The sequence below is a fragment of the Onychomys torridus genome, chromosome 4, assembly GCF_903995425.1.
Source record: "Onychomys torridus chromosome 4, mOncTor1.1, whole genome shotgun sequence".
Classification (NCBI taxonomy): domain Eukaryota; kingdom Metazoa; phylum Chordata; class Mammalia; order Rodentia; family Cricetidae; genus Onychomys; species Onychomys torridus.
The window spans coordinates 38,861,817-39,365,369 of record NC_050446.1 but is presented as its reverse complement, the minus strand read 5'-3'; the positions used below and the strand labels follow the sequence as shown (position 1 = coordinate 39,365,369).

The 503,553-nt window shown below is 37.8% G+C and overlaps 2 protein-coding genes across 8 annotated transcripts; one reads left to right on the top strand and one right to left on the bottom strand.

Moving 5' to 3' along the window:
* Positions 1 to 16,609: 16,609 nt before the first annotated feature.
* On the top strand, positions 16,610 to 107,682 carry Dpp4 (dipeptidyl peptidase 4). Of its 2 annotated transcripts, XM_036186301.1 has the most exons (26): positions 16,610 to 16,889; positions 17,379 to 17,463; positions 50,614 to 50,709; positions 51,300 to 51,391; positions 52,554 to 52,634; positions 57,928 to 57,980; positions 58,088 to 58,160; positions 58,924 to 59,044; positions 63,195 to 63,355; positions 64,819 to 64,931; positions 73,550 to 73,685; positions 75,996 to 76,040; positions 78,063 to 78,170; positions 78,410 to 78,486; positions 79,425 to 79,478; positions 79,849 to 79,970; positions 81,428 to 81,475; positions 81,706 to 81,804; positions 84,246 to 84,315; positions 85,667 to 85,861; positions 89,576 to 89,630; positions 90,258 to 90,357; positions 93,111 to 93,175; positions 103,075 to 103,147; positions 103,410 to 103,483; positions 105,009 to 107,682. In XM_036186301.1, exons 1-26 carry the CDS (start codon positions 16,884 to 16,886, stop codon positions 105,108 to 105,110), a joined length of 2,304 nt encoding a protein of 767 aa, XP_036042194.1. In that variant the 5' UTR covers positions 16,610 to 16,883; the 3' UTR covers positions 105,111 to 107,682. The 2 variants fall into 2 exon arrangements, with proteins under 2 accessions (XP_036042194.1, XP_036042195.1); XM_036186302.1 differs by lacking the exons at positions 16,610 to 16,889; positions 17,379 to 17,463; positions 50,614 to 50,709; positions 51,300 to 51,391 and adding an exon at positions 51,398 to 51,595.
* A 3,203-nt stretch (positions 107,683 to 110,885) lies between these two features.
* On the bottom strand, positions 110,886 to 386,969 carry Slc4a10 (solute carrier family 4 member 10). 6 transcript variants are annotated; one of them, XM_036185517.1, is made up of 27 exons: positions 386,544 to 386,969; positions 274,959 to 275,040; positions 250,983 to 251,129; positions 241,382 to 241,520; positions 221,174 to 221,334; positions 213,537 to 213,725; positions 204,785 to 204,876; positions 203,784 to 203,873; positions 196,785 to 196,942; positions 193,412 to 193,499; positions 187,373 to 187,519; positions 177,059 to 177,159; positions 173,676 to 173,850; positions 172,957 to 173,090; positions 172,340 to 172,585; positions 155,569 to 155,674; positions 150,149 to 150,310; positions 148,129 to 148,242; positions 146,849 to 147,010; positions 141,807 to 142,058; positions 140,571 to 140,639; positions 135,246 to 135,419; positions 134,420 to 134,542; positions 123,218 to 123,285; positions 120,491 to 120,607; positions 119,631 to 119,669; positions 112,792 to 112,848 (listed from the first exon to the last, which is right to left on the bottom strand). In XM_036185517.1, exons 1-26 carry the CDS (start codon positions 386,589 to 386,591, stop codon positions 119,657 to 119,659), a joined length of 3,357 nt encoding a protein of 1,118 aa, XP_036041410.1. In that variant the 5' UTR covers positions 386,592 to 386,969; the 3' UTR covers positions 112,792 to 112,848; positions 119,631 to 119,656. The 6 variants fall into 6 exon arrangements, with proteins under 6 accessions (XP_036041407.1, XP_036041409.1, XP_036041408.1 ...); XM_036185514.1 differs by lacking the exon at positions 119,631 to 119,669 and having other exon boundaries at positions 110,886 to 112,848; XM_036185516.1 differs by lacking the exon at positions 119,631 to 119,669 and having other exon boundaries at positions 110,886 to 112,848; positions 204,785 to 204,873.
* Between the last annotated feature and the right edge of the window lie 116,584 nt (positions 386,970 to 503,553).

Sequence of the window (503,553 nt, the reverse complement as noted above, 5' to 3'; positions counted from 1 at the left end):
TTATATGCTATTTTATTCATGTACAGAGCAGTATAAAAATTTAAAACATTTTAAGTGTAGTGTGGTGTATGCATTTGTGGGGGGTGCACATGCCCATCCATACACATGTGTTGAAGCAAACACATGAGGATGTCAGAGGAGCTTGTTGAATGTCTTCCTCTATTATTCTCTATCTTGTTGTTTTGTTTCTGTGGTGGTTTGAAAGAAAATGGTCCCCAAAGAAAGTGACACTTGCTGTTAGAAGTGTGTCACTTCTGAGGCAGGCTTTGAGGTTTTTTTCATATATGCTTAGGCCACACCCAGTGAGACAGATCACTTCCTGTTGCCTGCAAGCCAAGGTGTAGAACCCTTGGCTACTTTTCCAGCACCATGCCTACCCAGCACACCACCATGTCTCACCATGATGATAATGGACTAAACCTCTTAAACTGTAAGCCACCTCAATGAAACATTTTTCCGTTGTAAGAGTTGCAGTGGTCATGGTGTCACCTCACAGCAATAGACACCCTGACTGAGAAGGTTTTGTCCTGAGACAAGAGTCTCTTGTTGGAATGATGCTCACTGTTTCAGCTGGGCTGACTGACAGTGAGCTTCCAGGAGCCACTTGTCGCCATCCCCCAATGCTGGCTTTATAGACACACAAGGTCATGCTCAGCTTTTATGTGGGTACTGGGAATTTGAACTCAGATTCCTCTGCTTTTACAGCAAACTCTCTTTCCCACCAAGCCCCTTTCCTCAGCCCCTAAAATGTTTCTTGATGAAACATTGCAATGAACTAAATGTTTGTGTCTCCCAAACTTTATGTCAAAATCTGCATCCCAATGTTATATTTTTGAAGATGAGATTTGGGGAAGGTAGTAGAATGAGTGATAGTAGAATTAATGATAGTAGAATTAATGATGGTACGATGTCCACTAACAGGCCATAGAACCCGTCATTTGAGGAACACCACTTTGCAGAGGGCTTCCACCCTGGATTTGGACTTTCAGCCTCCAGAATAATAAAAATTAAATCTGGTGGCTTATAGGCCCCCCAGTCTATGGTATTTTGTTATAGTAGCATAAACCAAGACAAACAAGCATTCTTCACTAAGGCAATAACCACCACCACCACCCCACCACCCCAGCCATCTAAACACAACTCATCCCTGACTCAAAGAACATAATAAAGGTTTGTTTTGTAAAGTGTTATTGGATTTGGGCTTATAGAAAACTACAATATTTTGCATAATCACCAGGTTCATATTTAGTTATTGTGTAGAGAATAATAATTTTTTATCTATCACTGGTTTATAACAGCACTTAAGATATATATTAAAATAATTTTCAAACTTAACTTTACTATGCCAGGATTGTAATGTTATATTTGTATTTGACATAATGTAAAATGTGTTGCCTTATGAATACACCTTAGACATGGTAGTTGTACTATATTAACTGTTCATTTTGGTAGGTCAAAGGTGTTGGTAAATAAGCAATTTCTTTTTCTTTTAATTAAGAATTTTTTGTTTTGTTTTGACATTTGGGGCAAGGTTTTTTTTTTAATTTAATTTAATTTTACATATCAGCCATGGGTTCCCCTGTCCTCCCCCCTCCAGACCCCAACCCCACCTTCCCCCAAGCCCTCCCCCCATTCCCATCTCCTCCAGAGCAAAGACTCCCCTGGGGATTCAGCTCAACCTGGTAGATTCAGTACAGGCAAGTCCAGACCCTTCCTTCCAGGCTGAGCAAAGTGTCCCTGTGTAAGCCCCAGGTTCCAAACAGCCAGCTCACGTACTAAGGACAGGTCTAGATCCCATTGCCTGGGTGCCTCCCAAACAGTTCAAGCTATTCAATTGTCTCACTTATCCAGAGGGCCTGATCCAGTTGGGGGCTCCACAGCTTTTGCTTCATAGTTCATGTGTTTCCATTAGTTTGGCTATTTGTCCCTGTGCTTTTTCCAATCTTGATCTCAACAATTCTCACTCTTACAATCCCTCCTCTTTCTCGACAATTGGACACCTGGAGCTCCACCTGGGGCCTGGCTGAGGATCTCTGCATCCACTTCCATTAGTCATTGGATGAGAGTTCCAGTACTAACAGTTAGGGTGTTTGGCCATCTGATCACCAGACTAGATCAGATCAGGCTTTCTCTCAACTATTGCTAGTAGTCTACAGTGGAGGTATCATTGTGGATTTCTGGCAACCTCTCTAGCACTTTGCTTCTTCCTATTCTCTTGTGGTCTTCATTTATCATGGTCTGTTATACCTTGTTCTCCGTTTCTGTTCTTGATCCAGATGGGATCTCCTGCTCCCCTAAGCTTTCTTTCCCTCAAACCTTGCCCTTCATTACCCTCACTCACGTGCAGGTTGTTCATGTAGATCTCATCCATTTCTCTGTCATTGGGCAATCCCTGTGTCTTTCTTAGGGTCCTGTTTTCTAGGTAGCCTCCCTGGCATTATGAGTAGCAGTCTAGTCATCTTTGTTTTACATCTAGTATCCTCCTATGAGTGAGTACATACCATGTTTGTCCTTCTGAGTCTGGGTTACCTCACTCAGGATGATTTTCTCTAGATCCATCCATTTGTCTGCAAACCTCATGATGTTATTGTTTTTCTCTGCTGAGTAGTACTCCATTGTGTATATGTACCATATTTTCTTTATCCATTCTTCAGTTGAAGGGCATCTAGGTTGTTTCCAGGTTCTGACTATTACAAACAATGCTGATATGAACATAGGTGAGCAAATGCCCTTGTGGTATGATTGAGCATTCCTTGGGTGTATGCCCAAGAGTGGTATAGCTGAGTCTTGGAGGAGATGGATTTACAATTTTCTAAGGAAGCACCATATTGATTTCCAAAGTGGCTGTACAAGCTTGCATTCTCACCAGCATTGGAGGAGAGTTGCTCCACATCCTCTCCAACATAAGTCGTCTTCTGTGTTTTTGATCTTAGCCATTCTGACAGGTGTAAGGTGGTATCTCAGAGTCGTTTTGATTTGTATTTCCCTAATAATTAGGGATGTTCAGCAATTCCTTAAATGTCTTTCAGCCATCTGAGCTTCCTCTGTTGAGAATTCTCTGTTTAGTTCTATAGTCCATTTCTTAATTGGACTGTTGGGCATTTTGATGTCTAATTTCTGGAGTTCTTTATATATTCTGGATATCAGCCATCTGTCAGTTGATTCTTTGAGAAAAATCAACAAGATAGACAAGCCCTTATCCAAACTAACCAAAAGACAGAGAGAGAGCGCATCCAAATTAACAAAATCAAAAATGAAAAGGGGGTCATAACATCAGACAATGAGGAAACCTAGAGAATCATCAGGTCATACTTCAAAAACCTGTACTCCACAAAACTGTAAAAGATAAAAAAAAAAAATGGATAATTTTCTGGATAGGTACCACATACCTAAGTTAAATCAAGACCAGATAAACCATTTAAATAGTCCAATAACCCCTAAGGAAATAGAATCAGTCATTAAAAGTCTCCCAACCAAAAAAAGCCCAGGACCAATTGGTTTCAGTGCTGAATTCTACCAGATCTTTAAAGAAGAGTTAATACCAATACTCTTTAAATTGTTCCACACAATAGAAGCAGAAGGAATATTACCAAACTCCTTCTATGAGGCTACAATTACCCTGATTCCTAAACCAAACAAAGATGCAACAAAGAAAGAGAACTACAGACCGATCTCCTTCATGAACATTGATGCAAAAATACTCAATAAAATACTGGCAAATAGACTTCAAGAACACATCAAAACAATTATCCACCATGATCAAGTAGGCTTCATCCCAGGGATGCAAGGGTGGTTCAACATACAAAAGTCCGTCAATGTAATACACCATATAGACAAACTCAAAGAAGAAATTTTTTATTCATTCCACATACCAACCACAGATTCCCCCCTCAACCTTCCTCCAGATCCCCCCCATCCCACCCCTCATCTCACCTCCAAAAAGGTCTGGCCTCCCGTGGGGAGTCAGCACAGTCCCACACGTTCAACGGTGGCAGGTCCAAGCCCCTCCCCCAGAGTCAAGGCTGTGCAAAGTGTCCTTTCATAGGTAATGGGCTCCAAAAAGCTAGTTCATGCACCAGGGATAAATCCTATTCCCACTGTCAGGGGCCCCGGATAAGCAATTTCTTATGATTTAAATATACTCCTTATATATATTTTCCTTCCCCCCTTCTATCTTCCATAGAGATTAGCAATTGGGAACCCAATCATTAATGAATGCCAAAAGCAAGCAATATTCTATTGAATATTTAATCAAGAGTATTCACCAAGCCACAGGAATGAACTCTCACAGGGATGACTGGATAAATGAGAGACTCAGAACGATGACTCTATATGTTTATGATTTTCACTAAAACAATAAAGACTGATTTGTTTTACAGTACAAACAGTGAAACCGTTTGGACAGACTTCAAAGTTTCTTTGAATAAACAAACTGAAAGATTGTGTATAGTTTCAAGTAGACTTTCTTTGAAACTTAGTAAAACTTCAAAGAGAAACCACTAAATCTAAATGACCTATTTACTAATCAATGCCTTTCAAGATAATAAGGAGGAAAAGCTGTCTGAAAATTGTCTACCAGCAGTAATGAACAGGGGGAAATGTAGAATCTTCATGGGAAAAAAGGGGAAAGTTTGCAAACTTGGCTCTGAGAAACTTGCCAATCCAGGTGGCTAGATTTCACTTTCTTTGAATGTGAGAAAGCCTTGACCACTCCTTTCAAAGCAACTGCAGGGGCTCCTAGGGGGCCTGACAGCATGCAAGAAGAGCTGTGCAATGCAAGAAGAGCTGTGCAATGCAAGAAGAGCTGTGCATGTGTCCTCTTCTTGAGCTTCTGAGGACAGAACTGGGCTATACAAGCTGAGGGTAGAAGCCTCCAAGAGGCTAAAGTTTTATACCTATACCTAGAATACCCGGATTCCATAGATAAGACCTCTCCTCGTTTATATCTTCCATGAATACTATTGATATGAGACACTGCATGTTCAGCAACACAAGTATCTTAAATCATTCAACTTCTTCTGTCCGTATGTGCATTCTGAAATCCTAAAATCTCCAAGAAGGAAAGTTAACAAGGAGAAACCAGAAGAGACCCACCTTGCCCATAAAGGGAATGCTCATAAATAAATATGGATTTAATGTCTTTATAATGTATCATGTGCTGAGCTACATAATGAGAACAAACAGAATAAAACCCAGCATTTTTCCTAGGCAAGAAAGATGAACATGCATGGCATAATTAGAGAGGATATTTTCCATAAGCCCTTTCCTCCCTAAAGAAACCGATTATTCACACACACACACACACACACACACACACACACACACACACACACACACACCTTCCTCCCCAGTAGCCCAAACACCAGCTGCAGATGTTGAATTAATGCTTTTCATAGTCTCCTTTTGACAAGGGCTCATTAGGGAAACCATCTCTGACCCTTCACTCCAGTCAATTCTGATTTTAGAATCTATCTTCATGTTTTTTTATTCATGAGATGACAAGACTTTAGAATTGAAAATAATAAGAATAATACAAACAAAGACTCCACTGGTATTCACAGAGCCAACCACATGCCCTGCAGAAGAACTTATATCTCTGCCTCTTCAAATCTTACAGTACTGCTTGCAGGGGGCTGCTTAGAAAAGACAGTGAGGCACAGCCTGAATCAAGTCACCAAGGTCATAAAACAACAGAGGCCTTGGGATTGTGTTCTGTCTGTTAACCAACACGATTCTCAAATGCTAGTAACTAGGTAAGCCAGACTGACTACCTAAGTCTAGCATGTGTACATCATCACCTCAAACTTTCCAATGTCTACCATAGAAAGATCATATTTTTCAGATGTACCGAGAGTTTTAAGTGTTCATTTTGAAAATAAAAATACACGATGCCTGTGCCATCTTCACCCTTCTCCTAGGAACACTGCTACTACTGGTCTTTCCCCTCCTCTCTGGCTGGATCACATGGAAGTGAAGATTCCCTTTTACCAGCTCTCGCTTATGCTTAAGCTATCATGTATCCAGTAAAATGATCTCCCCTCCTGCCCCCATTCTCAGCTCCTCAAAGGGGCATCTAGGCCTGCTGTCCATGCCTCTCTTCCGTGAACATCTGTCTTCCATCCTCCTAAGGGAACCCCGTTTATGCAGGGCCCTTCGGTACTCTGCGTTGTTAATCCACCTGTCTTTTCATCCTCAAAATCCCCTGCAATTACTTTCAGCCTGTGGATTTTAGTTCTCTACATTTCATTCATTTTTGAGTCTCCACAACCTCCACCAATACCTCCATGCCCTGTGATATTCCTCTGTGTTATCTCTTTCCAAGGAATTCAAAGAACTTGATGATACAGCCCTCCGCCCACATACTCACAGGAGGTGAAGGGTTTCCTCCCTGTTTTGCTCAGGCATGGAATTACTTAGTTCCAGAGAAACTTGTTTTTCCAGCTGTTAAGTAGCAGCCTACCAGATGCTCTTTTCTACACACTGAAAACCCACACAGAGCCCAATGGAGATGGTGTGCTCCAGCCAATGCAAAGACCCCAAAGAGCGCACAGGCAAAGCTCCCCGATCTTTGACCAGGTCGATCTCTGGTAGCAACGAAACTAGGCAGAGAGATGGGTTCAACACTTTTCTCATGCACCATGTGCCAGGCTACATGCTGAGAAGGAACAGAATAAAACCCAGTCCCTCAAGGCACAAATGAGTCAGCATCCATTCATTCGGCGAGCCTGGAAACTCTTAATAAGCAGCGGTCAGTATCTGTTTCAAGTACACAGCAGAAAACGGACAGAACCCTTTGAGGTTACCGGATACAAAAATACATAGCTTATCATTCTCTGTGCTCTAGATCGCGCCTTCTGGGTTCAAGTGCCATCAGTAGAATGCGGGGGAGGGCAGCTGCCTCTCTGTGACACCATGTCCTCTTGCAGAAACCAGAGGAGAGGGTCTCACCTACTGCACAGATGAAAGGAGATGACTCTGTATTAGTGAGTTTTCTCACCTCTGTGACCAAACACCCGACAGGAAGCAGGGGAAGTGGGGAGCTGTGCTCCGCCTCCTAGCTCAGAAGAGTCTAGAGTGGCAAGGATGGCATGACAGCAGGGACAGCTTGTAGCTTCGGTGACAGAAACCTGCTCAGGTTCAGGGAGATCAGGAAGCAGAGGGAGGAGGGGGATGCTGGAACTAAGCTGGCAGTCTCCATTCCTCCTGTCCTTTTTTTTTTTCTAGTCTGGTACCCCAGCCCATGGGATGGTACCACTCACATTCAAGGTGAATCTTTTCTCTCTTTGGTTAAACCACTGCAAACACCTAAATGGTAGGTATCCTTAGTTTTTTGTTTGTTTGTTTGTTTGTGACAGGTTTTCTCTGTGTAGTTTTGGTGCCTGTCCTGGAACTCACTCTGTAGACCAGGCTGGCCTCAAACTCACAGAGATCCGCCTGGCTCTGCCTCCTGAGTGTTGGGATTAAAGGCCTGCGCCAGCACCGCCCAGCACTGCCCAGCGGTCTTTCTTAATCTTGTCAAGTTGGTGGTCAAAACTGAGCATCACACACACACACACACACACACACACACACACACAAAGAGCTTGGGTCTAGAACAGAGCATTGTGTCCATGCATCTCAGCCATCATTTTATTAATATTATACTGTTACGTTAGACAGTAAGGGACACTTTACTCTCTCTCTCTCTCTCTCTCTCTCTCTCTCTCTCTCTCTCTGTGTGTGTGTGTGTGTGTGTGTGTGTGTGTGTGTGTGTGTGTGTTTATTCTGTCACAAAGCTCTCTGGATACAATGAGGCAAAACACCCTACTAAGATGTCTCTTCTTATAGGGCACCACGTCTGATTCCTGGATATCAACTAAACTCTAGGTAAACCAAATTCCTAGCAAGGAGACATTGTACTTTAAAGTTCTGAAGCAAAAAGGGGAGACGCCGCATTTCAGCTCTTAGAAATGCAAGTAGTTTAAGCTAGGGATGGTGGGCACAGGACTTAATCCAAGAAATTGAAGGGTGCAGGCAAGAGGATCAGGAGTTCAAGGCCAGCTTCACTTTTTAAGTAGGTTTCAGGGGACCTGAGCTACTTGTGACTCTGTCTCAAAGGAAGGAAGGAGGGAAGAAGGGAGGGAGACACATGTGTGCGGGAGGATGCACAACACACACACACACACACACACACACACACACACACACACACACACGAGGCAGGGAAGAATGTAGCATGGAGGTTGAGGAGATCTGAGGACATTTGGCAGACAGTGGCTCAAGGGATTTGAGCAATCTTTATCCTGCTACAGACAGTGACTCTAGCCTTAAGCAAGGAAGCAACAGAGGCTGCCTTGTAGGGCAATAGCAGGAAGACAGGCCAGTCAGAAGAGGCTGGGCAATGATCCAGGCTGGGCAAGAGGAAGGCTTGAGCCAAGGTGAAGGACTAGGGGCTGCAGCTGAGAGGTATTAAAGGGGTCCATGTGTGCGGAAGGAGAGCCGCTCGTCAAGATGATCTGCTTGTGTGTAGGTGGTTCTTTTCATCAAGGGGGACTATTTTAGGAAAGTTTCATATCTGATGAGTGGGGAATTTATGCTAGTCATGATTAAGGTGCATTTGATAGCCCTCTGAGTCACCCAGGTAGGGACCATCTAGGGGCTGATAATCAACAAGAGAGATACCAATCAGAGAGCTACCTAGAGAAACCATTGGTGCATGGAGGTATGTGAAACCTTGGGAAGAGCTGCAATGACTCAGGGATCATTATACTTTCACAACTCTGGGAACTGGGTTGTAAAATTTAAACGCCAAGGGCAGATAATTGCTGTGCGGCAGAGCCAAGCTTGTCTGACTGTAAATTCTTCACTTTTTTTTTTCACTTCAAAGTCTTCCAGGTGGCATGATGAGCCATTGGAAGAGGCAGTCGTCTCTGTATGTTGACAGCATTGGTTGCATTTACTCCAGCCCAGCCCTGGTAACTTTTTCTAAAAATACAAACACTGATAAAGCACGGCTGTTGTACTGGAAGCAAGATAAGATAGACAGGAAGTCCACAGACTATTTCCATAAAATACACTCAGGGTGGAAAGGAAGTTTGTACAAGGTATACTTGGCACAGGATTGAAGAGTCAAGAAGGGCCTCGGGCCTCCAAGGTGCTTATAAAATGCATGGCCTCAGGCTTGTTTGTCATGGCCCATGCAATTCAATCATAGAAACAAGGAGGAGGATTCCGGACTTTAAAGAAGATAAAGTATCACAAGAGAGAATCTTCAGCATGGCAGGGAGATGGAAAAGAGCTGGAAGGGAAATAGTAGGCGGGGTACTTAGATGAAGGATCCAGAAAGATGACCTCATTCAGAAGGAACACTATGACTTCGCTCGCATTCCCCCACCCGAGAAAACCCTCCAGGAAGACCAGCAGAGCCTGACTATTTCTGGTATTTGGTGCTGAGTTTTGCTTGCTAATCTCAGGTAAATTACAACTGTAAATTGGCTTGTAAACCCTTTGATAATGGGAATGTGCCCGACTCATCTTGAGATCTGTACACTGCCTGGCACAGTACTCTTCAGTGAGTATGGGACATCTTTCCGTTTCCCTTGGGGCCAGCTTTAGTTTACCTGTGAGTACTTTCGGGCTGATATGCAGATGGATATGACAGAAAGTCTTAACTGTAAGGACAGAAACATCTCTAATGAAATCTTCAAAAGTATTCATCAGAACATGGATTTTTTTTTTTAACCTTCCTGACCTCAAAAGCAATAGAAAAAAAAAAAACTTTTGATAAATTCAGTAACATTTTCTTTTTAAATGATTGCTTTTGAAGACTTTTACCAAATATTTTAGCAATGGTCTGGATATATAATCAGAATTATTAAGAAAATATAGCGGGCTAGAGAGGTGGCTTGGTGGTTAAGATCACTTATTGCTTTTGCAAAGGACTGGGTTTAGGTCCTAGCATAAACACTGGATAATGATAAAAGAATAGAATCAGTAAGGTAAGCACAGCTTTTGGAGTAGTTAGAGGAGACAAAAAAAAAAAAAAAAAAAAAAAAGAGCTGTTGTTTCCGCTGAAAGAGAAGTATTATCAACAATGTTTTAAGATATGTAAGATCCCAGAAGCTGCACCCTCATTCTGCATTGTGGAAATGAATGAAGAACACCAAAATAAAAACACACAAAGCTTACCTTTTCACAACTTCCTGTCGCATAGGGATCATCTGTCATCACACGGGACTTTGACATCACTCAAAGGCAGGTAGGGGAGTGGGAAAACTTTAGAGTAAAAATGGGAAAGGCTAAGGTCTTCCCTGATGGAGTCAGGCATGGGTAAACAGGACGTAGATTAACTAGAAAAAAAAAAAAAAAAAACATCTACGGGATTGATGAGCATGAGGGATCTTTTCTGGTATCATCTGACTTGGAAGCATAGTCAAAGACGGGGATGCTGACAGCCATTTGGCAACCCCTCACCATTTTGAGCAGATTTCTAGGAAAGGTTGTAAGTCTGGGATCTTATTGTCATATATGGTTTTTGTACATATTGAGTCTCAGCACTAACATTTCAGAGGGTCATTCTCCCGAAATGAATACAGTATTTCCATCATGTATGTGGAGCCATCACACCAGAACATTATTCTGCTGATCCAGAGCAGTTGGAGTGGTCGGTCATACTGGAATCATATGTGCATGTTGAGATTGCAAGCAGAGTAAGGGCAATGTCATACTGGGAAGGAGGTAGATTCTTGAGGGCAAAAAAATCTTGTTCTTATCACACCAATATATATTGTTATAATATGTGCATTTACTACAATTCTCTCTAAAAATAAAAGATGTACTTATTTCTCAATCTATTCTGATCATTATTATGTGCTTCTTCCTTATTTTAGTTAGTCATAAAGGACAAAGAAAATCAAGAAGCCTTCTTATAAATCATTTCATGATTATGTGATTTACCACTTAAAATAGAATGGAAAAAAAATGGTCCTCCCCACCACCAATTTGAGGGGTTTTTGTTTGTTTGTTTGGTTGGTTGGTTGGTTGTTTGGTTGATTTTTAGTCTAGTTTGGTCCCTGGCTCCAGCACTGTTTCACTAATCCTTGCTATTTCTCTCCCTAAATCATAGGAGCCAAAGCCCATCCCTACCACCTCAGCCCTAATGCCAATCCATAACCATCTCCCACATCACCCCATCCCTCAAGTGTTTACAGCCCAGACAACACAAAGGAAGAACCATCTTCATAGCTACAGCCACTTTGAAGAATCAGATTCTAAGGATTTAATATATTTTCTCATGAATCATATAATTATTTCTTAAGGCAGAGGTTGAAATTGGCAAGTTCTTCAAATTAAAAAACCCACACACTCTCCAAAGAGCATCATCAAAAGAGCACAAAGGTCTCTGGAAACTGGATTGTGGCTGGTTTAACAGGTATTTACAGAGCACTTGAAGATAACCAGGGAGAAGTGAGCTTTGATCTGAGATTCAGAGATCTGCTATGTGGCCCGTTGTGAGTAAGCATCAGGATCTCATTTTCACAGATAAACTAGAGTTCCCTGCTTGGAGAGAGACAACTGTCCAGTAAGGAGCAATAGGTGTCCCACAGCCACTATGTTTGGTTCCTCATCACTTTCCCCTCCCCCCTGCAGCCAGATGGCCTCCTCCCTCTTCTCTTTCCACAGTAAGACCCTGTTGTCTCTGGGCTTCCAGTTCCCACCCTAAGAGCACACAGAAGAATATGAGGTTGATACTGATTTATTTTTACATTTATTCAATGACCATGACTACTGATGTGCCCCAGGCACTTTGCTAGCAATGGGAAAGAATGGAAGAGACTGGGGAGGGAATAGGGGAGACATTTCCACTCTCCTTAAGGAGACAGTTTAGTAACAATAAGCCTTAAGTTGGTTGATTTGGTTCATTTCTATTTGTGTTCCCTCCCATCCCCTTGGGAGCTAACCCTATGCAAATGCCACTGTCTGTACAAAGGAACCATTACCATAATAGTTGCAAGGATAATGTAGTGTTCCTGAGTGTCTGTCTAACCTATAATAATGTCTGACCAATAATAATACTAATACTAATACTACTAATAAATGGGGCACTATTATGATCATACATAGCTTTCTATCATGATAGCCAAGTACTTGAGATACTGAAATTTTAGATAGAAAATCTTTTGTTGGCTTACAGTCTTGGAGGGTTCAACCCATAGCCAATTGGTCCTACTGTTTTAGACCTACAATGAGGCAGAGTATCACACAGGGAGCATTAGGGCAGAGCTAAACTGCTTTTTTCATTCCTAGAAAGCAAAATTTAAAAAGGAGGATTGGAGTCTTACATTCCTCTCTGAAGTCATGACTCTATGAAATAAACATCTGCCACAGAGCCACAGGAGTGTCACTTTGGAGACAAGTTACTAAGAGTGGGCCTTGTGGGGATATCTAAACCTTGACAACGAGGCACTTAACAATGGAGTCAATAGATGATAGCATTTTAAGTTACAGATTGACTTAATCAGAAAAAGTCAAGAGTCTGCTAGGCAGAAATCTGACATAAGTTTCTCCTACTATAATAGGATATCACAGACTGGGTAAATTACAAACTTCTATTATAATTCTATCAGTTGACTTATGGTTCTAGACACTGAGGAGCAATGAAGGCCTCCTTGCTGTGTCAGAGTTGTGGAGGAAGTCACATGGTAAGAGTAGGCCCAGGGAAGAGGGCAGAGGCTCCACCCTCCTCTTTTATCATTAGTCCATTCATAGAAGCTAACCTCTCACCTACTCCCAAATAATGGCCTCATATCCATATTCATGAGGGCAGTGCCCCAACAACTTAATCACTTTCTAAATGCCCTGCCTCTTAACACTATCATGATACCAATTATATTTCAATAAGAGTTTTGGATAGAGCACTCAGGTCATGGTAGTCTATCAGTAAGTTTCCAGACTCAAAGATTCACAGTCCTTGGATGCCTGGTAGACATAGGTCTTTTCAAGAAAGGATTCTGACCCAGGATGCTATCGCTGTGCATACTGTACATGTTGATTCTCCTACCCACCTCTTCTTTCCCATCACTTCTTTACCCTGTTGTTCCACAGCACAGATTCACTCTAGTATAATTCTAGACACTGCAAATCTGAGATGGTTTTCACTGGGACCATCAAGGTATCAGAAGGGCTCTGCTCCTTCACAGATTGTAAGGGAGAATCTGTTCCCTCATCTGTTCCATCTCCTAGAGACTTTCTGTGATTAGTCTCTAAACTATGAATATATATATTCAGGAGGACCTACAGGGAGACTCTGGTACTGTGGTAGTTTGAATGTAATCGGCCATCATAATCTTATAGGAAGTGGCACTATTAGGAGCTGTGGCTTGGTTGGAGTGGGTATGGCCTTGTTGGAGGAAGTGTGTCACTGTGGGGGTGGACTTTGAGGTTTCCAATGTTCAGGATATCACCCAGTATGTCAGTCAACTTCCCATTGCCTGCAAGATGTAGGATTCTCAGCTCCAGCACCTCATCAGCTTGCCTGTTGCCGTGTTTGCCTTCCTGATGATAATGGACTAAACCTCTGAACTGTAAACCACCACTTCAATTAAATGTTTTCCTTTATAAGAGTTGACATGGTCATGGTGTCTCATCACAGCAAATGGTAGTCCTAACTAAGACAGGTTCTATCCCTCCACACCAATATGGAAATTTTAAAGTACATTCCTGAGCAAAGGGCATCATTACCACTATCCAAGAACCTCACTGACTCAAAGCCCTCTCTCACTTGAAAAGTTTCAAGGATTTAGTTATGTGTAACAAGTCAAGTCATCCCCTCTAATGGGGAAGTTAAGTCACTGCAGCCTTCACATACAGGAGAAGGAAGACCGACGCTCACCAGAACTCTGGATTTTGGAGATGCTGTGTGTTGTAATTGGGTGTGCTTCTCCACCCCTTTGCTTAGTGATCTGCAGGGCTGTTTCTTCTGAATAGAACTTGTAGTGAGAGGGAGTTCTGCAAGTCTATGCTATTATACAAGTTTCTCTGCAACTTGAGTTTTGTGAAGTAAATGTGAAGTCCTTAATGGAGATGGCCAAAGCAGCCAGGTCCAAAATAGAGTCATGAAAGATGCCTCTGGTTTAAAAGCAGCTTCACCAACTTCTTTTTTAAAAACTATTTTATGTGTATGAGTGGTTTGTCTGCGTTCATGTCTGTGTACCATATTTATACCTGGTGCCCAAAAAAGGCATGAAGAGGACACTGGGTCTACTAGGAATGAAGTTATACATAGCTGTGAACTCCCATGTGAGTGATGGAACTAAAACTCAGGTTCTCTAGAATAACAAGTGTTCTTAATCCCTGAGCCATCTCTCCAGCCCTGCCAATTTTTTGTAGACAGGGTTTCACTATGTAGCCCTGGCTGGCCTGGAACTCACTATGACATTGATTGAACACACTACCCCTGCCTCCTTAGTACTTAGATTAAAGGTATGTGCTACCATGCCTTCTACCAATTTCTTATTTGTCTATTATTATAATTAATTATGCCAAAACTTAGGGGACCTCTTTGTGTGGCTACAATGGCCAATGACTGTTTACTATTTGAATTACAGCAACTGCCTTGCTCCCAGGTTCTAGGAAAGGTTGAAGGCACAACCATAAAATATCAAATGCATCAGGTTCTAGAGCTGCTGTGACTAGCTGCCACAAGCTGGGTGGATAAAACAATAGTGATTCGTTCCCTGATTCTGGAAGCTAGAAGTCTGAACTCAAGGGGTCCTACACAGAGAATTCCTTCTGAAGGCTGTAAGGAAAATGTCTGCTCTAGGCCTCTTTGGCTTCTAGGTGGCCGTCTTCCCCCTGTCGCTATGCCATTTTTCCCTGTGTGAGTGTCTCTGTTTCCCCATTTTAGAAAGACATGAATTACATTGGATTAAATCCTTGTTACTTAACATACAGAGGACTTATCTCCAAATGAGGACCTTTAGAAGATTCACTTCAGCAGATATCACCAACTAACTATACAAACGAGTTATCCACAATGAGTGGAGTTTTACCTGCTCTTCCAAATGATAAAGTGGGCATGTGCGGACTCATCAGATCACTAGACAGAAATGGCATGTGTTGTAGACAAGACAAGCCCACCGGATGCCACAGGCAAAGGCAAGTACTGCTGTAAAGGACTTGGATTCTGTCATGCCTTCTCCGATTGGGTTAATGTTTCTCCCTCAACCCTGTAACCAAAGAACAGGGAGCTGTTGGTTTGCTAAAGCATCCTTCTTTAGCAAACAGAGTTAGTACAGCCCTCAGGGGATAGCGACTAATATCAAAGCCCTGCTCAGAAAGTCCTAAGACACAGAACCTTGGTGGTCCACCTGCTTTTCCACTCTGTGTGGGAAAAGGGTGATGGGATGGGATCTCTATGCCGACTCCAGTGGTGGTTAATATGTTGACTAGCTGACTGATTGAGGATTTATTCAAAACACCATCAAAAGGTTGATACATGGAAGTCTCTCAAACTGTGCACTGAGTATGGAAATAATCTTGTATGAATGGAAGATTTATCCCAGAAAGCAGGATGATCTACCCTGCAGACTCCTTCCAATGACCCTTGGTGCAGGTTTACAGGGTAAGCCCAAGGCTGATGTGGTTTTCACTACTGTAATTGCCTCCACTATTGGAGTGCCCCAAGTGCTTAAACCAATGGACAGCAATGAGTCGTCTCATACTGTACCCTGTAGGGTTTTTTTTTTTTTGTTTGTTTGGTTTTGGTTTTGTTGTTGTTGTTGTTTTGTTTGTTTTTGTTTTTGTTTTTCGAGACAGGGTTTCTCTGTAGCTTTGGAACCTGTCCTAGACTAGCTCTGTAGACCAGGCTGGCCTTGAACTCACAGAGATCCATCTGCCTCTGCCTCCCCAGTGCTGGGATTATAGGGGTGCGGCACCACCACCTTGCCCCTGTAGGTCTTTTTAGACCATCTCTTCAGCTCCAGCCCCAACCCAGGACTCCAGTAAGACTTGATTCAACATCTTCAGTGTTGGGGACAGGGGAGGTAGAAACAGATGGATACTTGGGAAATATAATTAAGAGGACATTTTATGTATCTTAGTCCATTTGTATGGCATGCCAGTCATGATGATTTATAAAGAAATTGTGGAGACATGAAAACTTAAGGTCACATGGATTCATTGTTCCAGCAGTGCCCTGCAGTCTTAATGGAAGCTCTGCAACTTCATGGTGGAGTGACTTAATGTCCCTGCATAATCTTCCTCCTTGTACCACAACGCAATAAACTGTAGAGCGGTGCTTAAATACCTTTCATGTAAGTGGCAGTGCTATTTTTCGTGTCTTGATAAGAAGACGTCTGCAAAATAAGTGGATATTCCCTGGGGAGTACTAACACAGATATTCAGCCTCAAGTGTCATTCAAAAGTGAACAGTCACCCTTTCTGGCCCTTTGCCAGCGCCAGACAGCATGGAGCACTCAACTCCTCTCTCAGCATGACATACCTCTCCCAGAAAGAGACAAGAGACCTGGCGGTTAGTTTTGTCAGTGAGCTGTGAATCTGCCAAACTCTATGCCCTCTTGGACCTCAGCTCCCTCGTTTGTCCACGCAACGGACAATGTGCAATGTCCCTTTCAGCAAAGGGGGATCGCTGTCCTCCGTGTGCCCCGACTCACAGCCGCCCCCTGTGTCACTCCCTGGTTCTTCCGCTGCCCCGCGCCCGCTCTAGGCACCAAAGCCTATACACTGAGCCCGCCTGGCGCTAACTAATGTTTAACTCGGACCGAAACTTGGCGGCGAGCACAGGGTGACTGCGTACAGAGCAGCGGCGCAGGACGTCCGTCTCCGCGCGGTAATTTGTGCTTGCGCTCAAGTCTCAGAGCTCAGTTCAGAGGAGCCGCCCGACCATGAAGGTGAGTGCACCCCGCCTCGCACCTCCCGGCCCCCGGCTTGGGTTGTGGGTGTCCTTTCACCAACCTCTCCCCAAACTGCCCCAGATTTCCTGGAGGCAATCTGGAGCTGCCATTAGGCGGAAGACACCCTGCCACCCTAACAGGCGAAGGGACGTCCCGTCCTGCACTTGCTTCTCCCTTAGATCTGTGGAGTGTCCTACTGAGATCCAGGCACTGAGCCTTGGAGGTCGCGGATAATCACCCATGGAATGCAGCGGCACCCTCACTTGGCTTCAGACGAGTGGGTGGGAGGAGGGAAGCCAACAAGATCACAAGATCACGCTCCGGGCCAAAATTCAAGGGTTCCTGCCTAAGTGAACCCCAAACCCTCCCAGTCTACTCTTGCACCTGCAAACCTCTCTGCCTCTGAAGGGGCCTAGATCCCAATCCTCTTCCCAGAGGAGGAACAAAGGCTTCTCTCTAATTGTTTGCAATCTGGCCTGCTTGCAGACACCGTGGAAGGTTCTCCTGGGACTGCTTGGTGTAGCTGCGCTTGTCACGGTCATCACTGTGCCACTAGTTCTGCTGAACAAAGGTAGAAAACCTTGCAACATGTTACAAAGATAAGAGTGGTTGGAGATGGGGTCAGGTGACATGTGATCATGCAAAGTGGGTTTTGTTTATTGGGGGCCTGGACCAGTGAACCGGTTACAGACAGACTCCATGCCTTTGCTGCTTCTGGGGTCTCTAGAGTTTAGGTTGCAAGCCTTGAGGCTTCCTCGTTTTGTTGTGTAAAGCAAACACACACTTCCTGAAACTGAGAGAGAGGCGCGGTTTCTTTTCATTAAATGTAACTGCAAAAATCTTAACCTCAAATTGTTTGTAGAAGGCTGTGGTTGTCCATCTTCCAAAGTATCCTTCGAAGATCCTAAACACAGCAATGAGAATTTCTTAAGTGGAGTGGGAAATAAGAAAACAAGCCCCATGGTATAATTTGGAAAAAAAAAAAAAAAAAAGAAAGAAATCCAGAGACTTTTTTTTTCCTTCAGGTATGATGAGAATTCGTCAGTTGTAAGATTCAGTTGTAGAGAAGCAATTATTTTACCATTTTAGGAACACTGCAGCAGTAAATTGCCACTGAGCATAATGTAGTGACCTGAAATCGGTCAGCTTATAGAGGGTTATTTCCTTGAAAGTCATCCTCATGCGTTTTCAACTTGCCAGAACCTTCCAGTTTAGCCTCAGCTTTTGGTGCAAAACAGATAATGGGGTGCCACTACTGAATGCAAATGAGTGAGAATAGCTAATGAGGGTCTCCTCTGGCTCTTCTCCTGTGGACCACTCTGAATTACTTACTCACTGCACATTGTGCACACGCTGAACCAGCCTCTCTGGGTGGAAATGGAGTCAAATGGCCTTAGTCAGATTTCAAGACAACAATTGAAAGTTAGTATGTAGCACTATCAAAAACATTCCATTTTATGATGGAACAAAGGTATCAAAGATTAATAATTGAACCTGCTGCTGATAATATTGAATTAAGATATCAGTAGTTAGGGTTGGGGATTTAGCTCAGTGGTAGAGCGTTTGCCTAGCAAATGCAAGGCCCTGAGTTCGATCCTCAGCTTAAAAAAAAAAAAAAAAAGGTATCAGTAGTTACTACTGTTTTAGGCAATGGAGTTGTCATTCCAGAACTAAGGGGGACCCAAAGTTCAAGGCCTGCCTGGAAGACATGAGACCCTATCTTGAAGTAAATAAAAACATTTTAAAAATTAAATAACATTCAAAAATCCATGTGAGGAAAAGATGAGCCATATCTAGAATCAAACAATCTCAAAGTAGCCTAGATAGCCGATTTTTCTTCACAAAACAACAAAGGCATCACAGCATCCCAGGAAAAACTGTAACCATAGAACTTCCTCAAGGGAAACTAGTGGGATACGGCCTATGGATAAGCCCACTTGAGATGGACAATAATCTTGGGGCCCAAGTCATGAATTTGCTTTCCTCCAAAGAGCTTGTTCAAATTATCACTAACTGTGAGACTTCTACTTTACTGGATAAAGTATGCAGACTCTGGAGGGCCTGTTTTACCCTTTCAATGAACAACATCCACTCTCTTTTCTAAACAAAATATTAAGGATGTTCCTCTTCGGAGGGTTTCCTGAGAGACTCATGTGTTCCCCTTCACTGACTCTTAGGAGTTAAGCTAGGGAGGCCTGAGCACATTGCCCTAAGAACCGGAAGGAGCTCTCTTAGGGAATCGGGAAAAGTTTGAAGATTTAGAAAACGTGCATGACTTGTGTGACAACACACACAATGATCTTTTTCTGTGCTCTGGGATTCTACAGGTCTGAGGGCCAGAGAAGCAGAGGGTAGCAGGAGCAATAAGTGAGCTTTAATCCCCAGGTGACATAATGCTATGGGAAATTATGTATATTTAGATGTGTATATGTTATGTTATGTGTGAGTGTTTGCCTGCTCTAGGTATCACTTGGATACCTGGTGTCCGTGGAAGTCAGAAGAAGGTAGTGATTTCCTGGAATGGAGTAACAGATGCTTGTGAGCCACCATGTAGGTGCTGGGAATTAAACCCCCATCCTCTCCAAGCACTCCCACCCCCTCCTGAGCCATCTCTCCAGTCCCCCCTCCCCCTTTAATATATGGGGGAATTTCGAGCATGCCTGGATCCTGGACTTGAGAGTGGAAGACAGGTGGACTGGAATGGAAATTAAAGAATGTGGCTCCAAACAAGGTGCAGTTCACAATTTGGAAGGTGGAAATGGCTATACTTTTGTGACTGGTTAACCTCAAGAAAGTGTGGGGGAGGGTAGCAGAGAATGCCTCCTGGGGACCTGGTAGAAACCTGGTTTCCTGGTAGATTGTTTACACTTACATTGTTCTTTCTTTTTACTTCTGAATCCTCCTGTGTGTTTAGATAGAAAATGAAAGTCATCGTGTTTCATCTCTTACCTTATCTGAAGGGGCAGAGGTGACAACCCAGGCGTGTAGCATTTCCACTAGGTCAGCAATACCTTTCCCGGGCTGTGCCACACAGTAAGGGATTCTTACACAAACCCAGTTTCATTCTGATGAGATGATGAGACACCTGCCCGCCCCACCCCATGCCCAAGGTTTAACATCACGTCACCTCCTCCGGCAAGGACAAAGCAGGAGGGGAGAAGTGTGGAGGGAGAGAGAATGGACAATTGAAGGAGGGAGAAAGAAAAGAGAGGAAGGAGACGTCACTGAAGACAGAAGAGACCCAGATTATATGCAAAGCAAAGAATTAAACAGCCGAATGCATAGCGGAAGAGCAAACCCAAGTGCTTCCCCAGAGAGGCTAGTTTAAGACAAGGTCAAGGGTTTCCTTATGAAATGCTGACGTCAACAAAACCAGATTGTACTAAACACATGGAAAGGGTGGGGCAGGGGCGACTTCAGAGTATTGTCTTTTTATTTGTAAAGATAAAAAGCTTCCTGAAGTCGGAAGTTAGCTGAAGTCGGAAGTTCCTTCTCTAGGGAAAAATAAAGCTTCACTGCTTGGTGTATGTGTAGTGGATGTAAAGCTTCTCTTTAAACTTCCACTTACCTAGTTAGAGACATGTTACATTGTGTTTCCCAGAGAATCAGCAATGAAACTATCAACACATGCTACCTGTCAGAGTAGCAAGCAGCCAAGTGGAAATGAAGCTTTCTCATTCAAAATTTGCGACTACTTCACTTTATAGTGTGATATTTGAAACATTTAGTTGTCAAATAGTTTTATTATTCAGTTTAATTATGGAATAGAAATATCTCTCTCTCTCTCTCTCTCTCTCTCTCTCTCTCTCTCTTATCTTTTCTCTGCTCCACAGTAAATTTCCTTAATACCTTCTTTTAATTCATAAGAAACTAGACTTCTCATCCACCCCCAGGGCTAAAAGAAAACCCAAATATGAGGAGAAAGGAACCACCAGGGAGAGAAAAGATCACGTCTATAAAGTTTCCTGAGAGAATCCAAGATCCATTCCCAGTTGAAATAACAGAAATGAGCTTGAAAGGAAGCTTTGTGTATGCCAGAGGACAATCTCTCCATGCCCTGCTCTATAAAAGCTCAGTGGACCGCTGTCAGCCTTCCTGAGTGTTCCTGTCATCCTGGTTGGTCTTTTTCAGGCCAGCGATTTGGACTTTGGTTTCCCTAGCTATAGCATGAGCCTTAACTTTCTTTGCCTTGGAATCCTTTCCTCTCCTCTCCAGAGAGATCAGAGGCAAGGAAAGACAAGATTTTTGGCCTGGCTAATGCGCAAAGAATCACAGCCTAAAGCAACTGACCAGAGCTGGCACGGGGTGCTTTTCATATTAAGTTCTGAAGCCCAAGGGGAAGGTGGCTAGAAATTAGCAGAAGCAGTTTACTTTGTGGGAGAGAAGGTGTGCATGTGTGAAATTGTGAAATGTTAGTGTGTGCCTCATATTGGGCTGAGGGTCTCCATGTATTTCTCTTTTAATCCTTAAGAGAATTCTTAGAGAGAAAGTAGTACTATTAGCAATTCATTTGAAAGAAAAAAAAAGTTACTTCTTCATGAAGAAGGAATTTCTCCAAAGCCTGAGGCAACAGGCATTATCTCCTAGATTATGAGTGAGGAATTGGTGTGAATCACCTTGGGATTCTGGTTTAGGGTCTTTCCTGAGGTTGTCACCTGAAAGGTTAACTGAATTAACATCCTATTCAAGATCACTCACCTGGTGCTTAGCTAGAGACCTAAGTCTCCCTGATGTGAGCCTCTTAAGTCAGCAGGACAGATAGACGCAGTTCTCTTGAAGGAATCGCAAGAAGGGCTAAGCAGGAAGGCCTTGTGCCTGTCATAACTTCGTCTCAGAAGTGGCCATCTCAGCATCATTGTGGTGTTTGGTATTAGCAATACAGAACAACCCTGATACAACCGGGGGTGGGGTGGGGCTAACAAACACCAGAAGGTGCATATCACTGGAACATCTTGGAGGATGGATGCCAAAGAAATTAAGAAATTCTCTCAGTGTTCTGTAGAGATATGTCATACATAGACCATGTATGTGCCTCTAGCTGATACTTGATATTATCAAACCCAGCTGTCATTTTGTTAGCTTGAGATCAAGCATAAAATCAGCTGGGTCTTATAAACATAATTGTTACAGCTTCTAATTTACACGGCTATAACATAATGTCTCTACTGTTAATCTCTATGTTTTAAATGTTTTGACTAAAAGCCTGTTTCAGAGGCCTCTATTCCTATAGAAAGCTATATGCAGTCAACAACTTAAAGAATTAACATTCCAGGCTTTCCCACCCAATAACCCTATATGATGTTTAGGGGATTAAATTAAGGGCCTCATGAGTGCTGGGCACATGCTCTAACCCCTGGGATACCCTAGGCCAGCATCTGTGTTTTTGAATGGTCTTATTGACAGTGGGAGTGGGGGTGAGCCAAGAGACACAGCTCCATGATACCACCTGCAAAAACAGGAGAAGTTCCTTTCAGAGACCTGCACTCATTTAGGTGAAGCTGGGATCCTTGACTTCCCAAAAATAATTTCAGGACATGCCAGTATGAGAAAGAGTTGGAGTGCATTAAAAAAATCTATTTTTTACATAGAAAGTTAATTGAAAGAAGCATCCAGAGAAAGAATAGTATACACCTAAGCGAGTTGAGCTTATGTGTTTTTATAATAGCCTTATGGAAGATCTTGGTGCCGTCTGACGTTACATCTCAAAGGGTTGCTAAAGAACTTGATGAGATCATAGGGTCGTTACAGGGTGCACTGGACAGGATTATAGCTGATAAGATAAGACCTAGTACACAAGATTGCTCAGGGAGTTAACATGTTTATAGGTTTGTTTGTAAAACATCCAGAAAATTGTGAGTTTACATCTAGGACAAGAGATAAGACCATTTTGAAAGGCACATATTCTTAGGGCTTAAACATGGTTAGTGGCTATTTAAAAATTGTTATTTGAAAAGATCTCTTTATAAAATGAATATCTCTATATAGACAACCTTTACAGTAAGTTTTGTTAATTGTATTCCTGACTCTCACTCTCAACTGGTGAGTCTCAAGCAGACTCCACTCTGTGTGTGTGTGTGTTGGGGGGGGTGCTTTTCCTTCTTGTGTCTCCTTAATTGTCCCTGTTTTTCAGTCCTGCTTCATTAAGTAGTATTCCATTAAATAGTAATAGTAATAACAACTCCTTCTGATTTATCACCAACACTATATTACACTTGCTCTGTTTCCAATACAAGTTATATTATTCCATCTAATCTTCAGATTAGTCAATTTCAGAGAGAGAGATTCATATCTTATCTTTTAAAACTTAAAGACAGTGGAATACAGAAAGCTTAGGGCTTGCAGGTAAGTACTAGGTATTGGGAATCCAAATCTTCTGTCTTTTAGTCTCCCCTGAGCTGCCAGTTCTCATAAATAATTGATTTGAAGAAATGCTCTGATGGCCAGTTTTTCAGAGTTAAAGTTTAATCATTGCTTTATGACTAAACCCTAATCCTTTCATTGATGTATAACAGTATCTTGTAAATATTTCCACCTCTAGTCCTCACAGCTCCATTGCGACCTCAGCAAGAAGGTGGCCTCTCAATTTGAAAATAACCTGAATACACAAACTTAGCACTTCTGAGCTGTTTATTAGTTTCCAAGAATAGGGTTTTCAGTTTTGTGTTGTACTTCCAAAGTATAGTTTCATAGGATGCTTTTTCTATCGCTTATAGACCCTTCTCTCTCCTTGAGGATGTACACATTTCTTCAGTGTTTGATTCACTGTGTGAACAAAACAGATCCATGAGCTTACATTATATAATTTACCCACCTTAAGTCTGCAAAGAAGCAACTTAAGTCAGAGCCAAAACCTGTAGTGATCTTGTTCTTAGCTTTCTGAGAGCCATGTGGCTCAGATTGTATAAATGGAGAAAATGGAATAGTGAGAACCACAATGCATGCCTTCCTCGACTTCACAGTCCCTAATCTGAGTTGGCTGGCCTCTATTCATACCCACCTACTTAAGTTCAGTACTACAAATCTCATGGGTGAATCTTACTTTTTGATACTTATTTATTCTTTTACTCCATGAAATGTAATTACTTCAAGTGTGAGACTTGTGAGACTTAGCACCTCTTCAGGGCTAACGTCCTAGAGTAACTATGGTAGTATTTGTTAACCCAACAACACTTATTTTTATATTAAGGGTTTCTCAAGAAATGTGCATAAGGACCAGTGGCCTTTATAGTCCACTGCAGGGGCATTACAGGCAAGTGCAGAAATCACTTCAGATGGTAGCAAATAACTGTGACAAAAGAAAATAAAACAGGATGGGGAGATGATATATACAGAAGGGTATTTCTCTTTTAGTCTAAGTATGATTTTGAGCCACTAGAGGGTCTAAATACAAGTATAGCATGATATTAGTTACACTGAAAATATATATCTCTGATTCCTGGGTGCACAACGTTTTGGGGCAGGGGCTGGTTTGTACCCATGGGAAGGGAGATGTTGGTGTCCTGGAGATGAAGTAAGTTTGTTTTAGTGAGCTGTATTTCAGAGGTAAGGCAGCATAGGAATGTGAGGAATGAGGGAGGAGACCAGAGGATTCCTAGAGCCACCAGCTGAGTAGCCCAAGCAGAGAACTTTCATGAACTAATCTGCAAAACTGCCTCTGGCCAATTCTCCTCCCAAGGCCAAGGCTCAGAGCCTTCTAGCCTAGCTCCGCAGTTTTCCTGTTCAGCAGATCTCCTTGGAGCATGTTGTAAATGGTGGCACTCTGTCAGGAGGGATGTAAAGACGATAGCTCTGCCCTTTGTCCTCAAATGGTTCAGAATATTAAAGGAAACCTGAATATTAACTGTAATAAGAGACCCGAGAGCTCTTTTAGTAAATGATCAAAGTGCTAGGGAGCGTTCAAAAGCAAGTGTCAAGCACTGTCCAGGAAAGCGCCTATGGAAACTAGCCAAGCACGAAAGAAAGATTAATGATTCCTGGGCCTGAATATAATTCTTCCATTCCCCCAGTCTTCAAGCTGACTCTAAGCATGCAAGTCACACTTATATGTTCAGTTCCCAGCAATTTACATTCCCAGGATGCGGTATGAAGATTATATTAAATGGGATATTTTTGTCTGTAGGAAACCAGAACCTGACCAGTTGTTTAAAATGCAGAGTCTCATCATTGTGTTATTATCAGCATTTTGCTTAGCTGGAAGCCTAGAAAAAAGGCAGTGTTTTAGTTTGTTAGCATCACTACAAGAGAACATCCTCAAGGCCGGAGATCTTTTCGCCTTTCAACTGTCGCCCTCACATTATTTGGCAGTCTTCCTCAAGCATGTCTTCTACGGGACCTCTCGTGTGCCTTTTGTTCCGGCTGAGCACAGCTGTACTATAGCTGATGCTGTGCCTTGCTGCATCACCTGCTCACAGGGCTCCTTCAGGGAAGGAGGGGTGCTGTTCCTCCTCAGTGGCCTATTGCTCCAATGGGGGAACCTATTTCTAGAAATCCCCTGACCTGAGGCAGACTTTCTTCAACATTGGCTAAAATGTTGTCCCTTCTCTACTTTTATGCTAATTATCAGCAAGGAAAACAGATCACCATGACTGGACTAGACTGATAAATGTCAGCCTTTCTAGGACTGAAGAGGAACTTTCTTTAGTGCGGGGAAGAGGGACCATTTTAGTTGAATTGAGAATTCTGAAAGACAGAAGAGAGATGGGCTATGAGGTTGCCATCCATCTTGCTATTGCTCTCTGTTTTTTGCATTAGGAAGATGTAAGTTCCCAGCAAAAAGACATCAAGCATCAAGCTAGCTCTGTTCTCCAGAGAACTAGAACTTGTAACTCTCATTTGCTTTCCTAATTACCTGAGTTTATTGTAAGACTGTATTTTGATGTTCCCTTTTCCCAAGGACATGTTGACTCCAGCATTTATCTTATTTTGGCCTCCAAAGTAATTATAAGCAGGAAAGAACTACAATATTTAAGATACAAATTTGAGGCAATAGAGGAAGTCAGAAACATTTAAAGAAAATTACTAGCCAGTTTCTCAAAAGAGTACATAAAAACTATCACATTTTATCCAAATTGCAGCTGTAAACCTTGAAAAAAAGCAGTCCATATAAAATGAGCAATTAAAATTTTCTTATTTATTTATTTATTTATTTATTTATTTATTTATTTATTGTGTATGAGTGTTTTGCCTGCATGCATATCTTTGTACCACATGCATGCTGTGCTCAAAGAAGTCAGAAGAGGGCATCAGATCCCCTGAGACTGGAGTTACAGACAGTTGAGAGCCACCATGTGGGTGCTGGGAATAGTACATGGGGCTTCTGTAAGGGCAGTGAGTCTCTTAACTGGAGAACTATCTCTCCAGCCCTAAATGAGCCAGTTTTTAAAAGACGGCAAAAATTAGACCTATAAAAATTAATTCAGGAAAAGTAAGACAAAAATAATTAATGGTCATAAAATCAAAATTAACAAATGAAAGGCAATTAGAATAACCTCAAATCCCTAAAAACTGTGACAGTTTTACATGGACAAAAAAATCTAGCTGATGTCTCAACTCCTTTAAGATTTAGTGTATGTGTGTGTGTATTGGGGGAGAGGATTAGTAGGCTTACCAACAATTCTGTCTAAATGGAAGTAGTTTGACCACACCAAAGAGAATATCCAGGACCCAAGACAGAGTGGCCCTTTAACCCGACTCATAGCTGGTCTAGTGTGTCATTGGGGAAACCGTTTCTGGAAATCCACTGATTTGCCCACTCCCTTAACAGAGGATTCTTTGTCCGACCCCTCAAGCCTCCACTGCACTTCATGCTCATTCTCAGGTTAAGACCCTGCCTGCTATTTTAATAAGAAGCCAAAACCACTTAAAGATACTGAGTTCCTACCCAGCCCATCTACGCATTCATTCAGGATACTGGACTGAGTCTCAAGTTCCTACCTAAGGCCAGACCCTGTGTTTGTGCCATGTGTCCCATCCCTTTTTCCTTATCCCAAAACAAAGATTCAACTATTCCTTTGTCTGTAGGATCATTATTCTGCTCATTTCTATTCAATCATAAACACGCCATAATCTCTCACATCCTTAAAAGATAACCTCCCCCTCCTCCTTTACTTCAAAACCCCATAGTTTTTTGTTAACACCATCTGATTAGTCACAAGGTAGGAAGTTAGAGATCGTAGGTACAGGGAGGGTTTCTGTCTCCTCTTGCTGACTTGGAAGATGAAGAATCCATGTGGGTAGGAATGTGTGCGTTCTCTAAGAGGGGAGAGCAGCCCTGACTCTGAGTTAGTAAATAAACAAAAACTCCAGCCTCACAATCCCAGTGAAATGAACCTGAGGACTATTGGTTTAAATATTAAGGCAACTCCATGTAGTTAAAAGGGAGGTTTATTTTGTGGAGTAACTTACAAGTGAAGGGATAGGTTACAGGGTCCGGGAAAGGTGTAGTGCAGTCCAGCAGTGTTCTCTGGACTACCTCCAGCATCCAGGATCCAGGAACCAAGAGAGCCAGCCCATCTGGATCTCGGGTCTTCAGGGGTCCTCTCTTGGCTCCGCCTTGTAGACATGACAGTTACCGAAGCCTCATTGGGGGTGGTATTTCCAGGTCAAAGCTGGAAAGGCTACCCACTACAGAGGACAGTGCAGTGAGCTTGGGAGCAGATTTCTCCTCAGAGCTTCCAAATTCGAACCCAGGCCAGCCAATCCTTGATTTCATGCAGAAGAGCCAGCTGTGGTCAGCTGGACTTGGTGATCTACAGAACTCAGGGTTAATATGCTGGGGACTAAGAGGTGGGATTGGTTATTAGTCCACTGAGGTTGTGGTAATTTGTTGAATAGCAAGAGAAAACAAATGCGGTGGTCATATCTCAACATAGGCAAATCATGTCCTTCTCATCTCAGAACCATTCAGTGGCTTCCCATCTCCTTAAAGTGAAGACAGATATTGCAGTGATCAGCTGGCCATCCAGTCTGAGCCCCACTCGTCTGAGCTCCCTCCTGTCCCTTGGTAGCTGGTCCTACTCGCTCCCCTTTCTCCCAAAACTATTGCCTGAGTCTGTATGATGCTCCCTTGCTCACTTTCAGATCTTGTTTCAAATGTTTCTTATCCATCGGCCTCTCAATCTCTCCTGGTAAAACCAGAAACATCCTGAAATGAACACTCCTCTTCCCTCCCTGATTGGTTTTTTCCATGGCACTTATTACCACCTAGCTTGCACCATTGCTGACTTCTTTGCTCCCAAGTCTCCTCTTTCAGAGTTCCAGCTTCCAGAGAACTAGTTTTTCATGTTTTCTTTAGTTATCTCTCTAGTGCCTGTGACATTGAATAGCATTGTATGTGAATTAGAGTTATCACAAGAAGAATACTCTTTTTTTTTTTTTTAAACACTTATTTGTGTGTGCATTAAATGCTCATGCCATAGCCTATGTATGGAAATCAGAGGACAACTTGGGGTACTCAGTTCATTCCTTACATAATATGCTCATACATACAGACTCACATCACCCTGCAGGAGATCATGTAAAATTGCTATTTGCACAGTGCTAGTTGGTTTGACAGAGAAGGGTGCATTTACTTTATTGGTATAATTATAATCTGATGTAGAAAGACACTGTAGATTGTGTGTCAAAGAATGATATAAAATGCCCTGATCAACTGGCCAAATACCTGGTGTGGAAAATAAGAATAGGAGAAGATGGGGAAGAAGAGGTACGTTTTGGCTGAGCAGTGATGGACGGAGGCATGATGAGGGATGGTGAGAGAAGAGAACTGAGGATACAGAGACAAACTGTTTACTTGTGAGGCTATCGCTGGCACACGAGAATAGGCAGATGGCTCAAAGAGGTAGCAAGGTCTGGCAAGCATTTCCTTACAAGCGATCTTCCTCATGCGCCCTTACGGACTGGGAAGAGGTAAATAGTGAAGAGAAACTGAAATGCTCAAAAGGGAAATGATGAGAGGATGACCATGCCCTTTGCAAGTCAGGAAATGAAGGCTGTGGGGTAGAGGATGGCCAGGGCTTGTCAGAGAGGATGAGTCCGCGTCCCTCTGAACTGAAAAGATGAAGCAAACAGGAGGACCAGGGCACAAAGATGAGTCCGGTAGAAAACGTGTCCCTGTGTGACCCTGATGAAGAGGAAGTTGTAGATTTTCTATCACGTAATTTTATACTCTTCAAGATGTATTATCACAGGGCATGCATTATTCAGCATTCTGCAATTTTAAGATCTAGGAATCCTAAACAAACAAACAAACAAAAAGAGCAAGAAACCTGTATTGAGGAGCCATATGTAACTACTTTTCGTAAGTTTAGAGGAAAGATGATGGAAATCATGTGGAAGAGGGAACGGCGATGGATCAGATCCTCCCAGGAGTTGCCATCCTTACCACATTCCAGAGGCTGCTCTCTGATCATGACACCTATCATGTCACCTCCAGGTCCATGGACAGGTCAACTTTCAGCTGACTGCCTATTGCAATTAGCTGCAAGCATTGAATTCACACCTACCTAAGACCTAACTAACTCATGCCCACCAGTTCACAAAATCTGCTCTCATAGCATCTGCCACATGCAGTTGCTTGCCCAGATGTTTAAAGAGGTTTAAAAGAAAGTCACAGCCACATCCCTCAGAGCCAATTCCCTGTTCAATTGTAGCTTGGATGTTTATTAGTCATGGCACTTTGGTTACAACTGTCTGTGTCTTGGTCTATTTATCTCTAACACTGGGTAAGACAAAGATGAAAAAGTAAATTAATAAAATACACAATACCTAAAACTGTCTAGCACACCAAAGGAATGCTAGAAGAGCCATAAATGTGATTCTGGATGCATTTCCAAGTGTTTTTGTTTCTTAGCAGTCCTAGGGGCTTGAAACGTAGTAACATTTACCATGTGCCCCATGGTGCTAAATTTTTTGCCTGGTAAACACTGGAAAAGGAACCATTTCTATGGGACATTTTCCAATGATTGCTTTTCCTTGGATCTTGGATTAGTAACATCTGTCCCAAAGAGCAGCTTTGTTGATTATGCTTATAAATCTTTCTGGAAAGTTCTTCAGTGAGTCAATATTAGAGTTTTCCAGCTTCCCTAAATGATGACTATTCTTCCAAATGCCAGCTGATCACTCCCAGCTTGCATGAAATGCCCTTCGTCAATATCTCTCTCCACAATTATTTTCAGATATTTGTCATCAGAGAAACTACCCCTAGGCTGAAGCCACCTGATATGATAAGTCATTTCCCCCTATACTTAAGTTTTCTCCTTCACCAATTTCTCATCACTTCAGAGTACACTGGCACACACCATCAGGCAGCTTAGCAAGGCATAGACACACTTGTTGGATTATTTTAGGCCCTTGTGGTTATGTCTTGTTTATTCCCAAGAGAATCCTGTCAAGGGGTGAGAGAGTAGTAATCATCAGAATAAAGGTTAGTTTTACCTCCAAAAGGAATAAGCAAGCCTGTGGCCCTCTGTAACATTGGCTCTGTGTGGATCCTACTGGATCTTCCCTTGTGGAGGTCAACACGGTTCATCATTCCACACCAGTGGCAGCATTGTTTCATTTTGACCCAAATACAGGGTCCATTTGCTCTCTGCAGCTCTATGGGGCCATGTTCTTTTTGTTTCCAGGTCTTCTACATCAATCTCAGTGCCTGTTAATCTAATCTTGAGAGGTGAGTGCTTTGTTTTATTGCTCACTGTTTTGAGAAATGTCAAGGTACTTATTTAACACTCCACATTGGCCATCTGCTTTTGTAAATAAAGTTTTATGGAAATACAGCACCATTCATTCATTTGCAGGTTGGCTGTAATGATTTTCAAGTTATAAAGACTAACTTGAATAGCTACAACAAAGGCCAGGCAACTTATTGACCACAAAATCCAAATTATTTCCCACTCAGTCATTCAAGAAAAACTTAAACTCCAGATCAGATATTGCAGTCCTACAGTGGCTACAGACTTTATTTCTAGGTAAGATGAAAGAGTGTCTATTAAGGTTTCATGCTAACCTAGAAGTCACACTAGGTGTTTAAGGAGAGAGATTTAGTATAAAAATTGGTTGCACAGATGCACAGAGGAGAAAGTCCAAGGAAATGCTGAGTGCAGGGAAGAACTGTGCCTATGACTTTAGAATACACACATCCTGAGCTCAAAGCACTGAGGTATGTAACAACCTAACTGTTTCCAGGGTCTTGGTGTCTTCTTTATGCTTAAAGTTGCATGTCTTTTTAGAAGAATTGGGGGGTGGGGAGGCACACATAGACTACAAATTGGCAAGGAAACCAGGCTTCCTAGAAAGACAGCAGGAAGCAGAAGAATAGTCAAGAGCCTGGTTATTGTTTGGGGCATCTTCTTACAGAGTTTAAGAGAAGGAGCTAACTACTAGGAAGTAGAGAGGATGTTTTCATATTCTGATGGACAGATTTGGGTTGCATAACCCTTTGTCTACCCAGAACATTCCTTCCTGTGCTGTTTCTGATTTTCTTTTTTCTTTTTTAAATTTTTAAAAATTTACTTCTTTTATTCATGTTACATACCAACCACAGTTCCTACTCTCTCCCCTCCTCCTGTTCCCCCCTCCCCCAACCCACCCTCATCTACTCCTTAGAAAGGTAAGGCCAAGCACTCCCCACCCCCACCCCCTGCATCAAGGCTGAGCAAGGCATCCCACCACATGGAATAAACTTCAAAGAGTCAGCTCATGCACCATGTCCTGCTGCCAGAGGTCCACAAACAGACCAGGCAACAAAACTGTCACTCACATGCAGAGGTCCTAGTTCAGTCCCATGCAGGCTTCCTAGCTGTCAATCTAGTGTCCATTTGCTCCCACAGGTTCAGGTCATCTGTCCCTGTGGGTTCCCCATCATGATCTTGAACCCTCCTTGCTTATAAATCCATCTTCCTTCTCTTCCACTGGACTCCCATAGCTCGGCCTGGTGCTTGGATGTGGGTCTCTGCATCTGCTTCCATCAGTTACTGGATGAAGGTTTTAGGATGATAGTTAGAGTATTCACCAATCTGATTACCTGGTTAGGCCAGCTCAGGCACCCTCTCCACTATTGCTATGGGTCCTAGCTGTGATCATCCTATGGATTCCTGGGAATTTCCCTAGCATCAGGTTTCTCCCTAACCACATAATGGCTCCCCGCTTTCATTGCTCTCCCACTCCATCCCTCCCTCAACTCAACCATCCTATTCCCTCATGTTCTCATCCCCCATCCCCTCCTCTTTACTACCCCCTCCCTGTTTACCCAGAAGATTTCATTTCTTTCCCTTTCTCAAGGTTATCCATGCTTCTCTCTTAGGGTCCTTATTGTTTCCTAGCTTCTCTGGAGCTGTGGGTTGTAGTTTGATTATCCTTTGCTTTATATCTAGTATCCACTTATGAGTGAGTATGCACCATGTTTGTCTTTCTGGGTCTGGGTTACCTCATACAGGATGATCTTTTCTAGTTCCATCCATTTGCCTGCAAATTTCATGAATTATTTTTTACAGCTGAGAAATACACCATTGTGTAAATGTACCACATTTTCTTTATCCATTCTTCTATTGAGGGGAATGTAGGCTGTTTCCAGGTTCTGACTATTATGATAATATATGCTGTTATGAACATAGTTGAACAAGTGTCCTTGTGGTATGATTGAGCATTCCTTGGGTATATGCCCAAGAGTAGTATCATTAGGTCTTGAGGTAGATTGATTTCCAATTTTCTAAGAATCTGCCATACTGATTTCCAAAGTGGCTGTACAAGTTTGCACTCCCACCATCAGTGGAGGAGTGTTCCCCTTATTCTACGTCTTCAACAAATGGTGCTGGCATAACTGTATGTCAACATAAAGAAGATTACAAATAGATCCATATCTATCACCATGCATAAAACTCAAGTCCAAGTGGAGCAAAGACCTCAACATAAATCCAGCTACACTGAACCTGATAGAAGAGAAAGTGGGAGGTAGTTTTGAACACATTGACACAGGAGATCATTTCCTAAATATAATACCAGTAGCACAGACCTTGAGAGCAGTAATCAATAAATGGGACTCCTGAAACTGAGAAGCTTCTGTAAGGCAAAGGACACCATAAATAAGACAAAATGATAGCCTACAGAATGGGAAAAGATCTTCACCAACCCCACATCTGACAGAGGACAGATCTCCAAGATATATAAAGAACTCAAGAAACTAGACATCAAAATACCAAATAATCCAACTTAAAAAATGGGGTACAGATCTAAACAGAATTCTCAACAGAAGAATTTCAAATGGCTGAAAGACATTTAGGGAACTGCTCAACATCCTTAGTCATCAGGGAAATGCAAATCAAAATGACTCTGAGACATCTTACATCTGTCAGAATGGCTAAGATCAAAAACACTGACGACAGCCAATGTTTCTGATATTAATTGTTTGCACATCCAATTAGGCAAAGACATAAGATGTTAATAGCGCATTCTCTCTAAAAGATCACTCAGAGGATATAATAACTTATTTCACATGCCCCAGAGTAGTGTGAACTGGATCAACCTTTTCATCCCCATACATCTAAAGATATAACAGCATAGGAACTGTCCATGAAAAGGGAATCACTGATGGTTGTTTTGAACATAAAAGTATATTCCATTGTTTGAAGCAGGGTATGCAGGCAGCTCAGTGCAAGTGGGGGTCAGAGGTTGCTAGATGCACTTCTTAAGTAGGGAGTGTATATATCCCAAACAGAGCAAAGTCTCAGGTTTCTAAGCTGTTCTTTCCACTACATACTTCCATTATTAACATAATGAAATTTAATTTGCTGTTATTTTCTTGACGTGAATTATTAGTCTCAACATCATTGTTAGATGCTCCAGAGAACATTTTTCAGTTTCCTTTCTTTTCCCTTCTTTCTTTCTTTCTTTCTTTCTTTCTTTCTTTCTTTCTTTCTTTCTTTCTTTCTTTCTCCTGACTTTCTGTAGAATGCCTGGAACAATAATACACATCGCAGCGTAGCTGTAGAGTTCCCTAAATCTAGGTTTTGAATAAAGCATATTAGATGTGTTACCTCATCTCATCACTGAAAACTCCCCTAAGCCTCACAATGCTATTATGTCAAATTTGTGAATTAGAAACTTGAGTCTTTAAATGTCATTTTGTGTTGCTATAACAAAATACCAAAGATTGGGTGATTAGTGAAAAACAATATTGTCTTATAGTTACAGGGGATGAAAACTAGGACCACTGTACAACGTAGAATTCAGTGTCTGCCAAGGACCTTTGTGATATCTCTTCAATAGCAGAAAGGCAGGACTGAAGGACATGTTAATTCACCCCAGCTTTTTTTTTTTATAAAGTTCTGATTCTTCCATGAGAGCAGAGTACTCATGACTCAATCACTTTTCTACAAACCCTGCCTCTTATTTTTTGTCATTTTCTTCCTTTTTTTGAAAATAGATTTATTAATTATGCAATAGATCCTGATTACAGCTTCCCCTCTCTCTACCCTTTCCAGTTCCCCATCTCTCCTACCTTCCAGATATACTCCCTTTTTGTCTATGGTGGTTTGAAAGAAAATGGCCTCCAAAGGAAGTGGTACTATTAGGAGGTGTGGCCTTGTTCGAGTAGGTGTGGTCTTGTTGGAGGAAGTGTGTCACTGTGGAAGTGGGCTTTGAGTTCTCCTATATGCTCAAGCCACACCCAGTGAGACAGCATATGTCTCATTGTCTGCATATCAACATATAGCAGCTCCTTCTCCAGCACTATGCCTTCCTGCACACCTCCATGCTCCCCACAGTGATAATGAACTGAACCTTTGAAACTGTAAGCTGCCACTTCAATTAAATGTTTCCTTTGTAAGAGTTGCCATAGTCATGGTGTCTCTTCACAGCAATAGAAACCCTAACTAAGATACTGTCTTTCATTAGAAAAGAACAATCAGGCTTCTAAGAGATAACAAACAAACATGACAAAATAAAATGCAATAAAATAGAACAAAAACCGTCGCTGTGTCTTTCCTAGGGTCCCGTTTTCTAGGTAGCCTCCCTGGAGTTGTGTAGCAGTCTAGTCATCTTTGTTTTACATCTAGTACCCTCCTATGAGTGAGTAAATACCATGTTTGTCCTTCTGAGTCTGGGTTACCTCATTCAGGATGATTTTTTCTAGATGCATCCATTTGCCTGCAAACCTCATAATGTCATTGTTTTTCTCTGCTGAGTAGTACTCCATTGTGTATGCTGTGGGACCTGGACCTGTCCTTGGTGCATGAGCTGGCTGTTTGGAACCTTGGGCTTACACAGGGACACTTTGCTTGGCCTGGAGGGAGGGGACTGGACCTGCCTATACTGAATCCACCAGGTTTAAATGAATCCCCAGGGGAGTCTTGGCCCTGGAGGAGATGGGAATGGAGGGGAGGGGCTGGAGGGAAGGTAGGGGTGGGTGTGGGAGGGGGGAGGAGGGGGCAACCCATGTCTGATGTGTAAAATTAAAGCACAAATATAATAATAATAATAAAATGAACAAAAACCATCACACTGGTGCTGGACACAGCAGCCCAACTGAAGGAAAAAAGCCCCAAGAGCAGGCACAAGAATCAGAGAACCACTTGTTGACACACTAAGGAGTCCCATAAAAATATTAAGCTGAAAACTGTAATATATATGCAGAGGTCTTAGTGTAGACCCATGTAGGCCCTGTGCTTGCTACTTCATTCCCTGTGAGCTCATATGTAATTTGCTTAGTTGATTCAGAGGGTCTTGTGCTCCTGTTGTCCTACATCCCCTCTGGCTCTTACACTCTCTCTGCCTCCTCTTCTGTGGGTTTCCCTGAGCTCTGAGGGTTGGGATTTGGTGGAAACATCCCATTTAGAGCTGTGAGTTCCAAGGACTCGCTCTCCATGTAATGTCTGCAAGCCCTGTCTCTTAACACCACAACAGAGAGATCTATCGCATGATTTTTGAAGGACATTTAGACCAAAGCATTCCACCACCCTGAAATTCATGTCCTTCTCACATGCCAGGTACGTTCAGTACCCTTCTTAACTCATGAAGCTAATTCTAGCATCCATTCAAAAGTGCCAAGTGAAGAGCCTCATTTAAATCAGAAATGAATGAAACTCAAGAGATGATTCATCCTGAGGTAGGTTTTCTCCAGTTGTGGAACTGAAATCAAGCATATTACATGCTTTAAAGTACAGTGGTGGGACAGAAATGTGACAGGTGTTCCTATCTCAAAAGAGAGAAAAAGACAAGAAAGGAATATTAGGTCCCGGGTAAGCCCAAAACCTAACGAGGTCAGACCTTTGGTCTCTTGTTAAGTACAACCCACACAGCATCTCTTATTGGTTGAAATCTTGTGCCTCTGACTTCCCCAGGCTGGCATGTTGAGCTAGTTCACCCATTCTGGCCCAATTCTAGAATCTCATTGGTAGACTTCACCTTGTTGCTCTACTGAACTTTGTCCTGCTGGGGCTTTCTAGAGCAGTGCTACCAAGATAGTTCTTTGTATAAGCCCTATGGCTTTCTGAAATAACCTGAGATGAGGGGGTGACTGCTATGCCTCCAAAGATCATGCATAATGTTTATCTGTAGAGGTGATATTGCAGGGATTGCACATATGCCACCAAGGGGTGTGACCAATATCTTCCATAGTGGCCACTGAGAAACTCCTAGACATACTAGAGCCACACGTGGGACAGCAGAAGAACACTGAATCAGAATTCAGGGAGTATAGATTCAAAGCAAGTCAGAGCAGTGAGTACTGTGATCCTGTGGACATGCAAGGCTCCTATTTTGGTATGGTTCCTTGCCTTGACATGCCCACTTACATGATGAAAAAGGCAGAACCAATAACCTCCAACATGCATTTAAAATCATGCTTCAGTGTAGATGTAACCGTCTTGTTAAATAAGAAACACAGAGCCAATTGCAGAGTTAAAAGCCAAGAGGTCAGAGCAATAGATGAGAGCTAAAAACCTTACCCTTCACTGCTGCTCTGTCTTTCCTCTCCGCAAGAGAGCTACTTTCTATGTCCTGTCTTTTATATAGACTTTCTGTTCTGCCTTCTAATTGGTTGTAAACCCAGCTACATGACCTCCTCGTCACTGCATGTCTGTACAAACCTCCAGGTCTTCTATAGTTGGTATTGAGATTAAAGGTGTGTGTTGCCATGCTGGCTGTATCCTTGAACACATAGAGATCCGCCTAGCTCTGCCTCCCAAGAGCTGGGATTAAAGGCATGCACTACCACCACCCAGCTTCTGCTATTGCTTGTTCTGACCACAAGGCAACTTTATTAATATACAAATAAAATCACATTTCAGTACAAATAAAATACCACTATACCTCCAGTCTCTTTGAATAATTCTGTGGTTTGGGATCTCTGTGTTGAATATTTAACTCTGATGCAGAAGTGTTATAAATGGGGCTTATAGCAGGTAATGAGGGCTCTACTACATCAAGTGGCTTATTGTTGTGTTTGCAGAAGTAGGTTTATTATAAAAGGAAGTTACTTATACTTTTGCCCTCTCTTGCAGACTTTATTGCCATGTGGTGCTTTATGCCTTTCTAGAATTCAGTGGTGAGGTGCCTACAAGACATGAACTAATGATCTTGTACTTCCCTGTCTCCAGAACCATTAGCCAAATAAACTTCTAGTGCTCATATCTTAGTCAGTCTGTGGCATTCATCTTGAGCACCATAAAACAGACTGGAACACACAGCCACAGGCTCCCTTCCAAGTATTTAAGCTCTGTTTTCCCTTTTTATTGTCAACTGCTTCTGTAGTTCAGCTGTTATTCTTGTATTTTGCTATAGATAGTTAAGAGAACCCACAAAATACCCTGAACACCTTGCTTAGAAATTTCTTTCATCAAATAATGATGACCATAGCTCCTATATTCTACTTTTCAGAAAGCCGTAGAACATAGACACAAAGTTCCTTGCCACTCTAAGAAAGGATGGCCTTTCCTCCAGTTCCCAGAAAGATGATCCTCATTTCTAAGACTTCATCAGACTGGCCTGTGCTGCCCTTATTTTTCCCACCATTTATGTATTTGTTTGTTGGTTGGTTTTTCTTTTATATCTGGACTGAGGTTTCCCCTCCCTTCTCTTCCCCTAGTCCCTTCTTCCTCCCCTTTCTTCCCCTGCCCATCCACTCCTGCTCTGTCTCTCTTCAGAAAAGGGCAGGCAGCCTCCCATGTAGATCAGCCAGTCATGGCATATCAAGATGCAGTAAGACGAGGCACCTCCTCTTCTATTAAGACTGGAAGAGGCAATCCAGAAGGAGGGAAGGGTCCCAAAAGCAGATAACAGAGTCAGTGACAGCCCCTGCTCCCACCGTTAGGAGTCTCATAAGAAGACCAAGCTACACAACCAAAACATATATGCAGAGAGTCTAGATCAGTCCCATGCAGGCTCCCTGGCTGTCAGTTCAGTCTCTCTGAGCTCCTAGGAGCCCCAGGTTAGTTGATTCTGTCCCCCACCATTCTTAACATGATCACTTAGATTAATTTCAAAGAAGACTGAGGCTTTCTCTGAAGCTCTGTTCTTTGGAGCTCTCACTAACATTGCCCTCAGTGCTACATTCATAGCAACAGCACGAAGCACATTTTGACATGTGCTTCAAAACAATTCCAGGCTCTATCCATCACCCAGTTCCAATGTTGCTCAGCAACTTTTCACTTCTCAGGTACCAATTTCTATATTAGTCATTTTGTGCTGCTATGACAAAATATGCAAGGCTGGGTAATCACAAAGAATGGACATTTACTTCTCATAGTTCTAGAACATGGGAGAAACAGAGTCAGGGTGCTAGCCAATTCAGCATTGGGTAGGAGACTGCTTTCTCAATGACATCTTTTAACAGCAGCATCTTCACATGGTGTAAAAAAGAGGGGCTCATTCCTCCCACCCCTCTTATAAGGCTTAAATTCATTCCTGAGAGTGGGATCTTCAGGACTTAGTCACCTCTTCTCAAGGTTGCACCTCTTAAAGCAACTGAAATGAGTTAGACCTGAGTCATAGCAAGGATCCAATAGTTCCCCTAAGCCCATATGCAACAGACAAGTCTGTGCTCCAAACCAGGTCCTTGGCTTTCAAAGTCACCTGCTATGTTATTCTTCTGGTGTTTTGTGACTCAGTGAAGATGGGAGCTGGCTGTGTAACCTGGCCTCAGAGTCTGAGAAACCTGTCCATTAATTGCTTCTTTCTTCTTACTGATTTTTCTTTCTTTGTCTGTCAAGGCTGATATTTTATAAGAGTGAATTCTGAATTAACACCTGTTTTATTTCTTTGTACTCATCATAGAAACAAACATCAGTACAGAATGTTGACTGGTTGCCATATGGCACCCACAAACTATAACCAGATACCTCTTCTGCCTGTTTTTTTTTTTTTATTAACAACTTTAAGTATTTGTGAGTCATAAGGAGTACATTTCTCTTTAGAAGCATTTCATTAGCTATTTAATTTCCAAAACAGTTTATCTTTGCAAAGTAGCAATATTACAAATCAGAGTTCAAGAGATAAAGGATTAATGATTAATGAGCACAATTATTTAAAGCAAAATATGCTTTACACACACTGTGACCACTGGCCAAAATCAAGGCTGCTCTGCCAAACTGTCATCTCTTTTATCTGGATCTTAGCATTCTGGGATCACTTTTCATCTGGAAATAATTCTGATCTTGAAGCTAGGATCCAAAACCCTTTGGTGAGAATTTATTATTAGGCTGATGCATTTTGAATGTTTCTATTCTGATTTTTATGACTGACAACTGCCATTTTCACATGGTTCAACATTGTTTCAGCCAAGGAAGTAAAGCAGAATATATCGAATGTCTTTCCTGGAATTCTAAATGAAAGAGGACTGTATTTCTTTATGTGTGGATGGGTAACATATGATTAACCACTTTCCTTTAACGCTTTGAACCAATAAGTCAAATGAACGACAAGTCCCAGGTCGTGCCGAAAACCATGAGATCAGCCGAGGACCTTCATCTGTTGCTGCAGCAGTGTCTTGTCAGGGAGCAAGGAGATGAGGAAAGAGAAATACAAACATGAAGGTGTCCTACATGAGTACCACAGAATAGGTTGTACCTTGGCAGCAAACTGTGAACTTGACAAAGGTCAAAACCTGGACTTGGCACTCACATCCCACAGAACCTCACTTATCTAGATGTTTCCAAACTGTCTTCCAATGTGTCTTGCTTATTAAGTAGCAAGACAACACACACACACACACACACACACACACACACACACACACACACACACACACACAGAACATTTGTTCTACTTTGCTCCAGTGTGGCCAGCCTCTGGGACTGTTTGTGAATATATAGAAACTGGTTTGCATTCAGCTTGCTCAGCACCTAGGTGAACCCAACCCAAGGCAAGGCAGGTGTGGGCCCTGCAGGGATGTCTTAGGCCATAGCAGCAGTGAGTCATCCTCCTTGGTGCCTGGAACATCAGTGTGCAGATCCATAAAGAATATCATGCACAGAAGGGAGCTTGAGTGAAGCTCAGAGGAATGGCTTAGAAAGCTATAGGCTGATGGGAGAATGAACTGAGCAAGAATGAACTGAGGGGGAAGGAAGCATGAAAGAAATAGTAGCCCACTGATACAAGGGGATGTTAAGAAATTTTGGACTCAGTTACTAATTTTAATTATTAACTGATTAGTATAATTATTAATAAAAATTAATAGCATTTTTAATGGAAGAATTTTTAAAATTCATTTTACTTACTCTCATCCCTCCCCCTGCTCTCCCCGAAGCCTACCCTCCTCCTCAACATTCCCATCCCCTCCTCCAAAAGGGCAAGGCTCACATGAGGAGTCAGTAAAGCCTAGTACTTTAGTTGAGGCAGGACCAAGTCCCTACCCCCTGCATCAAGGCTGAGCAAGGCATCCCACCATAGGTAATGGGCTCCAGAAAGCCAGCTCAAAAATAGATTCTGTTTCCACTGACAGGGGTCCCTCAAACAGACCAAGCTACATATCTGTCTCCCATATGCAGAGGGCCTAGACTGGTCCCATGCAGGCTCCACAGCTGTTGGTCTAAAGTTCATGAGTTCCCATGAGCTTAGTTCATTTGTCTCTGTAGATTTCCCCATCATGATCTTGACACACACACACACACACACACACACACACACACACACACACACACTCCCTGCCACCTTACTCATATAATCCCTCTTCCCTCTGTTAAACTGTACTCCTGGAACTCGGCCTGGTGCTCAGCTATGGATCTCTGCATCTGTTTCTCTTGGTTACTGGATGAAGGCTCTATGATGACAGTTAGGGTAGTCACCAATCTGATTACAAGGGTAAGCCAGTTCAGGCACTCTTTCCACTATTGCTAAGAGTCTAATCTGGGGTCATCCTTGTGGATTCCTGGGAATTTCCCTAGCACCAGGTTTCTTCCTAACCCCATAATGTTCTCCTTTATCAAGATATCTCTTTCATTGCTTCCCCACTGTCTCTCTCCCAACTAAATCTTCCTATTACCTCCTTCATGTTCTCATCCTCCATCCACTCCCCTCTCTTGGCCCCTCATCCCTAGTTTACTCCGGAGATCTCATCTATTTCCCCTTCCCAGGGTGATCCATGTGTCCCTCTTAGAGTCCTCCTTGTTAGCTAACTTCTCTGGAGCTGTAGGTTGCAGTCTGGTTATCATTTGCTTTACATCTAGTATCCAATTATGAGTGAGTACATACCATGTTTGTGTTCCTGAGTCTGGGTTACCTCGCTCAGGATGATTCTTTCTAGTCTCATCCATTTGCCTGCAAATCTCACAATGTCATTGTTTTTAATGGCTGAATAATACTCCATTGTGTATGTGTACCACATTTTTTTAATCCATTCTTCCGTTGAGGGGCTTCTAGGCTGTTTTCATGTCCTGGCTATTACAAATAATGCTGCTATGAACATACTTGAGCACATATCCTTGTAGTATGATTGAGCATTCCTTGGGTATATGCCCAAAAGTGGTATAGGTCTTGAGGTAGATTGATTCCCAATTTTCTAAAAAACTGCCATACTGATTTCTACAGTGGCTGTGCAAGTTTGCACTCCTACCAGCAGTGGAGGAGAGTTCCGTTTACTCCACATCCTCTCCAACATAAGCTGTCTTCAGTGTTTTTGATCTTAGCCATTCTGACAGGTAAAAGATGGTATCTCAGAGTCGTTTTAATTTGCATTTCCCTGATGACTAAGGATTTTGAGCAATTCCTTAAATGTCTTTTGACCATTTGAGATTCTTCTGTTGAGAATTCTCTGTTTAGATCTGTACCCCATTTTTAAAAAATTGGATTGTTCAATATTTTAATATCTAGTTTCTTGAGTTCTTTATATATTTTGGAGATCAGCCATCTGTCAGATGTGGAGATGGTAAAGATTTTTTTCCATTCTGTAGGCTGTCATTTTGTCTTATTTATGGTGTCCTTTGCCTTAAAGAAGCTTTTCAGTTTCAGGTGGTCCCATTTATTAATTGTTGCTCTCAGTGTCTGTGCTACTGGTGTTATATTTAGGAAGTGGTCTCCTGTGCCAATGCGTTCAAGGTTACTTCCTACTTTCTCTTCTATCAGGTTCAGTGTAACTGGATTTATGTTGAGGTCTTTGATCCACTTGGACTTGGGTTTTGTGCATGGCGACAGATATGGATCTATTTGCCATCTTCTACATGTTGATACCCAGTTATCCTAGCACCCTTTGTTGGATATGCTTTCTTTCTTCTATTGTACAATTTTGGCCTCTTTTCAAAAATCTGGTGTTCATAGGTGTGTGGATTAATGTCAGTGTCTTTCATTTGATTCCATTGGTTTACATGTTGGTTTTTATGCCAATACCAAGCTGTTTTTATAGTAGAGCTTGAAGTCAGGGATAGTGATGCCTCCAGAAGTTGCTTTATTGTGAAGGACTGTTTTACCTATCCTGGAGTTTTTTGTTTGTTTGTTTGTTTGTTTGTTTTTGTGTTTTTTTCATATGAAGTTGAGTATTGTACTTTCAAGGTCTGTGAAGAATTGTGTCGGGATTTTGATGGGAATTGCATTGAATTTGTAGATTGCTTTTGGTAAGATCACCATTTTTATTATGTTGGGTCTACCTGTCTGTGGGGAATCTTGTCATTTTCTGATATGTTCTTCAATTTCTTTCTTCAAAGATTTAAAGTTCTTATCATATAGGTCTTTCACTTGCTTTGTTAGAGTTACTCCCAGGTGTTTTATATTATTTGTGGCTATTGTAAAGGGTGATGTTTCTCTGATTTCTTTCTCAGCCTGTTTATCATTTGTATACAGGAGGGCTACTGATTTTTTAATTAATCTGTATCCCTCCAAATTACTGGAGGTGTTTATCAGCAGTTGGAGTTTCCTGGTAAAATTTGGGGGGTCACTTATATGTACTAGCCTATCATTTGCAAATAATGAAAGTTTGACTTCTTCCTTTCCAATTTGTATCCCCTTGATTTCCTTTTTTTTTTTTTTTTGTCTTATTGCTCTAGCTAGAACTTCAAGTACTATATTGAACAGATATGGGGAGAGTGGACACCCTTGTCTTGTTTCTGATTTTAATGGAATCGCTTTGAGTTTCTTTTCACTTAATTTGATGTTGGCTTGCTGTAAATGGCCTTTATTATGTTCAGACATGTTCATGGTCTTCCTGATCTCTCCAAGACCTTTATTGTGAGGGAGTATTGGATTTTGTCAAAGGTTTTCTCAGCATCTAATGAGCTGATCATGTGGGTTTTTTTTTTTTTTCAGTTTATATGGTACATTACATTGACAGACTTTCATATGTTAAACCATCCCTGCATCTCTTGGGATGAAGCCTACTTGGTCATGGTGGATAATTTTTTGATGTGTTCTTGGATTTGATTTGCCAATATTTTATTGACTATTTTTGCATCAATGTTCATGAGAGAGATTGGTCTGTAATTCTCTTTCTTTGCTGCATCTTTGTGTGGTTTGGGTATCATTGTAACTGTAACCTCATAAAAATAGTTTGGCAATGTCCTTTCTGTTTCTATTGTGTGGAAATTTTTTGAGGAGTATTGGTATTAGCTTTTCTTTGAAATTCTGGGATTTTAGTTGGGAGACTTTTAATGACTGCTTCTATTTTTTTTAAGGGCTATAGGTCTACTTAAATTGTTTATGTGGTCTTGATTTAACTTTGGTGTGTGGTACCTACCCAGAGAATTGTCTATTTCTTTTAGATATTCCAATTTTGTGAAGTACAGGTTTTTGAAGTATGACCTGATGATTCTCTGGGTTTCCTCATTGTCTGTTGTTATGTCTCCCTTTTCATTTTTGATTTTGTTCATTTGGATATTCTCTCTCTGCCTCTTGGTTAGTTTGGATAAGAATTTGTCTATCTTGTGGATTTTCTCAAAGAACTCTTTGTTTCATTGATTCTTCGTATTATTCTCCTTGTTTCTATTTTATTGATTTCAGTCCTCAATTTGATTATTTCCTGGCATTTTCTCCTCCTGGGTCAGTTTGCTTCTTCTTGTTCTAGAGCTTTCAGGTGTGCTGTTACGTTGCTAATGTGAGATTTCCTCAACTTCGTTATGTAGGCATTTAGTGCTGTGAACTTTCCTCTCAGCAGTACTTTCATAGTGTCCCATAAGTTTGGGTATGTTGTACATTTATTTTCCTTGAATTCTAGGTAGTCTTAATTTCTTTATTTATTTCTTCCTTGACCCAGTGGTGATTCAATTGGGCATTGTTCAGTTTCCATCAGTTTGTAGGCTTTCTGCAATTTGTGTTGTTGTTGAAGCCTAACTTTGAGCCATGGTGGTCTGATAAGATACAGGGCATTATTCCAATTTTTTTGTATCATTTGAGATTTGCTTTGTGGCCAAGTGAGTATGTGATCAATTTTAGAGAAGGTTCCATGGGGTGCTGAGAAGAAGGTATATTCTTTTGTGTTTGGGTAGAATGCTCTGTAGATGTCTATTAAGTACATTTGAGTCATAACATCTGTTAGTTCCCTTATTTCTCTGTTAACTTTCTGTCTGGCAGACCTGTCCATTGGTGACAGTGAGATATTGAAGTTTCCCACTACTAGTGTGTGGGGTTTGATGTGTGAATTAAGCTTTAGTAATGTTTCTTTTACGTATGTGGGTGTCCTTGTATTTGGGGCATAAATGTTCAGAATTGAGATTTCATCTTGATGGACTTTTCATGTAATGAGTATGTAATATCCTTCTTGATTTGTTTTGATTAGTTTTAGTTTGAAGTCTATTTTGTTAGATGGTAGGATAGCTGCTGTGGATATCACTCTGAAGACTAGATAGTTATAATTTCCTTAGTTATGATACAAGATAAGTTAGATATAAAACTTTAGACTCACAAATATAAGATAGATAGGATATCTTCTTTAATATTGTAACTATAGTTCTTGCTTGATAATTGTTTTTTTTATCTGTAATTTTACTATGTAAAAGTTAACCCTCCTTTTTTAATAAAAAAGAAAAGGGGAAGTGCTGTGGATATCACTCAGTATAAATAAAGTGCTGATTGGCCAGTAGCCAGGCAGGAAGGATAAGGTAGGCAGGACAAGGAAGAGGAGAAGTCTGGGAACAGGAAGGCTGGGAGGAGACTGCCAGCCACTGCCATGAAAAGCAACATGTAAAGACAACGGTAAGCCACAAGCCATGTGGCAAAGTATAGACTAACAGAAATGGGCTAAATATAAGAGTAAGAGCTAGAAAATGGTAGGCCTGAGCTAATGGCCAAGCAGTTTAAATAATGTAAGTGTCTGTATGATTATTTTATACATGGGTTATGGGACCATGGGGGCTTGGTGGAACCTGGAGAGAAGATCTCCAACTACAGATAGCTAAACCAGCTTGCTTCTTAAATCCATTTGATTGAAAATTCTTTTTCCAATTCCTTACTCTGAGGCAGTGTCTCTCTTTGAAGTTGAGGTGTGTCCTCAGAAGGATGGATCCTGTTTTTGTATCCATTCTGTTAGCCTGTTTCTTTTTATAGGTGAATTGAGTCCATTGATATTCAGGGATTTTATTTTAACTTTTGTTATTTTTTCATGGTAGTGTGTGTGTGTGTGTGTGTGTGTGTGTGTGTGTGTGTGTTGTGTGTGTGTGTATGTGTTTCCCTTCTTTGGGATTTACTAGTGTTTTTGTGGGTGCATCTAACTTCTTTAGGTTGGATTTTTCCTTCTTGTGCTTTCTGTAGGGCTGGATTTGTGCACAGGTATTGTTTAAATCTGGGTTTGTCATGGAATATCTTGTTTACTCCCTTTATGGTGATTAAAAATTTTTCTGGGTATAATAGTCTGGGCTGGCTTCTGTGTTTTCTTAACGTCGGCATAATGTCTGTCCAGGACCTTCTTGCTTTCAGAGTCTCCATTGAGAAGTTGGATGTTATTCTGATAGGTCTGCCTTTATAAGTTACTTGGCCTTTTCTCTTTGCAGCTCTTAATATTCTTTCTTTATTCTATATGTTTAGTGGTTCGATTATTATGTGACTAGGGGACATATTTGGGGAGTGAGGTCCAGTCTATTTGGTTGTTTGTAAGCTGCTTGTATCTTCATAGGCTTTTCCTTCCTTAGGTTGGGAAAGTTTTCTTCTACAATTTTGTTGAATATATTTTCTGTGCCTTTGATCTGGTATTCTTCTCCTTCTTCTATTCCTACTATTCTTAAGTTTTGTCTTTTCATGGTGTCCCAGATTTTCTGGATGTTTTGCGTTATGACTTTGTTGGCTTTAATGTTATCTTCTACCAACAAATCTATTTCCTCTATTGTATCCTCCATGCCAGAGATTTTCTCTTCCATCTCTTGCATTCTGTTGGTTTAGCTTGCAACTGTAGTTCCTGGTTGTTTACTCAGATTTTCCATTTCCAGCATTCCATCAGTTTGTGTATTCTTCATTGTTTCTATTTCAATTTTCAAGTCTTTGGGGGAGCTGGGTGGGTTTGGGGGACAGAGTGGGACTTGTATGTTATAGGGTCCAATGAGGATTGGTGGGAAGGCCTGCCTGCAGGAGTCTTGCCTGCTGGCCTGCAACTGGGTTGCAATGGGTGGGGCTAGGGAGGCATGGGTTGTGCCTTGGGGCCAGGGCCTAGAGACTGGGCTGACTATTGGGGAGAACAATTACTCACCTGTTGGTCCAATGTGAGCTGGTGGTGTCTGTGTCTCAGGGAGCCACTGAGGTCTGGGGGAAGGGGGTTAGGGGACAGAGTGGGACTTGTAGATTTCAGGGTCCAATGGGAGGTCGTGGTGGGCAGTCCTGCCTGCAGGAGTCTTGCCTGCTGGCCTGCAACTGGGGATGCAGTGGGTGGGGGTTCTTATTAGCATTTTAAATGAGAAATCTGGGCAAACCCGAGAAAACCTTGGCAAGTAAATTTCCATTAAATAACATTTAAATAAAATAGAACTGTATAACTTATTATCAGGTATTCATTTATTTCCCTTCTTACAAAACCAAGAGCCAATGATATATGTTCTATGGTGGTGTCTCTTTCATTATATACCTACGTATATGTGTGACATAAACATATTTCCTCCCTTTCTATGAGTACAAACCAACTCTATACCAGAAGAGAATAATAGGATTGTGAATATCTATAGTCACTATACTCCAATTTCAATAAATTTGGGGATGGGTTTTATGCTCATTTTATACTAGTAGCTCTTGGTAGTAGCATATATATCTTCAGTAGTATTTATCAAATAAAACTTGCTTCTTAACTATTTGAGGTAGGAAAGAATAGCTGGGTGAGCACAAACACTTGTGGGCATTAGTGAACAAATCCAGTTGTGACATTCCTCTCCCCTGCAGGAGTTTCAAAGTGTTTTCAGTAACACAATGCTTAACTTCTTGCTTGAAGGAAAGTCAAGGGCAGGTTTTGCCCATTTGTTGTCTTTCTGCTCATAAACACAAATATCTTCACTACTTTCAGGGAGACACACAGGGTTAAACTGAAAAACATATGGGTTTTGTACATTTCTTCAACCTATCTAACATATTTGGTTTAAAGAACATCAATGAAGTAACAAGGAGAAGTAGCAATTTTATCTATGGAAGCAAAAGGTTTAATTGACAGATACAAGATATTGTTGGGTTAAGTCAAAAGAAAAACCATTAAGAACTTTATTCAAAAGAACAGTTTCTATAAGAGAATGATTTTCTAATGGGCTGAGTGTACCTTTTACTGAAATGCCTGATACATGGCTGATGCTGTGAGTAGAGGTGTCTATGTACATGAAAAAGTTGAGGAAGCATAGAAAAGTATCTGTTCTTATTATCAGTCTTTGGGATCAAGGAAACTGGTCACTTCAGCTTGTATACAATATTTGTGTTATGAAATCTTCCATTAAGTAATAAAACATGTGTGTGTTGGAGCAAGGCCAAGACAAAAACAAACATTTCTGACCTCACCCACCAAAAAATACTGCTTTCAAAAAACCATGTGTCCTGACTGAGAAAACTACACAGTGAGCATAGAAAAATGTTTTTCACTGCCACAGTTCATTTACAGAGCACTTTCCCTCAATAAGACTAAGAGTGGCATTGATCTATGGGTATAAAAATAGTTGTTTAGGAGGCAGTTTTCCATCATGTCAGTTTAACTAAACAACGATAGCATGTTACTCGGTGGGGTCTGTGACAGTCTGATCTATGTATTTTTATCAGGTTTACAATATCAGACATGAATTCCCGCCTGTGGAATGGGCCTTGAATCTAATCAGACAGAGGTTCATTGCCCCATAAGGAACAATTGTGTCATGGTATTGACTTCAGGGACTCTTGTCTGCTCAAAATGCTAAGAATAGGGAATTTTTGAGAGCATAGTTTTAAACATGACATTTATGCCATCCCTTGAAGGCCCAGGAACCATTGAGGAAGATCCAGAAGATAGGGAGATGAGTGGGTTATATAATACTATGACACAGCCATTTCAAGCTTGAACCCACAATAACTGCAGTTGCTTGCACTAGATTAGACCTGCCAATAGCCAATTATGGATGAGAAAGGAACTAATGGGGTCCTACCCATCCTAGGTACTGTTGGATTCTGGGAGGGAGAAGTCATTATCTTGAGAAGGGTATCCACTGGCTTACCTACCAGGATTTAGTGGATAGTTTAATATTCATGCTCACTTAGGTGGCTCTGTTTAAACTCAGTGGGTCACAAATATGTGTGTGTGTGTGTGTGTGTGTGTGTGTGTGTGTGTGTGTGTGTACATGGAAAAAGGATGTCTAGGGAGGAGTAGGAATTCACAGGGGTAGATGGGTGAGTAACAGCAACCAGAATGCATTGTATACATACACAAATTTTTTAAAGAACAAGTTTAATTAAAAAATAGCTCTCGATACAAGTCATTAAGAGATAAGAGCTAAAAGAATATAAGAAGCAAATTACAGGAGATAAAATGGAAGTCCTCATGAAGGAAATGAGGGACAGAGAACAAAAGCAGTTGAAGCCTTTACAGAGAAATGGTATAGGATGATGAGCAGAGGTGGGAAAGCCAGAGAGGGTACTGTGTTCAGTGGCAGGTCACATGACTGGATGAGGCAGCATCTGCAGGCAGAGCACTTGAGCTGGAGAGAGTACAGTGTCAGAGAGTGGAGGGCGGCTAGTGCCAAGCAAAGATCTTCACAGAGAAATCCAGGGAGCTTCAGAGGAGAAGATCACCAGGCTGAAAGGCATTCTGGTGGTGGTACAGAGTGGGGATAACAATTGAGAACTTGAAGTTGTGGCACCCAAGAAGTACATTTCTAAGGAAGAACCAACAAGGTCATGTACACGGAAGTGGAAGGAAATAAAAGAGATAATGACAAGTTATTTCAGGGACTGGCAAGATGGTTCAGTGGGTTAAGGTACTTGCTACCATGCCTGAAGACCTGAGTTAGATCACAGATCCAGTATGGAATAAGGAGAGGAAGGAGGGGACCAATCCCACAAGGCATACTCTCACTTTCACTCACAATCCATGGTATGTGTGTACTTTCTCTCAAGCAAACACACACACACACACACACACACACACACACACACACACACACACACTGTAAAAAATATTTTAAAAAATCATTTCAGACTTTGTATTTGGGTCCCTACCAGCAGAGTATAGAGCCCCATGGATCCCACCAAGTTTAAGGAAGAGTAGTGATAGAAACCAAGATCTCTCAGGGAGGTGATCAACATATACCAAAGGGCTCTGAAGAACAATGGAACTTAGAAATGTCCTGAAAGCCTTAACGAAGGGTGGTCCAGCCTTGTGCCATCCCCTATAGTAGTCACTGGCCTCATGTACCTATTGACTTGAAGTGAACACAGATAATCAATACAGTTAAAATGAAATGTAAATCAAACCTAGGTACAAGATTTTTAAAGAATTAGTACAAAAAAGATTATGGAAAGTCTGATTAATAACATTTAAATACTCGTTAATGCTGAAATGATAATATTTTTACATGTTGTGCTAAATACAATATGCCATTATAATTAAATTATCTTTGTCTTCAACTATGGCTGTTCAGAAATACACTCATTGATATTGCTGCTCTAGAAATTCTCAATGAAACTCGCTTATATAAATAATAGTGAACACACTCATTTTATACTTAAAGGAATTCTTATTCCACTTAGCTAATCTGAAATCTTTCAAGATATATTTTGTATTTTATGAGCTTATTTTGACATTTTGTGATCAGGTATATTATTTTATCCCAAAAGTAGCTACTCTATCTTACTGAATATTTTTCTCTTCTTATTTTCCTACCAACAGATGATGCAGCAGCTGATAGCCGCAGAACTTATTCGCTAGGTGATTATTTAAAGAATACTTTTCGAGTCAAGTCCTACACCTTGCGATGGGTATCAGGTAAGGCCCATAAGATGGAAATGTTACATTTGTTTTCATTCTAGTGAGCTTGGGTTGCTGAGTGCTTTGGGCAGTGAGGAGATACAATCCTCACTTTTAAAACTCTATGCAGAGTATTTGTTCTTGTTTAGAAGTGAAAGGGGAAGCTGGTCAGTGGTGATACAAGCCTTTAAGCCCAGCACTCAGGAGGCAGTGGCAGGTGTATCTCTGTGAGTTCGAGGCCAGCATGGTCTACAGAGTAAGTTCCAAGACAGCCAGGGCTACACAGAGAAACTCTGTCTCAGAAAAACAAAACCAACCAACCAACCAACCAACCAACCAAACAAACAAAAAGAATTGCAAAGGGAAGAAACTGAAGTTGTTTTTTGTTGTTGTTTTTTGTTTTGCTATCTATTGTAAAGAGTTATATGAACTGAATGCTTAACATGAAAGACAGACATATAAATTGGTGTTAGTACAATGCCCTTTGTTTCTGCTTGCCCAGCATAGAGTATTTATGTGCCCTGTATGAGCTTAACTTTTAAAAATTTAGATTATGGAAGTGTTTGACAGCAACTTGTAATACTGATCTGGCCGTTTTCTCTCTTCAGATTATGAATACCTCTACAAACAAGAAAACAATCTCTTGCTATTCAATGCTGAACACGGAAACAGCTCCATTTTCTTGGAGAACAGCACCTTTGTATGTCTGGTCCCAAACTTAGTTCATGTATGGAATTCTGGGGACTGTTTTCATTTCTTTTCAAATCATGAGGACTCATTTCTCACCCTGTCGGACTCTGCAGCACATGGCCCGGTGGATCTTTCTCTCCTTCTTGAAATGTTCTCCGCCTTGGCTACTTTTTAGTCTCCTTTGATGATTCCTCCTCTACCTGTGTGTTTGAATGTAAGTGTTCCTCCGCCTTTGTCTTCACTCATGGGCCCCGCCTTGGGTGAATGGCATGCTCTTCCATGGCACTGGTTTTTGTCTTCCATGGCTTGGTTCTCAGACACACATTAACACTAATCTCTCAAGATCCAAGCTTCACTTCCCAAGAACCTGCTAGCCCCTACACTGCTCCTGTGGACTTATTAAATTCCACATCCCAAGCTAAACTGGTTTGTTCCCTTCAGTGTCCTCGAGTCTCAAGCCGTCATTATTCTTGCTCAATTCCCAGTCTTGGAAATAATCACTCGGTTCTCTACATCACTTACACTGGGAACTTTATCATCTTTAACTTTCCCATCATACCTTATAATTAGCTGTGCAACACTATTGATTCTCTCTGCTGTGTGTCAACTATCTCACAGATTTCCATCCCCACTCTGTTGCTGTTGCTATTCGGGAGGCCAGATTGATATAACACCCCCTCTTTTCCTTCTGATCTCATCCACCAGGGTATCTTGAGAAAAATAAACAAGATAGATATGGTACTATCACCTTCACATACCAAAAAACCCTTAGTTGGTAGTTCATGACCTATGTTTTTGTGATTTAATGCCCTTTCCGTCTTCCACCTTGTTGGCACAGCCATGCTGTATTACGGTTGCATGTCACCCTCAAACACACTCTAAACATGCCTCTTCTTCCCTGTGCTGTCTCTCTGTCCATGCTGCCCTTCCTGTTGAGAGAGTTCTCTCTGTGCCCCTGAACCATGCCCCTTCAGCTAATGCTTCCCTCTCTGGCTTTCTGTCATCATTGCCCACCTAACATCACTGTCATCTGTGTGCGCGACTGTGCTATCTCTTCATGACTGGATATTCTCAAGGCACAATGCACATGTGTAGGGCTGCTTCTACCTAGCAAATGACCAGTGAGGGTATTCAAAACATTCAGTGTTTTCTTTCTTCCACTCGACCACTAGGAAGCCTTTGGAGAGTCTATAAGTGATTATTCAGTGTCGCCCGACAGACGGTTCGTTCTCTTAGAATACAACTATGTGAAGGTAAAGAAAATTCTTTTTTGTGTGACTTCTTAAAGTGAATATAGTTTTCTTCTAACTGACTTCAAGCATATGCATGTTTAAGGATGATAGCCAGTAACCGTGCTGACAGAAAACCCGTTAGATTTGCATCAAATGTCTGTCCTCTTTTATAAATGACAGATCTATTGAGAATCTTCAAAGGAGTGAATCTTAGTGACTTCAAGTACTAAAGGGCATAATGAACACACTAAGGGTTCTAATGACATAGCTCAGTCAAATTTATCATAGGAATTTATGACATGATTTTAAAGTAACTTTCTGTGTCTGACTTGTACACACAATGATCTAGTCCCATGTCCCTCTCTTCTGAGACTGTGTGTAGTATGACCTTCAATAAGTACTTATTTTAAATATGTTAACATCCACATCTTCCAGAGGAAAGTCGGACAAGGCCTCAGATGACATCCCAACCTTATTCAAGCCGTTCTTCAATGACACCTCAGCTCTAGTCACAAAGGTCCTGCTGAGAATATTCAGCCTCTCCCACTCACCTACGGAACATAGAGTTCCCAGGAATTTGCAAAGTTTATCATCAAATCATGCAAACTCCTCTCCAGGGTCACCAGTCACTTTAGCTGAGGATTTTTTTTTTTTTTTTGCAGTTGATAACAGCTATCAACTATAGAGTTTTAAAGTGGGTTGGAAGTACTGAAATTTTCTAGAGATACTCTATGTTGAAAATGAAATACAAAGGCAGTGATTCCTCCTCTTGATTTTTTTTCCTGGGATAAATAATGTTGAGTGGCCTTATCTCACAGACCAACCCTGCTGGACTCCAGCCAAGGCAGCACACCCTTCTCTATTTGCCATCTCAGGATGGTGTTGCTTAGTCATGGTGTTTACCTTGGATTCACCGTGTGGGCTCTATTTCCTGCATAGGAAGACTCTGTGTTCTGCTAAACCCATCAACTCTATGCACATCAGTTGCCTGTGTCACTTTTACATGGCTGTTCTCAGTTAATGTGCTGGTGTGCCTAACTCAGTGCTTCTTAGTAGAGCTGGGACCTGTCCTCAGTGCATGGGCTGGCTTTTTGGAGCCTGGGGCCTATGCTGGGACACTTTGCTCAGCCTTGGTGTAGGGAAGAGGGGACTGGACCTGCCTCAGCTGAGTCTGCCAGGCTGGGCTGACTCCCCTGAGGAGACCTTGCCTTGGAGGAGGTGGGAGTTGGGGGGAGGTGGATTGGGGAGGAAGGCTTGGGAGTGAGAGGAGGGAGGACGGAGGACTCCATGGCTGATATGTGAAATTAAGTTAATTATAAAATAAAAATACTATAAAAAATAAATTCCCTAAACAAATTTACTTGTGGAAAATTTAAAAGTCCTGGTGTCCAGCTTTAATCTTGCCATTCAAGTTTCTGGGATTAACTTGCTGTCAGAATTTTCTAATGCTGTAAATTATTCCAACAAGCAACCCACGCTGCAAACTGGTGGGTAACAGTTATGAATGTTAAAAGCTAATGCATGAAGGTAAAGCAGAAGCAGGATGAAGAAACCTGCTCAGGGTACTGGATAGTCTGCATTGACAAGTGTCATGTGATGCACTACTAGATGTAGCTCCCAAGCTGGCCACAGACATCAGCATTAGTGATGTATGTTTTCATCACTGATGTTTTCATTTCATTGTGTTATCTAGATCCTTCTATCCACTCAGGCAATAGTCAATGTGTTTCCTTTACATTATAATGTATGTAGGTTAATCTGTACCCATGCTAATGTACTCCAGTGATATCCTTTATGCAAAATAAGACAGCAGCATGCATAACTCGCAGAGCCTTGGTGCATGGACCCCAGTCTGCCATCTGAAGCACCCTGTCCCACACTCATGTTTGACCAGCATTGCTCTTCCCTGCTTCACTTCAGAGTCACAAGGCTCTTCTTTTTTCCTCAAGCATCACTCACATGCCCATCCAAGAATGAAAGCACTTGCTACTGCTTTCTGCTGGAGCTTTCTTTTCTAGCATCGTCCAGTTTTCTGTCTTTATTAGCTCCTTTCCAGGCAGTCTTGGACCACTTTAACATGGCTTCCCATCATTCTGGCTATCCCACACCCCTCAAATCACTCTATCGCATTACCCTCTTTCATTTTCTTCTTAACATTTATGCTATTTTGCTATTTCTTTGCTTTTTTAAAATTGCCTACCATAGTTCTTGCCAGTTTCTCCATGTTTTAGTCACTACCGTATTTTCAGCTCCTAGGAATGGACTGCATAATAGATGCTGAAGAAATATATATTAGGTGAATGCATGCTTCATTGCAAACCACTGAATTCTTAGGTAGCTACAAACAGGGGAGTGTGTCTTCCCTTTCTTTTCTTCCTTTCTTTCTTCCTTCCTTCCTTCCTTCCTTCCTTTCTTTCTTTCTTTTCTTTTTTTAAACTTCTGAGAGTATTCAATAGAATTTGAGAACAATTGCATCAATGCCTTGATAAATATCTTCAGAAAAAGAAGAAAAGGCTAATGTTAATGCATCTTTAGGCCTTGCGTGGCTCAGTGTTTTGTTTTTTGTTGTTTTTTTTTTTTAAGATCCATCATATCTTCAATCACTATTTTTAAGTTGTGAATAAAGACAAATGAGTGACTGATGTATGCGCGAGTGACTAGGTGTCCTGCCATCTGTGTTAATGCTCTCCTAGTATCTCTACTCACTGCCACACACCCTGGAGATGGAGCTGTGTTACCTATCATGTGCTGACCGTTCTTGACAGTCTTGGAATCACTTCACATGAATCCTCATGCAACTGCTGTTGTTGCTTTTGTTATCCAGTTGTCCTCAAAAATAAAACAAGTTTAGAAAGCTTGTCTGACCTTATAAAGTGAAGACTTTTGATTCCAGGGTGGGAGACACCACAGCTTAAGATCTCTCTTGTCTTTGCATTTTAGCTTCTGTTTTAGAGCAGTCTTACTCCCATTCTCCGTGGCGATCACCCACTAAAAGCTCAGCTTGACAATCCTCTTTCCCACAGGTTTCTCTCTGGATCCAGAGCCACGTTAGGATTGCACACTTTTCTGGCCTGCCTCCATTACAGCTCTTAGTACATCTTACTGTGATTTCTTTATTGTAGTGCCTGTTCTTATGTACCCTGCTCAGTTAGGAGCCCTTTAATGGAGCAGTGTTTGATAGGTTAGCACACCAATGTTTATAGGCTAAGTAGATTGATAAACCTATTTCATTTTATACCTCATGGGGATTTTGTCAGGATTCTGAGATGATCTCAGTCTTTCTTAGACTTTACCACACCTTTTGGCTTTGGGAAATATTATGTTTGAGGTTGCCAAGAAACAGGCATATTGAAATAATCCAGGATTCAGAAAAGGAATGTATGACTTAACAAGATATGGGAATTTAATAAATACTTGTTGACATGAGGGTGTAGGAGGGTGATAAATGATAAGCAGGTGAGGTTAGGAGCCCTGGCTGCATCTCAGCACTGCTACCATGTAGCCAATTTCCTCCTTATTGACAGAGTTTGAATTTTATTGTAGTTTCTGGAACAGTATACATGGTTTATAATACACATCTAGTGATAATAAGATGCAACTATTGGAATATACAAATGTACACATAAGGAATTTCAAAAGTATCTTTAATTTTATCCACATACACATACCAGTGCAGTTTTTCACAAATGCAAGGGTGTGCTCATACATATCATATATCTCCCACCTGTTGCTTAGTTTCCTAAGGCCTAGCATATTTCTCTCTGTAGTTTCTATTAATTCATATAATGTAATAAAAATATACAGAGATCCTTTCCATTTACTATTTGCTCTATAGAAACGGAATATGAGATCATAGAGTTCCTCCTTCCAAGTCATAGCTCTAATACATCTTAAAATTGATAGGTAATATGTTTTGGAGCAGCTTTAGGTTTGCTGAAAGTAAGCAGAAGATCTCTCTATCCCCCTCATGCTCCTTTTCCCAGTCTTCTCTATGAACATCCTATATTGGAGACAATACATTTGTGGAAATGAAGGCGCTAACACTGACACTTGGTTATTAACTCATCTACAGTTTTACATTGAGGTCCTTTGTGAATGGTGACAATGGACAGTATGTATCCAACACTGAGGAGTCACAGAGATGAGAGGTCTCATTGTGAGAAGTCCCATGTACTTTGTCTGTCTCCTTTCCTCACCACCAAGCACTACTGTCTCCATGTTTCACCTTTTCCAGGAAGTCACACCATTAGTTCAGTATGTATGTAACCTTTCTGATTGCTTGATAGCTTTTTCTGTTTTTAATCACTTAATGGTATTCTATTGCATTCTCTATCACGGTCTGTTAATTCACTCACCTGTTATTCAAGGATGTGTTAGCTGCTTCCAAGTTTGGACAAGTCTGAATAAAGCTTCTGTAAACATTTGTATATAGGTTTTAAATAGTAAAGTCATTTGGATATGAGATTTTCTTTACTTTCACTCATTGATTCCACATGTTTATTAAATGTAGAACTCTGTAAGGAAATTTTTCTTGTTTCTACTTTCCACAACTTATTGAAAAGATGTTCACTGTGGTCTCTTAATCGTTTAATGATTGTGGGGTCTGTTGTGATGTCTCATTTTTCATTTCTTATTTTTCTGTTAGGTTAACTAACAGAAATCAAAATTTGAACTGCTTTATAGAACCAACATTTGACCATGTTGATTTTTCACCACTATATGCTTTCTATTTCATATTGGTCTTTACTGTATTGTTTCCTTTCCTTTAGCTACCCTGTATTTAGTTTGCTGTTCATTTTCAACTGCTTGGTCACTTAAAATTGAAGATACACATGTATTAATTTTAAAATATATTTCCAGATAGCTTTAAAAATTTCAACACTAGATATTTTCATTATTATTGCACAAAGCATTTAGTATGCCTCCTTGTCACCACCACTAACAGAGTCAAAAATTTTCTAAATATTTTGGAAGCAATGTGGGTGAACGGTGAAAATTTGAGTTTTCTAGAAAGGCACCCTTACCGTACTGTGCCCAAAATAGTATCACTTAATATCAAAAATGACACTTTGATCTTCAGAGATCCTGTGAAAGGTCCTTGGAGGAGTGATGCCAAAGTGAATAAACACTTCATGACTTTTTACTAGATAGTTTCAAGGATATTTTCAATTGCAAAGTTCTAAGAATTTAAGGAATGATAATATGTGATGAAATTTGAAATTTATTCAATAACCTGTTACCATACTTGTCATCTTGAGTAAATGGCCAACCTGTCAGAATTACAGAAGCCTGAGATATCGGTTTTCTTTTGCAGCAATGGAGGCATTCCTACACAGCTTCATATAGTGTTTATGACTTGAACACAAGGTCAGTGATTCCCCCATCAAGACTACTAGGTTTTTCAGAAGTAATTTTAAAGGATATCTCACAGGGAGTTATTCTTTGGGTAATATATCCTCTTATCTTCTCTCCAGAAAGCTGATCACAGAGGAGAAGATTCCAAATAATACACAGTGGATCACATGGTCACGAGAAGGTCATAAATTGGTTAGTACATGTCTCCTGCTGCCAGAAAAAGGTTGACTATATCTTTCATAGGCAGATGCCTCTCACCCTAGTATAAAGTAGACATTTTGAAAGCCTGTTCATTCATTATATTAGAAATATAGGGCCATTACCCCAAACTATATTTTATCAGCTCAATAAAATAGATTTATTAAAAGTTCTAGATATTTATTATAGGGTTGCTTATTCACTAGGAAAAATGTTTATTAAACTCTTTAGCTCCCCTTGTGCTGTGCTTTGAGTTTCTCTTCAAATTCACTGTAGATATATTTCCTATTCTATTTTTGGTTGTGAGCCTAGCCTTTAACGGCTGAGCCATCTCTCAAGCCTATATTTCCTATTCTAGAATGCTAGAAGAATGTTAGAAGCCCACAAGAATTTAAATAACAAGATGGGATGATTTTCTGTCACTGCACTTCCCTCTCCATGAATACAGCCACATTCCCTCCACTACTGTCCCAAGGAAGAAACACAAACATAAACCATCCTGTGTAGGCTGTATTAGGTCTTCACACACACCTCACCATCAACATGGTGACAGCTGCAAGCCTCCTTGTCTCAACACAGTGGTAACTTTTTGTAATTACTTCAAGATTATGGACTATATACCTGTAACTTAACAATGAGGATCCCACTAAATAGACTTTCTGTGGTTATTTTCCTATTTGCATAGTATTTTAAGATCCCAAGATAAAGCATACTGTAACATGATTACCGATATCAATATGTCTTTCATCTTTTTTAGGCATATGTTTGGAAGAATGATATTTACATTAAAATTGAACCAAATTCACCTAGTCAGAGGATCACATGGACAGGAGAAGACAATGAAATACTTAATGGAATAGCTGACTGGGTTTATGAAGGTAGAGACTAAATCTTTAATTAGAACATCTACAACTTTGTTTTTCATTTTTCTTTATCAAGAAATTTTCTACTCACTCCACATACTATCCACAGATCCCCCATCCTCCCATTCTCCAGCCCTCTTTCCCAAGCCACCCCTCATCCCCACATCCCCCAAATCGAGGTCTCCCAAGGGGAGTCAGCAGAGCCCAGCACACTGAGCCTAGGCAGGTCCAAGCCCCTTCCCACTGCATCAAAGCTGTGTAAGGCATCACACCACAGGCACTGGATTCCCAGAAGCCTGCCTATAGACTAGGGATAGATCTCGATCCCCCTGCCTGGGTGTTCCCCAAACAGTTCGAGCCAAACAACCGTCTTCCATATCCAGAGGGCCTAGTCCAGTCCCATGGGGGCTCCCCAGCCACCAGCCCACAGTTCTTGGGTTTCCACTAGAAGTCTACAAATTTTAAGACTATTTCAGCATTGCTATACTAAAAAAATAGGGGGATTCAGGAAGATTCAAAGGAAGTTGTGTGCTGAAACATACTGTGGGGTTTCTGTTAGACCTCACAGTGACACAGAACCCCTACCTGTCCCTGGTGCAGTCTCTGTCCCCATTGTCTCACAATACCCTGCTTGTCTTGGTTTCCTACCACAAAGAGCCATTCTGTGCTTCTCTTCTGACTCTACCAGGGCATAACAGTGTCCAGATTAACATCAGATATTTCTCCAAGGAGGCCTACTTAGCCCAGAAGTTTCCAAGGACAGTGAAATCTTCCACAATATTAAAAAAGAGATAAATCTTCTCTGCAGTTGCCAAATAGAAGGAAAGAAATTACTTGTTTCAGAAAGGATTTGTGTTCATCCAAACTAACTTGGGACAAATCATGATTTCCTGTTTTTAAAGAAAGCAAAAATAATTTGGAAAGTTTAGTTAAAAAAAAAAAAAAACCTAAAAAGGAATATTCTGTCTTTTAGGATAAAGAGATTTAGGAGGTATTAAGAAAGCATTTATCCATGTTTTGGTTGCCAAGATAAAGGACATTTTGAGGCGGTTCCAAATAATTCACAAGGGCACCTCATGTTTGTTAGAAAGACTCATCCTTGTTTCATCCTGTTATTTCTTCTTCAAAGTTAAAAAATAGTTTAGCTCCGTGCTTGCCTCTTGATTCTACTCAGCCAGAATCAGGTTAATGTAGTGGGTAACACATGACAACCAGCAGAATCAGGTTAATGTAATGGGTAACACGTGACAATGGGCAGAAATAATGTCAAGAGAAGGAGATGCTTCTATTGCCCAGGAGTAAGTGATTGATTAAAACCAATAACGAACTTATAAGTTCAAGTGGTGGGCAGCACCGAGGGTCCTCCAGGGCCGTCATCACAGAACAGGTAACAGCCTCCTCCCCAACCTGTGGCTCTTCTTGGAAACATCTGGGTGTTACTGAGATAAGATTCTAACCAACTCAGCCCATCTTCTCTGGGGTAATTGTAATTGGAGGGATTTCATTTGTCGTGTTCACATCTGAGCCACTCGATGCAGGACAGTGCCTTCACAGCCTTCAAAGGGCCTTCCTCTAAAGATGGGGCTTCAATCTCTAGAGAGAAATCACTACATTGTTAACTAGAGAAAAAATGCTCTGCCTTACAAATAAGTGCTAATTCAAACATGGCCCCAACTATACCCTTTACCAGTGTTTGAAAGTAATTTAAAAAAACTAGAACCATACCCTAATATAATAGTGACGAAAAAACTTACAGGTATTTTGTGGACACAAAGCAGTAGGCAAAAGTTCTAAGATGTGAGATATGAACTCAGCATAGGAAGGACTTCTGAGGGGAAAGTTTTGAGTTAGAGTCCTAAGGTCCAAGTTCTAGTTTCTGAGTAAAACATTTTACTTAATTTCCCTCAGTTTTCCTCTCTGTAAAATGGTTTATGAGTGGATTCATTTAGGAATCCTCCTGAAGATCAAGTTGGATGTGATTTATAAATTCTAAATCATTACATAAATGTCACTCAGTGATTCAGATTTGAAACAGTTAAAGGGAAAGAAGGCTGCCATACCAAGAGATAGGTTTTCTGAAATGAAAACTGCTGAGCATCAGGCAGGTGTGAGCTGTATAATAAATACAAGATGGTAAGCATTCTCTCAAACCTGAAAGGTTAATTCTTGATTCTATTAATTATTAGCCATGTGACTTAAGGTGATTTCTTTTTCAGAAAAGAATTTACTTTTATTTCATGTACTTTGATGTTTTTGCCTGCATGTATGTCTGTGTGAGAGTGGCAGATCTTGGAATTACAGACAGGTGTAAGCTGCCATGTGGGTGCTGGGAATTGAACCGGGGTCCTCTAGAAGAGCAGTCAGTGCTCTTAACCACTGAGCCATCTCTCCAGCCCCTTAAGGTTATTTCTTTAAATTCTTTCTAGCTCTGTTTTGTTCTCATCACCTATAAAATGGGTTATGATGAAAAGTGCCTGGTATAATAAATGCCAACCATTATCAATTCCTGACATACGACACTCATCAAATGTCAGCTACTCATATAGATAATTGTTACATTTCATTACTGCTATTATTCTTAATTCTGCACCCACCATTGATGTCATTGAAAATGTATTTTTCGGAGAGCTGGACAGATGACTGTGTTTTTTGTGTGACCATTTTGCAAAGGACCTGAGTTCAGTTCCCAGTACCCATACTAGCTAGCTCACAACTGTAACTCTAGTTCTCTCAGGATCCAACGCCTCTGGCCTGCTTAGTCACCCTCACTCATGTATATGCGTACCCACATACACTTAATTTAAAACAAAGATTTTTCCAGCCACTTGCAAAGAGGTCTTAGTTGTTCCAAAACTGATTGACATACATAATTTCCTAAACTCTAAAATTCTAGAGTCTATGCTTTGATTTTTATACTTACATGTGACTTGAGATGCGGATTGGGACTTTTCCACTGTCCACCTATATGTTTATCAATTTTCTATCATTATAACAAAATCCCCCCCCCCCCCCCCCCCACAAAAAGAATTTAAGGAAGCGAAGGTTCACTTTGACTCAAGGTGTCAGAGACTTAGTTCATGTTCATTTGGCCATTTGGCCACATTATTTTGCTTCTGTCTCGGCATGGTACACCTTGGTAGGAGTGTGTAGTAGAAGGGTTTCTTTACTCCATGGATGTAAGGAAGCAAAGGTACCTGAGATCCCAATATCCTTTCATGGTCACAACCCCAGTGATCTAAGTTCTTTTCAAGAGGATCAAGCTATCAATATTATCACCACTTCCCAGCAGCACCACAGGCTGGAGATCAATACTTTTAAGACGAGTCTCTGGAGGGAGTCTAGATCCACACCAAAGAATCTGGATCTTCAGTCCCTTGTCGGTGAAGGAGACCCTGGCATTTGAAGAGTCTGAGGTCAAATGTCCCATGGATAGGTCTCAGAGTAATCATAAGGAGGAATTGCCTTTGTCAGAGATGGGAATGAATCTATTCATAGGCTTGAAAGTTGTACCTTTCTTTCAGCTGTCTCTAGTTTGTATCCTCTTCTCTATATGTCAGAGGAGGGGGGCTAAGGCAGGGAGTTTTCAGTTTCTAGGCTGGGCAAAAGAGATGTTTCTCTGTAGGGGTCTGTGGTGCTCTCTCCATTCTAAATCCATCCTTTCCACACCTTCTTTGTGCCAGAGTAGTAAACTCTGGGCACCATATTGGTTCGATAGCCTAGAGCTCCGCACCACCCACCAGTATCTCGTGGACTCAGTAGAAACTCAGCCCAGTCAGGGAGAGCATGCTGGCGTGTTGACTGTTTGAAAATTAGAATGGAAAACCAGCCTCCTGTGTGAAATTTACTTTTAGTATGTTTTGAGGCATAAATTTAGAGGATTATAAGATAAAGAAAAAATATAGAGCTTATATCCAATATTGCATACTAAAATATTCTAAAATGGTCCAATGGGTGACTTATTTTTACAATCTAGACATATCCTTGGAGGTCTTATTTTTATTCATTTGTATTACTTTGAATTTTGGAATCCCAGCAAATGTGAAATGGTTCATTAGTTGAACTCTACTATAATTACTAAAGCTAATGAGAACAATATTTTGAATGCCAAAGCCAATTTATCAGCTTTCTTGTAACAGAACAATTTATGTCTTTTTTTTTTTTTCAGAGGAAATCTTTGGTGCCTACTGGGCGCTGTGGTGGTCTCCAAACAGCACCTTTTTAGCATATGCCCAGTTTAACGACACAGGAGTCCCACACATTGAATATTCCTTCTACTCTGACGAGTCACTGCAGTACCCTAGGACAGTGTGGATTCCATATCCAAAGGTCTGTGCCCCCTTTTGGGTAGTGGTTCTGTGATTTGATGGGAAGAGAATGGTTGCATTTAATCCCTTCCTGCTAATGAAAATATTGTCAGTCTCTCTTCAACAGCTTGCTGTGATTTCTCTTGCTGAAGTCAACAGCATCTGGCAATTTTAAAGTATTTTTATTATCCCAGGAAAGAGTGTGATTTAAGGTTTTGTAATTTCTCCAAAAACTTTAAGAAATGACAAGCAGAAAAAGATGGTGAAAATGCTTTTGAAAGAGGTAGGGGAGGGGTAGGAAATGCCTGAATGAAGGAAAAGAGAGGCTGTAATTGAATCAGAAGCTCGTCTCATTTGTAGAAGTTGGAATGAGCCCGAATTGAAGTGGAAAAGCCTGGTTACATATCAGATTGCATTACCAAGGAAAAGGGTACAGTGCAGGATGAGTTTCAGTGGCTCTGTTACAGGTTTGGCACTACTGTGAGCTTTGCACGTCCTGCATTTGTGATAGTCATGTAACATCCTGGGTTACAAGATTGTTCCCTGCTAGCCACGATGTGTGTACTAAAATCAAGGAGCTTTGTCAAGCAGTGTAAGCCAGGAGAGGGCTTTAGAAGGGAGCCAGGAATTCTTCAGCTCCACAATAAAAACGGCCACAGCGTCGTCTACAGGAAAAACTAACAACGTATTTTTGCAGTAAATGATTCAGGGGGAGGGGGGAAGGAATTTTTATTTTTACCAACTCACTTAATTTGCCTTATGAAGATCTGCCATTTTAGGAAGGGAGAGGAAGTTAAAAGGGAAAAAGATCCTAAACTAAATATGGAGATGTGTTTTCAGAGAATGTTATTTTTGATGAGAGAAACTGGGGGAAAAAAAAGCTCCATAAAACATTCTCCAAAAAAAATCATATTATTTCTAACTAATCTGTCAATAGAAGATCCATGTGTACATTTTAAAAGGGTTTACAGGCTTCTGTTGTAGTATTGACTGTTGAGCTCCAACACATTAACTTGGACTTGGAGTGAAGTTAATTAGCACAATTGGCTCTGAGCTCAGGCTAATTTTCCTGATGGACTGAGCCTTTGATGGTATACAAGTGATATTCACAGTGAAGCCACCAAAACTTTTGTCCTGTAGAATCAGGATATATTGGCAAATGATATAATTGATTTTTAAGGCATTTGTCCTCCTTGTCACAAAGCACACAGATTATGAATAAACAAACATGCATGATTTGATTACAAGTGTTTAGACCTTCATGTTTCATAAACATACACATGCACACATGAATATATATTTTCACTGGAACACATAAAGGGTTTTCTTTTTGTTCATTTTATTTCTATTAAATTGTATGACAGTGTCCAGTTGTTATAACTCTATAGTCACAATTCAGACATTTAATGCAGTTTAAATCTATGTAATGAGGAGGCTTTAAAACACCATTATCAATTCTGTGGGTTTTTTTTTCTTTTGTCCTAGGCAGGAGCTGAGAATCCAACTGTAAAGTTCTTTATTGTAAATACAGACTCCCTCAGCTCTACCACTAGTGCAGTTCCCATCCAGGTCACTGCTCCTGAATCCGTGGCAACAGGGTAAGACATTTCACCTGAATCCTTGGGTGAGAGTTTCTCACTTGCTGGGGAGAGCATTTCAGACACCTATGGCAACGTCAATCATAGCATTATCTTGTATCACTGATTCAGTCTTTTATCCAGCACCTTCCTGTTGAAATTCTTCATGTCTTCAGGCTAGGCACAACTGTAATGATGGGCATGCACAATGAATAGGGCAGGTGTCATTGTAGGAGGCAGATAATACCAGGTGAACAAAGAGATATCAGTCTAAAATGCCAGATGGTGATAAATGTTGTGGAGAAAGCCAAGTGGGCAAAGATGATGGGGCCGAGTTGGGGGTTCCAGTGAGAAGATGCAAGACTCAGGTTGTTTCTCCATGGGATACCCTGTGGGACTACACTGACAAAGGAAATCCAAAGTCCTGTATAAGGTACGTGCTGGAATATTGGAGGCACTACAGGGAGGAATGGAATCCAGTGAGCGGAGAGCAGAGGGTAGTGCAGTATGACCACATGGGGTTTCTGGGAAAGGAAATGTGTTATCTAAGGACAGGCTGGTGGTGCCCACTGCGACCTGTCAGTATGTACCCAACACCTGTCGATGGAGACGCTCAGGGTGCCTCTCAATCATAGTTTAAAAACTTTTTTTGAAACAAGGACTGGACACTCTTGTTCTAATGAGATGTAATCCTGCCCTGAAGTGTAAGACCCAGAGAAATTCAGAGAAACTGTGGGTTACACTTGGGAACCCTTATAGTTGATTGTCCCTCAAGATGTCATTTGCTTCAATAATGACTGAAATCCTGCCAGCAAACACTGTACGACCTGAGTAATTTTTCCTATAAAAACTTGAGCATGTGTAATTTACCATGTAGCTCTTTGTTTAACGCCATTATTTATGCTGGTTTGGTTTAAATAGCAGCTATCACGTGCTGAGTGCTCACTGTGTGCCAGACACGGGTGTCAACACATGCTCTATCTTATTCTTTAAATTGTCTTAAGCAACTCTCTTCCCAACAGCAATTATGACAGGTCTTTTGTACAGATAAGAGAATGAGGTCCAGAGGTTGAAAAGAAAGACCTTAACCTGGGGAGGGCCTGTTCACTCTGGCTCTCTGAATAGAAAGGGGGACTATGAGGAACTTTCTCTATGAATATAGCTGGTGCCCTCAAGGACCCAGAAAAGTCATGGGAGCAAGGGGGAAGTACCTTGTTCTTCTGAGTTGACACTATCATCAAGCTGGGTGCGGGTTGGACTCTGTGCTTAGATATTCACTAGTTTGTTTAGAAATACCTGTATTAATATATTTATTCAGGCAAGGAATCTTACCAGTCAAAAATTTAAATCCAGCAATTGTTTCATGAGTTTTTTTCCAAGTTATAAAATTATACCCAAAGGTTCTAAAGTCTGTTATTTGGTTCAACCCATCAACCTCTTAAGTGGACCCTGATGAAAAACCATGATTTACAATCCAAGGTATGCAAAGTGGGGGGCCTGGGCCCTTTGCGCATTTCCAATCAGAGAAGATATTCCAAACTTCCGCATCAGTGACTAGGAGTGTGAAGTGACAGAGGCGTGAGCGGCAGGCTGGAGGCACGCCAAGTTGGCGAGGTGGGTTTTCCATGCCTAGAAGGATCGAAGAAAGTTCCCAGCAGAATGTGCACTAAAGGGGTGGACTGCAGCAGGACAGGAGACGAAGGTCCTGAGGTGGAACCCACAGGGTATGGGAGTGCAGCAGGCTGTCCAGAAACAGCCGTGCCATGCCTGCTCCCATGTGTAACTAATACCTGTCTGTGAAGAGCTGCAGCTCAGAAAACAGCCTCATCTAGAGCCAGCTGTGGACCTCCAAAGGGGTTGACGGATTTTTTTTTAAAGGACCTGAAAGCCTTTATTTAGATGAGACAGAAGACTGGTGCACTTCAAGGGAACAGATGGAAGATCGCTGCCTGTGCTTGACAAGCTTCAGTCTTACCCCCACTCCTTCCTCTAGGTTCCCGAAAAAGTAGAGAGGATCTGGGGAGGTCCCCAGAACTGTTAGGACTCCACGGAGAGCGAGCTAGCAATCACACAGGGAGAAGACAATGTGCTTACATCATACAGCATGTTAGCACAGGAAACGGGAATCAGGAAGACAGAGACCTTTGCTTGTAAATGGCAATGAGGACCTGACCACTCCGAGGTCTGGTTGAGGAGAAGAATTTTAATGTAGATATGAGGGAGAGGACACAGCCAGAGGCGTCTGGAGGGGTCCAGAAGAGGGAGAGAAAGAAGTAGGCTGAACATGGCCAACAGACTGAGAGGAGGGGGAAGAGAGAAGAAAGCAGAGGGCAAGAGGACTGACCTGGAGAGCAAGAGCAGAGGACCAAGAGAGCACATGGCCCAAATGCCAGGTTCATATAGGAAGAGAAGAAGGGGAAGGGGAAGGGAAGGCCAGCCCTTGGGCAGGTAGGGGTGCATGAGAAGTACTAGAAGGAGCCGCAGGTACTCAGTGAGACTTGTCCCAGGTTTCTTTGGGCCCTGACACTTACTATAACAAAATGATTGAATAATTAGATTCCAATATGTTGAGCCCTTTCCAAGGACTGGGCTAGTGATCTGCCCTTGGATTCTTACTTATTCCCCACAACACCCCATGATATTGTGTCCACAGTCATTTTACAGACAATGAAAACACTTTCCAAAGCTCAGTGGGAAAGCGCGGAGCTCAGAAGCATGAGTTAGCCATATGTAAGGACTTAGCATTTGCTCTTCCTGAATTAATCACCTACTTCTCTGTTCTTCCGTACTTCCTTAAGCTAAAGGCTCAGCGAAGGCTGCCTCCTTGGAGGGGCTATTCTGTGTAGAACATTCATGCTACGTAAGAGTTGTCTTAGGAAATTCCGCAGGGAAGTGTTGCATGGAGAATCTAAAATATAGCGGTCATCTCTGTTGGTACTAATGAGATCATAACTTTTCTAAAATGAGACTCTAAGTTCACCTGGGGAAAATATTCTCAAGGTGATGAAATAACACTTTCTGGTCTCAGTAAAAGACCCTTCAGGACTGAGGTAATCCTGAGAAGTTATACTTAAAGAGCATTTCATTCCTTTGGTGATGCTTTCCCCTGTGATTCACTAGATCCTTGAGTACACTAGCAGACAAGATCAGCATCACTCTCCTCTCCTCTGCCCAGGTCTCCTTACTCATTTTCTGTTAGCACACACCTCTGCTGAAGAGCTTCCAGCAATTGGAGTCCTATTAGTAGATGAGGCTGGTCTGTGCTCTTGATAGGAATTAGAACACGAGACAAGATGAGCCTCTCTACCACCTCACAGATGGAGGCTTGAAGCTGATGAGGTCATTTGAGCTACTGATGTGCACTGACTATTCATAATGGGAATTTGAGAGCTCAAAATATTTGATAGAAAATAGGATACAATACAGATATTGTGAAACTCCTAGCTTTTCTTTACACTTGTGTTCCCAGGGCCAAATGAAGCAAGACAAGGTGTGTGGGATAAGGACCAGTTTTACAATAGTAACTGGTGTTTAGCAGGGTTATTGGGATACAGTATTAGTTACTGTTTGTAGAATAACTAAACAGATGAGAAGCTGGATGGCTGCATGGGTGGGTTGGTAGATGAATGGATGGATGGATAAGAAATGGGCATTCCAGGTGACAGTGTTTGTATGTGGCACAGGAATGAATTCACACAGCCAGCTCCAAGGACAGCTTTCAAAATCACCCCATGTACCAAATCCCTCTTTTCTCCCTGTGACTAGTCATTTGCAAATTCTGTAGGATAAAATTACAGGACTGGAGAGGTTGTGTCAAGTGAGGTGACCCCTCCTGACATCTGCTGAATGGCCTCAGGAGCCCATCACACCCAGCTTATGACTTACCCTCCTCTTGTTCTGGGACACAGTAGATAAAGACTCCCTCTGTCTCTCTGAACACTGGATGACCCTTGTCTGCACACTAGGCTCATCAAAGCCCGAGGTTGCCAGGCAGGAGGTAAACTGGACTGATGTCCCATCTCCCCAACCAGCAAACTAATGACACCTGTAAAAAAGCAGACACATTAGGACTTGTGTACAACACTGTTTCCCTCAACTCTGCTGTGTCTCACCCTACCCATCCCTCTTCTCAGCAATCTGTCAGTGGACCCAGCAGGGTTGGCATCCCCATCAGAGCAAAGGGTGGCATGGAGCCCACGGCCAGCACTGGCAGTACGCCTGCTTCCTCTGGTGATTCACTGAATTAATCACTCCGCAGTCTGCAATTGCTCTGGGTAGCATTTCCCCTCTAGTATTCCTTCCAGCTAGCAAAGCACAGCTTATTTTAAGTATCATTAATGTACAAATGAAATGGCTACACAAATTAGAGGCAGAGATGTCACGTAAAGCCTTTCATGAAATGCCTCCTCTTTGAAAGGACAAGAAACCACTTCAAAGAGTTGCCGCAGCAGGATATTCAAAAGGAAGCACTGGGAGCATAACCAGCTGACTTCCTTCATAAAAATTTAGCTTATACATAACTCTCAAGGAATAAATAGATTTCATTGAGGAAGGAGTTGTACACTCGAGGAATCATAAGAGTGAAACAGACTAGTAGGACTTCCCAGTGGGACAGGGAGAATATTTACAAGGAGGGGCAAGTATGAACGGAAAACCTGAAGCCATCTGCTTGATTTGAACCCTGACTCTAAACCTCTGTGATTGGGTAATCCTGAGAAAGTTACCTAACCTCTCTGCTAGGCAGGAGCCCCAGTGGTCCCTGCTTCACAGAGTGGTCCCAAGCCTTGTGGGAAGCTTTCAGTCAGCTCTTGGCACAGAGTCAAGTTCACATGGGTTAGAAAACTCTTATTGTTATGTGCAACCCGACTTCACTTCTTCAACATTAAAATCAACCAGATTCCCTTCATGACTGACTAACGCATCTCCAAAATCTTGAAACTGTTATTGGGTCACTCTGCCTAACCGAGGACAAGAGGCTTAGGCTCATGTGAAGGCCTGGCTGGAGGTGTGGGGCCCTTCAGCATTTCCCACTCACTATAAGAGGGGAAAACCTGTTCAGTATTTGCCCTGCTCCTCAGTCAGCATGTTATCCTACAAAAAATAGTTGGTAATCCTACTGTTAGCATTTTTAAAAATTTTTGATTTATAGGGGGCACTTAAACCTTTGAGTCAAGAGTTCAGTTAAGCCAACTATTCCTTTCCATCTGTTTCATGACTGAAGTCTCACCCTTGCATGATATTGGCTTAGGGCTGTAGTTAGAGGGAAGTATGTTAATAAAATGTGTTTCAAAACAGATTGTCTACTACCTTGATAAAAGGCCTCCACTGAGCCCTCTGAGAGTGCAGAGTACATTCTGGGCTACTGACAGTGACTAAGCTATCAGATCCAAGTCCATTAACCTTTATCTAGAAATGGACGAGGAAGATGGCCAATGCACATGAGTTTCCTGGCTTCCATCCCACATTCCATTACTCAGTGTTTTCAAATGGCAAAAAAATCACTTTGCAGTGTAGACTTTCAAACCTGAGGTATAATGTATGGCTTTCATAGATAAAGCTACCTACTGTGGGTGACCAGGGATCATGAAAGAGTTCTCTTGCCCCCATCTACCTCTGCCACCAGAACACTTTTAAAAAGAGGAAGAATATTCTGGGTGCCAGTGTGTGCCTATCAGTAAAGAGACTTTTTATCCCTAACAAATGGGCTCACACATCTCTTCAGATCATCCTTTGGGTTTTGTTTCTGTTTTCTTCTGATTTTGGTTTTCTGAGATACAGTCTTACCTTGTGGCCTCGGCAGCTTTTGAACTTTCTCAATGATCTGCCTGCTTCAGCCTCCAAAGAGTTTGTTGTTGTTATTGTTGTTGTATTTGTTTGTTTATTTATCTAAATGGGCAAGAATGACTGGGATAGAACCAGGGAGGGCTCTCAGGAGAGGTTCTCTGATTCAAATCTATCGTGGCCGGCATTCATCTTATATCCCCTACAGCTATGAATGGCTTTACACTTTGGTCGAAAGAAAAATTCATGACATTGAAAATGAAGCTTTACACTGAAACATAGCTACTCTTGTTAGTGCCAGCATTGTCTCTGGCTTCCCTTATTCTGTGCCTGTGTGACAGACAACATGTAGACCACAAAGACTAAAAATATTTACTATATGGCCCCAACTAAATATTCCTTCATCTTTCGTCTAACACATTAATTTTGAAAAGCTCCATTTTCCACGTCTTATTTTTGCTTCCTTCCTGTTATTTGAAAGGACATATCCCTCATCTTGGGTAAGAGTTAACTTTCCCTCTGTTCATTTGACAACTCTGCATGGGGTGAGTGCAGAAGAGCTGGGTTAGATTAGGAGCCCTACAACAGTGGCTTTCCAAGGAAACCCCACTGACATGGGGTGCTTCTTCTAAGAACTAGAGAAGCAAGGACATGGCAGTCATTTCAGAACAAAGGTCAAAGTGCAGCAAAGAGAGAACAACTGGGGAAACTATTTTGGGATGTTCAGGAAACATGGCTTCCAAGACAGGCGGATGGGAAGAAGACTGAAATGGGAAGGTACCATTAGGTGAGCTAAGGTGATGCTTGGTTGCCGTGCAGGTCCTTAGCACCTGAAACCTATAGTGAAATAACATGAGACCCAGAGTGTCTCCAGGGCATCCAGGCCACAAAAGGGGAAATTCGGATCTTGGGATTAACCTCTGCTGTAGGCTTCAGAGCCTAAGAAAGGAAGGGGGACAGAAACAGATGTACGTTCTGAGGGAAGATAGCTTGTGGGTCCTAAGAAATCAGAGAGGAATTTTGCCTTTCCTGAGAGCTGCATTCCAGGAAAACTTCACAAGCTGTTTTATGAACAAGACTCATGGGTTCCCTGCTTCAAGGAGCTGGCAGCTAGGCCAGAAGCCCAGGAGAACGGAAGGGGATGATGGCTACCACCAAGGGAGACCACATAAGGGGAGAACTTAGAGTGGTGGAGTGAAGGAAAACAAGGCTATAGAACCAAAAAAAAAAAAAAAATGATGAAAGAGTCATCATGAACTCCGGACAGAAGGGAGCAAGGCTTTGATCAGACACTGGAGAGAAGAGATGTATGAATAGTCACTGAAATCATACCCACGAGGGGCAAAAATGCCCAAGAAAAGAAACCATCCAGAGGGAAAAAAATGTCAGGGAGGCTAGGAGAAGAGTAAATTACAAATTACACACATATCACTATAAATCACAACACAGCTCCACAAGTACTTGAAGGCATGCTCTGGGGAGGACAGCATGCTAGAACTGGTTCTATAAATTTGGGTTGAAATACTACAGAGTACTTTGCTTCACAGGGGCATGTTTTGACTCTTGAGAAGTGTATCTGGGGTTATAGTTCTTTGATTTGAAAAGTTTGTAGAGGCATGAGTCTACTTTTTTTTTTTCCAATCTGAAAGTAGAGCTGATGAAAGGGTGATCTATGGTTTCATCCTAGTAGCAAAGGACACGTAGACCACAAAGACTGAAAATATTTGCTATCTGGCCCCAACTAAATGTTTCTTTGTCTTTCGTCTAACACATTAATTTTGAAAAACTTCATTTTCCTTGTCTTATTTTTGCTTCCTTCCTGTTATTTGAAAGGGCATATCACTCATCCTGGGTAAGAGTTAACTCTCCCTCTGCTCACTTGACAACTCTGCATGTGCAGAAGAGCTGGGTTAGATTAGGAGCCCTGGCTCCTTCTCAGGAGGTGGAGATGTGCTCTCAGACCTGCATTCTGACAGGCTCCTAGAGGCTCATGGAACTGATTTAGCAACAGCTTTCCAGGCAAACACCATTGAAGGGGGGGGGGGGGGAGGGGGGGCAGAGGCATATTAAATTACCAGAAAATTTGAGCACCTCTGCCAGTGTCCCTGACCTCACTGTATTACTCTCAGGCAGCAGAGAGGATGTGAAAAAGTCTCACCTTTGACTCCCTGCTACCAGGGTCTAAGTTCACAATTTAATAGTTCCAAACACAGTTTTAATCTCCTGTCTGAACCACTTTAGACTGTGTCTGCAGCTTTCCTTGGTGGATATACTTTATGGAGTAAAATGTTCCAGCAATAAGGCCTGGAAAACTCACATTGCTTTTTTCCCAGGACAGAGTTTCTCTGTGTAGCCTTGGCTGTCCTGGAACTCTCTTTGTTCATCAGGCTGGCCTCAAGATCACAGAGACCCTCCTGTCACTGCCTCCTGAGTGCTGGGATTAAGGGCATGCACTACCACTGCCCACGTCATATTTCATTTGTGTGTGTGTGTGTGTGTGTGTGTGTGTGTGTGTGTGTGTGTGTGTGTGATGTACATGCTTGTATTTGCATGTATGTGGGCACATGCCTGTAGAAACCTGAAGTTGACATGGGTCATCTTTCTGGATTGCTCTCTATTCTTATTTACTGTGCTTGCCAATTCTAGCTAGTCTAGCTAGAAACTTGACCTATGGATCCCTTTTCCCTGCCTCCCTAGGGCTGGGATTACAGGTGGCTGCCATAGCCACCTGGACTTTACTTGGATTGTGGGGGTCAGAAGTTCAATCCTTGTGCTTGCTAGACAGGCACTTTATCCACTGGGCCATCTTCTCAGCTGCACAATTTCTGAAAAATCCCTATCCCCTTCTTTCTCTCCAGGGATCACTATTTGTGTGATGTGGTGTGGGTTACAGAAGAAAGAATTTCTTTGCAGTGGCTCAGGAGGATTCAGAACTATTCCGTGATGGCTGTCTGTGACTATGATAAGACCAACCAAGCATGGAACTGTCCCTTGGTAAGGTCTCACTGGGATGCATTGTGACATGTGACGTGCAGGCTCCATGTCCTAGGAGACAGTGAAGGTTGGGGATCAGGAAATGTTTTAGTTTCTTTTCTCCCTGAAAACATATCCAGCCCTGAGGCAGCAGGTCAGCCTTGCATGTCAGACACTGGATATCTGGTGGTGCTTCTATTTCTCTTTTACACACTAGTCAAGGTGTGTTAGTTGTGGATACAATCACTTGGGAGGGGAGAAGGAGTGACTAGAAACCCAGAAGACACAATTCGATGTCCATGTTCAAAATTGGGAAGAGGACCAGAGCCTGCAAGCAAAATGGCAGTTATCTTAACAGATAAAATACAGAGGATGGGAAATGGCTAACTGAGCATGTGGGAAACAAAATGAATATCAGGAGGGTACAGATCCATTACTAGACTTTAACCATATCTAAGCAGAAAAACGATTTAGAACTTAAACAAATAACCATCAGCACCTGAGAGGGTGATAATGCTGAGGGGAACTGAGTGTTGATCCAACTGATGTGCTGACCTTCCCAGCCAGGACACCTTGAAGTCCTTCTAGGCTGCAGATTTCAGCAAAACCCCCTTGAGAGCCAGCAGCCTCAGGAAAGACAGGCACTGAAGTCTTGCAGGCATATGCCATGACCACTCTGTGTCTTCTTTTCCATTCTCGTCATGAACTCTGTGTTTCATATTCCTCCATGCTCTCATCCTAGATGGGCACCGGGCAGATTCTCACATGAGAACTTAAATCATACTCTGTGGCTTGACCCAGTCATTTATTTATACAAGAAGCATTACTTAAAATGTCCCCCACTTTGATGCTAAGCTATGGGATCTTTTTTTAAATTAATGAGACAGCTAGTATTTCAAAAAAATGTTTTTTGTTCTGATAGAGAACTGTTGTGAAGATATGCCATAAGACTTTCTATGCATTTACAATATGGCAGGTATAGTAGAATCTGAGACTCAGTGAGGTTAAAAGGTTAAAAAGTGCACAAGTCATAGTACACACTTGAACTCAAACTGCAAGACCCAAGCTCTTTGCTTTTTGCTGATTGACTCATCTCAGTATCAGGGTATTGTGCCATAAGAGAGTTTAAGATAGAGAGGGTAATAACAGATACTCTGATGGAGTCAGGCAGAACAAGACAAGGAAATGGCTTAGGGGAAGATGCAGAGTCATCTAGGACAAGGTGTCCTATGTGAACAGATAAGGGAGAAAGGTCCATCTCAGCTGAGGATTGTTCAAGGACATCTGTGGTGAACAGCTTAGAGCTTAGAGGGACTGAATGTACTTACCACCTAAGCTGAAGGTAAGGAACAGGATGGAAATGAGGCTAGAGATTTAGATTTGGGTTCAGGGGCCATGCTGAGGTGTTTGGATTTGTCTTGTAAGGGATGGAAAGCTATTTTGGATTCCTAAAATGAAGAGTGTAATGGGAATAGATCTTTCTGTTGCCAAATAAGATGAGCTAGGGCCTGAGTGGAGAGAACAATGGACCAGAAGGAATAAAAGATGACTGAACACCCAATTAGGAGACTGTGGCAGTAGATCACTGGAAACATCCTAAGGACAGGAATGATGGATGTAATTGTAAGGAAGGACAGACAAGCTGAAGAAAGGAGCTAGGGGAGGTTTCTGTGAGAAGAGAGCACAAAGTAGGAATCTAGACTGAGTAGCTAGAAAGAAAAGGTCTATAAATAGGCTGGAGGGCTAAAGGAAAGTGAAGGACATTATTCAGTTCTTCACATGTCAGATTTCAAACTCGAGTTGGAGCTTTGGGACAGCTCCAGGTCAGGGCTCCAGGTCACAGAGGTAAATGATCAAATATAATTACATGAAAAAAATACTAACATAAGTAGAATTATAGGGTGAGAGATTGTTCTCAATTATTTTATCATCAGTGTAATTTCATTTGTAGTATATTTTTGTGGGGCTATGGATGTAGCTCAATTGACAAAATCCTGGATTAGCATGTCCAGAGGCCTTGGTTCAGTTCTCGGCACTAAATACAACTGAGCATAGTGGTGGACCCATGCAATCCTGGCATTTGGAAAGAACAGGATCAGAAGTTCAAGGCTTTGACTAGATTGTCAGTTTGAGGACAACCTGGAATACATGAGACCCCATTTTAATAGACAGATAGACAGACAGAAAGATAGATAGATGATAGATGATAGATGATAGATAGATAGATAGATAGATAGATAGATAGATAGATAGATAGATAAAGTAAGGAAGGAAGGAAACAGATTTCACCATCTTCTCTTTGAAACACTGCACTGTCCTTTTTCTCCCCAGGCACAGCATCATGTAGAAATGAGCACTACAGGCTGGGTCGGAAGAGTAAGTGTTCTGAGTTACAGATTTTATAATATTTCTCGAATGCTGTTCAGAGCTGATTAATGTGTAACTGCCCTATACTAAGGCACTATGTTGTCACTGATAGAAATGTGGGTTGTCCCATTTCTCAGAGTGTTAGTTGTGCTTCCTATAGTGAATGTACCGTATACCTAAGAAGGTAAAGGGCCAAGTGAAACATCAAAGTCAAGAACAGAACTAACAAAACAGAGCACATTCTCCAGCCAACTGGCGCTTCCAGGGAGCCAAAAGACAGTCACCATTGAAAGGCCGCCACACTGCTGGATGTTCTCTTTGACCTGTTGCTTGAGTTCTGCACTTTGGAGGCAGAAAACAGTTTTTAACCAAGTCTGGACTACAGTCACAAGCAACAGTACCAACCCTATACTGGGTACTGCACACTTCTCTGGGGGAAATCACCACCGTGGGTGCACACATTGGGAGGCACCCTAAAGAAGAGCTTAATCTGACCCTCAGAGACTCACAGCTCTGCCCAGTCCCACCCCATCACATGTACATTCACAGCAACAACCACCAAAATCTAAGACCGTGGAAGAAAACATTGGTGGGGTGTCCAGGGGTGTGTGGAAGGACTCCAGCCACCACGACACCTCGCATGAAAGATGAAAACTGAATGGCATCTAGCTTCTATGACTACTTCTATTAATCCTCCTTTAAAAGGGAAACAAAGTTAACACAAAAAACTGTAAACATGTCACATCTTCTGGGTGAGAAGGTGAGGCTTCAGTCCAGGAAGACGACCCCTTTCTGCTGGGCTGGAAGCTGCCACAACATTCACATGTCCTTTTTCTCCAGGCGCTGATTGGGCAGAGGGGAGAGGTTTGCCAACATGAAAAGTGGTTTCCTCCATGGCAAGAGGCATGCTACACTTCCTCACGACTCTTTGAAAAAAATATGTTTTTTCCTCTCTGTATTTAACCAGACAGATGCCACTTTTCACACATTTCTACTAGGCACAACTCCATCCAGGGGAAACAGGGAAATGTATTAAAAAGATAAGGCTGTGAACATAGGTCTGGAGAGGGGAATGTGTTTGAGAGCTCTGTAATGAGAACACCAAGTGTACCGTACGCCTCAGCTTGCTCCCTAAATGAATTCACTTTGAATCACGAAATAGAAGAGGCAAGCATTTGCCTTCCTTCCCCAAATGGAAGCTGATGAGAGAGGAAACATTGAGGGTGAAGAGAACCAAGAATTTTAAAAGACCATCCCCTACCTGCTCAAAGCATCACTACGAAATAGAAATTAAAACGCAACATGGTCCTTCCAGGCTGAAAGAGACACTCTTCTATTTAAACATTATTTTCGGAGAGATATCTTTTATTGAACTTTTTTTTAAAATGAAAATGTTGTTCTACATTTTCATGTAACCATATTTTGTAAACTATTGATCATCTTTAGCAAAAATGAAAAGGCTTAGGATAAAAAATAACTATATGAATGCTTCCATGGGAAATCTACAGATATTCCTGATGGCATCTAGTCCAGAAGTGGTTAAAGACTATGCCTGACTTAAAAAAAAAAACAACAACAACAAAAAAAAAAAAACTATATAAAAGCAGGGATGAAAAATTCCCCATACTACAAACTACTTCCAACCTAAAACAGTTTGATAATAAGACACTTTCTAGAAAGTGCACCTACGACATCAGGGAAGTTCCTTCTTCAAACAGAAGTGGATGCTAGGTTCATGCCCAGATGTCTGGAAGTCTTCATTACCCTTTCACAGGATATGTCCCAGAACAACAGAAACATTTCTAACTGTTCAGTACCTGCTGTGGGCATCTTTATGTGCATTTTCACATCTACCTCCACCAAATAAATTAGCTTATAAGTTTGTTCTCTGCTCCACCTTTTCTAGTTAGGAAGACTTTCATATTTAGATCCTCTAGTAAGACACAGATATTGGAGAGGCCTTCTAGAAGCAGGAGTCGGTCCTGGGTTGAGACTGATGGTGTGATATTTCTTTGCTCTGCGGTTGTCTAGTTTAGGCCTGCAGAGCCCCACTTCACTTCTGACGGTGGCAGTTTCTATAAGATCATCAGCGACAAAGATGGCTACAGACATATCTGCTACTTCCCTAAAGATAAGAATGTGAGTACGCTTATGTAGCAGATCTTAAACTGATTTCTTTTTCCAAACTAAAACAGAAATCATTCGATGGCATTAAGCAATGTATACAAATAGACTAATCCAAATATTCAGTGGTATGTGGGATGAAGTGGTATAGGACACGGAAGCCCCCAAAGCAACCTCATGGTTATATGAATTCCTGATATGAATAACTCTGCTTAACTTTGATAGGGAAATCTAATAAATCTCATATTTAAAAGCCCAATCAGGACTGTACATTTATTACAAAAGGAGCCTGGGAAGTCATTGGGATTGAAGCTCTGACCAGTGATTATCTGTAAGTAGATTTTAATAATCAGTAAGTAGGCTTTAAACCTGTACGTTATAATCACACCCTCTCTCACAGAACTGCAGGAAAATCTTCCACAAAGAGTAGTCAATTTGGAATGTGTTCAATCCTTTTTTTTTTCTTTTTAACATACGGAAGCCTTAATGATTTTCACATATGCTCAGCAGCTTTGATACCATGCCACCAAGCGGTTCTACCTCTTGATCTTACCTGCTTTGCACTTGAGAGGCTGCAGTCTCTCTGGAACATCCTGGACTGCTGCAGGGGCATTCTGGCATTCTGTTAACTTTAGACTTACTAGGACTTTTGAGAGGCTGAGAAAGGCAATGTTATCTGCCAGTCTTCGGCCTTGCTCTTTGGAACATGGAAAACTATGCTGAAAGCGCCTACTAACAGCATACATGAGCTGTCAGCAAAAGGCACATTACTTTCCATTGGGATCTTGGACTCTTCCTTTATTGGCCTCATTGCAGAGGAATTTACCATTGCCCAGATTAGCTTCTGAAGACTTTACAGAAAGAGTTCTACTACTCTCTGGAATATGCAACCCCTACATCCATAAAGCTTATGATACAAAACAGAAAAGACAGAAAACAAGATTTGTACTTGGAGTGGGGGTTTTTCAATTTCAAGCTGGCTGTCCAGGCATATTTTTCATATAAAAGCTCTCTTTTGAGTTTTTACTAACACTTCAATCCAGGAAGAACTCCTTGGATTCATACATTAGACTGTCTAAAGAAAGTGTCCTGGGTAGAGATGATGGAGGGACATAGCTCCTGGGGTGGGTGGAGGAGCAGAGCAGCAAGTGTAGACAGAGGACACACACTCATGCAATAGAGCTATGTGTGCCTGAGGTCAGAGATCGGGGAATGTATTTAACATTTCTGTAAAACATGGTTAATATATCGCCTTTGTTTTCTTCTCAGATACTACATTAGTAACGAACATAAAGGCATGCCAGGAGGAAGAAATCTCTATCAGTAAGAAGAGTGTTGTTGGGATGTTGACATCAGGGTTTCTACCTACAGATTATTCCTGAGCTCTCTCTCTCTCTCTCCTGTCTTGTCCTAACTGATATCACACTGGAATTGTTATAAGTATTTTTATTTCTCCTCTTTATCAGTCATATATAACCAAAACAGTGAATTTTTCAGGTGTTTACTGGCATTTCCTAAAAATGGGAGATTGAGGTTATTGTGAATTAATGCATGTATTTTATGACAAAGAGATAGAATCTGGAGGGTTGCTTTGGCAGTCTGATTTCACTGAAACCAGAGCATGGCATTATTTAGTTTCTTCCTTTTGCATAACCTTTGATGAAGCAATTAATCAGCACTGCTGGTTTTACAGAATTCAACTAACTGACCACACCAATGTGAAGTGCCTTAGTTGTGACCTGGATGCAGAAAGATGCCAGTATTATTCGGTGTCATTTAGCAAAGAGGCAAATTTCTATCAGCTGAGATGTTTGGGTAAGTTTGCAGCGTCCGTGAGGAAGAGCAGATGATGACTGGCCTATGGGAGCTCCTGTCCCTTTTGTTAGGCACCCTCAAAGACACCTCAGTCCCTTTCTACCCAGTCATATTATGTGATGTGTACACATTACCTTTTCTTCCCTCTGAGTTCATTCTTGTACACCCACATGTTATAGGTTTTAGATGATTGTTTTGTGCATTTGCCCCTTAGCTTAATAAGAAATGGCGAGTGGTGCCTATCACCCAGAACACTCACTGCTCTGTCCGCTATTGACATTGCTGCTGTTAGTATTTATTATAAGTCAAGAAGCTTGGGTCAGGGAAGGCACAATGGCAGAGTCTAGTTCACACAGTAAGTTCAAAGTACTCTCACAGACTTCTCCTGAGTCCCCCCTTCTAACGCTGTGCCAGACTGCTTCTCAAAATGAGAGAAAGAATATTCAAGGTATTCTAGGAAAAATAGTCAATGACAAAAGGGGACTTCAAACTACTTATCCTGGTCTCTTCTCACTGCTGTGTATTTTATTATAACGCATTTCTTGAGTGTTCTTTACTATGGCTACATTTTGCCATCATTTCTTGGGTATGTGCTAACAGTGTGCTAAAAGCTTAATATTTATGATCTTATTTAAACCTTAATAAAACTTCTCAAAGTTTTATTACATATTAATCTCATTTTATATGAAGGGATAGCAACATGTAGCCACACTGGCCTAACTCACCCAGCGAGTCAGCCAGGATGCAAACCCAGGGCTAGCAGTGCCTACACTGAGGTTTTTCAAGCAAATATAAAAATTAAATATATCATCTAAATGCATCAAAATCAAGTAGCTCACAAGATAGTTTGCTATACATTATCTTCCACTCCATAGCTACCACAGTTGGGATAAATAGTGAAGATTCGGGCTTGTGAGAAAAACACTTCTGAATGCCAGGAAGAAGCTGCTTATCCAAGTCAGGCACTGCAGGTGTGCGCCTGGTTCCCAGACTCTTCTGAGTGGGTCCCCTGATAGGCTGAGAGGGGACTCGCCTCCTCTAGGTAAAGCTGGCTCCAGAGCTCTGCCCACTCACCCTCCAAGGAGTACAGGGCTTGAGAGGTGTTGTGGTCAGTATGGGGTGGCAGACCAAATTGGAGAAGGTTAAGTTGTCATTTCAGCTGGCTGATGAGGAAACTGGTCATGGAGAAGGTAACCTGCCCAAGACGTCCAGCAGGGCAGAAGTCCATTTCCTACACCCTTTACCTGAGACCCATGCCTTTCCAGGAATTCATCTCTCACTTGATTGCAGTTATTTTTAAGAAAAAAATGGGGGGTGAGGAGGAAACAGTTAAGCTTTCTATCTCCTGCAGTAGCTCTTTTGTGTTCTGTCCAACAGAAATAGATGATCTGTTTCAGTGCTCATGCATGCATGCTCTACTCAACCTAAAACATATTTTTCACTGATTATATTCTCAGGCCCCGGTCTGCCCCTCTACACTCTGCATCGCAGCGCTGATCATAAAGGTATTTTGTTATATTCCACCCTCCGCTGGCTTGTAGGAAAGCTCACGTCAATATGACTGGCATGAGAATTTTTTCCTTGGCTTTAGTGTTTTAACAATGAGTTGGACCCAAGCCTTCCTACCTGAAGTATGCACATCCCAGTTGCTGCACAGCACTTTCTCACTATGGCATTATGTGATCTAAATTCTTTGCACTATTATGAGTTATTGCTGTTTCATATGTTTGTTTAGAGCTACGAGTCCTGGAAGACAATTCTGCTTTGGATAAAATGCTGCAGGATGTCCAAATGCCTTCAAAAAAATTGGACTTCATTGTTTTGAATGGAACAAGTAAGTTAAATTTCTTTTGCTAAAGTATTTTTCATGGAAATAATAATAAAACGTAAACAATGTGACCATTTGGCCTGAAAATATATACTTTTTGCTGTATAAATCTCAATAAAAAGGTTATTTTTTCCATGAAACAATCTATCACAAGAACTGCTATTTTTACTTTTTTGTGTCTTAAAATAGGACACTACATAAAATGTATTCTGTCAAGAGAGCAGTTGGGAAAATGCACTATTGATGGGTCAGTTCATTCAGTTAGTTAAGTCTGTTCTACTAGTAAATATTAAATGTAAAGACATAATGGCTCAGTGACATTACACCTGACACATTTTATCTTTGAACTATAGAGTTATAAAATACTTAAGATGATCACGGTAAAATTGGAGGTTGTTTTTTTGAAGTGTTTAAACTTCAGGGGTATTTTGGAGGAGCATGCAAGAGAGCGGGTAATTCTTCTGTCCTCTTTCTGTTTCCCAGTTAGCTCAGGACAGGGTGTGGCATCAGCATGGATTACACTCAGGGACCACTGGTCTGGATGTAAAAAAAAAGAACAAAAGGTTCATTTGAGCTAGAAATGCTTGTTCCTTTCCCTAAGCAACAACAACTTATGGGAAAGAAAGAAATAAATCCTAATTGATAGAGTTTCGTTTTTAAATTTACCATAATGAGAATTCTGAAGAGGTGGCTAGGGTTTGGAAGCAGGTCCTGCTCCTGCAGGGCACCTACCTGAGTTCAGTTCCCAGCACTCATATCCATCTGGTGGTTTACAAACCATGTGTAACTCCAGCTCCAGGAACTCCAACACCCTCTTCTGGTTTCCCAGGGCACCCACTCTCACTTGGTCACACCCACACACAGAGACACATGGACACATAACTTAAACTAATAAAAATAAAATATTTTAAAGGGGGGAATGAAAAAAAATATTCAATTCCTGTCATTTGTAAATAGCAGGATAGGCCCTGGAAAGCAGAGCCGCACAGAATAACTTAGCATGCAGCACAAAGTGAGTGTGCATGTGAGTCACCAGGGCCCTTGCTAACAGGCGCCTTCTGACCCAGCAGGGGGCCACTGCTCCCTGTCCCTAAGACATCTTGAATGTTAAGAGCTCATTTTGACAGCCTGGTGCAGGGTTCTGCAGTGAATATGGAGATGTGTTTCTATTTCTGGGGGCGCGCAGCGGGGAGTCCTTAGGGCCAGCGAGGCCACATGGTTAAAAGGAAATTTTCCTCGGGATTGGAGGAGGGCCCTGACAGAATGAGAGGCTGTAGTCTTTTGTACCACAGGAAAGCCTGGCCTGAGACAGGGCCTGAGAGAAGAGAACAGGGAGGTGAGATCTTGAGACCGGGAAGAACTCCTCCTCACAGCAATATTGCACATTTACAAAAAAGACAGAGTTAAAAAATCCCCTCTAACCAACTAGTGCTGGCCAGACAAGATTGAATAGTGATGGGGGTGTGGATTAAAAACATCACTCAGCTTGGCTAATAGTTTGATGTTCGATTAAAATTATAATAGAAAAATTAAAAATTTTTTCTTACTGACACATTGAATAAAAAGCACAGAAACAAATAGTAAAATATAAGTTGAAGACAAACCTACCTATATTGGACTACTGAATCTTTCTTTTCTCCTTAGCCAAAATCATTATAAAGTCAATCAATAAACAAAAAAGGAAAGTCAATGTAAGAAACACGTCTAGAGATCAGAATTATTCTGAGCCTGCAGATTAAATCTTCCTGAATATGCAGAATTCTATTTAGATTTATTACTCTTATTTTTTTGAGAGCAAAGAAAACTGATTTGTTGTTGTTTTGAGATAAATTTTTATTAAACTGATATTAAATCAAGCACAGGAGTTTAAAAGGACCCAGGGAAGAGCACACAGAATGTGCAAAGCAGTTTACTCCACAGACGCCGTTTCCATTCTGTGAAAGACTGAGCTGAAAATGGGACTCTGCTTTGCGGTCTGGGATGGCAATAGGAATTATAAAAATGCTATTAAATCAGAATTTTAAAAGAGAGTTATGGCCGACTACAAATTCTAAACAGCTTCAAGGAAATTTAAGAAGAGGAAAACATTTGGGAGGAAAATTTAGAACATAAACAAGCTAGATAAGTAGAGGAGATGCCAGAGAACAGAAGCATAAAAACAAAACATTAGGAATCCTAAAACCGCACTTATATTTTACAAGCACCGATAGATTTCATGGCTGTATTAGAAATAACTTAATCGTTTACCACCAGAATAATTAGCATTTATGAACCAAAACCAGAGTGCTTTATGTCTTAAAAACATGATCCTAAGCTGGTCTTTTCCTTTTATTTTTCTATCTAATTTAAAAAACTGTTAAAGTCTAGACACGACATTACTGAGAAATAAGGAATGAAATCTCACACTAATAATTATGTTTAACACTAATTAATCTTTGTTTGTTTAGGATTTTGGTATCAAATGATCTTGCCTCCCCACTTTGACAAATCCAAGAAATATCCTCTACTCTTAGACGTGTAAGTATTCAAGAGGGAATCATTTAGCAGTTAACTGCCATACTTCTCTGTGGGTACAGATTAATGAAATATCCTGCCTGCATCGTTGAGCACTATTCCCTTCTCTCATTTTGTTCTCACAAATCCATCCTACGTTTTCTCCTGACTTGACGGACAGACATTTCTCTCTGTCATAATCACGTGGTTTGTTTTGCTTCCCAGAAGTTTACAGGAATCCCACTGGTGTTTCCAAATCCTCATCTCCTTCCTTCCTTCCTTCTTTCTCGACATCTTAGCAAGCTAAAGACAGGCACTTTCAATCTACCAAATTTTCTGTCATTGACAAGGCCAAGGAATTTCATGTTACAGAAAAATGTTTACTCATATATGAATGCATGAATATGTTCTCCTGCTTAAAATTAGAATGCTACATCATATAGTTTAAAATTAAAATAATGTGATATTTTGTTGAAATGAAAGTTCTTTTAACTTCCATCCCTAAGAAGAGGCAAGAATGCGTTGGTAGAGGCATGCATGCAGGACTTGCCTGTTGTTTGTGAGGTTGAGACAGCCAATGAGTAGGAGACAGATGAGTTAGGAGGGAGCTATTATTAGAGAAGAACTGTATATACCCTGGAGTCATGTAGACTGCAGAGATGACATTGAAATAAGATGCCATGAGCTATAGGGATCATCTCTTAGTACACCAAGGAGTTGATAAAGGCTGTACCCTTGATAACATGTGTCAGATTTGAGGCTGTAAAGATTGCAAATACAGGATGTTAAAATTCATGTAGTGCTGAATAGCATACCTATTTCAAGTTTATACTTCTTTATTCTTGAGGTTGTAAGTACTAGCATTTCTTCATACTATGATCCTTTCAACCTGATTTAGAGTCTCAGTGTGAGCAACAGCATACAATTTCCTTAGGAAAATGCAAAGCATGGGATGCTCCAGTCGGAGTCCTTAAGGAAAACTACAACCTAAGAATGAACATATAGAATGTTTCTGAACTGGGATGTAAAGCTACATTAATTATCATTGTTATTTTTATAAGACAATTTCCCATATCCCCACTATTTGGTGAATTACTTCTTCTATTTCTAAGATTACACAATACTTAAAATGTAGAACATGTTTGACAATAATGTTCAAATACAAATCTTAATGATGTATTTAAAGGAAACACACAGCCTTAATGGTCATGTTGCCAAATTTAAAGGACCCATTCTGGATAACCCAGTGGTTATTATGATTTTTCAGCTCTTGATTGAGAAAGATGCATATATCTGGTCCATAGAAGAAAAATGCAAGTGTTCTTTATTTAATTTGGGAAAGTAATCAAGTCTTACAATGTGGAACTTTTCACAGATATGCAGGTCCCTGTAGTCAAAAAGCAGATGCTGCCTTCAGACTCAACTGGGCCACTTACCTTGCAAGTACAGAAAACATCATAGTAGCTAGCTTTGATGGCAGAGGAAGTGGTTACCAAGGAGATAAGATCATGCACGCAATCAACAGAAGACTGGGAACACTAGAAGTTGAAGATCAAATTGAAGCAGCCAGGTAAGTGACTAGAGATGAACTCAAACATCATTTACTGTTCTCCTTATTTATTTTTTTATCTATTTATTTGTAAAATGTGAAGATGTTCAGGGTGAATGTGTAATTATTCTTCCCTGTAGGTTTTTAGTTCAGATAATATATTTAGAAAAAAAACATGTGTCATTATAGATTTCTTTGAAATTTTTGTTTGTTAGTTTGTTTTTTGTTGTTGTTATTGTTTTTTGAGACAGGGTTTCTCTGTGTAGTTTTGGTGCCTGTCCTGGATCTCACTCTGTAGACCAGGCTGGCCTCGAACTCACAGAGATCTGCCTGACTCTGCCTCCGGAGTGCTGGGATTAAAGGCGTGCACCGCCACTGCCCGGCTTCTTTGAAGTTTTAAAAAGGCATTTCCAAAGTTTCTTTTTGTACATGATTAGAGAAAAGGAGATGACATGGACACTACTGTTATCTAAGAGTGGAGACCATAGAACATATGGGTAAACTGAGGGACGAGTGTGCCATGTTAGTCAGACTTTCAGATGCTGTGATAAGATGTCTGGCGGAAGGAACTTGAAGGAACAAGATGGGCTCATTTGGAATTGAGTTTGAGAGATTTCAGTCCACTGTCCCAGACTGATAAGCTAGGGACAACTGCAGTAGGTTTAGCCCTTTCTTCTGTGTATTTTGCCGACAATTTACACCTCATAATTGCAGCCAGCAATTATTGTGCACACGGAAGGCTAGGCAGTCCTGAAATCTCCTCTCCTTTAAACCCAGCCTCCCACAAGGTCTTAGGGCATGGGCCAAAGGTAGACGAGTCCTTCACCACAGTTAAGGCAAATAACCTTTGGTTCAATTCTTACTCAAGTCCTTCTCCCCATCCAACTCCTAATGAGCAGTGTTTGCTGCCTGCATTCCTATCCGCACCCTGGTTTCCTAAGCCCCCCACCACAATCACTCATTAACCTCTGCTAACATCTTTTGCTGGCTCCTTCAAACCAATTTTCTAAATTTCTCTTCCAAACTAGTTGCAAAGGTGTTTGAACTACGAGTTCTGGTAAGTCACAGCAATGACCCGATCTATCTCTTCAGACCAATATTCGATGTCAGTGAAATTTTCACTGCACTTATAAAACACTTGGCAGAACAACATCAAAGGAGGAATTATTTATTCTGGATCACAGTTTCAGAGATTTCCGCCGTGAGTCTTTGGCTCTGTTGCTTCTGGGCCCAGGATGAGGTAGAAAATCACTTGTGGTGAGCCTGCTTGCCTCATGGTAGAGGAGAAAGAGCTTTCTGTTTTCCCTATTTTTATTCCTTCTCAGCCCTAGCTGATAGGAAGATGTTGTCCACATTCGGCATGGGCCTTCCCCTGTTGATTATTTGCCCATAGACTCATGTAGCCATTTCTTAGTACATCCAAATTGAAAATTAAATTTAACCATCACACTAGGTGAACATGTGACCAAATGGTTGAGCCCATCCCTTATAGTAAAAACTAAGTGATAGAGAAGTTGAATGTACATTCACCTCTAGGGAGTCATAACTATGAAGCCTAAAACATAGCTCCTACAGCCTGGATAAGGGGGAATCATCTATTTTTGGAACGTTGTAGGACACTACTGAACTGTCATGAATCACAATTATACTTTAATCCCAGCACACAGGAGGCAGAGGTAGGAGGACCTCTGTGAGTTCGAGGCCAGCTTGGGCTACAGAGTGAGTTCCAGGAAAGGTACAAAGCTACATACACAGAGAGACCCTGTCTCAAAAAAACAAACAAACAAAAAGAATTAGTTTTGGCCGGGCGATGGTAGCTCGTGCTTTTAATCACAAGTATAACGGCTTCCTTAAGTATGGACACCATCTCACTCTGGGCTTCTCACAAAGAAATATAAACTGAAGTGTTTGGTATGGAAAGGAGAGGAGCATCCTGTGGTAGGCACGTGGCTTTAAGCTGTAGAGCAGCCCTGGGAGGTGGATATTCTTACCATGTGTTTCAAGTAAAGAAATAGAACTTGTCAGGGTGAAGCAGGCTTGGAATCCAGTCCATTCCAGCTCTTCTGTTCCACTGCATCCAGCTGGTAAACTGGATACGTAACCTTTGAGTTGCCGGCCACTTGCACCAGTGTTTGGAGAAGTCTAATAAGCAGGTGGTTTAAGACTGTGTTGTAAAATTATAGACCCAGAAGTGCAGAGTGATCCATGGATGATCAGTGTGTTGAGAAAAATACCTTCAAGGAAAATTCATCAAAGAAAAGAAAATATGTTAGATAAATATTCCTAAGTGAATGAAATTCCTTTATGCCAAAGTTAATTACTGACCAATTTTTTTAAGTGTAAAAGAAATTTTAGATTAAAGAAAGGATAAATTAGAGGTTTTGCTGTTGTAAAAATTATTTTTTATCTATCAAGACTGGTCATCTCTCTATGAGAGGAGGCCACAAGCCCATGGACTTGAGTTCTAAAAGCGTTAAAATTACTGAATTCAGTATTTATAAAACAAAACCTGTTTAAGACAATATTGACAGGCAGTATTTCCTATACAATGGAACACTGTTACAGCAACTAAGAGGAACTAAACACAGCAACACAAGTGAATCTCAAAATAAAGTCAGTGAAAGAAGCCAGGCACCAATGTTTACAGGAAGTTCAAAATCAAGTACAAACTCAGGTGGGTGTTTATGGAATGCACCAAAAAGAAATGTTTTAGTTTACTTTCCCTTTCCAGACAGGAAAATGACCAGGGGCCCCGTGAGAATACGCATATGTCTTCTTTGTAAAGGAGTGCAATCACCCTGTGCAATCAAGACTCGGCCCCTGTTGATAGAGCCTCTGTATTTAAAGAGTCTGATTGACAAGAAGAGGAGTTGAGAAGTGCTCTTAATTTGTTCCTGTATCTCTTGACTTTGCAGCCTTGGGCAGGCATCACCAATTGAAAACAGAATCAACTGTCCATCAATGCAAAGACATCCACACCTCCCAGGATACCACACTATTTGCTAGACTTCCTTATTATTAAAGAAATAACTTGATTTACGTATAAGATTAGGAAATAGGTGCATAAAGCAAAGTTCTTTTTTTTAAAAAAAAAACAAAACAAAACCAAAAACCAAAACAAAACCTGGATTTCAATTCCTGACACAGTTTGGTGGCAAAGATGGTCCTTAATCCATCAAAGAAAATATACTTTCCCTTAATGGTGCTGAACTACTAATCAACACCCAATACAGGATTTGATTTAGATGTTGGTATTTAAATTCTCAGGTAAGAGTCCAGAGACAATTCTAAGCCGTACTCAGCTGTTCTGCCTGCCCTTGTCTTTTTCTATCGCAGGGGCTAACCACTTTCAAGCTGAAAAACATCTGGAGAGATTTAAATTCAATTATGTAAAGAAAAGTGCATCTGGGCTGCAAATTTTTATATAAAGCTGTGAAAAAAAAGTGCCAGGATTTGTTTTCTGTGAATCATGTACATACACATACACACACACACACACACACACACACACACACACACAGAGAGAGAGAGAGAGAGAGAGAGAATTTTATGGACTCTAGTTCTGATGTTAGCATGGTAGACGTTTATCTTAGGTGTTTTTGATTACTGGCCCTGGTCCCCTTAATTTGTATTAAAGGAAGGAGATATCAAGGGCTAGGCTTTCACAGTTGTGCAGTTAGCTTCATTTTCTATACACAGTGGAAAACTGATTTGTTAACTTTTCTTGCTTTTTAGGCAATTTTTAAAAATGGGATTTGTGGACAGCAAACGAATTGCAATTTGGGGCTGGGTGAGTAGTTTGTTTGTTATTATTTATATGTTATTTATTTGTTTTGGTTTTTTGACTCATGGATCTGTATGCACTCCTTAGTGAATATAGCCCAGGGCAGGTTAATTTTTTGCATGCAAGTATTTGGAGATGAAAATCATGTCTGTTGAGTCTTGGGCCTTGGAACAGCAGGCTTCTAGAATGTCTACTGAGCTAGACATGTACCTCTGTTCATTATGATGTGATAAGGAGCCCAGAGCAAGAGTGGGGAAGGAGGGAGGAGGTGGGCAAAAGAGGAAAAAAGAGAAAGCCATGGGGGGGGGAAACTAAAAAAAAAAGCTTATTAATCAGTAAAAGTTTGTGGCTTATTGTTTATATTTATTATTTTCTTTAATTTGTATATATGGTCCCCAGGGTCCACTAAATGTCCCCTGCTTGTTTTCTTATCTCTGTGAAAAGGGACCAGGATTCTCAAAGTGTATTCTTTAGATACTGCCCAATTAAAGCCAATTTAAGCCTCCTATACCATGCTTTCTATCTCTAAAGAGGCACAGTATATAAAGATGTGAGAAATGTGGAAACTGCGACTCGCTTACCATATGTCCTTATTCCTTTACCTCCGTAAAAATAACTGTTTCCATTCCCTAGTCGTATGGAGGGTATGTAACCTCAATGGTCCTGGGATCGGGAAGTGGCGTGTTCAAGTGTGGAATAGCTGTGGCACCTGTGTCACGGTGGGAGTATTATGGTATGTAACTGCTGTTATATGCAAAGAACTATTAAGTGTTGACCTTAACATTACAGGGAGAAAGCCATTCCTTTTTTAGTTTTCTGTGTTTCTATGGAAAATAATAGGCTGGTTCCTTTCTGTGGCTCTTTACAGAGATGTATAGGATGCTCTCGTTCATGCTGTTGTTATTCAAACCTGAGTGCTATGGTGTGTTACCTGCACATTTAATTTCTTATCAACAAACCTGTTGCCAAAATGTTTAAACAGCCTTCATGCTGCATTTCTCAAATGTTTCTTTATCTTTATTCAAATTTGATTTGGGACTTCACATATTAACAGAGGAAAGGAAGTATGTATCTCTTCCCTTCTGAGTGAAGATCAAATATGGATTGGGCGTCAGAGGAAGAGAAGACAGGAACAGATGCATTTCCAGGGCGATTTTCTTTCCCACTGTCTTTTAGTACTAGAATATCATCCTCATCATGAGATAGACCACACAGCATCCTTCTTCTGAGACTACAATGCCCAGGGCAAGACTGAGAAGAAATGGACACCGAGGGGTAGAAAGGAGATGCTGTATTTTCCAATATTTTCTGACTTCAACAAAGTTCTTATTGTAGTAGTGTGAGAACGGAATTGTTGATAAGGAATATGTTCATTAATAGTTATATCCTAATATATGGTAATACCAGTCCTGTGAAAACTCCTCTTTGAAAGCCTCTCCAAGTCAAGGGATGCCAATATGCAAAACATCACTGTCTTTCCATTAAAACTTGGCAGGTGCAGTTACGATTTAATCTGCACACAATGGAGTTGTTTTTATGTGATACTTTTGTTTGGAATTAATTGTTCTGTTGGATGGTTTGTTTCTGGAGACCTCTGGTGGTCAATAAAATAATAAAGTAGCCTTTGTGAGGTTTCAGGCATGTCAGAAAAGTTCATTAAATCTACATGACCTAATGCACAGTAATGAAAGCAAGCTTTGAATAAATGTATAAATTTTCACAATTTTATTCAAAATTGCAAAAAATGAACATGTAAGTGGTGTTTCAAGACATTGTTCTAAAACGTCACAACTAAATTATGTAGCTATGTATATTTTTAAAAACATATATTTTAAATTTTCAGATCTTAATATACATGTAACTGTGGTTAGCAGAGATAAGAAAGTGGCATTATGCTTTAAGACAAACAGATTGAAGGCTGTAGAATAGATGTTGGGGAAAATTTTATTTTGCTCTTGAAGACACTGTCCCCCTATGAAGTATACAAGCCAAGATGTTAATATTTGATTTTTTAAGTTAAAATACACATGAAAAGTTCATTACCTTGTATTTTTAAGTGTCCTTTAAGATAGTATATTTTTATAGACTGTTCTCAACATACATACAATTATACATAGTCTGTATTCATTTTTAGTAAAATATAAATAGGTATTAGTTACTCATTTAGGAGGAAAGGGGGTAGTAGTGGAAAAACAAATGGTCTTCAGGGTGTTTTTAATTTATGCCTCTGTCATCCAGAAGCGTTACAGTGTTGAACTTAAGCAATAAAAGAATGTAAAGAACTCATAAAATTCATGTCAAAATGCTTGTCCGAGACAGCGACAGTCAAGCACAGAGGCAATACATGATTTCTATGTTTATTTACTCCAACCTGGCTGTTTAAGGAGACAGCTTTTAAACCATCCTATAAGCAAAAGAAACCAGATTCAGAAAGACAAATAGCACACATTTTTCTTCATACATGGAACCTAGAATTGGCATTAAAATAGAAAGGGACATACATATGACACAAAAGGAGAAGAGCAACTATCTGGGGAAACCAAGGAGCCAAGCATTCAATAGGAAGGGAGCAAGAGGGGTGATGGGCTCAATATAGATGCAGCATAGGATGCACTTGAATGGGATAGCTTCATTAAACCCACCACTTTGTACAACAAATAAACACTAGTAGTTAAAAAAAAAACAACAACAACAATGAAACTATTTATGCAGCGAATTCCATCAGTGATACTTTAGGGCAAATATATAGTATCAGATTTCATTTTGTTTAAAGTTATGTTTAATTACTCCAAATAGCCAAACCAATTGTGCAACCTGTTATTCCACTGCATTTATATATAAAAGAGCTTATGTCAGTTGAGCAGACAGATATTAATGTAATCTGTTCACAGTGCTCAAGTGTTACAGCACAGAACTTGAGACCTCCCCATAAAGTGAGGGGAAACAAATGCTTGACTTGAATTATGATGAAGTAGCTGTGTCAATATGGACTGTTAACTTACATTCCTTCTTTTTTTTATCATAGTTAATCTCAACCTGCCTAAAACATAAGGTTTAAGTAAGCTACTAGTAATTGATCATTGTTAGGTATCTCAAAAGGAGACAGATTATCATAGCATAAGTGCATGTTTATCTCAGCACTACAACTTTCAAGATAACTGGGCACTAGACAGATGACTTCCATTCAGTGGGTCTCTCTGGGAATTTGACTTTTCTTCAGGTCAATTGCTGATTGTGTTTTAGTTGTCTAGTTTGTGCTCCCACTGCCCTGATCTTGAGAGCTGAGTGCAGATGGGTCAGGGAGAGAAGTCCTGAGTGAGAGTGATCTGGGAGTCAGTATCTCAGGCTGAGTTAGCAAGGGTTACCTGGGGGAAATTCTTTCATGAGTTAAGGCACAGGAGGACAGATAAAGTGATGCACTAGATAGATATAAGAGGCATTGTTATTAGAGAAGTTGAACCTTGTCTCTTTTTTTTCCCATTACAGACTCAGTGTATACAGAGCGCTACATGGGTCTCCCAACTCCAGAAGACAACCTTGCCCATTACAGGGTAAGAGACAAACAGCTGTGCCAACCTTACCTTACAACTGTGTATAAATGGCTTAAGGACTTCTTAATTGTATCTACTTTAGAAAAAAATATATATTATTTCCAACAAATTTCTTGTTAAAAAGAAATAACACAGGTGGTTTAGAGATTCTCCAGTAGCTTCCCCTACTATATTTTGCATAATTACAGTCGTTATCATATGCTATATAGGTCACAATATGCATTCATTTGGAAATACAAAGCAACATCAGATAATTACTTTAATTATAAAAATTTCAGTTTAGAAAACATGTCAAATTCAACATATTCTTTTAGGACCCAGAAGACTCTTTAGGCCTTTAGCAAGATATTAAAATGTTTATGATATTATAACAATTAAAAGGTAAATGCATGCCTGCAATTTTCTCATTCATAGCCAACTATGTAGATTTTTAACACGGAATTTGCATAAACCAGGTGAGGTGGCAGGTGCAGTTGAGTAGTGCCCTGAAGAGCCCTGTCCTTGAATTACTACATAAGCCTCCAATGGCGGGGGAAGTAGTGGGCAGCTTGATCTCCAGAGAAGCCGCAGCATTTGAAACCTGGATGCAGCTATCACCTGCTGTCACTGCTAGTGTGGAGGCCACAGCAAAGCTGTGTGGATGTCACCCAACTGTATGAAACAGCACCACTTTGACACTTTCAAAACTTGACTGATTCTGTGAACCATATTAGTTGAGGGAAAAAAAATTGTGAACTAAATTAAAGCTTTTTGATAAGGAGGAAAATCATCTCTGACATTTCCATTCTCCAAAGAGGTCCAAAATTCTCCCTGGGGGAATGAATTAAAAAGAAAGAAAAACAAGAATAATGTCAACACAAAATTTTCTCTGTGTTGTGACTCTTAGTACATAGACCTGACCATAATACATTGCTCTGAGCAATATACATACATTTTTGTAAGATGCCATCATTATTACTATGGAGCAATAATGAACCATCTGATCAAAACAGTGAATTCAAAGTCTCTACTTTTGCAAGATGTGTGTGTGCTCGTGTACGTGCACATATATGTGTATGTATGTGGGTGTGTATATGTGTATGTATGAGTATATGCATGCACTTTGTGTATATATGTATGTGTATTGTGCATGTGTATATGTGTATACATATATGTATGTGCATATGTGTATATGTGTGTGTTTGCATGTGTGTATATGCACGCATGTGTGTGTATGTGTAACTTACTTTCACCTGTTACTTTCAACTTAATTATAAGCTTGCATATGCAAGGGGACACGTTTGTGTCAGTGCCTACATGTTTTTATATGTGTCTGAGACATGATAGAAAAGTAACCTACAAATTAAAGTGGCACACTAGACATCTCTCCTTACAAAGAATCCTCTTAATCAGGCTCTTCCCGTTCTGTCAGAGGTCTCATCCAACAGTGCACATTCTATTCTTCTCACTCTGTCTACTCCACAGCTTCAGACATCTGCTTCAGACATTGTTTACTTGATGCATAACTACAATGCTGCTGGCAAATGACCTAGCTCCCTTGATAATGGTAGCCCAGTTTGTACACTCATGCTGTGTCTTCCCACAATCCACACCCTGCTACACATCACACACACACACACACACACACACACACACACACACACACACACATACACACACACACACACACTGCACACACTGCTTTAATGGCACTCTCTCCTGTGTACCTGGCTAAATCCAGTCTTCGGTCTCCAGCTAAGTAGTCACCTTCCTCACAATGGCCTGGTTTAAATGTCAGATTCTATATTTTTGTAGTTACCCTTTTGTGACATTTTGCAATGGGTCCCTTATACCTGGATTGTCATTTGTCCCCCATCCCCATGTATGAGAAAGCTTCAACCATCATTTCTTTGAAGGAGCATCTCTCTCTCTCTGAAAACATTATGTTACTTTCTTTGTGGGACTATGGACTCTCATTTTAGTCTACCTCGAGTTAGTAGTTTCTCAGCATTGCATTTTTCCCCTCCTCCACCCTGTATTGTTACTCAACATTAAATGTCTTCAACATTTCACTTCTTGACTGTCCTTCTATGAAGCATAAACCCACAACCTATCTTGACTTAATCAAAAAGTTTTAAAGTAAAACACTGTGATACAGTTGTATTTCTCCATCACTTTTCTCATTTTGATGCTGGATGTTTTTCTTCTTAATTATCCAACCTGAAAGAGGGTTTTCTTGGCTACATCCAAGAACTGAAACCCCCTGAAAACACAGAGCTTCACTGCCTATGATTCTAATGCCTAGCTCTAGAGAATAGTGGATAAGAAGGCAAAGCGTTCATTTTAGAAAACCCCAGTTTGAAGAGCCAATGAGGCCTGAGGCACAGGGTTAAGTCCAAACCCGACACCATCGGATGTCATGACATCTGCCTCACTTCCTTAGGACACATACCTGTCATTTATCTTCTCTTTACCAGCTCTCTCTATAATACTACAGGATGGCATTTTTAATCTGCCATTTCATGTTTCTTTTTTCAGTCTTTTCTATAGGCTTCTCTTTCCCACACCAATCCTCCCTTCCCCTAAGTCCACCCCCCACAGAGGTGGCCATTTTCATCTCTCCCCTTAGGTGTTCCCTGCATGAGGTAGTCATGTAAATAGAAGTCACTTTCTCCTGCCAATGGCAACACACGCACATTGGGTGCACGAAGTCACTCTCTCACTTTGCTGCACAGATGGCACCCGAGGACTGTTTAATCCTTCCACGCCAGGAGTCGGGTTTTCTTGGCATGAAATTCATTGCTGGCAATGGACACATTAAAACTGCCAGTACCAGGGAGCTAAAGGTTCCCAATGTGTTACTCAGAGGAACTATCTGAGAGGGTGATAGCTAAGGTGGGCAGGAGTAAGTGAGGCAAATGCATTAACGGAATCGGCTCCACTGCGCTCAGTTGCTTCCTGTAAGCATGGAGGACTGAATCTGTGTGGGGATCTGAATGTGAGTGGAGAACTGAATCTAAGTGCCTATTTTTGGTGCACAGCAGGCTTTAGAATAAAGCTGCCCTCCTTTGTTTTTTAAATGAGCCTGTGCTTTTGTCTCTGGCAAGAATATATTCAAAGATTCTATTTTCCTCCAAGGCCCCAGCTGCCCCTCTGGACCCCATCATCCTTTACTTCTTTTCTTTCCCAGGTTTGCTTTCTCTCTCTCTCTCTCTCTCTCTCTCTCTCTCTCTCCATCCCTCTCTCTCTCCATCCCTCTCTCTCTCCATCCCTCTCTCCTCTCTCTCTCTCTCTCTCTCTCTCTCTCTCTCTCTCTCTCTCTCTCTCCTGTCCTAACCCTTGAATAGACAGGAGAGCTAATTCAACAATCCCTTAAGGGTTGTTGTCACTCTGCATTTTCATGGGTCAAAAAAATATTTTGAAAAAAATTTCCATTTAGGCAGGAGTCTCCTAGCACATCCGGGATTAGGAATGCACCAAGTGTGTTGTTATGCAATGACTAAGCTCATGTTCTTAGCTGGGAAGCCATTGATACATAGAACTATAGAGTTTGGAAGAGAATATAATTTTTAATATATGGCAGATGAGAGGATTCAGTCCTAGGGGATAAATGACCTAGACTTTCGAGGAACCCAAATTTCCAAGAGGAACACACCGTGTGAATTTGGGCCCTTTTACTATTGAGGAAAGAGATGCCAGGTGAATTGTCAGTGTGTGCCCTGCTCTAAGCTTGTATGTCCACATTTATGAAGGCGTATACCTGTGTGACTGACTCCTCCCAGTGGGGGAATTATTTCCTATACTTTAAAAGCTGCTATAGAGGTTAGGAGATCCTGGGACTCAATTCAGTGACACCTACAGTAATTCCATAAGCCTGTTTAAAGATTGCCACCCATCTATGGCCAAGTGGCAGGGTAGGAACTCTTTTAAAGACTCCAAGGACCTCAATGAGGAACCCCTGAGGACTTGGTCCCAGAGAGGAGAGAAGTCTGTGCTAATGAACATGTCATTTTGTGGACAGATCTGCTCTACACAGTCTTCATGCATAACAGGCAGAAATGACAACACATTGAAGCAAAGAATTCAGACAACCCAGGAGACAACTCTGCCACCAGTAGCCACAAGCATGTAGCAGTGTAGCCACACCTCAAGGAGTGGGAGGCTGCCCCATGGGTGAACGATTTCTGAAAGCTTATCTGTAGTCAGAATTGCAAGGCATGAACACAGAAGAGACTTTCATTCATCAACTCAAAGTGCCTGGCATTTGATTTGTTCAAGTTTATTCCTTATAGAGAAGAAAAAAATAAAAACACGGGGAAGATCAAGTTTTAAAGGGTAGCAAAACATGAACTTGAACATTATATAATAGCCAACGTGTATGAAAAAGATGAGAGACTTCTAAATTGTGACAATGGAACCTGGGAATCTGTGTCAGAAGCCTGAAGGAAGGGGAAAAGGAGGATCCAAATCTAGAATTTACCCCTCCCCCATCCAGCCTCACCTGTTATTCTTCTACTGTGTTACTATAGCTAGACTCTATTCTAAGATCTTTACATGTATTATCAGCTTCAAGTCTCCCTAAAACACTCTGAATCAGGATAATTACCACCATTTTATTGACAGGGAAACTGAGGCACTAACATATTAAGCAACGTATAGACGTTGAGGGTTCGAAAAGGACGAGGATGCTCTCTGAGCCAGGAAAGAAGGAAGGGAGAAGACATGAGGAAGAACAGGGAGGTTCTCAACAGATAACAAAGAGAGGAAGGGGCAAAAAGGCAGATAGACAGTGACCAGGAGGAGGGCTTCCTGGGACCTCTGAGACAGATCCATTGAGTTGCATGAGAGCTTTGGGAAGAGCAGACCAAATGGTGACCAATAAATATGACAGGACATAGACTGGGAAGGGATGGTCCTGTGAATAAACAGAGAAGTGGAAGACCAAGGCCAGGAGGAGTGGGGCTCCAGTCCGGAGCCTTGCTGCCAAGAGAAGAGGGCAGCCTGGAACACACAGAAGGGCTGATTTAACTTGTAGAGGAGATTTATTTTGCATTTTGCTCAAAATTTGATAGGCTTTTGGCAAGTGTATGAAACAGTCATAGATTTGGCAGTCTTCTGCTAGCAGATTTGAAACGTTCAATCCTTAAGAACTGCTGCATCGTTAGGTTATGCAAAACAGGGTGCAATTTTGTAAATATGCCATCTTGTACTGATTTGACATTTGTTCTATTATCCCAGAATATGCCAAAGGGAGAGAGACCTTCAGATTTAAGCCAAACCTTAACTTGTTTGTGGAGTGCTGATAAAATGTTGACTGCTGTGTGATCTTTAAAGCAGCCAGTGTTGCTTGTGAGGCCTGAGGTAGAGCCCCTGTCTGGGGTTGATGGGCGCTCTTCCCTTGGCAACTCATGGGTACAGTTGTTTGATAGATGTACCCAAGTAAAACATCTTATTTAGTGGGTTGGATTCAGTTTTTCTTAAATGTTTTCTGTGCCCTCTGCTTGGTATTAGTGATGATCCTCCCAAATGGCACCCTTTAATGTTATTCATACAGCATTGATTACAGGAGGAGAATCCATAGAGTAAGCCAGTAAGCCCAAGACAATAGCTGACTGAATTGCTAAATTGTTATCCTTTAGACCCAGTGACTGCTTGCCCTCTACAGGACCTGTGGATGGTAATGAGTATTTAGCTATGATGTCAAGTGACTATAGAACATGTTGAGGAGGGACTTGAACTTTGGAGTTCAAATGACCTGCCTGCACTGAAAGTTTGCTTCCTTGACTTCTAGCTCCAGGAAGTCGATGTTCCCTCTCTGAACCTCAACTTCCTCCTCTAAATAATGGGAGTAACCAAATATGCCTCCCAGAGTCACAGAAGTGATTATAAAAGACCCCCATACCTGCCATGAATTAAGCTTTGAAACCATGGCATCGGCCACCATCCTTATCTTCAGGAAGCAAACTGTCCTTCTGCTTTGTAGATGGCATGAGGGGTAGCTTGAAAATTGTTAGACCTCCTGTTTCCCACAGCATTTCCCTACTCTTATCAGCCCCTTCTTTTATTTCAAAAATACAAAGATTTATTTGTTGGAAGGTAGCTGAGGAACCAGCATGATCCAACAAGCAGCTACAGATGGTTCTTCTTGGGGATTGAAGGAAAAGCTCCTCACAGAGATGCTGTGGAATCGGCACTGCCACTGGACCAATCCTTTCCACTTCTTTCTGCCAGACTGTTGCTGGCAGCAAGGCTCTCCGGAAGTTTCTAGCCTCAGGAGAGTGCCAACTGCACCACCATTGCATCCTTGCCCATTTATCACTCTGAGCTTCCTTTTTAGTCCTTGGTGATAGACTATTCGGTTTGTAACTTAGTCATCCATTTCCTTTTTTATTTCTGTTTCCATGGATAGGCAATAGGGGATCATCCAATTTGGGTAGGTTAAAATAGTGTAATTAATATCTTCCCAATAATTAATCATATATTGGAGGAATGTATGCATTTCCTACGCTGGCTTTGCATGTTTCCCCCACAGCTTGAAGTGTGCCATACAGCAGGGCCAGAAAGTCTTAATAGAGAAACCCAATCGCACAGTCCAGTAGGGAACCACTCACCGGTAGGTCCAGAGGCAAAGTGATATCATTGCATTTGGGTGGGGGTGGAGGTTTGTTTTTTGCACCAAAAGCCCCAAAGAGAGTGTGCTTCTAGCAGCTGTCTGTATCTCTCATCAAAAGGTCCCTTTGGAGGCTTCTTCCAATGAGCAGGGAAACGTGCGCTGAAATGGCACACTTATCTTGCAACTGCAGAGGAAGCTTTTGTTTTATTTTTCTCTTGCTGCATTAAAGTATTTGTCTTTCTTTCTTTGTAGTGTAATATTGTTAATGTAAAACAATTTGCATCATGACACTTTTATCACAGTTTTCGTCTTTTTCTCAGTATGTTGCATTTCTCACCATGTCTAGTTCATCACAGCTACAGTGTGTACATCACAACATTTATCTTAGGCTCAGGGTTTTACTTGTTTATAAAAATTGTCTTCTTTCAGCCTGTATTCACTCCATTTAAGAAAAAAAAAGGCAGCCAGAAACTGTTTTGGTCCAAACTCCAGTAGTTATCACATTCCTTGCTAACTGTCCTGTGTATTTATATGCCTCCTAACTATTACTCTGTTTCAATGACATTTCTCCATCTCATGGCACTGGGACATAGTTGGAGCAGCTTCTGCTGTTCACACTGCCAAGCAAGGCAAGCCCATGGGGCTGCCGGAGGTGAGGTGAGGCAACAGAGTTGTAAATCTGGGTCAGGTCTGGTGGTTAAAGTTAATTATCATCTGTGAGAAAAAGGTGGAATTGAGCTTGTGCAGAAACAAGGTGGCAGGAAGTCAACACAGGCTGAGTCTACAACTAGGGGAAGAGATCACTGTGAAAGTCCCTTAAGGGGCCACGGCCCTGCAACTCAGAATGAGTCCTGGGTCTTCTAACCCCACCTTTCCATCTCTAGCTCCATAGATAGTAACAATGGCATTTAAGATGGTTTGATTTGATTGGCTTCTCTTAGAGGACAGAGGACTACTCAAAGTTCTGTGCTATCTTAGGTGATAAATCACCTGCCAATGGAAAAGACACCCTTCATCACTTACAGAGTTGTTTAGACCATTGTGGCTCAGAATCCAGAGTACCCACTAGTATGTACTTCAAGTTCCAGGATGTTTAATTAACATTTTATTTCACACCGTTCCTTTGCTGGAAGACAATCATAAGTCCTTTGCAATTTTAAAAGACATGACAGAAACAGAAAGTGAAGGAGTTTTTCCCAGACTTGGTCCAGTTTTGACACTTCCTAGGGATGGGCTGTGGTACAAAGTTACTTTCTGAACCTGTCTCGTCATATATAGTACAGGATTGGCAGAGACCTCTGTCACACAGGTGTGAGACTTTGGCTGACTTTCCTGTCTCCTTCAAGATGGTTAGTTAGCACAGTGACAGGCAGAGAGGAAATGCTCAAGGAATGGTAGGTAAGATTCCTACTGCCATGCTGTAGCAGATGGAAGTGAGCACAATGACTTCTTAATACATTGCAGAATGAGAATATTTTACTCTGTCTACTCCACTTCCACTCAGCTCTGCAAAAGAAAGCCTAATTATATTTCATTTACTTATTGAGTTGGTAAATATTTAGCTATATATTACATGCTAATGATAATAAACAATTATAAGCAAGTCATTTTTCTTACGGACTTTATTATTTAATTGAATATAAATGAATGTTGTTTGGCTAGATAAAAAAATGAATGGCTGTACAAATAAAAGTGGCAGTGTTGTGATGGACAGAGGCATGCTTGCAAGCATGCTGGATGGATGAATTTGAAATGGGTAGATATATGTAGGATATCCCATCAGATGAAAGTTTCTCTAAAATTAAATTAAAGAACAATTTTTAATGAGTTGCAATGTTTATTTGATAAATTTGTGAATAAATTCTCAGTTTGGGTCAGAAATTTCATGTGATAAGATTAAGTAGGAACCAGCCCTGCATAGACAGGATGGGGCACTTACTTTGAGCTACCCAGTCCAGGATGATCCTAGGAGTTTTAGTCGATAGAAACATTTTGGGTAACTGCACTGAAATTTGTAGACAGTATGTCACTTTCCAGAAATACTGTGTCACAGAATTTTCAGTCAGCATCCACAATTTACTTTAAACAATGCTTCTACCATGTCTCTTGACTCCTGAGTGGAATTATTCTTATTCCCATTTTGCAGAAATCAGGACTCAAGAGGGCAGCATGTGTGTCTCCAGTTGCAAAGTTCAGTAGTATTGAAACCGAAGACTAGACTTGAGCATGTAACTGTAGCTCCATACCTTTCTGGCCAGACCACTAGGACTCCCAGCAAAACTATCAAGTCTGCACCAGTTTTGTACCTAGAGGTGTCACTGAAATGCAGACCCCAACTCAGGAAGAACCAGGTGGCTGCTTTTGAGTCTGTGGAGATGTCAATGCCCTTTTCCCTATGGAACCTGCTCCAGACAGCAAAGCAGACTGACTCTTCCCAGCCTCTATCTAGCATTTTCCCTTCATCTCAACATTGTAACTGGTCCTAAATTTATATCTTCTGACCTATGCTTTTAAAGTTTTTTTTTCATCCAAGACCTCTGACCCTTATTGTGGAAGCCCCTAGATGACTCAGACCACAAAATAGAAGTTTTAACCCTTCATCCTGGCACCCTGGCTGGCTTGGGAATAACATTTAACAGCACCATTTTTCTTTAATATTACAAACGAGGAAGTAGCAAATACCCACTGATTTTCTGAGGCCACCCCTCTTGATCTTTTTCACCCCTCGCCCTCCCATACGTTACACGTGCTAAGGCTTTAAACATCTGTTTCCAGAGAGGTGATGTTTGCTTTTCATTTAGAACCTAGCAATGTGGACCAAAGTTCACATGACATATTGCAGAGTATGTTTAGTTGCAAATGCTATGTACAGGCTCTTTGAAATGTAGCATGTATGGCACCATGTGACACATGGTTGCTATGGTAATACACTTTTTGGCTGAACTACAGCAGAAACCCATGGAACATACATTGCTAATATGAGACTCTGCCCTCTGCTAATGCATAGGACACAGCCAATCTGTGATCTGGGACTCAAGGGGTTTTGTGTGCAGCCTAGGGGACAGGTGCCCTCTTCTTACATGTGCAGGGAAGATGTGGCATTCTTCCTTTCCAGTCCTGTCTCCCAGGCACAGGGCATGCTGTGCATTCTGCCATGCATGGAGACAGCATTTGCTTGAATATCGGTTTGCTATATTTTGTATCAAAGGGGGCCCCAGCTGAAAACATTTTATTTTGTAAACTGAAGTGAAAAATCAGTTATGGCAGATCCTTTTTTGAATAATGACATTCTTTTTCCCAATTTCAGAATTCAACAGTCATGAGCAGAGCTGAAAATTTTAAACAAGTTGAGTACCTCCTTATTCATGGAACAGCAGATGGTGAGTTTCAGTTAATTAGACTTTTTAGTATCACAGACAGGTTTGCAATTTCACTACTGACAAAACAAAAGCATGAGGGGCAAGACTGTTACATTTACTTCAATAAAACAGTGTTGCTTTCCACAACTCACTTGTCTTGGGCTAAATGGGCTGCTGAGTCCTAGAACTTCAGTGCCCATCTCTGCTTCCCCGTCAGTAGCCGGACACTCCAGAGGCTCTTGGCTATTTGTTTATGGCTGCTTGTTCCCTTTCTTTCCTGCAGATAATGTTCACTTCCAGCAGTCAGCTCAGATCTCCAAAGCCCTGGTGGATGCTGGCGTGGATTTCCAAGCAATGGTATAATAAGACTTTGTTCAGGGGAAACCAAGTATCTGGAAGGTCTAGTTTCCTCTTTGGGGGTTACTTTTTCCCAGGGACTTCTGAGAAGATGGGACTGAAGAGGGCTTTCTCATTCCAGTGTGAAGTTGGAGATGTGATATCCTTGAGTCATACACAGAGTAAATATTAGACAGTTTGAGGTTGAGAAACACAGTATTACATATCCTGGGAGTGTCAAAACACCATTCTTCTATTCCTGTGATGGTTCAGTCTCTCCCTGTTTTGATTTGAAAGTAATCACTTATTCCGTAAATGTGTGGCAGAGTAATTCTAAAGTGAAACCAGCATGATAATAGCTGAAATGTGAAAGCCATTCTGTTATTATGATTACTAGCCATCCTAACAACAGTGGGGTATTAATAACCAGCACGCTACAGTTCTTGTGATTGCTACACTATCTTTTGTCGAACAACTGCAGGCAATAAGCAATTAGGCTTGTTTATAAAATCAGAAATGACTGGGGCTGATTTTGCCTATACAGAGCATGTTGGGGGTATTGAGTCTTTTATATTAGAATTTTTCAGGTCAAAAAGAATATATATATATATATACATGCACACACAACATGTCTTGGGCTAATAATACTGTTGTTTAAAATGCAGCTTTCTTATCTGTTTTGGCTAGAAAACCCTGTACCCCTGTCCTTCTAACACATAATTCCTTGTGTGCTCAGTTCCAGCAGTGCTCACTATCTAGGAGTGGGCTATCTTATACCGAGAAAACCTGCCATATCTTTTGGGCCAGATTCTCAGTAGAGGTCAAGGTTTATTTTTTCAATACTTAAAGCAAAGTCATATAATACTTGAGGCATGATTTTTAAAATTAGCTTTTGTCTCCGTAATATGTACTAGGTTGGCAGTGCTTTCTCATGCATTTAGTAAGGCATCAGTTTATACATGTTTGCTTCAGGTTGGCGACTCCTTCTACATAAATGTCACAGAGAGAGCTTTTAATTTCCAGTATAAAACTTAACTGTTGGTAAATAATACAGTTGACTTCACTTACGTTTTATATATATATATATATATATATATATATATATATATATATATATATATTTAAAATGATTTTTCTAGCCATTAAGATGCTTATATTGGAAAAATGCTTTCAAAACTATTTATTTTAATACATACTCAAGTGTAGAGAAATTTGATACTTGCTAGTACCCATTAAAATAGTATGCCTGCTTCCCATTTACAGGGTGGTTTTAACTGACCTTTGAGTTACATTTGAAAGTTGATTTGGGTATTTTAATTAGAATATACCTATGTTTAAAGCCCCATTCAGTACATACAAATGCACAGTGGATTTTCTCAGTACTTGAAAAAGAGGACCAGAGATTTCTTCAGAACTAGACACCCTCTTTGACCACACTTCAGTTTAATCAACCTTTCCCATTTAACACCATGCAAGAGCTCATTTGATTTTTTTTTCCTTTTAAAATACAGCTGACATCCTAATTCTGACCCCTTTCTCTCTCCAGTGGTATACAGATGAAGACCATGGGATTGCTAGCAGCATGGCTCACCAGCATATCTATACCCACATGAGCCATTTCCTCCAACAGTGCTTCTCCTTACAGTAGCACAGCCAGGCTCCTGTAGCTTATTTAAAAACACATTTGTTCTCATTATCTCAAAACTGCACTGTCAAGATGACGATCTTAATAATGCTCGCTCGCATCGAGAAATTTCAGGCTACTTTCCAGTTTCATACCTGCAGTCCTAAGTAAGACTGTCTGTCTTCACAACAGATTATTACCTTACAGCAATTTGGATTTTTCACTCTGTTTTGTTTATCATTTAAAATTATTTCCACATCAGCTGCTGAAACAACAAATATAAATTATTTTTACAAGAGTTCTGCATAGATTTCCTGAGAAGAATTTTTTTTTTCTTACTAGACTGGTCCAAATCTTGTTCCTTTATTGAAGGGGATGACAAGATTAGGCAATGATGTCATTAGCATAGCAATGACAGAAGCAGGGGCAGGGAGAGGAGATCACAGAGTATGGTTAGAAACCCAGGTCCAAGCACACCAGCCCAACCAGGCTACTGTCAGCTCGCCTCGAGAAGTGCTGTTCCCTGCCAGACTGGCACAGTTTTCTGAGAAAGACTATTCAAACAGTCTCAGGAAATCATATATGCAAAGCACTGACTTCTCAGTAAAACCACAGCAGTTGAATAGACTCCAAAGAAATGTAAGGGAAACTGCCAGCAATGTAAGGGCCCCAGGTGCCAGTTATGGCTATAGGTGCTACACAAACACAGTAAGGGTGATGGGAAAGCATTGCAAATGTGATTTTAAGAAATCACCGATGTTTCCCAGTGAAAAGAGGCAGCTTGGAACATATCGACTTGCCCTGTTAAAAGTTGAAAATATTTGTGTCACAAATTCTAACATGAAGGAATACTTGCATCGGTTCTTACTTCATTTCCTTGAGCATGTTAATTAAAATATTTTAACCTCCTTGGCTTTTTAATGGAATATGGACGAGAATGTTGTGTGTTATTATTTCTATTCTACACACTGGAATTTTGCCTGGTCATTTAGTAAATATGCTTCCATTTTTCAGAGGTAGTGGGTTACATCTTGATTCAAACTTAAACCGCATTGACATATGGACACATTTGTTCAAAGGTTCTTGTTTAACTTGTTAGAAATTCAAGACTGTCTTGTAAACATGGAAGGAGTTCAGCTTTAAAAAAAAACTTAGATACATAAAACTGTTTAAAGTTAAATAATTCATAAGAGTTTATCTAATACCCATGAAATTTCAATTCTCATACTTAACATTTAGCTTTTAAGAAAGCAGTTGATAATAATGTGGTCATTTGTGGACTATGGAAGACTGTTTAATTTAATCCAGGGAAGCATGTGAGGCTCAAAGCACGAGAATGAATACCATCAGCAAAGTCATTTTGTAGTTCTGATGGTCCAATGGTATGTCCTTACAAGGCTTTGTGTTTTGTTTTGTCTCCAGTTTTTTTTGGGGGGGTGCGGGGGGATATAATAGAAAGAAAGCATAGATTTCAGATACTGAATTTGACTTAGCAATGTTTGAGTAACTTAAAAAATTATTTGTAACAGCTGCATTTTAAAAATGGACTTCACACATTTAAATGGAGACTATTTGCTAGACAAAGTTATCATAGGTGAGCTGCAGCATAAACTCCAAAACCTAGCAGAAATGGAAACTACCTATCAATTAAAAATGAGATTAGAGATTCATGAGAACAATGTACAGAGGCTGTGAATCAGCTTTGCTGCTTTTTCCAGGGCATGCCACTGATTCATTTCACCTTAATTAACTCTCAAGTCCTACTCTTCCATGGGAAGCATCGCTGATACTTAGCCCTGTAGGTTTCTGGCCATTATCCTTGTTTTGAATATAGCTCAGTCCCATGTGTAGCAGGACCAATCTGCAAGGTCCTAGATCAAGGAACAGGGTAACACATGTTCCTGACAGCATGAAAACATAAAAGCAAATTAAATAGAAATGACTCTTTATGGGTTCTTTCACTAAACCACATTATATAATAATGCAGGTTTTGTATTAATATTTCTCATGATTCTATAGTGTTTACACAATGCCCAAACTGTGGATTTTTTTGTTCCTCTCATTTCTAAATACATTGTTTCTAGAGCCTGAAGTAATAAAAATATCATAGCACATATTTTTTCAGGCAATGAGAGTTTCAAACTGTGATAATGTGACTAAATTCAGTTTTTGTTTGACTCTCATAGGACAAGTTTTACTGTTCAATAAGAGCTGTAAATTAGATAAAGAAACTGAGACATAAATTATAGATAAACTTAATTTAAAGGTAAATCTGAAACACACAAGAACTAGCAATGTCACCAAGATGTATAGACATGTCTCCTATGGGCATATGCAGCCTCTGGAAGCCATCCTTCATGAAGTATCCTCAGAGTGCACCAGCACCCAGGGCACATGTGCTAAAGGAATCGAGAAGCAGTCCATGGTGAAGGATAACTTCAGTCTATGTCACTCTGGCCTTTGTGTTTCTTGATCAGAATATTAGCAGTCCCACTTCGTGGCACTGACTGTTTTTGCTCTAAGTTGGAGTGAGAATACTGACTTATAAGACTACTAGATTTGTACAATATTTAAGATTCAATAAATTCTAAGTGAAGAAACATACCAAAACACAAGCATGTTTTTTTTTCCTAAAATAAGATAATTTTGTTGTGCCAACTTTGTGACAGTTATTTCAGCAGTATTTTCACATACGTCCTGAGTGACCTGAAGCATATATTCAGGATGTTTTGGGGGATACAGATGGCTGAGAATGAAACACAAATGGGGGTTATAAAGCACAACATCACTGGCTACCCCATAAGAAATCTCAGAGCCTGGTATTAACAAGACCATTGTGAAGCTCAGTAGTATTTGATCATCTCTCTTCATGTCATATTTCTCTGACAATATTAACATTTAAGCCCAAGAATTTGAATTAATAAGAAGAGATTTTTTTTACTGCTATTAAAAAGGGTATGTCTTTCAATGCATATAGAGCAGTAGTTCTCAATCTTCCTAATGCTACAACCCTTTAATACAGTTTCTCATGTTGTAGTGACTCACAACCATAAAGTTATATTTGTTGCTACTTCACAACTATAATTTTGCTACTGTTATGAACCATAATGTAAACATCTGTGTTTTCTAATGGTCTAATGTGACCCTGTGAAAGGGTCATTCAATCCCCAAAAGGGTCGTGACCCTAAGTAGAGAACTGTCATAGACTATAAATGCTAACCAATTAAATAGAAGTCTTTATTCTACATAGCCTTTCCAAATCAATTCTCCAAGCCTGTGAAATTTCTTAAAAAGCATCCATCATGGTAGTGGGATTATTCGACATTCAATGGTTAACCCTTCAACAACCAAAATCCTTATCCCCATCTCTCTGTATCTACAAGGGATTGGTTCTAGATTCTCCTGTGGATACAGGAAACAAAATCCAATGATCTTGAAATATCTCCTGTGAAGTGGCTTAGACTATACAGAAATGGAAGCTTGTCTTTCTCTATACTTCATATAATCTCCAGATTCTTGCGATATCCAGACAATGTAAATGCTGTGTATCATATTGAAAGAAATGTTAAGGGGAAAAGCAAATATATGTTGATGCAGACATAGTTGTTTTAGAAATATTATGATCAGTGATTGCATGAATCCTCAGAGACATGAAGATTAGAGTACTTGAAGGTATGTGAAGGGATAGTCCTCTCTGTAAGTTACTTCTATACAAAATCATAATTTTGTGAATTGTGAGCACCAAAATGGATTTCACTGGTAGATTTGGTTTTATTGTTATCACAGAGAAATGAGTGATGAAGAAAGTATAGTATATTGAGAAGACATGTTACTCAATCTGATTCTGCTTCTGAGAACCAAAGCAAACACCCTATTAGGGATGAGCAAAATCTTTTCTCACCTCCTGCTTGAGATATAGTGCCCTTCAGCTGAAGTCAGACAAACAGGGCAAGATAACCAGCAGTTATGACAAGCATAATATTTAAGGAACATTATCCAGGCTCTTTGGATTCAACTCCTGCCTACCTCAGAACTGCCGCATGGCTGAGATTATGTATATGCAGTGCCTAGCATCTTCCTTTCCAGGCTTCTTTCCTCCTAGCCACAGCATTTTGCTGTTGTGTTTTTTTTTTTTCTACCTTGGTGGCTGCATACATTACATAGATTCTGGCCTTAAATGTCCATGTTCTCATGTGCCAGATCTATGTAGTGTCTGATATACACTGCTGGTGTTGTTCTCTGTTGTAATGTATCCTTTATCATGCCTAACAACAGCATTTTTGACACATTTTACTTAGGCTTCTGGAACAACTTTTGCTGTTCAGATAAATACAAGAGCACAGAATTAGACCTTCTAGAGTTAACAGGGAAGGCTAAGACACTGCTGTTACCATCAAGGGGCTTACAAACAAATGGAGGAATGAGGTTGCCTGGCAGAAGCCTATGACTCCACACTCAAAAGGAAGTGGACCTAGATATAAGCTCAGTCCACAGTGAGAAGAAATGAGGTCATTAGGACTGAAGGGAAGCAGAACATCTAAATATGCCCAGTGAAAAATCAGAAGTCATTTCTGATTGTCAACCACAGCCTCTCAGAATACTTAGAGACAATATGACTTTCATAACACTTTCAGAAGGTTGCCATCTCGTTATTTAAAAGACAGCACCTTGCTCTATTTAGGCCATGCTGATCATAAACCCATGATAGCCCAGGCTGGCCTCAAAATCCTGGCAGTCCTCTTAGCTCACCTCCCAAACGCTGATGTTATAGATGTTAGCCACCCAGATGGCATTTTACTTTATTTCATTAACTGGATATACAAGACAGACATACTGAAAAGTTAGAAATCAGTCTGTCAGTGACAGAAAAGCAACTCAGAAGAGAATGGGCTTTAGCTGGACAGAAACAGAGAGGTCAGTGCAGACAAGAAACAGAGCAACTCTTCATTCCTAAGACCTAAGAGAATCCTGAAAGATCTGCAAGTCAGCATGGGAGTGTCTCTATCAGACTCTGAGTCTGAATTACCCCCATAGCTGAAACCCTGAACAATAAAATAACTGCTGGAGGTCTCACCATTCCCAGTTTGAAGTGGTACTACAGAGCTATAGTAATAAAAAACAGCAAGGAATCAACATAAAAACAGTCATATTGATCTCTTGGAACAAATTGAAAACCCAGAAATAAAACTACACACCTATGGACAAACAGACTGGAAAAAAGATAGTATCTTCAACAAAAGGTGGTCAAACTGGATGTCTGCAGGTAGGAGTCTGAATCACCCAACGAGATATTTAGGAAAAACATGGATGCTGTTAAGTAGGGGCAATTACAAGTAAGCCTACTGGTCAAGAGAAATATTAATCAGCAGGTAGAGTTTTGAACACAGTCTTCCCAACAATCTAGATGGTCACGAAAGAATTGTGGTCCCATTTGACCTCTACAGCAAACAGAAAGGGCACATTTAGGGAATGCCTTCCACACACAGGTTAAAAGCAGGAGTTCATGAATTCAAAGTGTGGATCCTGCTAATGAGCTTTTCACTTTCCGGTAGAGGTAACCCTCCTCGTGCCGTGTTCTGTAGGGGAAGGAGCATGTGCATCCTTACAAACTTCATCATTTTCTGTTCATAAAGTTCAAGTTGTTTGAATCCTCCTGAAGTGTTTTATGTCACAAATGTTTTTCAACAGGGGGGATGTCTTCATTTAAATATGCTTATGCCGTTAAAATACTTTACCTGATTTATTGGTTAATATGGAGGAAAAATAAAGACAGGACACACTTTAAAATAACCATGAAAATTAGTTAGGATAAATATTTATTTCCACATAACATTTCTTAGTTTTGAAAAACACAATATCCTAGTCACATTTACACATTACTTAAACATTGCAATAAATTACATTCAAGATATTCAGTAATTTTGACCAGGAATCTGAAATTAGGAGTAAATATATAAGACTACATTTTCTTATAGTTTATGTGATTTCAAAATATTAAGATTAAGATAGAGATAGCATTAAAATTCACACAAGAACAAAATTACTATAAAAATACTCAGAAATACAGAATTTCATAGGATGATTGCTTGTTCAAACCAGTGATCATGTGAAGGTTTTAATTCACTGATCATTTTTAACGGAATAGGTACTACTATATGGAAACACTAGGAGACTGCTTTGGGATTGACCTGCTAAATCATGAACAGTGAGAATGTCTAGATGGAGTGTCAGGTTACAACCTACACAAAGGCAGCACATTTGGAACAGAGAGTTTTCATTTTCCTTACCATTTATAAATACAAACTTTACTAACTGCAAATACTTCTTTAGCTCATATTGCATTTTAAAAAAAATGGCTCCTGAAAAGACTGTGAGAAATTTTTTTTTCAAAAGATATCAAAATGTCAAAGTTAATGTAGGCTTTGCTGTTCTTCACTTAGTAACAGAGGAGTTTGTCCAATTATGTGCATTTACATCGAATACATATAGTTTATAAAAGCCACAGGGCTCTGAATTTTTCTAAATTTGGACATTGAAAAATTCTAAGGATGTCAATTATTGATAATCCTTAGGAACTAAGAATCCTATGAGATTTCATTTTTATTAACTCACATTCATCTAAAATTAAATGAACTTTATATTTAGTAATACCGAAAAAATCCATTACTTCCTTCCTGTTTCAATAAGCTTAGTAAAGTTGGATTGTTTCATATGGACTGAAATATTTACATAACCTTTTCTAACAGAATCTGAATTTTAGTTCAAAGATTGTTTTTCCACAACATGCATTTAATTAAATGTGGAAAAGAACTTTGCAAAAACAATTACAGTTGGAGACCTGTTGTTCCAACACGACAACACGACACCATAGGAACCAGTACTAAGCAGTGCGTGGCCACTGTCAGCAGAAGGGCTGTACGGGGATTGGCATTTCATGTGTGACTCACCATGTGGCATTCCATACCTGTGTATGTCATAGGTGTGTCTGGGAGGCAACTGTTGTCAATGGGAGAGAAAGTCAATAGCACATTTCTGGTAAAGACTTGAAATGAAAAAAAAAATCTCACAAAACTCTTCAAATATCTCTAAAGCATCTCATAGAAGCCTTGTACTTGACCTCATGGTTACAATGTTCTAAACAAACACTACAGGACTCTCAGATAACCTGAAGTGTCAGTTAGAGATTAAGTATTAAATGCATCATAGTAAGTCAGGAAATACATACATACAATTGTTAAAAATGCTTTCAAGGTAGCCTTTTGATTTGGGTCTTTCAAAACAAGTCCCTAATGCTAAGGCTTAAAAAATAAAAAGTAAAACTACCTTTCAAAATTCTTCTAAATAAAATTATCAGGTATCTTTAGGTTACTAAGGTAGGAAAATACAAACTAGGTAATTATGACTTTTTTTCTTAAGAAAGCTTTGTTCTCATAACGCTGACAGTGAGAATGTTGTATTGGTGAATGTCTCATGGTAGTAACATGGGGGGGCTCTTGCGTTAGCTATTGTATCTGCTCACAAGGGGGTCACACTGCTCAGAGGTTAAACACAGAAATGGAACAAGCGTTGCACTACTTACAGTATGAAGTTGGATTTGGGAGGGGAGACTGGATTTACGATACATGATCAAAGCAGTTTTATTAATAATTGTGACACTCTTCTCATATATATGAAAAAAATCAATTGAAGACCTAGTCATAGACAAGTCTCCCTGTCGATGCCTTTCCCTGAGGAAGCTTTCTTCTCTTCTCCACTTTCAACGCTAAAGGGGAGGAGGGAAAAAAAAAAAAAAAGAGAAATTTACCACTAGAATCCAGCTTCTTCAGACACAAAACCCATCAACCCCAAAGAAATCAGAGTTCTTAGGTATTGCCCTCTCATGCTGCCACACAGATACACAGCAGCAACCAAAGCCTCTGCACTCTGTGAGCCAGATATCAAGAACTGCAGAGAGGGGGAAATTCAAAAACAGGCACCGAGAAACGAAAAGCAGGCATTTCCAAACAGTTTGAAAAGCATGCAGGATTAATGCACGGTCCTCATCTGAGCAAATGAATAGCCGATAATTGGTGGAAATGCCAGTCATGCTCCACGTTAAGGTAGCATACGACTAGAAATGACAGAACAAGGTGCTGCCCAAGGGCTTTCCAGGCTCTGCTGGAAACGGCTTTTCCTTTCCTGGACTGGACCTTGATCTTTGGTAAGGGAGATAGATGTCTTGGTAGGGGTGCAGACACAAATTTCCTTGCCTGAGAGGACAGCTCACTGCTCTCCACATACCTGTGCTGTGTTTATAAGGAAAGCCTCAGACTACACAGTAGAGGAACGACGCTTCATTTCTCTCTAGAATAAACTCACACCTCAGATGTTTAATATCATCTTCCACTTGACGTCAACGACGGTTGTGCCGATAATGGAACTAGCATTTCTGTTGAGTCATCTGCACTTTTCTCTCCATTTTGGGCTTCTACTCTCCAAGTTTTCATGGAGAGTTCACATACAGTGTTCAAACGAACGAAGCTTAGCCTGAAGGTATTTGCTTCCAGAAGGACACCACGCTCCTTCCTTCAGTACTTCCGGTGCCTGGCAAAGTCCCACGCACTGGAGGGCTCTCTGTCCCGCCCCCCAATTATGGCATAAAGAACAATCTACACTGAGCCTCTGAGACCCTGAACTGGAAGAATCAACGTAGTTTTTTTACTGTTAACTTTGGCCCTTAATATACATTTATGAAATAGCTGAAGGTGGTAACGCTCTTGGTTTTACAACTGCTCTGTGTGATAAAGGAACCAAGTTGTGTTTTCTCTGGGGTTTCGGGAGAGTCTTTCTTAGTGGTCAATAACTTAAACATATTCTAAGAGTGTGTTTTTAAAATGGTTTTTTCTCCAATTCAAGCTAGAAACAGGCCTTCTCAGTTGTCACCACCACCCGGCGCCATCAGGTAAGAAGTGCCGGAGCTTCTGCCGTCTGTGGCAGGCTGCCAGTGCTGAGAGCTGGTGTGAGCGGGTGTCTATGGCACCCGGGCTTATGCCTGCCACATTTCTCAGCACATACTCCTTACAGGTCAGAGCAAAGCAACTTTTTCCCTTTTCTTTTCTCCTTCCATGAGAAGAGATGACAGTGTGCACATGATGTGTTGAGTGCCTTAATTCTGTATTTTTAACTTCTCTATCTGTATGACTCACTTTTTTTCTACTTTAAGTTCCTTTTGTATGACAAATGTCTGCTATTCTGCTTTTCAAATTAACTTGTCCTTGGACGTCACTCGTCCCCACCTCTTCTGTCAAACAAAGCCAATGAAGTCCAACAGAGTGGGGTGGAGGTACGGGTGGAGTACCCATTCTCATCTCCCAGAGCTAAGGGTGAGGCTTGTGACCTAGGTGATTTCATCTCTCTGAGACTGGGTTTCTTCAACACTAAATTGAGTTTGGGACCAGATGGCCTCTGAGTCTTCTTGCAGCTCACTTCAAGAATACTGATTCTGGTATTCCTGTTTCTAATATGCTCGGTCTTTTGGAAAATAGGATGTTGTATCCTAACTATAAGCCTCTTCCTGATCTGCTTTAATTATATTGTTGTTTTATATAACTTACTAAATGACTATTTTATAACCATTACAAATAATTTGGGGAGGCAGAAATATTATAATCAGCTCAAACCTCTATGAAAATGCTTTCTTTGGATTTTCCAAAATGGATTTTGGATTTAAAGATGATCTCTCTGTGTTTCTTATTACATATACTTTTCTAAATGCTAATCAACTAAGCTTTCATTTAAACAAACATATCACATGTGTACTATTTCTTATTGTAATAAACAAATATCAAGTATTCTGAGAAGATCTAGAAATACATAGTAGATAAAATTATCTTTGTTGGCCTGTCCTGAAAACATACACACAAGTAACATTATGCAGACTGATCAGGTTGCATTTGTTTATTTAGAAATATATATGTATGTACATATATATATGTAATAATAATGAAAAAAGAGGCCATGAATTAGAAAGCAAGCAGGGAGAAGGAAGTACACAAGGGTTTGCAAAGGATAGGGAAGGGGGAAATGATGTAATTATATTATAATCTCAAAAAATAAAATAACAAAACATAAAAATAAGAAAGTGACAGTTTAAGAGTGAGCAAAAAGTAGACCACTATTGCCATGCTGCTGAGAAATCTATGAGGAAGTTTCTTCCACGCAACTCAAATATTGTTCTGAAAAACATTTGTCAAGTAGTTAGGGAAAGAACTAAGGAATCACAGCACGGAAGGATAGTCCGAGGTAGGAGAAGGATGTACAGAGGACAGAGGAAAGGTAAAGAGTAGGAGCAGGAAGCTTTCCTGGCATTTCATCCATGCTTCAGTGGATGGCCCCACACCCAGCACAAACAAGAGTCCCATGGCTTAATAAATAAAGGAGAAGACAAAGTTGGAGGATAGAGAGATGGGAGTGGATCAGGAAGGAGCTGGGAGAAAGGAGGGGCAAATATAATCAAAATACATTGTATGAAATCTTCAAAGAATTCATAAAAATATTTTAAGATCACTGAAAATGTTCCTTCCCTAGCATTTATAGGTACCACTGCAGGAAATGTTCCTAGGAGTCCATTTTATAAAACATTGTGGTTGTTCACTGATTATGCAGTAAACATGTTTTTTGAGAGACCTGTTTTTATCAAACTATATGAGAAGCTGTGGAGGCAGCTCATTGAACAAGAAGAAATCAAGCTGGTGCCTACATAGAGCCTTCACACCTACGTTCTAGCACCTTTGGTACAGGAACATACTCTGCAAGCTACCAAAACAGAAACAGAAACACCAATCCAGCCACAAAATCTTTGATCTACAATGATATCTTTTCTGAAAGACATGCTAGGGAATGAGGGAACAAAGCTTGTGGAAGTAACCAACCAATATATGATTTGTTTGAAGGTTCAATCCCATATGGATGGAATCCCATACCCAACAGTGCTTGGGTGACCAAGAACTAAGACTAGATAGCCCAGGGACCTAGACTAAAACTACTGTTCAAAACAAAACAAAGAAAACATAGCAATAAAATGATTCCTAATAACATTCTGCTATAATTATGTATTATATCATGTATAATTATATAATCACAATATTGTTATATATTATACAATAATATAATTATATTATGATTATTTTATTATTAAAAAAAGAAACCATGGAAGCCTACCTAGTAAAACTCTATTGCAAAAAAGCAAAACAAACAAAAAAACAATTTTTTTTTAAAAAAGCAAAACAAGGTGCTAGAGAGTTGGCTCTGTGGCTAAGAGCATTAGAGTAGATGCTGTTCTTGCAGAGAACCCAAGTCAGGTTTCCAGCAACCACATAATGTAGCTCACAACCACCTGTAACTCAGGTTCCAAGGGATCCAATGCCCTCTTCTGGCCTTCTTGGGCACCTGCACTCATAAGCATATACCTACACACTGACACATACACATAATTAAAAGTAATATAAATTGAGCCAGGCATGGTAGCACACACCTTTGATACCAGAACTTAGGAGTCAAAGGCAGATAAATCTCTGTGAGTTCTAGGCCAGCCTGGTCTACAAATCAATTCCACATCAGTCAGACTACATAGTGAGAATCTGTCTCAATAATGATGATCATGATCATGATCATGATTGAGGTGGTGATGATGGTGGTGATGATGATGATGATTATGACAAATCTTTTAAAAATCAAAACAAATAAAAATGGAAACAGTCTAAGTCTATAACAGGAAGAAACTAAGAAATTATATTACAACTAAGTAGTATATAATTTTACAAAGTTAAATATGGTTTGTAAAATATTAATCACACACTGCTAATGAAAAATTATGAAATAACAAGTACACTATGAGATCAACTTTGCAAATTTAAAATATATATGAATAGAGGGAATCCTTGAGATTATTAACAGCAGATAGTAGATAGGAATCACCCACAAGTAACACAATTCAAGGTAGAACAGTCATAGAAGAGCTAGGCTATCCACTAGCTAACCTGTTCAGAGTAAAGGTACAAATTTTCGCCACTACTTGCTGCAACAGTCTACAGAACCAGCTTAAGCAATCATCTCTTCTGTAGGATACAAATGATTCACAGAGTACTTAGTGTGATTAAAAAGGTATTTTATTGGAGTCACTGTTTTTTTAAAAAGTCATTCTTATACATACTTAGAAAATAGGAAAATAATTTTCCTAGTGCTATTTAGGAGGATTAGTGTCCGATCACTTCTAAATTGCTTGAAAGAGTATTTACAAGTACAAGATATAGGTTGCTTGTAATGTTGAGTGCTGACATCCAATCTTCATCTCAAATTTTTTTCTTGGACTTTGTGTTGAATTTGAAAGCTATTTATTAGAATTTTATAGTTTATGTATTTCTTGTTAGTTACCAAGCAATGCAATCAAAAGGTAAAGATAAATTCAAGTCCACTGGGAAAAAAAAAAACAGATACTAGAGGAGCTTGTCATATGTTTGCATAGCACGGTTTAACCAGGACCAAAGCAGACATCTCAAGATGAGCTGGAATTGCAGTCAGTGCCTAGCTTCTACTTCCAGTCAAACTAGACATGGTATTTCCAAAAACAAAATATGAACAAAACAACTGATAAGATATTACTGTCCTAAATGTCATTGCATATGCAACTAAGCTTCCCAAGACATTCTATACAAAGAAACAAAATGGGAACTAACTGTTGTGAGAGAGGTGGACCAAAGTCTGTATAGAACCTGCTTGGGTCACAAGAGACTTCATCTTTAGGCCTTTTTTGTTTTGACAAGTGAGTTATCAGTTATCTGCCATCCAGAAAATGTGCAGCATTCCTTTGTTATAGTTCACTGTTTTTAACAGATGCTAAGGAAAAGCAGTAGCTTTGGACAGGTACTGCAGCCACTAATATTGGTGGTTTTAGGGTTTCTAGAAGCCACTTCCTTTTTTTCCCAGAGTTTCTACTGTTGTGAAGATGAAAGACACTGACTACCAATTCACAGACTAATATATTATCACACCAAATAGTGAAGAAAAGTGCTAGGCATAGCGACATGTTTAGGAGCATAACTGGTTCAAGGCCAACCTTTGCTATAGAGTGACACTATCTCACACACACACACACACACACACACACACACACACACACACACACACACCCAGGGGGAGGGTAAGGGAGAGAGAAAGCTAGATTGAACTTTCATTCCTTAATGGTTGAAGATCAGTGTGGATATATGTTTAAAAAAACCAAGAAACACATGATTATACCAGTATATGAATAATGGTCTACTTAGAACTAGATACCTTTCAAGTATGTTACACTGTTATCCAGAATCAATCTGCTCCTGAAATGAGTTTTGAGCATAATTTTAAAACAATGAGGTTTTCTGGTAAAAGACATCATTGGACTTTAATATTTCCTTTTAGAATCATAGAAAGTATCACATTATAAAACCTTTGCTTAACACAAAGAGAAAACAAGAAGAGACAAGACTATGGACCCATGTAATTCAGAGTGAAAAGCATCTGTAAGTCTGATTTTCTCAATTTCTCTACCCAGTTCCCAGGATTGATCTAACTTTGAGTCCATCAACCTGGATCTCATATTTTAAAATAAATTGGAAAAATGTTAAATTTTCCTGTGACAGAGTCACAGACAGAACCAATGGGCTCAAGCTCCCCTCCTTACCGCCCTGATTTTCTTTCAGGTGTTCTGACAAAGACTCAAAATCACTGCAAGGATGATTCAAAGGGGCAGGACAAGAATTCTGAAGAAAGAAATCTAAATCATGTTGAGAATGAACATTACTGCTGCTTAACCCAAGCAAGGGGATACATGCTGGTTTTGAATCCCTGTTCAAAGACACCATTCGAAACTGGTAGAAGTAGTCTACAAAGAAACTTATATCAACCTCTTTTGGTATAAGTTTTAAAGAAACTTAGAGTCAGGCAATCCGAGGAATTTAGTCAAGCAATGAAAGAGGAAAAGTGGAGGAGAGGGAGGAAAGACTGCCCCAGCTTCGGGGGTGACAACAGTCCCTGTTTGTTTACTCTGCTTGCTACAGAGATGACATTGAAGCAGCATGCGATTTTGGGGTGACAAAAACTAGCAGCAAGAGCTTTTTCCCCCAAGATGAATGTAGTCTTTCTCTCTAGCCACGGCTCCAATTGTGTCTCACAAAGCTTGCAAGTTTGGGTGTATCACAGCAATATTTGTAATTTGCAATCTTTACCCAATCTAGAAATTTGATGCTATTACTTGCTAAGAATGGTTCTGTAAGCTTTGCTGCTTCTTATGTGATGCATTTACATGCTTTAAGGGAAAAATGTTTCCTCATGTTTCAGAACCCTTAAAGAACTGAGTAGATATAAAACACCATAAAAATAAGTCTTACATTGGATTGGAGTCCAAGACTCTCCAGGCCTTTTGCCTCCCCAAAACTCACACAGATGACATAGGCTGACCAGGTTTCCAGAAGACACCACTTAACATAAGGAAATGCAACCAGGGAATAGGTTTGAGGGAAAAGGTCTTACCTTTAGGGAATCAGCTTCTAGAGTGATTAGGAAGGGGAGCTTATGACAAAAAAATGTAATATAAAATTAAGTAGAAAAAGTTAATGTAAGGTTATAAAAATAAATTAAATCATTAATACACCATTCCCAGCATCAACCACATTCTTATGAGAAGTAAAACTAGCATAACACAGGGTTGTAGTTTTTTTTTTTTTCTTCTGATCAGCATCTAAGATGACTATATGCTAAGATCCATACTCATTTATCAGTCCTGGGAAATTCAGCAGGAAATACCAGTATTCCCTTACTGTTTAAAGACACATTTTTCTTTCAACATGTACTTAAAATCTTAAAATTACCAACACAGCTACAGGACTGCTCACGTGTCTACAGACAGATGAGAATGGATGGATGTTCAGGATAAGGTTAGGGAAGTTTGTCAGGGACTTGAAAACTGGGAACTAGAAACCAAGTAAATGTAGAATGACCATTACATGTGCCAAATCACTGTCACGAAAGGAAATGGGAGTGGGGAATGTGGCCCAGCACGCACAGTGTTCCTGGGGAGTGTATGATGAGCAAATACAATGAAACCACACAAAGAAAGAGTGGGCCAAAATGAATGTTCAACATCGTCATGCACTGGGGTCAATAACAGCTCCATTTCCCCCCCACTGTGGTAGTTTTGGAGTGAGTTTTAATTTGAAGGGAAGATACTGAGAAACACAATGTTTGGAAAAAAATTGCCATTCTCCCTTTAGAAAAAGTTTCTGAAATATCTAAAGCCTAAATTTGATTAAAACCAATAGTATCATTTCCTGATGAGTTTATACCATAAAATCATTAGCATTAATATAACCTTATTATTTCAAAATTCAAACCTTTTAGAAGGAAAACGTGACTCCTTATCTTTTGAGTTGTCAGCAGTAATCAGAAGGTTCCCCCACATGGCAGTCTTTGACATTTCATCAGAAATATTGATCACAGATGGGTCATCTCTGGACAGGAGTTTACCCAAATTGGAATAACATACAATAAATAAATAATGAGGCATTCAGCTAGAGAAGATGAGTATATGAAAATTTATAACCATGTGAAATATTTTACCTAAATTTTTCATAGTAAAGTACATACAACATAAAGTTCTCTTCTTAAACATGTTTAAGATGTACAGTTAAAAGTTATTAAAGGCACTTGTAATGTATAGCCCACTACTATCATTTGTCTCCAGAATTCTTTTCATCTTCTAAAACTGAAATTTTATCTCCATTAAACAATAACTCTCTGCCTCCTCCTCTTCCCAGCCCCGGAAGCACCACTGCATGCCCTCCCTCCCTCTGTTGTTTGGACTAGTCTAAGTGCCTCCTCATGCAAGATGGATCGCACAAGGTCTGGTTTTTGTGTTGCTGTCTTATTTCATTTGAAAAATGACCTCAGAGTTCAAGATGTCTTCACATATGCCCAAATTTCTCTCCTTTTAAGGTTGAATAATATTTCACTTTGTTTATTATAGTAGCATATTTTAATAATTAAAATTGAGAAGCATAAAGCAATTCCCTCAGTTATTAAAAAGTATCTGAAGAAAATATTCTAGCTGTGTAGATATAAATTTGGGCTACAGTTTTCTTAATTCATCCCAATCTCAGATGTTTGCTTCCAATTCTAATTTTGACTGCTCAGGAGGCCCATGCTGCCACCATCTTAAATTGCTGTTCCACACACTTAGCTGCCCATCTCTTTTGTATCCATTCTCTTTCTCCTTCTTTTTGCCATGTACAATGCTGCATTAGCTGTTCATATTTTTTTATGCTCTGTGCTCCTCTTTCTACTTGAATACAATGACAACAGTATTCTAGGTCACTGGTTAACAGCTGTGTCCCCCCAAAATCAGCCATAGCTGTACACAAATACTCAGTAATTATGTGTTTGAAAAAGAATTCAGCCTGTGCCTTTAACAGAGTATTTCCCATACACCTGGGGAGCCTACAGGATTAGGTCTATGATGGTAGTTGGCTGGTTTGTTTCATTTTGTTCTGTTTTCATATTTTCAATGTAAAGCAATTATAGAAAACATTCACAATACTTCAAAACCTCTCAAGAGTTAGAAACAATCAAAAAGCAGTATAAAGCAATTACAGAGCAAGTGAAAACTTTCATAATGAAAAAAAAAGTACTGTTCTTGTACATATTGGTAGCATTTTTTACTGCGGGGGGGGGGAGGGGGGGGGGTGGGGAGGAATCACATTAACCAAACTCCTAAGCTGGCCTTGTGTCAACTATACAGTTAGCTGTTAAAAGAGGACAACAAACCCAACAATTAGGGCAAATGAAGCACCAGGACTTAGCCTTGCTCAATCTGAAAATCTCTTTAATTCCTCTAGCCTTCTTGAAAATGGAACTTTCTAGAAATTCAGAATAGGAGATCAACTAATTCCCCCCCCCAAAAAAAAATCACATAAAAAACAAGTATATTGTGATATTATTAGACAGTCTTATGAACAAAGAACTTTACAAAATTTTGAATCAAGCAAAATTAAGCTTTAAATGGGCAGTACTGTTTTTATTATTCCATATTCAAAGTTCCTTTATGAGTTTACAAGCTAGCGTGCAGTTTTGGACTATTTTTTGAACTTAGTTAGCTACAAAACCCTTTTGGAGTGGCATGTCATAAAGTTAGTTTCTATAGAATTCACTTGAGAATATACTGATCCAACTCAATCAAGAGTATTTTAAATGAGAAGAAAGAGCTAAAATACGTTCACTAGTTGTGTCTACTTTTTAATTACAAGTCATTACACCTAAATTTTTGGGGAGAATATGTTGTTAGAGTAAGACTCTGAGATCCAATAGATTCTTTATGACTTTATCTTTTAAATACCATGGAAAATCTCTCCCCCTAAAAAAATTTCATGTTTATTGATTTACTGGTACAGCTTGAGAACTTTGAGACCATACAACTTGGGTATCAAAGAGTACTTAAAACAGACTTTATGAAGAAATTATTCAAACCAAACTTTCTGAAAGTGGAAGAGAGATAAACAGTGGAGGAGACAGAGGAAGGGGGCAGAAAAAAAGAAGAGAAGGAGGAAAGAATACTGAAGGTGGGTGGGGGACAAAGGTTTGTAAAAATTTTCATTTTAACTAACAAAACTTCACTTTGCTGTCTTTGTGTGTAAAAAGGTCGGTGTATTTTGCAGAACTATATGAATATTTTCTTAAATGAAAGACATGGCTGACTTCTTTAACTCAAAAATCAGGGTATCTTTTTGGAAATAATTTTTGTTAGGAGCAAATTCTCAGAATAAAAATATTTTCCCAAGATCATCTTACAGATGCTGACCTTATTTATGTTAGAAGTGAATGGTCTTCAGGGGGTCATTTCTGAGAATATGAAAGCAATCTTCCATATACCTTATAAAACATGAAAAGGAGGCAACTCCCTGTGCCCACCTCATTTTAGGTTATTTTGCTACACAGTGAGAGTTGGCAGAACTTACTGTAACCTTTGTTTTATGTTTTAAGAAAGCTTTGATAATTTTTACACGGTCTGAAGAGTATAACCAGCACATTCTATGATGCTCACTGATGTGTTTTAAACATACGTTTACCTGTAGTGTCCCTCCAGTGGGAGTTGTACTGTGCCCTCATCTTCCATGGCTAGCATACTTTGTTCTTCCTGGAAAGACAAATGTACCGTACATAAAGTGAACCTGATGGGTCTCCGTTTTACATTAAAGAAGAAACACAGATTAATGTTTTATTATCTCATTAACCTCAGGACCTTCCACTTTGTTTGCATTTATTAATGCTAGCACAGGTCCTTTCATAAAGCCTCAGCTACTAAGAACACAAGTAATTAATGAAAATCTCATAACACGAAGTAATTTTAATGCTAACAGCAATCTCCTTCATGTCACTTAATGTGAAACATGGTTAATTTCCAAGCACATTAAGAAATAACCTGAATTTTATAAGAACAAAAGTATGGGTAATGTTATGAGAGTTTGGATTTTATACATTGAATTTACATTCCCCCAAATGCTCAACTAGGAGGAGATGAAGGCTACATATCCAGAGCACTGATCCTGGAACTCCACTTGAGTCACGTGTAGGCAATGTTAAAAGTGTGTGGGTCCCACCTCTAGAGGTTCTGATTCTGTAGGTCTGGAATAGAGAGAGCACACTAATTTACAATCCTAACACATTCCAGGTGATGTTGGTCAGACTGGTCTGAGAGCACATTTTGAGAACTGCTCTAGAAACTTTGAAAAAGACAGAAGACACCTTTTTTTGTTTGTTTGTTTGTTTGTTTTTGTTTTTTTGAGACAGGGTTTCTCTGTGTAGTTTTGTGCCTTTCCTGGAACTCGCTTTGTAGACCAAGCTGGCCTCGAACTCACAGAAATGTGCCTGCCTCTGCCTCCGGAGTGCTGGGATTAAAGGTGTGCGCCACCACCACCTGGCAGAAGACACCTTCTTACATGTCTTAAAACATGGGTTTAAGGCTGGAGGAGAGGGTTCGGTTGGCAAAGTCCATGTTAGACCTGCATAAGGATCTAAGTTCAGATTCCCACAAACCATGTACCAGCCAGGCAGTACCAAGGAACCCCAATACTGAGGGGTGGAGACAAGCAAGTCCCTGGAGGTTTTTTGTTTGTTTGTTTGTTTTGTTTTGTTTTGTTTTATTTTGTTTTTGTTTTCCAGCTAGCCTAGCTATCAGGTGAGCTCCATTTTCCAAGACAGCCCATGCTCTCAAAAATTACAGTAGAAAGTAATAGAGAGATACTTGATACTGATCAGGTATACCTGTATGAACATACACACATATCCATAAAATATGTATATATAACCCTCCAAAAAAGAGAAAGGTTTGTGACTTGCCATGATGAAGGAATAAGCAAATTACACTCCGCTTGGATATATATTGTTTTTGTTTCATACTTCAGATTTCTTCTTCCAACAGCAATATTCCACCCTTCATTAAAGGGTGAAAACAATGTATTCATGTGTACATTTCCTTCATTTATAAGATTTTTTTAATCTATATAATTTTGAAATGGTAAGCTTATGGCTATCTTATAGAAATGCTCTATAGTTTTCAAATGATGGTATCATTAAATTTTTACCTGAGTCATATATGTTTATATCATATGTATATAATAATCTGCATGTGTGTGCACATAACACCCTTATTTAAGACATTCATTTTCAAGTGGGTCAGCTGGCCTTGACCTAGTTCAATTAATTACATAGGATCAATTAAATGTTAGAATTGTTGGCTCTGACTCCTGAAATAGATTTCTACGATGTTCGGACAGAAGGAAGCCAGAGGCCCCGCCCAACTGCGAAATGCTGAGAGAAAAACAGGAACGCTAATGGAGGTCATTTTTTACCCCTTCCCTTAGCCTAGGAGAGCTAAGGTTAGTTTAACGAAGATGTATGGAAACCAGCTGCTTAAGCTCAGTTTAGTTCAACCGACCCAAACTAGTTGCTAAAGAGATGTGGCCTTGGCTACTACCATTATTCCCACAGTTAAAATGTCCAGCACCATATTTGTTATTATTTTAAATGTCAAAGAGTTCTCGGATGCTTCTTCAGCTAGCTAAATGACAGCTTTGTAATGCAATGTGAAGTCAGGTCTCAGCTCACTCTTGCAGAACTCTCCCAACCTGCTGATCAAGGCAGGCCCCTCTGAGGAGACTTCATCCCGGATACCCCCAGAAGGTCCAGGCTCAGTCTATGCTATGGAATAATGATGAGGGACACATGAGCTCCGAGACTAACTTTGCTGTATGTTCCCCTCAGATACTTCATTATATGTTGTACTCTGTGGGACTGACTATATATACTCTTGCATCCAAGACAATAATTCTGTTCACTTGTGCTGTTTTGTAGGGAATTTGTTTCTTTCAAAGCCCATTTATGCTCTTATCATTGACAGTGCTATTAGGACTAAAAGGCAAGTGGTCCATGAGCTACTTTTCTCACTTCTGTGACCAAGTGCATGATAAGAATCAACTTAAGAGGGGTTCTTTAGGCTTCTGGTTTAACAGTTAGGGAAGGCAAGGTGTCAAGTACATGAGGCACCTGGTATAAGTACTCAGGAAGCAGACAGCAGACAAGAAGTAAGGCCCAGCTATAAGCAAAACCTGAAGGTCACTCAGTGGCCAATTTCCTCCAATGAAGCTCCACCTCATCGAGGTTCCACAACACTCTAAAAAATGCCACAAGCTAGAAACTAAGCGTTCCACCACACCAGTCTACATGCTGTGGATAGCGCTCTGTGTAAAAAAAAAAAAAAAAAAAATGCTAATTGGCCAGTAGCCAGGCAAGAAGTATAGGCAGGACAAGCAGAGAAGAGAGAACAGGAAGGCGGAGGCAGAGAGAGCTGCCAGCCACTGCCATGACAAGCGAGATGTAAGGTACAGGTAAGCCACAAGCCATGTAGCAAATTATAGATGAATAGAAATGGTCTAAATATAAGAGTAAGAGCTAGACAATGGCAGGCCTGAGCTAATGGCCAAGCAGTTTAAATAATATAAGCATCTGTGTGTTCATTTTATAAGTGGGCTACTGGACTGCTGGGGCTTAGTGGGACCTGGAGAAAAGCTCTCCAGTTACATACAGAGGACATTTTACAATTTAACTAGACCATTCTGCTCCATTCTCCCATAGGTTCAGGGTCATCTTTGAGACTTGAGGAAATACCTTAACTGTGAACCCCTGTACAATCAAAAAGCAAGTTAAATGCCTTCAACATTTAACATGGCACAGAGTAACTATTCTCATTTCTAAAAGGAAGAGCAGGGACATAGAAAAGAAAGTTCATATAAAAGCAAGACCAAAGCCCAGGAGTGCAAACACCAAATCTTAGAGCTTTGTGTCCAGCATCTGGAACTCTTGATGGAATTGTCAGTGGTCCAAAGGGCTTAGGTAGCCCCATCTCTCCTGCTTTATTACCAGTAGCACACATAGCCTCTCTCCTGCTGCAGGCTTTGCTGTGGAGAAATCTTATGGTTCTGGCATCTCCCACATGAGGTTTTCTTTGTAACCCAATCTTCAACTTCACAGCCTCATCATTACCTTCTCAGGTGCCTTATTGCAGTGTTTTCCAACCATGGGATACATTTTCTGGCCTCAGTAGCCTTCAGAAACCTTGGCACAAGTTTTGTCAACTCTCCTATTCTTGCATCTTCCGCGCCTATACAAGCAGTACCACATAGTGCTGCCAAGCTCTCAACCAGCTCAAGAGGAAGCCTTGCCCTCTTTGAAGACAGCTGTATCAGCTTTTGTATTGTGACCTTAGAAAAACACATCAATGTTGTTTCGGGGGAGACAATGCCTTCAGCAGTATTCTCAGTTTAGACTTTAGTCTTAAGAATGAATTTCCATTTTCACAAGATGGAGACTACAGTGGGTAGAGTCTCACCAGGTCACCTTTTCTCTTGTCTCTGTACAGAGCAGACGATTTTTCTTTAATGGTACTAATCTCTAATGACTATACTTGCCTCATCAGCCATAGCCTTGCATACAACTTTAAGCACAACTGGATATTTTTATACCTTTCTGATCCACTTGTTGTTCTCTACTGAAGACCTGCTTAAGAGCAGCAAGTGATAACCGTAGCACAGCATGAATACCTGGGCAATTTTCTGCCAAACAATTTAGTCTGTTAATTTCAAAGTTAGGTGCTCTGAAGTTCTCAGGACATAGGCAGGCCGAATGGAACCAACTTCTTTGGCAGAATATGAAATAAATTGTCTCTAGCCCAGCTCCCAATAGAATCCTTGTTCCCCTCTGAAACCTCAGGAGTTGGTCCTCTACTTCCATATTTCTTTCAGCATTCCAGTCTGCTGAATTCCCATGAGGATAAACAGTAAAGCTTTGTTTACAGGATTAGATCTTCTTTCTAGTCCTCTTCTAAACTCTTCCACATTCCTCCCACAAACCTGTTCCAAAGGCCAAGAGCCATATGGTCAAGCTTGTCACAGTGACAGCCTTATTTCTCCACAAAAACTTCTGTATTAGTTATTTTTTCTCACATTGTGAACCAGATAAGAATCAGTTTCAGGGGAAGGGTTATTTTGACCTTCAACAAGGGATGTAGTCCATATGACAGGGAAGGCATGGTAGCAAGAGTATAAGGCAGCAGGTCACCCTGCATTGGTTGTCAGGAAGCAGAGAGTAGCAGGAAGTGGGACTTGGCTCTAAAACCTCAAGATCCATCTCCAGTAATCAGTTTGCTCTAGAGGCTTCACTTCCTACATGTTCCACAATCTTCTAAAAAATAGTGTCATCATCTGGGGACCACACATTCAAATACATGAGCTTATGAGAAAGAATTTAATCTCAATTTACAAAAAGAAGACCATTAATTAAAAGACTTCATTTAAGTAGAAAGACTAATCTGCAGCCTAGAATGAGGTGCTACTTGCAACTTAATTTGTCAAGATATATGGGACATGGCACAGTATATTAACATATGCACACCACAGAGTTAGAGTCAAAACGTATCTACCCATTGTGGTAGAAAAATGTTCTTTTTATACATTTATATGTTTTATATTGCTGTACATGAAGGGACATAAAGAGACCTTCAGTGATCCCAAAGGATATGTAAGACAAACCAAGATGGAAACCAAGTATAAATCTGCCCTTTGTTGTTCACTAGAAGATGATACATAGCATCTCTTCTGGCCAAAAGAAAGGTTTACTAAAGACTAAAATGCAAAACAGGCTGGAGAGAATAGAGTATGATCAGTGCCTGCGTCACCTGGCAGCAAAAAGGCAGACCCACTGGCAGCAAAGACTGGGCTTTGTGGACAATATTTTTTTTTCCTGATGATTTTCCACTTTTCTCTCAAATTGTTTTCAATAATTATTTTGTACTCCAAGGCTCGTTAGTGTGTGGGGGCTTTATACTAGTCACCATCCTATCTAAACAAAAACTCATCACCTCTAAAGATAGCGTTTCCAAGCCGTGCTTATCTGAAGTGAAGAGCGGCAGAGCAGCCACCGCTGCTTCTGTCTTCAGTGCCAGAAGGGAGCTGGGTGGGCTTGGGAGTGGTGATGCTGGGGTGGGGGTGGGGCAAAACAGCACTGCTGGGGTGGGGGGGGGGCAAAAATGGAGAGTCCCATTGTGGAGCTGTCAGCAGGGTTTCCTTGATCTTTACAGCCGGAGTTATCTCCTCATTCAAGGAGACAGGGAAGAGAGCTGAATAAAACTGACCAGACAACTACTGCAGAAGTGCTTAACATGGTGTCCATTCAGCACCTCATTTACACAAGATCCATTAATGATATGCTGAGTATCATCATGGAACCCAACTGCAATGTATTAAAGGGATACCCAAAGGAAGGGTTTTGCCAGTAAGACTTTAGAATTCCTTATGTTATTATTTAAAGACAATCTTTTAATTAAGATGGTTATCAAAGCAGTTTTCAGATACAAATTAAGGGGGAAAACAGTAATTCCATATCTAAGAAGGAGCAGAGAGATGATGCATAGAAAAGGAATCTATTCAAAAGCATGCAATGCGTGTGCTACTGAGTGAAGATGCATTATGTTTTAGGCACATATCAAAGAAGAATAATAGGGACACTGCTAATCAACTCACTTAATGAGTGTATATTTACATAATCTTGATGACAGGTAGTTGTAAGGTACTGAGATACAAAAATAAAAAGAAAGATATAAACCTAATTATCAAAGGAAATAAAAAGATTACCACAAAGAATATAGGAATAGACAGTGAAGAGAAGAAGAAACTTCACGTAGGAAGAAATGATGAGAGACATGCATATAAGATAGAACTAAATAAAGTATTTCTATGACTGAGCAACCAGGTGCACAAAAGCCAAAGACCCATGGTGAATTGAAATGGGAAATATAATCTGTAAGATTCTAGTGTTTTTTTTATAAACTGAATGAAATTACATCCTTATTCTCTAGTAGCAGAAAAATTATAATTGCTATATTATAGTACCTGACATGTGCTCTGTCCTTTACCTTCAGTAAAATAGGTGAGTTAAATTATATATTCATTTGGGGGCAAAGTCTGTATGCATGTGGGAGTCCTTAAAATTCTCAAAGTTCAAACAATAGCAGAGAGTCAGTGTTCACAAAGATACTTAAGTTATTATAGGAGGCAAATACTTAATGACTTTGCAATTTATGTTTACTAAGGAGTGGAAGGAGATTCAGGAGTCACGTTCAACACTTCATTTAATTGAAGAAGCAAGTAAGGCATACAGAATTTAAGAAGCTCCTACCATTTCCTTCACTCAACTAATACAATCGCCTTCAGATATTGTATATGTATAAATTTGAAAATAATAAATATTATATTTTTTTAAAGTATTATTTTTAATTTCCTTTTGTTGTTTTTTCGAGACAGGGTTTGTCTGTGTTGTTTTGGCGCCTGTCCTTGATCTTGTTCTATAGACCAGGCTGGCCTGGAACTCAAAGAAATCCACCTGGCTCTGCCTCCCCAGTGCTGGAATTAAAGGTGTGGGCCACCACCACCTGGCTTATTTTTAATTTCCAACAGATTAAAGAGTTGATAACACAAAACAATGCTTAAAGGGGTCAGGTAAGTCCATGGAGGCTTCAGAACCTATGACACAGCAACTTTTTAAATTGTGTGTGTGCGCGTGTGTGTGAGAGAGAGGGAGGGAGGGAGGGAGGGAGGGAGGGAGGGAGGGAGGGAGGGAGGGAGATGAGCACATGTGGCAGTCAGAAGATAACTTACAGGAGTTTGTTTTCTCCTTCTATATGTGGGTTCCAGGAATCAATCTGGTGGGAAGGTTTGATGGCTAGCGCCTTTACTGCTGAGCCTGCTCACTGGTCCTGACTCAGCACCTTTAAGCAATTGCCTAAATTACTCTAAGTGCAAAAATTCTGACATGGTAATCTTGTATTAAGAATTCTGCTGTATTATAGAGATTGAGGCTTTGTGAGTCTAATAAAAGGCTTATCTCAGATGTTAAAATCACCTGGAGGTCTTAGGAAAATACATTCTGGCTCTAATATGCAGCATTTGATGAAACAGGCCTATGAATTTGTATTCTTAAAATATTGCAAGGTGCTGGCTGGTGTAGCAGAGACCCTGGAACCACATTTTGGGAAAATGCTGCTTCAGGAGATAGAACATACTTGTCCCACCCCACAGTTGAATTATAAAAAACATTTATCTATGTTAGTAATTAGGACACGCTTCCCAAATCCACAGCCAATTCTTACCTTTCTGAGAAGTTAAGCATTTGCTTTAATTTGTTTAATTGTGCTTATTTTTAGATTGTACTTTCTTGGAATTTTTTGCGATCACAAGGCCCCACTTGCCTTCTTTTGTTTTCTTCTACAGAGTGTGTGTTAGAGAGGTCCCTCAGTAATGAAGAAGCCATAGGTGGGAATCCTTCCACAGAACTGCATCTCCACCTCTCCCTAACACTGGCACCCATGCTTTCCACCTGAGAGCAAACATTCTGCTGGAACTTTCCACATTGAGCAGTAGTCCCTTTGTCATGCATACAATGTCCTGGGGAATATTTAAGTAGGAAGGAAGGCATGTTGGTACTCTGAGCACATTTGGACATCCAGAATTGATTCTGCACTCTTCCCTTTACACAGAGCAATGTGCAAAATGTCAGGGTTCCAATATTCATTTCTACCCTGATTATAATCCTTTCTTTCTAAAAACTGAAGCATATGCATATGCATATGCATGAAGTACATGAGAATTTGGAACAGAAGCTCTGCGACCTTGGACTGGCCTGTGTAGCTATTTATTCTGCTTAACTCATTATTGAATTTTCAGGTCAAATGAATGTTTTCTCAGTGCCATAAGACCAGAAATGGGCTACTGATAGAAAAACCCTGGAGGATAAAGGTTGAAGCTTCTAACTATCATCCAAAGGACCAGAGGTGAGCTCACTTTAAATTCAAGTCTCAGGGAACTGAGATATTTCTGCTGTTTATCATCTTGCCAGATCACAATTAAGAGTTCTTCAATTAATTGGAACATTTCTGAAGAACTTATCCATTATCTACTCTAATGTACAATCTCTTGGGGCACTGGGCATTAGTACAAGACACTACAGTACAACCATATCTTTCAGGGGAATTCACAGGCTTACAAAAATGAAAATACCCAAATCTGGGCCCTCGAGGAAAAAATGAACCTTGGATTTAAGCTTCAGTGTCAACCTCCGCACGTCCTCCTCCACTCCTTACCAATTCTTCTTCTCCAATGCTGATTCTAAATAGAACACAAGCATCTTCACACGTCCTTTCCTCTATCCCTCCACTCCTCTGGTATCATGTCTTCTTTGCACTACTTAGAACTGCTTTTTAATGTTTGAGTATAGGTTATTTCTTGAATGGAACTCTGGGTTTCTTATTTAATTCCATGCAGATGGGATCATATGAAAGTATCATCATCATAACTATGTGAAACTTTAAGGATTTCTAACCTCCCCTGGTAAATATATTGCAAGGTCCCCCCCCAACACCCATATTTGGAACTGAAGGATTCAACTATAAAATTCCCTGAGTAGGTCTTATTCTATTTTTATATACTTGCTGAAAGTATAAGTTCTACAAATTTAGTGATATTTAAGTACTCCCAAAATCTTTACTTTCAATTTACAAAATAGTAAACACCAAAGTATAATGTGATACAATATAAAAAGGTTAAAAACTCTATACAAGAGTTAATAAACTCCAAAAATGCAAATATTTTACACACATATCTATAAGTGCCGCATATACATTATATATAAGTAGTTATGGGCAATGGGAATGGCTAATTCTATCAGCAATACGCATATCTCCGATAAACCTTTTGGCTGTATATCACTGTGCAAAGTTGCAACGGTTAGTTCTAATAAATTTATGACTGTCAACTTGCTTTCTGCAATGTCATGAACAAACAGGAGAATTTGCCATTATCTTTCTATAACAGTAGAGAAGAATAACAGTGATAGCAGAGTAGGTTACCCAGTATTTTCCTTAGGAGCTTTCCAAATACTAAGAGAAATGAAATTCTAAGACTGTTTCATTCTGAGAATGACCTCAAAAGAATACTGTGTGAAAGGGATGGTGCTCTATGGAAAAGACTGCTCCCCCCTTATTTCAGCAGACACAGTAAAGATGCTTGACAGGAAATAAAAACAATACAATAAAGGAAACATCATGTGCATGTTACTAGCTGAATGAGCTTAGTAGTGTGATCATTGGGAAGATGGAGGAAACTCACAGGCCATAAATCCGTGTCTTCAAAATTACTTCCCTTCAAACTTTAAACCTTGGAAATTTTTTTCAGGTGGGGTAGGTTTTAGTACATCATGTAAGGACTGTTAAATTATTATTTTTAAAAGAGCTCTGCTACTTAGACCAATATAGTAAACCGAAAAGTAAAGAACCAGTGACAGTTACACAGTATTTTAATGTTGCATTAACGTTACCAGAAATATGGTTCTATATATGCCTTCTACAACATTTTGGGAAATTGAAACATTCACACAGAAATGAGATACACCATCATGAATCTCTAAGTGTGGATCCCATGGATGAAGGAACCACCAACCACATGTTATAGAGCTATGCTGGTAGACTGTTCTTAGCCAAAAATTCACCAGGCTTTTGGTCCAATCTGGCCTATCTAAATGACTGAGCAAAACTAAAACTCTTTTGATGTTTAGAAATAAAGTTACCTACAGGAAAGATGAGAAATATCTAAGGTCCCCCAAAAATATTCTATAGAAAAGAAACTGAAGGCTTTTAGTAAACACCCGTGAAAACAAAACTGGAAAGAATGGACAATGTGCTGGGCAGTGGTGGTGCACACCTGTAATCCCAGCACCCGGGAGGCAGAGCCAGGTGGATCTTTGTGAGTTCGAGGCCAGCCTGAGCTACTAAGTGAGTTCCAGGAAAGGCGCAAAGCTACACATAGAAACCCTGCCTCAAAAAACAAAACAAAACAAAACAATAGAAAGAATAGACAATGCTCCTGAAATGTTTCCTTTCTATTTCATTTCTACAAAGAAATTTTGTTTCTGTGTTCTATAATCTTTGGGCTCAGTTACTTTGCTAAAAATGTTGCATGGGTCATTATTTTCATTTATATTCCTTACAATTTTTATGTTCTTTAAAAATAGTATGACTATATAACCTTCAAAAAAGATCCAGGCTGACATGTGAACTTTACATATCTCATAAAAACTTATCTCTAACTTGTTTTTTCTTATGAAACAGAATAGGACAAATCAGTGGTCTGAGAAGATAACTGAAATCCAAAGTTTTCTCAAATATGTTTTTAAAGCTTTAATCACTTTGGAAGCAAATCAGGTCATGTTTTTCTTCTTAAATATTTTGTCTGTTTTAAGAATAATAATTTGATTCAAATCTGCTGATTAAAACCTGCTAGGAAGAAAAATTACCAACAGTGATGTACCACATTATTTCCTTCTCAAACATTCCATCAGAAGCAATCACTACATAATTGTATCTCAGAAACAGTTATGCATCAGCAAGTTTTCCATCCATGATTGAGAAATCAGAAAAATAAGCCTGATAATTTGGAGAGTAACTAAATGTAGATATTTGTATGTTTCATGTAGGGTTGACTTCCTCATGTAAGGTGTCTGCCTCTCTCTCTGCCCCAGCCATATTTTTAAGCATTACACTTCCAAATCTTTCTACCTGTTGTATTTAGTAATCACCATTTAATGAAAAACATAATAATTTAGTTTAGCAAAGATCTGCCTGCTATTGTTCTCCTCTCAAACAAATATCAAGTTTTATTCTGACTTACTTCTTTTTCTGCATCTTCGAGTTTCTTTTTCTTACTCTCGGGCATTAAATCATCAAGCCAGCTGAGTTCCCGTTTGGTAAACAAGAAGTCCATCAACTTTCTCACAAATACCAGGGCTAACACCTGAAGACAATAATAAAATAGTTGAAAATGTAAACAAGCAAACAAAAATGAAAGGAAGAGTAGATATAGATGAGTTTGTATTAGGACTGATATTAAACTGAAAATTGAAAACCCATGTGTATAAAACACAGCCTCATCTTTCTTTCTCTTTATTTCCTTTTCTTCTGAAATTGCCAGGGTGGCATCTAAGGTTTTATTCAATGTTGAAGTAATCTCAAAGAAAAATTGTAAACTATGAAATATATTTAATTATGCTTCCCTAAATGTATAATTAAAAGCTTGAACTAGAATAAGTGAACATTAGAAGACTGTTACATATGCTAATAATTTTTGAATTATGTATAGTCATTCAAATTCACTATACTTTTAAATGCATTTAAAATTTGTCTGAAACATCCAATTAAATTTTATCTTAAAAAATTCCCCTAATTTTTCATATACTAATATATCTCAATGCTATTTTTTAATTTCCATTTTCTATCCTGTTTTCCATTAACCACTACATTATGAATGACCAAAACAAACCCTGATATTAAATCAGCAAAATGCAAAATATTTTTCAAACCCTATTTTAGTGCCCAAGTTTACACTAGATTTTCTAGTAACTGTTCAAAGTGATTCAAGACGACTCTATTGTTGCAGTTTTAGTTCATGAGTTTCCCAAAAACCAGCGAAAGAGGAAGGGTTGAGAGAAGTTTCATACCATCATAGGGAAGACAATAGCAGCTCTTGAAACTTTGATTATCCACAAAAGGCCAAGACAACTCATCTGAATGATTGTGAAGAGATGGACTTTCCGGAGTGGTACATGCCTTAGATATATAAAATCTGGTTGATGTTTGGCTGGCATCCAGAAGAGCTTTATTCTATCAAATAACTAAAAGATTAAACAGACTATATTGCATTTAAGAACAAGACAACAATAACCGTAGGACAATTAAATATTTAGTATGTTCCAAAGTATTAGGTTCAAATGACACAGTAACAAAACTTGCAGGACATTGAAATTGACATACAGTTTGGACTTCTATTTATTGAATAGTATACTATATTTCCTATAATATTGTAACAGGATGTCATTTAATAGGGTTTGCATATACATTTTGCTACCTTGAGAACTAGCACTATGGCAGACAAAATCACATTCTGTCAGCTTATCATATCATAATCTTTCTCTTTTGTCCCCAAATACTGTTCTTCTAGGCCTCCCATGCTCGGTGTGCTTTTTTTCTCTTCTGGAATGTGCCATCCACCCGCATGGCTTTGGCTTTCACATGCTAAGTACTCCCAGATCTAGCTCTCTGCTTCAGCTTCCTCCAAGTACCACACAAACTCAGTTGCTGTGAAGAGTGCCTTGGATTCCTCCTTACTGAACCCTGCTGTTTTGGATTTGCCATTTTGATCTCCAACAAAGTTTTGATGTTGTCTTTAGAAACACATACATCTTACATAAAGATTTGGCCTACATATGTTTTTGTTACCAAAGTGTTTTATTATATTTTATACTTGAGGGTTGGGAAGATAGTTTAGTCAGCACAGAGCCTTTAGTGCAAGCCTGAGGACCTGATTTCAGGTGTCCAGCATGCACATAAAAGATGGACACAGTTTACCCTATCCCAGAAATCCCAGGTCTGGTGGGGCCTGAGACAGACAGATCCCTGGAGCTCCTTGGCCAGCCATGCTAGCAAAGCTGTGAGCTCCTGATTCACTGAGAAACCTTGCCTCACAAAACAAGCATCAGGTGACTGAGGAGATGCTCAGGGTTGACTTAGGCCCTCCACAGGCATGCACACATATACATATGTACCTGTGCATACATGGGTATATGCAACTGCATCCATACCTGTACATATAACATATATCAATGCAGATTCATACAGAAATGCAAACTATCTTATTTGGGTCAATTTAATAGATGGATCCAATGTAATCAGTGAATTACCTCTATTTCAACTTTGTCATAATGATAGATAAAATAACTTAAAATTTATAAGCTACATTTTTCATAGACTCTTACTTTAACACGTTTTATTGAATAATTAATTTTACTACATATTAGTTGTATTTTGTGTGAGCCACTTGTTTCATCTTTAGGCCAAATTTTGTTATTTATAATTCCTTCAGTGAGAGGTGGTTATTTAGAAAACAATAGTTTTTATCACCATCAGTAACTATTCTAATTCATAAATTTTTATAATATAACCTATGCATTTTCAAAGCTACTTATCAACAAATACTTCAAACTTTACTGTGAAGATTAACAGGTATCCATAGAGTCAGGGTTAGGGTATCCTGTCTTCTCAAAATCCAATTTGAGATGGGACAGGTGTGAGAGAGCATCAAACTCAGTACAAAGCCGTCTTCCTTTGGGTGCGCTCTGTCTTCTGTGTGGCACAACTATTCCTTAGTTATGTAAACTATACTCAAATGCCCACTACTCCATCCACTAATACTCATTCATAATCTTCCAAAGTTATTTGCTGAAACCCATGACAGAGCTGACTGCTAACCTCATTCTTGGCTCACCTCGTGTGTGCGTGTGTGTGCGTGTGTGTGCGTGTGTGTGCGTGTGTGTGTGTGTGTGTGTGTGTGTATCTTTTCTACTTCATAACTATATCTTAAATTTAGGAATCATAAAGCAGATACAATTTTGTATATGATGGAAGAATAGAGAATAAAATCATTTAGCTTACAACTGAATGTCTGTTCCTATAGAATGTTCCCCACCCATCATTATCCATTTAGGGAGCTATGTTGTTGCATAAGTGTGCTTCAGTGAGTGGGCGCTTCAATTGTTATTGTTTAAGTGGCACATTTGCTTCACTTTGGATCCCTGCAATGTTGGAATGAATATAGATGTGGTTATATATTTGAATACAGAAACAGCATTCATGAGAACATTGTGATCTGTTTTTTCTGCCATATTTCACAGTAAGAAGCCTACATAGTAAGTTCTTTAATAGTGCCAAAAAGCCAGGTGACATAAAGAGTCCTCCAATTTGCTTGGTAACAAAGTAGCATGCTCCTTAGGATATCTACCATAGACGGCTAATGTGCTTGCCGAGCACTGCTCCAGGAATAACGAGCGTGATAAATATATTTGAAGTTTTGCATTTGGCTTTCATCATGTCCCAATAGCAACATGTAATATTTCCCCATCCAGTCAGCTTCAATTCCCAATAGGAATTTTAACTGTTCACTTAAATTTCCACCAATTCTGTTTTTCAGTGTGAGACCTGTCAAAGCGTGCCTAGGCTTTCTATTTCATTAATGTGATTTAAAACTCACGGAATTTGACTTGAGAATTTTGATGTTCTCCTTAATCTCATTTGAAAGGATCACATCCCAAGTAATTCTAAAACTTGACATTTTGTTTAATTCTAAACCACGTGGGTAAGAAAAAATATCATTTGAATAGAATTAGAAGAAAATCTGCCGGGATCTACCCACAACTATTTCACTTTGTTTTTCAAATTCCTGCTGCTCTATTTATATGAGCCCGAGGCCTAATAATAAATGCTTTCCGCTTACAGACAAAATCACTACTCATTGAAACTTTTGCCAAAGGCAAAAAAAAAATCAAAAATCAAAAACAAATGAAAACACTAAACTAATTCTATTATAATGTATTTCATACATGATACTTTAAATGAGCACATTAAATCTTTGAGTAAAATTTTAAAACACAACAGTTCCCAATCAAGCCCTCCCTTCCTTGAGGTATAGAGCCTCTACAATTGTGGATTTCAGTGTCTTACAATGGCCTCACTTTGAAGCTTTGCCCTGGTTCTGGCAGCCCACACTGTTTCTAGGGCTGGACGCTGCTTCTCTCAAAGACAGAAGGTCAGTTTCCTCAGGGATGAGACCTCGGGCTTCTTGTGTCTCAACCAGGATCTAATCCCCCCTTATGTTTTCATCAGCAGTTAGAGTAGCCACACAATAGCAAAAGCTGCACTTCACATTATTTTTAGTTTTTAAAAAATCTATGCAATAAACAAACCTCAATGTAGGCTCTTAGGAAGAAAACAAAGTGCTCTGGCTAAAGAGTATCGCCATAAACAAAGACAATTCAAAGCTACATTTAAGTAGAAATCTGTATTCATTTCTGAAGGTTGCAGACCAAATTACTACAGCATTTTGGTTTAATGGAATAAAAACGTATTGTCCGGTTGTAGAGATCAAAAGTCAGAAATCAAGATTTTGGCTGGACTACAATCCCTCTGTGATCCCAAGGAGAGAATGTCTTTCCATTTCCTGAAGTTCTTCATGGTTTCCTGTGTTCTTACCTCACAGCAGCAAAACTCCAATGTCTACTTCATCCTCCATGGCCCTCCTCTCTCCATCCTGCATGGCCCTCCTTCCTCCATCCTGCACTGTCCTCTTCTCTCCATCCTGCATGGCCCTCCTCCCTCCATCCTGCATGGCCCTCCTCCCTCCATCCTGAATGGCCCTCTTCTCTCCATCCTGAATGGCCCTCCTCCCTCCATCATGCATGGCTATCCTCTGTCCATCCGCCATGGCCCTCTTCCCTCCATCCTGCATGGCTTTCCTCCCTCCATCCTGCATGACTCTCTTCCTCCATCCTGCTTGGCCCTCCTCCCTCCATTCTGCATGGTCCTCTTCCCTACATCCTGCATGGCCCTCCTCCCTCCATCCTACACAATCCTCTTCTCTCCATCCTGCATGGCCCTCCTTCCTCCATCATGAATGGTACTCTTCCCTCCATCCTGCATGGCCCTCCTCCCTCCATCCTTCATGGCCCTCCTCCCTCCATCCTGAATGGTCCTCTTTCCTCTATCCTGCATGGCCCTCTTCCCTCCATCCTCCATGGCTCTCCTCCCTCCATCCTATATGGCCCTCCTCCCTCCATCCTGCATGGTTCTTTACCCTACATCCTTCATGGTACTCTTCCTTACATCCTGCATGTCTCTCCTCCCTCCATCCTGTATGGTCCTCTTTCTTCCATCCTGCACTGTCCTCTTCCCTCTATCCTGCATGGCTCTCTTCCCTCCGTCCTGCCATGGTCACATTACCTATGTCTTTTTGTCCTGCTCAGATATGGTCAGAGTCTTAAGTGTTCCCCACAGGCTTATGTTTTGAACACTTGATCTCCAGTGGTGGCACTGATTTGGGAGGCTATGGAACCTCAGTCAAGTGGTATGGGCTAGCAAAAGTCTGTCCCTGGGGGCCAGGCCTCTGAAGGTTATAGCCAGCTAATAGTTCAAGTCACACACTGTCTGCTTCCTGCCTTGCTGCCTTGTGACTGACCATTACCACATGTTCCCACTACTGTAGACAGAACTACTCTTCCAGGGCTTCCCTGTTATGATGGCCTGAAATCCCTTGAAGCCATGAGCCAAAATGTTTCTTTTGCATAAGGTATTTTTTCTATTATTGCAGATAGAGTCCATAAACATGGCTTGATAATTAGTAAAGATTGCATTTATATATATCTTGAAATGAACTTAATTTGTTTTCTAAAAGGGTGATGAAAACTCAACTTTTTTCAGTGTTAATATGTTTATGGTAAACAGCAGATCAGCTGGCAAAGTGCCTGCCATCCAGGCATGAAGACTAAAGTTAGATCCTCAGAGCTCACCTAATAAAGACAGTCATGGTGGTGCTTGATTATAACCACAATGCTGAGGAAACAGGTTTAGGGACATCTCTAGGTCCACTGGTCAGTCACTCTAACCTAGGCAGGGAATAGCAGGGCTGTCCTCTGGCCTCCATACATATATGCATTCTCCTTCAAACACACACACACACACACACACACACACACACACACACACACACACACACACACAGACATTTAAGGTCATCCATCTTAGGGCTGGCTATAAACGAGAAAGTGCCCACTCAGCAGGGAATCTTCTTTAGCATCTACAGTTCTGGCTACTTTCATAAGATTGACATATGATCAGAAAGCTCTGCTCAGATGATTAAGATGATGGCTGCTGTCTCATGCCTCAATATCTGTACTTTAGGTTACAACAGACACGCCTATAAGAGTAAAGTAATTTACCTGAATTCCCTTGAGAGACGAAGCCCCCATATAAAGAAACACTCCATACAACACTGGCATGGGGATAAACTGTAAAAGAACAATTAGAAAACGGGAGGCATTATTTTCCAGCATGTGGTCATTCAGTTTTGTAGTTACCACAGTTGGGGGAACAGGGGAAATTAAAAACATTCTGGAAGCAAGTATAGTACAGAATCGCTTCCAATTAGTTTCAGACTCTACCTCAGCATTTTTTAATCTGTATAGCATTAAGCAGTTACATAACCTGCTCAAACCTTAGATTCTCAATCTCTAAAGAGATGATAATGATAGTGCAGCTATAAGTGTTAAACCTATCCTAAAAACCACATGATTCCAAAGAGATAGCACTATAAACCATTATTGTGTCACAACAAATATTGAGTATTAGCCCTTAAAAGACAGTTTACATTCTATTTTGAAATATTTGGATTAAAGGTAAAGAATGATTTTTACTTTTACAATGTGGTCCTTAATTATGGCAGATGTTTGTTAGCATGTGGATTGCTCAAATTTTTTTTATTAGGTTAGCTCATTTTATCTAGTATCCTATTACTTATATAACAGAAACACAATTTTTCAGTGATTAGAAACAAGAAGATACAGAAAAATTCAACATTTCAATTAATATTGATATTTAAGCAATCAAAATGAACGATAATGAATAATGTCGCTAACATGCTGCAAGAATGTCTGCCAGATTTGTATCACAAAACAATCCCTCTTTACTGCTATTCAAAATTAATTTAAAATGTGAAAATTTCTTATATGCGATGATGATTTACATGCAGCATTTGTGTGGGGCCTTCAAAATAAAAAGCTGTCTGTGTGACCATGGTATAGTCATTGTCTGGTCTGCATCACTGACTTATAGTAAATAACATTCAATCTACAGACTAACAAAATAATAGAACCTTTAACCTGGGCTGTACTACAGTGAATTCAGTCACTAGCCACTTAGAAAATGTGAACTTTTCCCATTGCTTGAAAATTACAAATCAAAATTGTTACTGTCTTGAAGTATTACAAAATTATACTTTCAAGTACTTAAGGATTCTAAAACACAGGGCCAAATTTCATTCACCCTTGAAGGAGAATTATTAAAATTAAAATATATATATATCACTTTTTATCTCATGCCATGCAATATTTACAAATTTATGTCTATATTAAAATGCTATCTTAAACATATTCTTCCATAAGGAATACTTTCATTACCTTCAGAATACTGGTCATAAAAACTGATGAGCCCATAAGAATAAAAATCATGAGCCCAGTCACTCTCTGTTCCCTGATGCCGAGAAACTTGGGTTGTTCTCCTGGAGCAGAGCATTCTGATTCCAGCTTCAGGCTGTTGACATGAGTGATAGAGAGGACTGTGGCAGCCACAAACCATGGCAGGCCCATAATGGAGCACACCCCAAGCATAATGGCCACCATTAGCAGATCCAGGTGATAGCCACAACCTTTCTGTTAAAGAAACAAAAGAAAGATAAGGAAACTGTGTCAGCAACACAGCTACTGACAGCTTGGTCGTGAACAGAAACCATTGGGAAACAATACTGAGAGTCCCTCCATGGCAGATGCCCTGAACTAAGATCCTAAGTACTGCTTCTAGCAGCCCTTTCTCCTTTTTGGTGAGTGATGTTTTATTGGAAAGAATAATATCATAGGGCCTAATCTCCCTTATTTATTCTCACTTTTATCTCAGTACATTATGATCTTATTCTCATTTTGTTCCCTTCTCAACAGCCAAAGAATCCAGCCATCCCTTCAACCAACAGTGTTTTCTGCCTCTTCTGAAATTCCACTCCACTCTCATTGCCCTGCACTTAAGTGCAGGCAGGAAATTAAGTGAGGAAAAGTAGGTGCCAGGGTGAGATCTCGAGGAAGAACTCAAAAGACACCTGAGAGCGCTGTTAGCCTCTCCCACTGTGCCGTGTAGCTATAGCAAGTGTAAAATATCCAAAGGTAGCAAAACTCTTGATTGACATTGTGTTCTAGTTGTTACTTTTATTTATTTATTTTTTTAGTACTACTTCATGAAAACCCATGTAATATAGTTCTGGAAACGCACTACTGGGAAGAAATGATAGCAAGCATGGGGCCTGCATGGGTCCACACCAGGTTCTCTGCATATGTGTTATGGCTGTTAGCTTGTTTTTGTGAGATTCCTGAGAGTGGGAGCAGGTGAATCTCTGACTCGGTTGCCTGCTCTTGGGACTCCTTTTCTCCTATTGGGTTGTCTTGTTCAGCTTCGATATAAGAGCTCTCGTTTTGTCATAATGTATCTTGCTTTGTCCTGTTTGGTTGTTGTCTCTTGAAGGCTTGCTCTTTTCTGAGGAGGAAATGGAGGAGATGTGTATGGTTCCATAGGAGAGGAGAGATGGGAGGGGGCTGGGAGGAGTGGAGATAGGGGAAACTGTGGTCTGATGTATTCTATGAGAGAAGAAACTATTTCAATTAAAAAATAAAATTAACCACCACCACAGCAAAAAAACAAATCCCAGGCCTTTTCCTATCTGAGAGAACTTGATAACGATAATAAGGGGCATTTGTTAAGTTGTAGTAATTAAATTATTTAATTCTAGAAATCATTGAGAACGATGTGCACTGTATCATAAACACTAAGTGCATTTAAGGTTCTACTGCAATAAAACCAAGTTATTTAAGGTCAGATAACATCAAATTACTTCTCTGTATTTCCCATAGATTCTTAGCATAATTATTAACTCATAAGAAACAATCAATAGAAGTTATAGATTGAATTATTTGATACGGTGTCTTATTATATAGCCTAAGTGTCCTGCAGTTCATTATATAGACAAGCCTGGCCTTGAACTTGTAGGCAATCCTCTGCCTCCTGACTTTTATAAGGAAACGTGTATTCTTGAAGCACACCTTAAAATTCAATGTAATGACTGTAATTGTGGAATAGATAGAGTAGCTACATTTGGCCTGATCGAGAGGATAAAATACCAGAGAATATCCAGAAAATGGGAAACCATCCTTGTGACAACATAACCAAAATGCATAAGAAAAAGCCTTTGTCAAAACATTTTGTAAGCTCTAGTTTCATAGCAGAAAACTCAAGTCCTTAGAAAGCAATGCCTGAAGCAGTTACAGGTGTGTTTTGTCTTAGGGACTGACTGCAAATTAGGATAAGAATTAGAATCTACCCCAATCCCTGCATCTGAGGGGATCCTGTACAATTGTGTCACTGGAACTGTTTTAAAGTTGTGATATTACCAAAAGTGATGGGGTTGGTTATGAGAAGTGCTGGGGGCCACAGATGAACATCAAAAGAGAAAAGATGATAGAGCCCTTGAGAGTTGAGGGGTTTTAAATTTTATTTTTATTATTTTAGCAGATTCTTAACTTTCTAAGCATCCACATCCACTAAATTTACTAACATGAAGAAAGCCTTCCTCATAACAATGATTTCCTTTAGCTCTTATTAGTTTTTAAAAAATTTAATATAAAGATGAACAGTGGAATTGTGGATTTCTGGAAGTGGGCAAGATAATTCTTTCAGAGAGAGTAATTTTTTTAAATGAATACATAATTTTCCTTAATTATCTTGTACAATAAGACTAATTTGACTTAATGGAACTAAAGCAGTTCTGACATTTCCACTCATTAATCAGCATCCTTCTTGCCTTTCTTTTAAAATGCTTTTAAAAACTTGTTTGTTACAAACAAATTATTAGTCAATTAGGCATGCCAGCCAAAAGGAAGTATTCCTTTGTCAGAGAGCGAACTCTGCACCTTGTAACATATTTTGGTAGTTTGTTTTTTTTTTTTCAAAAATAAAGACAGAACTGTAGCTTTTATTCTCACATTCATCCTTGAATCATGGGAAATGGACATATGGGAGGAAAAGGGAGCATAGCAACAGGTGATGCTACACCAGACCCCACTAAAACCAACATGCATCAAGACAAGAGGCCAGCCAAGGGGACCATCTGATGCCCAGATGCCACCGCTGAAAAAAATCATCTCAGAGCTTGGCAGCGATTCCCTGCATCTGTCAAGTTAACCACATAAAAGACTATAGATTGACATGAAGAACCAGGCTGACAAAGAGGGCAAAAAAGAACATATCAAATGCCATAATCATCAAGGGAATGTGGTGCCAAGTGAATGTTGCAAATGCATTCATTTACTCTAGTGATCTGGGATTGTATTGCTGTTTATTAAAAATGATGTCAAAAGAAGCCTGAACTGTCTGCGGAAACATGTAGAAAATCCCAGAGCTGTATCTTAACAGAAACTTTCTTTTCTACAAAATAAAGTCTCTCTTTATTTCCACTTTTACAGAGCATGCTCTAAACAAAACAAAGCTTTTGTTTTTAATGCCTTCAAAAAGGATTCAGTTAAACTATGCCCCACTCCATCTCTAAAAGGAAAAAAAAAAGTTAGAGTATGGATTTAATTGTGCATCTATATAATATATAATAATTTTCCTGGTCATATTTTGATATTTGTGGCTGGTTTCATGTTTGTGTGACACAAAGACCAGTGCGGGTGAATCGAGTGTTGCTAATTTTATGCTCCCTAATTCTCAGGTATAGTAGATTACTTAACCAATGTGTGGGGTTTTTGTCTCTGGAGCTCAACACTTTATTGTGTATATACTACCAGAGATTATTGTAAAAACACTTTCTTGTTGTCATGAAAAATATTATGTAAAAGAAAATGAGTGGTTCTGGCAACGAGGTGAGGAAGTCAACCAGATCTATAATACATTGAGAAGAGACAGAAAATGGTATGAATTGTGAGGTGACCTGAGGAGATGGTGTGCATTCAGATATATTTTGTGAAGACTACAAAGTGCCTGACACAGAAATGAGAGAACATGATTCACAGAACAATTTCAGACAATGTTGTAACCAGAGCAACAATGAACTTTCAATTAAACAAATTAGTAAAATCTCGAGTGTAGTTAGCTTGTGATTTGGGGATCTAACCAGGAAACATCTTTTCATGAACATGAAGCTCAAACCAAAGCCAGGAAACTTTGAAAAAATTTCCAGTGTAGCAACAGGCAGTTTGAATAAGCATGGTATCAACTTTTATTCTTAGTAAGCAGTGTTCTAAGAAGTAATATTTTGTTGTTGTCAAGAGGAAAACCAACAACAGATAATATTATAGTGGAACTTATAGGAGGAAAAGGCTATATGCAAAAAAATAAGTTTTTATTGTTGTTAAATTATGACTAGACTGGAGGGAACCTGCTTTGAAAATGTCTATATCCAACATGAGCGCAGAGTACTCAGACATACACACACTCAAATGCATAAGTATGTAAATATAACCTGCTGGTTCTATTTAGTGTTGCTTGTGTTCATGACTTCGGTGCTAATCTTTGGTACTGGATAATCAGTGAGGGGCTCATCCCTGGGAACAACCAATTCGCCCTCTCTCAGCAGCCACTAGTTGCCTGTCATTCTTTGTCTAGTAGTGGGATTTCCTCCTTTCACATCAACTTGTCTACTGGTTTTATCCTTGTTGAGGTTTCGTATCTATACATTCACAGCAGACTTCCTGTTCCTCTGGCTCCTACCATCTTCTGCCCCACCTTCCTCTATTGATTCTCATTATTTTTAGCCATTCAATATTTTATTGGTTTAACATTTATATAAATGATAATATTTATATTGCATACAAGTTGAATGGCAATGAAAATCTTTAATTACAGTTACAAAACAGCAGGCTAAAATACATTAAATAAAATCTATTTATTTTAAAAAGTTATTAGAAATCTGCAATAATGCTCAAAGATGTCAATTATGATCTATAGTATTTATGGCTAAGGTTTCTCTTTGTTTCAGGCATTACAAACAAATAATATTTTTAAATGATATAATTCAGTGAAACACACCCAAAGACATGGTCCCTTATAATAATGAACATACTTGGTGTTAAATAAAGGGAAGAAGAATCCCAAACCCAGGCAGGTTGGTAAGTAAACACTTCATCAAAATTGAACATTTCATTAAATCAGTGTTAAGCATGCTAAAGTTAGAACTGATGTTTCCCCTGAAGGTAAGGTTTCAGACTCTGGAGGTTAGCCAAATGTTACAAGCAAATTTCCATACCACTGTAAGACAAAGTGTCCCGGAAAACAATAAAAGCTATGAACCTGAAAACAGTATTTTATACTGGATAAGTGAACTCAATTCCAACAAAATCTATGACCATCAATTCCTATCAGCTAAATAAGAATTATTTATATTACAATGGATGTTAAAACACACCTTAAGTTTATGCTCTTTTCTGTTGATGATGACAGCTGTAATCTGTTGGTCCATGAAAATCAGAATTGTACAAAGCAAAGCTGGGATAATAGCAGCTATAATTGTCCACCATGGGTTTGGACCTAAAGGTGTAACAAACCAGCCACGGTCATCTCTCGTAGGCTGAGAAAAAAATTAAGCATACATATTAGAACCTAGATTGATAAATACCTAATCAAACTATGTCATACAGATATAAACAGGGAATTATTAATTATAAAATGTTTGACTGAGCATTCAATAATAATGAACTCATGGAGCATTACATCATTAAGGACATGATCCAAAGTGTGTTATCTTTGAACTCATTTTTCCCCTCAGCACTGTAAAGATGAAATTAGACATAAAATGCTATAGTAAATTGTCTAAGCTCTAGGGCCAGTAATTAACTGAGGTCAAATCTGAACTCCAGCAGGCTAATTAAAAACATATTCTCTATCAATACCTGTATTAAATACTACCAACAGTTACCATTTACTGATGACAAATGTAATTTTGTCTACATTTAAAACTGCACATTGAATACTATGCTAGAAACAAGATAAGAGATAAATAAGACAGAATTTTCTTTTAGTTTAGAATCACAAGCAGAAACATAAACAATGTTTTGATATAATAGAGTAACTTATTTTAGGTATGTATACAGGCTACTGTATTAAAATTAAAAAAACAACAACAGAAACTCAGCCACATTAGAAGCTCAGCAAAAGGTTCAAAACATGGCTAATGCTGGAACTGAGTCCCAGAGGAATTCATTATGACAGCAAAATCCTATGATTAAGCCCTAGTTCTGTTTGACAGATGAGAAAACAGGCTGAGATAGCAAGTTCCTGGCTTCAAGGGCATGTCCTGCCTTGATAATGTGGTTGGCATTCTCATGCAAAGCCTATTCTATCTGCTTTACAAACCCCATTCACTCTACAGAGTTGCTTCATAATAATGCATGTTGCTTAGATGGACTCCTTGGATGTGGCATGTTATAATGTATGTGCATATTCCAGCTGTAATGGCCAACAGGAAAATGCTTAAGCAGTCTTCAGGTTTCATTTCTATGATTCTTTTTTAACACTAGTCTGCAACTTTATTCATGCCGTGTATTGTCTATTTCTTATTCTATTAGGGTATATTGCTCATGCTCTCAAGAAAATCTCACGTACTGGGCTCACAGACATCATCAACATGAAGATTTAGATACAGAGAGATAGAAAAGCAGATAGATGTTAAGTGCTAACTATGTTCACCTTGAAAACACTTGGTACTTGTAGTTTTGGCGATGGAATCCCAATGGCATAGTCAATTAAAACCATACAAAGAATTGTAAGAAAAACTGCAAAATCACTCACTATGGATCGAACCTAAAAATAATGAAAATGCTGTTACTTGAGGGAGCTATAAATAATAAGGAATACCCAGAAGCAGTCTCAAATCATGCTTTATAAATGCTGTGACATAATACTGTGATGTTACATTGTATGCACATTATAAAGTATTATCACTAGCTATGCTTGAATCTGAATACATATCTATGTTCCTCATCCACACATTTCAGAATAAAGATTTATTAAACTGAAATAATGGTGGTCATTTTCTTTTCAAGATTTATTTAAAGTATTTGTTTTGAACCCAAGTATGTGAAAATTTAGAACACAATTAAGGTCATCTGGCCTGAATCTGATGAATTTTAGGCCTCTTTCATAGAAGTTACATTTTAATATTATGAATCTAAAAGAGCATTAAATAAAATCAGCTCTTTTTATTAAAGAAGCATGTTTTAATTACTTAAGGCATGACAATTGGTAATATACAAAAACAGTGTAGGCAAGTTTTTCTTGTATTTAAAACAAATTCTATATAAACCAGTTTAAAAAAAAATTACTCATTCTAGAAAGCCATTATGTGGAGTGCACAGTACATGGCACATGTATGCAGGTCAGAAAAGGACCTCTGTAGATAATGGCCCTCGGTTTCCTCACTGACATGGAACTTCACCAAGCAAGCCAGGTTAAAGGCACAGGCGCATGCAGGTCCACCTCTCTCCCCTTCCAATCTCACTGTTTCTGGGGTTACAGGTTTGCACCTACACACCAACCTTTTTTTTTTTTTCTTAACATGGGTTCTGGGGCTCTGGATTCAGGTTCTCATACTTACAAGGCAAGCACTGCACTGACTGAATCATCCCCCAAGTCCTACAAGGACATGCTTGAGTAATTATCCTTAAGCAATTGTCAATGGTATTTGTTTTCTATTAGTATGCTTTTGCAACATATACACAAAATACTTAGGATTGAGGTTCCCACATACAGTATTAATCAGGTTAAGCTGGGGTGGAGGAAATGAGTCTGTTATCTTAGCAAAGGAGAAGGTGACAGAAAAGGCAGCTCTCTGTGGAAGGGACTCTTTCTGACTCATTTGCCAAAGTAGAATGCTTTTGAGATGTGTATCTCAACCCGAAAACGTCTGTTCGTTTGGTTTTCTTTTCTGTGTCACCCTCTGTCCCTTTTCGTGGTGGAATCAGACATTATAGATGTTACACCACAGATAAATGTTGAACTCATTGATTGTCTACTTCCCAAATATACAGATACATGCACAGTGGGTTAGGGGAAAGGACTGATGCTTTTAAAACAAGAAAAAAAAATGTTCTAGTGAGCATTGCAGGGCTTCTCCATTCAAAGCAGTGGTTCAGTGGGTCGGGACCCCTTTGCATGCAAACAACCTTTCACGGGGTTTGCCTAAGGCCATTGGAAAATACAGGTATTTCCATGATGATTCATAACAGTAGAAAAATTACAGTTATGAAGTAGCAATGAAAATAAATTTATGGTTTAGAACACCAGAAGACAAGGACCGCTGTTAGGAAAGTTGAGAATCAGTACTTAGAGAGCATAACAGTTGTTCCTCTGAGGTAACTATCAGGCTGGGATAGGCCCCTTTGCCCACTGGGAAAGAATGTGACCATCAGTAAGATGACATGTGCTTAGACTTTCCAAAACTGTAAGTGCGGAGGGAAGTGCTGGCACTTTCAGTGAGAAGTGAAACCTGAAGGGCCTGTGCCACCCCAGGTACCCATGTCACGGGAGTGCTCCCCCTTCCTCCCCTTCCCACAGCCAACCTCTAACTTGCCAATTCCCTCATGGCCAAACCTCTTCATGGTTCCCTTCATTCCTTGGTAACTCTTCTTTGTCCTTAAGCATGTGGGATCTCATAACAAAAACTGCACTGTGTATTATTTTTGGGTCAGGAGTATTAGAGCCCGAGTACCTTGGTTGGGAAATACCGGCTCGTCTTGAACTGCTTCAGTGTGGCTGACATGGTGACTGTGGAGAAGAACAGGATCACCGACCAAAAGAGAACATCTGGCACATAGGGATGGCCATGGCCACAGGCGCGCCCAACATACTCACCATGCAGTGATCTGCACTCCTGCACAGGAAGGGAAACAGAGCTGGTAAAGAAAGTCCGGTGCTTTTCTTCCAGAAAGCTAACACCTGATCACCTGATCAGCTAAGATACCAAGACTGTCCGCTGATGGCCCCCACAAGGATTTGGCAGATATGACACTTGCTTTTAAAAGTCTATTTGGGTAGGTATTAAATCTAACATCTATTAAGTTAAAGGTAACAGATGTACTCACAGTGTGGTAAGTCTGATAATGCATAGTTTATACTAACATCAGATACATGATGACAAAGCATTTAAGCATATCATTTTAACCATTTTTTCCCACCAACAGCACAGATAGATGTTCTCATTTATATTTGATATCTGAGAAAGCCAAGGCATGGAGAGATTGAACAATGTACTTCAGCCTCATCAATGCTGTGTGGTAGAGCTGGGCACGTGCACTACTCCTATAGCATATTAAAAACAATAATTAATTAGGAAAACTTATTTAAAACTACCAAGGAAGACAAGAAGTGCACAGGAAAATGATGATATATTATTAAAGAAATGGACCTTGAATCAGATATGGTAACCATTGAACTCAAAGAAAAAGATGAAGAAAAAAATTACTACATGAGCAAGGCAAAATTCATGTCTATTATTCTGAGATATTATATATACACATATATAAATATATCTTTTCTTCTTTCTAAAGAGAAAAAATATTTTTAATTACTTCCTTAGCCATTAGGTGGCAGCAAAGTCAAATAGAACTTCAAGACAAAACAACATTTTATATAAGCATTAAATATTTTGAAAGGGAAAAATATTTCTGTCATCTTGGAAAACTTTTTTACTCTAAAAATTATATTACTCTGTTCCAAAATAAATAAAAATAACAGCTTAAAGAAGCCAGTGAATTCTTTAGTAATCTAGGTATTCTGAAATGAATTGTGCAATCCCAGGAAGAAAATGTAGAGACAGTCTTTTCCCTGAGCCAAACCTCATGCCTCTGAGTCGTCTGTAACATAAAATCAAGTCCTCAGAAAGATTTTAGAATAAACAAGTAGCTACATTGTCATCTGAAACAACCAACCAACCAGTAAACTCTACTTGACCTAGGTGCCCCATCCAAAGATTCTGGAGAAATACTGTCAGTATAATTTATAATCACCTAACAAACCCGGCAGTATCTTTCTTGTTAGCTAAATTTCAATTATTCATGTTGAGCTGATTCAGAGCACAGAAAAACGGCTATTGAAAAACTACAGAATAAGACTCTAGGCATTATTTATGGCTTTAATTTTTCCTTTACTAAAACAGAATAAGTTAAAAAAAAAACTGAGTCCTTGAATTTTTCAATCTTTTTTGTGTGCCTGTTCAAAAAGCTTGGAACAATTACTGAGCAGTGTAATGTGTAGCAGGGCATCTGAGCAGAGGAGGCAAGAGGCCCACATATTGCACACTGAATCATGAACACCTGCAATCTTTCCTGCAGGTGTGAAAGGCTTCTAAGCATTCCCTCGATGCAGCTGGGTCATATCCTTTACTCCTAATAAGACAGATACTAGATCATTCAACTGCCTTATCTATAACAAACCACAATGCTAAGCCTAGTTATTACAACTCAGGCAGATTGTAAAGTATTAGTTTTTCTTGTTTTTCAGGGGACAAGGTCTCTAATTTTGTGACCTGCAATATTCAACATTTGTTTTCAGTTTTATGCTGTCTGTATGTCACAAAGGGAGTGGGAAAGACAGAAACAGGGGGAGAAATGAGTCCTGAAATTCAGAAAGGCAAACAAAATTCAGTCTAACATGGTTTAACTTACAATGGGTACTCAAAAGATAGTTGATAACAAACAGAGTTCTACTAATTACTTGGAAAAAACAAGTTTATGAAATAAGAATTGGAAACTATGAGTGTATTTTCCTGTGTGTGTGTGTATACACATATATACATATATATGCTAAAAAGCATTGAAGCAATTTTCAATCAACTGATAATCACTTGCAAACACTTTTTCTTTTTCTTTTAAATTTTAAGATTAAAATATAATTATAGAGCCGGGTGGTGGTGACACACGCCTTTAATCCCAGCACTTGGGAGGCAGAGGCAGGTGGATCTCTGTGAGTTAGAGGCCAGCCTGGGCTACCAAGTGAGTTCCAGGAAAGGCACAAAGCTACACAGGGAAACCCTGTCTCAAAAAAACATATATATACTTTCTCCTTCCCTTTCCTCCCTCCAAACCTTCCCATATAGCCCCCCATTGTTCTCTTAAAATTCATGGCCTCTTCTCCATTAATTATTATTATATGCATATATGATTAAACTATGCCTAAATATTCTTTAGAATGGTTGACTTTGAGATATTGCTGACTAGACTTACATATGCACACAGAGACAGAAATCTAAGTATACTAGCTTGCCATAAAGTTGAATTAAACAGTAAACACATGAGATGGAAGTAGTCTGTAATAGGCTTTCTCCTGAGCCACCAACCAACTCCCAAAACATGACATAAAAACTTACTACTAGTTATGAATGCTTGGCCTTGGCTTATGCTTGTCTTGCTAGCTTTTGTAACTTAATTTAAATTGTTTCTCTTCATCTTAGTTTTGTCTCAGGGCTTTTTTCCTTTCTTTCCCTCTGTATATCCTACTCTGTGTCTGTCTGTCTTTTTCCCTCATTCATTTCTCTTTCCTGTTCTCTTCTCTCTAGTCTAGATTCCTCCTCCTACTTATTCTCTCTGCCCATCAGCCCCATCTATCCTTCTACTCCCTAGCTATTGGCTATTCAGCTTTTAATTAGACCAATCACAAGACTTAGGCAGGCAAGGTAAAACAGCAACACATCTGTAGATAATTAAACAAATGTATCATAAGCAAATGTAACAAATCTTTACATAGTTAAAGTAACATTCCATAACAGTAGTTCAACATAATCATTCAGTATTTATCAAATATTTAACCCTTTGATTTTGATCCTTTGCCCTTTCTGAGTTAGCAAGGTATAAATTAGTAATCATGAGATATATTATGATAAAATTAAATAATATATGATATGCCACAAATAATATGTAAATTAAATGTTACATCACTATTTTCACAAATCTAGTTATAATAGTCATTAATATAATGATTTGTTAACGTATACATTGGAAAATAATTATGGTTGTGCTGAGGAAAAAACACCATAACATAAATTAATTAATTTTCATTGACAAGAATCATAGGGCTTTTTCTTTGTATAACATTCATTCTCATGATTAAGAATATTTCTGGTCAAGAATAGAAATTATCTGTTGAAAACTCTGATACCAACTAATGAAAAATGATATGAAATTTCTTACAGAACAGTAACGTATACTAGAGAACTTTAAAAATTAAAATAAGTCACCAAATGTTAAATTTTCTTTGTCTCTAAAATATTTTTCACAATCTTCTAGTTGAGCTCAAAACTTTTATTTTCAAATGTTGGGTGGGAAGGGAGGTAGGGAAGGATCTGGGAGGAAGTGGGAAAGGGGAAAATACTATCAAAATATATTTATTAAAAAATCTTAAGTAAAAAACGTGAAAATAATTCACTTACAACTAACTATATCAATTGTGTATAAGTCCATCTTTTAGAAGGCTATTATTCAGGATTGGCTAATATATATAATAAACTTCTCTATTTAGCATTAAATAACTCAGAAAATATGTAAAACATGAATTATTTTGTTGAATAATTCAGACTGAAATATTTTGAATTTGTACTGAAAAGGAAATAAGAGATAACTGATACAGAAAGGGGCTCTTTAGACATAATACAATTTATAAACAGGGAACCTAGAAAGAACACTCACTACAAAGCACATCCACCATGACCCCAAACCTAAGTGTTCAATAAAGTTCATTGTTCTTTCTTGTTTAGATCATCAGCTCCTTTACTGATTAATTTAAAAGACTTTCTGGGTGCAAGAAACCTGGTTGCATTACTTTTCTAGGGAAATGTAGGTGTAAGAGAACAAATGTTAACCACAAAAAAAGACAAGAGTAAGTGAAGGCCTTTTCTAAAGAAAATGACAAGGGACTGCTCTTTTCAAGATGATCGGATTTAAAAGAGTAATATCTGTAACCTACAAAACTCAACATTTAATTTCTGTTTTATGCTAACTGTATGTCTCACACATGGGAAGAGGGGGAGGAAGAGGGAGAGAAAAGAAAGGTCATAAAATATAGGCCAGGGTTGAATTGTAAACCAAGAGTAAGTCATTTGATTTTAATTCTGGAGGAACATATAAAATGGAAATAGATAAAAGGTCATATCCTTCTTAAATAAAAATATTTAGAGGCTTGTAGTATTTATATAACAAAAGTATTTCTATGTTCCATTAACTGACTCACTTACTATAGCATTGTTTGATCAAATGAGGTTGAATTTATTTGTCTTTGTGCTAATGACTATAAAGAAATTTGTGAACATAAAAGTAGGCAAAGTTGCAAAAGCTTTGGATAGTAATACATATAACTAGAAGGAATAAAAAAGAAAGTGGGCTATTAAGGGATTCCTGTACTTATTACTGTACTGTATTATAAAGCACAATACTTGTTTGTTACCCGAATTTCACTGGACAGAAATAATTGAAGCTTGTGAATACAGATTCTAAGAGATGCACATACACACATGGAGCCAGAGTAAGAACAGAGAAATAATCCTGTGAGAAAAAAAATTACGAAGGGCCCAGGCAATAAAGCAAAGGTACAGGATTTCATCATTATAGGCCAAAATATGTCTACCCCCTCCCCCCCTTTATTTTAAAAGACTAAAGAATAAAAATGGAAGTTGGAAACCTATTGAGAAACATGTGAGAGTTTTCTTTTTAACTATCACGTTCATCTAGTCTAGTATTTATAGCAGAATATCAGCCCCATCCTCTCCCCTCAGCCTGTTCTGAAACATGTAGAGTAAGGGGAAATATCCTAGGTACTTCATGTGCAAGGTAGAATGTACCCTACCATGATGGTCACCAGGACTAGTATTTAACGTTTTCAGCTGACTTTAGTTCTGTTCTTCTGTTTGTGCAAACTTTCAGAGCAACTCAGGTCTATGAGAAGAAACATTTCTATGAGGAATGAAAACCCCAAGTATGGATGGATATCTGACATGGAGGGACTTTAAAACAAAGCTATCACTTGTATAAGTTTGTATTTTCTAAATTCTTACCTTAGTTGCAATAACTGATTAAAAATGTCAATAAAAGTCTTTACAGTAAATGACTCAAGATGTGAATTCTTGTGCCATGTTTTACTTACTGACACACTTAGGTTCCCCCAAATAATGTCAGAGGCAGAAATATTGGACTCCCTCCATTCCTTCAGTGTATCATTGCTGGGACTATGTGGCTCCATACAGTTACATCTGAAAGAGAAAAATAATTTCTTTTCTGAAATTCAAAGCATATACTCGAGGAGTCATTTTCCTAGATAAAGCATTCATCCATCTGACAGACAAGCAGCTGGGTCATCTAAACCACTCTCTGAAAAACTATACCAACAATCAGAACTAGAATGCTTGGATACTGCACCACTCAGCGGTTTTTCCTAGAATGAGGGATCATTCCAATATCTACTTGCCTTATAAGTTATAAAACACCTGGAAAAATCATAAATATCCTACTTTAGTTATTTGTATAATCATATTAACACAAAATGGAATGACAATTAATTCACGCTCTGAAGGTCACATTTCGCTTTGACATACAATTCTAATTTAGAGCTTGATTGAAGCAAAAGCCCTAGACAGCTCAGTATTATACATGCCTTTGTGATGAGTGACAGTCCTACTAGAGATCAAACAATCAATATACATTTTTAATGCACACTGTGTATGAGGTTCTGTGATGGATACTGGATTAATTTCTAATCCTTTCACTTTGTCTATTGGGAAGCATTCTCCTATAGAGGCATACTTCAAATGGTGCTTGGGCTCCACAGTAACCCACATAGGCCACACAGCTGGAAAGTGCATTAGACTGCTACTGTGGTTATGTTACTAGAACTGTAGAACTTACTTCCAGTGCTAAGATTATTTCTATTGGAAAGCATCTCTCAGCCTAGGAAACTCTCAGTTTCTACTACAGGAACTTGCTTTGTTCATTCCCACAAGTCTTTCATGCTTCATTGCTGTGGAGATATGTGTGCTGTGAATGTGTTGCTCTGATTGGTTAATGAAGTACTTATTGGCCAGTAGCCAGGCAGGAAGTATAGGCAGGACAAAGAGAGAGGAGAGTTCTAGGAACAGGAGGGCTGAGTCAGGAGACACTGCCAGCTGCCACCATGAGAAGCAAGATATGAAGGTAGAACTGGGAAAAAATACCAAGCCATGTGGCTAAACATAAATAAGAATTATGGATTAATTTAAATGTAAGAGCTAGTCAGTAATAAGCTTGAGCTAATGGCCATACAGTTTGTAAATAACATAAGCCTCTGTGTGTTTACTTGGGTTTGAGCAGCTGTGGGACTGGCGAGTGAGAGAGATTTGTCCTGATCACTGCCAGGCTGGGACACAGGAAATCTCAGCTACACTTCATGGAGTTATACAGTCCATTACTAGAAGACATTCTACTTGAGATGGGCTGTAAGGGCAGGCACAGTTCTGGCCCTCACTAGGGGAACATGGAGTTCCTCCAGCTGAGCTCACTTGGAGAAAGTTCCAGGGGGCAAGTTAGTGACAAGGGTTTTAAGGGAATGGGAAATGGAAGTATTTGCTACCATGGATAGTTCAATGACCTTCACTGGCAGCACAGAGAAGAATACTAGCAAAAAGAAACAAAGGCACAGATTTGCAGCCACAGTGATTAATTATGGCTGGTCCCAAAGTTCCAGATATTATGATAGAATACAAGTTTTTGTGTCAGGAAACTCAATCATCTATGAAACCATGGGCAAATGACTCAACCACTATCTATATATTTTTCATTTTATGTGAACTGGGGTTGAGAATGCTCACCTATTAGGACCAATATGAGGAATAGGTTAACATCACACACAGAGGGGTGTGAGTGTGTGTGTGTCTGCATTTCTCTGTCTCTTAGACAGGTGTGTGTATGTGTATGTCTGTGTTTGTGTGTATGTGTGTGATGTCTCTGCTTCTCTCTGTCTCTCACCTACCCCTCCCTGTCTGAGTCTCTGTCTCTTGTCTCTCTTGTGTGCATATATGATGTTTAGTACACATTTGGCTCTCTTTGGAATTGTGGCTGCTCTCATCATAATCATTATTATTTTCTAGTTCCATTGTTTAACAAATATTAAAATTTCACCCAAACATAAAAGGAACATCAGTGCATTCCTAACATGCTAAAGTTCTCTTCATTTTCTTTCAAAGGAAACTTGTATGCAGTCAACTTTACTTATCCAGATTCTGCATTCAGTTTCAATCAACTGTGATTTAAAAATATTCAGAGAAAAACTGTATCTTTACTGAACCCATGTGGATTTATTCCTTGTCATCATCTCCTAAAAATGCAGGGTGACAACTATTTAGATTGAGTCATATATCATATGACATAGATATGATACAAGAAAGTATGTGTAGGTTATATGAAAATACTACACAATTGTATGGGAAGAATAACTTAGTCAAGTCCATACTAACAGAATTAGATTTGAATCCTTATTTGACCCTGTAATTCCTGTTCTTTCAGCCATGATATGCTGCTTCTAGATATAAGTGGGTGCCATTTATATCAGGACACCTAGAAAAGTGAAAATGTTCCAGATCAAATGAAGTGATCTACACTTCACTATGCCTCCCCTATTTCCTTTATCAGGACCCGTCTCTTAAGATATCCCCTCCAATGCCCTGCACTCTAGCTCTTTATTATGGCAGCTACATTACCTCCACTGCTCTTATTCCTGTTGCTCAGTGTCCTGTTTCTTTGGGCCCTATATAAACTTGGTGATGTGGCTTCTCCATCCACTTTGCTCACTGTTGTATGGATTTCTTTGGGGCAGTGGTCTCTGCTATTTTGAGTGACTGCATTGTGTTAGTATGTACAAGGGCATATTGTGCCACTGCATTCCTGGTATTCTGTTTTCATTTACATGTTAACAGCGATTTTCTGAAAGTGTCAAGCTAGATATCTGATATAAAAGTGGCAAACTCAAAGGAGAGACATATTTTGGAGTGTACATTAGTTACTTATGCCTCCCTGTCAGGGTTCTATGTCTAATCACTTTTCTAAAATCAGTTCCAAGTTGGAAAAATATTTGTCTATAAAATATTTATTTTATACATAAAGACATCGTGAATAGCCACGAGAATCACTGCTTTCTCTAGAGTTCACACACTAGATATCAGAACTCTCAACAATCAGGTTTCATGGTATGCATGCTTACATAGAAAGTTTAAGTTATCTCTGGGAATTCTCATGCAGCTGTCAGTGAAGTGTCTGTCTAGCAGTGTGAGACCTGGGGTCAATGCTTAGTACAGAACCAGGGAAAAAAGTAAACAATCTCTGTACTACCCCTGAAGGCTCAAAAGGGACTTCTGAATCCTGGGCTCTCATTCTCTTAAACATGAATCAAGAATAAAATGAGGAAAACTTCATATCCTCCCTTGTTATGAACTCAATTCAAAGTATTCAGAGCCAACATAAAATCTAAAGCAAAGAAATAAAACAAAAATCAGAAGTAAGCTCTGAGGGGATAAAGCCTGAGTGAAGAACAAATTCTTGTTAATTTCACCCAAACCAATTTCTAGGGACTCTATCAATAATATGGAAGTATAAATTGTGGGCAAATTTCTAAACAGTCTTATTAAATAAGAAACATGGAGCCAAATACAGGGGTAATAGCTGAATAGATCAGAGAAATAGTGAATAGCCATGACTAGCCTTAGCTTACCACCACATAGTAGCTTCCCCAGAGAGCTTCTTCCTGTCTGACCTGTGCTTATATTGCCTTCCTGTTCTGCCTTCTCATTGGCTCTAAGCCCAGACACATCACTTCCTCATCACTGCCTGTCTATACAGACCTCTAGGTCTCTATGGTTGGTACTGGGATTAAAGGCTCGTGTCACCATGCTTGGCTGTGTCCTTGACACCAGACTCTGCCTGCCATGTGGTCAGATTAACAGCATGTGCTACCACCGCCTGACTTCTGTTTATGGCTTGCTATGTGACCTTTGATCTCCAGGCAAACTTTATTTATTAACATACAAATAAAATATCACATTTCAGCACAAATAAAATATCACCACATTTCTCCTTTTTATTCTAATAAAAAGAAGTTATAACTAATATAAGAAAAACTACAAACAATAAGCATGATAACTATATACTATATATAAACAATAAATACCCCAACAATGTCTAGTCCATTTGCATTTGACAAACTCAGATAAAACATTCTGTTATCTATCCTATTTTGCTAAGTCCAAAATGTACCTGAATATATTACGAACAGAGAACTATCTTATAATGTCTTTCGAATTTATACACTTTACACCTCTTTAGTGAGTTTCTTTTCTGAAATTCTTAACAAAGAAAACTATAACTATAACATCTAATCTTTAACTAACTATAGCTACCTAATCTTCAACTCCCTTAGAAACCCAAGAAGGAAATAATATTACCTAATATAACAGGAAGTGCAAACAATCAACTTCTAGCCTCTGTGTGTTTATTTGGTTCTGAGTGGCTGCGGGCCCAGGTGGGAATGGAGAAAACTCCAGCTACAGACTATTCTTTAGGTATATATTCACAATATTGGATTTTTCAGCCAAACTTATTCATTCAAATCAAATATTTAGCTGAATGTTCTTGGATATGATACTTAGGCAGTCTATGTTAAAGTTCCTTCATGTATAAAATGGTGATGATAGTCACCAAGTTCACAGGTTATGGTAAGAGCAAACAAATTAATATTGGCAAAAGCCCCAAGATAGGATCCATCATAAGTAACTGCTAATCAGATGTTTTGTATGTTCATTGTGGTTATTATTGCTGTTGTGAATATCACATGCCCCTGAAATGGAAAGTAGAAGAATCATGAAAGGACCACTTCTTTGCTACATTATTGTTTTTCTCTAAATTGTTAATATAGTTCTGTAGTTATAAACTTAAAATCAGGGATAATGATACCTCTGCTAGTTTCTTTTTTATTCAAGATTGTGCTCTCTGTCTCTCTCTCTGTCTCTCTCTCTCTGTCTCTCTCTCTCTCTCTCTGTCTCTGTCTCTCTCTCTCTCTCTCTCTCTCTCTCTCTCTCTCTCTCTCTCTCTCTCTCTCTCTCTGTGTGTGTGTGTGTGTGTGTGTGTGTGCATTTGTGTGCATGCTTCCAAATAAAATTCAAGATTATTTTTTCAATTTCTGTGATAATTGAATTGGAATTTTGATGGGGATTTCTGTGAGTCTAAAGTTTGCTTTTGGGAGCCTGGCCATTTTCACACTATTATTCCTAACAACTCAGGAGCATGTATCTTCTTTAATTACTTTATCTTAAAGTTTTTATTTTATAAAGCTATCTTTTACTTCCTTAGTAAAATTTATTCTAAGATATTTTGAGGCTACTGTGAATGTAATTGTTTCCCTGATTTCTTTCTCAGTCTGTTTGTCATTTGTATATAGGAAAGCTGCTGATTTTCACATGTTGACTTTGTATGCTGCTACTTTGCTTCATAATTTACCAACTGTAGAATTTTCCTGGTGGAGTATGCAGGTACTTTTATAAAGAGAGTTATATCATCTGTACATTGGGGTAATTTACTTCTTTCCCTGTTTGTACCCCTTGACCTCTTTCACTTATCTTATTGCTCTAACTCTTCAAGCAATATACTGAACAAGAATAAAGAGAGTGAACATCCTTGTTGTGTTCCTTATTTTAATAGAAATTCCTCTGAGTTTTTCTCTATTTACATGATTTTGGCAGTAGGATTCCTGTATATTGCCATTAATGATGTATATTCCACCATGCACCTAGATTCTCTAGGACTTTTATCAGAAGAGGTTTTGGGATTTTGTGGGGAAAAAAAGCCCTTTTCTGCATCTAATGAGATGATAGTGTGATTTTTTTTAAAAACAGTATAAAATGCCATGTATAAATGGATCAATTGGCTTGAAATACACTTCTTATAAAAAATGTCTTCTGCTATTCTTTGCTTCCCACAGAAAAGCAAGTTCTCCCAACAATCTTGTTTATATAAATGGCCACAAAATGATTAGATAAACATTGCAATTAAAATACCCACATGCAGAAGTCTTTGCTTTTATTTATTTATTTATTTACTTTTCTCCTGAGGTTAATGGAGGTGATTCATCTTCCCGACACAAGCACACCCATGGCTGTCTTCTGGAAAGCATGGTTTGGTAGAACTCCCTTCAGCATTGTCACTAATTTTAGTTCCTAGGCTACAGATGCTGTTGCTTTGCCTTGGAGGTTATTAATAGTCCCCTCCTTTGTGAACTAAACTGGAAGGTTTTTTTTTTTTTACCTTTTCAAGCATTTTTATTGACTAAATTAGCCCACAAGAGTGCTTCATAACACAATATATATTAATACAAAATATAAAAATTACAGTATCATGTTTATAGAAGCCAAACATATTTATGTTTCTTATTTAAATAGTATTCTGTGTTATAAAAATAATAAAGCCATACCACAGAATATGTATTTTATATAAAACACCTCTCTCTCTTCCTCTCTCTCTCTCTCTCACACACATGCACACACAAACAGATACCCTTTCCATTTGATTTTTTTCTGTATGCTAACTAGTAAATGTAAAATGTGTAAGTAGAACACCTTATATTACCAAGAAAGGCATTTATTAATAGGAAAATATTCTAAACTAACTGATTTTGGCTAGTTATTAAGTATCTTACAAGTATCTTGTTCAGAGCAATTAGAATGTTAATTTTCATGGCTAAAGGAAATTTCCTTCCACTGATACAAATTATTAGAAAAGCTTCTAAAGATGACTAAAGTAGCTGTGACCCTTAAAATATCCAGCAAAGCTGTGAATAATGAAGAAATGAACAGGACATGGAACATTACATGACTCAAAATAATTTGATCAAAACTTTACAACAGGAATGGCAGATACCTTGAGTAAATGAATCAAATCATATACAAATGCATGACATTACTTTTATATGGGATTCAAGGCAATGTGTCCAGCAGGAAAGAAAAAGCTGACTAGTATAGAGAGATCATACCATCTACTTAGAAAAAAGCATTACAGTTGAAAAACTCCACTTATGCCTTATTTGATTATTGATAAATCACAAACCACTAACTTGTTTTTTAAAAGCAAATATTATCTGCTTCACAAAACTTGAGCAAACATAAACCTTTTTCAGAGGAACTTTAGAAAGTTGTGGGGGCTCTTTCTAGAATAACGCTTGTCTGATTTAATGCTAGTTGGATTCTAGGTCAGAACATCAGCTTCTCCAGGCAGGAAAATGAAATTATCTTACTATTGATGCTGGGATATTTTAATGTAAATTGAAACACCATTAAGTTCCACTTTAAATACTTCAGACTACATCCTTAAATTTAGGTCAGCTCAGAAGCAAAGGGAAATTGGGTCAGTACTTCATAGACTGTGAACTCTCTAAGAATAGTCTTTCTATCTCACCAAAATCTGGTGTATAACATGTGACTATTTGGTTAATTTGTAAGGAGAGAACTCTATTTTAAATATTGATTAATGATGTAATGTTCTACCTCTCATTGTCTTTGACAAGAAAATGTGAAAGATTAGTCTATTTATGACCTGTCAATCAAACTATAGTCACAGGGAAGTAAAATGGCTGAGAGTAGACATGAGAACAAATTCCTGACAGACACAGTCTGCAAGGGTGCAGGGGCATCTACACAGCTCCCAGCGTGTTGGGAGGTAGAAAGATGAAGATACACCAGCTCTGCTCCTGAATGTGTCACAGCTTGTTAGAGGGCCAGCAAGAAAGAAACAGTTGAAGAATGAACTATTTTTGATACCATTGCTCCTGGAAACAACTTTAGCATTAGCATAAGTCAGTACATGAATGAAAATAAACCCCAATTTCTCACCATATACAAAACACAGAACAAAATATATTAAAGACCTAAATATTAGGAGACCCAACACTATGGAACTTCTACTAGAAAACAGAGAAATGCTTTAAGATATAGGAATGGGCGAAGAGCTGGGGAGTGTGACTTGAAAGGACAGGAAATCAAAGCAAAATGAAGACACTGCACAGCTTCTGCAGAGGGACCAGCCAACCAACAGAATGGGATACACTGTTTAAAAAGATTATTACTGGCAAGTATTAATAACCAAAATACACAAAGAACACAATTCAGGAGCAGAGGTAATGACAAAATGATCATAGCCCAATTTAGAATTAGACAACAGATCTAAACTGACGTCTTTCCAAGGAAGACAAATATCTTCCAACCAGTGTGTGAACAAAATGCTCCATAAGAACTGTCAGTCACACACAAATCTAAACCATAAAGAGAAATCACTTCACTACTGATGGAACAAATACTATACCAAGACAAGAGTGCCGCCCAGAATGTGGAGAAAACTGAACTCTTTATATGATGGGAATGTAAATTAATAAAATCATTGTGGAACACCATAATCTCAAGGAATTAAAAACAGAATTACCATATCCATCAGTCCCACTAATGGTTATATACCCAAAGAAAATGAAATCACTCTGTCAAAGACACATCTGCACTCTCATATTTATTGTCTATGTGAGATACTATTTCTCTAAAAATGCCATATAATTTATCATCTTTATGAACATGCATGGTCATTGTGTTAAGGGAAATAAGCCAGGAACAATAAGAAAACCACCACATGTTTGCACTCATATGGAATTAAAAATGTTAGTCCCATAGAGGCTGAAAGCAGAATGTTGGCTACCAGAGTCTGGGGAGAGCTGCTTAGCAGGGGATATGGAAAAGCTTCATGAATCATAATAAGCTATTGTTATACAGAAGCAAGAAGTCCTGCTGCACAGCAGAGCGACTATAAGTAATGATAACATATTGTTCTTATTCAAAAAGCTAGAAGCAGTTTGAATGTTTCCACCATAAAGAAACAACAATGCTGAATAAATAATTTTACACAGATTTCAACAGTATACAATGTACATATGTTTTCAAACACTGAATGACAAAATGTATGTATGCATCAGTTTTAAAAACAATTGAGTTCAAAATCAAGAGCAGAAAACAAAGACAGCAAGTGTTTAATAAAAAAAAGAATTAGATGATTCATTTTTCAAATTTACTTTATTTTATTTTATGTGGTTAAGTGTTTTGCTTTAAGTATGCCTTGACCATTTTTTTCAATTTTTACTTTTTTATTATTATTTTTTATTTATTTTACATACCAACCAGTTTCCCCTCCTTCCTCTCATCTTGTTCCCTCTCCCCACCTCCTTTTTCAGAAAGGGTAAGGCCTCCCATGTGAGTCCACAAAGCATGGAATACCAACTTGAGGCAGGCCCAAGCTCCTCTCCCCTGACTTGACCATTTCTGTAGCATTATGGTAGGATTATGAGGAACAAAATTGTTACTTAAGCTTTTAAACCTTAAACAAGACTGAAATCTAGTTGTGTAACTAAGAGAAAAGACACTGAGTATAATACCAATCAGTAGCATTTATTTTAAAAAGTGACTATCTTTTCATATATAAAGGAGGATAAAGTAGGTATTGGAACATAGAAAAAAATGAGACTGTCAACAGGAGCAAAAGCAAAAAGTATTTCTCAGCACTTGGTATAGGCACTCTCCTTTAGAAACTTGGATTAATGAAACAAAGAGTTGGTTCTTTGAGAAGATCAACAAGATAGACAAGCCCTTATCCAAGCTAACCAAAAGACAGAGAGAGAGCATGCAAATTAACAAAATTAGAAATGAAAAGGGGGACATAACAACAGACAATGAGGAAATCCAGAGAATCATCAGGTCATACTTCAAAAACCTCTACTCCACAAAACTGGAAAATCTAAAAAGAAATGGATAATTTCTGGATAGGTACCACATACCTAAGTTAAATCAAGACCAGATAAACCATTTAATTAGTCCAATAACCCCTAAGGAAATAGAATCAGTCATTAAAAGTCTCCCAACCAAAAAAAGCCCAGGACCAGACAGTTTCACTGCAGAATTCTACCAGATCTTCAAAGAAGACATAATACCAATACTCTTTAAATTGTTTCATACAATAGAAGCAGAAAGAGTATTACCAAACTCATTCTAGGAGGCTACAATTACCCTGACTCCTAAACCAAACAAAGATGTAACAAAGAAAGAGAACTACAGACCTATCTCCCTCATGAACATTGATGCAAAAATTCTCAATAAAATTCTGGCAAACAGACTCCAAGAACACATCAAAACAATTATCCATCATGATCAAGTAGGCTTCATTCCAGGGATGCAAGGGTGGTTCAACATACGAAAGTCTGTCAATGCAATACACCATATAAACATACTCAAAGAAAAAAACCACATGATCATCTCACTAGATGCAGAAAAGGCATTTGACAAAATCCAACACCCTTTCATGATAAAGGTCTTGGAGTGTTCAGGAATACAGGGAACATACCTAAACATAATAAAGGCAATTTACAGCAAGACAATAGCCAACATCAAATTAAATGGAGAGAAACTCAAAGCAATACCACTAAAATCAGGAACAAGGCAAGGCTGTCCCCTCTCCCCATACTTATTCAATATAGTACTTGAAGTTCTAACCAGAGCTATAAGATAACATAAGGAGATTAGGGGGATACAAATTGGAAAGGAAGAAGTCAAGCTTTCCCTATTTGCAGATGACATGATAGTATATATGAGTGACCCCAAAAATTCAACCAAGGAACTGATACAGCTAATAAAAACCTTCAGCAACATAGCAGGATACAAGATTAACTAAAAAAAATCAGTAGCCCTCCTATATAAAATAGACAAACAGGCTGAGAAGGAAATCAGAGATACATCACCCTTTACAATAGCCACAAATTATATAAAATACCTTGGGGTTACCCTAACTAAGCATGTGAAGGGCCTATATGACAAGAACTTTAAGTCCCTGAAAAAAAGAAATTGAAGAAGATGTTAGAAAATGGAAAGATCTCCCATGCTCATGGATAGGCAGGATTAACATAGTAAAAATGGCAATCTTACCAAAAACAATCTACAGACTCAACACAATCCCCATCAAATTACCAACACAGATACTTGGAAAGGAGCAAGTAGAACGTCCCTGGGAAGAGAAAATAGGGTAGACAGGACGGAGTGAGTGTGTGGGAGCCCACAGCGACTCCATCTTGTGGCGTGATTCCATCTTGACTTGGGGTCAGAGAGTTCAAGCTTGTCTTTGCTCCTCAGGACTGAATAACAGGGTGTTTTGTCAAAGGCTGTGGTCACCAGATATTCTGAGAATTAAGGAGATATTTACCCTTGTCTGTACCTTGAACCATGGTGTCCTTAAGAGAAGGAGGTCTTTTTGCCTCCTTGCTTTCTGTACATAAAGGCCATGAGGAATAAATTCAGGGCTGCAGTATTTACTGACAGTCTTCCCAATTCTATTCTCTGCCTTGTCTTTTCTCAGTCCTCACTGCCTTATCAGCTGCTGTTTGACAGGTCAAAGAGTGGGGACAGAAACAGAAACTGAGGGGCATCTCAGAGACGAGCTAATAAGCTTAGTGCAATGGAAATTCCCAGGACCCTCCGAATGTGACCCTAGTGAATACTCCTAGTAATGGGGATATGGAGCTTGACACAGCCATCTTCTGTAAACAAGCAAGACTTCCAGTGGAGTGACTGGGACTTCAACCCTGCCATAAGATCTTCGACCTATAATTTGTCCTGCCTGCAAGATGTGCTGGAGTAAAGGTGAAACAGAAACAGTGACCAACCAACGTCTGGTCCAGCTTGAGAGCCATGCCGTGACCCTCCACTGACACTGCCTGAATTAGGAACAAGAGGCTGGATGGCCCAGAGACCTAGGATAGAGGCAAGTAACATTGAAAAAAAAAAAGACAAAAAAATCAGCATAAGATGCCTAATGATATTCTGCTATACTCATAGATTGGTGCCTAGCCCAATTGCCAGTTGTCATCAGTGAGGCTTCATCCTGCAAATGATGGAAACAGATGCAGAGGCCCACAGCCAAATATTAGGCAGAGCTTGGGGAATCCTGCAGAAGAGGGGGAAGGATTTGTAGGAGCCAGAGAGGTCAAGGACGCCACAAGAAAACCTACAGAACCAACTAAGCAGGGCTCATAAGGGCTCACAGAGACTGAACCAACAATCAGGTGTGTGACCTAGGACCTCTACATATGGGAACTGGGGGCTGTCTCTGATTCATTTGCCTGCTTTGGGGACCCTTTTCCTCCTACTGGGTTGCCTCATGCAGCATTGTATGAGGGGAGGTGCCTAGTCTTATTGCAACTTGATATGCCCTGTTTGTTTGATGTCCCTGGGAGGCGTGCTTTTTCTGAAGGGAAATGGAGGAGGAGTGGACATGGATGAGGTGGCGACTGGTAGGTGAGGAGGGAGGGGAAACTGCAGTCGGGATGTAATATATGAGAGAAGAATAAATTTAGAAAGTAAAAAAAAAAAGGAACTTGGAAAGTATGTTTTAAACTTTAATCTACATATATATGAGAAACTCAGGTAATATACCCTGATTTTTGCTTTAACTCATATATTTGCAAAGTATAATGTATGCATTTTTTAAAACTTAGATTTTTTTAGGTTAGTGTGCAAAGTAGTGGCTTTGACAATGTCATTTTCATATATAGGTACCATACATTGTTCTCATATATTCTCCTCCCCCACTGCCAGCATCTCCTGGCTAGTTCCCATCCTTACCCATGGTGACCCCTATCTCCCTTCTTGTCCTGTGCATGCTTCCCCACTCTTTCTTTAGTAGCCATCCTTGAGAACCTTACTACATACTGAAGAAACAGTTCATCTTACACAAGCATAACATTTTATTTTTTGCCATTCCTTAAAATCAAAGCTACCAGGGAAAAAATGATTCCTTTAAACTCATTACTTATTGCTAATGTGACATATTCAGTTTGATCATCTGGTGTAAAATATACTTAAAACTAAATAGATTATCTTGACACTTGCTCTTGGCTCAATAAAAAGGAAGTGTGTATTCTCAAATGTAAGGTCTACATATTACCACATTGTATTACCACATTGTAAGGTTAAGATGCCAGAAAAGCCAGGGAATTTTTATTATTGTTTATTTAATTCAAGAACATTTTGCTATTTGGTTGGTATACTATAGGGAAATTTGAATATAGAATAGAAGGGCCAAATTTTACAAAGCATATCTGAAATGTAGAACCTAAGGATGCTGGCATTTTCCCAATATCTTCTTCCCGAATACAACATATGGCATATATAATGTAACATATATGCAATTACAGGAACATCCAGTTTGCAAAAATCACAATCTCAGATGTAGTGTGTCCAGGCCATAACATTTTCTAGGAACTTTTAAAATGAAACCTGTGAAAGCATGAAGCCAGTAATATCTAATGTAGAAAACTTGATGTTATTAAGATGAGCCTTAAAACTAATGGTCACAGTGACAGGACAAGACAATTGCTACAATGTCACACAGACTTCATGAAGCAGAGAGAATGCACAAAACATTATTGTAATGAAATGGCTGTCCTTAGCAGCCAGTTTCAAATTCCTTTCCACAAATAATCAAAAGCACATGATGTATAACAAAAAGACTGATTTTGCTTCTCGAGAAAGCAAGTCATGACAAGACCTGATAAAAGTCATGTGCTCATAGGCTGTTCAATTCATAAAATTAATTCCAATGGTAGAATTTAGAGCTGTTTAATGGGTGTGTATATTCAAACTGGAGTACATTTGGCAAAGAACCACAATGTAAAAACAGATAAGGAGTCAGGACAGTGCCAGCCTGTGGTCAGTACTGTGCCCAGGGAGACTGTCATTCAGTTTCTGCAATGCTTATTTGAGGTGCCACTGACAGCAAGACTTCACTGTCCGTCCTGCTGAATCAGCCTTTCTAGCCCCTTACCATTGGTGAAGAGCCAAGTGTGGGCGATGGGCCCAGAGAGCAACACACACTCCGTGCCTAGTGCTACACAGCTAGTCACAGTGGCCTGTGCTCTCCAAGGGAAAGGGGAGTTGTGAAGATTCTCTCCCATGTTCTCCTAGCTTTTAATGTTTTTCCGCTGACAGGGAAACAGGGGTGTTAGAGGACCAGAGGAGGGCAATGGAACCCAGTGTATGGAAGGAGGCTGAGGGGAGTAGAGAGGTACAGGAACAGGAGGGTGGTGGAGAAGAGTGGAAAGGAGAGTCAACAAGACAACTTCTGTTTGAAAATTTCACTATGAAGCCTAACAATGTATAGACTAACCAAAAATTAATTTTTAAGAAAGACTTGATTTTTTTAAAGAAGCAGAGATGGAAACATGGGGACATCAGGACCTGGGCCCCTTGTCTTTTGATCACCATGCTAAGTAAGGCCCATGGACACAGTGAGCTCCACTTTCAGGCATCCATGTTTCATTAGTTGTATTTATTGCTACCACCTGTCTGGCCCTTGTCATTTTTTTTTTTTTTTTGACTCCTTGAAAGCTCTGACTCTGTGTTACTCACCCTGTTTCTGACATCTCTGTGATTTCCTTTGCATCGGCTTTCATTCCTCATTTCAAAGTCATTCTTTTACACCGTAAACTGTCCTACCAATGATTCTACTGCCCTCCTCAAGTGTAGTTTCACTCCCTTGACACCCAAATGGCCTAGGCATACTTTCTCCATTCATCTGCCACCTTCTCTTTTGTTAATTTTTGGCTAAATGGCTTCTCATTCTATCTTCTCTCTCAATATAACCGTTTCTTAGAGCTAATAATGATCTTTTAAAAAGTTTTTCCTTAATTTTGTCAGCTCTCTTTTCTTCTCTAAGGAGTTGTGATGCTTTCTGGTCTCGTCTCTTGCCTTCTACAACTGTCATCAGTTTTTCTTTCTTTCCTTTTTTTTTTTTTTTTTGGTTTTTCGAGACAGGGTTTCTCTGTAGCTTTGGAGCCTTTCGCTGGCCTCGAACTCACAGAGATCCACCTGCCTCTGCCTCCCGAGTGCTGGGATTACAGGCGTGCGCCACCACCGCCCAGCAACTGTCATCATTTTTAAACCTACCTTCCATCAATAATCTCGTGACTCTAACTTTAAGCTAATTACATTATCTAGGGCTCAAACCTTGCTTAAGACTTTTCTTTCTGCATGAAAGGATATTCAACTGTGTTTTCCAGTTTACATGCCTAAGAAGCTGCTACCAAAGTTGCAAGAACAGTTAGTGCCTTCCTACCACAGCTTTTTATCTGCTTTATATGTTCTACATGTTTTCTCTCAGACAATTTATTGGTATTTGTCAATGCACTAAAAATTATATCAAGTTAATAAGACCTGGGCGGCATTTTTGGCTTTACCACTATCAATCTGATTTCAAATGTTTTAAAGCTTCAGTGACTCTCCAATATCCTGGGCATGTCTTCTATGTGAACACCATCCCTATCCTACTCTTTAACACTTTCCTCCAACGGTCATGTCAAAGTGAGGTACTCATCTGATGTGGCACCTTAACATTCTGTACCAATATCTCAACATAGCGCTCATCTCTTTATTCTATCTCTCTATGTTCTGTCATACATAGTAAGAATAAAGTAAGAATTTGATGTAAGAATATTACTCACTGTGGCTATACTAGCTTCTAGTATAGTGACTAGCATTAAATTACCACTGGTTTGAGACTATAACCAGAGATGATTATATATCCTAACAAAGATAACCAAATTCAGTTCTACTTTCTTTCCAACAAACATAATATTGGGCATTGGCATGGCTCAGCAGGTAAAGGTGCTTACACCAAGCCTGACAACCCAAGTTCAATGTCCAGAAAGAGAGAAAAGATGCTTTCAAGTTGTCCTCTGACTGCCACATGTGCATTATAGCAATGTGCTCACCAATCCGTCAATCCATAAAAGGAATGCTGGCATGTGTCTGTACAACGTGTACTTCTGACCAAATTACTCTTTTATCTGCCTCTTCTCGAGTGTCCAGACACCTACCTATTTTCTTCATGGCCTTATTCACAATACTATCAATATTATTTTTATGTGGAAAATTATTCTACCTGTAAAATCTTGAATTTTCTTGCTTCCAATTAGAGGTACTTTGTTTTCCTCCAAAGGCAAAGAAAATGTTAAATACTAAGAATCATGTCATTTTTTAACAATGAATCATTATCTCACTCTTTAAAAGTTATAATATTAAACTATTATTATGTAATTTTGACATCTAAGTGGTGTTGGTGGCTGGAATAGAGGTTAAAATGCCTGCTGAAAAATGCATCACTGCAAACATTTTCTCTGTGAAATTCCACATAAACTGAACAAAAATCCTAAACTTAAATAAAAGTACTAATTACTGATCATGTATACTCTATAGGTTCAGTGTCTGAGCAATTCCCGGTTTCTAGTGTACCACAATTAGAAAGCTCTAATTCCTCCTCAGTCTTGAACTGTAATATCTTCTTCAGTAATCAATACTTAAAAATGTTTATCACAAACATCCAAAAGCAAAATTAAACCTTAAGTTTGTTGTTTTCATCTGTTTTTAATCACAATTTCAAACATCAAACTACTACAACTTAGAATTGAAGAGTTCTTTCACTTAGTTACTTTAAATCTGAACTTAAAAGAAAAGCAAAACGACACTGTTTGGAGAAAGAAAACCAATCTGTATTTATACTGACTTGGTTAATTATGTGTTTATTTTACAAAACACTCGACAAACAGACAGAGCTTAAGAACGATGTTCCTGGCGGAGATGCTGTAACAAGAACCCAAGGATCAGATGTGTGGCTGATTAGACGACTTAAAATCCTGTTCAGCTCTAAAAGTCAAGTCATGAATCAATTTAAGGCATACTCTGTGCTGAGTCAGGTCATCGTATTTCTTAAACAATAGCAATATTTGTGAAAAGAAAAGCCTGGCGGCCAAGAGCGGAAATCGGACTTACGAGTACTGTGTCAGCAGTTCCAAATCGTTGTGCATATTGATTGGGTAGGCTTCACTGAGTTCAAACAGTTTCTCCAAGGCTTCATAGATAAAAATGATGCAAATAAGAGAAGCAAAAGCTTCTTCAGTAAACCGAGTGATATAGCAGACAAGGGAACTCGCATCAGTGGCCACAAGGATGATACACAAGGTTGCAGTCCAAAGCCCAATGCTGGCTCGTAAAGACAAGTATGACAGCCCATATTCTCTAGGAGTAATGGGAAAGTGTGGGAAGAAGGTCATTTTATATCTTGCTACCGTGGAAATAAGCCTAGTTCAGGAAGTCAAAGTGAGTAACCACGTCTCTAAAACTTTGTCTATAGAGAAATCTAATGGGATAAACTAGTGGAGGTTTTTTTGGTGCTTAAAACTGAATCTTGTTTTTTAATAAATATTACATGTACAATATATGCATAAATCTTTAACTTTTCCTTCATTTCGATTGAGAGACAAAACTAAAAAACTGAATACCAGCCAATTTCACTTCTCCCCACAGATCTCCAGAATTGATGTTGGGTGAAGAAAAAAAAACCCACACCAATGGAAAAGCATATAGTAGGCAAGAGTAATAATACTTACTTGCAAAATTTAAACAAAATCTTTTCGAACACCAAAACAGGTCCTGTACTGCCTAATATGGTAAGGGGCTGTCCACCAAAAAGAGAATAGGCTATCCCAGTCATAGATGCTCCAAAGAGGGATTCGATTGCACTCTGTGAAAAAAAATTATATGAATGGATCCATTACCTAAGCTAAATAGGCAGTCACTGTAATAGGTATAAACATTTCACATATGTTGGCTCACATTTTTACCCTTCACCGTGTTATTCCTAGCAACCCTAGGCAGAATATGGGAAATGAAGCTGAGAAAATAGCATGTGGTAGTAGAAAATTAGTGACAGCCACTGGGAAGTATAATTTATACCTTCTTGCTTCATTTTTTATTGCTTTACAAAATATTTAAATATTTTCAGAATCAGTGTCTAAACAGAAGCATGGCTCAGATTTTTTGAAAAATAGACTGAACTTAAAACTGATGTAGAATTTTAGATCAAGGGATGTGGCATCAGGCCATAGTCTTGTATAAGATTCAAAGTATTTCCAAGACATTCTTATTCCCAGATCACCAGCTCCACTAGCCATCTAGGAATTTCATAGGAAGTTTATTTGTTGGACCATGTATCAAATCTCTCTTCAAAACCCAAATCCAATGCTCACTTACATAACTACAAATCTTAAAAAAAAAAAGAAAAGAAACAGATTAAGGTTCGAAGTTCAGAGAAAAGCATAATACATACTATACGACCTTCAGTTGCCTCTCCCAAGAGTCCTCCAAAGGTGATGACAGGAGACATGCATGCGCAGTAGAGAAACAGGAAAGATGCTAAACACTGCAGGCTGAAAGCATCTCTGAAGTCACTCCAGAAGAATGGAGCTTTTCTTTTGATATCTAATATAAGTCCCCCAAAAATCCTAAGACATGGGGGAAAAACACAATAGTGAAACCCAAAGATAAAAGCACATAAGTTAAAATGTGCATTTTTTTCTGTTGCCCGGTCACAGTAATATTTTCCATCAGCAGAGATGAGACCCATATTAGTCTACCATGTTGCATTATAATGACCTACAAGAATAGCTTTGCACTACTACAATACCCCAAATATCGTGCCTACAACTAAAAAAACATCAGGTTTTCTCCAACAAGATCTGGGGATTCATCAGTCAAATTTCAAATAATGTGAGATTCATAGGTTATTCCAATGTTTGTGTCATTTCTTTATTAACCCACACCATCTAAACTCAGGCCTTCACTGTCAACCTTAGAAGTATTTTCTAATACTTTACCCTTAATTTAGCATAGCAGAAAACGAGACAGAGAGACAACTGGTCTTTGTGAATGCTAGTAGTAAACATCACCTTAAAGAGAATAAAGCTGTGTTCAATCACAACTCCAGTCACCTAGTCCCTCTGCCAATAAAAAAGTCCCTCAACAAAAACTTACCTAAGAGGACAACTAAATGGGCATGTGGATATCAATATTCAATAGAGACAGATAGACTCTGAGGTTGTTTTTAGTTATAGAAAACTAAGACGTTAACCTAATATAATCAAACTAGATAAATGTTATTTTTATCTAATACTGCCAACACACATTTTAACACCTATCAATTACAAGATAATAATGACCTTTCCTGGAAATAATTCACTTATTCCAAATATGACAAAGAAAAACACCTTGAAACACTTCAAAGGGTTTGTTTTTGGTTCAGGGGTTTTAAATTGTAAATTGATGCTTAAAATCTGAGTGCTAATGTTCTTTAATGTCTTAAGAATAGGAACATTAATAAGTAGGGATTCTCATTATTTGAATATTTGATAACATTAGAATTTAATATTTGACATTAAAATTTCATTTCATTCCACAGAATAAAGATGTGATCTTAAAGTAAGACTGCAATATGGTTCCTATGTGAAGGTCAATAATTAAAAAAAATATTTTTTAGCTGGACAGGGTGGCACATGACAATTCGCCCAGCACTCCAGAGGCAGGAGACAGAAGGGTTGTGAATTTGAGACCAATCTGGAACATACAGCAAGACCTTGTCTCAAAGAAAGTAATAAATCAAAAACCTGTGAGGTTCTGTAATTATGAAACTGTGCTGACCTTCTTGTAATATAAAAATTAAATTTGAGTTAGTTTATGATTATTCTTTGCAGTGTTATCTCAAAAATAATTGTTTTCTTAAGAATCAAGTTCTATTTGACCTTGGAATTATACTCAAAATAACTAATTTTTTTTCATTCATTCATTCATTCATTCATTTATTTATTTTATGTGTGTGTGTGTGTGTGTGTGTGTGTGTGTGTGTGTGTGTGTGTGTTGTCAGTGGACAACTTGAGGAAGTCAGCTCTCTGCTTGTACCATGTGGGTTCTGGGGATGACTCAGGCAGTCAGGCTTGGCACGGAGCCATCTTGCCAGCCCTTTCCTACTATTTTAATTCCCCTGATCTGATGGAGACGTAATAATTGTCTATTAGTAACTATCTAGTAATATGTGAGTGCAAAATCACTGTTTGTCTAGTGATTTCTTCAACCAGAAAGGATTGAGAAGAATAAACTTTGAGACAAAAGGACATTTGAAACTCAGTTGCTTCCAGAGAACATGTGGACTGTATACATATACAAATTCTTACCGGCTACTCTAACTGTGTTTGGTAAAACATATGCATGTTAATGCTGAATAGTTTCTATTTCTGAATAGTATGTTACCTTGTCAAAGTAGATTTGTTCTACTAGCTTCCATTTATGATTTATACCCTAGTTCTAAAAATAATTTGAGATAGTTATGAACTATTAATTAGTAATTAATATTTATAGTTTTGATAGCATTTTATATTAGACCACTCCTTTGTAATTAATCACTTATTAGATCATACATTAGTCTGAAGAGTTGTTATATAGCTGTGTAATAAATGTGCTTTTATCAGTAAAGATCTAAATCCAGAAATGGGAGTTCGTTACAGAAGAAAGTGCAAGAGCAGCCCAGATGTGCACCAGCAACTCCAGGAGAGCAGATGAGTAATGGATACTTCAAGTCATGTCAGCAACAGAATCTGTGGAAGAACTCTGGAGAAGCGAAGATACCGGATATTGGTGACCTGGGAGGATTTAGGAAGCAGTAAGGAAAGTGAACTCGAAAAAAAAATCTAAGCTATGTGGCATGTTACACCTGAGAGAAAAAGAAAAAAAATATACCACCACCAAAAAAAAAAAAAAAAAAAAAAAAAAAAGACTGTATTTGAAAGTATGAAAGCAAACAGGATGAATAAATAACAAAGCTTCCAGTGAAGAAAAAAGGAAAAACTTGAACCGTCTAAAAATAGGTATGAAGCCAAGGAAGAGGCTAAAGGACATTTCCTCAGAGACAAACAGCAATCAAGGAAAACACAGAATTACAATGGAGAGTTGTCAGGAACTGGAAAGTCAGCTCAGTGGGCATACTGCAAGCAGTACAGAAAATGGCCCAAGGGGAGGGCCACCATTAGTACAAAGCCTTGGCAATTGTCTTTAATTATAGGGAGGCTGTCCACACAAGTTCCCTGAAGAGACATCCACCCAAGGGTTTCTGATTTTCTCCTCACACATTGCTTGCAGAAAGACAAGCTGTCAAAAACCCATAAAAAAACATTTTATGAAATAAATTGAAGCTTTCATCTCTTCAAAGGTGTGTGATTAGAAAAATAAATCATATAGCTCTTTCAAATCACAGGCATAATAATAAAAACCACCATTACATACACCCTACTAGCATCTAATGAGGTAAGGTCTACAAGACTTAATTCTTGGTATTTAGTTATATTTCCATCTTGAACTTGAAGCTTTCGACAAGCTGTTTTGGAAGCGTCAACTGACAGTTTTCTTAGATTCATTCTAAGACTTTGTGAATGTATTTTATGCTTCACAAAATGAAAGATTAGGATAAGATGGAATGGTGTAGCCACTGCTCTGTTTTAACAGTAGTGACAATCATTACACACTTCAGAGAAAGCAAATTAATTGGCATTTCACTCTCAAAGGGTAGCTATTAAAACTATAAAATAAATTAGGTCTAGAAACAACAATTCCTGACAGATAAGAGTGACATACCATGTAAGTCCCATACAAGTGGTTCTCACTAACCTTCCGGTTCGCTGGAGCTCAGGGCCGCTATGTCCTCCATGTGGCTCTGCTTCCCCATGAGCTGCTGTTCCATTTGGTACAGCAGGAATCTTCCTCTTCTCCTGCAGGGAAGTTTTTGTTGGCACATATTTCATTGTAATGCCAGGCATTAATGACAAAAAACTCTTCCCCCGGCCCCCATAAAGCCATGTGTAGAAGGGCTAAGACCACAGGTTCTGTGACTTAGTGGCTCCTTAACCTTTGAAAATCCATCCGGTCCCCTAAAGCTTTCATTTTCCCTCATCACTGGGGAAGAAAACAGTACCTATTTTACAGTGTGGATGAAGTAGATGAGTGATGGGCATTTTTAAATTCTTACCCCTACCAGTGTTAGGGTGGTGCCCTGTTTTGTGCCATACATTGATACAAATACCATAGCTGCAAAGGTATGCAGAAAATATCAGTGTTCTAGGGCTGAGATACACATAGCTCACTGTAAAGGTGCTTGTCTATCATGTATAAGGCCCTGAATTCAATTTCTATCATAAAACAAAGAGAAGAAAGGAAAAGTATCTAGCACTTTGCTATTTTTAAGTATTACTGTCTTTATTCCTCTATATCATGTCTTTCTAGAAAGGATAATTTATGCCATAAGTTTTCATGACTGATATATGCCTCATGACTCATACTATTACAAAAGGAAGCTTCTGTCTGAATCAATAGCAAATGAACTGAGGTTTAGGTAAATGTTATTTTCCCTCAGATTAATTCCACTTTACTTTTGTCAATGACAGATATTTGAAAGAAACAAATCAGAAAGCACTCCCTAAAATTCTACCTCTGGTCATCTTAGATTACATCAATGTATTTAAAAGTATTTAAAAGAATGATAAAGAACTTTTAAGTTGTATAATTAAAATTAGTACTTGACTGTCATTCTAAACTAGAATCAATATGAATATAAAGCATACAATTGATACATTAGTTTATTTTATGCACAAGAAGATATTTAGATAGAATGATACATGTTTCACCTAAAACAAAATCTATTTTTGTATTAAGCACAATAGTGCCCCGTAAAGCCATGTGTAGAAGGGGAAGTTCATTATTTAGTATTTCTACAATTTCTACAGGTATATGTAAAGATGCACTAGACTAAAGTTTAAAGATAAAAGAGAAGATATATTTCAATTGATGAGGGTCTTATCTTGTAAATCAGGTATATCAGGAAAATATCAAACATTTATAAAGTGATTAAAGAGTGGCCATCATTATTTACTTCCCATTACCTAGGAAAACTTGTCACAGCTTCTATAGTTCTCAGAAAACAAGTGATAATACCTGGCCATTTGGGGAAATAATCCCCTTTGGATAATTTAACTTTTGCTTTACAAGTTAAAGAGCCACATGTTGATAAAACAGATAAGTAATTAAGATATTAACCCTGTTTTAAAGCACATATTTTCTCAAAGAGTAAAATGCATTGAAAAATGTAATGTGCATAAATAATATAAATAAATATCCTTAAGAAGTAAAACCTATTTCAGTTCTGAAATAAACACATGTATTTTTATAAAAGACCCCTAAAGTATACCAGTAGATGAATTAGGCTTTTAGAGCATATATTCTCCTAGGAAATAAAAAAAATTAAAGGTTAAATATTTAATTCCACATTATTTTAGAAAGAAGAAGATCTATGAAAAAAATTTTGCATGAACACAAAATGTCTGAGGTGACCAAGAGGGAAGGCAAGGGTGGCAATTATAGACTGAGCTTTCACACAGGCCCTGAGGGAAGAGCCACTGGGGAAATCTCCAGGGGGATGAGAGAAATAACTGGAGGATAACCAAGAAAGGCAGACCAGCCAGTGCTATAGTCTTGAGGATCAGAATGCCTGGAAGGTTTGAAGAACACAAGTAAGAAAATGGTAAAGATATAGTCCCAGAAGAAAAGTGAGGTGATAGATACTTAATAAACCAGTATATCTATCTGGCTTTTATTCTCCATAAGATATAAGATGAAATAATAGATTGCTTGGGCCTGTTCAATTATAAGAATGTATTTATCTGTTAATTAAAATTGGAAAATACAATTACAGTTGATTTTAAGGAAAACTCAGAGATACTTATATACTCCTGGAAACATGCCATTTGTTTCTTGTCTTAAAATTTTAATTACAAAAATGGAGAAAGGTAAAGAAATGAGATTATATATAATTTGGCTTAAACTTTCAAAATGCTCAGTTTAGATACCTAGCAAATATTCAAGTGGAGACACAAGATAGGAAGATGAACAATACTTGAGTTAAGTTTAGAAAATAAATTTGGAAAACGGTTTAAAATTCTAAGATTGGATGATATTACTAAGAACATGAGTATAGAAAGTATAAAAAGTGAATAGAGAGTACATGGTTATGATTTAAGTAGTAGTCTCAACATAAGGAAATCAGAGAGAACTGGAAGAACTGGTAAATAATAAAAATAATTACCAGGTAAGGACTGACTCCAGAGACTGTAGAAACACCCAGAGACTGTTGTTTCAGAGCTAAGCAAAGAGAGTACACTATAGATAAGGGCATCACCCATTCTATCAAATGTTGCTATTCCTGCACTAAGTGCATTATAGACCAATAAGATACCATGTTCTTTATTCATTGTGGATGGCACTAGTGGCAATAATGAGTTTAGTGGATTAAAGTGGGGAGGGAGCCTATTGGGATAGGTACTTAGGGAGAAGTGGATAAAAGGTAGTAGAGACATATAGTATAGAGAACTTCTCTACAACATTCTATTGCAAAGAAAAACAAAATGTGTACTGACAATAGTCATGGTATCAAAGCTGTTATTTTTTAAGATTGTGACTTGACAGTATGTTAATAAAATGATGTAACACAGAACAAAGGACTGATACAACGATGAAAGAAGGTGTTTTGACAGAGCAAAATCCTTGAGTAGATGCACAGAGACAGGATCTGGTGCACAACTGGGATGCTAACTTTCATCAGAAGCAAGGTGGAGAAGGCTGAGCTGACAAATGAATGTGCTTGTGAGAACCTGTGAAAGATATTTTTGACTGTTACAAAATTTTAATAAAACTGAGAAACAGGAAACATAGCAGTTAGGGTCACAGAGGGGATGCTAAAAATTTGAGAGAGATCAGGAGTGAACTGTCACTTAGAAAGAGTGACTGGACTTGGGAAGGACGACATGGTGAACATGGAGCACGAATGGCCCATTTGAGCCCTATGAGCTTTAAATGATGGGAAGTTAGTCAACGAAGTCATACTTTCCCTTCTGCTTTGACAACCACAGTCTGGGTACATAGTAAAATGTGAATCTTCACAGAGTTGTGATTTTGACAACCAAGTACATGACCTGAAGAGAACGAAGAAGATGAAGGAACATATAAGAAAGTGATTACAATGGCTGACACTGGAGGCTAAAGAATTTCAGGCTCATCTCTGGGGATGACAAGCTGTTCTTTTCTTTAACTGAAAGGGAAATGTATTAAAAATGCTGTCATCTTTACATTTCAAAAGACTGAAAACACAGAAATTATTTGATGAGGTTAACATTATTTAAATGAGTGTGAATTCAAGGTGCTTAATATATGCTAATTAATTTTGGTCCTTTAATAAAAAAAATAGAGCTTGTATGGTCTAGTATTTAAATATAGCAAGTTTAAAAATAATATTATAATGAAGTACACAATGTATATATAATTTATACTTATTGGATAAAATCTTGCTATCTAATATCTTAGCCTTTAACCTGTGTCTACACAAATTTAAGTTAATAAAAATTTATTAATTGCAGTAGCCACATTACTAGCATTCAATACAATAGCTTGCTGATTAGGAAGCATCACTATAGAATGCTTCCTCTATTGGAGAAATTCTATTGAGCAGTTCTGAAACAAAGCATCAGGACTGAGAGGATAAAGCACATACTCAAGGTCAAACGAACACACAATGGCAGAACCTAGACACTAGAATTCCTCATTCAATGTTCTTTGTATTACTATCTCCCAATTTTCTAATTTTCTAATACTTATTTTCTCATAAAAATAATAGGAAATACCGATTTCCCACCATTTACCTTGCCTCAAAAACACCATTCCTCAAAACCAGGATAGTTTAAAATTTATTTACTTTTAACTTTTCAAGATTAATTGGTGTTACAGTGAGTTACAAAGTCTAACTCTCAATATATTAATAGTTTTATTACATTTATACAAATATCATTAAAATTTTTCTATCATTTTAGAAATCATCATGTTGCCATTTCTAGTATCATCAGTGCAGAGACTTGTATGTGTAGAGAAATGAGAAAGCCCTTATAATCACTCTCTAAACCACAGTCAAGTAATACATTTGCCAGTTTGCCCCCCCCCCCCTTTCTGTTTTTTCAAGACAGGGTTTCTCTGTGTAGCTTTGGAGCCTGTCCTTGAATTCGATCTGTGGACCAGGCTGGCCTTGAACTCACAGAGATCCATCTGCCTCTGTCTCCCGAGTGCTGGGTTTAAAGGTGTGTGCCACCACTCAGTTCAGTTTGCCCACTCTAACTGACCTGAAAATGTAAGTCCAGGATTGGGTCAGTAGGCCCACCTCTCATTTCAGTCAGAACATCAGAGTCAGACTGGATTAGACTCTGCAGAACTAAGGGCCAAAGTCAACTGGGAGAATGTGGGAGGCAGATCCGACGGGTACAGAGAGGACATATGAAAAAAGAGCTTTGCATCATTATCATTATTTGGCCATCATTATCAAATCAATGCATGAGATAAGAAAATGCCCTAATTAAAAACATTACTTATTATTTCCTTCTGTAATATAGAATAGGTAAAATACACATTTGATTTGCATAGGCAGAATTAAAAAGAATTATGTCATACATGAAAGGATACAAACATAAGAATCATGATGAAAAGCTTTTCCCAATTTCTACTGTGACTTGTAGTAATAGGGAGTTTGTACAAAACATGATTAATCATCCTTCTAGTGTTCCTAATCCTTGTCAACTTTCAGAACACTGAAAATAATGGGCTTTATCTCAGGCCACATTTTATGCTGTTATTAAATTTAATATCTCCCCAAATGTAATACCTTTTATGTTGGGCCTGAAATATTTTGAGGCCAATGAGACTTGTTTAGGGCTCATAATCAAAATGCCAAATTTCTCAATGTGTTAGGTCTTATCAAAAACATTTTGTATTTTTGGTTGTGAGCCTAGCCTTTAACGGCTGAGCCATCTCTCCAGCCCTGTACTGAATCCACCAGGGGAGTCTTGGCCCTGGAGGAGATGGGGATGGAGGGGAGGGGATGGAGGAGAGATAGAGATGGGGGCAGGAGGGGGGAGGACAGGGGAACCCATGGCTGATGTATAAAATTAAAACACAAATATAATAAAAAATATATTACAAAGGAGAAAAAATAATAAGAAAATTTTGTAAATTAATGTTTATGCTTTCTTGGAATAGGTTAAATCATTGGATACTTTATGGTACATTGCATAATTTGGGGGGGATATGAATTGAAAAGAAACCAAAATTGGCAGTAGCCATGTCAGGGGGGGCAACAGGTGATGATGGAGGTTCAGGGTGTCTGCTCACCAGGAGGCAACCTCCTGGTGGATAATTCTTGGGTAGGCAAGGCCCCCAAGACTACACACCCTGGAATGGCTTTTGATTCTGCTAGGCCTTTTCATACTCGATGTTGCTATCTCTCTCTGATATCTGGCATGGTTAAACTGGGTGTGGGGAAATTCCCCACTGCCTATAAGATAATGTGTTTATCCATGGAAACATGCCTTCTGCTGGGCATTCTTTTTTTTTTATAGTTATATGCTATAGATTTATAGTAGGCTTATTTACACCAGCTTCATCACAAACATTTAATGCATTGAGCTACAGGATAAAAACATGGCTCCAATTGGAATTTTTCAGTACCATCATAATCTTTTTTTAAAATTATATTTGTGTTTTAATTCCCCTGTCCTCCTTCCTCCCGCCTCCACCCCAAACTTCCCCCCAACCCCTCCCCTCCATTCTAATCTCCTCCAGGGCCAAGACTCCCCTGGGGATTCAGCTCAACCTGGTAGATTCAGTACAGGCAGGTACAGTCCCCTCCTTCCAGGCTGAGCAAAGTGTCCCTGTGTAAGCCCAAGGTTCCAAACAGCCAGCTCATGCACTAAGGACAGGTCCGGGTCCCACTGCCTGGGTGCCTCCCAAATAGTTCAAGCTATTCAACTGTCTCACTTATCCAGAGGGCCTGATCCAGCTGGGGGCTCCACAGCCTTTGGTTCATAATTCATGTGCTGCCATTCATTTGGATATTTGTCCCTGTGCTTTTTCCAATCTTGATCTCAACAATTCACACTCTTACAATCCCTCCTCTTTCTCGACAGTTGGACACCTGGAGCTCCATCTGGGTCCTAGCCGAGGATCTCTGCATCCACTTCCATCAGTTATTGGATGAGAGTTCCAAGACGACTGCTAGGGTGTTTAGTCATCTGATCACCAGACTAGGTCAGATCAGGCTTTCTCTCCACCATTGCCAGCAGTCTACAGAGGATGTATCATTGTGGATTTCTGGGGACCTCTCTAGCACTTTGCTTCTTCCTGTTCTCATGTGGTCTTCATTTATCATGGTCTGTTATTCCTTGTTCTCCCTTTCTGTTCTTGATCCAGATGGGATCTCCTGCTCCCCTAAGCTCTCTTTCCCTTGAACCTTGCCCTGCATTACTCCCACTCTCATCTAGGTTGTTCATGTAGATCTCATCCATTTCTCTGTCATTGGGCAATCCCTGTGTCTTTCTGAGGGTCCTGTTTTTTATGTAGCCGCCTTGGAGTTGTGAGTAGCAGTCTAGTCATCTTTGTCATACATCTAGTATCCTCCTATGAGTGAGTACATACCATGTTTGTCCTTCTGAGTCTGGGTTACCTCACTCAGGATGATTTTTTCTAGATCCATCCATTTGCCTGCAAACTTCATGATGTCATTGTTTTTCTCTGCTGAGTAGTACTCCATTGTGTATATGTACCATAATTTCTTTATCCATTCTTCAGTGGAAGGGCATCTAGGTTGTTTCCAGGTTCTGGATATTACAAACAATGCTGATATGAACATAGCTGAGCAAATGCCCTTGTAGTATGATTGAGCATTCCTTGGGTATATGCCCAAGAGTGCTACAGCTGGGTCATGGGGGAGATGGATTCCCAATTTTCTAAGGATTTCTATTGATTTCCAAAGTGGCTGTATAAGCTTGCATTCCCACTAGCAATGGAGGAGAGTTCCCCTTGCTCCACATCCTCTCCAGCATAAGCTGTCTTCTGTGTTTTTGATGTTAGCCATTCTGACAGGTGTAAGGTGGTATCTCAGAGTTGTTTTGATTTGCATTTCCAGGATAATTAGGGATGTTGAGCAATTCCGTAAATGTCTTTCAGCCATTTGAGCTTCCTCTGTTTAGTTCTATAGCCCATTTCTTAATTGGACTGTTGGGCATTTTGATGTCTAATTTCTTGAGTTCTTTATATATTCTGGAGATCAGCCCTTTGTCAGATGTGGGGTTGGTGAAGACCTTTTCCCATTCTGTAGGCTTGTCTTGTTGACCATGTCCTTTGCTCTACAAAAGCTTCTCAGTTTCAACAGGTCCCATTGATTGATTGTTTCTCTCAGTGTCTGTGCTACTGGTGTTATATTTAGGAAGTGATTTCCTGTGCCAATGCGTTCAAGACTACTTCCCACTTTCTCTTCTGTCAGGTTCAGAATAACTGGATTTATGTTGAGGTCTTTGATCCACTTGGGCTTGAGTTTTGTGCAGAGTGACAGATATGGATCTATTTGCAGCCTTCTACACATTGACATCCAGTTATGCCAGCACCATTTGTTGAAGATGTTTTCTTTTTTCCATTGTACAGTTTTGGCTTCTTTGTCAAAAATTATATGTTCATAGGTGAGGGGTTAATGTCAGGGTCTTCAGTTCAATTCCATTGGTTCACATATCAGTTTTTATGCCAGTACCAAGCTGTTTTTATTATGGTAGCTCTATAGCAGAGCTTGAGGTCGGGGATTGTGATGCCTCAGGATTGTACAGGATTCTTTTGGCTATCCTGAGTTTTTTGTTCTTCCATATGAAGTTGAGTATTATTCTTTCCAGGTCTGTGAAGAATTATGTTGGTAATCTGATGGGGATTGCATTGAATCTGTAGATTGCTTTTGGTAAGATTGCCATTTTTACTATTAATCCTGCCTATCCATGAGCATGGGAGATCTTTCCATTTTCTGACATCTTCTTCAATTTCTTTTTTTCAGGGACTTAAAGTTCTTGTCATATAGGTCCTTCACATGCTTAGTTTGAGTAACCCCAAGGTATTTTATATAATTTGTGGCTATTGTAAAGGGTGATGTATCTCTGATTTCCTTCTCAGCCTGTTTGTCTATTGGATATAGGAGGGCTACTGATTTTTTGAGTTGATCTTGTATCCTGCTATGTTACTGAAGGTTTTTATTAGCTGTATCAGTTCCTTGGTTGAATTTTTGGTGTCAATCATGTATACTATCATGTCATCTGCAAATAGGGAAAGCTTGACTTCTTCCTTTCCAATTTGTATCTCCTTGATCTCCTTATGTTGTCTTATTGCTCTGGCTAGAATTTCAAGTACTATATTGAATAAGTGTGGGGAGAGGGGACAGCCTTGCCTTGTTCCTGATTTTAGTGGTATTGCTTTGAGTTTCTCTCCATTTAATTTGATGTTGGCTGTTGTCTTGCTGTAAATTGCCTTTATTATGTTTAGGTATGTTCCTTTTATTCCTGATTGCTCCAAGTCCTTTATCATGAAGGGGTGTTGGATTTTGTCAAATGCCTTTTTTGCATCTAGTGAGATGATCATGTGTGTTTTTTTTTCTTTGAGTTTGTTTATATGGTGTATTAAATTGACGGACTTTCATATGTTGAACCACCCTTGCATCCCTCTGCTGGACATTCTTTCCTGCAAATTATTATGATTATGACTTCCTCCCTAGGCTGTGCAATCTAACTGATAATAATAATGCTAGCTTATATAGAGCTTTGATGAATAAAAATATATACAAGTATATGTTTCACAACTAGGCTCATGAGTTCCAACTTAGGAGGTGCTTTAGATCACAGCTCAGGTTAATGATTAAGGAGAACAATAGAAATTCCTCAGGAGCCAAACTGGCTCTAATCCTCTGTTGAAAAGATGTAGTCACAAGGTTTTTGTGTGTATCATTGGTTGAAACAAAGCTTTGTAATAACTTCAGGTTAGATCAGATGCTATGAAAATAACTTTAAGATGAAAAAAAAAACCACAGAAAACAATCTAATGTCCATAGGACCCATATCTGAGGTTAAAAATACAAAGCGTCCAACTGTTATGGTTGGTTGTTGATCAAAGGTCATGATTAACTCCTTGTACCCATCCCTGCCCTCAATCTCCTGATATAAGAGGCTGTTGACAGATGGACATACACTCTGGGGATCTAAAGTACAGCCAACTGATTGTCTTTTATGTACAAAAGTTTAGGTTTGTTATTCCTTTAGGATTCCTTGTAAGATTAACTTTTAAGATAGGCAACAGAATTCTTTCTTGGTAGCCTCAGCATGCAATCTGCCATCAAAGGAGTTGTCTGTGAATAGACACTCTCTGTCTGCTCATGCTGTGTTGATCTGCAATAAGTTACTTAGATGTAAATGTATATGGAATATTGGGATGACTTTGGTTTAATCATGTAAGGGAGATGAAAAATATGTTATCTGTACTCTGTAGGAATTTAGCAAAATCAATGTATGAAATGGAAATTAAAATGAACAGATATTTTTTAGAAGTACCTTGACCTTGAAGAATCCTTGTAGAAAACAATGATTGTTTTGATAAGGGGCCTTTCCACCATCCTATGACCTTGGTCATAAGACTCCTCAGGCACATGTGGAGCTCTTGTATTATTGTATATTGTATACAGTGCATAATGAAGGACTACAGCCATGAAGGCATGTGATGCTCCCCTTCAGTAAGTCATGTAGATTAAGGTTAGGGACCTTGGTATGAGGAAATACTTTATGTAATAATCTATAAATAGACTTTTACATGGCTGTTCCCAGCTAGAAGTCAGCCAAATCCAAGTCAGCTGAGGCCAGGCCAGTCAGTCCATCAGAAGAGGCTGATCAATAAAGAAGGAAATGATCAAGAGAATGTGTAAGTCTCTTTTTCCTAACCCACTCAGATAGAAAAGTCTTAGCTCCACCAATGCTGTGGATTCCCTCCAAGCCTTGAGCTGCCTAGAGGCTGGTCAACAATGTTTTCAAATATACCTACCTGGGAAGGAACATTTTTAGGAGGTTCTATCCGGATACTTGGGTCCCATTCTCCAGGAGGGAGAACTGTGACCTGGTCCAGAAACTCATCAATTCCTGACACCAAGTCATTTCGGTCTTTAGCTTTGTAAGCAACATCATGAAATACCTGCAGAAGAAAATCAGTAGCACATAATAACCTATTAAAAACATTAGTAGAATTGATATAATAAAAATTGTCATCCTACCAAAAGCAATCTACAGATTCAATGCAGTGCCCATCAAAATTACAATACAATTATTCACAGACCTTAGAAGAAAAATTTTCAGCTTCATATATATGGAAACACAAAATACCTAGGATAGCTAAAACAATCCCAACTAATCAAAGAATTGTGTGTGTGTGTGTGTGTGTGTGTGTGTGTGTGTGTTATCATCATCCCCAATTTCAAGTTGTACTGCAAAGCTATCATAAGAAAAAAAAACAGCATTATATTGGCATAAAAACAGACATTTTAATCAATGGAATCAATTTGAGACCCAGACACAAATCCACACACCTATGGACATGTGGTTTTTAATGAAGAAGCCAGAAATACACACTGGAAAAAATACATCTTCAACAAAGGTACTGGTCAAACTGGAGGGCTTCATGAAGAAGAATCCAAATAGATCCATTTTAGCATGCTGCATAAAATTCAACTGGAAATGGATCAAAGACCTCAATATAATACCAGGTAACATGAACCTCTCAGAATAAAAAGTAGGGTATAGCCTTGAACTCAATAGCACAGGAGAAGACTTTCTGAACAGAACACCATTAGCACAGGTACTATGATCAACAATTAATAAATGGGATCTCATGAGACTGAAAGGTGACTATAAGGCAAAGAACACTGTCAATCAGGCAAAGCAGCAGCCTGCATAATGGGAAAAGATTTTCACCAACTACACATCGAATAGAGGGCTTATATCCAAAATATAAAAAGAACCCATAAAGTTTGATAACAAGAAAATAAATAAACCAATAAAAAGGGTACAGATATAAACAGAATTCTCAATACAGGAAACTCAAATGGCTGAGAAACAAAGAAATGTTCAACATCCTTAGCCATTATGAAAATGCAAAGCAAAACTACTTTGAGATTCCAGTGTATACCTGTCATAATGGCTAAGATCAGTAAAACAAGTGACAGTTCATGCTGGTGAGGATGTGGAGAAAGGGGAATACTCTTCTATTGCTGGTGGGAGTACTAACTTATATAGGCACTATTGAAATCCATGGGGTTGGGGATTTAGCTCAGTGGTAGAGTGCTTGCCATCAAGTACAAGGCCCTGGGTTCAGTCCTCAGCTCCAGAAAAAAAAAAAATCCATGTGGTGGTTATCCAGGAAGACAGGAATCAATGTACTTTGAGATACAGTTGTAACACTCTTGATTATATACCTAAAGGATGCTTCATCCTACTACAAGGACACTTGCTCAGGCATGTTCATTGCTGCTCTATTCATAATAGCCACAAATTAGAAACAACCTTGATATCCCACAACAGAAGTGGCACATTTCCTTTATAAATGGAGTATTACTCAGCCATTTAAAAAATAAAATCATGCACTAAGGATAGGTCCGGGTCCCACTGCCTGGGTGCCTCCCAAACAGTTCAAGCTATTCAATTGTCTCACTTATCCAGAGGACCTGATCCAGTTGGGGGCTCCTCAGCTATTGGTTCATAATTCATGTGTTTCCATTAGTTTGGCTCTTTGTCCCTGTGCTTTTCCAGTCTTGGTCTCAACAATTCACACTCTTTCAGTCCCTCCTCTATCTCTGACAATTGGACTCCTGGAGCTCTACCTGGCTGTTTGGAACCTTGGGCTTATATAGGGACACTTTGCTCAGCCTGGAAGGAGGGGACTGGACCTGCCTGTACTGAATGCACCAGGTTGAATTGATTCCCCAGGGGAGTCTTGGCCCTGGAGGAGATGGGAATGGAGGGGAGGGGCTGGGGGGAAGTTGGGGGGGGGGGCGGGAGGGCAGAGGACAGGGGAACCCATGGGTGATATGTAAAATTAAAACACAAATGTAATAAATTTTTAAAAAGGAGAAAAAAATAAAATTAAATCATGAAATTTGCAGGTAAATTGGTAAAGCTAGAAAAAAAAAAAACTTGAAAAAGGCACCTCAGATTCAGAAAGACAAATATGTTGTGTGTTCACTTCTTTGTGGATATTAGTTGTTAACCCGATGATAAAGAAGCTACAATCCATAGAACCACAGAGGTTAGGCATAGAATAAGAGACTGGGGGGTTGCAGATAGACCTCCCTAGTAAATATAAATATAATAGATTGTTGTGGGTGGACTGGGGGAGCTGAAATGGCGGGACCAAGTGGGGAGGGGGAGGGAGAGGACAATTAGGGAGGGTATTCAGGGAGAGACTGAGGGCCATTTGAGGGGTGGTATGGAAACCTAACACAGTAGAAACTTCCTAGAATATATACACATTTGAAGGTGATCTAAATAAAATCACTAAATAATGAGTGAGACAGAGCACCTCAACTGGTTATCTCTTGTCACCAAATGAAGCTTCCAGTCCTCAGACTGGGTCATGTCTAATTGAGTTGTGGCCAAATGAGTCCCATGGGAATCCCCAGACAACCCAGACTATTGCCAAGACAGTTTTCTCTCCACAAACTGATGTCCAGGCCTCTGGCCTGATGTTGCTGAAGACAACACCTGCATAATTTCATTGAACACAGAGAGGATGGGCTGGTGCCCGCATAGCCTTCACCAGCTAGTATCCTTGGTATGTCACCGAAAGAGAACAGCAAACACCAACTCATCCACAAACCCTTTGATCTACTATGGTGTCCTCCCTGAAAGACATGATAGGGCAATGGTGGCACAAAGCTTGATGGGTAATCTACCAATACCTGATTTAATTTAAGGCCTACTCCACGAGATGGATCAATGCCTGATACTGCTTGGGTGACCTACAACCTGAGACTAGATAGCCCAATCTTTCAACCCTTTCTTCCATATCTTTCCAGAGCTTTAGATATTGGGTTGCATTGTAGATGTGTCCTCTACAGTCATTTATTGTATGCCTTATGATCAGTTATGGATCTCTGTAATAGTCTCCATCTGTTGCAAAAGCTTCACTGATGAAGGATAATAGCTACATTTATTTTTCTTTAAAGCACAGGTTTTGCTTGTAGAAACCACTGATTTTAAGATTCAGAATATCCTTTTGATGATTTTGTAAGAAAAATAATTATATTAAACAATAGAAACATAATTACTAAATAAAATGTAATAATAGAAATCTAATCTGAACACGTGATTTATACAGGGAAAATGGGCAAAAATGGGTATGATGGCATTTAGTTGGGATGGGAGAGAGGGGTCAACACAGAAGGAGAGAGAAAAAAGTAAATTAATGCTAAGTGTATCTGCAAGTGCATAAGGGATCATATTCTTTGTTAATCAAAGTTGTATACAATGCAGGCAAGTATGTATGTACATATATATATGTGTGTGTGTACATACATATATATATATATATATATATATATATATATATATATATATATATACATATATACATACACACACACACACACACACATATATGCAGTTCAAATATAATGATCCCACTTGAGTTGAAATAATACCCCTGGAACCATAGACTTTCTCACAAAAACCCAGCACCAGGCATAAGAAACATCCATTTATGTTGTTAGTCAGGGAATCCAAGAGACTTCCCAAACAGTATAAGGTATTGCTGTTGCTCTTGGTTGCCTTCCAAAGGTTGAAGATAAATCCCTATTGCTTAAGACAACATGCACTTCAGCTACCAGAACCAGATGTTCTGAGATGAGTCTGATCTGAAAGCCTCCTCAATGAGAACTAGCTTTCATAGCATGGACAGGGGACTTGCATGCTTTTAAAGGATGAAGGCAACCTATAGTGCTATCCAGCTCCAATATCTACGAACCACAACAACACCCAGCATGGTCTGATACCACTAAGGGTGCAATAGTGTCATTCATATCTTACATATCAACAGAAGTGAAATCATGCCTTTTGCTGGGAACTTAGCCAACCAGCCAGGGCTAGTGCAGTAGTAGATCTTATAAGAGAACCTACTATTGCTAATTTACTAAAGCAGCATAATTCCTATATCTATCTTATATCCACAGATAAGTGGAGCTTTCATCAAAGAAAGTTTTTTTTTTTCTCTTTTCAATAGGAGACTGTAGTCTGATCCCTTTTCAGTCACTAGTGGCTGCTCCTTTTCTCTCTGATCTTTCAGGTTATTACCCCAATATTTGACTCCTGGGTTTCACTGATAAGACTAATTAGGTTCTCACAACAAGAGACCATTATATAAAACTACAACTGGTCAAAACTGACTCTGAATGAAATAGGAGCCATTTGAGGGCTTTGAGCAGAAGAGGGATTGCTTTAACCATTGTGTTACTAGTAAAATGAAACAGAGCAAGAGCAGAGATAGTTTCTACAATAGACTTATGCAATAGTGGGTGCCTGTGAGAACAGCAAACACTGGACAATGACAAAGCCTGACACAAACCATGCAGAAAGCAAGACATGGTTGGATTCTGGACACGTTGTCCGAGTCTGGAAGGGTTAGTTATGGACTGGGTGTGGATGTGAAACCAAGGTGTCAAGAATGACTTAAGGGTGACTTGGGTTCAGTTCCCTACTCAAACTCTTCCCCTTGTTTCCCAGGTCAGTTTAAGTTCTTTTGTGATAAACCAACGTCCTATACATTTGGCCTGTTCCCTCTCTGGCCTCATTCCTGCTAAGTCTTTTTTGTTCTAAATGTCCCATGTGATCCAGGCATACTCCCATCTCAATGTCCTTGTTTATTTTGGGCTCTCTTGAGTCCTTTTGAACTTAGGAAGCTCCTCATGCCACCTCTGTCTCCCTTCACTGCTCTTGTGATTTCCTCCATGGTACTTATGTCCATGTATTGTACATTTAACTTCTCTGTCACTCCATCTTTCAAATATTTGGTCAGTGAATGAAAAAGCTTTTGTCCATATTTTTATCCACAAACTGCACAAGTGATGATATGTAGTTCACGTCCAATAAATACCTAAATAAATTAACAATCCCCAATCACCTCCCTCCAACTCCTTCCACATGCTCCTCTCACATTCATGGCCTCTTTTAAAAGATTATTATTGTTACACATATAAATGAACAAATATATTAATATAACATGCCAAGTCTATTTAGTGTAGCTTGTGTGCACATTTTCAGGGATGATCACTTGGTATTGAGTAGCTGAGGTTAGTCCTGAGGAAGACTAACTCTCTCTCTGTAGTTCTTTGTCAAGGGAAAGGAGCCCTGGAGACTGCCTTCCTTCATGTTAGTATATCTATTGGTGTTCTGTTCACATCTTGTTTGATCAGTCATATTGTTGAGTTATCATTGGTTCAGATTTTTAAGATCTTACATTTTGAAATATCACTCTGAGAAGCTACTGAAAGCTTTCTATAATCCAAAATAGCACTGCACCGTTTTCTTCCTTTACAAATAAATATATTTGCATAATGGAGATCAGCAACCCCTTAAAGTCTGTCTATACCTCCATTAATAGTTTTAAAATCACAAAGTGAGAATGTCTATATCTACATCAGGCAATTGTAGAGAACTTGCAGTGTTTGCCCAGCTTTATATCCTATGCATCTTAAATACTAGTTTTTATTGAAAAAGCAATGTAATTTTTCCCCAAATTTTCTATGCTATTAACATTTAAGTAGTGCTTACAATGTTGGCATATGTACTATGTTGAAAATCCAAATATATTATAAATGTTTAACAGTTTTTATGACCATGTAAGCTCTCAAAAATTATTATTTACGGCTTTAATTTATCCTTTTGGATAAATTTTATTCAAGGAAAGTTGGTAGTGAAAACTTGGGAAAATGGAATTCAACACAGAGAAATATGATTCCCAGAAAACTATCATTAAATGAACCCCCAAACCTATGTATAGCTCGTGAGGAAAATATTCCCTAGAAACATGAATAAATACCTCATCAGTCATTAAGGTTGCAATTGATCTGCCGATCTCATGGTACTGTTGACCCTTTCCCAAGGGTCCCAGAAGAATGAACAGAAATCTGTAATTAAGAAGAAAAAAACTCAAGCTAGAAATGTAACAAACTTAGTAGAGCAGAGTCACCAATCTCAATGGAATTAGTCAAACTAAGGACTTTGATGTGAAATATTTCTGTAATTTCTTATAGTTCATTATGATTTTGAAATGTTTTACAGTTGAGACATCATCAAGCAATGAGAATACTGGGTTGTTTTTAACTCCAGGGTTTATGCATTTAGCTGTCTACACAGCCCTTGCATTTGTGACTAGGAATTTTAAACATTGTATGTCCTTAGACAAAGATGATAGGAAAATTGAATCTTTCTGAATAGGAAGCAGAAAAGTTCACAAGTACACAAAATGAAGACCATCCGAGTGGAAGAAGGGCAATACAGTATTGTGCATTAAGAGAGAACACATTATTAACATCCAGTCACTGTACACACATTCTTGTAAAAACTGCTAGGACTTAAAAATTAGCTCGGCAGAAGAAAAGAAAAAGGTGTGAAAATTAAAGAGTACCAGTATTTTGCAGTAGTATTCTGGAATGTTCATGTGTTAAATGGTTTACATTATTAAGGAAGACTCTATCAGGTGTAGTTCTTAGTTAATATAATTCTATGCTTTGTTTAGCTGTAAGTTTTAGCGATTATATAGTTCTATATGAAGCACCTATTAGACAATCTTAGAGGTTATGTAAAACATTAATTTTCCATCAGTTATAATTGAACTCAAATCAAACTCAACTCTGTGTGTGAGAGAGTTAATATAAAAAAAAATTGTTGAATGTGGTGGCAGAAGCTTTATCAACTATAATACTTATGAGAAATTTTCTAACCTGTGAGTATCTTGCTATTTTTAAAGTTCCTACTGCATGTGCTATTTATAAAACCCTAAAAGATTATTTTCCTGACACATCTACTGTATGTTGCCTTTATAATTATGGCATGCCCTTTTTCCTCCTAAGAAAGGATAATTGGGGTTCACAGATAGTTTCCTTTATTCTATTTGTCTAATCTTTGATTTTCCACCTTTTCTAAATAAACATCCCAGTCTTTTGAATCTTTCCCTACATAGTGAATGGCTCTATTGTGCTCCCCAATTTTTTCTTCATTGTCTCTACATATACTTTGCTGTGTCAGTATGGATGAGGACACTTCTCAAAGTGAGGAGGGTATATAACCTAATCATGGCTATACTCTACTCCAGGGAATTTTTCTTTTCTTTGAAATATACAAACTGTCAATGTCATAAATAGCTCTCATTTACTCATAGGTCTCCACATACCTTCCTCAGTGGCGAAATATCAATATCCAACAGAATGGGAATTTGAAACTGCTACAGTTGACTATTCTACAATTAGCAAACATGACACATGAAATCAGAAACCCAGATTTCCAGAAACTCTCTCTCTCTCTATTTTTTTTGAGACAGGGTTTCTCTCTGTAGCCTTGGCTGTCCTGGAATTCACTCTGTAGACCAGGCTGGCCTCAAACTCATAGAGATCCACCTACCTCTGCCGCCCAAGTGTTGAGATTAAAGGTGTACGTACTAGGCTTGCCCTTTGGGCCAGCAACCAGCTCCCAAACCATGCAGCAGACCTATTATTAGTTTGGAACACTTGGCCATGCTTAAGCTCATACCTGACTAGCTTTTTTAACTAAAATTAACCTGTTTACCACCTTTTGCCTCAGGGCTTTTTACTTTTTCTTTCCTTCTATATGTCTTGCTTTCATTGCTTCTTGTGTCCGCCGGCTGGAGGCACCCAGCTTCTAGCCCCAGGCCTGCCCCTCATTCTCTCCTCTCTTCTCCTTCTCCTCTTCTTGTCTCTTTTTCAAGTATAGATTCCTCTTCCTGTTTATTCTCTCCCCCTGCCAGCCCTGACTGTCCCTCTCCTGCCTAGCTATTGGACGTTCAGCTTTTTATTGGACCAATCAGGTGCTTAGGCAGGCAAAGTGAAACAAATGCAGCACATCTTTACACAAACAAATGTAGGAGAAACAAATGTAATGCACTTTTACACAGTTAAAATAATATTTCACAGCATGAACAAATGTAACACATCTTTGTCTACTTAAAATTCTACAACAGATGTGCACCACCACTGCCTGGCATCTAGAAACTTTTAATAGTGTGTAATTTGCATATAGAAAAATACAATCTTATACTCACAATTATATGCTATTTGAATATACTCAGTTTATCTTCCAATTTTTAATTGCAATTTTATATTTATATCAGTATCCTCCAAATGGGACAAATAGACATTTATTTATATAACCTTGATGGTAACCAGGTTTCTCACTCAAACCAAGCATACAGGTGGTCCAATTGAATATCTTACAGAGTCCTTACCAAGGGGCCCTTACAGAACGAGGGTTCTCCTACTTCTACTATCCCCTACTTCTTGAATATCTTATCTGTAACCAAACAGTGAAGTGATTTGTGTTATGTTTTGAGTTAGAATCAGAGATTCATAGAAGAAAAAACATTCTCTAAACCCACTTGCCATGGCAGCAGCACTTCTCAAATCTTTCAATTTCCCTAAGCAGACAGAACCAGATGGGCATAAGAATCAGGTTGAGTGGTCTCAGGAAAGGCAAAAACAAGATTCCTAGTAAAGGAATAAAGCAGTAAGAGTCTAACATGCTAACGTCAATATTCTACTCTTTTTTTACTTTTCTCACAGCTTTACCCATGAGCACCTTTATATCTATAAAGCAGGAATCAATAATAATAGAACTCAGTTTTTATTTTATCTTTATCTATTAGTTTCAATGCATCGCTAAATAGAAAACAAGTTCAGGTCACCAAATTAAAATTGGTCTTTTGACCAGAATTACCCACTTTCATTGGATGACTACCAATGATTCTTCAAACCTCGAGCATAACAGACCAAATGTCCTAGTGCTGAAGTGTGAAACATTTGATCCCAACCAGGCATTTCCACAGATGTTGAAGGCCTACTCCAACAGAACTAAGTCTTCCATGGTCCTCTCTGGTATGAACACATACTTAGATTCTCTTCTTAAAAACATAGTTCAATATAATCTTTGAAAAACTGTGAAATAGACCTGGAGTCTATCGACAAGGAGCATGCCTAAAATGAAATAAGAAGTTTCAGAAGGAGAAAGAAAGGGCAGAATACTTTTTAAAGTACTCCCCCATGTTTATAAGCAAGAGACAGTAGGTTTATGGATAATAAATCCATTCCTAATCAACGATCTATCAGAAAATTGTATTAAAATATTACCATTTCCTAAAAGAAATTATTCCATAAGCATGAAAATTTCTTGAATACTTTTACCTGCTTGGGATTGGAACTTCAGCCAGGCCTTGGAGCAAGACAGCCGGAGACAATCTGACAAAGGCGACCACAGTTCTGTCCAGGAACTCAAGCTCTCCCACCAAGATGTTTGAAGCCTCAGCACCTGGAGGAATCTTCTTCATAAAATGCAGATCGACCTGATAGATTACATCACAAATAAATGTTTTAACCATGTTTAATTATAGTGTCTACAAATTTAATATTTTATAACAGATTAATTTTATACATTTCCACTAATAGTTAACATGGATAATTTAAAATAAATATATTCATAGAGTATGATATGGATTTAACATTTGTTTTTATTCTAATTATGCTGTTCTTCATATTGTATAGTTGGCCTAAGAAATTCTTCAGTTTTAGTTATTTACCATATAACAGGGATATGACAGAATAAAAAATAGGTAAAAAGTATAGCATTTTGAATTACTTCTACTATGAAATGTCTGTTTTTAAGTGAATGAAAATAAAACAAAAAGGACCACTAAAAAGAAGAAGTGTTAAGAGTAAAGGGTGATGTCTGAAATGCATGCACAGTCTTTAATAGCTATCAGTTTTATGCATGGGGCCTCAATGAAAAGGAGACAGCGACTTTAAAGTAGAATTTGCAAGGCCTATTTCTTATTCCTAAGTCATTTGAGTTGCTTTTTATGGAACATTTTTTAGGGACAAGAAGTTTATCTGCCCTAGTAATTGATTTATGCAATTATGCTAATGAAAAGGGGCCAAGGATCAAAGTGGGAATATCAGAGAAAGAGGGACGGGGGGGGGGGGGGACGGGGGGGGAGCCCTCTGCTGTGTATCATGAGGGTAAGAAGATGGTTTTAGACAAGATAATTATTTTGAAGGCTTAAAAATTAGAAAATACCAGTCCAAAAAGTTTTAAATTAATAAATGTTTTAAAGTACATTGTATGCACACAAGTAACATAGACTGAGCAGCTTATATTTCACCCAGAAGCATTTAATCACAATTAATGAAAAAGAGGACATATATTTGGAAGACAACAAGAAAGGGTATATGGGAGGTTTTGGAGGGAGGAAAGAAAAGGAAGAAATGATATAATTATAATCTTAAAAATAAAAGAATTTTTAAAATACCTTATAAATCAGTAACTATAGTATAATGATTATGTTTAAAATGTTTCTGAAATTAAGGCATTAGTACAGATATTTAAAGATATGGAATAAATTATATTTAAGCTATGGCTGTTAAAATAATAAACACTGTACATATAGCTATATTTATTAAAAGGATTAAATATAATAGCAGTTTTATAGCTATATGTTTGTGATATTTTTTGTTGTTTGAATGTGCATGTGTGTTGTAAATTGTGGGGGCCCACAGAGGCTCCCTAGTAAGGCCTTACTCAAGGCCAGAAAATCTGAGCTTGCTTTACTTAGCAGAGCTGATATGGCCAGGGGCATGGTTACCAGGTGTTTTGAAGGGTCTACACTTGGCTGTACATTGTACTTTGATCCTAAAAGGGGGAGGTTTTTTGCTTCTCTCCTTGGTAGTGTATAAAAAGCACATTAGAATAAATCTCAAGTCGGCTGGATAGCCCTCCTGAAGCTATCCTGTGTGTCTGTCTTTCTCTCCGTCTCCGTCTAGATTTCTATCTAATACTTCCTCATTCCTCTCTCCACCCCCCAAAACAACCTTCAACATGTTGGAGCTTGTCTTCCACGTTAATGTGCATGTTTATGTGTGAGAATGCCAGAAGTTAATGTCAAATATCTTCTTCCATCTTATATAATTAAGGAAGGTCTCTTAAACCCAGAGCTCCCTGATTCCTTTGATCTACCTAGTCAGCTTGCTTCAGGGATCCCTGTCTGCTTCTTGAGTGTTATGGTAGGTTTACAGGCAGTCTATCAAGACTGCTGGCATTTATGTGGGTGTTAGGAATCTGAATGCAACTCCTCATGCTTAGCCTCCATCTAACCACTCTTAGCACTATGAGAAATATACAATAATGTTTTACAAAATTTTCCAAGTTTAAAAGAATAAATAACTAAATATTATCAACCCATGGCATTAATACAACAGAACAAAACTGTAAAAGAGAAAATGACTTTTTACAAAGCCCAATAGAGACTGGTGAGATGGTTCAGGCACCTGTTGGCAAATTTAAGACCTGAGTTTGATCCCTTGAGTCCGAATGTGGAAGATAACTGACTCCTACCTACTGTCCTCTGGTCTTCACATACAAACTGTAGCATACAAACGCCCGCACACACGCACACACCCACACCCACACACAGGCACACATGCACACAAATGCACACACATACATATACATGCGCACAAATGCACACGCACAGATGTACAAATTTTAACTTAAAAATAAAAACATAATTTGTAATTAATATGAAATTTATTGGTAATGCTTGAGGTATAAATTCTGCCTAGATGACTTTATTCAAATTTACTTCTTCCTCAACAAATATCAAAGTCTTTGTTATTAAATTCTATACCTCAGAGAAGGAGCAAATACAAAATTAACTAACTGCTATAAGTTGAAATTCAGTTGAGTCAAAGATTGCATAGTACATTAAAGAAGTTTAATCTACAAAAAAATGTGACCTTTATATATAACTTTAAATTACATTAAACCAGATATATAATTGATACCTATTACATAGTAAAAGCTATGCAGATCAGCAAATTTATCTTTTTATTTTAAATATAATAAATTATATGTGTCTGGGGCCAATCATTGTATTAAAACCATTATATTTTTCTTGTATCACATGGATATTTAGGGAAGGTGGTAGATTTCATAATACATTTAATCATATTTATATATTCAGATTTTCAGATTGAATTATACCTAGAATAGTCCTATGTTTTTATACTTATATTACTTCACAATTCATAAAGAATCTCATTTAGCAATATCTTATTAAAATGAAAGATTTTATTTAAGAACCACAATTTTATACTTTTTTTTTGAGACAGGGTTTCTCTGTGTAGTTTTGCGCCTTCCCTGGAACTCACTCAGTAGCCAAGGCTGGCCTCGAACTCACAGAGATCTGCCTGCCTCTGCCTCCCAAGTGCTGGGATCACAGGAGTGCGCCACCACCACCCGGCACAAATTTATTCTTGTATAACTATATAGCTAACTATACAGTACTTGAGAGTCTAGGTTACAATAGCTTTCTAAGACACTCCCCTAATGGATTGAAACACTTGAAACAAACATAGAAAAATCCTGGAAGTTTCTAGTGCTTTAAAGAGAACCTTGAAGGAGCCAAGCTACATTTTGGGACTCCTGGATTTATACTATATTTCTAGGCTCTGTGGGCCCCACTGTTAAGCCAAGAAGGGAACGATGCCTGATTCTAGCTATTTGGGACTTAAGCTATTGATGAGAATAGCTCATCTCTAGGCAACAAGATAAGAGAGGAGACCACAGTGGAGCTGTAGATGGCTGGCCAAGGCACACTTAGAGCCGAAAGAAAAGGAGATGGAAACTTAAGAAGAAAACTCAAGTCTTAAGGCTATTAGTAAAAGCCCAGTGGTTAATAGAGATTCGTTCTAGGCTACAGTGCCTGACACTGTTATCGGGAGCAGGTAGCATTTTTAAGTTCTCTAAGACTCAGTTTTTTCCCTAAATAATGCCTAAGGTTTCTTACTCTTAATATGGTTCATGTGCAGCAGAAAGAAGCAAAAAACAGAAGTTCTTTCTAGGTGCGGAATTAGGGAACACTTCTTTAGGACCACTTGAAATAAAAGAATCACTGTTGGTATTCTTTTCCTTCTTCTAGCGAAACGACAGCCTACAGAAAGGGAAAAATCTTCACCAACCTCACTTCTGACAGAGGGCTGATCTCCAGAATATATAAAGAACTCAAATAACTAGACATCAAAATACCTAACAATCCAATTTAAAAAAATGGGCTACAGAGCTAAACAGAGAATTCTTAAGAGAAGAATCTCAAATAGCCAAAAGACATTTAAGGAATTGCTCAACATCCTTAGTCTTCAGGAAAATGCAAATCAAAATGACTCTAAGATACCATCTTTTACCTGTCAGAATGCCTAAGATCAAAAACACTGAAGACAGCTTATGTTGGAGAGTGTGTGATGCAAGGGGAACACTCCTACACTGTTGGTGGGAGTGCAAACATGTACAGCCACTCTGGAAATCAGTATGATGGTTCCTCAGAAAATTAGAAATCAATCTACCTCAAGACGCAGCTATACCACTCTTGGGAACATACCCAAGGAACGCTCAGTCATACCATAAGGACACATGCTCAGTTATGTTCATAGCAGCATTATTCATAATAACCAGACTTTGGAAACAACCTAGATGCCCTTCAACTGAAGAATGGAAAAAGAAAATGTGGCATATATACACAATGGAGTGCTACTCAGCAGAGAAAAACAATGGCATCATGAAATGTGCAGGCAAATAGATGGAACTAGAAAATAATATCCTGAGTGAGGTAACCCAGGCTCAGAAAGACAAACATGGTATGTACTCACTAATAAGTGGATACTAGATGTAAAGCAAAGGATAACCAGACTGCAGCCCACAGCTCCAGGGAGGCTAGCTAGCAGGGAGGATCTTAGGAAGGACACATGGATTACCCAGCAAAGGAAATAGATGAGATCTGCATGAGCAAACTGGGGAAGAGGGGGTAATGGAGGGCAAGGAATGGAGGATGAGAACATAGGGGAATGGGAGATTCAAGCTGGAACAGTGACAGAGTGGGAGAGCAAGGAAAGATATATCATGATAAATGAAGACATCATGGGAATAGGGAGAACCAGAATGCTAGGGAAGTTCCCAGGAATCCACAAGGATGACCCCATCTTAGACTAATGGCAATAGTCAAGAGGGTGCCTGAACTGGCCTACTCTGGTGATTAGATGGCTGAATACCCTAATCACAGAACCCTCATCCAGTGACTGATGGAAGAAGATGCAGAGACCCATGGCTGGGTGCCGGGCCAAACTCCAGGAGTCCAATTGATGAGAGAGAAGAGGGAATCTATGGGCAGGGACATCAAGATCATGATGGGAAAATGTATAGAGATGACTAGCCAAACTGGCAGAAATGCATGAACTGTGGACCAATAGGTGAGGAGCCCCCATGGTACTGGACTAGGCCCTCTGGATAGGTGACACAGTTGTTTAGCATGAACTGTTTAGGGGACCCCCAGGCAGTGGGATTGGGACCTGTTCCTAGTGCATGAGCCTGCTTTTGGGAGCCTAGTGCCTATGGTGGGACACTTTGCACAGCCTTGGTGCAGGGAGGAGGGGTTTGGACCTGCCTCAGCTGAATATACCAGGCTCTGCTGACTCCCCATGAGGGACCTTGTCTTGGAGGAGGTGGGAATGGAGGATAGGTTGGGAGGGATTGGGGGACAGGAGGATGGAGGAGAAGGGAATCTGTGGTTGGTATATAAAATGAATAGAAAATCTCTTAATAATAATAAAAAATGAAAAAAAATCACTATTGACATAAAATAGCCATTTCTACTGTTAAAAGAAAACAAAGATGTTTATAATATTTTGAATCATCTACTTTTTGAAGGCTTAATGGAAAGAGCCATAATCTGATGTAATAGATTATTTTAATTAATTACTTAATTGAATAAACCTGATGGGCCTATAGAGGCTAAAAATGTGTAGATTGAAGGTTGATAGAACATAGACTCAAGTTACATAAAGTGAAAAAGGGCCTTTTTAATATCTCAATTTTTAGTCAGATTGAGGATCTATATAACTACTTAAAATATTGAAATGGACACAGTAATGTGGAGATTCGTTGAATTTTAATAAATCCACCACCACCAAACTGAAATCATTAGGTTAAAAACATCTTAACTTGCACACCTTCAAAATCTGGCACTAAGTATTGTTTCCAAGGTGATGGATCACAACAATGCCTTCAAAACTCTAAATCTCTGCTCTACCAGTTTATAAAACCAGGAGTATTTCTTATTTTGTTTTATTACTCTAAAACTAAGGACTTAAACTATTTTGAATATTATAGGATTCCTTCAAAAAAAAAACCTCAAACATTGTTGAAGGTACTAAAGGTCCTGTGGAGATCAGCATATTAAATCTGGTCTGGCATTTATTTTGACACTGCCATTCCCACTCTTAATTCATTTGCCACTTTTTCTTGAGTAGCTACTTTATGCTCAGTCTCTGAAAAACCGTAAAACCATTAATTAATTAATACCATTAATTTCCACAACAAAACAATAAACATGCATTATACTTATTTCAGGCAATGATAAGATTGCAGTGTAGAGAGCTTCTATAAAAGCAGTAATAGATAGATGCTACACAGATAGCATTCAAAAGGCATGTTCTTTCCAATGAACAATGCTAGGGACAAAAGACAGATGCAGATGGCTGGCTTAAACTTCATTAAATAGGCCAGTAAATGAACATGCAGTGATGAAGGAGAGGATTAAAAGAGAGAAACTTTGGTTTTTCACATTTCTGTAGTTCTAATTGTTAGGGGGACCTGGGGATAAGACTACTGTTCTGTCTTTAATTGGCAATCTTTATTTCTCTTTAATGATGATGAATTATTTTTGAAGGTCATGAAGACAGGTCACCAAAAACTCCAAAATAACATAAATATGTAAAATGCAATGTATACATTTTTAATTTTAAAAGTAATTTATTCAAGTGATGATCTACATAGTTTAAAATTCACTGTTTTTGAAAAATGTCAAATATTCCATTGTTAAAAGATGGTCAATTTTTTAATGTCATTACTTTTAAGATTGAAATTATTTTGAATTAAGAACAGCAGAAATTAAATTTATGGTAGTTTGTGACAATTTTATTATAACTTACAGATGAATGATGATGTAATGCTTTAAAAATATAATTCTTAGAGTGGCAGATGGAATACATTTAAACTGGTTTAATATTTGAATTACATGCCTCCATACAGTGAAATGAGCTTTGAACTACTGTAGAAATAGAGCCCAAATATGCCCTCACCTCTCTCTCTTGCTGGTGTGGAGGTCCTTTTTCATGCCTTTGTTTCATCCCACATGGACTAGTATGCCCCTTTTGTTGGCCTCCCAGTCCCTGCACGCATAATTAACAGACTTCAGCTGGTACATCATGCTCCCACAATCCTCCACCAGGCACCAGAGGAAAAGCATGCACTGAACTAGCCTAGCTCAAGGAGACACTGTCCCAGGGATGCTAAAACAGGTCCAAGGAGCTGATTGCCATCAATCTTTTCAGAACTTTGATTTTCATTACTTCCTCAGACCAAAGTCCATTCCCACTTCCTCCTCCTATTGCTGATGCTTTATCAGAGTACTACTTCCTTATCAGCCACTCAGATAAAATTGTTCAACATCTTTATTTCTGACCAGTATTAAAACTTGTTTGTTCTATTCAACTGTTACTTTGTCATAGCTACTGTAGCACATATACAAAGTCAGGAATGCATTAACCAAAAGTCCCTTCATTTTCACTAACTCATTGTCTTCTTAGTATAAATCCAAATAAATTATCTTATTTAGATAATATCCAACTAGAAGCAGCCCTCAACATAATAATCAGTCTTAGGCATGTTTTTATTCAAACTTTTATTTTACCTTCTAGGGTATCCTTACACTGACTTCTAAGGTAAAGATTTATATCAAATGACTTGCCTTTCTACATAATAAGAAGATTATTTTGAGGGGGAAAATCTAGCAAATATTTTCAAACAACAGATTAAGCTTCCTATAGAGTCCAATTGTTGTTTTTACTTCAAGAGATATGTTGCAAGTGGCTGAATCCACAAGATGATTCATAAAATTTACATAGTTGTTTTCTCAAATAATCAAAGCCCTGCATGTGAACTGAACTCTAACATTGTATATAACAATTTCAAGCTTTGGCTAAGAAACTAAATAAAAGGCATGCGGATGCATGTGTCAACAGGTAATGAGTTTCCACTAGAGATTCAGCAGCTTACTTAGATTGAAGAAAGAAAAGCTTACCTTGCTAAAGTCAACAGTGCTGTTTTCCCTGCTAACATCATTTTTATTGTCAGCACAGGCTGGAGCAGACTGAGGAGAAACAACCTGACCTGCTGAAAGAGATTGTTAGTACAGAATACAAACAATTACTAACATAGTTCTAGGCATACTGGGTAAAAGATGATCTTCAATTTAGCTAAACTAACTAGAATTTTAATAAGCTTATGATGTAAGCATGAACGTTCAATTAAATAGAACTATATCAATAGAAATATTATCAGTTACAGATAGAAATGGGAGAAGTCAGTCAAGAGCATTTAAGCCAATAATCAATTTAAAACTCTAAATGATTATTCTCTTTTAAGAAAAGCTGCCTTCAAAACTTAATTTAATGTAACCATAATTTAAAGTTCATTGATTTCTAAACATCAATCAAAACTAATTGCACATACTTAAAAAGGCATAAATTTCATGCTCTGACTGAAGCATTTTTAACAATATAAGAAAGGATGAATATCATTACGTGCTCAGCATATTTTTAGGTCCTATTACACTTAAAAATCCAAATCCCTATGTTCTTTAGCAATAAAATTTAGAGATGGAGCTTATTAGAAACATGTGCTCTTGTGCCTATAACAATTCAGTTACAGAAGCTCTATTGTTTGTCTACTAGCCAAGAGCAGATCACTAAACTAGAGTTGCATTCATTTTCCATGAACATTATTGAAAATATAATTATGCTGTAGTTCTCCCTTTTTGTACAAAAGATCAAGGTAATGGAGCCGGAAATATGACCATGACCAGAAAACATTAACATCCATCATTCACTATGCAACAGTCTCTGCAAGCACAACTCATTTGAAATCTGCCCATAGTTAGCAATTAAATGATAATGAACTCAGTTTTAGTTTCCCCTACCTATCCTCGTCTCCTCTTCACTAGTTAATTTCACAGTGAAGCGAGTAATAAAAATCAATGTTGAAGCCTTGACTACAGTTCCATTCCATCAGTGGCTTCCAATCCCTCTTTTATTTTCATTGATCTCAAACATGAGAAATACTTCTTCTAGAATTTAGTATTTTTCTGCTTTCATCAAACACAGAAAAATAATGTATGTTGGGAATGTAAGCATAAAATGACATTTTAAATAAAATCTGCCTCAAATCACAGACAAAGATTCTGACTTTTGAATATATAATTCAAGGCAGTGTATATCCTTCAGAGGAAGTCAGATGAGCTTCCATTCTCCCATCTCTACCTGCAATGTGTAGCTACAACTGAATTGTTCAGGATCAGACGTTCAATTTACCATTCTCAAAATAATGACTGTTATTTGAAAAAAGCCTTTTACATAATGCATTTGTGCTACTAAAAGATGTCTTCAATCACCAGTTTCACAACATTTGTCCATATTTTCGTGAGTTAGAACATTAGATACATCTAAAACTAAATTGATTAAATGTTCTGTAAAAATTGAGCGGTAATACTCAAGTTATAGAAAATTAAATAAGCATATATATGCTTTCTTATAATAATTTATGTCATATAATCAGAAACTACATGAAATATCAATTGCTAAAAGCTGTAAGAAAACATATACCAAGAGTCAACCCAGTGTGAAATCAACTGTGATGAGATTGAATCAGACAGCAAATATGCTAGACATTATACTTTGAAAAATCTAGTTTTTGTTTTCATTCATATATTTAAGGAACAATATTTCATAAGCTATACTCAGGTTATGAACTATATTTAAACATTAGCACTAATATTTCATTTTGTAAATATTTGTGATGTGTAATGTGTTGCTATTATGTGATAATTGTAATAAATATATTTGGAGATTTACAGTTCTATGCTATTCTTGTTTTAAGATTAAAAAGTATAAAATATTACCTTACAAAGCTGATAATCATAAAGTGAATTAGGAACTACTTTCTCTGAATATTTTAAGTGATATTAGTAATGACCTAATTCCTAATATCAAGCATAAAGCACACTAGTTGACAGTAAGCTCTTGTTATTTCCAGAGTACAGACATTTCCAGAGAATGTGTACTACAGTACAGAGAATGTATACTAAATACAACCACCCTCTGATATAGAGAAACCGTAAGTATTTGTATCTGCTATACTTTAGAATAATACATAAATATATTTATCACACTAAAGTCCTTCAAAGTTTAAATACCATTTAAAATCACAGTGTTAGTTTTAAAATTAAACATAAAATAAAGTCAAATAATACAAATAAAGCAGTTTCAACAACTTTGATACTGAAAATCTGTAGGTATTATTTAAGATCTAAAAAGTTTGGCTTATGTTATTTAGGAAAATTGTAAGATTTTAAATAAAGCTGCTACTTTTTGTTATATTCACAAAGCTAAAATGCATGCATTGTAAGAATCCATAGAACTACTAGATTCCTCAGACAGTAGAACAGCTTTCAGAATTTTGTTGTCCATTATAATTTTTTGCCTAAAATGTTATTTAATTCAACTGTCACCACCTTTCAGAAGATTATGGGCTGAGATTCCAAAGTGCATTTCATTAACTCAAATACTATCACAGAAAATGAATAAATACATTTAGGGAAGGGCATCTCTAATATGATTGCGAACTTCTATGATGAAAAGTGCCATTGATAAAATGACAATTTTCAGGTATGGTGACTATTTTCTAATGGAATAGGAAAGAGTTTTCAAGAATATTTTCCTCTCCAAGGGAAACAAGTCAAACGTTGGAGATCAACACTCATGTATTGGAAACTTTGCAAGAACTGCTGGCTTAGGATGACTTCCTAGTTACTCGGACACTTTGTCTGCAAACAGATATTTTGCCTATTTCCTTCCAATTCTTTCATCTTGTCCACTGATTGTTGTCCAGACTAAAACTTCCCTTAATCAAATAGCATTATAAAGTTAGATTGCCTTTACTATTATAGTATGTAAATCTCAAGGCATTAAAATACCATGAAGAAACTTTTATGAATTCACTATTCTTCTGTATTTCATGAAAATTATTCAAAGCTTGATAAAATGTTGATATCATTAATATTAACTGATGCCTATGACTATTTAAATGTAAATATTTGAGATATTTAACATCATCCTTTCTATTCGATATTCATGTTTAATTAATTTATATTATTTATCTGTTAAATATATGGTTCTATATTTTAACGAAAATTAACGTATTTCATATATATGAGTTAAAGTGTATAGCATTTATATTAGCAATGGTTGATTTTCTTTGACTCACATGTAAGTCTTTACATACAGTTCTTTCCTCTATGTAAACTGTGCATGAGTGATATAAAACAGAATTTTTAACATTTTCATCTGGTCTAATTCAAATCCGTAGATAATTTATTACCGACATGTATCATTATTTGCTACTGGTTAATCCAGTGTCAATCATATGTGGTGGAAGGAAACTGGGATGAAGACATGGAGTGCCATACTATTAGCCTAGAGTCCACGCTGGTTTACACTACCTCAGAACCTTCAACGCATATAGAGTACCCAAAAGGTAGGAGATGAGGGAGGTACAGAGATGAGATGAGCCTGTTAGAGACAGACACAAGACAGAGCAAAATGAAGAAATATAGAGATGAATGACAAAGTTACATACATGTGCAACAATACATTTATTTATGGAAATAGAAAACATGGAGAAAGAGAGATAACTATTTAGAAAATTATGATTAGGTGAGCTACATTTCAAAAACAGAAAGAGTATGCATGCAGTTAAAATTGTTGAAAACTGATATGTCTGAAAATAATTAGCTTCAAATAAGAAATTAAAACCTTAAATAGAGTATATTTGTTCTTAGAATGTAGAACCAATTTTTCATAGTCCAATGATAGTACACTCTTTAAACAGACACATCAATTGTGCCAATAATTAATATAATTTTAATTTTTAACATTTTTATTTACATTTTTCATATATGAGAATTTCTTAATGTACTTTCTCATCAGCAATACTAAAAAGTAATATTCTAGCTTTCTCCTTCAATGCAGATCATTATGAAGAATAAATATTACATGCTATCTTATTTATGACAACATAATATTTTAAAAGAATGAATTTCTAAACATATAAAGACATCATGCATCTGGAAATAAAAGTACAGCATTATAATAAAAGTGATTTTAAGGTAGTAAAACAAGTTAAAAAACCACAAAGAAATATCATTAACAATATATATGTGTTTACTGCTTTAAGGGCTCAATCTACCCAGGTCCAAATACTCAACACATACTCCATCCTTCTCAGTCTAAATTTCCTCCACTTAAGACTTTGAACAGTAAATTAGAGGAAACTAACAGAAGTCCTGGAACCCTTTCAGATTCTAAATAAAAACTGCAACTGGAAAGTATTCTAGCTAGGAGGGAGAGAGGGTGTGGAAGCAAAAGAAGAAGAGCTAGAAATTAATGGTAATGGATGGGGCAATAAAGGAACGCTATACTACAGAAGCCGTGAGTCCCGGGAATTATCAAATCATGTGATCAAGAAATTAACATCATTTTACAATCGAATTGCAATATAAATTTCTCTGTGTGAAAGTGAATGCATGATCTAAATGATAATACATTCATTAATATATTTTGATTTATTGATCACCTAACACAAGTCACATTTGTGTTTGAAAAAATATTTCCAGATTCAAGAAATGGCTTGAATAGTATTGATAGTTTTCATTTCAGTACGTTTTTCAGGGTTCTAATGTCAAAGTAGAAGCTATTTTCTATTATTTTTACCATTGTTTTGCCAAATGTAACTGTCACTTTTTATTGAAACATCAGAATCAGTCATTTTAATTCTCACAGTTTTGATGCTTAATGAAAAGTGAAAGTTAAACACAGCATGGTGGCATTAAAAATGCATGGTAAATCCATAGCATCTTGCATCTTAACCCTGAGGAGAATGTGCAGAATACCAAAAATATTTACATATATATATATATATGTAATATATACATATATATATATATATATATATGTAATATATACATATATATCAGTGTATTTGTAGGTGAGATTGACAAATTATCATAACTTACTAAGAAAAACTTGCAAACAGAAAGCATGTACTGGGAAAAAAGAAGAGAAAGAAAATATGCTATTTTGTTGATGTAATATATGAAACATGGAAGACCTACATTTGAAATGTAGTGTCTGGATGTTTAACCCTTAAGAGAAACAGGAAACTAACATGCTCAAGGAGTAATTCAATTTAGGAAGCAGAAACCTATTCTAATTATTTTTCAGACTTCTTTAGGTAAATATCATTTCATTTTTAGGGCATTTTAATTGTTTTACCCTAAAACAGAAACACATTATACAAGGGTAGAAAATGTATTTTTATATCTTTTGTCTATTAATGAAAATATGTTCTGTTGTTAAGTATTTTTTTTAAAAAAACTCTCTATGAATTTTAATTTTATAGTATTAAAAAAGGAAAAGTCAATCTTTCAGAGTAAAACATTTTGCTGAAGAGATTTTTTTTTTAGAAAAAGAATATTATATTTACTCTTTTGGACGTTAAAGCTCCATTGAATCTCTTTTTACTATCATATCATGGAAATTAAGACTCTAGTCTATGTTTTAAAACAGCAATTCTATGTTTATGCTATGAATTCCAATTTCTTTGTTTATCTCAAGTTCGTGGGCGTACAGGGTTCAGGAGCAGATCGAGGACCTTTGTAGTAAAGGTCTTTCACACGTTCTTTCACTTGTGGGTAGGAGACTTATTTCTAAATTGGTGAAGTCTATACATATTTTCAGATTTCTCAACACACATAATTATGTAAAGTGTGTGAGGAAGCAAAACAGAGTCATGAGGAGGTGTTAGAAGCCTAGGCTTAGAAACCGCTGCTGACAGAATGCTGCACAACAATACTTAATTGGATATATGAATCTTATTATACGAGCTTCTAAGTTCCTATTACCCTAACACATGCCCTGGAAAGATTTGTATGTGTTCATATAAAGGTTGACTATACAGACAGCAACAGAACTACTCAGATCCTAGTTTTTAGAAAAACTAAGACGTTTCACAAATGAAACAAAAGTCCTTTCCGTAAACCTTGTATATTCATGTAGCTACATGTAGATGTGTGATTCACAGCTGTGATTCTGTCATCTCACCTTCAATTGACTGGGAGTTAAAACACCAACAGTGCGGATAGTCTACATATGACAATAAATGGTCAGTTCAGTAAATCTCACACTTCTATCCTTTCCCCTAAAGTGTAATGAAAATTTCAAACTAAAGTAAAAATTATAGAAATTGTAGCATGTAAAATCATTACCTGTTTGAATAGACACATTTTTGTCTAAATGCTATGATCTGATTTCCAATAAAAGTAATGAAGTTGATTTGTCCAAAAGATCTCCATAGTCTTGGAAAATTAAAATGAGATATTTTAATAAGGTTTTTAGAAGCTAGTAACTTAAATCTCCTGTAAAAATTATTAACATCACTTATCAAAATTATTAACACTGTCCAATCAAATAAGTACTAGCATTGTAGTAGCAACAGCAGCGTCAACAGCATGGTCTTCTCCCTCTTTCCTCCATCTTCCCCCACTGGGTCACTGCTACTAGAGTTTACAGCCTGTCTGACCAGGGAGTTTTCTCTTAAACTCTAAGAAAACTGCCCCTGAGCTTCCTTTTTTTTTTTAAAAAGCACTACATTTATATCTCTGACTATAAAATCTTCAATTTCACATTAATATGTATTATGCTTTAAGTGAAATTATAATTTAGAATATAAATTAATTTAAATATAGTTTTTGTCTCAATGTGAGTTCTACATCCTCAAAATAGTAGAGTCTTCTAATGTAAGTTGATGCATGTCATAGCATGCTCATAACACTTTTAATGAACTTTACATATACATCAGTATACATGCTTTATATGCAATCAAGGGCAACTTCTTTTAATTAGAAATTAAAAATTAAAAAACAAAAATTTCCACTGTCTTTGTTGGCATGTGTTTGTTATGTGTAATAAGTAGAAGATAATATAGTCTCATAAAGACATGGAGTCAATATAGAAATGTGAAGAACCAACAGACAAAATATAGAACATCCAAGGGCAGTAAAGTAGTAACCAGAGTTAAAAAAAACTTCCCAGTGTAAGAAAAGGGAGACTCGAAGGCTGGGGGTTGGGGCAGGAGGAGGAAGAGAGGGATAGCTGTGATTGGTATGTTAAATGAATAAAAAATCTTAATAAAAATTTTAAAAAAGAAAAAGGAGAACTGTATACAGAGATTTTTAGTGAAATATACACTTCTCTCATAGCACCTAAATCAGAAACAAATACTTTAAAAGCAAATTTTCAATTAGAAATATATAATTCATTGTTATTTAACACTGTCTTGAGACAATGTACTTAATGACCTGAAGATACTCTGAAACAAAACTGACGTGTTCATTAAGTATTTGTTTTGTTTGTGTACCTTTGATTCAGTAGTATGAAAACTCCTGCACAATACAAAGTCTAAATAAAACTCATCTTCATGTATTTGTAAAGAATTTCTGAAAGTTTTGAAAAATGTAAAAAAATAATGCAAATATTTTGTGCTGTTAATCCATATACTGTAGTCAGTTTGCCTAAGTCAGTTTCCCTAATAAGTAAGTTGAAAATATTTTCATCATTTACTTGGCTTTTAAATCAATAGCTCATGTGCTAGCTTGGCCATGAACATTATGTACTTAAGGCGGATCTTGAACTTCAGATTCTCCACCCTCTACCTAAAATCTGGGGTTACAGGTATGTACCACCTTGTCCAGTTTGCTCGGTGCTGCAGATGAAACTGCGTGAACACAAGACAAGCACTCTACTGACTGAGCTACATCCTAGTCATTTGTGTGTGTGTGTGTGTGTGTGTGTGTGTGTGTGTGTGTGTGTCTTTTGAAACTGAAAAGCAATTACAGCTGAAGAGCAACAAATTCATATTATCTTCATGATAAATTCATATCCTTTATGAAACTATCATAAGAAATTTTGAAGCAATTTCTTAATGTAAATGATGAAAGGCTAAATGGATCTGAGAAGAAAACAAAAAATATAAGGTTACTGGAAAATAACAGTGCTCAAGTGTGATGCAGTGTGAAGATGGTAGGGAGGCTGATTGCACATTCAGATGCTGCAATGAGAATAGCAGTGCACTCAAGAGCAGAAAGTAGGCTTCGGATAGGCGAAGGAAAAAAGCCAGGCACTGCTGGGTGTTTTTATCATCAGTAATGGAGTCTGTTGACTATGGCCTAGACAGAGAAGGCTTCTTTTTCTAAACAATACAGAGTGACCATTACTGCTTTAATGAGAAGGCCGCTGCAATAGAAACCATTGCATTACTCTTCTCAGCTACGGGAAGGGGCTTAGACTTTGGCCAAGGTGACAGCTACAACCCATTCATGCTTGCTGTTTAGATCTGTAAGTTGATATTAGATATGGTCTCATTCAGGAGCCTTTTTACAAATAAGTTCTTTGAGGACTGGGGATTTAGCTCAGTGGTAGAGCGCTTGCCTAGCAAGTGCAAGGCCTTTGTTCTTTGTTAAAATTTGTTGAAATAAATTCTTTGTTAAAATTTCCACATTTTGATGGTGAAAATAAGAGCAATATAAAACACACACACACACACACACACACAAACATGAAGACAATTCTTCTAAAACAATATGAATTTCAATAAAAGGTTTTAAATATTTAGAAACAATTTAACATGTCGCGGTTCTATAGAAAAGATAAAAGAGTACTTACCATTTTTATCCATGGAATTTGGTTCTGATTGTTTCTTGCCAATATCAGCAAAAGATCGGACAATGGGAATCCTGTTGGTGAGTTTCTTCTGGTTCTGGTGATGATGCTGTTTCATCAGTGCTTCATGGACTCTGTGGCGTACATCTTCATTCAGTTGACCTGAACTGACCTGCTGGTCAAGGACCATATCTGAAGACAGGAGGAAGAAAAGGAGCACAGTGTTTCTGTTTAAAGTGGACACCTTGAATGTTATTCATATTAAAATAGGAAGGAATGCCTTTGACAACTTCAATTTATGATGTTTTTAATAAAAGTTCATCTTTTATAGGATTACTACATGGAAATATGAATTTTTATTATAAATCACTCATTTTTAAAAAATATTTCTTTCAAATATACTAAATTATATTAAAGAATATTATTTTTGTTATTTTATTCATCATTCATACTGATGGGTAGGAATATAGTGAGGGTAATCTCAAACTAATTGATATGTCTATGATTGAAAAGGGTTACATTATATTCTCTCTGTCTCTATCTCTGTCTCTGTCTCTGTCTCTGTCTCTCTCATACACACACACACACACACACACACATACACACACACAATTTCCATTAAGTAGGGTATATGTCTCCTTTTGAAATTTGTGAAGGCTCCAAAACACTCAAAGTTTGTAACAGTATGAACTGTAGTTACAAAGTTGGGTTTACAGCTTTCAGTAACAGAAAATGAAAATCACACTTACTAAACTGAGTCCCTCTTTGCAACCCAGGCTAGCTTCAAACTTATACTACATGTTTTTCAGCCACCCAAGAACTCACATACAGGTGTACAGTAGCCACGCACTTGGCTTTACACATATTTTAATGTGGTTTTCTATGACTTTCCAGTAGAGAATTGCTGTGGATATCGCTCTGCGTAAATAAAGTTCTGATTGGCCAGTGGCCAGGCAGGAAGTATAGGTGGGACAAGAGAGAAGAGAATTCTGGGAAGTAGAAGGCTGGGGAGACACCACCAGCAGCCGCCATGAAAAGCAACATGTAAAGGTACTGGTAAGCCACAAGCCATGTGGCAAAGTATAGACTAACAAAAATGGGTTAATTTAAGATAGAAAAGGTAGATAACAAGAAGCCTGCCATAGCCATACATAGTTTCTAAACAATATAAGTTTCTGTATGTTTACTTGTTTGGGTCTGAACGACTGTGAGACTGGCGGGTAAGAGAGATTTGTCCTGACTGGGCCAGGCAGGAAAACTCTAACTACAAATGGCGCCCAACGTGGGGCAAGAGTTTCCACCTAAAACCTGAGAAAGAAGATTCTAAGACGGAGCTAAAAACAGCTTCCTAATTGTCTCAAGTGAGCGGCAGCCCGCCGCTTTCAGCTACTATGGCGGGTTCCTGGCGTGTGTGTCTGACCTGCAGTGTGGCGGGAATGAGGAATCTACAAGCAACACTTTACTCTGCTGCGTGGTGGATTTAGCCTTTGGTAGTTTAAAAAAAAAAATAAGTTTCTGGGCTATGCACTGCTTTGATAGAACTGCTTCTGATAGCTGATGGTACACATGGCTCCAGACCCAGAGCTGGTGGTAAACTGTACCGCCGCCATGTTGGGAAGCTGAGGTGGGTGGAGCCAGCAGCCACAGCGGCATTTCAGTCTTACAAAGATGGATATTACACAGAGAATCTGGTTTATGTTGTCTTTGGGATTTTTAACTGCAGAAAAAGATTTGATCGTAAAAGCTGTTGAGTTAAATAAATATGTAAATTTTAAAGGTAACTTTACTTCAAAATTTGGATATAAGGATATGTTGCTTTGAAAAAGAGTCTCTGCTTTTGTTTCCACAGAAAGCCAGAGGCTGTGGATTTCTTCCAGATTAAGATACATCAGGTTTGATCAGCCAAGACCACCTGAAAGGTCTCCGATGACACAGTGGCACAGATGATCCAACATCCAGAATGGTTTCAAGGCAACTGGCTCAGAGGTTTACCCTCATGGACTACTCCATAATCCTAAATTTTTCTTTGTGTCCCCATAAGATACAGCGCCCCCCTCCAGCAGGAAGTAATAAAAAAAACTATGCCCAAATTCCCAGCTAGCTTTGGAGATGGAATTGGCTCACTCCTTCTCTAAACCCAAGCACATTGTTAAAATAAAAGGTTAAGAGCTTCTTATGTCCCAAATCAGAAGAGCCCTCTGGTGTGGGACAGAGAAAAACTGCTATTTTATTTAAAACAGGTTGATTATAAATGCAATCTCTTTCTAAAGATAAAAAGGGGGTATGATATAGATATGATAGGATGAAAGGGTAGATTAATGAACTTACTTCTAAAAGAGCAACAACTCATTTAAAATGTTTTACATTGGTATAGATTTTAGTCTATTGATACAAACTTAAAGTTAATTTTGTTATACTCTGTGTATATTTCTACTCGTATTTAAGGTATTATGTTTGTATAGCTCATTTTAAATTGAAATGGATAATTAAAAATAGATTAATAATTAGTCATCTATGATAATCATACTCGTAGCCATGTTAGTTAAGTCTTCTAGATATACATAGACATATTTCAGATAGATAGGTAATCTTCAAATACTTCAAAGACCTACAGAATATGGCATTTAAAATACTTTTAAAATTTAGACTTTCTGGACAGTGAGACATGGCTGCTCCTGGCAGCACCAATTTACTTCAGAGAGGAGGATGGGCATCAGAGACACTTCATATGGAGTTTATCTTCACCTTGGCAAAAATAGCCATTTGGGCAAGAAACTGTTCTTGCCTGGACTGCTCGATCAACTGGACATGCAGGACCCATAGAAAGATGACCACTAAACTTTGCTTGACAAAATGGTCCTCAGGCTCCTGCTTCACAGAGGAAACTGACAGACATTCTACAGGACACTGAGAAAAATGACCGAGAGACTCTAGCCCTGTGGGCTAAAGACAAATGCCCCAACATTACAAAGAAACATTAGGTGACTGTTCAGGCTGCCAGCTGTCTCTGTCTACCCTGCAAGACTCCCGAAAATTGCTTACATCCTTCTCCCAGTTCTCAGGTAATATTATATCCTTCTGAGGTCTTTGATGTGGTTGAAGACTAGATAGTTATAATTTCCTCAGTTATGATAAAAGATACATTAGATATAAAACCTTAGACTCATAAATATAAGATAGATAGGATATCTTCTTTAATATTGTAACTGTAATTCTTACTTGATAATTGTTTTGTTATATATAATTGTACTATGTAAAAGTTAAAACCTTCCTTAAAAAAAAAAAGAAAAGGGGAAGTGCTGTGGATATCGCTCTGTGTAAATAAAGTTCTGATTGGCCAGTGGCCAGGCAGGAAGTATAGGCGGGACAAGAGAAAAGAGGATTCTGGGAAGTAAAAGGCTGGGGAGACACCACCAGCAGCCGCCATGAAAAGCAACATGTAAAGGTACTGGTAAGCCACAAGCCATGTGGCAAAATATAGACTAACAAAAATGGGTTAATTTAAGATAGAAAAGGTAGATAACAAGAAGCCTGCCATAGCCATACAGTTTCTAAACAATATAAGTTTCTGTATGTTTACTTGTTTGGGTCTGAACGACTGTGGGACTGGCAGGTAAGAGAGATTTGTCCTGACTGGGCCAGGCAGGAAAACTCTAACTACAGAGAATCATTTTCTTGATTCCTCTAAGTGAGGTTAGGAACCACAGGAAGGCTATCCAGCATCTGGCCCAGTATTTAGAGAGGAAACAAGCCTTTCATTTGTTACAAAGCCACATCTTTCTCCAGCCGTACCCTTAGAACATGCTGGATAACAGAGAACTATAACTGTAAACCATAGATGTTCAGAAGACTGAATTGAGCACACTGATATTTTCTATGCATAGTATCAGGAATGCCACTAAAATAAATAGGCATTTATTTTATGGCATTTGTAGTTCCTTAGTAATGTAATATCACCTCATTGCGCCTCAGTAAAACTAGTCTGCTTTCAGAACATCAACAATTAACTCTAATTGTTTTTGGAAGTACAGCTTATATAAAGGAGACGCCAATGAACTGTCTCCTGCTTCCATATTCAGTACACTGCAGGATTTAATATTAACAAACTTTCCCCTTATAAAACTGAGCTTTCTTTTTGTATGAAATGAAAATAGACAGTGGTGAGGGACTTGAAACTCTCTACAGCATTCTAGTTGTGTGACCTCACAAAGCTGAATAAGCACAGTATTATTACTTGAAAAGTAGGAGTAACAATATATGTATTATATATTGCAGTCAGGAAAATAATCTAAGACATTATTGCCTTCAGGCATTGATTAAAAAAACTGAGGACAATCAGTAAGTTATTTCCCAACAGGGGATTTTCTTTGCAATTTCCATTAATCAAGGTATAGGCCTCTGAAATTTGTGAAGGCTTCAATACACTCATAGTTTATAACAGCTCCAGCTAGATACAGTATTGGATTTGTCAATAAGAGAAAGTACAAATCAGCTTGGTTAAACTGATTCATCTGAATGGCTTGCAGAAGGGGAAAATCACAATGAGCCTGGCTTAGTTTCATTTCCTCTGTGATGCTGTAGCCTTCCTCTTCCTATAGGCATGTACTTGAGTCAGCCTTCCTCTTCCTATAGGCATGTACTTGAGTCACAATCTTGTTTCCTTTATGGGCATAAGGGGCTGCCAGCAGTAACAAGGAAATAACCTTGGTCACATCCAGTAAGAAACAGATTCGCTTTTGCCACTTTCTTTTATAAAAGGTTCATTTTCACCTGGTATAGACATTCTACATCTGACTGACATGAAGCAATCACTGTCAGTGAGATGGAATTCATACAGATTTTGTACAGAACAGGAATTGAGTTATTTGGCTAAGCTTTTTCTGCCATGAGCCAGACGATAAGCAATTTCTGTCATAACTACCCAACTTTGTCTTTAAACTACATTAAAACTTTCTAAAGATTACCAAAATTTGAGTTTCATACAATTTTTACATTATAAAAGCTTTTTCCTTTTTCATTTTCAGCCACATGAAATGTCCCAAATCCCAGATCAAAAGGCCTACAAGACTAGGCAGTGGGCCATATCCAAACTAAGGAGTATAATTTGCCCTGTCACTTTCTGTTCACAATGGAAAGAAGTTAAAGATGAATATCTGGGAGTTGGCAATAATATGTGTGTGGAGTATTTGGAAGTCATCCACTGTGATTAAAAGTCCCATTCAATTCTGAAAAGTGCATGGCATTAAAAGATGAGATGTAAATTCATATTTTAGTTCTTTGGAGATCATTAATTATAACATCTCTGAATTAAAACAAAATAAAGGAACTAAAGAACTGTCAACATATGACATTACTTTGAAAACTTGCTGTGACAGAAAAATATGTATAAAATATGTATTTTATATATAATAGTAGAAGCTATAAGGAATTTATTGAAACACTAATATAACACAATTTTAAGGCAGATCCAGAAAGAAGATATTGTAACTCCCCATCTTGTATACTAAACAGGACATAAATTGATCATATAAAAAATGTCATAAATTATTACTAAAATTCTATTGAACCACAATCACTTGAACACTATAAAACTCCCTAATTTCTACATTTGCAGTTACAGAGAGATAAGCTTTATTTCAAACAGATACATAGGAGAAAGTAAAAAGTATTTTTTTTAATATTATTCTGTTCATTAGCCACATCTCTAAGGCACAAGCGCATTACAGTATCAATTGGTGAACTGGAAAGGTTCATCTTCTTGCTCAAGAGTGACGTGTCCTGGAGTAGGCCTCAAGTACCAAAGACATGTATATGATTCGGTCACCACTTACTCTGCTCTCCTCACCACAATAATACTTATCAGTATTACTGGAAAAGTTGGGAAGAGATAATGAACTGTAATGGCTTTGGGACCAGAGTCAAGTCCTCACAAGTCAGCAGGCAACGATGCCTAATATAGTGAACTTGGCAAAGCTCAATGCCAGGATCTTGTTAAGAAAAGAAGCATGACAGAAAAGTTAAATAGAGAACATTACAAAACCTATCAGTGCTTGTGTAAAAAGGCTTGAAAACTGAAGAATCATTTTTCATCATAATTAGATAATTACTCTAGCACAATCAACTCATCTTGATTACCAAGAGTCCTAAGCAGGCATGATTTTTATTTTTCAAAAACCTTATAATTGTCTGTCTTCTTCAAATTTACCATATAAATACTCAGAAAACTCATTGCCTTAACTTTCAAAAAGAAAGAGGCATGAGTGAGGAATATGAAGTGGTAAATTCTACTTGGCTGCTAACACTAATAGCATTGTGGATACTAAATAGAATACTTAACTTTCTTGACCAAGGATTGTCATAATATGAACCTGGTTTTGTAGCATTGTTTTGTTTTTGACAGGATCATAGTATATATCCCTGGCTGGTCTGGAACTTAGTATGAAGGCCAGGTTGGCTTCAAACTCACCGAGTTCTGACTGCCTTTAGCCCCCAAGTCCTGGAATTAAAGGTGTATGTCATCACACCTAGCATAAAAATGATCTTTAATGATGCATTCCCATCCTATTCTTTAGTTTGCATTCAATGGAGCAAGCTATTAATTTATCCTCCAATGAAAAGTTTAAGTAACAAAGGTTGTTTTAATGAGTTATAATTGATAATTTGTCCATGATACTAAACTTTATCTTGGTTTTAATTTCCTTCTAACTCTCATTGACAGAATCAGGGTAAAGTATTCACACTTCAAAGAGAATATTTCCATTTTTAATCTTTATAATTCTGAGTTTTAAAGAGATTAGCACAGACCATAAATTGTCTACAATGTATATGAATATAAGTAGGAAGCATTTTGACATAATTAATCTCCACATCAGAATAAATCATGGTAGGAAATTATATCTAGAGATTTTTGGGTTTGAAAAGGTTAAGTAATATTTTGAGGAATGAAGTTTGGATTTATTGAGTTTCCTGAAACACAGGGAAATAGAAACGTTTTAAATTAACTTCATCCAAAAGAAAATCCTACTTTAATTATACCAGAAATTCTTAACAGACCTGCCAGATACAAATGGGATTTTCTGCTACTAAATCTAACAAAATCTCTTTAAGGAATTATCTGAGTCTGTTAAAAACATATCAAAATCTGATGAAAGAAAAAAATTACTGAGGTAAAATGTTTCACCACTCAGAAACAGTATCTTAGTCAGGTTCCCCTAAGAGCAAATGTCTAGAAAGCACTAACTCTACAGGCTTTACATTCATGAATTAATAGGATCTGGAGTCCTTAAAGTAAAATAATTTAGCTTTTAGAAAATTGACACTAGTTATCAATATATGTACCTAGCTTTTAACTTCCTGTGTGTTTCTTTGTGTGTGGTCTAAATATGCTAATAAAAATAGTAAATATTGAAGTTGGCTCTCTATTTTCTTGTTATAGATCACTACTTATAAGCAAGATGAAGTTTCTCTCACATTCAATTTATTTTGTTTCAAGGAGGGATAGGAGAAAATTATTTCAATATCCCTTACACAGACTATGATAACTTATTTTTCACTGTTCACACATATATGGAATTGTCAGAAAAGGAATAATAAAACGCAGCTGAAATCATCAGAATTAAATAGAGTAACAAAAGACTTACCTGCAATTTCTTCTAAAGTATTGGCATGCATGTCCAGTAGCACAGTTCCATTCAGAACACAGCTTCTCAACTCAAACAGGCTGTGCAATGAAAGCGTAGCCACATAGGGTTTACTCCACCTTTCTCCTCCATCTTCCACATCTTCTTCAAACTTCAACCACCTGCATAAACAGATATTCCTGTCAATTTCCTAAATACCATAATGTAGAAGAAATAACCTTTAAGGCAAAAGTAAAAGCTATATAAAGAAATATCTCCAAACTGGTTCTTGTTTCTGTGGGTTTGGGGAAATTAAAAAAAAAAAAAAAAAGGTAGCCCAATTTACTGTTACTTTCAATTTAATTTGATTAAATCAACATTTTAATTGTAATAAATTATTTAAAAAGAGAGGTTCAATTTTTATTAATTTATATTGCTCTGCAGAAATTTTTCAAATAAAAATTCACTAGTGGTCACTATTGTAGAACTAATAAAAAAAAGCATTTTCCTTTATGGAAAAAAAGTTATAGTTGAAAAAGAAAATGAAAGAATACTCATTTTTCCCTGTATTTGGGACTCTTAAGTGTCAGTATTTTAGAATGATAATTTTCCCAATAAATTTATAGGAGGCTTATGCAATTTGGGACTTATTGTGTAGGAAAAATTTTTGTTATATTTGTCTGGAGGAAAGCTCTTCATGGCAATCAGTGATACAGCTGGGATATACAAGAATTGAAATTGGAAATCATTCCATAGGTATTCCTGCCAAATATGGAACAGAAACTCTGGAGCCAGGTGAAAACTACTGCCTTATTAGTGTGGAAGAAATATTCAGCAAATCTAGGAACATCTGCAATCAAGACAAATAGGAAAGTTAAAGAAAGTCGATGGTTTTACTACTCAGGCATCAACTACTCAAGGCTTTAGGAACTTGCTCTCTAATCTTAACAGAGGATTTGTTTAATTCCACCACTTCTGCTGAGCTCTAACCTAAATTCCCTCCCCTCCTCCATTTCCTTCATTCATATTTCCTCTTTCCAAATGAAAATACACAAAAATTCTATATGATATTATATTGCTGTTTATGTAATAAAATGACTCAACTTCAATGCATGTAAAACCCATATGAGAAACGAGAATCAAATGTATTAGCAGATAGTGATCAAAAGAGTTTGTTAGAATGTACAGTGTAGAAAGTAATATCAAGAAAGCCATGGATCTGTCCCTAGTGTTCATGGAGCAAAATACTATTCAGGGTGTCAAAAGTAAACTACCAGTAAAGAGCTACACCTACCCAACATTTACACATAGTGGTAAACTCTGTACTTATAAAGAAAGCACAAAAGATGAAAAAATCTGCATTTTATCCCTAAATCATTGACAAAAATCTCTTCAAAGAACACCTTGTCAATATAGTTTTTATATTTCCTTATTTGTTTGTCTATTCTATGATATTCTTTGTTTGTGGTGTTGTTTATTGTTGCTGGGAGAGAAGGGTGCTAGAGAAGGAGTCCCACTGTGCAGCCCAGGTTAGCCTTCTTTCCTTTGCTTCCCAATTGTTGAAATTATAGGTGCGGACCACCATACTTAGCCAAGGAGTTTTCTATTTGTGTATGTGTATGGGTATGCACATATAGGTGTGCGGGATGGGGGAGAGCATTCAAGTGTCTGTGTGAGCATGAAGGCCACAGGTCCATCTCTAGTGTCACTCTCCAGGAATCATCCACCATATCCTTTATGTTTTCATCTATTCTTCGAGAATGTCATAAAATATATTTTGATTATATTCTTTCCTGTTTCTGGAATACCTCCCAGATCTTCCACCTATCAACTCCCTACACATTGAAGTTCATGTTCTTTCTCTCTTAAATAAAAATGAAAAACAAAAAACATGGAGTTTGGTTTGGGTTGGCCAACTACTCTTGAGCATGGGGTCTGTCATAGAATATGGCTCACATACCCAGTGTTAGTCCATCAGAAAAAGAAATGATTTCCGTTTCCCAGCAGCTATCAATCTTGAATATCTTCTTGGCTAGTGGTGAGAATTTGTGCCTACTTCCCCTCTTCCTTGATGGGACTTTTGTGTGGCTTGAGCTTGTGCAGGTCTCTCTGAGTTAATACGTGCACTCTGTGTCTGGAAAAGACTTTTTTCTCTCAACTTCTGGATCTTACAGTAATCCATCTGTCACTTCTACACAGATCTCTGAGCCTTGAGAGAAGGGATGTGACAAAGACATCCCATTTAAAAATGAGACTTCCTTATTTTTTGAGACAAGGTCTCTCATTAGGGTCTGATCTTCACTGATTATGCTAAGCTGGCTGACTGGGGAGCCAAAGGGATCCTCCTGTTTCTTCCTTTCCAAGGTTGGGGTCACAGGCACACTACATGCCTGGCTTTTTACCTGAGTGTTGGGGATTGAACTCAGGAGGTCTTTATGTTGTGTGGCAAGCACTTTTGCTGTGGAATAATACTTTTGTACACTGTAAAGATTTGTAACTCGAAATGGTTTAATAAAAAGCTGACTGGCCAATAGCCAGGCAGGAAGTACAGGCAGAACAACCAAACTAAGGATGCTGGGATGAAGAAGAGTAGAGTCAGGGAAGATGCCAGCAGACACAGAGGAAGCAGGACATGTAGAAAATGTGGTAACAGGCCATGAGCCACGTGGCAGAGGGTAGATAAGAAATATGGGTTAATTTAAATGTAAGAGTTAGCTAGTAACAAGCCTGAGCTATCACCTGAGCATTTGTAACTAATATAAGTCTCAGTGTATTTATTTGGGAGTAGCTGGTGGGACAGAAACTTCTACCTACACACTTTGCCAACTGAGCTCTATCCCCAGACCCTTCAGGAATTTTTTGTCTGAGTGACTCCTGAAGTTTTTCTGCTTCTTACAGATCTATAATACCTCATTCTCAATTGCTAATAATTAGTCCTGGTCCTTTGGGATATCAATATTTGGCTCCCTTTTAATTATATGAGTCCATGTGACAGCAACTTGTTCTGGTCAATGAGCTCAGAGTGTAAATTATATGTGTCACCTCCAAAACATATTATTTAACTGCCAACATGTGACTCCCTTGATGTTTCTTTTTACATGATATGGCAACCAATCATGTCCAAGATGGAGGCTATTCTAGCAACTAAAGTCTATAGCAACAAACATATGAACAGAGCCTGTACTGATTGATCCATGATGAACATGTATAGTGAGTCATAAATCAACAAGATTACAGAGTATTTTTAGCATAATTCAGCAGATCCCAACTGATATAAAGCATGAACTTAGCTATCTATCCCAGCATAAAAATCCTAGTTAGCTATTTGTCTCTGTGCTTTTCCAATCTTGGTCTCAACAATTCACACTCTTAAATCCCTCCTCTTTCTTGACAATTGGACTCCTGGAGCTCCACCTGGGGCCTGGCTGAGGATCTCTGCATCCACTTCCATCGGTTATTGGATGAGAGTTCCAGCACGACATTTAGGGTGTTTGGCTTTCTGATCACCAGACTAGGTCAGATCAGGCTTTCTCTCAACCATTGCCAGTAGTCTACAGAGGATGTATCATTGTGGATTTCTGGGGACCTCTCCAGCACTCTGCCTATTCCTGTTCTCATGTAGTCATAATTTATCATGGTCTGTTATTCCTTATTCCCCCTTTCTGTTCTTGATAGCCAAATGAATGGAAGCACATGAATTATGAACCAAAGGCTGTAGAGCCCCCAGCTGGATCAGGCCCTCTGGATAAGTGAGACAATGGAATTGCTTGAACTGTTTGGGAGGCACCCAGGCTGTGGGACCAGGACCTGTCCTTAGTGCATGAGCTGGCTGTTTGGAACCTTGGGCTTATACAGGGACACTTTGCTCATCCTGGAAGGAGGGGACTGGACCTGCCTGTACTGAATCCACCAGGTTGAGCTGAATCCCCAGGGGAGTCTTGGCCCTGGAGGAGATGGGAATGGAGGGGAGGGGCTGGAGGGGAAAGTGGGGGTGGGGGTGGGAGTGGGAAGGACAGGGGAACCCATGGCTGATGTGTAAAATTAAAAAACAAATATAATAAATAACAAAAAAAGAATGTGAATACTAAAAAAAAAAAAAATCCTAGTTAGGATCATTGTTGTGCATGGAGAATCATAGTACAGAGCTTTTCCTGAGGTCCTGAGATACAGAGAGGGGACACAGCTCTTTCTCTAAAACCAGAAACATGCTTGACAGAGCCAGTAATGACCTGGAACAAGGGCCTTGGGAGAACTTTGGCTTTGGATCCTGATAACCCAACTTTTCAGATCCAAAGCTGTGGGCAAGACCTCCAAATCATACACTTTATCTAATCTATTTCCTATCTCCTTATCTTCTGGCCTCCTGGCCTGGCCTTCTCTCTCAAGACCCTGTCCCTGAAGATCAACCTGTTGATCCAGGTCAGGTGAGAATGAATATGACTTTTATACATTTAATTAACTAGTATTTCTTGTCATATATACATTTTTACATATATAGTACATAGTCATATTTGTGTGTATTAAGCCATCATCACATTGAGTGGTAATATCACAAAAACTAACTTCTTGATGAGCAATTTGAGACAGATGCTATTGGAGAAAGTCCCTTGGCCCAGACAGGAATAAGAAATCTGCCTTTATTTGCAATATACACACAAACTATAGTGTGATCAAGATAAAGCCTAGCAAGTGCTATGGTCCAATTTCTCATATGAATAAACATTAAACAAATTTAGCATATTAAATTGTTGAAGATCTCCTGGCTAACAATCTTTTCAAATCCAACTTGTTTTAACTCTGTTTTCCCCTGAGTTTCTGGGCATTTCTTATCATTATAGAATTCCCCAGCTTTAATTTATTTTGGCCATTTTCAGCCTAAAGTTCCTATGTATCTTCATGTAGCTGAGAAATAAACAAACAAACAAACAAAAAACCTGATACATTTAATTTTCAACCATGGATAAAAAACAATCTCATTATGAAAAAGTTCTGTTCTCTTCCTTCCTATTTATATTATTTATACAGTTCTTCTTCATTATCAACTGTGCAAGGTTAAAAATGATGAGGTTTAGTAAGAAAACAACTTTTATTAAATCTCCTGCCACCTTGTATGCTACTCAAATATGATGTGGTTTCAGACAACAAGAGGGAGGGTGAAGGGAAGAAGAGGGGCAGGAAGGGGAGCAGAGGAAGGAAGGAGGGGTAGAGAAGATGGAAGAGGAAGAGGGAGGCGGAGGAGGAGGGCAGGTTAGAGAGGAGGAAGGGAGGAGGAGGAGAGGAAGAGCAGGAGGAAGAAGACCATGATGAAGACAGTATCATGGGGGCTGGCATGATTTCACTGAAGAACCGTGTTAGGTTTAAAAACAATGGATTATGGAAAGGTTTAGTAGTGTTTATGGGAAAACAGTTTTTTGTCCCATGTCAAATATTCTCATTTATGGTTTCTAGAGCTGCAGTTCTTTCTATCATATATATATACATATAGGTTTTTAATTACTTGATTAAAACTATATTAACTGACCTATACAATATTTGTAAATTGTAACACAAATTCATTTTTAAATACTTACAGGTTATTGTATCTATATAAAATGATCAAATGCCTTTTAAAAGAATATTTATAATTAAATTTTACTTTTAGGTACTAGAGAGGAGAGATGACTGGGTTTCTGTATTATTCCACTGTATTTTAATGTAAACATTTAAATTTTTACTAGCAAATTTTTATTCTTTTGAGATCATAATATAGTTAGACTATTTCCCCTTCCCTTTCCTCTCTCCAAAACATCCCATGTTCCCCCTTTGCTCACTTTCAAATTCATGCTTCTTTTTCTTTAATGGTGTGTGTGTGTGTTGTGTTTAACAATGCTGGCAAGATGTATAATTTGTGTGTTTTTATCCCTCATGTGGGTCCATATCATTTCTGTCAGAGAAAAGATTCAGACATGCTCCTGAGGCACTAAGTAAAGCCTTTAGGTGACATCTTTATAATCTCAACCTTCATTCAGTCTCTGTTCCCTTGCAATCACTAAACTTCTTCAAGCTGCTTTGTCATTTTGAGGTTGCAGAACATTGTAATTGGAAAGTTTTCAGAATTGGCTGCTTTTTACTTGAGATTCATCAAAGTTGTTGCACGCATCAATAGTTTATCCTATTTTTCTGCTGAGTAATGTTCTTCTGAATGGACAAGATAGATATATCAGGGTGAGTTTACTGGAATTTATGGTTCATATGTTTTCTTTTCCTAAAAATGAACTGTTATGTACATTCATGTCAAACTTAATGTGTAAACATAAGTTTTCACTTCTGTGAAACAAATGCCTAAGAGTACAACTGCCAGAGTGTTTCTCTGCATTTTACACTCACAGCAGCAAAATATGAACTCTAAGTGCTCTGTTTCTTTACTGGCACTTATCATTTTGCCAATGTTTTATCTTAACTATTTTTTAGTAGCTAAATAGTGACAAGTCACAGAAATTTTAAGTTGCCTTTTCCTAAATATTAATGGTAGTGAATACTTTATAAGACATTTGCCCCACAAATGTGGTGTGTGTGTGTGTGTGTGTGTGTGTGTGTGTGTGTGTGTGTTTGTGTGTGTGTGTGTATGTGTGTTATATCTTCTTCCATAACACTCACAGAAACCATGGTTCCATCAAAATATCCATGTACATAATAGGACTTGGTGTATTCCAAAACTTCTTAATTCCTATATTTTAATTGGTCTTTCCACTAAAGATAAATTACAGTGAATCTGTATATGATACACATACACAAACACACATACAAATATATATAATTTTGCATATGTATGCCATATACATTCTTTGGAAAATCTGTTGTGAGTTCTATACTTTTTCCTATTTATTTTCATGCTTTTGAGCACTAATAGTTCTGTCTTTATTTCATATCTTTTGCAAAGTCAAAAACTAATTAGCCACTCATGTTGGTCTAGGTTTGGTTCTTGGTTAGGATGCACAGATCTATGTATGTACATGAAATGACATTTTAAATACAAATCTGAGTGCTATATTGTTTTTTTTATACTAAATACTTCCAATTGAGGACTTGCTTCTGTTAGAAAAGAATGGAATCTTGGAAGCTCTAAGCAGCTTAGCAGCTAAAAATGACCAAATATGTTACATGCATGGATGGTTTGATGGAACTATAGGTTTCATGAACATTATGGGAGAAGACAGAAGGCACTTTCCATAAAAGAAGCCTACAAGTTACAAATATCAAGTTACTAAAAATACCACACTTTCAAGATTCAGTGCTATGTGCCAACTCCAGAGTGATGCCAAAAGCATTAAGAGACATTTAAGTGAATGTTTTAAGGAGACTATATTAAAAAAATAATACATATCATATATCTCTGTTTTTTGCATTCCATCCAATTTCATCCTTTAAGTATACAGACAAAGAGGTATTGAGACATCTCAAATCCTGTTTCAAGACTTCCAGCCATTGAGTATATGGTAAGTTACAAAATGTCTCAATACAGTTAATGACATAATGGGTCAAGTATTCCTAATAAACTCTGCTAACATTTGTTTAAATAGTAAACCAAAGCAAGTAAGAATATCAGATCATGAAGTGAATTTGGTGGATGATACAAATAATAAATATAAATTTATAGGCCAAATACATGGCATTTTCTCTAGGTGGTGGGGTATTTACACCCTGAGCAAACTGTTTCTATCCCCTCAGGGTGCCTGGATCTTTTCTGACCCATGATTAGCACACTGAATTCTCTTCCTAATAAACAACATTAAAATGGTTTTTCAGAAATTCTTTGAGGATTAAGTTGATGAAAATCTGCCCTACTTGTATTAAAATACACAAAGCAAATTCTTTTGCCATTTAACAACAGATATTTTCTAGAGAAATTAACTCTGCATGTATTATTCACTATTAAATAAACTTAAAGTTTTTAGAAAGTTTTATTCTCTGATTCTATTAAATAGGAAGGAGCTCTATAGTCCCAAAATTATGGCTTGGAGGAAGCAAGATGTCTGCAGATAAATCATCCACTTTTAATAGAGTTGAGGTAGGATTAGTAAATATCATCTGTAAAACAATTCATCTTACAGGAGAAAGAAACTGTAGTAACTCAGTGTTTAATTGCACTAACTACTCTTTTCCTTTAATAATTTCTTTGTTTTTTTTGAGATTCTAATATAATTGCATCATTTCTCCATTTCCTATACTCCCTCAAAAACCTTCCATGTACGCCCTTTTGCTCTCTTTCAAGTTAATAGCCTCTTCTTTCTTCATTAATTGTTGTTACATACATAGATGCATATGATGTATACACATATATAGTCAAAACAACTGAATAGAAACTACTCAGTCTGTATAACGCTAATTGCATATATGTTTTCAGGACTGTGTTGATCCTTGTGATCTTTATACTTTACATCTCACTGAAAAATCCAGATGATGTGAATTTATTAATCATGAATATCAAATGCCTTCATGGCATCAAGAATTCTTTTGATGTTCTAGCATTTTTGTGTACTACCTTTAAATATCAAAGAGTTAAGTACTAGTCCCTATTTTGCCCCTTTTGGGCTCATTTGTAGAAAGCAAGCATTGTGAATGAAGCATGCTGCCTCCATGATTACACAGCTGTGCTAGCTCTGCTCACTTTCTATTAATACTACTATATGTTATTTTTAAGTGGGACATTATAATTTTGTTATTTCATTGGCCTTTCATATACTTCTTTTATGGTTTTAAACTAAACAGCTGTTTTCCACAAACATTTATTAAGTAGTTAAGATTCAAAACTTTAACTTCCAAATCTAAAACTTTGTTCAAGTTTTGCTTTGCAAAATTAATAGTTATAAATAGATGTGGTCTCTGACAACTGCAATATTCTGGTCAAATATATTTTTATTTTTGCTATTAGAAAAGAAAGCTAATAATCCCATCTAGAATACTCACCAAAAGAAAGAAGTAGTTCAAAGCATATGCTAATTATTTAATAGAATTAAATTGCAATTGAAAAATCAGATGGGTTCATAAATTAACTCAAATTGTTTTTAGATGAACAAAAACAACACAAACAAAGCTTCTTCTGTCACTTTAAAACTCACTAAAATTTAAATCTCCAATAAATAAATTCTGTTTTCCTTGAAGTATTGCATCTCAACCAAAATGTGTATACCTTTCTCTTAAATGTCTATTCTGAGTGTGCATCAGGAGCCTCCATGAACTTCAAACATGTGCCATGCTTAAGACTCTAAGAGTACAGCAATAAACGTGATCTAGCATTAACAGAGGATGCTAATAACTAACTATATCATCTCTCTTATTCCTTATAAATAACCAGCAAAACACTCTGGTCATTTAGGATGAGCACATTATTCAAGTCTCTTTATTAGAACATGATGTAATCTTACCTGCTCAACTCTGAGAGTGAAAGATGTTTCTGAATTCTTTACTAATGTTCCTTCTGACATTTCCCAGCTTTCTGAGACTAGGAAATTTATAAGCAGGTTTCTGAATCAAAGAAATGATCATTATATGATCTAGAAAGTGGAAATTTTCCAACAGTTCTAATAATAAGAAGGTATTCAGGACAAAAAAAATAGATTTCAATTTCAATTCTCATTTCTACTATGAAGGTTGAAAGTAAAGAAAATCTAAAAGACAATAACCTAAGAGTACAGTAGTAGCATGCACACATTGGCAGTAATTAACTTCTCTCTAATTGGACTTGAGACCTGCTCAACAGGAGGAAAAGCATGCCTGGTATTGGAAACTTAGTTAATTACTCAGTACTAATGAAGTCAAGAATCCTGGAGGAAAACCTACAACCACTATTTACTAAACCAGCATAGTTCCTAAAATGAATCTAAACTTTTGTCCTTATACCCACAAATAAGTGTAGTCTTCACACCTCATCAAGAAATCTTCTTTTGCAGTCATACCCAGAGGGTCCTGCCCTTAGGACCCATCACAGGGACACAACTAGTGTCCTGGAACCCCCACCCAACTTTGTCCCAGTTGCCGGCCAACAGGCAAACTCCTTTGCAAAGGCCCCCCTTCAGCAAAACCCCCCCACCAGACCCTGTAATCTACACGCCCTGCCCCCATACCAATTTGCCTGAGACCCCAGTAACTTCCTGAGGCATGGAAACCAAACAGCCAGCTCTCATTAAACCAAGAGATGAGTGACTCTGCTCATACCCAGAGAGTCTTGCCCCTAGGACCCATCCCTGAGACACAACCAGTCCCCCGGAAACTCCACCCAACTCTGTCCCAGTTGCCACACAACAGGCAAAACTCCTGCACAAAGCTCCCCCCACCATGGACCCTGCAATCTATTCGTCCTGCCCCAATACCCATCCACTTGAGACCACAGCAACTTCCTGAGTCAAGGAAACCAAAGGGCCAGCTCTCATTGGACCAAGAGTAACTTTCTGAAGCACGAAAACCAAATTGGCACCTCTCATTGGACAACGAGCTCTCATTGGACCAAGAGTTATCTCCTGAGACAAGGAATCTGTCAGCCCTCATTAGACCAAGAGTGGCTTTCTGAGACATAGAATCTGCCACCTCTTGTTGGACCAAGAGAGACTTCCTGAGACACAGAATCTGTCAGCTCTGACTGGACCAAGAGCACCAATAAGACCAAGAGTGGCTCATGAGTCACAGAATCAACTAGCTTGGGTTGACCCAAAAGCAGCTCCCTGAGACACAGAGTCTGCCTGCTCTAATTAGACTAAGAGCTAAGATTGGATCCAGAAGGGCCCCTTGAGACACAGACACAGCAAGCACAGAATGGACCAATAGTAACTCGCTCAGACACAGGCACCTCTTATACCTATTAGAGGAGGAGATGAGCAGACATCAAGGCAAAAATACATACAACATAAAGAGCAATAGGGCATCACCAGAACCTAGCCCTCTTCCAACAACAAGACCTGAACATCACAATGAAGAAGAAGCAGAAGAAAGCCACCTTAAGAATAGCATCATGAAGATGCTAGAGGACTTTCAAGAAAAAATGAAATTAAGAAAAAGTCAAACAAAAAATTGGAAGAAATCAATAAAAAACTAGAGGAAAAGACAAATAAAAATTTGAAGAAATCAATGAATCCCTTAAAGAAAGCCAAGAAAACCATGAAAAAACAATTAAACATGTGAGGGAAACAGTTCAAGACCTGGTAAGAGAAATAGAAACAATGAAGAAGACACAAACAGAGGGAATGCTGGAAATAGAAAATATGAGTAAACAAACAGGAAACACAGATGCAAGCATAAATAACAGAATACAAGAGATGGAAGAGAGAATCTCTGGTGTACAGGATACAAAAGAGGAAATAGATCATCAGTCAAAAAAAATACCAAAGCCAAAAAAGTCATAATACAAAATATCCAGGAAATCTAGGATACCATAAAAAACAAACAAACTAAGAATAATAGGGATAGAAGAAGGAGAAGAATACCAACTCAAAGGCACAGAAAATATATTCAACAAGATCATAGAAGAAAACTTTCTAAACTTAAAGAAGTAAATACCTATGAAGATACAAGAAGACTATGGAACACCAAACAGACTAGATCCCCCCCCAAAGAAGTACACTCGCCACATAATAATTAAACAACTAAACATACAGAATAAAGAAAGAATCTTAAGAGCAGCAAAGGAAAAAGGCAAAGTGACTTATTATGCAGACCCATCAGAATAACATCTGGATGTCTCAATGGAGACTTTGAAAGCCAGAAGAACCTGGACAGATGTAATGCAGACACTAAGAGACCATGGATGCCAGCCTAGACTAATATACCCAGCAAAACTTTCAATCACCATAGATGGAGTGAACAAGACATTCCAAGACAAAACCAGATTTAATTAATACCTATCCACAAATCCAGCCCTACAGAAAGCACTAGAAGGAAAATTCCAACCTAAGGAAGTCAGATACACCCAAGAAAACACAGGGAATAGATAACCCCACAGGAGTAAATCCCAAAGAAAAGAAATACACACACACTACCACCAAAAGGTAACAGTATCTAACAATCACTAGTCATTATTATCCCTTAATATCAATGGACTTAATTCAACTATAAAAAGACACAGGCTAACAGAATGGATATGAAATCAGAACACATCTTGCTGATGCATACAAGAAACACATCTCAATTTCAAAGACAGACACTCAGAATAAAAGGCTAGGTAAAGTCTTTCCAATCAAATGGTCTTAAAGCAAGCTGGTGTAGCTATCCTAATATTCAACAAAATAGACTTCAAACTAAAATCAATCAAAAGAGATCAAGAAGCATATTACATACTCATCACAGGAAAGATATACCAAGATGAAGTTTCAATTCTGAACATTTATGCCCCCCACACAAGGGCACTTACATATGTAAAAGAAACATTACTAAAACTTAAATCACACATCAATCCCCACACATTAATAGTGGGAGACTTCAACACCACACTCTCACCACTGGACAGATCTGCCAGCTCAAAACTTAACAGAGAAACAAAGGACTTAACTGATGTTATGACTCAAATGGACTTAATATCTACAGAACATTCCACCCTAACAAAAAAGAATATACCTTCTTCTCAGCACCCCATGGAACCTTCTTTAAAATCGACCACATACTAAGTCACAAAGCAAATCTCAACACATACAAAAAAATGGAATAACCTCCTGTATTCCATCAGACCACAATGGTTTAAAGTTAGATTTCAACAACAACAAAAATTACAGAAAGCCTACAATCCTATGGAAACTGAAAATGCTCAACTGAATTATCAATGGGTCAAGGAAGAAATAAAGAAATTCAAGACTTCCTAGAGATCAATGAAAATGAATATACAACATACCCAAACTTATGGGACACTATGAAAGCAATGCTAAGAGGAAAATTGATAGCACTAAATGCCCAAATAAAGAAGCTGGAGAAATCTCATGCTAGTGACTTAAAAGCTCTAGAACAAGAAGAAGCAAAGTCACCCAGGAGGAATAGATGCCAAGAAATAATCAAATTGAGACCTGAAATTAATAAAATAGAAACAAAGACAACAAAAGGAATCAATGAAACAAAGACTTGGTATTTGAGAAAATCAACAAGATAAACAAACCCTTATCTAGACTAACCAAAAGGCAGAGAGAGAGCATCCAAATGAACAACATCAGAAATGAAAAAGGAGACATAACAACTGACAATGAGGAAATCCAGAGAATCATCAGGTCATACTTCAAAAACATGTACTCCACAAAACTGGAAAATCTAAAAGAAATGGACAATTTTCTAGATAGGTACCACATACCAAAGTTAAATCAAGAACAGATAAACTATTTAAATAGACCAATAATTCCTAAGGAAATAGAAATAGTCATTGAAAGTTTCCCAACCAAAAAAGCCCAGGACAAGATGTTTTCAATGCAGATCTTCAAAGAAGAGTTAATACCAATACTCTTTAAATTGTTCCACACAATAGAAACAGAAAAAACATTAACAAATTCTTTTTATGAGGCTACAGTTACTCTGAATCAGAAGCCAAACAAAGATACAACAAGTAAAGAGAATTACACCTGGTGGATTCAGTACAGGCAGGTCCAGTCCCCCTCCTTCCAGGCTGAGCAAATTGTCCCGGTGTAAGCCCAAGGTCCCAAACAGCCAGCTCATGAACTAAGGACAGGTCATGGTCCCACAGCCTGGATGCCTCCCAAGCAGTTCAAGCTATTCAAATGTCTCACTGATCCAGAGAGCCTGCTCCAGCTGGGGGCTCCACAGCCTTTGGTTCATAATTCATGTGCTTACATTCGTTTGGATATTTGTCCCTGTGCCTCTCCAATCTTGATGTCAACAAATCACGCTCTTACAGTCCCTCCTCTTTCTCGACAATTGGACTCCTGGAGCTCCACCGGGGGTCTGGCTGAGGATCTCTGCATCCACTTCCATCAGTTATTGGATGAGCATGACAGTTAGGGTGTTTGGCCATCTGATCACCAGACTAGGTCAGATCAGGCTTTCTCTTGACCATTGCCAGCAGTCTACAGAGGATATATCATTGTGGATTTCTGGGGACCTCTCCAGCACTCTGCCTATTCCTGTTCTCATGGGGTCATCATTTATCATGGTCTGTTATTCTTTGTTCTCCCTTTCTGTTCTTGATCCAGCTGGGATCGCCTGCTCCCCTAAGCACATGCTCAACTATGTTCATAGCAGCGTTATTTGTAATAGCCAGAACCTGGAAACAACCTAGATGCCCTTCAACTGAAGAATGGATAAAGAAAACATGGTACATATACACAATGGAGTACTACTCAGCACAGAAAAACAGTGACATCATGAGGTTTGCAGGCAAATGGATGGAACTAGAAAATATCATCCTAAGTGAGGTAACCCAGAATCAGAAAGACATACACGGTATATACTCACTCATGAGTAGATACTAGATTTAAAGCAAAGGCTAATCAGACTGCAACTCACAACTCTAGGGAGGGTAGCTAGTAAAGAGGAACCTAGGAAAGACACAGGGATCACCCAGCAATGGAGAAATAGATGAGATCTACATGAGCATACTGGGGGTAAGGGGGGTAATGGAGGGCAAAGTTCGGGGGAATGAGAGCTTAGGGGAGCAGGAGGTCCTTGCAGGATCAGGAACAGAGTGGGAAATCAAGGAAAGAGATATCATGATAAATGAAGACACCATGGGAACAGGAAGAAAGAGAGTGCTAGAGAGGTCCCCAGGAATCTACAAAGATGGCTCCCCTATAAACTACTGGCAATGGTTGAGAGGGTGCCGAGCTGACTTACTCTGGTGATCTGATGGCTGAACACCCTAACTGTCATGATAGAACCCTCATCCAGTGACTGATGGAAGCAGATGCAGAGATCCACGGCCAAGCCCCAGGTGGAGCCCTAGGTGTCCAATTGAGGAGAGAGAGGAGGAATTATATGAGCAAGATATATCAAGACCATGATTGGAAAAAGTACAGAGACAACTAGTCAAACTAGTGGAAACTCATGAACTGTGAACCAATAGCTGAGGAGACCCCCTGGTACTCGACTAGGCCCTCTAGATAAGTGAGACAGTTGTTTAGCTTGAACTGTTTAGGGGTCCCCCAGGCAGTGGGATCAGAACCTGTCCCTAGTGCATGAGCCTGCTGTTTTGGAAACTAGTGCCTTTGCTGAGACACTTTGCTTAGATTTGGTGCATGGAGAAGGGGATTGGACCTGCCTCAACTGAATGTACCCAGCTCTGCTGACTCCCCAGGTCAGACCTTACCTTGGAGGAGGTGGGAATAGGGGATACCCTGTGGGGGGAAGGTTGGGCATAGGAGGAGGGAGGACGGGGGAATAAGTGGTTGATATGTAAAACAAATAGAAAATCTCTCAATTAAAAAAAAAAATCTTCCCTTTGCAACAGATGAAGACGACTACAGAAAACACAGCCAGTCACAATCCAGAGTGTGTGGAGCCCAGTCTCTGTGGCTACACTTACAAAATACGTGTACACCTAGGGCTCAGGAAACGCTGTGGAAGAGGAGGGGGAAGACTGTAAGAGTCAGAGAACCAGGGAGTTTTCTGTGAGATTTTATCTCCTAGTGACATCAGAAGCTACACCCATACAGTCTCACTAACATGACTAGCCAAACAAGAACTGAATGTGGACATCACCAATAGAAATGCCAAAGTAAAATGGAAAAAGCCCATGAGGCCTTGACCCTACATGAGTAACTTCAGGCAATCAAGGAATGATGAGAGAGAAATAAATAAATTGTCTTTTCCAAGGAAGAATACAAAGAATCCAGTAACAAAAGGTCATTCCTGAAAACATGTATACATAAAAATATATATAGCATTCTATAGACTGAGAATATTATATGTAGGAATATATGAATATATATGTATATATATATATATATATATATATATATATATATATATATATATATGCAGTAAATTACTGAAAAAAGGTACTGAATTTGAAAGAAAGAAAGAAAAGGTATATGGGAAGATTTAGAGCAGTGGTTCTTAACTTGTGGACTGCAAATCCTTTATGGGTCACATATCAGATATTTATATTATGATTCATAACAAGAGCAAAATTACAGTTGTGAAGTAGCAATGAAAATAATTTTATGGTTGGGGGTCACCACAACATGGGGGACTGTATTAAAGGGCCAAAGCATTAGGAAGGTTGAGAACCACTGGTTTAAGGGGAAGAAAGGGAAGAGCAAAATGTTGTAGTTATATTATAATCTCAAAACTTAAAAAATAAATCTCAAAAAGGAGTGCTTCTTAGCAATAAATTAGAGATTTGCTGTAACTCATTCACTGTATAGTTATCTCATCCCCCACTCCTCCTTTCCTGCCAACCAGGAACATCTGTTTCCTGTAACCAGTAGAGAAGAGCTACTTCGACCCTTAAACAGGGATGTGTGCACTTTGGTTCCATTAGTAACATTTTAAACACAAAGAGCAAGAGTTATACCACAGTATTGTAGAGATGGTCTTATATCGCTTTTCTTTTACCAAATAAAGATGAGCAATGTATCATGTATTTTTAAAAGTTCAGACTTTTTATTGTTGTTTCATTTTGTTTTATTTTTTAATGTTGCTTAGATTTGTTTTGAGGCTATTTTCATTATGTAGCCTTAGTTTGCCTGAAATTGGCCATGTAGACCAGGTTGGCCTCAAACTCACAGAGACCAGCTACTACAGCCTGTAATGGAGGGAGTATACCACCAACTCCAGCTCACCTTTTTGTTTTTGAGGCAGTTGAAGAGAAGTGAGTTTTATTACTTTATGAAAACATTTTCAGTAATGACAGATGATCACATCATCAATTTAAATCACTCAAACAAAAAAATAGTAAAAAAAAAAATAGTCATATGGTTAAAAGAAGCAATAGTTCATAGGGAAAAATATACATAACAAGTACAATCTCACTAATAAGAATTAAAATAATAATATGTTTTATATATTAAATAGAAAAATAGCCTGAGTAGTTAGGATCAATGATTTGGGGGAAGTAAGCATCTACATACCATTAGTGGATGATTGAATTTCTCAAATTTATAATGGTAATTTTGTAATAGCTATCACAGCATGAGAAAATAATGCCCTCATTCTTTGATACATAAAATTCTACTGTTAAAATTTATCCTACATAAATAATTACAATAGAGTGGTAAAATATATGTGTAAATGATCATTACAACAATTTTATTGGGGAAAGGAAACAACATGAACATCTAGCGAGCCTGGCAAAATAAATTTCAGCCATTCAGTTTAATGCAATTCCATAATTTAAAAGAGAGTATAAAATTTATATGGCCGATATAAGAAACATTATAAGTATATGAAATGATAAGCAAGGTAAACACTGAATGATATAAAATGAAAAGGAGGAAAACATGCATATTAAATTGTTTTGGAAGATTCACAAAGAAGTTTTAGTAGTGATATCCCTTGAAGAAGGCAGAAAACATTAAGATAGAGAAACGATTTTGTCTACTATTTCATACTTTTGAATCTTCAAATATTGGCAGTTTGCTTTTTGCTTGGTTGCTTGTTGGTTTGTTATGTTAACAGGGATTGCCTAGAAGAAAATCTATTTTCCATTAAATTACTTCAGTATAGCCAGGTATGATGGTGTACACTATGAATCTCAGCATCTGGGAGGCAGAGGCAGGTGGATCTCTAAGTTTAAGGCTAGCCTGATCTACAAAATGAGTTCGAGGATAGCCAGGAATACACATAGAAACCCTGTTTCCAAAAAAATAAACTACTTTGATGATTTTTAAATAAAATGATCTATATAAACTATTCAAAATATATCCTATAAGTATTAAATGGGTCAGTATTGTTCATAATATTCACTATCATTCATTCATCATCAACACGGTTGAACATTTAACACTAATTCTGTTGAACAGAGTTAAGGCAAACTAGTGCATGCAGCTTCAAGTTTAATCTTCAGTGAAGTGCAATTGGCTCCCCAACGCTGTTTCAGCATGAGGCTCCTAAGGAGGAAACTCCACACCAAAAGCAGTCTGATTAGAGCTGTCTTACCATGTGAAGAAGATTAACAAAACAATAAGACCTGTAGGAGTTGTATGCTCAAACCACATCCTCTCCCTCTCTCTGCTGAACATACCAACCCCTCTACTTTTCCACTTGGCCAACTCCAAACTCAACCATCAAGAGATCAGCTCTATGGTAAATCTATAGCTTTTCAAGAATCATTACTTTCAGTTTTTCAGATTAATATAATTACATCATTTCCCCCTTCCTTTTTTTCTTAGTTACCTTTCTGTTGCTGTAAAGAGATGCAATGATCAAGGAAACTCTTATAGATGAAATAATTTAATTGGGGGCTTGCTTAGAGTTTTAGAGGCTTAGTCATGATCATGATGCCAGAAAGCAGACAGGCACGGTACTAGAGCAGTAGCTGAGAGCTTCACATCCTGATCCACAGACAGCAGGCAGATAGTGAGACACTAGGCCTGCTGTGGCTTTTGAAGACTCAAAGCCTTCCATAGTGACACGTCTCCTCCAACAAGGCCATACCACATTCCACTAACTGGAAACTAAACATTCATATACAGGAGCTTACTGGGGCACAAGTCTCATCCGAACTATCACACTTTTCTTCTTCCAGATCCCCCTAAACATCCCTTCTTGTTCAATTTCAAACTCATGGCCTCTTTTTTCAATAATTGTTGTTACATTCATATAACATATAAGTAATGTTATACAGACTGATTAGCTTGTATTGATATACTTAGCAATATACATATATATATATATATATATATATATATGTGTGTGTGTGTGTGTGTGTGTGTGTATACACATATACTCTGTGTGTGTGTGTGTGTGTGTGTGTGTGTGTGTGTGTGTGTAGAGGGTAGAATGCTGAGAGGGAAGGGAGGACATGGAAGGAGATGGAATGGAAAGATGGAGAGGTGAATAGGATGTAAATACAATGTAAATACCCATGAATGAAAATCTCAAAATACATTAATTTAAAAAGTTTAAAAAAAAAGTCAGCTCAGGAATCATTCATACTGTGTAGTTATGCTGACCCACTCTCTGTTACCCTTGTGGTAAATGTTCTTGCTATCAAGAATGTGGTCCTCAAATCAAAAATATTTGACATGGCATCAAATGAAAGCTTGATAACGAAATAAATCATTACAGTAATTTTTTGTTGAAAAAAACCCATAAATTTCTATCAGTATTAGCTAAAGTTCAGTTATACAGCAACGAGGTAACTTAAAACATTGCATGAATTTATGTTGCTGTTATAAAAATGCAGAACTTGAGACTCTATGCCTAATGCATATAAAATCTGCATTTTTAGCTAGACCTCAGGTGAGTTGTGATTATATAAAAATCTGGAAAGCAGTAGACTGAGGGCAACCCGAGGTTTTCTCAGTTGCTATGCATACCTTGGTCACAGTATTCATTATGCAACATTTACAACTATGTTCTTATGTCTAAACTAGACTGTGAGATTACTGAAAGCGAGATCTAATGCTTTTGCTGCTGCTGTCTTATATCATTTGATACTCCATAAATGATTAATAAATAAATGAATTAAGTGTAAATGAGTACAATGAATGAAAGGCATAAAATTTAATTCATGATTTTTATGTAATTCATCAATTATATGGCACTACCAAAATATTAATTACAAGTGATAGACAAAATAACTTTTAAGAAGACATTTTCGAAACATTCAATTTAATGTATTCTTATCCTAGAAAAACAACTTAAAATATTTTTATTCCTTACCAAATACTATATGAAATTGAGAACTATAACTAAAGCCTCTTTTCATGTTCATTCTTTATTTTTTAAAAAGCTCCACAGTGAAATTATCACATGATATCACCAGTTTAAGTGTAAGTCAGTAGCTGAAAAAAATAGAAGCAAATTACTTTTGATTTTTATTGTCGTGTTGATGGTACACAAATTATGTTACTGTTTATCCTAAGACCGCAGCTGTAGCTGAGTCAGCATCACTGTTAAATTACTCCTTTCAGATGTCATTCTGACCCATATCCCATTATAGGATCTGCCTAGGCCTCATGAGCAAATTCAGAAAGCTGCACAAGCCCTAGATGTTTGCAGAATCATTGCACTGGGACTCTATTCTTTTAATGACCTAATTTATATGGACCCTATTCTTTTAATGACTATATATATATTCTCTCACTCCTCAACTCAAATTTTTACCTGGCTGTCTCCCGCCATTCGGCATCTTCCCCTTCACGCCAGCAAATTTCATCCAGTTCTGTGAAAAGGTCATGAGGAATGTGCTCCTCGTCATCATCCTCAGTTCCAAGAATAAATTGCACCCGTTGTGATGGGGTATCTATGAAGAAAATCATATAGAAGGACATGAGTTTATCATAGCTACAAGCTTTAAATACTTCAGTTGATACCATTGATACAACCTCAATCCCATGCCTCTTGTTTTCCTCAAATGAGTATTCAACTAATCTTAACAGAATACTGTCCAACATAATTCAGTACCACAATATATTATATATACATAGAAAGCCTGTATAGGAAGAAACAAAATTGTCTATATCATAGATGACTTGATTTATCTACAAAGAAAATATCCCATGAAACCTAAAAGGAAAGAAAAGAACTAGAGACACATATAGCAGGTTGCAGGCTATACACTAGAATATATAATTTCACAATAAAATGACAATGGCTTTAACATATTAAATATTTAGGCATAAATTAATGGAAACAAATAGAAGGCCTGTATTATATAGACCTCACAAGATGAATGATACAAACTAAATATGTGCTAAGGATACTTTGTTAAAACCTTGAAACCCATAGGGAAAATAAGAATGTAAGGAGGAAGAGAAAGATAGAATTGATAGATATGCATACAGAAGTCTTAATATGGGATTAATGGATCATTACAAGAAAATGCAGTAAACATAAATAGCCAGTATTGAATTGCCTGAATTAGGTAAGACTATTAAAGAAAGAATGAAAGATCCAATCACAGCATAGCTCATGAAGCTGAGAGATATGGTAGATGGGATCAGTGCAAAGGAAGCAAAGAACCTGAGTAAAACAATTGTCCATCCCTTCTAGAGACAAAGGCTACCTTACTCGAGGCAAAGCAAGGGGTCCCAGTCTTTGAAATATTAGCTCATACAAGCCATTAATGACACTTGGTTATCTCCTTCTGAGATTCTCGTGAAGATCAGACACAAAAATATGATATAGACTAAGCATTAGAGAGGCAGAGTTGGTGCTCAATTCAAGAGGAAAGGCATATATTACTGAACAAAATAGGTATGCAAGAAGCAGTGTTTGATGCCCAGTTCAAGAGCAAAGGCAGGAATTCCTGAGGAACCAGGATATAAAAAGGTTATGTTTGATGCCCTGTTCACTGGACTAAATAAGAATGTATTCATAGGAGAGTTAAAAAAAAAAAAAAAAGGTTAATTCATCCGAGATCTTAGAACTAATACAGGCCTTTAGCATTTTTGCTGAGCCCTATGGAAGGACTTAATCTTTATGCAGTGGGAGAAGCTGTAGTAGCATCACCTAAACTGGCACATCAGTCAGATTCGTAAGGTGCTAAAGCACTCAGCAGATGTTAAGGAAAAAACAGCCTACCAGAAAGAAACTGTGACTAGATCTGTGCCTGGTAAGAGTTCTCAGGCAGAAAATTAACAGAAAGCCAAAGCATTCCATTCATGAGTTTCTGGAAGGCTTTAAACTCTCAGCAAACGTTCATGGAAGAAAGGATTAAGAGGTGAAGAGCTGTTCTCCCAGAGGATGCAGTGTGAACTGTACTGAGGATGAAAAGTTTCATCCACCCTGTGGCCCTTTCAGAATCTAGGTGCTGCTGATGGGAAAACAAAGGACACAGTGCTGGTCCAGAGCCTATCATAGCTAAGAAGCAGATTCCAGCAACAGCCATGGTGGGCTAAAGATAGCTCTTACACCTGAGCCAAGCCAAGAAGCACAAGCCAGCCCTCCCAAGGCACAGGACAAGGTGCTCATATATATATATTTCCTAAATGAGTGTAATTGATTTAATGAAGGAGACCATTTACTTGGGTTCAAAATAACACATGCCTTCTTATCTCTGGCTTTTAATTCTATAAAATAAAAATGATTTTATGGGTATTATGCTATATTATAAATATTTCTTCTTAAAAGACTGGTAATTTATTGATTTTGTGGTAGCTTCTGAAATAATAGGCTGCTGAAGATGAATTTCAGCCAAGAATTTTATAAAGCAAGTTTATAACAAAATATAGCAAATAAGTTTATAGCATAAACTAGATATAGAATACAGTATAAGAAAGATTAAGAATCTGTGTTTATATTTACTAAAACACACAGTGGAAGAAAAATCGCAACATAGAGAAATTTGCCTAAAGACTCATATCTTATCCCCTGAGTAATCTTTCATGGAATCTGAAGACACACCATTAAGAGAATTAGAACATGGATCCAGGGTTCTCCCTGGCCCTTTCATTTCTGTCTCTACAGACTTAATCTTTGTTGTACTGTAGCATGCCTGTGGGAGCCCCTACTCCCAACATACTTCCATTTCCTGGGGACTCTGCTACTTGGTGGGGATTAGGTTTAGCTCTTTCCAAAAGACATTATCAGCCTTCTCTTCTAGTCCCTCTCCATTTCTTTGTGTTAGCCACCAATACACAGAAACACTTTCTTCCAGCCCCCCCTGTCCCCCAGGGGCTGTAGTGGATTGAGACTCAAAAGAACTCTCTATCAGTGACCCAACAGCAACCACACTTGCCTAGGATCCAGAGACTGGCAACAGCACCCAAAGACTGGAACAGTCACCCAACAACAACAAAAAAGAACAATAGCAACACCAAGAGATTCCTTAAACATCCTAACTCTAGACACCTAGACACCAGTGCAAAGACACAAGTGTGAAGAGTCAAGACAGCACGCCTCCACTAGAAGCAAGGAACCCTATTTCAGTAGGCCCTGAAAAGTGCAATAGAGCTAAATCTCAAGACAAGGACTTCAAAACAGCAATTATGAATTTGTTATAGGACCTATAAAAGGCTATGAATAAATGCCATAATGAAAACAATTCAAGATACAAAAGCAGAATTTGACTAAAGAAAACCCAAACAGAAATAAAACTGGACACAAAAACTACAGGATGTCAACATTAACCTCAGAGCCTCACTAACAGATCACACAACGTGGAAAACAGAATCTCCAGTGCTGAAGGCAAAGTGGAAGACTTGTAGCTCAGTCAAAGAGAATGTTCCATCTAAAACATCCATACATAAAACATCCAGGAAATCAAGGACACTATGAAAAGACCAAATCTACAAGAAATAAGGATAGAATCAGAAAAAGAAACCCAGGTCAAAGGCATATATATATATATATATATATATATATATTTTCTTAGCAAAATGACAGAGGAAAATTTTGCCAATCTAAAGGAGTTGCCTATCAAGGTACAAGAAAACATGCAGAATACCAAATAAACAGGACCATAAAAGAAATTCCCTATGCCATATAACAATGAAAATACTAAATGTTCAGAACAAAGAAAGGATATTAAAAGCTGCAAAGGAAAAACACCCAGTGCTTGGTTGTGGATCACTGCGCTTCCATCAGTTACTGGATGTAGGTTCTATGATGACAATTAGAGTAGTCACTAATCTGATTATAGGGGAAGGTAAGTACAGGCACCCTCTCCATTATTGCTAGGAGTCTTAGTTGATGTCATTCTTGTGGATTCCTTGGATTGTTGACTCCCCAAGGTAAGCTTTATCCTCTCTGAGGAGTGGATAGGGGGTGAGGCTGGGGAGGTGGGAGATGGGAGAAAGGGAGGGAAGGGGAACTGGGATTGGTACATAAAATGAAAAACAATGTTTTAAAGAAATACAGAAAGAAAAAGGAAAACATCAAGCAATATATAAAAGAAGGACCTAAGGTATAACACATAACTGCTCAGTGGAGACTCTGAAAGCCAGAAGGGCCGCAACGGATATTCTATAAGTTTTGATGGACCAGGGATGTTAGACTAGACTACTACACCCAGCAAAACTATCAATCACAATCAACAGAGAAAGAAAATAATTCACAAGAAAATCAATTTTATGAAATTCCTATCTAGTAATCCAGCTCTACAAAAGGTTCTAGAAGGAAAATGTCAGCCTGAAGAGGTTAACCACACCCAAAAAGACACAGAATAGATACTCCCAAAACAGTAAATCAAAAGAGGGTAAAAACCCACAGCATATTAAGAAAATAAAAGGAATCAATAAACACTGCTCATTGATAACTCTCAATATGAATAGTTTCAATTTCCCAATAAAAAGACATAGATTAACAGATTGGATTGGAAAATGGGATCCACCTTTCTGCTGCATCCTAGAAATATATCTCGCCATCAAGAATATATATCAACTTAGGACAAAAGGGTGGAGAAAGGTATTCTAAGCAAATGGACCCCAGGAACAAGTAGATACAGCCATTTTAGTATGTGATAGACTTCAAACTAAGATAAACAAAAGTGCTATGAAAGCACACTACACATAATTTAATTTAATTTTACACATCAGCCATGGATTCCCCTGTCCTCCCCCTCCTATCCCTCTCCTCCTCCCAGCCCCTCCTCCCATTCCCATCTCCCCCAGGGCCAAGACTCCCCTGGGGATCCATTTAAACCTGGTGGATTCAGTACAGGCAGGTCCTGTCCCCTCCTTCCAGGCTGAGCAAAGTGTCCCTGTGTAAGCCCCAGGTTCCAAACAGCCAGCTCATGCACTAAGGACAGGTCCGGGTACCACAGCCTGGGTGCCTCCCAAACAGTTCAAGCTATTCAATTGTCTCACTTATCCAGAGGGCCTGATCCAGTTGGGGGCTCCACAGCTTTTGCTTCATAATTCATGTGCTTCCTTTAGTTTGGCTATTTGTCCCTGTGCTTTTTGCAGTCTTGGTCTCAACAATTCACACTGTTACAGTCCCTCCTCTTTCTCACTAATTGGACACCTGGAGCTCCACCTGGGGCCTGGCTGAGGATCTCTGCATCCACTTCCATCAGTTACTGGATGAGAGCTCCAGCACGACAGTTAGGGTGTTTGGCCATCTGATCACCAGACTAGATCAGATCAGGCTTTCTCTCGACCATTGCCAGTAGTCTACAGTGGAGGTATCATTGTGGATTTCTGGGGACCTCTCTAGCACTTTGCTTCTTCCTGTTCTCATGTGGTCTTCATTTATCATGGTCTGTTATTCCTTGTTCTCCCTCTCTGTTCTGGATCCAGCTGGGATCTCCTGCTCCCCTAAGCTCTCTTTCCCTTTAACCTTGCCCTTCATTACCCCAACTCACATCCAGGTTGTTCATGTAGATCTCATCCATTTCTTTGTCATTGGGCAATCCCTGTGTCTTTCTTAGGGTCCTGTTTTCTAGGTAGCCTCCCTGGAGTTGTGAGTGGCAGTCTAGTCATCTTTGTTTTACATCTAGTATCCTCCTATGAGTGAGTACATACCATGTTTGTCTTTCTGAGACTGGGCTCACTCAGGATAATTTTTTCTAGATCCATCCATTTGCCTGCAAACCGCAAGACAAAGCCACAGCCTACAGAATGGGAAAAGGTCTTCACCAACCCCACATATGACAGAGGGCGGATATCCAGAACATATAAAGAACTCTAGAAATTAGACATCAAGATGCCCAACAGTACAATTAAGAAATGGGCTATAGAACTAAACAGAGAATTCTCCACAGAGGAAGCTCAAATGACTGAAAGACATTTAAGGAATTGCTCAACATCCCTAATTATCCAGGAAATGCAAAACAAAATGACTCTTGACATACCACCTTACACCTGTCAGAATGGCTAAGATAAAAAACACTGAAGACAGCTTATGCTGGAGAGGATGTGGAGCAATATGGTGCTTTCTTAGCAAATTGGGAATCCATCTCCCCCAAGAACCAGCTATACCACTCTTGGGCATATACCCAAGGAATGCTCAATCATACCATACCACAAGGGCATTTGCTCAGCTATGTTCATATCAACATTGGTTGTAATATCCAGAACCTGGAAACAACCTAGATGCCCTTCAACTGAAGAATGGATAAAGAAAATACGGTACATATACACAATGGAGTACTACTCAGCAGAGAAAAAACAATGACACTATACACTTATAAAAGGAAAAATCCACCAATAGGATAATGTAATTCTAAAAATTTATGAATCAATCACAAGGGCACCCAAATTCATGAAAGAAACACTACTACAGCTAAACCATATATCTCGATGCTCACACAGATAAGGGGTTACTTTAATACCCCACTCACCTAAATACACAATTCACCAAGACAAAAACTAAACAGAGAAATTCTGGAGTTAAGTAACACCATAAATCAAATAGACTTCCAGATGTGTATTTTATCCAAACATAAAAGAATACACTTTCCTCTCAGCAGTTCATGGAACTTCCTCCAAAACTGACCACATACTTGGACACAAAGCAAGCCTCAGTTGTAAAATCACACTCTGCATCTAATCCTATCTAACCACCAAGGATTAAAGCTGGATCTCAACAACAGAAATAACAGAAAGTATACAAACTCGTGGAAACTGAACAATTACTACTGAATGAAATGTAGGTCAAAACGGAAATAAAGAAAGAAATTTAAAACAGTTTAGAATTTCATGAACATGAAAATACAACATAGCCAAACCTATGGGACATAAAGAAGGCAGTTCTAAGAGGTAAGTTCATAGCACTAAGTACCCTCATAAAAATTGTAGAGATTTCCTTAGAACTGCAAAAAATAATACCCAAAAGTGAAATAGTCAAGAAACAAGCAAGAAATAAAAATCAGGACTGAAATCAACAAAATAGAAACAAGCAGAAAAAAACAAGAAAACTAAAATGATCTATGAAACAATGAGTTGGTTCCTTTAGAAAAATTAACAAGATTAGCAAACCCTTAGCCAAATTAACTAAAAGATGGTGAGAAGATCCAATTTAATAAAATTAGAGATGAAAAAAAAGACATTACAATAAAATAAATAAAACATTAACCCCACTTGCTAGAAGTCATTTGGAACTTGAAAAATCAACAAAGGACTTGTATTCATATTATAGAAATATTCAGCACAACAGTAAGAAAAAAATCAAATTACAAAACACATAACTTTGATAGTCATTTCACAGAGGAAGCTATCAAAATGCACATGCATTTTCCCAATTCCATTGTTGATAAAGAAATATAAATTAAAGCAATGAGGTGCTATTACTCATATTTCCAGAGTATCTGATATTAAAATAGTAGCATTATCAACTCTTACTTAAAAGTGTAAAGTGAAATAAGTACTGATGCCCTGTTAGTCAGAGTGTAAATATGTACCTGTTAGGAGAAAGTACTTGGTATTACCTGTTAAAGTTGAAAATATACACACTCTATGGTGTAGCAATAAGCAGCCTAACTCGTGTGTATAAAATGTGCACTGGCAGACATGAAATAAAAGTGACCACATGACTTTGCTCATAGTTGCTCCTACACTCTGAATTTTTATCAACAGCAAAATGCTTAACATACAGAAGCATATTTGTATATTACATAATAATGAAAATGAATAAACTAAAGCTACATCAGAAAACATTAGTGAGTTTTCGTTTTCTACAAAAAGAATATTGATCTCCTGGAGGATCTCCTTTATATAAATTCAAGAACAGGAAAAACAGTGTGTTTAGGAAGACAGGATATCAAGCCTTCCTAGAGATTAAGAATAGTGATCTGGACAAAACAGAGAGGGTCTGGAGTCAGGTCAGTTGGTTGTTAATTGGGTGTTTCTAAATCATAGTTCAGTGAGTTGTGCAAGTGTTAATTTATGTTTTAGTACTTGTGACTCCTATTATACTGTAGGAAAATAAAATTTTAAGACATTTTGGTTATTATCAGTCACCAAATTTGGGAATTAAAATAGGAGCAAAAGCTATTCTCTATCAAAACATAGCTCTTTGAATTCAGATTTTCTCTGTCTCACATTCTCCTGGTGTGCATTCAATTTGCCACCTAAACCTAGAAAAGTACTCCATCTAATTCCAAGACTGTGCTAATATATACAGTATCTGTGTATACAATATTTTAAATAACTGGCTAATAGAGTTTATATTCTCAAATTTATTTCTACTCCTTATAGATTAACCAAAAGTAACTGACATAATCCTCTTAATCTTCTTGTAACATTCTTTGAGAGACTGAAGGGGAAAAAAAAATCAATTTTTCTGAATTTCACTCAAAGTCATTCATATTTTTACTGACTATAAGTTCACACTTCAAACTGTTCATTCTAAAATACTCATTAATAATCCCACTTAGAGACCAAATTTTTAATTACACAAAGTGAGTAAAGTCTGACACTATAACTAACAAGATGCAAAACTGAGCAGTTTCCATTTGTTATAGTAGAGAAGAGTGTTAAATATTTATATCATATTTTCATGAAAACTGCTGCATTTACTGATTACAGTATCAAAAGTAAGGGGGTAGAGACAAGTGTAGTTAGCAAACTGCTTGTTGCGCAAACATGACAACCTGAGTTCAGATCCCTGGCAGCCACAAAAAAGCCAGGCCTGGCAGTGTATAGCAAAGTGCAGAAAGGAGGAACCCCGGTGTTGGCTGGCCAGCCTATTTATTGGCCAGTGAACTCCAAGTTTACTAAGAGGCTTGTCTCAGAAAAATCAAGGTGATAGCAACTGAGGAAAATACTTGATGTCAGCTTCTGACCCCTTCCACGTATATTACCCATATGGACACATACACACAAGCATGTATATAAACATGAACGCATGCATACATACACCTAAAATTGCTTTAAAATTACAGTGATTTAATCTCCTTTGTTGTTAGATAATATTTTATGTAATCAAACATCCTCATTCCCACCACTACACAGTCAATCATTTTCTAACTCACTGGGAAATCACATCCCAGTGTTCTAGTGAACCAAAAGCAGTCATCACTTATCTTTTAGCTATGCAAAAGGTCTTTGCTTTTAAAAACCGACAGGTTCCTAAAACCACAAGTCAGATAACAAGTAGCATTACGTCTGATGATGTGGAGCATGTACTTGGGTAAGAGAATTCTCAAGAGTACCAAATTTCAAACATTTCTCCAAAGATGTTGTTAAGTTGATGGCTAACCTAGAAGTTTTAGCTCAAATTATTCTGTGTTTCACTGGTTCAAACACCACTTTACAACATACAATGTGAAACATCTGGATTTCCAGCAGATAAACCTCATGCTTCTTGGGGTTTTTCCTATTTATTCTACATGTCTTTGGGAAGTAATTTCTGAACAATTTTGAGGCACTTGCAGCAATATCTTATAATGTTTTCTCTGGAATCCTTCCAAGTTAAAAAAAAATTGTCAACAGAATATTTCTTTGAAGCTTTCTTTCAGTATAGAAATATTTATCACAAGTCCTCAGTATATAGAATATCAAATTTCCAATTGAGTATGATGGTTTTTAGAATATGGTACAAATCTCAACATGTGACTGAGTATTTGAGTTTACCCATTATAGAATAGGATTAAAAGCAAATGATTGATCCTACTAAAGAAACTTGACAAAAATGACATGCAGGAAGTTACATTGTTTGGAGTCTGCCCGTGAACCAATGGTGTTCCTGACGAAGCAGATCTTAGGTCTAAGCCTCAGTAAAGATACTCAAATAGTTTGGGAAGGAAGGAAGTAGGTGGCATTAAAAAGCCGGTGCCTTATGCATTGGGGGAATAATTTATTAAAACAAAGAGAATGATGCTTACCAAAAGAAGGTGACTCTCGTCCATCCTCTAGCCCCGAATCTCTCTCTCTGTCCCTCTTTCTGTGCTTATGACCACGATGCCTGTGACGACGATGGCTTTTTCTTCCACCCAGGGGCACATGAACTCCAATAAATAATGTTCGATGACCTTCATTACAAAATAAGTACACAAATTAAAACTCTCAATATTCCAGAACACAGAAGATGATGATTTACATGTTAAAGGGATCTCAGTTCAATTCAATTCAGAACAGTAAATTATTTTTGAGCATTTATGGTGCATAAAGCTTAATGGCTTGGTATTGCATTTTAGTATAGTTTTTTAAAATGATATTTAGTTAAGTGTACCACAGATGTAAAAACCAAACATGAATAATATTAGGTATTTTGCTATAATTTTACAACTATTATTTTTATTAACTATCTTAATAATTTCTCTGTTATCATTCACCATACTATAATCACAATTATACTCTTCATTAGAAAAAACATCTGATTTCACCCTACACTTAATTGTTTTATTTTACCAATTCTCTACTACTGTTTATAATAAAAATACTACAATAATGTCCCTACTAATGGCAAGGTGTTTTTTTTTTTTTCAGTCATTCTCTTCTTTGTGTTGTATTTCATTCATATTATTGACTTTGTTGATCTCTCTTTTATTTACTCATTGAAAGCTGGGGATGTCATTATCTATCTGTGTGTGTGTGTGTGTGTCTGTGTGTGTGTGTGTCTCTGTGTGTGTGTCTGTGTGTGTGTCTGTGTGTGTGTGTGTGTATGCGCACACATGCACACACTATAGGCTCCAAGACATACACCTTGATGTCAGATTTCTCTCTTGAACTCACAATCTATATATTGTCCTAACTACCAGACATAATCAGCTAAACAACCTTCTCACAGGCTTGTGATCTTCAGCAAGTCTATGAAACTCACAATATTTTTCTTTTGCTCCAAGTATGAGTTATCTGTCATCTATCTTAATGAATATACCACCTATCCATTCATCTCATGTTCTCTTCCATATCCCAGCTGTTACTATCTTGTTTTGGACCCTTGTCTTCTTTAACCAAGATAATTAGAACATCTGTCCCCTTTTGTGTATTACATTTAGGTCTAGCATCAATATGGAGATAGTTTTAATGGAAATAGGTCTTATTCTAGATTATATTCCAAATAACCATGGTGTCTATATTCTAATATGAATATCCTAAATGTCTAGAATTTATTTTAAATACCAAATTAGTTCACTAGATTTTTTTACCTAAATGCTTTATTCTTTATGTGCAAAGAAAAACTCGCACATAAATAACTATAGTAACTTTATTCACAGCTATGCCTATCACTTAATAGGAATAAAGAAATGTATATTCTAAGAAAATAAAAAGTAAGCAATTAAGAGGAAATTTGTATAAGAAAAGCACAATTTTTAAAAAGTAGATTGTATGACTCCCTTAATAAAATATTTTAGCTCTAAAAACTTTCTCAAATACAAAATAGCACATATGCCACAATACCAGAGCCTGGGGCTTTTTGTCTCCTCCCAAACCTCATATATTAAGTTTTCAACCCTGATTGTGACTATTTTGGAATCTGGGCATTCATAGAGACAGTTAAATGAAACAGCATTATAAAGTGGCCCAGATCCAATTAGTCTTTTGACAAGAAGAGACATTAAGGACTCTTCCCTTGATTGCTTTCTAAGTAGAGACACAAAAAAGCAATGTGGGAATATACAGAGAGACCGCTCCCCATAAGCCAAAGCAAGAACCAAGGTACACCTGCCATAGACTCCCTACATCTAGAACTGTGAGAAAATTAAATTCTATGGCATCTTGTAATGGCACTCCTAGCTAGCTAACACACAGAGAGAACATTAACTAAAATTCTTGTGGTAATATTAAATTTCAGGAGACAATTAAATTGTGAGGTTTCTTAGATATTCAGTGCCTATTACTTAGGCCGACAGTATTTCCTTTAAAGGAATAAATGAACTATATAGTTTTAGTGACTATTATTGTACTAAAATTGTGTTTTAATTTTAAAATCATAAAAGAATTTATTTTGAGACAGAATCAAAATACTTCCAAGTCCTAGAAGCATTAAAACCAAGACTGGCATTCTAACCCTGAAAGAAAATCTGATATTATGTTTATACATTGGTAAGGGAAATTAATGGCATAAACCTGAAGTAATTATATATCAATCCTCTGAAAAAATGTCAAGCTAAAAATAGTCTCTGTATTTGTTTTTTGTGTATGTGCTGAATGGATCCACACAGGCAAACGAAAACAGTAACTGTTTCAACTAATTCACTTCAAATGCTAAAATGCACAGCTTTTACTGGTAATGGAGCCTTTAGACAAGAAATAAAGAAAAGGAATTCACATCTATTCATATCTCACCTTGTTTATCACTGCATTCATGACAACATTGCTCTGGGATGCAGTATAAGTTATAAAGCAGTAATTGAAAGTCTGTTCTCTGAGCTTGAGTTAAATGCTTACTGACCTTCAAATCCTGTCTCTGCAATACATTTATATAAGCTTGTTTCATAAACATAGAACAAGCACAACTAACATGGACTTCACTGTAATAATTGCTTTTGATCCCCAAATCTAATGTTGTGGTTTTGAATTAAAGAAAGAACATAAATATTTAAAAGTTACTGACATTCAGGAGATTTTCTACAGGGTGTACAGCTTCACCTTTCGGCTAAGATGACATATATGTGTTGTCTACACGTATTCAGATAATATAATGGATATGACAAAATGTTGAACACACTATCTGTTACACAAAGAACATTGATACTTTTATTTTGCTCTTCTGTTCACACTGCCAACCATCAAGGGCTTAATGGAGTAAGAAGGAAAAACAAAGTTTCTTAGTCACAGGTCATTGTCTTCCTGTTTATTTCTATATTTACCAACGTTTCTATATTAACCCTGGCTTAACAGAGGATCACCTCGGGTCATTGATGTTTCCTATGATACTATATCATCCAACACTGCATTTCCTCATCTGATAAGTCATTTAAGGAGAAAAAGATTTCAAGAAACTAATGATGGACTTATTCTGTGATAAACTGGAAATCATTGATCCTGATCTGAATTACTTTTCAGGATTATATAGAAAGCAGATTTTATTTTTATAAGTAAAATTTTTACTGAAAAGAAAACTTTAAAACAGGCATAAATCAATTAAAATTTCAACATGAATTTCCTTTTTATTGAAAATAGCTTTTTTTCCCTCACTTAATATATTCTGTTTATGTTTCCCCCTTCCTCTACTCCTCTCAGGTCCTCCTCATCTCTCTTCCCAACTGGATCCACCCTCTGGATCTCTCATTAGAAAACAGACTTCTAAGAGATAATATTAAAATAAAATAAGTTTTTAAAAAACCTAACACATCAGAATTGTACAAAACAAACAGAAGGAAAGGAGCCCAAGAGAACGCCCAAGAAACAGAGACCCATTCATTTCCACACTCATGAATCTCATAAAAACACTAAACTGGAAACAATAATATATAAGCAAAGGACCTATAAGGTAAAAGAAGGAGGAAAATATAAATAAAATTAAAGTGAATAGATAAAATTAATAAGAAAAAGGGGAAAGCCCTGAGATGATATTATGAGACAAGGAACCTCTGAAGATGCATTTGAGTTTTCTGTTGGCCATCTACTGCTGGACATGCAGCCCATCACCAAGAATAGTTTGTTTCCTTGGAGGAAACTAAATTTTCATTTGCAAGCAGTTATCAACTGGAGTTAACTTTCAGGTTAGAGATGGGGGCATTTGTCCATTCCTCCTTTCAGCCCTAGGGCCCCATCTGGAGTAGACCCATGCAGTCTAGTAAGAAGAATTGTTCCTAAAAGCAGGCATCAGAGTCAGAGACAGCCCCTGCTCACACTGTTAGGAGTCTCACAAGAAGCCCATGCTACACAACTGTAACATATATGCAGAGAGCCTAAGTCAGTCCCATGCAGGCTCCCTGGTTTTCAGTTCAGTCTCTGTGAGCCCCTATGAACCCAGGTTAGTTGAATTTGTGGTTTTCCTCATCGTGTCTTTGACCCCTCTGGCTCCTACAGTCCTTCCTCCCCCTCTTCTCACGGTGGGATTTTTTAAAGTCACTTATATATACTATCATATGATCTGCAAATAAAGATATTTTGACTTCTGTCTTTCCAGTCTGTATCCCGCTGGTGTCCTTCAGTTGCTTTATTGCTCTATGTAAGACTTCAAGAACTATATTGAACAGGTATATAGACAGTAGGCCAACTTGACTTGTTCTTGATTTTAGTGGCACTGCTTTAAGTTCTCCATTTAAATTGATGTTGGCTATGGGCTTGCTGTAAATTACTTTTATTACATTTGTATTCCTAATCTCTCCAAAACTTTTATAATGAAAGGTTCTTGGATTTTGTCAAAGGCCTTCTCTGTATAAAATTAGATGATCATGTGGTTTGTTTGTTTGTTTGTTTGTCTTTCCATCTGTTTATATGGTGGATTACATTTATAGATTTATCTATCATCCCTGCATCTCTGGGATAAAACCAGATTATGGTAGATGATCTTATTGATGTTCAATAATAATCTTTGTGTCATGGTCAAGTATAGAATCATTTAGACATGAGAATATCTTGAAAACATAAGCAGAAACAGTATCAAGTGAGGAAAAATGTTTGAGACAAGTACAGAACATTAAAATCAAACAAAATCCCAGCACAGAGAAAGGCAATTGAAAACAAAGTCTCAACTGTAAACAGAACGCTATTTGCAATTGATACTTGCTGAGAAAATTTAAATCAATTTTCTTCAATGGACTGTCACAAGATATATACTCCACAGCAGGCTACATGCCCAGAAGTAGTTGGACAACCCAAAACAAATTTTGTGTGTGTGGGGGGGGGAGGGGGGGCATGTTTGCTTTTTGTTTCGTTTTGTTTTTTTTTTTAACCTTTGTTTTTGTTTTATATTTGTTTTAAGAGAGAAAGGATGAAAATGGGTGGGTAGGGAGGATTTGGGAGAAGTTGGGAGAGTGGAAAGAATATGAACAAAAACAAAAAATCTGTTTCATAAAAAAATGAATAAGTAAATATATTATTTGCATAGCAAAATCAATCATCCCTAGAATTTAGGATGAAAGCTAAAAACATGATTATTATTCTCAATTTCTTGCCAAATTGTGCCTGAGTGCTTTCTTCAAGAAGTCTTTGAAAACTCAATCCAAATCCTTCCTTAGTTGAGTCTTTGTTAGATGAGAAGTTTGAGATCACAGGAGTTTTCATAGAACTCACAATGAATTCTGAGAATAATGGATGCAAATAGAAAACAGCCATGGACTGGGAAAAATGTCTCCCCTAAAGATCAGAGCTTTATTTTTAACACATATGTCAGTAAAGAGAAAAAAAAAGTACCTTTTTCCAAAGAGCAAAACAATGACTCAATAAAAACAGTATTACTTCTGTGACCAAACCATGTTAAATCTTGGCGTGACACTGAAATTATGTTGATACTATTGTGATGAGAAGAATCTAAATTGTAAACATTTTAATTAGACGATAATACCAGCACTAAAGGAGTTCTTGATGCAGAGATGGCTGCAGCTTGTGTAATGTTTACATTGCACAGTGAATAAAAAGATGCATTTGATGACTAATGTTAACAACGATATTTAAAATCTAAAACACTTTTCTTTTTTATTTATCTGACTTGAAGGAAGTCAAACCATCTACTCATGAAGAGTATTGTGTTTTATTCTGTGAAATGACTATACCACACAGCTGGTACATAATTACTGGGATGCTATCACCATTTAGATATGTCAATCACAGTAAACAGTCATTACATACATTAAATACATACATTAAGCTGAATAAGCATGTGATCTTTAACACAATGTAGACTCTAAAACAGTCTGAAAACACAAGACATCACTTATTATAATGTATCAAGGAATTTTAATACAACAGAAAATCTTTGCTGAGGGAAAGCAACAGAGAAAAAAAGAAGGAATATAATATGAATTCATGTGTGCATACAGCAAAAGATATAATTAGACCACTGCATGGTTTGTCCTTGTTTTGTTTTTCTAAAAGAAGAAGGAAGCATTAAATGAGTACTGGTCACATTTACCTGCCTTTGGTCCACATTTATATTCATTACCAAAGAAAAGCCTCATTGATGACTGTACTAGATAGAAGGTAGAAATCTTGAAAGCCTCATAGTTGCACGTGAAAAGAGGCATAGCCCAGTGGTGGTGGCATGTGCCTTTAATCCAAGCACACGGGAGGCAGAGGCAGGTGGATCTCTGTCACTTCGAGGCCAGCCTGGTCTACAGAGTGAGTCCCAGGAAAGGCGCAAAGCTACACAGAGAAACCCTGTCTTGAAAAACAAAAACAAAAAAGAAAAAAGAAAAGAAGAAAAGGAAAGAAAGAAAGAAAGAAAGAAAGAAAGAAAGAAAGAAAGAAAGAAAGAAAGAAAAGAGGCATAGATAAGACTTCCAAATAGTTTAAAAGATAATGTGGCATGATCTAGCCATATAACTCTTGGGCATATACCCAAAGGACTCTACATCCTACTAAGGAAATAGTTACTCATCCATTTTCACTGCTGCTCTATTCATAATAACCAGAAATTGGAAATAGCCTAGATGCCCACCAACTAATGAATAGATAATAAAAACATTATATATTTACACAATGAAATATTACTCAACTATAAAGAAAATTAAGTTATAAAATTTGCAGGTCAATGGATGAAGCTAGGAACAATCATCCTAATCATCCTGTGTGAGGTAATCTGGACCCAAAAAGACAAATATTGCATGTTTTCTCTTATATATGAATGTTAGCTTTTAAACTTTCAATATATGTGCTACACTCCAAATAACCACGATATTAGGTTCCTATTGAGAGACCAGGAAGGAGGACAGGATCTCCATAAAAAGTAGAAATAGAATGTAGTCTTATGGCAATGTAAAGGGGAACTAGAAGAGAATGATTGAATAGGGAGAGGAATAAAAAAAAAGAAGCAGGGTAAGGGAAGGAATGTGGGGAAAAACAACTAACACTAAAGGCCTTTGGGAAAAAAACATATGGAAACCTATACTGGAGAAGCATCCTAAAATATACATATATGAAAATAATCTGAATGGAGTCTATATATAGTGCAGGAGACAATGCCCCAATTAGATATGCCACCAAGTCAAACCCCCAGTGCCAGGGGTGAGTTACATCTTACAGAGTCATTAGCCAACAGAGTTCCATGGACTACTCCAAATATCACAACACTCTTGGTGGCTCTCAGCAACCTGATGGTAGGTCCTTGTGTGAGAGATAATACTTACTTCTGCCATCAAGCAGAGAGAAGTCACTGGTGCCTAACCAGAAGCTTCACATCCACTGACTAGAGTTCATGGTGCTGGAAGTTACTCTTTGAGCTTCAGTCTCATATAGCTACAAATCCTGTGATCTACAACAGTGACATGTCTACCAGATATACTGATGAAACAGTGGCACAAGTGTCATGGAATAACCAACCCCATTGTGACTGAATGTAAGGCTCCTTCTATGAAGTGGAACTCATAACTTACATTGTTTAAGTGACCAAGAACCTGAAGGTAATGGGCCTGGCAGAAAATGTATCATTATTCTGCTGAAGGAACATAGCAATAAAATAACTCATGTGGAGGCCCACAGAAGTTTCCTACCTTATTGGATGAGCTTGCTTTACCTCCAGGGCTGCATCAGGTGTTTGGAAGGGTCTGCACTTGGTTGTGATAGGGGGAGGTCTTTTGCCCTGCCCCTCAGCATTCCTATAAAAAGTCCTTTTGAAGAGACAGAAGGGGGTGGCGGATATTGATCCAGGCCCTCCCAAAACTATCCTGTGTTTCTGTCTGTCTCTTCTCCATACTATCTTTCTATCTAAATACTTCTTATCCCTCTCTCCTCAAGGGCACCCTGGGAAAAAGTAGGAGCTGATCTCCCACAAACTCCTAATGAAATATTGCTATACCCATAGGTCAGTGCATTGCTCAACCCTCCATAAAAGAAGATTCTGAGAAAACAGAGACACAACAAGATTAATGCACACATGAACTCTCAGGGTCTGTGGCAGTACATAAAAGACCTGCACAGGTTCAAGCCACACAAAATTTCAGCAATGAAAAGGCAAAGTAGATTCAAAGTCTCACCTAGAGGTGAGAAGCTATTTGCAAGTCATACCTGCTGAGAAAGGGAAAATCACTTTTCTTCAGTGGAAGTACTAGGTATATCAACCATACCACCAGGCAGCTCCCATTCCCAGGAGTAGATAGTCAACATAAAATGAACTTGAATGTGTATTGGGTGGGGATGGGATGGTATTTTGGGGGCATTTTTTGTCTTATTCATTTTCTCTTTGTTTTGTTTTTGTGGATTTTTTTTTTGAGAGACAGATCATGAAGTTGAGCAGGGAGAAAAGTGAGGAAGGATCAGAGAATCTGGGAGGAGTTGGACAAGGGAGAAAAAGGGATCAAATAATATTGTATAAAAAAATTAAATAAAAAAAGAACCCAAAGTAACCATGTTAAAAAAGAAGAAAAGAGGAAGAGGAATCTCTTCAATCACCTCTTGAGTCTGTACTTGACGAGATGGCTTACTTTGACCAATGGGCATCAGCAAATGTATCACAGAGACTTGAAGAGAATTCATGCACTGGTTTCTACTCTCTATTGCTTTTGGGAATTCAAGCCACCATGTAACATGTTCAAATTAGGAGACTGAATGATGAGAGATCATGAACAGTTTTGTTGACAGCTCTCCTGTTAGGCTAAGGAATAACCAGTCAGCTTCTGCTGACAATCATCAGCTGACTACAGATGCAGGAGTCTGCTAATTTAGGACAGAATGAATAACTAGTAGATTTCCACCCAAACTGATGATCTGTAACTAATACCCTAGTTCACTTTTGTTGCTTCTCCTCTCCTAACATGTTGGTTGCCAACAGTTCAGTAGTATGTGGTAGAACCTGTGGATTTCTTCCATTTTTCCTAGCTGACTATCAGGAAGGCTCAACCCAGTCTGCAACCTATTTTTCTTTCTTTTAGATAGCATCTAAAGAACCATTTAGTAAGAGGGCAGGAAGAACCAAATCCCTTGCTTTGAGAGTTAAAGTCTGTAAAATATTTTTGAGACAACTGGTTTCTTACATGCAGCTAAACAGACAGGAATGGATAACCACCACCAGCTCCCACCTAGAACTAATACTGTGGCTGCGAACAGGCTGGCAAGATTCCCATCTCCACAGTAGCCACTAGATGTGTGTGTGTGTGTGTGTGTGTGTGTGTGTGTGTAGTATTGTATGTGCTACAGTTCTATTGAGATCACAGAACAACTTGTGGGAAATGGTTCTCTCTTCTACCAACTGGGCCTCGTGGCTCCAACTCAAGTCATCAGACTTGGCAGCAAGAACTTTTACCCACTGAATTCATCTCACTAGCCCATACCTGTTTTTAAAGGGGTAGATTAATGGGTCATCCTAATCACCACTACTAGAGATCTACAGATTTAAAAAATATGAAATAATAAATGAAACATTACATTGCCCTACAAATTGCTACCATTCATCATTAAAACATACAGTAGTTATATAAAATCCAAATTTAACTCGATATTCTATACATGTATCAGAAGGTAATTAAAATAAATTTTAAAGTTTTAATGTATTTTCCCTTTGTTGTCTCACACTTTATATTGCACCAATCCTACACTGACATGAAAGACTAAAAATGAAAATTGCTTAATCTCAATTATATTGAGGTTTTCTTTAATCACAATCCCAATGTTATCTAACTATAGAGATTTGATATCCTTCACTAGGTCTTGTCGCATGAAACAGAACAATGCCTGGGAAGAACAAGCTGGTGGTGTTTAGGAGGCTGTATGGTGGGAAAGACACATTAGGCAGCACACAGGAGATGACCGAGTGGAGTAAATCAGTGGGAATGGGAAAGATGACACTAATATCCATTCAGAGAATTTAGTAATATCATAATGTACAAAATAAGCACATAAAACTTTTAAATTGTATGTCTTGGTTTTAGATAATAGAAAAGATAAAAATGGTACAAAACATGCATGAAACAAACCAAAGAAACAGTTTAGAGAGCAAAAAAAATTATACAATTGTTGTCACTCATCAGAATGCATAATATATGTGAATACAGTAACTAATAAAGTAACTTCAAGCTGTTGTTTTTGAGAAGGTGATTATTTTCCACTAAATATATTGTACCTGAGATTTAAAAGATATTTTTAAACACCTGGCATTTCTACTAGCTGCACTCGGAATGCTCAATTATGCATGTAGTTCTAGTAACTAAGATACACATGAATCCTAGGAAACAATTTTCAAATAGAGAATTTTTAATTGAAAAATATTACTATCTATAAAATGTGTTCGTCTCCAATATTAGTCCTAACTCTCATCCATTTAAAATATTTATTTCATGTTATCTGCATCACTAAACGTGCCCCTTGGAGTCACATGACTTCCCATGACACAAAGGGAGGAGCTACCTACCACCTCTCTAACATCAGTGCTGCCTCCTCCATTACCCGCCCTCCCACTCACTCCAAAACTACATCATCCAGCATATCACTCCTACAATGCCTAATTCCAGGTACACCCAGATCTTATAAACCTGGGTGTGAATTTTAGACCCATTAATAGCACAGGTGCCCATCTTTTGGTGTGTTCTGAGGATAAGAAAAATAAGTCAATATAAATAAGATTTTATTATATTTTAAAATTGAATATATATAATTTAAAAAAAAATGGGTTTTTTGAGACAGGGTTTCTCTGTGTAGCTTTGCCCCTTTCCTGGATGTTGCTCTGTAGACTAGTCTGGCCTCCAACTCACAGAGATCTGCCTGGCTCTGCCTCCTGAGTGCTGGGATTAAAGGTGTGTGCTACTACTACCTGGCTATGTTATTTAGCTGTTTAAGGTTAGGCTCACAACCAAAAATATTTTTAAAAATTTTAATGTAATGTCATCTTTGTTTCTTTTTTTATTAAGAAATTTTTCATTCATTTTACTCATGAATCAGAGATCCTCCTCTTCCTTCCTCCCACCCCTTCAACCTCCCCACCCAAACCACCCCCTATGCCCCCCCACAAGAAGGCAGGGACACCCATGGGGAGGCACAACCAGTAGAGGCAACTCCAAGTCCTTCCCTCTGCCTCAAGGCTGCATGAGGTGTCCCATCATAGGTAGTGGGTTCCAAAATGTCCCTTCATGCACCAGGGATGGATTCTTATACTACTGCCAGGGGGCTCACCAAGCAAATCAAGATACACAATTGTCCAACCATACAGAGGGCCTAGTCCAGTCCCATGTAGGCTCCACAGCCATTGATCCTACTTTCATGAGTTCCATTAGTTTGGTTTAGTCATCTCTACATGTTTCCCCATCATGATCCTGATGCACATGCTCATAAAATCCCTTCACTCTCTCTCCAACTAGATTCCTGGAGCTCTGCCTAGTGTTTGGCTGTGGATCTCTTCATCTGCCTCCATCAATCATTAGAGAAAAGTTCTATAATGACAATTAGGGTATTCACCAATCTGATCACTGGGGCAAGCCAGTTCAGTTCAGGCACTCTCTCCACTATTTCTAATAGTACAAGCTGGGGTCATCCTTGGGGATTCCTGGCAACTTCCCTAGCACTGGGTTTCTCTCAATAACCATGATATCTCCCTCCATCATTGTATCTCTCTCATTGCTCTCCCACTCCATCCCTGCTCCAACTCAACCATCCTATTCCCTTACGTTCTCATCCCCCATGCCCCACCCTCCATTGCTCACCTCTCACCCCCAGGTTACTCATGGAGAAATCATCTATTTATCCTTTCCAGGGTAATCCATGTATTCATCTTTGGGTCTTCCTTTTTAGCGCACATCTCTGGAGTTGTGAGTTGTCTGGTTTTCTTTTGCTTTACTTATAGTATCCACTTATGAGTGAGCACATACCATGTTTGTCCTTCTGAGTCTGGGTTACCTCACTCAGGATGATGTTTTCTAGTTCCATCCATTTTCCTGCAAACCTCATGATGTCATTGTTTTTCTCTGCTGAGTAGTACTCCATTGTGTATATGTAACACATTTTCTTTATCCATTCTTCTGTTGTGGGGCATCTAAGTTGTTTCCAGGTTCTGGCTATTACAAACATTGCTGGTAGGAACATAGTTAAGCATGTGTCCTTGTGGCATGATTGAGCATTCCTTGGGTATATGCCCAAAAGTGGTATAGCTGGGTCTTGAGGAAGATTGATTCCCAATTTTCTCAGAAAGCACCATACTGATTTCCAAAGTGGCTGTACAAGTTTGCACTCTCACCAACAGTAGAGGAGTGTTCCCCTTGCTCCACATCCTCTCCAATATAAGCTGTCTGCAGTGGTTTTTATCTTAGCCATTCTAACAGCTGTAAGATAATATCTCAGTCATTTTGATTTGCATTTCCCTGATTACTAAGGATGGTGAGCAATTCCTTAAATGTCTTTCAGCCATTTGAGATTCTTCTGTTGAGAATTCTCTGTTAAGCTCTGTAGCCCATTTTTAAACAAGATTGTTCATTATTTTGATGTCTATTTTCTTGAGTTCTGTATATATATTCTGGAGATCAGCCCTTTGTCAGATGTGGGGTTGGTGGAGATCTCTTCCCATTCTATAAGCTGTTTTGTTTGTCTTATTGACCATGTCATTTACTCTACAAAAGCTTCTCAGTCTCAATAGGTCCCATTTATTAATTGTATCTCTCAGTGTCTGTGCTACTGGTGTTATATTTAGGAAGTGGTCTCCTGTGCCAATGTGTTCAAGGTTACTTCCTACTTTCTCTTCTATCAGATTCAGTGTAACTGATTTTATATTGAGGTCTTTGATCCAATTGGACTTGAGGTTTTTTATAAATATTTTTATTTTATAATTAACTTAGTTTTACATATCAGCCACAGATTCCCCTGTCCTCCCTCCTCCCACTCCCCTGGCTTCCCACCCAATTGACCCCCCATTCCCACCTCCTCCAATGCAAGGTCTTCCCTGAGGAGTCAGACCAGCCTGGTAGAATCAGTTGAGGCAGGTCCAGTCCCCCCTCCTCCCTGCACCAAGGCTGAGCAAAGTATCTCAGCATAGGCCCTAGGTTCCAAAAAGCCACCAAGGACAGGTTCTGGTCCCACTGCCTGGGGGGCTCCTAAACACTTCAATCAATCTCATCAACTGTCTCACTTATCCAGAGGGCCTGGTCCAGTTTCATAGGGGCTGCTCAACTATTGGTTCACAGTTCATGTGTTTCCACTAGTTTGGCTATTTGTCCCTGTGTTTTTCCAATCATGGTCTTGATATCTCTTGCTCATATAATCCCTCCTCTCTCTCACTGATTGGACACCTGGGGCTCTACCTGGGGCTTGGCTGTGGATCTCTGCATCTGCTTCCATCAGTCACTGGATGAGGGTTCTATCATGACAGTTAGGGTATTCGGCTATTGGATCACCAGAATAGGTCAGCTCAGGCACTGTCTCGACCATTGCCAGTAGTCTATTGTGGAGGTATCTTTGTGGATTTCTGGGGACCTCTCTAGCACTCTGCTTCTTCCTATTCCCATGATGTCTTCATTTATCATGGTATCTCTTTCCTTGTTCTCACATTCTGTTCCTGATCCAGCTGGGACCTCTCTCTCCCCTAAACCCACTTTCCCCTGACCCTTGCCCTCCATTACTCCCTCATTACCCCCCATTTGCTCATGTAGATCTCATCCATTTTTCTGTCACTGGGCAATCCCTGTGTCATTCTTAAGGTCCTCTTTACTAGGTAGCCTCCCTGGAGTAGTGAGTTGCAGTCTGGTTATCCTTTGCTTTACATCTAGTATCCACTTATGAGTGAGTACATACCATGTTTGTCTTTCCTCACTCAGGATGATATTTTCTGGTTCCATCTATCTGCCTGCAATCCTCATGATGTCATTGTTTTTCTCTGCTGAATAGTAGTCCATTGTGTATAAGTACCACATTTTCTTTATCCATTCTTCAGGTGAAGGGCATCTAGGTTGTTTCCAGGTTCTGGCTATTACAAATAATGCTGCTATGACCATAGTTGAGCATGTGTCTTTGTGGTATGATTGAGAACTTAAATCCAAGTGGATCAAAGACTTCAACATAAATCCAGTTACTCTAAACCTGATAGAATAGAAAGTAGGAAGTAGTCTTGAACACATTGGTACTGGAGATAACTTCCTAAATATAACACCAGTAGCACAGACACTGAGAGAAACAATTAATAAATGGGACCTCTTGAAACTGAGAACCTTTTGTAGGGCAAAGGGCATGGTCAATAAGACTCAACGACAGCCTACAGAATGGGAAAAGACCTTCACCAACCCCACATCTGACAGAGGACTGATCTCCTTAATATATAAAGAACTCAAGAAACTAAACATCAAAATACCCAACATTCCAATTGAAAAATGGGCTATAGAGCTAAACAGAAAATTTGCAACAGAAGAAGCACAAATGGCTGAAAGACATTTAAGGAATTGCTCAACATCCTTAATCATCAGGGAAATGCAAATAAAAATGACTCTGAGATACCATTTTACACAGTCAGAATGGCTAAGATCAAAAACAATGAAGACAGCTTATGTTGGAGAGGGTGTGGAGCAAGGAGAACACTCCTCTACTGTTGGTGGTAATGCAAACTTGTACAGCCACTTTGGAAATCAATAGGTGATTTCTTAGAAAATTGGAAATCAACCTCCCTCAAGACCCAGCTATACTACTTTTGGGCATATACCCAAGAAATGGGCTCGAGGTTTGTGCATGGCGATAAATATGGATCTTTTTGCAGTATTCTACATGTTGACATCCACTTATGCCAGCACCATTTGTTGAAGATGCTTTTTTTTTTTCCATTGTACAGTTTTGGCTTCTTTGTCAAAAGGTGTTCATAGGTGTGCGGGTTAATGTCAGCATCTTCAATTTGATTCCATTCATTTACATGTTGGTTTTTATGCCAGTACCAAGCTGTTTTTATTATTATAGTTCTATAGTAGAGCTTGATGTCAGGTATAGTGATGCCTCCAGAGGTGGTTTTGTTGTACAGGAGTCTTTTAGCTATCCTGGGTTTTCTGTTTTTACAAATGAAGTTGAGTATTGTTCTTTCCAGGTCTGTGAAGAATTATGTTGGGATTTTGATGGGGATTCATTGAATCTGTGGATTGCTTTTGGTAAGATTGCCATTTTTATCATGTTAATCCTCCCTATCCATGAGCATAAGAGATTTTTCCATTTTCTGATACCGTCTTCAATTTCTTTCTTTGAAGACTTAAAGTTCTTGTCATATAGGTCTTTCATTTGCTTAGTTAGAGTTTCCCCCAAGATATTTTATATTATTTGTGGCTATTGTAAAGGGTGATGTTTCTCTGATTTCTTTTGCAGCCCATTTTTCATTTGTATATAGGAGGGCTACTGATTTGTGTGTGTGTGTGTGTGTGTGTGTGTGTGTGTGTGTGTGTGTGTGTGTTAATCTTGTATCCTGCCACGTTACTGAAGGTGTTTATCAGCTGTATGAGTCTCTTGGTCAAATTTTTGGGGTCATTTATGTATACTATCATATCATCTGCAAATAGTGAAAGTTTGACTTCTTCCTTTCCAATTTGTATCCCCTTTATCTTCTTTTGTTGTCTTATTGCTCTAGCTAGAACTTCAAGTACTATATTGAATAAATATGGGGAGAGCAGACAGCCTTGTCTTGTTCCTGACTTCAGTGGAATTGCTTTGAGTTTCTCTCCATTTACTTTGAGGTTGGCTATTGGCTTGCTGTAAATTGCCTTTATTATGTTTAGGTGTGTTTCTTGTTTTCCTGTTCTCTTCAAGACCTTTATCATGAAGGGAAGTTGGATTTTGTCAAAGACCTTTTCAGCATCTAATGAAATGATCATATTTTTTTTTCTTTCAGTTTCTTTATATGGTGTATTGCATTGACAGATTTTTGTATGTTAAGCCATCTTTGCATATCTGGAATGAAGTCTATCCACTTGATCATGGTGGATATTTTTTTATGTGTTCTTAGAGTCCGTTTGCCAATGTTTTATTGAGTATTTTTATTTCTTTGTGTGTTTGTTTGTTTGTTTTGGTTTTGTTTTGGTTTTTTGGGGGTTTTTTTTTGGTGTTTTTTTTTTCTTTTTTTTTTTTTGAGACAGGGTTTCTCTATGTAGTTTTGGTGCCTGTCCTGGACCTCACTCTGTAGACCAGGATGGTCTTGAACTCACAGAGATCCACCTGGCTCTGCCTCCTGAGTGCTGGGATTAAAGGCATGCACCACCATGACCCAGAGAGTATTTTTGCATCAATGTTCATAAGAGAGATTTGTCTGTAATTCTCTTTCTTTGTTGCATCTTTGTGTCACTTGGGAATCAGAGTAACAGGTAGCCTCATAAAAGGAATTTAGAAATGTTCCTTCTGTTTCTATTGTATGAAACAATTTAAAGAGTATTGGTAATATCTCTTCTTTGAAAATCTGGTAGAATTCTTTGTTGAAACCATCTGGTCCTGGGTTTTTTTTTTTTTTTTTTTTTTTGGTTGGGAGACTTTTAATGAGTGTTTCTATTTCCTTAGGGTTTATTGGTCTATTTAAATAGTTTATCTGGTCTTGATTTAACTTTGGCATGTGACACCCATACAGAAAATTTTCCATTTTTTTAGATATTCCAATTTTGTGGAGGACAGGTTTTTGAAGTATGACCTGATGATTCTCTGGATTTCCTCATTGTCAGTTGTTATGTCCCCCTTTTCATTTCTCATTTTGTTAATTTGGATACTCTCTCTCTCTCTCTCTCTGCCTTTTGGTTTGTATTGATAAGGGCTTGTCTATCTTGTTGATTTTCTCAAAGAACTGATACTTTGTTTCATTGATTCATTGTATTGTTCTCTTTGTTTCTATTTTATTGATTTCAGTCCTCAGTTTGATTATTTCCTGGCATGTTCTCCTCCTGGATGAGTTGGCTTCTTTTTGTTCTAGAGGTTTTAAGTGTGCTGTTAAGTCGCTAGTGTGAGATTTCTCCAATTTCTTTATGTGGGCATTTAGAGCTATGAATTTTCCTCTTAGCACTACTTTCATAGTGTCCCATAAGTTTAGGTATGTAGTACATTCATTTTCATTGAATTCTAGGAAGTCTTTAATGTCTTTCTTTATTTCTTCCTTGACCCATTAGTGATGCAGTTGAGCATTATTCAATTTCCATGAGATTGTAGGCTTTCTGTAACTTTTGTTGTTGTTGAAATCTGACTTTAAGTCATGGTGGTCCAATAGAATACAGGAGGTTATTCCAATTTTTTGCATGTGTTGAGATTTGCTTTGTGACTGAGTATGTGGTCAATTTTAGAGAAGGTTCCATGGGGTACTGAGAAGAAGGTATATTAGGGTGGAATGTTCTGTAAATATCAATTAAGTCTATTTGAATCATAACATCTGTTAGGTTCCTTGTTTCTCTGTTAAACTTTGAGCTGGCAGATCTGTCCAGTGGTGAGAGTGGGGTGTTGAAGTCTCCCGCAATTAATGTGTTAGATTTGATGTGTGATTTAAGCTTTAGTAATGTTTCTTTACATAAGTAGGCACCCTTGTATTTGGGGCATCAATGTTCAGAACTGAAACTTCATCTTGGTGGATTTCTCCTGTGATGAGTATGTAATGCCCTTCTTGATATCTTTTGATTGATTTTAGTTTGAAGTCTATTTTTTTGGATATTATGATATCTACACCAGCTTGCTTCTTAAGACCATTTGATTCGAAAGACTTTTCCCAGCCTTTTACTCTTGAGGTAGTGTCTGTCTTTGTAGTTGAGGTGTGTTTCTTGTATGTAGCAGAAGGATGGGTCCTGATTTCATATCCATTCTTTTAGCCTGTGTCGTTTTATATGTGAATTATGTCCATTTATACAAAGGATATTAATGACCAGTGATTGTGAATTCCTGTTATCTTTTGGTGGTAGTGTGTGTGCATTTCTCTTCTTTAGGGTTTACTGCTGTGGGGTTATCTATTCCCTGTGTTTTTGTGGGTGTATCTGACTTCCCTAGGTTGGAATTTTCTTTCTGTAGAGCTGGATTTGTGGATAAGTATTGTTTAAATCTGGTTTTGTCTTAGAATGTCTTGTTCACTCCATCTATGGTAATTGAAAGTTTTGCTGGGTATATTAGTCTAGGCTGGCATCCATGGTCTCTTAGTGTCTGCATTACATCTGTCCAGGTCCTTCTGGCTTTCAAAGTCTACATTGAAAAGTTGGATGTTATTCTGATGGGTCTGCCTAATAAGTCACTTTGCCTTTTTCCTTTGCTGCTCTTAATATTCTTTCTTTATTCTGTATGTTTAGTGATTTAACTATTATGTGGCAAGGGGACTTTTTTAGAGGTCTAGTCTGTTTGGTGTTCTATAGGCTTCTTGTATCTTCACAGGTATTTCCTTCATTAAGTTGGGAAAGTTTTCTTATGTGATTTTGTTGAATATATTTTCTGTACCTTTCAGTTGGTATTCTTCTCCTTCTTCTATCCCTATTATTCTTAAGTTTGGCCTTTTCTTGGTGTCCAGGCTTCCTGGACATTTTGTGTTATGACATTTTGGCTTTGGTGTTTTCTTTGACTGAAAAAAAACTATTTCCTCTATTGTATCCTCTGCACCAGAGATTCTCTCTTCCATCTTGTGTATACTGTTGGTTATGTTTGCATCTGGGTTTTCTGTTTGTTTGCTCAGATTTTCTATTTCCAGCATTCCCTCTGTTTGTGTCTTCTTGACTGTTTCCATTTCCCTTTTGAGGTCTCAAACTGTTTACTTAACATGTTTAATTGTTTTGTCATGGTTTCCTTGGTTTTAAGGGATTCATTGATTTCTTCCAACTTTTTGTTTGCCTTTTACTCAATTTCTTTACTTATTTCTTCCAATTTTTTTGTTTGTCTTTTCCTCAATTTGTTTAAGGGAATTTTTCATATCCTCTTCAAAGTTCTCTAGCATCTTCATGAAGTTATTTTTAAGGTCACTTTCTTCTGCTTCTTCTACATTGTGATGTTCAGATCTTACTGTTGTAGAAGGGCTAGGTTCTGGAGATGCCATATTACTCTTTATGTTGTTGTATGTATTTTTTCCACTGGCGTCTACCCATCTCTTCCTCCAATAGGTGCAAGAGGTGCCTGCGTCTGAGTGAGCTGCTATTAGTTCAAACCATGCTTGCTATATCTATGTTTCAAGAGGTCCCTCTGGGTCCAATCTTAGCTCTTTGTCTAATGGGAGCTGGCAGATTCTGTATCTCAGGGAGCTGCTCTTGGTCCAATCCAAGCTAGCTGATTCTATCACTCAGGGAGTCACTCTTGGTCTTACCAGGGTTCTTGGTTCAGTCACAGTTGACGGATTCTGTCTCAGGAAGCCTCTCTTGGTCCAATGAGAGATGGCAGATTCTGTGTCTCAGGAAGCCACCCTTGGTCCAATGAGAGCTGGTGGATTCTGTGCCTCAGGAAGTTACTGGGGTCACAAGTGGGTGGATAGTGTGGTATGTTCTGGGTCTATAGATTGCAGGGTCTGATGGGGAAGTTGGTGGGGGGGTCTGCTCACAGGAGTTTTCCCTGCTGGCCAGCAACTGGGGCAGTGTTGGCTAGGGGTTTCTGGGGACTGGGTGTGTCCCAGGGCCTGATTCCCAGTGTTCATCTTTGTTTCTATGAGTAATTGTTATCACAAATGACTTAATTATATTCATTACCTTCTAAGACAGTGGTTCTCAACTTGGGTTGCAATCTATTTGGGAGTTGCATATCAGATATTTACATTATGATTCTTAACATGAGCAAAATCACAGTTATGAAGTAGCAATGAAAATAACTTTATAGTTGTGGGTCACCACAACATGAGGAACTGTATTAGAGAGTTACAACATTAGAGAGGCTGAGAACCACTGCTCTAGAATGAAAATGCCTACTCACATATATCAGTGAATGTTATAGAATATTTGTTTACATTGTAAAGGTGTGTCTCTGCTTAAGGCACCTTGTGATTGGTTTAATAAAGAGCTAAATGGCCAATAGTTAGGCAGAAGAAAACTGGCAGGACTTCCAGGCAGAGAGAGAGAAACTAGGAGCAGGAATCTAGGGACAGAGTTTGATAGACACTGTAGAAGTCGAACCTACGGTACAGGATAGAAGTAACTGAGCCATGTGGCAAAAAGAGACAGGCTAATTTAAGTTATCAGAGCTAGTTGGAAAAAAAAGCCTTTCATAACTCATAAGTCTCTGTGTCATTAATTAGGGGCTAGCAATCCAAAGATAGTTCAATAAGAAAGCTTGCTATAAATGAAGAACAATCCAATTAGTAAAACTCTTTTACTAATCTTCTGTATTCCCAATAATGCTTGACACAGAAAATGTTTGTAATAATGCAGCTATAACAATTATATTATTCCTCAATAATGCATTTTATATCTAAAAGGATAACTGTATTTTGCTGTAATTAGCTGTGAATTATTAAGCATTAATTTTTCATTTATCTGTCTGCAGCTTATCCATGTCAATATTTAAATCCAAGATGGCTTTCCCATGAATTTGAACATATTTCTAGGCTAATTTCTTTTTGTGCCGGGTCTCTTGGTATGTTTTTAGAGAGCATAAGCATAACTTTTCAAGCATGATCAATGTACTTTCTGAAACCAAACACCAACTTAGCATTACTATAAAATGTATCAAAGCAAAGGCAGATAGGCATGTCTAACCATCATATGGAAAATCCCAACCTATAATATTAATGCAGTGACTGTATCCTCTAAATTTAAAGTCAGTACCTACTTATGGAATTACATATAAAACCAAATGCCTCTTATTTCTGAATTCATAATGATTAAGTGTGAAATTGTATGTCAGTTTGCTCCTGGCTGAATAAAATTGATTCCTTAAAATATAGCTGGGTCAGAGAGTCCCAAAGGAAGGGTAATGGGCTGAGAAGAGGTGCTGTGTGAGGCAAGCTGCCTGAAGACTAGAAGGACCCTCATGAAGGAGGAGGGGAATGAACGTACAGGTGACTGACTGGGACCCTCACCATGTCTGGTGGCTGCACTCAAGTCTTGGGGAACCTCAGAAAAGAGGGAGCAGAAAGACTGTAAGAGCCAGAGGACCAAGACATCTGCTAAGAGACTGTGTCTTCAATATAAGTCAGGAAATCTGAACCCTTGAAATTCCAACAGTATGGCAGCCTAATCAAGACCTGAACAGTTAACATGCCAGTGTACATAGGATAAATATCACATGGCCCTACAGCTAGAAGAAGAGCTACAGGATGCAAATGACTGTTGAGAGAAGGAGAACCAATTTCCCCAGGAATGAGCCCCCTAATTTATAATATAATACCAAGTGGTCAGCACTAAAAACATATGACAGGAGCAACACTAAATAGATTCAGTCAATTTTATTTATATATGTTTATGTATGCATATGTATAATAATTAGAAAAGAAAAGATCTACCTAGGCTCTGCTGTCATATGTCTCTACCTCTCTCTCTAATTGCTACCTATTACAGGATTCTACAGTATATACAGATAAATCATATATGTAATGTCCTGCTGATACAAGCTTTTTTTTTTTTTTTTGAGTTTATAAAAATCAAATACTCTTGCCAATATTAACAGAAAGGTAAGGAAAGAACAATTCAAGAACCCGAACTGATGGTTTCATTTTGTTTCAACCTTCAGAGAGTAACCAAAAGGAAAATTTCAGTGGGAAAGACATAATGGCCTATCAACATATGCTACAGTGTTCCTATTTAAATTTAAATTTTTTTAAAGACTACTTCAGGAGATGCGTTTCCCTAGATATCAACACGGGGTGCCAGGGAGTCTTCTGTTGGTAGAATCTGATACTGGAATCTCTGTGGTGATGGGTTGGCTGGCATGAGGACACTTCAAGACAGATGTGTGAGATCTTTAGTGAAGGATGTTTGTAATGATCCTCAGATCTTTGTCTTTGTCCTAGGGATTCTAAAATAATTTCCCCCATGGAAGTAGATGGCTTCATCACTTCTACAGCCAATTCTCTATGTTTAGGAAGTGAAACTTTATATTGTCTCATTTTAAGTTGTAAAGCTTGTAACTTTTCCTATTCTGCCTGGTTCTGCTATACTTAGAATCAAACAGATTAATGTAATTATGCCCTAAACAACATGGGTTGTGAAATATAAGCCTTACTTTTAAGACTAACAGTGTCTCTTTACATGATTAAAGTTGAATAAATGAGGAATGCTAAAGGAAAAACAGTAATATATTGTTATTCAAATCCAAGGAAAATTATTTTATATGAAACATTACAATTTAAATGTTCAAGTGTTTTTAATCTTTAATTTATACATTAAAATGGGTGGTAGAGCAAATCACTAGGCTCCCTCCAACAAGTGTGACTTCTTGGAACTAGATATTGTTTTCTGTGTATCATACAAAATACCTGTAACAATGTATATTATCAACAAAGTTGTTTTCAAATATTGTATCAACTATCATGCTATGGAATTATTGCAACTAAATATAAGACCCAAAAACTATTAAACTAATTGCAATTTAAAAGCTTATATTGCGTTTCCACTAGTTTGGCTATTTGTCCCTGTGCTTTTTCCAATCATGGTCTATGAACCAATAGTTGTGGAGCCCCCAACTAGATCAGGCCGTCTGGATAAGTGAGACAGTTGATTAGCTTGAACTGTTTGGGAGGCACCCAGGCAGTGGGACCGGAGCCTGTCCTTAGCGCATCAGCTGGCTGTTTGGAACCTGGGGCTTATGCTGGGACACTTTGCTCAGCCTGGGCGAAGGGAGGAGGGGACTGGATCTGCCTTGATTGAATCTACCAGGCTAAGTTGAATCCCCAGGGGAGTCCTTGCCCTGGAGGAGACGGGAATGGGGGGGATCGCAGAGGGGGAGGGCAGGGGCGGGGCTGGAGGAGGGAGGACATATCTGTGGCTGATATGTAAAATGAAACTAAATTATAAAATAAATTTTTTTAAAAGTTTATATTGCAATTCTTAAATTGAAAACCAATCTGCTTTTTAATGCTTAAATTGAAAAACATTTAATGGATAATTAGTTCTGATTACCTGTACTTAAGACTACATAAGTTTTACCCCTCCTTCAAATAACAAACATTATATACCTTTTATCTAAGATATGAAAAAATTAAAAGTTAAAACATAGAAGTTAATTCTGTATGAACATTAAATCATAGTGTGATAATTGCTGATACTATGCTACTCTATTCCTAGGTATTATTTGAAATACTATATCCTGATTTTCTAAAAATCCTTCATATATATTACTATCAGTGTGATAACAATTGAGAGAATTGAGACACAGAAATTTAACTAAAGGCCCTACGTTAATGAAGGGACAAACCTGGCATTTGACCTGCTGCAGTCTGCTGTTAGAGTGTGTATAATTAAACATTAAAATGCACTGTCTTGCCCACTATATTAGCAGTTCCTCTCATTGAAGGGAACACATAGAAATGGAGTTTCTTTCTCTTTATGACAACTGATAGAATACCAGGTATCTAAAATTCTCTTCTATTGGCAGCCGACTCTGATAACAGGCTCTTCTTTTCCTAGCATATCACATGTGATATGAATATCTATTTTTCTTTTCATTATCTAATTAATTATAATCCTTGGAAAAGGGATTATAGAAAAGACGGCACCAGTCTCTAGAATATTGAATTGATTGAACAAATAACTATGTATGAACAAATACTTCTCACCATTTTCAGTCTGCCTGTTGGTATTCTATACTGTACCAGAACAATCATATCTACATCGCACCAGGACACCATCATTACTTTCATATCAACATTTTCAATATTCTACAATTAAAAATTTTACATTTCTCTTTGAAATGCCTATAGGAAGTATATCACCCATCCCACCAAAATGTCTCACCTTCTAAATCTTCTTTCTCAAAATGTGTTTTGAGAATAGAACGTGTTCCACCTCTATCCACAACTGCTTCTTCATCATTTCGCTATAGAGTAAGGAAAAATAAAATAAAATAAATATGTGTATACGTATTCTCTTAATTTCAAAAAGGAAGCCTTAATATGACCAACTATTTAGAGATTTAGTCTGCTAGATTATCAACTGTTGGTTTAAAAGGGAAGCTAAAATAAATTTGGTCATATATTCAGAGTAGTAAAGTATTTGACTTAACATTGACAATAATACATTTCTGTTGGCATCATTTGATAGTGAGATGAAAACAGAAAACATATCTTGTCAACTTAGTAACAGTCATTTTTTATCCCCGATAAAGAACTGCTATTAACAAGATCACATTTTTAACTATACAGGGAAAATATGAAAATCATTAGTATTGACACCACAAATGTTATGGCAGGGTGAAATAATTCCACTTCCATTAAAAATTGTTCTAGTCCCTTGAAAGCAATTAGTAGGCAATTATTAGATAATGAAAACTCTAATTACTTTGCTTCAGTGTGAGACACCTTATTGAACAAGATATTAAATTATTATCATGCCCATTAAATCTTCATTTAGTTTCCATATATATTTTCCAGTTTAGAATGACAGGACAGATACTAGACATATAAACATTTTACACATGCTCAAAACATACTAAATAATTTGAAATTCAGCAAAATAAGGGGAAAGTATTTAAAATAATTGATTTGACCACACAGGATAAAAAAATAATACGAAATACTGAATAAAGTGAAACTATTGCTAACTTTTATCTGCTCATGGAATATATGTATAAATTGATTCTAAAATGAGCACTGAATTTATATAATAGGAGAAACACTCAAAAGAATGAAGCTTCTGGGATATATTTCTAAGTCAATTCTAGTGCATGACTATTTAAGATGAAAAAAATTATTTAAAAACCAAAGAGTGCATTGTAAAAGAGAAGAACATTTTCCTTCTATTCAACTGACAACTTTGAACCATCAAATACTGGTGACAACTTGCTTTCGCTGAAAAGGCGATCTTTGTCTAAGTCCAATAACATGTCATTGTCTCTAAGGACAACTGGACCTGGGACACACAAAACAGAACTAATTACCAAAGGCAAGACCGGTATGCTTAGCATAAGACAACAAAATCAAAACAGTGATAAAATGGTCTGATTTACAGAAATCTAAAATGCTGGCAACTTGATCAAGGTGTTCTAGAAGGGAGGCAAATGGGCAGTCTACTAAAGTGTTGTCTGACATATATTAATGAAGAAGTTCCAGGCTACATAAACCAAATGTCTAGTTAGAATCATCAAAACATAGCTACTCAGTAAGATCCCACACTTGACTCAATGTACAACTCTGAAGGCTTGAATAAGGGAAAATACAGAGCTACTTGAGCAAAAATCCTGCTACACTGACCCAAAATTACAGTCTGTATTATAATCATCTCCAAAAGAACACACCATCTTTTATCAAGACAACTAAGCACTGAACAAAAGGAGATGATCAAACAGATGGGCGTTCCTGGGGCCTGTCCCTAAACTGACACTAAGGACAGGGAACTTACAGCCAGAGGAGGGCTGGATGACTGTAAGTAATCAACAAAGTTACAATTTACATCCATCTTGTGGGTCCAGCAGGGTCCTGAACCCAAGCTGTTGTTTCTCAATGTGTCCAGTGAATAACCAAAAAAGACAAGATTATGATTAGAAAAGTGTTCAACACAAGAGTGACGGTTTTCTCTTCAAGTCAGTCCTTTGCATATCTGATGATGGCTGAAAGGAAGATGCCAATATAAAGAACTAAGACACATAGGGGAAAGTAAATTAAAATTTTTATTTTATCAGGTTCTAGAAAAGGAAATGGGATTGATCTAAGTGCAAAGCTAATGTGAAGGGACTCCATTTTTCTGAGATCTAGAGGGAGGATCTAGAGAGCTGATGTGTAGTCAGAAATATTCTAAGAAAGAAGAGAACATCAAGTAAAGAAGTTCCTGCTGCACAACCTTGGGGCTTGGGTAACAGAGGCTGTGCCATTTTCCAACATAACAAAGTGAGTAACAGATGAGAGTAAACACCCAAAACACATGCATCAGATATTATATAGAAATCCACTAACATGCACAGCTCTTATGTTTTAACAGTTATTTTTTAAGTTGGAAAGCAAAAATATTTAAATCTGCAAGAAGAAGCAATACAAAAACTAGAGATGCAATTTATATAATTTTTCTTGACACAATAAAATTCAGTCCATTTAGAAATGAGTATTACTAATAAATTTATAAATTACTTTATTATATGTACAAAATATATTCAAATATGTATCACACTTAAAAACATTCCTCTTCTTTCACATGTTTTTAGGCCAAAAACTGAGTCAGGCACCCACACTGAAAGGCCAAGAAAGCACTGTCCTACTGGACTGCTATGTATCCATCACATAGAAATGACAAATTGGGAAGGAGACCAAACTAACGGCCTCATCTATGCTAATGATTTGGCTTCTATGTCTCACAAATATACTTGACTTTGAAATATAGGGTTATAGATGTATTTCAAACTAAAGCTATAGCCCCAGCCATTCAAATAAATTAAAATGTTTCTTTGAAATAAAAATGAACCAGAAGCTATATTGAAAATGTGTTTGATTTTATGTGTTTCATTTTGAGGTTTTTACACACATAACTCCCTTAAATGTTCACTGGATATGCAATGAAGATATTAAATGAATGATTTTGAGGGGCTGAAAAATATCCAAGATATAAATTGCTATTAATTCATGTATTTAAAGTCCTCTACTTTGGTCATGGGTCAAATGATCAATTATTAGAGAGACCTTATGCATCAATTCTTTTCCCCTTGTTACCCCTCAAACAGTAAACATTGTGATACAGGTAATGTGAAGAGACCTATGGCTACACTTTGAAGTCACTTTGAAGTTATTCCCAAATGTATTATGATGAACCTTAATTTTATATTGAGCCTCTCTAGATGTTTCTAAACATAAAACATACAAATGCATTCTATCTTCCATAATTATTTGTCCATTTATGGATCAATTTTAGCATTAACATTTCTCAGGGGTGAACTAACTCTCTCTCTGTCTCTCTGTCTCTCTCTCTCTGTCTCTCTCTCTGTCTCTGTCTCTCTGTCTCTGTCTCTCTCTCTGTCTCTGTCTCTCTGTCTCTGTCTCTCTCTCTGTCTCTCTCTCTCTCTCTCTCTGTCTCTGTCTCTGTCTCTGTCTCTCTCTCTCTCTCTCTCTCTTTGAAAACTGCATATGTTTTGGTCATAATCGCCCCCTACAATTTCTCTGCTCACTCAACATTGTGTTCTTTTAATTTTTAAAGTTCATTAAGTCCAATTTTCACTGCACATATATTCTTGAATATGTGGACTTCCACAAGATTGTTGTCTACTAACCACAGGCTATGCTCTTAGAGAAAACAACCTCTCTGTCTCCCAGCAGCTATCAATTGCCAATAGATCCTCATCTAGAAGTAAGACTTCCTGTCCACCTCCATTTTCCAGGTTGGGATTTGGTCTGGCTTGAGCTTGCAGAGACAGGTCTTATGTACACTGTGGAATGATTGACAAGCACTGTGAGTGCATATGTACAACTGACTTGCTTTGGAAGACATGTTCACTTGTACTCATCTACCCACTGCTTCTGACTCTTGAATTCTTTCAGCTTTCTCTTCTGAAATGATCCCTGAGCATTAGGAGGAGAAGATGATGTCCCAATTGGGGCTAAGCATTCTGCAGTTTCTTATTCCAATTTTTTTTAACTATTTTTAATGCTTTCTGTCAGTTTATATTTGTTGAACAAGGCAATGGACTCCATAATGAAAACTTACTAATGTATATCATTTATTTTGACCACATTTACTTCTCATTACTCTCTCCTATTCTTCCTTTTATTCCTCCACAGATAGTTCTTTTCCTCTTTCCAAGTAGTTCTTCTTCTGGTTTCATGGGTGGAGGGGGGGGCCTGCATATATGCACCTGCATGCATATCTGTCTGTCTATTTGTTTGTGTGTAACACAGGATCCACATGTGAGTGTAAACATACAATATTTATCTCTCCAAGTTTGGCTTATTTCATTTAATGACTTTAGAAACATTGTAAAATATTTCTCCCTACATTTAACATTTTAATGAGCATCATTAGAAACACTAGAACAATTTCAACTATTTGATGCATCAGGAGTACTCAAACCCCTAAGTCAATTAAACTCAACTACCTGGTCATTTTAGTAAGTTATTCTCACTTAATTTATGAAAAACTCACATACCTACACTCATTCATCAACACTATGAATAAAGAAAGCCTCTCCTCATTCGTGCTGGAATTTTTACCTGGCTTGATTTCATGCAGGCCTTTTGCAGGTAATAAAATGTGCATGAAAAACCTATATGGAAGCCCATTCTCCTGTAACTCAAGTAAAAAACGCAAGAAGGGATAGCAGAACACACATGAAATGAAAGAATAAGGGACAATACTAGAGGATCCATGAGTAAGTAGGACCAGGGATGTTGGGAAAGGAGAAGATGCAGGTTAACCCAAGTCCTCACTTTTTTTTTCTGACATGTGTCTCACTGAATCCAGACACCACAATACTCTGCTGACTAGCTTGTATACCCTCTCTGCCTCTTGAAGGTTGAATATGCAGGTACCTGCCATGCTGGCCTGGCTTTTACATGGGTACCGAGGATCTGATCCCATCCGCGTGCATAAACAGCAAGTGTTTTGTCCACTGAGCCATCTCACAGCCCTGCTTTTTATTTTTATTGATGTTAATCATGACTTGATAAAACAAATTCCTAAAATGTTTAGTAATATCAGCATTTGTTAAATAGCTAGACATTATATCATCATGACTTCAATTTAGGATTCCATTGTTGTTATCTGTAAAATTATACTTAATATGTAGAGGAGATGTAGAAATAATTCCAATTATTTCCAAGTTGGAAACCTTTAAAGTTCTTTGCTCTGTTAAAAATACGATCTAAGCTTAAGCTCAAAATTTCAATCAATTATCTTTGAAAAGCAAAGGTGTACCTTTGGGATGGTTCTCATTTATTTCATAAGTCTCTTAGTTTATTTTCTGTTGCTGTGATAAACACTATGACCAAAAGCAACTCAGAGAGGAAGGGGTTTGTTTGGCGCACACTTCCAAGCCACAGTCTGTCACTGAGGGAAGTCAAGCAGCAACCTAAATGTAGGACTGATCAAAAGCCACAGAGAAACACTGCCTGTTTGCTTACTCCTCCCAGCTGGCTCAGCCTGCTTTCGTCTACACCTGAGGACCATTTTCCCAGGAGTGGCATCCCCAACAGTGGGCTGGGCCCATTCACACTATCATCAATCGAGAAGATGCCCCACAGGCTTGCATAGAGGCCAATCTAATAGGGAAATTTTCTCAGTTGAGATTATTTCTTCTAAGGTAGATGACTATAGCCTGAGTTTTAATTTTTTTTTTTTTTTAAAAAAAAAAGAAAGAAAAAAGAAAAGAAAAAAAATCACATTCAGCATTAATTCTTCCTATATTTCTTAATGGTAAGTTATAATTTTATGTTTTCCAGAAATAGTCTTAGAGGTTATCTAGTCCAGTGTCTTAACTATCCACAGCATATCTGTCCTTTGCCTGAACAAGCATGATGCATAGCTAGCTACTGTGCAAGGGGCTCCTCCACGTTAGAAATAGTAAAGGATCACCTTTGTGTTCTTAGGACTTATCACAATGAAGATAGATGAGAAATATAAGATGAGGCTGGATAGATAGATAGATAGATAGATAGATAGATAGATAGATACATACATACATACATACATACATACATACATAGACAGACACACAAGTTGATGGATATGATAGTTCTGTGATTGAGTACATGAGTTAATGAATGCAACCTCATTCTGTTTCCCTATGATTCTATCCCATTTGTTTAATTTTCCCATTCTCCAGCTATGTACATGATCCTAGTTACTCTACTGTTTGATAAAAATAGTCCTAAGTCTTCTCTTTACCAGCTCAAAGTTTAATTTTCTTTTTTTATTTATTATTTTTCTCTCATATAATACATCCCGACCACAGCTTCCCCTCCTTCCACTCCTACCAGTTCATGCCCATCATCACCTCCCCTCTTCCAGATCCACTGCCTCACAATTTCCATTCAGAAAAGAGCAGGCCTCCCAGGGACATCAACCAAACAGAAAATAACAAGATGTAACCAGATGAGGTACAAATCCTCATATCAAGGTTGGATGTGGCAACCCAGTAGAAGGAAAAGGGTCCCAAGAGCAGGGAAAAGAGTCAGAGGCAACCCCATTCCCACTGTTAGAAGTCCTACCAAAAAAAACAAAAACAAAAACAAAAAACTAAGATAGACAACCATAACATATATGCAGAGGACCTAGCTCAGACCCATACAGGGTCTGTGATTGCTGCTTCAGTCTCTGTGAGCCCCTACAAGCCCTGCTTAGTTGCTTCTGTGTGTCATGTTCTTGGGTGTCCTCCATCCCTCTATCTCCTACAGTTTTTATTCTCCTTTTACCTAGGGATTCCCAAAGTATGCCTAATGTTTGGCTGTGGGTCTCTGCATCTGCTCCCACCATAACAGAGAAAACATATCATGTTCCTTTTCTTCTCTGAGATAGAAACAAAGTATAAGACAGTGAGCAAACTATCAACCATATGAATGTACTAATGTGTGCTGGAGAACATCGTTTGGGCTTGAAGCTAAAATGTTCTATTTTTTCCTCTCATATAGGACCTTGTAATGCATGTTAGAATCTTTAGGCCTTTGAAGAACTCAGTGATACAGAAAGCCTTATCTTAGCATGCCCAATGTTTTAGCAAACCTGTTATGTATTATGGGTAGCCAAATTAATTCAGTGCCTTAGATGAATGGAGACTAGTAAAACCAAAACTTCATAGTATCACCAATTAAGCACTTACTTGCTCATCACATAGGACAAAACTAATGACAGGAGGTGACAGGCAACAACAGCTTGCTCTACAAGTCCCTAATATTATATGTCTTTTAGATACTTTGCTATATGCATCTTGTGTTAAAATTCTAATGAGTTCTCATTTTAAAAAAATCTGAGTCCCAAAACTTAACATAATTTTCCAATTTATTCAAATATCAAGGAATAGAGGCATTACTTTCTCTGATAAAAATGTCCCATTTCAGGCTTAAGAGATGGCTCAGAGATTAAGATCACTGACTGCTCTTTCAGAAGACCTGGGTTCATTTCCCAGCACCAATACAATGGCTTACACTATAACTATAATCCTTGTTCCAGGGAATCTGATGCCCTCTTCTGACCTCCACAGGGATCAGGCACATACATGATGAACAGATATACATGTGGGTAAAACATTCATACAATAAAAATTTTAAATAATGTAAAATTTAAAAATGAAAATACCAAATTTGCACAAGTCAAGTGTGGTGAATTCTAAGTGTAGTGAAACTTAGTTATTAAAAAATGTATCAGAATGGTAAAATGTCAATAAATTTCTATCATTCTCAGGAACAATAGGTCTTAATTCAGCCTGTCAACATACCTCATGCTTCTTCCTTGTGGAGGAAAACACAAAACAAAAATTTCCCTAAAATGTACAGTGTTAACTACATGTGCATTGTTGTTCAATAGATCTCTAGAACATTATCTTCCAGTAAAACTGTAATTCTATATTCATATTGAAAGCAACTCCCTTTCTCCTGCCACACCTGAAATCCTCATTTTGTTTCTAAGAGTTTAACTACTTTCTACACCTCATATTAGTTCAAACTTATGGTACTTATCTTTTTGTGATTGGTTATTTCACATAGCATAATGTTCTAAAAGTTCATCCATTTGTAGCTAGTATTATAGTTTCCTTCTTTTTGAGGCCTGAATAGTATCAATTGGGTATATTCACCATATTTTATTTACTCATCCATCTATTCAGGGACATTGGCTTGTTTCCACGCCTTGGATAATGTGAACAGTGCATGAGGTGAAAATACATCTTCAAAACCTTGCTTCAATTACTTCAGGTGTACATAAGTGAGATTGCTGGATTATAAGATCATCTACTTAAACAGTGTTAGGAAATCCAGCAAACCATATTTTTAACAATGTATGGTTAGGGTTTTTGGTATTTATTAATGTCATACTTCATCTTATAAACCATAAACCTCTCCTATACTCATACTTTTAAATTATATATATATATATATTTTTTTTTTTCAGTAAAATTTATCACATATGTATAGAAGTCTTTAAGCACTACCACAGACAAGAAACAGAATGGGATCACCTCTCTGAGAGCTCCATATTATCTGTCCTTTATTAACTACTGTTTTGATTATCCCTCTGTTCTGTTTTCTCTTTCTATAACCATATACTGGAACTTGTGCCATCTAACTTGCTCTGTCTTATTTACCTCTTTCACTTTCTTAGGGGATTACCTCAACCTTACTTTTTATACTTTGTGCTCAGTTTTTTATTTGAGCTTTAAGTTCTAGGGACTCTTACTTATGCTCTTTTTCATAGTGCTCCTATATAAGAACATTTACTTTTAGTTTAATAATGCAATATTTTAGTATTCACAGGTACATTGTTTTAATAAAGCCTTTTGCCCCCATTCTACTCTCTGTTTCCAGTAGGCTTCTCTCCCTACTTGCTTTGGCTTCTATACTTTTTAGAAGTTTTCTTCAACAGGTTTATAATCTTGTGTTGCCTGATAATATTTAAGAATTTGAATCTAGTTGGAAAATGATGAGTAATGAGGAATGGAGCAGGAAGAAACTATTCTCAACAAAAATATATAAGTAAATATTTTTATAAAGGGTTTGAATTTCTGTAAAGAATAGAATTGGAGTTTTTCATGGGGATTGTGTTGAATCTGTAAATTGCTTTTGGAAGGACACCCGTTTTTACATTAACCCTAACAATCTGTGTGCATGGGAGTCTTCCCACCTTTTGGTGTCTTCTTCAATTTCTTTCTTCAATGTTTTATAGAGTTTTTTTATTGTATTAGTCTTTTACTTCCTTAGTTAAATTTACTCCAAGATATTTTGTGAGAATATTATGAATGGAAATACTTCCCATAGTCATTGATTGGTAGGATGAACTCTGTAAAACTGGTCATCCTACCAAAGCAATCTACAGAAGATTTAATGTACTCTTCATCAACATTCCAACTCAGTTCAGCATAGAATTTGAAAAAATACTCTTAAACTTCATTTTGGAGTACACACACACACACACACACACACACACACACACACACACACAATCCTAAATGACAAAAAAAACTTCTGGAAGTAACACCACCCATGTGTTTCAGTTATACTGCAGAGATATAGTAATAAAAACAAATTGGTATTGACATAAACAACATACACATTGATCAATGTAATAGAACTTAGAATCCAGACTGATATATGTCCACAAACCTCTGGCCACTGGATGTTTTGACAAAGAAACGAGAAATGCACACTGGTTTGAAAAGAGGGCATCTTCAACAAATGGTGCTGATCAAACTGGATAGCTACATGTGAAATACCATAAACAAATGCTTACCTCTTACCTTGCACTAAATTCTAAATGAAACAAGTACCTTAATGTAAAACCTGATACCAAAAATCTGATAGCGGAGAAAATAGGAAATATGCTTGAACTTACAGAGGACCCCCAAAGCACAGGAATTAAGACCAACAACTGACAAATGGGACTTCATAAAACTAAAAGCTTCTTTATAGAAAAGGACACCATCACTCAAATGAAGAGTCAATCTACAGAATAGCTTTAAAAAAATCTTTACACCTCTGACAGATGGTTTCTATGTAGAATATATAAAGAACACAAAAAGCAAACAGACCAATTCTTAAATGGGGGCATAGAACCAAACAGAAAATTCTAAAAGGATGAAATACAATTGGATGAGAAAGAAACATTTTTCAAATGTTCAACATCTTTAGCCATCAGAAAATGCAAATTAAAATTTCATCTTCCCCAGTCAGAATGGCCAAGATCTAAGAAGCAAGTGACAACATATGCTGGCATGGATGTCAGGGAAAGGCAAACAATTACTCACTGCTGGTGGGAGTATAAACTGGAACAACCACTGTGAAAAATCAGTGTAGAGGCTCCTCAAAACACTGGAAATAAATTTGACATGCTCCAGCTACACCCCTGTTAGGTATATATCCAAAGGTCCCTATAAACTATTATAGAAATACCTGCTCATTGCTCCTCTATTCATGATAGTCAGGGTATGGGAAAAGCCTAGACACCCATCAACTAATGAATGGATTATAAAATGTAGTACATATACACAATGGAATATCCAGCTTGTAAGAAAGGAGAAATTATTACATTTACAGGTAAACTGATGAATTTGGAAACAATCATCCTGAATGACATAACTCAGACACATTTTTTTTTTATTTCTGGATGTTAACATTGACTCTTGAGATATGTGTGTCTTGCTTTGAATAACCTTTGAATTCCGGAATCAGTAAAAGACCAAAAGGGTATGATGAATTCAAGGGAAGAGAGATAGGACACAGTGATATAATGGGTTACTAATAGTTATTCTGCTATTATTGTTCAATATAATTGTTGGCATATTTCTCTACTCTCTAGGTCATAAGCAACATTTCATTGAGTTTTGCAGTTTTTCTTTTGGTTGTCCTGATATACTTTTTAGAGTTCTATAATAAATAAGTCATAGTGCATTTGCATATTTATTACTAATCACTTAATAAATGTCAGTCTTTGCTGAAGTAAAAGACACAATTGCCATCAAAGATTTAATATTTGAAGGGAGGAGATATATAGGTGTGTATTTTTTTAATGGCAAGTATGTAAGTGTTATACTAAAAGCTGTCTGAGCAGTATAAATGGTGTATAAATAAATACTAATCTCATTAATTTATAATACAACCAAGCATTATAAGACAAACAAGATATTCAGGATGAATAACAAAATCCCATACAGATGCAAAAACATAGAGGTATCAGGGAATTTGAGGTAGACAAATCCCTGCTACTTTTATTTTGACAGATAATACTTTTATGTATTAATGATTACACCTGATGGATGAAATCTCATTAACACTAACAATTTTACTATAATTTATATGGGATTAAAATACACCCAAGCCAGCAGCAGAACTAGAACTAAGGTCTAGTTTTCTGATTGTTATTCAAATCAAACCCCTGAGGGATTCTGAGTCTACATCCTGAGTTTCTTAGTTCTCTGGTTCTTCTCACTGTGGGATACAATTGCAGTAATAATAACTATCAGGCACTGTAAGCCTTACTATCCCCATGCACACTGTTATGGAATACAGAGCATATATCATCTCATTATACTTCTAAACAGATGAGTATTCTGAAACACTGGCACTAAGGCTTTCCCAGGGACACTCAGCTACGTGTATTAAGATGGTTCATGTTTTTCAAATTGTTGCCACAATTAGACACTGTCAAGTAGAAAGACTGTAACAGCAAGCAGCAACCACGGCTTACAGAGCAGCTACTGCAGTACCAGGGCTGAAGATTTTATATATTTTACATGCATTATTTCCTTCTCTCTTTTTGTTGTTTGTTTGTTTGTTTTTTAAGAGAGGGTTACTCTGTGTAGCCCTGGCTGTCCTAGAACTCACTCTGTAGACCAGGCTGGACTCAAACTCAGAGATCCACCTGACTCTGCCACCCAAGTTCTGGGATTAAAGGCATGTGCCACCACTGCCCATCTACAGGTATTATTTCTTTCTAGTGAAAAGGAAATCAGAAAAAAAGAATATAATGAAAGTTAAGATACTGTCAAACCTCTTCTATGGAGTCTTCCATAAAAATTGCAGAAAACCTTGATCTATGCCACCCCATACATTTGGATGGATATAAGAGTGGTTCTCAACCTTCCAATACTGTGACCCTTTAATATAGTTCCTCAAGTTGTGTTGAGCCCCAACCACAAAATTATTTTCATTGCTACACAATAACTCTAATTTTGCCACTGTTATGAATCATAATGTAAACATCTGTGTTTTCCAGTGGTCTTAAGAAACCCCTGTTAAAGGGTCATTTGACCCCCAAAGGGATCATGTTGAGAACCACTGGTATGTAACCTGCAACAGCAACTAACAGCAGTATCTGTAGAGGTAGGCTTCCTGGCTTATGGCAATTTTAATCTCTACTAAGCTATTTAATTTCTTTTGTACCATACTACACATAAAGTAGAATTCAGTGATGATTTAAATTCACTTTAAATAAATACATAAATACATATAACAACTTTATGAATTCAGTAGGAGTAAGATCATAGCAAATATTAATTAACCTGGGACCTTACTGAGGTCAGTTTCATTGATGTTTCAAGGAGAAAGTCATTTAACTCAACACCATGCATAGAGGTTTCCATAGGAGCATCTCAATTTAACAGGGGATATTACTGATTAAAAGGGGGTTACATAACTTTTCTAAGATAAAAAACAAAAAGCCAGTAAATGGAAAATACTAAATTTAAACAAGGAAGCCAAGGTCTTTGAACTCAGCAATATCTCTACAATATCCAGAGGTCCCAACATATTCATGCAACCTTTAAGTGAAGTTGAATATAAAGGATGGGTAAATTGAATAATGATGTACATAATTATATGCAGCACACTTTGCAATATATATTGCAATGGATCCTATCTCCCACTTTTTAAAGCATGCATCTGATGAAATATCCATTTTTTAATCTTGTTTTCTTACTGATGTTACTATACTGTTTTTAAAGACTTGGGGTAAAGGGGTCCTATATCTCTAAATGTCTTTTACCTGTTTCTTAAGAAAGAAAATGATAATTCAAAGTTTTATAGCAACTCAAAGCACAAGCTTTCTTCCAGAAATGTCTATGATCTTCAAAGAAGTACTGAAATGTGCTAGACCCCTACCATGTGTAACCCTCACTGTGTCTCTTTCCCAAGCAATATTAAATCAAAGAACTAAGAACAATTCACAATGACTTTGGAAAAACAGGATTTTTTTTTTCAAGAAAATGTCTTTGATTATGTTTGCTATTGTTCTAAAAATAAAGTTAAAGGCTCACCTCTTTCTGGTTTTGTTTTCACACTAAGATTGCAAGCATACTTCATCTTTTCAAATTTGGATTCCCATGCTGGCAAGGCAAGCAATTTACCAAATGAACCATCTCCACAACCTCATCAAATTTTACTTCTGACCTACGTAGTATAGAAGCTATATTGAAAAAGAGTATTAGATTTTGGCCTTTCAGTTCAGATGACATTTTCTTAGGTCTAATACCAAAGTTACATCTCAGCTGTCATGCGCAAAGGAATCTGATCAGAGCTGGGCAGTTGTGGCGCATGCCTTTAATCCCAGCACTCAGGAGGCAGAGGCAGGCGGATCTCTGTGAGTTCGAGGCCAGCCTGGGCTACCAAGTGAGTTCCAGGAAAGGCACAAAGCTACACAGAGAAACCCTGTCTTGAAAAAACAAAGAAAAAAAGAAAAAGAAAAAGGAATCTGATCAGGGGGGTTATTTTTGTTTTCTGTTATTCTTGGGTAACCTGAAAGCCTCTAGTGTGGGAAATTAGCTTATAGGTAATATTAATATATTACCAGTAATGGATCGTTTTATCATTTCTAAGTGTACAAAAAGCCAAGCTAAAATAGCCACTGGCTCTCATGATTAGAATAGAAATTACTATATCAAATTTCTCTAAAAAACAAAGTTCTTTTTATCCAAATATTTACCACAGTTACATGAGTATTCACATATTAAATGATCCCACTAGATTGTCCTTGGCTAGGAAATGTCAAAAGCCAAGCCAAGGCTAAATCAGATTACCTACCAATAAAACAGAGTGACATTGAGGACAAGTGGGAGGTCTCTTAGGATATGAAATCTGGGACTTGTGAGTGTTTGTGGAGAGACTGAGTAATGCTCTCATATGCAATTTTGATAGAGAATTTTATTAAAATCCTTCATTTTGCTTCTACCCCCTACTGTGGCAACTAACTACTAAATCTACTCAGGAATTTAATTTTCATTCCTGAAGTCTGAAAAGAGCTAGAGTTCTTAAAATGAATTCAAAATACAAGAGCTGCTCTTCTGTTCTTTCTTTTATTTTTCCCAGGAATGAGGAGAAAATAATATGTCCTTAGCTTGAAAATCATAATGTAATGCTCAAGACTCTATGGTCTAGGGTTCTAAAGAAAACCTTCCCATGATGGTCTATAGACTAAAGATGAACTTGGATATTATGCATTACTCAAGTATATCATATCCTTTCTGCCTCCTATCGTTTACTGTGCATCTCCTCTTTCTAGGCACTCTGCTTCTTCCACATCTACATATACACATATTCACATAGATAGAGAAAACATTCAGCATTTGGTCTGGCTTATTTCACATGACACGATTATCTGTAGCTCCATGCATTTTCTCTCAAATGATCTGATTTTGTTCTTTATGGCTGAGTAAATTGTCACTATTTATATAAACCACATTTTACTCATCAATTCATCTGTTAACAAACATCTAAATTAATTATATCCATGGTATCATGCATAAAAATACAATGTTGAAACCCATCATCATGTACAAGGAACATATCCTAGTAATATAAACAAACTATACTTGCCAAATACCAGACAGAATATTAATAATTTACATACTACATGCCACAAACTATTACAAGTACTCTATGTATATTAACTCATTTAACATTCACAATACTTTGAGGTAGGTACCATCACTATCCCTTGGTTATGAATAAAGAAAGACTAAAGATCATACAGCGGATTAATAGTATAGCTAGCTAAGTTTGAAGCAAGCAGCTATGTCTGGCTTGATACTTAACCTCAGTACATACAGCTTCTTACATTAGCCCAGCTATTACAAACCAGATTCAGTTTGTAACTCAGCCCTGTATTTCTTTAATTGAAGGCTTTAATACAAGATACCAAGCACTTTGGAGGCATTACTGGGCAAGATGCCCAGTTTGGGACTGGAAAATAGGGGATTTGCATCTGTTCTACACACCTCTCTGCTATTTTCAGCAGGCATGTTGATATAAAACAGAAAAGAGTAACACCTACTGTCCATCAGCCAGAAGCTAACACCTGCTTCTGTGGCAGCTTCTCCAGTCCCCTTCCTCCATGCTTGAGGTGACCATTCCCCAGCACTTTTCACCAGACCTTGCTCTTTTCATCTAAGTGAGGTGGTGGACAGTTATGATCCCAGCAATTGGGAGACTGGGTCAAAAGTGTAACAAATTTCCAGCTGATCTGGCTACACAGAAAGTTTGGGGCAAGCCTGCACTAGACAGGGAGTCTCTGTCTCAAAATTCTAAAGCTCTTAGAATTTTCAGTCTGACGTGTATAGTCAGATACTTTTTGTTCCAAGTACAGCTCAGATTGTCCCATTATAGTCAGATTCTCCCATACTTGCTGCTCTTTATTTCAAATGTTTAACCCTAAGAGTAAAAACTCTCTTCCATAATACATATACCTATTAAATTATTCATACCTCACCTGGAATTGCAGCAACATCCCTAGTTTAAATATGAGTCCCAGGGTTTCTGCCTCAGCTGCCTTCCAGGGACTAGGCTGAACTCTCTCTTAAAATAAGTTCAGGTTGGCTTATAAGTCTAGAACTATTTTTTGAGACAGGGTCTTTCTGTATGTGCAATCTGGCCTTGAATTCTCAATCTTCTTCTCTATTAATAAAATTGCACTCTGCACAATTATTAATCTAACTCTAAACCTACCTTTGATTTCTCTAATATTATGAAATGTACATGAGAAGAAAGGACAGTAATATGTAACTCATACTAGAGTTCACCAGTTTACACATTAAGTTAAAATTAATTGTAACAAATCACTTTTAAGAGTCAACCCAAAATATCAGAATTAATGTGTATGCATTTTCTCATTCATGCCTTGAAAGCAATAAATGACTTTCTTTTCTGTATTTCACAGAATACTAGATATAATGTCCTAAAAATGAGCAGCTTTCTCATAATATTCCCTCTGTTAAAGAATTATCCAAATAATTATTTATGAATAGCTTATCTTTAGAGATCTTTATGATGTATAATGATATGCATTATAAAATAGTGCAGATACAGGTAATCTTTGTAAAAAGACCTCTTGTTCCTAAGAACTTTCACAAGGAACTTCACCGCTCAAAGTTCAAAACCATCTTGTGAAGAGGAAAAATGGAAGGCATTCCAGTACAGTGTCTGCTGCATTCTGCATTCCAATTAAATGTCTGCATTTTTCTTTTCAGTGCAATGAATTTTGACACAGTAACAGAGATGTTTTCCTGATGTGTAAAAAGAATGGCAATTCCAAGACTTTTTTTCATATAATAAAATCAATGATATTTAAGTGTCAGTAAAAGAACATAATCAAATACTTTATGGTTTGGTTCTTCTGAAAGGTCATAAACACAGGAAAAAATTAGCAAAATGCTGTGGAAATCAAGGCCTAGAGGAATCCTGAAAGCATGCCAAGAAACAGAATGTACTCCTACTGACTAATACATGCAAATACTGGAATAAATTCTAACAGATTAAACAGGTTTTGTAGCAACTAAAAGGTATATTCAAATCATTCTAAAATTAATCAAGCTTAAGAATATGGCAATCTTCCCAACTAATAAGAATGTAAGCTGCTAAGTAGCCAGAATAACATATAAATTATATCCAATATCAGTAGGAAGAATTTTTTCAATGTGTTTTTAATTAAAAAGGAAAAACGGCCCCTAACTGAATTTATTCATTGTTTCAGACTTTTTCCAATGTATTCATCTTTAATACTACATTTTTCACCCTAATGAGGATAAATAAATAATAGTCACGCTACTGAATTGTCAAGTCAATGCTGTCCTCTTGAAAAATGTTTTAACATTCATATTCTTTTGATAACAAAATTAACATATTTGATAGTTCTCTAAAACTGACTCAGAAATGTATAACATTAAAAATAAATAAAATGCAGTGCTTTAAAAATCTGAGTGCTAGGCACATAATTCTGTTGAGAATACAATTCAAATGAGATCTAAACTAAATGAATTTTTACTTGAGAGGTTAGATATAGATGAACAAACAGCAGAGTTTCAATGCAAGGCAAATATAAAAATCCTATGTTCTAAGGATTTTCTACAGTTTGTAGCTAACGAGTTTAATGGAGTAAATTGAAAATGAAAGTAAGGAAATGCTGACTCTCTCCGGGTCAAAAATATCTTCAAGATACTTAGGAGCCACAATCCTCCTTAATATAAAACACATTTACAGTCTGCTTTCAGATGTGGTTTATGTCTTAGCAGAAATGAGATTAAAAGCTCCAGGAACATCACCAGATCTCAGAAAATGAAACACAAACTTCACGAGTTAGCTTTCAGACGGATAAACATTCTTCTGCTCACTAAACTTTCATTGCCTTATGTCTCACTACAGTGGTAACAGCATTGATTATGTTATTAAATCGAGATAACAACCTTTTTTTGCAATACATCAGTATTTATAGACAGATGGTTATGATATACTATTATCAGTTTGATTCACGTATGTTATTTTTATCATTTCAAGTAAAATATACAGTATGAATATAATCAGGATTAATCTAGAAAAAAATTCTAAAAAGCCATAAACCTTATTTCTAATCATACAAAGTATATCCTCCTTTACTCCACATCTCTATCCCCCCAAAAAACTAAAGTAAAACAAATTCATACACACACATAAATACTTCTTAGTTTATATTTACCCATTATTATAATCATTACCTAGTTAAATATCCAAATGAAAAATGAGTTAATAAGCAAGTATGTTGATTAACATATTCTAATAATTAAGATCTGGACAACTTTACATACCAATAGTATCATCACAATTAACAAGATCATACCTGATGATTTAGAGATTCTAAGTGCTCACAGCTTCCAGGCTGCATGACCTTTCTATTTCCAGAAACTCCTAAAAGACTGTATTTCCTGTCTTACAAAAAATAAGCTCAGCCATCTCTATCTCTCAGCATCTCCAAGGCTAGTGAAGAAACCAAACAGCAGATCTGTCCATCAGAATCTGTTTAAACCATCATCAGAATATCAGCTCTCACGCACTGTTCACTGTCTCCTCTTGTAGATCCCAACACTGCATGCTAAGAGATGCTGACACAGTGGTGTTTGCTGATGCTGTTAATGCTGTCTGAAAACATTCAGCTTACTGCTTGGAGCAGTTCTGCATCATATCAAATCAGACACAGCCTTCAGGTTCCCGCTTCTGCTACTACACAGATTCACATCCACAAAGAATTTCATTTCTTATCAGTACTTTAAAAATAGGCAATACTTTATTTAATTAAGTATCCAATGTGTCTGTTGCAAATACCATGTTAAAAATGTCTATTAGGCAGGTTTCTCCACATATGACTAAGCTGGAGTATAATGATGTAATAGGTAAATTTGTACTCTTTTCAAGAAAACTTCTTCCAAAGCACCAAAATAAGAAGGACCTAAAGATAAAAAAATTGCTAATCATAAAATAGTAGATAATTGTGAACAATATAAACATGTACATGGTATTTACATTTATTTCCAGCAATCTTTATTATTTGTTCTTCAGAACAACATAATCCAATTAAAAACATAGAAGATGTTTTTAATTCTTCTTATAAAGAGTTGAAAATGCAAAAAAGACCATTAAGTCCTAAGACTGGATGGCTGTTTAGCAAAGAAGCCTATGTAAAAAGGTATTGTATAAACAGTATGAAATATCACAATACCCTGCTCCTCATGGTACAAGGACTGATTTACAGCAGCTTAGGAAACCATATAACTGGTAAAGTAGTCTGGGAATAAAGGTGATCTAGACTACAATTGGAAATTCTTTCTCTTCACTGTATGTTTAAACAGCATTTGTAGATAAATTAAAAACACAAAGACTAAAAACAAAAATCAAATTAAGTAAATTCAATATTAGAGCACAAAATATAGGCCCTTACCTTAAAACAGCCCACACTGTTAGTACAAGCTGAATTAATGATACTACAATACTTTATTTATATTCATGTGAACTAAAGTATTGAAATTTCATAATAGCTAACATAATGCACAACAAGTAAAAAGTGCCTTATGTAAATATGTAGACTGACAATTCCCAGGGTTTCCCATGTCTGATCATGCCAGAATTTAAATAAATAAATAAATAGGGACCCACGTGACCTTTTAAGAGGTCAAGTACAACATCAAGAAGCACCACATCCTTTGGGCCATATAGCCCAAGGTCATAAGCAGAGCATGACCCTGCAGAAGAGGAGCCAGAAAGAGTACAAAAGAGGACAGAGGACAGGAAAAACAAGGCCCTCTAAACCAACATGACCAAAGCTCACATGAACTCACAGAAACGGACACAGCATCAGTCTGCACCAGATCCTTTGCATACACATTAAAGTTCCCAGTTTAGTGCATTTATGAAATTCCTAGCATTGGAATGGGTGGATCTCTGAATCTCTTGCCTTCTCTTCATCTCTTTTCCTTCCTTTTGTTTTGACCAATTCTGATGTGTTAGTTTTTGTTTTGACTTACTTTATTATTAAAATATTATTTAAAATATTTTATTTTATTATTATCCCTTAGGAGTTTTTGTTTCCTAATGAGAGATAGAAAAGGTGTGGATCTGAATGGAAGGAGAGGTGAGGAGGAACTAAGGGGGTGCAGGGGAACATAATCAGAATATATTACATGAGAAAAAAATCTATTTTCAATAAAAGTAAAAAAATAAAATTTTTAAAAAGTAAATTAATTAAAAAGAAATAAGTAGTGAACTTTAGATGTTGTTACTATTGTTATTATAAATTGACTAAAGGTTAAACTCACCTTCTTACCTACCCACCCACCCCCAAAAAAAGGAAGAAGAAATACGTGCTGATATCTTGAACACGACAAAGAATTGAATTCACAGAAATGGAAATAGTTAAATAAGACAGATGGAGATGCTACATAGGCTTCCTTTGTTTTGATGGCAGAATTAAAGAGAGATGTAGAGCACTGGCACGTCTTCCTTCCTAATCTGGGGATCAGAAAGTATCTCCCCAATGAGTACTACTAAAGCCTAGATGATTCTGTGGAGTCACATTTGAGAAGCAGTAAATACAATATGGCTTAGAGTTTAAAGTGCTAAGCCAAGGACTCAGCATGAGAAGCCTTGAGAGCCCTAGAAAAAGTTTGGAATTTGGCGCCTTAGGTGAATAAAATCCACCAATGTAACCAGTCTTGTCGTTTTAGATGATCCTAACTTCACTATGGACAAACAACTGAGTAAAATAAAACTGGAAGAAGACAGAAAAGTTAGTAGGATGTTACTCAATTTTATCATTACATGATGACAGTCTAAACAAAGATGGAATAGATAGAGATATAAAAGATTATAGATATGTGGCTTAGTTAATAGAAATAGAATTGAGGAGGACATGAGAGAAAGAAATGTCAAGGTGTATTCCTAATCTCTTTGTTATTGTATATCTTGTTTTACATACAATGTATTTTCATCACATTCTCTGGGGTTTGATATTTTTATATATAGTTCATTTATTTAAAATATTAACTGGCCCACCCAAGAGTATATTGTCAATACATATTGGACTTAATATTTTTTAAAGAATGGGTAAGGAGGAGGGTGAATCTGAGAGGAGGTGTTGGAATAGTGAAGGTGAATGTGATCAAAATACACTGTACAGAGACCCACAGCCAAACATTAGGTGGAGCTTGGGGGATCCCACAGAAGAGGGGGAGGAGGAAATGTAGGAGCCAGGAAGTCAAGAACACCAGAAGAACATGGTCCACAGAATCAACTAAGCAGGGCTCCTAAGTGCTCACAGAGACCAAAGCAGCAATTATGGAGCCTGCATGGATCTGTGCTAGGCCCTGTGCATACATGCTGTGGTTGTTTAGCTCAGGGTTTTTGTTGGACTCCTAAGTGAGAGTGGGGGTGTCTCTGACTCTTTTGCCTACTTATGCATCCTTTTTCCTCCTACTGGGTGGCCTCATCCAGCCTTGATGTGAGGGTTTGTTCCTAGTCTTATTGCATCTTGTTAAGCCCTGTTCAGTTGATATCCTCAGAGGGCCTGCTCTTTTCTAAAGGGAAACAGAGGAGCAGTGAATCTGGGGGACAGAGGAGACTGGGGAGAGAGATGGGAAGAGTGGAGGCTATGGTTGGGATGTATTTTATGATAGAAGAATAAATTGAAAGAAAACAGTAAAAGCCTAATAAAAGCCACAAAAAATTTAACTGAAAATCTTGAGGAGGAATTATTTGGATTAAATTCTCTGTATCTTCCTCAATATTTATATATTGAATAAAGCTATTAAAAGAATACACAAAAATAAGCATGATTATGAAACTTTCATCATTCTATTGAAGATAAATGAAATGAATATATATTATTAAGTTTTCCTAGTGATTTCCTGCCAACATACTTGAATCTTGAAATAATATTAAAACATGGAGACCTACCTCTTAATCTATTATCTAACAATAAAATATTTTTGAACCAAAATTATTTATTTGTTGTCCATTTTTAGATTCATATAATAGTAATTTAACATGACTAATCAATTAAATTATGAGAAATCTGGGAACTTAATATAGATCAGTGATTAAGATCATCACTGTGTTTCTAGAAGACTAGAGATCAGTCCTCAGCACCAACATCAAACAGCTCCAGCTCCTAGAAATCCAGTACCCTCTTTGGACTCATGGGCACACCCACACATGTTCACATATGCACATGTACATTAATAAATAAAGATAAGCCTTAAAATGAAATATATCTTTATGTCACTATAGTGCTGTTAAAAATTATTTATTCATACAATATACTACTCATAGCATTATTATTGCAGTATAATTATCATACAAAAGCAGAATGTCTATACACTTTTTTCTGGCAAATATTTCATAAATGGGATGAAGAGTGGTTAAAACATCGCAGAAGAGGAAAGCAAAAGAGTTGATTGGTTCCTTAGTTTTGATACAACAAATGAGAACAGGTGGTGTGTAAACAGAAGAAATGTATATCAGATAGTTCTGGGGTCTAAGAAATTCAAGATCAAATGGCCAGCAGGTTCAGTGTCTAGTGAAGGTTTTCTTCTCACTAAAACTTCACATGGCCAGCATGGTAACTTTCTGGAGTAGCAGTAACGCCTGCCAGTGCTACCACTACCCTTTCACCATGTCCCAGCAGGAGGCTGAGGATCAAAAAACAGAGACAAGAGTGATCATTCCTCTCAGCAGAATGCCGAATGCCCTTTATTGAAGGAAGGAGGAAACCTTAAATACAGGCTTACAGCACAATGGGAGAACCCTGAAGGGCAGAAGTTTGCTGCCTATGTTTTACATACTTGCATTCTAGCTGTTTACACAATATTCAGGATACAGAAACAAAGAACCTCCGTTGAGTGTCAAGGGGGAAGGAAACCGGCAGGGAATCAGCATAGGGAGGACATCTGGTCAAGGTCAGTAAGCAAGGCAACAGCTACTCAAAAAAAATAATAAAATAAAATAAAAAAATAAAAAATGGAGGGCCAGGGCCCAGCATTCTGGGGCCTTTTTATTTATTTTCTGCAAGGGAACAAATGCAATTCTAAAAGGCATAGCCATCATATTGGTGAGCTATCATCCTATTGGTGGTTTGTGTTTTCAATAGATGAACTTGAGGGAGGTAATAAACATCCAGACTCTATGAAGGTAAGGAGCACAAATTGAAGGTACCATTGATTTATTTATCTGTCAAACATAAGAACATCCCAAATACTAAAAGTCGAGCATCCTTAGAGGAGCATATATTTCACTACTACCACATTTTTGTGATCTTATTTCAGTTCCCAGGGATCCCAACCTCTCATATTACATGTGAAGTAACTAAAATTCAGAGAAATTGAGTCAGGACCAGAAATTAGAATCCTATATCTTTAGCTTCAAAGTTTCCCTAAATATAAAGTCATTGCCTTAATATTTACTTACATTTTTTATGCTTTATAGTATATGCATTATTTTATTGTGTGTGTGTGTATGCACACGCACTATGATCTATACAGAGGTCATAATACAGTTTACAGGACTGGCTTATCTCCTTCCACCAAGATTAGAACTCAAGTTTTCAGGCTTGTGGTATCAGGCGCCTACACTCACTGAAACATCTAGCTGGCCCAATATAATAACGTTTTAAAAAGTGAGGATCAATCCTATCTGTCACAGTTAGATGGCAAAAAAAATGCAAAGATTCCTTAAAATACTCAATCCTGTCTAAGTTCTGATTTGGAGATTTTGTCTGAAGCCACTACAGTTTGAAGAATTGTCCTCGGCCCAAAACCCAAGCATTGAGAGTCTGGCAGCCAACTGGTGTCACTACTTAGTTGTGACTGTGAATAGAGGTGAAGGTGTCAAGTTCACCAATGGACTGTTAGGAGGGGGAGGCTGCTTGGAGGAAGCAGTCCACTAGAGGTTCCTTTAACGGGTGCAACCTGTGCTGATGATCCCTTTCCATCTGTTCTTTTCTTCTTGACAGCCATGACATTAGCAGCGCCTGACACGTGTTTCAGGCGCCATGATGTTTCTGCTGCATTGCTTCAGATCCAAAGTCATGGGGTTAGTCAACAGAGGCTGACACCTCTGAAGTCATGACCAAGAACTGGTCTTTTCTTCCCAACATGTGACAGGAAGGCAAAGAGACAGTGGGAGGGAAAGGAGAGCCGGCAAGGCAAACAGGACATGGGGAGCAATAGAAGACAGTGCCTAGGCCACAAACAAAAACTAGTTCTGCTAACAGGAATGGATTTAAATGTCATAACGAAACCCATTACTGTGTATGCTAATTTTAAAATATAAATCAATAAAACCATCACCCCTTCATTTATTTTCTCAAGTATCTTTCACAGCAAAATGAAAATCTGAACAGTAAAAAAAGCAATAATGCAGATCAGGACTTATGCAAGTTCGGTGCTACCTTATTTGGGAAGAAGAAACAGAAAAGATTTTTTTTTTTTTAGATAACTTAATTAAAATTGAAATATGGCCCAATTATAAAGCCATGCAACTGGTGAATACTAGAAATAAAAATCTTCTAGGGCAGTGAGATGGTTAAGCAGGTAAAAGTACTTTCTGCAGAAGCCTGGAAACCTCAGAAGTCACACCGTGTTGGAAGGAGAAGATTTATTCCAAACAGCTTTCCTTTACATGCCCTTGTACTCTGATGTTCTCTATCACCACATGCCAGAGAGCCAATGGAGCCAAGTGGGCAGAGACTCAGTGCATGCACAGACCAAACCTTTCCTCCTCTGAAGTTGTTTGTCCCGTGTATTTTGTCACAGCATTAAAAATCTGATAAATATAAAGTAGTCCAAAACAATATATCTGTTTATGGAGTTAAATCTCAACTATGTAAAATTACACCAAAAAACAAACAAAAAACATATTATAAAATATAGTCTCCTAATATTCACTTTATAAATAAAAAAATTATAGATTTCATCATTTCTTAGAAAAGAAGAAAATAATTACTGATAATAGTTGAACAAATACCTTTGTTTCTCACATACTTCTCTTTCCACTGAAAAGTATTCCTTAAATTTGGGGCTTTTTAATACTTCACTTATATTTCTGCTCTAGTTTCATGATAAATAATAAAACCTACATTTAGTTTGCCTTTACTTTTAAAAATTAATCTTATGAGTATTCTCTATGATTTACTGTGCATATGTTGAGGTTTTCATTCTCCATTCATATTGAGCTAATGCTAACACAGATTGTTTTTGACAGATTAGTTCTCAAGTCAGCTTTGGTGACAGATAAGAACCATAGTACAAAATGGAGGGTTTTTTTTATCTTTGTCTTAGTCATCATGGTTTGGTCCAAAGTGATTTTTACAAGCTAACCAAGATGAGGAACTAGCTTAACTTTCTAGTGTATATGGAATATGATTAGTTTTGGAAGCATAGAAAACAAAAAATATATAGTATGCAACAAAAACATCTGGAAAAAAATACCTAATGTGAAGAAACTGACCATTCTTATGAAAATGATAATTATTATAATAAATAATCATTGCTTCTGATGAGACAGTTGGTATAGAGCATAGATATCAGTTCATATAAAGTGCCAGTGCAAAAAAAAAAAAAAAAAAAAAAGCTTTACCTATCTCCTTCGTGAAATGGCAATGTTTCAGTACACTTACAACAACAAACTGCAATAATAATTCATGTCTTTTTTAACTCAAGATTTTAAGAAATTTTAATTTTTCTAAATTTCATCATCATTCTGCTAGTTCCCTTAGAAAAACTGTGTAATGTGACAAACAATAAAGAAAATAAAAGATGTTACAATTTTCTACATGATATTGTCATTACATTTGACTGAATTTTTATAGTTCACGGCTATTCACACTGGCGAACTAAAGGATCAAAAAGATAGGAAATCAATCAAAATTGTGTATACAGAAATAACTATTTTTAATATTTATGTTTAATTAATATGTACCAAAAATTACATTAAATTATTCTCTACAAAAAATAAATTATATATAATATTATATTTATTATTATTATATTATATATTAATATATATAATATTAAATTTCCCCAGGTCAGTATTTTCTATAATACAATATTTAATAGCTAAATGGTACTGAATCAATACAAGATACTGTATTTTAAAACTCTTTATTTTACTTTTAATCTTATAAATAACAACACAATCAGCATCTTTTGTGCACTATTTTATACATTTTCTTCTTCCCAAAAATAATTTCCCATAAAAATATCCACTAGGTCAAAGGATAAAACATATTTTTAATGGTACTGGAGGGAATGTGAACATTTTGGAGGCTTGATACAAAATTATCAAATTTCTCTCCAAAACTCTTGCTCCCTATTTGTGTTCTCTAACAGTAATATCTTTTGCCTTATTGTTTTGTCAAATTGGATTATCGGACATTATTTATGTAAAATAATAGCTGCAACAAGTTAATATAAGTGTTTTTTTTAGTACAGGTTTTTTTAAAGCATTTATTTATTTATTTATTTATGAATGCTTTGTCTGCATGTATGCCTGCATTACAGAAGATCCCTTTAGAGATGGTTGTGAGCCACCATGTGGTTACTGGGAATTGAACTCAGGACCTCTGGAAGAACAGCTGGTGCTCTTATCCGCTGAGCCAACTCTCCAGCCCCCATAAGTGTTTTATAAGAAAAAGTGCACTTACTTTAAGGCAAGTTTAAATTAATAACTAAGCAAATTAGAGTTATGTTAATTAGTGATCAGCGAACAATGAAATTTTAGGATAAATAAACCTACAGATAAATTATAATGATTGTCCCTTCTGAGTGAATGAACTCAGGGTTGTCAAGCAAAATAATTTCCCTTTGAATCAAAGTTACCAAGCAATAACAAAGTAGATTGATTGTTACCCAGTGAAATGGAAGATGCATACTTAGTCTTTCTTTTTCCTCTGTGACATTTATAGAATGAAATGACCTAGAAAGAGTGAGTCATTCATGAAACAGAAAAACAGCCTTAGGAAACCTTCAAATGTCTCAAACAAACCTTTTGACAAGGAACAATGTAATAAGGCTCCAAAGTATCATGTATATACACAATGTTTTTATGTGTAGATTTATTTCACAAAGCACCATTCCAGTGCTGAGAATAGCAAAAGAAAATGGTTAAATTTCATTTTTTTTTTTTTACTGTTAAAAAATGATCCTTGGAATAAATTTCTCTGATGGTCTTAACTATCACTGAAACATAACCTTGTTCCAAAGCCTTCGGTGGATGTCTGAAACACAACCAGTACTAAGGAATATGTGTGCTGGCTTTCTCTTCTTTAATACATACATACATCTGAGAAAGTTGAACATCTGAGTTAAGGATACTAAGAAACTAGTAGCAATAAGCAATAATATAATTACGGTAAATAGTATAATAAATGTTATACAAAGATGGTCTCCATTTCTGAAAAAATTGATTAATACTTTTGGACCATCCATAGCTGCAACATGAGAAGTAAAACCATAGATAGGAAATAAATTTTATCCTTTAAATGACACTGTTAAAATGTCATGTTGCTTGCTCTTATTGACCGTGGTCTGGGAACAGACTTCAGCATGTTTAGACCTTGTCCTGAAATCCCTTGTTTAGGGCAGGCTAGTCATTATAATAAGGAGGAAGGAACATGCCAAACATCTAATGGTATTTTTAAATGGTATTTTTAAATGGTAACACTGCATCCTTGAAAACATCCCCAAGTAAACCATTTCCAACAGACAGTCCTGTTGTCTGTGCACACTGTAACATGTCTATGGTGGAGAGAAGTTCATCTGGGGAAAGAAAGCGCTCTGGCCAAGACTCTCAATCCAGAACTCCACTTGACTGTTTTAGCATTTCTGCTGGATGCTATAAGCCCTTGTGCTGACTGTATGTCTATCTGCTGCCTGTTCCTTATTCTTTCACTTTTGCTTTGCTACATTCTTAATAAACTCACTCATTTAAAACAGAAAGTATGACTGCCATAGATCATTCTCCAGACAGCCCAGTTGCACTAAAACTATTTAAGGTAATAGTTATGGGGAACTAAAAACAAATTTGCCCTTTATTAATTCTGATACACACAGGGTCAAAGATAATAAGAAAATACGATTTTAAAGAAAAAAAAACCTCACTGAAAAAATAAAAATACTTGAAGACCTACCATTTGTTTATCAAAAAGGCTCACCGTCTCATGGTTAAAAACTCAGGTTACAGAGGCAAATCGGAGAATTAAAATCCCAGGTTTGGACCTGGGATCTGTATGTATTCTCTGCCTTGGTTTCTTCTTATATAAAATAATAACCTTAGTAGGGTTGCTGAAATAATTAAATGTAATTATTGCGAATGCAATGTGTAAATCTGTACCCGGCACAGAATACTGCTGGTAAGTGCATACTAACACCATTCAAGGACAAGCAGGCTTGCTAGAGAGTCAGATGGAAAAAGTCAACTGTATTAAATCAATTCATGAAAGAATCAGACAATATGCAATTGAGGAGATTCAAAGATTTGAGGAGGGCCACACCAACATTCCAACCTAGTGGAATTCAGTATGTTTAAAGTAAAATTCAGGTCTGTTTCACAACTTTCATTCTCTAATGGGCTTCAGCATCACACAAACATGAAGTAAATCTTTGATTCACCAATTAGTAACACTGAACAAGAGGCTTTATACCTTCACATCAGTTTCTTCATTTTTAAACTATGTAACACAGTTATCTATCTCAGGAGGCCACTTTGAGAGTTAAATCAAATATACACAAAGTAGACTGTACACGAAATTGCACAATCAGCATTGAATTCTACATATAAGCAGAAGAAATTATACTATTCTTAGCTCCAATATTGAGGGAAAACACAGTATATCATTTGTACTGCTAAGTTAAAGTGAGGGCAGCGATCACATAGTGGGAGGCCACCAGGTTCTTCCTTTCACAACAGCAATGGCCATTCCTTTGTTCTCACTCATCTCCACATTGGCAGCATTCACCTCACAATCCTCACAAAGGAATGATGGGTCAACAAAGTCACTGCCTTAATATCCACCACCTCGTTACCAAGCCAAGTAATGTTTTTAAAAAGAACTTTATTTTCAACCTACCTAAAATCACTGTCTCATTTCCTGCTCAAACACTCCTGGTGAATGCCCAGCTGGCTCTACTTGATGGCCCCGAGGCTGGTTTGATTAAACTTGTCATTCCTTTTAACTACTGCACTTATGCTGAACATAAACCCAAAACAAACTACTCATAAATACTAACTCTGTATTTTAAGGTCACAGGCTTTGTTCACGCTGTTACATCTAGATCTTGGTTCATACCATGCCACTGCCTTTATTAACATTTCACACATACTCAAGCTTTGTGAACTGCAGTGCCCTATCAGTAAAATGGAGGAGATAGCAGAACCTATGGGATGTCCCTTGAGAATCAGATGAATAAGCCTATAAAATACTCACCTCATATGATGACAAGCTAGAAATACTTCCAAAATACTGTTTGGTATTTTTGATGCTGCAACACATGTCTTTCATTCTCCACTATCATCACCATGGGTCAAATCCTAGCTATCCATCAAAGCTCAGTAAATCACAACTTCCATGAAATGGTCCATGATCCATTGTTTACAGTCTTAAACCCCTTTCCTAAACTTTCAGGCTTCAATTTTAATTGCCTGAATTCTCTAAAACACTTTCACTTTCTCTAGGTTTAATCTTATCTGTCATTTCTTAATAAGGTCTAAAGACAAAGACCTATGTGTGATATATTTTTCATAGCCCATCACTGTACTTAATGCAGTTCACTGAACTTCATGTCTGCTTGCATATGTATGGGGTCGGTGACAGACTAAAGCCAAGGGCTGGGGGGTTGGCTCACTGAGTATTCATGTAAAAGGCTAGACATGGAAATGATCACTGTAATCCCAGCACTGGGAAGAAGGGACAGGAGTACCCCAGGTGCTTTATCATTAGCCAGTTTAGACAACTGGTGGTAGGTTCAGTAGCAGACTCTCAGAAAATTAAGTGGAGAATGATAGAAGAAAACATCTGGCATGGACCTCTGTTTTCTGCATCCGCACAAAAAACACACACATGTCATTTTTAAAGCCAGTAAAACATATCTTTCTATGCTTAGATGGTTATTTCAAAACTGGCATTCCTGTTGCAAATTGAAAGGCAGATTCAAGGATAACCCAAGGAGGGAAGAAAGATAAATGTAATTTGGCAAGTTAATTAGTACCACAAAATAATATACCATTGAAATCCTGTTCTTTTTAGCATCTATTAAGTGGTGAATGCAAGGGTGTACTTATAAAGAAGGCATTGAACCTAATGAATGAGTGCTTCCTAAGCCTACCTACAAATAGTGCTGTGATGATTACAGACATTTTAATTACTGAAAAGGCATTCCTATAAAAGTGGACTAAAAATTATAGCAAAATGATATAAGAGCAAGGAGATAAATGGCAATAGTATTTGTAATAATAAAACACAGGAGAAGTCTTTAAATGTGAGATACAGTCATAAATATGCAGGTAGAAACCTCTCATGAACCTCAACAGTTGATAATAGTGAGACTTTTGGATTGAAGACAAAGCCAGGAAAATTTGTTCTAAAACCATCTCCTGAAAAACAAAAATGAAACTAGGCACACAGAATGAGGAATATGAAATTTAAAGTAACCAGACGACCCCACTTTCTCTCTTTCCACACAACCAGTATTGGCTATGCAAGAACAAATAGTGAAATACCAGCAATAAGCTTTGATTTGTAAATATTCAAAGCAAATGCTCTTTGCAAATTACTGAAAGTTCATTTCCCTCTGTGGTGTAGGACAAAAGACTTCAGAAGCATGAAAATGGAAGAAGAAAAATAATCTTTTCTCTATTGAACTGACCTTAGGAGTCTCAATTTCCCTGTATTTTAGTTATAATATTTATTCAGTCTCCATTTTTACTGAGCTCCAAATATCATACTGCTAATACTTGGAGGAAAAATATATTTACTATATCAAATTCACATAGTCAAATATTTTTACTTAGTTACAATTTCACATTAAATCTTTTTGTATATAGATAAAAGAATAGTGAGATAGAGTATTGAAATTTAACCTTAGGTTATAATGACTTTGACTACAGGATACAAAAAAATTATTCAGTTTTGACACATTGTAGTTTTTAAATAATCTGTTTCAATATCAATTAGTTTCATAAGTAATTTTAAACAAAAATAATGATAGGCAGAAATAAGTTAAGATTCCTTCCAAAGACAATTTTTGAAGTTTTTGTTAATAATGGTCATATTTTAAGGTCAAACTTGGGTTCAAGTTTTTAAAACTTATTTTTAAGTTAATTAGGTGAACAAACAAACATAGTTAATGTGCTTTTTTTTTTTCAAAGAACATAACTGAAAAAAAAAATTTATATTCTTACTACTAGCCTAGAACAAAATATTTTCTTAAGTGTCAATGTTTCTCTAAAAAAGCCAGTCAAATAAGTTGGATGTTTCCTGTTACTTCTACTAGATTGCCTTCTTAAAAGGAGTATGTACAACCAAAATAAATTAATTTAAAAAATAAAGTGTGCATGGGAACAAAAATATATTAGACATTTTTTTAGACCTGACACCATTTCTAAACCACATGTTTGATAGTTCTGTGGTACTTCTATGTTAACACTATAGTTTCTGGCCTTAGGCAACTAAAGTACATTTGGGGAAGACATCTTGTACATGAACAACAGAACAAGCATGAGTTCTATACACAAAGTTTATGGGAACCTCTGAGATCTGATTAATTACCTAGTGGTAATCTTTCATGGTCAGTATCCAATTATAAATATTTTATCAAGATCGCCAAAATTTTATTTATTTGTTGTATGTGGCTATGATATCAGGTCATAAGTAATAAATGATATGACAATTTAAAAAAAAATCACATTCTCAAAAAACATTACTGTAGATTGTAGGTAAAGTGCATGTTAAACAGAGGAGGACTGCCACCTGCAGAAACAACTGTCTCTTACGAGCCCTAAAAGACTGGTATTCTTTCATGAGGTCTCTAAGATTCCCCGAATACCCATATTCATTGCCATGTATTACCAATAACCAAAATACAGAAATAACTAAGTGTACATGGCTGTATCAATAGAAAAAAGACAATGATAGATATGAATATATAGTATATATCAATATAGACAGATAGATAAAAATAGAATAATATTTAGCCAGAAAAGAAAGAGAGAACAGAAAGAAGAAACCACTGTCATTGGAAGGAACCAAGATTAAACTGAGAGGAATTCTGCTCAATAGAATAAGATAGAAAAATACTTTTTTAAAACAATACATGTGAAATATTTCAAGTGTCATGAGCTAGAGGTGTGAATAAGAGATAGGGCACTGGCCTAGCATTTTCTAGGTCTGATTCCCAACTATCTGCCCCTTGTAGGCCAGGCTCAGAAAAACAGAGTAACAGTGGCTGAGGTGGAGGAATGGTGAGATACCAGTCAGAGGATATAGTTATAGATGGTTCAGTTCTGCAGATCTAACGTTCAGTGTGGTAACCACAGTTAACAAATAGTATTGAGATTTGGTTAGAGAAGGTAATTTTAAAGGCCACTATGTAAAGTGATGTAATACATGTGATAATGAACCTGATTGTGTTAATCATTCATAATGCTATCAAACCATACACTCAAACTACACAGATTTTTATTTCTCAGAAATAAATCTGAAGAAGATAAAAGCCAAGTAAAGAATGCATAGAGAGCTTGCAAGCACATGTGAACACAGACACACACACACACACATACACACACACACACACACACACACACACACACACACACATACAATGTGGTAGTTCTTCCCTGGATATGCTCTCACTTCAGGCTCACAGATTTCTAGCAAGTGGGGGACAATTCGGATCATACCTGACATTATAAGCCTAAATATCTCTAAATACTGTCATTTAGGAAATGATGGGGATGGAATTCACTTTAATATCTAAAAAGCTTAAGTCATTTAAAAGGAAAAAATGTCCTAGGATTCCTACCTGATTCATTTACTTGTTCCAGGTTACCAAAGTCATTTGGAACAACATTGCTACCAAGCCAAGGCTATCCTTTCTTTTCTATTAGGTTCAGTGTATCTGGTTTTATGTTGAGGTCCATGAACCACTTGGACTTGAGTTTTGTTCAGGGTGACAGATATGAACCTATTTGCATTCTGCTATATATGCCAACATCAAGTTAGACTAGCAACATTTGTTGAAAATGCTTTCTTTTTTTCTGTTGTATATTTCGGGATTTTTTAAAATAAAAAAATCAGGTGTCTATAGGTGTGTGAATTTGTGTCTAGGTTTTCAATTCATTTACACTGATCAATGTAATACCATGTAATAGCCAATATCATGATATTTTTATTAAGACAGCCCTATAGTATAATTTGAACTCAGAAATAGTGATACCTCCAGCAGTCCTTTTATTATTCAGGATTATTTCTTGAGGACTGTAAATTACTTTACAGGATTAAGAATTCTTGTAACTTGAATAAGAGTTATTCAATTTTATATTCATAGAAATATTTACATAAACATTTAAGTCTCTGTAAACTGACTGTGAATTGTATATCAGTTCTGTTAGGTTAGATCCTAAACTTATAAGTCCTCTTCAGAAGTATCCTCACTATAGAAGCCACCATGCTCTGTTCCTTACTTTTCTTTTTCCTGTTACTTTTTATTTGTAAATGTGATTACTTTTATCTATTTATTTGTGTGTGTGTGTGTGTGTGTGTGTGTGTGTGTGTGTGTGTGTGTGTATGTGTGTTTAGGTCAGAGGACAACTTGTAGGAGTTGATTCACTCCTTCAACCTTCCAACATATGTATTTTGGGATTGCAACTTGAGTTGTTGGGCTTGGCAGCATATGCTCTTACCACTTAGCCATCCTGCCAATCTTTCTTTCCTACCTTCATTTGCTTTTCAAAGATTCATTATATTTTTAATTTTGTGTCTCAAGGGGGTGTGCCTGTAAGTGCAGGTGTCCACAGAGGTCAGAGGATGTCACATGCCCTCTAGAGTTTCCATTATAAGCATTTCTGATGTGGATGTTGGGATCCAAACTCCTGGTCCTCTTCAAGAGCAGCAAGCCCTCTGAACTGTTAAGCCAACTCTCCCATCTCTTTCTTTTCTTTTTAAAGGTGAATTTAAGTATCATCTCCTAAATGAAATTTCCCCACCTTCCTTGAACCCAAATTCCTAATCCTTCCCTTAAAACTTACGTGTTTTTATGAGGGTGACCTCTAAACACAAAATTTATCACTCAAACACTTGTTTCATAATATTCATGTACATGTCTTATATCTTGCTTATGCCATAACTTTCTCCTAATAATGGATATTTAAATTATACATGTAAGGTTCAATAAATGTTTTCTGTAAAAAAATAGAAGGTCTGTCTACTCAGATTATAAATTTCCTAGGGACATAACTGTAGTGGATAGCCATCCCAGCATTGGCCTGGAAGTTCCAACCCCCATTGAGGCTTCAGTAATGATCACGCCCACAAGGCGGGACAGAGGAGGGAGCGGAAGACCGAGGATCAAGAGGAGGTCGCTCTCTTGGTTCGGGGACGCTGGACGCAGGAGGTAGACCGAGCAGAGTTCTCCAGAGAACACCGCCGGACTGTGCTATACCTTTGCCAGACCCTGCAACCTACCCCTTCATTTGTAAGTTACCCTACAAAATAAACCTCCCTGTTAACTACGTGGAGTGGCCTTAATAATTTCACCAATACATAACCATATTTGATTCTTTAAAATAATTGAATTCAGTGTGAAAGCACTCAGTGATATTTGTTTTCCATGATACTGATATTAATTTCATATCCAGAAGAATATAGTCCCAAATTTTGCAATTAAATTCAAAGTAGTCTCCTTTTTAAGGGATTATGTTGCTAGATCAACATCTGAATCCATTGTTTACTCTCTCAATGTGGAGTGAAAGTTCACTCATGTCAGTTCATGTCTGCTGCATATCTACAGTAATTAAAACATGATTTTAAAGATTATCTATGTATCCATAGTTACTATATTCACATAAAATCAATTACTCATTATATAATTTTATCATCATCTCTTTTCAAATTTCAGTTTAAGGAAGTTCATTCTGTGGAGCTAATCTTAGATGTCTCAGTTCCCAAAAGTCACACGCTATAGTACAAATGGAAATTTCATAAGCAAGGTGTTGTAAGTGGACTTGGGGGACCAAGCAGATGAAATAGGCATGCTCATACACTGATCTGAGAAAAGTTAAGAGAAATGTAAATATGCGTGAAATTTTAACCATCAGCTGTCATTCTTTGTTGTGGGATATTTCTTTAATTAGGCAAAGATGTGTTACATATTTTATGTTGTGTAATATTGCATTAACTATGTAAAGGTGTGTTACATTTGTTTATGCTGCATTTGTTTAATGATGTAAAGGTGTGTTGCATTTGTTTCCCCTTGCCTGCCTAAGGTAGCTGACTGGTCTAATAAAAAGCTAAACAGCCAATAGGTAGGCAATAGAGGGATGGGAGGGGCTGGCAGGCATAGAGAATAAGCAGGGAAAAGAGGAGAAGAGGATGAGAGCCAGCTGCCAGCCAGCTGCCAGCCAGCCAGATGTAGAGCAAGCAGCGAGTAGGACATACAGAAGGAAAGAAAGGTAAAAAGCCCCGAGGCAAAATGTAGATGGAGAAAAACAGGTTAATTTAAGTTATAAGAGCTAATAGGACAAGTATAAGTTAAGCTCTGGCATTCATAAATAATAATAAGTCTCTGTGTCATGATTTAGGAGCTGGCTGGTAGCTCAAGAAAAGATATGATATAATTTTTTTATTTTTTCTCTCACATGGGCAACTCTATCTGCTCCTGCACCCTAAAACCATATGCCTTTTATCTGCTGTCTGAGCTTCCTCTCCACCAGTCTACATAGGGACTCCAGATTAATGTGGCATACTTCAGCATGACTGTGACCTACTCAGTGACCTTGTGTCCTATGAGCCTAATCAGGAGCCCTATGGCCAGGATGGAACACAAGTCTCCTGACACTACTTGTTCTGCTTAAGAGATCCCGAGAAAATCCTCAAGACTCTGAAGATCAGCTGTGAGGATCCTGTAACTCTACAGAAGGTCTATTCCTGGGGTCAGAAAGTTCACCTAGATCAGGCTAAGCAGGGACGACTTCTGATACCCCATTCAAGCATCAACACTAGACAGCCTCATTCTGCTGGTCTACCATCTGACAAGTTCAGGTAATAGGAAACAGTTATCCAGACACCCACTCAACAAAGAGACAAGATTTCACTACCAAATAACACTACCGGCTACTAACTCCAGGTGGCAAGGTCCACCTCTAAAATATAAACCTCACAAGGAACCAAGACAATGAGTTTCTGCCAGAATTAGCACTCTCATAGTAAAAGCAACTTCAGAAGAGCAACTTTCAAAATACCAATAATAAACATGATCTAGGAACTCAAAGAGGATATGAATAAATGCTGGAATAAAGACTATAAAAATACAAACTATTGAAGGAAATAATGAAGTAATTCAAGATACAAAAACAATGTAATAAATAGACAGACTCTGAAAAAATACAAAATAAAATAAAACTTGCAATGAAAAATTTAGTAATTCAAATAGAAAATTCAAAGGAGAGCTCCACCAATAAGACTGAACAATGTGAAAAATATAACAGGTTTTGAAATCAAGGTATAAGACTTGGATCATTTCAGCTAAAGAAAATTTTGAATCAAGAAATATACAGAAACATATATAGCACAAACATAAATAACAGGAATAGAAAAAAAGAAGAGAGCAAGGTCAAAGACACAGAAAATATTTTCAACAAATATCATAGAAGAAAAACTCCCTAATCTAAGGAGAGAGATACCTATCAAGGCTAAAGGGTATATAGTTCACCAAGTAAAAAGGACCAAAAAGAAACTCCCCATGTTTTTAGTAAAACCACTAAACATGCAGAACAACAACAAAGACACCAAAATCAGCATAAACAAAAAGATACAGTGCTATACAAAGGTACGCCCATCGGGTTTTTCAGTGGAGACTATGAAAGCCAGAAACTTAGAATGGTGTTCTACAAGTTATGAAACACCATATGTGTGAGTCCAGATTATTATACCCTCAAAAACTATCAGTCATACTCAAAGGGAAAGGAAATGTCTACATGATAAAAACAAAGTTAGGGATCTACAGGCACTAAACCATCTCTAGCATGGATACTGGAAGAAATACTTAGGTTTGAAAAGAATACTAAATATATCTAAAAAAGCACAGGGGATAAATAATTCCAGAACCCTTAATCAAAAGGTGTTTAATAAAATAACACAAAAGCAACAAAATGACATACATTAATATACACCATTCAATAATATATCTTTATAATGATCTCAACTCACTAATAAAGAGACACAGACTAACATACTAGATTAGGAAACAAAATCAATCTTTTTGCTATCTCAAAAAACCATACCCTACTATCAAGGACAAACAACGTCTTACAGTAAAATGACAGCAAACACTATACAAAAACTGGAACTAAGAGATGATAATAGGATATTACATGCTAATATCTGATAAAACAGGATTCCTACCAAAAAAACTAGCCAGAAGAGATAGGAAGGACAATGAATAAAAGAAAATTCTAACATAATATCTTCTCTTAAGTGTATATTCATCAAAGATAGGAACATCCAATTTCACACAAGAAACACTTAGATCTAAAACTACAGATTTGACACCAACATAATGATAGTAATATTTTTAATACTCCATTCTAGCAAATGGACAGGTCATCTGGAAAAAAATAAACATGGGATGTCTGGAATTAAATAACATCATAAATCAAATGGATCTAACATTTATCTATGGAACATTTTGCCAAACTCTAAAGAATATATATTTTTCTCAGCAGCCCATGAAACTTCCTTCAATATTGTCCACACACAAGGACATAAAGGAATTCTCAACAAATACAGGAAAACTGAAAGTTATTCTGCATTCCCTTGAACCACAATACCATAATGCGAGCTATCAACAGCAAAGTAGCCACAGAGAGTCCACAAATGCACAGAAACTAAGAAATGTACTACTGTAACTCTAGTCAATTGAGAAAGAAATTCAAGGAAATTTTACAATTTCTAGAATTGAATTAAAACAGAAATAGAACATACCGACATACCTTGGAACTCAATGAAAGAATTTCTAAGAGGAAATATAAATAAATGCCAACATCAAAAAAAAAGAAAGAAAGAAACTACAGATTTCAAATAAATAATGATGCACCTGAAGACTATGGAAAAACAAGAAGAAATAACATCCAAAAGATAGTAAGTAGACAGTGAGTGTTAATCATAACAGGGGATAAAATTAATGAAAAAGAAGCAAAAAAATACAAAGAAGCAAAGAGTTAGTTCTTGGAAAAGATTAATAATATTGACAATTAGACATATTAACCAAAAGAATGTGAAGAAACAAGTTAATAAAATTAGAGATGAAAATGAAAACTTTAGAACAAACACTATGGAAATTCATCAAGTCCTAAGGACAAAATTTAGAAATCAATATTCCACAAAACTGAAAACTCTAAAAGAAATGGATGGTAAGGAGATTAAGGGGATACAAATTGGAAAAGAAGAAGTCAAGATTTCCCTATTTGCAGATGACATGATAGTATACATGAGTGACCCCAAAAATTCAACCAAGGAACTGATACAGCTTATAAACACATTCAGCAACATAGCAGAATACAACATCAACTCAAAAAAATCAGTAGCCCTCCTATATACAATAGACAAACAGGCTGAGAAGGAAATCAGAGATACATCACCCTTTACAATAGCCACAAATGATATAAAATACATTGGGGTTATTCCAACTAAGCATGTGAAGGACCTATATGACAAGAACTTTAAGTCCCTGAAAAAAGAAATTGAAGAGGATGTCAGAAAATGGAAAGATCTCCCATGCTCATGGATAGGCAGGATTAACATAGTAAAAATGGCGATCTTACTAAAAGCAATCTACAGATACAATGCAGTCTCCATTAAATTACCAACAAAATTCTTCACAGACCTGGAAAGAATAATACTCAACTTCATAAGGAAAAACAAAAAACCCAGGATAGCCAAAAGAATCCTGTACAATAAAACAACCTCTGGAGGCATCACAATTCCCAAACTCAAGCTCTACTATAGAGCTACCATAATATAAACATCTTGGTACTCGCATAAAAACTGACATGTGGACCAATGGAATCCAATTGAAGACCCTGACATTAACCCGCACACCTATGAACATAAAATTTTTGACAAAGAAGCCAAAACTGTACAATGGAAAAAAGAAAGTATCTTCAACAAATGGTGCTGGTATAACTGGATGTCAACATGTAGAAGGCTGCAAATAGATCCATATCAGTCACCATGCACAAAATTTAAGTTCAAGTGGATCAAAGACCTCAACATAAATCCAGTTACTCTGAACCTGACAGAAGAGAAAGTGGGAAGTAGTCTTGAACACATTGGCACAGGAAATCACTGCCTAAATATAACACCAGTAGCACAGACACTGAGAGAAACAATCAATAAATTGGACCTGTTGAAACTGAGAAGCTTTTGTAGAGCAAAGGCCATGGTCAACAAGACAAAGCGACAGCCTACAGAATGGGAAAAGGTCTTCACAACCCCACATCTGACAGAGGGCTGATAACCAGAATACATAAAGAACTCAAGAAATTAGACATCAAAATGCCCAACAGTCCAATTAAGAAATTGGCTATAGAACTATAAACAGAGAATTCTCCACAGAGGAAGTTCAAATGGCTGAAAGACATTTAAGGAATTGCTCAACATCCCTAATTATCCAGGAAATGACAATCAAAATGACTCTGAGATACTACCTTACACCTGTCAGAATGGCTAAGATCAAAAACACTGAAGACAACTTATTCTGGAGAGGATGTGGAGCAAGGGGAACTCTCCTCCACTGCTGGTGGGAATGCAAGCTTGTACAGCCACTTTGGAAATCAATATGGTGCTTCCTTAGAAAATTGGGAATCCATCTCCCCCAAGACCCAGCTGTAGCACTCTTGGGCATATACCCAAGGAATGCTCAATCATACCACAAGGGCATTTGCTCATCTACGTTCATATCAGCATTGTTTGTAATAGCCAGAACCTGGAAACAATCTAGATGCCCTTCAACTGAAGAATGGATAAAGAAATTATGGTACATTTACACAATGGAGTACTACTCAGCAGAGAAAAATAATGACATCATGAGGTTTGCAAGCAAATGGATGGATCTAGAAAAAATCATCCTGAGTGAGGTAACCCAGACTCAGAAGGACAAACATGGTATGTATTCATTCATAGGAGGATACTAGATGTAAAACAAAGATGACTAGACTGCTACACAACTCCAGGGAGGCTACCTAGAAAGTGGAACCCTAGGAAAGACACAGGGATCTCCCAATGACAGAGAAATGGATGAGATCTACATGAACAACCTGGACGACAGTGGGAGTAATGAAGGACAAAGTTTGAGGGAAAGAAAGCTTAGAGGAGCAGGAGATCCCAGCTGGATCAAGAACAGAAAGGGAGAACAAGGAATAACAGACCATGATAAATGATGACCACATGAGAACAGGAATAGGCAGAGTGCTGGAGAAGTCCCCAGAAATCCACAATGATACATCCTCTGTAGACTGCTGGCAATGGTTGAGAGAAAGCCTGATCTGACCTAGTCTGGTGATCAGATGACCAAACACCCTAAAGGTCCTGCTGGAACTCTCATCCAATAACTGACGGAAGTGGATGCAGAGATCCTCAGCCAAGCCCCAGGTGGAGCTCCAGGAGTCCAATTGCCAAGAAAGAGGAGGGACTGTAACAGTGTGAATTGTTGAGACCAAGATTGGAAAAGCACAGGGACAAATAGCCAAATGAATGGAAACACATGAATTATAAACCAAAAGCTGTGGAGCCCCCAGCTGGAGCAGGCCCTCTGGATAAGTGAGACAACTGAATAGCTTGAACTGTTTGGGAGGCACCCAGATGGTGGGACCCAGACCTATCCTTAGTGCATGAGCTGGCTGTTCAGAACCTTGGGCTTACACAGGGAACACATGCTTAGCCTGGAAGGAGGCGACTGGACCTGCCTGTACTGAATCCACCAGGTTTAAATAAATCCCCAGGGTCTTGGAGGGGAGGGGCTGATGAGAAGGTGGGGGCAGGGGCGGGAGGGGGGAGGATGGGGGAACCCATGGCTGATGTGTAAAATTAAAACACAAATATAATAAATTTAAAAAAGGAGAGAAAAAAAGAAATGGATGGTTTTCTGGATATATATGACCTACCTATGTTAAATCAAAATGAAGTAAATAATTTAAATAGTCCTATAACATCCAGGGAGTGAGAAGCAGTAATTAAAATTTACAACAACAACAACAAAAAGCCTAGGAACAGAATAGCAGAGATTTCTACCAGACCAAGAACTAATACCAATACTCCTAAAAATTTCCACAAAATAGAAAAAGAAGGAGCATTTCCAAGTTGTTGTTACAAAGGCATATTGTCACTCTAATAGCAAAGCCAAAGAACCAACAAAGAATGAAAATTATAGATAATATCTCTGATAAACACAAATAGAAAAATTCTCAATAAAATGCTTGCAAACTGAATTCAAGACATATCAAAAAGAATTATCCACCATGATCAAGTAAGCTTCATCCCAGAGATGCAGAAATGATTCAACATAAATAAATAAATAGATGTAATCACCACATAAATACACTGCAGGACAAAAACCACATTATCATCATATTTTATACCCCCCCAAAAAAGGCCTTTGACAAAATCTAACACCCCTTTATGATAAAAGTCCCGAGGGAAACAAGGGTCATATATCAGCATTAGAGAGGCAATATACAGAATGCCCACAGCCAACATCCTAAACATAGAAATACACAGCATTTCCATTAAAATCAGGAACAAAATAAAGATGTCCACTATGCCCCTTCCTGTTCAGTGCAGTACTTGATGTCTTTTCTAGAGCAATAAAACAAGTGAAGGACACACAGAAGATACAAGTAAGAAAGAAAGACACCAAGGTGCCCTTATGTGAAGATGATAAAACTGTACATAAGACCCTGAAGACTCCATCAGAAATCTCCTATACCTGATAAACACAGTCGGTATTTTAATATTTTGGTTACCGTGGTTGAGGAGTTTGCTTAATCATAAAGTGCTTGACATGAAGAATGAGACCTGATTTTGACCCATAGAAATTGGTTTTTAAAAATCAGGTATGGTAGTACACACTTATAACCCCAGAGACTCACTGGCCAGGTACTCTGACATACTTGTCAAGCTCCAGAACAGAATTTGTCAACATGCCCCCCGCCAAAAAAAATTCATGGTTATTATTTTTGCTACTCTTTAATCTTTAAATTATTAAAATTTTATCTGTATCGAATGTTCTTATTATATAAGTATCTTATTTTGAGAATCTAGGTTTCTGAAATTGGGGAAAAAATCTGTTCAAGATGTTCACTCTATAGAATTATGCAGTTAGCTTCATATATAGTGTTTTCACAGAGACAAGCTTAAATATTTATTACTATTCCCTTCATAGCAATAAAAATCCTCACCATAAACATGAATCAAAAACTAATATTTTTACTATGCAGACTCAATTTTATAAAAATTGCTATTTTCTCTAATGCACATTTAAATTAAAAGTAGCTTTATGAGTATCTTTTTATATGTCTACATATTTTAGTACACAATGTGGAAAATATTCCAAAACATATTTTGTATTCTTATTTAATCAATAGTTAGTTATAAGACCATTTGTGATTTATGGTTATCTATTATAAAATTTAAAGCCTTGATATCTTTCTTGGTATTTCAGATAACTGACAAATATTCATGGTACTTTAGCTTTCAGGAGGCTGACAACTGGTGTATGTACTTGATGACAAGTACTAAGGTGTCTTGTCTTTGAGAAAGAATGCCTCTGTTTAAAGTGCCTTGGAAATATTTTAGCTCCCTTTTTCATTAGCTCCTTTATCTATGGGTTTTCTCAAACTAGAATGGAGGCTGAATGACTGCAGCTATCTGCTCCATTCAACTTTGTTAATTTTCAAGAAATTTTAAGCCTTAAGCCTATAAATGAAAGAATACTTTTATGTTGTTTTGAAGTATGCTTTGCATTTTCTCTTTTGTTATTTTGTCTTTTTTTTTTCCCAGAGCTGAGAACCGAACCCAGGGCCTTGCACTTGTTAGGCAAGCACTCTACCACTGAGCTAAATCCTCAACCCTGCTGCTTTACAGTTTCTTAATGATAACATAACCACAAACATTTTAAAATATATTCATCATCTTTTTTAAGCTATTCATTATTAAATTTTAAAACACAGTGTGTCTTTTTTATTGCATATATTTTTCTGTGATCTATTTCTTTCTTTTTTTGTTCTTTTTTTTTTTCTATTTTTTTTTCAAGACAAGGTTTCTCTTTGTAGCTTTGGAGCCTGTCTTGGAACTTGCTCTGTATACCAGGCTGGCCTCGAACTCACAGAGATCTGCCTGCCCCTGCCTCCCATTAAAGTCATGTGCCACCACCACCCGGCATCTGTGAACAATTTCTTAAACCAGCTGCTTTAACTGTGTTTTTTTCCCCTGTTTTTCCCATTAGAAATGATCCCAACTGGGCTAATTTTTTATATTGATTTTATTTCCCCAGGCTTTCCTAAAGCTAGTAAAGGCAGCATTAGCTTGAAAGATTTTATTTTCAGACCCAGGGATGGTGGTGCATACTTGCGGTCCCACTACTTGAGAGACTGAGGCAAGATCACAGGACCAAGGCCATCCTAGGATACACAATCAAGATACTGTTGAAAAAAAATCCCCTTTTAGTCTTGTACTCAGTTTTTCAGTAACAATGTCTTCCTAAATTGAAATTAAAACATTTGAGAAGTCAGTAGCTCCACCAAATTTAGACCTTCTGCACCATTCTAGAATATTTAGGCCTATATTGAAACTTTTCTAAAAGTTCATTTTTCTTTTTCAAAAAGGAAGTGATGCTGTCTTTATTATAACCAAATCAAACCCACTATATTTCTTTATTTATTCTTCTCTTGTATTTTACAACCTGAGCACAGTTTCCCCTTCCCTTTACTCCTCCAAGTTCGCACCCCACCTCCCCTCTCCCCCAAATCCACTTCTCCTCTGTTTCCCTTCAGAAAAGAGAAGTCTTCTCAAGCACATCAACCACACATACATATCAAGTTGCAGCAAGCCTAGGTTCAAACCCTCCTATCAAGGCTGAAAGAGGCCATCCATTAGGAGGGAAGGGTCCCAAAGCCGGCAAAAGAGTCAGAGACAGCCCTGACTCCCACTGTTAGGAGTTCCACAAGAACACCAAGCTACACAACCATCACACATATGCAGAGGACTTAGGTCAGACCTATACAGGCTCCCTGATTGTCACTCCAGTCTCTCTGAGTCCCTATGAGCCCTGCTTAGTTGATTCTAGGCTTTCTTGTGGTGCCCTTGACTACTCTGGCTCCTACAATCCTTCCTCCCCCTCTTACACAAGATTCCATGAGCTCCACCTAATGCTTGGCTGTGGGTCTCTGCATCTGCTCCCCTCAGTTGCTGGATGGAGTCTGTCTTAAGATGATTGTGCCAGGCTCCAGTCTACAAGTATAGCAGAGTATCATTTGGAACCATTTTCATTTATTTTCTTTTTCCAGTCGTGTTTGCTTCTATCCTAGGTCTTTGGGCTATCAAGCCTCTAGGTCCTGGGCCTCCAGGCAATGTCAGATGTGGGCTGTCTCTTCCCCCATGCTTGTGGAACCTCAAGTTGGTTGGCCACTCCCACAATTTCTACACCATCCTTACCCCAGTACATTTCACAGACAGGACGAATTGAAAGTTGTGTAGCTGGGTAGCTGGGTTGGTGTTCCAATTCGTCCACTGGAAGCCTTGCTTGATTACAAAAGATGGCTGGCTCCAAATCCCTCATTACTAGGAGTCCTTGCTCATAGATCTCATTATACTAGGTTCCCACATTGCCCCTGAAATGCCCTCACAATTTCAGTCTTCTCTCCCAGTACTCTCTCACTCCAGCCCTCCCCCAGGCTGATTGATCCCCTCTGTTCCCATCCCCTCTTGCCCCCAGTTCAACCTCAAAATCTATTCTATTTCTCCTTCCCAGGGAGAGCCATGCATCCCCACTTGGGCCCTCATACCTAGCCTCTCTGGGTCTGTGGACTATAACATGGTTATACTTTACAGTTAATATCTACTTATAGTGAGTATATACCATGTTTGTCTTTCTGGGTCAGGATTATCTCACTCAGGATGATCTTTTCTAGTTCCATCCATTTGCGAGCAAACTTCATGATGTCATTTTTTAATGGCTGAGTAATACTCTATTGTGTAAATGTACAACATTGTCTTTATCTATTCTTTGATTGTGGGACATCTAGGTTGTTTCTAGTGTCTGTCTATTACAAATAAAGCTGCTATTAATATAGTTGAGCAAGTGTCTTTGTGGTAGGATGAAGCTTTCTTTGGATATATGCACAGGAGTGGTATAGCTGGATCTTGAGGAAGATTGATTCCCAAATTTCTAAGAACCCACAATGTTGATTTCCAAAGTGTACAAGTTTGCACTCCCACCAGTAATGGAGGAGTGTTCTCCTTATTCCACATCCTTGCCAGCATGAGCTGTCTCTTGTGTTTATCTTAGCCATTCTGACAGATGTAAGATGGAATCTCAAGGTGGTTTTGATTTGCATTTCCTTGATGGCTAAGGATGTTGAACATTTCTTTAAGTGTATCTTGTCCATTTGAGATTCCTCTGTTGAGAATTCTGTTTAGATCTGCACCTCATTTTTTAAATTTGGTTATTTGGTGTTTATGCCTAGTTTCTTGAGTTCTTTATATATTTTGGATATTAAACCTCTGTCAGCTGTGGAGTTGGTGAAAATCTTTTCCCATTTTTTGCTATTGACAGTGTACTTTGCCATGTAGAAGCTTTTCAGTTTCATGAGGCCCCATATATTAAGTGTTGATCTTAGTGTTCTGCAGCTAGGGTTTTCCTGCCTCATCAGGACAAATCACCCGCCAGTCCCACAGCCGCTCAGACCCAACCAAGTAAACACACAGAGACTTATATTGCTTACAAACTGTATGGCCATGGCAGGCTTCTTGCTAACTGTTCTTATACTTTAAATTAACCCATTTCTATTCAACTATAAATTGCCATCACGGCGGCTGGCAGCACCTCTCTGCTTCAGCCTTCCACTTCCCAGATTTCTCATCTCTGCTTGTTCCACCTATACTTCCTGCCTGGCTACTGGAAAAATCAGCATTTTATTTATACAGAGCAATATCCACAGCACTTCCCCTTTTCTTTTTTCAAAAAGGAAGGTTTTTACTTTCACATAGTAAAGTTACATATAACAAAACAGTTATCTAGCAAGAATTACACTTACAATATCTAGTCTATTTGTATTTGGCAAAATTGAAGAAGATATCCTATCTATGCAATATTTTTGAGTCTAAGGTTTCATATCTAACTTATCTTTTATCATAACTGAGGAAATTATAACAATCTAGTCTTCAGCTACGTCAAAGGCGCCAGAAGGATATAATATTATCTGAGAAACGGAAGAAGGACACAAGCAGCTTTTGGGAGTCTTGTGACAGTAGACAGAGACAGCTGGTAGCCTGGACAGTCACCTAATGTTTTTTTTTCTGTAAAGTTGGAGCATCTGTTTTCAGCCCACAGCCCTAGAGTCTCTCAGTCATTTTTTTCTCAGTGTCTTCTAGAATGTCTGGCAGTTTCCTCTGTGAGGCAGGAACCTGAAGGACCATTTTGTCAAGCAAAGTTCAGTGGTCACCTTTCTATGGGTCCTGCACATCCAGTCAATCAAGCAGTCCAGGCAAGAAGAGTTTCTTGCCCAAATGGCTATTTTTTGCCAATAAGAAGATAAACTCCATATAGAGTGTCTTCGATGCCCATCCTCCTCTCTGAAGTAAATCGGTGCTGCCAGGGGCAGACATGTCACACTATACAGAAAGTCTAAATTTTTAAAAATATTTTAAATGCCAAATTCTGTAGATCTTTGAAGTGTTTGAAGATTACCTGTCTATCTGAAATATATCTATGTATACCTAGAAAACTTAACTAACATGCTAAAAGTTTGACTATCATAGAAGACTAATTATTAATCTGTATTTCTTAATTATCCATTCCAATCTAAATGAGTTACATAAACATAACACCTCAAACGAGAATAGAAATATATATAGTATAACAAAATTAAGTTTAAATTTGTGTCAATAGACTAAAATCCATAGCAATGTAAAACATTTTTAAACAAGTTGCTCTTTAAAAGCGGATTTAATCATCTACCCTTTCATCCTACCACATCTGTATCAGTGTTCTCCTTGTTTCTTGTTACAGGATATTTGATCACACTGTGAACCTTTTGGTTATTTTATCACACTGTGATCCTTATGCTATTTACTGGAAAAACTTATTTCTACTTGTGGTACATGTCAGCCCTAGCACACACCTCTAATCCAAAAGCTTTCTGCTTACTGTAAACAGGATTAAATAAATTCAATCATAGGTCAAGAGGCAGAGCAAGCAACCAGGTGACAGGAAGTAAACATAGGATTATTAAGAAAAAACCAGGGAGAGTAAGAGGGAGTCAGGGGAAAAAACAGACGGCAGGAAGTAGGAGGGAGGGACTCAGTTTGAGGTTTTGTTTGCTTTGTTTTGTTTTTTTTTGTTTTGTTTTGTTTTGCTTTGTCTTTGAGAATGCAGAAGAGAAGGAGAGGTTTCTGGGATATAGGCTGAGGAAGAAAGTCAGCTGGGTGCTTTCTCTGCCTCTCTGAGCTAGTAGGCCTTCACCCCAGCAACTGACTCCCAAGTCTTCATTGGTAAAATCAAAAGATCGAGGTTTTGTTAAAAAAAAAATTAATTAATTAATTAATAAAAACAGCAATTTCTGTTGATCTCAGTCCTCAGTTCAACTATTTCCTGCCATTCTGTGTGAACAAGGTGGGGACACAGGCATGGCAGCAGGGGCAGGTGGTGGGACTGGAAAAGGTGTCAGTGGGGTGGGTCTTGGGATCCTAAATGAGGGTGCTTCCAAGGGCAGGGCAGATGGGCCTCTCACCTGTTCTTCTGCCTGGCACAGTCTGCACCTGAACCAAAGCACTAGATTTTAAAGACTGAGAATTAATCACAGTGATGCAGCACTTGCCTATCACAGGTGAAGCTGTGAGTTTAAACCCAAGTACCACTGAGAAATAAAACACTATATTGTAAATCAGTGGGTATTAGTAAATATGTATATTTAATATATATATTTTACTTGTAAGACATGGGTTTGCAGGTAGTTGTTCTGTTTAACATAGCATTTGACTATGACTGTAACTATATTCATATATTCATAATTGTGGTGCAAAAGCAAATGGTGATCCAGGTAAAATTTAGTTTGTTCCCACAGGATGCTATGAAAGGAGTCTTCACATAGAGATACAACTTCTAAAGTTTCAGAAAACAATAGTGTCATTACTATATTTGAGCAAATACTTATAAATCAAAATAGAGAAAAGAAACTAAAACTTTTCTGGAAAATGGGGCACTTATCAATTGGCCACAGTTTAAAAGTTTGTACTCATGGCAGTGTCTTTGAAGGTTTTAAATTCTTATTTGCATTACCAATAGTCTCTGGTTATTGCAGTTTACATGATCTACAACATATCTAATTGAGTGCTTTTTCTTTTATGCCCCTTTGACTAAAAAAGCATTTTAATTTAAAAATAGAAGATGAACAGTGCCTGAGGACTGACATCTAGGACTGCCCTGGACTCTGCACACATGCATTTACACATACACCCATTCCTGCAAGGATGCGCGCGCGCACACACACACACACACACACACACACACACACACACACACACTTTTATTTTGTATTAATTTGAATTTCTTCTATTGACGCTATCAGTAGACTTGGGAAAGCTGTTTATTTCTTCGCTGATAAGAGTATTTACTGTGTGTTTTTCAAACTTCCCTCTTGAATTCCAGTCTAAAAGATTTGAGTTTAAATATTATATGCTAATAAAGATGCTTTATATAGTGAAAATATAGACCCTTTTAATATCATATTGTTCAAAGATTTATCTATGTTCCTATTGGGCTTTTGCCTTTATTTCTTATGCTGTTTAATCATTTCCACTTGAGCCACAGACCAGTGAGTTTTATCCTGAGTCTCCCCACACCAGCTCACCTTTCTCTTCCTTTATGTTAGGGACCAACAGCTCTGACCCTGGGACCCCATGCTTTATTATACTGCATGCTCATCCATTCCCATCACCATACTATAACTCTCAAAAGTTGGAGATTATGCGCTTCTTCAGATGCAAACCTTTGCACTCTCCAGCATAAGGCTGATGCTTGCCAAATGTATGTACAAGAAACAATAAAGCCTTATTAGGTGGAATCTTAATGTTATTAATTATAAAATGTAGTAATAAGTGACAGCATATCATCCTTTCCAGGTTTAATCCCAATATCTTTGATCTCAAATCATCCAATGGCTTATGTTGCATCTCTTTGTAAATATGTGAGTTGTTCTTTAGTTTTGCTCTGCTTAGAGAGAAATCAACATTAATTCAATGACGCTTTCTCATTGCAAATTTTCTACTTATTCTTTTATATCTTAGTCAATGAAAAACTTCATAATATATTTTGTGTAAATGTATTTAATATTAATTCAAGTAATCTGAATAATTGTCAAGACATCAAAAAAGAAAATTTGTTTTTGTTTAGTTGCTAAAGTATAGTAAAATTGAAGTGTTTGCAATCAAATGCCAACTTTGCCACTTACTATCTATGTAAGACTAGAATTACTCAGTCTTGTTAAACCTCCCTTTCTACATCTCTAAACTGTATTTGAAGTGGCTCATAACTTAGAATGATTGTGAGGATGATATTTACACAGCTAGAGTCAGCACATAGTAAACACTCAACAAATGGTAACTACCATTAGTTTTTAATGAGTCTATACAGAACTGATGAAAAGAATCCTCAGCCTTGAGGCTAAAGAGATGGGTCAGTGGATAAGAGCACTAAATGTTCTTCCAGAGTTCATTTTCTAACACCAACATGGTAGCTCATCATGGTCTTTAATTCCATTCCAAGGGATCTATCTGATGCCCTCTCCTAGCCTCTGTGGGCACCAGACACTCACATGGTACACAAACACTTCCTCAGACAAAACACCTATATGAATAAAATGAACAGTTTTTAATAAAGAATTATTAACCATAACTAAATAGGTAACTTCTGACTGATACCCAAAAATCTAGCAAAATTAAGTTTTATTGCTTATAACCAATTCAGTTATAAATCTATGCCTATAATTAGTCTATCTATTCTTCTCCATGGCCCCATGTAAAACCTTGATGCTTATTATCCATATCATGTGACCCTCTACCTGGCTCTATTTGAACCCTGGAAACATCCTAAGTCAAATAAACCAGATCAAAAAAAACCAAAAAACAAAAACAAAAAAAAAAACAGACAAATATTGTGTGATTCACTCAGAAGAGTCGTCAAGTTCATCCAGAAGGATCAGAGAGAATAAAGAATGAGGAGCTGTTTAATTGGCTTAGAGTTTCAATATGGAGGAATGAAAATGTTTTGGGAATAAGTAATGATGATGGTCACACAATAAGGTGAATATACTTAATGCCATTGAAAGGTACATTCAAAAACTTTTAAAATTGGAGACAGTAAGATGGTTCAACAAGCCTGATGATGTAGGTTCAATCATTAGAACTCACATGCTAGAAGGAGAGAGCCAACTCCCACAAGTTGTCCTGTTGTCCTCTGAGCACCATGGTATGTGTGTGCACATACAAAAACACACACGAATGAATGAATGAATGAATGAATGAATGATTGGTTTTTAAAAGATTTAAAACTATAAATTTGAATTATTATATATTTTACCCCAATGATAAAAATTTACTGTGGTTTCAATTTATGATAGTAAATAGAGTCTATTGTTTTTCTCAGTAATTTTGCTTTTTCCCCCCCTCTGGATTTTTTTTTTTTTTTTTTTTTTTTTTTTTTACAGAATGAATGGCTGTGAAGGGTAGAACACATAATCTCAGCAGTTAGGAGGATGAGGCAGAAGAGTCACAGGCCTGAGGCCTACCTGGGCTACTTAGTGAGACCCTGTCTCAAAAAATTATAGATGTAACTTAAAAAAAAAAAAAAAAAAAAAAAACTTAACAGTTCTAAGTAAAACATTTCCTCATTTTATTTCATTACTCACTGGATCTGTTATACTTTAAAGTACTCAAAAGCCAAAACTATGGTTAGAATTCTAAACCAGAGAAATCTCTAAAGACACTTCAACCAGCAAACAAAAGAAGATCCAGGAAAGACTATTTCTAACTTCCAAGATGCTAGTGAAACCCTAAAAGCGCTTCTCTTTCTTTTCCCCTTGACATTTCTGCCATGATAAACACTACTCTACCATCCTGTCTTTTGAAACTCTCTCTTTGGTTGGTGCTCGAGCTGTTCCCTAAATACTTTCTCTGTGAATCCTCCCTAAAGAACAGTTCAGCAGTAGACCTCTGCTTTTCTCTTTACAATATAATCACATTACCAATGATTCATTGACTTTCTGTCAATAAACCTTCCTAAGGATTGAGGAATACAGTAGTAATCACATACAGCCCTGGTTGTTCCAAAGTGTAAAACAAACATTTTTCTAAATAGGAAAATCTAAAACTTTCTAAAGCTGAGCAATTTTCCGTTCTATTTGCCCTGGTAATCTATTACACATTGAGCCTCAGTCAATCATATATTTTATGTTCACACAGCAGTACAGTGAATCTTAGCTAAGGAGTCATTGTGCTTTAAACGTGTGTGTGTGTGTGTGTGTGTGTGTGTGTGTGTGTGTGTGTGTGTGTGTATTCAATAAAATATAGAAAAATAAGAACAACAACTCAAAGGAGGAATAAGAATAGATATGGCATTAAGGAGGTTCATTAGCCCAAATATCAGGAGGCTTATGTCAGCATAATTCTATGGTTTCTCCTGGTGTGTTAGGTCTATGTCCTTGCAGAAAAACCACAGAATTAAGAAAAGGGAAAAAGAATAAAATAAAAGAGGGGATAAAGAGAAGAGTTCCAAGATTTAAAATGAAAGGTTATCATATTAATAGAGAAAGTATACCAATATTTATAGATGCCCTGTAGAACAAACAAGAACTCAAGTGGTTAGAAGTGTTGAATGAATTAAGTTGTCCCTAGAAGAAGCAGCTCCCAAGGGCAAGGTGGTTGTTCAAGCAGCTAAAGAATGCAAGGAGAATAAATGCTAAGTATTACCTAAGAAAGCATTACCTAAGGAAGCATCACCTAAGGAAAATTTAATCATCTTCTTGAAAATAAAAATTTGAGATTAAGGACTACTATGTAATTAATGAAAAGCATGCTATACCAAAATTCAGAAGATTTAAAACTAGCAGGCTGTTAAACAAGCTAGGTCCTTTAATATTCCAGGCTCAGCTCCTCATCTCTAAAATGAATATAAACCATATATTCTGGTTTCAGAATTATGTGAGCATCTGATTTTCTGTGGATTAGTGCCACATGATGATTAAGTCTTTAACAGTCCACGGCTGATGTAAAGCGGTGACAATGAGGAATTCTATGAGTCATGAACACGAATGTTGGCAGCTAACTGCAGAGAAAGGAAGACTGTGAGTCTGTTATGTTTTCTATGAGAGTTATAAATGGATTAAGGTGGATGGTAAGTGATAATGAGGATTTGAAAGAAATGACATTCATTTCAAGCAATATGAATAATGAGAAAACTAATTTGATAGTCTTTAAAAACACAGCATTTCTTTAAGGAGCAGGATATTTCTTAAAGAAACAGAGTCAGTATTTCTGGCTTCCTATTGAACCAAAGAAAGTTGAAAACATTAAGTTTTATCATCATGTTATTTGTCCTTTAAAGTATTAATTGCATGTACCTCTCATGTGACTACCATTGTCTGAATTCTCATCTTCTCCCTTGTTATCATGAAGGGCTTCAAGTTGATTTCACTGACTCAGATCCTTTATTTAAAATGCATGCCATAGATTGCTATCAAAAATATCTTAGTCATCCCGCAATGAATAAATACACCTAAATGTCATATAACACATGCAAATACATAAAGGTATTTATTGAGGACACTGTTATAAAGCAGGGTTTAGTTAATATTTTATGAAGATTATTTAATTACATTATATCACTGTTTAAAGACCCACAATGGCCCACCAGAGCGACACTGATCTGAGTGGCCAGTGCTGCCACCCAGAGCCATAATATTGTCTGGGCCACACCTGCTGCCAAGGGCCATATCTGTGTCCGTGGTCCTGCAGGAGCTAGGGTCTGTGTTGATGTCTGTGGTCTGCGTTACCACAGGGGGCTGTAAGAACCATGAATAATGAAATCAGAGGGCCATGATGATCTGGCCCCATCCTTCTGTGGCCATACAACCTTCCCTAAGCTCATTTCTCACCTTTTTTCCTACACATACACAATATAATTCAAACCCCAATACCTTTGTTATATTTTCTGTCTCTTAGAAATATGTTATTATATCCTGTTCATCTATTAAAAACACTAACTATCTGCATAGCAAAACTACAGCTAAGTATTCAGCTCATCCACTTATTTACTGTTAACTAAGTATAGATGATAGCAGTCCTACCCTTAAAAAGACTACATTCCACCAGAGAGAAATGTATAAATAAACCAAAAATTACAAACTCTCTGAGCAGAATGATTAGAGTTCTATGAGAACACAGAGGAGAGGCATTTAAACCAGGCACACAAGGTGAATCAGAAGTGGCTTCTCAGTGCAAATGAACCTTCGTCAAAGTCTTTAAGGCAGAGAAACACAAACAGAAACACCATATGCAAAGGCATGAAATATCATAATGGGTTCCAAAAATGGAATCAACGGAGGATTTATGGTAACTCTGTATACACTTTAAGAAGTGCAAGATATGAGGCCAGAAATAAAAGCTAGAGAATGGTAAAGTCTCAGCTGGCATGCTAAAGAGTTTTGATTTTGGTCCAAAAAATATGGAAAACTGTTCTGGAATTTTCAGTAGGAAAGTAAGTTCAAGTGATGAATCTCTGGAAGAACATTCTAATACAAGAATAAGTAGATTATTCAAAATGAAGGCAGAGACCACTATGAAGGCTATTTGACCATACTATACATATAAATACTCACACAAAATGACCTATACTTATTAGGAAGGACATCACAGAGATTTATAAAGTAGAAGTAGTGTTGAATTCAGCATGCAAAAATAAAGAAGAACATTTCTAAAGAGCCTCTGGAGAGCACCATATAACCAACACTCAGGCATGCCATTCACATAGTACTACAGACATGAACATGGGGCATAACAATCCTGTGCTTGCCAATCATAACTGAATGTTGTTCTCTAAAACAACATAAGGTACACACGGCCTGAGAAATTTTGAATTAAAGTTGGGTATACTTCTAATATCAATACTTTCAATGTGTATATTATGCTCTCCAAAGCAGAGGAATGGTCCATTCAATTCTGTAATGATTAGCATAAAATTTATACCACTATACTTTAGAAATTAAATATCTTAGTTCCTAGGATAAATAATTTCATTCAATTGTTACATAGCTTTAAAGATTTGTATTGGCTACAGTGTGTTTCTTAGCTGACAAAAAATAAGCAAATGTTATAGTATCTCAATAAGCTATTAAATAGAAAGTAAAGAAAAGGAAGGAGAAGATTGCCATATATGCAAATACCACTAAAAGGCAGACCAGCAAGCAGATAATGAAGGGCTGAATCACTGTAAATTGTGTTTCAGCATCTGCGTCTGTGATGCATATCATAACCCATACTCTTCTTAGGAGCAGTAGCTTGATCACCCTATTCAATGAAATCCCTAAATATATTATAATGGCTACAAGAATCTCTCCAAGAAACATATTTTGCTAATCTGCCTGACCTGGAAAATTCTTCATTTGGGCCATATTATGGATTCCTTTGATAATTTGACAACAGTTCTCTACCAAAATAAGCATACAAGGGATAACCAAAAAGTACTATTTCTAGTGATTCATAAAACCATTTAAACCTGTACAGGATATTAGGTCCTCAAATTGTAGCCTAGATGTTTAGCATAAAGTGTGGTTCACCAGCTTCTTAAATAAAAAAAATACAGAATTCTAACTTTAAATTAAAATGTAAAACTACATTATTTCATTGAGGTAACAGTAGAATAAAAACATAGAAAAGCAGAATCAAGGCATATGAGGCTAATCTGAAAACAGTGCTTCAAATAAACAGTATATGCTTGACATGTTCTTCAAAAATTTTCAGTGAAAGATTAGAAAATGATTATTTTAAACTTAAAGTACTAACTATTTTAGATTTAAATAAAATGTAGAAATCACTTTAAAAAAATATACAGGGGAAGCTTATGTTAAAGTCCATTGTAAAAATAAGTTCTTTGAGTTATAAGGAGTTTATAAAAGATTATGTCCTTTCACAGAAGCTGTGTCCTTTCACATAAAAAGGGATTACAAAGAGGTTAAGAAGCAGGTCTAAAGCTGAATAGGTAACAAATATAACATATACTGTTTATTTTTACATTTTGGATTAAAATATAACTATCTCCCAAAATAAAAACTAAGCAACGACAAAGCTAACATTTTTATTCTTGGAAATTTTATATGAAAAAAAAAAAAGCTACCAGGACAAGATATGAATTCTGCAAACCCTTGATACCATTCTTGTTTCACCTGCCAGTGGGAACCCTCTCTTCTAGGCAGACACTTGAGTGACAGGCTTCAGGACAGTCCTTCTTGTACCAAAAGGACTGTGACTATGATGAAAGTCATCTGTGCTTTCTTTGGAAAACAAAATCCAAAAATACAGTCAGGAGAAATTCATGAGGTTTCCAGGCCTCACAGGCACAATTAAGTCAGTGGCCAAGGAAGAGCCGTTCTCTTATCACATAAAGTAAATAAACATTGACCTTAAAGGCCATTCAAATTAATTACAGCTATAGTGAGCTATCTGATTACAAATTCACAAATCTCATCTTAAAGTCAATTGTATTTTCCTAAAATCATTGAAATGGAATAAGTATGCTGTTATGGTTTTATTAAAATCTCATTAGGTTGCTATAACTTGGAGAGAGAGAGAGAGACATATACTGATATTTGGCCATTTAGAAAAATGTCCTGCTTATAATTGCTTGATTTGGCTGGTTGTTGAGATGTTTATTTGCTATGTCTGAAGGGACTTAATAAAAATCACTCCCTTCAGTTATTTGTGTCTGTCTTTCTAACTAAACTGTAGCCCTTTACTATAAAGATTTCTGTCTTATAGATTGCCAAATCTACACCAGACATGCACAGCTTGCATCAAAGAAGCACAGGATGCAAGAGCACTTTGTGGAAGAGAGCTTATTCTCTGTCTGAATCGGGATAAATATAAACAGGTTATGTGTACAGTCATTCTGTCACCTGAATGTTATCTCTTCGTCATCATTATGAAAATCAAACACTGGAATCAAAATCCAAGTGAACAATTGGAATAGCTCCTGTTTCATTCTCAGTGTTTCCTAAACTATTAGGAAAATTTAGTTAGCAGCAGCAGCTTCCTCCCAGATGCCATCCAAAGCTCTAGCAATAATCTTCATAATCTGATAGGGAGGAATTTTATCCCACTAAAGTTCAAATAGGTAAAGGAATTTTCCAAAAGTTACACAGAAGTAACTGTTCTGAGTTTCAAGTTCAGGTATGTTTCAGGCCACATTATATCTCTATCACCTTACGATACTACATTGACTCAGGGGATAATGTCCCTGTAATGATGCTTCCTTCCATACATGTTTTTAACCATTTTAGCTGAAAAATCAGTGTGATCATTGTGGTAAAACATTTATTTTTAAATACAAATTTTATTGCTTTAAAATCTATTGAAATAAATTTATAATCTTAATTATAAAATAGTGTTACAACTTAAACACTGTATGACCAAGGCTTTTAATCTTTTAAATTTTATGTGGTATTTTATTGAATGGAGAAGTTAAATGTGTTGTTCGTTTAATGTCTGTTCAAGTAGAGTGCACTCACCATTGCTAATTTTGCAGAATTACATTGTAGACTTACCTTTCATAGGAGTTGAGAGTAAAATGTTTATTCTGGTCCTTCCCCTCCCACTTTGCAACACTTACTCAGAATTAATGCAAGTTTTCCTCTTTTACTGGGGTAAAGGATGCCTCAGTAGGTGAAGTAATTGCTTTCCATCAGGATCTGAGTTCAACCCCCCAGTATACCCATAAAACTATGGACAATGATGACAATTCTAGCAGGCTATGCCACTGGTGTCCCAAATGATACAGGATTCACCAACAACATTAGCACTGAATTTAGGGGCCACTCCATACGAACTAACTCAAAAAGTATTGTGGAGTTAATCATTTTCCTTTTTATCTGAGAATCACTGATATTTCTAAACAAATTCCCATGACAAATAGACTGGTACCTACAAAGCTGAGTCTCTTAAACTTATTAAGAATTTTAACATATTAAATCTTCTGTGGTATGAATTTCTCCATGTACAAAGCAATATCTGCCCTGACTTATGACAAAATTCATTATAAAATTACTCACCCATATGAAATGGCCTGGGGAATTTGAGGAAGGAAAGGAAATCTAATATTATATTTGTTTTTATTTTCTGGTTCTTTTTCAAAAGTCCTGATCATTTATATTTTTAACTAAGAAAAGTTTTAACTTCTTTTCATAAAACTGATACATTTCACCCTGAAGTATGACATTATTAGTAATTATTAACTGTCAATGTATATTTTTTATGTATATTTAATGTATATTTAATGTATATTACTGTGTATATAGTTCATAAATAAATATTTAAAAAGTTGGATGAGTTTATTTCTCGCAGTGAGTCTCTCTCTCTCATTAGAAAACAAACCAGCATCTAATAATAATAATAATAATAATAAGGTAAAATAAAAACAAAAAACAAAAACAAAAACAAAATAGGACAAAACAAGCAAATGGGAGAAAAAGAGCCAAAAAAAAAAAAAAAAACCCACAAGAAACACATAAAGATGCAGATACAGAGAGAGAGGGGGAGAGAAAGTCCATTAAAAACAGGATCAGAAAACAGACTATGTAAGCCAAAGATCTGTGTAGATCCCACAGGCCATTCCCTCCTAGCCTCCTTCCCCCAACTCAGTTGCTTTATCCCAGCCCCCAACTCCAGCAGGCACCCTTTACAAACACACAGGACAGAAAACCAGGTAGGCTGCCCACAGTCCTCTTCTCTCTCTGTTCCCTATATCCAATCCTCCATTCTCATTCCTAGTTCTGCAGCAGAACACTCTTGGCAGCCTTCCCTTCCCTGTCTCCCATCTCCTGTGGATCCCACAGAACTTCCCCTCTATCCTTCCTCCCCCTCATTATTGCTTTGTCCCAACTCCAACCCCAGCAGGTGTCATCAAGGGCCACTCCTTCCAGGGTAACAAGTAGGCTGAAGGCAGACCCACAGTTTTCCTGCTGCTCCTGCTATCCAGTGCCCCCCAGGCTCCTCCCCAGCTCTGTAAGAGGAAAACCACTGCAATCTCCCTTTCCTTTGTGACCCCATCCACAATAAATCACAAACACCTTCTCCACCAACCTTCCTTCCTGTAACTCATCCCAGTATCCCATCCTCTAACAACAGATATTCCCTGGGAACACACCAGCTGAGCAGGCCAATAAAGACAGGCAGCATACAACCACCACATTCTCTGAAAATCCAGAGAGGAAACAGAAACCAAGGAGCAAAATAGCCACCCAAAAACACAAACACATAAATCAGCACCTTAACCTATTATCATTCCAAACCCAGATGCATAAATGCCAGTGAAAAAAACACAACCAATAACAGCCAGAGCAATATGTCTCTACAAGAGCCTAGCTATTCCTGAATATTCCAACATAGCTGAAGCAGAAGAAAAAGACCTTAAAACCAACTATACGAAGATGATAGAGGTTCTTCAAGAGGAAATGAATAAATCTCTTAAAGAAAACCAGGAAAACACAAACAATTGGAGGAAATGAATAAATCCTTAAAGAAAGCCAAGAAAACATAAACAGTTGAAGGAAGTGAATAAAACTTTCAAGACCTGCCTGAAAAGGGAGATTGAATCAATAAAGAAAATACAAACTGAGGGAATTCTGGAAATGAAAAATTTAGGAATTCAAACAGGAACTACAGAGGCAAGTATCACCAACAGAATACAAGAGATGGAAGAAAGAATCTCAAGCATTTAACACACAATAGAAGAATTTGATATGCTGGTCAAAGAAAATGTTAAATCTAAAAAACTCCCAACACAAAATATCCAGGCTGGTACACTACAGAAAGACCAAATTTAAGAATAATTGGAATAGAAAGGGAGAAGCATCCCAGATCAAAGGCCCATAAAATATTTTCAACAAAATCATAGAAAAATTTCCTAGCCTACAGAAGGAGATGCATATAATGGTAAAAGAAACATACAGAATACCAAATAGATAAGAAAAGAAACTCCCCTCACCAAATAATAATCAAAACATTAATTATACAGAACAAAGGAAGAATATTAAAAACTGCAAGGGAAAAGCCAAGTATTGTATAGAGGCAGACATATTAGAATTATACCTGACTTATCAACAGAGACACTAAAAGCCAGAAGGGCCTGGACAGATGTCCTGCAGACTCTAAGACACAACAGATGCCAGTGCAGACTACAATACTCAGCTAAAGTTTCAATCATTGTAGCTGGAGAAAATAAGATATTGCATGATAAAGTCAAATTTAAACAGTATCTACAAATTCAGTCCTATTGAAGATGATAGAAGAAAAATGCCAGCGTAAGGTTAGCAAAATCTATTAAACACAGGAAATAAATAAACTCACAGCAGCAAAATCAAAAGAAAGAAAGCACACACACACACATCACCATCATCATCACCATCATCATCACCATCATCATCATCATCACCATCATCATCATCATCACCACCACCACAACAACAAAGTAACAGAATCAACAATCTTTGGTCATTGATATCTCTCAATATCAATGGTCTCAAGTCCCCAATAAAAAGATACAGACTAACAGAATGCATGTGAAAACAGGATCCATTCTGCTACATCCAAGAAACATACCTCAACATCAAGGATAGACGTTGCCTCAGAGTAAATGGTGGAAAAAGATATTCCAAGAAAATGGATCTAATAAAAAGGCTGGTGTAGCCATTTTAATATCTAAAGAAATAAACTCCAAGCCAACACTAATCAGAAGAGATAGGAAAAGACAATACATACTCATCAAAAAAAAATCCACCAGATGACATTTCAATTCTTAACATCTACGCCCTAAACACAAGCGCACCCAAAATTGTGAAAGAAACACTACTATAGCTTAAAGCACATACCGACTCTGACACACTGATGGGGGAGACTTGACAATCCCACTCTCATCAAGGAACAACAGTTCATCCAGACAAAGACTAAACTGTGAAATATTGGAGCTAATAAATGTTATAAACCAAATGAACATAACAGGTGTTTACAGAACATTTCAGCAGAACACAAAAGAATATACCTTCTTCCTTGCGCCTCATGGAACTTTCTCCAAAACTGACCACATACTTGGACACAAAGCAAGTCTCAGTAGATACAAGTCAATTGAAATAACCCCCTTAATCCTATCAGATCACATGGATTAAAGCTAGGTTTCAAGAACAGAAACAATGGAAAGCTTACAAACTCATGAAAACTGAAAAACTCTCTATTGAATGAATAATGGGTCAAGGAAGAAATAAAGATAGAAATTAAAGACTTTCTAGAATTTAATGAAAATGAATGCACAACATAGTCAAACTTATAGGACACAATGAAAGTGGTGCTAAGTGCCTACATTTAAAAATAATTCAAGAGACCTCCTTCTAGCAACTTAAGAGCATGCCTGAAAGTTCCAGAAAAAGAAGAAAAAGTAAGCACACCTAAAAGGAGTTGACAGCAAGAAGTAATCAAACCGAGGGGGGGAAAAATGAAACAAAGAGAACAATAAACAGAATCAATGAAACAAGGAGTTGGTTCTTTGAAAAAAATCAACACGACTAACACACCCTTATCCAAACTAACTAAAAGGCCAAGAGAGAATATTCAAATTAACAAAATCAGAAACAAGAAAGTGGATATAACAACAGGCATCAAGAAAAGACAGAAAATCATAATGACATTCTTTAAAAACCTTTACTCTACCAAACTGGAAAATCTAAATGAAATGGATAATTTTCTCAACAGGTAACACTGAATAAAGTTAAATCAATATCAGATAAACAATTTAAATAGACTTACAACCCCTAAGGAAATAGAAGCAGTCATTAATATTCTCCCAACCAAAAAATAAAAATAAAAAAACTTTAAAAAGCCCAGGACCAGATGGCTTTAGCACAGAATTTACCAGACTTTCAAAGAAGTATTAATTCCAATACTCCTCAAACTTTTCCACAAAATAGAAACAGAACAGACACTGCACAATTCACTTAATGAGGCCACAGTTACTCTGATACCCAAACCAAATAAACACTCAACAAAGAAAAAAAATTACAGCCAAGTTCCCTTATGGACACAAATGCAAAAACACTCATTAAATATTTGGAAACCAAATCAAAAAACGCATAAAAATAATCATCCACCATGATTTCAAAAATAGATCTGTATTACCCCAAAAATGCAGAGATGGTTCAATATATGAAAATCAATCAATGAAATCTACCATATAAACAAACTGAAAGAAAAAAAAAACATGAATATCTCATTACATGCAGAAACAGCCTTTGACAAAATCCAATATCCCCTCATGATAAAAGTCCTGAGAGATAAGGGCTACTATGGACATACCTAAACATAATGAAGGTAGTTTACAGTAATCTCATAACCAACATTAATTTAAATGGAGAGAACCTCAAAGCAATTCCACTAAAATTGGGAACAAGACAAAGTTGTCCACATCTATACAATACATTACTTTGTGTAGGCTCACAAAGGTTTCCTAGTGAGATCTGAGCTTGCTTTACCCAGTAGAGCTGTATTAGAGGATTGCTTGACCATATGTGTGGGTACCAGGTGATTGGAAAGGGCTGGGGGGAGATCTTTTGCTCCACTCCTTGGCATTCCTATAAAAAGCCCTTTAGAAGAGACAGAAGGGGCTGGTGGATTATGATCCAGGCCCTACCAAGCTATCTTGTGTTTCTGTTTCTCTCCCCTCTATCTTTCTATCTAAATATTTCTCATCCTCTCTCCTCAAGAGTACCCTGGAGAAAAAGTGGGAGCGGACCTCCCACAGAGAAATAAGTAGGCCCCCCTATAGTACTTGAAGTCTTAGCTAGAACAATAAGAAAACTAAAGGAGACCACCAAGATACATATCGGAAAGGAAAAAAATCAAAGTATTATAATTTTCAGATGATTATGATAACATAAATAAATTACCCTAAACAATCCACCAGGGAACTCAGTACAACTAATAAACACTTTCAGCAAAGTAACTGGATTCAAGACTAATTCAAAAAACTCAGTAGCCCTCCAATATACAAATGACAAACAGATTGAGAAGAAAATCATAGAAACAACACCTTTCACAATAGCCTCAAACAATATAAAATATCCTGTGTGTAATTCTAACTAAGCAATTGATAGACTTCTATGATTAAAAACTTTAAGTCTTACTAGCAATAGTCAAGAGGGTGCCTGAACTGGCCTACTCTGGTAATCAGATTAGTGAATACCCTAACTGTCATCATAGAGCCTTCATTCAGTAACTGATGGAAGCAGATGCAGAGATCCACAGCCAGGCACCAGGTCAAGCTCCAGGAGTCCAATTAATGAGAGAGAGGAGGGATTGTATGAGCATGGGACATCGAGATCATGATGGGAAAATGTACAGAGACAGCCAGCCAAACTAGTGGAAACTCATGAACTGTGGACCAATAGCTGTGGAGTCCCCATGGGACTGGACTAGGCCCTCTGGATAGCAAGACAGTTGTTTAGCTTGAACTGGTTAGGGGGCCCTCAGGCAATGGGATTGGGATCTGTCCCTGATGCATGAGCAGGCTTTTTGGAGTCCAGTGCCTATGGTGGGACACCTTGAGCAGTCTTGGTGCAGGTGGGAGAGGCTTGGATCTGCCTCAACCTGAATGTACCAGGCTCTGCTGACTCCCCATGGGAGACCTTGCCTTGGAGGAGGTGGTAATGGGGGGTGGGTTGGGGAGGAAGGCTGGGGGTGTGGGGGGGAGAGGAGGGAGGATCTGTAGTTGGTATATAAAATAAATAGAAAATTTCTGAAAAATAATTTTAAAAATCCAAATAATACAATTTAAAAATGGGTTACAGATCTAAACAGAATTCTCAGTAGAGGAATCTCAAATGGCTGAGAATCCCTTAAAGAATTGTTCAACATCCTTAGCCATAAGGGAAATACAAATCAAAATGACTCTGAGATTCCATCTTACATTTGTCAGAATAGCTAAGATCAAAAATACAAATGACAGCTTAAGCTGGAGAGGATGTAGAGCAAGGGGAACACTTTTTCACTGCTGATGGGAGTGCAAACTTGTACAACTAGTTTAGAAATAAATATGGTGGTTTCTCAGAAAATTGGAAATTGATTTACCTCAAAACCCAGATATACCACTCCTGGGAATATACCAAAGGATGCTCCAACCATACCACAAGGACACTTACTCAATTATGTTCTTAGTAGCTTTATTCACAATAGCCAGAAACTGGAAACAACCTAGATGTCCCTCAACTGAAGAATGGATAAAGAAAATGTGGTACATTCATACAATAGAGTATTACTAAGCAATTTTTTAAAAAGGACATCATGAAATGTATAGGCAAATGGATGGAACTAGAAAAAAAATCATCCTGAGTGAGGTAACCCAGACTCAAAAAGATAAACATGGCTGATGCCTAGCCCAACTGTCATTAGAGAGGATTCACCCAGAAATGGATGGAAATAGATGCAGAGACCCACAGCTAAACATTTGGTGGACCTTGGGGAATCCTGTGGAAGATGGGGAAGAAGGATTGTAGGAGTCAGTGGGGTCAAGGGCACCACAAGAAAACACAGAATCAATGAACCTGGGCTCCTAGGACCTCACAGAGACTGAACTGTCAACCAAGGAGCATGCATGGGACTGACCTAGGCACTCTGCATGTATGAGACAGTTGTGTAGCTTGGACTACTTGGGGGACTCCTAACAGTGGGACTACTGACATGAGCCATCTCTGACTTTGTTGACTGTTTTGGGGACCTATTCCTCCTACCAGATTGCCTCATCCAGCCTTAAGAGAAGAGGAGGTGCCTAGTCTCCCTGCAACTTGATATTCCATGGTTGGCTGATATCCATGGGAGACCTTCTCTTTTTTGAAGAGAAACAGAGGAGGTGGGGAAGAAGGGAGATAGGGGAGAGACTGGAAGGAGAGGAAGGAGTGGGAACTTTGGTTGGGATATAAAAACAACAAAAATAAATAAAAGAAAAAAAGGCAGCCTACAGCCCCAGTAGGCATTCCTTGGGAACCCATAGGCCATTCTGGCCAGGGAAGCAGGTAGGCTGGCTAAGATTCAACCCTTAGCACTTCCAAGTCCAAGCCGTGTCTCCCCTTCCTCTCTGTCCTAACTTCCAATCAATCACACAGATCTTCCCCTCCTAACTTCCCGCCCCTGTTGCTTCATTCCAATCCCAGACTCCAGCAGGTATTCCCTGGAATCCCACAGGCCACTCTGACCAGGAAAACAGGTGGGCTGACTGCAGATCATAATCTATCCTTCCTTTCCTCCAAATCCAACCCCCCAGGCTCACCTCTAGGGCTGTAGAAGAACCCCTGCTAAGACACCCTGTGGATCAAACATATCTTTCCTCCCAACTTCCCTCCCCCTACTCATTGCTTTATCTAAGCCCCAACTCAAACAGGCATTCACTGGCAATCACAGGCCACTGGGAAAAAAAATAATATTTGGTTTTCCCCTAGGTCTATGCCCTATCTAGTCTCAAGTTATTGGCACCATCCTGGGGTCAGGAATAGGTTTGATCAGATTAAGTAAATCTTAATCTGATCAAATAGTGCCTGGTCACTCTCATACTGTTGTGCTACTATTGCATCAGCGTGTCTTTCAGGCACATCACCTTTGTAGATGGAAGGGATTGCAGCTGGGTTAGTGTTTGCCTTTCTTCTCTGGTAGCATGTAGAGAACCTTCTAGTACCATGAACAACTAGTCAGTAGGAGTAAAGGCTCTATTGGACATCAGCTCGACTTCTCCATATTGATGGGTTATGTAGGTGTTGTCTTCAGCAATAGGGCCTTACCATCAGTTTGCCTAGAGCAGCCAATAGCCTTGGCAATAGCCTGCATTTTGTGGGGAGAAGGGTGTTTCCATAAATCCCTTTGGCCAATTAGATGTATCTCATTCCCAGCACATTCCCAGAAAGTGTTATTTGGTGGGAAAAGTTTAGTTGGGGTTTTGTCTCTCCCTCCCATTATTTGGTGATTCCGTTTAGATTTATTTCATATATGTGTCACCAGGGGGTGGGCTTTGAGATCTCAGAAGCTCAAGCCAGTTCTCTTCCTGCTGCCTGTGGATCCAGATGTAGAACTCTCAGCCCCTCTCCAGCACCATGTCTGTCTGCATGCTGACATGCTTCCTGCCATGATGACAATAGACTAAACTTCTGAACTGTAAGGCAGCCCCAATTAAATGTTTTCTTTTATAAGAGTAACCTTGGTAATGGTATCTCTTCATTGTAATAGAAACCCTAATTAGGACATATATGTATATATTTTAGGAAGCTTCTACTGGAGTAGGGTTCTATATGTTCCCATATGTAAACTTTTAACAGAACATTTCTTCAAGGAAGACAAAAATCATATATATATATATATATATATATATATATATATATATATATATATTCCCACATATTTGTCCTTTATTCCACTATATGGCTTAATGCTGATTTTATGCAAAGAAAACCAACAGGCAAAGTAATGTGTTCACATTATTTCTTCATTTTTATATTTTTTATTAGATGTAAAATGTGAGCAAGGATAGCTAGAGAACTACAGACAAGAAGCATTCTCTGTCTTCACTTCACTTTTTGTGATAGGTTAGCAGATCAGAAAAACTATGCCATTAATGGAGGCTTCCTCTTCTCACAACTACAACACAAAAGGTAGCTACTACACAACGAATAGATACTCTGTATGTTTCCTTAAGTTGTACTCTAGATGCCCATAAATAGCATCCTAATTATAAGCTATCTGAAGATCTTATGTGCGTTAGGATTTCAAGTTGGCTGAGCATGAAAGATTTTGTCAAAGCTAGAAATACTCCTCCATGGCAGAAGCAATGAAAAGATGGCCTACCTTACCAAAATACTGTGCATTCTTTACTGAAAGGAAAAAAACAAGCTTGACATAGTGGCACTGGCTCATGACCACAGCACTGAGAGGCAGAGACAGCTGCCTTGGAGCACACTGGCCATCTAGACTAACTTATTTGGTGAACTTCAGGCAAGATGGGGATCCTATTTCAAGGGAAAGATGGATGGCACCTGAGGAGCACTGTCCAAGGTTGTCCTCTGACCTCCATCTTATAGGCACCTGTGCACACATGTGCACCTGCACATGCACACAAGCACACACAAATAAATAAATAGGCAAACAAGTACCACCAATGGAAGTCACTATACAAAGTTCCTTGGGTGTCTTATCAGATACAGTGCACTTTGACCTAATGACACTGGTCTTTCTAGTATCCATAATCAGCTGAAATGAAGGCAATCCTCTGCATGACTATTTTACAGATACGAATACTAAAATTTCAGGGTTACACAGTAAGCCAGGAAGAGTTTGGTAAGTTGCCCGATTCTTTCAACATGTATACAAGAATGATACTGCTAGTTCCATTTTAGTTACCCTACTGCTTCGAGAGTGCTAATTGGAAGGGTAGTCTATTGATTGGTATATAATTTCTACATCAGTTCCCTTGCCAAACCAATTTTCCTGTCTAATAACGCTACTTTCACATGGCATGAGCATTGGCCTGAGACTTTGAAAGCACTGGAATGGCTTGACCTTTATTTGATAACCTAAAATAACTGCCCTCATTTCCAGAACCACACCATCTTAGAATGTTTTCTTTTACCTTGTACATCTGAGCACACATTTTTAAAATAGTGAAAGTAGCTGCAATTAAATGGAAAAAATAACAAGACAGATTCAAAGCATTCTTACACTTAAGGAAGTATAAAATTAGATGAGCGATACAAGTTAGCATAGAGATTTAACACTAACAAAATCAGAGCAATCATTTGGATTATGAGGTTAATGTCTGTGGTACATTTTTCTGATTTATTAATGGCTTATTATATATAATCTTTTGGGGAAATCTATATACAAATTGATAAATACTGCTTCATAAATCATTTGTTTCAAACATCTCCAAAAACAGATGTTCAAAATCAGTAACTCAAAGAAAGAAGCCAGTGTGAGAAAGACTGTTTTCTAACTTGCAAAGGACTGACAAGGATAGTCTGTCATTTCATTAGCTATTAGAAATTTTGTCTTTTGTAATACATCATATTTTGAAAGGCACCCTTTAGCTATTTCTGTTTGTTTGTTTTGTTTTGTTTTTTAAAGAAGTGGAGCAAGAGAACTGTTCCTTTTAAAATTAATGTTTCCTTTATAAATCATTCAAAACCTATTTCATCTATAAAGAGGGGCGTGTGGGAAGTGGGAGGAGGGGAGGGAAGGGGATTGTGATTGGTATGTAAAATGAAAAAAATTAAATGAAATAATATTTTAAAAAGAGATTAATGGAGCCAGGAATGGTGGCTCATAGCTGTAATCCCAGGATGTGGGAGGCTGAGTTGGGAGGACTGCACAAGTCTGAGGTCAGCCTCTACCACATAGTGAGTTCCAGGTCAGCCTGACTGCACCATGAGAGCCTGACTCAAGAGGAAGGTGGCCATTCTTAAATAGTTTAAATCATGAGATTTCTTCAGTCTAATGCTCTCCCAACTGAGCTATTTCAGCTGCATAGATCATGCGATTTTACTTCTCAGAATCCATCAAGTCTTGAATGGACTCTTCGCAGTGTCCCCTATATGTCCTATATTTCCACTGTGACACCTTGCCTATACCTATTCTTTCTCTGAATTCTTTTGAATAAGAGGGTGTTATATTCCTCTTTCCCAGTGGAAATTCCTTAAGATAAGAAAAAAAATTTAGTAATATTGTGTCCTCCCAGTACCTAGCACTACAACTGTAGTTTAAATTCTAAAAATTCCCTACACTCTAGAACACTATGAAAAGGTTCAATATAATTTAGTTCCTTTCAGAAAATTTCAATATACAATATATTTAGTGCTGAAATGTGAACTAGAGGAGTTATTTGTGTGAACAATTCAAGTAAATGCATGACACCCACTGTTTACAAACAAAAGACATTCATTTCTAACACTTCTGGGAGCTAGAAGATTCCAGATCAAGGAATTAGTATTATCAGTGATTAGTGAGAATCTGGTTTTTCTACTTCTACCACAGCACTTGGCTGGATCAAGACAGAAATAAATTAGATTGCTAAGGAATGATATAGTGGTTTGAATAAGAATGGCCCCATAGGCTCCTAGATTTGAGTGCTTAGTCACCTGGGAGTGGCCCTATTTGAAAGGATTAGAAGTATTAGAATGCATGGCCTTGTTAGAGTAGTGTGGCCTTGTTGGAGGGAGTGTGTCACCAGGGGTACATTACGAAATTTCAAAAGCCCATGTCAGCCTCCCTCCAACCTCTTGCCTGTGGATCAGGATGTAGCTCAACTGCTTCTCCAGCACCATTCCTTCCATGCCTGTGGCCGCGCTTCCCACCATGATGATAATGGACTAAATTTCTGCAATTGTAAGCAATCCCCCAATTAAATGCTTTCTTTTATGAGAGTTGCCTTTGTCATGGTGTCTCTTTTTTTTTTATTTTCATTTATTTATTTATTTTTCTATTATTAGCTTGATACAGTACAAATTCTTATTTTTAAAAAAAGTGGTTTTATTCAATTATTGGGCAAGCCTCAACAAAATATTTCACTATTAGGCTAAGAATGGTGTCTCTTTATAGCAATAGAACAATGACTGACACAAATGGACTGGTAACGCATTTCGTTATTTCATAGGAAAAGACTGTATTTTTATGGATGTATTGGGGAACACATCATGAAAATGGTGACACTTGGCTGCCATATCCTCTGGAAAGGATGAATTTTCACATAGTCAAAGAGTCAGAAAAAATGAACCCATTCCGGAAAACCCTTTTATAAGGGCCCTCAGGCCATTCACGTGGGCTCAAGTCCGATTACTTAATTGCCTCTTGAAGCCACCACCCTGTACCACTATCACATTAGTGGTTAGCTTTGTGAAGACGTTAGGAGGATAGCACTTGTAACAAAGCTATGCCACCATTATACCTTTCAAGCAGCAGTTCTGAAGAAAAGAAAACAAAGCAACATCAAAACCTTTCTTGCATTCAAAGGACATGCACCAAGTGTTATGTATGCAAGTCTGATTAGTATATCACTCTCCCAAAGCAGGAAAAAGCATTTAGAATAAAGGGATAAGAGGAAGCTTTGCAGAACAGCAAGGTTAATATAGACTCCAGAAATTTTGATTTTTCTGATATTCCAAGGGAAAAAAAACCTATGTGTACAAGAATATAGAAGTAGACTTGCTCACAGAAAAGACATAATTTATACAGTCCTAAGAAAAAGGAATTGGCTTGTACCTAACTATAAAATACAAAGATAATCTTGTATCCTTGGTTATTGTCTGAAAACAAAGCTAATTAGGGAGTGAATCATGTGAGCATAAGATCAAACCAAGTTGTAACTGACAGGACAGGCCTGTAATCCCAACTACTTGGAAATAGAGAAGGAAGGTATGTGTAAGGTTTGCTTGGGCTACAGAGTGAGTTCAAAGACAGCCTGGAAAATTAGTGAGAATTTGTCTCAAAATGAAAAAAAAACAAAAAAAAAACAAAAAACCAGAAAGAAGCTAATGAAATACATCAGTGATAAGGGACTTGCCTAACATGCATGAGGCCTTTGTTTCAATATCTACAAAGAAAAGACTAGAAGAATTGAGGGATTGAGGAGTCCAATAGCCTTGCCATATTGCATGTCACATGTATTCTAGAATGGATGAACTACAAAAATCAAGTTGCCTTCTATAGCAGAAGATATTTCATATGAACTAAACTAGGAAAATGAACATTTCTCTCAATCATATTTAGTTCCTAGACTATGGTAAACACTCACTAAATGCTCAAAAGGAATGAAAGAGAAGAGAGGTGTGAAGAAAAAGGGGCAGGAGCTCGGTGGTGGAGACTCAGGCACCTTTCTCAGGAAAGCTGAGAATGAAAGGGTATGCTAGACCATAAGCTGACTGTCTCAATTTAGACCTTGCATTTACAATCCTGTGAAGGCCATGTTTTTCCCTCAGCATTTGGAGAATATATATTGAGCTATGGCTTCATGGTGAGTGTTATTATTTCCACTGAGTCACACAGTTGGAGATCAGGATTATAATCTAAATTATGTCTTGACTCACCGCACTTTTCATGAAGTAGCAGTGACAATAAACACTATTTTTAAGAGAAAAATAAAACTCTCTGCCTATGCTACATGAATTGTGAAAGTTCATCATTTTTTAAAGTATCAACTATGCACTCTGTTTATATATCACATATTACCAATTTAATATTTCAAAATATTGCCTATCAGTATAAAATTATCGCTAAACTTAACTGTTACTTATATGAGTTTTAAAGGGAGCAAGGGGAGTTATATGAAAGGTTTTGAAAGGAAGAAAGAAAAGGGATAAATGACTGGGCAGCGGTGGTGCACACTTGTAATCCCAGCTCTTGGGAGACAGAGACAGGTATATCTCTGTGAATTCAAAAGCCAGCCTGGTCTACAGACCAATTTCCAGGACAGCCAGAGTGGGTACATAGAGAAATCCTGTCTTCAGAAACCACAAAAAAAGGAAAAGAAAAAGGTGTATATATAATAAATTATTTAAAAAAGAAAAGGGATAAGTGTAGTTATATCCTAATTTCAAAAATTGAAAAATTAAAAAATGCACGTGACAGTATTTGTATGGAAAATTTAATTGCACCAAAAGTAACAATAACACATTTTTAATTATTACATTAATCCACTTTAACTTAAGAAGAAATCACTGATCTGTACTGCATATGCATGTGTAAAGCTTAAACAAATGAAATAGATCACATGACTTCTCAGGATCTTGAATAAGAAATGTTTACCCACTAAGGCAGTAAAGCCTAGGAGATTGCATAATCTCAACTGGGTATTAAAAACATTGAATTTAGCTTCTTTCTTCACAAAAATCAAACACAGTAAGCTTAAGACTAAAAAACAAATTGTTTCATCTGATAAATTGGAAACTTTTATATAATACAGCTTGTATCTAGTATTTCAAAAGTTACTCAGAAACTGTTTTGTTTTCACAAACACTGACTGAAGACATGCTTCAACATGAAGCAGATATAAACTTTTTTTTCCAAAAGAGGGAATAGACCCTCCACACAAATTTCCAATATAAAGCATAGGAAGCCTGATCATTTAATGAAGAATTAAGGCATCTTTTGGAACAATTAAGGTAAAATAAACCCATAGGTTAAAACACAGAATTAGCACCCTCTATATAAACTAAGGCAGAGCATAAATTAATGAACCAGGGAGAGCATAAATTAATCCAATATGTAGAAATATGTAACCAACTGCTCTAAAGAGAAAATTATATATCTGTATTCTCTGGGAATAAAAACACTAAATTAAGTAATATGCCACAGAAATATATTAATGTGAATATATTTGAAAACAAGAAAATTGAAACATATGTAAAACATGTAATATATACTTTAATACACTAAAATTTATTTTAAAAGAAAAATCTTCAGATGTGATAGCATCATGGGATTGGTAGAATACTATCATTTAGTACTTTAATTCTGTCCTCAATGCAACCAAGAAGGGATCATACATTCTCAGATTCTAGTGAAGAGTAATTTACTTATTAATTACTTATTAAGCTGCAGGCTCCATTTGAGGATGAAAACTGTTCCTTCTGTTTACTCTCTAAATCTTGTTTGCCCTCTTGCAACACACAGTCAGCTTAAGTCTGTGTGTGAGTTTTCAAGAAAATTACAAAATTATCACATCCTTCCTGAATCTTCTCCAGGCTAAATTTTCTTGTTCCTTTACCCTTTCATCAGTGATACATTCACAGCTCTTCACATTTTCTCTGCCACACCCAAGCATACTGATCTTAAGTACCAAACTGAATACACAGTTGGACTTCAACAGGATTCAGAAAAACCTCATGTCCTGTATGCTAATCAGTGTTTTCAAGTTTTATCATTAAAATTATTTATTAGTTAACATATATACTAAAACCATAGTTTCTACAGCAGGTATAACTCATACTGTCTTTGGTTCTACAAGTGCAATATACTTTGATAAGACTTTTTAAAAATTGACTTTAAGTCAGATTATAAGTCTAGAAGAACACCATACCTGGTGCCAGGCCTGTTACCTCAGATAATTAGAAGGTGAGACTGGAGGATCTTGGACTGTCCATCCTAAATCACAGAATAAACACAAGGCCAGCAAAAGATTGGGAGTGCAGGGCAATGGCAGAGTTTACTGAGCATATGCAAAGTTCTGTGTTCTGTCCTCAATACCAGGAGGAAAAACAGTATAAAAGAAATGTAGACTCATTAATATGTATGCACCCTCTTATTTGACTATCGTATCTATTATTCTCTTATCTTTTAAGCAATAAGAATTATTTTACATCATTTATCTGCTTTATTTGACACTCTTTATCCTAGAGAATTTCGGACTTTAAAACAAACAAACAAAAACAAAAACTACATATAAAACTAAACATATAAAACTCTGCTACCACAGTCCAAAGACAAGTCCAAAAGTGCAACAAAACTAGTTTAACTAAGGCAGAATAACCTAAATACAAGTACCTGCACATATTCTCAGAGTCACTAATACAACTCACTCTGATAGGTGCATTTTGATGTGTTAGAGCATCCATGACACCAGCTTACGATTAAACATCTTATGGGACATTTGACTGAAATAGTGATCAGAGCATCATGTTGTCTTTCTCATCCAACTTGTGAGTGTTAAAGCTTATTTCTTGTCAATGAACCAGGAGGGAGTGTTGAGTCTGATGAACATCTTGACAAGTATGAATTAGTTTACTTCCCTAGCAGACTGTAAGACCCTATGTCAGTTTTGACCTGTTTCACCAGCACTAGAACAACCTGAAGCACAACAGCAATCTCTGCTGATCTCTTGTGTCTGCTAAAATAACATTAGATAACTTATTAGTATGTTTTTCTTTTCCAGTGTGATGCCATGGAAGAATAGATATAAAAACCCAGATTTTACCTTAAGACAATGTTTACAATTCTCAGATCTGTTTCATTAGCAAATACAGTAGTAATAAATGAAATGCTTCATGTGGATATGAGTACACAAATTATAATGCCTATGTCCAGCAATATAATATCATTGTTATTAATATTACTGTCTTCAATACTTTTAATACTGCTTAATACTTTTTTTCTAACTTCAACAATTTTAAGTTAGTTTACATGTGGGTAATATTTATTCTTTATATCTTAAAACTAAAAAGACTTTGTCAACCAACTCAATAGTGTCAAAGTAAGCAAGTCTATTTATAGAAGATAACTTATAAGCAATGTGTTTTACAATTAAATGGTTCATTGCATTTTAAAATGATTAGCATGAACAGAAATATATTTACATAAATTACATTGTTTCTTTCAAGCTATTATTAACTAGAACATGCATTTCAATAGCTTTCTGAGAAGTATAATGTATATTCAAGTAAATAAATAGCAAATCTTTAACTCCTTCCATATTAAATGTTTCATATTCTTTATTTGTTATCTGAGAAATACTGGCTCATAAATTATTCATAATATCAAGCCAGATCTGTTACATCAGGTGTCAGATTAAATGAGGAGGTAGAAAATGCTGAGTTTATATGAAGTATTCATTAAACTTGGTGAACTCATTAAAGTATGTTAATTAGGTAATAGACAAAGGGACGTGGTATTTGGTAGAGATTGGGCACTGTTAATACCTCGCTTTGTGCTAATACCTTGGCTGCAGTTTTCCCCCTTAATGAGCACAAGGAAAAGCTGATTATTCCAAATGCAGAAAAAAATCACATGTGTTACGTATTGGAAAAATTGCCCCAGGTGACAAAAGGAATGACATTCCAAAGGAATCAGCTCTCGAACAAAGAGGATATCATTTCAAAGCTTCAAGTTTTTCTTTGATGCAATTTTATGTCATGAGAAATCTACAGGTTACTCTGATATTATAAAAAAATTATTTTATTGTTAGCAATATTTGACTAATATAGCTTTTTACCTCAACTCACATTGTTCAGTATCACGGATATATGATACCTTTCCCTGTTTTATTATTTTGGAAGAATTAACCCTAAAATCTTAAACATCTGAAAACATTTGTGCTCACTTGTAGGTGAAATAAAACAAAAACAGTTTATTTCAATAAAACAATTTCCTATTAACGAATAGCTTTCAAAAGACTACATTAAGGGATCTACACACACACACACACACACACACACACACACACACACACATGAATTTAAGCACATAAGAGCAAACACTGTTCGCTACACACCAAGGCAAACTGTAATAAAGAGCTGGCACTCTAGGCTTCTCTAGTTTATTTAGCCGTCTTGTAGACATGAGAGAATTGCTGTAGCTCAGAGTTAATGTGACATCTCCCTCGTGCAAATGTAGTTTATTCTTGAAAACATAAGTAAATGCCTTTTTCTAAACATCAAATAACTTAATAATTGGCCTTTTGGAGAAATATTATATTATAATGCTAAATATTCAGCTCTTAACTGAAGTCCCAAGAGCCACAAGTGGTGAAACCCACATTGAAATATGCTTTTATTCCATATGACCTCACCTAGCTGGCTGTCTAATTTTTGTAAAAGTAGTTTTCATTCAAAATATAATGTAACTGTATCAACAAAATGATTCCACTAAGATTAGAACATAAGTGTTACATTTAGATGGCAACCCAGAACACCACAGCTAGCTCCATTCAAGACATAACATTATTCATGCCCATAGCCACATTATATTAATCATCTACCTTTGTCATCATTACACTGTACAGCCTCTCTGATACATAATCCTGAAAACAACTATGTTTGCCAAAATAAAATAATTTTATGATAAATTAAAGTTCATGATTATTTTATTTATCATCACTTCCAAGGAGAAAACCTATTCGTTCTAAGGGTTTGCTTCAAGCAGCATGCATCAAAAGTTGCTACTATTTTGGGAATGATCCCAGAATGATCCCACTCACACTCCCACAATTCTGTTTACACAGCATATTCTTCAGAATTCAAAATCACTCATTTATTAGATGTCATACAAGATTATTTTTCTAGGAATATATTTCAAGTAATAATATATTAATTAACACAAAAAGAATACTCTTAAATAAAATGGGAGAGTTCCTCTTCTTCTTAGACTTCCTTTCAAAGATTCAAAAACCAGTGCAAATAAATATCCATTCACTAAGGAAAAAATGTGCGTGTATAAATAAAGAAAACAAAATCCTAATCAACTAACCTTATCAACAAAACCAAAATGATAGCATATCATTTTCTAATGCTATATCAACTGAACATATTTTTTAAAAAACATAAACACAGGAGCTGGAGAGATAGCTCAGCAATTTTCAGATTGCTCTTGTGGAGGACTGGAGTGCAGTTCCCTGTATCCAAGGTGGGCAACTCACAACTGCCTATGACTCCCACTCAGGAGGATCTGAAGGTCTCTTCGAACTTCCATGAGCACAAACCAATACAAACACACAATTAAATTTTTTATCTAAAAATTAGAAAAAGATGAGATAAAAAAAAACACTAGATTTGGACAATAAGAAGTAAATGTTTCCTACATATGAATATTAATATTCTCTTTCTAAATTCTTGGTAATCTAGTTATGGCACTTTTTGACACAACAAAAAAGCTTTAATTGGTTATAGACAAATGAATAAAGGGCATGAAGATGAAATTCATGAAGAAAAATAATACTGGACAAATATATAATGTTGTTAGTATTCAAATAAATGTTAATTAATCTAACAGAAATATTTATTTTCCTTTGTAAAGTAGCATGTGCATTTAAAAACAACAATTTACAGTTCTAACAAAGGAGAGGTATGTTTATGTTTGTTTTTTATAACTGAGCTACAAAAAATAATTTTCACAAACATGTCTAAGTGTATATAGACTGTTTCCAAAAGATTCTAAAATACCTTAGCAAATTTTAGCAGATTATCTAGGCTGATTTGATGATGAGATCCATCTTACAATATGCCCATCTGAATTTATTCATGGCACTTTTTAGAAGAGAAGCAGGGGCCACAGGTCTGATTTCCTGAGTCAGGAGCCCCATGCCACTCCAGGCTTCTCCTACATGAGAGGGGAACGAAAATAAAGAGGAGGAGCTTGAGAGGCATAGGATCCCACCAGCCCCAGGTTTGGCAGGGTCTGAAGGCAGCAGAAAATCCTAGATGTACAAGTGAGGACCACAAGGAGGCGGGACTCCTCCCATAGTGTCTGGGTTCCTCATAATTTGGTGAACCAGAGGACATGGAGATATTCTGAAAGGAACATGTTCCCTGCCCACTCCCATCTTAAAATAGGTATTGTACACACCTAGGTGATAAAACTTGGTGTAGCAATAGATATCATTGTCTCTAAACATGCTTGGGAGGGTATTTATAACAATCCCTGAACATGAATCTGTAACAGCTCTAGGTGGGCCATTATCTCTGGTCACACATTAAAAAAAAAAAAAAAAATGCTTCCCATTAGTTTTTTACTTTTCATCAATATTATACTTTTACCAAGGTTGAAATGTCAATGTTATTGACCAAGTCACTTTTAGGTATTTAAATACAGTGATGGGCTAGCCCAAAATAGTCAAGTATTCTACTCCTTCCTTCACATTAACTTTTATCACAAGATCATGGACATATCCAAAGTCATCACAATGTTATTCAGGAAAGTACTACTGCATGAAAAATCAAATGAAGAATCAGAGTTAGAATGTTACAGCTTGTATTTCTGACTTTTCTGTTTTTAATACCACAGCCACTATTAGAAATGTTTTCTCAGTGAGGCCTAAATTTTCACAAGTGTAGTAAAGGATCTCACTAAAGAGTACTCCTCAAGATCATGTTCCTTTGTTTCAGAAAAAAAAAAAAAAAACTGGCAAGTAGAAAACAAATTTTATAAACAACCTGTTACTAAAAATTCATGCAATCACAAAATATAGTCTCCACAATATATACATACATATATATAAAGGTCGCTGGGTGGTGGTGGTGCATGCCTTTAATCCTAGCATTTGGGAGGCAGAGGCAGGTGGGTCTCTGTGATTTTGAGGCCAGCATGGTCTACAGAGCAAGATCCAGGACAGGTACCAAACCTACACCGAGAAACCCTGTCTTGAAAAAAAAAAAATCAAAAACAAAAACCATAAAAGGTCTTTTATCATACCAGATGCTGTTAAAAATAGCACACTATTGGACAAGATTACATTACCAACACCTCTGGGAAAGATGAAACAAATACACAAACAAAAATAAAACAATGCACAGATAAAGCAAATTTTTATTAGTACTTCAACTTAGTTATATCACATGTGGCAGATCATGTAAATTACACATTCTGAAAGAGTACTTTACATCCCTCCAAGTAATGTTCATTCAAGAGAAGTACTATGAACTTCTGGCATAATACCATCATTTTTCATCTAATTTGAAAAAGCAATTTACTGTGTTATCTAATAGGGCCTACACAAGGACACACAGCTAAACAGGTAAGACAATACACTCTACCTAAACTGTCAGTCTCGTGACTAGATTCTTCTCAGTTGGAGAAACAGGCTGACAATGGCCATCTTCATCAACCCTTTCTCTTTTAATAAGTAAGCATCAATAAGCGATTCAAAACACAGCATATCTTCCCCAGGAATCATTATTTAGGATACATTGAAACAATAAGGTCATCAGCTTGGACACCAGTAGGTAACTGCTACTGATGATTTATGTGCAGATTCAATTTCAGGATAAAAATGGAAAAAGAACAAAAATCCTCTGGAATATTGTTTTCTTAACACCTTCAGGTAAACCATTGAATATTTTTAAATGTTTTACTTCTGTTCATTATTTTTATGTGTATGGGTGCTTATTTTCCAGCATGTATATCTGTGTAACATGTGAATACAGTGCCCATTGAGGCCAGAAGAGGATATTAGATCCCCTGGGACTGGAGTTACCCAGTTCTGAGCCCCCATGGGATTGCTGGAAATCAAACAATGCTTTCAACCTTTGAGAATCTCTCCAGCCCCCACACAAACTTTTAAATACATGTATGAAAGACTGAAAGATCTTACTATGGTCAAGACAAAAGTGTACTGTTTTCAACTTTATATATATTGGTATTCATTTGGGAGGCAAACCATACAGAAATCTGATTATCCCTGGGTCAACATGATGCAGGCAAACTGCCAGTGGCTTAAGAACAAGTAGACGGTACAATAGTTGGCTTTTATTGCCATTACTGTTATTGTATTGTTTCATAAACAGGCAACCTATTCTAAAAGGGAGGAATAATTTCTAGTCATGGAGATTATTGACTGATGCCTTTAAAAACCTCAGCAGAGGTAAAACTTTTAAATAGAAACTAATGATAACAAATTAATTTTAAGGAAATTTTAAGTCTTCTGAGTGTCTTGCTCAGACAATTAATAAAAATATATTTTTGCTCTGGATCATTTTTTAAAAATAACTTCCTAAGAAATATCTTTTCACTGATTAAAAAAGATCTGTGAATCATTTTAAGAAAATCTATCCAAGTGATAAATAAAAAAAATAAAGCCTTGGTAAGTTTGTGCTTGTTTGTTGTTTGTTTGTTTGTTTGCTTTAGAGTTTCAAGCAATTATGACTTGAAGAGCATACACATCACTTAGTACAATAATATTTAGGTAAAATTAGTATATAGAAACTTAAGAGCCCATAGAGCTATGATAGTACTCACTTTAAAATAATTATTAATGGGGTTTGGGGATTTAGCTCGGCGGTAGAGTGCTTGCCTAACAAGCACAAGGCCCTGCGTTCGATCCCCAGCTCCAAAAAAAAAAAAAAAATTATTAATGAATAGAATATCTCTATAGAAAGCATTTTCATGTAAGACTACAATCTTTACTCCTAAAAGTATCAGGGCACCATCAAGATGGCTTGGAGTGTGAAGTGTTTGCCTCCTTGCCTGATGACCTGTGTTTGTTCCCCAAGACTCACAGTGTGAAAAAAACAACCAACTCTAAGTTTTCCTCTGATCAATTCCCACAAACATGCACATGCATGCATGAGTACGTACACACACATGATAAATAAATGTTATTTAAACATTTCAAGTATCAGATCTGGTTCGCTTTGTAAATGTCACAAGTTTAACTAAAGTTTCATTGCCTAAAGTAGGTTATAGTGTAACAAAATATTCATTTTTTGTTGTTTTGTCTTTTCGAGACAGCGTTTCTCTGTGTGGTTTTGATGCCTGTCCTGGATCTCACTCTGTAGACTAGGCTGGCCTCAAACTCACAAAGATCTGCCTGGCTTTGCCTGCCAAGTGCTGGAATTAAAGGTGTGTGCCACCACCGCCCAACTAAAATATTCATTTTTTTTAATGAAAAGCATACTTTACTGCCTGCCCAATTTTTGGACAAATCATGTTAATCACACGGTTTGAGTAATTTGTAACATAGGAGTGGAACTAGTAAACGCTAGGAGTCTTGATGAATTCCTTCGATATCCAGATGTAAGTATTTCCAAAAGGCAAAGCGGTATACTTTTGGAAGAAAATGTTATATGGTAAAATTCCATGAAGTATGTTCAAAACAAAACAAGTCTTAGACTGTACTAAATATTTCTACATTTAATCCAGTCAAAAGAAAGACTTCCATTCATTCTGTTTTATCAACATTGTCATTAAATGTTATTCTTATCTTGCCTTCTATGACATTAACATTACATTAGAAGAAGAACAAATTAAATTGAAAAGCCCTAATGAGCAGCAGTTGGAAAAGAAAATTATATAATAAAAGTTTAAATTTGTTAAGGCTACAGTTTGACATTGACAGCACATGACCTGGAGTGTTCCTAAAGCTTACTCAAATAATCAAACCTTATGTCTAAATTTAATGCAAGAGAAAACAGGACCTTGTTATTTAATGAATACACAATGTACTTTTGTCCTTCACTTTCAACCAAGAGGACTGCATGTTGCTTTGGCTAAATATGGTAAAAAGTACTAAATACAATGATGCTCTTACATTCATCAACTAAGTTACTACTGAAACTTCATTAACACACAATTGCATTTTTCACTTTGGGAAACTCATGCTTTTGCAAATCAAACATGCCAAAAATAAAAAAGTCCAGAACAAAATTGGGACAAGTAAGGAGAGCAATTTGGTTGTATCAAAAGGCTAGAATTCCATGCAATTTCATATGCTAACAGTTTTATTACAATAAAAAAATCACAGACCATACAATCCACCCATTAAAAACGTATGATCCAATGTTCATTAACATGCTCACAGGGCTGTGCAACTATCAGCACAACTGATTTGAAAGCATTTCATCCCCAGCATAAGGCGGCCCATGAGAGCAAGACAGTAGTAGGGAGAAATGACCAACTTGATTACTTTATATCCTGTGACTCATCAAGTTCTGGTATGTAACCAAGAGCAATAGCAATAAAATAATCTATATTGTTTGAGGAGAGGGACCTATGTCACACCACCACCACCCCACCAAACCAATCATAGGGAGATATTGCACACCCAGAGCTGAACCTTGTTTTTTGACAGCCTGTGACATTCAGGAGAGGCATTACCCACTGTATAAGGGAAATCCATTTAATCTTGTACATATGTTACTTTGTTTACTCATATATTTAATAAATATACAGCAGTTTCTAAAGGAGTAGATTTCTATGTGGCTTTTTCAAACATCTTAGGGTTAACTGTCCCTCCCCACAGTCCTCCCTCTCCCCTCTCCTCCCACTCTCCCTTTTTCCCTTCCTATCAGCTGTGTTCTACAGTCACCCTCCCTTAAGCCCTCCCTCCGCCAATGGCCCCTTTCTAGTTTCCTAGTCTCATGACTCCTATAGGTACTCCAACTTAAACACACAAAACGAGAGATCTGAAGCTAGTACCCATACACGTAGAGAACATGTGGCATTTATCTTTTGGGGCTTGGCTTGCCATCTCTCACTATGACTATTCCAACTCCATACATGTACTTGAATTTGTCACAGTTCCATATTTCTTTACAGAAGAATATAATTCTGTTGTGTCTATGTACTACATTTTCATTACTCATTGATCACTTGATGGGCACTTAGGCTGATTTAATTTCCTAGACATTGTGAATAGAGAAGCAATTAGCATGGGTGAGCTAATATCTCTGTAATAGGATATAGAATCATTTGAGCTTACCTCTTATTTTAAATCATTAAAGTATTTCACCTTATCCTAAAACAACCTTGTAAGGTAGTAATATCAATAATATTTCTACTTAAGGTTATTAAACAAAGCCCCAAAAGGTTCACTCGTCTCTCGGAGGGTGTCACGGTTACGCTTGTGTTGCTGTGAGGAAATACCTTGACAAAAAGCAGCATAGGGGAGGAAGGGTTTTTATGCCTTAAAATTTCTAGTGACTGTCCATATTTACAGGTAAGTCACAGCTGTTCAAAGCAAATAGCAGAGAGGAATAAATGTACCGTGCCACCTACTTGCCCTCATCTAGCTTTTCCTGTGTTGCATAGTCCTTGACCTAGAGAACAATGCTGCCAAAATAAGGAGTCTTCCTTCCTCACATGCCAACCAGCAATCTCTCAGGAACACACTCACAGGCTGTGTGGGACTATTCTTCCCTAAGACTCTTTTATCATCTGAATGCTCCCTCCTTTAAATCCCAGTATTTGGGAGGCAGAGGCAGGGAGAGCTGTAAGTTCAAGGCCAGCCTTGCTGGGGAAACCTGTCTCAAAAGAAAACGGGGTAGTAGATTCTTGGTATTCTGACTCTAAGTCTTTTACTCCCACAGCAATATATCTACAATGCTTCACATATGAACCAAGAATAGAACATTTTTTAAAAGAAAGAAAGAAAAGACCTTTGTTTTACATCTAGTATCCTCCTATGAGTGAGTACATACCATGTTTGTCCTTCTGAGTCTGGGTTACCTCACTTAGGATGAGTTTTTCTAGATCCATCCATTTGCCTGCAAACCTCAGGATGTCATTGTTTTTCTCTGCTGAGTAGTACTCCATTGTGTATATGTACCACATTTTATTTATCCATTCTTCAGTTGAAGGGCATCTAGGTTGTTTCCAGGTTCTGGCTATTAAAAACAATGCTGATATGAACATAGCTGAGCATGTGTCCTTGTGGTATGATTGAGCATTCTGTGGGAATATGCCCAAGAGTGGTATAGCTGGGTCTATTCACAACTCCAGGGAGGCTACCTAGAAAACAGGACCCTAAGAAAGACACAGGGATCTCCCAATGACAGAGAAATGGATGAGAACTACAAGAGCAACCTGGACATGGGGGAGAGGATAATGGAGGCAAGTGTGGGGGTGGAGGGAAAGAGAGCTTAGGGGAGCAGGAGATCCCAGCTGGATCAAGAACAGAAAGGGAGAACAAGAAAAGAGAGACCATGATAAATGAAGACCCCATGGAAATAGGAAGAAGCAAAGTGCTAGAGAGGTCCCCAGAAATCCACAAATATACCCCCACAATAGACTACTGGCAATGGTGGAGAGAAAGACCAAACTGACCTACTCTGGTGATCAGATGGCTGAACACTCTAACTGTCATTGTAGAACACTCATCCAATGACTGATGGAAGCAGATGCAGAGATCCACAACCAGACCCCAGGTGGAGTTCCAAGAGTCCAATCAGCGAGAAAGAGGAGGGGTTCTATGAGCTTGAGATGTTGAGACCATGACCGGAAAAAGCACAGGGACAAATATCCAAACTAGTGGAAACAAATGAACTATGAACCAATAGCTGAGGATCCCCCAACTGGATCAGGCCCTCTGGTTAAGTGAGATAGCCGATTAGCTTGAACTGTTTGGGAAGCCCCCAAGCAGTGGGACCAGGACCTGTCCTTAGTGCATAGCTGGGTTTTGGAGCCTGGGGCCTATGCAGGGACACTTTGCTCAGCCTGGGAGAAGGGAGGAGGGGGCTGGAGCTGCCTGGACTGAGTCTACCTGGCTGAGCCGAATCCCCAGGGGAGACCTTGCCCTGGAGGAGATGGGAATGGGGGGAGGATTGGGGGAAGGGCGGGGGCAGGGAAGAGGGAGGACAGGGGAATCCGTGGCTGATACGTAAAATTAAATTGTAAAATTTTAAAAAGGAAAGAAAGGAAAGAAACAAGTAATTCTGATTGTAGCCATCCTCTGATGTGATGAAGTATTATTTCCTACAATCAAATGTTGTTTCTGTCAATTAATTGATTCTCTTTAGTCACAGTCCACATGCTGTTTTTCTGTTTGTAATCCCAAAGAACATAAGTGAAATGGGTACATTACGTCCTTGAAAACCTACTGATAAAAGCTTCAGCCTTTGTTATTCTGTTCCTCTTCAGTCTCCTACAAAACACACACAAATGAAGCTGTCCTGAAGACGTTCCCTCTACCTGAGCCATTAGGTACTTTTGCTAATTCTTGCTCTACCCATAGCTTTTGTAAATAGTTATTTCTCCTATCTGCTACATTCTTTCCTTCTAACTCCTCTTCCAGACTTCTTAACTTATTTAAGACTATTTACTTATCCTTATAGAGAGTAAGGTTTCTTTGCTCCGATACTGAAACCTGGAATTTCCAGATATCTGATATATATATATTTATGTAACAAAGTTAAAATATCTTACTTCCTTTTTTTCTGAACTTTTGAAAAGAGAGAACAAAAGTGCTGTGGGATGTCATTCTATATGCTGTGAATATGTGTTGTTCTGGTTGGTTGGTAAATAAAACTGGTTGGCTTATGGCAAGGCAGCTTAAAGGCAGGTGGAAAATCCAAGAAGAGAGACAGAAAGAAGGCAGGGAGAGACCCCAGCTGCCACCGAAGGAGAAGCAACATGCCAACAGACCAGTAAAGCCACAGAACACATGGCAAAACATAGATCAATAGAAGTGGGTTAATTTAAGATATAAGAACTAGCTAGCAAGAGGCCTGCCACAGAGCATACAGTTCATAAGTAATAGAAGCCTCTGTGTGTTTCACTGGGTCAGAGCAGCTTCGTGACCAGGCATGACACAGGAAAAATTCCAGCTATGAGAGGGGTGGGGGGAGGCAAGCAAGCAGGCAAATGGAATGTTTTTAAAAGATAAATGAGCTGGAAAATATTTTAAAATGCTATATATTTCCCTGATGACTAAATGCCCCCTTCTAAGCCTTTATCAAATTAATATCACTTATTAATCTCTTCTGTGTATATTCTACCTGGCCTCCTACTCATTCACCCCATCATGAGCACATAATGTACAGGAGGACCATGACAAATGGAACTCGGAAGATACTGGAAAGTCCTTTCTCCTAAACCATCTCCCACTAAATTCCTCTCAAAATATCCATTAGTAAAATCACTACTTCAGCTGAACACATGTGTTGTGATCATATTAAGCCTTGTCAAAGTCTAAGTGGAACTATGGTATTTAAGACAAAGAACAAAGGAGTACAATCATTTGACAATTATATTTAAAGATTTTTCCATCTAGGAGCCACTAAGCAGGACCTCCATTATGCCAACAGATTTATTTACCTCATTTTGTCTATTGCACTTACGTCTATAAGAAGTATAAATTATCATAAAAAGTAAAGGTGCATTTCAGTAACTAAATACTACTTTTTATAGGTTTATAAATTGACATCTGGTTGCAGCACACACGGATGACTGCTGTCAAAGAGATGAAGCGTCAAACTGAACATGTTAGACAAGGACTAGCTTTTAAGATCTTCTTAGAAACAACTTAATTACTATAATATTTTATGACACTTAATATAGCATGATTTTTGTTTGCTTGTTTTGGTTTTTTGAGACAGAGTTCTCTGTGAAGCTTTGCACCTTTCCTGGAACTCACTTGGTAAACCAGGCTGGCCTCGAACTCACAGAGATCCACCAGGCTCTGCCTCCCGAGTGCTGGGATTAAAGGCATGCACCACCACCAACTGGCTCAATATAGCATGTTTTAAAGGAGTATTAGTAGTGTCTGAATAATAGTCAGGGGTGTCCTATAGGCTCCCAAATATTACAGGCTATTGCCATTGTTCTTGGTTATCCTCTGGAATTTGATGCTAATACCTAGTCCTGAGTCATGAACATAGAGAAACCAATCTGATAATGACCCGGAAGCATCATCCCTACAAGCTAGCCTTTGTTGTTTTGGAAGACAATATACTAGATAATGAGGGAGGAGAGAGGGGCAATATTGACAGCACTACAGTGGCAATTGTCCGGGAAATCTACAACCACTGGTGTGAGAGCTGTAAAATCACCAGCCACTTTCTGATAGGATTAAGGTCCACTCCAAAGTACAGACTTATAATGGGACCAAGAATCCAAAAGTAGGATAGGCCTTTGGAGTGAACCTACTACAATTATTCTGCTAAATGGATACCATATTAAGTCTTATGAGTACTCCTCCATATACCCAACGATTCTTGTATTGCTCAAACTTCATCAGAGAGCCTCTTTGTGCAGGAGATGGAAATGAACACAGAGACCTACAACTGATGGATATATAGAGAATAAGAGACTGCTGAGTGCCCTAAATGGGATATGTGAATCGCACTTCCTGCTCCCAAGACTCAAGGATTATCATGGAGGAGAGGGTAGAAAGATTTTAATACCCAGAGATTAATGGATAATATGGCAAAATAGTGTTTCTGGGACATGTTGGGGCAGTTACACACATCACTGTGACTGCATGCGCAAAACCTGATCGAAATCAAGCCAAATAAAATCCCACCATAGAACAGGCCTGGAATCAACAAAACCCTGTCCCAACCTTAGGGGCCATTCGTCAGTGCTACCTGCTAGGAGGGAAGAGTCCATTTTCTTCAGGGACACATGCCCTAAGAGGCAACTCATACTTCAAAAGACACTTCTACAACCATGCACAAACTTGTAGCACTAAGTGAACTCAGTGGGATTTTTTTTAAGAACATAAAATTGAGAGGGAACGTGACACAGAAGTAACAGGGGGAGTGCTGGGGCTGCAAAGGCTCAAACAGAAAGAGTGGGAGACACAGAACTTTTTATTTTAAAAATGTTATGCACATAGAATATATTTATGAGCTTGAACAAAGGGAAACTATTAACTCTGTCTTAAAACACTACCCAAAACAGGCCTAGTTAAGGTTTTATAATACTTTTAAATTTAAATTACTGTCTATGTAGAATACTATCTTTATGAACTGGAATAAAGAAAAAGTTGATAACAGAAAACTTGATAAATTAGGCTATATAACACTAAAAAGCTTCCTTTTAGTAATTAGTAAAGTAAACCTGGAAATGTAACATATAATTAATAGACAAAATATTATCTATAAACTGTAGTGGATAGCCATCTTATCTAGGTCATTATCCCTCATTACTCCTGGACAATATTTGATAACCATCTCTTTGTATATAGTCTTGTATTAGGTTAGAACTTTCTTATTTAGACAAAAGGGGGAGATGTAGTGGATAGCCATCCCAGCATTGGCCTGGAAGTTCCAACCTCCATTGAGGCTTCAGTAATGATCACGCCCACAAGGCAGGGCAGAGGAGGGAGCGGAAGACCAAGGATCAAGAGGAGGTCGCGCTCTTGGTTCCCGGACGCCGCAGGAGGTAGACCGAGCCGAGTTCTCCAGAGAACACTGCCGGACTGTGCTATACCTTTGCCAGACCCTGCAACCTACCCCTTCATTTGTAAGTTACCCTACAAAATAAACCTCCCTGTTAACTACGTGGAGTGGCCTTAATAATTACAGAAAATATCTATTTTTAAAGTCGTACAAAATGATTAACAGGAAATCCACATGGAAAAATGGCCAAAACATTTAGAATATACTATAAGAAAATACACATTCATAAAAATAGACACATACTCAAAAGGAAATGTGAGTTTGAGGCCAGCCTGGTCTACAGAGCAAGATCCAGGACAGGCACCAAAACTACACAGAGAAACCTGTCTCAAAAAAGCAAAAAATAGTCGCATACTGTTTTTTAATCTGTTAGGATGGGGAAAGCAATTACTAATACTAGCATACTTGGGAAAAGGCATATGGTGGCAAATAACTGAAGGATGATATATGTAAAAAGTGAACCAGACAGTCAGGAGGTCAACTTTCTGAACATCTAGTAAAGGTTTTAATTCAATTAGGCATCTCAGTATCCACTCTAGAGAACACATAGACTGTTTTCATGGAAGCACTATTTGTAAAATTAAAAAATTAAAAGCAACTTATCTAAATGCTTAATAAAGAGGCTTATATTAATTATAACTGCATGGCCATGGCTCAAGCCTTTTGCTAGCTAGCTCTTATATCCTAAATTAGCCCATAACTATTCATCTATGTATTGTCACATGTTCTGTGGCTTTACTTGCATCTCATTACATGTTGTTCCTTGGGTGGCTCATTTCCTGCTTGCCTCTAAGCTGCCTTGCCATAGGCCAAACGGCTTTAATTATCAACCAATCAGAGCAACACATATTCACAGCGTATAGAAAGACATTCCCTCCATCAAATGATCACATGAGATACCTGTCTTTGAAAAGAATAGGTTTTTGCAGGTTTGGGCTACAACATATAAAGTTGCTATGAACACAGTTGAGCAAGTGTCCTTGTGGTATGATTGAACATCCTTTGAGTATACCCAAGAGTGGTATAGCTGAGTCTTGAGGTAGATTGATTCCCAGTTTTCTGAGAAACTAGCATGCTGATTTCCAAAGTAGCATTCCCACCTTGCTCCACATCCTCTCCAGCATGAGCTGTCACTTGTGTTTTTTATCTTAGCCATTCTGACAGGTGTAAGATGGAATCTCAGAAATGTTTTGATTCACATTTCCTTGATAGGCCTTGTTTTCTTAATACTCATGGGAGACCTGTCCTTTCCTAAACAGAAGCAGAGGAGGAGTGGATGGGGGTGGGGACAGAAGAGGGGTGGCAGGAGGGACTAGAAAGAGAGGAGGGAGGGGAAACTGCAGCTGGGATGTAAAATAAATAAATTTGTTTCAAAAAGAAATAAAAAGGTAGTTTTACCCTCAACTGAGGAAAACATAATGCATCATTTAAGAGAAGTGGCAGAAAGTTAATGAAATTCAGAGTCAAGACACCTTAAGGAATTCTAGTACTGACCTTGCCACCACTACTAACTTGTTAGATTATGGTCAGATAACTGAGCCTGAATTTATCATTCTTTTTCCGGAAGATAACCACATCTGTCTTAACTATTTCACAGAAGGTAGAGACAGAAATAAAATCATGTGTGTGCTGCACTACTGGTAAAGAACCTGGAAGGAGCTGCTGCAGAACAGCCACCATGCCGTGAAGCAGAGTAAGCACTAGGATGCTGCAGCAAGGACTGCTGGTGAGAAGGGGTGCACACTCACATCCTTCACCCCAGTGGCCTCATCTCTGTGACAGCTGAATGACAGTTAATGTTTGTAACACATAAAAACAAAAAGAAACGACCTCTACTCACTTTCGGAAAAAATAAACCAATGTGACAAATGACTATAAAGATTAAAACTATAAATTTAAAAAACACATGTTAATATTTTTATTTTCTATCTGAGAAAACCTGCTTTTCTTTTATTCGGTCAAAAAAAAAAATACACAAAAGCCTCACTACTTAACCCTGCTGGGCCTCCATCTTCTTATAGCAGTCTTTTACTAAAGAAATGATTTGTACATTCTAACCTGCCTTCAAATTGGGGTTGCCATTCCCACCACTTATGAATTATTTTGTACTAAATGTTCTAATATTTTCATCAAACGTAACATTAAAAAGTTACTTTTATTGCTACATTTACATGTATAAAACATGAGTTGGACATTGACTTGGACATGTCATCTTGATCATCAATTAATACTTCAAGTTCTTTATGCTTAACTTCTTACAATTTGGACATCAAAATAAATATATTCTTTCACAATTGCCTTAGCAGACTAAAACACCTGAAATTAATATGTTCCAGTGTGTGAAGAATTGTGACACTAATAAACACAATGAACATGCAAACGTCGCTGCCTGTGGAGCTAGAAGGATATCAGATGAATGACCTAGTTTCAAAGTTAAATATGAGGAACTGGATTTCTCTACAATGAGAGGGTTCCCACAACAAATTTTGTTACAATCTGTCATTAAGAACATCTTTTATAATCATTCCAGAAAAAGAAAAGGTAGGTTTTTTCAAATGTCTAAGATCTCTCAGAATAAAAGATATGACAATCCCACAAGAATAGTACCTATTATAGAGCTATGATTAAATGAAGAAACTTCTTCCAAAGAATGTTGTCATGGAACTCTTCCTACCAAAGACAATGAAAACTCAAGGAACAATACAGATAAAAATTCCATGTAAGGAAGGAAGAATTTTAATGAATATGAAATGTTTTTATATCTCAGTAGCTAAGCTTTCCATGAGTACTTGTCTATAAATGAAAGATAAACTATCTGTGGTATTCGTCATGAAAAATTATCCTGAGTGAGATAACACATATGCACAAAGACAAATATGGTATGTATTCTCTTACACATAGAGGCTGGCTTTTAAGCTTTGAATAGGCATGCTACAATCTGTAGAACCACAAGAGTTAAGTATACGGGGAAGCTCTCCCAAGGAAAGGGAAATAGACTATATACCTATGGGGTAGAGGGAAGACTAGAATGGGAGGATTAAAGACAGAGGGGGTGGGAAGAGGGAGGGGAGGGAGGAAATAATGGAAAGGGGCAGCTAACACTAAGGGCCATTACAGGTGTCATGTGGAAACCTGCTACCAGAGAAGCCTCTTTAAAATTCCATATATATATATGGAATCACCAAATAACAAGGGAGGCAAAGCCCCAAGAAGACATCTCTTAACACCAAGTAAAACCTCCAGTGGGTTATATCTGATTGAGTTGTTGGCCAAAAGGGACCCATGGAAACCCCCAAACAACTCGGGCAATTGCCATGTCTATTGGTTGCTCTCAAAAAAGAAAAAAAAATGACAGTAAGTCCCTATTGCTGAAGACAACACCTACATATCTCACTGAACCCAGAGAGGTCATACTGGTGCCAAACTAGATCCTTCACCACCACCGACTAGAGTTCATGGTACTCTGAGTGCTACCAGAGGAGAAAGGTGAACAAAACACAGCTACAAACCTTGATCTACCATGGCAAGCTGCCTGCCTGATAACATTAATGCAATAGCAGCACAAAAGTTGTGGAAGTAACCGACCATGATCCAATCAGATTTAAGACCCCCTCCAAGGTAAGGAGCTCATGTCCAACACTGCCCGGGTGGTCAAGAACCTGAAACTGGACAGGCCATCGACCCAGGGGAAAACCAGATGCTATTGTCCTGCTAAAGGAACTTAGCAATAAAATGACTCCTCACTGCATAGTGGTGGCTCACACCTTTAATTCCAGCACTCAAGAGGCAGAAGCAGACCAATCCTTGAATTCAAGGCCAGCCTGGTCTACAGAGTGAGTCCAGGACACCCAGGTCTACACAGTGAAACCCTGTCTCAAAAAAAAAAAAAAAAAAAAAAAAAAGGAATGACTCCTAACAACATTCTGCTATACCCACAGATCAGTGTGTCATTCAGCTATCATCAGAGAAGCTTTGCCTCACAGGAAATGATAATATAGAGACATACAACTGGACAATGTGCTGAGAATGAGAGACCTCGGAAAACTTAGTCCTCAATGGGATATCTTCATCAAAGTCCAGGGAGCTATGTAGAAGGGGAGGTGGAAAGATCAAGAGCCAGAGGGGATGGAGGACACCAAGAAAACATGTGTGAACTGACAGATGCTTACAGGTCCAAGCCGCATGGGGTCACAACGCTGAGAGGGGAGGTGGACACAAGCCCCCATCGCTAACACAGAAGCTAGCCACAATTTTCAACTGTTTGCACACTTAAAGGCAGGCCCCATGCTCAGCTGTAGATGGCCAACACAAAATGAGCTCACTGGCATTTTGGTGTTTTTGTCTCAAACTTCTTTGTTTGAGCATATTTTATCTTGTTGGTCTTTTGCTTAGATCACAGTCTCCAATTTTGTATTTATATGGTGGGCAGGGGAGGGGTTGGAGTATATGTGTTTCTAGTGTTTTTTTTCTTTGTTTCTTTTACAGTTTGTTTTGTTTTATTCAGTTTGTTTTGTTTTATTTTCCTGCTTGCTTTCTAAAGAGAAAGAGTGTGTTGTGTTGGATGGATGGAGAGATGGGAAGGATCTGGGAAGAAATGAGAGAGAGGAAACCATGATCTGAATATATTACATAAAAATATTTTCAATTTTAAAATGATTTAAAATTTAAAAGTATCTGTGGTATTGGTTATGTAAAATTGGTTATACAGTTAATTTACAAGCAATAAAGAAATCATTTATCAGTCGGGCAGTGGTGTTGCACACTCTTAATCCCAGCACTCAGGAGGCAGAGGAAAGCAGATTTCTGTGAGTTTGAGGCCAGCCTGGGCTACAGAGTGAGTTTCAGGACAGGCTCCAAAGCTACACAGAGAAACCCTGTCAAAAAGAAAGAAACAAAGAAAGAAAGAAAGAAAGAAAGAAAGAAAGAAAGAAAGAAAGAAAGAAAGAAAGAAGAAAGAGGGAGGGAGGGAGGGAGGGAGGGAGGGAGGGGGGAGGGAGGGAGGGAGGGAGAAAGGAAGGAAGGAAGGAAGGAAGGAAGGAAGGAAGGAAGGAAGAAAGAAAGAGGGAGGGAGGGAGGGAGGGAGGAAGGGGGGAGGGAGGGAGGGAGGGAGGGAGGGAGGGAGAAAGGAAGGAAGGAAGGAAGGAAGGAAGGAAGGAAGAAAGAAAGAAAGAAAGAAAGAAAGAAAGAAAGAAAGAAAGAAAGAAAGAAAGAAAGAAAGAAAGAAAGAAGAGAAAAAGAAATAATTTATCAACTGATTTTAAAACATTTTCAATAGTGCTAACTATAAAATAAAAATTTACTAATATGGACATTTAAAAACATACTCTTAAATCTCTTTTGATTCATACATAGTTCTTTCTAATCAAGTAATACTAGAGTAGGAAATACTGAATTTTATTTCTAATGTGTAACTGTGAAAACTTTTACAGTTGTTGTGAAAATTACTAAGTTAGCTTGATGTTTTCTGCTTCAAACATTGAAATGTCTTCCATTTATCTATGATGCATAAGTCAAACTAGTAAAAACAAGGTACAAAGAAAAAATTGTGTTGCTTGATTTTTGGAATCCTGAGTCAATTGTTTAAAGGTGTTACCAAGCAAAATTGAGTTTAGAATGAAGAACATCACAGTCAAATCTAACCAGTCTTAAATGGATTCACTCAGTCTAAACAAAGTACACTAAATTTTGCCATTATTTGACTTTTATCTATCTTGAATCTGAGTCTGGATCTCATGCTTATAGAAACTTAATAAATGTATCTACTTAGTTCTATTATAAATAAACAAAAAAATGGCACAAACTTGCACAAAAATATTAACTCATACTGCAAGGTGTAAACCTTTGGTTCAACAGCTAAATTTTGTATACATCTCCTATATTTATAGGAGGAAATTTTTAAACTTTTTGAAGTACTTACACGAATAATTTATTTTAAGCTGAAGTATCATATACATCCTGAAGTACCCTGTCACCTTTTCCTGAACTATTATCCTTTCCTCATCCTTAGGTAGATGCTTACTAACATTAGAAAGGTTTCACATACAATACAGACCCTTAAAGAGGGAGATTAATTATGATGAAACTTCTAAACACACACCCAGAGCATATGATAAGTGTTCATTGCTTATTACTCTGACTAGTTCTTGGACTTAAGTTACTTTACTTGGTTTCCAACCAAGTGTTCAGCCAACATAAAATTCTTTGACAATGTTACTTTTAAAAATCATACTTTCTTGAAAATTTGACAGTCCAAGCAATGTAGGGTGTTTCTTGTGCAAACTTTATCCAAGATAACTAAATATGAGCTCTTGTATCTTTATTCATATAATTTGAACCATTATGAAACTTTGAGAAATAAATAAAAAGTTAAAAAGTAAAATTAACATGAGGTAATCACTAACCTGTATAAAAAAAATAGGCAAAATCAAGGTAAGATTAATAAAAAAAAATCACACTTCCTTTCTTGAAAGTTATTCTTTAAGTGTTTGTTGTGATCTATACATATAAAAGTATAGCCCTCACTTTATTACAAGGTAATATTATTATAAGAAGTTTATAATATGAAAAGTATTACTATTATATCTGTAATTCTTTGCTGTTGTTTGAGAAAGGGTCTCTCCATGTAGCTCTGGCTATCCTGGAACTCACTATGTAGGCCAGGCTGGTACAAACTCACAGAGATCCTCCTGCCTCTGCCTCTCAAGTACTGGCATTAAAGGCATGTACCACAATGGCTGATTTATAACTGTAAATCTTGACAAAATTCCTATTAAAATACTTCACTCTTAAGGTATTAAGAACATGTAAACGTATATAAAGTTAAGAGGCAAAAATATTAGATATTCCCCAAATCCTTCTCATACATAGATGTCAATAAATAAGCTATTCATACCTGTCCTAACAGGTCCTTAATAAGAGAATTTACATGTTAACAAACATAGGCCCTTCCAATACACAATTGCTTCTGTTTATTAATATTCTTTCTGAATTGTTTCTCTCATCACTTGCTATGGGAGCATTATGGATGATTCATTGATTTTCATTTTACTGTGACTTGACTAAACTTTCCATTATAATCTAAGTTGTTTCCAGAATGTTTTCAAAAAAATCAATTTAATTTTGTTTCATTTGTAATTTTTTCTTTGAAGAATAATGGATATTGAAGTCTCGTTTTTGGCCAGGTTCTTATTCAATAAAAGATTACCATAAAGGAATTTAATTAACTAAAGGTAGTTAATTAATTAGAATTTCAAACTCATTAAATCACAAGTCATTTACGTACTAAAGATTATTCAAAATTTCATTAGCCAGGAATTTTTGCAACTGATTTGCTACATATGCAGACATGCTTTTTAAGAGAAATGTAATGGAAACCTGTACCTTCTGGGAGGAGCATTATAACCTGTGTAAGGTAACTCCAATTAAATAGTCTTATATGAATAGTCTGTTTATATGAATATATATATATGTATATATGTGGATGTATACATATATATATATATATATACATATATATTAGTACATTTACAAATGGATTTTTCAAGAATCTTTGGTGTTAGTTAAAAAGCTCAGTGCCAGGTGTGAGATCCCTCACCTCAAGTTATTGTCAGAGGTGTCCCAAAGACTCTTCAAAACAATACAGACTTTCTTCATTGCTCTTGGTTACCTACAAGAACTTGATAGTAAGACCTCTGGTGAAGACACCACACACTTCTGTCCCAGGACATGGAGAATTCAAGATAATACTGATCAGGAAGCCTCCCCTATTTGCCAGCTTTTATAGCAGTGTAAGGTACTATATAGGTGGCTAGGGTAAAAAGTTATCCAGGTGTGAACCCTGTAAGCTACAGTAATGACTGGCATATCAAGGGATGCCCATGGGTCCAATAGTGACACAAATGTTACAGAGGTAACCAACCACTTTCTAATTGGATTTAAGGCCTGTTCCACAGAAGAAACACATTCCTGGTACTGTAAATCTGGCCAAGAACCCATAGTTGCAGAACTCACAGGCTCCAGGGTAGACCTAATACTATTATTTTACTGAAGTAGTTTGATATAAAACTTATCTCTTAATTTTCATTTTTCTAACCATATACAAGAGCAACTCTTAGACCTCATAGAAGTTTCTTTGTGCAGGGAATGTTCATTAATTCAGAAACTCCAGCCCTGAATTACACTGTTAAGAGAGATAGGGAGACTTAAGAAAATTTAAAATTCTCATATATATATAGTAAATGTGTGCAAAATTTAGCTATTGAACCACAGGTTTACACTTTGCAGTATGAATTAATATTTTTGTGCAAGCTTGTGCTACTTTTTGGTTTATTTATAATAGAACTAAGTATATAGATTTATTAAGCTTCTATAAGCATGAAATCCAGACTCTGATTCAAGATAGATAAAAGTCAATCTTGTTAATTAAAACCTGGACATATGTCTGTTTCCTCTGACAAAATAAGTCTTTTGTTATTGTATGTATGAAATATACTTATACATAATCTGTTTGTAATAATTAGCATTATTCCCTAAACATATAAGAGATTTAAAATTTTAATTGTATTATAGACATATTTTACTAAACAAAGAGTCTAAATTTTGCTTTATATATAGCTTTCATATAATCTATATCTGTGTCATGATGCTAATTATTTCTTTATGAGTAAGATGCCTCTTAAAATATATAAGCCATCTAAAGATTGATATATATTAGGTATCTATAAATCTGTACACAATTACTTAATTTTCAAAATAGTTTAACTATAGTTGCTAATGTTTTCATGAAACCTTATAGCTTACTACTGTCTATTTTGAGACATTTGTGTTTCTGCAAAGCCTTTTAAGTAAACTATGCTAACATTCTACAAAAACACAGATTCTGACAAAGGAACCCGAACAACATTCCTATGATGCTGGGACATTACTCACAAGACAAGCAGGATAAACCAGGTGTGCCTGACCTAAGAGGCACAAAGGGTTCATTGGTACTGACTTCTTAACATCTGTCACTTACCCTCCACTACAGCATGGATCAAATCAGATCATGCACTGTCAGTCTTTTCTTAGCATCAAGAGACATTGAAGAACCAACTCTTGGAGAGTTAATCAACAATACCTTCAGACAATATTGTGTAGAGGCAGGGAGGAAGCTATCGGAAATGAAATCAAGTCACTCTGGGCATGACAGTGCTTACTTGTAATCCCAGGTCTTGGGAAACAGAAAAAAAGGTGATTGTAAGTTTTGAGTCTAGCTAAGCTTCATGATAAGACCCTGACCAAAAGCAACAAGATGGAGTTGACTGTGTCAGTCTGTGCAAAATTAACTAAAAACCAAGAGATTGTGAAAAGTAGTTCCTATGCATGGCTCATGTATGGTACTAAATGTGTTCTAACATTGATTCCTACTTGCATTCTCTTTGTTATGTTGTTACAAATAAAAACTCATTCCATCTCAAGCCTGGGTTATTAAAGCAAAAAATTGGGAAATTGTAGCAGGCCTGGCAGAAATGCAGTATCTCTCAACCTAATTACCAGACTACTGAAATGATGGACCCCAAATAAATGGATATTTACCCAGGTATTTCATGATAAGAGAAAGAAAAGCCCCAGCTAGAAGAGGATCTTGTTTCTTGGAAAAAGATTCACGCAGTTCTAACTTGTCAGATCACTTTACATGTTAAGACTGAAGCCCAAACAGTGATAGGCAGGACTACAACGTGACTAGGACTGCTTTAACAGCACATCCTAGACCCTCTACTTAAACTTTAATCTCATTGCAGGACCTCTGAGATTTGGAAGTTTCCCTGGAATCTCTTAGTCTTTTTCCCAATGTGGCCACATTGAACAAATCACTTTTTCTGCATTTTATTTTTTTAATTTGTTTTATTCATTTACATACCAACCACAGATCCTCCTCTCATCTCTCTTCCCACTTCCCCCACCCTTGCATCCCTCCCACCCCCATCCTCTCCTCCAAAAGGGTAAGTCCTCCCTCACAGGGGAACAACAAAGCCCTGTCCATTCAGTTCAGGCAGGACCAAGCCCCTCCCCGCTGCATCAAGGGTGAGCAAGGTGTCTGACCAAAGGTAATGGGATCCAGAAAGCCAGCTCACTGCATTCTAATTTTTAAAAATGAAATAATAAACACTTCAAAAAGTGTTCAACATCATCAGCCACCAAGAAAATGCAAATAAAAACTACTTTGAGACAACATCTCACCCCAGTCTCAAGAAATCAAATGATATTAGGCTTAATGGTCTTTAATCACAGCATTTGTGAGACAAAGGCAATAGCATCTCTGTGAGTTTGAGGCCATTCTGGCCTTCATAATGAGTTTGGGGCCAGTCATGGCTACAAAAGCAGACTCTGTTTCATTAGAAAAAGGAGGAGGAGGAGGAGGAGGAGGAGGAGGAGGAGGAGGAGGAGGAGGAGGAGGAGGAAAGGAAGGAGGGAGGGAGGGAGAGAGGAAGGAAGGAAGGAAGGAAGGAAGGGAGGGAGGGAGGGAGGGAGGGAGGGAGGAAGAGAGAGAGAGAGAGAGAGAGAGAGAGAACGAACGAAGTAACAAATGTTGGTGAGGATGTGGGGAAAAAGCAGCCCTTATTCACTGTCGGGAGTGCAAACTGGTGTAGCCATTGTAGAAATCAATGTAGAGATTATTAAAAAATGCTAGAGACTGAACTACCATCTGGCTCAGCTAGTCCACTCCTGGACAAATACCCACAGAATGCTAGATCTGCTCTTTTCATAACAGCTAGAAAACATAATCTACCTACATGCCAATCAACTGATAGTGAATGTGGTATATATACACAACTGAAATTTTGTTCAGTTGCAAAATAAAATGAAATTATGAAATCTGCAGGTAAATTCCTAAAACTGAAAACTTATATTGAGGTAGGTACTGAGAGAATGATAAATACAGCATATTCTCTCTTCTATAGGGATCCTAACCTCAAATTGCTAATTTGTGTGTTCAACTTGGGCCTGTAGGGGCCAGGAAATTAGAAAGAGGCTATTGGGAAGAAGATTTCTTAAGGAATGGAGAGAATAGAATAGACAGATGCTATGAGAGTAGGAAAAGAGTGGCAAGCTTTAATCAGGGAGGAGGTAGAAGAGACAGGGGAGATAAGATGGGGGAAGATAAGCCAAAATGAAAGTGTATTGAAAAAAAAAACATATGGGAACTTCTTATTTGTAACCAAATGAAGAACTACAGTTAATTTTTACATGTTATATAATTATACACCATCCCTTTCAAGGGTCAGGTAATATTGTTGGAAGATAGAACAGAAAAAAAAAATGAAAGAGTCAGAATATAGGGTAAAAGGCTGAGAAATGTCATCTCCTGGGCAAGACACAGTCATAGCAATCATGACTTTACAAGCAGCTTTACTCATAATAGCCAGAACCTAGAAACAACCTAGATGTGCCTCAACCAAATAACAGATAAAGAAAATATGGTACATTTACACAATGGAGTATTTCTCAGTTATTTAAAAACAGTGACATCATGAAATTTGCAGGCAAATGGATGGAACTGAAAAAAAAACAATCATCCTGAGTGAGGTAACCCAGACCCAGAAAAATAAACATGAAGGGGTCATTAGCTGTAAAGTAAAAGATAATCATGCTGCAGTCCACAAACCCACAGTGACTAATCACCGAGGGGGGACTAAGAGGGGATGCAAGGGACTCCCTGGAAGGGGTAATAGACTAGATTTCGAGGGTGAACAGGGGGCAGGTGGGGTTGGGGGCAGGAAGGACCAAGTAGGGGTGGAGGGAAGGAGGAAATACTGGGAGAAAGGACTGGAATTAGGGGACATTTCAGGGGTGAGGTGGAGACCTAGTGCAAATGGAAACTCCATGAAATCTATGAGAGCAACCCTATCAAGACTCCTAGTACTGGGGGAGACAGCCTGAACCAGCCATCTTCTGTAACCAGGAAAGACCTCAAGTGGAGGGACTGGGACACTAACCCAGCCACAAAACCTTTGACCTACAGTGTGTCCTGCCTGAAGAGTTTTCTGAGACCAGAATCATCATCAAAAAGACCAGAGAGTCTTCATCCAACAATTCATGGGAACAGATGCAGAGTCCCACAGCCAAATATTAGGCAGAGCTCTGGGAATCCTGCAGAAGAGGGGGAGGAAGGATCAAAGGAACCAGAGAAGACAGGGATACAACCACGAGAACACAGCCCACAGAATCAACTGACTGGGACTCATCAGGGCTCACAGAGAACAGGAAGCCTGTAGGGGGTCTGACCTAGATCCTCTCCATATACATTATGACTAAGTAGCTTGGTCTTCTTGTGGGATTCCTATAGTGGGAATAGGGGTTGTCTCTGACTTTTTTGCCTGCTTAAGGGACCCTTTTCCTCCTACTAGATTGCCTAGTCTAGCCATGATATGATGGTATGTGCCTGGTATTATTTTTTTAATTTAAAAAAAGGTTGATAGATTAGATATACATAAGAAAGGGTCCATCAATAGCTAGGCATTGATGGAATAGGAGCTCAAGGCTCTACTTCTCACTACTGAACAATTTGTTACTAATAGATTCAGGGAGAGGGAGTCATTGCCATTAGTTGTGTATGCACTAATGATGGCACCAGGAGCTAACAATTAGCTACAATTCCATGGTCATGTAGATTTCCCTAGTTAACCTAAATGGGTCGCTAACAAAGGCAAAAGTAATGAACCTGGGAAAGGGACCTACAACAATGATTCAATGCTAGGCAAACAGTCAACCACTGACCTATATTCACTGCCCTCCTTTTTTTTTCCTTTTAACTTTTTTTTTTAAGACAAGTCTCACTAAGATGCCCTAGCTGGTCTTGAACTTACTATGTAGCAAGGCAGGTTTTGAATTTGTAAATCTCCCCTCAGCCTCCCAAGTAGCTAGAATTACAAGCCTGAGACCCCAGACCCCACGTGGCCTAGATCCTACATTTTTATAGATGGGAATAAGAGAAATGAAAAAATTATCATGCAGGAAATACTAAAATACTTACTACAGGAAATATTTACCATGAGGATGCTAAAGTTTGAAGGAAGTACACTTGCATATCTCAAAGGATCTCCAGGATTTTATGACAAAAGGAAAGCTTTTTTTACTTGTTGTTCCAAAAGCTAAGAATTGCCTCCATAATCAAGGTTAACAATACCTAATACAAGAGATCATGTGTCAAGTGATATGAGGCATAGAAAAGGGAACATCACCTCCATAGTATTAATGACCAAAAATTTACAACTTGAATCTTATTATAAAATCCTCAAACAAATGCACAATAAGAAATAAACAGCTGGGCAGTGGTGGTGCACACCTTTAATCCCAGCACTCATGAGGCCAAGGCAGGTGGAGATCTGTGAGTTTGGGGCTAGCTTGGGCTATAGGTAAGTTCCAGGAAAGGCTCCAAAGGTACACAGAGAAACCCTATCTCAAAAAGAAGAAGAAAAAGGAGAAGAAGAAGAAGGAGGAGGAGGAGGAGGAGGAGGAGGAGGAGGAGGAGGAGGAGGAGAAGGAGAAGGAGAAGGAAAGAAAAAGAAAGAAAGAAAAAATAAATAGTTTTTTGTTTTGTTTTAAGACACAAAGTTGGGTGGGAAGAAAGGGTTGGGGATCTGAAAAAGAATAGGAGGAGGCAGGGTGAACTTGATGAAAACTCAATGCACAAAATTATAAAAAATAATAATAACAGTAATATCTTTAAGTGACCTATATATGTCAAAAGTGTCAAGGTCACAAATTAGAGAAGATTAAAGAGGTGTCATACGTAATTTCTAAATTATGTATTAAACACATTTAAATAATAAAATATTTGTAGGAAAATTGGTGACATATTTTTAAAAATTTTATTGTGGGGCATGTAGTGTGTGTGTGCAGACCAGAGGTCAATTCAGATGTCTCCTTCAGTTGTTCTCCCCCTTTCTGAGGCAGGGTCTCTCTCTGAACCTGACACTTACCAATCCTGCTAGACAGCTAGCCAGTGAGCACCTTGGAGTCAGTCACTCTCTCTCCAGCCCTGGGACACCAGGCACAAGTCATCACAGCTAACGTTTTCCATGGGGACTAGAGATCCAGACTCAGGTCCTCACATTTGTGCAGCAAGCACATTACCAACTGAGCCATCTTTCTTCCACAGTCCTGGTGATAGGTTAAATAAGGAAGTAATGCCAACAATAACAGCACATAGTAATCATAGTTACTTGTTGCTAGTCTAAAGAATATGAAATATATATGTATTTCACTAACTCTCACAAATCTTCAAGGTAGATACTATTAAGTTTTCCTATTTTACAGATAAGAAGAGTAAGACATTAACATGTAGCTAAGTTATGGAAGTTGGCATAACTTCTAATCAAAACAGCTAGCACCATCCAACCCAAAGATCTAGCTCTTCATTACTGTCACTAGTATTGCTGCCTAGCAAATTATTTATGGAACATTTAAGAAATTCAATGCACTTGGCTATGTGACAGTAGCACAAAATCACCTAAAACAGACAGCTTCAAAGAGAGTAAAACCCACTGAAACAGGATATAAATACATGTATGCATATACAAATGTAATACTAATATATTGCTAATGTAGAAGTCACATAGCTAACCATTATGTAATAAATGCAAATAAGGAATCATGAGAGTGATGACTTCATTTACTACCTATTGGGATTTATATTTTAAAAGTCTCTATTGGGGCTATTATCCTTTCCCCTACTGTCCTTTCAGGAATCTACCAGAACTAGACAATAAGAGTATACTGCTGAAGACACCACCTCCTTGGATAACAGGACATGGAAAAATCAAGCTGGTCTTGATCTAGAAAATTCCTGTCCGCCAGATAGCATGCACGGTGCTGGAAAGTGCTATGCAGGCTACTAGGAGAGAAAAGTCATCAATACACTTACCCAGCTGTGAACCCTGCTAACTATAAAAACACCAGACCTGGCAAGGCATGCCAACCAGTGTGATGGTGACATAAAGGTTACACAGTAGCCAACTGCTTCCTGACTCCATTTAAGGCCTACTATACAGGATAAAACTCATAACTGGCACTGGACTCTGGCCAGTGACCCATGACTAGGGCACAGACACTAGTGGAAAACTTACTATGATTATTTTATTAAATGGACACAGCACCAAACTGCTTTCTAAACAGCTATCTCTGTGTCTATAGATTAGTGCAGCTCTCAGACCTCATCAGAGAAGCTTTCGTTTGCAGCAGGTTTAAATTAACACAGACACATGCATCTGGTCAGAGTCCAGAAGATGAGTGATTGTTGGGTGCTTAGGCCTACATCAGCCATCTATAACCACACCCCTTACCTGTGTGACTAGAGAACACTGTAGAAGTAGAGCAGAGAGATTCTAACAGCTGGAAGTTAGTACTTTACAGAATCCTCTCAATTTTTGCTGCCCATGTCCTTATGGTATGGGGCTGCCATTAGTTTCTCACCTATGGGTTGGAATATGGGATTACTTCTCCCCTTCATGCTGGGATTTTATCTGGCCTCAAACTCAGAGATCTTCCTGCCTCTGCATCCTGAGTGCTGGGATTAAAGACATGTGCCATTACATGGGCTTCAGAAACGACATTTTTCATTCATTTATTTTTAAATAATTTTATTTGTGTATAATACACATCACCTAATTTTCTTATTTTAAGTATGCAATTCAATGAAGTTTTTTTTTTAGTAAATGTATAGACTAATTGCAGTAGACTTTTTCTTTTAGGTCTCTACCTAGCTCCTAAATCATGACACAGAGACTTTTTATTAGTTATGAAGCTCAGTCTAGCTTGGGCTCATTTCTAGCTAGCTCTTTTAACTTAATTTAACCTGTTTCTCTATATCTAACTTTTGCCTCAGGGCTTTTTCCTTTCTTTCTGCATGTCTTACTTTCCTGCTTCCTCCAGTATCTGGCTGGCTGGTGGCTGCCTAGTTTCTGGCCCCGGGTGTGTCCCTCTCTTTCTCCCTCATTCTCTTCTCTTCCTTCTCTCCTCTCTTGAGTCCAGATTTCTCCTCCTACTTATTCTCTTTGCCCACCAGCCCCACCTATCCCTCTCCTGCCTAGCTATTAGCCATTTGGCTTTTTATTAGACCAATCAGGTGCCTTGGGCAGACAAGGTGAAACAAATGTAATACATCTTACATGGTTAACAAAGGCACCATAAACAAATGTAACACACTTTTACACAGTTAAAGTGCTGGATATGATGGTATGTGCCTTTAATCCCAGCACTCAGGAGGCAAAGGCAGATGGATCTCTGTGAGTTCAAGGCCAGCCTGGTCTACAAAGTGAGTTCCAGGACAGCCAGGGCTGTTATACAGAGAAACCCTGTCTCAAAAAGTAAAAAAAAAAAAAAAAAAAGGAATATTCTGCAGCATAAACAAACGTGACACATCTTTGCCTAGTTAAAATAATATTCCACAAGTGATACAACTGTTACTGTAATCTAATCTTGTTTTAAAACACTTTAATGCTCAACCCAAAATTTCTTTCAAGCCAAACAAAATCCCAGCGTGAAAGGGAGTAATTCCAACTCATAGATGAGGAACTAATGGCAGCCCCACAACACAAATATATGGGCAGCACAAATTAGAGAGGATTTCTGTAAAGTATTTTCAAACTTCCAGCTCTTAGAATCTTTTATTAGCTTTGAAGGAATGTAATTACTTTTTAATTAGATGAAATATTTTCCAACTGTAGGTAAGTATTCATTATGTATGTGAAACCGGGTAAGTTTCTCATATCTCAGAGCCTCAATTCTCATCTGAAGATGAAGACATTAGCAACATTTCAGGAGGACCATGAGAATTTGAGGTATTTGTACCTATTAGCCTGAAATAATATCTAGAATTGCCTCATAAAATCTACCTAAAAACCATTTCAATGTGCCATTCAGATAGTGCCAGTATACTAAGTCAGGACTATATAGAAATATAGAGCATGCTGAACAAAGAATAAAAAGATTCAGGTACTAGATTGAGCTCTCACTATTAACAATCTGAAATGTTATGTCCTTAAACATATTTCCTTATGTCTTTCAGTTTCAGGTTCATCATCGGTAAATCAAGAAACTAGTCTGCTAGGCATGGTGGCACATGCCTCTAATCCAATCCTCAGGAGAAAGAGGCAGGAGGATCACTGAGTTTGAGACCAGCCTGGTCTATATAGAGAGTGTAGGCCAGCCAGGGCTATATAGTAAGATCCTATATCAAAAAATGGGGGAACTAGTCTAAACTCTAACTTCTAGTTTGTTTCTACAGTCCTCTTACCAAAAAATATAAGCATCTATAAAGAAGTTGTATCAATGATTCTACAACAAAAATCACCACTGTATTCTGGGCAAATTTGAATAAACTGTTAAGGAATAAATTATACAATGTCTACAATTTCAAGAAAAAGAAACAGAGTCAGTTTTGTGAGGTTAGCATTACCCTAATAGGAAAACTAAATAAGTACATCTGTTAAAAAGGGGGGAGGATGGAGGGAGGGAGGACAAGAGAAAAGGACAGAGAGAAGGGGAGGGAAGGAAGGAAGCTACAGACCAACATCTCTTATAAACATTAAGAGATCTTTAACATAAATCCAACTCCTTGTCATGAGAAAAATCCAATAAACTAGGGACAAAGATGAACTTTCTCAGGTTAATCAAGAGCAAATACAACATTCTACAGCTATATCATACTTCATGATTAGAAACTCATAGCTTTCAGCTTAGGCCAGGAACAAGGCAAGGATGTCCCCTCTCACTCCTATTATTTTAATACTGCCATAACTACAATAACATTAAAGTAAAATAAAGAAATACAGATTGGGAAGGAAGAAATAAAAATTTTCTTTATTTGGAAACAAAATAATTGTTTATATAGAAAATCCTAAATAACCAACAAAAAGTCCTCCTGGAGATAATACATATAGCAAAGTGAAGGATATAAGATATACACAAAAATTAATTGTCAATTGAAATTTAAAACATATTAACATTTATATTGATGCCAAAAATACTTATGTATAAATGCAACAAAATACATACAAGGTTCAGTTAAGAAAGAGAAAAAAACTGACAAAATAAATTAAATGACTAAACAGAGAAACATTGCATGTCCATTAAGAGGAAAAGTCATTTTCTAGACATCTGCATTGGGGGATATTTGTACACTGTGTAAAGACGTATTGCTGTGACTGGTGTAATAAAAAGATGAATGGCCAACAGCCAGGCAGGAGGTGTAGGATGGACTTCTGGGCAGAGAGAGGCTGGGAGAAGGAATCTAGGCTCGTGATTTTGCCAGCAGACTCAGAGCAAGTCGGACGTGCTGTTCTAAGAAGAAGTAACCAGTAACTGAGCCACATGATAGAACACAGAGTAACAGAAACAGGTTAATTAAGTTATGAGAGCTAGTTAGAAAAAAAGCCTAAGCTATGGCCAAGCTTTAATAATTAATAATAAGTCTCCAAGCTTTAATAATTAATAATAAGTCTCCGTGTTGTTATTTACGGGCTGGTGGTCCAAAGATAGTCTGACAAGAATGCTTGCTACACATCTGTTCTTCCAAAACTGATCTTCAGATTCAATGCAATCACAAGCAAAGGAAAATGAGTAAATCATCTTGTAGATACCAGTAAACCAATCCTCTGTTTTTGTAGAGAGGAAATAATCCTCAAAAGACTTTTTTTAAAGAAGAGTAGCAAATATAAAGGACTAACAGTGCCCAATATCAATATATGATGTAGCTTGAGAAAGCAGAAGAGAGACTGCAAAGAGACCCACAGACCTATAGAGTCTATTATGCCTGATCTTTGACAAAAGAGTAAGGCAATACAATGTAGATAAATGATAATCTCTGTCAACAGAACTCTGGAACATCTAGATATCCATAAACAAAAAAAATATTAATTTTGACGTATAGTTAACACACTTCAGAAAAAAAGTAACTCAATATGATGCAGAATTTAAAAAATACAAAACTATAAAACCATTAGAAGATAACATAGCAGAAAAATCTAGATGACCCAGGATTTTGCAGAGACTGTTTAGATAATAACAGTAAAAGCATGCACAAGATATGAGCAAGTTCAAGCCAGACAAAACCCCAGCAAAAGAGGCAAAAAGGTGGGAACAAAAATCCTACCACTGACTAAGGAGTGTCAGTATACACTTATCAGCTATACCAGAATATACCATTCTGTTGGGCAACATTGCTGATAAAAGTGGCTCTATATGTGGACAGGAAAAAAGGTGTATGGAAAATCTCTGCACCTTCTACTCAATATCACTGTGAATGCAAACTTCTCTAAAGTATAAAGTATAAAACTTATTCAGGATTAATATTGTGAAAATTCTCTACTATCAAAACCTACCCATAGATTCAAGGCAATTTCCATCAAAAACCCCAGTGTAACTCTTCATAAATAAAGCATAAGAGACCCACCCACAAAAGTCAAAGCAATCCTGGGCATAAAATGCAATGCTAGAGAGTTATAGAATCTTAACTCAAATCATACTACGGAGTCCATCACAACAAAAATAGCAAGGAGGACCCAAAAATAAACCCACAGTGTTACATCCATCTTAATTATTCTCAAAGGTGGGAAAAAAAAAAACTTTACATGAAAAAAAAAAAAAGCAGCCCATTATCAAAAGGAGTTTGGAAAACTAGATATCCACATGTAGAATGAAGTGAGAATGAAGTTAAAATAATGAATTTATATCTATATCTCTCAGACCATACCCCCCAAAAATTAACTCAAGATGGAGCAAAGACCTTAGGATAAGATTTGAGAACTCGGAATGCCTGTAGAAAAATGTAGGGAAGATACTTCAAGATAGAGACTTTAGCAAGACTTTCTGGGAGGGGAACTAATGCAACAGTCCATGACTCCAAGAACTGACAAAAGGGATTGCATGACATTGACAAGCTCCTTCACAGAAACAACAGAGTGAAGAGACAGCCTTCAGAGTCAAGAAAATCACAGCTCATTCTGTGTCTGACAACAGATGAATAAACAGGGAGGATATACATAGAACCCAAACAATAAAGTACCCCAAACGTCAATCACCCAGTCAGTAAGTAAATCAGCAACTGAACACAACAGAGAGTTCTTAATAGAGATTTATGACAACATGTTCAATGCCCCTAGTCATGAGTTTCCTCTTCATGAAAAAAGAATGACTAGCAAGTGCTGCTGAGGGATACAGGGAGAAAAGAACCATCGTGCACTACTGTTGGGAACAGAGTTATCCAGCCACACGGAAATAAATATGGAGAAGCAAAGGTAACTTAAAAATATGATTACCATATTATTTGACTATACCGCTCATCACTATCTCCTCAAAGGAACCTAAGTCAGCAGGGCACAGAGATACTTACATATCCATGTTTACTGTAGTATCACTCGCAATGGCATGATATGGAGCAAACTAGTTGTCTACCAACAGATGAGTAGATAAAATATGTGACATATCTAAAATTGGAACTTTTAGCTACTAATAAGAATGAAATTGCATCATTTGCAAAATCCAATAAAACACTGTGTGTGTGTGTGTGTGTGTGTGTGTGTGTGTGTGTGTGTGTGAGAGAGAGAGAGAGAGAGAGAGAGAGAGAGAGAGAGAGAAAGAGAGAGAGGAATGTAGAAAATTAGAGAAGAGGATGTGGAGTGATGAGAGAGAAGGAAGAAGAGAGGATAAAGGGAGAATAAATATAAGAAAAGTACATTACATATATTTAAATCTCTATATGAAGATTTCATAGTAAACCCCATTATTTAGTATGCTCATATAAAACATAAAGTCTATTAAAATAATAACAAAATAAAAACACACTGTCATAAATGGTATATTATAAATGAATTGTTCCTTGTTTCTAAAGAAAAATAGCATACCCCAAGGAAAACATGACATAATTTGCATGACATAAGTAGTAAGACAGGTGTGATGGTATAGATTTGCAATCCCAGTTCTTCCAATGCTGAGGCAGAGAATTTTCCTGAGGCCAGTCTAGATTGCAGAGTAAGACACTATTTGATTAAAAAAAAGAAAAAGTATTAAATCTTCAAGTTACATTTCTTTTATCTAAAAATCATAACAGAGGACTGGAATGTGGTTCAATAGTATTCAATAGTAAAGTACTTGTCTCGATGTGTGACTTCCTAGATTCAAGTCCCTGCACATAGATACATAAGAAATCTTAGCTAACATTTACTGCACCGCCTGACACAGGCAGCATGTGAAGAGCCAAACAGTCTCATACCTTGTAAGATATGAGAAGAACTGAGTTGAAGTTCCTTTGGGCACAAAGGTTGGAAGTGGTCCTCACATTTCTTCATTCACACTCAGAACATTGTAATGCACTTCTGTCTGTGTAGGTACAATTTTGATTTCTGAAGCAACCATCATCAAAGACTAAACTAAAATGATGTCATAAATATATAACCATGTCTTCTGATTATATTTAAATTGCCACTTGGCCCAGATTTTTCCTTTACATTTTAAACTATCTGACCTAAAAAATTTTACCATAAACTTAATACATATACAGTTTAGATTTTCCCACCCATCCTCACAACCTTAGCACCCTATGCATATATTTATTTCTATAGTTTACCTTTCTAGAGTAGCTTTTCAAGTAAAAATTAGGATTGATTTCTTATACTACATCTTCCTATGTGTAACAATTTTGTTTCAAATTAAAATTATAATTTAGATACTTAGCCAATCCATGTTTTCTTTTTCTAACTTTTTCCATTCCCTAATATAATTTTATAGAAAATTTTTATAACTTCCTTTCCATGAATAAAATAATAAAGTTGGACATTTAGAAAATGTAAATAAACACAAAAGATGCTACATTCCACCATTCATTCCTATATGGTCCCAATTGCATTTAAAATGTGCCCTTTGACCACTGAGACAAATCAGTTGGTAAAGGTGCCGGCTGCCAACATGATGAACCTGAGTTCTTTCACCCTCAAGGACCCATGATGAGAGCAGAGAATTGGCTCTTAGAGCTGTCCTCTGACCTCCACACATGTGCCATGGCATGCAAAGTGACATCCTATACACAGAGAAACAAATGAATGAATAGAAATCAATTAAATATACCATATACCATAGCCTTCCCATTGTTCACTTGTGGAATGTAAAACCTCAGTTTTCCAAGGTTACAGAAAAATAAATAAATAGCAGTGTCAGGTTTGGGCACAGAATGTTCCTAAATAAATTTGTCACATTGCCTCTCATATAATTGTTTGCAAAGTCATCTGATAGATTTTCTAAAATAAACTCCAAAGCTACTGCTTTCTCTTTACATAGGTACACATGAAGAGCTCAGAAACTGATTGTAGTAAGCAAGTTTTAGAAGATCTCTATTCTCGTCTTGGCTCCCTTACTATGTAAAACCTTCAACATTCTGTTTAGACTCCATATGCCTCAATTGATTGTCTTTGAAATAAAGATAATAAAAACTGCTTCACATAGCACATATGACCTTTTTTTAAATTAGAGCAACTGGAGAAGTTAAAAACACACTATACAAATGTAAAATCAGGCCAAAAATTCACCATTTTTCCTACTTTCTTAGGCTTATATTTATAACATATTGCTAACATGATTCTGCATGATGATTAATGTAAAGCTATTCTATACTAGCCATCAGTGCCCATGAAACACAAACTTTTCAATGTGGCTGTTAAACCTTTCTACCAAACATTGTAGATCTTCCTTCCTAGCCAAACTTTTATTATGTCCCTTTGCTCTTTTAAGTCACAAACCTGCTGCCCTTCTAGCCTAGCAATGTCATCCATTTCTAAATTCCTCCAGATAATCCTCATTTGGTCTTAAATCCTTTAACTGCTCCCACAAGTGACAATCCATAAGCCACATCAAACTGGCCTCAGCCTGCTTTTCTAGGACAAGTCCCAGCCCCCACGAACACCCCCCCCCCCGACACAGAGGGATTTTTCCCTCTATATTTAATCTTTCCTAAATCTCTATCCTGTAATTCCTGGGTATAGTTCCTCCCTGTCTTTTCGAAGACCCCTGGTATCATTAACACTATTTATTCTGAGTAACCACAGAACCATAATTTATGTTATCTATTCAAGTTAAGGGGGAACACAAATCTTTTACTCGTTTTTTCAAAACTACACACACACACACACACACACACACACACACACACACACACACACACACACACACACACTGGCTCTAGCTTTAGGCAGGCAGGCTAACTGACATACTTCTTTTTTTTCCCCTCTCTGACACTGCCCTTGCTCTTAATTTAGGTTCTGTTCTTCCCACCTTTCTGCTCCCTCCCTAACCAAACCTGGCGTCCTGGGGAGCACTGGGCATGCTCAGTAGCCACAGCTGATGCAGGAAGCAAACCCGGATCTTTTTTGCAGCATTACAGCCTGGCTGGAGCCAAAGGCCCTAAATCAGTGGCCCAGAAATTGCTCTAGCCTCCTATGATATCATTTAGCTGTGTGTTTGAAGGATGGGTATGGATTTGGAAATAGTTTGTAGCGGTCCTGGTCTGCAAGGTGGGTCACAACTGAACCGCTAAAATAACAGCCGCTTGTATGGTTTGGTGCTGCTGCGGAGATTTCTGCTGTTCTGAACCATGATCACGCTGATAGAAGACTAGGAACTAATGGTTGGCATCTCTGCTTCATCAAATAAATGCTGACCCGCACCCTCCTCCATGCTGCCCTTAAACATAGCAACATGAGCTGCCCCGGACTAAAAAGGATGTTGCCTGAAATCCAAAGTCTGTGTGCCAGACAGAATGATTTGTAGAATACAGGCTAATCAATCACTCCAAAAATTAAATCTAAGCAGACGGCTAAAGCGATAAACAAATGGGCTAATTCCAAATGACAGTTCAGCAACCTTCCAGACACTCAAATGTGAATAGTATGCCTGTCTCCCAAAAACCTATACCTTCCACGCAAATGAACTGTGATACACTTCCCCTTGAGAAAGACACTGACAGTTCTCCCTCCTCCCTCCCTCCCTCTCTCTCTCTCTCTCTCTCTCTCTCTCTCTCTCACACACACACACACACACACACACGTTCTTTTTTTCCCTGTTTTCTGTGGAGACTAAATTTCTAGATTCACAGCAGCAGATTTCCTCACCTCACTGTCTGAGGATGGAGCACAGGGAAGAAATGTATTAGGGCTAAAGAGGATAAAGGGGGGGGGGGCTTCTTTACAGGGGCTTTGGCCAGCACTGCAAAGCCTCAGCAAGATAAACAATAACAGGCAGGGAGAAAGACACACAACTGCTACTAAAAGCTAGCCATTTCTTCAAACAGCAACAAACATGAGACATTTCATCACCATGCTGCATCCATATTGAGAAGTGGGGGGGGGGGGGGGAGCATGTGCTCTGTGCTTTAAGCATTTCAGTCTCGGGAGATGGGAGGAGACCCTGTCCATATGTTGTGGGAGCTATCCACCACCCGAAAGTGCACTCTCCCAGCACCTAGCAGCGCGCCACTTGCCTGACAGGTTCTGCGGCAAAGCGGTTAAGCTGGCAGCGGGTTGTCTCTTACCGTGGGCAGCAGCGGCTCCATTTGGGCTCCCTGGTCTTTAATGTCCATGTTCTATAACACCTCTGGAAAATGCACCTTGCTCTGCAGTGTCTTCGGTGTCTTCCACTCGCCCCGGCACTCGCTCTGCTTAGTATTCGGATCAGGTAGCTCTGAAGCAGGAGGCAACAGCACACTCCAACTCAGCAGAGTCACATGGCTCCTACTCACTCGGGCTGCTGGCCAGGTTTTGCACGGACTGCCTTGGATCCTTGGGCCGGTAAGAGAGATCCCCAAAGCCCTGAACCACTGCCCACACCTGGATGCTTGTATAAAGTACAGCCGACAGCACTACAAGTGCAAAGGGCATTCAGAATTTTGCCTGAGATGCTAACTTCTTACACGAACGAGTCTGGCCTCTAACCGGCTCAGTCTCCTTTTGACACCTTGAAGCACTCACTCACTGCATTTCCGAATCCCGTAGGAAATAACAGTTCAGACAGGATGATGTCAGCACAATAGGAGTCCGCTCACCTATTATCATTTAATACAATATTGGATGTGATATGATCTCATAATTCTATCAGTGAGCTTGAACTATTCACTAATTTAAAATTGTAAATTATTGTTAAATTAGTAAGACAAATTTTTCAATGTTTAAATTGTGAGAAACTTTGTTAAACCATAAACTATTAAAAATAAGATAAACTTTTCTAAAATTTGTCTCTCAAATAAGAGAGAAACAGAAAACATTTTGATATTAAAGCACAATGAAAAGATAGCACAGCTGCTGAGCAGCTTAAGCACATATACTTTTGCCTTAACTAGTTAGTAATTCACAAAAGGAATGGGGTCAAAGAACATCCTTAGAGGTCACTGAGGGGCTTCATACATATTCCCTGGAATTCATTATGGGACCTGTTTTCTGAATATGGAGTCAAAGCTGGGGCTTTTAATGTGCTAGGCATGAGCTACATCCCCATCTCTTAGGTTTTAGAGACAGAGTCTCAGTAAGTAGAAATGGCTAGTCTTGAACTAGCTATCTTCTTATCTCTGGCCCCTAAGTGCTGGGATCACAGATGTGAGACAGTGCTATACCTGGCTGTATCCATTTTAAGTAATGAAATCCACATTTTACTGGACCTCAGACTAAAAGTATAAAGTTAAAAATAAATAAAAATGAACATCTTTCAGGGGTTAAAGAGGATGACTGAAAGTTATGACTATAGTTTATTGCAAACTTAAAAAGTCACCTGATTTTATAAGTCTTTAAATGGATAGGAATTTATATAAAACAATATTAATAATACACTAAAGTTTATATACTGCTCATTGCATATGAGTTACATATTACTTTTACTGTTTTCATCTTCTATACCATTCTTATAATAAGTTTTTACTGCTTTATAGGAAAATATTAGTTTTTAGACTGTAATGGTATGAGTAACTGCTTTGTTCATAGGACATTTAGATTATATAATGGAATTAAATGATCTTACATGTAACTAAGAATTCACTAAAGTGGGCTCAACTTGACTTCCTACAACAAACTGATGAGTAGACGTCCCTACCCATACAAATAACCATAGCCAGCAATCAAAAGTAACTTATTTGAATAAAATAATAAAGCTTTCTTTTAAATATTTCTATTTAGGTAAGTAGTCTTAAGTCACCCAATTTATACATTTCCTAAATTAATTTAGGTATACCTAAGAAATTCTGACTTAATTCTAAGTATGACAATAAAAAACAAAATTGAATTTAAATTCCTATTATTCATCATTTTTCTGTAATGTGTATTAATAAACTATGGACATGCTTGGCTGTAGCAGCCATTGCTTGGGCGCTTAATCTACTAAAAGTACCTGTGTAACAGGACTCATCAGACCTGCTACTAAGGCTCAAGCTCAGTAAGATGACTCAGCAGAAAAAGGCACTTGCCACTAAACATAATGACCTTACCTCCATTCCCAGAATACACACATCATGGGAGGAGAGAACAGATTCCCACAAGTTGTACTCTGGCTTCCATGGATACACACAAGATATAAATTAATAATAATGATGATAATTCATAATAACATACTTTTTAAAAAAGAAATCCAATCTTTCTATAAATCTCTGATCAAAAAACATCAAATACTTGCCTGGTAAAAACTAAAGAACAGGAAGAATATTATCTTCATTTCATCCACTATGTCTACTTCATAAAATATCTTAAAGTTAATGGGCAAAACCTGAGAGAGTGGATCAATCAATATCCTAACCTACTCTGAGTGAAAGAGATAAGTATAAAACTGATAATAGCCAGGAAGAATATACTCATCACTAGATATAAGAATTTTACCAAGAAGACAAAAGGATTTTCTAGCTTAGTGTCATTGGTTTCCAAATGCTGGTGGTCAAGAGAAACAGAAGAACAAAAAGAATTGTTTAAGCAAATCTGAAATGCATGAGTACATCTTTTGTTCTATTTGTTTGTTTTTACATCTTGACCACCATTTCCCCTCCCTCTTCTCCTCTCAGTCCCTGACTCCCCCACCCAACTCCCCATCCACCCACCCTCCTACCCCCCACATCCCACACCCCTACCCCATCCACTCCTTCTCCTCTGTTTCTCTTCAGAAAAGGGCTAGCCTCCCATGGATCTCAGCCAGCTATCAAGTTGCAGTGAGGCTAGGCACCTTCTCTTCTATTAAGGCTGTACAAGGCAATACAGTAGGAGGAAAGAGTCCCCAAAGCAGGTAACAGAGTCAGAGACAACCCCTGCTCCCACTGTTAGGAATCCCAGAAGAACTGTCACATATATGCAGAAGGCCTAGGTCAGTCCTGTTCAGGCTCCCTGGTTGTTGGTTCAGTCTCTGTAAGAACCTATGTGCCCAGGTTACTTGGTTTTGTGGGTTTTCTTGTGGTGTCCTTGACCCCACTTGCTCCTATAATCCTTCCACTTCTTTCATAGGATACCCCAAGTTCTGCCTAATGTTTGGCTGTGGATCTCTGCATCTGTTTTCATCAGTTGCTGGATGAAGCCTCTCTGATGACAGTTGGGCTAGGCACCAACCTATGAGTATCATTAGGACCCATTTCATTAAGTTGTTGTTGTTTGTTTGTTTGTTTGTTTGCCAGTCCTGTTTATCTTACATCTCCAGGCCATCCTGCCTCTGGTTTCTGACCCTCAGGACTGAACTTCTTCACTCCTTTGCATGAGTACATATTACCTGTGCATCCTTGGTGGAGGCCAGGAGATGAATTATCTAGGGTTTCGTTTTTTGAAAATTGCTCCAAAGTGAATTCTATATAATTCCTAATCCAAAGCATTTTCCCTACACTAAAGTTTTCCTGGGTCTTAGGTCAGTGGTTCTCAACTTGTGGGTCACATATCAGATATCCTTCATATCAGATATTTACATTACTATTCATCACAGTAGCAAAATTACAGTTATGAAATAGCAACAAAATAATTTTATGGTTGGGGGTCACCGCAGCATGAGGAACTGTATTAAAGGGTCACAGCATTAGGAAGGTTGAGAACCACTGGATAGAGGATTAAAAATTGGTTCCTCAAACTCCACCAGCTCTGATTGGACCAAGAAATCCTTCATCCAATATCTGATAGAAACAGATGCAGAGATCCAGGAGTCCAGTTGAAGAGAGGGAAAGGGATTATATAAGCAAGGGGCGAGGGATCAAGATCATGATGGAGAAATCTACAGAGACAACTGAACTAAGCTTGTGGGAACTCACAAACTTTAAACCCACAGCTGTGGAACCTGCATGGAACCAGACTAGGCCCTCTGCATATGGGACACAGATGTGTAGTTGGGTCTCTTTGAGGGCCCCTGGCAGTGTGATCAGGATCTATCCCTGGTACATGAGCTGGCTTTCTGGATCCCATTACCTATGTTAGGACACCTTGCTCACATTTGAGGCAGTGGGGAGGGGCTGAGTCCTGCCTCAACTGAATGTACCAGGCTTTGCTGTCCCCTCATGGGAAAACTTACCCTTTGGGAGGAGGGGATTAGGAGTAGGGGATAGGTTTAGGCAGAGGTGGGGGGAGCGAGAGGAGGGATGAGAGGGGGGATCTGTGGTTGGTATGTAAAATGAATTAAAATTTTTTTAAATAAAAAAATTATTCCTCTTGATTGGAAATCCAAAAAGAATCTATTGGAACAATCTAACAGCCAGCATTTGAAGCATCACATTAAACACTGTCTGATGAGTTCATTAAAGGAAGTAAACTAATGTCCTATACACCCTACAAGAATGTTTCAGTAGTCCTACTATGTTCGAGGTACTGGGTTTACTGATGCTCTTTTTCTGTCATATCCAGCATAGTAAAGTGGAATTTTCCTCTCTGAAGAATGAAATGAAAGCAGCAATCGGCTGTAGTCCAACCATACAGAGAGGAATTAGAGAAAGCACTGTACAAAAGAGCCAACCTCATCTCTTGCTGTCCATAGCCTGATTAATGCATTTGTTGGTCAGGAAAGAGACACAGCCACCATGGTGTGCTTCCTTCCTTAATATGTCCTGCATCTTGAGACTCTTGCTGAGCTCAATTTCATCTCATCTCCCAAGTGTACAAATCATCCTGGATTCAATGTACTCTCAGTTCCTACCTCCTTTTACTATTTTAGGATCTGGAAATAAGATATTCACATTAACACAATGTTTATTCTGCATAAGAGACCATCTAATATTGATTTTATTCTAAGGGAATATTGGATTCTAGAAATTACTACCAACACTGATATTGCAAAATAATAATAATAATAATAATAATAATAATAATAATAACAACAACAATTTTTCACTACTTTTTTTAGTATTATATTTCTAACTTGGATCTCAAAGTCCCTTGCTTTGGTCCTTTTTAATATAAAATATTTGAATATAAGGTTGGTAATGAGTTTTAAATATTTTATGTTAATATTTCAAAAATATTTTATATAAGATAATACATCACAACACTGTTTGTATCATTTCTTTATGCTCTGTCCCAACAAGTCTATGTCTTTTGGGACCTATACAAATGTTCTGAGAAATTTAAAACATATTATGTTGATTTGTAAGGTAAATCCAAAGTACTTAGTTGAATTTAACCAACTCAAGAGATACCAAAAATGCTTTCTCAACAGCTCAAAAAATTGATTTCTGACCATTAGGGGAAAAGCTAAGAGTGTTTATTCTAAAACATGACATACAGTGTGGGACATTATTATCCACAATTGGGAAGTCACTACTTAAACTCATTTTATAGATGTTCTTAGGCCCTAACTTGGTAGTAATTTAGCCAATAACCAGAAGAAGAATATGAAAAAAAGTGAAGTATTCCATAGTTGGGGTGAAATTTAACCTTAAAGAGACCATTGAACCCACACATCTCTTAGCTTGTAGCTGCTTTTCCCAATCCTAAAACTGGAACAGTTTTAATTTTCTGATTTTAAGGTTTTGTCCCAAGTTATGCTAAATAGAAATTCATGCACAGTCTACTTCCTCAATTGAGGGCTGGAAATCAGTATCTTCATCCAAACTAGCTCAATCCAGTAAGACCTAAAGGCCTATCATGTGGAAACAAGACATGGACTCTGATCTAGAGGTCACAGTTTAGAGACAAAATAAAACATTATTTGACAGCATAATTAAATTAAAATAATATGTGGGAAAACAAGAGATAGAAGACAAAATGACTTTTAATGACATTTTCCTCACCCTTACTATAGAGATTTAAAGTCCTTAAGGGGTTTCTTTTGTAGGAAAAGGTTAAAATTTCCCTTCTCTGTTATAAAAAAAAAGTTCATATCTCAACTTATTACTTCTCTAATTATCAGACTTTTTGTCTAATTATTACTAAATGGTTGTGAACATATCATTCTGTTCCTAACATGAAAATAATCAACCTTAATGGTAAAATAATCTTTTACTGATCCTTTCTACATCAAGTTAAAGAATTATACCAAAATAATCATTATTCAGAATGTGCCATGTATAAATTTTACTATACATTCTCAAATTATGAACAAGAAAAAATGTGTTTGTAGTAAATAATATATAGTTATGGTAAATAAATACAGTTTATAATTTGTACTCTGTCAAAGACAACAATTGTTACATAGAAAAAAAGGGAAGAAAAAATCAAAACTCAGCAATTTCTTCATTTTATCATAAATAACCACACTATTATTGAATGGTATTCTGATACACTTTATATACAATGTTCAAATAAACTTTACATGATCTTAATTAATCTAATAGCCTGAATATTTATTCTGATCTCACTATAATTGTCAGAGAAATTCAAAATATGCCTTTCTAATTATTTACTTATAAATGAATTATTTTCTTAGAAATAAGAAAGAAAATCTCATCTGAAACTGTAATTTGGACATACCATAAAATAATTTTAGGATGGCATTTCATCAGCAATTTCAATAAAGACTTGTATATATTTTGGTACCCATTTGTCTAAAGAAGTGGTAAATTTTCAATGTATTATGGCAACCACAGAATGAGCTGTCCAGAATTTAATAAAATATCATTATGTTTGGATGGATTGCCCAACTAGTGTGTTAGTAAGAAAGGGAGATAAAACCAGGAAAATCTATAAAGACATAGAAACAAAAAAAAATAAGTCATTTATAATCTCACCAACCAGAGATTGTCACTCCTACCAATTGGCATGTGTTACCTGCTTTTTCACTTTTCTGAAGGTAGTGGGGATAATTCCTTTTGTTTATTCCTTCCATTGAATTTTTTAAAATGGTGTTAATTTATAAATATAAAATGGAAGCCCTTGTCTAAAAGACATAGTATCTAATTAAACTTTAGATTAGACCTTTTATTACCATTAAGGTCTATCTATGTTATGTCACCCATGCTGTGTCAAGACAGAGGGAACATTTCGAAGCCTCTGGTTGGAAATGGAGCTAACATTCTCTCTACTTTCAAATTCTATGCATTTATTTGACATAGCGATCATTGTCTCTCCCTTTCTTTCTTCATCCTAAACCAAGGTTCAACCAATAGAGAAGAAAACACATATAAAGAGTGTACACTGGCAAAAAAAAAAAAAAAAAAATGTCTTACTCAGTTCCAATTCTTCCTTTCTTCCATTCCAGGGAAACCTTGGGCATGAATATCTTGGATCTTCAGCTTTCCTTACAATGCTACTATTTGGAACCAGTATCCATCTGCATTTAGTCTCCTTAAATTCCACTGGATTTGCTACTCCATCATCCCACTTCTAAGAATTAAATACAATGAATAAAAGAGACAATATAAGGCATTTAAATAAATGGAAACTTGGTTATGATAGAAAATACTATTTTGTTTCAATATAAATATACTAAGTAATAATTTAACAAGCAAAATTTTGATTTTCTATTTATGGTGAGAAAATTAATGTTGACTTACCCATTTTAACACTTCTCCGGAATAGAGTCAACTCATAAATAAGACAAAGACTGGTGTATTCACTTAATCAGCATTTACTGAATAATTCCTATGAACCCATTAGTGTGCAAGGCACTGAAAAATCTAGGAAAGTACCCTCCAAGGGGACTACAGTTTGGAAAGAAGATAAATACTAAGTCATGTGTGATTGTGATAGGTATCTGAAAGAAGTAAAGGGCCACATGTCTCAGAACAGAGTGAAAGCAGGCAATATCAAGGACACTGCAGGAAAGAACACATCTGAATTCAAGTTTAAGGCATGGATAAGGGTTTCCCACAAATCTGCATATATGGCAAAGAAAACATTACTGATATATGGTATAGAAATGCAAAAGCATAGAAAGCATTATTACACTCACAGCACATGGACAGAAAAGCCAGCTGTTGCTTGATGTAAAACACAGAAACAAGGTAAATTGAAGTTTATTTCTTGATTTTTACTTATTTGTTTTTCTTTTGTTTCTGTTTATTTAGTTCAAAGCTAACTGTCCCTGAAGCAAGGTTGAATAACTAATAAAGCAAAAAAAAATTAAATACTTGAAGTCATTACAAATGACTTAATTGAATATTAAACTATAAACAGAAGGATGTTTTATCAAATATGATTAAGGTAGGGAGGAGGATAATGCACAGGGGAAAAGAGAAAGATTTACACAAAGAAAGTTTGGAAAATCTTATAAATTTACTTAAAATGCATTTTATGTATATATGTGTGTGTGTGTGTGTGTGCGCGCGCGCGCGTGATCTTAATGATAGGTCATAAATATGAGAGGGAAGAGAGGAACAGGAGAAGAGTGGAAGTGGGGAGAAAGGCATGGAAATGATGTAAATACCATACTCATGTAAGAAATTTTCAAAAAAAATTAAACTTTGAAATGAGATTGAAAATAAAATTTAAAATTGATATTATTAATATGACCTTGAAATCCCACCTGTAAAATAGATGTTATTAGTTAATATGCTCTCAAATTAAGTAAGAATGTTTCCATTCATTGCCTTGTTATTTAAACAGGTTCAATAGAAACTACTTCATATGAGTATAAATTATTTAAGTCAATTAACAATTTTCAGGAAAGCATCTACCTTGTATAAAGGAATCACTACAACTTATCCATAGTCAGATTACATCTGAATTGCTATGGATTCTTTTGCAATTTTTTTACTTGTACACTTCATATCCACAGATTCTTATCTAGCAAGTCGGGATGAGAATAAGTGTTCTGGATTTTCAAATTGAGAGGTTTATATTAAGTGACCTGTGTATCACTTATTGTAACTTGATTTCCATATGTTCTCTTACTCAAAATATAGCATGTATCTATCTTAAAAGAAAATTATTTGAGTCGGGCATAGTAGCACACTCTAATCCCAGTACTCTGGAAACAGAGGCAGGCAGATCTCTGTGAGTTTGAATCCAGCCTGATCTGCATAGTGAGTAGTACCAGGACAGTCAAAGATAAGTATCGAGACCCTGTCTCAAAAAGAAAAAAGAAAAAATTTGGCCTAAATATCAGTAATTATTTAGCAAATGATAAATATAGACATCCTAAATGAACCAATATGCTATACATTGCTTAACAATAAAAGATCCACCATGGTTTAGTCTTCAGGCTGTATAAGGTACCATATTGAATATTTTATGTAATTATTTAATTTACCCTTCAAATCAAGCCTAAGAAATATGGTTTTTTATCAATTTATATATTTGAAAAATGAAATACACCCAAGTGAGACAATTCGCTGAGCTTCTTGAAACTCTAAGAATCAGAGTAAGGATTTAAACCCAGGCTATCTGCCTCAAAGAACAAACATTTTACATTATGCTGTAACAAATCTCTAATTAGTTGAAGTTACCAAATAAATGTTTGTCCAAAATCTAATTAGAATAAAGAATTATGAGTTCCACAACCACACTCAGCAATGATATGAAGTCAGAAAGTGTTGTTTTCAATGAATGTGATCAAAACAAAAATGCAGTATTTCTAACAATCCTGCATGTAATACTGCTTTATTTATAGTAAGGCTTCTTCAAATTTCATTCAGAAAAGACTGAGAAAAAAAACACATGTGATCCTGTTTCTTGACAGAAAATAATTGGAGTGATAATTCCTGTGTCAGGGTGAGAAATCCTGCAGTGTTAATGACCTGAGCGAGGTTGATTATCTTTGTTTAGCCACACATATAATACATCTTCCCCATGTCTTCTGTTTCTTCTATACATGTGGTAAATCATATATTTCCAATGAAATTCTCCTTTAGTGTCAAAGGTAATGAAATATTTATCCAATTGTTAACTTTATGAATATAAAACATTCACTACTTATTAAAATTTGTATAAAAGGTTTCTTATGTGTCACAAAAGATGCTAGGTCCCTAACTGAACTTTGAGGCTGTAGTAACATAGACTTTGCTGGAGAGAGTAGTGGACAGTCCAGTAGAAGAGTACTTGCCCAGCTTGTGGGAAGCCTTAACTTTGATTCCCAGTATTTGAGAAAACAGAGGAAAAGATAAAAAGTGGAAAAGACAGAAGGAAAGAAGGAAGGAGAGAAGAAGAGAAGGGAGGAAAGGAAGATGGAAGGGAGCAGGGAGGGAGGAAGAAAGGGAGGGAGGGAAGAAGGAAGGGCTTTGTACTCCTGGGTAATATAATGTCCATGTCAACTTGCATAAGTTTTTTGAACTCTTGAACCCTCAGTTTTGTAAGATTAGTTTAAAAAGAAAAGTTTATACTGTTCTGAAATTTAAATCAGCTAATATCAATGAAGTACTTACAATATTTTCCAGTATATAATCATTCCTTAACAAATAGTGGGAAGTATCATTATTTCCTTGAGTCAGTTGGCTAGGGATACCCAAATGCAGATGGCAAGAACAGAGTTGGAAGTGAGTTTGGGATGGAAAAATCTCTGAGTTTGGCTGTCTCTAGAGTTAGGACAATGAAATGAATAGAGCCCTGAAGAAAGATCAACATTTAAAATGGTTTGGGTTTTTCACTGGCCAGTCAGCATTCTAAAATTTGGTATAGTTTTGAGTCTAAGTATATTGCTATACAATATTTTCCAATAAATCAAATCATTTCTAAACCTTTGATAAGCAGTCTTATAATCTATTGTTATTATTCTATAAACCTGCTGATGTTCGATGTTCCTATTTCAACTTTCCTTTAAAAAATACACAGACACACTCACACACACAAAAATACACACACACACACACACACTTTAGGGCAACAAAAATATCACACATATGTGACATAAAGACATTGATGACTTTTGTTTTCCTGAATAATTTTGACTTGTTTGGGGTCACTGAAACTAAGTAATTCAAGATAAAATGTGAACAAAAATGAGTTTTGAAAAGATGTTTGTTAGGAGCTCTCAGAGGACATTGCTTCTCTAGCCTCTTGAGTTCTCCTCCATATGAACATAACATGTAGTTTTGAATATCAGGATGCTCACTTACTTGAAAATTAGAAAGTGCTTTTCTTGTTGTTATTTCCATTTCAGGGATAGTAAAAGATAATAAAACTAATTCCAGAAGTTTCTGAAGAAACACAGGCCAAAGTGTGGGCAATCACAAAGACAGGGCCACTTGCCTTAAGAAAAAGGAAGAAGAGAATGGGGTTAACAAATGGTTGGTTGTCATAACCTAACATTGTATTGATGCACCTAACTTTGTTGCCTATATAAGCATTTGAAAATTTGAGTTTAGTGTATACTAAACTCATTTCAAAACAATTTTCATATTAATAAAAAGGAAGATCTAAAACTGAAATGGGCTGTTCAAAGGCAAAAAAGTTAAAGTCACACAATGCAAGATTTTTGTAAGATAAATACTTTATTCTTTTCATTTTAAAATTAAATGGATGAATATTATATTCTTCCTTAGTATGGAAGGAAAACATATCTAGATTGTTACTGACTTTACAGAATCTTATGGAAGAGGGGGAGGAAGGACTGTAGGAGCTAGAGGGGTCAAGAATGCCACAAGAAAACTCCCACAAGCAAACTAACCTGGGCTCATAGGAGCTCACAGGGACTGAACCAACAACCAGGAGCCTGCATGGGACTGACCAAGGCCCTCTGCATACATGTTGCAGTTGCATAGTTTGGTCTTCTTGTGAGACTCCTAACAGTGGGTGCAGGTACTGTTTCTGACTCTGTTGCCTGTTTTGGGGACCCTTTCCTCTTACTGGGTTGCCTTGTCCAGCCTTAATAGGTGCCTCCCCTCACTGCAACTTGATATTCCTTGGCTAGCTGATATTCACAAGAGGCCCCCCAGAGAAACAATGGAGGAGGAGTGGATTGAGGTGTGTGTAGAGTGGAGGCAGGGAGTGAAGAAATTAGGAAGAGGGGAGGGAGGGGAAACTTTGATTGGGATGTAAAAACAAAAAAATAAAATAAAATAAAGATGTTATTTTTTTTAAATAGTAAATCTAGGGCTGGAGAGATGGCTTAGAGGTTAAGAGAACTGACTGCTCTTCTAGCAGTCCTGATTTCAATTCCCAGCAACCACATGGTGGCTCACATCCATCTATTATGCAATCTGGTGCCCTCTTCTGTATATATAATAAATAAATTTTAAAAAATAAATAGTAAATATATATACATATATTATAGATTTACTATAATAAGATGTATCCCTTTTCAGCAAATTGCTATTTTGAAGCTTTTATATGATCGATATTTGATATTCACTGTCCTAGTAACTGGAGACATAGCAGAAAAACAAGACATTGAAAAATAAAAGTTTGGAAGAAGAAAAATAAACATTCAAAGAATAAACAGGTAAATAAAGCACACAGTACATGGGATAATGATGCGAGCAGTAGGAAACAAACACGGAATCTGGATTCTGTTGTTAAACGGGAGCTAGAGAGGACCTCACTGGCATGAAATTTGAGCAAAGTTCTGAAGGAAATAAAGTGGTAGACCATGATGCTATCTTCACAAATCAATTTCCAGACAAAGAGAACTAGTGGGAAGATGTAGATACACAAGAAAAGATGAAGTTCCAGAACACCTGAGAAATGAAAGGATTCTGGATGTCTTTCCCTTGGTACAGCCAACAGCATCTGCTGGAGGACATAATGTAGGCTGTAAGAGAAAGACAGGAGCCAAGGACATTGGTAAGTTTTTTGACTGAGCAAGAAGGCTTGCATTTCCATTGCCCAAGAATGATGAATTCTGAGAACTTTACTTGTATTTACCCACAGGAAGACTCATGGGGAATTCCACAGGTACAATTCAGTAGAGTCAGAGGTGAATGAATATATGCATCTGAATGAGTATGGGGGGCAGGAGAGGTTGCATGTGTGCATGCTGTGGCCATTCCAAAATCAATCCTTCTCTTCTTCCACCATTGTCAGGCTTCCAACAGGCTGAGCCATTTTGCCAGCCCTGTAGCAGAAAATTTAAAGAACAATAGAAAAGACATTGTAATACCAACAGTTACACTCCAGAAAATTGAAAAAGAGGAACCAAAAAGCTTAGGTTGGAAATTAAAAAGAAAAGTGTGTTTAAAAGCATATCAATTGCTGCTTGCCTTGCAAACTACACAAGATACTTCATCATATCTTTATAAACTATTTTACTATATCCTATTTCTACATCCTTTTGCCTTCTCTCTGAGTAGCAAGTTAGTAAAATAATGAAGTAGTTATATTATCCATGTTGTTACAACAGTGTAACAATAGTCAACATGATTACAAGAACATGTAAAAATAAACAGCAAATATTTCCATCAAAATGAGAAGTGGAACATTTACTGGGGAAGGTTTAGTGATTTGATCAGCAATAAGTAAAGGTTATTTCCTTTATTAAAATGCCTGATTACATAAGAAGTACACAAATATTTTTAAACTGTGTCATGGTATCAGTTCTCTCACCATGAAACTGTAATTCCTGTTGTCTGGTAGACATAGATCTGCTGGAGACAGGAAGCAAAGAATGCCATTCAGCTAAATGAATGAATGAATCATTATGGTAAACTCAATATAATTCCTAGAGTCAGGTCAGGACATCAGAGGCAACAACAATGGGCTCTCTTCAGAAGAGCATGGAAATTTTTTGCCTTTTCCCCCCAACTCTGAATGGAAAAGATATTGATTTGGGACCTTATTCAAGAGATTTTACCAGTAAAGTCCATAACAGTATGGGCTGAGTTTGTCTTGTTCCCTGTTTTCTCACTACTATCTTGGTGTTGAATGCTTAATATTACTTTAATAAATGCTTTAATGAATAAGAAAATGAAGAGCATATACAAAAATTAAATGAATAAGCAGGACTTGCATTTATGATGGTACATTAAGTCAGTTAGAATCTTGCTTAATAAACTACTTCTACAAGAATAATCATCACATATAACTCTACTGCATTTACACAGAACATGTGAAAGAACACATGATACATGTGTATTTTTGTAATCTAACATATTTTTACTAACTTAATTGGTATGTCTAGTAAAGAAAATTTTATTTGGATCTTTTTCCTACTACTGGGAGGGGGGCAGCAGTTCCTTTTTCCTAAAAGTAAGATTATATTTTGAGAGTTCTGCCATGGAGAAAACTGTGAAAACCAGTGGGTATGTAGATATGGAAGATTCATTGTGTGCCATTAAATAACAGATTAATCTTTACCACAACTGTGTTCTTCCAGAACAAGAAAAAGACATCCTACATATATCAATGTCAACCACAAGACATCATTTATGACTAGATAGTAGAAGCTTTTAAGGCAGAATATTCAATATTTCAACTTTCTTTTCTGAGTAACAAAGACCAGACCATACTTCTAAATGATAGTGAGATTCTTATTTTTCTTTTTATTTATTCTTTATGTCTTTCACATCATGCATCTCCATCCCATGCATTTCCCCGTCTCCACCCTCGGCCCTTGTAACTTCCCTCCCCAAAAAATAATAAAATAAAATTTAAGAGAAAAAATTAAAAAAAAGAGAGAGAAGGAAAAAAAATCAGTCTCTTCATGGAAGCTGTAGTGTGACACAGTAATTCACACAGTAAACCCTTTTGTCCATATATCTTTTTGTCCAAATGTTCATTACAAAGAGAGATTGGTCTTGTTCAATGTCTCTGGCTTCTGCTACACTATCGATACTAGGCCCTCACTGGGACTCCTCTTGATTATCCTGCTGTTGCCCTGTGTTGTGGGACTCCTACAGCTTTGAGTCTGCAGGACTGGTCCTTTCACATGTTCTAGAAGATCACAGATGGGGTGGATATTGTGTTGGGCCAACACATAACCCTGGTTCTGGACCTGAGTAGTTGCAAGGTTGGTCAGCTAACTAGCTCTCCCCTGTCCTTACATCCAGGGTGAGCTCTCCTGCATTGCCCTTGCTAATTCCCCTTTGCAGTGATGAGCAAGGGGTGAGGCCGGTTCTCCTGCTTTCATTTCCTCAGGGTCGAGTCTCCCATACCTACACCTTCAGAGTCAGCTCAAAGATGTTGCCCAAGGATAATGTAGAGGCCATTCTCCCTACACTATGTACTCTCCCTACATTATCAGCTGCAGCTGATGAGGGGCTAGACCAGCTCTCTGGCTCTTAGGATCTCTGGACCAGCTCTCCAACCTGCCTCAGGCAGGAGATGGGGTGAAAGGCATCTCTCCCCTATCCATGCCACCACAGGACAGATGAGTAATAGAGACAGTTCCCCATGCTCACAACTTCAGGGCTGGCTCACTCGCACCTTGATAGTAAGATCTTTACAAAGGATTTTTGACAATCATGCTGAGGCAGGCCTTAGATGGAGCAGAAAAAGAAACTTCTTTAAACTGAGAGTTGAAGATTCAGGTTCCTAGATACAGGATTCAAGTACATTTCTCTTTGGAGAGCATCAAGTTTGCCCTGCCACATAATACCGCATGGGAGCAATTTACATGAGAAAAAGTGATTTGGAGAACTAGAAGACTGTATTTACCAGTGTATCTCTATGAAGATGACTCAATGTGGATAACTAGTAGAGAGCACAAAGCCACATGGAAACAGATTAATGAAACTTAAGTATTTCTTCAGTACCTCCCACATTAACTAGGTGAACAAACAGAAGAAAAAAATAACTATGCTATCTGTGGGATGGAAGCTTAGAGTCAATGTTTTGGCTTCACTCTAGGAACCTACTGTTATCTATTTATCACAAAGATTACTTCCCAATCAACACTTTGACTAGTGATTGTAGAAACAAGAATAAACATCTGACCTAACACATGCCCTTCTCCTGTATCCTTAAGCTTGATATGAAATACACCTGACTCTCATGCCTAGCAGTAGAGGAAAGTTTAGAGTACCATGTTTCCACTAAAAAAAAAAAAAAAATGCCTGAAAGAGAATGACTTTAAGTCACAGGCCAAACATGGTGCCACATGCCTGCCATCCCAGTACTCAGAAAGCAGAGGTAAAATGACTATTTCAAGTTCAAGGACAGCCTGGTCTACAAAGTAAGTCTAAGCCAGTCAGGACTACATAGGAAGACATGTCTCAAAAGATAGATAAATAGATATATATGGAGACAGATAACAGAAAATAAACAAAAAGAAATGTAATGAGTGACAAATTATAAGTATCCCTGAGATCTAGGTATTAACCAACACATCCTTGATAATAAAAAGAAAAATTCCCCTGTAGTTTAAATTGTATTTCTGTCTCTTACAAGTTAGAAGATTCTTACTTAATGGAAGCATAAGAAGAAGTGTGGTTTCATTTTATTGACATAGACTGGCGTGGTCTAAAAGCACATTGACTATATTTTGATAGGGAACTAAAACTCAAAGAAGTGTCTTATACTTCCAAGTTAAAAAACACAGTAAGACAGAACTGCTGAATTTTAAGTCCAGATGTCTAGATTTCAAAGTCAGCTCTACTTCAATAATCACTACCCTATGATAGCATTACTATACTAGTAGTATCTTGACAGTCATTGGAATATTTAACAATTGATATGAGTTGTATAGACTGTTTTGCCTAGCAAATGGACTATCAATTAGTACATTTTCAAGTTTTTATTCAATTCAATTTTTTTTATTTTGTTTTTTCAAGACAGGGTTTCTCTGTGTAGCTTTGCACCTTTCCTGGAACTTGCTTTGTAGACCAGGCTGGCCTCGAACTCACAAAGATCCACCTGGCTCTGCCTCCCAAGTGCTGGGATTAAAGGCTTTGTGCGCCACCACCGCCCGGCTTTCAACTCAGTTTTATTATTATTATTATTATTATATTTGTGTTTTAATTTTACACATCAGCCATGGGTTCCCCTGTCCTCCCCCTTCCCGCCCCCACCCCCACCTTCCCCCCCATTCCCTCCCCTCCATTCCTGTCTCCTCCAGGGCCAAGACTCCCCTGGAGATTCATTTAAACCTGGTGGATTCAGTACAGGCAGGTCCAGTCAACTCAATTTTTAAGAAAGGATTTGTACTATGCAGAATATATGGCCTATAATCTTTTCACTTACTAAACAAATATTTATGCAAAGATAAAACATTTAGCCAGTTCTCTGGTCAAGATGTTTCTAGACCACTTGGGAATCCTGCTAAAATGCATAACTCAGTAGGTCAGATTGATGCCAATGCAGCTGGTCTGCAAACCACATTTAAAGAAGCCAATTGTTGTATTTACTATGGGAGATCAATCAAAGTGTATTAAACATCTTCATTAAATAAAATGTTACAAATATTGTTAAAACATTTTGAAAAAAGGATATTTTAAGTGTAAAATAAAATTTTTGTAACAATGAAGGACTCACTAAACTCTAAAAACTCAATTTGCATACATCAAATTGTCTACATTTTGATCTAACTTCAGAGACAGACTATGTCAAATATATATAATATAGCCTTCATTTAAAAATATGTGATACCTGCTAGGCAGTGGTGGCTCATGCCTTTAATCCCAGCACTCGGGAGGCAGAGCCAGGTGGATCTCTGTGAGTTAGAGGCCAGTCTGGTCTACAGAGCCAGATCCAGGACAGGCACCAAAACTATACAGAGAAACCCTGTCTCAAAAAACCAAATATATGTATATGTATGTTTGTGTGTGTGTGTGTGTGTGTGTGTGTGTGTGTGTGTGTGTGTGTGTGTGTGTGTGTGTGTATGATACCAAAAATGCAAATCTCCTACTCTTCATCAAACACTGTCTTGTGAAAAGAGATACAAGATAAAATAGATAAGAAAAGCATCATAGTAAGTATAAACAGTGGTGTTAATGAAAGATTTGATCCTGAATATAAAAGTGAACACACACACACACACACACACACACACACACACACACACGCATTATAGGAATTCAGAGGAAAGACTGGGTTGTAACTGAGGTTATCCAGGGAAATCCATGGAAAAGATGGGAAATCGAATTACTTAGAAAAGAGGATAAGATCTCCAGAGGCAGAACTAGAAAAACATGTGGTTTTAATTTAAGGAAATGACATGAATGGATACAAAGGAATAAGTAAATAAATAAGTAAATAAAGTAATAATAATAATAAAGGAATAAATAAATAAATACGGAAGGAAGGAAGGAAGGAAAGAAAGAAGGAAGGAAGGAAGGAAGGAAGGAAGGAAGGAAGGAAGGAAGGAAGAAAACTAATAGGAGCTCCAGTATTCTTAATAGAATACTAATAGGGTAATATATGGTGATTTTAAAATCATACAGTTAACTCAAATACTTAACTACAGGTTTGAGGCATTTTCAAGTAGCCAGGTTCTTATTTTACGTTGGAATTCAATTCCTTCCTGTCTTTGAATATCTCCTTTTTACCATATAAATATAAAACTAAAAGACCATCCTCAGAAAGGTCTTCCTAGAACATTCTAAGCCCAAATCTGAACCTAAATCTGAATTTATATTATTCTCCTTTTTATTAGCTTATTATTATTTCTCCCTACCAAATTTAAGCTGACGTCTACTTCCAATGAATATAGGGTACCCGTGATCAAATGTTATTATACCATTGCTGCTGCTGAACAGAAGTATTGGTTTTCTTATCTAATGATCACTCTCTCTTTGAATAAGAATGGGTTTTCTACCACCGGGGAAATGACTCAGTGGATAAAATGCTTGCCATGAAAGCAGGAAGACCTAAATTTGGATTCCCAGAATGCACATAAAGCAGGACACATAGCACTATAATCCCAGCTCCTACAACAATACAGAAGGGGAACAGGAGAATCTCCAAGAGCTGGTGAGCCAGCTAACCTGAAATACAGTGGCGACAAAAGACGTGTTCTCAACCATCTGAAAGGCAAGGACTGGCATCTGAGGTTGTCCTCTAACCTCCACATGTGTCCCCCTTTCTCCCTTCCCCTTGCAACCCCCTACACACATACTTACACACACACACATGCATGAAGACACAGAAAGACCTTTAAAAATTAGCAATGCAATGACTCCTAATGACATTCTGCTGTACACACAGAACAGTGCCTCACTCAGTCATGATCACAGAAGCTTCGTCTTGCAGAGGATGGGAACTAATGCAGAGACCACAAATAAACAATGAAGACAGACAGTGAGAGAGACCTTGGAGCATTCAGTCCTGAACGGGATGTCTTCATCAAGCCCCTCTCCTCAGGTAGGGCTCAGGGCTATGCGGAAAGGAAGGTAGAAAGAGATGGTGGACAATGACAAGGAAGAATTGTCCTCCTGAGACAACAGGACTCACGTACATACGAACTCACAGAGATTATGGCAGCATGCACAGGGCCTGCACAGGTTTAAGGAAGACAAGATCCAAGGGGAAGTGGATGCAAGCCTCTGCCCCCAATGAAGCAGCTATCTACAACTGCTACTTGCTGGCAAAGGAAAACTTAGTTGTCTCCAATGGAGTCTCACTGGGTATACTGACCATGCTTCAGGGTAGACTCCATGCCCATGAGTAATTGGCCAACACAAAATTAACTTAATGGTACTTTTTAGTCCTTTTGTCTCATTTTGCCTTGTCTTGGGCATTTTTGTTTGTTTTTGTTGTTGTTCAATGGGTTTTTATTTGCTTGTGTTTTTAGTTTTTTTGGTCTTATTGGTCTTTTCTGTATATTTTGGCCTCAGTTTTTATGTTTATATGGGGTATTTTTGTACATTCTTGTTTCATTTTATTGTCGTTGTTAAGCTGATGTTTTGTTTTGTTTTGTTTTGTTTTAAACATAAGGAAAGAACACACAACAAATCAGGTTCCTGGAGAGTCAAGGGGGATCTGGAGGACCATGTAAGGATTCCTCTGAGCTCTCTAGTTGGGTTAAATAGGGTTTGGAGTTCCATCTTCATTTCAAATTGAGTCTTCTTCAATGTTTTTATCTTCTAGCTGAATTCCATTTTCAAATTCTGTATTCTCTTTGTCATTTCCATGAACATTACATGTGTGTTTTCTTGGGTATCACCAAGACATCTATTCTCCTTAATCTCTTTCTCCTGAATTTCACTGAGCTGTTCCTTTGTTATCTTTGAATTCTTTGATGAAGTTTATTCTTTTAAATTGTGTGCCCTGAAGTAATACTCATTGACAAACATTTCTACCAGACTGGCAGGTTTTAGACAGAAGATCCTGGGTGAATCTCTCATATTTCTGTTATTTTTGCAATGAGATCTGGGTATGTGGACTTCTTTTGTTACTTCTGAGTCTGTTATAGACAGATCAAGTTGAGACAAAGAGAAGATATGCAGGAAGGTTAGACCTTAAGGTTAGAAATGGCCTAGGTGGAATGAAGTCATGGATGAGGGGACTGTACTTGTGTGCAGCATGAGCATCTTGATCCAAGCTTGGAGTGTGGGAGTATATCCACCTGGATAAAAAGGTTGAATGTTCAAAGATCTGGAAAGAATAATACTCAACTTCATATGGAAAAACAAAAAATTCCAGGATAGCCAAAAGAATACTGTACAATAAAACAACCTCTGGAGGCATCACAATCCCCGACCTCAAGCTCTATTATAGAGCTACCGTAATAAAAACAGCTTGGTACTGGCATAAAATCCAACATGAGGACCAATGGAATCGAATTGAAGACCCTGACAACCTGCACACCTATGAACATATAATTTTTGACAAAGAAGCCAAAAATGTACAATAAAAAAAAGAAAGCATCTTCAACAAATGGTGCTGGCATAACTGGATGTCAATGTGTAGAAGACTGCAAATAGATCCATATCTGTCACCATGCACAAAACTTAAGTCCAAGTGGCTCAAAGACCTCAACCTCAGTTACTCTGAACCTGATAGAAGAGAAAGTAGGAAGTACTCTTGAACGCACTGGCACCAGAGATCACTTTCTAAATATAACACCAGTAGCACAGACACTGAGAGAAACAATCAATCAATGGGACCTGTTGAAACTGAGAAGCTTTTGTAGAGCAAAGGACATGGTCAACAAGAAAAAGCGACAGCCTACAGAATGGGAAAAGGTCTTCACCAACCCCACATATGACAGAGGGCTGATATCCAGAATATACAAAGAACTCAAGAAATTAGACATCAAAATGCCCAACAGTCCAATTAAGAAATGGGCTATAGAACTAAACAGAGAATTCTCCACAGAGGAAGTTCAAATGGCTGAAAGACATTTAAGGAAATGCTCAACATCCCTAATTATCCAGGAAATGCAGATCAAAACGACTCTGAGATACCACCTTACACCTGTCAGAATGGCTAAGATTAAAAGCACAGAAGACAGCTTATGCTGGAGAGGATGTGGAGCAAGGGGAACTCTCCTCCACTGCTGGTGGGAATGCAAGCTTGTACAGCCACTTTGGAAATCAATATGGCGCTTCCTTAGAAAATTGGGAATCCATCTCCCCCAAGACCCAGCTATAGCACTCTTGGGTATATACCCAAGGAATGCTCAATCATACCACAAGGGCATTTGCTCAACTATGTTTGTATCAGCATTGTTTGTAATAGCCAGAACCTGGAAACAACCTAGATGCCCTTCCACTGAAGAATGGATAAAGAAAATATGGTACATATACACGATGGAGTACTACTCAGCAGAGAAAAACAATGACATCATGAGGTTTGCAGGCAAATGGATGGATCTAGAAAAAAATCATCCTGAGTGAGGTAACCCAGACTCAGAAGGACAAAATGGTATGTAGTCACTCATAGGAGGATATTAGATGTAAAACAAAGATGACTAGACTGCTACACAACTCTAGGGAGGGTATGTAGAAAACCGGACCCTAGGAAAGACCCAGGGATCACCCAGTGACAGAGAAATGGATGAGATCTACATGAACAACCTGGATGACAGTGGGAGTAATGAAGGGCAAGATTTGAGGGAAAGAAAGCTTAGGGGAGCAGGAGATCCCAGCTGGATCAAGAACAGAAAGGGAGAACAAGGAATAACAGACCATGATAAATGAAGACCACATAAGAACAAGAATAGGCAGAATGTTGAGAGGTCCCCAGAAATCCACAATGATACATCCTCTGTAGTCTGCTGGCAATGGTCGAGAGAAAGCCTGATCTGACCTAGTCTGGTGATCAGATGACTAAACACCCTAACAGTCATCTTGTAACTCTCATCCAATAACTGATGGAAGTGGATGCAGAGATCCTCAGCCAGGCTCCAGGTGGAGCTCCAGGTGTCCAACTATCGAGAAAGAGGAGGGACTGCAAGAGCGTGAATGGTTGAATCAAGATTGCAAAAAGCACAGGGACAAATAGCCAAATGAATGGAAGCACATGAATTATGAACCAAAGGCTGTGGAGCCCCCAGCTGGATTGGACCCTCTGGATAAGTGAGACAATTGAATAGCTTGAACTGTTTGGGAGGCGCCCAGGCAGTGGGACCAGGACCTGTCCTTAGTGCATGAGCTGGCTGTTTGGAAGCTTGGGCTTACACAGGGACACATGCTCAGCCTGGAAGGAGGGGACTGGACCTGCCTGTACTGAATCCACCAGGTTTAAATGAATCTCCAGGGGTGTCTTGGTCCTGGAGGAGATGGGAATGGAGGGGAGGGGCTAGGGGGAAAGTGGGGGGGAGGCGGGAGGGAGGAGACAGGGGAACCCATGGCTGATGTATAAAATTAAAACACATAATAAAAAAATTAAAAATAAATAAACAAATAAAATTAAAATTAAAAAGATTTTATATGTTTCTATTTATTCATTTTATTCCTTTTTATCTAAATACATTGCTTCTGCAAGATTAGAAGGACTATTACTATTTTTTCTTTTTAAAAATTTACCTTTTAGGATGCCACTGAGATTGCACACATGAGGCATGTCTGCGACAGCTGACATGTACTATGTACTTACATAGCCTATTATCTGCTGGCCACCCTTGGGGAAAATGCCTCTTCCAGCATCAAGACATCAAGACAGCATGGGCATTGAGGTAGATGATGACTAGATCAACATGGTCATCAGTGAGCTGAATGGGAAAAGAAAATGAGACTATCATTGCCTAGGGTGTTGGCAAGCTTGCCAGTGTGCCTGCTGGTAGGGCTGTGTCTGTTTCTGCTGCACCCTGGTTCTGCAGGTCCGGTGTCTGGTTCTGCCCCAGCTGCAGCACAGGAGAAGAGAAGGAGTCCAAGGAGTCAGATAATGACATGGGATTTGGCTTGTTAGACAAAATTCCAGCTCTCCTTCAAATAAAGCCTTTTTATACATATTGAAAACAAAAACATTCCTTTACTATACATAAAGAAGATTTGAAAGGGGGAAAAAAAAAGGTTGGATGTGACATGGGAGAGCCTGTATGTGAGTGAAGGGTGGGCAGGTGGGTCCTGAAGGAAACCTAGAGGTTGGTTGTAGGTGCCCAGGCAACTGTTGTCAGATTAAGCTGGACCACTGGATATGGAACTCCAGCTAAATCTGGTAGGGTAGGTTAGAAGGGGTGTGAACAGGAGAGTTAGGCAGACTCACTAGGATTGACCCTAGAAAAGGACGTACAGGTTCCGGTGGGTGGAGAGGTTGGATAACTGTCCATTTTAATGTTTTTATCAGGTGCCATTTTAGTTTTAAAGTTTTCTCTGAACAAGGATTGGAATAAAATCACGAGTAGGCTTTTTAATTATGTTAATAAGCTATTGCTAGTCATTGCATGATTCTGTCAACTGCTTATTATATTTCCGTGTGTTATAAGCTATGATTCGTCAGATAATATCTGTACTTGGTTATTAATAGGTCATACAAGCACTTGACTTCATCAGTGTTTACCACTTTGATAAGCAAGTTTCAAGGACATAGGACCTATTGAGATGAGTCTTAAGGGCTCCATGCAGCTGCCATGCTTTCTCTTTCCCTACTTTCCATCTTCCTTCCCCACTTTCCCTGTTCTCTGCCCCTCCCCCTCTCTATTTCAACACACCAATGTGAAAGGGTTATAAAAGTGACCTGCTCCCACTCCAGCGCTGCACTTTCATAAACAGTACTAACAGCAAACATGGTTCCTACAGTCACATTAGCTTAACAAAACAAAGCAGGAGGTTTACAACCAGTAATGATTTAAAAGAATTTGCTTCAATGAGCTCATGGGATAAACTCCTTTCTTTCCATACCTTACCAAGAGTCTTTTGCTTTGCTTTTTTAAGTTATTTATTTTAATTGCTTCTTTTATTTTTGAGATTCTAATATAAATACATCATTTCCCCTTCCTTTTCCTCTCACCAAACCATATATCCTTCTTTACTCTCTTTCAAATTCATGACCTCTTTTTTCATTAATTGTTGCTACATACATATATGTATTAGTGTGTATACAGATAGATGACAGATAGAAGACAGACAGACAGACAGATAGGTTCCTAAATAAACAAATACAACCTGTTCATTCTGTATAATGCTACCTGTATAAATGTTTTTAGGGCTGGTCATTTGGTGTTAGAAAGGAACTGGGTGTGCTCTTCCCTGAGGAAGACTATCTTTCCTACTCTCAGTACCCCTTAGCTGAGAAAGGTTTTTTGTGTAAGGCTGAGGCCTTCTGGGCTGCCCCTCTTCACCAGTCCACCTTAGCATATCCATTGTTGTTGTCCTTGTTCAGTCCATGTTTAGGCAGTCATGTCTATGAGACTTTAAGGGTATAGCTTCTGAAGTTCCTAGGAGACATAGTCTCACAGCAAACTCCCTGTTTCTAAACAAGACCTGAACAATTCTAACAACAGTTAACATCCAGTGCTGATTAAAACAATCTCACGGGGTCCTACTCCTAGATGAAAAGCTACAAGCACTGAACTGCTGAGAGCAGAGGCATTAGCCTTTTTCAGGGATGGGCCCTCAGACTGATTAAACCATAGCAAGTGGTTACTTGCAGAAACGTGCATGCAGGCAAGGCTGAGCTGGACGCAGCAGGTTGTATTTATATGTTTATTTATTTAAATGTCTATGGAAACACAAGGGTTAAAGAATAGGAGGCAGTGAAATTGGGGGAAGTAGGGATGAATCTGGGAAGGCTAAAGACAGGGCTGAATGATATATTTTAACTAGATTTAAAATGTTTGTTAAAGATTTATAAATGCCACTGAAGATGTGGATGGAGCAAAGGAGGTGGTATAGTAGTTAAACGGCTGGCTATACAAGCAAGAAGACCGAGTTTGGATCCCCAGCACCCCTGTAGAAGCCAGGGGCCTGCATGTAGTTATAATCCCAGAGCTAGGGGGAAGACAGGTAGTAATCCTAAGAGCTCAGTGCTAGCTGGACTAACAAATTGGACAGCTCCAGATTTCATCAAAGGACCTGTCGCAAAAATAAGGTAGAAAATGACTGAAGAAGATACTTCCCCAATCAGATATCACTGCCACAAACACTCATGATGTCACACAACTACACATACATGTGCACATACCCACATGAATGTATATTCCCACACATAAATAAAAACCATTTTTCCTTTTATTGAAAATGGATTTTTCCAGTGTCATCTGTAGCTCTGCAACAGAGCACCTGTGACAGCCTCTCCCACTCCACCTCTAGTAGATGCCATAGATCCTCCCCCCTTTACTCCCCCTTCTTTTGCTTGTAGCTTTATCCCAGCCCCCAATCCCAGCAGACACCCCCTGCTAACCCAAAGGCCACTTCTGCCATTGAATCAGGTAGGCTAACTATAGATCTTGCCCTCTCCTTCTGTTCTTCCAGATCCAACCTCCTAGTCTCATCCCCAGCTCTAGTGCAGACCTTCTGTGGTGGTCACCTTCTGTGGTGACTCTTCTTCACTCCTGGCCCCCAGTACAATGAAACTAAATAAGCAGATCCTGGTGGAACACTGCTCTCCTCTCTCCTGTATATCTCCAGTCTATACTCATTCCTAAGTGTCAGCTCCCGATACCCAGAAACACATTGTACCTGGAACTCCCAGTAACCATAACTATCAGAACCACAGAAAATTTATTGCCAGGCAATGCATAGCCATTTCACTCTGAAAATTCAGAGAGAAAACAGAAACCATGGAACAAAATACCTATGCAATGAAGACAAAACCAGATATCTGCACCTAAACTTATAATCCTAGATGCCAGTATAAAAACACAATCAATGACAGCCAAGACAATATGTCTGCACTAGAGCTCAGCAACCCTGCCACAGAAGGCCATAAATATTCCAACACGGCTGAAGGACAAGAATAAGACATTAAAACAGCCTGTATGTAGATAACAGAGGTCCTTAAAGAAGAAATTAATAAATACCTTAATTTAAAAAAATACAGGAAAATGCAAAAAGAAAAGAGAAAAAGAAAGAGTAGAAGGAAATACATAAAACTGTTTAAGGCCTGAAAGTGGAAATAGAAGCAATAAAGAAAACCCAAACTGAGGAATTCTGGAAATGGAAAATCTAGGTAAGTGAACAGGAACTACAGACCCAAGCAACACCAACAGAATACAAGAGACAGAAGAGAGTATCTCAAGAATTGAATATATGATAAAAGAACTGGGATAGATCAGTCAAAGAAAACGTTTAAACTAAACACCTCCTGACACAAAACATGCAGGAAATCTGAGACACTATAAGATCAAATCTTTTTAAAAAATAATAAGAATAAAAGATTATGACGAAACCCAGCTCAAAAGCTCAGAAAATATTTTCAACAAAACCATAGAAGTAAGCTTTTCCGACCTTAAGACGATGTTGATAAAGGTATAAGAAGCATACAACAGCACACATCAAACAGACTGGAACAGAAAGGAAGCCCTCTCAGCACATAATAGTCAAAACACTAAAAATACAGAAGAAACAAAGAATATTAAAAGCTGCAAGGGAAAAGACAAAGTAACATACAAAGGCAGACCTATAAGATTTATACCTAACTTCTCAATGGAGACTCTAAAAGCCAGAAGGACATGGGCCGATGTGCTAGAAACTCTAAGAGACCACAGATGTGAGCCCAGATTACTAGACCCAGCAAAACATTCAACCTCCATAGATAGAAACAATAAGATATTGAAGGAAAAAGCCAATTTAAACAATATCAATCTACAAATCAGGCCCTACAGAATGTGCTAAAGGAAAACTCGAGCCAAAGAAGGTAAACTAAAACCATGAAAACATAGGGAATAAATAATCTCAGACCACCAAATTCAAAAGGAAACACATACATAAAGTCACCACCACCAACAACAAAATAACAGGAATCAATCAACAGTCACTGGTTATTAATATCTCTCAATATCAATGATCTCAAGTCCCCAGTAAAAAAGATACAGACTAACAGAATGGATGTAAAAACAGGATCCTTCTGCTACCAAGAAACACATCTCAAGGATAGGTATTACCTCAGAGTAAATGGTGGGAAAACATTCCAAGCAAATGGACCTAAGAAGGAAGCTGATGTAGCCATTTTAATATCTGACAAAATAGACTTCAAACCAAAACTAATCAGAAGAGATAGGAAAAGACAATACATACAAATAAAAAACATCCACCAAGATGACATTTCAATTCATAACATCTATGCTCCAAACAAAAGGGCACCCAAAATTGTAAAAGAAACACTACTACAGCTTAAAACACATATCTGCCCTCACACACTGATAGTGGGAGACTTCAGTATCCCACTCTCACCAATGAACAGTTCATTCACACAAAAACTAAACAGAGAAATGAAGCGAGAGCCTAATCAGTCTTATCAATAAAAACCAGGAGTCAGATATCAGGGCAATAGCCTGAAAGATCAAAGAAGCAGAAGAGCAGCCCCCAGTGACTTCCTACCTCTCTGGAACCCCGAGCCCCAAGCCCCACCACCAAAAGGGGCTAAGATTCTGTGTCCATCCCACTAATCACTTCCTCTCTCTGCCTCCTCAGTGCTGGGATTAAAGGCATGAGCCACCACCACCTGGCCTCTATGGTTAACTAGTGGCTAGCTCTGCCCTCTGATCTCCAGGCAAGCTTTGTCAGAACACAAACAAAATATCACACAACAGAGAAATACTGGAGCTAACAAACTTTATAAACACAACAGCTGTTTACAGAACATTCACCCAAATACATAAGAACATACCTTCTTTGTACCTCATAAAAGTTTCTCCAAAATTAGCCAAATAGTTGCAAGTCTCAACAGATACAAGAAAATCGAAATAACCCCCTGAATCCTATTAGACTACATGGATTAAAGCTGGATTGAAACAACAGAAAGCTTACAAACTCATGGAAACTGAACAGCTCTCTAGTGAATGAAAAATAGATTAAGACAGAAATACAGAAAGAAATTAAAGACTTTCTAGAATTCAATGAAAATTAATATACAATATTCCCAAACTTATGGGACACAAAATGGAAACAGAAGGAACATTGTTCAATTCATTTTATGAGGCTACAATCACCCTGATACCCAAATCACATGAAGACACAACAAAGAAAGAAAATTACAGACCAATGTGCCTTGTGAACACAGATCAAAATATTCTCATAAAATACTTGCAAACTGAATCCAAGAACACATCAAAAAGATCATCTACCATGTTCAAGTAGACTTTTATACCAGAGATGGAGACATTGCTCAAAATGTAAATTGATAAATGTAATCCACCATATAAACAGACTGAAAGACAAAAACCTCTCAATCCTCTCATTCAATGCAGAAAAATCCCTTGACAAAATCCAACACCCCTTCATGACAAAAGTCCTGGAAAGATTAGGAATACAAAAGACATACCTCAAAATAATAGAGGCAATAATATTGCAACACCATAGCCAACACTGACCTAAATGGGGATAAACTCAAAGTATTTCCACTAAATCACGAACAAGACAAGGTTGCCAACTCTCTCCATACCTAATCATTATACTAGTTGAAATCTTAGCTAGAGCAATAAGAAAACTGAAGGAGATCGAGAGGATACAACTTGGAAAGGAAGAAGTCGAAGTGTCTTTATTTACAGATGATATGATTACATACATAGTGACCCTAAAAATTCTACTAGGGAACTCCTAAAACTGAAGAATACTTTCAGCAAAGTAGCTAGATACAAAATTCACTCACAAAAATCAGTAGCCCTCCTACATAAAAATGACAAACAGTCTAAGACAGAAATCAAGAAAACAACATCCTTCACAATAGCCTCAAATGATATAAACTATCTTGGGGATAACTCTAATAAAGAAAGTGAAAGACTTATATGATAAACACTTTGAGTCTTTGCAGAGAAATTGAAGAATACATCAGAAGATGGAAAGATCTCCCATGCTCATGGATCAGAAGAATTAATATAATAAAAATGGCCATCTTACCAAAAGCAGTCTACAGATCCAATGCAATTTCCATCAAAATTCCAACACAATTCTTTGCACATCATGGAAGAACAATTCTCAACTTCATATGGGAACATAAAAAACCATAGTACCTAAAACAATTCTGAAAAATAAAAAAATAAAAAATAAAAGAACTGCTAGAGATATCACCACTCTCAATTTCAATTTGTACTACAAAGCTACAGTAAAATAAAATAAAATAAAAAACAGCATTGTGTTGGCATAAAAACAGACACATTGATCAATGGAATTGAACTGATGACCTAGACATAAGTCCAGATGCCTATAGACATTACATTTTTTATAAAGAAGCCCAAAACACATACTGGAAAAAAGGCAGCGTCTTCAACAAAGTGTGCTTGTTAAACTGAAGGTCTGCTTGGAGAAGATTGCAAGTAAATGCATGCTTGTCGCCCTGTAGAAACTCAACTCAAAGATCAAAGACCTGTACATAAACCAGACACAGTGTGTCTGACCGAAGAGACAGTGGGAATAGCCTGAACTCACTCACACAGCACACTTTCTGAACAGAACACCTTTAACACAGGCATCAAGTGAACAATTAATAAATGAGACATCATGGAACTGAAAACCTTCTATAAGGCAAAGGACACTGTCAATAGAACAAAACAGCAGCCTACAGAACAGGAAAAGATCTTCACCAACTGCACATTTGACAGAAGGCTGATCTCCAAAATAAAGAATTCAACAAATTATACATCAAAAAAAACAAATAATCCATTTTAAAAATGGGGTACAGATCTAAACAGAGAATTCTCAATAGAGGAAATTCAAATGGCTAAGAAACACTTGAAGAAATATCCAACATCCTTTGCCATCAGGAAAATGCAAATCAAAACTATTTTGATAATACCTTTTTCCACCTGTCAGAATGACTAAGATCAATAACACAGGTGACAGTTTATGCTATCAAGGATGCCGAATAAGGGAAATCAATATGGTGGTTCCTCAGAAAAATGGGATTCCATCTACCTCAAGATCCAGCTATACCACTCTTGGGCATAAACCCAAAGGATGCTTCATCCTACCACAAGGACTCTTGCTTATCCATATTCATTGCTGCTCTATTCATAATACCCAGAAATTGGAAACAACCTATATGTCCCTCAATAGAATAGATAAAGAAAATGTAGTACATTACATTTACACAGTGGAGTATTATTTGGCTATTAAAAATAATGATATAAAATTTGCAGGCAAATGGATGAAACAAGAAAAAAAAAATCTTGAATGAGGTAACCTAGACCCAGGAAGTTAAATATGGTATATCTAGATATTAGCCATTAAATAAATGATTTTAAAAAATCCATAGACCCAGAGAATTTAGGTACAGAGGAAGGTATTGGCGGGACAAATGGATCTCCCTGGGTGGGTGAAATAGAATAGATCTTAAATCTGGACTTGGGGAAGGGGAGACAAGAATGGGAGGATCATGTGGGGAGTAGGAAGGAGATGGGGTTGAAGGAGGTAATGAGGGGAGAGACAGCTAGAATTGAGGGGCAGTTTGAGGGATGGTATAGAAACCTAGTGCAGCAGAAACTTCCTAAAATATAAGAAGATGATCCTAATGAGGTCTTCAAATAATGATTGAGATAAAAGGCCCAACTAGCCATCTCGTTACCAAATGAAACTTCCAATACCAGTATTGAGCTATATCTAATTGAGTTGTTAGCCAAAGGGGGTACCATGGGGAACAAGACCCTATAAATAAACTAAGCAAAGCACATATGAACAGCATGCACATGGCCTACATGGGTCTACATCAAATTCTCTGTGTATGAAAGAATGGATCTTGATTTTTTTTCTTTGTGTTTTTTTTCCCTTTTGTTGAAAATAGATTCCTTTCTCATACAACATACCCTGATCATAGTTTCTCCTCCCTCCACTCCTTCCAGAGCCCCCTCATTTCACCTCCCTCTGGATACACTCCCTTTCTGTCTCTTATTAGAAAAGGACAGGTTTCTAAGAAATAACAACCAAACATGACAAAATAAAATATAGTAAGATGAAGCAAAAACTATCATATCAAAGTTGGACATGGCAACTCAACATGAAAAAAAGACTGAGTCCCAAGAGAAGGCACAGAGTCAGAGACCCACTCTTTCTCACAGTCAGGAGTCCCATAAAAATACTAAGCTAAAAGCTGTAATGTGTACAGAGAAGACTTGGTACAGATCCATGTTCTAGATGCTTCAGTCTCTGTGTGCTCATATGTGCCTTGTTTGGTGGATTCAGGGGGCTTTGTTCTTCTGGTGTCCTAAATTCCCTCTGACTTTTACAGTCTTGCCGAGATTCCTTGAGCTCTGAGGGGAAAGATTTGATAGAGATCTCCCATTTAAACAACCAGGCTGTTGCCAAGATAATAGGTTCATCTCCGCAAAGTGATAGTGGGGGCCCCAATGCCAAGGATGACATCTACACAACTCACTAAACATGGAGAACTTGAGCTGGTGCCTACATGGATTCTTCACTCCTATGTTCTAGTCTCTTTGGTGCAGGAAGGTACTCTGCAGGCTACTGAAAGAGAAAGGTGGACACCATCAGCCACAAAACCGTTGACCTACAATATGTCCTACCTGCAAAATATGCTAGGTAAATGGCACAGAACTTATGGGAGTAGCCAACCAATGTCTGATTTGACCTAAGGTCCACTGCTTGGCAAGGAACCCATATCTGACACTGCTAAGGTAACCAAGAACCAGAGACTAGGTGGCCCAGACCTAGGGTAAAAACCAAACACTCTGGTCAAAAAAAGTTTTAATAAAATGACTCCTAATGATGTTCTGCTATACTCATAGATCAGTGCCTTATCTAGTCATCATCAGAGAGGCTTCCTCCAGCAACTTATGGAAACAGATGCAGGACCTGTGCATGCTGCCCCATTCTCTGTGAGTTCTTATGTACACCAATCCTGCTGTGTCTGGAAGACACTGTTTCTTTATGACAGTCCTATGATGTCTGGAAGGCATTGCTTCCTTGGTCATCCATGCCCTCTGGTTCTTACACTCTTTCCTACCTCCTCTTCCACATAGCTCCCTGAGTTCTGAGAGGAAGATTGGTGAAGACATGCCATTTAGAACTGAGTGTTTCAAGGTCTCTCACTCTGATCATGTTGTCTAGTTGTGAATCTCTGCACTGGCTCCCATCTACTGCAGGCAGAAGCTTCTGTGGTGAAAACTGAATGTTCCATGGGTAGAGCAGAATGCAATCAGGAGTCATGTTATTGCTACATTCTTTTAGCAGATCAACAGTACTTCACTTTCCCTTAGGTCCGTGGCCTATCTAGTCTCAGGTTCTTAGACACCGGAGCAGTGTGAGACATGGGCTCCATCTCATGGTGTGAGCCTTGAATCCAATCAGATCGTGGTTATCCCCTCACACGATGTCTGTGCCACTGCTGCACCAGCGTATTATGTAGGCAGGTCATCATTATACATTGTAGGGTTTGTAGCTGGGTTGCTGTCTGCTGTTCTCCTCTGGTAGCATCAGAGTTCCTTCCAGAACCACAAACACTAGTCAGGAGGGGTGAAGGCTCTAAGTAGATACCAGCTTGTCTTCTCCATGTTCAAAGAGATATATAAGTGCTGCTTTCCTCTTCAGTAGGTCAATAAAGGCAACCAATAGCCTTGCAATAGTCTGAGCTGTTTCCTTGGGGGTTTCCATGGGCCTCATTTGGTCTAATTGGGATGGAGTTTTTCTTTTGGTGGGATGGATCCATGAGTTTCTTGAGTTTATGTACACAGCATTAGCAAGGAGTGACTTACAGGACCAGGGAGGAACTGAAATCAAGCTGGATCACTGAAAATTCTTACCCCAGCACAGATGATGACTTACTCATCCTACACACTCTGTCTGTTTTCTTGATACTTAGTTTTTTTAATTCTTTATATATTCTAGATACTATTCCTTTGTCAGATATAGAACTGGTAAAAAAAAAAAAATCCATTCTGTAATGCTGCATCTTGATTGAATGACAGTACTGTTTGCTGTTCAGAGCTTTTTAGTTTCATGAGGTCCCATTTTTGAATTGTTGGTCTTAATGCCTATGACACTGGGTCTAGTTCACAAAGTTGTTTCATGTGCCTATAAGGTGAAGAGTATTCTCTACTTTTTCCTCTATCAGAGTCAGGATAACAGGTCTTATATTAAAGTTCTTGATGCATTTAGAGTTGAGTTTGGTGCAAGGTAAGATATCAATCTAGTTTCATTCTTCTACATATACTTAACCAGTTTGACCAGCACAATTTTTGAAGATGCTACTTCCTCTCTAATATGTATTATTGGCCTCTTTGTGAAAAATCAAGTGGTCATGATAGTGTTGGCTTATGTACAGGTTCTCAGTTAAATTCCATTTACCAATGTGTCTGTTTTTATGGCAATATCATGGTTTTTATTAATATAGCTTTGTAGAACAACTTGAAATCAGGGATGGTAATGCTTCCAGTTTTTGTTTTGTTGCTCAGGGTTATTTTTGCTATTCTGAGTCTTTGGTGTTTTTGAATGAAATTTTAGATTTGTTTTTTCAATTCTGAGAAGAATTGCATTGAAATTCATGTGGATTGGGCTAAATCCAGAGACTGCTCTTGGTAGAATGGCTATTTTTACAATATTAATCGTATCAATCCATGAGCATGAGAAGTCCTTCCATCTTTTGATGTCTCCTTCAATTTCTTTTCTCAGTGTCTTAAAGTTTGCACTACATAAGTCTTTCACTTATTTGATACTTATTCAAATTTTGAGACTTATTTATTTATTTACTTATTTATTTTACATTCCAACCATAGTTTCCCCTCCCTCCTCTTCTCCCAGTCTCTCACAAACTCCTCCCATTTCCCCCTCCCCATCCATTTCTCCTCATTTTTTGTTCAGAAAAGGGCAATCCTCCCATGGATATAAAAAAAACATGGCCTATCAAATTACAATAAGACTAAGCACCTCCCCTTGTATTAAGGCTGGTCCAGGCCACCCAGTATGAGGAACAAGGTCCCAAAAGCCACTAAAAGAGTTAGAATCAGCCCCTGTTCCCACTGTTATGAGTCCCACAAGAAGACCAAGCTACAAAACTGTCACATATAAGCAAAAGCCTAGGTCAGTCCCATGCAGGCTCCCAGGTTGTCAGTTCAGCCCTGTGAGCCCAGATTAGTTGATTCTATAGGTTTTCTTGTGATGTCCTTGACCCCTCTGGTTCCTACAATCCTTCTGCCTTGAGGCTATTTTAAATGTGCTTGTTTCCCTGGTCTTTTTCTTGGTATGCTTGTTGTTGGTCTATAGGAAGGCTAGTGATTTTTGTGTGTTAATACTGTATACTACTACTTTGCTGAATGTGTTTATCAACTGTAGAAGCTTTCTAGTGGACTTTAGGGTCTTTGTGTATATAATCATATAATCTACAAAGATACTTTGACTTCTTCCTTTCCAGTTTGTATCTCCTTCATTTCCTTATTTCTCTAGTTAGGAATACAAGCATTATGTTGAACAGGAATGGAGAAAGTGAACATTCTTATCTTGTTCCTGATATTAGTGGGGATATGCTTAGTTCTCCATTTAAAATGATGTTGGCAATGGGTTTGTTGTATATTGCCATTATTATGCTGAGCTGTATCCCTATATACTCTAAGACTTTTATCATGAAGGTATTTTGGATTTTATCCAAGGCCTTTTCTGAGTCTAATGAGATAGTTATGTAGTTTCTGTCTTTGAGTCTATTTATGTGGTGGATTACATTTATAATTTGCATATACTGAACCAACCCTGAATTTCTGGGATAAAGCCAACTTGATCTTGGTAGATAATCTTTTTTTGATGTGTTCTGAATTCAGTCTGAAAGTATTTTATTGAGTTTTTTTAATCTATGTGCATCAGAAAAGTTGGCTTTTAATTTTCTTTATTGTTGGGTTTTTCTCTGCTTTTGTAAGCAAAGTAATATTGGCTTGGTAAAAAATCTTAATCAAATTCTTTAAAATATCTCAGGATGATAATTTAATGATTCACCTGAAGGCCTTGGAAAAACAAGAAAAACCATTACCCAAAACAATAGGTAGAAAGAAATCATCAAAATTAGTGCTGACTACATGATGTCTTTTTTCAACCCCCTCCCCTCAATCTTCAGAGGTCTATTCGAAGAGAAGGCATTAAGATCGTAAGAGCCAGAGGTGGCAGACAGCTACAAGGAAAGATTGTCTTCCAGACACAACAGGGATGAGGTATGTATAAACTCAGAGACTGCAGCAGTATACACAGCAAAAATTTAATCCAGACAACATTTTAGCATGAAGAAAGGAAAGTGGACACGAAGTCATACCCCCTAACCAAGAAGCTATCTATAATTAATGCTTCTGGGGGAGGGGAAATGTGTTTTCACCAATGCACATTTCTGTGTAGATCAACCACACACCAGGTGAGCCTCATGCTCAGGAGCAGATGGCCAACATACAAAACAGACCTCAAATATTTTGTGTACTTTTTTGGTTTTGTTGTTTTTACAGTTTGATGGTTTTTGTCTTTTAGGGGTTTTGTTTTGTATTGTGGGCTTTTTCCTCTCCTCTCTCTCTTTTTTGAAAGGGAGAAAGACCATGAAAGGAGGATCTGTAAGGATGTGGGAGGGAAGAATATGAACAAAACACATTGCAAGAAACATTTTTAAAGTAATTTTTAAATGAAATAAAAGTAATGGCTGAAATTAATAAATTAGAAACAAATACATTTTAAAATGAAGAAAATCAATGAAATAAAGAGTTAATTGCTATAAAAGACAAGCAAAGTTGACATTTTTTAAACAAATAAATCCAAGAAAAGACAAGACCCAATTAATAAAATTAGAAATAAAAAGGAAGATACTTTCAAAAGCTTTCACACTCCTTTTAAACACCAGTATTACATTGATAACAAAACCAGGTAAATTATACAATAAAAGAAAAGTACAGCCCAATCTTCCTGATGAACACAGATGGAAAATTCTCAGCAGAATACTGGCAAACTGAATTAAAGCTCGTATCAGAAAGATCAAGGCCAATTTTTTTTCACTCAAGAGATGTAGGGATGGTTTAATATATGTAAATCAATAAATGTTATCTTCCATATGAATAGACTGAAAGACAGAAATCACGTGATCATGTGGTGATAATTTATTTGTGCTGAAATGTGATTTTATTTGTATGTTAATAAAGTTTGCCTGGAGATCAGAGGTCATAGTCAGCCATAAACAGAAGTCAGGTGGTGATAGCACACGCCCTTAATCCCATCACATGGCAGACAGAGTCTACATGTGTTCTCGGACACAGCCAAGTGTGGTGACACACACCTTTAATCCCAGTACCAACCATAGAGACCTGGAGGTCTGTATAATCAGGCAGTGATGAGGAAGTGATGTGGCTGGGCTTAGAGTCAATGAGAAGGCAGAACAGGAAGGCAATAAAGGCACAGGTTAGACAAGAAGAGGCTCTCTTGGGAAGCTATGGCAAGATGGTAAGCTTAGGTTAGTTGGTGGCTATTGCTCTGATCTCTAAGACTTGCACCTCTGTATTTGGCTCTGTGTTTCTTATTTAATAAGACTGTTTAGAAATTTGTCTACATGATCATCTAGTAAAATCCCTTGGCAAAAATCAACATCCTTTCATGATAAAATGTCATTCTGAAGCTAATGATGGAGGGAACATACTTCAACAAAATAAAGGCTATATACAACAAACCTGTAGCCAACATCATGCTAAATGGAGAAAACCTCAAAGAGTTCCCTACAAGACTAACAACAAGACAAGGGTATCTACTCTCTCCTCTTCTATTAAAAACAGTGCTTGAAGTCTATACTATACCAATAAAACAAGAGAGGAAATAAAGAGAAAACTATCCAGGGTATTCCTATTTGTAGATAATATGATTCTATAAATAAGAGACCCTAAAAAATTCACCAAAAAGGGCTCTTAGAGCTGATAAATTTCAGCAAACTGGAAAGATACAAAATTGACACATTCAAATCAATAGCCTTCCTGCATGTCAATTACAACTTTTTTTGTTTTATTTATCATTTACTTTTGTGAATGTGCCAACAGAGTTTATATATGTAGCATACATGCAGGTGCTTATGTAGACCAGAAGATGAGATTAAATCATCTGGAACTAGAGTTACAGACAGTTGTGAGCTACCATGTGGGTGGTGCAAATGGAATCCATATTCTCTACAATAACCACCACGCTATCTATCTAGTCCCATAATTGATAGTTTTTAAATGTAAACAAATAATAAATTCCTTACTTATCATCTAATGAAGGAAGTATCAAACTACAATAACTGAATTTTATACAAAATCTAAAAGAAGTGTTACCAGATGCAGTATGACATTTGCAAACTGAATGCATAAAGAACTGCATGCATATATATTTTGAATATGGAGAGATTGTGCTGAATATGGCATAGTCATATAATAAAGACAGCTACTCTGAAGGCTAAGGAATGAATATCACCATTCCAAGGCCAAAGTATGGAATTTAGTGAAAGCCTGTCTTAAAATAAAGTCTTTTAAAAGGCATAAAGATGTTACCTCAGTAGTACACTGTTTTTCTAATATGTACAAGGCCATGACATGAGTTCATTCCTTAGGTAAAGTTTATTTTATTCTAGAGAGTGTAGGGCCAGTAAAATAAAGAAACCTGTCTGTTACATGAGTATACTTATTCTACAATAAATGAGGCAATGTGGGTATCATGTATATTAAAGGAAACAGTTTCTTAAGATGAAAGTAATAATAGAAAATATAAGCAATATGGTCATTAAGAAGTCTTTGGAAAGATATCTAGAAATGTGTGTTTTAAATTAAAAATATATATTCATTGAGTAAATTACCCCTCAAATCTATCCTAAATAGCTTTGCTATGTTTTTCTTTCATTATCTTCTGATGTAGATTTGTTTCTGGTAATGAAGAGAAGAGTTAGAGTCTAGCATCTTAAGATACATGTCACAAACCAATATGGGGGTCACATCATGATGTGGTGGTTTGACCTGGGCCAGCAGGTCATTCTTCAGTGGTATATTCATGAGAGAAAGTGGAGCAGCGAATGAGAAGATAGAGAAGACAGGAAAGCTGGGCTCAGGAAGTCTTGCATAAGCTATGTCTTATGCCAAGTAAGTTTATTAAGAAGTACAGCATCTTACAAACTAATTGCAAGGGGAGAATAGGCCATGGTCAACAGTAAGTTAAACTGGTGTTCACAAAGAGCACACGGGATACCTATGCACAACTTCCTTAGAACTGATAACCACAGCCCTTCAGAAGGGAGAGCCAGGTTCTTTGGAACTGAAACCTTAACTTCTAGGTCCAGGCCTCATTCCCAAACCAGACCTTGCCAAGCCTACCCAAGCCAAGTAAACAGAGCTAGCATTTCCTTTGTCCTTTCATTCAGGGGCTCTGAGAAAGTCTTGGATCAGTCTGGTTCCCAACAGGGTTTAGAAAATTTTGGCAACAGCAAAAGATTTTTGAATGTGTGATGATCTCACATTAATTCAAAAATCAAATCCATAATGAATCTGAGGTGTTTTCTTACAGTGCTTGCCATGCTTCATCCTGACTTCACTCAAGTGTTTGTTCAGAGTACAGAATATGCCATATTGCTATGTGCATGTGTCACAATACACAATGCCAAAGAAAACTGCTTCAAACACCTCAACTCAGAGTCAGGACTGCTGTGTGCTATACATTTCCACAATTTTACTACACAGTTCTCTGCTCTTATAGAATAATAGTTTAATTATGAAAACAAAGACAGTCTTTTCCTACTATAATTCTTAACTGGGTGTCAAATTAGTGCATGATTGGATAGTACTATGTGAATGATTTTTTTCTTTTGTTTGGGTTTTCTCGGTTTTTCAGTTTGTTGGTTTTTTGGGGGGTGTTGTTTGTTTTGTTTTTGGAGACAGGGTCTCACTATGCAGCCTTGGCTGATCTGGAACTCACTATATAGACCAGGCTGGCCTCGAAGGCAGAGATCTGCCTGCTTCTGCTTCCTGAATACTGGTATTAAATATGAGCACCACCATGCCCAGCAGAATATTTGATGTGTGATTTTGAAAACTGCTGTTTGGCTTGTTGACTTGAAGTTAATTTTTTAAATCTGTTAAATAAGTTTTGACTTTGAATTAAGATAAAATTACCAACATGTTTTTCCATGCCCAAAACATAGATCTACCATTTTTGCACTACATAATTATGTAGTGGCATTCTCAATACTGACAACTATAAATTCAAAATATCAATCAACTCTGAAAAATGTTATAGGTCCTATGGTATGAAATATTCATCCAAGATTTAGTTCTTTATGTAAAAATAAACAGGTGCATCAATGTCATTAGTATGTAAATGTGCTTCCATCTTAAATATCAAAATTACATTTATGCCAAAGTGTCTTTAATTATAAATTTATTTATGATATATAACTAGTAAATGCTTGATCTGCATACCTATTTTATATACGATACACTCAGGGAGACATAAAATTTCTTCAGCAGCAGAGCAGTGGTGGTGCATACATTTAATCCCAGCACTCAGGAGGCAGAGCCAAGTGGATCTCTGCGAGTTTGAGGCCAACCTGGTCTAGCGAGATCCAGGACAGGCACCAAAACTATGCAGAGAAACCTTGTCTCGAAAAACCAAAACAACAACAAAAAAAAATTCTTGGAAAAAAAGGAGTCACAAATGAAAGAGGTTTGATAAATCCTGAAAGAGATCATTACAATTTTATATATATAGGAATTATCTCTTAGGCATTATCTTAATTTGCTTTCTATTATTGCTGTGATAAACACATGGCCAAAAGCAAAAGGGATTATTTGGTGGACGTTTCTGTATCATAGTCCATCATTGAGGAAGCCACAACAATGACTCGAGGCGAGAACTGAAGGAGAGACCATGGAGGAGTGCTGCTTACTTCTTGCTCTCCACGGCTTTCTCAGCTATCTTTGTTATATAGTGCAGGTCCACCTACCCAAAGGTGGCCCCACATACAGTGGGCTTGGCTCCTTCATATCAGTCGTTAACCAACAAAATGCCCCAACAGGCCATAGAACCAAGAAATTTTTACAATTGAAGTTCTTTCTTCTCAGATGATCCAAGTTTGTGTCAGGTTAACAAAAAAGTAACCAGCATAGGCACACCAATTGTATAAATGAAATTTTATAAAAATGCAATAATTTAATGTATATTGATGATAAGTATTTTAAAATAAAACAAATTCAATAAACATCTCTGAACTGGCTATAAAAAGAATCAAATGAGAATGGATTTCATAATAACTCTCTGAATTCATTATTAAAAATAAAATATATGCATATTATTGCATCATATTTTATCTAGAATGAATGGAATGAATGTAAATGTACAGTATTTGGAATTTGTCCTCACATTATTTAGGCACACACCACATTCTTGCTACTTTGTATTATTATTATTCACGTCTACCAACAAATCTTACAAAAGTCAAAACTTGACACTGGCTTTGGAGCAATCAGAAGCATTTAGAAACTGTTTTATTGTATCAGCAACCTGCTTTAAATTTGAGGTCAGCCCAGCTTCTACAGTAACTCGGTATGATTCATCTTCAAGATTCAACTGTCCGTGGAATTCAGGAATGCATCATTGCCTGTTATAAGTTGTCCTCCTCATTTCCTGCTCTCACCAGTGTTTTGCCTCCTATGATCCAGAGCTGTCTGTCATTGGAGATGCGCCTGCCTGCTTGGTTTGGAGTTAACTTTTACCAGGCACACTAATTCATGTCTTACTCTAAGATCCCAATAATTTGCCGTCAGATACATGGACTAGAACACCCAATGGTGTTTTATAGTTTTCTTAGATAACTTTATTACTAAGAATTGTATTCTTTGGGGGTGTTACCATGGCAGTTTTCTAAGTTTCTTCTTTAAAGTGTTTACTGATAGTGTATAAAAATACAACTAGGGTGTGTGTGTGTGTGTGTGTGTGTGTGTGTGTGTGTGTGTGTTGAGCTACTGTAAAATTTGCTGACTTAGATTATTATTTCTACTAGTTGGAGTTTTTGTAAATTTTTAGTGTTTTCTATACAAGAGATCAATTTATCTCACAGGACGGACAACTTTTAGCTTGAAAAGAGTTTCTTTTTGTTTCTTGGCCTAATTTCCATAGTTGGATGATCTAGAACAACACTGACTAGAAATGGCAGAACTAGAAATCCTTTCCTCCCTGGTCTGAAAGATTTTCATTCAGGCTTTAACTCAGCAATATACACAGCTGCTTAAACTGTGAGTCATGGCACCATGTGAGGCCACATAATTGAATGTGACATTTATAAGAATTTGACTCAAGATCCCACAGAATCAAATATTCAGCCAAGATTTAATTGTTCATACAAAATTAAGTAAACATGTCTATCTCCTTAGTATTCAATTTTCTTTCATGTCTACTAATGGTAAAATTATATGTATACCAAAATATGGCTTAAAGTGTTTTTATAAAAAGAAAGAAAATGAGATTGATTGTGTAGCAAGATGGGGATGATCTAAGAGGAATTGGGGGAGGGGATAGATATGATCAGAACACACTACAAAATCATCAACAATTTTTAAACATCATATTATGTATATTTATGCTTTATTTTCAGTGAGTGATTAGATTTGCATGCCTACTTTATGCATCTATATAGCCAGGGTAATGTACAGATTTGTTGGATAGCTGCCTTAACATCTCCCTACATACTATGATAACCCATGAGATCCTTTTCTTACCAACTTCTTCACCCAACTTACTTCAGCTTTGGCTCCACATCAGTATTTCTCCACATAATTCCTATATACCATTGAGTTCTGTGTCCTCAGGGAGATCTGAACAGTTTGACCCAGGTCCCAGTTTCCCAGCATCATCATTCTCCCTTTAGAACTAGTGTGTATGTGCACCCCAGTCACAACCTCAGTTTGCCCAACAAGATCTGCACATTTCCCCCACAGGTCCTCTGTCCATTACCAACTGCTAAGTCCTAACCCGATCCAGACATAGTAATCAAACCTATTTCAGACCCCAGCCCATTCTGGTACCAGATCTATACCACAGTTGTTTCACAAGGTTGCTTTGGGCCATGATCCTGGGAGGAGACCTCATGGGGCATCTACCTACCCCAGCCTTGGCTCTGTTCCCTCAAGGCATCCCCAAGATGGCTAGCTCACCATCACACCTTAGAATTAGAGCCTAGTTGGCTAAAACCCATACAACAATAAAACCAGCATCCTAAATCCACATACCTAGACCCCATTGCAAAACCACAAACAATATGATAAACCAAAAACAGTTTCCCTGCTACACACACACACACACCACCACCACCACCACCACCACCACCACCACCACCAATCTCATATCAATGGCCTCTAGAAAGGGCGACTTAGATGAAATTCAGGAGAAAGAACTTAAAACTGTCCAATAGTTCAAAGAATTCAGAGGCCACAAATAAACACCTTGATAAATTTAAGTGGGGCAGGAACAAAATTATTGAAGTCCAAGAAAACACAAGCAAATAGCTGAATGAATTAATGAGGATAATGCAGGACATACAAATTTAATTTTAAAAAGAAACAAACACTAAAGAAAATGTAAACTAAAATAAAACAATGGATGAAACATTGAATAAGCCTTCTAAAAAACTCAGTGAAGAGCATCACCATCAGAATGGACCACAGAGAAGACTGAACACCAGAGCTTGGAGACAAAGTAGAGGAACTGGTTCATATAATCAAAGAAAAAAATCATAAAAGCAAAACAAAAACTATAATCAAAATATCCAGGAAGTTTGATAAAAGGCTTAGACAAAAGAAAAGAATACCATACCAAAGGTATAGAGTGTAGTTTCAATAAAATTACAGAGCAATTCCCTAAATCTAGAGAGAACCATACAAGTACAGTAGCTCACAGAACACACAATAGGCATGACCAGAAAAGAAACTCTACGTAAAGTATCATAATCAAACCACTAAAAACACAGACCAAAGAGAAAGTACTGAAAAACGGAAATAGAAAAGGGCCAAGTCCCATATAAAGGCAGCCCCAACTGAACAGCAGAAGGTCTGGGAAAGACAGACACTAAGTTCTGAAAGATCACAACAACCAATACAGACTGTGATACCCTGACAACTACTATCAAGTCTGAAGGAAGTAAAACTTTTTCATGACTAATACAGAGTAATGGTAAACATGACCACTAAACCAGCTTTAACTGTGGATGCTTGAAGGAAAAGCATAACCAAGACAGCAAAGAGAACTTTTCTCCAAAAGAGGTCTAAGAAAACATCAAAACATTGGGGAAATGACATTCTTTTTCAACTCCAACTATTAATGCTCTCAATTTCCCAATTAAAAAGAATAGCAGAAGAGAGGAGAAAACAGAACCTTTCCTTTTGCTGCCCCCAAGAAAGACACCTCACTAAGATGGACACCATCTCTGATGGAAATGGCACTTCAGACAAATAAAACCAGGAAACAAGTAATCATAGCTGTTCTTATATTTAATAAAAAAGACTTTAAACCAACTCTAATCAGAAAAGATTGTCTCATACTCATTAGTAATTAAATAATCAACCAAAACGATATTCACTGCTGGTAGGAATGTGGATTGATAAAACTGCTATGGAACTCAGTGTGGAAGTTTCAAAAGCAAAAAAACTTTAAAAATAGATCTACCATATGATCTAGTTATAACACTCTTGGGTATATACCCAAAAGACTCCATATTCTACTCTGAAGATACCTGCTCATCCATGTTTGTTGCCAGTACTCACAATAGCCAGGAAATGAAAATAGTCTGGATGTTCAAAAACAGATGAATGGATAGTGAAATGTGGTATATTTACACAATAGAATATTATTCCGATGTTTAGGAAAATGAAGTTGTGACATTCACAGGTAAATTAATCATTCATTCTAAGAGAGGTAACCTGGACCCAGAAAAGCAACTGTCACATTCATCCTCTCATCTGTGAATGTTGGCTTTGAATCCTCAGATGTGTGTTTCTTTGGGAATACACATAAAGGTCCGCAAATTACTAAGGAGCATGTAGAGAGACTTTCAAAGAAAGGAGATATAATGCACTGGTAGAAGGGATAAGAAGAATAATGGAACAGGAATATACATATATATGTATTTATGGAGGAAGAGAGTTTAAATGAAGTTAAAATGTAACAGAGCAAAACATATCAGACAAACCTCATTAGAATATCTATCAAGCTGGTCCAGAGGTGAGTGCCTGGGTTATAGTCAGAGAGGCAACTGCTCCTGAGTCCCACTGCTGGACCCAGGCCACCCCGGGAGGACCTGACCAACTTGGCCCCAGTTTCCTGCCAATTGGCGGGCCCTGCAGGAAGGCACCCCTTTTCCAAGACTGCAGGCAGACCCTGCAGTCTCCACACCCTGCCCCCACACCCATCTGCTGGAGACCCCAGCCACTTCCTGAGAATCAGAGACTAGCCCCAAGCTTCCATCCTTCCCTGGAACTCCCATCTGGACCAGAGACCAGAGGAACTCCCATCTGGACAAGAGGAGCTCACATCTGGACAAAAATAAGGAGACCCCAGGGACTTCCTGAGACTCAGAGTCCTGCCCCCCAGCTCCTATCCGGCCAGCACTCTCATCTGGACCAGTGCTCCCATCTGGCCCAGAGCTTCCATCTGGCCCAGAGAGAGGCTCCCTAAAACTGTCAACTCTCTCTGGACCAAGTACACTGATAAGACCAAGAACAAACACAAGAGGAGATGGGCAGACGTCAAGGCAGAAGTACAAACAACAAAATAAAGAGCAATAGAGCATCACCAGAACCTAGCCCTTCTCCAACAGCTAGACCTGAACAGCACGGAATGGAAGAAGAAGGAGAAAACAACCTTATAAGTAACATCATGAAGAGGCTAGAGCCTTATATAGAAGAAATCAAAAATAAAGTAGAGGAACAGACAAACAAAAAATGGGAAGAACGCTATAAAAAACTAGAGGAAAGGACAATTAAAGCAGAAGAAAACAATAAGTCCCTGAAAGAAAATCATGAAAAAGCAAGGGAGACAATCCAAGACCTGAAGAGGGAAATAGAAAAAATGAAGAAGACACTAGCAGAAGTAAACAAACAGGAACTTCAGAGGCAAGTATAACCAACAGAATGCAAGAGATGGAAGAGAGGATCTCTGGTGTTGAAGATATGGTAGAAGAAATAGATTCATCAGTCAAAGAAAACACTAAAACCAACAAAGTCATGACCCAAAATGTCCAAGAAATTTGGGACACCATGAAAAGACCAAACCTACAAATAATAGGGATAGAGGAAGGAGAAGAATACCAACTCAAAGGCACAGAAAAATATATTTAACAATATCATAGAAGAAAACTTTCCCAACTTAAAGAAGGAAATGCCTATGAAGATACAAGAAGCCTATAGATGGGCTGGAGAGATGGCTCAGTAGTTAAGAGTACTGGCTGCTCTTCCAAAGGTCCTGAGTTCAATACCTAGCACCCACATGGTGGCTCACAACCATCTGTAATGAGATCTGGTGCCCTCTTCTGGCCTGCAGCCATATATGCAGGCAGAACACTGTATACATAATAAATAAATAAATAAATCTAAAAAAAAAATGAATCTAAATTTTTTTTAAAAAAGAAGCCTATAGAACACCAAACAGACGAGACCCCCCAAAAAAGTCCCCTCGCCACATAATAATTAAACAACTAAACGTACAAAATAAAGAAAGTATATTAAGGGCAGCAAAGGAAAAAGGCAAAGTGACTTATAAAGGCAACCCCATCAGAATAACACCCGATTTCTTGATGGAGACTTTGAAAGCCAGAAGGACCTGGACAGATATAACGCAGACACTAAGAGACCATGGACACCAGCCTAGACTAATATACCCAGCAAAACTTTCAATCATCATAGATGGAGTGAACAAGACCTTCCAAGACAAAACCAGATTTAAACAATACTTATCCACAAACCCAGCCCTACAGAAAGCACTAGAAGGAAAATTCCAACCTAAGGAAGGCAGATACACCCATGAAAACACAGGCAATAGATAACACCACAGCAGTAAACCCCAAAGAAGAGAAGTACACACAAACTACTACCAAAAAATAAAAACAACAACAGGAAAGAACAATCACTGGTCATTAATATCCCTTAATGTCAATGGACTTAATTCACCTATAAAAAGACACAGACTAACAGAATGGATACAAAAACAGAACCCATCTTTCTGCTACATACAAGAAACACACCTCAAATTCAAAGATAGACACCTCCTAAGAATAAAAGGCTGGGAAAAGACTTTCCAATCAAATGGTCTTAAGAAGCAAGCTGGTGTAGCCATCCTAATATCCAGCAAAATAGACTTCAAACTAAAATCAATCCAAAGAGATGATGAAGGACATTACATACTCATTGCAGGAAAGATCCACCAAGATGAAGTCTCAATTCTAAACATTTATGCCCCAAACACAAGGGCACCCACATATGTAAAAGAAACATTACTAAAGCTTAAATCACATATAAAACCTCACACATTAATAGTGGGAGACTTCAACACCCCACTTTCACCTCTGGACAGATCGGCCAAATTGAAACTTAACAGAGACATAATGGACTTAACTGATGTTATGGCTCAAATGGACTTAATCGATCTCTACAGAACATTCCACCCAAACAAAAAAGAATATACCTTCTTCTCAGCACCCCATGGAACCTTCTCTAAAATCAACCACATACTTGGCCACAAAGCAAATCTCAACAGATACAAAACAATTGGAACCCCTGTGTTCTATCAGACCACCATGGTTTGAAGTTGATTTCAACAACAGAAAAAACTACAGAAATCCTACAATTTCATGGAAACTGAATAATGCTCAACTGAATCACCAATGGGTTAAGGAAGAAATAAAGAAAGAAATTAAAGACTTCCTAGAGATCAATGAAAATGAATACACCACATACACAAACTTATGGAATACTATGAAAGCAGTGCTAAGAGGGAAATTCAGAGCACTGAATGCCCACATAAAGAAGCTGGAGAAATCTCATGCTAGTGACTTGACAGCACACTTGAAAGCCATTGAACAAGAAGAAGCAAAGTCTCCCAGGAGGAACAGACGCCAGGAAATTATCAAACTGAGAGCTGAAATCAATAAAATAGAAATAAAGAGAACAATACAAAGGATTAATGAAACAAAGAGTTGGTTCTTTGAGAAGATCAACAAGATAGACAAGCCCTTATCCAAACTAACCAAAAGACAGAGAGAGAGCACCCAAATTAACAAAATCAGAAATGAAAAGGGGGACATAACAACAGACAATGAGGAAATCCAGAGAATCATCAGGTCATACTTCAAAAACCTGTACTCCACAAAACTGGAAAATCTAAAAGAAATGGATAATTTTCTGGATAGGTACCACATACCTAAGTTAAATCAAGACCAGATAAACCATTTAAATAGTCCAATAACCCCTAAGGAAATAGAATCAGTCATTAAAAGTCTCCCAACCAAAAAAAGCCCTGGACCTGATGGTTTCACTGCAGAATTCTACCAGATCTTCAAAGAAGACTTAATACCAATACTCTTTAAATTGTTCCACACAAGAGAAGCAGAAGGTATATTACCAAACTCCTTCTATGAGGTTACAATTACCCTGATTCCTAAACCAAACAAAGATGCAACAAAGAAAGAGAACTACAGACCGATCTCCCTCATGAACATTGATGAAAAAATACTCAATAAAATTCTGGCAAACAGACTCCAAGAACACATCAAAACAATTATCCACCATGATCAAGTAGGCTTCATCACAGGGATGCAAGGGTAGTTCAACATACAAAAGTCCATCAATGTAATACACCATATAAACAAACTCAAAGAAAACAACCACATGATCATCTCACTAGATGCAGAAAAAGTCATTTGACAAAATCCAACACCCCTTCATGATAAAGGTCTTGGAGCGATCAGGAATACAGGGAACATACCTAAACATAATAAAGGCAATCTACAGCAAGACAACAGCCAACATCAAATTAAGTGGAGAGAAACTCAAAGCAATACCACTAAAATCAGGAACAAGGCAAGGCTGTCCCCTCTCCCCCTACTTATTCAATATAGTACTTGAAGTTCTAGCCAGAGCTATAAGACAATATAAAGAGATTAAGGGGATACAAATTGGAAAGGAAGAAGTCAAGCTCTCCCTATTTGAAGATGACATGTTAGTATACATGAGTGACCCCAAAAATTCAACCAAGGAACTGATACAGCTAATAAAATCTTCAGCAACATTGCAGGATACAAGATCAACTCAAAAAAATCAGTAGCCCTCCTATATACAATAGACAAACAGGCTGAGAAGGAAATCAGAGATACATCACCCTTTACAATAGCCACAAATGATATAAAATACATTGGGGTTACTCCAACTAAGCATGTGAAGGACCTATATGACAAGAACTTTAAGTCCCTGAAAAAATAAATTGAAGAAGATGTCAGAAAATGGAAAGATCTCCCATGCTCATGGATAGGCAGGATTAACATAGTAAAAATGGCAATCTACCAAAAGCAATCTACAGATTCAACGCAATTCCCATCAAATTACCAACACAATTCTTCAGAGATCTGGAAAGAATAATACTCAACTTCATATGGAAAAACAAAAAACCCAGGAGAGCCAAAAGAATCCTGTACAATGAAACAACCTCTGGAGGCATCACAATCCCCGACCTCAAGCTCTACTATAGAGTTACTGTAATAAAAACAGCTTGGTACTGGCATAAAAACCAACAAGTGGACCAATGGAATCCAACTGAAGACCCTGACATTAACCCGCACACCTATGAACATATAATTTTTGACAAAGAAGCCAAAAATGTACAATGGAAAAAAAAGAAAGCATCTTCAACAAATGGTGCTGGCATAACTGGATGTCAATGTGTAGAAGGCTGGAAATAGATCCATATCTGTCACCATGCACGAAACTTAAATCCAAGGGGCTCAAAGACCTCAACATAAATCCAGCTACTCTGAACCTGATCGTAGAGAAAGTCGGAAATAATCTTGAATGCATTGGCACCAGAGATCACTTTCTAAATATAACACCAGTAGCACAGACACTGAGAGAAACAATCAATAAATGGGACCTGTTGAAACTGAGAAGCTTTTGTAGAGCAAAGGACAAGGTCAACAAGACAAAGCGACAGCCTACAGAATGGGAAAAGGTCTTCACCAACCCCACATCTGACAGAGGGCTGATATCCAGAATATATAATGAACTCAAGAAATTAGACATCAAAATGCCCAACAGTCCAATTAAGAAATGGACTATAGAACTAAACAGAGAATTCTCAGCAGAGGAAGTTCAAATGGCTGAAAGACATTTAAGGAATTGCTCAGCATCCCTAATTATCCGGGAAATGCAAATCAAAATGACTCTGAGATACCACCTTACACCTGTCAGAATGGCTAAGATCAAATGCACAGAAGACAGCTTATGCTGGAGAGGATGTGGAGCAAGGGGAACTCTCCTCCATTGCTGGTGGGAATGCAAGCTTGTACAGCCACTTTGGAAATCAATATGGTGCTTCCTTAGAAAATTGGGAATCCATCTCCCCCAAGACCCAGCTGTAGCACTCTTGGGTATATACCCAAGGAATGCTCAATCATACCACAAGGGCATTTGCTCAACTATGTTTGTATCAGCTTTGTTTGTAATAGCCAGAACCTGGAAACAACCTAGATGCCCTTCCACTGAAGAATGGATAAAGAAAATATGGTACATATACATGATGGAGTACTACTCAGCACAGAAAAACAATGACATCATGAGGTTTGCAGGCAAATGGATGGATCTAGAAAAAAATCATCCTGAGTGAGGTAACCCAGACTCAGAAGGACATGTACTCACTCATAGGAGAATACTAGATGTAAAACATAATGACTAGACTGCTATATAACTCCAGGGAGACTACCTAGAAAACGGGACCCTAGGAAAGACCCAAGGATCACCCAATGACAGAGAAATGGATGAGATCTACATGAACAACCTGGACGACAGTGGGAGTAATGAAGGGCAAAGTTCGAGGAGCAGGAGATCCCAGCTGGATCAAGAACAGAAAGGGAGAACGAGGAATAACAGACCATGATAAATGAAGACCACATGAGAACAGGAATAGGCAGAGCGCTGGAGAGGTCCCCAAAAATCCACAATGATACATCCTCTATAGACTGCTGGCAATGGTGGAGAGAAAGCCTGATCTGACCTAGTCCGGTGATCAGATGGCTAAACACCCTAACTGTCGTGCTGGAACTCTCATCCAATAACTGATGGAAGTGGATGCAGAGATCCTCAGCCAGGCTCCAGGTGGAGCTCCAGGTGTCCAACTATCGAGAAAGAGGAGGGACTGCAAGAGCGTGAATGGTTGAATCAAGATTGCAAAAAGCACAGGGACAAATAGCCAAACGAATGTAAGCACATGAATTATGAACCAAAGGCTGTGGAGCTCCCAGCTGGATCAGGCCCTCTGGATAAGTGAAACAATTGAAGAGCATGATCTGCTTGGGAGGCACCCAGTCTGTGGGACCAGGATCTGTCCTTAGTGCATGAGCTGGCTGTTTGAAACCTTGGGCTTACACAGGGACACTTTGCTCAGTCTGGAAGGAGGTGACAGGACCTGCCTGTACTGAATCCGCCAGGTTTAAATGAATCCCCAGGGGTGTCTTGGTCCTGGAGGACATGGGAATGGAGGGGAGGGGCGGGGGGGGGGAAGGTAGGAGTGGGGGGGGGGGGGAGGACAGGGGAACCCATGGCTGATGTATAAAATTTAAAACACATAATAATAAAGAAAAAAAAAGCTTCTCAAAGCCAAAAAACATATTTACAAAAATAAATAAAAATATAACCAAAAAAAAATATCTATCAATATCCCTCAATGTTCTAGAAAAAGAAAAGCAAGGCAAACCCAAACACATCAAATGGTTAAAATATAGCTATGCCTATATCGACCTTCAGATATAAATACATTTATTTGTACATACATATACATACATATATATCAATAGAGGTTAGTAAAATAGTAACATAACAATGCATGCAATTCATTTAACCATGAAAGGAAGGATTTTATTAACTCCTTTAATGTTCTGTTCCTTTAGCTCTCGAATGTAGGAATTAACCATTTGGAGCAATAAAGATAGACACAGTTCAAAACTAGATGAAAAAGAGTGGGTTTTTGAGAAGATTAACACAATTGAAAAGCCTCTGGCCAAACTAACCAAAATAAAAAGAGAAAGATTTTAAATTAATAAAATTAGAGATGAAGAGAGAGGTGTCACTAGAGACTCCAATAAAATACAGAAGACATCAGCAAATACATAAATTATGAAAAGTTGAAGGATCTAGAAGTATTTGATACATTTCTAAATGCAAATAACTAACAAAAATTAAAGACAGAAGATATAATCAATTTAAACAATCCACAACAAACATTCAGATTGAAGCAATAATTTAATGTCTTGACAAAATGAAAAGTCCAAGACCAGATGGATTTATTGGTGAATTCCATCAAACTTTCAAAGATGATCTACAATACACATCTCCAACTGTAATGCAAAATAAAAAGGGAGGGAACTCTACTCTACCAAGCTCACTCTAGAAAGCTGGTATAACTCTGACATCAAAACCGATAAGGACATGCATTTTGGGAGAAAAAAAAGAGAGAAAAGAAAGGAAGGAAGGAACGAAGGAAGGAAGGAACGAAGGAACGAAGGAACAAACGAACGAACGAACGAAGGAACAAACGAAGGAACGAACGAAGGAACGAAGGAACGAAGGAACGAAGGAACGAAGGAAGGAACAAAGGAAGAAAACTTAACACCAATCCCTCTGGCAAACAGTGATACAAAAATCTTAACAAAATGCTTGCCAACCATAATGATCACCTTATAAAGATCATATATTGTAACCAAAATGGTTTTATCCCGTAGAGTTAAGGTTGATTCTACATACATGAACCATAGATATAGTATCAATATTTATAGACTTAAACACAGAAGTCACATAATCATTTCAATATATGCAGAAAATGGATTTGGTAAAGTTCAATGTGCCTTCCTGATAAAAGCTCTGAATAATCTTGGAACAGATGTGACATACCTCAATACTTTATATCTCTGTGTATGTGTGTGTGTGTGTGTGTGTGTGTGTGTGTAAGTATACACGTTCACATATATTATGTGTGTGATAAACACATAGCTAATATATACTAAATGGAAAAATACAATAACATTTCCTCTAACACCTAGAATGAAACAAGGGTAGCCACTCTTTCCACTCATATTCAATAAAGAGCTTAAAGTCTTAGCAACAGCAATGAAATAAAACTATAAAATGAATTTAAAAAACTAGAAAAGGACAAGTTAAACTATCTCTTTTTGTAGGTGATATGATCCAATACTTAAAAGACTCCATATATTCCATAGAAAATTTTTAGATCTGATAAACCCTTTCATTAAAGTTTCAGGACACCCAATCAACATGCAAAACTGAGTAACTTCTGTATATACTAACAGTAAATTTGCTAAGAAAAAGTTGAGAAAATGCCCATTCACAAACAATTAAAAATACATAAATATAAGCCTAGCAAAGAGATGAAAAACCTCTACAAGAAAAACTTGAGGACACTGAATAAGGAGATTGAAGAAGACACTTAGTGATGGGAAAACCTTCCACACTCCTAGATTGTCGGAATTAATATTGTGAAAAGGGCTTTACCACCAAAAGTAATCTACATATTCAATGTAGTATTAATCATATTCCAATGACATTTTCATGGAACTGAAAAAGGAACTCCGAAAATTTACATGGATACACAAAGGCCATGAATATCCAAAGCAATCCAAAGCAAAGAGAGCATAGTTAGAGACACTGCATTGTCTGATCTCAAGCTGTACTACACACTTATAGCGACAAAAACAGCATAATACTGACACAAAAACAGACATGTAGAGCAATCGAACATGATAGGGCACCCAGAGATAAGCCAGCACAGCTATGCACATGGTTTTTATAAAGGGTATCAAGAGCCATATACTAGGCAAAAGACCACCTATTCAACAAATGGTGCTGAAAAATGGAATATATATTTGTAAAAAATAAAATAAAATTATAACCATATTTCTCAGCTTGCACAAAAAAATCAATTCAAACTGAATTAAACACCTTAATTTAAAACCTGAAACACTGAAACCACTAATGGAAAACATGGGGAAAGCACTTTAGGACATAGGCCATAAATATAGCCAATAATTAGAACCCTAATAACACAGGAAATTGCTCCAAGAATTTACAAGTGGAGTTACTACCTGAAATCTGAAAGCTTCTGAAAAGCTACTGAAATTTTCAACAGAGTGTGTAGACAACTTACAGAATGGGGGAGAAAAGTTTTTGTAAGTAAAAGCAACACTTCACAAGAGGTTAATATCTAGAATATATAAGGAACTGCAAGAACATAAGACCAATAAATAACTATGAATCTATAAATGAGTCATCAAACTGAACAGAATATTTTCAAGAGATGAAATACAAATGGCCAATAAATAATTTTTAAGTCTTCAAAATCATTGCCCATCCAAGAAATGTAAATTAAAGCTACTTTGAGATTCCATCTCACCCTGGTCAGAATCAAGATAGCAAATTACAACAAATCTTGGGGAAATGTTGGAAAAAAGGATCCCTTAATCACTGCTGATGAGAGAGTATAATTATAGTCACTATAGAAATCAGTGCGGCAGCTTCTCGATATACTGAAAAATTAGCAGACATAAGACCCAGCTATACCACCCCCAGACATATATATACTAAAATGACTATATCCTACCATAGAGACAAGTGCACATCCATGTTTATTGCTGCTCTTTTGACAGTAGCAGAGAAATGGAATCAGTCTATATGTCCATCTATAGATGAAGGATAATTAAAATGTGGCAGATAAACATAGTGAAATAAATATAAAGAAAAAATCAAGAAAATTTGAAGATAATGTACAAAATTAGAAAATATTATATTCGGAATCAAATAGACATGTTTCTTTTCATAAGCTGATCCTGGTTTCTAAATGCTCAAGTTGTGTATTTGGGTGTAGACAGAGGACAAAAAACAAGAAAGAGGCCTATGAAATGGAAGATAAAAGGCTTTGAGGGAGTGTGGTCGGGAAGTTAATAAAACACATGTGATATATAAATAAAAAGAGGAACACTGGGAGCAGAACTGAACATGGAGATGGGGTAGAAGGAAAAAGGGATGGGAGGGAGGAGCAGGGGGGAGTGGCGAGAATGACCCAAAACTAAGCACACATTAAAACAACACAAGGAAGCCTGCTATTCTGTGCTCTATTTTTACTGTGTGTGTGTGTGTGTGTGTGTGTGTGTGTGTGTGTGTGTGTGTGTGTGTGTGTAAGGACATGCATATGTGGCGGTGAGAGGGCAGTCTTGAGAGATGCAGTTCTCGCCTTCCACTGTGTAAATTCCAGGGATCAGACTTGATGGTAAATGCCTTTCACTGTTGAGCTCTCCAGCCCTGTGTATTTTTTTCCATTTATTTAAAGTTCAGAGAACTAGCAAAACTTAAGAAGCATTTTTTCTTCCAAAATAACCAAAATCTAAGAACCAATTTCTAACTTTATTTCAATACCATTGAAAACTACCATATTCAGGGAAAAAAAGTACAAAAGCAATAATTTATCTGTAGGGTTTGAAGTTCGATTCTAGAAGTAATATTTACTGTGTGCTTGACAACTATAGGCATACAAACATTTTTACTGCCATCTACTCCAAGGTTAATTCTAGCTGCAAATCTTTTTCTAAGAATGTTTTCTTTCTCATTTAAATAGAAAGAGAATGGTAATACTCAGGAATAAGTGCGAAGAGGCTGCCTGTCTTTAATCATTTCAAAACAGTTTGCCTTTTGCCCCTTTAGCAATTTGCAGATAGAATAGGGTGTAGCTAGATTCCAGTTCCCAAAACAATCCCTTGACAAACTAACCTTCTTATCTTCTTTATTTATGCTCAAAGTACTTTTGAGAAATCCCGTTTGTACCTCCCAAAGTAATTTTACCTATCAATAGACCCCCTGAATCTTAAATTTTGGATTAATATTTCATCTGTGACCTAGGCTTTAGTGCCACTCAGTGTTCAAATCCTAGAACTGCAGCAAATCAAACCACCCAAACCTGTAGTCATTTAGATGTGTACGGCAGGCTCAGAATACTTTCTTAGAATGTAATGCTATTAATTTAAGTTTCTGATCCCTGCCTGCGTTGTGCTTCATAATGCACATAACAGAGATAAGAAACTCACCATGCACTAGACACCTTTTGGAGCTTTTCTCAGGAGAGATGAGTGCCAGAGATCTTTTTTTGTTCTTTCTCAGATTGAATCATCTAGAACTGTGCCATGCTTCCAAATATAAACCGACTGACTGAAATCAGAAGAGAGATTATTTTCTCAAAAGGAAAAAATCCAACTGCTCAAGAGCAAGATCCTAACGAAAGGATATAATGCTTGCAGAAAGTAAAATATAACAATGGAAGTTACTGAACAAATAATGAAAATAAACCAGTTATGAACAATTAGGTTAAATAATCTAAAACATTTTCACAAAAATATTCTATGCCAGTGGAAGGACAGGATGTTCATTTTGTAGGAAAAAGACAGGATGAACACTGGAAACTGTGTTACAAAGGAATGAACAGGGAGAACTTTGTAAAGAAAGAAAATACATAAAGCAATCACAAATAGAAGATAAATGTAACCATCAAGAAATTAAAGAAATAAAAATATACAATTTGGTCAGCAAATGAGACTCTGAAGAATTCACATAGAATTTTTTGTTTTGTTTTGTTTTGTTTTTTTGTATTTCGAGACAGGGTTTCTCTGTGTAGCTTTGACACCTTTCCTGGGACTCTGTAGCCCAGGCTGGCCTCGAACTCAAAGAGATCTGCCTGCCTCTGCCTCCCAAGTGCTGGGATTAAAGGCATGTGCCACCGCCACCTGGCACATAGAATTATAAATAAAGCATCATTCAAGCTGACCTAAAATAACATACTAAGAACTGGTCATTTTAAAAACAAGATAATTATCCACTGTGTGCCATCTATTAGGAATTAAAATGGGATGAAAAGATTGCTTTTTCTTTTGCAAATATCTAATGATACTTTTAAAATTTCTACATATAACAAGAGGTCATTTAAAGAAAATTTTATGCTTCCTTTAGTGTCAAAATTTAGAAAATTAAAAACAAAAACTTAATACCCTCACCAGCTAGAGAATATCATTATTGGTACTTGGTATAAACCTTTCAATCTGTAGTAATGAAAAACTGTATAGTTTACAGGTTAAGACATGATTCCAGAGTCAGACAACCCAACAGATGTTAAGCTTCTAATTCATTACTGAATGAAAGACCTCTCTAAATCTCAGTTTCTTTATCTGTACAATAAATATGACAGTTCCTAGCTCTACAGAAAGAAAGATGGCCTGGCGTGCACAGCATGCTCTTTTGCACTTTCAGGGTGGTTTGTAAGGATTTTCGCCTTTGATCACCACATACGTTTCACCATTCTTCCCACTTGTCTGTTGTCTTTCACTCTTGTTTGTACTGGATTTGACAAACAGAGGGCTTGGAGTTTTTATAGTAAACCTATCACTTTTTTCTTCATGATATTTGCCTTTGGTATTATGCTTAGAAAGCAACAGATTTAAAGAAGGAGTAAAGATAGTACAACTCTTTGAGGAAAGCAAAATATATCTGGCATGCATAATGTGAAGAAGAGAAAACCCAGCATCCCTCTTCTTCTGCACCTCTACTGAGCATGCACCATTTTAAAATCACTTCAGCTAAAAAAAGAAATTACCACCTGAAAACCTCCCAGTGATCACAGGGTATCCAGGTCCTTGGTCTGTCTGAACCTTGATCTTTAACTTAAATAAATATTCATGACCATAGTCAATACTTAGTAAGTGGAAATTATTCCCTTTTTAATGAGTTTTCCACATGACAGTGAAACATTTATAATAAATTACTCTAAAAATGCAGGAAATCACCAGAAGTATGCATATCTGAGAGAATTAGAGTTGCAGGTACAAGTCCCTTTCCTCCACCCTCAACAAAGCCACATGAAGACTTTCAAAGTTTAAATAAATCATAAATACGTTATCACTTCTAGTAATTTGAATTGGGATGACATGTACTGGCAGACGACATGATATACAGGTTTGAACAGCAATGACCTGCCTCTTGTTTGTGTCTCATACAATATCATTCATTTATTATATAGTGTGAGAGAGTTAGTATTTAATCAATTAATGCCTCTGAATTAAAAATATTAGAAAAAAAAGAGATAGAACAAATCTTTTGTTTTGTTTTTTGTTTTTCGAGACAGGGTTTCTCTGTAGCTTTGGAAGCTGTCCTGGAACTCACTTTGTAGACCAGGCTGGCCTCAAACTCACAGAGATCCACCTGCCTCTGCCTCCCGAGTGCTTGGATTACAGGCCAGCTAGAACCAATCTTAAAAGTACTTGAGGCAACCAGATGGAAGCTGAGATAGTCTGGGATTACCAGAAAGTTTTCAAAGTAACTCCACCCCTGCTTTCAACCATTACTTCCTTTATATAGAAAATAATAATAATTCTGAAAAAGATAATTTAGTCTTTGCTGGTTGGTGGGAGTGTACTCCTTTAATCCAAGCACACAGAAGGCAGAGTCTGGTGAATCTCTGTGAGGTCAAGGCCAGCCAGAGCTACACAGAGAAACCTCGTCTCAAAAAAACAAATATAAATGCAGAAAACCAGCTGCAACTTTCTAACAATTTTTTCAGATTTAGATTAATACTAACTCAGTATTTAATCAGATTAGGAGAGAGTTGTGTTTTTGTTTGCTTGCTTGTTTTGGTGTGTGTGTGTGTGTGTGTGTGTGTGTGTGTGTGTGTGTGTGTGTGTTGTGGTACTGGAGATAAAACCCAGGGTCTTGTACATGATAGGCAAACATTCTACCACTAAGATATATCCCCAACCCACTACCCACTAATTGTTTGAAAGTGTTTTCTTTGTTTTTATATTTTAATGTGTGTGTGTGCGTGTGTGTGTGTGTGTGTGTGTGTGTGTGTGTGTGTGCGTGTGCAAACACACCTGTAAGGGCAAGGGCAGGCAAATGCTCAGAGTCCAGTCAAGGGTATCAGACACATGGAGCTGAAGCTACAGACAGTAAGGGGGTGCCCAAAATGGGTGCTAGAAACAAACTGAGGTTCTCTGAAAAACCAGCACACTCTTAACTGCTAAGTCATATCTACAGCTCCTAATTCAGCTTTAATACCTAAAATATTTTAATACCTAAGAAAATTTTAGTATGAGTAAAAGTTCAAGGGCTACAGAGATGGCTCAGTTGGTACAGTTTCTATCAGACAAGCATAAAGAACTGAATTCATACTCTCATCAGCCACATGCAAACTGTAAAATGTGTGTGTGTGTGTGTGTGTGTGTGTGTGTGTGTGTGTGTGTGTATGCCCATGATCCCACTGTTAGGGGTGGAGTCCAGAAAGGTGGATCTCTTCAACTTAATGGTCAGTCAGGCTTGCCAATCAGTGGACTCCAGACTCAGTCTCATAAAGTAAGGGGGAAAGCAATGGAGAAGACACCCAACACTGACCTCGAGCCTCCAAACACACATGGACACCCACACAGACATGTACATGCACCACACACACATACAAAAGTGCAGCTCAGTGTTATTTTTCGTAACTTTATAATTCATAAAAGAATTCAAACAAAAAGTTAACACTAATCATATAGGGATCTTTTCCAAATAAACCACTTTAGAAACAGCAGGAGTAACATATTATGCATTTTTATTTTATTTTTGAGATTATAATATAATTAAAACAGTACTCCATTCCCTCCCTCAAAACTCTCCCTTATCCTCCTCCACCCCTCTAAATCCATGGTCTCTTTTTTTACTAATTGTTGTTACATTCTTATAAGCATATACATATATACTCTTAAATATAACCTGTTCAGTCCATATAATGTTACTCATATGTATGTTTTTCAAGGTTGATGGGACACTGGACAACCAATTGGCATGCTCTTCCCTGGGAAACACAACCTCTCTCACTCCCAGCTTTACTCAGTAGCCTGCAGTTCTTTGTGTAGGATTGAGGCCTTACAGGCTTATCCCAACCACTATGGCAAATCCATTGGTATCAGGCCATGTTTCTGCAGCCATGTTAATGAGATTTTAATGGGTGTAGTTTTGATATTAGTAGGAGACACAATCTCACAGCAAACTCCCTAATCCTCTGGCTCTTAAAATATGCCTGATCCCTCTTCCACAATGTTACCTGAGCCTTGGGTTCAAGAGTGGTATGTAGATGTATCTATTGAGACTGGGCTCCACAACTCTGCATTTTGATTGGTTGTAGTTTCCTGTAGTGGTCTCCATCTGTTGCAAAAAGAAATTTCCTTGATGAAGGGTGAAGTTGTGTTTAAAAATTTCGACATTCCTATTATGTATATATTGAAGACAATAAGAAGATTCTGGTTTTTTCAAGGTCACAAACAAGTAAGCAACAGCACATCAGTGATGAATGTTTCTCTTAATCTGATGCCCCATCTACATAGTATATAATTTCTGCCATAAACATCTTGAAATATGTAGGAAGTCATAAGAATTGCTAATACTACTTTTCAGCACTGTCATATTTTGTCCACTGAGCCAACCATACCAGATGTCTTTAAATAAAAGATTTAGACAGCATAAAAATAAAGTGTTATTGTATATGAGATTCTTAAAAATATAGCAATACATTAGAAATACCATACAGTATTGTGGGAGAAGGGAATGTTTAAAATATGAATGAAATATAGTCAAAAACACAAAAAAAAAATGGCCATAGGTACAGATAATGAAGTAGAAAGTAATGAAGATGTAATGGAAGTTTGGCATGATAAAATACATTTATCTAACATAATTAGCTACAGCCAGGCAGTGGTGGCGCACACCTTTAATCCCAGCACTTGGGAGGCAGAGGCAGGTGGATCTCTGTGAGTTCGAGGCCAGCCTGGGCTACAGAGTGAGATACAGGAAAGGCACAAAGCTACACAGAGAAAACCTGTCTAGAAAATAAAATAAAATAAAATTAGCTAGGACCATACATTCCCATTTGTCAAGATAAATATTGACTGTTTTGTTTAATATGCCCTTATCAGTGTAGAATTCTATTAGATTCTTAAAAATTGTTGATTAGGAGGCCAAAGTAGTTAAGAGGGTAACAGAGCTGTAAGGTGACTATTACACTAGTCAGGTACTACCAGATGTAAACACCCAATACTAACCACCATTGAAGATGGAATCTGAGAACAGATCTGAAACAACAGCTTTCTCTGAGTTTACTGTGTGTCTCTCCTAGCTACATACTTCTATCTAGTTACTCTAAATATTTAAGCAAGCATTACTCTCCAATTTCTTTCTTTCTTTCTTTAAGTTTATTTATTTACTTCTTTGAGAGAGGAGGCCTGTATACCTAACTCAGTGTGCTTGCAGAGGTGAGAAGACACCCCAAAGAAAGCAGTTCTCTTCTACCATATAGGTCCCTGGGACTGAATTCTGATAGTGAGGCTTGATGGCAAATGCCTCCACCCAATGAATCACATCCACAGCCCCTGCTTTCCCCAGACTTATGGCAGATAATCATACACGACAGATGAAGGCAAAGAAGTAAGTCTTAACGTCCAGCACATAGAAAGAGGAACTAAAGAATGCATTTAGACACAAATAGAAAAAAAGCCATTTGGGGGTTTTTCATTCATTTTCTCTTTTCTTTCTCTTTATTGTTAATTTTTTAGTTTCCGTATTAATGGTTTGTTACACTTCATATATATATATATATATATATATATATATATATATATATATATGATGTATTACTATATTTTTCATATTTGTCCAAAGATTATGTCTTTTGGTGCTCATTCAAGAGTATAAAACCTTCTTAGCAAGGCTGTAGCTGGAGGTTTCCTGTGTCCACCTGGCTCTTGCACTGGCTCCGACCCAAGTAAACACACAGAGACTTACATTATTTATAAACTGTATGGCCATGGCAGGCTTCTTGTTATCTAGTTCTTATATCTTAAATTGGTCCATTTCTATTAATCTACAAGTTGCCCTGTGGCTTTTGGCTTACCAGTATTTTACATCTTACTTCTCATGGTAGAGGCGGCTGGCAGCATCTCCTGACTCAACCTTCCACTTCCCAGAATTTTCTTTTTTGCTTATCCCGCCTACACTATACTTCTTGCCTGGCAACTGGCAAATCAGCGTTTTATGTATCAATCAATAAGAGCAATACATTCACATCCCCAGCACATGGCCTTGAAGATTTGAAATTATTTTTGGCCTGATCTTCTACTGTTCACAATATGAAGTCCTCGCTCCTTTTTTATACCAATTCTTGCCATTTTCCATAAGCTCAAAATAATGTTATGCTACTCTGCCTTTCAACAAACCATTCTTTCACTTACATCATCTTCTCATTAATTAAAGACCTTCTACTTCTTCCAGATTTACCACAAGATGTTGTAAATATTTGTTTATTTGAGTAGAAGCCTCTACTAGATATTGAGCTAATAGGAAAAAAATAATCATGCTTATCCTTGAAGTGCTAATCCTAATAACACTGCCAGGTACAGAGTTACAGATGCATGTTTGCTGAGTGCTTAACAAAGAAGCAAATATTCAATCAGTATTTGAATTTGTTTTTCTTTCCTCTCCTTTCCTTTCATTTTTTAAATATTGAAAGAATCTGTTTCCTTGTCTTCCCCTGCCACATGCTGAAAACTATCCCATTCTCATTTTGTGTTTTATTGGCATGCATTAGTTATACATAATCTGATATTATATTATGAAAGTTGCACAGCTGCATAAAATGTATTTTGATTATATTCACCCTTACACCCTGTAATCCCCCTCATACTTCTACTGATTCTGCTCCTCTTCTCAACTAGTTCCAGATCTATTTCACATTTTCACAGGTTTGGATTTATTTTTTTCAGTGACCTTCTACCTTTATATTAAGGTAACTTACAGAAACATGAGTAAGAGGTTACTTACATAACCATGGGAAACTTATCCATAGCTGTATCCTCTAGCAGCCATTATTAACTGCCTACAGGAACTGGGGGGGGGGGCGGTCCTCAGAAGTCTCTTCACTGGTAATCATTAACTGTCTATAAATCTTTGGAGAGGGATTTAGTCACCTGGGCCCTTCCTTACTTCCTTACTCCATGATAAAATGTTGATGGGCCCAATCAGGCACAGGTCATGTGCAGGCAATTACAACTAAGTATTAAAGAAAGCAATGGCCATGTTATGTCAGAAAGACATCATTCTACAATATTCTATCCCTTCATCCAGCTATTAAGTTCTTCCCATCCACCTCTTCCATGATGTCTCCTGACTATTACAAGGAAAGGATGATGCAGATTTCTCAATTAGAGCTTAGAATTCAACAGTCTATAACTCTCAGCCCTTGGATCAGAAAAATATCCCATTCTTATCCCAAGAGCTCCTTACCTCAATAATGCTTTTTTAATCTGTTATATTTAAGACATTAAAAGACAGTATCCAAAGAAAAAGAGATATAAGTACTTTCCTCTTTCCCATGCTAAGTACAACTAAAAACCCTGAACATTATACAAAGCAAACAATAAAAACTCAGAGATATAGAAAGAAGGTAGACTGGCCAGAAACTTCAATACCCAAGGAGTAACATGTGAAAACCCTTAATCATAATGCATCCAAGAAATGGAAAAGCAAACTGACTAGGAATCTTAATTTCTTTTCTATTGCTGTGATATTACACCATGACCAATGGAACTTATAGAAGAACCAGTTAATTTGGTGCTGCTTCACAGTTTCAGAGAGTGAGTCTATGACTATCATGGCAGAGAGCACGGCATCAGGTAGGCATGGCACTGGAGCAGTAGCTGAGACCTTCAATCTTATCCAAAATTGGAGGGAAAGAAGGAGAACCTGGGAATAGAGTGAGCTTTTGAAACACCAAAGCCCAACCCTGTAACACATCTCCTCCAACAAGGCCATACCTCCTAATCTTTCCCAAACAGTTCCACCAACTGAAAACCAAGAATCCAAATATATGAGGTGAGAAGACCCACCCCAAATCTAGGCCAAAATTTCTGGTAGCAGCCTGTATAAAAGAACATGGGAAAAGGAAGCTTGTGCTTTTTGCCTACTTGTGCTTTCTCTTACTGACAAGTTCATCCATCCCACTGCTTGTATTAGAACCTACTCTTTTGGGATTCAATACTAGCTGAAATACCCAGCCTCATGGACTGAACAATTATCAGATTCATAAGGAGACAGCCATTATTGGAGCATCTGGAACACAGCCTGCAAGTTACCCTAATACAATCCCTTTTAGTTTATATAGGTTCATTCTATCAGTTCTGTTTGTCTAGAGAACACTTGCAAATACAATACAATAATTAAAATGCTGAAAACTAAAGGCAAAGAAAGGGTCTTACAAGCAGCCAAGATACCTTACATAGAGAGAAAAAGTAATTTGAATGACAAGAGCTTCTAATCAAAAATCCTAGAAGCAAAAAAGGAAGTATCACAATAAACAATTTTAACGAAAACAATTCAGGTTATAAAATTGGATTCAGTAAAGAGAAAGGAATATTGAAGAAAACCCAAACTTAAATGAACCTGGAAATTTTTTTTAAAAATTCAAGAAGTCTAAGAAAAATAGTGGAAATCTTCACCAAACTGAATGAATCATGCAGAAGACAAAATATCAGGGATTGAAGACAAGGTAGAGAAATTTTATCATTCAGTCAAAGAAAATGATTTTCTTAAAAGTTTTTAACCACAAGAATAGAATATTTGAGAAGTTTGGGACATCAAGAAAAGATAAATCTCTAAATTAAAAACTTATAGAATGAGGAGAGCATTTCCAAGTAAAATAGATGGGCAGTATTGTCATAAAATCATAAGAAAACTACCTAAATCTAGAGAAATGATCACTCAGGTAAAAGAGGCACAAACACACATAGACAACATAGATAGGACACAAAAAGAAGCTCTCTGTGTTATACTATAATTAAAACATTAAACAGAGAACAGAAAGGGTCCTGAAAGCTACAAAAGAGAGGGTCAAGTCACACAGAAAGGCAGGCCCATCAGTATAACAGCTGGGTTTTCAATTGAAACTTTACAAATCAAAAGAGCTTGGAGAAATATGCTTTAATTTCTAGAAAACAGAGGCCAACCTGGACTACTTTACCTGCAAAAATTATAATCTGTCATAATTGAAGCAAAAGAAAACCTTTCCATAATTTAAAATAAATTTATGACCACCAAGCCAGCCTTACAAAGAATATCAGCAAGAATATTTCATATCGAATAGGATAAGAGGCCACAGAAAGGAAATAAATAATGACAGGATGGTGATTATGCAAAGAAGAACTAAGGAAATAAACACCATAAAACCATTTCTCAACAATAATTTTGAATACTAACAACCTCAATTCCCAATCAAAAAGTACAAGATACATTGGCACAAGAAACAGCTTCCTGAATAGAACAATAGTAGCACAGACACTAAAATCAACAATTAAACTGTAAGCAAGCCCCCAATTAAATGCTATCTTTTGTAAGAATTGCCTTAGTCATGGTGTCTCTTCATAGCAAGAGAACAGTGACTAAGACAATGGTGGACTGAAGGAACAGTTAAGAGCTCACATCTTGATGCACAACCATGAGGCAAAGAGAGATCACTGGGAATCCCATGATTTTGAAATCTCAAAGTCCACCCACAGTGACACATCTTCTCCAACAAGAACATACCTCCTAATCATGCCCAAATAGTTCTACCAACTGAGGATCAATCAAGTACTTGAACATATGAGCCTATGGGGGCCATTCTCATCCAAATCATCACATTCCACTCCCTAGCTCCCACAGGTTCATGGCCATATATATCATAATGCAAAATGCCTTCAGTCCTACTTCAAAAGTCCCCATAATCTTTCAGTCTCAACATAATTTAAAAGTTCAAAGTCTCTTCTAAGACACAAGACACTCTCCTAATTGCAACCCCCTGTAAAAATCAAAAAGCAGGTTACACACTTCTAACACAATGACATACAATATAAATCACCACTCCAAAAAGGGAGAATCAGGGCATAATGAAGAAATACAGAACCAAACCCCATCATGGCAAACTCCAAATCCTGTAGCACCATATCTGATTTCAGAGAGCTTAGATGGCTCCACCCTAGCTTTTCTCACTGAAACATGTTTCTGTCTCTTGGCCTGGACCCATTCACTGTGTGTAGTTCTCCTTAGTAGATATCTCATGGCTCCGGCTTCAGTTTCACAGTATCACTCATGTATCCTTCGTGACTCTAAAGCCCGACCCATATGGACAATACTACTAAGTCTGACTGCCCATTCAGGATACAGCTTGGACCCTTTGAATCATTTCAAAAGCTCTCTGTTGTTTCCTTTTAGGAACAGAAAATTCCTCCAGCCTTTCCTTTTTACAAGGTGGAAACTTAGCTGAGTGAGGTTTTTGCCCCGAGGGCACCCTTCCCTTTATTTCATTTCCGATCAGGCCTCTCTTGAGTTTTCTCACCTCTTTCAACACAAGCCTTGGATCCAACATTAAATTTCCTGGCTCTTTTTCTTTTAAATTGCATATTTTGAATTTCTTTTTTGTTCCACTTGCTCTTTTTCATTTTTGACCTGCACAAGAGTGCTTATCAATAACCATAAAACATGGTCAATATTAAGCTGTCTTGAAATTTCCTCTGCCAAGGAACTTAGTTCATTACTTTTCCATTTAGTCTCAGGCAATTTATTAGGGGCAGGCATAAGGAAATAACATTCTTTGCCAATATATCACAAGAGTGTTCTCTAGCCCAGTTATTAATGCTGTTCTCCCTTTGGAACATCCTGAGCTGGGCCTACATAGTCCATATAATTCTCAGCACTATTGTTTTCTAAGTTCCTGCTGGGATAGCCCTTTAAGCCCTGCTTACAATGTTAAGCTACTTTCCTCATCCAAAGCTCAAAGTCTTCTTCAGTCAAAAAAAAAAGCACCCTGCCACAGCATCACCCCACTCCCAGTACCAACTTCTGTCTTAGTAAGTTTTTCTAATGCTGTAATAAAATACCATGATTAAGGCAACTTATAAAAGAAAGTGTTTAATGTGGATTATGGTTTTAGAGGGTTAGAGTCCTTGATGGTAGACCTAAGGGACAGCTGAGAGCTCACACCTTAATGCACAACCAGAAAGCACAGAGACAAAGACAGACAGAGAGGGACAGAGAGAGAGAAGAAAAGAGAAGAGACAAGAAGAGGATAAGAGAGGAGAAACCTCAAAACGTAGCCACAGTGACAATTCTCCTCCAACAAGGTCACATCTCCTAGTGGTTTTCAAACAGTTCCAGCAATTGGGAACAAGCATTCAACTATACGAAGCTATGAAGGTGATACTCATTCAAACCACATCACTATTCTAAATCTGACAAAACAATTCAAGCCAAAACAAATTAAGGACAGAAAGAAAGTCACTTCATTTTGATCAAGAGAATAATCCACCAGAACATTACAGTCCTAAGCATGTATATGCCACACTGGTGCAACCAGTTTTATAAAACAAACATTGTTAAGTATTTGACCACACAAAGAAATGACTGAACACAACCACTTTCCATGGAGAGAAAGAACAGTTTATTAAGAACTGCTGGGCTGCCTGGGATAGTAGAGAACAGCATCCAGCTGCAAAAGTTTGTTAGGTTTTATATGGATATATAACAAAGGGAGGTTGTTCAAAAGCTGAAACAGTCAGGTGGTTAGTTTAGGGACTTTTTAGACAGCTGAAGTGCTAACAGTTGCAGTTAGCAGTATCCAGCCAGCCTTTAAGGGCTTCTGAGAAACAGTTTAGGTTTATTTCCTAGCGAAACCTAGCTAAGGGATGTCTTTCAGTATGGTGTGAATATGTGTTGCTCTGTTTGGTTGATAAACATAGCTTTATTGGCCTATGGCAAGGCAGCTTAGAGGCAGGCAGAAAATCTAAGCAGATAGACAGGAAGAAGAAAGTCAGAAGGGAAGAGAAATGAGCCAGCCACCAAGGAGCAACATGTAATAGAACGCAGGTAAAGCCACAGAACATGTGGCGATACATAGATTAATAGTTATGGGTTAATTTATGATATAAGAGCTAGCTGGCAAGAGGCCTGCCATAGACTATACAGTTTGTAAATAATGTAAGCCTCTGTGTGTTTCCTTGGATCTGAGTGGGTGCCAGACCAGACAGGATGCAGGAAAACTTCCAACTACAAAACCTAACTCAGGGAGGGGTCGAATCATTACCATCAGCACTGCCCTTTCAGAGCCTGCTTTAGGAACCTAACAGGTTCAACAGACACAAATTAAAAGCTAGAAATCACATGATCATCCCAAGAGATTTTTTTAAAAAAAGTTTTCAACAAAAATTCAAACCCCATTCACTATAAAAGTACTACAGAACATTCTCTGCAGTTAGAGGGAATATACCTGAACATGATAAAACTTATATAAGACAAACATATAGCCAACAGGCAACTGTTCCCTGAGACAGAGCCTGCCAGTACCCAACTGGACTAAGAGGTGAGTCTTTATCCTCATACCCAAACACCCTAGCCCCTAGGCTTTTGGCCCAGGGGCACAACCCTGTGCCCATACACCCCCACCCATTGCAGTTCCAGTTTCAGGCCAGTTGGCAGGCAGAACTCCTGCACACAAGTCAGACTACCACCATCCCCCATCAGACCCTGTAACTCAAGCCCCACCTCCCCAAATCCCACCCATCCTCCTAGACTGCAACTGTTCCCTCAGGCAGAGCCTGCCAGCACCCAACTGGACTAAGAGGCCAGGTGGCAGGCAGACAGGTCAGACTACCATCATCTACCACACAGTAAGGCTGCAGCTACTCCCTGAGACAGAGCCCACTAGTGCCAGTTGGACTAAGATAAAAAGTTCATCTAGTGCCAGTTGGACTAAGATAAAAAGTTCATCTAGTGCCAGTTGGACTAAGATAAAAAGTTCATCGGCATCGACTAGACCAAGAGCTCCCACTGGATCAAGAGTATCAGACCAAGAGAAGCTCCCTCAGACACAGACCCCACTTGCCCCAAGTGGAGAAAGAGATGGGTAGATGCCAGTACAAAAATACAGTCAAAAACATAGAAACCAATATAGCTCCATCAGAACCTACATCAGCAAGACCTGAAATTCCAACACAGAAGAAACAGAAGATATCAACCATAAAAATGACTTTAAGAAGATATTAGAGATCTTAAAATAGGAAATGAAAAATTCCCTTAAAGAAATCAAGGAAAACTCAAACAAAAAGTGGGAAGAAATCAGTAAATCCCTTGAAAGTCAAGAGAAAGCAATTAAACAAGTGAGGGAAACAGTTCAAGATTTCAAAACTGAAAAGGAGTCAATAAAGAAGACACAAACTGAAGTAATGCTGGAAGTGGAAAATCTGAGTAAATAAACAGGAACTACAGATGCAAGCATAACCAACAGAATGCAAGAGATGGAAGAACAGATCGCTGGCGTTGAAGATATGGTAGAGGAAATAGATTCATCAGTCAAAGAAAACACTAAAACCAACAAAGTCATGACCCAAAATGTCCAGGAAATTTGGGACACCCTGAAAAGACCAAACCTAAGAATAATAAGGATAGAAGAAGGAGAAGAATATCAACTCAAAGGCACAGAAAATACATTCAACAAAATCATAAGAAAGAAAACTTTCCCAACCTAAAGAAGGAAATGCCTATAAAAATATAAGAAGGTTACAGAACACCAAATAGACAAAAAAAAAAGTCCCCTCAACACATAATAATCAAACCATTAAACATACAGAATAAAGAAAAAAATATTAAGAGCTGCAAAGGAAAAAGGCCAAGTAACATATAAAGGCAGACCCATAAGAATAACACCTGACTTCTCAATGGAGACTCTAAAAGCCCAGAAGGTCCTGGACAGATATTATGCAGATACTAAGAGACCATGAATGCCAACCCAGACTATTATATCCAGCAAAACTCTCTATCAACATAGACGGAGTATGTCTAAATATTCCATGATAAAACCAGATTTAAATGATCTCTCCACAAATCCAGCCCTACAGAAAGCACTTGAAGGAAAAATCCAACCTAAGGAAGTTAGATACACCCATGAAAACACAGGCAATAGATAGTCCCATACCAACAAATAACAAAGAAGGGAAACATACAACACTACCACCAAAAAATAACAGGAATTAAAAATAACTGGTCATTAATATCCAATATCAATGGTCTCAATTCACCTATGAAAAGACACAGGCTAACAGAATGGATATGAAAACAAGATCCATCCATTTGCTGCATACAAGAAACATACCTCAACTTCAAATACAGACACCACCTCAGAATAAAAGGCTGGGAAAAGACATTCCAATCAAATGGATTTAAGAAGCAAGCTGGTGTAGCTATCCTAATATCTAATAAAATAGACTTCAAACTAAAATCAATTGGAAGATATCAGGAAGGACACTACATATTTATCACAGGAAAATCCAACAAGATGAAGTCTCAATTCTGAATATTTATACCCCAAATACAAGGGCATTTGTAAAAGAAACATTACATCAAGCCCCATACACTAATAGTGGGAGACTTCAACACCCTACTCTCACCAATGGACAGGTCTGCCAGACAGAAAATTAACAGAGAAATAAGGGAACTAACAGACATTATGAGTCAAATAGACTTAATAGATATCTACAGAATATTCCACCATAACACAAAAGAATACACCTTCTTTTCAGCACCCCATGGAACCTTCTCGAAAATTGACCACATGCTTGGTCACAAAGCAAATCTCAACAGATACAAAAATTTGAAATAACCTCCTGTGTCTTATCAGACCACCATGGCTTAAAGTTAGACTTCAACAACAACAACAAAAAAAAATTTACAGAAAGCCTACAATCTCATGGAAACTGAATAATGCCAAATTGAATCACCAATGGGTCAAGGAAGACATAAAGCAAGAAATTAAAGATTTCCTAGAATTCAATGAAAATGAATATATCACATACCCAAACTTATGGGACACCACAAAAGCAGTGCTAAGAGGGAAATTCATATCTCTAAATGCCCAAATAAAGAAGTTGGAGAAATCTCACGCTAGTGACTTGACAGCACAACTGAAAGCTCTAGAACACGAAGAAGCAAGCTCACCCAGGAGGAACAGACACCAGGAAATCATCAAATTGTGAACTGAAATCAATAAAATAGAAACAAAGAGAACAATACAAAGAATCAATGAAATAAAGAGTTGGTTCTTTGAGAAAATCAACAAGATCGATAAGTCCTTATCCAAATTAACCAAAAGGCAGAGAAAGAGCATCCAAATTAACAAAATCAGAAATGAAAGGGGGGACATAACAATAGACAATAAGGAAATCCAGAGAATCATCAGGTCATACTTCAAAAACCTGTACTCCACCAAATTGGAAAATCTGAAATAAATAGACAATTTTCTGGATAGGTACTCCATACCTAAGTTAAATCAAGATCAGATAAACTATTTAAATAGACCAATAACCCTTAAGGAAATAGAAACGGTCATTAAAAGTCTCCCAACCAAAGAAAGCCCAAGACCAGATGGTTTCAGCACAGAATTCTACCAGATTTTCAAAGAAGAGCTAATACCAATACTCTTCAAATTGTTCCACACCATAGAAACAGAAGGAACATTACCAAATTCTTTTTATGAGGCTACAGTTACCCTGACACCCAAATCACACAAAGATGCAACAAAGAAAGAGAATTACAGACCAATCTCCCTCATGAACATTGATGCAAAAATACTCAATAAAATACTGGCTAACTGAATCCAGGAACACATTTAAAAAAAAATTATTCACCATGACCAAGTAGGCTTCATCCCAGAGATGCAAGGATGGTTTAACATATGAAAAATCTGTCAATGTAATACACCATATAAACAAATTGAAAGAAAAAACCACATGATCATCTCATTAGATGCTGAAAAAGGCATTTGACAAAATCCAACACCCCTTCATGATAAAGGTTCTAGAGATTATCAAGAATACAAGGACCATACCTAAACATAATAAAGGCAATTTACAGCAAGCCGACAGCCAACATCAAATTAAATGGAGAGAAACTCAAAGCAATTCCACCAAAACCAGGAACAAGACAAGGCTGTCCACTCTCCCCAAACTTATTCAATATAGTACTTGAAGTTCTAGCTAGAGCAATAAGACAACAAAAGGAGATCAAGGGGATACAAATTGGAAAGGAAGAAGTCAAACTTTCATTATTTGCAGTTGATATGATAGTATACATAAGTGACCCCAAAAATTCTACCAGGGAACACCTACAGATGATAAACAGCTTCAGTAAGGTGGCAGGATACAAGAGTAACTCAAAAAAATCAGTAGCCCTCCTATATACAAATGAAAAGGGGACTGAGAAAGAAATCAGAGAAACATCACCCTTTACAAGAGCCATAAATAATATAAAATGCCTTGGGGTAACTAACTAAGCAAGTGAAAGATCTGTATGATAAGAAAGTCTCTGTAGAAAGAAATTGAAGAAGATATCAAAAAACAGAAAGATCTCCCATGCTCCTGGATAGGTAGAATCAACATAGTAAAAATGGCAATTTTACCAAAAGCAATCTACAGATTCAATGCAATCCCCATCAAAATCCCAACACAATCCTTCACAGACTTGAAAGGAAAAATACTTAACTTTACATGGAAAAGCAAAAAACCTAGGATAGCTAAAAGAATCCTGTATAATAAAGCAACCTCTGGAGGCATCACGATCCCCGACCTCAAGCTCTACTATAGAGCTACTGTAATAAAAACAGCTTGCTACTGGCATAAAAACCAACATGTGGACCAATGGAATGGAATTGAAGACCCTGACATTAATCCACCCACCTATGAACATATGATTTTTGACAAAGAAGCCAAAACTGTACCATGGAAAAAAAGAAGGCATCTTCCACAAATGGTGTTGGCATAACTGGATGTCAACATGCAGAAGACTGCAAATAGATCCATATCTATCACCATGCACAAAACTCAATTCCAAGTGGATCAAAGACCTCAACATAAATCCAGTTACACTGAACTTGATAGAAGAGAAAGTAGGAAGTAGTCTGGAACAAATTGGCATAGGAGACCACTTCCTAAATATAACACCAGTAGCACAGACAATGAGAGTGACAATTAATAAATGTGACCTCCTGAAACTGAGAAGCTTTTGTAGAGCAAAGGACATGGTCAATAAGACCAAACAACAGCCTACAGAATGGGAAAAGATATTCACCAACCCAACAGAGGGCTGATCTCCAAAATATATAAAGAACTCAAAAAGCTAGACATCAAAATACTGAACAATCCAATTAAAAATGGGCTACAGAGCTTAACAGAGAATTCTCAATAGAAGAATCTCAGATGGCTGAAAGGCATTTAAGGAATTGCTCAACATCCCTAATCATCAAGAAAATGCAAATCAAAACAACTCTGAGATACCATCTTACACCTGTCAGAATGGCTAAGATCAAAAACACTAAAGACAGCTTATGTTGGAAAGGATGTGAAGAAAGGGAAACACTCCTCCATTGTTGGTGGAAATGCAAACTTGTACAGCCACTCTGGAAATCAGTATGGCGGTTTCTCAGAAAATTGGGAATAAGTCTTCCTCAAGACCCAGTTATACCACTCTTGGGCATATACCCAAGGAATGTTCTATCTTATCACAAGAACACATGCTCAACTATGTTCATATCAGCATTATTTGTAATAGCAAGAACCTAGATGTCCCTTAACTGAAGAATGGATAAAGAAAATATGGCACATATACATCATGGAGTACTACTCAGCAGTAAAAAACAATGATATCATGAAATTTGCAGACAAATGGATGGATCTAGAAAATATCATCTTGAGTGAGGTAACCCAGACTCAGAAGGACAAACATAGTATGTACTCACTCATAAGTGGATACTAAATGGGAGGGAAGGGATGGCCAGACTGCACTCCACAACTCCAGAGAGGCTAGCTAACAGGAAAAGACCCTAGGAGGGACACATGGATGATCTTGTGAAGGATAAGTGAAAGAGATCTACATGAGTGGACTGGGTGTGGGGAGGTGGCAGAGGATGAGGAGTGGGGGATGAGAACATAGGGAAACGGGAGGGTCAAGCTGGAACAGGGACAGAGTGGGAGGGCAGGGAGGAATATACCATGATAGATGAGGACATCATTGGAATAGGAAGAGGCAGGATGCTGGGGAGGCTCTCAGGAATCCACAAGGATGACCCCACCTTGGTCTGATGGCAGTGGTCCAGAGGGTGCCTGGACCAGTCTACTCTGGTGACCAGACTAGCAAATAACCTAGCTGTCATCATAGAGCCTTTGTCCAGTGACAGATGGAGGCAGATACAGCGATCCACAGCCAGGCACCAGGCTGAGCTTCAGGAATCCAATTGATGAGAGAGAGGAGAGATACTGCAGGAGAGGGACATGGAGATCATGACGGGAGGACGTGCAGAGATGACCAGACAGAGATGACCGGCCACACTAGTGGGAGCCCATGAACTGTGGACTGGTGGCTGTGGAGCCCCCATGGGACTGGACTAGGCCCTCTGGATACAGAAGATGGTTGTTTGGCTCGAACTGTTTGGGGGACACCCAGGCAGGGGGATCAGGATCTGTCCCTGGTATATGGGCAGGCTTCTGGAATCTGGTGCCTGTGATGTGACGCCATGCACAGCCTTGGTGCAGTGGGAAGGAACTTGGACCTGCCTAGGCTCAATGTGCTGGGCTCTGCTGACTCCCAATGGGAGACCTCGATTTGGGAGATGTGGGGATGTGGGGTGGCTTGGGAAAGAGGGCTAGGGGGTAGGAACAGGGAGGGGGGTCTGTGGATAGCATGTGGAGTGAGTAGAAATTTTCTTAATACAGAAAAATGAAAAAACAAATAATAATTTCAAGTATGTATTCCTCAATAACATTTTTGTTAATAATAAATTCATTTTAAGTCCTAAAAAAACCATATAGCCAACATCATTTTAAATAGAGAAAAATTCAAAGCAATCACATCATATTAAAATGAGGAAAATGGGGCTGTGGAGATAGCTAAGTGGTTACAGCATATGCTACTCTTCCAGAAGACCCAAGTTCAATTTCCCTGCACCTACAGAGTGACTCACTACTATCAGAAACCCCAATTCTGAGGGACCTAGTGTCCTCATCTAGCCTCCAAGAGCATCAGGCACATAAATGATGCAGGCAAACATCCATGTACCAAATATATATATTCCTTTAAAAATAAAATAATGGAAGAACAAGTAGGTCACCTGGCCTTGGAACCCTCCCACTCTGTTGGTTTGGTTTACAAAGACCCAATTGCTGCCACCATTCCCTCATCACACCCAACTAAGATGAATGTTCCCTGCTCAACTGCAGGCCACACCAGGGAGATAAAAAGGAAGGCGAACTCAGGTAGAGACTCACTAACGGACCAGAGGCCACACCAGCAGCTGCCAGATATCCAGATAGTCCTCCTGCCCTCAAACCTCCTTCACTCTCAGAGTTCCCCTCCCCAACACTATTGCTAATCACGTAAAGTGGCAGCCTACAAATTAGAAAAACCTTTACCAGATGTACATCTGGCAAGGGATTATTACATGACAGAGGATTAGTATCTATAATATGAAAAGAACTCAAGAAAGGAAACATCAAGAAAATATCCAGTCAAAAAAGAAACTTTATAAATCTGAACCAAGTCTTCAAAATAAGAAATATAAAGGGCTAATAAATTTTTTCAACATGTTCAACATCATGAACAGTCAGCAGGAAAATGCAGACTAAAATTACTTCAAGATTCCATCTTACCCTAGACAGAATGGGTATCATTAAGAAGTCAAATAGCAAATAATGAAAACTTATGCAGCCACATAGAAATCAGTTTTCTCAAAAACCTAAAAATATAATTAGCATATGATTTAACTATACCACTCCTAGGCATATACCAAAAGGAATCTATATAGCAATATAAAAATGCTTGCTAATCCATATTCATTACTGCTCTGGTCACACTAACTAGAAAAAACGGAATCAGTTCAGATGCCTATCAACTAATTAATAGACAATTAAACATGGTTCATATACACAATTTAATTTCATCAGAGAATAAAAATGAAAGTGCAGATAATTGGATGGAACAGGAAAAATTATATTAAGTGAAGTAATCTATATACAAATAGACAAAAACGGCTTGTTCTCTTTTATACATGTATCAGCATCAAATCTTTAGAAATATTCTTGGAGAATTTATAAAAAGTCAAGAAACTAGAAAGGGGCCATGTAATGGAGTATGTACAAGTCTTTCTCTGTCCTGCCAGCCAGCTCCCAAATAATGACATGGAGACTTATTACTATCAAAGCTTGCTCTTAGCTTAGGCTTGTTTTTTTTAATTAGGTCATATAACTTAAGTTAACCCATTTCTACTCATCTACATTCTATCATGTACCACCATCCTGCTTCTTCTGTGTCTCCTGGCATCTCTTTCACACCAACATTCATCTCCTCTTCCTTTCTCTCTCCAGAAATCCCATCTATACTTCCTGCCTAGCTATTGGATTCTTAGCTTTTTATTACACCAATCACAGGTAAATACATCTTCACAAGGTGTTCAAATATCCCACAACATTTTCCCCTTTTTGTCTAAATAAAAAGGGAAGGTTTAACTCTAACATAGTAAAACTATATACAACAAGAACAATTACCAGGTAAGAATTACATTCACAATGTCCAGTCTATCTGTACATGGCAAATCCAGAAAAATATTCCATTATCTATCCTATCTTGGTAAGTCCAAAGTTTTGTACCTAATTTGCATTCTTTCATAACTAAGAAAAACTGTAACTATAACTATCTAATCTTTAACCCCATCAGAGACACAATAAGGAGATAATATTACTTAAGTAAACAGGAAATGCAGAGCAAGCAACTTTCAAAACTATAGAAATGACAGAAACATCTGTCTGCCTAGACAGTCCACCCCAGGGTTCCTCTGCAATGTTAGGGCATCCATCTCCAGTCTACAGGCCTAGAATATCTGAAAGATGTTTTGTGAAGCAGGAATTTTTGAAAGACTGTCCTTACTTGTATTGCCAAAGTTCGGCAGTTGTCTTCTTTTGTATCCTGCTTGTCCAATTTGGACAGCATATTGTCATCAGTCAAGGCAATGACAGTTTCTTGCCCAATGGCTAACTTGGCCACAATAAAAACAAACTACATATGGAGGTTCTTCTATGTCTATCATCCTTTTTGAAATAAATTAGTGCTGGCAGGAGCAGACATGTCTCATTGTCATGAAAAGACTCAGGTTATTAAAACATCTTAAATTCCATATTCTGGAGGCCTCTAAAGTGTTTGAAGACAACATATATATATATATATATATATATATATATATATAGATAGATAGATAGATATAGATATAGATATAGATATAGATATAGATATAGATAGATAGATATAGATATAGATATAGATAATATATCTATTTAACCTTGAAAATATATTTAACACAACTATAAGTTTGATTATTATAGATGGATAACTACTAACCTGTATTTCTTAAATTATACATTACATTTTAAATGAGCTGATATATATACTACGTTAAATAAAAGTAGAGCCATATATACAGTATAACAAAATAACCTCACTTGTATCAATATACAAAAATCTATACCAACGTAAAATATTTGAGACTAGTGGTTAGTTGTTCAAAGGCAGACTCAACAATCTACCTTCACCCCAAATTAAAACATGAGGTAACAGTGCATGGCTGACAGAAGGACTAAAGGGTTTTTTTTTTAAGTGTTAAAACCAAATACTGATAGGATACAAAGACACCAGACAGAGATGTTGCAGCAATTAAGAGCATTACTTGCTCCTGCAAAAGATCTGAATTTGATTCCTAAAACTATCATGAGCAACTATTAGCCCCAGGGGACACACACCTTCTGACCTCAGGCATCTCCATATACATGGCATATAGTCATACAACACAAACATACACATGAAAGAAACTAAAATAATAAATCTTTTAAAAAGAAAGGAAAAAAGAAGAAAGGAAAGGAAGAAGGAAGGAGGGAAGGAAGACAGGAAGGAAGGAAAACAGGAAGAAAGAAACCCGAGCATTCATGCATTGTGCTGTATGGGATGTGAAAGAGTACAAGTACTCTGGAACACAATCTGGAAATTTTTATAATAGCTAAACATTGAACTGTCATAGGACACTACAAATGCCCTCTTGGGCATTTATCCCAGAGGAACAGAAACAAAATGTGAACACAAATGATTAGAGTAGCTTTATTTATAATAACAAAAACTGAAACTAGCCCAGATGTCCTTCCAGTGGAATATATTCAATGTAATAGAATATTACTCGATTAATACAACAATCTGGATGAACTTCCAGATAATTATGATAAATAAAAATATCCAATCTCATAAGGCTGCAAAATATATAATCATATAATAGATAATTGTGCTTTAAAAAAGAGTGTTGGGAAAATGGATATGGCTATAAAATGGCAACATAAAGGATCCTCATAAATATAGAAATATTCTATATCTTAACAGTAAATATCAATATCTTAGCTATAACATTGTACTATAGTTTTGCAAAATATTATCATTGGATGATGCACTCAAGACTTGACTATATTGTTTTTTACAATTATATTGTAGTTTTATATAAACTATAGTAGTTTATATAAACAATATATAGATTATATTGTTTTTTTATACAAATCTATAATTGCTTTGTGGCACTATTTCTGGGGAGACATGAACAAATTTCTACTTAAGTCAGACCTGGAACCAACAGAGCAAAGTAAGGATGCCACCAAAGTCCAACTTGGTGAATCAATTAATTTTGTTGGGGTTATGTAAAGGAATATGGATGAGGGGTGACTTGAAGGAGTATAGATGACTCAAAGATAGCTATATTCATTATCAAAATCCCATCCCAACATGAGTGAGAGCTTAGGAAAGCTGAAGACCTGGAGCACAGTGCACAACCTACAGAGAGTGCAATACTTTGGTGTGGAACATTCCTTTATACTGAGTGAATATATGTCAATGTGATTGGTTTAATAAAGAAGCTGACTGGCCTACAGCTAGACAGGATAAGGTTAGGAAGGATAACCAGACTAAGAGTACACTGGGAAGAGGAAGGGCAGAGTTGGGATATTGAGATGAGACACTATGAGATGCAGAGTGAGTAGGAAGGAAGTATGTACATGAGGTAAACGAGCCTCAGGGTAGCACGTAGATTAATAGAAATGGGTTAATTTAAGTTGTAAGAGCTAGCTATAAACAAGCCTAAGTTATCAGCCAAGCATTTATAATTAATATTAAGTCTCTGTGTGGTTATTTGAGGAGCAGCTTGTGGGACAGAGCTGGTCAGTGGTCTAGACAGAAAAGTCTACCTACATATGGTGCCCAAACATCCAGCACCTACATCCACATAAGACCTGAGAAATCTTAGAAAGGTTCTAAACACACAAAACCAGAGCCAAATGCAGCTTCCCCGTCTCATGTGTCTCATGCAGCCACAGTACAGAGATGTGTCTCCCAGCTGCTGCCTGAGGGCTTGAGCCATCAGCATGAGAGCTGCCAGAGTGAGCTCTACTAGCATGTCATGAACTAAGCCACATGGCAGGTTTAAGTTTTCTATCTGCTCATGCAGACAGAAAGATTACAGATATGCAGTAAAGACAGATATAGATGGGAGAAAAGCCTCTAAATGAGTGACAGTGTGTTTAAAAATGTATATAAGCTTGGAAGAGAAAAGAGAAATGGTATACACATCAGAAAAAAAATACAGTTTAAAAATAATAAAGTCTTTTAAAAAAAAGAATAAAGTAATATAAAGGGGGAAAGCTATGCAAAGATGGAAAATACACAGGGAATCTGAATCCTGTATGTAATTGTGTTGTCTTTGAATTTTCTGATTGGTGGTGAAGGAAAGACAGCTGCTAAGACACACTAGATTATGGAAACTACTAGATTAAACTAACCTATATATATTTTTTAAATGTCTTGACTTCAAAATGGAAGTCAAAATATGTGTTACTTTGGAGAAAAGTTTATGCTTTTATTTCCATAGACAATGAGAGGCTGTGGATTCATTCCAGGTTGATATGAATCAGGTTTGATTAGGGAAGACCCCCTGAAAGTCATGGCTACAGACAAAAAGAAATAAACCTAGAAAAACTACAAAACACATAATGTATGTTTTACCTGCTCAAACATCAAACAAAAAACACCTTTGGCTAACTTGTGTACTACACACAGTCTATACTTGTATTAATACAGACATGTATGTTACCTTTAAAAGTTTATGTATTTTCAGAACAAGGGGACCAGACACCAATAAAATCATGGCCCAGGTGATCCAGCATCTCAAAGTGTCTCTGTTATGGTCTTCTCAGAATTCTGCATCCAAAACAGCTTCAAGGCTGCTGGCTGAGATGGTCCAGCTTCACAAACTACACCAGCCAAGATCTAATAACTACCCTAATTTTCTCAAAGTTCCCATAAAGATACCAGCACCTACAGACAACAGGAAGTAGTCCAGAGAACAACACCCACATTCCCAATAGATGGGGTATAGGTGGGTTTGGGTTATTCAATGGATTATAGATGTTTGTCATTGTTTGGGGAGAGTTACAAGTTGTTACTGGTCATGGCTAAACCAGAGTAAAATCAAAGATCTCTTTCTCAAGGAAAAAAGGGGGCTATGACATAGGAATGATAGGAAAATGGGTAGATTATTGAATCTATTTTAATTAAAAAACAACCATTAATCTCAATATATTTTATATTGGTATGGATTTTGGTTTACTGATACAAATTTAAAGTTAATTTTGATATACTTTGTAATATTTCTATTCATGCTTGGAGTATTGTGCTTATGCAGCTCATTTAAAAAAATATAATGTATAACTTATAAATAATATATAAGGTTAGTAGTCATCTATAATAATCAAACTTATAGTCATATTAGGTATGTTTTCAAAACCTTCCTTTTTATTTAGACAAAAAGGGGGAAATGTGAACTATTCCTTTACACTGAGTAAATATATAACACTGTTGTTAGTTTAATAAGCTGACTGGCCTATAGCTAGGCAGGATAAAGGCAAGTGGGAGAACCAGACTAAGGGGACACTGGGAAGAATAAGGGTGGAGTCAGAGAATCAAGAAGAGATTCCATGAGATGCAGAGTGAGCAGGATGGGAAGGAAGTGTTTACATGAGGTAAACAAGCCTCAGAGTATCACATAGATTAATAGAAATGGATTAAATTATAAGAGCTAGCCAAAAACAAATCTAAGCTATTGTCTGAGCATTTATAATTAAGTTTCTATATTGTTATTTGGGGTGTGGCTGTCAGGACAGAGCTGGTTGGTGGTCTAGACAGAAAAGTCTGCCTACAGTTTGGAGATTGTCATTTCCAGGTGGCTCAGTTGTTCTGAGACGTGTCAGTGTGGTAATGTATTGTGTACCCTAATAAATTTGCCTGAGGGTCAAAGGACAGAGTCAGTCCTAGATTAGACAAAGAAGTCAGGCAGTGGTGGCAAACACCTTTAATCCCAGCACTTGAGATCTCATGCCTTTGCTTGGGAAGCACACACACCTTTAATCCCAGGAAGTAATACAGCAGGGCAGAGGAAGGTATATAAGGCATGAGGAAATGGGAACTCACTCTCTTTAGGCTAAGGATTCATAGAGGTAAGAGCTAGTGGCTGGCTGTTCTGCTTCTCTGATCTTTCAGCTTTCACCCTGATATCTGGCTCTGGGTTTTTTTATTAAAAGGCCATCTAAGATTTGAACAACACATCAGGGCAGCTTAGCTTTTCTGAAAGGGACTCTAAGCAGTCCTTTCAACCTATGCATGCTCTGGGGAGGAGGTATCTATGAATTCCATCAGTTTCAGGGACTTCCTGAAGTTTTTGAATTGTTTAGTACAGATTTTAATGAGTTTTCCTGAAGAATGGGATATTTCACCTCCCTTTAGAATAACTGTGTCTCAATGAGCTTCCTTCAAAAATGGAAAGTTATTTCTCAGGGGAAATTGCTACACACCAATAAACTAAATTTTATAAAAAATAATAATTTTTTCATACAATGTATTCTGATCATGTTTTCCCCTACCCATCTCCTCCCTGATCCTCCCCTTCCCCCCCACCTATCTAACTCTACACCTTCTCTCTCTCTTTTTCTCAGAAACAAAAACAAAAACTTTTGCTTACATAACTGGGAAGAAATAAAATCAGTTATACACTTATTCAACATCTGTGTTAGTAAATTATATGATTACTAAGTAAGCAATTCCTGCTGCCTCATGCTTCATCTGGTGGGGGGGCAGCTCTGTCTTCACCTTGTAGGTAATTAAAGCCAACTCAACATCTTTGTTTTACGACCTGTTACATAATATAAAATTAGTATATAGGTGAGAAAGAACCTTGGGGACATCCACTCCAATGCTTTCACATTTTAAAAGCAGGAATTGAAGATTACATGATGAAATATGGTCAAGGTTAAATATAGGATTAGTAGTAGAAGACTAAGTTCTCACTCAAGAATATATCCTTCCATTATAGTAGTTTGATTTCTACAAGAAGATAGTCTCTTCCATATTCTACATACAGAATTCTTTTAGCATTCTCCTGTACACCATCTGAAATGGATTTTAACTATTCACTATCTAATAATTGTCTCTTTTATAAAAGATAGTTGATCTCCAAACTCATATCTCAAAGTTATCACCAGCTTGTCAGTGGCCAGGAAGGGTTCAATCTCATGGAATGAGCCTTAAATCCCACCATATATTGCTTGGCGATTCGCTTAAGTTTTGTGCCACTATTGCACTAATGTATCTTGCAGCTAGGTCATCACTGAAGACTGAAGGTTTATAGCTGGGTTGGTGTTTACCTTTCTCCTTTGGTGGTGCAGAGTACCTTCCAATACCATGAAAACTAGTCCATAGTTGTGAAGGCTCTTGTTAGAAACCATCTCAACTTATCCATGTTCAATGAGTTGTATAGGTGTTGTCTTCAGCAGCAGAGGGTCTTAACATCAGTTTGTGGAGAGCAACCAATAGCTTTGGCAACAAGCTTAGTTGTTTGGGGGTTCCCATGAGGCTATTTTTGGCAAACTACTTGATTAGATGTAACACATTCCTGGTACTGGAAGCTTCATTTGGGGATAAGAAATGTCTGATTGGAGCTCCACCTCCCCCATTATTTGGCAATTTCATTTAGACCACCTTCATATATGTATATATTTTAGGAATCTTCTGCTGTATTAGACTTCCACACAACCCATCAAATGTCCCTCAGATTTACCTGTCCTTTCCTGTGTTCCCTCCCATGTCCCATTTTTGCTCCCCCTGACCATTTGATTCTCCCATTCCAGGATGCCCACCCCCATCTGTCAATAATTATCTATTCTATTTCCCCTTCCTAGGAAGATCCATCCCTCCCCCAATGACTTATTCTATATCTAACTAACCTCTGTGGTTATATGGAATGTAGCCTGCTAATAAAAGACTTAATAGCTAGCATCTACATATACATGAATACATACCATATTTGTCTTTCTAGGTCTGAGTTATCTCACTTAGAATGATTTTTTCTAGTTACATCCATTTATCTGTGAATTTCATCATTTCATTATTTCCATTGTATAAATGTAATACATTTTCTTTAACCATTTATCCACTGACAGACATCTAGGCTGTTTTCAAATTCTGACTATTATAAAAAGAGCAACAATGAACATGTGTCTATGAGCAAGTGTCTATCTATAGTATGATGAAGGATTCTTTGTTTATCTGCCCAAGAGTGAATCTTGAGGTAGATCAATTCCCAGCTTCTTGAGGAACCACCACATTGATTTCCATAACTGTACAAGTTTGCACTTCTACTAGCAATGAAGGAGTGTTCCCTTTACTCCATCTTCTCCAGTATGAATTGTCATTTGTTTTATTGACCTTGGTCATTCTGACTGGTATAAGATAAAAATCTCAAAGTAGTTTTGATTTGCATTTCCCTCCTGACCAAAGATGTTGGACATTTGTTTGATTCTCACTTTTGAGAATTCTGTTTATACCTGTACTCCGTTTTTAATTGGATTATTTGTTTTCTTGATGTCCAGTGTTTTTTAGTCTTTTAAATATTGACTCTCAATCAGATGCGTAATTGGTTAAAAAAAAAATTTCCCATTCTATCAGCTGCTGCTATTGCCATACAAAAGCTATTCCATTTAATGAGATCCCATTTATTAATTGTGGTTCTTAATAACTGTGCTATCAGTGTTCTGTTTGGAAAGTATTCTATGAGGCTAATGAGTTCAAGGATATTCCCCAATTTTCTTTCTTTTTTTTTTTTTGAGACAGGGTTTCTCTGTGTAGTTTTGGTGCCTATCCTGGATCTCCCTCTGTAGACTAGGTTGGCCTTGAACTCACAGAGATCCGCCTGGCTCTGTCTCCCAAGTGCTAGGATTAAAGGCATGTGCCACCATTGCCAAGTCACTTTTTCTTATTATAGGTTCAGTATTTCTGGTTTTATATTGAGGTCTTTGATCCATTTGGATCCATTAAACCCATTAAATTTTGTACAGGGAGATAAGGATGGACCTATTTAGATTCTTCTACGTGCATCCCTCCAGTCTTACCACACCATTTGATAAAGATGCTGTCATTTTCCAATGGGCATTTCTGGCTTTTCTATCAAAATCAGGTGTCCAGTGTGTATGGTATTATGTCTGGGTCTTCAGCTCAATTCCACTGGTCAACATGTCTGTTTTGATGCCAAAACCATGTTTTTTATTAATATAGCAGTATAGGAAAATTTGAGGTTGGGGACAGTGAGACTTCCTGCAGTTCTTGTATTATTAGGATTGTTTTTAGCTTTCCTGGGTTTTTTGAGCTTCCATATGAAGCTGAGAATTTTCCTGTCAAGATCTGTAGAGAACTGTAGATTACTTTAGGTGAATGGGCATTTTTTTTCTCTTTTTTTATTATTATTATATTTGTGTTTTAATTTCACACATCAGCCATGGGTTCCCCTGTCCTCCCCCATCCTGCCCCCACCCCCACCTTCCCCCCAGCCCCTCCCCTCCATTCCCATCTCCTCCAGGGACAAGACTCCCCTGGTGGATTCAGTATAGGCAGGTCCAGTCCCCTCCTTCCAGGCTGAGCAAAGTGTCCCTGTGTAAGCCCAAGGTTCCAAACAGCCAGCTCATGCATTAAGGACAGGTCCCGGTCCCACAGCCTGGATGCCTCCCAAGCAGTTCAAGCTATTCTGTTGTCTCACTTATCCAGAGGGCCTGATCCAGCTGGGGGCTCCACAGCCTTTGGTTCATAATTGATGAGCTTCCATTTGTTTGGCTATTTGTCCCTGTGCTTTTTGCAATCTTGGACTCAACAATTCACGCTCTTACAGTCCCTCCTCTTTCTCGACAGTTGGACACCTGGAGCTCCACCTGGGGCCTGGCTGAGGATCTCTGCATCCACTTCCATCAGTTATTGGATGAGAGTTCCAACACGACATTTAGGGTGTTTGGCCATCTGATCACCAGACTAGGTCAGATCAGGCTTTCTCTCAACCATTGCCAGCAGACTACAGAGGATGTATCATTGTGGAATTCTGGGGACCTCTCCAGCACTCTGTCTATTCCTGTTCTCATGTGGTCTTCATTTATCATGGTCTGTTATTCCTTGTTCTCCCTTTCTGTTCTTGATCCAGATGGGATCTCCTACTCCCCTAAGCTTTCTTTCCCTCAAATCTTGCCCTTCATTACTCCCACTGCCGTCCAGGTTGTTCATGTAGATCTCATCCATTTCTCTGTCATTGGGCAATCCCTGTGTCTTTCCTAGGGTTTCACTTTCTAGGTAGCCTCCCTGGAGTTGTATAGCAGTCTAGTCATCTTTGTTTTACATCTAGTATCCTCCTATGAGTGAGTACACACCATGTTTGTCCTTCTGAGTCTGGGTTACCTCACTCAGGATGATTTTTTCTAGATCCATCCATTTGCCTGCAAATTTCATGATGTCATTGTTTTTCTCTGCTGAGTAGTACTCCATTGTGTATATGTACCATATTTTCTTTATCCATTTTTCAGTTGAAGGGCATCTAGGTTATTTCCAGGTTCTGGCTATTACAAACAATGCTGATATGAACACAGCTGAGCAAATTCCCTTGTGGTATGATTGAGCATTCCTTGGGTATATGCCCAAGAGTGCTACAGCTGGGTCTTGGGGGAGATGGATTCCTAATTTTCTAAGGAAGCACCATATTGATTTCCAAAGTGGCTGTACAAGCTTGCATTCCCACCAGCAGTGGAGGAGAGTTCCCCTTGTTCCACGTCCTCTCCAGCATAAGCTGTCTTCTGTGTTTTTGATCTTAGCCATTCTGGTGAATGGGCATTTTTATTACATTTAATCCTACCAATCCATGAGAATGGGAGATCTTTCCATCTTTTTGACTTACTAACTTGACTTCAATTTCTTTCTTCAATGCCTTACAGTTTTAATTTGTCATACAAGTCTTTCACTTACTTGGTTAGAGTTACCCCAAGATATATATTATATAATTTGAGGCTACTGTGAAAGGTATTGTGTCCCTGACTTCTTTAAGTTATCTTTGTCATATGGATGTAGGAGGGCTACTGACTTTTTGAGTTAATTTTGTATCCTGCTATTTTGCTAAAAAGTGTTTATCAGTTGTAGGAGTTTCCCGGTGGATTTTTAGGGTCACTTATTTATATAATCATATCATCTGCAAATAAAGATGCTTTGGCTTCTTCTAATTTGTATCCGCTTGGTTTCCTTCAGTTGTCTTATTGCTCTAGTTAAGATTTCAACTACTATATTGATTAGCTTTGGAGAGAGTTGGCAACTTTGTCTTATTCATGATTTTAGTGGAAATGCTTTGAGTTTATCTCCATTTAGGTCAGTGTTGGCTGTGGCACTGCAATATATTGTCCCTACTATTTTGAGGTATGTCTCTTGTGTCCTGTAATCTCTCTAGGACTTCCATTATGAAGGGGTGTTGGATTTTTGTCAAAGGAATTTTCTGCATCTAATGAGATGATCATGTGGTTTTCACCTTTCAGTCTGTTTATATGGTGGATTACACTGAGTGATTTTTTTTTTTTTGTATTGAATTATCCTTGCATCTCTGGGGAAAAGCCTACTTGATCATGATAGATGATCTTTTTTATGTGTTCTTGGATTTGGGCTTTTTTTGTTGGGAGACATTTAATGGCTACTTCTATTTCACTAGGAGTTATAGGTCAGTTTAAATTGCTTATCTCATCTTGATTTAGCTTTGGTAGGTGATACCTATTGAGAACTTTATCCATTTCATTTAGATTTTCCAATTTTATAGAGTACAGGTTTTTAAACTATGTATTTATGATTCTGCATGGAGGAATCCTGCTTACTGGCTTGCCTTAGGTTTAGGTTCAGCTACCTTTCTTATATAGCCCATACTTCCTGCCCAGGGATGGTACTATTCACAATGGGCAGAACCCTCCCACATCCATCAGCAATCAAAAAATGCCCCCATACACATGTCCACAGGCCAATCTGATAAAGGTAATTCATCCACTGAGGTTCCCTCTTCAAGTTGACAACCAAAATTATTCCACATACTGGATAAAGGCACTTGTTAAGCAAGACTGATGTGCTGAGTTCAATTACCAGAACTCAAGTAAACATGGAAGGAGAGTACCAATTCCACAAAAGTTGCCCTCACATTTCCACATGTATGCCATGGGATGCTGACTTCCATACACATATTATACACACATCAGACACAAACAATAATTATAAATAAAATTTTAATTGTTTTGGTGGGGATACAGGGTTTACATTGAGGCATTAGTAAATGCTTCTATAAGCCATGTTTCATATTATAATTAGTGTGTTATATAAAGTCATCTTTTAAGGCACTGGGTTAACTCAAAAGACAGGCATGATAGCTTCGTTTATAATCCTCACTCTCACTAGGCTATGGCAGGAAGATTCAAAAAAGGAGAAGAGGGAGGTAGTATAATAATGTAGGTCGGTGGTCCAGCACATGTATAGCAAATACGAGTCCCTGAGTTCATTCTCCAGTACTGAGAGAGGAAGAAACAGAGTTCACAACCCTTGTAAAGATTACTGTATCACCTCTCCTTCTTAACTCATGATTCAGTTCTGTCAAAAAAAAACCACTATATTTGTTTCATATGTGAGTCAAACAACATAGCTTACATTTATTTCTGTAACTATCTTGCTGTATTTTGTCACCCCCTCTAATTAGATATCCTCTATTAATCACTCTGTTGTGTGTGAAACCAGCAGAAAGCTATATTCTAAATTTCTCTTCAATCACAGTACCTAAGGAGGCTTAAAAACATATGAACCTCAGGCAAGATAACATGCTTTCATTTTACAGAAAAATAAAATTACTATCCCTGAACCTTCTGGAAAGTTCAAAACTAAACCTATAAATATATTAAAATTCAGATCAGAGAAAGTTTAACCAATAAACTCTTGATTTTAAAGTAAACATTTAGAAAGCTCAAGATAATTTAACTTCCTGTGTGCCACAGCACTAAAGAAAAACAAAGGGGTTAACTGAGGACACAGGAACCATGGGTCTGGCTTTTTCTTTAGTTTCATAGGTAGAAGCGTATGTTACTTATTTAATTTAAAGTGTTTGTTCATATTCGGAAAAATAGACTCTTGCTTGGAAGAAAGAAAGCACTTTGAACAGTACTCTTAACAATGTCTTCACTGTACTGTTGCATATTCTTCTGGTAAGCTGAATCAACAGCAAAAAATGCCCCACTTATTTCAATAAGAGTGAAGAAAATTTTAAAATTTATGTAGTAAAAACAATATGTGTGAGCCACCTGTTTGCTTTTTAACTAAATGGATTGGTATGGAATGACAGCTGCTACAAAACCAACAACATTTCAAATACTATATATTACTTTGCCAAGAAGACTAAATTTTGGTATCATTTACTTTATTACCATGGGACACGTTAATAAAGAGTCCTACATAAAAGAACTGTAATGAATATTTCTAGCCACTAAGTGTCACTGTTCATTTATAATTTTATAAACTATACTGACAGGGGCATGGTGACTCAGTAGAATCTTTTGAATGGGGTCAATCAGGGAAGAAAAAAGAAGATTCAATTATGTAACACACTCAAAGTAAGACACAGACACTCGCATTAGTGTAAACCACAGAGAGGGATTCCTAGAGATAGAGGTGTTGCTCTCATTGCAATGCCAACTGATCAAATCAGACATTTGTGAGCTTAAATAAGGTTTGAGCTACACTAAGCCTTGTAATCTGTTTTTACCATTATAAATGCCAAAACTGAATTGCCACTATAAAGTCTGCCAAGTGTCTTTGTATTGTATGTCAGTATGCTGTTTTCCTTGATAGTGCCATCAATAAACATGTCTGGGGATCAGCTGCTTCTGATCAGACATGCTACAGTCATTGTTTCAAGCTGAGTTGAAACCGTGCAGAATGCCAGTGCCAGAGAGGCTCTCTGTTCAGAACTGAGCATCCGAAAGGGAAAGCAAGGCAGACCTCCTATACCTTAAGATATTGGGAAATTTCCCTCAATATCCACAAGCTACAGGCTTCATTTCCTAGACACACATAAATTTCAGACAGAAGCATGACACAATCCACTCTGCAGGCAATTCTTTTCTCCCTACTGTAGGGAGATGGGATTTTCTTAAACCTCAAAGTAGAAATCATCACCTGTGGATGAGCTGAGACACACAAGGGAGATGAAGCAGTGTATTTTGTAAGCAACTAAAAGAATACGCAAAGGAATTTACACAGAGTACACAGACTAAGGGAACATTTGGAAGAGGACAGAAGTGAAAAACATAGGGTCAATGAATATTAATGCATACAAAAGAAAAGATAACGGAACTCACTAACATTATGGAATGTAAGAATGACATATTTAAAATAGTACATTCAGAACATTAATCAGATATATTGTGTAGGAAAGTATTGAATTAGCAGATGAAGACCTAAAAATATTGTAAAGATACATATTTTAGATATAGTTCAAGGTTTTTTAAGATCAGATCTTTAAATGCAGCCAGGTACTGTGGCACATCTTTAATCTCAGGTACTCCAAGAAAAGGTAGGAGGGTTTCTGTGATTCAAGGCCAAACTTGTCTAAAACCAAGTTCCAGGCCAGCCAGGCCCACACAATGAGACCTTATCTTAAAAAACAAGCAACAAAAAAAAGTGAGTAATTTTAATGTGTCATGCCCAACAAGTCATTTTCTTGAAAAAAAAAAAAAAAGTTAACACTCCTGACAGGAAGCAGGCAAGCTGACTACAGATCTTCACCTTTCCTCTGCTCCTCCAGATCCAATCCCCCAGTCTCATGCCCTGCATTGTAGCAAAACACCTGCTGTGATCTCTCTTTCCTCTCTGGCCCCATCCCCAATGAAGCAGGAAGATGTTCTCTTCCAACCTCCCTTCCCCCAACTCATCCTGTTATTCCAGCCTCCAACACCATTCCCTGAGAACCCACCAGAGGACCAGGTCAGGGAAACAGTTAAGCTAACTGAAAACCTTCATTACTCCAAATCTAATATTCCAGTGCTGTGGGATGGTCTGTATTCTCTGAATGTGTTGCTCTGGTTGGTTAATAAATAAAGTGCTGATTGGCCAGTAGCCAAGCAGGAAGTATAGGCGAGACAAAGAGAGAGAAGAATTCTGGGAAGTGGAAAGCTGAGTGAGGAGACACTGCCAGCCGCCTCCATGAGAAGCAAGATGTAAAGTACCAGTAAGCCACAAGCCACGTGGTAACTTATAGATTTATAGAAATGGGTTAATTTAAGATATAAGAACTAGATAGCAAGAAGCCTGAGCCATTAGGCCAAACAGTTTAAATAATGTAAGCATCTGTGTGTTTATTTGAGTCTGAGTGGCTGTTGGCCTGGGCGGGACTGGAGTTAACTCCAGCTACACTCCAGTCTCACCCCTGGCTCTGACACAGAAAACCTGCTGCAGCCTTCCTTCTCTCTTTGTCCACGTCTCCTGTGGATCCCACAGAACTTCCCCTCCTCACCTTAATTCTCTCACTCGCTGCTTTATCCCAGCCACCAACTCGAGCAGGCACTCCCTACAAACCCACAGGTCACTCCCACCAGGGAAGCAAGTAGGCAGACTGCAGATCCACCCTATCCTTCTGTTCCTCCAGATCACTCACAGTTCTATAATAGACATACTGTGGTAACCTCTCTTCATTCCCTGCTTTCATTCCAATGAGACTAAATAAGTATATCCTGATGGAATACTCTGCTTTTCTCCTATTAATCCTCTCAGACTCCTAGCCTATGCCCATTCCTAAGTGTCAAGTTCCAATATCCAGAAATACATTGTATAGAAACCCCCAGTGGCCACACCTATCAGGTCCACAGAAATGTTCCTATCAGGCAAAAACAGTCATAACATTCTCCTAAAATCAAGATAGGAAACAGAAACCAAGGAACAAAACACCCACTTAAGAAGGACAAAACAAGATATGAACACTGTGGTGGTTGAAAAAAAATGACCCCCAAAGAGAATGGCACTATTAGGAGGTGTTGTCTTGTTGGAGGACGTGTGTCACTGTGGGAGTAGGCTTTGAGCTATGTCCAGTGTCACAGTTCACTTCCTGTTGCCTGTAGATCAAGATTTAGAATTCTCAGCTCATTCTCTAGCACCATGTCTGCCTGCATGCTGCCTTGTCCCACCATGATGATAATGGACTAAATTTCTGAACTGTAGGCTAGTCTCAATTAAGTGTTTTCCTTTACTATTGTCATGGTGTCTCTTCCCAGCAATAGAAATCCTAACTCAGACAAGCACCTACAACTATAATCTTCCCAATCCCAGATTCCTAGACACCAGTTTATAATAAAATAAATAAGAAGCTAGGACAGTATGTCTCCACTAGGGCCCAGCAACCCAACCACAAAATGCCCTCAACATTCCAACATAGCTGAAACAAAAGAAAAAGACCTTAAAACAGCCTGTATGGTTATGATAAATGTTTTTAAAGAATAAATAAGTAAATATCTTAAAGAAATCCAGAAAAAAACACAAAGGAAAGAAATGAATAAAACTGTTCAAGACCTGGAAATGGAAAAAAAAATTACTAAAAAAAAACAAAAACAAAAACAAAAAAAACAAAATGAGGGAATATAGGAAATGTAAAATTAGAACTTCCAACAGGAACAATAAAGGAGGCAAGCTTCCCCTACAGAACACAAGAGATGGAAGAGAGAATCTCAGGCATTGAACATACAATAGAAGAATTTGATGCACAAGTCAAAGAAAATGTTAAATATAAAAAAAACTGACACAAAACATCCAGGAAATCTGGATAAGACCAAATAGGAAAAAATGAAGAAGAAATGAAACACAAAGGCACAGAAAATATTTTCAATAAAATCATAGAATTTTTCCCTAGCCAAAAAAAAAGAAATTCCTGTCAAGACATAAGAAGCTTACTGAACACCAAATAGATTGGACAAGAAAAGAAAGTCCCCCACAGAACATAATAAATCCCACTAAACATCCAGGAAAAGAAAGAATATTAAAAGATTCAGAGGTAAAGAACAAGTAACATATAAAGGCAGACCTATTAGAACTACACATGGCCTCTCAATAGAGACTCTAAAGACCAGAAGGACATAGACAGATGTGCCACAAACTCTAAGAGACCACAGATACCAGCCTAGGAAACTATACCTGGTAGAACTCTAAATCACCTTAGATAGAGAAAATAAGACATTCTATGATAAAATGAAATTAAGCAATATTTATCTGCAAATCCAGCCATATTGAAGGTGCTAGAAGGAAAACACCAAAGTCAAGAGGTTACTAAATAATCAGAGACCAGAAAATTCAAAAGGGAAACACACACACACACACACACACACACACACACACACACACTACAACAACAAAATAACAGGAATCAACAATCACTGGTCATTGATATCACTCAATATCAACCATCTCAATTCCACAATAGAAAGACACAAACTAATAGAATTAATGTTCAAATAGGATCTATCCTTCTGCTGCATCCAAAAAAACACACCTAAGCATCAAGGATAGACATCACCTCAGAAGAAGTGTTTGGCAAATATATTCCATGCAAATAACCTTGGAGACAAGCTTTTGTAGCAATTTTAATATCTGACAAAATAGACTTCAAACTAACACTAGTCAGAAGAGATAGAGAAGAACACCACATATTCATAAAAGGAAAAGTCCACCAAGATAAGATTTCAATTCATAACATCTTTCCCTAAACACAAGGGAACCCAAGTTTGTAAAAGAAATACTACTAGAGCTTAAATCATATATTGACCCTCACACACTGATAATGGGAGATTTCAATACCACACTCTCACCAATAGACACATTACCCAGACAAAAACTAAACATGGAAATGCAGGAGTTACCAGATGTTATAAACCAAGTGGACCTAACAGAAATTACAAACTATTTAACACAAACACAAAAAATATACCTTATTCTCTGCACCTCAGAAAACTTTCTCCAAAATTGACCACATACTCAGACATAAAGCAAGTCCCAGCAAAAACAAGAAAACTGAAGGGATGAGAGGGGTTCTGTGGTTGGTATGTAAAATGAATTTTAAAAATTTAAATAAAAAAGAAAATTGAAATAATTTCATGTATCCTATCATATAACCATGGATTAGAGCTAGATATTAACAATAGAAACAACAGAAAGCTTACAAACTCACGGAAAATAAACAACTCTCTACTGAATGAAAAGTTAATCAAGAGAGAAATTAAAACTTTCTAAAATTGAATGAAAATGAAAACACAGCATACCCAAACTATGGGACCCAATGAAAGCAGTTCAAAGAGGCAAGTTCAGAGTGCTAAGTACCTACATTTAAAAAAAAAAAAAAAACTAGAAATATCTCATACTGCCAACTTAACAGCACACCTACAAAATCTCTAGAACAAAAAGAAGAAATCACAACCAACAGGAGAAAAATGGCAGGAAATAATCAAACTCAGGACTGAAAGCAATAATATGATGAATGTAACAACAACAAAACAAATACACAGAATCAATGAAATAAAGAGTTGGTTCTTTGAGAAATCAATGAGATTGAAAAACTATTAGCAAAATTAACTAAAACATGGGGAGAGAAGACCCAAATTAACAAAATTAGAAATGAAAAAGGGGACATGACCACAGTCACTGAGGAAATCTAGAGAATCATAAGGACATAGTTTAAAAACCTGTACTCTACAAAATTGGAATTTCTAAACAAAATGGATAAAGTTCTCAATATGCATCACCTACCAAAGATAAATCAAGATCAGATAAACAATTTAGACAGAACTATAACCCATAGTTAAGTAGAAGCAGTCATTAAAGGTCTCCCAATAACAACAAAAATCACAGGGCCAGATAGTTTTAGCACAGAGTTCTACCAGACTTTCAAAGAAGTGTTAATGCCAATATTCCTAGAATGATTCTACAAAATGCAAACAGAAGGAACATTGTCCAATTCATTTTATCAGACCATCATTACCTTGATACCCAAACTACATAGAGACCCAACAAACAAAGAAAATTACAGACCAATTTGCCTTATGAACATAGGTCCAAAAATTCTCAATGAAATACTTGCAAACCAAACCCAAGAACACATCAAAAAGATCACCTACCATGATCATGTAGGTTTTCTCCCAGAGATAATGGCTCAAAATACTTGTCAATAAATGTAATCCACCATATAATTATACTGAAAGACAAAAACCACATGATCGTCTCATTAGATGCAGAAAACCCTTTGTCAAAATCTAACACTCCTTCATAATAAAAGTTCTTGAGAGACTAAGGATACAAGAGACATACCTCAAAATGATAGAGGCAATATATTGCAATACCACAGGCAACACTGACCTAAATGGAGATAAACTCAAAGCATTTCCACTAAAATCAGGAACAAGGCAATGTTGCCAATTCTCTCCATACCTAATCAATACAGTAGTTAAAACCTGACTAGAGCAATAAGACAACTGAAGAAAATCAAGGGGATACAAGTTGGAAAGGAAGAAATCAAAGCACCTTTATTTGCAGATGATATGATTATATATATAAATGACGCTAAAAATTCCACCAGAACATTCCTAGAACTGATACACATTCAGCAAAGTAAGATACAAAATTCACTCACAAAAATCAGTAGCCCTCCTATATACAAATGACAAATGGCATGAGAAAGAAAACAAGGATACATATCTTCCACAGTATCTTCAAATAATATAAAATATCTTGGGATGACTCTAACAAAACAAATGAACAATTTGTATGATTAAAAGTTTCAAGTGTTTGAAGAAAGAAATTGAAGAAAATATCAGAAGATGGAAGGATCTATGGATCAGCTGGATTAATATAATAAAAATGGCTATCCTATTGAAAACAATCTACAAATTCAATAAAACTCAATCAAATTCAATCAAATTTCCAATACAATTCTTCTCAGATCATGAAAGAAAAATTCTCAGCTTCATATGAAAATACAAAAAAAAAAAATGCTTGAAACAATAAAAGAACTGCTGGAGACCTCACCATTCTCAATTTCAATTTGTACTACCAAGCTATAATAAAAATAGCATTGTATTGACATAAAACTGACACATTGGTCAATCAAATCAAACTAAAGTCCACACACCTATGGACACCTGACTTTTTTATAAAGAAGCCACAAATACATACTGGGGGAAAAATGCAGAATCTTCAACAAATGGTGCTGGTCAAACTGGATAAATGCATTTATAAAAATACAAATAGATCCATACCTATCATCCCATATAAAACTCAACTCCAAATGAATCAAACAACTCAACATAAAACCAGATACACTGTACCTGACAGAAGAGAAGTGGGGAACAACCTTGAATTCATTGGCACAGGAGACTACTTCCCAAAAAGAATACCAATAGTGTAGCCATTGAGACCAATGATTAATAAATGGGACCTCATGAAGCTGAGGAGTTCTGTAAGGCAAAGGACAATGTCAACAGGACAAAAAGTCAGCCTACAGAATGGGAAAAGATTTTCACCAACTCAACATCCAACAGAGAACTAATATCCAAAGTATATAAAGAACTCAAGAAACTTGGTATCAAAAAAAAATTTTTTTTAATTGGTTACATATCTAAACAGAGAACTCTCAATAGAGAAAATTCAAATGGCCAAGAAACACTTAAAGAAATGTTCATCATCATTAGGCATCAAGAAAATACAAATCAAAACTATTTTGAGATTCCATCTTACACCTGACAGAACATTTAAGATCAATAACAAAAGTGACAGCTGGAGAGGCTATGGAACAAAGAGAACATTCTTTCATTGCTGGTTGGAGTAAAAATTTATTCAGTCACTGTGGAAATTAGTATGACAGTGCTATGGGATGTCTTTCTGTATGCTGTGAATATGTGATGCTCTGATTAGTTGATAAATAAAGCTGTTTGGCCAATGGTGAGGCAGAATAAGGTTAGACAGTACATTCAAGCTGGGGAGAGAGGAGAAGAAAGCAGAATGGGGCAGATGCTGTGAGCCACCACCACAAGATGTAAAAGTACTGGTAAGCCACGGCCGTGCAGCAACTTATAGATTAATAAAAATGGGTCAAGTTATAAAAGCTAGCTAGCGAGAAGCCTAATCCATTAGACCATACAGTTTGGAAGTAATACAAGCCTCTGTGTGTTTGTTTGTCCATGCAGCTGCATGACCAGGACACAGGAAAACTTCTGACTACATTTGGCATACCAACATGGGGCTCTCAAATTTCCATAAGGCCTAAAGGAGTTTAAAAAGGGCTTCTAAACGCACAATAACAGAGCAAAAACAGCTTTCTACTTCATGTCTCATGCGGGTCAAGATATAGAGATGCCAAGGTACAGAGACGCCGTGGCATGCAGACTTGAGATACAGTATGGCAGGTTCACAGCATATGGGCTTGAGCACAGCATGGTGGATTCCTGCCACTGTACACAGTGGTGTCTGCAAGCCATGCAGCATCATGTGTGGTGGATATAGCTTTTGCTAGTACAGAAAAAAAAAAAAAGGAAAGAAAAAAGGTTTGGGTGCTATACACTGCTGGATGGAAGCATAGACCCACTGCTCCTCAGAGTCAGTAATGAACATGGTTCTCCCAGAACTGGCAGTAAACATAGATCTGCCATGTTGGAAAGCTGAGGTGGGCAGAGCCAGCAGCCAAAGCTGCCATTTCAGTCCTAGTCATGATTCAGTTTAAAGCAATAGATTCATAAGACAGACTCAGATAAGATAAACCTTAAACAGTTTACAATGTGTGTAAAAATGTACATAGGTTTGGAAGAGAGAAAAAAGGGAATATAGACAGTTGTATAAAGAAATAGAAAGTTTTAAAAACAAGTCTTTAAAGAGAAAGTAAAAGTAATATAAAAATAAGCCATGTAAGGATGGAAATCACACAGAGTTTAGATTATATTGTCTTTGGGATTTTTAACTGCAAAAAGACATTTAATTATTAAGACTGCTCAGTTAAACCAATATGTATATTTTAAAGGTATCTTGACTTCAAAATTTGGATCTAAGGATATGTTGCTTTGAAAAGGAGGCTCTGCTTTTGCTTCGATGGGAAGAAAGAGGCTATGGATTTGTTCCAGATTAAGATGGATCAGATTTGATCAAACCAGACCTCCTGAATTTAAGAGGTGGTACCTATCAACAAAGGTTATAGCTGGTCTTCCCAGGACTTGACCATTATCTCAAATTTTCTCTGGACCCCATAAGACTACCAGTGCCTCCATCAGCAGGAAGTGGCTTAGAACACTATGCCCACATTCCAAAAAAATGAGTTACAGATGTTTGTCTTTGTTTAGGTTGTTGGTTACAAATTGTTATTTGTCATAGTCAATTTCTTTCTAAAAGAAGAAAGGAGGATATGATATAGAAATATAGGATATACATATGATAGGATGAAAGGGTAGATTATTGAATCTACTTTTAAGGAGAAACCTGTTTTAAATTGCTATAGATTTTAGTTTATTGATACAAATTTAAAGTTAATTTTGTTATATGTTATGTTTATTTCTATTCTTGTTTAAGGTATTATGTTTGTGTAGCTCATTGAAATTGTAATGCATAATTAAAAATACAAATTAGTAATTAGTCATCTATGATAATCACACTTATAGTCATATTAATTAAATATTCTAGGTAAATAGATATATTTTTATGCAGCTGATATTCAAACACTTCAAAGACCAACAGAATAATGGCATTTAAAATGTTTTCAAAACTTAGACTTTTTGGACAATAAAACATATCTGATCCTGGCAGCACCAATTTACTTCAAAAAGAAAGATGGGCATTAAAAACACTCTATATGGAGTTTATCTTCTTCTTGGCAAAACTTAGCCATTTGGTCAAGAAACTGTTCTTGCCTGGACTGCTTGACAAAATGTTGTATAAACTGGACATGAAGGACCTATAGGAAGGTGACCACTGAACTTTGCAAGGTGAGATGGTCCTTCAGGTTCCTACTTCACAGAAGAAACTGCCAGACATTCTACAGGACACAGAAAAAGGTGACTGAGAGACTCTAGGTCTATAGGCTGAAGATGGATGCCCTGATGTTGCAGATAAACTTTGTAGCCAGCTGTCTCTGTCATTCTAGATTTTTGGAAATTGCTTACAATGTACTTCCTATTTACTTAGATAATCTTTCTGGGGTCTTTGATGTAGTTGAAGACTAGAAAGTTATAATTTTCCTTGGTTTGATAAAAGATAAGCTAGATATAAAACCTTAGACTCACAAATATAGGATAAATAGAATATTTTATTTGAATTTGCCAAATATAAATAGACTAGATATTGTAACTGTAATTGTTGCTTGATAACTGTTTTGTTATATGTAGTTTTACTATGTTAAATTTAAAACCTTCCTTTTTGATTAGAAAGAAAAGGGAAAGTGCCATGGGATGTTTTTCTGTATGCTGTGAATATGTGTTGCTCTGATTGGTTGATAAATAAAGCTGTTTGACCAATGGTGAAGCAGAATAAGGTTAGACAGTACATTCAAGCTGGGGAGAAAGAAGAAAGTAGAATGGGGCAGATGCTGCTAGTTGTTGCCAGAGGAAGCAAGATGTAAAAGTACCAGTAAGCCATAGCCATGTGGCAACTTATAGATTAATAGTAATGGGTTAAGTTATAGGAGCTAACTAGCGAGAAGCCTGAGCCATTAGGCCATACAGTTTGTAAGTAATATAAGCCTCTATGTATTTACTGGTCCAAGCAGCTGCAGGACCAGGTGGAACACAGGAAAACTTCTGACTACATGACAGTTCCTCAGAAAGATGGGAATCCATCTACCTCAAGGTCTAGCTATGCCACTTTTGGGCATATATCCAAAGGTTGCTTCATCCTACCACAGGGACACTTGCTCAACCACATTTATTGATGCTCCGTTTATAATAAGCAGAAATTGGAAACAACCTAGATGTCCCTCAACAGAAGAATAGGTAAAGAAAACATGGCATACTTACACAATGGAGTATTACTCAGCTCCTTAAAAAAAAATGACATGAAATTTGCAGGCAAATTGATGTAACTAGAAAAAAAAAACATCCTGAGTGATGTAGCCATTACTCAAAAAGATAAATATGGTATGTATTCACATATATGTGGATATTAGCCATTAAATAAATGATAACCAAGTTACAATCCATAAATCCAGGGAGGTTAGGTCTAGAGGGAGAGACAAGGGGAGCCACATGGATCTCCCTAGAAGGAGAAAATATAATCAATCTTATAGATGGACTAAGCGCAGCGGGGAAGGAGAAGGCGAGTATCAGTGGGGAAAGGGAGGAGAAATGAGGTTGAGTGGGGGAATGTGGAGGAGAGTGAGTTAGAATTGAGGGTCATTTAAGGTGTGATATATAACCTAGTGCAGTAAAAACTTCCTCAATCAAAGGAGCACAGTTCATATGAACTCACAGAGACTGAAGCAGCAAGCACAGGGCTTCTTTGGGTCTGCACCATGTCCTCTGCATATATATTATAACTTTTAGTTCAGTATATTTATGGGACTCTAGAGTATGTGAACTAGTGGGTCTCTGATTCTTGTGCCTTCTCTTGGGCTCTTTTCCTTCTGTTGGTTTGTCTTGTTCAACTTTGATGTAATGGTTTTTATTTTATCTTACTGTAGTTTATTTTGTTATGTTTTGTTATCTCTTAAAAGCTTGTTTTTTTTTTTTTTCTAATGAGAGACAGAAAGGGAGTATATCCAGAGGGGAAGGCAGGTGGGGAGAAACTTGGAGGAATAGAGGGAGGAGAAACTATAATCAGGATATAATGTGTAAGAAAAAAATGTATTTTCAATAAAATGGAGAAAAAAGAAAATGTGCATATAATGTGTATGTGTGTGAAATCTAAAAGAGAAAAGTTTGAACAGAAGAAGCTCTATGCAGAGATTATGCTCTCTTAGAGGCTGTGAGTTATTAAACAAAAACCAAAAAAAGAAAGAAAAGAAAAAATAGTTCACAAAAAGGAAAATTTTAAATAAATTTTTAAATCCACAAAAATTACAGCAATATCTTATAGTAACAAAAAAATCTCAGTGTCCAAAATTTGTAGTACACACATATTGTATAGATTATGTAGTTACTATATAAAGAGGATATACATTACTTGGAAAATATTAAATACAAAGATAATGGTACCTAACTTTGACATGCAGAGTAAAAATCAAGTTCACTATTTGTTTGGTTAGGTCACCAATAATAAGGAAGCTGAGTGAACAGTCCACCCTCATCAAGGACAGAACACAGGAAAGAGTGAGGGGGAGTCATCCCACATCAGCACACAGTCATTGTTGTGGTTCATAGGCATCACAGCTGTGCAACATTGTTGGTTACTTCCCTCCTTTGGAAGCTTTCATGGTGCCTTCTGGTCTTCAGAGAAGAGGGACTCAGGTCAGTTCCAGCTCAGGGGCCTCTGGGCCCTTTGTCTGAAGAGCATGGTGTCTTCAAAACAGGGACTTAACTTCCCCCTATGGGGAGCAACCAAGACAATAGCCTGTAATGTTTGGGGACTCTCTTGGGCAACCCTGACCAACAACTCAGAATAGGACTTATGCTTAGTGTTGAGTTTTTGTTAGATGGTCTTTGAATCTTGGAAAAAGTATTGTCACCCTAGATGGGAATTTTTTACTTAAACTATTTATGTATAATTATATACTGACTTACATGCCTTATAGGTATTTTAGGTGGATAATCAATAGTATAATTCCTTATGACTTTTTCAGACATCCTTACTGTTATTGTACCTTCCTCCCTCCATGATATATATATATATATATATATATATATATATGTGTGTATGTGTGTGTGTGTGTGTGTGTGTGTGTGTGTGTATTTCCCACCCTGTTCCCTAATCAGAGAGCCCCATTTTTCTCATTTCCCTCTTTAGATCACTTGTACCTTGCTTTTCCACTCTCTGTTGCTTTCTCACACTCCCATAGTGATTCCTTTGTACTAGGATATGTACTTACATCTGAAGATTTGGAGCTAGGAGCCTCAGATGAAAGAGAACATGCAATGTTTGTCTTTCTTGATCTGAGTTACCTTGTTCAATATGACATTTTCTAATTCTACCATTTACCTGCAAAGTTCATGATTTCATTTTTCTTTACAGCTGAATAGTATCCCATAGTGTATAGGAACACATTTTCATCATCTGTTTGCCAGCTGGAGAAAAATGAGGTTGTTTGCATTTCCTAGCTAATAGGAATACAGCAGCAATGACCAGGCTGACAAAGTATCTGTGGAGTAGGACATCAGTGCTTTGGGCATGTGCCAAAAAGTGGTAGAGTTGGGGCATATGATGGATTTACTTTTAATTTTTTGAGGATTCTCCACATTGATCTCCAGAGTGGTTGAAGCAGTCACAATCCCACCAACAGTGAATGAGGTTCCCTTTCCCAACACCTCTTCCAGCATTTGTTGTCAGTTGTTTTGTTGATCTTACCTGGTCATTGTGACAGGGTAAGATTTTAAAAAAAGTGTCAATGTTGTTTTGACTTGGATTCCCTTAATTGATAGGGATGATGAACTTTTTGAAGATATTTCTAAGCCATTTTTTTCCTTTTTTTGAGAACTCTCTATTCAGATCCTAGGCCTATTGATTTAATTGTTTTCTTGACTCTTTGTTTTATGAAGTTCTTTATATATAAATTCTGGATCTTAATCCTCTGTCAGATGTATGGCTGGCAAAGATTCTCTCTCATTCTCTGGGTTTTGCGAAGATAAACAAGATTGACAGACCCTTGGCCCAACTAACCAAAAGTAAAAGTGTAGAGGACCCAAATTAACAGTCAGAAATGAAAGGGAAAACATTACAATAGACACCAAAGAAAATCAGATACTATTAGGGAACATTTACAATCCATTAATTTGGGAAACCTAAAAGAAATTGATAAAATCTAGATTCAGCCAAACCACCAAGACTGAACCAAGAAGAAGTCAACAACCTAATCAGATTCATAGCAAATGGGGAGATAGAAATAGTAATAAAAAGCCTTCCAACTAAAAACTGTCCAGGACCAGATGGATTCACAGCAGAATTCTACCAGACTTCCAAAGATCTATAACCAATCCTTCTTAAACTGTTCAAAAAAACTGAAACAGAAGGAGCATTCTCAAACTTCTTCTATAGAGTGAAGAGTCAGTACCACTCTATAGATACCGAAGTCAGGTAAAGGTGAGGAGAAAAATAAAACCACATGCCAATATTTGTGATGAATATTGCTTCAAAATTGCCCAATAAAATACTTGCAAACAGAGTACAGACCTATGTAAATATATATATATTATAAATAAATATATATATATACACTACAAGCAAGATGGCTTTATTCCTGAAATGCAAGAATGGTTCGACATACAAAAGTCAATAAAAGAATAAACTGAATAAATGGACCTAAAAACAACACTCCCTCGACCACTGCCAGCAGTCTACAGAGGATGTATCATTGTGGATTTCAGGGGACCTCTCCAGCACTCTGCCTATTCCTGTTCTCATGTGATCTTCATTTATCATGGTCTATTGTTCCTTGTTCTCCCTTTCTGTTCTTGATCCAGCTGGGATCTACTGCTCCCCTAAGCTCTCTTTCCCTCAAATCTTGCCCTTCATTACTCCCACTGTCGTCCAGGTTGTTCATGTAGATCTCATCCATTTCTCTGTCATTGGGTGATCCCTGTGTCTTTCCTAGGGTCCCGTTTTCTAGGTAGCCTCCCTGGAGTTGTGTAGCAGTCTAGTCATCTTTGTTTTACGTCTAGTATCCTCCTATGAGTGAGTACATACCATGTTTGTCCTTCTGAGTCTGGGTTACCTCACTCAGGATGATTTTTTCTAGATCCATGAATTTGCCTGCAAACCTCATGATGTCACTGTTTTTCTCTGCTGAGTAGTACTCCATTGTGTATATGTACCATATTTTCTTTATCCATTCTTCAGTTGAGGGGCATCTAGATTGTTTCCAGGAACCAACGGCTATGGAGCCCCCAGCTAGATCAGGCCCTCTGGATAAATGAAACAATTGAATAGCTTGATCTGTTTGGGAGGCACCCAGGCTGTGGGACCAGGACCTGTCCTTAGTGCATGAGCTGGCTGTTTGGAACCTTGTGCTTACACAGGGACACATGCTCAGCCTGGAAGGAGGGGACTGGACCTGCCTGTACTGAATCCACCAGGTTTAAATGAGTCCCCAGGGGTGTCTTGGTCCTGGAGGACATAGGAATGGAGGGGAGGGGCTGGGGGTAAGGTGGGGGTGGAGGCAGGAGGGGGGAGAACAGGGGAACCCATGGGTGATGTATAAAATTAAAACATAATAATAATAATAATAATAATAATAATAATAATAATAATACTCACATGATTATCTCAATAGATGTAGAAAAGTTCTTGACAAAATCCAACATACATTCATGACAAAAGTCCTAAAGAAAGCAGGACTAGAGGAAGCACACCTGATCCCTGTTCTTATGCCATAACTGAATACTGGCTAACTTTCTGTGGCAGACATTTCTTTTTAAATGCTTTGATTAAGGAAATATTGTTCTCCAAGGCATAAAACCTGTATCCAACTTGTCTTTTTCCAATGTTCCTTCAATGTACACCCTAAAAACACCTAGGTAAAACACAAATGTATCCCTCTGCCAAAATACACTTGTCTGGTAGCAAGCTGTCTTCAGACAGCATCTGCCTAGAGAACAAGGCACAGCTACTTTCCCATTTGACCCTTGACAAACCCACATAGTTCTTTGAAGCTTAGTAGGATACAGGCTGCTCCTACTGCCCTTCATTCCATTGTGTGATCTCCAGCTCTACTCCATCTTGTTCAAATAAGCACCATCTAGATCACCAAGTCTATAATATGAGGATATGTTAAACCAAGATCTCACAAAGCTTTACAATTATACATGCAATTTGTTTTAAGAATACAAATATACCCTATTCTATACTCAAAAAAAGAGAAAGAAAATTAATGCTTCATTTCTTCTTGGCCTTTTGTCTAAAATCTAAAATCAAATATAAAAACTGATACCTCAGGTTGGAGACACTGCTCAGTGGTTAAGAACTGCTGTAGAAGCATCAGAACATGAAAGCATATCACCAGCATTCATATAAAAGCCAGGTATGGCAATGTATATCTGTAACCCCATTGGGGAAGTGGTCAGAAGGACCCCAGGGATTCACTGGCCAGCCAATCTAGACTAAAAGAGCAAGCTCCAAGTATAGTGAGAGACTCCATGTTGAAATAAATAAATAAATAAATAAATAAATAAATAAATAAATAGGTGGAGAATGTTAGAAAAAGGGAGGCATTTCACATCCATGTCTGGTACCCATACGAGCAGGTACAGGTGAGAGCACCAGTGTGTGTGTGTGTGTGTGTGTGTGTGTGTGTGTGTGTGTGTGTGTGTGTGAGCGTGCGTGCACACACACACACACACACACACACACACACACACACACACACAGGAAAAATTTTAACAGGTGACCCAAGGATGTAAGGAAATGGGAACCTTTAGCTACTGTTGGTGGGACTGCAAACTGGTATGTCCACTATAGAAATTAGTGTGGAAATTCTCAAAAAAGGTAAAAATAGATTTATTCTATGAACCAGCTATACCATGCTTTGTCATATGCCCAAAGGATTCATCATCCTACTCCACAAATTCTTCTCCAGCCATGTTCATTGCCCCTTTTTTCATAATAACTATATAACAACCTAAACTGCCACTTCACTAAACCAGTATAATTTCTAACTGCATCTAAATAGTCATCCTTATATACACAAGTGTAGTTCTTACTCCTCGTCAAAAAAGCTCCTTTTGCAGCAGAAACAGACAATTACAGAAAGCCACAACTAGTCAAAATGCAGAGGACAACTGACTGAGGCATGCTGAGCCCCAGTTGATACAACTACAATACCACCTCTACACATAAGGCTCAGAGAATATCACAGAAGACTAAACAGAATGATCAGAAAATCTAGAGGACCAGGACATCTGCCAAAAGACAATGTCTTCCGTATAGGACCGGAAAGCTGCATCCATGAAATCTCAACAGCACTGTGTCCAAAGAACACATGAAAATGACAAGGCAGTTGGCGTGCCAGTGTGGATGGGTGACATCTCAGAAGGCCCCGACCCTAGATGAAGAACCAAGCAATCAGTGGTTGCTAAGAGAGGGATAATTGGTCTTCTATAGAGAATGAACACCCTGATAGGTTATCTGATCCCCAGTGATTGGTCCTAACTCAATGTCACTTTACAATAAAGAGTATAAAGAAATGTCTAAATGGAAACAAATTTCAAGGAAGCAAACTGTCCCCAGAAAATATTTCCTGATAGTGAAATACTCATCCAAAGGGACAAAAACCAAATAAATAACTGGAGCCTAATTCTTCTTTTCTGAAAGTTAAAATGCAGCTCCCAGTTATGGTCACATGAGCACAAGTAGAGCACAAATACCAAACGCTGGAGTTTAGGGGCCCAAATTTGAGTTGACACACAACCTCTTCCCATGTTTAAAACTCATTCCTAGAAAGCCAAAATCAATTCCAGAATACAGTGCCTGAAAAACTCAGAACTTCTGCAATCAAAATCACCCACTCTCCTACTTGTCTCATTTCTTTGTCCTAGCCAAAGACCCCTTCTCCATCCCAAAACATTTCCTCACATTCAACTCACAGGGAATAAGACTGTGACCCCATTCTGTCATCTCTTCCTTGAAATAGTGCCAAAGATCTTCAGGTAAATAGCAAACACAATCCAGTGCAATACAATCTTCCTTTGGTGAGCTCCCATCCCAAAAGTCAGAAATAGCTCATTTTTTTAAATAGTCTTTTTTAATTTTCTGATACAGCTATATCTTACTTCATACGATATTGTACTAGTCAAGTTATGAACTGTTTTATGTGACTCGTGTCAAACTTTTAGATTTGTGTGTCTAACTTGGAGTATCTATAGAATATAAGAAACTAAAATGAGTCCACTTTGGGTAAGAAAAAGCAAGAACTTAAGGGAGTGGGAAAAATAGAACATGTGGATTCTAAAGGGGAAAGGAGAACAATGGGCAGGTGGGATTAAGTGGAAGGGGAATGGGAGAGGACCACAGAGAAAACAGTGAGGGAGGGTATTTGAGAAAGGCACATGGAAACCTGCTGCATTACAAGCTTGAGATGTGTGTGCATGTGAGTGTGTGAGTGACTTTATTGGAGTTACTTACCCTACACAGAGGATAATGCTCCTTCTAGAAGCCATAGGTTGCCAAATAAAAAGCCTAATGACAGGTATGGGATAACTACCCTGGAGTTGATACTGAGGAATGTCCCAGAGACCCCCTAAAATAATACAATTACAATTGCTATTGGTTGCTATTATAAGCCTGGGTTTCTATGGCTGTGAAGAGACACTATAACCATAGCAATTCTTATAGAGGAAAACATTTGATTGGTGTGGCTTACAGTTTCAGAGGTTTAGTCCATTATCAGCATAGCAGGAAAGTATAGCAGCACACAGGTAAACATGGTGCTGGAGAGGAGATGGGAGTTCTACATCTTGATCCACAGGCAACAGGAAGTGAACTGAAACACACTTCCTCAAACAAGGCCACACCTATTCCAACAAAGCCACACCTCCTAATAGTGCCAATCCTTATAAGCCTATGGATACCAATTACATTCAACCACCACATTCCACTCCCTGGTAGTTCCAGGGCTGTTGGGGACTTTATCAGAGATGGATGTGGTACCATGCCTGCCCACTAGGAAGTGCTCAAGAAAATGTGCAATCCCTCTCTTCCATTCTCTCTGCCAACCATCTTTTCCTTTCCTCATATCTTTCCTTACTGAGGACTTAAAGAGTTAGTGGATGTCTTGGCTGTTTTGCTTCATTTTTTGTTGGTTTTTGGTTTTGGTTTTTGGTTTTGTCAATTTTATACAAGCTAGCATCATCTGAGAAGAAGGAACCTAAAGGCTTCTAACTATATCATAATGCTAAATGTATTTAGTCCAACTTCAAAAGTCCACATAGTCTAATAGTCTATAAGATTCTCAACCCTGGCCAGGTGATGGTGGCACATGCCTTTAATCCCAGCACTTGGGAGGCAGAGCCAGGCGGATCTCTGTGAATTCGAGGCCAGCCTGGTCTACAGAGCAAGATCCAGGGCAGGCACCAAACCACACAAAGAAACCCTGTCTCAAAAAAAAAAAAAAGAAAGAAAAAGAAAAAGAAAAAAAGTCTCAACCCTGGTTAAAAGTTCAAAATCTCTTCTGAGATTCTGAGATTCATGAAATCTCTTAACTGTAAACCCCTATAATCAAAATAAAAAAGCAGACCACATATTTCCAACACATAAAGGCATAGGATATACATAACCATTCCAAAATGTAGGAAAAGGAGGATAGTATGGTAATACTGGACCAAAGCAAGCCTAAAAGCCAGCTAGGCAAACTTCAAACTCTGCATCCTCATGCCTGATGTCAAAGTGCTCTTCAGATCTCCCACTCCTTTCAGCTTTGTTGACTGCAACACACTCCTCTCTCTTGGGCTAGTTCTACTCCATGTTAGCAGCTCTCTTTGGCACGTAACCCATGGCTCTGGCGTCTTGAGCATTTTGGGATCCCCAAGGCAATCCAGACTTTACCTTTACAGCTTCACACAATGGCCTCTCTAGGCCTTCATTCAGAGACATCCCTGACATTTGCCTAGCCTTAGCAGTTTTCCCTAGATGCAGTGGAAGATTCCATTACCCCTTTTTCCTATCCTTCACTCTAAAGCTAGAACCACATAGCCCAAGCTAACAAGTTCTGTGGCTTGTTGGAGCTGGAATATGACCCCCTTGTTCAATTACATCTTCACCAGCTCTCTGTTTTCAATGGTTTCCTTCACTTCCTAAGCTTAGTATCCTAGAACTTGCTCTGTAGACCAGACTGGCCTCAAACTTAGAGATCTGCCAGCCACTGTCTCCAGAGTGCTGGGATTAAAGGCATGTACCACCATGTCTGGACCTAAGCAATTCTTTAATTCCCTTTCACAAGTTGAAAGCTTACCTGGGTAGGGTCTTTCTCTGAGGTCACCACACCCTTTATTCTATTTCTTAATCTGTTTATCTCCTTGAACAGAGGAATTATCTCTATTTCACTTCCTAGTACCCCTTTCTCCCCAAATTGTACATTTTGTATTTTTCCTTTCTCAGCTTGCTCCTTTTCATTATAGATCTGTATAAGAGTGACCACTAATAACCACACAACAGAGTCAATGCTAGGATGTTTTTAGATTTCCTCTGCCAATGGATTTAATCCAAAACTCTTCACTGTAGCCTCAGACAGACTCTTGGGACAAGGGCAAAAAGCAGCCACATTCTTCACCAAAATATCACAAGAATGACCTCTAGGCAACATACTAAAATTCTTCTCCTCTGTAACCTCTTAATCCAGCCCCCCATATTTCAAATCATCCTCAGCACCACTATCTTCCATGCTCCTACTAGTATGGCCCATTAAGCAGCCCTTAAAGCATTCCACTACTTTCCTAACCCAAAGTCCAAATTCCTCCAAACAAAAGCATAGTCAATCCTATCACAGCAATACCCCCGTCCTTGATACAAACTTCTATTTTAGTTAGGGTTTCTATTGCTGTGAAGAGACACCATGACCACAGCAACTCTTATAAAGGAAAATGTTTAATTGGGGTGGCTTACAGTTTCAGAGGTTTAGTCCATTATCAGCATGATTGGAAATCATAGAACCAACAGGCAGACATGGTCTGGAGAGGAGCTGAGGGTTCCACATCTTGATCCACAGTCAGCAGGAAGTGAACTGAGACATACTTCCTCCAACAATGCCACATCTATTCCAACAAGGCCACTAATTAGACCTCCTAATAGTGACAATCCCTATGAATAAATGAGGGCCAATTACATTCAAAGCACTACAGCTGACCACCACAACTTGATGGTAAAACCCTATTAATGAAGACACTACATACTTTGGTTACAGAACATAAAGAAATCAAAAAGGTACTACTGAGAAGCTTCCTCCATGATGGCTTTCATAGTACTGAAAGGTGCTAAATATGTTCCTGAGAGATAAAGAACTCCAACTATGAAACTATCCAACTATGAACACTACAAGCTACAATTCAGACCAGCTTGGCAAGATATATCCATCCATGCAATAGTAACATAAATGAGTTCTCTGAGAGTAACTAACCACTTTCTAACTGGACTAAAGGCCTACTCCACAGGAGGAAACACATTTCTGGTACTATAAATCTGACCATGAACCCATGGCTGGGGAGCCAGAGATGCCAGGGGTGAACTTACTATTATTTTACTAAATGGGCATAGTATCAAACTGCATTCTAAAGATATACATCTTTACATACAGATTAGTGCAACTATCAATCCTCAACAGAGAATTTTCTTTGTGCAATGGACAGTGATTGATTCGGGAATTCACAACTGGACAATGCTTAGAGATTAAGTGTCTATGGAGTTATCAGCCATAAATGAGACATCTATAATACACACACACACTCACTCACCCTAAGCCTCAGGGACCATCAAGGAAGAAGGAGCAGAATGATTTCCAGATATTCAGGAGGACTACAGCAAAACAATATCTTCAAGACATAACAAGACTGATGTACTCATGAACTCAAAGTAGCTGTGGTTGCCTACACAAGATGAAGTCTATCAACATTCCAGTTGGGAGGGGAGAAAGATTTGCAAGCCCCACTCTTAGGTGATGAGCTATGGACAGTTGATAGCTGCTAAGGGTGATACAGTCAATTTTCCTTAAGGACGTGGTCCCTGGTAGGTCAATCTCTCTCAGGTGGACAGGCCCACACCTATGCCTATATAGGCAGCACAGATTGGACTCGATGGCATATAAAAGAGGAAGAGGACACAAGGCTGGGTGGGGGTCAAAAGGTGGGTCTGGGAGGAGTTCTGGGAGTGTGGAGAGTGACTGTGATCAAAATACATTATGTACCTTATTGAAACTCCTCCAAAAAGTAATTAAAATGTTACCTTTTTAAAAGATAGGAATTAATGTAAATCTCCCAGTTATATAGGAAAGAAGCAACAAGCCTCCAAGCCTATCTATGAATTCATTCCTGTTGTAACAGTATTATACAATTTGGAAAATTTGTCACCCAAACAAGCAATATACAAAATTACTTTCATGATGTGCCCGATAATACATATAAAAGCCACAGAACTGACACAAATTAAAATCTCACTTAGCCCTAGTTCTAAGTAAACAAAACACTGCGAAGCTGTGTTTTTGAAGTATTTAAAATATCTGAACTAGAAACTTCCTCAGGAAAATGGTGTTAGTAAGTATGCATTTATTATGAAATCATAGTCATCAGGTAAGCTTTTGTTTTCCAGATTGACATATTTGCAGGTTTATAAGAAGAAAACTCCTAAAAACATAGTCTCAAATAATGTGGAAAAAACCAAAAATACATTTTTTCCCAAGCATTGTAGTCCTATTTAGATAACATCAGGAACCTAATTCTGCTTCTTTAAAACTATTACCACAAACTAATAGCACACATCATTATACACTAACTTTCATGACACAGCCCCATGGAACATATGTGCTATCTACATGGGAGGTCTAAGGACTAAAGCTAGAGCATACAACAACAAAAATGTGTGAAAGCCAGTATTATCTACAATATTTTGCCAAATATTAATATCCATTACAGTGTTCTCTGTGCTATACAACTCATAACTTTTCCATCTCTCCATCACTGTACTATCTTTACTTTAAACAGATGAGATAACTAAACAGTATTCAGATTGGTCAGCAAAAATAAGTCTAGTAATAATAGTTTAAGACTTCCTACAAAATTCTGGAATTCAGAGAAATAAAACTGCCTGTGAGCAAAAACTCTAGATGTCTAATGGACCAGATCACAGATGCAAAATCACCTTAAAAGACAACTAGAAGCCAGGTCCAAAAGAATGGCTGATGTTTAATTAGTTATGTTACTATGTTTTTATTAAATATGTCTGTTCGTCAAAGGGGAATTGATCAGTCAGAAGCAAATAGAAAAACACTGCACTTTAGGAGTGCTCATCCAAGTACTTGTACACAGAAAAATCTGAGACAAAATAAAACCCATGATAAGACAGTTCTTAGGATCAATCTAATGGCCCTTGCCCTAACTTATGTTCCACAAAAATAACCAAGACTTTATTTCCCATCTAGGTACTCCTACAAAAAAAGATAAGTCCATAGGTTTGAGTATCCAAGTTCTAATGGATTTTATGTTTATTATAAATCAATAATTTAACATTTGAATTAAATTTAGCTTTTCAAGTAACAAGCTATGAATACCAAATTAATCACGTGAGATGGAGTTTTTCAGTCTCTATTAAAGTCAAGGTCCTCTATGAAAATTAACAAATGTACTTTATGAGCTTGTTTACTGTGAATTCACCCATAACAAATGGATTACATTTAATGAAATAGCAAAGCTGTGGAGCTGAGATATTGATCTTAAGGTAATGAATGAATGCTGATCTGTGAAAAATTTGAGTGATAGCTTGCCATCACTCTCACATGACAGAGATCAATTATACTGTTATCCATGAAAGACTTACTCCAACATCTTATAAAGCGTTTCATAATTATTTAGTAACTTTTGTGTTTAAAGCATGGACAAATGATACATTATATTCAAAGACACATTAAAATATACAAAAATTTTATTAATGATAATAAATACTTTAAATGCAAAAGCTCACTATAAAATATAGCCAACAAATTCACAATTCTCAATAATGAGATTTTTCAGATAAACACAAATGTTATTATATTCTATCTTTACCCATAGTAAACAATATAAACTATTTCCCCAAACCTCGACATAGTTAAGAATCATTCCTTACATAATCTTCTAAGCAGGCAGGTGGGCAATTGATAGTAAAGTGAGAGGGTATCTGCTTGTCATCTCCAGTTTAGACTTGCTTGGAACTGACATTTTATATACTTTTCATGTACTAAGTGTCATTTTGGCAAAAATTGCATGTTCTCTCAGATGCAGAGCCTAGTCTCTGTGTGTGTGTGTGTGTGTGTGTGTGTGTGTGTGTGTGTGTGTGTAAATGTGGGTAAAGCCTAAAGCTAGAAAGGAGACCGAGAGAGTAAAATAGGTGAAAGGGGAGGACAGGGTGCAGGCAGCAGGTCAAATGGGACACGAAAACAGAAAAAGGAAACAGAAAAAGGACTATATGGAGGTTGCAAGGAAGACAATTGGGGTAGCAGAGGAAGGAGAGATAAGGGAGAAAGGAGAATCAACTAAAATTCTTAGTTTAAAAATGACAAAATTGCCAGGTGTGGTGGCACACACCTTTAATCCCAACATTCAGGAGGCAGAGGCAGGTGGATCTATGTGAGACTGAGGCCAGCCTGGGCTACAGAGTGAGTTCCAGGATAGCCAGGGCTACACAGAAAAACCCTGATTTGACCCACCAAAATAGATAGATACATAGATAGATAGATAGATAGATAGATAGATAGATAGATAGCTGGATAGATAGATTGATAGATATCATGTAATAGTATCTAATACCTTGTGTGCTAATTTTTTTAAACTACAAGTTTAAAAACTTGACATTTGGGGCTTGGATGACAATTCAGTGGTAGAATATTTGTCTAATAAGCACAAGATCCTAAATCCAGTATCCACAACTGGGGAACAAAGGAGTCATTTAGAGTCCAACAGTTTTTTCACTTTTTGTTTTTAGTATACAACGTAATTGGTTTCACTGTGACATTTTCACACATAATCACTGTGTTTGCTCATAGTTAACCCTACAACTGTTCTCCGTTCTTCTCCTCCTCTTGCTCATAAATTTGTACATAAAAACATTTTTCAGACAAATTGATAGAAAGTAAAGATGCTATGCTTTTTATATTGGGCCTGAGTTTAAACATTTAAAGAAACTCGGTTTTAGCTGGATCAAGAACAGAATTATTTGAATTTCCTAGTGCTGCGAACTTATCTTCTCATCCTTTGTAAGATATGTTCAGTAGCTCTGCATTCTACCAATCTTCCACATCCTAAAGAAGTTCACACCAGTGGTGCAGCATGACCACTCTGGCAGGAAGGCACACAGCCAGCTGGCACAGAGCACAGAATGGAAGAGTGATAAAAAGCTTAGCCAAAAGCACCAAGAGACGGCAACTCTGCTCTATTTACTGTACCCTAATTGCCCATAAAAATGGATTATCGTACTGTTTAGTAAAAATAAAATGCTATTTTAATAGTAGTCTTGAAACATGAAAATTTTTTCCAAAGTTAAAACTTGTTCCTTTGTCTACTCTATTTCTACTTAAAAACAATAGTAACTGAACATAAACTGCCTGGTAAAGGCTAACACTAAATACAAGGCACTTTTCCTCATTTTCAAAACTGCAAATCATAAGGGAAAATAGCCTTCATGAATGTACCAAATAAAAGAATATTTTTATTGGTATGAGAGCTAAGAAGATGGGTAAGAAAGACTTAGTAGAAACAATGACATATGTAAGCCTAGTGAGGCATAGGAGGAGATCTGGGCAGGCAAAGCATTAAAAAGTTTAACCAAAGTCAGGAAATAGATAAGTTATTTAAATTTATATGCATAAACATATATTAAATTATAAAAAAATCAGTAACTCAATCAAATAAAAACCAGATGGGAACAAGATAATAATTTTCAGAAGAGATTATGGTTTGGATCTTATATTCCCTCCAAAATTAATGTACTGACACCAGTGAAATGGTTCAGGAGGTAAAGGTGCTTGGGGCACAAGCCTGGCAGCCTGAGTTTGACCCCCAAAATGACATACAAGTGGAAGGAAAGACCAGACTCCAAAAAGGTGTTTTTCACCTTCATGTGTATGCAATGGTCCATGTATGTGTACACACACACACACACACACACACACACACACACACACACACACACCAGACAGATCTTCCCCTCCTAACTCATTGCTTTATCCCAGACCCCAACTTCAGCAGGCACTCCCTGGAAAATCACAGGCCACTCTGAAGGGAACAGGTAAGCTAACTGCAGATCTTCACCCCTCCCTCAGCTCCTCCAAATCCAATTCCCCAGTCTCATCCTCAGTTCTGTAGAAGCCCTTCTGCTGTGAGCTCTCCTTACTATCTGCCCCCATTCCCAGGGAACTAAGCAGATCCTGGTGGAAAACCCTGCTTTCCTTCCTCCTATGGACTCCCTCAGTCCCCTCGTAGCCCATCCCCATTCATAAGTGTGAACTCTCAAGACCCAGAAACACATCATACTTGAAACCCCCAGTGGCAACATCTATCAGGATACCAGGAGAATTTCCTACTAGGCAGCACACAGCCACCACACTATCCTATGAGCTAGATGAAGCAACAGAAACCAAAGAACAAGACATCCATCCAGAAAAGGCAAGACCAGATATCAGCACCAAGAATGACAATCTTCCCAATCGTAGATACCCAGATGCCAGCAAAAAAAAAATAAAATCAATAACAGTCAAGACAATATGTCTTCACTAGAGCTCTGCAACCCTATCACAGCAGGCCCTAAATATTTCACTATAGATGAAGCACAAGAAAAAGACTTTAAAATAGTCTTTATGAATATGACAGAATCCTTAAAGAGTAAATGAATAAATTCCTTAAAGACATCTGTACAATCACAAACATTGGAAGAAAATGAATGAAACAGTTCAAGACCTGAAATAAAGAAAGCCCAAACTGAGGGAAATCTATAAATGAAAAATTTAGGAACTCTAACAGGAGCCTTAGAGGCAAGCCTCAAAACAGAATATAAGAGATGGAAAAGAGAATCTCAGGCATTGAAAACACAATAGAAGAAATGGATACCTCAGTCAAAGAAAATGCTAAACCTAAATAAATATATATGTATATATATATATATATATATATATATACACACAATCCAGGAAATCTGGAACATTATGAAAAGATAAAATCTATGATAATAATAATACAACTAGAAAAAATGAAAAGAAACTCAGTCAAAGGCACAGAAATATTTTCAACAAAATCATAGAAGAAAATTTCCTAACCTAAAGAAAGAGAAACCTATCAAGGTACAAGACACATAGAGAAGATCAAATAGATTAGACAAGAAAAACAAGTCTACATGCTACATAAAAATGTACATGTAATAATGTAATAATGAATGTATAAATTATTAAAAAATAAAATAAAGACTACTAAAAAGCTGCAAGGGAAAGGACAAAGTAACATATAAAGGCAGACCTAATAGACTTACACATGATTTCTCATTGAGACTCTAAAAGCCAGTAGGGCCTGGATAGATATTCTGCAGACTCTAAGAGACCACAAATGCCAGCCCAGAAGACTTTCAATCACAAAAGATAGAGAAAATAAGACATTCTATGATAAAACCAAACTTAAACAGTTATCTGTCTACAAATCCAGCTCTACAGAAGGTTCTAGAAGGAAAACTCCAACCTTGGGTTAACTGCACCCAAGAAAACCCAAACAGTTGAACGAAATAATGAAAAGAGTTTAATTGTGTAGAATTTAATAAAGAAATAACTAAAGACAACAGAAACTGAAACAAAACTGAAAATGAAAAATTTAGAATGTCAAACAAAAATCTCAGAGGCATGCCGCACCAACAGATTAAAAGACATGAAGCAGAATTTCAGATGTTGAAAGCAAAAATAGAAGAAATTGATACCTCATGTCAAAAAAATATATTAAATCTAAAAATTTCCAAACAGAAAACATTCAAGAACTCTAGGACACTATAGAAGGTCAAAACTTACAAATGATAAGTATAAAGAAAGCCAAAAAAAACCCAAGTCAAGGGAACAAAAAATACATTTTTTCTAATTCATAGAACAAATATTCCAAAATTAAGGAAAGAGATGCCTAACAATGTTCTGGAGGACTAAAGACCATGAATAGAGAGGCCCAGAAAAGATACCTCACAACACATAATAATCAAAACACTAAATATACACACACATAAAGATATTAAAAATCTTCAAAAGAGAAACGCTAAGCAATATCTGAAGGCAGGCCTCTTAGAGTAACACCTGGCTTCTCAATGGAGACTCTGAAAGCCAGATGAGTCTGCATGGATGTTCCACAAGCTCTGATGGACCTCAGATGCCAGCCAAGACTACAATTCTCTGCAAAGCTATCAATCACAATACACACAGAGTGGAAAATATTTGTTTCCTTTATAAAACCAAACCCAAGCAGTTTCTATCCACAAATCCAACTCTACAGAAGGCATTAAAAGTAAACCTCCAATCTGTAGAGGTTTACCATACCCAAGAAGACACAAGAAATAAATAATCCCAGAAGAGTAAATCAAAAGAAGGTGAAAAACCCACACCATAATGACAATATAGGAATCAATAAACAATGCTCATTGATAAATCTCAAATACTAGTGATCTCAATTCTCCAATCAAAAGACAAAGACTAACCGACTAGATTAGGAAATAGGATCCATCTTTCTGCTGCATACAAGAAATATACCTCACCATCAAAAATAGACATCACCTCAGGAACAAAGAATGGAAAAGGTATTCCAAGCATACAGACCTAAAAATCAAGCAGGTATAGCCATTTTAATATCTGACAAAATTAAATTTCAAACCAAAACTAATCAAAAGAGATAGGAAAAGATATCATATACTCATCAAAGAAAAAAAATCCACCAAGAGGATGTTGTGTGGTGACATTGTGCTCCCCAAAATACTGTGCACCCTAATAAACTTATCTGGGGTCAGAGAACAGAATAGGCACTAGACATAGAGGCCAGGAAATGGTGGCACACACGCCTTTAATTCTAGCATTCCAGAGGCAGAGATCCTCCTGGATCTCTGTGAGTTCAAGGCCACACAGGAAACAGCCAGGTGTGATAACAAGAGCCTCTAATCCCAGGAAATGATAGCACAAAGCAGAAAGG

Coding starts and splice junctions, on each gene's coding strand:
- Slc4a10 (XM_036185514.1), bottom strand. CDS start 386,591: ATGGACATTAAAGACCAGGGAGCCCAAATGGAGCCGCTGCTGCCCACG. Junction 221,335..241,381: donor GAATGGCGGGAGACAGCCAG/GTAAAAATTTGA, acceptor CTGTTTATGCAG/GTGGTTGAAGTTTGAAGAAG. Junction 173,851..177,058: donor GAGCTCCAGCGAACCGGAAG/GTTAGTGAGAAC, acceptor CCCATGTCTTAG/GATTTTTGGGGGACTTATAT.
- Dpp4 (XM_036186301.1), top strand. Junction 76,041..78,062: donor CTACAGGCTGGGTCGGAAGA/GTAAGTGTTCTG, acceptor GCGGTTGTCTAG/TTTAGGCCTGCAGAGCCCCA. Junction 85,862..89,575: donor GATCAAATTGAAGCAGCCAG/GTAAGTGACTAG, acceptor CTTGCTTTTTAG/GCAATTTTTAAAAATGGGAT.